This window comes from Schistocerca piceifrons, chromosome 5 (assembly GCF_021461385.2).
Source record: "Schistocerca piceifrons isolate TAMUIC-IGC-003096 chromosome 5, iqSchPice1.1, whole genome shotgun sequence".
In the NCBI taxonomy this organism is placed as follows: domain Eukaryota; kingdom Metazoa; phylum Arthropoda; class Insecta; order Orthoptera; family Acrididae; genus Schistocerca; species Schistocerca piceifrons.
This window is the reverse complement of record NC_060142.1, coordinates 547,828,979-548,405,694: the sequence shown is the minus strand read 5'-3', so window position 1 is coordinate 548,405,694 and position 576,716 is coordinate 547,828,979. Positions and strand designations below refer to the sequence as shown.

At 43.4% G+C, this 576,716-nt stretch overlaps 2 protein-coding genes, 1 non-coding gene and 1 pseudogene across 6 annotated transcripts; 3 read left to right on the top strand and 1 right to left on the bottom strand.

Moving 5' to 3' along the window:
* Positions 1–94,845: 94,845 nt before the first annotated feature.
* Positions 94,846–576,108, top strand: LOC124797890. 4 transcript variants are annotated; one of them, XM_047260998.1, is made up of 22 exons: positions 94,846–95,001; positions 325,653–325,815; positions 443,625–443,695; positions 463,058–463,155; positions 465,915–466,048; positions 479,861–480,082; positions 490,912–491,154; positions 502,545–503,032; positions 508,464–508,581; positions 508,680–508,721; positions 509,481–509,909; positions 513,758–513,878; positions 515,411–515,520; positions 516,027–516,230; positions 516,314–516,531; positions 530,057–530,248; positions 531,565–531,712; positions 531,799–532,012; positions 536,853–537,034; positions 543,174–543,343; positions 570,796–571,293; positions 574,346–576,108. In XM_047260998.1, the coding sequence occupies exons 2-22, from the start codon at positions 325,659–325,661 to the stop codon at positions 574,349–574,351; spliced, it is 4,065 nt and encodes a 1,354-aa protein (XP_047116954.1). In that variant the 5' UTR covers positions 94,846–95,001; positions 325,653–325,658; the 3' UTR covers positions 574,352–576,108. The 4 variants fall into 4 exon arrangements, with proteins under 4 accessions (XP_047116954.1, XP_047116953.1, XP_047116951.1 ...); XM_047260997.1 differs by having other exon boundaries at positions 543,171–543,343; XM_047260995.1 differs by having other exon boundaries at positions 543,171–543,343; positions 570,796–576,108.
* On the bottom strand, positions 112,507–260,462 carry LOC124799134. Its single transcript, XM_047262671.1, has 6 exons — positions 260,268–260,462; positions 254,972–255,105; positions 250,805–251,033; positions 185,818–185,885; positions 161,471–161,703; positions 112,507–112,922 (listed from the first exon to the last, which is right to left on the bottom strand). Exons 1-6 carry the CDS (start codon positions 260,460–260,462, stop codon positions 112,507–112,509), a joined length of 1,275 nt encoding a protein of 424 aa, XP_047118627.1.
* LOC124799515 lies at positions 249,948–250,065 on the top strand (annotated as a pseudogene).
* On the top strand, positions 519,652–519,724 carry Trnaa-cgc. Its single transcript has one exon. It is a non-coding gene; the product is annotated as a tRNA-Ala (tRNA).
* Positions 576,109–576,716: the final 608 nt, after the last annotated feature.

The following is a 576,716-nucleotide window of genomic DNA, read 5'->3' as shown; positions in this document are numbered from 1 at the left end:
TAAACGCCCTAGTGGCACCACCACCACCTCCTATTCGCGCAAAAAGGCCCCGCCCCGTCCTCCTTCCCCCCCCCCCCCAGGATGCCGTGGATGTCTCCCCGCCTGGCCCTGCTCCCTCCGCCTCCCCCTCCTCCTCCTCCTCCTCCCCCCTCTTTATACAAATACCTCCTCTCCCATCCAGATCCTTCCCTTCTCGAGGCCCGGAATCTCTCCCTCCTCCTCCGCCAACACTTCCCTGGTGCCCCCATCTCACTCCTCACTCTCAGATGGGATTCAGTTCTCATCTCCTCCCCCAGCCCCACCCTCCATATTGACATCCTCTCTCGCCTCCCCATCACCTGGTTTGGCCCCAATGCCTCCCTCACCCCTGCTCCTTCTCCATCTCCTACCCGCCAACCCCAAACCCCGCATCGCCCGCTGACCCTCACCGCCGTGATCACTCGGCTTAGTCCGATGATCACGGAGGAGGAGGTGTTGGCGGCGCTCAAGGCGTATCCCACACTGGAGGTGCGGGCAGTCTGCCGCATTTTTAACTTGGCCAGCCCCACCGGCCTTATGCGGGTCTTCTCCGAGGACGCCCCCTCCATTGACCGTCTCCTGAAGGAGAGTGCCCTCCTCTTCAGCCAGCGCTATAAGGTCGACCCCTCCCATTCCCCTTCTCAATCCCTGTGCTGCCAGAGGTGTCTGCACTATAACACGCACCCAACAGCCGAGTGCCATGAGGCCCCCACCTGCCCACATTGTAGGCAAGCACACTTCCTCTGGCAGTGCCCTAACCTTCAATCTCCTCCCTCCTGTAATACCTGCAATCTCCCCCATCCCACCTACTCCCAAAAGTGTAAAGCCCGACCCCCTCCGACCACTCCTGAACTCCTCCGGACGCCCCGCACCTCTCCTGGCAATTCCCTTTGTCCCCCCCCCCCCCTCAACCGCTGAGGACATCATCAGGTTCCTCACCATTGTCCTGCAAAATGTCCACCCTTTCCAGAGCCCTCACACCCTCCAACAGGTCTCCCTCGCCGCCCATTCTGTCTTCCACCTAAAAATGTATGCCACCTACTCCCACAACCAGGCCCATTTCACCTTCTCCCGTCTTGACACTCTCGTCTAAATCCCTGTCATGGCGCGACAGCACCGTATCCTTTTCAAAAACATCCGCTCCCTTCCCGCCAACAAGAACCTCTTCCTGTACACCATTGCCACCCACCGCGTGGATGCCTTCCTCCTCAATGAAACCTTCCTCCAACCCCACCACACCGTCCACACGTCGCCCTACTTCCTTCACCGCTCCGATAATCCCCTCCCGATTGCGCATGGCGGAGTTGCCATTGGTCACCACCGCCAGATCCCAGTTCGGCTCCAACCTCTCCTTCCCGACCCCACCAAACACCTGATCCTTCGTCTTCTGAACCACCATCTATGTCCGCCCTAACGCCCCTATTCCCTTCGACTTCCTCTCCCACATTGACCGTACCTTCTCCTCCTACGTGATCGCCGCCGACCTCAACATCCATAGTCGTTCCGCCGCCCAGTTACGGCGGTGGCATCGGTTCCTCTCCTACCTTCAAGGCGACCTCATCCCCATCCCCCAGCACACCCGTCCTGAATCCAACTCCACTCCCGATGTTATCCTTTCCTCCCCTAACATCCTTGGCCGCATGATGGTGGATGTCCTGGAGCCTAATGGTAGCGACCATCTCCATGTCCTCCTCACCGTTTCAGACGGTCGTCGCCCCTGCTCCGACCCTCCTAATGACCCTCCTTCCCGTTACCCAGTGTGGCTTTCGGCCGTCCTTCTCTTCCGACGACCTTCTCCTCCACCTCACTCATCTCTTTTCCGAACAGCTTAATTCCCGTCGCTCCGGAATCTTCCTCTCCCTGGACCTCGAACGTGCTTATGACCATGTATGGCATTCCGGTCTCCTCTTCAAGCTCCAAACCTTCGCCCTTCCCATTAACTACGTCCGTCTGTCCGGCTCCTTTCTCTCCCACCGTCCTTCCTACGTCACCATCCGTAACATGGATTCCTACACCTTTTTTCCCTCCACCGGTGTGCCCCGAGGCTCCGTCCTCTCCCCCCTTCTGTACCTTTTATACATGGCGGACATGCCGCCGCCGTCACCCCCCGTCCACCTTCTCCAGTTTGCTGATGACACCGCCGTCCTTGCCCTTGCCCCCACCCTGCAGCGCTCCCAAAACCTTCTCCAATCCCATCTTGACCAGTTCACCACTTGGTGCAACCAGTGGTTGCTCAAGGTCAATCCCTCCAAAACCCAGGCGATCATTGTAGGCAAAACCACCCCTTCCTTCCGTCTCCTTGATTTCTATCTCACTATCTATGGCTGTCCTATCGCCCTCACTCCCACCCTTAAGTGCTTTGGCGTCACCCTCGACCGTCGCCTCTCCTGGACCCCCCATCTCCGGGCAATCCAAGCCAAGGCACACTCCCGACTCTGTGTCCTCAAGCTCCTTTCCGGCCGTACGTGGGATCTGGACCCCTCCACCATACTCCACACCTATAAATCCCTCATCCGCCCTATCCTTTGTTATGCCTATTCGGCGTGGATCTCCGCTCCCCCCTCCCCCTGCCTTTTATAAATCCCTTCAAATCCTTGAGTGCCATGCTCTCCGCCTCGCCTATCGCATCCATCTCCCCTCCCCCACGTGGATCCTGTACGATCTCATTCCGTTCCCCCACCTCCTCCTTTTCCTTGAAAGGATACGGATCCTGTACACCTCCCGTAAACTCGATCCTCCTCACCCGCTTGTCTCGCCCATCCTCTCCCACCCCCGTCCGCTGCCGCACCTGTATTCCCACGTCCCACCCGGTCTCCATCTCTCCACCCTCCTTACCCTCTCCCAAGGTGGCTTCCGCCAGCTCCCCCTCCCTGATGATGTCCTCCTCCCCTCCATCTACCCCTCCTACCAACTTTGATCCTCGCCTCCCACATCTTGTGTCTTTTCCTTTGGGCACCCTCCCTCCCTTCTCTCTCCTTTTCCCCCCATCCTCCTCCCTCCACCCCTCTTCCCCCGGGCTTTCCCTCCCCCTTCCTCCCTCCCCCCTATCTCCCTATCTCCCCTGCCCATGGCATCTCTGCTCTCCCCCCCTCCCTCTCCCAGCCCCCCTCCTCCTCTCTTGGCAGGTCCCTGGACTCGTACACGCTTAGTGAACATTCGCGCGCCGGAGATCAACGCCTTATGTTTCTGTGTGTGCCGTCGTTTGTGCTTAAGTGGTTCAGTGTTATTCGTTTTGTGCACCTCCATTCGTGTGTGACAATTTTCGTCTATGTATGTCTCCAAGTGTCTGAACAAATTTTATCTTGGACTCTACGCCCGTGAACGGCTCCATGTATTTTCAAAAGTGTTTGTCTCCGTTTATATGTCCATCATGTTTTTCTCTAATTGTCTTCATTTGTCTCTTTTGTGTTTCTCTATGGCCAAAGAGCGGCGTAGTATGCTGCTGCTGGCCTGCCTGTAAACAGGTTTAAAATAACAATAAAGAAAAAAAATCGTCTCTGACAGTGTTCTAGCAGTAGTGGACACCAGAAGATCCTGAGGAAGATCCCAGCAGAGGGGTCGAAACGTAGATCATTCTAGTAGAAATATGACGCGGCCTAATAAACCAGAAGATTTTAACTTCAATACGGTCCTTCTTCCTTGTGGTACTTTGATGCAGTCGACTCGAACTTTGACGGAGAGTACGCCTGCACCTTACTTTGTCGTGCATTCCAACATTGGACCACTGTAACAGCCGAATGTCCCACCAATACGGATATTGTACAATTCAGTCAACTGGCGAAGTGGAGACCCACAATGAGACCCCTTTCAAATTCTGTCAGGTGCTGATAACGCTGTCTCAAATGAGTACGCGGCATCTTCGTGTTCGTGACAGAGACCGCTGACCACCTGATGCTGTCTACGCCCCTCGTAGGCCTGGTAACAACACTAAACACGAATATCACTAATGCGCTTGAGGCCGTTGTATTTGTAAGAGAGATCTGCAACTATACTCATTTACATACCCGCACATGGTGTGTACGTGTGAGTAGTTGCGTTGACGTCCGACCGTGTCTCCTGGGCGCTTCACTTCCTATGCCAGGCAGTGTAGATAAGGAACAGCGGAGGGCCCTTAACACACCCAGATGTCACTTCTGTTTCACTAGATGACTTCCTGTCAGATAGTACGAACAGTGACGTTTCTGACAGGAAATCATGAATTCAGTCGCACAGCTGAGATGATACTGCGTGTGTCGTTGTTACTGCTGAGATTCGTATGCTGCTGTTCTCCACGCTACTTCATCCTTGCTAGCCTCTTCATCTCCCATCAACTAGTGCAACCTATATAACTCTGAACCTGCTTACTGTTTCCGTCTCTTGGTCTCCCTCTACGACTTCCCCGCTCCCCTTCCCCATACTCTCCTCAAACACTAAACTGGTGAGTCTTTGATGTCACAGAATATGTTCTGTCAACCAATCGCTTCTTTTAGTCGACTTATGCCAAGTGTTTCTTTCCTCACCAGTTCCATTCAGCATCTTCTCATTATTTAGCCGATCTAGCCATCTAATCTTCAGCATTCCTCTGTAGTACCACTTTTCAAAAGTATATTTTCTTTTTCTCTGAGTTGCCTATGCCCGACGATTCACTTCCCTACAAGGATATACTCCAGACAAATACCTTCAGAAAGGACATTCAAATTTTTATTCGATGTTTATAGGAGATGATAGTCTGTAGGCAAGCAATATTATTAGAAGCTTCTTCTGAAGAATGGTGTCGAAAGCCTTCCGGCAATATACAACTTGAGTCATCCTCTCGATAACACTCTTTACTTCTCATGAATAAATACTTGTATATCACAAAAACGAGCGTACGGCATATTTGTGGTTGTAAGGTTTGCTACCCTTATTACGTACCCTCAGCTAACGAAAATTTATTATAATTCAATTGGTCAAGATGAATAGGGTACTGAAATGAAATATTGCTCTTTTCAGACTTAGCTCATTACAAAGCCAACACGCGAATTCCGAGAATTAGCATACAGATCAAATTTAAAAAAAAAAGTGAAACAAAATACGCGGTGGCAGATGATGCTGATGGCTGGTAAAGTTATTAAGGGGGGAGAGGATGAGTTAAAATGATACCTACCTCAAGGTAATAGCAACAACGCCTTGTATCTACGTGTAAGGTACTGACGGAGATTGTGTACTGCTAGCTGAACATCAATTCCGATTGGTTGAAATACGGGGATGTAAGTCAGATGAAATCGCTGCAGTGAAGACTAAGTCCTCAGATAAAGATTGCTAATAGGCCCGGGCCGCCCACATGCTCATCACTAAACTGCACAACAGGTGATGTGGAGACCGGCAGTAGGTGCGCAACTGCAAAGGGCACGACCAGGGTGCCCTCGCTCCGAGATATGCAGAGAACCACGGCTGGCGTGGCAAAGAAAAACCGACTGTCCTCTGTGGTGGCACTCCGCCAATTTGCCGAGCGTACAGCGTACCTCAGCCGAGCTGTCCACTCCACCCTCTATGGTGGACATCCACCGAACGCCACGAAAATCTCTCCTCTCTTACTCTCTCGGCACCAGATTCATGTGGAGTCGCTAAAAATTGTCCCCTCCAATGGCCAAGCTGCTGGGGCAAACTGTGCCAATGGCGTACTTACAACACTGCGTCAGAACTTCCGCCTAGACACAGCATAGCGGTTGTTATTTCCCAGCCAAATGGAAAGTCGAATTAATTACAACTTAGAGGATTTATTCTGAAAACAAGGTGAAACATAGCGTAATCACTGGTGTCCAGCTCCGTAGCCAAAGTTCATCTCCCGTAAGCACTACCACAGTAACAGCGTCGCACTGAGAGGAGACCTGCTCTGTACTCCAGATGACCCATCAGACGACTCCCATTCCGGGCCGCGACGACCCCACTCAGTCACGTGGGGCTGCATCCTGATTGTCTCCGCCGACTCCAGCGTTATGACTGCTGCATCTCTTGTGGCGCCCCCACTGTGAGCACTTGGAAGTATGCCGCGCTGCTGCCACTGCAGCACTGGCACACGGTGCTCGAGAAGGCGGTGGCCGCGTCTTACATCCGGCGACCGCGCTGTGTGAACGCAAGGCACAACACTGGTATTCTTCCAACGAGAACGTGTGCTGCCAAAATCTATGCTCTCCTCTGCTTATCTTGACGCCAGAGAAACGCGGGTGCGTTCCCCAGAGCAATTATAAGGCTCAAAGCCAGTTTGTTAGCCGCACATCTGAGGTGTTCAATCCGCATCCGGAATGCAGGCCGCGGCCGTTCTCCTGCTGGAAACGGGCCGCCCCCGTGGACGAGAAGCCACCGCCTGCACTCACAAACAAAGCGGTCAGACTTTTGCAGAAGCCCAAATGCTTTCCTGGAAGAGCCAACGGCTATTTCCTTGACGTCTCCCGTCCTGGCCACATCTCCCTGCCGTCCTCGCTGACAAAGAAAGAAATTCTAGTGCAACAACTTTTATTGCTAGCGACAAACAAACTTTGTCGTTTCCTGTCATACCAACAATTAACTCGTCCTGATGGCCCGCTACCTAGCTGACATGACTGCAATGTCTTTGCGGGGACTACATAATCAAAAAGCTGTAAAAGATGGCGCGCCCAAAGGGTCGCTACTTTTCATGATATCTGTTCTTTCGGACATGTCTGGAAGAACAGACAACATTTTGATCCAGCCATTATCAATCAAGACAGAAAGGAATTACGACATGTGGCTGATAGTGTGCATTGCTTTACATCAAAAGGGGAAATTAAAATTTGTGCTGGACCGTGATTCGAACCTGTATCTCCTGCTTGCTAAGCTAGTCAGAATATATGCCTAGTAAAGCGGAGACCTAGGTTCGAATACTGGTCTGGCACAAATTTCCAACTTTCCATATTGATGTAAATCGATGTCCACTAATTCCTTGACAGTATGGTATCCCAGATGGGTTATCTCGCCTATAGTCAGGTAACATTACAGACAATCATGCGAGAGACGGACGCTACATGTCGGACCAGGTTTAAATCCCTCCCTTCTTTCATCTTCACACAGCGGAAACACTGCATTACACTACGCAAACACCAATTATAGTCACCTAACCTCAACAGATACATGCCTAACAAAACTGTAACACTTTGCGAAGAGAAGGTACAGTTGTTTGCAAAAGAACAAAAACCCTTCAAATTAGGAGGCTGAACCTACCCCTCAGGCTTTTCCAGCTAACCTTGCCATACTACTTTCATTCATCCTGATATCACAGCTCTTTGTACAGGTAAATTGTTGGGGTTTTTTCCGAGTGCAAATCTGTAGCCTCAGTGAGACTGAAGTTGATTTCATATTCCATGCCTCATTTTGTACGATAAATTGTAATGATGTGTAACGACTTATCTTGCATTCACATCACAAATTAATTTGTAAACATGGCTAAATGCTGAATATTTATAAGGTTTGCTTTTATTTTCATTTTTTTGTGCAGATATGAGTTAGTAATTTCTACCCATCACATTTCCCACACACTACCTTTTTACACACTACACTAGAAACCCCCCCACTGGAACAGAAAGAGTTGTCAACAACAAGCTTTTTCAGTTTGTTTTCAAATTTTACTTTGCTGTCTGTCAAACATTTTATATTACAAGGCAACTGATCAAAATTTATTGTTGAGTCTTGTGCACCCCGTTTTATGCAAAAGACAACCTTAATGTGCAGAACTGAATGTCTTTTTTCTTTCTCCATCAGATTAAGGCCTGTGTTTGATACTAGTACCCATTTCTTGGACAGGAATGCCATTTTTGCCTGTGCTCGTCTGTTGTTGAAGTCTTCTTGTTCCATCCATCATGGGTTATTTTGCTGTTTAGGTGGTGGACTTCTTTAATTTCATGTTCTTCGTGACCATCAATCCTGATGTTAAGTTTCTCACTGTTCTCATTTCTGATACTTCCCTTTCTTTTCATCTTTCTTCGATTTACTCTCAGTCCATATTCCGCACTCATCAGACTGTTCTTTCCATTCAGCAGATCATGTAATTCTTCTTCATTTTCACTCAGCATAGCAATGTTATCAGCGAATTGTATCGCTGATATATCCTTGCACCTCAAATTTTAATTCCACTCCTGAACCTTTTTTTTTTTTATTTCTGTCATTGCTTCTTCGATGTACAGGCTGAACAGTAGGGGCGAAAGACCACATATATCCCCGTCTTACACCCTTTTTAATCGGAGCACTTCGGTCTTGGTCTTCTACTCTTGTACATATTATATATTGTCCATCTCTCCCTAGAGTTTGCGCCTATTTTCCTCAGAATTTTGAACATCTTTCGCCATTTGACACTGTCGAACGCTTTTTCCAGGTCGACAGGTCCTGTGAACGTGTCTTGATTTTTCTTTAGTCTCGCTTCCATTATCAGCCACAACGTCAGAATTGCCTCTCTGCTGCCTTTACTTTTTCTAAAGCCTCTAATGCATCCTCCATTTTCTTTTCCATTCTTCTGTATATTATTCTTACCAGCAACTTGGACGCATTAGACGTTAAGCTGATTGTGCGATAAGTTTAGACTTGATAGCTCTTTCAGTCTCCGGAATTGTGCGGATGATATTTTTCCTGAGTCAGATGGTATGCCACCAGACTCATACATTCTGCACACCAACGTGAATAGTCGTTTTTTTGCCACTTCCCCCAATGATTTTAGAAATACTGCTGGAATATTATGTATCCCTTCCGCCTAACTTAATCTTAAGTTTTCCAAAACTCTTTTAAATTCTGATTCTAATACTGGGTCCCCTCTCTCTTCTAAATCGATTCCTGTTTTTTTCTTTTATCCCATCAGACAAATATTTCCCCTCAGAGAGGCCTGCTATGCACTCCTTTCATCTATTCACTCTCTCCTCTGCATTTAACAGTGGAATTCCCGTTACACTCTTAATGTCACCACCCTTGCTTTTAATGTCACCGAATGTTGTTTTGACTTTCCCATAAGCTGAGTCAGTCCTTCGACAGTCGTTTGGTTTCCGATTTCTTCACACTTTTCATACGGCCATTTCTTCTTAGGATCCCTGCACTTCCTATTTATTTCATTCCTAAGTTACTTTTATTTCTGTATTCTTGAATTTTCTGAACACTATTGTACTTCCTTCTTTCATAGATCAACTGAATTATTTCTTCTGTTACCCATGGTTTCTTCGCTGTTTCCTTCTTTGTACCTATGTTTTTCTCTCCAACTTCTGTGATTGCCCTTTTTAGAGATATTCGCTTTTCTTCAACTGTACTGTCCACTGAGCTATTCATTACTGCCGTATCTATAGCCGTAGAGAACTTCAAGCATCTCTCTGCATTCCGTAGTACTTCATTATCCCACTTCTTTGCGTGTTGATTCCTCCTGATTAATCCCTTAAACTTCGGTCTACTCTTCATCACTACTACATTGTGTTCCGAGTCTATACGAGGTGCGGCTAGAAAAAAACCGGACTGATGCTGGAAAAAACATTTATTTACAATTATTTACAATTTCATGTTATCTCCTTCAATGTACTCTCCTCCCCCGTCTCTACACCGCTCCATACGAATTTTCCACTGTTCATAGCAATGCTGCAGATCATTTTCGGTAAGTCCATACATTACTTCCGTCGCTTTTTCTTTTACTGCTTCAACAGTCTCAAATCTAGTTCCTTTCAAAGCTGACTTGACTTTAGGGAAAAGAAAAAAGTCACAGGGGGCCAAATCAGGTGAGTAGGGTGGATGATCTAAGATGGGAATGTTGTGTTTTGCCAAAAACGTCTTCACTGACAACGCACTGTGAGCTGGGGCATTGTCTTGGTGAAGGATCCATGACTTTTTTCTCCACAAATCGTTCCGTTTTCTCCGTACTCGCTCACGTAGGGTAGCCAGGACGCTAATGTAGTAATGCTGATTCACTGTTTGTCCCTCTGGTACCCAATCAATGTGCACAATCCCTTTGATGTCAAAAAAAACAATCATCATTGCCTTGAATTTCGATTTTGACATTCGTGCTTTTTTTTGTCGTGGAGAACCAGGAGTTTTCCAATGCATCGATTGGCGTTTAGTTTCGGGATCGTAAGTAAAAAACCACGATTCATCGCAAGTAATAACATTTTGTTAGAAGGTGGGATCACTTTCAATGTTTTCCAGGATGTCAGAACAAATCATTCTTCGGCGTTCCTTCTGTTCAATTGTGAGACACTTTGGAACCATTTTTGAACACACTTTGTTCATGTTGAAACTTTCATGAAGAATCTGCCTAACACTTTCCTTGTCAACTCCTGATAACTCAGACACTGCTCTGATTGTTAAACGGCGATCTTGTCGAACAAGTTTACCGATTTTTTCAATGTTTGCATCAGTTTTTGCTGACAATGGTCTGCCAGTGCGAGTGTCATCACTGGTGTCTTCGCGGCCATCTTTAAATCGTTTAAACCACTCAAACACTTGTGTTCGCGATAAACAATCATCGCCGTACACTTGTTGTAACATTACAAACGTTTCACTTGCAGATTTTCCTAGTTTGAAACAAAATTTGATGTTAACACGCTGTTCTTTCTGTACACTCAACATTTTCCGACGCACAGACAAAACGTCAACTACTTAAAACAGACGCCACGGGCAGACTGAGTGCAGGAGGCAGATGAAACTCGAGCAGTATGCGGAGCGAGAGTCACGTGACAGGCCACGCGACTTTCAGCCTTATTGCATTCGTTTTATTGTTTCACCAGTACTAGTCCGGTTTTTTTCTAGCCACACCTCGTATCTGCTCCTGGGTACGCTTTACAAGCCAGTATCTGATTTCGGAATATCTGCCTGACCATGATGTAATCCAGCTGAAATCTTTCCCTATCTCCCGGCCTTTTCCATGTAGGCCTCCTCCTTTCGTGATTCTTGAATAGAATATTCGCTATTATTAGCTGAAATTAATTGCAGAACTCGATTAGCCTTTCTCCTCTGTTATTTCTGGTACCAAGCCCATATTCTTCCGTAATCCTTCCTTCTGCTCCTTCCCCTACAACCGCATTCCAGTCCCCCTCTGACTATTAGATTTTCAGCTCCCTTTACGTACTGCATTACCCGTTCAATATCCTTATATACTTTCTCTGTCTCTTCATGTTCAGCTTGTGACATCGGCATGTATCCCTGAACTATCGTTGTTGCAGTTGATTTGCTGTCGATTCTTATGAGGAACAACCCTATCACTGAACTGTTCACAGTAACACACTCTCTGCCCTACCTTCCTACTCATAACGAATCCTACTCCCTTTACATAATTTTCCAAATTTTTTTATATCACTCTATACACGTCTCACCAGAAATTCTTGTCTTCTTTTCATTTCACTTCACTGACCCCAACTACATCTAAATTTAGCCTTTGAATTTCCCTTTTCAGATTTTCTAGTTTCCCTACCACGTTCGTCCGCAGCTCGTGGTCGTGCGGTAGCGTTCTCGCTTCCCGCGCCCGGGTTCCCTGGTTCGATTCCCGGCGGGGTCAGGGATTTTCTCTGCCTCGTGATGACTGGGTGTTGTGAGATGTCCTTAGGTTAGTTAGGTTTAAGTAGTTCTAAGTTCTAGGGGACTGATGACCTCAGATGTTAAGTCCCATAGTGCTCAGAGCCATTTGAACCATTTTGAACCCTACCACGTTCAAGCTTCTGACCAGTGGCAGTTTTACATATAAGCCCACTAGGCACGGGCCTACGGGCGCCACCGTAAGGGGGGGGGGGGGTGCAGCATTTTTTGCTCTGTACTCATTCTGACCTTTTATATTTTAAAATAACTGTGCTTACAAACGACAAAATTTTTTAATATTGTTAAACAACTTGCTAGTTAAAATAATCCTTAAGAACGAAATACGACAATACAAGCTTGGAAATATACATAGTTTACTTGGTAACTGAATGGAAATTTAACATTGGGTTTCTGTCTTGTATCATCTTCATGATTGCTCAAAATATTTTGAAGTACGCTATCAGGACGGCAATCTACAATAGAATGTTTGAAACGTTATTATTCCGAGAATGTTGTCGGCTTCTACTTAACCCTACCATATTTTCCCCGTGAAAATACCTAGAGCCATGAAAAACTGTGATAAACTAATCAGCAGTTTCTTAAATACTGTAACATGTGTGGACGTAAGTATGTAAAACCCGACTCTACTTAAGTTTCTTGTAGAAATTACGGGGAAGTATCAAGTCAACCCTCCATTACTGTAATTAATGTGAAAGCTCTGTGGTGTTCAGTATCTGATCTTTGATTTAATGACACCCGTTTAACAAAGCGTGTTGATACTGGGAATGTTTTACATTTTTAAACACATGTTTATACGAAAATAACATAAGCGGAATATCTAATAATGTGTGAAATGCACTTCACAACAATTTAAAAATTTTATTTATTTACTTAGTTACTTTTTTGGCGAGAAAAGAAGAAGAAACCAACTTTAGTTTGTCTCATTTATTGTGCTGCTGCCTGCACGATATCAAAGTTCCTACTCTGAGCAATCAAATAGTACGTGGCATTGCAAATTTTATATGAAACTTCTTAACTAAGCTTTTTTTCTTCGAGGAAAGATTATTTTTATTTTATGTTGGAACAATAGGTGCATTTGCGTGTAGACATAACAGCAGTGTTCACACAAATGACAGCACACATCAACTACCATCAAGACTACTTAAAGTTTTCAGTCTGTCTTCTGTGCCCACAGAAACCGCTAAAATGTTATAAGAATAAGTGGGATAAGAGTCGATCCAACACACCTCACTGCAAGAAATTGCGAAAATTATTTGCTTTTTAAATTAGAAAGACAGTGTCAAGAATATTCAGAACAAATGTTGCGTCCCAGCTAAAATTCCGTCGACACGGGAAATAGAAGCCAAAAAAGGGACTGTCACGTTTTCTTTACGAGACGAATTCCAGCCAGCAGGTGTGCTTCTACTGTTCACCGACAACAGAGAAACAGGCGACGATGAAATTAAATTTTTCTGCATTGTCGTTCTTTCGTAATCCGAGTTGGTCAGTTCATCGCTCCGTGTTGAAAGGAAAATCTTTGTGATCCAGGGCCGTGTTTAAAGTAAAAAGCTCATGTGCGGTGTAGTACGATTGGAACTGCATACCGTCTTTCTTTCTTTCCTTTTACATTTTTTTTTGCTTTTGTTTTGACTGTTGGTTGACAATTTTGTAAGTGCCTCAACATGAATAACAGCGAAAAAAGCAAAGGTGCAAAATTAAGTGGGGCGGTATTTCGGAAATTATCGAAGGAAAGATGAGAACGAGAAGCCAATGACCTAAAAACGCTTGGCAGAGTAGATAAATTTTTCGCAAAAAAGTTGCTGGTTCCACTTAAGAGTTCAAGTAGTGCGGATGATATTTCTGGCACTGCAGCTGTTCTAAAAGAATAAATACAGACGAAACAAAAGTTAAAAATGAAGAAAAGCAAATTGTTCCTGATTTCGAGTTTGACGAAAAACTGAGTGTCGAGTCAGACATTACAAAAAGATAAAACCTCGTAGTGATGATCCTGCAGAATGGTGTGTCACTGACTCTTACAACATGGCATTAATCAAATTATAACGGTGATTTTTCTAATTCAAGGAGATCAATAGGCGATAAAACCAGATATTTGAACAAAAATGTATTTTGCCGTAAACCTTTAAATGATGAATCAACTTTGCGTGATTTTCTAGTATACTCCTGTAGGACCGCTGCTGTTTTTTGTGCCCCATGTAACCTGTTCGGAGGTAAGGCCACAAATGTTACTAATGGTATTGCAGACTGGAAAAATATTTCTAATACTTTACTCATCATGAGAATTCACTTGAACACCAAAATTCTGAGTTATCACTCTTAACAAAAAAAGTTACTTGGAACAATAGATAACCATTTCGAGTCATATGTTAAGACAGAAAAAATGTACTTGCACAGTGTGTTGAAAACGGTGTTTGCAGTAGTGAAGAAGCTAACAAGTCGTGGATTTCCCCTACGTGGACAAGTTGAAAGATTCCATTCCGTACATAATGGTCAATTTATGATTTCTCTTGAACTTATAGCCAAGTTTGATTCATGTCTCGTAGAGCACATTGAACGATATGAAAATCTAGGTCAGGGACATACAAGTTATCTTTCTTCAACGATCTGTGATGAAATAATAGAGCTTCTTTCTGAACGAATAAAAAGACTTACCATAAGTGAAATAAAACAGGCCAAATATTTCTCTATAATAGTAGATTCTACTGCGGACATTTCACATATTGATCAATTAGCTTCCATTTTAAGATATGTGAACGAGAATGGTGAAACCTGTTGAACTTTTCCTTGTGTTTTTACCAAATCCGGTACACAAGTCGGAAAATTTAGCTGAGGCCGTACTAAAAGTCCTGTCCACAAATTCCACTGATATTGCTGACTGTAGAGGCCAGTCATATGACAACGCAAGCAATATGTCAGGACCCTACACTGGCTTGCAGGCACGCACTAAAGAACGAAATCCGAAAGCGCATTGTGTGCCTTGTGCAGTACATTCTTTGAATTTAGTCGGCACTAGTCCTGCAAGCTGTTGTCGGGAAGCAAGTCCATTTTTCAGTGTAGTGCAAAACCTTTATAATGTTTTCTCTGATTCTACACAGCGCTGGGATAAACTTCTTTCTTTCATGAAACGAAGAAGCAAAACGGTAAAAAGCCTATAAAAAACACGTTCGTCAGCAAGAGAGGAAGCATGTGTATATATGAAAAGTGGGAGGGCGTTATCAATGCCCTCACACACATTGCCAATAATACGTTCGAAAAACCACTTGTGCGAAATGAGGCTTCAGCTTTGTTGAATCAACTCAGCAGACTACAAACAGTATTCATGATGGAAGGACATACTCCAGAGATTTGATAGTGTAAATCTGAAATTGCATAGTGTAAATATTGATACTAAAGTAGTGCATAATTATATGAATCACTTGTAGGATTTATTGCATCTATTCGTGGCATGTTCAACGATTATGAAAATAAATCCATGGAGATTGTGACTGATATAGACTATGAATGCACCTATAAAAGATCACGAAAACGCGAACTTCATGATGACGAAGAAGCGGACTCTGAAGAAGTTTTTCTGACTGGAAGGGAAAAATTTAGATTCAAAACGTTTCTCCCTGTACTCGACAACTTGTACACCGAATTAGTGAGGAGGAAGGAAAGCTACAGAACACTGTTGGACTCTTTCACAGTTTTCAGTAACCTTAAGAACAGTTCACCTGACGATATTGCAAAACGTGCAGCAAAACTCAAGCGTCATTTGACACAGATTTCGAACCTTCCTTCCATAGTGAATGTGTGCATTTCGCGGAACTTTAGAAATCTTCTGAGATTAGTGATATACCAGTAAATTTTTACGAAAAGAGAGGTTACAGTCCGTGCTTCCGAATGTTGGCGTTGCTCTTAGAATATTTCTATGTACGGCACTTACAAATTGTTCAGCAGAACGCTTGTTTTCGGCTATTAAAAGACTGAAATCGTACCTACGTCTGCGTTGTCTGAGGAGAGATTGAACGCCTTCTCCATTCCTCACATCGAAGCCGACTTCCTGATAACCGTCTGAACTATGAAGATATGATCAACGAGTTTTCTGCCGTCAAAGCCAGACGCAGACATTGCTGACTGGTGAGTTTGTTTATTTATTCATATTACTTTTAAAAATTTAAGATTATAATGTGATTTTTATTATAACTTAGAGCACTTTCATTGGATTTACAAACTACGTATTACCAGTTTATTTTACAATTGTCGATGGCAGAATGCGGAACTAAACGTCGTTTACGTGCAGACGTGACTGAAGGCGCCCGAGAATACTAAACAATGTCCTAATGACACAGGCCTCTCGGCGCCGTACAGTCAAGTCACACTGATATTGTAATATATTACAACTGCTGCGTTTTCCTGACGTCGGATAAAATGCATAGTTATCGTGGAAATATACGTTATTGGAGAGTACGCTCAGATGAAAAAGCGTTAATAAATAACGTAGTACAGTTCTGTCGATAAATACGTAAAAGCTTTGCTAATACCGTTAGGAAGAGCTACGGTGAGAGCAGTAGCTGCAGTATAAAACTGTTCGGCCTTTACATATATTGAAGGTATTGTGTACATTTATTATGCAGCATGTAGCTACACAGACCCTAATGCTTTACACGTTAACTAATAGATTATAAAACAAATTTGATTTTTCCACACTACTTTGTAAAATTATGTAATAGCAAATCCAGTTCTGTGTTTGTTCGTCTGTATTTAATTATTAGTTCGTGCACTGAAATCTCTATTTCATTTTCATTTCTTACGCTTTCCTATAGATTCACGTATTAACACCGAACCTGTTTTTTTATCTGCTACACATTCAAGTTATCAGATTGTAAAACAACAGTTTAATTTTAATTTTGAATGCATCTCTGTAAAAGTACGTATTAATTTCAAATGTATGACACGTTCACTTCAATCTTTAGAACGTAACACAACTTTTTTATTTTCATTTTCAACGGTTTCGTGTAAAAGAACATATTAAAAGTGAATGTGTAACAAAAATCCGTTGTCTCCTACACGTTCTGCTGAATTTTTAGGCGGGAAAAGAAAAGTTATTTTCCTTGTGCTCGTTTCTGTTGTCTTTCGACAGAAGAATGTTTAAGACAGTGCTGTTTTAAGTTTGTTTTATCCGATGCCGCCGGCCGAAGTGGCCGTGCGGTCCTAGGCTCTACAGTCTGGAGTCGAGCGACCGCTACGGTCGCAGGTTTGAATCCTGCCTCGGGCATGGATGTGCGTGATGTCCTTAGGTTAGTTAGGTTTAAGTAGTTCTAAGTTCTAGGGGACTGATGACCTCAGAAGTTAAGTTGCATAGTGCTCAGAGCCATTTGAAACATTTTATCCGGTGCCGTACACCAAGTACAGTTCAGGAACCATATTACATGTTTGGTTTTGGGACGGGGGGGGGGCGCATATAATATGGTGTGCCTAGGGTTTTTTTTTTTTTTTTTTTTTTTTTTTTTGTCATCAGTCTACTGACTGGTTTGATGCGGCCCGCCACGAATTCCTTTCCTGTGCTAACCTCTTCATCTCAGAGTAGCACTTGCAACCTACGTCCTCAATTATTTGCTTGACGTATTCCAATCTCTGCTTCCTCTAGTTTTTGCCCTCTACAGCTCCCTCTAGTTCCATGGAAGTCATTCCCTCATGTCTTAGCAGATGTCCTATCATCCTGTCCCTTCTCCTTATCAGTGTTTTCCACATATTCCTTTCCTCTCCGATTCTGCGTAGAACCTCCTCATTCCTTACCTTATCAGTCCACCTAATTTTCAACATTCGTCTATAGCACCACATCTCAACTGCTTCGATTCTCTTCTGTTCCGGTTTTCCCACAGTCCATGTTTCACTACCATACAATGCTGTGCTCCAGACGTACATCCTCAGAAATTTCTTCCTCAAATTAAGGCCGGTATTTGATATTAGTAGACTTCTCTTGGCCAGAGATGCCTTTTTTGCCGTAGCGAGTCTGCTTGTGATGTCCTCCTTGCTCCGTCCGTCATTGGTTATTTTACTGCCTAGGTAGCAGAATTCCTTAACTTCATTGACTTCGTGACCATCAATCCTGATTTTAAGTTTCTCGCTGTTCTCATTTCTACTACTTCTCATTACCTTCGTCTTTCTCCGATTTACTCTCAAACCATACTGTGTACTCATTAGACTGTTCATTCCGTTCAGCACATCATTTAATTCTTCTTCACTTTCACTCATGATAGCAATGTCATCAGCGAATCGTATCATTGATATCCTTTCACCTTGTATTTTAATTCCGCTCCTGAACCTTTCTTTTATTTCCATCATTGCTTCCTCGATGTACAGATTGAAGAGTAGGGGCGAAAGGCTACAGCCTTGTCTTACACCCTTCTTAATACGAGCACTTCGTTCTTGATCGTCCACTCTTATTATTCCCTCTTGGTTGTTGTACATATTGTATATGACCCGTCTCTCCCTATAGCTTACCCCTACTTTTTTCAGAATCTCGAACAGGTTGCACCATTTTATATTGTCGAACGCTTTTTCCAGGTCGACAAATCCTATGAAAGTGTCTCGATTTTTCTTTAGCCTTGCTTCCATTATTAGCCGTAACGTCAGAATTGCCTCTCTCGTCCCTTTACTTTTCCTAAAGCCAAACTGATCGTCACCTAACGCATTCTCAATTTCCTTTGCCATTCTTCTGTACATTATTCTTGTAAGCAGCTTCGATGCATGAGCTGTTAAGCTGATTGTGCAATAATTCTCGCACTTGTCAGCTCTTGCCGTCTTCGGAATTGTGTGGATGATACTTTTCCGAAAGTCAGATGGTATATCGCCAGTCTCATATATTCTACACACCAACGTGAATAGTCGTTTTGTTGCCACTTCCCCCAATGATTTTAGAAATTCTGATGGAATGTTATCTATCCCTTCTGCCTTATTTGACTGTAAGTCCTCCAAAGCTCTTTTAAATTCCGATTCTAATACTGGATCCCCTATCTCTTCTAAAACGACTCCTGTTTCTTCTTCTATCACATCAGACAAATCTTCCCCTTCATAGAGGCTTTCAATGTATTCTTTCCACCTATCTGCTCTCTCCTCTGCATTTAACAGTGGAATTCCCGTTGCACTCTTAATGTTACCACCGTTGCTTTTAATGTCACCAAAGGTTGTTTTGACTTTCCTGTATGCTGAGTCTGTCCTTCCGACAATCATATCTTTTTCGATGTCTTCACATTTTTCCTGCAGCCATTTCGTCTTAGCTTCCCTGCACTTCCTATTTATTTCATTCCTCAGCGACTTGTATTTCTGTATTCCTGATTTTGCCGGAACATGTTTGTACTTCCTCCTTTCATCAATCAACTGAAGTATTTCTTCGGTTACCCATGGTTTCTTCGCAGCTACCTTCTTTGTACCTATGTTTTCCTTCCCAAATTCTGTGATGGCCCTTTTTAGATATGTCCATTCCTCTTCAACTGTACTGCCTACTGCGCTATTCCTTATTGCTGTATCTATAGCGTTAGAGAACTTCAAACGTATCTCCTCATTCCTTAGTACTTCCGCATCCCACTTCTTTGCGTATTGATTCTTCCTGACTAATGTCTTGAACTTCAGCCTACTCTTCATCACTACTATATTGTGATCTGAGTCTATATCTGCTCCTGGGTACGCCTTTCAATCCAGTATCTGATTTCGGAATCTCTGTCTGACCATGATGTAATCTAATTGAAATCTTCCCGTATCTCCCGGCCTTTTCCAAGTATACCTCCTCCTCTTGTGATTCTTGAACAGGGTATTCGCTATTACTAGCTGAAACTTGTTACAGAACTCAATTAGTCTTTCTCCTCTTTCATTCCTTGTCCCAAGCCCATATTCTCCTGTAACCTTTTCTTCTACTCCTTCCCCTACAACTGCATTCCAGTCGCCCATGATTATTAGATTTTCGTCCCCCTTTACATACTGCATTACCCTTTCAATATCCTGATACACTTTCTCTATCTGTTCATCTTCAGCTTACGACGTCGGCATGTATACCTGAACTATCGTTGTCGGTGTTGGTCTGCTGTCGATTCTGATTAGAACAACCCGATCACTGAACTGTTCACAGTAACACACCCTCTGCCCTACCTTCCTATTCATAACGAATCCTACACCTGTTATACCATTTTCTGCTGCTGTTGATATTACCCGATACTCATCTGACCAGAAATCCTTGTCTTCCTTCCACTTCACTTCACTGACCCCTACTATATCTAGATTGAGCCTTTGCATTTCCCTTTTCAGATTTTCTAGTTTCCCTACCACGTTCAAGCTTCTGGCATTCCACGCCCCGACTCGTAGAACGTTATCCTTTCGTTGATTATTCAATCTTTTTCTCATGGTAACCTCCCCCTTGGCAGTCCCCTCCCGGAGATCCGAATGGGGGACTATTCCGGAATCTTTTGCCAATGGAGAGATCATCATGATACTTCTTCAATTACAGGCCACATGTCCTGTGGATACACGTTACGTGTCTTCGTTGGTTATTCAGTCTCTTTTTCGGGGTCGGTTCCCCATTGGTAGCCCCTCCCGGAGATCCGAAAGGTGGACTATTCCGGAATCTTTTGCCAAAGGAGAGGTCATCATGACACTTTCTCAATTACAACCCACATGTCCTGTGGATACATATCATTTGCCTTATTGCAGTGGTTTCCATTGTCTTCTGTATCCTGATCTCGTTGATCATTGCTGATTCTTCCACCTTTATGGGTAGTTTCCCTCCCCATAGGACAAGGGAGTGCCCTGAACCTCTGTCCGCTCCTCCGCTCTATTTGACAGGGTCGTTGACAGAAAGAGTGTAACTTCTTATGCCGGAAGTCTTCGGCCGCCAGTGCTGATTGTTATTCAAAATTTCAATGGTGGTGGTGTTCCACGCCGGGGCCGAGGACGTTTTGATTACTAATCGAAGACGCTACCTCCAGGCCACGGGTGCAAGCGCGCAATCTCTTGAATAACGACTCTTAATAAGTTTGAAGTTTCCACCACATTCATTATTTTCTTACGATGTGTCACACTTTGCGTTGGTATAGTACCCACAGATGTGCAGAACTGAATTTGTTGAGCTTTTCTAAAATTGAGTGTGAGACCATTCGCAGAAAACCATTCAATGATTCGTTTAACAACTTTGTTTACCATTTCTTCTGTTTCAGTAGAAATACTTAGACTGATTATAGTACTAGAGTCATCCGCAAAAAGAACTAATTCTGCTTGTTGTGTAATAGACGGAAAATCGTTTACATGTACGAGGAACTATTGTGCACCTAAGACAGGCTTGGGGTACCTCATATAAAGGGCTTTTTTCAATAGTGGTACAAGTCCATTTTTGTTCATATTGAGATACAGAGTCCTAAAGTTAAATGACAGCTGCAGTTGGGATACCAGAAATATTCAAGCATATGGCTTCTTGCTAGAGATGAACCTTTCTTTCTGTTTGTTTGGATCATAAATTTCAGAAGCATTTTAAGCAGAAAAGTGGAGGTAATGGACTTGTACCACTATTGAAGTAAGCCCTTCATATGTGATATCACCTCAGTCAGAATCAGTTCCTGGATTATATTGGGGTGAATTACTTTCTGCATTATTTTGCTTAGGTATGATATTATCCATTGGTTGGCTATACTATCAATCCCATAAAATTTCACTTTATCTAGGAGAACAATCTTCCTTCCGATGGACTATCATCGATCGACCCTCACATGGTTCAGGAGCGTTTAGACAGGTGCACAATCATTCTGAACCTGACCCACCCCGGCATCGGCGCGTCAGCACGCCACTTCCGGGATTCACATTTTCACATGGGATGAAACTAGACGCAGAGAGAGAGAGAGAGAGAGAGAGAGAGAAGAAATTGATTCCTGGGAGGGTGGCCGGCGGGGGGAGGGGGGGGGGATGTGTAACGGAAAAATTAGAAATCGTGGGATACACTTTTACCGTGAAGTAGCATCAATCGGCTTGGTAGAGCGCTTGGCGGCGATGATGCGAGACCGATATTCTGCGCCGTCAGTCCCAGGTAAACAACCTTTCTCTCCTGTCCTTTCTCTTTCTACGCCCACTTCTTCCGCTACATTGTGACTACGGCGTTGAATACATACGGTACCAACTCTTAAATCAAATGTTGGAACGGCGAATAAGTCTTCCTGACCTGACAAAAAAATCACGAAGTATTGCCAGCTGTCAGTCTGAAGTACGCAGACTTGATTTACAAATAGAACACTTGTTTCTTTTCGGTGTGAGGAGTGCTCATGCTTTACGGACGTGAAGAAATTTACATGTTGTTCTCTTTGTTTTTCGGCCTCTTATGTGTCTTTTTAAAGCGTCTGATCTCGAAACGTTGGTCTACAAAACACATGAAATAAGCCATGGTAATTGTGAGAGGAGTGAAATTTCATTCAAGTAAAAATTAAGTATTGCTTTTGTTGTAGTTATTTTCGGTGCGAAGACTGATTGTATGTAGCTGTCCAGGATAGTTTGTTCTATGCAGTCCTCATCACATCTGAATCACTCCAGCAACCTACACCCGTGTGAAGCGCCTTACTTTGTTCAAGAGTCAATCTACCTCTACAATTCCACACCTCCCACCTTCGTCAAATTAACTATTCCTTGACGTTTCGAAGTGTATGGAATCAACCGATTCCTTCTTCCAGTCAAGTATTGCCATAATTTTTTTTTCTCCCCAGGTCGACTCAGTATTTCATCATCAATTATCCGATCTATCCGTCTAATCTTCCGTATTTTTCTGTACCGTCACATTTAAAAAAACCTGTACTCTGTACTTGTATGTACTGTTCATCGTCCACGTTCCACTTCCATACATGGCTACCCTTCAGATGCTTTGAGGACACTTCCTAACAGCTAAATTTATGTTAGATGTTAACATAGTTTCTTTTTCTGAAACGATTTTCTTGCTAATTCCAGTCTACATTTTACATCCTCTGTATATCGAACATCGTCAGATATTCTGCTGCCAAATAAAAAAAGCCGTCAACTACTTTTGGTATCTCATTTCCTAATTTAATCCTGATCTAATTGGATTACATTTCATAGGCTTTCTTTACTTTTGTTGATGTTCAAGCTGCCTTCCAACTCCTCCACTATCTCCGACAGAAATCTCAAAGTTTTATTTCGACTATCTAAAATTTCTCGTTTGTTTCCTTTACTGCTTGTTCGGTGTACAGACTGACTAACACTCGGAACATGCTAGGGCTTCGTCTCATATCCTTCTCAACCTCTGCTTCATTTTCACGTCCTTTGACTCTTACAAAAGCAGTATCTTTTCTGTATAAGTTCTTCATAAGCTTTTTATCCTTGCTAACTTCAGAATTTCAGAGACTGTATTCCAGTCAATATTGTCAGTTCCTTTCTCTAGGTCTACAAATGCTATTCACGTCTTACTGTTTTTCTTCAACTTATCTTCTGATATAATTCGTAGAGCCATTATTATTCCTATACTCTCCGATCTTGTCCGAAGTTGGTTTCCACCATTTTTTCCATTCTCTAGCAAATAATCTGCGTCATTGTTTTCCAATTATTAATTATGAAACTGATGGTCCGATGGTACTCCCATATGTCAGCACCTGTCTTCCTTGGAACTATGATTAATACGTTCTTCTTGCAGACTAACCGTATTTCGCCTGTCTCATGTCTTTTGCGTACCAAGTGAAATACCTTTGTCATGTTATGTTCTCCCAAAGATCATAATCATTCTGAAATAATGCCATCTATTCCAGGGGCCTTGTTTCGACTTCGTTCTTTCAGTGCTCTGTCAAATCCTTCTCGTAGTATCACATCTCCCGCCCGCCCGGGTAGCCGCGTGGTCTAACGCTTCCCGAGCGGGAAGGCGTGCCGGCGTATCCGCCAGCGGATTAGTGTCGAGGTCCGGTTTGCCGGCCAGCCTGTGGATGGTTTTTAAGCGGTTTTCCATCTGCCTCGGCGAATGCGGGCTGGTTCCCCTTGTTCCACCTCAGTTACACTATGTCGGCGATTGCTGCCCAAACATTGTCTCCACGTACCCGTACACCATAATTACTCTACCACGCAAACATTTGGGGTTACAATCGTCTGGTATGAGGCCTTCCCGTGGAAGGGGGAGGGGGGCAGGAGTCCACTGGGGGGCCGGACCTCACAGTAACCCTGGGTTCGGTGTGGAGCGCCGGTGGGGTGGGTGGACTGCTGTGGGCTGTTGTGGGCTTGTGAACCACTACGGCGGAACGAAGCCTCTCCGTCATTTATAGGTGCCTGGTTCAGTACACAGTACACACAATCACATCTCCCAGATCACCTTATCCATTTTCACTGTATAGTCGGTCTGTATATACCTTCCACCTTTGAGCTCTGCTTTCTTTGCTTAGTACTGGCATGCCAACTAGTTGCTGATATTTATTCAGGTGCTTCTCTTCCCTCCAAAGACGTCGTTCATTTTCTTATAGCTGGTATCTACCATTCACCTTGTCATGTATGTTTTTACGGATTTGCATTTCTTTTCTAGTCATTTCTGCTTTGCCATTTTGCTCTTCCTTCAAAGTAATTTTTAGACCTCTCTATTCCTTTTGGCTGCTTCATTTGTGACATTTTTATGTTTTCTCTTCGTTTACCTCTAACCCTATTCACCATTCACAATTAAATTTTCGTCTCCCTTTAGATCCGATTAATTTTTTTCTAAATGGACATTTTTTTCAATCTCTTCATCAATTGCGGAGCTAGCAGGAATATAAATTTGAACTACTCTCGTGAATATTGGCTTTGTACGTTCACTATCATGTTCATAGTAGTTCACCCACAATGATATTTTCTTATGCATTATTAGCCCCACTTCTGGATTAGCTCTATTGGATTTTATTTTGGTAACTCTGTACTCACCTTACTGAAGTCCTGTTCTTCTTGGTACCGCACTTAGCGAATTCCCACTGGGTCTAACATCAGTCTATCCATTTCTGTTTTACAATTCTGTGACCTACTTATACGATTAAAGGACCTCACATTCCATACCCCGAATCGTAGAACGCTACTTTTGTTTTTGCTGTTGACGACACCCTTCTGAGTAGTCCCCTTCCGGAGACCTAAGTTGCAGAACTATTTTTCCTCCGAAATATTTTACACAATAGGTAGTCATCATCATTATATAGACTGGTGCGTAAAATTAAAGCAACAAACCGAAATATTGCAAGGTTGCGTTTATATTGCCACAAAACGGTATAATCGGGTGATAGTAAAGTAGAAAAAATATAAAGAATACAGAACGTAAACAACTGCAACATGAATAACGGTAGATAAAAATATTTTTACGTATTTTACAACTTAACGGATTTACACACACATTCCGACAACTCGCTAATGCGCCCATTATGGGGTGTGAGTACCTCTGGCAGCAATACAGGGCTAACAAACGACGGGGCATGCTGTGAATGATGTCATCAATCTCGAGTTGAGGGAATAATGCCCGTTCTTAGTGCAGAGTTGCTCGCAAGTCTTGGGGAGTGGTTGGTGGATTCTGACGTGATGCAACCCATCGCCGCAGTGCATCCAGACGTGCTCTGTGGGATTCAAATCGGAAGAGCGAGCAGGCCACAACCTGCGTGCAATATCTTCCAAGGAAACATCAACCACCTGCGCTCTATGAAATCGAGCATTATTGCCCATCAATACAAAGTCTGGGCCCACACCACCTTGCAACAACCGCACATGAGGTACCAAGATCTCGTCATGATACCTGACAGCAATTAAACCTTACCGATTCGCCCGTACAATTTCATGAAGATGGTTCAAATGGCTCTAAGCACTATGGGACTTAACATCTGAGGGCATCAGTCCCCTAGACTTAGAACTACTTAAACCTAACTAACCTAAGGACATCACACACATCCATGCCCGAGGCAAGATTCGAACCTGAGACCGTGGCACCAGCGCGGTTCCGAACTGAAGGACGGGGAAACAGTGGTTTGTAGCTTTAATTCTGGACATCAGTCCAGCAGTGCTGATTGTTCTAGAAAAATAGAAGGGTTTTAGTTTCCCCTTGTTCAGCCATTTGCAATGTCAACATAGCAAGGCCATGATGGTTGAAGTTAGAAGGTCAGATCAGCCAGTTTTCCAGACTGTTGCCTCTCTTTAGGAAGCGTAAGTAAGTATGGCCTCACTACTGATACTCTTTCGACGTCGGTGCAACTATGGTACGGCTACCTGTACCACTGAAGGACGCAAGTCATCTGTTCTTCTTAAGATGATACTTCTCTATAGGTGCTATTTCTCTCCTATCCTTTCTATTATTTCTTCATCTGTCATCCCTGTGTAAGTTGTAACTCAGAAGTATGTGGTTAGTGCAATTTTCCTTTACTTTTCCACTCACAAATAGAGCGAGGCAAAAACCACCGTCTGTATGCCTCTGTATGAGCCATAATTTCACGTTTCTTTTCTTCGTGGTCCTTTCGCGAAAAGTACATGTTACCGACAGTGGAATCATTCTGTAGTCAACTTCAAATTCCAGTTCTCTAATTTTTCTTAATATTGTTCCTCAACAAGAATATCACCTTCCCTCCAGGGTTTCCCATTTGAGTTCCCGAAGGATCTCCGTAACACTTCCGTGTTGTTCGAACCTACTGGTAACAAATCTAGCAGCCCGACTTTGAACTGCTTCAATGTCTTTCTTTAATCCGACCTTGTACGGAACCCAAACACTAGAGCAGTACTCAAGAATAGGTCGCACTAGCGTCCTATATCCGGCCTCCTTTACAGCTGAATCACGCTTTCCGAAAATTCTCACAAAAAACCTTTGCATCACTGCGCCCAGATATTGAAAGCAGGACACTACTAAGGCCGTATCCAAGCACTGCGTCATTGTTTCGCTACTCACTCGAATTAACTTACATTTTTCTAAATTCAGAGCTAGCTACCACTCATCACAGCAACTAGAAATTTTGTCTACGTCATGTTGTATCCTGGTCGTCATTCAGCTTCAACACCTTATCGTACACCACAGCATCATCAGCAAACAACTGCAGAATGCTTCCCAAGCTGTTGGTCAAATCTTTTACGTGTATAGAAGATGATAACAATCCTATAACACTTCCCTTGGTGCACTCCTGATGCTACCTTTGTCTCTGACAAACATTCGCTGTCGGCAACAACATACTAGGTTCTATTACTGAAGAAGTTGTAACCTCCCCACAAAAAAAAAAAAATAATAATAATATGAATAAGAATAATATTCACATTTAGTGAAAAATTCCTAAACCTCTCAACAGTAAAAAATATAATTATGTTGTTCACATTCAGTATAACCTACCAACAGGAAAATTGCGTAACCTATCAATAATAAAATGTCACTAATCTCTCAATAAAAAATTTGTCGCTCACTTATAATCTTTCAATAATTCACTGTGAATTTAAACTGGTAAATTTAGGACGTCAGCAGTGCTGCGTCATGGCCCTGAAAATTCATTCTGAATAAATTGAAAATTCTTACCTCAATAAGGTCGCCGGATAACGCGTATATATCTGCTCCTATAAAAATTTTTCTAGCACAGCCGAGTGCAATGCTGGCCGATAGATTTGTCATGTATAAAAGGAAACAACTGATTTTTCTTTACAATAATCGGGATGACCATGGATTGGAGAAATTAGTAAGTTCTTTAAATTGAAATGAATGATTATCAAAAGTTACTTTTTATGAGAAAGATTATTATTAAGAGATTTTTTTTTAAAACATTTACATGGGACTTGATATAACAATACTACATATGCGCGAGGCTGCTTTTACCTTACATTATACCGCTCAGGCACCGCCATCGCTCCCACGACCGGCCCAGCCAACTCCACACACACGACTGCTCGCTAGCAACTACTTACTCCCAACTACCACACAGTTCCTACTGCATACAACACTGCTTTCTGGTCTGAGATTCTCTTATACCTTACATATCGCAGGCAGCGCGTGAGCAATACATCGAAATTACATCTGCTCGAGTGCGCTAGCACAAATTTCTTAATCATGGACCTCTTACAAAGTCTTCGAGCTACTCACTTAACTGTGAACTTATTTCATTGGCAGCGCCTTCGTTAATAGTCTACAGTGTGGCACAGCGTCAAACGCTCTCCGGAAATATGGAATCTGCCTGTTGCACTTGATCCATAGTTCGCAATATATCATGCGAGGAAAGGGTAAGCCGAGTTTCGCACGAGCCTGCTTTCTAAAATCGTGCTGATTCGTGGACATGAGCTTGTTAGTCACAAGAAAATTTGCGGTATGCGAACTGAGGATATGTTCAAGGATTCTGCAGCAAACTGAAGTTACTATTTTGCGGGTCCGTTCTTTTACCCTTTCTTGTACACAGGAGTCACCTGCGCTTTTTCCCAGTCGATCGGGACTTTGCGCTGGACGGGAGATTCGCGATAAATGCAAGGAGCCAATACCGTAGAGTACTCTTCGTAAAACCGAATTTGGATTCCATCCAGACCTGCTGACTTATTTCTTTTCAACTCCATCCACGCGCTGGGGTTGCTTATTACTACGTGATCCATAAGGGACTAAATCTGCCTGTCGTTATCTGCACTTCCTCTTTTGAACCGGAAGTGCAACAGACTTTGCATTTTCCGAATTTCGTTGTTAAACCAGGGTGAGTCTTTTCCGTTCTTAACCCAATTACTATGCACATAGTTCTTCAGACCACGATTTACATTCTGCTGAAACTTTGCTCGTAATTCCTCTATGTCCTTGCTGGAACTGACATAGTGAAATGCTAACAACTGCTTATTTCCTCTTTCTAGCAAAAACACTCTTCTAGCCTTCTTGACTGATTTATTAACTTTCGTAACCGTAGTTTCTGTAATGACATCGTGACGACTAATCCTCGTTTTTGTAGTGACGCTATCGATAAGGTAAGGCCTGTTTGTAGCTGCAGGGTCTAAGATCTTCTCACTGCATGTGGGCTGGCGAACCATCTGCTCAAAACAGTTTTCAGAAAACGTGTTCAAAAGTACTTCACAAGACTGTCTGTCGGTCCTCCCCTGCGATGAATCCATAGACGTCCGAGTCTATATTCGGTATATTAAAGTCGCCTCCAACTAGTACGAGGGGCGTCTGACAAGTCCGTGCAAAAATAAAAACTACTTACATGTTTGGGGTAAACCTTTTTTATATTTCGACGTAGTCTCCTTTTAGACTTATACACTTCTCCAACGCTGTTCTAATTTGTTGACCCCTTCCGAATAATAGGAATTGTCCAAGTCTGCAAAATAGCTATTAGTTGCTGCAATCACCTCCCCGTTTGAATAAAATCTTTGTCCCACCAGCCATTTCTCCAAAATGGGGAACAAATAGTAGGCCGAGGGAGCCAAGTCTGGAGAACAGGGGGGATGTGAAACGAGCTGGAATCCTATTACCATTAATTTTGCAACCAAAACTGCTGAGGTGTGTACTGGTGCATTGTGATGGAAAAGGACTTTTTTGCGGTCCAATCGACCCCGATTTCTTGCAGCTCGGTTTTGAAACGGTCCAATAACGATAGGTAATATTCACCTGTAATAATTTTACCCTTTTCCAGATAGTCGATTATCCCTTGCGAATCCCAAAAGTCAGTCGCCATAACCTTTCCGGCCGAAGGAATGGTCTTCGCCTTTTTTGGTGCAGATTCTCCCTTGGTAACCCATTGTTTAGATTGTTGTTTGGCCTCAGGAGTATGGTAATGTATCCTTGTTTCATCAACAGTGACGAAACGACGCTTAAAGTCCTGCGGATTCTTCCTGAACAGTTGCAAACCATCCTTGCAACACTTCACACGATTCCGTTTTTGGTAAAAGCGTGAGCAATCGCGGAACCCATCTTGCGGATAGCTTTCTCATTTCCAAATGTTTATGCAAAATATTATGTACCCGTTCATTCTAGATGCCCACAGCACTAGCAATCTCACGCATCTTAACTCTCCTGTCATCCATCACCATATCATGCATTTTATCAATGGTTTCTGGAGTTGTAACCTCCACAGGGCGTTCAGAAAGTTCAGCGTAACTTGTGCCTATATGGCCACTCCGAAAATTTGGAAACCACTTATAAACTGTTCTAATCGAAGGTGCAGAGTCATTGTAATGTTTATCAGGCTTCTCTTTAGTCTCCTGGGGCGTTTTGTCTTTCATATAGTAAGGTTTAACCAACACACGAAATTCTTTTTCGTACATTTTGTGACAATCAATCGACTTCCTTGATTCACACGAATGCCAAACACAAAGAAATTGACAAATATGGCTGAAACTTGGTGTGCTTTCTTTGCAAAGATGCTACTAACTAAACATGACCTCGATACGCGCCGGTGGTGCCATCTCTCGGACTTTGCACGGACTTTTCAAACGCCCCTCTTATTGCAGGATCTGGGTATTTTCGCACTACTGGCCGCGCTAGACTAGAAGAATGTTACAACTGCATCTTGGGACATTAAGCTGCTCTCCTGTTTAGTATACCCCACACAAGCATCTACCGTTATATACCCATTTACAGGGTTAGAAATAATTAACAATAATGCTTACCGAGAAAGATGTTTCCAGACAAAGGTAATAGTCTCGTACAACCAAGTCACCTTCATTACTATAGCCCCAAATTTTAGGGTTTGTGCTGGATTAATTTTTGGAGACGGTGACTAAGCTTCTTCTAGTTCGAATTCATAATTAAGGGACACCGAAATTTTCGGCACTCCGGGCCTATGAATTGATTTAAGGGGCAGTTACAGTCATCCGTATAACCGAAATTTGGATGTCTTCAAACTACCTTATCGGATTAACATTTCTTGGACTAGAAGAGACATACATGACGGGTGAAATCAACACGTCTCCGAGACAGACACACCGATGGGCTTCCGCATGTAGCATTAAGATGTGTGTGCCACGACAGCCTTCTTAAGCTAGGAGCGGGTGACGACCTTGCTTCCAAAAGCAGAAATACTCAACGGAGAAGAAGGAGGTCACACCAGTAGCCGTTCCAGGAGGGCGAGGCTGCTGACTAACTGTGCTGCTGTTACTGGAACATGCGAGTGCAGAAGTATGCAGTCTGCTGAGACTATACTGTCCCGGTTATAAGCTGAACAAGATGCTACAGGTCTGTTAAAATCCAAAGAACTCTGTTCCTTAACGAGAATCTGTACAGCGGTAAGTGGCTTTGAAAACATTCACATCATTAATGAACATTAAAAAATGTCATTAAATGTGGCAAAAATTTTACCTTAGAGGTTAAGGCAGTCAAGAGACAATCTTAATAAAAAACAGAAAATATGGTTTAGCGTCGTGGCGACGACTGTGGATTAATATTAACGCGGTTACTGCGATAAGTAACAGATCTCACCTAAGTCTCCGATATTTACGCAAATGATGTCAGTTCGAAGTAACAATTCAAAGTTTATGTAAGAACCAGGACTGGAACCATTAGCTCGTTCAAACATGCCTATTGGCGCTACCGTTTACATGCGAAGCAACTTATGAAAGCTGAAGATCCAATTTCCGCCGTCGTGTTCACACATTAGCCTTGAATTGATTTTACTAACCCGATTAAATATCGGTTTTCCGGGAGTTAATTGTTTAAGATAAACAGTACCCATAGATCAGCTGTACCTGTTACCTCAGCACGATGAAGTGAAGGTCTTCTCAACACCTTTGTAATGTTTTAAATAAAAAGTGACTCTGATTTCTTTGTGAATGTCAGTGAAAGAAATGCATTAGCAACCTAGGAGCTGGGAGTCGTAAGATGTCAGATCACAAAAAAACAACACTTCATCCGGAAAAGGCAAATTTATTTAAACCTCTCCAAAACGTTATATCGAATTTGCTTTTAACACGCAAAATTTGACAACGTAAAACAAATGCAAAAAAAAAAATCTTCCATAAAAATTGATGTTTGAATAATCTTCAGCTGAGGCTTGACATGGTGACATGCCGTAGAGCTTCTGTCTCAAATAATTTCAATAAAGCAAAGTATGAAACCAGGTACTACTAGAACACACAGAAAAGTTTTCAGTTAACCACTCGTTCTAAAAAATACATCAGGCATCAGTAAATATTTAGTTAACACACCAATTAACACGTACACGCACAGCGGACCAGAACACTCGATTAGCAGCTAAAAAACAATTTAAAATATCCCCTTTAGGTAAACCACGGAAATATTATTTTAACTCTTTCACTAGAATTGACATAAACTAGTTATATAAAAGAATATATAAGTGCAATTTAATGGACAAAGTCCATATAGCTTCAACAAAAACAGCATTACACAAAAGCAGCACAAATAATATTCGTACTTTAGGAACAAGGCTCAGACTCTGTGGACACTTTCACCAATGTAAGATGACCAAGATGGAACCGGTAAACTCTGTAGATAAAATCGTTATTAACTTGAAACTATGGTTCAAATGGCTCTGAGCACTATGAGACTTAACTGCTAAGGTCATCAGTCCCCTAGAACATAGAACTACTTAACCCTAGGATGCATGGTGCCGAAAACACACATGAATGCATATGCAGGGCCTCCAAGGCCCGGCCCTAATTTAAAATTTTCCTCTTTTCATATAATCATTCTTTGGAGTTAAATTTATTTCTGTCAAATTTATTGTCGTATTGAAAAGATTCCTAAGATACAGTAACAGGATCTGGTGGGCCTGATTAACATTTTATTAATTTTTGAAAAAACTCTTAAGAGTGAATTTTTATTAGTTACATCCATTTACATGCAACATATACAAATAATTTTATTAATTCACTTATAAGTTGCAGTTTACATTTTATAACGTTTATTACAACCAATTTCTTCAATTAAAACATACTTATTATTCACAATATTGTGAATATAGGCAATATTTTGACAAACAGTTATTATTCATTTTTCACATAAAATTTCATTTTTCTTAGTTTTTAACATGTGACAAACAAGAAGCACAAAGAAGGCCACTGTGTTCCTCACAAATATTGGTTTTACACTTAATACTTTTCCTGTGTTTATTATATGGACAATAATAGCATCTTCTTCTTTTTACTGAAACCGGTAGTGGGTTTGGCAATATGACATCTTTTTGAACCCCACATCTTTGCATGGCATCAATGATTTTCTTTGGAAGATTAGGGATCTGAATACGAAGTTCCATTAGTGGTCTCTGCTAAATCTCTTAGGAACAAACGCCTTTTATCAATTCTTCCACTATGGTATGTCAGATGTTGGGCGGAAAATAAAATTTCACTATTCATTGCTGCGACCTCTATCATATTCATCCATAATGCAAAGGGCCAACTTCTTGTTTGCCTCTTGCAAGTGTAATAACGAATTTTCTGGTCCATTTGATCTACTCCACCCTTCGTAGAGTTATAGTACTTTATTATATCTGGTTTCTTTTTTGCATGAGATTCATCAATGTTTCTGTTGTGATGCATTGTGCTAATGAGAACTACAGACTTTTTCTTCTTGGGAACATAACTCACCATTGTAATGTCACCTCTAAATGCAAACAAAGAGGAATGAATCGCTCTTGAGGCAGATGGTTTCATCTCATTAGGAATTTCTGGATTATTTTGTTTGATTCTTCCCACCACTGTAATTTGCTTCTGAAGCATCTCTTCTGCCAGCTGAACACTAGTAAAGAAGTTGTCAACGGTAATATTTTTTGATGATCCTTCAATGCTTTTAGGAAGATCTTTCACCACATTCAATCCAAAATTTTTCTGAATAGGTTCATGGGGCCTCCTTCCCATGTAAACAATTCCGTCTAAAGCATATGCAGATGTAGCATCACATAACCAAAATATTTTTATGCCATACTTGGCTGGTTTAGAGGGCATATACTGGGTGAAGCTGCATCTTCCACGGAATGGGACTAGCTGTTCGTCAACTGTGAGCGAATCATAGGGAATCATTCTATTTCTACACTTGTGAAGAAATAGTTCCCATACATAGCGAACAGCTGCAAGTTTAGCATCTGCAGATCGAGCTTCACGGGTATGCCTGTCATCAAATCTAATCATTCTCCTTATATCCTCGAATCTATTTAGTGACATGGTGGCCTTATATGTAGGATTTGCCTTTCCATCCAAGAATAATTCTCTAATAGGGACATCTCAACACTTCTCAACACCAGAAAGCAGTAAAAGACCAATAAAACCTTCCATTTCAGCAAGCGAAACGTTTTTCCACGTTTTACCACGTAAAGCAGCCACTCTTCTGCCTTCAGTATTTGTGCGGTTGATGATTTCCTGTAGTATTTCGTTGGAGATGAAATATACCCAGGCATCCTTAGGTTTACAGGTTTTCAAACCAATGGCTGGACCAGGTGCCTCCTTTACGATATTATGGACAGGCGTACGAAAAGTTGCAGGAGGATCTAATTTCCAAATAGTTCCATTCCGTCTAATGTATGTGTGGTCTTCTATACTTTTTTGTGGTGGTTCTTCATTTTCAGACTCTGATGAAGTAATATTATCGGAAGGACTGTTATCTGCCTCAATATTCACATCTGCAGGTTCATTGGCTGATTCTTCACTACTTCCATCTTCAAAAATATTTCCTTCCTCGCAAGAATCATCTTCTTCAAACCACTGAGCCACAACACTTTCAATATTAGCTGCATTTGCACGTACTGACTCTCTTGCTTTGCGTGTCGAAGCCATAGCAAAAGGCGTGTCTCTCGAACAGCAGCTTGTGCAGCACTAAACGAGTCATACTCGTAACAATATGGGCCTTGCAGCAACAAACAAACTACAGTAACAATGAGACTGACAAGAGCAACACAGGATAACAATACTACGCTATAATAAAACATTTGATAGCAAAAAGATCAATAATACACTGACAACGCTAATATGTGAAAGTAGTGTATATTATTTTTTAGTTATACTAGTACTACTACAGCTACTGCTGCTGTTGGCACTCCTGTTGCTGGAAATACCACTACAGTTACTGTTGAATTAATAACTGCTCCCAAACAAATGTTGAAGACAATATAGGCTAAAGAACATTTATAAATGTGTGAGGGCTTCTGAAGCCCTGCATTCACGGTGTGTGGGTAAACGTATTGAATTATACAAAAAACTTAAAAAGGTATCTCGTTCAGACTTGATAGGAGGAATGTCACAGTGTTAGTGAAAGAGTACTGGAAAGCAGTTTGAAATCAAACAAAAAATTACAGAATGTTTTTAAAAATGAAGACCTACAAGGGCCTCGGAGGCCCTGTATATGCATCCTAGGGTTAAACCTAAGTAACGCCGGCCGGTGTGGTCGTGCGGTTCTAGGCGCTGCAGTCTGGAACCGCGTGACCGATACGGTCGCAGGTTCGAATCCTGCCTCTGGCATGGATGTGTGTGATGTCCTTAGGTTAGTTAGGTTAAAGTAGTTTTAAGTTCTAGGGGACTGATGACCTCAGATGTTAAGTTCCATAGTGCCCAGAGCCATTTGAACCATTTTTGAACCTAAGAAACCTAAGGACATCACACACATCCATGCCCGAGGCAGGATTCGAATCTGCGACCGTAGCGGTCGTGCGGTTCCAGACTGTAGCGCCTAGAACCGCTCGGCCACTCCGGCCGGCAACTCGAACCTAAACACACGGTGTGAAAAACCCTATGACTCAGCGGATTGCTACGAATGACTGTTCGTTCAGGCCACACACGAAGGTGCTCATCAGACAAATTCAACAAGCGCTGATGACTACGACTCAGCTGGCCGCGGTGGCCGAGCGGTTCTAGGCGCTTCAGTCCGGGACAACGACGCTGCTACGGTCGCAGGTTCGAATCCTGCCTCGGGCATGGATGTGTGTGATGTCCTTAGGTTAGTTAGGTTAAAGTAGTTTTAAGTTCTAGGGGACTGATGACCTCAGATGATAAGTTCCATAGTGCCCAGAGCCATTTGAACCATTTGAGCTACGACTCAGTTTGCCCGTGAATTCTGTACACACAAATAGCAGACCGAGTTCAGGACTGCCCTCCACCAAACCCGAGCGAAGTGCTTCTCAGGTATAGAAGTTGTTAGAGCTGCAACGAACACACGCTCAAAATGATATTCAGTTTCGGCAACTGCTCACAGCGTTCATCTCCACTTCACAGCCAGTACTTGTCCTTGGAGGGCCATCCTCCAGTTGTCAGTGGTAAATGACAGAGCGAGCGGGCGCGCATCGCTGTTTAGTCGGCGCACGTGGCCCCTGGCGGGACGCGAAAGTGGCACTCTCTTAGCAACACAGGCAGAGAGATTACGTTGGGCTGTCCTTATCACATCGAAACACCATATAGGTCACTGAACTCTAATGGATGAGGTGGGGGAGAAGATTGTTCGAGGAGAAGGTGTTTTGAAGTCATAACCGAGCGCGGTAATGCGTATGAATCTGTTTTACTACACTCACCTAGATAATCTGCGATGTAGTCAAAGTGCGAAGCGATAGCTGGCCGAACATTACTATACTCGAACGTTTTGGAGACGAAGTGCTAGAATAATTATTAATGAGTAGAGACGTATTATTATTCCCGTGCGTAGAATAAGCGAATACAGTCGAAACGGGGTATAACGAGGTCGAAGGGAGCGATGGTTTACGGTCGTTGAAAATGATACTCGTAGAAACCGGGTTTTCGCTTCGTTTTTTGATAAAAATTTCTTACCTGTAAACTGTAGGCTGCCAAAGAGTTAACACTTCAAAAAGTAGCAGAAATACAGACACTTGCAGTATTTATAGAGCAGTATATGTGGAAGAGGAACTGAAGGGAATTTTCTTATGTTTATGCAGCACGTACTGCAACAAAATGCCAGAAAAATGTAAAAACAGTTAAGAAATGAAGAAGGAAACAGCAACAATATAAACTGTTTAAAAATGTCGAACGCGGTCTGTAAAATGTTGAGCATGTTTAAAACCAACTACAAGTGATGTGTAATAGTCATGAATGATACAACTTCGCTCCACTTACCGTATTAAAAAAATTAATCAGCCAGTACCAAAACGTTAAGACAGGATTATATGCATAAATTGAAGACATGCACGGAAAAATGGGCTATTCCTCAAACGCAAACACTTAGAGATAAGTGTTGCCATCTATTGCTGGGTACGGGAACTATCAAAATTGATATTGGTCTCACCCCTAAATATCACTTAGGAGTAAGACCAATTAGGGGTGGGACCAATGTCAATTTCGATAGCTCCCGTACCCAACAACAGATGGCAAAAGTTTTTACATTTGAAGGTTAGTCCGTTTTTCCGCGCATCTCTTCAATTACACGAATGCCTACACTTTCTCGTATGTTTCTCTCTGAAATGTTGTGCAAACGTGGTGTACTGTACCTAAAACGTTGAAAAAATTTAACACACGTAACCATAAAACATTAATAACGAGTACACTGTTATTCCACTTATGTATTTTGAAAAAGTAAGACATATTGGAATTTCAATTTTCTAGCTTCTACAATCGCAAAAAAGACTGTTCTTTCGGTTTTTTAACAAGTTACTTCAACGCTGAAATCCAACGCAGTAGTGCATACTACACTATACTGCTCTACTTGAGGTAATCAGTCGTGCTTGTCTGCTTTTTGCATTTAAGATGTGCGTACGCATTTTGCATTTGATGATACATTTGTTTTAACGCTTGATTTAAAACCAACAATCTACAGAAAAAGAGCTTGAAAACAGGCGTTATATTGCTGTTAGTAATCCCCAAATGCATAACAAACAAAAGTGAACATTTGAAGTTATAACCGATACACAGGGTGGCGCACGAAAAATGCGAAGGTCTATATTTAGTGAAGTGGTCTTATCTTACTTACACTACATTAGTGGCTGGGAATGACCTTGCGCTTCAATGAACTTTTGCACGCGTCCTAACTTGTTAATATATACGATGGCAACTTTCCCGCATCAATGCTTTCCTTCAGGTCTTCTAACGTTATTGGGTTACTTGCGTACACTTTTCTCTCTAGAGTTCCACACAGATAAAATTCAGAAGTGGTTAAGTCGGGCGAACGTGGCGGTCACAATGCTTCGCTGACACTCTAGATTCACATATACACAGCAGTGTTTACTATTAGTTCGAAAACACATGGGATCTGACTTTCTGACACGGCACAACACACTCCGACTTTTTGAGCCTGAAGAGGTTCCTCGTTACTCGTATAGTGATTGTCTGTTGATCAGTATTCGTTCTTCTGCCACTTCACAAGTCCTATCGTATTGAACCAGGCTTGATCAATGTAAATGTAAACAAGATGGAAAATGCTTTAATGCATCGTTATGAGTGTTGTTTATGCCGATTTTGACCCAAAATTTAATTTTGTACTTACTGCGACGGTATGGGCGGTTTTCATTTCTTCCATTGTGATGGACAGTTGGTACCAAATCACTCACTTTTACAGAATATGTACACATACCTACTGTGATAACGAAACTTTGCCAGCACCAGTATGTGCTATACAACTATTACACTACTGGCCATTAAAATTGCTACACCACGAAGATGACGTGCTACAGACGCGAAACTTAACCGACAAGAAGAAGATGCTGTGATATGCAAATAATTAGCTTTTCAAAGCATTCACACAAGGTTGGCGCCGGTGGCGACACCTACAACGTGCTGACATGAGGAAAGTTTCCAACCGATTTCTCAAACACAAAAAGCAGTTGACCGGCGTTGCCTGGTGAAACGTTGTTGTGATGCCTCGTGTAAGGAGGAGAAATGTATACCATCACGTTTCCGACTTTGATAAAGGTCGGATTGTAGCCTATCGCGATTTCGGTTTATCGTATCGTGACATTGCTGCTCGCGTTGGTCGAGATCCAATGACTATTAGCAGAATATGGAATTGGTGGGTTCGGGAGGGTAATACGGAACGCCGTGCTGGATCCCAACGGCCTCGTATCACTAGCAGTCGAGATGACAGGCATCTTATCCGCATGGCTGTAACGGATCGTGCAGCCACGTCTCGATCCCTGAGTCAACAGATGGGGACGTTTGCAAGAGAACAACCATCTGGACGAACAGTTCGATGACGTTTGCAGCAGCATGGACTATCAGCTCGGAGATCATGGCTGCGGTTACCCTTGACGCTGCATCACAGACAGGAGCGCCTGCGATGGTGTACTCAACGACGAACCTGGGTGCACGAATGGCAAAACGTCATTTTTAGGATGAATCCAGCTTGTCTTTACAGCATCATGATGGTCGCATCCGTGTTTGGCGACTTCGCGGTGAACGCACATTGGAAGCGTGTATTCGTCATCGCCATACTGGCGTATCACCCGGTGTGATGCCATTGGTTACACATCTCGGTCACCTCTTGTTCGCATTGACGGCACTTTGAACAGTGGACGTTACATTTCAGATGTGTTACGACCCGTGGCTCTACCCTTCATTCGATTCCTGCGAAAACCTACATTTCAGCATGCTAATGCACGACCGCATGTTACAGGTCCTGTACGGGTCTTTCTGGATACAGAAAATGTTCGACTGCTGCCCTAGCCAGTACATTCTCCAGATCTCTCACCAATTCAAAACGTCTGGTCAATGGTGGCCGAGCAAGTGGCTCGTCACAATACGCCCGTCTCTACTCTTGATGAACTGTGGTATCGTGTTGAAGCTGCATGGGCAGCTGTACCTGTACACGCCACCCAAGCTCTGTTTGACTCAATGCCCAGGCGTATCAAGGCTGTTATTACCGCCAGAGGTGGTTGTTCTGGGTACTGATTTCTCAGGATCTATGCACCGAAATTGCGTGAAAATATAATCACATGTCAGTTGTATAAAATATTAGTCCAATGATCACCCGTTTATCATCTGCATTTCTTCTTGGTGTAACAATTTTAATGGTCAGCAGTGTACTTGTTACAAAGATGTTCCTCAGCATGACATACAGGTAGGCCTACTCTGCTCGGAGATATTACTTGTATTTGTTTGCATGTATTAAAGTCGATGTATGGGCAAATACTTTAATAAAAATTGGCGTTAAGATGAATGTTCTAATTAAAAGAAATAAATAAATTACTACAAGTACAAACTTCAAATGATCTGGTGTATTGTTTCTATTCTTATATTAACGTATAATACAGTGAGTTTAGGGGCAAGTACTTTAATCAAGACTCATCATCATGAGTTCCCAGGAAAAAAATAATACATAGTTGTACTATACTCAGGGTTAGAAAAAATCAGAACGCCTTGAAAGGCTAGAAATAGAATGTTGGTATTCACATGATATGCGCATTGGTATGTTGTTAGCAAGTCAGTCACCTCGATGCAGCTTGTGTCTTTTTGCATAGTAAGCACAAGGTTCGCCATGGGCCCTGATAACTTGTTCCATGCGTGATGGCATCGACGCTTTATAAGGGGCGAATGCGTCCTGTGGTACAGCGTTCCACTTTGCACTCACGCGGTGCAGTGCTGTACCCTTCGTTTCACCACGTCCCACACATATTCGATTGACGACAAGTCTGGTGGTCTGGGGCGCCAGAACAAAAGGCTGACATCCTGTGACACGAAGAATGTTCCTGTTCGTGGAGCAGTATGTGGTCGTGCCCTGTCTTGCTGAAAAATGGCGTCTGGGGTGTTGTGCAGAAACAGTGTGGCTGCGGGTCGCAGGATGTCGTTCGCGTAGGTCACACTGGTCACAGTGCCCTGCACACGTACCAGCTGTGGTTTGCGGTGGTTGTACCGAATAGCACTCCACAACATAGGTGCTGCATGTCTTGTGCAAGCGCAGTCACTGTGATGCCGCTTCCCCCTGTCTGCGGCGAACCAAAATGCGGACATCATCTGCAAACGAACAGAACCTAGATTCGTCCGAAAACGCTAATAACATCCCTGTCCCCAGTAACGTTGTTTCATACACCTTTGTCGTCTGGGGGGTTTCTGCACATTCGTCAAAGGTAGGTGGAGAAATGGACGACGAGCACGTAACCTATGCCGTAATAAACGGCGACAAACTGTCACCCCTGACAATGTACGATGTGTTACACTGTGCCTTGTTGCCCCAGAGCCGACGAGTACGCAGATCTGTCTTGCATTGCCATTCGGATGATGTGTCGATCCTCTCTGGGAGTGGTCTGGGTGGTGCGACCTGACCCGTCTCATCGTGTTCTGTGGCCTTCCGTGAACCATTCGGTATACACCAGATGCACTACCAAAACGCTTCGTCCCACACGAGCAGCAGTTTCCCGGTTGGATAAATCACATTGTCTCATGCCAATAATGCACCATCTTTCAAACTCACTGATTTGACCGTACGGTTCATGCATACGTCTGTTGTTCAACACGTGCTGATCCATGACCTTCGGTTTATAGCGACAACGAGAACCGCAGGCACATTTTACCGGTAGGTGGTGCTGCGCGCGATATCGATGTTGAACCCGCGGGCCGACATGGTTCGAATGCTAATCATTTCTGCAGATTATACTAATGTACATGTCCTGTGTACATGAACGTCCTGTCTCACGTCGTTCAATATATTCTGTTTTTCCTGAACATGAGTGTATTTGAAATAAACTTTATGACCGTGAACTTTATATTTAAAATACAAGAAGAACAAAACTTAAACAAACTGCTGACTTTATTTCTGTTCTTCTACATCTACATCTACATGGATACTCTGCAAATCACATTTAAGTGCCTGGCAGAGGGTTCATCGAACCACCTTCACAATTCTCTATTATTACAACCTCGTATAGAGCGCGGAAAGAATGAACACCTATATCTATCCGTACGAGCTCTGAGTTCCCTTATTTTATCGTGGTGGTCGTTCCTCCCTATGTAGGTCGGTCTCAACAAAATATTTTCGCATACGGAGGAGAAAGTTGGTGATTGGAATTTCGTGAGAAGATTCCGTCGCAACAAAAAACGACTTTCTTTTAATGATGTCCAGCCCAAATCTGCATCATTTCTGTGACACTCTCTTCCATATTTCGCGATAGTACAAAACATTAACATGATCTGGAAAATTAGTAAAGGTAGGTTCTGTTTACTTCATGTGAAGATAAAATGTATAAAAGTATTGAATTCCTGTTTTGAACTAGCAAATCTTCGAAATTTTGAAGGAAAATCTATCTTTCAGTTCAGTCTGGTCACTGCATAAGTAATCAGGTGCTGTATTTGTGTTGATAAAGATTTCGACTTTTCAAGGTCAAGTATCGTACCTTTGTATTGAAACACGTATGTTGTGTGGCGGGGATGGCGAGGCATTGCAGAGTCTCTGACCAGAGAGCCATTTATCGTGGCTAGTCTGCGGTTGACCGCGCGAGAGTTGCGAGCGGTACTCTGTCAGTAGTAGTCGTGCAGTACAGTTGCGAGCAGTAGTGGGCAGTCTGTAGGCCAGGGCAGTCTGTCGGTAGTAGCAGCCCAGTGCAGTTGTGTGTGAGGAGTCGGCGGGCGTCGACATGGCACTCTGGTCAAGATTCAGGATGAGGTATATTATTTTTTAAATGCGCTCAGCTAATAATGTAAATTAACTGCAACTAATTTGTGCAACAATCGCCCCAATAATAATTTTGGTTTTCAAAGCAATTTTTAACAAAGAATCCTTTCATGAAAAAAAATATTCCCTTGATATTCCTTAAAGAAAAGTTTCCCTTAAATTCAAAATTTTTGGAATCAATTTCCTCCAAGCTATGGCAAAAATAATAAGAGCAGATGCAGCTTCACTAAGGTAAGAATTTCAGTTTAATTAATGAACAGAACTTATACTTGGGTCAGATTGCTAATTTTTGTTTGATTGTCATTGTCATTGAATTTATTTGCTGGGAGGTTACGTTAGGTTGTGTTCTTGTTAACATTCAACTATTGTGTTTCAGAATTTCTCTGGGGAGCTTACACTTAGCTCAATGTGCATTAGCATTTAAAATAATATCTTTAAAATTTCGGTGGGGAGGTTACACTTGGCGACACCCAGTCCAGGATCGTATTTCGTTGAGAATCTTTTGAAAAACAGTCAGATATCTGCTCTTATTTGCTTAGATATAAGTAGGATGTGGTGCAACGCTTTTACTAATATTGTAACTTTCTTTCTACAGGTCAACGGCAATTCGTTGCTCTGTTGTATTTGTGTGTTGTTTTTGCATTGTGCTTATTTGCTTTGTGAATAATTGTGACTATTGCAAAAATGCCGCGAAAGACTGTGAATAGTGTATCGCGAAGTATTATGAATGAAATTACCGACTCAAACAACTTTACCGATAGGACTTGTGACACGCAGTGTAATGATGACAATCCTGCGTTCACTGACAATCAGTGCGTTCCAACCATTAATAATGATGTAGACCTTAATGATGAACAAACGAACTCGATTGTGTCTTGTGTTGATTTGACGACAATCGATGACGCGGGACGCTCTATTGTAATGAGCGCTGCCCAGCCTAACACAACCGGTTTACTAAATTTACGTGATGAACACACAAATTTGTCTAATGAAAATGAACAGGATATACAAAGTACGACGGATTTATTTAATTCCGAAATAGTGTCTGACAGTGTACATCCGACTGATAATCCTTTTTGTAAACTGCAGAATGACCAAATGGTCACACAAAGCGCGACAATTGCAGGTACACCACTAAACAGCACTGAGAATAGAAATGCTAATTTTGGCTCGGATCAAATTATGGCACTATTGCTGCAACGAGTTAACCAAATTATTGAAAAACAAGACAACCTTAGTGAGGGTAACAAACAACTTAATGAAAAATTAGACGACAATTCCAGACACTTAAATGAAAAATTAGACGACAATTCCAGACAGCTTAGTGAACAAATTAGAGCCGTTGCCGCACAGTGTCATGACACTAAGGAACAGTTGCGCGTGGAAATTGAGGCTTGTTCAAAGAAAAGTAGCGAAGAAATTAGGTCTGTTGCGCAAGAATTAAGGGAATTGCAAACAGCCGCAACAGAAACACTTAGAGCGGAAATTAGTACAGTCGCTAAACAATGCTCTGAAAAGGCTACACAATTACGCGACGAGTTTAAAACAATGACAGCAGAACTTTCGCGCACAATGGATGAAGAGAGAGACGCGAAATTCGAGCAACAGAACTCTCAAATTAACGAACGTCTTAGTGCTCACATACAAAACAGTGACACGCGTTTCCGTAAATTTATTCAGGATCAAAATAAAGTAAAACGTCAGGTAATGGAAACAATCACTGCACAGAGACAAGAAGACAAACGTAAAATGTTTGCGAAGGCAAAAACGTATGTAGACAATAATATTGCGACAGTGTCCGACGAAATTAATACCATCAAACAGTCCAACACAGAATTACGTGACGAAATTTCGGATCTTAAATCGAAAACAGACACATACACAACCGATTTTCAAACAGTGACCGACAGACTCGAACAATTAGAACTAACACATGATTCAGATGTCGTCAAAGTTGATGTTAAAAAACTGAACGAAACTACGCGTAAATTGCAAAAACAGATTAATGCCTCTGACACTAAAACTGATGAGCAGGTAAAAATACTGACTGAAAAATATGATGAATTGGCCAATCGTATTGATGTTATCGGAAATACTAATGACAATAAGTCAGACGATACTTCACCGGTTTCATTCAATCGAACACCTGAATTTCAAAATTTACAGCAGACGATTAATGAGATCGATTCGTCTAATAACACCTTACATAGAAAATTGACAAGTTTACAGCAAGAAGTAACAGAGATGAAAAATATTTCAGTTAATAACACATCACAGCAGACACCACTTTTCGAACATTTGCCAGACTCACGGAGCGCGTATAATTTGGGTAATCTACAGAGAGTACGGGACTTTGATTCCGACCAACCACAGTTCAACAGATTCTCTTACAATCCTGAACCTGTTCCATCACACAGAGACGATAATTTTGATTACAAACATTTTCTGTCAGTGAGAAAGTTTAAAGTGTTTAAAAAAGACAGAACACAGATTCACCCGCTATATTGGATACAACAATTTAGCTTTGCTTTTCCACCAACTTGGCCTGTTACGCATAAACTTGAATTTATTTGCAGCTTTTTGGAAGGCGAACCGGCAACTCGTATGAGACCGATCGCGAGGCAATGCTATTCAGTAGAGGAATTTCAGAATGCTTTTCTGTCTACGTATTGGTCGAAGACGACACAGCGCGGAATTAAAGATCAGTTAATTAGTTTGCCAAATTACGAGAACTCAAATTTTCCCAGTGTGACGCAATTTTTTGAGCACATGGTGCAACAAAACCAGTACCTAAGTGAACCGTACAGTGAATCCGCACTTATACAATTATGCATCTCTAAATTACCACGGTCATTAAGGGTGTCACTTCTAACGGGCCAGCAAAAAGAAAACATTTCAGCATTCAGAGATCTTTTACAGCTTTTAGAAGTGCAGCAATCAGACTATTCTTTCGTAAACAAAAACTTCACATATAACAACCAAGGCCAACAAACGTACACAATTATGATCAGACGCATAATTTTAATAGAAAAGGTAACAGACGCTTTAGGAACGACAACTACCAAAACTTTAATAACAGCCAAAATTCTAATTATCAATATCGTCAAAATTTTCAGCAACAGGAACCACACTTTAGTAACAATAGAGGTGTTTCACAACAACAACATCAAAACCAGCCGGTTAGCATACCTAACCAACAATGGAATGTACAAGGTCAACCATGCTCTAATGTTCCGCCGCGTGCACGTATAGTCCCAGATCCAACAAATAGTAACGCACGGCAGCAAGGAAACAACTACGTACAAAGAAGACAGTATTTCAATTCCTATCGCAATGCACCGTATAGGAATGACTTTCACGACAGACGTAAAAACAATGAGCATAATTACCAACATACGTTTAATAACAGTCGGTCCTACCAGCAGCAAAACGATCAGCAACAACATATTCTGGTGAATGAACCAGACAGTAGGTATCATCCAGAGCGTAACACGTCTGGAAGAAGTAATAGGACAGTTCAGATAGTCGAAATGCCACAACATCCTCCTAATAATAATAACACGTCAGATAGAATCTGACTAGATACTGTACAGGACGCATCTTCCAATAACACAAACACTACCTTTGACACGCAGAATCTTGTTCACGAAAATGTTATTAATTTTGACGCCATCCGACACACGTTTGCATTAAAGACAGAATCACGACGTACGTAGACGACATTCTCATTACAAAAACTAACTGGTCTAAACACAATGTGATTTTAGAACAGCTGTTGCAAACTTTTCATGCACAAGGACTCACAGTTAACCTCAGTAAATCGCACTTTGGCAAAACTTCTATAAAATTTCTTGGACACGTAATTTCAGCAGAAGGCATTGCGCCTGATCCGGAAAAACTTCAAGGTCTACGTGACATTACTATTCCTACAACGAAAAAGCAATTACGCAGTTTTTTGGGTTTAATTAATTTTTTTCGTAAATTTATTCATCACTCCGCTTTAGACACGCCTAGATTATGCCAATTAACAGTTAAAAACAGTATTTGGTCTTGGGATAAGCAAGCACATTCTGAATTCATGACCCTGAAACATGCTTTGTTGAATGCTCCACTTTTGTCGCACCCAGATCTTACTAGAAATTTTTCCATTGCCACCGACAGTTCTAACACCGCTTTAGGCGTACATATTTTTCAGGAAATAGAAGAAGATGGCTCTACAGTAATTAAAAACATCGCATTTGCAAGCCGCATTTTGTCACCTGCTGAACGAAATTACTCCGTTACAGAATTGGAAACATTATGTGTTGTATGGGCTTTTACGAGATTTCGGCACTTTCTTTATGGCAGACATACCACCGTCAACACAGACCACAGAGCGATACAATTTTTACTTTCGGCTAAGTTCACTCACGACAGATTAAGCAGATGGAAACTTTATTTACAGGAATTTAATTTTACAATAGTTCACATTCCCGGCACACAAAATGTTATAGCAGACGCACTATCGCGTTCTCTGAGCAACAATCAGCAAGACGTAGCAACCAACTTCTGCAAAGCAAATTTCAGTGTCATGTACATTCAACAAGTTGCATTTGAAAACTTTATTTCGTCGTCATTACAGGACATAGCACTAGAACAAAATAAAGACAACGTGTGGAAAGAAATTAAACACCTTTGGCAAGATAGGAATAATGTTACGATTAGAAACCATTACACTGTACGCAATGACATTCTGTTTCGCCGCTCTCATCCTGACAGCAACAACTGGTTATTATGCATTCCTGACGAACTGGTTAACAAATTAATCTGGTACACTCATTTAAGTTACGCACATTACGGAGCACGAAAATGTTTTCTTATACTGAGACAGAACTGTTATTTTACCAACATGGAGAAACGTTTACGACGAGTTTTAGCGTCATGTAAAATTTGCCAGAAAGCTAAGTCAGACACCACTTCACATATTCCTCCATTATATCCCATTATACCTGTTAAATTAAGACATATGGCCGCAGTAGACATTTTTGGTCCAATTCCGAGAACTAACAGAGGTTTTTGCTACATCTTTGTCGCTGTTGAGCTCACTTCAAAATTTGTTACTTTCACTCCGCTACGCAAAGCTACTGCTAAAGCCGTTTCGAAAGCATTTGTAAAACATTTTCTATTTCATGTAGGGCATGTGATGAAAGTAATTTCTGACAATGGATCACAATTTCGTTCTGCTACATGGACACGAATGTTACGAGCTAGAAACATTTCTCCGATTTATATATCCAAGTACCATGCTTCTTCGAACCCCTGTGAAAGATTAATGAAAGAAATTGGCAAGCTGTGTAGAATATACTGCCACAAAAGACATATTGATTGGGACACACACATATTCTCATTCCAAGATGTAATTAATTCCATTAAAAATGAATCCACTATGCTATCTCCGTCTGTTATACTGAAAAACGTGGAACCACCAAACAAAATTAAAGAATTAGTAAACTTCCCTACCTGTCGTCGACTAAGACACCACGAAATAATTGACATTGCGCTGAACAACATCAAATGTGCCGCAGAGCGCCGGAGAAGACAGCAAAAACAGGTTTTTACACGCCGCGACTTTCACGTTGGACAGAAGATATTAGTACGTACACACTATTTATCCAGCAAATTAAAAGGTAAGTGCAGTAAATTTGAACTTCTATACGCAGGTCCATATCGGATTCGCAGCATCCCTCACCCCAATGTTGTACACGTCGAAACTTTGAGAACCAGAAAATCGAAAGGCAACCACCATTGGTCAAATATTAAACCGTTTATTGAATGAAACCACTTTATGATGTAACATGCTATGATGCCATTTACTAATCTTTATGACCACTTATGCAATTATATTCACATGACTAATTACTGATGATTATCGTATTTTTTCTTGGCAAGTGCCCGGCAAGGTAAGGTCAGCAGGTCGCTCTTCTTGTCGTTACACATCAGACCGTGCACATTTTCCATTTTTTTTTGTGTATGATTGTATTCGAGTTTTGTTTGTATGCACTGTGAAATAGTTAAGATATAACACACACCAGTTGACTTTGACATTTTTGTTGCCCTATAACATCTCAAGATCGTGACTGTTTTACTTTTTTTTGCCGCTGCATTGTGATATTCTGTGTACATTTTTGCATCTGAACACTGTCAATATCTTTGACATATTACGTTTTCTGTCATGTTATGCTGTATGCTTAATTGTGTCACCATTAACCAGTCATTATTTAATGGGTATATGATTTAAATGCAAGGCATTAATCTCTGTTCATCAATTTCAGAAAGAAATGATGCGTGTAAGAAATAAATTCAACAGAAATGGGAATTTCACCTACGGAATATACGAAAGAAGATGCAATAACTTTATGAGGAAGAGTAAATGGATCAGGATTAACAAGCATTAACAAGAATATACTATACTCATCGTAGAATAGCAGTCTTAACTAATTTTTCTTTCAGAATACAAGGTGATTGATGCAGGCTGTCAGACAGAACTACACATCTTAGTTTTAGTGATGAAATATGCTAGAGATAAGGACAGCTATGGAACACATTTTTTATACACATTTCACTACCTGTTAATTCGAAGTTCACTACTTTTCAGCATAAAATGCATTTCTCTTTTCAGCTTAATAATCCATTTTTATATATTTTTTGCAGGAGAAATTATTTATGAGATTAATGTGCTATAAGCATTTGTTCATTAAATCTATGAATGTGGTTACATATACTCTACTTGTTTCATAATCTTGCCACAGCTGACTTATAACGGATGACGTTACACATTTTCATTTATACCAACAACCCAGAAGCAAATTCTTCTCTCTTGCTTTCCCCTATAATTACCTGACGCAATGCATTGCTAACAAAAAATTTATTAACAGACCCAAATAATGATACCAGTTTAAGAGAGTTCTGAGTAATGCTGATCAGCAATGAATAATATGTCACTTGGAAAATGATTAATTAATTATGCTATGCTTTGTAATTGGAAAAGAATGCGATTGTTTAATAATGCTTTGTAATTAGAAGAAGGCTAATGATTCTTAATTATGCTTTGTAATTGGAAAAGAATGCGATTGTTTAATAATGCTTTGTAATTAGGAGAAGGCTAATGATTATTACTATATTGGAATGACAAATGATTAATTAACTATGCTATACTTTGTAACTGGAAAAGAATGCGATTGTTTAATAATGCTTTATAATTAGGAGAAGGCTAATGATTCTTACTATATTGAAATGACAAATGATTAATTATGCTTTGTAACTGGAAAAGAATGTGATTGTTTAATAATGCTTTGTAATTAGGAGAAGGCTAATGATTATTACTATATTGGAATGAGAAATGATTAATTAACTATGCCATACTTTGTAACTGGAAAAGAATGTGATTGTTTCGTAATGCTTTGTAATTACGAGAAGGCTAATGATTAATACTATATTGGAATGACAAATGATTAATTAACTATGCTATACTTTGTAACTGGAAAAGAATGCGATTATTTAATAATGCTTTGTAACTAGGAAAAGAAGGCTACTGATTCTATGTAAAACAATTAATGAACATTTTTCTGTAATACTACATACATGGTACAGAAATGTTCAATAACTGGGCTATGAATACCGCAAACTACTAATGTAATGGCTAATGAAGACTGGTATGTGACTTAATGTCCTTCCACTACTGACCTAACTACCCTGGATTACTGCAATATCCATTTTGTCCTGTCTATCCTAGTGATCATGGAGCACTATATTTGGTTTTGCACTAATTCTACGTTGGTGTGCCTTGTAAGAGCATGGTGTTGACACGACATGCTGTCCACCACCGTGAGCGATGAAGACGTTATTATGGTCCCACTGTTTGGTGTACCTAATGTACTGCCAAAATGAAAACATGGAATATTACTACGACAGTTCAGTGTCTTGGCTACGCTGATAAATTCTGATGGGAAAAGAACTTCAAATTGTGTCACTTGGTGTTGTACTTCTGTGGAAAGATATGGACTTTCAGAACAGCTGTGTAACCTTAAGTGCTACAACCATGATGCAATCCTTCCCTTTCCTATCCTAATTCTTGTCACATAGTGAAGATCATTTTTTTGCTAACATCATTTATGTTCATGGGCTATACATTTTTTTCGATTTGCTGGACTCCAGTGCGAGTACACTTATGTCACTTGTCGACATGATTTTTTTGCCATTATGTTTATTTGTTGTGAAAATGCTAAAGACATTATTTCGATTTGTTCTGAAGTACAGTTTATGTGCACTCTTGTCTTTTATATTGTATATACATTTTTATTTTGATGATATGTTCTGAACTACAGTGCATGTGCACTTATGTTATGTGTTAATATGTTTTCTACTGAACTTCAGTGCCTGTGCACTTTTCTCATTTTTCAATATGATTTGTACTCATTCTGTATGTTCAATACTTCAGTGCGTATGCACTTATGTCATTTGTTACTCATTGTGTATACATTTCGTCATTTGCTGATAAGTTCTGAACTGCAGTGCATGTGCACTCATCTCACTTGTCAACATGATTTTTTGCCATTCTGTTTATTTGTTCTGAAAATGCTAAAGAATTTTTTCAGTGCGTGTGCACTTTGTTATCTGTCAAATAATTTGTATATTCAGTTTTCTGATTTGCTACTATGTTTTGTACTCACATTTTGTCTTTGTCTGAAATGTTTTGTACTCGGTGCATGTGCACAACATTTAATTCATGTACTACATCTAATTATTCTGTAAATTGTAGAAGTTGATTAATAAAAGAAAAAATTTTGCCGCGCTTGGCAAGTCCAAATGACTCACCATCGCTGCCAAAATTTTGCCCCCCCCCAGTGGAGGGTTATGAAACACGTATGTTGTGTGGCGGCGATGGCGAGGCATTGCAGAGTCTCTGACCAGAGAGCCATTTATCGTGGCTAGTCTGCGCTTGACCGCGCGAGAGTTGCGAGCGGTACTCTGTCAGTAGTAGTCGTGCAGTACAGCTGCGAGCAGTAGTCAGTTGGCAGTCTGCAGGCCAGGGCAGTCTGTCGGTAGTAGCAGCCCAGTGCAGTTGTGTGTGAGGAGTCGGCGGGCGTCGACATGGCACTCTGGTCAAGATTCAGGATGAAGTATATTATTTTTTAAATGCGCTCAGCTAATAATGTAAATTAACTGTAACTAATTTGTGCAACAATCGCCCCAATAATAATTTTGGTTTTCAAAGCAATTTTTTAACAAAGAATCCTTTAATGAAAAAAATATTCCCTTGATATTCCTTAAAGAAAAGTTTCCCTTAAATTCAAAATTTTTGGAATCAATTTCCTCCAAGCTATGGCAAACAGAATAAGAGCAGATGCAGCTTCACTAAGGTAAGAATTTCAGTTTAATTAATGAACAGGGCTTAAGATCGACATTTCGATCTGTTGGTGTTTTCATTGTCACTGAGATTTTTATTATCACTGAATTGACTTTCACTTTTTTTGTGAGGAACTTATACTTGGGTCAGATTGCTAATTTTTGTTTGATTGTCATTGTCATTGAATTTATTTGCTGGGAGGTTACGTTAGGTTGTATTCTTGTTAACATTCAACTATTGTGTTTCAGAGTTTCTCTGGGGAGCTTACACTTAGCTCAATGTGCATTAGCATTTAAAATAATATCTTTAAAATTTCAGTGGGGTGGTTACAGTATCCAAGATGAGGTATTTGGAGGCACTGTTCTATGTTGTTTGCAGAGTGACTGTGTTGTTCATGGTTGAGGCAAAGCTGAATTTGTTCAGGTTGTTAAGACGGAGTGCATCCATGTGCTCTTTAAATCTTGTTGTGAAGCTTCTACCAGCGTCTCCATGAGCCGGCCGCTGGCGTTTCAGTCTGGAACCGCGCGATCACCACGGTCGCAGGTTCGAATCCTGCCTCGGGTATGGATGTGTGTGATGTCCTTAGGTTAGTTAGGTTTAAGTAGTTCTATGTTCTAGGGGACTGATGACCTCAGATTTGAACCATTTTTCTCCATGAGTTGCGAATTGGAAATTTGTGATAAGTTCTAAGGGATCAAACCGCTGACGTCATCGGTCCCTAGGCTTAGACACTACTTAATCTAACTTAAACTAACTTACGCTAAGGACAACATACACACCCACGCCCAAGGGAGGACTCGAACCTCCGCCGGGAGGAGCCGGGCGAACCATGGCAAGGCGCCCCAGACCGCGCGGCTACCCCGCGTGACCATGAGTTTCAAATGATGTATATATATCCGTAACGGATATGCCTATCAGGCTTCGTCACTCATGAAACACAGCAACGGATGCAACATTCTGCCTTCAATTGTTTGACATAGCCACGCACAGTAATTCACACTTCTTGCCTTGTCTTCCTCCTTCAGTTCTTGAACTCATGCCATTTTGTAGGGCTTCATTCCTATATGGCGTAAAAGACGTTGACAAGACCTATGCGAAGCGTTCACTCGTTACTACAATTTACGTATCGACTTCTTTCGCCTCTGGATCATTCGTGCTCTAATATCCGTAATCTCTGCGGGTGTACGAATGAACGTGGCTCGATCCTTTTTTGCGTTTGCAACTGCTCCTGCAGTACGCCACTTTGTCAGCACATCCTGTACACTGCTCTCTGCTGGTATGGAAACATCAGGAAACTTTTTTGCAGAAATGTCCCGCGTTTCCTTAATTGAGGAAGTAGACACGTCCCCCTCAACTAATGATTCTTTCTTTAAGAGGATACATCTCGCCGAGACATTAACTTCACACGTCTTGACCAAGTCGCACCGGTTTCGTACTGATAATGCAAAACGTAATCGCAACAGCTTCAAAACAATACATGACAATTGGCTAGCGACAGTGAGCAGTCTCCGAAAATATAAAGAACAGACCATTTATACGAAAAGTCGCAGTAATCGATGTAGTACTAGGCCATGTTTAAATATAGCGTTTACATAAGATTTAGGAGTGATTCCGCTGTTACGGCCAACGCGTCATTAACATACGATGACGCTATAAACTGTGTCAACGGTATGTTGTCACGAGACACAGACTGTAGGTGAGAGCTTTTGCTACTACTCGTAAAAACACTGGGTATAGCAACCTACTAATTAGCCACCTACGCGGGACGTAAAGTATTAGTCACCACCTTAGAAGAGCCCACTGGTCGCTTTGGAGTACTGTGATGGCGTATAACTGGCGCCAGAGCATTGTGTGCTCCTCTGACGTGAGACATGGTAGTGAGGTTGTGTGTGTGTGTGTGTGTGTGTGTGTGTGTGTGTGTGTGTGTGTGTGCTAACTGTTTGTATGGAATCAGTGCGATAAGATGGCTCGACATGGTGACGCGACAGAGAGCTGTGCCGCAGCCACGTACACGGTAACAGGGTAAAACAGCAGCGGTCGTATGAAATTAAAACTGACAGGAACAGGAGATGACTGTCAGTCAATGATGTTCGGTTTCAAACCCGACACAGTCCACAGCTCGTGGTCGTGCGGTAGCGTTTTCGCTTCCCACGCCCGGGCTCCCGGGTTCGATTCCCGGCGGGGTCAGGGATTTTCTTTGTCTCGTGATGACTGAGTGTTGTGTGATGTCCTTAGGTTCGTTAGGTTTAAGTAGTTCTAAGTTCTGATGACCATAGATGTTAAGTCCCATAGTGCTCAGAGCCATTTGAACCATTCAAACCCGACAGCAAATACTGTCGTCAGTTAGTGTAGGTCCATCTCAACCAATTTCCGACCGAACAATGCTACCTTAGCTGCATGCAATGATTATTCGCAGTCGGATACCTCTTAAGAGATCAACGCTCACACTGGAACATTAAAAACTGAACTTCTCGAAAGGGCCAAGCAACACAGCTAACGAACAGCAGCTGAGCGGTGACGTGTGATGTGGGCCGACGTCCCACAGTTTTTAGTCTCTTGCGGGGCTAATGAGATATACGGGCCCTGCAACTAACTTGTGACGTCACACTAGTCGGCTTGTCCGCCACACTTCGTGAACGCTCGGCTCCGTGAAGCGTCCACGGGAAATCAGTATTTCATTGGAAAGGTGCCCAATAAAGGTCTCAATTTTGTCGTGTGCTATCGACAACTTCCAAGCATTTAAACACGCAATCAAGAATTACTAAATTCTTCTGAAATAGTTACTCTCTGGACACGGAGACGGCTGATGGCACTGGTAAGACCTCTCACGTCACGTGCTGTGACGTAACACCATGTCCTGTCTTTCTCGTGGGCCTCGGCCCCCTTGTCAAATGACGCAAGGCCCCAAGTGCACCAGCAACCCGATGAGGCACTCAACCCGCAGTGTGAGGCGCATGCAGTTCAGGCCGAACTATGTGATCAAAAGCATCCGAACATCCCCGAAAACATACGTTTTTCATATTAAGTCCATTGTGCTGCCACCTACTGCCAGGTACTCCATATCAGCGACCTCAGTAGTCATTAGACATCGTGAGAGACCAAAATGGGGCGCCCCGCGGAACTCACGGACTTCGAAGTTGGTCAGGTGATTGGGTGTCACTTGTGTCAAAGGTCTGTACTCGAGATTTCTACACTCCTAAACATCCCTAGGTCCACTGTTTCCGATATGATAGTGAAGTAGAAACGTGAAGGGACACGTACAGCACAAAAGCGTACAGGCCAATCGCATCTGTTGACTGACAGAGACCACTGACAGTTGAAGAGGGTCGTAATGTGTAATAGCCAGACATTTGTCCAGACAATCACACGTGAAATCAGAAGCGCATCAGGATCCACTGCAAGTACTATGACAATTAGGCGGGAGGTGAGGAAACTTGGATTTCAACCACATCTACGTGATTACTCTGCTATTCACAACTAAGTGCCTGGCAGAGAGTTCAATGAACCACCTTCAAGTTGTCTGTCTACCGTTCCTCTCTCGAACGGCGTGCAGGAAAAACGAGCACTTAAATTATTCTGTACGTGCCTGATTTTTCTTATTTTATCGTGATTGTCATTTCTCCCCATGTAGGTGGGTGCCAACAGAATGTTTTCGCAATCGGAGGAGAAAACTGGTGATTGACATTTCAGGAGAAGATCCCGTCGCAGCGAAAAACACCTTTGTTTTAAAGATTGCCTCTCCAATTCACGTGCCATGTCTGCTGCACTATCTCCCTTGTTTCGCGATAATACAAAACACTCTGCCCTCTTTAAACTTTTTCGATGTCATCTGTCGGCCCCACCTGATGCGGATCCCACACCTCACAGCAATACTCCAGAATAGGGCGGACAAGTGTGATGCAAGCAGTCTCTTTAGTAGATCTGTTGCACCTTCTAAGTGTTCTGCCAATGAATCGCAGTCTTTGATTTGCTCTACCCACAACATTATCAACGTGATCGTTCCAATTTAGGTTATTTGTAATTGTAATCCCTCAGTATTTAGTTAAATTTATAGCTTTCAGATCTGTGTGATTTATCGCGTAATCGAAATTTTCCGTATTTCTGTTATTATTCATGTGAATGACTTCACACTTTTCTTCATTCAGGGTCAATTGCCACTTTTCGCCACTATACCATTTTGCAATTCGTTTTGGTCATCTGATGACTCTACAAGACGGTAAATGACGGCATCATCTGCAAACAATCTAATAGGGCTTCTCAGATTGTCTCCTACGTCGTTAATATAGATCGGGAACAACAGAGGGCCTATAACACTTCCTTGGGGAACCCCGGATATTACTTCTGTTTTACTCGATGACTTTCTGTTTATTACTACGACCTGTGACTTTTCTGACAGGAAAACACGAATCCAGTCGCACAGCTGAGGCGATATTCCATAGGCACGCAGTTTGATTAGAAGACGCTTGTGAGAAAGGTGTCGAAATTCTTTCGGAAATCTAAAAATATGGAGTCAATTTGACATCCCCTATCGATAGCACTTATTACTTCCTGAGTATAAAGAGTTAGCTGTGTTTCAGAAGAACAATGTTTTCTGAATCCGTGTTGACTAGGTGTCAATAAATTGTTTTCTTCGAGGTAATTCTGAATGTTCGAACAAGGTATATGTTTCAAAATCCTACTGCAAATCGACGTTAATAATATGGGCCTGTAATACGGCGGATTACTCCTATTTCCCTTTTTGGGTACTGGTGTGACCTGAGCAATTTTCCAGTCTTTAGGTACGGATCTTTCAGTGAGCGAGCTGTTGTATATAACTGGTAAATAAGGAACTATTGTATCAGCATACTCTGGGAGGAACCTGACTGGAATACAATCTGGACGGGAGGCCTTGCCTTTATTAAGTGATTTAAGCTGCTTTGTTACACGGAGGATATCTACTTCTAGGTTTCTCATCTTGGCAGTTGTTCTTGATTGGAATTCAGGGATATTTACTTCGTCTTCTTTGGTGAAGGAGTTTCGGAAAACCTTGTTCAATAACTCTAGTTTAGTGGCACTGTCATCAGTGACTTCACCGTTGTTATTGTGCACTGAGGTATTGATTGCGTCTTGCCACTGGTGTGCTTTATGTATAACCAGAATCTCTTTGGGTTTTCTGCCAGATTCCGAGACAGAGTTACGGTGTGGAAATTATTAAAAGCATTTCGCACTGAAGTACGTGCTACATTTCGAACTTCTGCAAAACTTTGCCAATCTTGGGGATTTTGCGGTCTTTTAAATTTGGCATGCCTTTTTCGTTGCTTCTGCAACAGCGATCTGACCTGTTTTGTAAACCATGGGGGATCAGTACCATCAGTTATTCATTTATGTGGTATATATCTCTCAATCTCCGTCGATACTATCTCTTTGAAATCATTCCACATCTTTTCTGCGCTTACATGATCAGATCGGAAGGAGTGAAGACTGTCTCTTAAAAAGACTTTAAGAGCATTTTTATCAGATTTTTTTTAAACAGATCTACTTTGCGTTTCTTTTTGATGGTTGTAAGTGTTACGGTATTCAGCCTTGTGGTCACTAATCCCTATATTCGTCACGATACTCCCTATTTGACCAGGATTATTTGCTGCTAAGCGGTCAAGTATGCTTTCGCAATCGTTTACGCTTCCAGTGGGCGCATGAAATAATTGTTCAAAATAATTTTCTGAGAAAGCATTCAGTACTATTTCGGATGACGTTTTATGCCCGCTGCCGACTTTAAACGTATAATTTTTCCAGTATATCGAAGGTAGATTGAAGTCACCACCAACTATAAATGTTTGAGTGGGGTACGTACAGTATTTGAAATGAGACTCAAGTTTTCTTTGACCTGTTCAGCAACTATACCTTCTAAAGCGATACGTCGGTAAAACGACCCAATTAACAGTTTAGTCCGATTGTCAAGTATAACTTCTACCCATACTATCTCGCAATAACTATTTACTTCAATTTCACTACAAGGTAAACTACTTCTTACAGCAGTAAATACTCCATCACCAACTGTATTTAATGTATTCTTTCTGAACACTGTTAGATCGTTGGAAAAATTTCGCCTAAGCTTTTTTCCGGCATTAGCCAGCGTTCTATACCTATAACTATTTGAGCTTCAATGTTTTCCATTAGGGTTTGGAGCTCTGGTTCTTTTCCAACACAGCTATGGCAATTTACAACTAGCATACCGATTGTTTCCACAACTGCCTTACTGTGTACTATCGATAGTTCAACTTTCATGGCGGAGAGATCTCGAAAAGGTTTCGTGTACTAAAGAATACTATTGTCACCATTAGTCTGTTTTCTGTTCATTCTCTGCTCCCATGGAAAGAAGACGGTTCGCTCCAGGGAATGAGAGGACCGTGGAAGGAATGACACAACCTATGCGTTGAGAGGGGGAATGTTCATTTCTTGGTCAGTACTGGCAAACCACGGATGCGTTGCCAGTACTGGCAAACCACGGATGCGCTGTCAGTACTGAAAAACCATGGATGCGCTGTCAGTACTGGCAAACCATGGATGCGTTGCCAATACTGGCAAACCACAGATACGCTGTCAGTACTGGCAAACCATGGATGCGCTGTCAGTATTGGCAAACCACGGATGCGTTGCCAGTACTGGCAAACCATGGATGCGCTGTCAGTACTGGCAAACCACGGATCCGCTGTCAGTGCTGATAAACCACGGATGCACTGTCAGTACTGGCAAACCATGGATGCCCTGTCAGTACTGAAAAACCACGGATGCGCTGTCATTACTGGCAAACCACGGATGCGTTGCCAGTACTGGCAAATCACAGATGCGCTTTCAGTACTGAAAAACCACAGAAGCACTGCCAGTACTGGCAAACCACGGATGCGTTGCCAGTACTGGCAAACCACGGATGCGTTGCCAGTACTGGCAAACCACGGATGCACTGTCAGTACTGAAAAACCACGGATGCGCTGTCAGTACTGGCAAACTACGAATGCGCTCACCTCATACCAGTCACCAGCTGTGGCACAAATAACAACGGAAATAACGAGGACTAGCGAAAGAAGGTTATAGAGATGTTCATATTTAAACACGCTTGTTACCTTATTTATTTCGCAGTTGGCTCACACAACACAACATCATTTCGGAACACTTTAAAAGAGTTGTTTCTTTTATGAACAATAAGTATACTGATCAGAGAAACAGCAGCAGCTTAGAACTGATTAAGTCAGAGCTTATGTCTGAAAGCAATTTTGATTATGTACACTATATAATCAAAAGTATCCGGACATCCCCAAATACATGCTGGCCGTGGTGGCCGAGCGGTTCTAGGAGCTACAGTCTGGAACCGAGCAGCCGCTACGGTCGCAGGTTCGAATCCTGCCTCGGGCATGGATGTGTGTGATGTCCTTAGGTTAGTTAGGTTTAAGTATTTCTAAGTTCTAGGGGACTGATGACCTCAAAAGTTAAGTCCCATAGTGCTCAGAGCCATATGAACCCAAACACATAAGTTTTTCATATTAGGTGCATTGTGCTGCCACCTACTGCCATGTACTCCATATCAGCGACCTCAGCAGTCATTAGACATCGTGAGAAAGCATAATGGGGCGCTCTGTGGAACTCAAGGACTTCGAACGTGGTCACGTGATTGGGTGTCACTTGCGTCACATATCTGTAGGCGAGATTTCCACACTCCTAAACGTCCACTGTTTCCGATGTGATAGTGAAGTGGAAATGTGAAGGGACACGTACAGCACCAAATCATACAGGCCAACCTCATCTGTTGACTGACAGACACCGCCGACAGTTGAAGAGGCTCGTAATGTGTAATAGGCAGACATCTATCCAGACCATCATATAGAAATTCCAAACTGCATCAGGATCTACTTCAAGTACTATACAGTTAGGCAGGAAATGAGAAAACTTGGATTTCATGGTCGAGCGGCTGCTCATAAGCCACACATCACGCCGGTAATTCCCAAACGACGCCTCGCTTGGTGTAAGGAACGTAAACATTGGACGACTGAACAGTGGAAAAACGTTGTGTGAAGTGACGAATCACGGTACTCAATGTGGCGATCTGATGGCAGGGTGTGGGTATGGCGAATGCCCAGTGAACGTCATCTGCCGGCTTCTGTAGCGCGAACAGTAAAAGTCGGAGACGGTGGTGTTATGGTGTGGTCGTGTTTTTCGTGGCGAGGTCTTGCACCCCTTGTTGTTTTGCTTGGAACTATCACAGCACAGGCCTACATTGATGTTTTAGAAATCTTCTTGCTTCCCACTGTTGAAGAGCACTTCGGGGATGGCGATTGCATCTTTCAACACGATCGAGTACCTGTTCATAGTGCACGACGTGTTGCGGAGTGGTTACACAATAATAAACATCCATGTAATGGACTGGCCTGCACAGAGTCCTGACCTGAATCCTATAAAACACCTTTGGGGTTTTTTGGAACGCCGACTTGTGCCAGGCCTCACCGACCGACATCGATACCTCTCCTCAGTGCAGCACTCCGTGAAGGATTGGCTGCCATTCCGCAAGAAACGTTTGAGCACCTGATTGGACGTACGCCTGCGAAAGTGGAAGCTAAGGGTGGGCCAACACCATATTGAATTCCATCATTACTGATGAAGGGCGCCACGAAATTGTAAGTCATTTTCAGGCAGGTGTCTGGATACTTTTGATCATATAGTGTATGCGAAGGGTTTTTTTAAATTTGCACATGAAATTTAAAAAATCGCAGTTCTGCAGCTTCTATACATAAGTAGTAGTAGGGTGTACGTAGTATATACGTGCACATTTGTTTAATTTTATAGTAATTGTATTTGTGGGTTATTTGCAACGAACAAATAAATTGTTTTGCTCACTTTAGATTAGATTACATTTATGTTCAAATGTGTGTGAAATCTTATGGGACTTAACTGCTAAGGTCATCAGGCCCTAAGTTTACACACTACTTAACCTAAATTACACTAAGGACAAACACACACACCCATGCCCGAGGGAGGACTCGAACCTCCGCCAGGACTAGCCGCACAGTCCATGACTGCAGCGCCCTAGACCGCTCGGCTAATCCCGCGCGGCGATTACATTTATTTTTCATTCCATAGACCCAAAAATCAGAGAATTGTCGTTGCTGTGGAACATGTCAGGAAACATTACCCAATTACTCATTTTTGAATTTACACCACAGATGGGTCTTATTACACGCTTCTGCACTCTAAAATCTTTTTCTGTGATTAACTCCAAAATGTAATACCGTATCACATAATAAGGATAAAAGAAAGTGAAATATACCACTTGTTTAATATTTATATCACTGTTGTCACCCACTCGAGGACAATGCCAGGTAGTTGTGCAGCTGAAATTTACTGCGAACAAATCTCCCTTCAACCTCTCTTTAGCTCATGGTCAGATGTTTGTCATCTCCCTTAAAACCATAATCAAATGTTGGTCGCCCAACTCGGTAGGCATCCACGTGCTCCGGCACACGGATGTGAGCTGGGAGACAAGTGGCTAGAGAGGAAGAGATTGCCACTTCTGTGTGTGTGTGTGTGTGTGTGTGTGTGTGTGTGTGTGTACGAGAGAGTGGGGGAGGTGGAGGGGCGGACAGCGAGGAATGCGGCGCACCCGCTCTGCCCTTCTCGAGATGTGGCTGCCGTGCCCCAGCGCGCGCGTTATGTAAGGGAGGCACATGTGTGGCGAGTAGCTGCCGCTGCTGGTGCGAGAGTGACTCTCGGGAAAGCGCGGACCGCACGGACAGGCGCGGGACAGCGTACAAATGCCGCGTCTACCTGTCTGTGACTCTGCCAGGGAGGAGGTGACAGGTGTAAGACATTCCCCGGTTGAGTAAGCAAACCGAGGACCTCCGCTACCGCTCCTTTCAGTGGTGTTAACTACACCGAACAAAATAACCTAGCGGGGGGGGGGGGGGGGGGATATCAGGCAAATACTATTTAATGACGCCTCAAGTTGGCGATACAGGGAGTCAAAATGGTTCAAATGGCTCTGAGCACTATGGGACTCAACATCTTAGATCATAAGTCCCCTAGAACTTAGAACTACTTAAACCTAACTAACCTAAGGACATCACACACAGCCATGCCCGAGGCAGGATTCGAACCGGCGACTGTAGCAGTCCCGCGGCTCCGGACTGCAGCGCCAGAACCGCTAGACCACCGCGGCCGGCTACAGGGAGTCCACAGGGCTCTTGAGTTACGTCATATCCAGCTGGAGCCATTCATTGATCATTGGATCTGTAGAGATGTTGACTGCTACGTTTCACCTGCTGTTCCAAGTCCTACATATTTTGTCTGGGATGAAGATTTATGATTAAGTAGACCATTCGGGGTGTGATAGAGAGCTTGAGTTTTCGTTGTGCAAGGAACGTCTGCATGCAATCCTGTGGACAATGCTGTTGTGATCTTGAAAGACTGTAGGGACCACACCATACTCAACATGAACATGTAGAGGAACAGGCAACACATAGTCACCAATTATATACAGTGTAGTCCATTTATCGTGACCGGGCTAAATATATCACGAAATAAGCGTCAAACGAAAAAACTACAAAGAAGAAAACTTGTCTAGCTTGAAGGGGGAAACCAGATGGCGCAATGGTTGGCCCGCTAGATGGCGCTGCCATAGGTCAAACGGATATCAACTGCGTTTTTTAAAATAGGAACCCCATTTTTCATTTCATATTCGTGTAATACGTAAAGAAATATGAATGTTTTAGTTGGACCACTTTTTTCGCTTTGTGATAGATGGCGCTGTAATAGTCACAAACAAATGGCTCACAATTTTAGACGAACCACATTAATGCAATAAATGCTCAAAATGATGTCCGTCAACCTCAATGCATTTGGCAATACGTGTAGCGACATTCCTCTCAGCAGCGAGTAGTTCGCCTTCCTTAATGTTCGCACATGCATTAACACTGCGCTGACGCATGTTGTCAGGCGTTGTCGGTGGATCACGATAGCAAATATCCTTCAACTTTCCCCACAGAAAAAAATCCGGGGACGTCAGATCCGGTGAACGTGCGGGCCATGGTATGGTGCTTCGACGACCAATCCACATGTCATGAAATATGCTATTCAATACCGCTTCAACCGCACGCGAGCTATGTGCCGGACATCCATCATGTTGGAAGTACATCGCCATTCTGTCATGCAGTGAAACATCTTGTAGTAACATCGGTAGAACATTACGTAGGAAATCAGCATACATTGCACCATTTAGATTGCCATCGATAAAATGGGGGCCAATTATCCTTCTTCCCATAACGCCGCACCATACATTAACCCGCCAAGGTCGCTGATGTTGCACTTGTCGCAGCCATCGTGGATTTTCCGTTGCCCAATAGTGCATATTATGCCCGTTTACGTTACCGCTGTTGGTGAATGACGCTTCGTCGCTAAATGGAACGCGTGCAAAAAATCTGTCATCGTCCCGTAATTTCTTTCGTGCCCAGTGGCAGAACTGTACACGACGTTCAGAGTCGTAGCCATGCAATTCCTGGTGCATAGAAATATGGGACGGGTGCAATCGATGTTCATGTAGGATTCTCAATACCGCCGTTTTTGAGATTCCGATTCTCGCGCAATTTGTCTGCTACTGATGTGCGGATTAGCCGCGACAGCAGCTAAAACACCTACTTGGGCATCATCATTTGTTGCGGGTCGTGGTTGACGTTTCACACGTGGCTGAACACTTCCTGTTTCCTCAAATAACGTAACTATCCGGACACTTGGATGATGTCGTCCAGGATACCGAGCAGCATACATATCGACCTTTTCCGCAATTGGTAAACGGTCCATTTTAACACGGGTAATGTATCAATAAGCAAGTACCGTCCGCACTGGCGGAATGTTGCGTGATACCACATACGTTTGTCACTATTACAGCGCCATGTATCACAAAGCGAAAAATGTGGCCCAACTGAAACATTCATATTTCTTTACGTACTACGCGAATATTTAATAAAAAATGGGGGTTCCTATTTTAAAAAACGCAGTTGATATCCGTTTGACCTACGGTAGCGCCACCTAGCGGGTCAACCATAGCGCCATCTGGTTTCCCCCCTTCAAGCTAGACGAGTTTCGTTCTTTGTAGTTTTTCGTTCGATGCTCATTTCGTGAGATACTTGGCCCGGTCACTATATAATTTGTGTTTTGCCCTTTTAAAGAGCACAGACTAAACTAAATGGCTAACTCCTTTTGCTGCTTTCCTTGCTGTCCAAACTTCCCTCATTCGCTCGCTGTGTTTCTGTTACCGGTCCTCTGTCCATGCTTCTTGTCGGCTTCGTGTCTTCGGCTTCATTTTGGTTGCATTTTTGGTTCTCCTTATTTCTTTCATCTTCCGGCTGTGATCTTGCTTGTGTTCTTCGGTCCATTTTACGCCTGTTCGTTTGTCACAGTGTATCTCTTGTAGTTTACTTTTCTTAATGATGTTTCTGAATTTTATACGGAGATAGTAACTGTTCTCGAAAGAACAGATACAATTGATGACCGTGCAGCTTCTCTAGAATAAATGATAGTTAATTGAAACCCTCAGCTGCCGACAGGTGTTGTTGATATACCTCGATGGGGACAGCTGAAAATGTGTGCTCCGACCAGGACTCGAAACCAGGATCTCCTGCTTACCTGGCAGATGCTCTATCCATCTGAGTCACCGAGGCCTCAGATGAATAGCGCGACTGCAGGGACTTATCCCTTGCACACATTTTCATCTGTCCCCATCGAGGTATATCAACAACACCTGTCGGCAACTGAAGGTTTCAATTAATTATCATCTATTCTAGAGAAGCTGCACGGTCATCAATGGTATCTGTTCTTTCGAGAGTTACTATCTTCATATGTAGTTCAAGGCTTCCCGGCCATTGGCCTTCGTCTCTGCGAATGCGCACAGGTTGCCCGAACTCTTGCGGGAATCGTCACCTTAGTTGGCGCGAGTAATGAGCGGATGGGCAAATATCTATTAAGAACATTACATATGTAGTTTGTGGACAGTAGGGAATGTGGGTCTCACGGGGAGCATGCAAGGGATAAGTCCCTGCAGCCGCGCTATTCATCTGTGTCCTCGGTGGCTCAGATGGATAGAGCGTCTGCCATGTAAGCAGGAGATACCGGGGTCGCGGACGGAGCCCAGCTGAGGGAGGGCAGCGGCTCATGGCAACGCCCACCGCCGCTGCAACCCGCGCCACGCCTACCAGCCATCCCAGGAATACCATCAAAGTGCTTCTGTGAAGTTCTCTTTCAGTGCCGTGTGCAATGATTGTTTTGTGTTCAGTGCTACACCAATGCCCTCGCTGGGATTAGTTAAAGTGAAATCAAAAGCAAAAGCAAAATCACCCTTCTTACACCAAAGCAAAAATAAGCAAATAATCAATTGCCAATTCTATGTCCTTGTGTTTTTCTAATACATCAGAAAATTATTGTCCACATTTATCGTTGCCAGAAAACTCATAATTAGAAACCGTAGAGTCCATTATCATGACACAGAAAGCCACAGATTCGACAAAATTTCAATACAAACGGAAAATGTTTTGGAAATGAAATAAACGAACTCAGCACAGTAATGCAATAAAAACAATAACTATGAAAATTGAAAACTGAAAACGAAATGTAATGAATTCTAAAACTTCACTTATATCTACTACATATCTCTGAATTGAATAAAGTTTTACGTATTGTAAAAAACAAAAAAAAAGGTTCGAGACCTGCGAGTCCTGGTCGGAGCACACATTTTCTGCTGTCCCCATCGATGTATGTCAACAACTCCTGTCGGCAGCTGAGGGTTTCAATTAATTATCATTTTTTCCGAATTTTATTCTGTCGTTTATTGTGTCCTTTGTGATGTTTAGTTGGTTCAGGTCGTTCTCTACCTCTGCCACACATTTGTTGTTTCTAGTGGTTACCCAGTCAATGATCTGTTTGGTCAGCCCGTGTAATGGTAGTCTGCGTTTTCTAATCTCTTCCGTGATTGTCTCCGTCGTAGTGGCGTAATTTGGCTTCTTGTCAGATAAACTTCTTGTTATAATGATTCCACACTACTTTGTATGCCTTGTCCAGTTTAGTTTTTCTTTCTTCGTTTGAGTCTGTTACGTCCGCTCGTTTGTAGTGTTTCACCGAGGTATTTTAAGTTTGCCGTATTGTAAATCGTGCCATACTTTGTCTTCAGAGATGAAAGTTTCTTTGTGCTCACAAACTGTGTCTTTTCGTAAGACACCTGTAGTCCAGTTCTGGAAGCAATTTCGTGTAGTTTTTCAATAGCTTCTTTTGTTTCGTTTATACCTTTCGTGACAATCGCCAAATCGTCTGCAAAAGCCAGGCATTTAATCTGTAGGTTTTCGAAGGTTATTCCCTGTTGTGATATTTCCCATTCTTTTATTAACTTATCTAACACTGGATTGAAAACAAGAGGTGAGAGGCCGTCGTCTTGTCGGACACCTGTGCGAATTTCTAAGGGCTCTGATAGTTCCCCACAGAACTTTACTTTAGAGGTCGTGTTGCTCAAGGTTTGCTCTATGATAGTCCGTGTTTTGCTGTCTACTTTGTATTCAGCTACAATTTTGAAGAGAGTTTTCCGGTCGATAAAGTCGTACGCCTTTTTGAAGTCGACAAAGGCAATGATCAAGATCTGTTTCTACATCTCCATCTACATTGATACTCCGCAAGCCACCCAACGGTGTGTGGCGGAGGGCACTTTACGTGCCACTGTCATCACCTCCCTTTCCTGTTCCAGTCGCGTATGGTTCGCGGGAAGAACGACTGTCTGAAAGCCTCCGTGCGCGCTCTAATCTCTCTAATTTTACATTCGTGATCTCCTCGGGAGGTATAAGTAGGGGGAAGCAATATATTCGATACCTCATCCAGAAACGCACCCTCTCGAAACCTGGCGAGCAAGCTACACCGCGATGCAGAGCGCCTCTCTTGCAGAGTCTGCCACTTGAGTTTATTAAACATCTCCGTAACGCTATCACGGTTACCAAATAACCCTGTGACGAAACGCGCCGCTCTTCTTTGGATCTTCTCTATCTCCTCCGTCAGACCGATCTGGTACTGATCCCACACTGATGAGCAAAACTCAAGTATAGGTCGAACGAGTGTTTTGTAAGCCACCTCCTTTGTTGATGGACTACATTTTCTAAACACACTCCCAATGAATCTCAACCTGGTACCCGCCTTACCAACAATTAATTTTATATGATCATTCCACTTCAAATCGTTCCGCACGCATACTCCCAGATATTTTACAGAAGTAACTGCTACCAGTGTTTGTTCCGCTATCATATAATCATATAATAAAGGATCCTTATTTCTATGTATTCGCAATACATTACATTTGTCTATGTTAAGGGTCAGTTGCCACTCCCTGCGCCAAGTGCCCATCCGCTGCAGATCTTCCTGCATTTCGCTACAATTTTCTAATGCTGCAACTTCTCTGTATACTACAGCATCATCCGCGAAAAGCCGCATGGAACTTCCGACACTATCTACTAAGTCATTTATATACACTCCTGGAAATGGAAAAAAGAACACATTGACACCGGTGTGTCCGACCCACCATACTTGCTCCGGACACTGCGAGAGGGCTGGACAAGCAATGATCACACGCACGGCACAGCGGACACACCAGGAACCGCGGTGTTGGCCGTCGAATGGCGCTAGCTGCCCAGCATTTGTGCACCGGCGCCGTCAGTGTCAACCAGTTTGCCGTGGCATACGGAGCTCCATCGCAGTCTTTAACACTGGTAGCATGCCGCGACAGCGTGGACGTGAACCGTATGTGCAGCTGACGGACTTTGAGCGAGGGCGTATAGTGGGCATGCGGGAGGCCGGGTGGACGTACCGCCGAATTGCTCAACACGTGGGGCGTGAGGTCTCCACAGTACATCGATGTTGTCGCCAGTGGTCGGCGGAAGGTGCACGTGCCCGTCGACCTGGGACCGGACCGCAGCGACGCACGGATGCACGCCAAGACCGTAGGATCCTACGCAGTGCCGTAGGGGACCGCACCGCCACTTCCCAGCAAATTAGGGACACTGTTGCTCCTGGGGTATCGGCGAGGACCATTCGCAACCGTCTCCATGAAGCTGGGCTACGGTCCCACACACCGTTAGGCCGTCTTCCGCTCACGCCCCAACATCGTGCAGCCCGCCTCCAGTGGTGTCGCGACAGGCGTGAATGGAGGGACGAATGGAGACGTGTCGTCTTCAGCGATGAGAGTCGCTTCTGCCTTGGTGCCAATGATGGTCGTATGCGTGTTTGGCGCCTTGCAGGTGAGCGCCACAATCAGGACTGCATACGACCGAGGCACACAGGGCCAACACCCGGCATCATGGTGTGGGGAGCGATCTCCGACACTGGCCGTACACCACTGGTGATCGTCGAGGGGACACTGAATAGTGCACGGTACATCCAAACCGTCATCGAACCCATCGTTCTACCATTCCTAGACCGGCAAGGGAACTTGCTGTTCCAACAGGGCAATGCACGTCCGCATGTATCTCGTGCCACCCAACGTGCTCTAGAAGGTGTAAGTCAACTACCCTGGCCAGCAAGATCTCCGGATCTGTCCCCCATTGAGCATGTTTGGGACTGGATGAAGCGTCGTCTCACGCGGTCTGCACGTCCAGCACGAACGCTGGTCCAACTGAGGTGCCAGGGGGAAATGGCATGGCAAGCCGTTCCACAGGACTACATCCAGCATCTCTACGATCGTCTCCCTGGGAGAATAGCAGCCTGCATTGCTGCGAAAGGTGGATATACACTGTACTAGTGCCGACATTGTGCATGCTCTGTTGCCTGTGTCTATGTGCCTGTGGTTCTGTCAGTGTGATCATGTGATGTATCTGACCCCAGGAATGTGTCAATAAAGTTTCCCCTTCCTGGGACAATGAATTCACGGTGTTCTTATTTCAATTTCCAGGAGTGTATAATTTCTCGTTACGGTCTTCAGGAAGACACAGTTGTTGTCTTATGACAACAATTGTAAAGCAAAACGCAGTTTTTATGTTAGTTCATGCATGTTGCATCTCGTGAACTCCGAGGCCGTTAAGAATTGTTTAGCCATAAATATTTAAAAAGAAGTTTTATTTCAATGCCATGACCGGTTTCGGGCTATCTTGCCCATCTTCAGGTCGCTTGCTTTTCCAATTACATTAATATTTTCGTCAGCACCACCTCTGCTTCTCCAGCAATACGTTCCAGCGGGTGGACTGACGAAAAAATAAATGTAATTGGAAAAGCAAGCCGTCTGAAGATGGGCAAGATAGCCCGAAACAGGGTATGGCATTAAAATAAGAATTTTTAAAGGTACTTGTGACTGGTTCTTCCCCAACAACACACAGTTTGCGTTTACAATTTTTTAATATTTTCTCCGAATGGAAATGAGCAAAAAAAGAGAAGATCTGAGGAAATTAATGCCTGTCGGAGCGCGAAGTAATAAATAAGAGAAATGTGAGTGCAGCTGCGTATTTGGAAAGAAAAGCGTAGTAAGTGCGCTGCTTTACGTTGCAGGTTTTACAGAGGCCAAGAACATGGTTAGTGAACTCGAACGATCACCTGTGGAAGCAATTAAATGTATGTTGCGATGTTAAAATAAAGTTCACCCATGAACCACGGATCTTGCCGAGGCCGGATGGCACGCCTCAGTGACACGGATAGATATACCGTAGGAATAATTACATCGGAGGAGTATCTGTGGAAAGGCCAGGCTAACATATGGTTCCTGAAAACGCTCAGCAGCCTTTCCAGTAGTTGCAGGGGTTCAGTATTTTTGATTGACTGATCATGGTTAATAATATTAGTCAACTGGGCTTGCAAAGCTGGTACTGCAAACGGCTGAAAGCAAGGGGATACTACAGCCATTATTTTTCCCGGCCTTCAGCTCTGCCTTATGATTAAGTAATGGGTCCTGATGGATAAAATATTTCGGACGTAAAACAGTCCCCTGTTGGGATCTCCGCGCGGAAATAAAATGGTTCAAATGGCTCTGAGCACTATGGGACTCAACTGCTGTGGTCATAAGTCCCCTAGAACTTAGAACTACTTAAACCTAACTAACCGAAGGACAGCACACAACACCCAGCCATCACGAGGCAGAGAAAATCCCTGACCCCGCCGGGAATCGAACCCGGGAACCCGGGCGTGGGAAGCGAGAACGCTACCGCACGACCACGAGATGCGGGCCGCGCGGAAATACTCAACAGGATATCGTTATTATGAAAAGCAAAACGGGCATTGTAAGAGTTGTAGTGTGCAGTGCAGGATTATCAATACAAAATCAAATACTGATAATGCAGGAACTGGTCTAATAAATATATATTGTAAAAGTAAGTGTACAATGTGCGTGCCGCTGTTCCGGTACGACCAAGTGAGTTATAGGGTGCTTTAACCCTATATATACCATCCATGAAGAAACTTCGCGTTTTTACCGGAGGACGTGCTTTTAAATATATAAGGGCTGGGAAGTTTCGCCCTCGAGAAATTCCTAGAACATTTGAGAACATTCGAGAACATTCCACAACATTCGAGAATATTCTAGAGCATTCGACAACATGCCAGAATGTCCCGGAACGTTCCACAATGCTCTGGGATGTTCTGGAATAGTCTGGAGCAATCGCAAAGGTTCCAGAAAGTTCGGGAAAATTCCGGAACATCCGAGATTAATGTGGAACATTCCAGAAGACTCTCGAATTTTGTGGAATGTTCTATAACATTGAGGACTATTCGAAGCCTTTGTGGTATGTTCTGGAATTCGCCACTGGTGTGGCTACTCATTGGCAGGGGTATATAAAGCAAGACCCGTCGTCGGTTCGTACGTCAGTTTATTATCAGTGACGAAGAGAGGAACCGAAAAAGTAGTGCAGTGATTGAATAAAACCAAAAAGTGAAGAGTGAGAAGTCGAAGTGATAGAGTGAGTGAATGTATGTAAATCGAAAATGAAGTGTGAAAACTGTGTAAAGTGTACTTAGTGTATTTGTTAATAAAAAGTTGATTTGATTTATATTTTAGACAACGCCCAAACTTAAAAGAGGAGGAAATCTTGCCAGTTCTAGAGCAAAACGGCGAAAACAAAAAGGACAGCGAATAAACGAAACATACGAAGAGCGCGAAGCACGTTTAAGTTCCCAACGAACGACAATGAGAACCGTGGGAAGCAGAGAAACCGAAGAACAACGAAATGAAGAATCAAGGATTGCGACAGAATCTTATAATAAAAGACTGTGAAGTCAAGCCAGCCATGAAAATATTACCCTACGAGAAGTGCGGACGAGGACAATTAAGAAGTACTACCTGACAAATGAAGCACTCCACTGCGACCCGACGAGAGAATATGAAGAACACTTCCTGTAAAATATAAAAGCACACAACGCCTGCTTCCAAATGACTTCTTTCGGAGTCACTTAGATCAACAATAACAAAGATGAAATCGATTATGTTTTTTTCCACCGAAGGAGGAGCCTATCACAACATGGGATCATTATTACCACTATCCAACGAAGACTACAAATTTCTGCAACTATATTTAGTCCGAAGTGTGAAAACAGAAACTAAACAAAGATGCACAAATATCAGTAGTAGTCCAAGACGTACAGAGGATCTTACGCAAATACAGTCAACTGATTCACATATTCGAAACAGCACTAGACCGGATAATTTCCGATGACTATGAAGTTATAATTCGAGCCGACAAAAGACCACCTGGAGAACACGAACGTCGATTTAATATACATAAGATAAACGAAGTCACCATAGTAACTGTGGATGAAAATACAATCCGTGACATAATTGTACAACGAAGAAGAGAAGGACTACAATGCATTGCGGAGACACACAGTTCATATGGTGCCCTCTAATATCCATTAATATTTCTGCACGGAGAGGATTGATATAATTTTAAGATGAAACAAATCCAACCTGAAACAGGTGCAGAAACAAACAAAAAAGTCACTTCCAAGGAGTTTTGTGCTTACTGATTATTGATCAGAGACAATGAAACAAACAATCGCTTTCTCAACATTCGCCGTTTATTCCAACAATTCCTGGTATATATATATATATGCTAAAATAGAAGGGGAACAGATACTTTATGTAAGACTGAATCAGAAGGAACTACACACGGAAGAACACATCCATTTTCGAGACCCAATCGTAAATGACGGAAACATTGACGACATTGGAACAAAGGTAATCTTACCCTCATCATACACAGGAAGTCCGAGACACATGCACGAATACACTCAAGATGCCCTGATCTACATAAGAAAAAGTGGACGAGCTGACTTCTTCATAACATTCATGTGCAGCACGTCGTGGCCAGAAATCAAAGAACAACTAAGATAAGGACAAGCCCCCATGCATTGACACTACATAATAGCCCGAGTTTTCCAACAAAAACAAATGAGATTTATTGAAGTCATCACAAAGTGCCGCATCTTTAGAACCGTTAGATACTGGATGCACTCAATCGAATGGCAAAAACGAGGACTGCCTCACTCACACAATCTCATATCGCTACATGACAGAATTCATCCAAAGGATATCGACAAAATCATCCAAGCTGAATTTCCCAGTTCGCAAGAAGATCCGGAACTGTACAACACAGCAGTGAAAAACATTATTTATGGACCATGCGAGCCATTAAATTCCTAATTTGGCCTGCATGAGTAATGGAAAATGTACAAGAAAGTACCCAAAATCATACTTGGACGTCACACAAACCGGAGTTGATGGCTATCCCAAATACAGAAGAAGAGCGCCAAAAAACGGTAGATTAAAAGCAAAAATACGAATTCGAGGCTGCGACTAATTGGAAGTACATAATCAATGGGTAGTACAATATAACACACTATTTTCCAAAATGTTCCAAGCACACATAAACGTAGAATACTGCAATTCAGTGAAATCCATCAAATATGTCTGTAAGTATGTGAGCAAAGGTAGTGACATGGCAGTATTTCAAATAGCCAAAAACAGTGGACAACAAAACAGAAACGACGAGGTCGTCATGTACCAAACGGGAAGATGCATCAACAGTAACGTAGCCGCGGGCGGATTTTCGGTTTTCCCAAACACGAACGCGAACGAACTGTACAACATCCAGCAGAACATTAAGGGAATGGACAAAGAGTTTACTTCACAAAAGACACCGCCGGAAAAACTCCAAGAGAACCACCTCAAAACAAAACATTAACAGCTTTTTACCAACTATGTCAGACGGGTCTATTCGCGAAAACATTACTGTATGTCGACGTCCCCACGTGAAACGCAGCAAGAAAACTCTTTCAACGACGAAAACAGGGAATTCCAGTAGGATGTCACCCAAGAATCATGAAAACCGTCGCACTAGGCCGATAGCACAGTATATCCGAACAACGCTGAATATTTCTATCTCCGGATGTTACTACACGAAATAAGGGGACCACCAAGTTTCACAGTCCTCAAGACCGTTACCTATGCGAGACGTACAGAGAAGCATGCCAATGCTTCCAGTGCTTAGGACTAAGCCACACTCACAGCTTCATGCGAACAAATGAGAGACTTATTCGCCATAATTCTAACAACATGTTACCCATCGAATCCAAAACAGCTACGGAACTGTTTCAAAGACAGTGTGATTGGCGATGTACTGTACCAGACCCGACAAGCCCATCCTGAACTGACCATCGAATTCAACGACGACATTTTCAATGAAACGCTCCTTCGCCTAGAAAACTAATTTTTAGCAATAAACAACCAGACCTCAGTACAACTTGGGATGCAAGCACCTGAAAAGAAGCTATCAGCGTGCTAAACTTCGAAATTACAAAGGAAAAAAAAGCTACAGCACCAACGGACTACTTCAGTACATTTCTCACAACAAACTGCTCCTCAGTGGCAATCAAAATGATATTTACAACGTTACCATGGACCGGATCGCCAACATTCGCGGAATTATTTAGCTGGACGCTCCAGGCGGTACTGGGAAAATGGGTCTAATAAATCTATTGCTGGCCGAAATACGTGCTAAACAACACATCGCACTTTCACTGGCATCATCCCGTACTGCAGCAACATTTATGGAAGGAGAACGAACTGCCCATTCGTCCCAACACCTACCGTTGAATACAGCTGAAGAACGATTCTCGGTAGGGAAAATCTCAAGAGCATCTGTAAGGAGTGAGCTTCTAATGGAAGCTGAAATTATCTTCTGAAACTAGTGCACAATGACACATAAAAAATCCCTTGAAAGCATGGACAGAACATTAGAAGACTTGCGAGGAAACCCTGAAGTGGTGGGAGGGGCTCTACTGATACTATTAGGAGATTTTTAACAAAGACTTCCAGTTATCCCCATGTCAGCACCAGCAGACGAGATCGATGTACGCTTTAAAAAATCGCATGTGTGGCCACACATACAAATACTGCGACTAACAAAAAATATGAGAGCTGAACTAGCGAAAGAGGAAACAATAGCACATTTTGCTCAACAACTTTCACAAACAGGCGTTGGCACATATTGTACTGACCAGGCGACTGGCCTCGTAAAACTCAACAATGATTTCTGCAACATAGCCATTGCTGAAAACGAATCATCGACCAAATTTACCCAAAGATGTTCACAACCACACCAACCTGGATTGTCTTTTTGAAAGGACTATTTTGGCAACTAAAACTATAATTGTCGACGGTATCAACTTTAATATTCGAAAGAAAATACCCAGTGAAGAGAGAATATACAAATTGATCGAAGGATGGTAAATGTTGAAGAAAGTGTGAACTTCCCTACAGAATTTATAAAGTCTTTGCAAGTACCAGGAACGCTATTACACTGTCTTTGACTTGAAATTGGAACTCCAATCATAAATCTCAACTCACCAAAACTGCGTAATGGAACAATAATGATCGTCAAACATCTATCGAATAATATAATCGAAGCCGAACTTTTGACTGGAAGGTACGAAGGACACACACTGTTTACCTCAGAATACCACTGATCTCTACTGACCTGCCATTCCAATTTAAAAGACTGCAATATCCAATCAAATTAGTCTACAATTTTACAATTAACAAAGTACAAGGACAAACTTTAAAATATTGCTGCATCAACCTGAAAATTCGAAAAATTTGTAACTGTATACCCTGAATAATAAAACTAAAAATGTTAATAATTATGAAAAATCCGCCTCGAATGCACAAACTACCTGGTGTTTACCTAGGTTTCAGCGTGGGTAACCACGCCTTCTTCAGAACTAAATATAAAACAGCTTGGCTAAACAGGCATAGTCAAAAGCTAAAATCAACACCTACAGCGGCAAGACCCCATAAAATTTTTTTTACAAATACAGGATACATATGTACCGTATATTTGTAAAAAAATTTTATGGGGTCTTGCCGCTGTAGGTGTTGATTTTAGACTTTGACTATGCCTATTTAGGCAAGCAGTTTTATATTTAGTTCTGAAGAAGGCGTGGTTACCCACGCTGAAACCTAGGTAAACACCAGGTAGTTTATGCAATAGAGGCGGATTTTTCATAATTATTTCGATACTTACGATTGCTGACGCGCTGCAGTGCTGAAAGTTCCAAAAATGTTGTTTATAAACAAGTATTGTAAATGGTTAGAATATGCTTTCAATAATTTTTTTACATCTTATACTTCAACAAGTATTGTAATCACTTAGAATGTGTTTTAAATAGTTTATTTACCTTGTATACTTTAAAGTTTAGCCTTTTATTCCAGCTACCACACAATCTCATATCAACTCCCCGAGCAGAGCCGAGAACACTAGCTAGTAGTAACTAATAATAAAATCAGGATGCAAGTAAGTTTCTATGAACAGTGTACTCCACGCATTATCTTAGCCAAGATAGACACTAAGCCAACACCAACCACAATAGTAGAAGTTTGTATGGTAAACAGCTCTGCGGATTGAAAGATTGGAGTATGAGGTAACCAAATTTTTGAGTTAATTAAGGGAGACGTAAATTTAATTGTGATAGGGGACAGAAATCATCACTGACACTTCCTTTGAAAATCATAAAAGGAGGTTGTATACATGGAGAAGACCTGGAGACAATCAAAGTTTCAAACAGATTACACCTAAGATTCCAAAACCGTATCTTAAATTACAAAACATATCCAGGGTCAGATATAGACTTTGACTACAATTTATTGGTTGTCAGCCTATTCCCCACAACTTCATTTGCATATCAATTTGACATGTATTGAACACACCTCCTTCTCTCCATTCTCTCTCTCTCTTCATTTCCTCCTCCCCCTCTCTTTGTCCATTTCTCCCACCCCCTCTCTCTGACAATATCTTCTTCCTCCCTCCCTCTGGCCATATCCTCCACTCCATCTCCCTTTCTATCTCTGCCTTTCCGTCTTCTTTTCCACCTGCTCAGCACCCCTCTACACCTTCCACATGACTCATGTATCTACCCCTCTTCCCCTCTCCCTGTCCATTTCCTCCTCCCCTCACTCTGTCTGTGCCCTTGTCTATCCATCTCAACCTCTTTCCACCCATGCCCAACAGCACTTGCAGTCGCTGAAGTGCAATTCAGTAAAGCAGGGCAATACTTCTCCCACAACGTGCCTGTCAGTCAGGCAGGCTAGACTTCAGGGGCTCGAAAATCATTTATTTACCCCTGACGTAAGACCATCATAAAGAGCAGGTTGATAAAGCAGACCACTAGTACCCCAACACAACGCACTTGTCACATAGGGTGGCCTATATGTCATGGCCCAGAAAAAAGTCTTCTGCCATTGACCCCCTGTCATGTAGACTGGCCTGCAAAGCAAGTTGATTTGGCAGGCCGACACTGTTCACATACAGCACGCCTCTAGTGTAGGGCAGTCTATGTGCCAGGGGCTGAAAAACCATACACACATTGCTCCCCTTATCGCCACTCCTGTTGGAGCTAGGAGGTTATAAGACCACAATGCTGATACTTGTGAGGCCTTCTCTTTCTGTGCCAAATTTGGTTGAAATCGATCCAAAGGTTTGGGAGGAGGTCCCTCACATACATGTACACATACAGTCTGCTTTATATGTATGACAGATTAACTGCAGACTAAAACTGAAGAAATTGGCGAAAGGCAGGAAATTCAGGAATGGGACGCAGAACTAAATGTTTTTGAGAGTTTCAGAGAGAGCATTAGGTAAGATTCAACTGAAACAGGTGAAAGGAATGCAACAGAAGAGGAAGGGATGGCTGTGAGTGATTAAATAGGGAATGCAGCACAGGATCAAATAGGTAGAATAACAATCCCTAGTGGAAACCCTTGGTCAATGCAGGGGATACCGCATTTAACTGACAAAAGGAGAAAACATAAACATGCAGCAAGTGAAGCAGTTAGAAGTTAACAAACTTTTAAAAATTAGATTTACAAAAAATGCAAGAGGACTGAACATGAGTAGCCAGAGGTGATACGCAAGTCTGAGACGCATGCATAAGCAGGGGAAAGACAGAAGCCACTGATAAAGGAAATTAAAGAGCTGGTTGGAGAAAAGAGAAGCAGTTATATGAATATCAAGATTTCAGATGGTAAGCTAGTACTACACAAAGAAAGGAAAACTGAAAGGTGGAAGGAATGTATAGAGGGACTGTACAAGGCAAGTGAAATTGTACACAATAGTATATGAGGCAGAGGAAGAAGATGAAGATGAGATGAGAGATGTGATAACGTGAGAAGAATTTGATAGATCAGTGAATGAAATACGTAGAAACAAGGCACCTAGATAAGATAACACTGCCTCAGAAATATTGCGATCCTGGGGAGAGTCAGCCATGACAGAACTATTTCAGCTGGTGTGCAAGGTGTGAGGCAGGCGAAATACCCTCATGCTTCAAGAGGAATTTAATGGCAGTGAGGTGGTGACAGGTGTGAATATCTTCTAACTACCAGTTGAATAAATCATCGCTGCATTGACACGAATTACTTACATAAGAGTGGAAGAAACTAGTAGAAGCCAACCTCAGGGAAGATGAATTTGGGTTACGGAGAAATGCAGGAACACGTGAGGCAAAACGATTCAACTACTTATCTAAGAAGATACGTTAAAGAGAGACAAACCTACGCTTATAACATTTGTAGATTTAGAGAAAGTATTCGACAATACTGACTGGAATACACGCTTTCAGATTCTAAAGGTGGCAGGGATAAAATAGAAGGAGCTAAAAACTATTTACGGCTTGTCCAGAAACACAAGAGATTAAGGATACGAAAAGGAAGTGTTGGTTGAGGTGGGAGTAAGAGAGTTTTGCATCCTATCCCAGATAAAAGTCTGTACATTGAGTAAGCAGTAATTGAAGTCAAGTAGAAATTTGGAAGGCGAATGAAGTTGAGCTAGAAGAAATAAAGACTTTGAAATGACAATGTAATTGTTTCAGAGATGGCAAAGGACTTGGAAGAGGGGTTGAACGGAATGGACAGCATTTTGACAGAAGGCTATAGGATCAATCAATAAAAGTAAAAGGGTGATGGAATAGCAGGTGATGCTGAAGGAATTAGTTTTGAGTTGAGGAGCTAAAAATAGTAGAGTCTTTTTGCTTTTTGGCAACAAAATAATTGTTGATGGTCGAAGTAGAGAGAATATAAAATGTGAACTGACTATTGCACGAAAAGTATTTTTTTAGTAGAGAGATCTATTAACACATCATATTAATTTAAGTGTTAGGAAGTCTCTTCTGAAGGTATTTGCCTAGAGTGTTATCTTGTATGTTAGTGAAATGTGGACAGTTAACAGGTTGGACAAGAAGATAATAGAAGGTTTTGGTGCTACAGAAGGATGCTGAGCATGAAGTAGGTTGATGGAATAACAAATTAGGAGGTTCTCGCTCGAATTGGGGCAAAAAGAAATTTATGTCAGATTGACTAAGAGAAGGATCAGGTGCGAGCACGCGTCCTGAAGCATGAAGGAATCGTCAATTTGGTAATGGAGGGAAATGTGGGAGGTGCAAGTTGTAGAAGGAGACTAATAGATCAATACAGTAAGCAAATGGTTAAAGTAGTTATTATGAGATAAAGAGGTTTTCAAAGGATAGAGTGAAGACTACAGTGAAAACTGAAGTAGGAAGATGCAAGGCAGAGATATAAGTGACGCGTTCGGAAGCGACCGGAGATGCAAAAGGAAGAGACACAGGACGCGCAGTGCCGGCCCTGACCACAGTAACTGATACCAGAACTAGGTCAGGAATGCGATGCAACGGTGAAGCAACGCCTGTCACAGTTGCGGGCCATCGCTGTCTCGACACTGGCTGACAACGGTACCCAAGGTCTCGGTGGTGGTGGTGGTTAGTGTTTAACGTCCCGTCGACAACGAGGTCATTAGAGACGGAGCGCAAGCTCGGGTTAGGGAAGGATTGGGAAGGAAATCGGCCGTGCCCTTGCAAAGGAACCATCCCGGCATTTGCCTGAAACGATTTAGGGAAATCACGGAAAACCTAAATCAGGATGGTCGGAGACGGGATTGAACCGTCGTCCTCCCGAATGCGAGTCCAGTGTGCTAACCACTGCGCCACCTCGCTCGGTCCAAGGTCTCGACCATCGGAGCCGCCTATTTTGGTATGCCTGGTTGTTTACCAGAGTACTGAGTCATTCACTTACTCTCACTGTCTTACAGGTAACCCTTAAGGGTGAGTTCGCAAAAGACCAATGATGTTTACGGCATTCGATGCCCCAAGTATTGTCAAAAAAAAAAAAAAGTTCAAATGGCTCTGAGATCTATGGGACGTAACATCTGAGGTCATCAGTGCCCTAGAACTTATAATTGCTTAAACCTAACTAACCTAAGGACATCACACACATCTATGCCAAGGCAGGATTCGAACCTGCGACTGTAGCAGTCACGCAGTTCCGGCATGAAGCGCCTAGAACCGCTCGGTCACAGCGGCCGGCTTATCGTCCAACATTCAACCACAATAGTGGCTGGTAACGGCCGTGTCTAGAGGAACAAAATGGTGAGCACACCATGAGGCTATGGCGCATGGTGAGCTGCTTAGTTGGCGGGTAACCCACAATATTGCTACAGTGCTAGTAATGTTGACACAAAGCAGAGCAATGGCAGTAATAGATAAGGCAAACTTCGCGCTGTATCTAGAACAACAGTTGCCGAAGTTGACATTTCATCAGAAAGAACCCAAGGAATTTCGCAAAGAAGTGGCAGATGAAATATTAGCGTTGCTGCAAGATGAGTCAGTGGAATGTGTGGTGTCAGATATGCTCGACTGTGCGGACAATGTACATGAGGACTACAATGATGACGATACGCGCTTACTAAGTGAGACTCATATTGAAACAGGTGTCAAGTCACGTAGTTCGTCATCCTTTTCGGACAGGGAGCCACAAATTCCATCTCCAGTTAAATGTAGTAAAGGACAATCGTTGTCCAAGGAGCAGGTACTAAATATAATTACGTACTTGGACAATCATTCGCAATATACTAAGAAAACAATTATGAACAAATTTCGAATAAGTTTGTACCGTTAACACCGTGAAGCGCATAGGACTAGCAACGAATAATCAAGGGAGGACAAGGCGCACTTGTTACAAAAACTGGTGTTTGCAGTGTTTCATTTGAAGGGGAAATGCATATGAAAGAAACCCTGGAAATCAGAGATACCAAGAGAATTGTATCAAGATCAACTAATATCAGTGCCTTAACGCATTCTCGTACAATTATGCTGACTGTTAATCAGGTTGGTAAATTGGCTGGAAAGTTATTATTGTGCTGTGAGAAGTTAGAGGTGCTCTGACCCGTACGATTCTTTCTTGTGTGCGTGATCTCGCAAGGGCAGTAGGGTATACAGCAAGCAAGAATGGGGAAAAGGAGGTAAGAGAACTACTGCTACTACTTGTGACAAATTCCTGGGCAAAATAACTTGCTTTTGCTTCGTTTCATGTCAGCATGTAAAAGTCATATTTCTTTAAAACAAATTATTCCTCTTGAAAAGTGTGTTGCAGTGCAATTCATACAACCTGGAATCACTGGACAAATTCAGTCTCTGAAAGTCCTTTTCGTGGCTATAAAACGTATAATATCACTCTCTGCAGCAAAGCCTTGAAGGGTAGACAGCTCCGCGACAAACTGTTTTGCATTCGGTTGCACGCCATCACATTCCATCAGTTCTCCTCACCTCGTTACGCCAATTGAATGCAGACGATATCCATTTTGTGACGTGTGATACATTCATCCCATAGAAGGTTGATCTCTACACCTCCCGTACACTCATTTCTGTCACACTCCTGATGCACATGGTGGGTCATTAGCAATCAGTATTTTTTCTGAAAGTTCCTGGCAGATTAGGAGACGAGGTACTGGTGGAAGTAAGGCTGTGAGGACGGGCCGTGAGTCGTGCTTGGGCAGCTGAAATGGGGCCGGCACGGTAGCTCAGCATGTTCTGTCAGAGAGCTGGTTCGCCTTTGTAACAAAAAAAATTGAGTGAAAGGATCAACAACGAACTTGAACGGATGTCATGTGACGTCCGCAACGACCAAACACAACAATCAACAACTAACAAAATGCAAAAAAAAATAAAAATAAATAAATAAATAAAAATTGTAGAGCACTTGCCCTCGAAAGACAAAGGTCCCGAGTTCGAGTCTCGGTTGGGCACAGGAAGTTTCATATCAGCGCACATTCCGCTGCAGAGTGAAAAATCTCATTCTGGAAATATTTTTTCTGTCACAATTGTCGACACAACACTTTCAGTTGCGCCTTACTAAAGATTTAACATGTAACATCACACTCAATGGGTTCCTTGTTAATGAGGTCGTCCTCAGACGGGACGTGAACGCGTTTGTGGAAGAGGAACTGGACAAGTTTTGTGACGTCACAACGTGCAATTTCACGTTCCACGGCATTCCGAAGCGTGAAAGGCTGAATAAGAGAAGTCAGATTTTTGCTTCGCGGAGAGAAACGTGACCAAGGTCGTGTTCTACGTCACAAGCAGAACTTGAGAGTCGCCATATGATATTACGTCGTTTGATGTTTAAGCACGTATTTGGTGCAAATTACGTCCTACGGATCGATGCTGTTGTACGGCACTGGCACGTTAGTCATTTTCGTACGATTTGTTGTAATACAACGGTGGTAAGACGGTATGTCGTTAAATAAATTCCTTAGTTGTTTTCGTGTTATAACTTGCGTGTTGTGAAGGTATACCGTGATGACGGCGATGATGAAGATTTTTGGTTTGTGGGGTTCTCAACGGCGTTCTTGTCAGCGCCTGTAGAAATTCCCAATTTCTTCACAGTCCAGTCTCGCCATTTTCCTGAATGATGAGGACAACACAAACACCAGTCCCCGGGCGGAGAAAATGCCCAGCCCGGCCGGAAACTGAACCCGGGAGCCCGTGATCTACAAAGTATACCTTTTTAAATGCGATTACACATTGAAGATTCATCAAAAGTCCGTCGTTGTTGGTATGATTCTTTATAATTAAACATCAGTTAATGACAAATAAGCTGTTAAGGGTGTATCCCTCTTTGAACGCACGAACGATAGAGGACTTTCGTGATTTTTTCAAGGTAAATAAAAAGTAATGCCAAATCTGTTGGTACAGTTTTATTCCTTACACTTCTGTCTCTAAGAATCATTTTTGTGACCACATCAGACACCCCCTGCCACCGGTGCACCAGGTGGAAGAACACTGATCACCGGCGGGAACTCCCGAAGCCCTTTTGGACCCGTAGCAAAATAATTTTGTATACGACGTTTTCAATATATTTTCTATCAGGATACAGAGACTAATTGAAAAATATTAAGTTCTAACCAAATGGTGACGTATTGAAACTAATGTCATTTTCTATGCCCACAAAATCGAGACAAAAGTGTGCGTCAATAACAGACTCCTGAAGATATCGCAAAACGGCTAGGTAAGTTGATAGAGAATTCAATTTAGAATATCAGCATTAAATTACGATCACAATCGTATGTACTGTCCTAGAGTTATGTTTTCAGCCAATTTGAACAATACGATTCCGAGAGAAAAGTTTTCGGTTCCATTATTTGTTGCTACATTTAACGTACTTCTAGTCAGTGATCCCTGCACCATAGAGCAATCCTCCCAGAACTAAAAGGACATCCACTTCCCCCTTCTTCGTAGCCACAGTGGTCCTACGGGCCTCTTTGGCTGTTTCCGTCATCCGCCGTTCTGCTCGTTCGATACACTTTTCGTCCGCTTTCGCGGAAATGTTCCGACTGGCTGGTCCGATATCAAGTTCGAGCACGTTCATAATTTCCATGATACCAGTCACCGACGCTGAAATAACATGCTGCCAGGTTCGCCGCCATGCCGACTATTTTTCTGCCGATGTGAACTGTTTTCGGAGACACTTTCCCACAAATCGTCGTGTAACTCGGTAACGGATTTTCTGGCAAACTTGAGATGAACGCTCCTATAAAGCAGACAAGCCAAGAATATACTCAGCAAAAAGAAAAGCGATATTTTTTAGTTTTCAGAGAGGCTCAAAAATTGTTCAAATGGCTCTGAGCACTATGGGACTCAACATCTGAGGTCATCAGTCCCCTAGAACTTAGAACTACTTAAACCTAACTAACCTAAGGACATCACACACACACCCATGCCCGAGGCAGGATTCGAACCTGCGACCGTAACAGTCGCGCAGTTCCGGACTCAAGCGCCTAGAACCGCTCCGTCACCGCGGCCGGCTTTCAGGGAGGACTATCCCTTTAAAGCCTTCAGGATATCGTAACATTACAGACATTATTATTTGTGAGAAAATGTTACTGCAGGGTAGCGGGGAGAGGTAGGGAGCTGCGAAGTTAAATACAGTTCGTTCACATCCTGCAACGTCCAAATATACTGTTATTTTCCTTTGCACTTCCTAAAGGATTCTGGACTTCTTTATTAGCTTAACAGAAGTATGTTCTTTAAGGGCAGGTTTAATATCTTTTAGTCAACAAATCGATTTTTTTAAAATTGCATTTTGGGATCGATAAAAATGTTTAGAATCCACCCCTGAAAAGGTTTTTCCCAATACGGAACGGAAATGTTTGTTATTTTCCTTTGAACAAAAAATTGCTCCTGCCTGAAATCGGCCTTTTTCACGCACCAGTGTTTTTCTTTCGGAAGACGAGTTATTGTACCGGTGCTTGGGAGGAAACGCATAAAATTCAAATGAAAGTTTGAACGCGTGTGTTTGGAGGTTAGCCCCCATGCATTTGCATTCTGCTGCGAAGACTGTGGAGATTGCGACTTTCCTGGCAGTGGGCAGCATCAACGAAGGGTATTCAGCAATTCTGAAGGCCATGACAACGATGGACGTCACCCTGGGACACTATTCGACGTAGATCGCCAAGTATTCGTACGACCACCGGATTCAAGCGGCCGAAAACCGTTTGTCACCGCCCGTACGAGCGGCTCTGGAGCAGCGTAGGATCGCCCAGATCGAGCAAAACGCCCTCTATGAGGAAGAGGAAGGACTAGTTTATGGACCCGGAATAGCAGATTGAACGTAAATTGCATAATATTGCATTTATATGTAGTCAAAACTTCAAACGCGTTTTCTCGAAAGCACTTTTTTTTATCGCGCGGTAAGGTAACTTCAAATCTACTGAACCGATTGGTATGATTCTTTGTTTCCGACGAAGCTAACTAAATTGTCTAGGAGTTGTACCACTTTTATTCCGATCCATCAACTATAAATATTTTTACTTGGCCGACGAAGTCGAGAAATCGAGGAAAGAAAACCCTATTTTTTTCAAATGGCTGCCATTTTGTTTCCTGTGGTACAAATAACTTAAGCGAGGTACAACTACTAAAGAATCATATATACTTCGCTAACATCAAATCAGTTTTGATTTCAGACGAGCCGGCTAAGCTGTGACATACCGCGCTTGGAGGTATACATCGAAATTTTGTTTCGTTCCGACGGCACTTCCGCCTTTGCTCCGGTCGAAAAATTTCCAGCTTGTAGATGAAATATCAATAAACATTTTGACCAAATTTGACATGATATCTGTAACACATCCCGAGAAAAAAATTCTCAAAGAACATAGTTTTTTCGGGCCAAAGATAGTAAACCTCCCCTTAACATTCCACATTACATAAATACAAGAGAGCTCTCTTTCAGGAGTGAGTTGGTTTCATTTTGTGAGCATGCTACCGAACATGGACCAACGAATTGCAAGACCACTTTCTAAAACACTGCCTGATTCCATCGCAAATCAGTACTTGTTTATTAATTTATTTATTCATCCGAAAAACTTTCGAGATTGTTTGATACGTATTTTGTAACACCATAGCTCTAATGCTCTACTGATTTATTTTGCCTTTTGTTTTATTTAATGTTACATCGTTGAGCTTCTGTAAATGTGTTTGATTGAATCGATAAAACAAAATTGTATACTCCTTTCTTTGTTAAAACTCTGATGTCGTGGTTTGTTTCTATGCAAAGTAGTGTACCTGTCATTTAAATTCTTTGTCCCATTTGGAGGGAACAACACTTACTATACATAATTGTAATTTCTATGTGAATAATTTTTTGCTGAAATGTCAATATGTGCAAATGTTCTGGTTTATTTAATGCGTTTGCTTGCTGTTATGTAAATTGCTGATCCTCACTTAGGGTTCTTAGTTAGTTTGTATGTAAAAGGTGTAGTGGTTCCCCTCGGGAACGGAACTGCGTAGCGCGCGCAAATTGTGGTTGGCCTGGGTAGAAAAGGTGGAAACAAGAGTCAATTGGGGACGAGCTACGAGTCGGGGACGAGCTACCGAACTGTGCACTGCCATGTAAAAGATGCATATTGTCCTGGTTCCGAGAGAGGCTTTTTCTGCTACTGTCCAATGCCTCGGATGGATGGATAAATAGCTGGAACTATTCTGGGATTTGTATCTATCATCGCCACCAAGAAATGACAGAGTCCAGCAATTATACCTGGAATTCCACCTACCAATATGCAGTTGCCACCACACTGCGCAATCATTGCATCGGAATACTACAATGATGTACAGTGAAGGATCAGCTTAATGGAGGTGTTAGTGTGCTCAAATATAAGGTAATTTATAACTGAATTTATGTACCTACCCTGATTTTCCTCCATATCATAACACCTCTCAGGTTCCTCTCCGTTTGAACTAAAGTGATTTCCGAGTGTCCTTACTGAAAGAACATTAAAGCCAGTGTTTTGCTAATTAATGGCTCTTGAACATAGTAAAAAGAAAGTTAAAGTGGCAAGAGAGTGAGTTAAAGTAAATGATGCTTTCTGAAAATAATTTTCCTATTAAAACTGCTTATTAATGTGTTGTTGCCAAATTCAAAATTAAAAGTTTTAAGACTGAGGCTTGTGAAGTTTTGCTTGGCAAATGATCACCTTGCTATCTGTAGTAAATTCTAAAAGGTGAGTCAGTTTCTTGCAATTTTGTCAACATTGTGTTTCGCTGTAGTAAAAGTGGAAAACTGCAATAGTAGGAAATTATATGCTCATGATTGCCAAGTGTTTGTCCCTCTTGTGTATTGGAAGTGCATATTAATAGTATAACTTGATCCACAGTTTGTCTATTGTGTTAATGCTCGGTAACAAGTAACGGAAAGACCATTAATTATGGAAATCATAATTTCTTTCTTCAAATGATAGTGAGAAGCAACCTTTCAGTGGATTCCAATTAACTTTCATTTTAAATAGTAAAGTATTTAACTGAGAGAGACTTAACCTATATCCAATTAATGATTCTGCAGTGAATAGTAATAATAACGTTATAAAGACTATTCAGTTTGTGTAAGCCCTGAAAGTAATAGTGTGTTCCGTTATTTGTTATATTTATGCAAATAGTTTGTGCTGCTCTAGCTGTTCGTCCCAACCTTAATGTTAACATATGCAGGTGTCAGACTTCATTGCACTCGCGTGTGGCCAAGTCTAGGTTGTGTTTGTCCGTTGAAGTTACGCATACCTACTTTCTTAAACGAGAATGTTAATCATTCTCTTGCCTAATTAGGCTGGCGACCGTTTTCTTTAACCGTTAAACAGTGCAGATAGGCAAAAATTTTGTTTGTTACTGTTCAATTATTTACGTAATTCTGACTTTCACTCCCGATAAGCCACCTCCGTTAGGCACAACACGTTCAACATAACAAAATTCCTCTCAGAAGCTAACACTGCTCTGTTGCTTTATACCATAACTGCTTTAACAAGATCGTTTTGTTTCACTACCTGCCTGCAACTTTAAGGTTGTGGTATAGCAGTAGCAGACGGTAGTGTTACGATTTCTTTTATAAATATTGTGTTTGACTGTGAGCTCAAATATGCATGTACACATGAATCACTTAGAAACACACACACAGACACTTACATTCAATACAAGAGATTTAACAGTAATAATGCAATATTTAAATGATGTTTTTGGCTTTACATACAAGAGAGCTTGCACTACATGCAATAGGAGATTAGCATTTTCTTGTTTCAAGTCTTTTATTTCATAGGTTCTAAAAGTTCTGTTACTCTTTACAAACAGTGATCAGTGATCTAGTAAGAATGATCTTAGGCTTTAACTAACAAGTGCGAGTGATGAATAACTTTTATCTTATGTGGATGAATATTGTAAATTTGTATCTCACTATTTGTAATGGAGGTTTAAAAGCTGGACATAATGTTTCTCTTATTACCTTTATAACGTTCATAGATATTGGAATTTTAATTACTGTTTACTGTAGGCAGAACAACGTTGCTAGCATATCGATAAGGGAGAAAATGTGCGTTTTAATGCAGTCATTGCAACGGGTTCATTTTCGTAAAGAAACTGTCGCTTGCGAGCCAGATACAGCCAACAATAATTGCTGGGAAACGCAGCATTCGCAAATCACGATGAGGAGCGCGTTACGTGTGATGCGCAACTCGCTTCCAAGCGTACAACAACCACAGTGGAAACGTCGTCTGATGTTCTTCACGATGAGAAACATGTGCCGCGTGAGGTCGGCTTAAGTTCACATGAGCTCCGAAATCTGGTTTACCGTAAACCGATTCTTCGATACCACTCCTGGTCGGTCATGTAAAGACTGTAGTTATTTAATAGGGAAATGACTGCCGCATTTCAGCTCCCCCAATCGTTTTTCGCCCCATGCAAACACCGTACCGTAACTGAGTCGTGATTTAATTGTCATGTTGCTACTTCAGTTTTTAAATGTTGGCTAATATGAACGAAGTCATTTTGTGTGGAGTGAATAAAGAGAAGAAGTACTTGATTGACTGAGAAGATATTTTTTTCCTTTATTTAACTGAAACGAATCATATTTTGTCTTAATTCCATGGAACAATATACGTAAACACTGATGTGTCTGCTGAATTATCGGACTCTAATAGTTTGGCGATAACACTGTGAGCTACGTAGCTGGCTAATCTGTGAAATGGTGTATCCACTCTCCTTCTTAGTGGTAATGGTTGGTGACAAAACAGTCGCCAAGTTCCACACAATAATAAAAATCTGCCTTTACTCATTCTGCAGTTTTCTAGGCATTTCAACTTTACAAAATGTTCGAGTATTATAGTATTCCACAACGATTACTTCGCGTCTTCTCCACAGGTGCGTCATGTATTTGGGTATAATACGGGGGTTGTCCAGAAAGTAAGTACCGATCGGTCGCGAAATGGAAACTACTGGGAAAATCCGGAAACAGCTTTGCACAGATGTGTTGGGTAGTGTCTCTAGTACACCCATCGATCGTATCGCGTCGCTCTTTTCAGTTTTGAGTGAACAGTGAGCACATAAAGATGTGTAGGGAATAGCGTCTCCTACCAAGTACGAGGGCCTGGTTAGAGATTTCGCCTGTGTCATGCAGCCCACATAACACAACTGTCGAGCAGTTCCCTCTTCAAGCCAATGCTCGCCCGCACACTGCAGGGGCAATGAAGACGCTCCTGCAGTGTTTCCGATGAGAAGTGTTTGATCATCCACGATAAAGTCCTTAATTGGCTCACCCTGAGTCTCATCTCTGCACACAAGAACCGCTGGCTATGAAGGCAAAATTTTTCTACACACAGCGAGCTGCAGACCAGTGCAGATAGCTGGCCGAAAGCACAGGCGGCTGCTTTCTATGGTGAGGGGATAATGGAGAGTTGATACAACACTACGACAACACTCGAAGTAGAGAAGGAGGTGGAAGATATACCTAACTGTTGCAAATAAAACGTTTCTGGTTTCCACTGTGGTTTCCATTTCGCGACCGATCGGAACTTACTTTCTGGACAACCCTCGTAAAACAGCTTCGCACTGGCGTTGATGAGTAGTTAAAGATCACTCCTTGAACAATTTCCTGCTCCTCCTCCTTACGACTTCACTGCAACCCACAAGGAAGTCGTACTGCTTCGTTATTATAAAATTATGAAGGTACTAATATCCAATGAAACGTCTCTGTGAAGTCGTTTCATAAGACGCTTGTCGAATTCGGTACAACTTATTCACTTTACTACCTGATTTTTAGCTCTATTCATGAACTCTTCCAGAAAGACTGAGCCTATTGAATATTATATGTGTGTTTTAAAGGGGGTTTCGCTTTTGTTTAGTGGGAAACGCTGAGTTGGTCATCGTCTGCTGGGAGCAGACGATGTTGCTTCTTGTTCGAAGGAGAGCACAGGATGACCAACTTAGGTTTCCAGTACCTGAATAGAGAGGTTTACCCATCTTAGTCGAAGGCTGTTTTTGTGTGTGAGGTTGGTGACGGAGGGCCACCCCTCTGGTAGCTTCCGCTGCACGGGGAACTCGGTAATCTGGAAAGAGAAAGGGGCACTCTTCGGTGAAGGCTTGGTGAGTACGGATTGAAGCTCTTAAGGGGGGTTTCAGGTGGTAGGAAGCAGGTTGATTTAGGACTTCGTTATGTTTAACTGTTGAAATACTTAAGAACTTCGGCTTATCTGAAGCGTGTGAAGCGAGTTATTTTTCCAAATGTACCATAATTATATTGCTTCAAATAGGCGATTTTGGATGTTTCAGTTAAAAGTGTGGAAGTTACTTTGTTCATTTTGAACAACGATGAAGTAGAATTTCAAACGGTAAATCTGATTAGGAAAAGCTGGATGGTATCACTTCAACCGTACGTGAGTATAATACTGCGTCGAAGCGAATATGATTTTTAATGATTTTTAATCTTATTTTTAGTGGAAGTTACTTTTGTCTTTGTGTGTCGGTTTCGTGCCACATGTTTAGTAATCAACGACCCTTCTAGTCCACCACGGCATCGCAATAGGCTTTATTTTAACAGTGTGCTTGTTTAATGAGCTATAATTTCCGCAAGAATGTCTGTTCTTTCGTGCGCTCTCTACAAAGCAGCACCAAAGTTTGATTCGGAATGCACCACGTGCTCTAGTTCGGCTATATGCAAGCAGCAGACGCAGTTAGTATGTTGAATAATTATCGCACAACGTCGTGCATTTGTTAAACCTCTGCCCAGAATAGTGCATGCGTAGAATCGTAATGCGAAATAGTCTCATGTCTCCCACCCCCGTTTTCTGTGTTTCTTCTTGCTGTAGTTAAATTGTGCTCTGTTACATTCTCACGTAATTCTTACTTAAATATTTCTAGTCAGGCACCAGTTATGTGTAGTTAGGATGTGCAATCAAATACTTAGATACAATAAATAATCTACGTGAAAGATAAATTTTGTGGTGTTGACCTTACCCACTTACTTCGATTTCCAATCCTGAATTAATCAAGTTGCTTCATGCACTACATGGAGTGCTATTTAAAGAAATATGCATACTTGTAATTAAATTATGAAAGTAATTAAACTAATAATTTTCCAGCTCCGTTCTTTTCTAAATGGTTAGGAAGGGCTTGGGCTGGTGGCGACCCTGAATTTCTGAATTTTTGTCATTATTGATGAGAGAGAAGCAGCGAGAAATGCGAGATAACGTATATGGCTCGATGAGAAACGTCGTAAAGATAGTAATACGTTACACAACTCTTTAACCCGATGACTAAACAACAACAGTTTATTTAGAGACACCATTCGTGTAAAACAACTGACGCTCCAAAAATCGGTATTTGATCAGACTAGCAATATCGATCCAGATACAACACTTAAACGCGAAAGTGAAAATTTGTTTCCGAAATCTGGTTTTCTTCTTCTGTTGGCTGTGTCACATGTAAACGTGCTATCTGACGCAATCGTCCTGAAATGTGTTTTCGCTCTCGTCTCACAGCCCTACCTGTCCACTGAGGATTTACTGGTGTGCACGGAAGCAGTTGATTCCCTGCTGACAGCCATTCCCCGCATGCCGTGCTATTGAAGCTAATTAACAATTAGAGTGGCAAAAAAAACCTGGTGTCAGATAGGAAATATGGAAAAATCGTGATCCTCCAATAATGGATTGATCAGGAATATTCGTTCGATGCCAGCTGTCTTCTGCACGGGCCTTTAATCTTTTATGCTGCCTGGATCACGGACACTTCTGCTAAACTGCAGCTATCCAGGCATTTGATACGAGATGGTCGTTTCCATTTTTAAGGTTCCTTACCTCAGTCGGTAGAAACGGAACCCTTACATAGAATCACTTGGTTGACCGCCTGTCCGTCCGTCTGTTAACACCCCTCTTGCTCAGGAACGAGTAAAGGGATCAAGATGAAAGTTATGTAAAATAGTAAAGCCTACGTCCCCTTTGCGATGGAAAACATTTTATCTTCTAAGACAATGTAATTTAAAGATACAGCGACTTGTGACACATATTTTGATACTCGTGAACTCACTCACCAAAACCTAGAACCACGAAATTTTCCAAGAAGCAAGGTTTAACAGTATAATTAAAGGAAAAAACCTGAAAATTGCTAGTTTGAAATTACATCACATAAAATATATTTATTTGCCATTTGTTGTCTGTCTGTCTGCCCGTCTTTTAAGACCCTTATTTCTCAGGAACGGGTGTAGATATTAAGTTGAAATTTACATCAAATACTAAGGTCTACGGTCCACTGGCAGTGTAAAAATTGAAACTTTTAAGTTAATTAAATCAAGAGTTGCGGCCATTTATGTCACATATTTTTAGACTCGTTGGTTTCCGTACAAACTTACTAATGTTTATGGATAGTTTTTACGAGTGAGTTTTGATAGTCGCAAACATATATCATAAAAACCATCCATATACATAATTAAGTTTGTACGGAAACCAGCGAGCAAGAGTCCTACTCGCACTTTTCCAGTTTTTATTAATTAACGGCGATAGGTGTGCGTGTAAATTTTCTTAGGAATTTTTCTTGTTTTGAATGTCTGGAACCGCGCTCGTAAGGTTTGAATAGTTTAGACTCGCGCACGCACCCTTGGCAGAGAAATTGCACTGCACAGAGATGAGTTAGAGGTTATCTTTGGTCTACGGAAGTGCGCGCCAGATTTATCGGTTGACGGCGAGTAGCTGAGACAAGACAATCGAGCTTTGGAGTTAGATATGAAGAGTTTTTTTTTTGTAGTAGTAGTAGTAGTAGTAAGCAGCAAACAATGAAGATTTTTGGGAATTATATTATGGACTAATAGAAGATTTATCGTGGAGAGAAAAAGTGTTGATTTTTGCATTGCTACAATCGTACTCTTTGTAAAGAATAGATTATAGGTAATGATTAAGTTTGTTCGATTTGCGGCAGCGGTTTGATAATATAGCATTCTTGGTTCCTCAGACAACCAGATCAGGAATCTTTTCGCTACTCATTTTTATTAGTATTTATCGATCATTGCTAGAGAAATGGATTTAAGAATTAGATTTTGGATTTTTTTAAGGAGAGTTCAAGTTTCGAAATTGTTTGATTATAGTTACGTGATTTTAGAAAAAAGCTTAACTGTTGCTAATCTTTCATACTGAAGTCAGTAGTGGCCCGTACCCAAATATTCGCATTTATCTCATGTTTAGTGCAACGTTTATGCTTCTATTTCCACATACTTTCACCCATGTCAGTTTTTGCTGTTAACTGTGAGACACCTTTTATAAACAAAACACCAACGATTCGACCGGCTTGCCGCGGTTCTCCCAAGGGCGACGGAGACAGGTTTTCACAAAATTACGTCGAAGTTATTTATTACGTATACACTGAGGTGGGAAAAATATTAGGATACCTCCTAAAAGTGTGTCGAACCTTCTACACCACTGGCCATTAAAATTGCTACACCAAGAAGAAATGCAAATGATAAACGGGTATTCATTGGAGTACCCAGAACAACCACCTCTGGCCGTAATAACGGCCTTGATACGCCTGGGCATTGAGTCAAACAGAGCTTGGATGGCGTGTACGGGTACAGCTGCCCATGCAGCTTCAACACGATACCACAGTTCATCAAGAGTAGTGACTGGCGTACTGTGACGAGCCAGTTGCTCGGCCAGCATTGACCAGACGTTTTCAATTGATGAGAGATCTGGAGAATTTGCTGGCCAGGGCAGCAGTCGAACATTGTCTGTATCCAGAAAGGCCCATACAGGTCCTGCAACATGCGGTTGGGCATTATACTGCTGAAATGTAGGGTATCGCTGGGATCGAATGAAGGGTAGAGCCACGGGTCGTAACACATCTGAAATGTAACGTCCACTGTTCAAAGTGCCGTCACTGCGAACAAGAGGTGACCGAGACGTGTAACCATTGGCACCCCATATCATCACGCCGGGTGATACGCCAGTATGGCGATGAGGAATACACGTTTCCAATGTGCGTTCATCGCGATGTCGCCAAACACGAATGCGACCATCATGATGCTGTAAACAGAACCTGGATTCATCCGAAAAACTGACGTTTTGCCATTCGTGCACCCAGGTTCGTCGTTGAGTACACCATCGCAGGCGCTCCTGTCTGTGATGCAGCGTCAAAGGTAACCGCAGCCATGGTCTCCGAGATGATAGTCCACGCTGCTGCAAACGTCGTCGAACTGTTCGTGCAGACGGTTGTTGTTTTGCAAACGTCCCCATCTGTTGACTCAGGGATCGAGGCGTTGCTGCACGATCCGTTATAGTCATACGGATAAGATGCCTGTCATCTCGCTTGCTAGTGATACGAGGCCGTTGGGATCTAGCACTGCATTCCGTATTAACCTCCTGATACGATAAACCGCAATCGCGATAGGCTAGAATCCGACCTTTATCAAAGTCGGAAACGTGATGGTACGCATTTCTCCTCCGTACACGAGGCATCACAACAACGTTTCACCAGGCAACGCCGGTCAACTGCTGTTGTATATGAGGAATCGGTTGGAAACTTTCCTCATGTCAGCACGTTGTAGGTGTCGCCACCGGCGCCAACCTTATGTGAATGCTCTGAAAAGCTAATAATTTGCATATCACAGCATCTTCTTCCTGTTGGTTAAATTTCGTGTCTGTAGCACGTCATCTTCGTGGTGTAGCAATTTTAATGCCTAGTATAGTATTTTTCAGTCAGTGATCGGTTCAGACCCAGCCCATTCCATGTAAACACAGCCCACATAATCATGGAGCCACCACCAACTTGCACAGTGTCTTGTTGACAACTTGTGTCCATAGATTCGTGAGGTCTGCGCCACATTCAAACTTTACCATCAACTCTTACCAACTGAAATCGGGACACATCTGACCAAGCCACGGGTTTCCACTCGTATACGGTCCAATTGATAAGGTCGCTATCACTGATGAGGCGCTGCAGGCGATGTCGTGCTGTCAGCAAAGGCACCCACGTCGCTCAACTGCTGCCGCAGCCCATTAATGCCAAATTTCGCCGCATTGTCCTAAAGATCGTTCGTCGGACGTCGCACATTGGCTTCTGCGGTTATTTCGCGCATTGTTGCTTGTCTGTTAGCACTGTCAACTCTACGCGAAACCCGCCGCTCACGGTCATTAGGTGAAGGCCGTCGGTCACTGCGTTGCCTGTGGTGAGAGGGAGTGCCCGAAATTTCGTATTCTCGGCACACTCTTGATACTGTGGATCTCGGAATATTGAATTCCCTAAAGAGTTCCGAAATGGAATGTCCCATGCTTCTAGTTCCAACTTCCATTCAGCATTAACGTCTGTTAATTCCCGTCGTGCGGAGATAATCACGTCAGAAACCTTTTCACCTCAATTGCCTGAGTACAAATGAGAGCTCAAATGACAGCTCCGTCGATGCACTGCCATTTTATACCTTGTTTACGCGATACTACTGCCATCTATACATATGCATATCGTTACGCCATTGGTTTTTGTCATCTCAGTGTGTGATATACCTTGTAGACTCTACCCAGTTGCGACCTAAATTCCGAAAGGATTTTATTCAGACAGACACAGCATTCGTTCCACTACCAGTGTGTTTCGCCGAAGTTTCAGTATTACTCGTCCGGCCAAAAGTTCCACCATCGGTGGCCCACGCTCTGTTCCCGTAGAACCTTTTGGCAACCGGTTTCTGGTGTGTCACTGCTCACCTTCCCGTAAGCGTCCCTCTCGCATTGTAATGACTTAGGAATTCCAACAGGTGCGCGCGGACTCGCGCATGCGCAGTGGGTGCCCGCGTGCAGAGGCGCCGCCGCGGTAACTCCAGTAGTCAGCGTCTTGGGAGACTCCAGTCGCACGCGGACCGCCGTCGAGGACTGTTGTGTGTGGGCGCTGCTGTGTTGCGAGTGACATTTAGTCGTAACTTCTCGTGTCCTGCACATCTGTGTGGCAGTGAACTGTCTGCTGTACGTAACCCTCAGCAACGAAGCAAGGGCTCGATATAACTTTGGATAACCACCCACAGGTAAGCTCAGTGAAATTTTTGTTGTCTAACAAATTGGCACTGAGAGCGTGTTTCTACCAGATCTGAAGACGTCCATGGGAAACGTCGTCTTCGTTTCTTCCAAGGGAAACGAAGGGATCGTATGTTACTAACGTATGTTTGTTGAGTTTCGACAGATACATTTCAAGAAGTATAATGCCACTCGCAATTACATATTTCAAGCGCTATTACCTAGTATTATTTAAAGAATAAACACGAAACGTTGTACCAAAATTATGCTACAAATTCGCCGAACAGCTGTTTAAGAAATAGAATCATACGTTTTGTTTTATCTTTTCATGCCAGTTAATTTATCATTCTTCTACGTACTGGTAAAACAGATAAATGCCGTAATTTGCAGAAAAACCGCTTTCTGACAGCAGATAGCCGTTTTCTCTTGCAGCATCTATCAAGCAAACTTTGAGAAATAGTATATGAAAGATCTATCCCCGTAATGTATTTTCGGAAAAAGACTGTACGTCGAATTTACAAAATGAGAATTTTGTATGCTGTATTCTATTCGTTGTCTAACAAATCATATTTGATACCGAATTGTTGTATTTGACGGCTCAGGATCTTTCTTGAAACTCGTACTTCACGTTGTGTCGTGTCAGTTCTGTGCCCGGCACCAAAAGCACTGTTGTGCAGGTCGAAAACAACGATGCAGTTCATTTTGTATAAAATGTAAACAGATTGAAAACAACGATGCAATTCATTTTGTATAAAATGTAAACATTCATTCCGGTTCTGAAACCGGTGACTAGTATAATCTGCAAACTATTTATTCTATTGGCCTCATAGACCCTAAATTTACGAAAATGAAACGTTTCCGCTACATTATAAGAGAACATTCTTAGTGACTACTTTTACAGATTATCGTTTACAGTTATTTTCTAATTGACTTGGTTATGCTGCACGTAACCTTTACCAGATTCCCCTGGAGTAAAACATCACGTTATCAAAGGGTTAAGATTGCTCTTGCTATCGGGAGGAGAAAGTGGTTGCCCCCTTAAGACCTAAAATTTGTTAAACTCTACAGAGTATCTTCTGGTGATACGTTGACGAGAGACTGTAGTACTGAAAACCTGACACGGCAGAAAAACGTTCTTCCTAACACGTGTGGAAATCCAATGTGTTCATCGCAGTTTACTTACGTAAGCAATGTTGACGTAGAGATGGATCACTTGCTCTTTTTGGCAAGGCTAGGACAAGGAATCAGCCGTGGCCTTGTTAAACTGTCTTGGAACGATCCACGGGAAGCTTAAAAGAATGTCGCCTGAAGTGGCTTAGTGGAGCTTGTATAGTTTTGTGTGGTTCAGCGGCGTTGGGAATGTCTTACAACTGAACGCCAACACAGGGTAACTTCTGAAAACATACATTAATATAAATCAAACCCAATGCGTATTTCCACTCTGCTATTTCCACTACGAGTCCAGTGTCTCGACCAACGGCGCAGTTCAGAAGGTTATGAACAGATCGGAATATATCTAGATGAACTGAGAATGAAGGCGTATTCTTATTCTGCTCTTAGTACCCTAACGTAGTGTAAAGCCTGATTAGTAACATTCTGACAGCTCTCAGGCTTCAGGCGAACTGCCGTGATTTGGAAGAAATATGTGGTAGGGAAGTATCTTTGCAGTCTCAAAAATAACTGACTCAGATTTTGTGTTACACAGTTGGAACTCAGTGGGTGTGTCAGGTAGAGCCGATGAGCGTATGCGGTAGCGAGTTGAGTGGTGAAGTTGGCCTGTTTCGGGTCCACGACCACGTGGATACAGGCTAGAGATATGGAGACAACTCAGAGCTTTCTCTAGACTGTTATCGCGCCACATGTCTGCCATTGACGCCAAGGCATGCCTCTTTCTATATGCTGGTATCATAACAGCGGCGTATATTTTGAACGCGTTTCAGGTAACGGAAGAATGTGCTACTTACAAAACGCACGGTAGCAGCGTTGGGTTGTACCGCAGACACGGCAGTGCGGCCGAGAAATATTTTCTCTCTTCCGTCCATTGAGCAGCTCGGGAGGGCAAATAGAAAGCGGCAAAAATGTGAAAGTGGTCGGTCGGTGGTCGGCGGCGGAATCTGTAATGACCGTCTTGGGGAGTGCGTGCGGTGGACACGAAGCAGTTCCCTTCAGCGTGTTGCGTGGCTGGCTGCTCCGGGCGTTCCGGCGCCATTACACACACTGCAGTCAGCGCGCGTCTTCGTTCCCCCTTGCCTGAGCCCGTAGCGAAGAAAGGGACGCAATGTTTTCTTGTGCCAGCAGATGGCGTCGATCAGGAAGGTCCCGCAGTGCTGAAGACACGCACTTCCTTCCTGCGGATGAAAACTGGTATAAAAAACGGTATCACGAGGGATCCTCTTATAACAATGGTGTTTTCTGTCAATGAAGTTGTTATTGTTGTTGAATTTCCATTTTTTCGCCTTTTCTTTTCATCTATTTTCATTTTAATTCGTTGTGGCCAACTAAGGAGTGCATCTAAACTTATTTGGCCTTGTCGTTTTGCCATTTCCTCACAGTCTCCCTTCATTCGTCCACTGTGTTTCTTCTTCCATTCTTCTGTCAATTCTGAGCTTTGTCAGTTAGGCTTCTCAGCAAAAATTGTATGTTTCGTGAACTGGGGCTGTAAATTGAATGAATGGGGCTCTACCTTGAATGATTTCATCATGAATGCCAATTTCTTTTCGTTCTTCATTAACTTCTGTTAATCTTGTAACGTCCCCTTAGAAAAATTAATGAATTACAGTGCTGATAAACATCTTACGTTATTTGATTTTCAAACAGCTGAGCAAAACTGAACGTACTCAGACATTCACTAAAGTGACACACAATATTTTTAGCGCAACGCAATCTGACTTTCAGTAATCCCTACAAAAGAATGGCCCTGACTAACATTAAACTATACCTTTCACAAATCACTTACCCCACAAAAATTTTCGTTACTCAAGCTACTGCAATACAGCGAGCGCCACTACTGCCAGCTAAATAAAAGATTCAAACTACTGAAGGCACTAACTACTGTGTGTGTGTTTGAGGTTTACGGGCGCCAAACAGCGGGGTCATCAGCGCCCACACTAACTACTGATAGGCATAGTTAGCAAATGAAAGATTTTGATAGAGAAAAAACAATGTATTTACCTTCATATTGTTCAAAAGTCATATTATATATATCAGTTCATGACATCTAGTCTTCCGAATTTACTATCTCTGTCCAGATCATCCGCTCTCAAAACTCCGCCATCTCACTCCCCACATCCACCACTGCTGGCGGCTCACCTCCAACTGCGCAACGCTACGCGCTGTTCACATCCAGCTGCCCAACATTACAATGGCAGACAACAATGCATACTAGCCACAGACTGCACACAGCACAGCCAGTGATTTTTATACAAAGGTGGCGTTACCAATAAAAAAACCTAAACAGCCTACTTATAGTACTATTATTTTTATCGTCTGTTAGCATGTAATACCTTGTATGAAATACGAGTATGAGATGCCTTGGATTTGGCTCTAGTACATAAAGCAGTGGGTGTTTACTGAATCGTAGGTTGAGAATTGTGGCATAACGATTGTCAGAGAACTGGGCGTGATAGACTACATCACGTTTTCCACTTGTCGTCTCACATAAGTTATTTGATGACGTGATTTTCTTACAGAGCGCTACGTGGCGTTACCAATAAGAAAACCTAAACAACCTACTTACAATCGTACTGCGGTTTTTCATCTATAAGGCTGTTGTCGATTGCATTTACAGATGACAATTAGCTATAATAACCACTTTCTGATGGTATCTGCGAAATTTTCTTCTGTGACTTGGTGGATGTCCTGAGATTTCTTTTTCATCCAAATTCAGTTTTCGGGATTTGACCCAAAGATTTTTCTCAGAATGTCGAACCAGCTTTGTGGCTGGGTTCAGCACTTCGCGACAGGTAGAAATCAAGACGTCGATCTTTGCGAGACAAAATCGTCAGATGTAAAAGCAATTTCGCGAGTATTCCAAGGGAAGGTTATTGGGCCGTTACTTTTCGCAGGCTGGTCCCGGCGAAGGTTCGAGTCCTCCCTCGGGCGTGGGTGTGTGTGTTTGTCATTAGGATAATTTAGGTTAAGTAGTGCGTAAGTTTAGGGACTGATGACCTTAGCAGTTAAGTCCCATAAGATTTCACACACATACTTTTCCCGAAATATACAAATAATCTGGTGGATAATGTCCGAAGTGCCGTGAGTGAGTTCTTTAAATGGCGATGTTGTCTATAGGAAAGTTGGAAACGCCAGGAAACTGTAGGGAAATGCAGGAAACCTGCAGTGGACTGGCGATTGGTGCAGGCTGGCAGTCGAGCTCCTTCACGAAAAATACAGTATGTCTCCAGAATGAGATTTTCACTCTGCAGCGTAGTGTGCGCTGATATGAAACATCCTGGCAGATTAAAACTGTGTGCCGTACCCAGACTCGAACTCGGGACCTTTGCCTTTCGCGGGCAAGTGCTCTACCATCTGAGCAATCCAAGCACGACTCACGCCCCGTCCTCACAGCTGCACTTCTGCCAGTACCTCGTCTCCTACCTTCCAAACTTTACAGAAGCTTTCCTGCGAACCTTGCAGGACTAACACTTCTGAAAGAAAGGATATTGTGAAGACATAGCTTTGCAACAGCCTGGGGGATGTTTCCACAATGAGATTTTCACTCTGCAGCGGAGTGTGCGCTGATATGAAACTTCTGCATGATTCGCAGGAGAGCTTCAGTTAAGTTTGGAATGTAGGAGACGAGGTACTGGCTGAAGTAAAGCTGAGAGGACGGGGCGTGAGTCGTACTTGGGTAGCTCAGATGGTAGAGCACTTGTCCGTGAAAGGCAATGGTCCCGAGTTCGAGTCTCGGTCCGCACACAGTTTTAATCTGCCAGGAAGTTTCATACAGTATGTGGTGGTGGTGGTTGTTGGGATGTTTAAGGGGGACTAAACAGCTAAGGTTCAAAATGGCTCTGAGCACTATGGGACTCAACTGCTGAGGTCATTAGTCCCCTAGAACTTAGAACTAGTTAAACCTAACCAACCTAAGGACATCACAAACATCCATGCCCGAGGCAGGATTCGAACCTGCGACCGTAGCGGTCTTGCGGTTCCAGACTGCAGCGCCTTTAACCGCACGGCCACTTCGGCCGGCAAACAGCTAAGGTCATCAGTCCCCCATACAGTATGTCTTCCTTATTGCGCACAAGTAAGCTGAAAGACTCATTACTTTTCTATTACAGTGTTGGCGGCAAATTACTTAAAAAAAATCGAAACATACACAGCCGAAAAAAAAAAATTAGTACACCCTTTTAGAGATTTCCAATTCTCAAGATTTAGTGTTGCAACAATGCATGTGGAGTACACGAAATGATTACGTTTACGGATGAATAGCACAAACGGTTCTGAGGTACCCGGTATCGACAAATGCTGAAACCCCCATATTAATGCGTGGTGTAGCCTCCACGAGTGGCAACGCATCTAGTCGATCGTACATTGGCGAATAATGACCAGGGATACTACTTTAAGCCACGCCTAATCGACCTGTTCTGTAAGTGTTGTTAGTTGACGATTGACATGAGTCACTTCTCGTCTCGACTGGAGAAAAGTCAGGACGTAGTGCCGGCCAGGGAAGTTGCTGCACGCCGTGCAGAGCACAATGAGTTTCGCAGGCAGCGTGTGGGTGAGCGTTATTCTTAGCGTCCCCCCCCCCCCCCCCCCGCCCAGAACAACAAAGGTGAACGTCAGTTGTAGCTGATCGCACCCCAGCCCACCATAGGCCTTCGGCGGGGCCAGTGTGTCTTGGACGAATGCGCTCCACGAGACAGCGCTTACCAGGTCTAAGCCGTACGCGCAATCGGCCATCAGTCGCCTGCAGATAGGATCGGCTTTCATCGCGGAAGACCACGATGCTCCATTCCATCTTCCAAGAAACCGTCTGACGGCACCAGTCGAGATGCTGGTGTTACACGTCTCCTGTTATAAATATTAGCACTGTAACTGCCTGTTCGGGTACGCCAAGCGGTGAGATTCATTTGTAAACGATTTTGCGTGAACAGACTGAAAAACAGTCTTCTTGGTCTCAAGTGTTCCTCCGTCCTTGAAAATCGCGTTCCATTTCTGTTTTACGCACTCAGTTTCCTGGACACACGTGCGTTTTGTATTTTTCTATTACGTTACGTAAGCCGTTGGTAACAAACTTGTTTCCGAGGCCAGTACTATGTTTTACATCGTACAAGCTGATCTCGTAAACAGGCTGTCATTGTGACTAAATGTTTTAAGCAGTAGTTCCGCATAGAATTTATCTTTCGATCCTTTTTTCACTTTCAAGTTTTTTAGTTTGTTTTCTGAACCACCCAAAGCGACTCGTAATAGCCACTACGTCTTTTAATTTCGCTATTCACGCCGTTGCCGACGCGTAAACTGGTTTTTGTTTTCGAAATTTATTTCGCCATTCTCTCTCTCTCTCTCTCTCTCTCTCTCTCTCTCTCTCTCTCTCTCTCTCTCGCCCAGGCGAAGTATACACGGCATCATACATATGGTCTTTCACCTGACCAGTTAGCACTCACTTTAGGGGCGAACGGAATGAGCGTGTCTATTAATATCAAGTACTGAGGTGTACCAACAGAGGACAAATGTAGATCGTATTGCACACATTTATGATAAAAGTATATGTCGCAAGCAAAAATATGACAGATAAGTTAAAACCGTCTAAAGGATCGGTCTAAGAAATACCAAATTAAGATCAACCTGAAGATGCCTAAATAAGGCGAAACGCGTAGTTGAAAAATAAAAAACTAAAATTGCAACCAAGACTGTTTTTAATCAATACTGTTAAGCACTGGTTTGCTGTATGCCACAGATGGATCGGAAGAATACGTTAAAACACATTTGGACTAGCAAACGTGCAGATCCCTTTAACAAGTGTCGAGGTCTCAGCACGCATCTTGGTCTGAGAACAACTTTTAAACAATGTTAAAGTCGAGACTATAGCGCACGCGACAGGTTTTTTCTGCTGTTTTGTTTCTACGTTGTAAAGTTTCCAATAGGGGAGAGTAAAGTTTCTGTGACTAGGACCGGCCGTTGTGGCCGAGCGGTTCTAGGCGCTTCAGTCTGGAACCACGCGATCGCTACGGTCGCAGGTACGAATCCTGCCTCGGGCATGGATGTGTGTGATGTCCCTAGGTTAGTTAGGTTTAAGTATTTCTAAGTTCTAGGGAACTGATGACCTCAGGTGTTAAGTCACGTAGTGCTCAGAGCCATTTGAACCACTCTGTGATTGGGCTACAATGTCAAACCAAATTTCGGAAAGTTCGTGGCTTAAAAATGAGCCTTTTAATTGTTTTTCCTGCCACTAATTTTGTTTTTGACCTTTGATGAATCTTCCCGTGTATCAAAAATTCGAAGCCACATTGTAGCAATTTGAGGTAACTTTATTTCTGCTATGTTAAAAGATGTGACTAAACGTCAGTCAACGTCCGTAAATATTTGCTGTGGTAGCACGGACCAACATCAAATGGTCAGAATATACAGGTTGGTCGATGGGTGTGAAACCACTCTTCTAAACAACACATCTGAATAAACACAAATTTAAAATAATGTAGAATGACACGGAGAGGGGGCCTGTAAGATAATATTACCAACATGGCCGCCATTTCCGAAGCCGCCGTCTTCGACGCAAAATGTAATCTGCGCACTTAGTGTTTGCTATTCGAAGTTGGTTCTGAATTCCTTGCTATCGTATTTCTTTAGCATCGGACTTAAAATACTTGGACATTACTGGAGGAACAACTTAGTCCCAAGGTACACATAACACGGTATTACAGTTTCTGTCTTCCTGAGTGACATGCGCCCTATCGAACAGCTACCCTTCTCATTACACATAAAAGGATGAAAAAGGTCGTTTGAAATGGCGAACAGTTTATAAAGAGCACTGAATTTATTACGCTTTAGGTTCACCGAGCGAGGTGGTGCAGTGGTTAGCACATTAGACTCGCATTCGGGAGGACGACGGTTCAATCCCTCGTTCGGCCATCCCGATTTAGGTTTTCCGTGATTTTCCTAAATCGCTCCAGGCAAATGCCGGGATGGTTTCTTTGAAAGGGCACGGCCGACTTCCTCCCCCGTCGTTCCCTAACGCGATGAGACCGATGACCTCGCTGTACGCTCTCCTTCCCCGCAACAACCCAACCCCAACCCGCTTGAAGTTCAGGGAAAATGTCTTTGCAACGTCTAGCATTCACGCCACGGTTCTACTCATACGATATCACCGTTCCGTTTACGATGAGAACCTCGCCTCGGCCGCTTTTCTAGCCCAAGTTTAACGCGTATTTTTCGGGCAACTGCCATTCCTGTGCTCTCTCGGGTCAATGTGAGGCGGTAAACAGGCGATTTACTTGATTTCTTTTACAGTATGAGACTTCGTTAGTACAAAAACGACTAGCCTCGTTAGCCATTCAGTCACATCAGCCTAGCGCCAAGTGTTACACAGGGTATATGCTGCATTGCGCTTTACCTCTGCCTTGGACGCATTGAACAAGGCTTGAGTGCGAGAGAGGTTCTCCTGATCCACATCTCTCTCACTACGTACACGTCACTAAAGCTACTATCAGCTGTGGGTACGCAAGAGGATTTTTATTTTTCAGCCAGCTTATGTTTTTGCCTTGGATGTTAAAACACACGAATTTCCCCGTTCCGGAGGAAATCCTGCTAGTGGTGACATGCTGGTCCTTGTCGAAGTCTGAGGTCTATATCATGTTGGAACGTGACTATTTGTTAGACAGTTGTTAAAGCCAACGAACGTGAGGGATACGGTAAGAGACTAATCTGTAGCGTAGTCCACTGTTTACATTCTCGCTGTTTTTAATGCTCTTTTCGTTATAAAAATTTAAACAACAAGTTAAATTCGGAATAATCTTCCAATTAATTGTGAGAACGTGAAAAATTTGTGGCCACTCCATTCGACATACTCGGAAGTCTGGCGTTGTTTCAAGAGCATTCTATTCCTTCCACTGACTCACTCCCTTCCTTCCTTCCTCCTGCCACTCCACTGTCTGAAAACCGCCTTCTAAGGAATCCTTCTTTGCCGAATAATGCATTTCAGTTTTACTTTCCACTGTCAACATGGTTTAGTTTCGACCAGCACTGAACTACTTTTTCTTTCGCAGCAAATATCCTTAGCTACACCAGATTTCAACAGCATATTATTTCTTCCAGTCCTTTTCTTAGTTATCAGCGATTTACATCTACAAAAAGCTTCTATGGATTAGTGCTCCCTGCAATAACAATTTCTTGTTTCCTGATACTTTTCTAAGTTTTCTATAGAAATTATTTAGCTGCGCTGTTATATCGTCACGAGCCAAACTAATTTTTAATTATGTAGCTGCGATACTGGGAAACGTCGTTGACTTAATCGAGCTTCTTCCGGTCAGCATAAAGTTATTAGTAAAACTACTTACAGCATACCAAAGTTAACGGCAAGTAGTGCCTTTATCGCATTCTCGCAACTGAACGTTATTGAGCATGGGAAGTGTAGTGCTTCGCAGGCGCAGCAATGCATTTTTCGCTGAAGTTTTAAATAGCGGAAGTGGCAACCTGTTAATGTTCCTTCCACTCTCCTGACAGCTCAGGAAGAATTGCGCGCCGCGCGGGTACGCAATCAGCGCACATACATCTCGCCTCCTGGCGGTACGTGTAATTGCCACTTACGTCGCTCTCTCCCCCTCTTGCTTGGTTTATCGTTCCACGCAAAAGTAGTAAATACCCGGTTGTGGAGCTTGGCGATTCGTTCTTCACTTCTAAAACGTGGTAAGTTCTTCGCATTTGTGCGTTAAATTGATAATGATGGTTATCGTGCCAACTATCTGCGGTGTTTGTTTCGTCGCCGATAAGCTTTTTATACGTTTTCCGCTCGGCTGTTTCGCTACACCCAGGCGTGCCCGTATAAAAGCGCGCTGGTACAATCCGTTAAGTTGATCACTTTTCTAGAGACAATGCCGTGCAATTCCTTTTATTTTCTGCGTAAAAACAGTAAGATACTGGCTCCTTTTGGCGTCCGATTTGAAGTTCGCGTCCCTCTTGATCTATGGCAACACACTACTTAACTCTTAGAATCGTTTAAAATTGATAGCTGCACAGCTGTTAAAACTGATTTCTTTCGATTTATGTCTCGGGGGGAATCAGAAACATAGTTTTGACACCGAAGTAGGATTCCAATAGAGACAAACGCATCTGGAACCTTTCTAGATCAGTTGTTACTATTTAAGTGTTTCCAAAGTGTTTCTTAGGAGGGACTGAGATTTTTCACTGTACATTGAAGCTGAGAACATATGTATGATACTCTAACGCAACAGTTACGAAGTGTACTCACACATCGTTCCCACAGTTAATTTCGAAGATTTTACTCCGACAGAAAAAAATCGCGACAACAAGAGGGAGCGTGCAACATAAGGTTCAAATGGCTCTGAGCACTATGGGACTTAACATCTGAGGTCGTCAGTCCCCTAGAACTTAGAACTACTTAAACCTAACTAACGTAAGGACATCACACACATCCATGCCCGAGGCAGGATTCGAACCTGCGACCATAGTCGTCGCGCGGTTCCTGACTGAAGCGCCTAGAACCGCTCGGCCACAGCAAGATAAGGGAAAGTTAGTAGGCGTGTTTCTACAGCTGAAATATGATGTCTGTTGAAATTTCGCGCAAGTCGCATAAGGGTGGCGCTAGTGGCGGCAGTATTAGAACGCAAATCACGTTTGCTTTAAATACACGCTGTAGCGTTACCTCTGAGATTGGAAGTGGTGAGTTGATGTTAGTCAAGAACGGAGTTAAGGCGACAAAGGTGCTATTATCAGTTACTCACAGAGTCTGAATGAGGTTATGTAGTAAGGCTACGAGAAGCTGGATGTTCCTTCTGCGATACTGCAGAAAGACTTAGCAGGAATGTAGCCACTGTACGTGATGGTGGTGGTGTGTTGGGGCTTATGGGCGCTTACTGGCAGCAGTGATCAAAAGAATGTTTGGTCGTAAGGAGACCGGCACGAGGCGGTCATGGACATTACCGAGAGGGAAGACCGACCGTGTTCGTCGTTCGGCCCTGTCGGATCGTTGTGCATCTGCAGCAGCAGTTTTAGCAGCAGGTGGCACCACAGTGACGCAACGAGCTGTTACAAATCGGTTACTTCAAGGACAGCTCCGAGCCAGACGCCGCCATTCGCAACTTCATTGGTGGGCAGTGTGGAGGTCTGTTGTGTTTTCTGACGAAAACTGTTTGTGCCTCGGTGCCAGTGATGGCCGTACGTCCGTTAGGAAGAGGCCAGTTGAGGGCGTGCAACCTACATTTCTGCGTGCTAGACACACTGGACCTACACTTAGAGTTACGGCCTGGGATGCGATTTCGTTTGACAGCAGGATCACTTCCGTGGTTATCCCACACACGCTGACCGCAAATTTGTACGTCAGTCTGGTGATTCAACCTGTCGTGCTGCCATTCATGAACAGCATTCCAGGGGAGTTTTCAAAGAGGATAACGCTCGCCCACATACCGCTGTTGTAACCCAACGTGTTTTACAGGGTGTCGACATGTTGCCTCGGCCTGCTCGATCACCATATCTGTCTCCAATCGAGCACATATGTTACAACTGAAACACGTATGTTGTGTGGCGGCGATGGCGAGGCATTGCAGAGTCTCTGACCAGAGAGCTTTTTATCGTGGCTAGTCTGCGCTTGACCGCAGTCGTGCAGTACAGGTGCGAGTGGGTAGTCGGTCGGTAGCAGTAGGCCAGAGTAGTCGGTCCGCAGTAGTAGTCCAGTGCAGTTGTGTGTGAGGAGTCGGCGGGCGTCGACATGGCACTCTGGTCAAGATTCAGGATGAGGTATATTATTTTTAAATGCGCTCAGCTAATAATGTAAATTAACTGTAACTAATTTGTGCAACAATCGCCCCAATAATAATTTTGGTTTTCAAAGCAATTTTTGACAAAGAATCCTTTAATGAAAAAAAATATTCCCTTGATATTCCTTAAAGAAAAGTTTCCCTTAAGTTCAAAATTTTTGCAATCAATTTCCTCCAAGCTATGGCAAAAATAATAAGAGCAGATGCAGCTTTACTAAGGTAAGAATTTCAGTTTAATTAATGAACAGGGCCTAAGATCGACATTTCGATCTGTTCGTGTTTTCATTGTCACTGAGATTTTATTATCACTGAATTGACTTTCATTTTTTTGTGAGGAACTTATACTTGGGTCAGATTGCTAATTTTTGTTTAATTGTCATTGTCATTGAATTTATTTGCTGGGAGGTTACGTTAGGTTGTATTCTTGTTAACATTCAACTATTGTGTTTCAAAATTTCTCTGGGGAGCTTACACTTAGCACAATGTGCATTAGCATTTAAAATAATATCTTTTAAATTTTTTGTGGGGAGGTTACACAACATCGGACGACAACTCCAGCGTCATCCACAACCAGTATCGACCGAGCAAGTGCAACAGGCATGGGACTCCGTCCCAAAAGCTGACATCCGGCACCTGTACAACACAATATAAGCATTCAACATTCTGGCGGTTACACCTGTTATTAATGCACTAGCACTTCACATTTACGGGGCAACGGCCTTGCCGCAGTGGGTACACCGGTTGCCGTCAGATCACCGAAGTTAAGCGCTGTCGGGCGTGGCCGGCACTTGGATGGGTGACCCACCCATCCAGGCTGATATTCGCTGTTGCCACTTTTCCGGGTGCACTCAGCCTCGTGGTGCCAATTGAGGAGCTACTCGACCGAATAGTAGCGGCTCCGTTCACAGAAAACCATCATAACGACCAGGAGAGCGGTGTGCTGGCCACACGCCCCTCCTATCCGCATTCTCAGCTTGTGGCCTAATGACGGAGTGCATTTCGCATTTACAGTGGCTTATTTCGCGTTTATATTAAACTATGTTCTTTCAATGTTAATCACATAAATACGTTAGCTGAATAACTGTGTTCCCCAGATTTCATTAGCCTACATTAACTATTTTTTGGTGTTGCGGTTTTTTTCGCCAGTGTATGTACATGTATAAAACCATGTACATGTGCTTAGATGTTTATATTCTAGCGCAAGTCGTCTGGAGCAATAACTTAGAGTAGTAATTGTTTTCCGATTGTACGAGGCTATTTTCATCACAGCTACGTTCAGTTACTGAAGAGAATACTCTGTGAAGGGGGTTTGGGGGATAGGTGGCTTCTGCTGACACCTGTTATGAATGTTGTGATGTCATTGCCCTTATTATCCATGTATTATCCGTACTGAATTTAGTTAGACTGTAGCTTGTGATGCCAGCGGATTTGAACTAAGATAATGCAGTTTGAATTCTGTCGGAGTAATACAGGGTGGGGCACTAACTATTGCCACCGACAACAACTCCGAAAGTATGATAGAAGCTGAAAAGTTTGTGGGACAACAGTTGCATGGGACAATGGGGGCCATAATATGACGTTGGTTTTTTTGTTGCTAGGTGAGATCGCGTCAGAGATATGAGGGTCAATTTTTTTTTTTATTTTTTTTTTTTTTTTAATGGGATGTTATGGTTTGGTACTTATTTTCTGATAGCGGCTATCGAGACGAATCCAATGACGTTTAACAGTAAGGTCTTTGAAGGTCAACGAAGGTCACAAAGATGGCATGAACGTCCATTTACAGAAGGTGTTCGAAGTGATGACCATTGGTATCAGTGCAGTGCTGTAATCTTCTTATCATGGATTTTGTTTTCTGCGTTGCTCGTTGTTTTCGTTTCGTATTTTGTAATGAGAGTTGAGGCTGTTCAAGGTCCGTCACCGGACCACTACTACACAAAATAATCGGCGATCGCTATATTAATGTCATTTCGCCTTTGGCAGCAGCTTATCCCTGGGGCAGGGATTCCCAGACGGTGGTACGCGTGGTGGCACACAAGCACTTCAGGTAGTACATGTACAACTAGAGAAAGCAAGTAGTGATATAAATAAACTATGTTATATTACTTTATTTTTAAAGTAAAATGATAGTGAGAGAAGTGATAAAATTAGCGTCTGTATAACGTTAACGAAAAGGGTTTTACCTCAAAGTGTTTGTTTCTGATTTACGAAATTCGGATTGCACACTCACTATCCGTCCGTTCACTAATCGTCGCTGCCTTGACCGATAGTGATTCATATTGCTTTGACGGCGATGTTTTGATCGGGTCTTGTTGGTGCTTGTTAGAAAGTTTCGCGCATCTGCTGCCCACTTAATGCGATGTACCAATGTGTGTCGCAGTAGTCATTACGCTGTGAACGTTTACTGTTGCCATTGTCGCTTTGTTGGGTGTTACATTAAATGGCATGGTGATACGAAAGAAGCTTGCGCCTGGAACCTGAGTGTGCGTATTACAACGAGCTCATTCTTGCCTACTACGACTGTGATGTTAACTTCATTGTGTGTCTTGTACGGAGTGGCCGTGCGGTTCTAGGCGCTACAGTCTGGAGCCGAGCGACCGCTACGGTCGCAGGTTCGAATCCTGCCTCGGGCATGGATGTGTGTGATGTTCTTAGGTTAGTTAGGTTTAATTAGTTCTAAGATCTAGGCGACTGATGACCTGAGAAGTTAAGTCGCATAGTGCTCAGAGCCATTTGAACCATTTTTGTCTTGTACGTGATTGTGTTTCAAGTTAATCATTTAGCCATTCTTAAGCCAGGAAGCTCCTTCTGCCTACAAGGATACGGTTAAACAATCTAAACCAACATCTAACAGCAAGTACTGCGAACGCTACTTACAGTTTGGCTTTTCAGTAACAGCCGGTACAGAAACCAGTGATAACGCAGTTTCTCACTGCCTTGCTTAGAAACTCTTTCAAATCGAAGCATGAAGGCTTCTTATTAAGATGTTCAAAATGGTTCAAATGGCTCTAAGCACTATGGGACTTAACATCTGAGGTCATCAGTCCCCTAGACTTAGAACTACTTAAATCTAACTAACCTAAGGATATGACACACATCCATACCCGAGGCACGATTGGAACCTGCGACTGTAGCAGCAGCGCGGTTCCGGGCTGAAGCGCCTAGAACCGCTCGGCCACACCAGCCGGCTATTAAAATGTCATCAAAGTTCTAAGCACTCTGATTTCGTTGGTAAAACTGTTGACGCATCCAGTTAACAAACTGCTACCACGACACCGTATTACTTGTGTGTGTCACGTTGCCTTAGTAGCTGATCGGCCCGACGCAAAAACCGTATATATGTTGTCAGCACTGACCAAGAGTCGAAAATTATCCCCCCCTCCCCACGGCCTCCCCCGTACCGTTCCTCACCCCAGCGGCAACTGTCGCTCAACTCTCCACCCCGCAACCATCTCAACCACAGGAATCGTGTGAAAGTGAACAAGCTTTAGTGGCTCGCCCAAATTTCGAAAAATGTCAGGTGATACACAGTGACAAAAAGTTTGGGAACCCCTGATCTAGGGTGTAGGCTGCCAGCTCTACGACAAGGAGGTGCGATGTGATCCCTCGTACTTCTCCCCTCAGCGTCGATGCAAGTTCTCGTTTGTTTTCGCTCGTGCCCGACTGCCACATTAGGGCGTCCGCACTATACTCCTTAGAGCACCTCTATCTCTACACCTCAACACAGATACTAAGCAAGCCACCGTAGGTTTGCCGAGTGTACCCTGTATCACGTGTTGTCATTTCTGTTCCAATCGCAGCTAGAGCGAGGCAAAAACGACTACCTATATGTCTCCGTATGAGCCATAATTTCTCGTATCTTATCTTCGTGGTCCTTATACGCAATATATGTTGGCGGCAGTAGAATCGTTCGGCAGTCAGCTTCAAAAGCCAGTTCTCTAAATTTTCTCAGTAGTGTTTCTCGAAAAGAACGTCGCCCTCCTTCCACGGATTTACATTTCATTTCCCGAAGCATCTCCGTAACACTTACTTGTTGCTCGAACGTACCGGTAACAAATGTAGCAGCTCGCCTCTGAGTTGCTTCGATGCCTTTCTTCGGTCCGACCTGGTACGGATACCAAACGCTCGAGGAGTACCCGAGAATAGGTAGCAGCAGCGTCCTAAATGCGGTCTCCTTAACAGGTGAACCACTCTTTCCTAAAATTCTCCCAGTAAACCGTAGTCGACCATTCGTCTTCCCTACCACAGTCCCACCTCATATTGCTTTGCAATGTTACCCCCACATTTTTAAATGACTTGACGCTGCCAAGCAGGACTCTAGTAATACTGTAACGGAACATTACATGTTTGGTCTTCCTACTCATCCGCATTAACTTACATTTTCCGATATTTAGGGCTATCTGCCACTCATCACACCAACTGGAAATTGCGGCCAAGTCGTCTTGTATCTTCCTATAGTTACCCAACTTCGACACCTTACCGTACACCACGGCGTCATCAGCAAACAACTGCACTCTGTCCGCCAAATCATTTATGTATATAGGGAATAACAGCGGTCCTATCACACTTCCCTGGGGTACTTGTGACGAAACTCTTGTCTCTGGTGAACACTTACCGTCGAGAACAACATACTGGGTTGTATTACTTAAGAAGTCTGCGAGCCACTCTCATATGTGTGAACTTATTCCATATGCTCGTACCTCCGTTCAAATCAAATGGCTCTGAGCACTATGGGACTTAACATCTGAGGTCATCAGTCCCCTAGAGCTTAGAACTACATCAACCTAACTAACCTAAGGACATCACACACATCCATGCCCGAGGCAGGATTCGAACCTGCGACCGTAGCGGTCGCGCGGTTCCAGACTGAAGCGCTTCGAACCGCTCGGCCACACCGGCCGGCGTACCTCTGTTAACAGCCTGCAATGAGGCACCGTGTCAAATGCTTTCCTGAAATCTAAAAATATGGAATGTGCCTGTTACTCTTCATCCATCCATAACACATATCATTGCTCAACGCGCCATCGAAGAGTTTGAGAATTCTAGAAAGTTACTTTGTTGTGTGAAACTTCCTGGCAGATTAAAACTGTGCGCAGAACCGGGACTCGAACTTGGGTAGATCAGATGATAGAACACTTGCCCACGAGAGCAAAAAGTTCTGAGTTGGAGTCTCGATACGGCACACAGTTTCAATCTGACAAGAAGTTTCGTATCAGCGCACACTCCGCTGCAGAGTGAAAATTTCATTCTATCTTGTTGTGTTTCGTGTGCCGGCCCTGGTGGCCAAGCGGTTCTAGGCGCTTCAGTCTGGAAGCGTGACCGCTACGGTCGCAGGTCTCGGGCATGGATGTGTGTGATGTCCTTAGGTTAGTTAGGTTTAAGTAGTTCTAAGTTCTAGGGGACTGATGACGTCAGATGTTAAGTCCTATAGTCCTCAGAGCCATTTGAACCATTTTGTGTTTCGTGTTACGCCGCGAAATAAGATCTAACATGTCAGTTGCAGGTCGAGCGCCGAAACGCGTTGTGACTAAGAAATGTGAAATTTTGACCGGTAACGGAACGTCTCCGTACATGCAGTCACGGTCTCCACTAGCGGTCCGCGCGGATCACGCCCCCACTGGCAGCTCGCGTCACCGCCTGCAATACCGTCGCGGACTCCGCGCTCAGACAGGAATGGCCCCTGGGCCTTGCCCCCCGTGCTGCGTGCCTTTTGTGCAGAGCGGCGTGCCGTGTCGTGCCGTGGCTCAACTTGGCAGAGCCCAACTCGGCGTGGCCGGCCGGCCGGCCGGCCAGAGTCTGTTCGCCCGCTCGCGGCGCCTCGCCTCGGCCCTGGCGAGGTAGACCGGGCCCGCCGGCTGGCTGAGCCCCAGTGCAGTGGCGGTGTTGCCACAGCAACGCGGCCGCCATACCTCCCGCCCGGCCCACAGAGCGGCCAGTTGTTATACACACCGGCGGAAAGGCGCGCCGTCTCCCTGCGGCACTTCCTCGTCCTGGTCCAGCGAAATCTGTTCAGAAATAAAGACAATTCACACTGGCCGTCACGTCAAGTCAATCCGTCACGTGACTCACTCACACGGCTGTCCTCAACTGTTTTTTCGCGCGAACTCCGATTTTCGCAAGATGATTTTCAGCTGCATGTACGTGCGAATGTACATACGCAAGACGGTAGCTTATACAAGGTGTTTCACAATTCATGTCACAAACTTCTAGCGGTTGTAGAGAGGACTTAGTAGATCAAATTTTACATAGGAACCCTTGTCCGGAAACGTCATCCAACGACGCTACAGAGCGTCAAAGCTACAGGCGCCGGCTCCGGCACCTGTAAATGTATGTGTTCAAATGGTTCAAATGCCTCTGAGCACTATGGGACTTAACTTCTGAGGTCATCAGTCCCCTAGAACTTAGAACTACTTAAACCTAACTAACCTAAGACATCACACACATCCATGCCCGAGGCAGGATTCGAAGCTGCGACCGTAGCGTTCGCGCGGTCCCAGACGTAGCGCCTAGAACCGCTCGGCCATCATGGCCGGCATATGTATGTGTATACAGGGTGATTCCGTGATGATGATACAAACTTTGCCGGCCGGAGTGGCCGTGCGGTTCTAGGCGCTACAGTTTGGAACCGACCGACCGCTACGGTCGCAGGTTCGAATGCTGCCTCGGGCATGGATGTGTGTGATGTCCTTAGGTTAGTTAGGTTTAATTAGCTCTAAGTTCTAGGCGACTGACGACCTCAGAAGTTAAGTCGCATAGTGCTCACAGCCATTTGAACCATTTTTTGATACAAACTTTCTAGGATGACGGAGAAGGATAAATGTATCAATATGAGTTAAGGGCCCCGTCCCGGGAACGAACGAGTCGGAAGTTACAATCCAAAATCGTTGTGACACCTCTGACAGTGGAATACATGTACTGGTACTGTTGCTGCTAACATTGCAGGATAGACAAACTGTCACAAGTGGTAGTATGGACGAAAACAATGAGAAAATGTCTACATCTACATTTACATCTACTTTAACACTCCGCAAGCCACCCAACGGTGTGTGGCGGTGGGCACTTTACGTGCCACTGTCATTACCTCCCTTTCCTGTTCCAGTCGCGTATGTTTCGCGGGAAGAACGACTGCCGGAAAGCCTCAGTGCACGCTCGAATCCCTCTAATTTTACATTCGTGATCTCCTCGGGAGGTATAAGTAGAGGGAAGCAATATATTCGATACCTCATCCAGAAACGCACCGTCTCGAAACCTGGACAGCAAGCTACACCGCGATGCAGAGCGCCTCTCTTGCAGAGTCTGCCATTTGAGTCTGCTAAACATCTCCGTAACGCTATAACGCTTACTAAATAACCCTGTGACGAAACGCGCCGCTCTTCTTTGGATCTTCTCTATCTCCTCTGTCAACCCGACCTGGTACGAATCCTACACTGATGAGCAATACTCAAGTATAGGTCGAACGAGTGTTTTGTAAGCCACCTCCTTTGTTGATGGACTACATTTCCTAAGGATTCTCCCAATGAATCTCAACCTGGCACCCGCCTTACCAACAATTAATTTTATATGATCATTCCACTTCAAATCGTTTCGTACACATACTCCCAGATATCTTACAGAAGTAACTGCAACCAGTGTTTGTTCCGCTATTATATAACCATACAATACAGGATCCTTCTCTCTATGTATTCGCAACACATTACATTTGTCTATGTTAAGGGTCAGTTGCCACTCCCTGCACCAAGTGCCTATCCGCTGCAGATCTTCCTGCATTTCGCTGCAATTTTCTAATGCTGCAACTTCTCTGTATACTACAGCATCATCCGCGAAAATTCGCATGGAACTTCCGACACTATCTACTAGGTCATTTATATATATTGTAAAAAGCAATGGTCCCATAACACTCCCCTGTGGCACGCCAGAGGTGTCCAGTAAACATGGGCTCTAAAATTCACACGTTAAGACCTTTTGCCCATCTTCGCTACTGTGAAACACATCTACGCTATTCAGCAAGTGCTCATAGCTCTTAAGATATACATTTTAAAGCCCGTGTTTACCACACATTTTTTCTTGTTTCGGTCCATACTACCACCTCTGATTACTGCCTACCTACGATCTTGGCAACAACAGTCCCAGCACATGCATTCCACTCACATAGGTTCCTTTGAAAGGCCGATTTCCCTCCTCATCTGTGACGCAGTGCGACCTTGTACTCCGTTTCTAATGACCTCCATGTCGAAGGGATGTTAAATCCAGTCTCCCTTCCTTCACTCTCAGAGGTATCAGAACGGTTTTCGCTTATAACTTTCCACGCGTTCGTTTCCGGTACAGGGTCCTTTACCTCATTTATCATCCTAGAGAGTCTGCAACATCATCACGGAATCACCCTGTATATACACACATTTACAGGCGCTGGCGCATATAACTTTGACGATTTGTAGCGTAGTTGAAAGACCTTCCCGGGCATGGATTCCAATGTAAAACGTCATTACCAACTCCCCTCTGCAACGTATAGAAGTGTGTAACACGACTTGTGAAGCATCCAGTGTACCTGGATGCTGGAGTCCGAATTTGTTCGAAAATATTTATTGGATTCAAATAGTTTGCAGCTTGGCAGGGATAGCTCTTACATTAGAGAAGGAAGACACAGTGCAAAACAACGTAAACAAGAGTGTCAATCCGAAAAATGTCACTACGTGACACAGAAGCGAAATTTCACACACTATACAAGGAGCTGGAGGAAGAGGACTCTGCATTTTATAAACATTTTAGAAAGTCGAAGCAGCAGTCTATTTCATTTGTTACGTCAAATTGCACCCAGAATTGAGAAAACGAACACAGTGTTACGAACTACCATCACATTCCTTGAAAAATTGGATTGTTCAGGTATTTGTGCAATGGTCATATCTCCCTCAACACATTTCCCTTCAAGGTTTATAGGTTCTCTTTACATCTCGTATTTGGCTTTTAATTGTTAAAGCGCCTTATTTGTACTGCGGTTAACTAGTGAAACCACACAAACACTGACCACTGATGATTCCAAAACTATTTGACACACAGACCAGAGAGCAACTTAACACAAAATAAGCCAGCACAGACAATTATTTAAACAAACTACTCCTAAAAGAAACGATTTTGGCGCTTTGCAATGTCTGAAGGTTTTAACCCATTTCTTTCTGAAACATTACAAATGTCTGGCAACATACAAATGAATTCAACTTACCGTCAATCTGATTCTACTCGCATACTTTTTTCACTTCAAGTTGCAGCCATATTGCAGTCCATTTCGTTGCAGAATAAATATTAAATACGGTACCGAAATTTACAAAAAACCACTTTATAAATATAGTAGAGGGCAAATAATTTAGTACGTGCATGTACGATTCAGGCTGCTGCCTCCCTGCTTCGGTTAGTCTTTCGTCATACATTACCAAATTATAAGTTTTAACAAAACAATTTATAACAAATAACGAACAACAGATTTAGAATAACAACTGACATCAGCTACGAAAACCACGACGAAACTAAATATGGAAATGAATGCATGGCTGTGCATCGGGAGGAAATGAGCTTACGGACGGATGACGTCAGCCATAAAAACTTTCTTCCCGGGAAACCTTGAACGGTGACGCGATGTGACGGACAGTGTGGATACAGCCATTAGAATGGCATTGCAGAGTCTTTTGATGGAAGGTGACGTGACACCCATTGTGAATCTGTCTTAAGTGAGCACGAAATTTAAAATCTGCTCAGTCTTTCTGAGACTATTACCCATGAACGAATATGAAATATAACTGATCGACACTCGTACGTTTAAAGTGCAACTGATGCTTAAAATTTTAATAATAAAGATGTATATAAAATATTCCGATATAATAATTTGGTATTGCACAGAGATCGCGTTGTTACACTAAGGTTCGCAACGTCAATCGATTCCAAAGATACTAGCGAGGGCTCATTGCAATCGGCAGCAACGTAATTTAAATCCAGTTCTGCTGTAGAAAAGGTGCAAAGCTGTTACAGAGACTGGTATTTCCTTTTCTTCTGCACAGCATCGCAGAAATTTCTGCAGCTCGTTGCATTGCATTATAATGGTCAGTCTGAACCGTTCGCCCGGTGAGAATATTGTCGCTTATGTTGTACTGCAATGGTTGCCCTGTCTCCTGCACCGTTCTCCACGTGTGTGTGTGTGTGTGTGTGTGTGTGTGTGTGTGTGTGTGTGTGAGAGAGAGAGAGAGAGAGAGAGAGAGAGAGAGAGAGAGAGTGTGTGTGTTTTTGTGGATACGGGACATTCAAGTTTTACTTCTTTCAATTCGAGAATATTACTCCAATGATTTTACATGATGATCTCGCTAAACTAGCGTAGATCTCGTACTTGGAATCCTACGAGGGAACTTCAAAAAGCAAGTTCCAGGCTCTTATGGCTGAACTCAGTCCGGTCTTGGAAGGCCCAACGGTACCGACCGGACGCCGTGTCATTCTCAGCCCATATGCGTCACTGGATACCGATTGTGGAGGAGCATGTGGTCAGCACACCGCTCTCTGGACCGTATGTCAGTTTACGAGACCGGAACCGATACTTCTCAGTCAAGTAGCTCCTCAGTTACCCTCCCAAGGGCTGAGTGGACCCCGCTTGCCAGCAGCGCTCGGCAGACCGGATGGTCATCCATCCAAGACCGACAGCGCTTAACTTCGGTGATGTGACGGGAACGAGTGTCACCATTGCTGCAAGGCCGTTGGCAGGTTATTATGGCAGGCCAAGTAATTTTTACTGAATTCTGCACTGCAGTTCAAACTGACAAAGATGCGTCACATTCTTTGTCAACATAGGCACCATATCTCTGTAAACAATGCTCGAAACGTTAAAGTCTGTGGTCGATGTTGATCGTGTTTCTTCCTGATCTGCATTATCCACATCTGTACGGCCTTACAGCACCAGGGGAAAACGCACTCAAAGGCGGGGACCCAAACCGAAAAACGTATTACACAAACTCTGAGAAAAGCTGTTTCTTCGTCTTATATAGGGTGAGTCACCTAACATTACCGCTGGATATGTTTCGTAAACCACATCAAATACTGACGAAACGATTCCACAGACCGAACGTGAGGAGAGGGGCTAGTGTAATTGGTTAATACAAACCATAAAAAAATGCACGGAAGTATGTTTTTTAACACAAACCTACGTTTTTTTTAAATGAAACCCCGTTAGTTTTGTTAGCACATCTGAACATATAAACAAATACGTAATCAATGCCATTTGTTGCATTGTAAAATGTTAATTACATCCGGAGATATTGTAACCTAAAGTAGACGCTTGAAAAATGTCGGGCCCAGAAGATAAGTCATTTATGCCACTATTTAAAATTTTACCGCCGCATTTGTGTTTGATATGACTTAACGTATAACACACGCCAAAAAAAGACCGAGCTTCAAGTTAGTTTTCATATTTAATGTTGTTCTTTCATAGATAAAAAAATTATGCAATCGATTGCAAAAAGTGTAACTGACTTTCAAAAAAATGTGCATAATGTGTTACTGAGCAATGTCACAAGTCCCTTCATTCCAGAACACTTCGACTTTTCTACGCAACTGATAACCATTTTGGCACGATTTTAATTGCCAAATTAGAGCCTGTTAGTAGGCCTACGGACTTCCTATCATTGTAGGACTAATAACAGTGGATGCCAATAAACGATGCAATTCTCGTTCGTAGATACACATCTACTTACGAGTTAACCGGTGTAGAAACGCACTTTGCTGAGCTGAGCGAGGTCGGCCTACCTTCGTAACGTACGCGCCGCAGCCTGTCTTTCTCGTAGGCCTCGCGCTCTGAATAACTGCTGTCAATTGCTAGCGAGATCACGTGACATGAGCTATGACTCGCTGAGAAAAGTGCATCGCTCAGCGCAATCTCTATTTTAGAGTTTCGGAAGCTACCGTGCTGTAATTTGTGGAATTTGTATATAAACTTTAGCAATACGAAAATAAACTCTGTGCATATTGTCTCGCATCAAACAACTTTCCAAACGCATTGTTTATCCTGGATTTCGTTTCCTAAAGTTCTGGGACGTCCTCCGCCGGTATAAGACCTTTACGATTCAAAGGACTGATAGGTTTTACAGTTCCGAGGGAAAGTATACTGTTACTTAACACAGATGTATTTTCACCCGCTTTATACGTAATTTCAAAAAATGGTTCAAATGGCTCTGAGCACTATGGGACTCAACATCTTAGGTCATAAGTCCCCTAGAACTTAGAACTACTTAAACCTAACTAACCTAAGGACAGCACACCCACCCATGCCCGAGGCAGGATTCGAACCTGCGACCGTAGCAGTCCCGCGGTTCCGGACTGCAGCGCCAGAACCGCTAGACCACCGCGGCCGGCACGTAATTTCATCCAGGAGAAATTGTGTTTTTAACCGGGAAATCTGGGAAAAATACGGGAATTTTTTTTTCTTGTCCACGTAGACACCTTGTTACAGAACGAATATTTCTATGCTTGCTGTGGATGATAGCCACGCAAACAAGCTTGTTACAACACTTTAAGTTTCGATAGAAACATATGGAATTTAATGCCTTCAGTGAGACCTCCCCATTCCATTTCTTTCATTAAACATCATCCTCAGGTGGCTAATGGCTTTACATTTTAATATACGGCTTTTCCCACCGAGCATATTAACAGTCACTAAAATTGTAATGCGCTCCCAGTAGAGTGGTAAATTAAGCAGTATTGCACATCTGCGAACTGGCGATCTCTGTCAAAGCTTGCCACACTGGGAGAACAACTTGAGTTATCATAGGGAATCACTCACTCCCGACTGGGTATACTCGACACTCTTAAAACGTATCTCAGCTTCGTCCGACGAGTCATCTCCAATACGAGAGAGGCCTGCCACTCGACTCCTCGATTTCGCGAGCTCACATTCACATTCAGGCCTTTCGGCCAATGAATCCCAGGAGCAGAATGCAAGAATTTCATTGCCCGTTTGTCTCTGCAAAGTGATGCTCCCTTTAGGGCTGCCGTCCCGAAAGCATCAGTTACCCTTAAACCGGCATGGCAGCGTGGTAGGCCCCGACTACAGCCAATTTAGGAGGATTACGGAAAGACTCACAAACCATCTCCAGGTAGCACAAAGCTGCGCTTTTCCTGGATACCGGCAACAGCTGTTACATCCGTGCAAATCAAACCACGGACCCAAGGCCGCGGCCAAGAATGGCGATTTAAATTTCTCTCTCGAGGTTTTCGTTACATTTCAACTGATACTTGGAGGTGCACGGTACACGGTTTAGTTGGTTATGCCTCATTTTCCGAATCTCCTTGTTCCAGCTGCAGTGTTGTGCCCTTCTGCGTCTGCTCTGCACGCACGGCGCACAGCGCGGCGGACTGGACTGGGCTGGGCTTGGCAACGCGTGGGCGGCGGGCAGGCCGCCTCTCGCCGTGTCGTTGCCACCTGCCGGCTACGAACCCTCCCTTCAGCCTCCCCCTCCCCCCCAACCATCCTGTACCTCCACGGTCACCACCGCAGTAAGCCGGCCGCTGTGACCGAGCGGTTCTAGGCGCTTCAGTCCGAAACCGCGCTGCTGCTACAGTCGTAGGTTCGAATCCTGCCTCGGGCATGGAAACTGTGATGTCCTTAGGTTAGTTAGGTTTAAGTAGTTCTAAGTATAGGGGACTGATGACCTCAAATTCTATCTATTTCTATCGCTTGAGCCTTGTCCCGCAGTTACACAGGGTCAGCCATCGTTAATCGGATTTGGCATGTTAATGGTTAAGGGTGGCCGGTTGCCCTTCCTGCCGCCATCCCGTACTCCCCCCAGACGGAATTAGTGTACCCCAACTGTCTGCGTCGAGTGTAATCCATGGAATAATGCGAATGTGTTCAGATGTCTGTGACCAGTGTAACTGAGGCGGAACATGGGGACCAGTCCGGTATTCACCTAGCGGGATGTGGAAAACCGCCTCAAAACCACATCCAGGCTGGCCGGCACATCGGCCCTCGTCGTTAGTCCGCCGGGCGGATTCGATCCGGGGCCGGCGCGCCTACTCGAGTCCAGGAAGCAGCGCGTTAGCGCTCTCGGCTACCCTGGCGTGTCGGACTGATGACCTCAGATGTTAAGTCCCATAGTGGTTAGCTCTATTTGAACCATTTTTGAACCACCGCACTCACCTCGGCTCCACATTCGACGCCATAGCCTCAAGAAATGGGAAGAGAAATGGCAAGATGCTACACAGTCCAGTAACCTACGGGCCGTCAGACTCACCAACAAGGTCTAGCAGAGCTCACTATGGAGCTCAACAAGGGAGGGTATTGCCTTATGCTGTCTCAGAATTGGACGAACCAAATAATTCATGAATTTCTGCTACGACCGGAAGAATCCCCGCTGGGGTTTTGTGGAGAAACTGAAATGTTACGTCACGTCCTCGAGGATTGTCCAGCTACCCAAGAGCTGCGACGTCAAAAGGACCTAGGACACCATCTGCGAGAGACCCTAGATGACCGAGCGAGGTGGCGCAGTGGACTCGCATTCGGGAGGGCGGCGGTTCAATCCCGCGTCCGGCCATCCTGATTTGGGTTTTCCGTGATTTCCCTAAATCGCTCCAGGCAAATGCCGGGATGGTTCCTTTGAAAGGGCACGGCCGACTTCCTTCCCCGTCCTTCCCTAATCCGATGAGACCGATGACCACGCTGTCTGGTCTCCTTCCCCAAAACAACCCAAGACCCTAGATGCCGAAGAAACAACTGTAAGCCATGTGCTACGCTTTTCACGAAGGAGTGGATATTCCAGCAAGATTTAAAGACAACACCGCCATGTTTCGGTTGATCCATTGTGAATACGGGACAGCGGCCGGTGTAATATTTAGCAAGGAAAATCGCCAAATACCCGTATTTTTGAGAACTTATTTAATTTAGGCAACCATGTTCGGCATCTCATTAATGTTATCTTCAGACCCCTATGCGCTCCATGTATAGACAAATATATCGATACTTGCATAACTGGAACCATCAGTATATGGATTCCGTGAATTAGTTTTTGGAGTGTTTATTTCGAAGACTTGTTGATACCGGGAAAGCGACTTTCAACTATAATGTATTCCCTGTACGGAATATACATTATGGATGTACGAGTACAGGTTGCAGACGCATCGTTGATGACATATGGAAAATTGGATGTGGCCGCGACTTGTACTCGGGTAGCCAAATGGTAGCCGGCGCGGTAGCTCAGAGTGTTCGGTCAGAGGGTTAGCTGCCCTCTGTAATAAAAAAAAACAAACTAAGTTAATTGATCAACAACGAACTTAAATGGGTGTCTTACGACGTCCGCCCCGAGCAGATGCAATGAACGAAAGCGAACAAAATAAGATTAAAAAAAAAATGGTAAGGCAATCGCTCATAATGAGTGGGAAATCCGGGTTCGAGTACCAGTCCGGCATAAATTTTCGTTGTCGTTATTCCATTATACAGCTAACGGTCGTCCATATTCGCAACTGCGAATACATTTCAAGTATTTCGTAACGGACGTAGTCGCCTCAGTGCCTGTTCCTTCACACTTGCATGCTCGAAGGAACTTTGCATCGTAATTCGGAATAACCCGGGCAGTGCAATATCGTTATATCGTAGTTTCAAAATGATTTAAACAAGGTACTATATGCCCGGAAAAGTTGCAACTGGCCCTAAAGAATGAAAAATGTAAGGCCATCCACATGAATACTAAAAGAAACCCGTTAAATTTCGGTTACAGATAAGTAACACAAATCTAAAGACTGTAAGTTCAATTAAATACCTAGAAATTACAATTACGAACAAATTGAACAGGAACGATGACAAAGATAATGTTGCTGCTAAGGCGAACCAAAGACTACGTTTTATTGACAGAACTCCCACTATGGTCGTCCGTCGTCTCCTATACCTCGCGATTACGCTGTCCTGTTCGCTACGAACTTGTTTCTAACATACGGCTCAGCTATCGTGTCTGTACCGGCTCCATATGACGTATTTAGCCCTAACTTTCGGACATCGTACAGGGCACGTGTTCAAATGGGACAATCCGTCACGTAACTTTTGGCCTCTCAGCTCATTACTTATGCGCGATTTGAATGACTTGTCATTGTAATGATGTTGCCCACGGAGTACTATAATGTAATTTACGCTTTACGAATTCAAATTCAATCGCAGATAGTTCAACAGTAAGGAAGAATGACGACAAAGCGGTGTATCATAGTATATCAGAAATATCTTGATTAGAAATTATCTTAGTTTTTTTCGTTTCTCACAACGTCTTCAGAAGCCATGTGGCGTTATTTATCATTCCTGTCCCCGTTTCCCGGTATTTAATTCTTGAGTTACGACAGCCGTTTGTAATGTAGCACTTCTTACCTTCTGGCGACGGAATAAGATTTTTTGTTTACGAGACAAAAGTTTTCTGTGGCATAGTTCAAATGGCTCTGAGCACTATGGGACTTAACTTCTGAGGTCATCAGTCCCCTAGAACTTAGAACTACTTAAACCTAACTAACCTAAGGACAGCACACACATCCATGCCCGAGGCAGGATTCGAACCTGTGGCATAGTCCTCAACATAAAATGTCCTTATTAAATCGTTGCGTTGCGAATTATAGTGAAGACGTTTTTACCGGGAGTCCGCGGATTGCAAGTAATTGTTTGAAACCGTAAGTCTACATCACAGCTTTCTAAGGGACCACGTTAAATGCGTGTGACTCGGTCTCTTGTGTTTGCTTCGGGCTACGAGTCCAAACTTGACACAAAGATAGTACTGTTTTCTTTTACATCAGCCGTGTTTATTAGTATCAGTTTTGCACGCTGTCGATACCGAAGTTAGACAGTGTCGTCTTTAGCAGTCATGACTGGAAAAATCAATCACTCGAGATCCTCAAGCCTGTGCTCCCTCATTCAAACCCAGAGTACACATCCCCCATGTGCACGCACCAACTTCACTCTTGGTTTCAGTCCACGGTCGTTCCCAGAACTTCTGTCCTATATCGTTTCTTTCACTGCTGGAAACTATTTTTACATGTGAAAATTGGCAAGTTGCACTGTAGTTCGGATTTCACGTTAATCTCTTAGTCTCCCTGTAACAGGGTGACTGTCATTTCAAGAAAGTTTGGATGGTCATAACATCGGCTGCAGGGCCTTGCCAAGTTAGGATTATAAGGAAACATTCAATTTTTTAACGAATCGTTGTGCGCCTCCTTCACCAGGTCATCACGGAAAGCCTCCTGCAGTTCTTCGATATCGTGACGGTGGAACTTTCACTCCGAAATAGACATCAGAAATAAAATATTTGGAAAAAATAAAATGTGGACAGTGGGAAACACGGATGGGAAGATAATGGAAACATTTAAACTGTAATGCTTCAGAAAGCAGATAAAAAACGAGATGAGAAGACATAAATACCAATGAGGAAAGAACTTATAGCAATCAGAATTTGATGGACGAAAAGGAAACTTAACCTGCAACGAAGCTCAGATATTGCGCGTAATATCTTTGCATACTTGCGCTGTTGGAGTATACCTATGAACAGAGTAGATTATCTGGAACTCGGTCACGAGTCCAGCGTTTAGCCTGGCGAGTGAAAATAAAAGCGCGAAACGAGTTTCCGAGTCGCCAGCACATCGTGACGCCTCGATACGATCGGTGCCACGCTTCTCCTTCGCCTAGCGGACCGCGCCCGTTAATGGAGAATGTGAATGAAATCAAAATGGCTTGCCTGCTGGTACACCAGCGGGAGGGGACAGTAAGCGGTACCAACCGATTTTAGTTACATTGAATTTGTACCGATGATTGCGAAAATATGCAGAATACTGAAGGCAGCGTCCGAAATGTACAAAAATTTACCTACAGAAAGGTGAAATTATAGGGGAATAAGTGTTTTGAATACAGGATATAAAATATATGCAAGAATATTAAGGAAAAGAGTCCGAGTCATCAAAGATGTTTTATTACTAGAAAAAAAAAAAACTGTTTTAGAAAGGTACGACCCTGTAACGATGTCTTTCACATTCAAGCAGATAAGAGATTTTGAAAAGGGAATGTTACCTTGAAACTCACATAGCTTTTATTATGGAAAATCATTCGATCGAGTAAATATGGAAAAATTTTGGGAAGTGATGACTCAGAGAATATCCTAATAGTCTCATTAAAGTATTACAAAGTATATATAAATACATGAAATGTATCTGCAGTTGCGAATACGAACGGCCATCAGCTGCAGAAGGGAATCTGTGCCGAACCGGGATCTGAACCCGGATTTCCCGCCTTACGCCAGCGGTCGCCTTAATCGCTTTGGCTATCCGTGCGCGACTCACTGTGTACGCCACAACCTGTACTTGTACGCAGATTATGGAATTCCCGCACAGGGGAGGACATTTTTTAACTGAAAGTCGCTGTCTGATATCGGCGGATTAATACAGTATTACAGTGCATCTTTTGTTAAGAATAACGATGCAGACTTTCTTCAGACATGCTTGCGTATCCAAAGGAACATTGCACTGTTTTCATTGTTTTTCTTAACAACAGAGGCACCGCAGTATCGTCCATGTATTATAAAGACGCAATAGTCTGTGTACATGTCGGAAACTGAAGTTGTTGTAAAAAGATATCCTCAAAGACGTGAGGCAGGGTTGTAGATTTTCTCCTATTTTGTTTACAATTTATATAGACATTCTGATTAGAGAATGGATGTACAAAATTAATGGAGGCAATTACATTGAACCTAATTTTACGCTTAAGACGACACTATTTGATCAGATGATCAGATTATTATAAGTAAAACTGAAGACGAGCTGCAAAGAGGAGTATATATGTTAGAGCAGTTATGTGAGAATTAGAATTTTAAAATTTCCGTAGATAAAACGAAAACAGTGACATCCGAAGGTAAATCTACCGTTAGAAGAAAAGTTAGTATCATTGATACTACAGTACTGGCCATTAAAAAAATGGTTCAAATGGCTCTGAGCACTATGGGACTTAACATCTATGGTCATCAGTCCCCTAGAACTTAGAACTACTTAAACCTAACTAACCTAAGGACGTCACACAACACCCAGTCATCACGAGGCAGAGAAAATCCCTGACCCCGCCGGGAATCCAACCCGGGAACCCGGGCGTGGGAAGCGAGAACGCTACCGCACGGCCACGAGCTGCGGACTACCATTAAAATTGCTACACCAAGAAGAAATGCAGATGATAAACGGGTATTCATTGGACAAATATATTATACTAGAACTCACGTGTGATTACATTTTCACGCAATTTGGGTGCATAGATCCTCAGAAATCAGTATCCAGAACAACCACCTCTGGCCGTAATACGCCTGGGCATTGAGTCAAACAGTGCTTGGGTGGCGTGTACAGGTACAGCTGCCCATGCAGCTTCAACACGATACCACAGTTCATCAAGAGTAGTGACTGGCGTATTGTGACGAGCCAGTTCCTCGGCCACAATTGACCAGACGTTTTCAATTGGTTAGAGATCTGAAGAATATGCTGGCCCGGGCAGCAGTAGAACATTTTCTGTATACAGAAAGGCCCGTACAGGACCTACTACATGCGGTCGTACATTATCCTGCTGAAATGTAGGGTTTCGCAGGGACTGAATGAAAGGTAGAGCCACGTGTAGTAACACATCTGAAATGTGACGTCCACTGTGCCGTCAATGCGAGCAAGAGGTGACCGAGACGTGTAACCAGTGGAGCCCCATGCCATCACGCCGGGTGATACGCCAGTATGACCATGACGAATACACACTTCCAATGTGCGTTCACCGCGATGTCGCCAAACACGGATGCGACCATCATGTTGCTGTAAATAGAACCTGGACTCCTCCGAAAAACTGACGTTTTGCCATTCGTGCACCCAGGTTCGTCGTTGAGTACACCATCGCAGGCGCTCCTGTATGTGATGCAGCGTCAAGGCTAACCGCAGCCATGTTCTCCGAGCTGATAGTTCATACTGTTGCAAACGTCGTTGAACTGTTCGTGCAGATGTTTGTTGTCTCGCAAACGTCCCCATCTGTTGACTCAGGGATCGAGACGTGGCTGCACGATCCGTTATAGCCATGCGGATAAGATGCTCGTCATCTCGACTGCTAGTGATACGAGGCCGTTGGGATCCAGCACGGCGTTCCGTATTACCCTCCTGAACCCACCGATTCCATATTCTGCTAACAGTCATTGGACCTCGACCAACGGGAGCAGCAATGTCGCGATACGATAAATCGCAATCGCGATAGGCTACAATCCGACCTTTATCAAAGTCGGAAACGTGATGGTGCGCATTTCTCCTCCTTACACGAGGCATCACAACAACGTTTCACCAGGCAACGCCGGTTAACTGCTGTTTGTGTATGAGAAATCGGTTGGAAACTTTCCTCATGTCAGCACGTTGTAAGTGTCGCCACCGGCGCCAACCTGGTGTGAATGCTCTGAAAAGCTAATGATTTGCAGATTACAGTATCTTTTTCCTGTCGGTTAAATTTCGCGTCTGTAGCACGTCATCTTTGTGGTGTAGCAATTTTAATGGTCAGTAGTGTATATTAGAAAACGTCCTGTGTTGTAATTACTTGCGAACATATGTCACTTATAAATATGAAACGGATTTTAAAAATAAATTACCCACGTTCCAGCAAACATGCGGTACAATAAATAGAAACGTAGAAACCAAAACCTGAAAAGAAGCACAAATGAAGTTTTACAAAGTAGTGGCTGTGCCTGCTTTTCTGTACAGATCTATATTATGGACATTGACAAAAGCTAATAGAAACAAGATATAGGCTGCCGAAATGAGATTCTTAAGCACAATAAAAGGAAATTTAAAAATGAACAAATAAGAGAGATGACAGGAGGAAGCGTATTGACAAAATGCCGAAAAAGAGGACCTCCAGCAAAGTGTTGTACTATAGGCCTAAGGGAACAAGATATCTGTGAAGACCAAGGAAACTATGGTGAGATAAATTTTGAAGCCGGAACAGGCAACGTTGCCTAATCTGTGGAGTGCAAAAGAAAAAGAAACGGTGAAACGAAAAAGTTTTAAATAGACAAACCACTAAACTAGTTTTTCGTGTCCAAATTTATTAATTAACGAAGCTAACGAAAGAGCGTCCACAAGCTGTAACCTCGAATCAGTAATCGAACTGCCTATTCGTTGCCCGGTGGTGACATCAGGTTTTTCTGTGGTGGAAAGGTGCGGAGCAGGCTCGTCTCTGCCATATGAGAAGCTGCTCGATAAAAGATGTATCGGACCTGACACGCAAATGGCCGACGTGGTGTGAAATCGAATGGCTCGCACCGGGCTAGCAACAACACCAAAGGTATTTATTATTCTCGTTTGTATCCTTCTGGACCATGCGATGTACAAGGGAAATTTTCAATTCTTGTTGCAGCTTTTCTTTTAGCTCATCTTACTTTCACTCCCCCAGAAGGGGTTCTTTTGCACCCAACAGAGCAAGTTTTTTCGTTGTCGCGTTTTCCTGCAGGCCAGCTGGCTAGCCGTCAATTTTCTTCCAAAATTTTTTTTCTGTCTGGTACTCTAGTTGTGTTATTGCTGCTTCCCCCGTGTCTTCTGCTCCCTCCGGGTCTTCTTTTACTGAACCGATTCATTGTATTGCTTCGATTTTGGCATTACTCCGAGTTTCGTCCAGTTCCATAACTTGACTAGTTAACCTGGTTGGTTCCAGTCTTCTAAAACGTCTGTAGAGTTTTAGCCTGTTTATTTTCATATAGGAATAAATGTTGTTCTTTCTTCGGCATAATTTGGTCCTAAAATATTCCCGTTTACTTTTAGTTTTCTTTTTTGGATTTCCTTTGTCTTTCTCTTTCTTTTTAAAATGACTGATTCAGTCTCGTAACACACTCTGGTTCGATAACTGTGAAGTAGTGTCTCAATTTTGTGTATTTTGAGATGCATTTTTTAAAAATATATATCTTTTGTAAACCTTAAATCTGTTTCCGTTTTGTGACAGTGAATTTCGCTAACAATCTTTACCAGGCATGTTCCTAAATTGTTTCACTTAAAAAATTTCAACTAAGAATCTCTATCGATTTTTCCGTATTTATTTTTTAGAATGTTCTCTGGCAGGTTGTTCCTAGACGTGTGTTTTGGTTCTTCAAAAAATTAGAAGTCTTTCTTCTGTTTTTTAAGAATTTCTAATTGTTCCCGTGCTGCTTGAATGTCCTGACATAGAATCGTCTGGTCATCTGCTAAAGGTAGGCAGACTGTCCTACTATTACTTCTCCCTAATTTGATTTCTTCGACTACTTTTAGTTTTCGTCACTCTTTTTTCCAAGACACTTTTGGAAAGTAATGGAGAGAGCCCATTACATTGTGTCACTTGTGCTTTGTTTTCAAAGTGTTCCAAAATTTCTCCCGCAATTTTACCTTAGATTTTTTACCATTTAATATTGCACCAATAACTGCAGTAGTTTTGAGAGCCAGTCCTGGTTCTTTACGAATTAGGAAGAGAGACTTACGTTTCACTGAGTCATAAGCTTTTGTAGAGTAAAAAGGTCCAAGCTAGTTTTTTTGATTTCTGGAAATTAGTCTTGGAACTAAAATTTGTGCTGGGCAAGACGTATTTAGTCTGAAACCTGCTTGATATTCTCAAATTTTGCACTTAATCTGTGTGGGACAGGAAGGAGGAAATTCCTCTGTGTCCCTTATTGTGTGCTCTAGTAGATGTATCAATGCAGTTTCCCAATCAACCGGAATTATCTTTGTTTGACAAAGAATGAACAATGTAATTTCTTTTAAGGTTTATGGGCCAAATGATTTCAAGAGTTCTTCGACAGTGATGTCTTTACCATATGCTTGGTTATTTTTTACCCTTTTACTTTGCCCAGCGAAGCATTTGGTGCTTGTGAATCCTAACTACACTCCTGGAAATTGAAATAAGAACACCGTGAATTCATTGTCCCAGGAAGGGGAAACTTTATTGACACATTCCTGGGGTCAGATACATCACATGATCACACTGACAGAACCACAGGCACATAGACACAGGCAACAGAGCATGCACAATGTCGGCACTAGTACAGTGTATATCCACCTTTCGCAGCAATGCAGGCTGCTATTCTCCCATGGAGACGATCGTAGAGATGCTGGATGTAGTCCTGTGGAACGGCTTGCCATGCCATTTCCACCTGGCGCCTCAGTTGGACCAGCGTTCGTGCTGGACGTGCAGACCGCGTGAGACGACGCTTCATCCTGTCCCAAACATGCTCAATGGGGGACAGATCCGGAGATCTTGCTGGCCAGGGTAGTTGACTTACACCTTCTAGAGCACTTTGGGTGGCACGGGATACATGCGGACGTGCATTGTCCTGTTGGAACAGCAAGTTCCCTTGCCGGTCTAGGAATGGTAGAACGATGGGTTCGATGACGGTTTGGATGTACCGTGCACTATTCAGTGTCCCCTCGACGATCACCAGTGGTGTACGGCCAGTGTAGGAGATCGCTCCCCACACCATGATGCCGGGTGTTGGCCCTGTGTGCCTCGGTCGTATGCAGTCCTGATTTTGGCGCTCACCTGCACGGCGCCAAACACGCATACGACCATCATTGGCACCAAGGCAGAAGCGACTCTCATCGCTGAAGACGACACGTCTCCATTCGTCCCTCCATTCACGCCTGTCGCGACACCACTGGGGGCGGGCTGCACGATGTTGGGGCGTGAGCGGAAGACGGCCTAACGGTGTGCGGGACCGTAGCCCAGCTTCATGGAGGCGGTTGCGAATGGTCCTCGCCGATACCCCAGGAGCAACAGTGTCCCTGATTTGCTGGGAAGTGGCGGTGCGGTCCCTTACGGCACTGCGTAGGATCCTACGGTCTTGGCGTGCATCCGTGCGTCGCTGCGGTCCGGTCCCAGGTCGACGGGCACGTGCACCTTCCGCCGACCACTGGCGACGACATCGATGTACTGTGGAGACCTCACGCCCCACCTGTTGAGCAATTCGGCGGTACGTCCACCCGGCCTCCCGCATGCCCACTATACGCCCTCGCTCAAAGTCCGTCAACTGCACATACGGTTCACGTCCACGCTGTCGCGGCATGCTACCAGTGTTAAAGACTGCGATGGAGCTCCGTATGCCACGGCAAACTGGCTAACACTGACGGCGGCGGTGCACAAATGCTGCGCAGCTAGCGCCATTCGACGGCCAACACCGCGGTTCCTGGTGTGTCCGCTGTGCCGTGCGTGTGATCATTGCTTGTACAGCCCTCTCGCAGTGTCCGGAGCAAGTATGGTGGGTCTGACACACCGGTGTCAATGTGTTCTTTTTTCCATTTCCAGGAGTGTACTTTAAGGAGGAACTTATGGTGGACATCTTTCTGTGCCCTCAGGGCAATTTAGAACTTTTTTTAAGAAAAATTGCGAAGTTCTCTGCAGTTTACTTAGTTATTAAGTGACAACTGTCGATTTTGTTTCTTGAGCCAGAGATTTTGTGGTTGTTATCCATTTACCTTTGTTTGAAATGTTCTATAAAAAGGAACGATTTTTTAAAAGTATTCTTTAGTTTCACGGAGTTGATTGTTCTCATATTGTGTTTTTGTTTGTATAATTTTGAACTTTTTTTTGTTTGACAGCAAAGTGTTTTGTGCATTTTCTGATTTGTTACTATTTCATGTTTAGAATGACGTGTGTCGAGGTATTACTGCCTCTTCACAGTCTTCACCCTACCAAGTAGCCTTTTTCCACCTTTTTAGAAGATTTGGTTTCGGCAGGTTCTCAAAACTTGTTTGAGTTGTTTTTAGTTCTGTGCTAACGTTCTGTACAAGAGTCACTTCTCTAATAGTAGTGGTTAAATTTTACTAGTGTCAGATTAGAAATTGTCGACCTTCTTTTGCTGAATTATTGGGGCTTTAAATTTAGTTTGATTTGGCCTAGGTAGTGGTCTGTGTAAATGTTTGCTTCTTTGCAAACTTTAAAGTTTAAAATCTCCTTGTGATGTGGACTGGAAATCGCAATATGATCCATTTGGTATTTACCTACATTCTTGTTCGGTGATCACCATGTTTTTTTGTTTTGAGGGTTTTTTCCTGAACAGTGGGTGGACGTAATTCTGAGGTTGAAATTTCTTCAGTTTACCGGTCTCTCTATATTTCAATTGGTCCATTTGTCTGCAGTTAATTTAGTGTTGGAATGAGTCCCTATTCCAGATAAACTACGCATACGAAGTGCAGCTAAAGACGAAGAACGTCACAAGTGTCAAGTCAGACGAATGGGTAAGCGACAGAGGAAGTGGTATCTGTCACGTGGGTAAGATTTTTAAAGAATTCTCAGTGACACCTGCTGTAATGCACCAGTAAGGATCACGTGATGGAAGGCAGCCATTCCGGCCTCCTGGTTTTGCGCTGTTAACTGCGACCACAGAAATGGCTTCCCCGCTTTAACGCCTCAGGCGAATTCAGCCTTTGCTGTAATCCAGACGGCAAAAGACTATAGTCGCACGCATTTCTGTACGTGTTTACGACCTCATTATAAATAAAAGCGTCTTGGTTTTCCCTAATAGAGTATTCTATAAAAAAAAAAGTAGTACGTCCTTTTTTCAGTATCATCAGACGGCGCACAATGCCGCATTTTCACCGTTCGATAGACCACATTCGTGGAGAGGGTGAAAGAAGTCATCTGGGCTGGCCTGAAACAGATGCAACTTTTCTGCTGCTGTCGAAAATGAATTGCCGCACAATAACCCACTTCATTGAGGGGCTGTACCATTGTGTTTTGGATCATATAGCGAATGTACGTAGCGCGGGTATCTCAATTGCTGATTAGGACACGTGGCGAGGATGGCAGAAGGCAGGATGCCCAAATAGGACAAAGGGCTGTAGTGCGCCGGCCGATGTGGCCGTGCGGTTCTAGGCGCTTCAGTCTGGAACCGCGTGACCGCTACGGTCGCAGGTTCAAATCCTGCCTCGGGCATGGATGTATGTTATGTCCTTAGGTTAGTTAGGTTTAAGTAGTTCTAAGTCCTAGGGGACTGATGACCACAGATGTTAAGTCCCGTAGCACTCAGAGCCATTTGAACCATTTTTGGTTGTAGTGTTAAAGAAGAAGAAGACGACGACGAAGAAGAAACAACCATCATACCGTTGAAACTTATCATTGCCTCTCGATCTGCGGACACTGACCGTTTCGCTGATCGATACATTTTCCGTTATAATTCTAACAGAATTGGTATCGATGCTGCATAAATAGTTATATTTTGAATTCTGCTTCGTAATTTGAGTTAAAAATACACTACTAGCCATTAAAATTGCTACACCACGAAGATGACGCGCTACAGAATCGAAATTTAACCGACAGGAAGAAGATGCTGTGATATGCAAATCATTAGCTTAACAGAGCATTCACACAAGGTTGGATCCGGTGGCGACACCTACAACGTACTGACACGAGGAAAGTTTCCAACCGATTTCTCATACACAAACAGCAGTTGACCGGCATTGCCTGGTGAAACGTTGTTGTGATGGCTCGTGTAAGGAGGAGAAATGCATACCATCGCGTTTCCAACTTTGATAAAGGTCGGATTGTAGCCTATCGCGATTGCGGTTTATCGTATCGCGACATTGCTGCTCGCGTTGGTGGAGATCCAATGACTGTTAGCAGAATAAGGAATCAGTGGGTTCAGGAGGTTTAATACGGAACGCCGTGCTGGATCCCAACGGCCTCGTATCACTAGCAGTCGAGATGACAGGCATCTTATCCGCATGGCTGTAACGGATCGTGCAGCCACGTCTCGATCCCTGAGTCTACAGATGGGGACGTTTGCAAGACAACAACCATATACACGAACAGTTCGACGACGTTTGCAGCAGCATGGACTACCTGCTCGGAGACCATGGCTGCGGTCACCCTTGACGCTGTCTCACAGACAGGAGCGCCTGCGATGGTGTACTCAACGACGGACCTGGGTGCACGAATAGCAAAATGTTATTTTTTCGGATGAATCCAGGTTCTGTTTACAGCATCATGATGGTCGCATTCGTGTCTGGCGACATCGCGGTGAACGCACATTGGAAGCGTGTATTCGTCATCGCCATACTGACGTATCACCCGGCGTGATGGTATGGGCTGCCATTGGTTACACGTCTCGGTCACCTCTTGTTCGCATGGACGGCACTTTGAACAGTGGACGTTACATTTCCGATGTGTTACGACCCGTGGCTCTACCCTTCATTCGATCCCTGCGAAACGCTACATTTCAGAAGGATAATGCACGACCGCATGTTGCAAGTCTTCTGAATACAGAAAATGTTAGACTGCTGCCCTGGGCAGCACATTCTCCAGATCTTTCACCAATTGAAAACGTCTGGTCAATGGTGGCCGAGCAACTGGCTTATCACAATACGCCAGTCACTACTTTTGATGAACTGTGGTATCGTGTTGAAGCTGCATGGGCAGCTGTACCTGTACACGCCATCCAATCTCTGTTTGACTCTGCCCAGGCGTATGAAGGCCGTTATTACGGCCAGAGGTGGTTGTTCTGGATACTGATTTCTCGGGATCTATGCACCCAAATTGCGTGAAAATGTAATCACACGTGAGTTCTAGTATAATATATTTGTCCAATGAATACCCGTTTATCATCTGCATTTCTTCTTGGTGTAGCAATTTTAATGGCCAGTAGTGTAATTTACGGGTACTAAAGTGGAAGGAAAAATTTATCTATTGCGAGTAAATACGTTTGCTAGTTCGTTCGGTACGTTCTGTCAACTGAGGGAAGCAGGACACTTTGCCTGACGTCGTCTTTGCGTGACTAATGGTGTAGACGTCTCTCACGAAATGAGCGGCCCTGCGGAATCGAAACGAAAGCGTGTCGGTAGCCGAAACTAAGCGCCTCTCCGCCTGCAGCGTTTGCAAACGAATTATCCGATCCAGTGGAGCCAAGCGATTGGCTGTGGGGGTGATTGGCTGTGGCCTGAAGAACTGCAGTCGTGTCTACGGCGCAGCGCGCAGGGAGGCGACGGTCCTTGGACGCTAGGGCGCCGTGTCTTTAACACCGCTGAAACCGATTAGAAGTGCCTCTCTAGCGGCACTTCCTTTCTCCGTTGCATCTGTCTTCCTTTTTTTTACTTTCTTTCCAGGCAGCCGCTAAGTTATTTCCTATTGGTTCATTGTCAAAAGATAAACGGCGAAGATTGCGGCTGTCAGGTATGATAATCGTTAAAGTAAAGCGCTCGTTCGAAGAACGATCAGTGCCTCTCACTTCTTCGCTACGTTTGGAAGGTTTTATGCCCTTTCATCCGCTGATTTGACAAACGGATCACTCATCCAACCAAAGTCGGAGTACAATTGTAATTGGAAACTGGTGTAGCGTTTAGCTTGTCAGTTATCACAAACGTAATAGGTTACTTCAGTTGCGTCTTCATTTTTCTATAATTTTTGTCAGTAGTCATCTGTTTCATGAGCGTTTTTGCTTGGTCTGACGCGAAATACATGGCATACTCAGGACGCTGGAACACATAAGTTTTATCGCCTGGTAACAGTATCATCCAGAAAATTCTTCGAATTCGTTATTTTTATACCGTTCGTTAGTATTCAGCTGTAGCTGTTGCTTCTACATGTTTATTATTAAACGAATGCTCAAGTGGCATGACGTGTCAAAGGCTAGTCGGCTGAGTGACAGTAAACTTAAGGCTTCATCGAGCCACGTCAGTTTAACTTCCGTGCACGAGACGTTACCTAGTCGTTAAAACCGATACCGTTACCACTGTCGCAATAAAATCCGTCGCCGTCTTCGGTAACGCCTACTTCTAGGGAAGCCGGAAAGACCGAGTTAGAGGAAAGAAGGAAGCACAGGGAGAGACGTGTGTCGACGAAGTGAGGGTCATGCTGTTTTACTTTTATTTCGTTCGTCACGTCAATCAAGCGATGTTTCTATACACCGTGTTCACAAAAACTACAAAAATGTGTCATACAGTTTTAGTTGCTTACAGTGGCAACAGATTTACTTAACGTATAACGTAACTTGTGCCAAAGAATCCTCTGGCCTAGAAAATTAATTACTCTATCCTATTGTGCAACTAAAACACAAATATAAGCTTATGAAACATTAAAGATAATATAATGTAAGAGGCAAGTCTTGCTGAGTTACACACGTTATATACGGAAGTCTTATTCTCCCTAAGTAATTTCCGAGTATCCTTTTGCTCTGGAGAACGTTCGTAATCAGCAGAGTTGCCGTCGATGTATTTATCTTGTTTCTTCTGTTGTCTGAATTTTTCATATTTCATCCAAGCAAAGTGCATGTGATTAGTCTCACGAAAAGAAATATTGCAGACGTAGTAAAGGGTGTCCTTAAAGTTCATACGGTAGGGTTGGAAAGTGACTGACTCAGGATTAGAATAGATACGTGTTTGAAATAAATACCTTTTCAACTAACTATACTCAGTACGTCGTTTTGAGTGGGAAGAAATCGACATAGCCTTTTTCCGTACAGAACCACAAAATTCCTGCCAGAACTTTAATAGGTGTTAGGTTTGCGACTTCAACTGTTGGGCCCTTGATTTTGACGTGAAAAGCAATTAATTTCGTTTTTAAAGAGATTCGTTTTATCATTCGTTTTTAGTGAATATTCAACAAATACCGCAACCAACTTCCATAAAGCTATTTCATAATTAATTTTATACGTAGCTCTGATACCTTTATAGCATTAGCTATTTTATACATCGTTAATTGCCGATCGCGCAATAAAAGATTGTGGCCTTTCTGCTTTTATCCACGACTGCAGTTTCGGGACGCGCACCACCTGCAACGTCTCCAGCAGAAACAGGACCACGTTTGAAGTCAGAGGTGAATTTGTTAATCACTGGAACTGAAGGAGTAGATTTCTTAAAACTTTCATCAGTTTTGGATGAATTCATGTTTATGAATTATCCAAAAGACATAACTTTATGTCGGCACGCTATTCCAGTTGAACGATACATATGTAATACTGCCTTATAGCGCTATAGAAACAAAACAATTCTGCAAGTCAAGTTAAGGGCTGTTTTAAGTTTTTACAAACTACTTATGAACATAAAAGACAAACACTTCATTGCTTCTAATGCCATTCTGAGACAGGCGCCGCGTTCGAAGACGACATCTCTACTGTACGCTTGTGTGCTGGCGCACGCCTCAGAGGAAGCGGGTTTGAATCCTAGTGGCGGGAAAAATTTTCGTCGTGAGTATTTGGCCGAGAGGGGAAATTAATTTGGTGACGTAAATCACTTTTCCGCCAATGTCCTACGTTAAACTCCAAACTACTTAGCAATGTCTGTAACAGAAATATAACAAGATTAATGAAGTGTAGAAAAATTGAATGAACCTGTGCTGACTGAATTAAATTAGGAAGAGAGCAGTAGAAGAGTTTTGCTATTCAGGTAGAGAAATAACTGATGATGGCTGAAGTAGAGACCATGTCAATGGAGACTGGCGGTAGCATGGAGATATTAACACGTAATATAAAGTGAAGTGTTAGGATGCCGTTTCTGATAGTTCGTCTGCAGTGCAGCCTCTTACGGAAGTGATATGTTGGACGGTAAGCAATACAGACAGAAAGAGAGTAGTGGCTTCTGAAATGCATTTCTATAGAAGAATGCCGAAGATCACAAAGGTAGACAGGATGACTAATGAAGTATTAAATCGGAGAGAAAAGAAATCTGTGGAACAGCCTAAGTAAAAGAAGCTATCGGTTGGTAGGACGCCTCTTTAGCCATGACGGAATCGTCACTTTCCTGATGGATGCAACTGTCGGGGATAAAAGTTGTAGAGGAAGACAAAGACTTGAACAGCATAAGGGGCGATCAAAAATTTTTCGTTTAAGGCCGCTGTTGCAACGTAGGGCGAATGTGATTCGGATGTATCAGCACCGATATGTAGACAAAGGATTACTGTCGCATTGTACGTGCGGTAAATGTGGAAAGGTGGACTGTGTGGCGATATTATTATCAAACGCCTCGAAACACTACGAAAGTGCTGTTACTCTTCTCTTAGCTATCGAAGGGCAAACATCGGTTGACGTTCATGGGGAGAACGAACAATGTGTATGGGGCGAAAATTACCGTTGTGGAACAATGTGACAAGAATTGCTGCTGCTTCATGATGACACACGTCCCTTCAACGCAAATGTAACACAGAAGTTACGCCAACCTAACCCTTTCAGAGCCTCTGTTTACAGTTGTGTACATTAACTTTTACTGTGCCTTAGCTCCGACACTAGTATTTTTTCTCAATGGAAACCTGAGATACATATTTGTGAATGTTCAGCATTTTCATCCCGCAAAAGCGCTGCCATCTTTTGGGCATCACCATGAAAATATCAGCAAGTCAACGCAGCAGTTCAAAAATGGTTCAAATGGCTCTGAGCACTATGGGACTCAACTGCTGAGGTCATTAGTCCCCTAGAACTTAGAACTAGTTAAACCTAACTAACCTAAGGACATCACAAACATCCATGCCCGAGGCAGGAGTCGAACCTGCGACCGTAGCGGTCTTGCGGTTCCAGACTGCAGCGCCTTTAACCGCACGGCCACTTCGGCCGGCCCAACGCAGCAGTGCGCAGCAGCCCGTGACCACCAGAATGTACAGATGTGGGCGGCCCACTATCTTGTTGTTGTTGTTGTGGTCTTCAGCCCAGAAACTTGTTTGATGCAGCTCTCCATGCTACTCTATCCTGTGCAAGATTCTTCATCTCCCCGTACCTACTGCAGCCTACATCCTTCTGAATCTGCTTAGTATATTCATCTCTTGGTCTCCCTCTACGACTTTTACCCTTCACGCTGCCCTCCAATACTAAACTGGTGATCCCTTGATGCCTCAGAACATGTCCTACCAACCGATCCCTTCTTCTAGTCAAGTTGTGCCAGAAATTTCTCTTCTCTCCAATTCTGTTCACTACTTCCTCATTAGTTATGTGATCTACCCATCTAATCTTCAGGATTCTTCTGAAGCACCATATTTCGAAAGCTTCTATTCTCTTCTTGTCCAAAGTATTTATTGTCCATGTTTCACTTCCATACATGGCTACACTCCATTCAAATACTTTCAGAAACGACTTCCTGACACTTAAATCTATACTCGATGTTAACAAATTTCTCTTCTTCAGAAACGCTTATCTTGCCATAGCCAGTCTACGTTTAATATCCCATCCATTTCGACCATCATCAGTTATTTTGCTCCCCACATAATAACTCATTTACTACTTTAAGTGTCTCATTTCCTAACCTAATTCCCTCAGCATCACCCGACTTAATTCGACTACATTTCATTATCCTCGTTTTGCTTTTGTTGATGTTCATCTTATATCCCCCTTTCAAGACACTGACCATTCCGTTCAACTGCTCTTCCAAGTCCTTTGCTGTCTCTGACAGGATTACAATGTCATCGGCGAACCTCAAAGTTTTTATTTCTTCTCCATTTTAATACCTACTCCGAATTTTTCTTTTGTTTCCTTTACTGGTTGCCCAATATACAGATTGAGGCTCACTATATTCCATTGTATAATTGAATATTGTTATTGTTATTCTGCATGGTAATTACTGAATGATCATTTTACTGTTTATTACAATAGAGAATGTTTCGTAATTAGTTATTTCAGTCCATAAAATGAAGCCAGTGTTTCGAAAATGGTTACATATTTTTGTGTATATCTTGCATCTAAAACCATTCACCTAAGAACAGTAGGGCATAAACGAAAATTTTCCTTGATCCAGACAAAAATCAAGTCTGCAAGAGTTCAGTGAGAGGCCCTCGAGCGCCCGCCCTATAGTCCTGATCTCTCCCCGCGAGATTATCCCACCTTCGGCCCCTTAAAGAAGATCTTTAAGGGTCGATTATTCCCGTCAGACGATGATGTGCATAAGACAGTTGGGGGGTTGTTTGGGGAAGGAGACCAGACAGCGAGGTCATCGGTCTCTTTTTGGATTAGGGAAGGACGGGGAAGGAAGTCGGCCGTGCCCTTTCAAAGGAACTATCCCGGCATTTGCCTGGAGCGATTTAGGGAAATCATGGAAAACCTGAATCAGGATGGCCGGACGTGCGATTGAACCATCGTCCTCCCGAATGCGAATCCAGTGTCTAACCACTGTGCCACCTCGCTCGGTATAAGACAGTTACTGACTTCTTCACGGAGCAGCATACCGTGTTTTACCAAACAGGTATCGCCAACGTGGTACGTTGGTAGAATTATTGCCTCAATGTTCACGGCTCGTAGCCTGATTGGCATACCGATTCTGGACTGTACGGCCATTGAACGGTAACTTTTTGATTGCCCCTTATAATATAAAATAGGAAACGCTTCCTAGTATTCTGCCAAATTATACTTACTTGGGTATGAACCAGCTCCCGGCTTCCTTGGCCTACTACCGGCGCCTCTTGGCCATAAACGTTGTACAAAGACAGCTGTGTCGTTACAGTAACCGCTAATTCATCACGCAGTCACGTCGGATCTCTGCAGCGACTTGGTGAGAAGAGGTGCTGGCAATTACTGGATGGCTGATGTGGCTGACATGAGCTCACTTTCTCTTTCATTAATGCGGCTAATGAGACGGCGGAAGTTGGCGGAGGAGTGTAACAGACTGCGGAACACCGCAACTCTCGCTGCGTGGAAATGTGACCGCTTCGTGCCAAGTACATTTCACGTCATTAGAGTTCCCCTCCGGTATCACAGCTACATTTAGGACGCCTGTACTCCGTAAGTCGCCGCATTACGTACGACCAAGAGTACGTGAGGTACAGCTCTTTCCCACTACATTCGCACACGATGTGCTTCAGCACGTCCATTTTTCTCTACTTATACTGTCGCACGAGATAAATTTCTCGTGCGTGCATACAGCTCGGTTGGCTTGATTGTAAGTCAACGTCTTTAGTGTAGTGTCAGTGTGTTGACGCAAGATGTTTATTCCCAGTTTGCAAAAAACGGCTTAATCTCTTAAGTGTTTACGCCAGGAAAGAGTTATTACTTTTATTTTTCACTTAATGGGGGATTCTTTAGTATATGCAGTAGATCACCTAACTTTCAAAAATTGTACATCTCGTAATCTTTCAAAAGTCTCCAGACGTGATGGGATATAAAGGAAGGAGATAAAGAATGGAACTTCATTAAATTTCTATAATGATGTGTAAGATTACCAACAAGTTTAATTTTGGCACAGTTGCCTCCGCCTTTAACATTCACACAGGCGGACTCTCTTTCACTTATTTTACGATGATTCCTTGTGCGTAGAACCATAGCAGTTGATGCCATAAAACATGAGTTTGCTTTTGTCCTATCATAGAACTCACTTATTTGAAAAGTACGGTAAGCAATAATGTCTCTTAGAAAGCTGTAGATGATATTGAATTAAATGGTTCAAATGGCTCTGAGCACTACAGGACTTAACTTCTGAGGTCATCAGTCCCCAAGAACTTAGAACTACTTAAACCTAACTAACCTAAGGACATCACACACATCCATGCCCGAGGCAGGATTCGAACCTGCGACCATAGTGGGCGCGCGGTTCCAGACTGTACCGTCCAGAACCGCTCGGCCACACCGGCCGGCTTGAATTAAATGCTCAACCTGCAAGCGCTCAAGTGTTTTTATACGGCCCTTGAGTGTTTTGTGGAGCTGTGTTCAATTTTACTGTGGATAATATTGCTGACAATGATCATGGAAATGGTTGGGTGACTGTAGCTATAGTACTGTATCCTGGAGATTAAGTGGCATCAGTTGGAAGACTTGAGAGCTTTAATGAAAGGGACATTACTGCTTACCGTACTTTTCAAATAAGTGAGTTCTATGATAGGACAAAAGCAAACACATGTTTTATGGCATCAACTGCTATGGTTCTACGCACAAGGAATCATTGTAATATAAGTGAAAGCGAGTCTGCCTGTGTGTACGTTAAAGGCGGAGGAATTTGCGCCAAAATTAAACTTGTTGGTGATCTTACACATTATAATAGAAAAGTCTCCAGACGTTCAAAGAGCAAAAAAGTCACAGACGTTTGGGTCTGTACTATACGGCAGTAAGATCTTCACCAGACAGCTGCTGCAGAACCTTTAAAAATTCATCGCTGTGAAGCAACCGCTTTCGGTGGAAGGGAAAATATATGAAGTATTATCCATAAGTTTCTGAAATTTGAAATTCGTACACATGTGGTTATCAGTAAAGCGTACCCCAGCGAAACCCTGCTGGTACGTTGTTCCATTCGCTACGTAAATTACGAGGGGTGTTCATTGAGTGACTGCACTGTCATCAGATATACGGCAGTAAGATCTTCACCAGACAGCTGCTGCAGAACCTTTAAAAATTCATCGCTGTGAAGCAACCGCTTTCGGTGGAAGGGAAAATATATGAAGTATTATCCATAAGTTTCTGAAATTTGAAATTCGTACACATGTGGTTATCAGTAAAGCGTACCCCAGCGAAACCCTGCTGGTACGTTGTTCCATTCGCTACGTAAATTACGAGGGGTGTTCATTGAGTGACTGCACTGTCATCAGATACGTGCAGTTGCACAGCGAGGCGTCTGAATGCAGTCCGCCACCTCGAATGAGAGTGTCCGCACGTTCCAACATTGCAGGCGGCACAGAGGTGTGCGGCGTGCCGGCACTTGGGAGATCGGACTGTGCGACCTTGTTGCGAAGATGACAGACGCTTCTCCCAACGACTCACCGCGGTTTTGTTCTTTTCAGGTCTACGCAGACAATCTGCGATGCTCTGGTTTTGCTCCAAGGGAAATTCAGTCACATCTGTCTGCTTGAATAGCACCTCCGTTACAGACGCCATTTTGAAGGGTACTTATAGCGTTGCCACCTATCAGAACTACATGAAACTATAGGAGCTGAAAAGGGAATATTTCATAATTCCTAATTTTTTTAACCGAAATTGACCAGAGAAAAAAATGAGTTTCATTGCTAATTTACGCCCCTTGTAATACAGCAAGTGTCACAAACTGATTGAATTGCTTCATTACCACCAATGAATGTATGTCCATTGCTGTGTTTCCATAAGTTTTGTGTGGCAGAGATGAAATAACACCACTTGGCAGAAACACCCAAAACGTTTCGTGAGTGCGCTTTAGGTAAAGTACTAACTTAACGACCAGCATTGGCATTTAAGAAAAAGTTGAAAAACGACCGACAGTCATCCTTCGTAATTCAGAGTCGAGGTTTTTGCTTTTGCAAGATCGTAGATTGGTCGTCCAAGGTCTCTTAACACACTGAGGTCAGATTGCCTAACATGGAGGAGAATGCAGCAAAATGTGTTAGCCTGGTGCACTATGAACGGAAGCAATACTGGTTACAAGTTTCCAGGGGAGATAGAGACTTCGGCAACAGCTCCAAAAGGATTTTGACCTTACTGTGAAGGTTTAGATTAGTGGCGCAGGTATGGTTTATGATTAAGACCGTTAAAATACTAAGTCTCGTCGTGATAGTAGATACATTCTTAGACGGGCCAAAAAAAAGCTTTAGCACTAAACATCATTGTAACGAGTTCATCCCAACTGAACAATAGGGTGATATAGTGTTATGAGACCAAGGTCTGAGGAAGAAGAAGAATGAAAACAGAGGAGCTGCACAGATTTGATTGTACTGCCTAAGGCAGCAGCTCGCTAAATGGTGAGACACAGGAGGTGACTAGATTCGGATGGAATCCTTTGGCCAAGTGCACTGGCCAGTCAGTGTCTGGTCTCGGGCTTGCGTAGGCAAATGCCGGTCTGGATCCCAGTCTGCGCCACAGAGAGCACGATAAACATGGTAAAAGCACGAGGTCACACGTAGCAGATATTATAGAATTCATGAACTCAGAGACAGATGGCACAAAGAACTTTCTTATCAAACGTTGAATGACGCGCACGCTGACAGGAGAGCCACTCGGCCATGGAGTTGAAAGAAATTGCCAAATCATGAATAAGCGAACCTCGCTAGAATAAGAAGAAGAGGAAGAAGAAGAAGTAGAAATAGAAGAAGCAGAGAGAAAGCATAAAACAGCTAGCTTCTGCATAACGACGACGTGTGACCGGATATGGGGCACAGTATGCAAGATGTTTTGCTTAAAAATTAGATGACAGCTTTATTAACGATCGAGCTTAGCGCCGACCGAATTATTACTCTTTCCCATGTTGCAAATCAAATTAAAGGGACAAAGACTGGATACTGATCAAGAACAGGAAGCAGAAACACAGACGGTGCTATAGGCCCTCTGTTGTTCCTGATCTATATTAACGACACAGGAGACAATCTGAGTAGCCGTCTTAGATTGTTTGCAGATGATGCTGTCATTTACCGTCTTGTAAAGTCATCAGATGATGAAAACGACTTGCAAAATGATTTAGATAAGCTATCTGTAAGGTGCGGAAAGGGGCAATTGACCCTGAATGCCGGTCGGAGTGGCCTTGTGCAAATGGCGTGAGGTCAAACGTAAAATAAACATGCTTCATAGCCGGCCGGGTGGCCGAGCGGTTCTAGGCGCTACAGTCTGGAACCGCGCGACCGCTACGGTCGCAGGTTCGAATCCTGCCTCGGGCATGGATGTGTGTGATGTCCTTAGGTTAGTTAGGTTTAAGTAGTTCTAAGTTCTAGGGGACTGATGACCTCAGAAGTTAAGCCCCATAGTGCTCAGAGCCATTTGAACCATTTTTTGACCGTGAAGAAGGAAAAGTGTGAAGTTTTTCACACGAGTACTAAAATAAATCAGCTAAATTTCGATTACGCGATAAGTCACACAAATTTGAAGGCTATAAATTCAACAAAATACTTAGGGATTACAATTACAAATAACCTAAATTGGAACGATCGCATAGATAATATTACGGGTAGAGCGAATCAAAGACTGCTATTCATTGGCCGAACACTTAGAAGGTGCAACAGATGTACTAAAGAGACTGTTTACACCACGCTTGTCCGCCCTGTTCTGGAGTATTGCTGTGCGGTGTGGGATCCGCATCAGGTGGGACTGACGGATGACATTGAAAAAGTACAAAGAAGGGTTTTGTATTATGGCGAAATAGGGGAGATAGTGTCACAGACATGATACGTGAATTGGAGTGGCAATCATTAAAACAAAGGCGTTTTTCGTTGCGGCGGGATCTTCTCATGAAATTTCAATCACGTTTTCTTCTCCGATTGCAAAAACATTCTGTTGGCAACCACCTACATAGGGAGAAATGATCATCGCGATAAAATAAGAGATATCAGGGCTCGCACAGAAAAATGTAAGTGCTCGTTTTTACCGCGCGCCATTCGAGAATGGAACGGTAGAGAGACAGCTTGAAGGTGGTTCATTGAACCCTCTGCCAGGCACTTCATTGTAATAGCAGAGTAATCACGTAGACGTACACGTAAACTTAAGTAAAGGATACGAAGATGCAGTTCAAAAATGGCAGGAATGCTGGAGGTGCAATATGCACCCTAATAGGACTTGTACGAGGATAATGTTGTGAGGTGATGTCCGGGTACTGGGCACGGCTGTTGTTGATATATATTGGGAGCACTGAATAGAACATCGTGCGTACTGAGAAACGCCCTTTTTAGCAAAGTAACTACTTGCCAGATACACGACATAAAAAAAAATCTAACGACATTCCGAAGGATGGCTCTCGCCGTTCGTCGCGCAACGCGCTCCCGCCAGCCAGTGACTGTTCTCTGAGATTGGCATTCCGGTCAGCAGCAGATGAAAACGGAGAAAAACAGAGTCGGCACCGGTCACACTTTCACATCTGACTTGGGCAGCGTTCGAAGGAGAAGGTCAGCCGCAAAGTGGCGCACACCCAGAACTGGTTCCACACGCCTCTTGGACCGGCGGCAGGTACGGCGCGCCGGCCTTCGGGGACGTGCCGCCAATCCCCCATAGCGCGCCGCGTGCTTCAAAAACAAGGCGCACGTAACGCGAGTGCGAACGCAACAGAGCTGAACTGCGGACTCACCATTGCGCGGGGAAAGTCTGGAAAAACCTTCGAATTCTGTTCTGCCGAAAATGCACTGATCGTATCATCTACTAAAGTATTATAATTAAAAAGAAAGTTCTTTTGCTGCCTAGTACTAACTAATTGATCCCCCACTGCCACCCCCTTTCTCAAGTTCCTTTGGCCACTGCGCTTTTCGCTCTCTAGTTTGTAAAAGAGATATTGCAAATAGAGAAACGCAGTCATAATGCGTCGTTTAGAAATTGAAGGTTAAATTTATTAAAGACGAAACGATCTGAATCACTGCAGAAACCCTTGTTCATGTAAAAACATTAATTCTGTTGTTCCTCTATGTTCGAACTGAAAGCAGTATTCTGACTTATTTCCAGTTAACGTTCCCGATAAAATCAAATAAAATCTACGGGCGACATTCTGGCAACCATTGCTGATGCTCCAGATGTGCTTTTTGCTACTGACGCACGTATTCAATCTCGTAGGACATAAATACTGTGAAAGCTCAGATAGTAAACTACACTAATAAGTAAATCGAAATGACAGAAGCTGAACAACTGACTATTGCAAGGAATGAAAAAAATCTAGAATATCACTTCGAAAAATATTACCGATCCAAAAAATGATAGTTGTTGCTCTAGGTTTCGCTCATCGCTGACAAGTGTCGTGTTAAGGTAAAGCCAGAGTTGGACACAAAGTGATCTGTCCTAAAGTTTTTGGTGAGTAAAGAGACTTGAGAAACACAAATAATGTCTAGTGTACCACAGGATGTCATTACAGGAGCGCTCTTGGTTCTGCTATGTACAATATGCAGATCCAGCAGTGTGAGGAACACATAGAGGATTTTCTGTCAATGCTATTGTTTACACGAAAACATTAGATTTTTTAAGTTGAAGTCCATGTAGGTGGTTTTATACTACACACTTCAAAAAAAGTTTTGCATCACCTCAGTTCCGAGAGTTACGGAACCTGTACAGAAAATTGGAATAGAGACCAACATGAACATCATTTCCGCCCTTTTATTTGCTCATGAAAACCACACATTGCATGTTGGACTACCATACCTTCAGAGGTGGTGGTACAAATTGCTGTACATACCAGTACCTCTAATACCCAGTAGCACGTCCTCTTGCATTGATGCATGCCTGTATTCGTCGTGGCATGCTATCCACAAGTTCATCAAGGCACTGTTGGTCCAGATTGCCCCACTCTTCAACGGCGATTCGGTGTAGTTCCCTCAGAGTGTTTGGTGGGTCACGTCGTCCGTAAATAGCCCTTTTCAATCTTTCCCAGGCATGTTCGATAGGGTTCATGTCTGGAGAACATGCTGGCCACTCTAGTCGAGCGATGTCGTTATCCTGAAGAAAGTTATTCACAAGATGTGCACGATCGGGGTGCGAATTGTAGTCCATGAAGACGAATGCATCGCCAATATGCTGCCGATATGCTTTGCACTATCGCTCGGAGGATAGGATTCACGTATAGTACAACCGTTACGGCGCCTTCCATGGCCACCAGCGGCGTACGTCGGCCCCATATAATGCCACCCCATAACAGCAGGGAACATTCACCTTGCTGCACTCGCTGGACAGTGTGTCTAAGGCGTTCAGCCTGACCGGATTGCCTCCAAACACGTCTCCGATGATTGCCTGATTGATTGAAGGCATATGCGACGTTCATCGGTGAAGAGTTCATGCTGCCAATCCTGAGCGGTCCATTCGGCATGCTGTTGGGCCCATCTATACCGCGCTGCATTGTGTCGTGGTTGCAAACATGGACCTCGCCATGGACGTCGGGGATGAAGTTGCGCGCCATGCAGCCTATTGCGCACAGTTTGAGTCGTAACATGACGTCCTGTGGCTGCACGAGAAGCATTATTCAACATAGTGGCGTTGCTGTCAGGGTTCCTCCGAGCAATAATCCGTAGGTAGTGGTCATCCACTGCAGCAGTAGCCCTTGGGCGGCCTGAGCGAGGCATGTCATCGACAGTTTCTGTCTCTCTGTATCTCCTCCATGTCCGAACAACATCGCTTTGGTTCACTGCGAGACGCCTGGACACTTCCCTTGTTGAGAGCCCTTCCTGGCACAAAGTAACAATGCGGACGCAACGAACCGCGGTATTGACCCTCTAGGCATGGTTGAACTACAGACGAGTCGTGTACCTCCTTCCTGGCGGAATGACTGGAACTGATCGGCTGTCGGACTCCCTCTTTCTCATAGGCGCTCCTCATGCATTGCTGGTTACATCTTTGGGCGGGTTTAGTGACATTTTTGAACAGTCAAAGGGCCTTTGACTGTGGTACAATATTCACAGGCAACATCTATCCTTAGCAGTTCTGGGAACCGGGGTGATGCAAAACATTTTTTGATGTACGTACAACTTGCTTCCTATGAATACTTGCTGCTTCAAAGCGATCAGCACATCGAGAATTTCTCGAAAATGAAGTGTCGGTACAGCTTTTTGTTTAATTGATAGGAAATGTCACACGTTTGGTTAAAGAATATTCGTATTTGGTTGTTTTCGTATTATGACTTACGTTACGATTAAAGTACGCCGTTTGAGGCAACAGCACTTTGAAGATTGCTCAGAAACGTGTCTTTCTCTGGTACTATTTATTATTAATAAATGTCAGTTACAGACTTAAAGCCTTCTGGACATCATAACATGAAAGACACGATCGCATATTATACAATTCTATTGTAATGTGCTGGATCGAGGCGTGATATTACGAAGACAAATGTGATTGATTAGCGCCCTACTAGATTCAATTATTTTTTCTATTTGTTTTGTGTTTTCTAAATGATTGTGGGAGATTTTTATTACTTTAATAGAAGGCTGTTAAGCAATATTCGTACATATCAGAGCGCGGTCTCTCACGAGTGAGTTTGTTCTATTTTGTGAAAATTCCAGGGAATGTAGACCAACGAACTCAAGACTCCTATCTGCATCACCGCCTGATTCGATCGTAATTCAGTATTACTTAATCATTCATTCAAAAGAACTTTCTGTCTGTGTGTGTGTATTGTTTTGGGCATCGTTAGAACATGTGATGAAATACGAAATAAAAGAGCCAGACGCAAGGTCCAGGATCTAAACATATTAAGAAAGAAAGTCGGACAAGTACTTGGGAGTGACCTGGCCAACTGAGGTATTGAGATCAAAAGAGGGACATGCCACTCAACAGTAGTTTTGAGATATATTGAAAGACAACTGTATAATCTTGAATAGTATTATTCCCAGACCCTACAGTTACTCCCAAATGCTCATCAGGAAGTATACAATTTTATACCAAAATCTTTAATCATAGAATAAGGCAAATAATACAAAATGGTAATATAAAGTAACTGACATATACCCTTTTTGATTTAAACAACACTCATTTAATTAGGAATATCGTGTAACTAAAAAAAATAGTATATTCTCAAGCACAATATTTTTTCTAATAATTTCATGTTCATGCACATGAATATGATTTATATAAAGATTCATAATTAAGTAATATGTATCTAAACAGATAATATAATAGAATACAATATCCTTTTTAGTGCCTAGGTTTGTAACATGGAAGAGTTAATTCCATATTTTTTACTTATTAAACAACCCTGTTTATTTTGGCAGGCACATACTCCGATGAGTCAAAACTATTTAATAGCGTGGTGTTTCACTTTCCAAACACAGTACAACACAGATTCTGCTTGACATGAATTCTACAAGTCCTTGACTGGATTCCAGAAGTGTGTGGCACCAGATGCCTCTCTGTATTACGGGATGGTGGTTTACGGGCCCGCACGTGGCCCCGATGTGTGTTCCAGTGGATACGAATCACGTACATTTTCTGGCCGAGACACCAACATGAGTTCACTATAACGACCCTCAAACCACTGTAGCACGATTCTGACCTTGCAACATGGGCATTTATCCTGCTGGAAGATGTCGTCGCCGTAGGGGCAGACTTCAAGCATGAAGAGACGCAAGTGCTTCGCAGTTGTGTTCACGCAGTTGACTGCTGTCATGTTGGCTTCGATTGCTGCCACAGATCCCATGGGATCCCAAGTCAATCTTCCCCGTAGCATAATTCTGGCCTCACTCGCCTGTGGCGCGGTGCATGTTTCTTGAACTCATTCTCCTGGACGATGGCGTGTAAGTACCCAGCCATCGCTCTGGTGTAACAAGAAATGCGATTCATTCAACAGGCTACCTGTTTCTATCTATCCTCGGTGAAAACTCAGTGACGCTGTCCCCACTGCAGTCGTAACTGACGATTTCGTTGGGTCAACACACAAACATTTAAGGGTCGCGTGATGTGGAGTTCCGTGTTCAACAATGGCCTTTGAGCGGTGTACTTCGAAACCGTTGTGCATGCACCAGCATTATAGAATGAGATTTTCACTCTGCAGCGGAGTGTGCGCTGATATGAAACTTCCTGGCAGATTAAAACTGTGTGCCCAACCGAGACTCGAACTCGGGACCTTTGCCTTTCGCGGGCAAGTGCTCTACCAACTGAGCTACCGAAGCAGGACTCACGCCCGGTACTCACAGCTTTACTTCTGCCAGTACCTCGTCTCCTACCTTCCAAACTTTACAGAAGCTCTCCTGCGAACCTTGCAGAACTAGCACTCCTGAAAGAAAGGATATTACGGAGACATGGCTTAGCCACAGCCTGGGGGATGTTTCCAGAATGAGATTTTCACTCTGCAGCGGAGTGTGCGCTGATATGAAACTTCCTGGCAGATTAAAACTTTCTTTCAGGAGTGCTAGTTCTGCAAGGTTCGCAGGAGAGCTTCTGTAAAGTTTGGAAGGTAGGAGACGAGGTACTGGCAGAAGTAAAGCTGTGAGTACCGGGCGTGAGTCGTGCTTCGGTAGCTCAGTTGGTAGAGCACTTGCCCGCGAAAGGCAAAGGTCCCGAGTTCGAGTCTCGGTCGGGCACAGTTTTAATCTGCCAGGAAGTTTCACACCAGCATTATACTTTGTCAAATGGTTCTGAGCTCTATGGGACTTAACGTCTGAGGTCTTCAGCCCGCTAGAACTTAGAACTACTTAAACCTAACTAACCTAAGGACATCACAGACATCCATGCCAGAGACAGGATTCGAACCTGCGACTGTAGCGGGCGCGCGGTTCCACACTGTAACGCCTAGAACCGTTCGGCCACCTCGGTCGGCTATACTTTGTCGTGAGATCTGCTACAGATCGCGCCTCTCCTCGATTACACAGTGGTGGCTCCTCCGACTTCCACATTTTGTTATGAGACGTTGTCGTCCAGTACCATACGGCCTACTCGTCATTTCATCATACCTCAAACACTTCCCGTAGGTTCTCACGACAGTAGTACGCCAACAGGCGATCAGGTTCATCGCTTCAGAGATTCTCGTTTTCTGTCACAGCGTCGCAACAATGTGCGCCTTGTCAAAACGGCTTATATCAGTGTATTTCTGCATTTGTGGCCCTTATTTTCGCCGTAATGACTGCCCATCCGTCTTTCATCCGCTTACATTCTTTCTTTACAGCGTCACGTGCCCGCAACACTACCACGAGGCATTCAACCTCGCGGTGTTTTCGTTCATCAGTGTTATGTTCATAAACTTGTCACTCCTCATCACTGGCCCAAGCTTCCAGATTCGTTGTCTTCCGCCCCAACAGTCACTTCATTACTGTCACATTTCTTTAGAATATTATCGAAATACTCACACAACTGCAAAGGGATAACATCAATCACGCGTGAAGTATTCTGTAGTTTCTCAGGTTTCAGAGGATGACGTCTAGGTAGACTCTCGGCATATTATGAAAATGAGGTGCTGTCCCAGTCTTAACCAGAGGAAATTCGTATTTTGCCATTCCACTGCTACCGGGTGAAAAAGAGACGCATTTTGACTGAACAATGTAGTCTATTTTGTGTACTACATCCCGCTACGGTGCTGCCATCACGCCTCAAGTTCTTTCGCACCGAGCGAGGTGACGCAGTGGTTAGCACAATGGTCTCGCATTCGGGAGTACGACGGTTCAAATTCGCGTCCGGCCAGTCTGATTTAGGTTTTCCGTGATTTCCCTAAATCGCTTCAGACAAATGCCGGGATGGTTGCTTTGAAAGGTCATGGCTGATTACCTTCCTCACCCTTCCCTAATCCGGGCCTGTGCTTCGTCTCTAATCACCTCGTTGTCGACGGGATGTTAAACATTAATCTCCTCCTTCTCCTCAAGTTCTTTCGCGCAATATAGGGACTTCTGTCTGTGACAAGTCCTATTTCTGCTCAAAATGAAGTTTCAACACTGGTTCAGACAGGGAGAAAAGTCACTGAAGAAGTCGCATTTAAGAACCAACAGATGGAGAATCGTTTGAAAATAATGACTACATTAGTAACTCATACCTTTAAAATGATGACATGTCCACTTTTTAATCTCAACACCTCAACAGTTGTGCAGTTTGGCGATGGTGAACATTCGGACGTGACACTGTGCGCTATGATTGGAGGAAACCACCAACGCGTGAAAAGGAAACTATCAAGTAATTTTAATCGTAGTGTAGCACATGTACAAGGGAGGAAATGTCCTTTTTAAGATAACTAATGTAGCAGTATTACACTCATCAATTTTCGGAAATAAACTGCTTGCCCCGCGAACCATATACAGCCGTCAACTGTCTCTGAGAACGCTGTGGTAGCAAATCGGGATGAGGAGCGCGTGTGATGCACCAGCTCGTTTCTGAGTGTGCACCAACGATGGTGGCGATCACGTCTGGTACGCTTAACGATGAGAAACACGTCCCATGTCGGGACGGCTTAGGGTTTCACTGGCACTCACCTGAAAGGTTCAAGCCGGCCGGGGTGGCCGAGCGGTTCTAGGCACTACAGTCTGGAACCGCGCGACCGCTACGGTCGCAGGTTCGAATCCTGCCTCAGGCATGGACGTGTGTGATGTCCTTAGGTTAGTTAGGTTTAAGTAGTTCTAAGTTCTAGGGGACTGATGACCTCAGCAGTTAAGTCCCATAGTGCTCAGAGCAATTTTTTCTGAAAGGTTCAAATGGCTCTAAGCACTATGGGACTTAACATCTGAAGTCATCAGTCCCCTAGACTTAGAACTACTTAAACCTGACTAACGTAAGGACATCACACACATCCATGCCCGAAGCAGAATTCGAACCTGCGACCGTAGCAGCAGCGCGGTTCCGGACTGTTGCGCCTAGAACCGCTCGGCCACATCGGCCGGCCACCTGAATGGAATGTCACCCTCATTGTACTCTATGTTGTCACTTACACGGCAAACCCGGACTGCAACCCACTCAGAATTATTGGTAAGAGGGTCCAGTGGGCAGCTCGTCAAAAAAGGTCAAGCGTGAAAACGGGAAGAAGGTGTACTGAACTGTAAGAAAAAGCCAAATAGAAATGGTGAACGGCCCATGCTCATGAAGTAAAACATTGAGGGGTGTGAAGGAGCAGTGGCGTGGTGGTTCAATGGTCTGCCGGCACAGTACCTCAGAGTGTTCCGTCGGAAAGACAGGTGCCGCCTGTAAGAAAAAAAACTGACTGAATGCGTCACTGATGAACTTCAACAGGTGTCATGGGATGTCAGCTCGGAACAAATGCAACGAACAATGACGAACAAAATGAGATCAAAAAAAAGAAAGTGGCACGGTGTTGGACTAATACGTGCGCGAGATGAGTTCAAAAACTCCCTGCTGCCAACTTTATTTTCACAAAATTATGAACTTTGCGTCAAGTCATTGAAATGTTTGTTCTCCTTCTGTAATCTTGGCAGTTATCATATTATACATTGGTTGTAGAACATGGGTCATTTGGTAAGAGTACAGTACCGAAGCAAGTAAAAGTGAGAGCAGGCGAAATACCACGTAGCCATCTCACAGAAATGAAAACAACAAACAAACGGGTATGAACTATGTTACAATAAAGGAAGTAAAGAGTCAAAGCTTCCAAAACGGAACGACACTTCAAAAAAGTTAAAAACATGAGCTTTGACAGAGCACATGGAAAACTGTGTCATTGTTGCAAGTTGTGTATGTTTTCATCATTTCTTTGGGCGTGATCATATTCATACGAACACCTAAATCGGTCAAGGAGCCATACTTCACTTACTAGGCGTACAAGTTAGCTGCGTCGACACGAGATTCCCATCATACACGTACTGTCATTGATGCCGTGTATGACACACCAGACCTGTTTTTCCGCTGGAGGATTCGGCTGATTTGTCGGCTTATCACCAGACGTTTGCAGTTCCCATTCGAAAGCTACTTCCTTCGGCTGCAAATAGATTAATTGTGCAGAATCGATCTTCGTCACAAGTATCTTCCTTACACCTCGCTATTGTAAATAGGCTATAGATCGACACAAACACAAATTTGAATACCGCGAACAGACGCTTCAGTGATCGGACAGACGGTTCATAATTTTGTGGAAAAAAAGCCACAAGGGAGCTTCGAATACACAACACCGTGACCACTTAACCACGACGCCATCGCCCATTCATGTAGTGTTGCATTTCTTGAGCATGCACCGTGGAAGTTTCTATTTTGCTTTTCTTCATGTTGCCGCGCGGGATTAGCCGAGCGGTCTCAGGCGCTGCAGTCATGGACTGTGCGGCTGGTCCCGGCGGAGGTTCGAGTTCTCCCTCGGGCATGGGTGTGTGTGTGTTTGTCCTTAGGATAATTTAGGTTAAGTAGTGTGTAAGCTTAGGGGCTGATGACCTTAGCAGATAAGTAAGATTTCACACACATTTGAACATTTTTTTCTTCATGTTTCAGTACATCTTCTTCCTGGTTTCATGTATGATCTGTGTTCAGTTTTTGACGGATTGTCCACTGGCCCTCTTACCACTAAATCTGAGGGGAGTGCAATGGAGAGATTCCCCTGTCAGAGGAGTAGCTGAGCGCTTCGCTGCCGTCTCGTGGCACGCGACTACATAAGGACGTGAACAACGCTGCGCCAGTTCCAGCCAACAGCGCGAGCGGCGCCCCAGACTATAGAGAGGGGTGCGTGCAGGTGCGTGAGCTGCCCTGCGCTCACGCACGTGCGTGCATTTCTCACGCTGCGGCCCGCCGCCCCACACCGCTGCCCGTGTTATTAGCTCGGACCGGAGCCGTCAGGGTACCGGCCCCACTGCCGCTCTGGTAATTTCTCCGACCGCTGTAAAGGTCTGCGCGGCTCGTCAGCGCGTAGTTGCTCTGCATAATCGGCGCAAGATTGTCGGCGCCAGGCCGTCGTGACAAACGAGATCTCGTAGGCACGGAAGCCTCTCGTGAACGAGGAAGGGAGGGAGAGAGAGAGTAGAAATTTACCTGAGTGAAAAGATAACTTCGTTAAATCACTGCGTACATATGCAAGACACTTTATTTTCAACATTTACTGTGAGGTGATACAGAATGGCGGTACTGTAGCGAACACAATGTACTCTGAAGAGCCAAAGAAACTGCTACACCTGCCTCATATCGTGTAGATCCCCCGCGAGCACGCAGAACAGGCGCAACACGACATCGCATGGACTCGACTAATGTCTGAAGTAGTGCTGAAGGGGATTGACACCGCGAATCCTGCAGGGTAGCCTATAAATCCGTAAGAGTACGAGGGGGTGTAGATCTCTTCTGACACTACATTGCAAGGCATTCCAGATATGCTCAACAATATTCATGTCTGGAGAGATGGGTGGCCAGCGGAAGGTTTTACACTCCTGGACCCACTCTGTAGCAATTCTGGACGTGTGGGGTGTCACATTGTCCTGCTGGAATTGCCCAAGTCCGTCGGGATGCACAATGGGAATGAATGGATGCAGGTGATCAGACAGGATCCTTACCTACATGTCACATGTAAGAGTCATATCTAGACTATCAGGGGTCCAGTCTCACTCCAACTGCACATGCTCCACACCATTACAGAGCCTCCAGCAGCTTGAAATTCTCCTGCTGACATTAGTGTCCATGGATTCATAAGATTGTCTCCATACCCGTACACGCCCATCCGCTCGATACAATTTGAAATCAGACTCGTCCGACCAGGCAACATGTTTCTAGTCATCAACAGTTCAATGTCGGTGTTGACGGGCCCAGGCGAGGCAAGGGTACACGAATGGGCCCTCGGCTCTGAAAGCCCGTATCCATGATGTATCATTAAATGGTTCGCACGCTGACACTTGTTGATGGCACAGAATTGAAATCTGCAGCAGTTGCATTTCTGTCACGTTGAACAATTCTCTTCAGTCGTCGTTGGTTCCTTTCTTGCAGGATCATTTCCAGCCGCGGCGATGTCGGGAATCTGATGTTTTACCGCATTCCTGATATTCTCGTTACACTCGTGAAATGTCGTACGGGAAAATCCCCACTTCATCGCTACCTCGGAGCTGCTGCGTCTCATCGCTCGTGGGCCGACTGTAACACCACGTTCAAACTCACTTAAATCTTGATAATCTGGCGTTTTAGGAGCAGTAACTGATCTAAAAACTGCGCCAGACACTTCTTGTCTACCATAGGCTTTGCCGACCGCAGCCCCGTATTCTGCCTGTTAGTATATTTCTGTATTTGAATACGCGTGCCTATACCAGTTTCTTTGGCGCTTCAGTGTATAAAAGGGCAGTGCATTGGTGGAGCTGTCATTTGTCCTTAGGTGATTCATGTGAAAACGTTTCCGTCATGATTATGACCGCACGTCGGCAATTAACACACTTTGAATGCGGAATGGTAGTTGGAACCAGACGCATGGCACATTCCATTTCGGGAATCGTTAGGGAGTTCAATGTTCCGACATCCACAGTGTGAAGAGTGTGCCGAGAATACCAAATTTCGGGCGTTACCTCTCCCCTCGGACAACGAAGTGGCAGGGGCCTTCATCTAACCACCGAAAGCAGCAGAGTTTGCGTAGAGTTGTCAGTGCTAACAGACAAGCAACACTGCCTGAAATAACCGCAGAAATCAATGTGGGAGTACGACGAAACTATCCGTTAGGATTTGCCGGTAATGGCCCCTGGCAGCAGATGACCGACGCAGGAGCCTTAATCAACCTGCAGCGCCACTCTTGGGCTTTTGACCATTTCGTTTGGACCCTATTTTTTTTTTGGTCATCAGTCTACTGACTGGTTTAATGCGGCCCGCCACGAATTCCTTTCCTGTGCCAACCTCTTCATCTCAGAGTAGCACTTGCAGCCTACGTCCTCAACTATTTGCTTGACCTATTCCAATCTCTGTCTTCCTCTACAGTTTTTGCCCTCTACAGCTGCCTCTAGTACCATGGAAGTCATTCCCTCATGTCTTAGCAGATGTCCTATCATCCTGTCCCTTCTCCTTATCAGTGTTTTCCACATATTCCTTTCCTCTCCGATTCTCCATAGAACCTCCTCATTCCTTACCTTATCAGTCCACCTAATTTTCAACATTCGTCTATAGCACCACGTCTCAAATGCTTCGATTCTCTTCTGTTCCGGTTTTCCCACAGTCCATGTTTCACTACCATACAATGCTGTACTCCAGACGTACGTCCTCAGAAATTTCTTCCTCAAATTAAGGCCGGTATTTGATATTAGTAGACTTCTCTTGGCCAGAAATGCCTTTTTTGCCATAGCGAGTCTGCTTTTGATGTCCTCCTTGCTCCGTCCGTCATTGGTTATTTTACTGCCTAGGTAGCAGATTTCCTTAACTTCATTGACTTCGTGACCATCAATCCTGATGTTAAGTTTCTCGCTGTTCTCATTTCTACTACTTCTCATTACCTTCGTCTTTCTCCGATTTACTCTCAAACCATACTGTGTACTCATTAGACTGTTCATTCCGTTCAGCAGATCATTTAATTCTTCTTAACTTTCACTCAGGATAGCAACGTCATCAGCGAATCGTATCATTGATATCCTTTCACCTTGTATTTTAATTCCACTCCTGAACCTTTCTTTTATTTCCATCATTGCTTCCTCGATGTACAGATTGAAGAGTAGGGGCGAAAGTCTACAGCCTTGTCTTACACCCTTCTTAATACGAGCACTTCGTTCTTGATCGTCCACTCTTATTATTCCCTCTTGGTTGTTGTACATATTGTATATGACCCGTCTCTCCCTATAGCTTACCCCTACTTTTTTCAGAATCTCGAACAGCTTGCACTATTTTATACTGTCGAACGCTTTTTCCAGGTCGACAAATCCTATGAAAGTGTCTTGATTTTTCTTTAGCCTTGCTTCCATTATTAGGCGTACCATCAGAATTGCCTCTCTCGTTCCTTTACTTTTCCTAAAGCCAAACTGATCGTCACCTAGCGCATTCTCAATTTTCTTTTCCATTCTTCTGTATATTATTCTTTTAAGCAGCTTCGATGCATGAGCTGTTAAGCTGATTGTGCGATAATTCTCGCACTTGTCAGTTCTTGCCGTCTTCGGAATTGTGTGGATGATGCTTTTCCGAAAGTCAGATGGTATGTCGCCAGACTCATACATTCTACACACCAACGTGAGTAGTCATTTTGTTGCCACTTCCCCCAATGATTTTAGAAATTCTAATGGAATGTTATCTATCCCTTCTGCCTTATTTGACTGTAAGTCCTCCAAAGCTCTTTTAAATTCCGATTCTAATACTGGATCCCCTATCTCTTCTAAATCGACTCCTGTTTCTTCTTCTATCACATCAGACAAATCTTCACCCTCATAGATGACTGGAAAACCGTGGCCAGATCAGATGAGTGCCGATTTCAGTTGGCAAGAACTGATGGTAGGCTTGCAGCGTGTTGCAGACCACACGAAGCGAAGGACCCGAGTAGTCAACAAGCTACTGTGCAAGCTGGTGGTGGGACCATAACGGCGTGGACGGCTTTTACATAGAATTGACTGCGTGCTCTGCTCCAACTGAACCAATCATTGTCCGGAAATTGTTATGTTAGGTTACCTGAAGACCATTTGCAGCCATTCATGGTACGGAATTTTTATGGATGACAAATGCGCTATGTCATTGGGCCACAATTGTTCGCGATTGGTTTGAAGAACATTCTGGACAATTTTAGTGAATGATTCGCCCACCCATTTCGCCCGACACAAATCCCATCGAAATTATCGGAGATAATCGAGAGGTCGGTTCCTACACAAAATCCTGTACCGGTAACACTTTGGCAATTATGGACGGGTATGGAGGCAGGATGGCTCAGTACTTCGGCAGGGGACTTCCAACGACTTGTTGAAATCATGCCACATTGAACTGATGCACTACAGCGGGCAAAAAGAGGTCGGACACGATATTAGGAGGTATCCCATGACTTTTGTCGGCCCAGTGTATGTGATAAAATTTTCGTAGAAACGGAAGGAAACAGGCCGATCCAGTCTGACCTACCATCAGATTTAGCATATGGAGGGCTACTGTGTCTCGAAATCTTTCATATGTAGATACCCTGCAGTTAAATTAGAAAACATCTCAATCGACAGTCGTATGACATCTCGAAGTCCAACTGGTTGAAAAGCGAAACTTCGCACAACACGTTCAGACAGTCGTTAGCAACATTATTCACGAAATTTTCCGCTCAACAGCTAAGAGTTACCGCTGAATGTGGTGCGAATCTGTCACGATGCTGCTTTTCACTGCCATCTTAGGCTTCGTAGCAAGTCTCTGGGCGCACAGACTTCGGTGCGTGCGGAACAGGTGAATCCACTCGATGCTTTACTGTTGATTCTCGGAGTCTACCCGGTAGACATTGCTGTGAAACATCGTGCAACTTTCTGCTGATTACGTAAATCGGATTCGACAAAAGTTCAACATATCCTTACTGAAGGTTAAGAACTGAGGCCCGTCATACTATTCCCTGTTGGCCATGCAAACCGCAATCAGGGACACGGCCAATGCAGTTTACCTTCGCAGGTTCAATGTGAAAGACATAGACGTGTCACTGTCGTTATACGGCAGTTCCCGATCATACTGTCTCGTATGATGAAATTAGGGAATTAACAGTGACTACACAACGACTATACGAACATTTAATAAATGAAGAATGGTCAAAAGTAATGTACAACGTTGCTAACACCATTTCCCCGCAAGGAAAAGACAAATTTATCGTGGTAAGGCAATATAAAATCGCTCCCATCCCTAACATGATCATCACAGAAGCTTAAACGCGAATTACGAAGTGCTAGAGAGTGCATCTGGTATTGTGGGAGATATGAATGCGAATGTGGCAAAATAAGAACAGGTGCCTTCAATATGACATCGCACGGCCAAACATTTCAAGCACCGCCTTGGAGGAGGTGAGGACGTTGATAGCTGAATACCGCCTTTATCAGACTTCCATTTTTATTTTCATAAAATTCAGACAGCCATCAGCACCAGACTGTGGAAAGAGCAGTTGCAGCTCTTTCCTGTCGGGAATGAAGGGAGTTGGCGCAGTGGTTCCAACAGTTGAGGAGTTTTCAGCAGGAGAATAGTTAAATTAGCCATCCGACCTTTTATAAGTAATGTAAGATGTTATCGGTCAGTTTTCCCGCCATATTACAATAAGAGATGAGCATTCAGCGGTTCCGTTTAACGTTTTCCTCAGGTACAACTGATTGTCGTGACCGTGTGAGAGATTCACCTAGTGGTTTACGAAATTAGAATTATGTATTAATACCTTCAGCTGCTGACGGGCGTTGATATATATCAACGGGGACAGGTGAAAATGTGTGCCCCCACCGGGACTCGACCCCGGGATCTCCTGCTTACATGGCAGACCCTCTATCCATCTGAGCCACCAAGCACATAGAGGATAGTGCGACTGCAGTGACTATCTACTGCACGCCTCCTGCGAGACCCACATTCTGACCTTATGTGTCCACACACTACATACGTAGTGTCCCTACCCAACACACTCATTACTCGTGGAAGACATTTTTACCGAGTCCCGTAAGAGTTCGGCTAATATGTGCATCGCACAGAAGAAGGTAATTGCCGGTATTGCCAGAACTATATACTTATATGGACATGTCCGAAAGATGCACACATATTACCCGAACTCTGACTGGACTCGGTAAGAATGTCTTCCACGAGTAATGAGCGTGTTGGGTAGGGACACTACGAATGTAGAGTGTGGACATATAAGGTGAGAATGTGGGTCTCGCGGGAGGCGTGCGCGAGATAGTCCCTGCAGTAGCACTATCCTCTGTGCCCTCGGTGACTCAGCAGCATAGAGCGTCTGCATGGAAGCAGGAGATCCCGTGTTCGAGTCCCGGTCGCGACACACATTTTCACCTGTCCCAGTTGAAACATATCAACGCCCGTCAGCAACTGAAGGTATTAATATATAATTCTAAATACATTCGAGACGGCTGCAGGTCATCAATGGTGTCTGTTATTTCGGACATGTCCAAAAGAACAGACACCGGCGTTCTTCCATCGTAGACCTCGGCAACATCTTAGGCAACATGACGTCACGATAGCATAGATTGTCCAGTGACGGGCCATTTATTGAGAGTGACTAGAGACAATTACAGCTGATGAAGACAATGACGATAAACTGGAGTGTTGCTCTAATACTTTGACGTGTTGAAAAGTAATGCCACGAAATATTTTTATGTGAAAACTCTTAAAGGTTTTTGATAAAATAAACGCCATTCTTTGCTCTTCGTGTCTACTTGAACAGCCGTGTGACCGCGCAGATTCCACACACTTGACGCCGAAACGCATTTGTGTTTTCGAGTATCTGCGTATGCTCGCGGCAGTCCCCGCGGTGCCTTGCGACCCGGAGGCGGCGCCCAGGCTCCTGGGAGAGCCAGACATCGGAGGCTGCAGCGGCGCCGTGGCCGGTGGTGCGTGCTGGAGCCGCTCCAGTAGGCACAGGGCGGCGGATCGCGTTGCAGCCGCCGGCCGCTCCAGGGCCGCACCACGGCCCGACACCGAGCTGCCCAGCATCCGCACTCGCTGCCGCCACTCGAGGCCAAAACGTGTTCCTATTTCTCGTGCGTAGCTCCAAAGGGCGCACTAAATCGTGGCGGCAACGCGTCTGTGACCACTGTGGCGCTTCTGACAGATGCAGACACCCAACACCTTGTGTTCTGGAATTTTAACAATTATTTCTTAACCAAATGGGATCAGCGGCGAGTGCCAGACAGTCCAGAGGTCTTCGGCTCAATCCACGATCAGGCCTAGGATTTTTTTGCCGGTTTGTAACATACGAGGGGTGTTCAGTAAGTAATGCTACACATTTTTCACAGCAGGTTGGTTTTATTCAGGATTCCAATACACCATATTATTCCCCACTCTTTTGGCTACAAAACCCTATTTTTCTGCATAATTTCCATTAAATAGTACTGTAACGCCGAAAATGCAGGATGTATGGCACCTGCTACCGCTATATAATTTTTCTCTGAATTGCGTGTAAATATTTGTAATTTAAATGCTTTCTTCTGATAAGTAAGGACATTGCTTCACTGCATGGGTAAATTTAGCTAGAAGTCTGTGATGTTTCATTGTATTTATCTGTGTCTTACTGTGAAACTTGTAAGCTCTGGGAAAAAGCCAAAGGAATTGTTATTTGCATCGACTAGCAACGATAATGTGTGGTTCCAAATGGCTCTGAGCACTATGGGACTTAACTTCTGAGGTCATCAGTCCCCTAGAACTTAGAACTACTTAAACCTAACTAACCTAAGGACATCACACACATCCATGCCCGAGGCAGGATTCGAACCTGCGACCGTAGCGGTCGCGCGGTTCCAGACTGTAGCGCCTACAACCGCTCGGCCACTCCGGCCGGCGCGGAAGTGTGGTGTTAACGCTCTCGCAGTAGAGAGTACCGTTTTGGCGGCATCATGTACGCGCACCGGCCAGATGTCTAGTAGCAGGAGTACGGACAGTGGACGGGCGGAAGAGGCTGTATTAATTACGATTGCTCGTTCCTGTAATTAGCCGTGACTCCACAAGATGCTACCGTCTTCAGCAACAGCAGCAGTTCCAACAACACAGTTTCGTCGTCGGCTGCGAGTTTCGTCGTATGCACAGCACTGAAGTAAGACTGTTCATTGGTAGAAAGTATTAACGGCTAACCCAGCAGTACAACTGAATGTGATTTGATTGATAAAATTTATTTAAATAATAATCAGCTAAACTTAGGGCGATTGTGTCCACATTACCCCCAGACATTGTTACCAAGCAGGAATCTAGTTCCTTTTTTTTCCTAATATGCCAACTGAGTGTCATAAGGAACAAATTTAATAGTTACAGCCAGTTTATTAATGAGTAATTTCACTTTTAAGAATTTTAGCCTCAGTCTACTTTCAATTAACTGTTGTACAACAGAGGCTTCAGTATATGACTAAAGTAAAGCAATTCCTTTTTCAAGTTTGAGAACCAATCACTGGAAAAAATCCAGATCTAAAGAAATGCACAAACTAAGAGTGCGGAAGCTTTATTTATTTTACGTATAGCTTGGAGCACATGGCTCTATGGTTTGTCTCGTATTCTAGTGTTTAATTCTCTTCAAGTCAGTAAAAGAGGTTCAGTTGTTCAGACAATAATATGAAATGCAATTTGCAAAATAAATAACGGCAAAGTAAAAAGTGCTTGCTTTTTTTCTAAATTTCTTTGATGACTTTATGTTGAGGTCACTGAAAGTCATTGTTCACGCAACGAAATTCAATGCTAACATACAGTTTAATTACATATTTTCAAATCATTACTCGATTGCCTTTTTCAAAATTTAATGCCAAACATAACGTAAGAGTGACTTCTCAGTTTTCTTTATCATTACATACTCACAATTAATGTCAAAAAACATGACAACCTTCAGTTGTCACGTCAGTGTTTAATAATACATGTCTTTCTTTCCCATCATCTTGTACAGGACTTTGGATATAAATTGCCCCAGTGGATTTCCTTTTCGTTCATTAGTGTAACTTTTGGATTCATGATCAGTGGTACTCCTTTTCTGTCCAGTGATTTTTGTGAGTGAATGCACAAAATAACTTTCATTTTTCCAAATTATAGCCCATTCGGTTTAATTACTTTTTATTTTTAGTAGACTTTTCCATCAGAAGGGTTGGTTGTACACTTTCCTCCTACTTATCGGTATTATTTCTTCGGGGAAGATAACCTTAATCCATTATGTATACACGCGATCCACGGTCATATTTTACATCGCAAGCAGGATAGGCCGATTAGTAAGAGGGAGGTTACAGTACCACTCCGTTGTACGACATTGAAACCAACGCCGTGCTGCATCAATAAGCTCCCATCATTGACATACCGCTCCCCGAGTAGCGCATCCTTCATTGGGTCAAACAGGTGGGAGTCAGAAGGTGCGAGATCGGGGCTGTAGGGTGGATGGGGAAGAGCAGTGTGATGAAGTTCTGTGTGCTCCTCTCAGATACGCAGGCCTTACGTTGTCAGAGAAGGAGAAGTTCGTTTTTATTTTTGTGGCGACAACACGCCGAAGTCGTTTCTTCAGTTTCTTAGCTATAGCACAAAACATTTCCACATTGATTCTTGCACGATGAGGGAGGATATCAAGTTGTCCTTAGTTGTGTTTACAGTCTTCTGTTAGAGAGCAGGGAACCAAGCGGAACCAAGCAAGCACACATCTCTGAGTACCCCAATTGGTGGACGAGCGTGTCAGCAATGCCGATGGAGAGGTCCAGTTGTGCAGCGGGACGCTCAGCTGTGATCCGTCGCGCGCCTCGAGTAGAGTGTCCGCACGTTCCTACTTTGCAGGAGTCACTGGTGTGTGCGGCCGGCCGGCATGCGCGAGTCTGACAGGTCTGCAGTGATGACAGGCGCCTCGCCCAACGACTCGCCCTGCTCTTGGTCACAGCCAGGTCTCCGTGGACATTCTGCAAGCTCCTATGAATGTCTGCGATTCTCTGGTTTTCCGCCACAAGAAACTCAGTGACAGCTCTCTGTTTGGAGCGTACGTCTGTCAGTTATTTTCCAATCTCTTACATGAGTAGTTCTTAAAGCCGTGCCAGGAAGCAGAAGCAGGGGCAGGAAATGGCCGAAGAGAGTCGCTACATTCTGATCCTAATTGGCTGAAAGACCTGTAATTTCGTGGATTGGATTGGAGCACGCGAAATCGAATAGTCGGCCGGCAGCCCTCATGAAGAACAGAAGTCGTACGTCCTCTGAGACAGAAGTTGGGGTTTCGTATTAAAAGTGAATTAGTGTCAAATTTAGGAATAGGTTATACAACGTATTACAAATTAAATATGAATGCATAGTTAATTTCAGTGTTTTATCTGATAATACCGTGTGGCTTGGTCACAGTGGAACTCAATTTTCAGACTACACAGGTTGAAGTCTCGATGCTCGCTTGGCGTTGCACTTTTTTATGACTCCTATCACTCCTTTCGCGTACGATAACGTTTTATACAATTGCAAAGATACATCGTGATTCAGAGTGCACGTCACCCTGTACCTCCCACTGTAACTGGCTGGGAAAGTCAGTTCGGAGGTCGCAGGAAGCTGGAAGGATAGCGGCTCCAGTACGACCACACCTGGTGAAGCACTGTGATTGCTAAACAGAGCTTCAGGTTGGGAAGAGCTTTCGTCCTCTTCCTACTCTTCTTTTTCTTCTTCGTCTTTTTTTCTTCTCTGTTGTTTCTATTTTGCACAGTCGTGAACTGCATTATATCAAACCTGTCTTTCCTTCAGCTTCAACTTGTTCATTGTTGCGTTAGTTTTCTGTGAGCCTCGTTTCGTCATTCACGCCTCGCCAGTTTTCGAATTGGGCTCTTTTACGAAATGCTGCTGTGTTTCAAGTTTCCTCTTGAAAAGATCACTTTCCTCGATACTTTCGTTTATGAGGATAGGTTTAACATTTTTAATAATGCACTATCCTACTTACAGTGACGAATTACTTTCCTGGAATTATTTTCTTTATGTCGGATTCCACAACCACTCAGAGGTTATTGAATGTTAAAACTAGGATTCCACCATACTGTAAATAGTTTTTCGAAATTTAAAAATAATTCTTAGAGATCCCCGTTCACAGATTTTATTAGATTGTGATACTGCTCTTTCTCTGTTCCATTACACCACCAAACTGCAATGTTGTAACACTGTTGGAAGTATTTAGGTAACCCTACGAGCGACAGTTCATCGTCTATTGACTAGCATTTCTGCCTCGGGATCGATGGGTCCCGGGGTCAATCCGCGACCGGACCTGACATCTTCTTCTTTCGAGGACTTGGCGTTCGTGTTATCCTAACCAATTCATCTCATCTCCATCGACGCCCGATTCTCCGCAAGTGGCGTCAAATGGAATGACATCTGGCAGGCGTCCGAACAGCCCCAGACGTGGTATCCCGACCAGTGGTGCCGTGTTTACCTGATGTCGTTGACACCTCAGTGCTATCACCTGTGTGAGGCATCAGTTGAATGTCTTCATCGCTCTGATCACTTTTTAAGACCATTCTCAGCTGCAAATTTATCTTTAGGCGAATTATCATACAACTTACACTGATTTTTAACCCGGCCATAAAACGAGATTATTGCGAGTGGCATTTCCACAAAATTTCTTACATAAAAGTGATCATTGTCTGCCTACCGAAAAACGTAAGAGTAATTGTCTTTTATGAAACGTGTCTCGGCCTTGCGTCACCTGCCCACTGTGGGCTGCAGAGGTAACGGGGTACCACGAGAGGTTCGCCAGAGAGGGAACACTGCGTCTCGCGCAACCGAGTGTTTTGGAGGCCCGCCTAGGCAGGAGCAGCTACAGGTGCTGTGTTGTCTCACGAGAAAAGGCCTCATTAAGCGGCGCGGAGAAACCACGCCGGCGGCCAGTGCGAGGACCGGCCGCGGAGAAAGCGACCTCTGCGGGGTCCACGTTGCGCCAGACCCACGCCTCCTTCCGCCTGTATGGCTTATCTCACGGCATCTCACGGCTTCCCATGATGTCTGTGGGCAGTGCCGGTATGCTTATTATCGTGGATAGGAAGGCGTTCCCCTTGAACGAGCAGTGGTAGAGGCGACCTCTACAACAGGTGCTTTCTACACAGATCTGAGAACAATAGGAAAGTATTGTCTCGATTACGTGATTGGAAAACGGCTTTTTCATGCTGAACGTATGAAAGCTATACTAGCGTTAGTTATAGTTTTATCTTACCGAAAAAATAAAGTTACTTAATTATTATTGTTTGCAAAAGTATCACTATCGTCCTGCTACTCATTGAAATCATCTCGCCAAAATACCGTAGCATGTCGCTAGAGTAGCTAAAACAAATGACGCAGCCCATTGATGAAGTGGAGTAGCGTACGGTGGCGTGGGAGGGGAAGGCAGGGGAGGGCGCGGGGAGGGTTCACAGCACTCCTGAACAAAGTCCCTTTGCTCGGCTACGGGCCTGGATCGTCCTGGCCTACCATCGATGAGATCATCAAGCCAACGCTGGTGCAGATTGTTCCACTCTTCAATGGTGGTTCTCCAGGCCACTCCACTCGCCTGTGTGGCTTATCTCACAGCTGCCCACGATGTCTGTGGGTAGTGCGGGTATGCTTATTATTGTGGATAGGAAGGCGTTCCCCTCGAACGAGCAGTGTTAGAGGCGACAACAGATGCTTTCCACACAGATATGAAAAGAATAGGAAAGTTTTTACCCTAGTATGCTGAAAGAACGCGAGTTATCACCACCAAAATGAAATTATCACCGAAATGTTAGTGATACGATCCACTATTGGCTGCAGAATCTCGTCCCGACACCGTAGAACAGTAAGATTGCCCTCAACAACCACGAGAGGTGTAGTTTGAGCAAACGTAATGCCACCTCAGAACATCTCCACTTATACCTTGTTGCACACGTGGGACATAGCGTTGGGGGCGTTCGATATTACCGGATTTCCTCCAAACTAGTTATACGATACTGTAGTGGCCGGCCGCAGTGGCCGAGCGGTTATAGGCGCTACAGTCTGGAACCGCGCGACCGCTACGGTCGCAGGTTCGAATCCTGCCTCGTGCGCGGATGTCTGTGATGTCCTTAGGTTATTTAGGTTTAAGTAGTTCTGAGTTCTAGGGGACTGATGACCTCAGAAGTTAGGTCCCATAGTGCTCAGAGCCATTTGAACCATTTTTCGATACTGTAGTGCCATTGTTACTCTAAGTTACGATGCAGTGTTCCTTCGGAGATTCGTGCATGTACGAGTACAGGATGTAGACACACGGTTGACGACTTAGAGAAGTTTGGGTATGGCCGTTAGTCGTGATCGGGTAACCTAATGCTAAGGCGACTGCTCGCCGTAAGCGGGAAATCAGGGTTCGCGTTCCGGATAAGCATAAAATTTCGTTGACATCATTCCATTACACAGCTGATGGTTGTCCATATTCGCACCTGCGATGCGTTTCAAGAACCAAAACAAGTTGTCTGCGATTATCAGGGTAAAAGCAAATCAGACTTTCGTCCTCAAACAACACACGGCGCCAATCCTGGGGCGTCCACTCTGCATGATTTCGTGCCCATCTGGAGTGCACAGTGTTGTGGTGTACGTCGTCGTCTCCTAAGAGTCTGAAGCGAATACGACGTCCTGTAGCCTCTTCGAACGGCCAAATTCAGTTCTGGAGGACACACCCCGTGGTTCCTTTGACTCCAAACTCGTGCTGTGCTCAACTTGGACGGCCTATGCGGCGTACGTCGTCAACACCAACTGTCAGTTAGAACCGATTCCATATCCGCACCACATCATTTGACTCCTGTGGCCGTAGAGTAGCTTCCGTAACTTATGATGCGGATCCGATCATTGCTCGCGATTGTCCTCCGTGCCGTGATTGACATTCATCCTAATGTTCTACAGACATCTGTAACACGTCCCTACAGGTGCTTTACTTTCTGACCCAATTACATTTTCCTGGAGACATATTGAGTCTCAACTATATCTTCGATAACGGTAGAAGCTGAAGGAATGAATTAAAAGTTTGTGCCAGGATCGGCACTAGAACCCGAGTCTCCTACTTACTTGGCAAATGTTATCCTTTACACCACTCTGGTCTTATAGCTGGCTGGACTACCCCAGTTCTAAATCGCTCCAGGCAAGTGCGGCGATGGTTCCTTTCAAAGGGCACGGCCGACTTCCTTCCCCGTCATTCCCTAATCCGATGAGACCGATGACCACGCAGTTTGGTCTCCTCCCCCAAACAACCCAACCCAACTACCCTAGTCTAGCGCCCTCCCTAACACAAGCTGCAGTTCCCACCTCAGCCTATCTTGATGTTGTGTTCGCTAATGCCAGGCTGCTTACAAGGGAACATCCCCATCGCACCCCCCTCAGATTTAGTTATAAGTTGGCACAGTGGATAGGCCTTGAAAAACTGAACACAGATCAATCGAGAAAACAGGAAGAAGTTGTGTGGAACTATGAAAAAAATAAGCAAAATATACAAACTGGGTCGTCCATGCGTAAGATAGGCAACATTAACTGCAATGTAAGACGAGGAGCGCCGTGGTCCCGTGGTTAGCGTGAACAGCTGCGGCACGAGAGGTCCTTGGTTCAAATCTGCCCTCGACTGAATATTTTAACTTTTTATTTTCAGTTTATGTGAAAAACTCTTATGTTTTCATCACTTTTTTTCGAGTGATTATTACATCCACAAGAAAACCTAAATCGGGCAAGGTAGAAGAATCTTTTCACCCATTCGCCAAGTGTACTAGTTAGGTGGGTCGACAACATATTCCTGTCATGTGACGCTCATGCTTTCACCAGTGTCGTATACAAAATATCAGACGTGTTTTCCTGTGGAGGAATCGGTTGACCTATGACCTTGCGATCAAATGTTTTCGGTTCCCATTGGAGAGGCACGTCCTTTCGTCAACTAATCACACGGTTTTGCGGTGCGGTCGCAAAACACAGACACTAAACTTATTACAGTGAACAGAGACGTCAATGAACGAACGGACAGATCATAACTTTGCGAAAATAAAGAAAGCAAAATTTTCACTCGAGGGCAGATTTGAGCCAAGGACCTCTCGCTCCGCAGCTGTTCACGCTAACCACGGGACCACGGCACTCCTCGCCTGACATTGCCCTTAATGTTGCCTATCTTACGCATGGACGACCCAGTTTGTATATTTTGCTTATTTTTTCATAGTTCCACACAACTTCTTCCTGTTTTCTCGATTGATCTGTGTTCAGTTTTTCAAGGCCTATCCACTGTGACATCTTATAACTAAATCTGAGGGGGGTGCGATGGGGTTGTTCCCTTGTTAGTAAGCTGGAGACCGGCGTTCAAGAACCCGCCTAGCCACAAATTTTAATTCATTACTTCTATTCTAATCGAAGATGCGTTATCTTCAACTGAAATTCTGCAGTCCATAAGAGTGCAGCATTCTAGTCGCAGGTAGCGCGCTCGTGATAACTGTGCGTGTGTTTACAAATAACTTCAGACACAACCACCTTAGCAACACACCTGCAAGAGATATCAGGGTGATACAACTTTTTGCTTGATCTGTGTATAATCGGGTAAATTCAAAAGTGCCGTGATGTAGTGCCCACTGTTTATGATCGTAAGAAATGAAACTGTCTACAGGCGCACACTACCGAAATCTCCTGGCGAGGTTACGGGGGCTGTCAAAACGATGCCTTGCAGGAAGCTGCCCATCAGGCTGTGTTTGCTGCATGACTCGTATAAAGAAACCATTGCGTGGTTTCCTGAATGACGACGATGTGAAACTGTCTACAGGCGCACACTACCGAAATCTCCTGGCGAGGTTACGGGGGCTGTCAAAACGATGCCTTGCAGGAAGCTGCCCATCAGGCTGTGTTTGCTGCATGACTCGTATAAAGAAACCATTGCGTGGTTTCCTGAATGACGACGATGTGATTTTCGAGGTCGAACATTTCTTGAACAGCCAAAATGCAGACTTCTACGAGTAAAGTCACCGCGACGTCATCCATCGATGGGAACAATATGTCCCATTCTAACGCCTCCGTCATTTTTGGTGAGTGAAATAAAGCTTAGGTTAATTGTTTAATTCCTTCAGTAAATGTTTTCTAGAGAATATTTACAGATTTTCAATATAAACGTAGTACAAAGGTAAAGGAAAGAGGCAAAGAACGCAAAAGTTTAGGAAGCTGTAGTTTCCTACCTTATATTGTTTCGTAGTTTGTATGCCAGGAACAGTCATTGTACGCTCTCGTTTCCGTCCTGTTTTGTTCGGTGTTAGACACACTCTTTTCTATATAAGCTCCGTAGGGAGTCAGCATGAAATTTTCACTCTGCAGCGGAGAGCTGATACGAAATTTCTCGGCAGATTAAAACTGTGTGTCGAAGCCAGGCTTAAACTCGGGATCTTTGCCTTTCGCGGGCAAGTGCTCTACCGACCGAACCATCCAGGCACGACTCAGAACCACTCCTCACGGCTGTACTTCCGCCAATACCTTGTCTCCTAACTTCCAAACTTCACAGAAGCTCACCTGCGAACCTTGCAAGATTAGCACTTCTAGAAGAAAGGATATTGCGGAGATATGGCCCAGCCACAGCCTGGGGGGTGTATCCAGAATGAAATTTTCATTCTGCGGCTGAGTGTGCGCTGTAAGTGGTTGCTTATGTGATTTGTGTGTAAGAAGAAGTGTATAACAATATATAGCAGATTCATTTAAATTGTGTACCCGATCATTTATGAAAGTGAAATCATTTGCTAAGATACAAATTCCATTTCCCAAAAGACATTCTTTCCCAAAAGACATTCTTTCCCTAAAGACTGAAATTCATTTAAGAATATCGAGGAGTGCTTTCTAGACTAGATATAGAGACATAGAAACAGTGACATTTAAAGTACATAACATCACGTGAAGTTAAGGTAAGTATTTTCAGCTTTACTTATCGGGGTGTTCAAACAGTGAGCACTACGCCATGTAGGAGTCAACTGTTTAAGGGAACTGAATGCAACGTGTAGTTAAGAATCTCTGGTTTCACGTAACTGTTTGCTAGATGGAAAAAATAAATATTTCGTTTACGAACTTTAACGTGCCTGTCGACAAAGACTGAGAGGGAAAATAACTGTCTTCATAAACCTCTCAACTGGATTTGAATTAAGTAAAGTGATCTGACTTCGCGTAGGCGAGGATATATAACAGATGTAGCTCTTTGCGTAGCGTGCGCGCGTACTGTTCAAACCCCGCACTCAATTAATAGCTCTAAGCTTAAAGCCTTTCGTCCAGCCTCGTCGTCAATCTTGTGTCTAGGAATCCTGCCTGTCCGGTTCGCTAGACAAACAAACAAACAAACAAACAAACAACTCGTATTAATGACTTTTATTACAAAAAGAAAATTACAGGTAATTATTTTTGGCAACCAGAAAGATGTGTCACAAGCAATGGGCGACATACGAAATAGTCCGTCTTTGCAGTGACTGCTGATGTGTAAGTGACGAAAGTCTTTCCTGAACTGCTATCGAAGTGCTTAACGTTGACGCTGCTAATCTTGAATCTGCTATCGAACTGGGCCGCCAGCAGTCGGGCGCGGCGCTTATGTCCTCTTCATCTAGAGGCCGCTGCTGTCGCGTTGTCGTCCTGGAGGGGAGGTCGGTCAGTGTGTGATTGGCTGAGTTCTTCCCACAGGCTTCTCTTCTCTTTCGTTCCCGACTGGCGTGCCGGCGCTTTACTTGTCGAATTTTTTCGGTCTTGGCTCTTCATGTAGTTTCCATTGGGACGATTGGGCCTTGGTTTCGACGTCGTACGCCTATACCCATGTTTGGTCACGTGTTATAATCAACTTCAGCTGGATCGTTGTCGACTTCATTCAGCAGTTCCTGAGTGGTGTCCACGCAACGTCGTTTTTGATCGAAATTCAAATGTTTTGGAACAAACTTTGCTACTACAGGTTTCATGCCCAAAATATCCGAAACAATTGCTTGGCATGAGCCAAAGGATATGTCGACACCATCAGCCACTCTGATGGTGATTCGACAATTTTCCAAAACCATTTTTCTTACTTCTTCCACACTGTCGTCAGTAATCCATGTGCTAAGGCGTCCGGGGCGGTCGTCGTCTTCAACGCCTTCTCGACCGTCCTTGAAACGTTTATACCACTCGTAAACTCTTGTTTTACTTATAGCAGAGTCTCCAAAAAGCACAGTCAACATTTCGAACGCGGTGCTGCACTTGATTGCAAGCAAAATTTAATGCAAATTCTTTGATCCATCTTTTTCTAAAGTAAACATTCGCTGAGCATTCGAAAACACGTACACCCTTTTTGACTGTCAACAATTAACTAAATATTGAAACATGCAAACACACATCAGGAGCCTGTGGATAACAAGATTAAAACAAATTGAAAATCGAATTATAAAGTCGGCGAAATTAAAAAAATTCCCGTCACTTTTTGATCACATCTCGTATGTACGCTGAGAAGAAACTTATGTACAATCAACACGCTCGTCATATGGAGTTAAGAATGAGTAAATATGAAAAATCAGGTGGTTTTTCAGTCTACACTTGACTGGTGTATGTCATAGCCGTAGACGAAAGCAGCTGTATCGACACTTGAGATTGCGATCGCGGTATTACCTGGAAATGCGGTTTCCGTTCCCAGAGCCGTTTCAAAGCGTACGTCCTCGAGTTTAAAACGCGAGGAAAGCAATAACAATAATGTCATGTTTCAGTACAGTCGTTAAAGGAGAAAGGGAAGTTCCTGCGAATAATTACGACAGACTTGTGTGCGTCATGGTTTATGCAAATCGAGAGTGTCCTGAAAAGCCACCTCTGCGCCTGGCCGAAAGACCTGCCCGGGAAGGCCGGGGGAACAAGTGAAAGGTAGAAAATATCTTGCATCCGTTCGCAAAATGTGGGAACCTCGTAAGGTCCAGCGCGTAGTCGATTAGGGGTCACTCGATACGCGGAGATAAGCCATCTCGTGGCGGCAGAGCAGCGATTGTGGGGGGCGTGTGCGCCGGCTCTGGCTGTGCACGCGCCTGCGTTTGCGTCACAGAGTCACGTTTAAAGAAAAACAGAAGAACGGCGACGGTGGATTATTATTATAACTATAATGTTCGCCTGCCTATCCGTTACACGGTGGATTACATAAAATGCCCTATCTACCTTGCAGAAATACCAGGTTCTGTCAATAATATACACTACTGGCCATTAAAATTGCTACACCAAGAAGAAATGCAGATGATAAACGGGTACTCATTGGACAAATATATTATACTAGAACTGACATGTGATTACATTTTCACGCAATTTTGGGTGCATAGATCCTGAGAAATCAGTACGCAGAACAACCACCTCTGGCCGTAATAACGGCCTTGATGCGCCTCGGCATTGAGTCAAACAGACCTTGGATGCAAGGTACAGGTAAAACTGCCCATGCACCTTCAACAGGATACCACAGTTCATCAAGAGTAGTGACTGGCGTATTGTGACGAGCCAGTTGCTCGGCCACTATTGACCAGACGTTTTCAATTGGTGGGAGATCTGGAGAATGTGCTGGGCAGGGCAGCAGTCGAACATTTTCTGTATCCAGAAAGGCCAGTCGTGCCGGTCGTGCATTATCCTGCTGAAATGTACGGTTCCGCTGGGATCGAATGAAGGGTAGAGCCACGGGTCGTAACACATCTGAAATGTAACGTCCACTGTTCAAAGTGCCGTCAATGAGAACAAGAGCTGACTGAGACGTGTAACCAATGGCACTCCATACCATCACGCCGTGTGATACGCCAGTATGACGATGACGAGTACACGCTTCCAATGTGCGTTCACCGCGATGTTGCCAAACACGGATGCGACCATCATCATGCTGTAAACAGAACCTCGATTCATCAGAGAAAATGATGTTTTGCCATTCATGCACCCAGGTTCGTCGTTGAGTACACCATCGCAGGCACTCCTGTATCTGATGCAGCGTGAAGGGTAACCGCAGCCACGGTCTCCGAACTGATAGTCCATGCTGCTTCAAACGTCGTCGAACTGTTGGTGCAGACGGTTGTTGTCTTGCAAACGTCCCCATCTGTTGATTCAGGGATCGAGACGTGGCTGCACGATCCGCTACAGCCATGCGAATTAGATGCCTGTCATCTCGACTTCTTGTGATACGAGGCCGTTGGGATCCAGCACGACGTTCCGTATTACCCACCTCAACCCACCGATTCCATATATTGCTAACAGTCATTGGATCTCGACCAACGCGAGCAGCAGTGGCGCGATACGATAAACCGCAATCGCCATAGGCTACATTGCGACCTTTATCAAAGTCGGAAACGTGATGGTACGCATTTCTCCTCCTTACACGAGGCATCACAACAACGTTTCACCGGCAACGCCGGTCGTCTGCTGTTTGTGTACGAGAAATCAATTGGAAACTTTCCTCATGTCAGCACTGTATAGGTGTCGCCACCGGCGCCAGCCTTGTGTGAATGCTCTGTTAAGCTAAAGATTTGCATAACACAGCATCTTCTTCCTGTCGGTTAAATTTCGCGTCTGTATCACGTTATCTTCGTGGTGTAGCAATTTTAATGGCCGGTAGTGTAGTTTGTGAGGGTATGCTTTTCCACTTTCCTGGCGTCACTGGCTTTGGTTTGCTTACCTCGCGGCTTCTTATGTTATCTCGTAGATCTCGTCCCGATTGACTTTTTCTCCATGTAGGCGCAGGATTCGATGTGCAGACACGAAACTATACTAAACTGAAGTGACAGCACGAGAGAAAACCCAGTGTTACGAAATAGATATATCAAAATATATTATGACACCTGATTTTTCATTCGTTAACGTTTAGCGGTAATCAAGAAACACAAGGTGTAGGCTGCTTCCGTTCATTCATTAAATCAAATGCCGCTGAAGCTAGGTGTGTTCAGAGCATCGCAATAGGACACAATCTAATGATTCACCGTATTACAAAATGTTCAAAATTTCACACGGCCGTTCAGTAAGTCACCGTTCGACACGAAAAATGATTTTCGGTAACTCTTTACATTATACCGTCTAAAGCGCGTGTTGCGTTTGTTCGTATGTGGTATAACACTTCTAGTGTGTTGTTGCACACAAACGTTCTCCGAGGCACTGCCAACTGCGGAAAGTAATTATCGGTATCGTATTCCATTCGACCGCCCCAACAAACAGCAACAGTTAGGCGCCTGCTTATTCAGTGCACGCTTCTGATTGGTCCTTCGTCTTCCACCAATAACGACGAAGCTGAAACGTTCTTCTCATTAGCGTTTTTACTTTAGTAAATGACTTTATGAAATTATTATTAACTTTCTATCAGTCAACTAATGTTGACGATATGACTAAGGAGCAGAGCAGTGTTCAAATAGTAAATATTAACTAGCAACATTGGACTGCTTCGGGCCACGCTCAGCATGTGATTCACGGCTGTCTATATGATATGGTCACCGCTAGCAAGCGCTTTCCCACTCTCTGTGAAATCGCATGCAGCGCAACTCGGTGCACGGTACTATACTACCTTACTGCTACAGAATGTTCTTGCAGACCGATAGCAAGCGGAAGTAACATAAATACGTAACGTAGGCGAAGAATGTGGCAGAAACGCCACAGCTGCTCAGCACCAACTCAAAAGACTTTTTGCGGGAAACTCAAGACATCAGAGGCACCACAGCAAAAGGTCCGTTGCAGGCGTTATTCAACACCTTTACTCGCAAGTAAGGCGAAAGAGGACAATATTATGGAAATGGAAGAGGATGTAGACGAAGACGAAATGGGAGATAAGATACTGCGTGAAGAGTTTGACAGAGCACTGAAAGACCTGAGTCGAAACAAGGCCCCGGGAGTAGACAACATTCCATTAGAACTACTGATGGCCTTGGGAGAGCCAGTGATGACAAAACTCTACCATCTGGTGAGCAAGATGTATGACACAGGCGAAATACCCTCAGACATCAAGAAGAATATAATAATTCCAATCCCAAAGAAAGCAGGTGTTGACAGATGTGAAAATTATCGAACTATCAGTTTAATAAATCACAGCTGCAAAATACTGACGCGAATTCTTTACAGACGAATGGAAAAACTGGTAGAAGTGGACCTCGGGGAAGATCAGTTTGGATTCCGTAGAAATGCTGGAACACGTGAGGCAATATTGACCCTACGACTTATCTTAGAAGCTAGATTAGGAAAAGGCAAACCTATGTTTCTAGCATTTGTAGACTTAGAGAAAGCTTTTGACAATGTTAACTGGAATACTCTCTTTCAAATTCTGAAGGTGGCAGGGGTAAAATACAGGGAGCGAAAGGCTATTTACAATTTGTACAGAAACCAGATGGCAGTTATAAGAGTCGAGGGGCATGAAAGGGAAGCAGTGGTTGGGAAAGGAGTGAGACAGGGTTGTAGCCTCTCCCCGATGTTATTCAATCTGTATATTGAGCAAGCAATAAAGGAAACAAAAGAAAAGTTCGGAGTAGGTATTAAAATTCATGGAGAAGAAGTAAAAACTTTGAGGTTCGCCGATGACATTGTAATTCTGTCAGGGACAGCAAAGGACTTGGAAGAGCAGTTGAACGGAATGGACAGTGTCTTGAAAGGAGGATATAAGATGAACATCAACAAAAGCAAAACGAGGATAATGGAATGTAGTCAAATTAAATCGGGTGATGCTGAGGGAATTAATTTAGGAAATGAGACACTTAAAGTAGTAAAGGAGTTTTGCTATTTAGGGAGCAAAATAACTGATGATGGTCGAAGTAGAGAGGATATAAAATGTAGACTGGCAATGGCAAGGAAAGCGTTTCTGAAGAAGAGAAATTTGTTAACATCGAGTATAGACTTAAGTGTCAGGAAGTCGTTTCTGAAAGTATTTGTATGGAGTGTAGCCATGTATGGAAGTGAAACATGGACGATAACTAGTTTGGACAAGAAGAGAATAGAAGCTTTCGAAATGTGGTGCTACAGAAGAATGCTGAAGATAAGGTGGGTAGATCACGTAACTAATGAGGAGGTATTGAATAGAATTGGGGAGAAGAGAAGTTTGTGGCACAACTTGACTAGAAGAAGGGATCGGTTGGTAGGACACGTTTTGAGGCATCAAGGGATCACAAATTTAGCATTGGAGGGCAGCGTGGAGGGTAAAAATCGTAGAGGGAGACCAAGAGATGAATACACTAAGCAGATTCAGAAGGATGTAGATTGCAGTAGGTACTGGGAGATGAAGAAGCTTGCACGGGATAGAGTAGCATGGAGAGCTGCATCAAACCAGTCTCAGGACTGAAGACCACAACCACAACAGTAAGGCGAAAGAATTGGGAGAAGCAACCTCGATTGTTACCTTGATAAAAGGTTGGTTGTTATAGCATATTGGTTGAATCCCCCCGCAGATGTTGGTTGATTCTGGTACCCAATCAGTAAGGGTCTTTCTTACTCCGTTCGTGTCGATCCCTTCCTTGCAACGTGTCTACGTTATATCGTCAGTGTGTTTAGTCTTGATACTGTCATGAGTACGATTAGTTGATGGCGATGAACAAAAGGATGGCGGTGAACCGCGGATCTGTCACATATCTTTATCCTCACGAATGGTACCGAGAGAGCTGTAAAGCTTTCCTTTAAGTTAGCCATAGCTGGCCGAGAACAACAGCAAGTGACACTGACACTGACATCATATAGTCACCTTCAGACACTTCAAGCTGACAGGTACCAGTTACAAGATTGATGGGTCATAACTAGTCAGTCGTGTCATATAGGTGTTTAAAACTAGCCGTGTGTAACGATAAGAAATGAAAGACCACACACGCCCTTTATAGGTAATACAAATGACACTGTGATTCACTGATAGGATATTGCGCACTTGCAGTTACCTACACAACAAACTGCATACGAAACACTTAAACACTTATACGGACCACTGATCAGGTGTACGGGACCCATATCAGGTCTTAAAAAATGGACATCGAGCATAAAATATACAAAGAAGACTGGCACGACAGCGTGTAAAAGAAATTTTGAACTGTCTTAACTGATAGACACTCGAAAAGTGGGCCGTACAGAAAGGCAGAAACTACGCATATTTTGCAGCCCTCTTCATACGTATCTCATTGAGATTATTGTCGTTGTTGTACCGGTCTTCAGTCCAAAGACTGGCCTCATGAAGCTCTGTGCGCTACTCTGTTCTGTGCAAGCCTCTTCATCTCCTGGCAACTATTGCAACCTACATCCTTCTGAATCTGCCTATTGTATTCATCTCTCGGTCTCCCTCTACGATTTTTACCCTCCGCTTCCCTCCAGTACAAAATTGGTGGTCCCTTGATACCTCAGAATGTGTCCTACCAACCGATCCCTTCTTATACTCAGGTTGTACCACAAATTTCTCTTCTCACCTTCACGTTAAGTTACGTGATCTACCAATCTAATCTTCATACAGAAAAAAATTAACATCTCGCAGAGAGGCGAACAAGCAGTCATTCTTTCCATGCTGCATCTGTGAAAGGATCGGGAAGAAACAAAAATGTATGACATGGGTAAAATTACTTTCTGCTGATTCGTACGGTGTAGCTGTAGATAGATGTTGTTAGGTGGACGGTTCTTACGTATTACGCGATTGACACTGTAGCTAGCAAAACTTTTGCAGGTTTTTAAGCACTCGTCCGGTGAAATGATCAACTGTTTCTCTGACCACGAAACACTGTGAAGAGTTCTGAGGTTCAACCGAGGATATTGACGCATAGTTCAGTATCGAGGAACTTTACGTCACCATGTCTCCTAGTTTGCTGCCCCTTGCTTCCTTCTTTCACCAACATGTTTCGAACTGTCTACCACCTGCTACGAAGCAGTGAAGATTGTCTTCGGAATGTTGCTCGTAACTGACAAATCTAGCTTATGTACTGATGGTGCCAAGAACAACGTAAGGGTTAAATGAAAATTACGTTTCAAATTGTAGTGTCGTAGAAGTGTGTGACCCGGTGGTTGAGTGGATAAATGTCGGACTGTAGATCGGAAGGTCCCGGATGCAATCCCAGCCAGTTGATGCTAGATTTTTTTGGTCAGTTGTCGCATCTTTTATTGACATGAGAAATGCCAAGTTGCTTCGTGGTTTGGAGTCCACGTTAAATAAATTGTATTTTCCCGCAAAAATGGTTGTATATGTCAGTTCAGAGACTGGAGTATGGCGAGGACAAACAACCTCCAATATTACCGTGCCTGGTGAAGCGCTGTGGTAGTCAAACGAACCTTTGCATTGATGACAGCTTTGCCTTTTACCTGTAGACTTTTCCTAAATACATGTTTTCTGAAAAGTTGTTGGTGACTTTTGTTGGGAGCCTGTTATAGATCCAGTTTAAGTGTTGGCCATTTGTACGCCAAACCACTGCAGTTCTCGGACTAGTTTCCAACCTCCGTCCAAGCCGCTGCTCCTGCTTCCACCTCCCACGTGACGCCTCCTCGCGGATCGGCTGGGCCCACACAGCGCCAGTTCCTGGTTGCCGCCTGTTCTGTTGCATAACCCCACACCCAGACGCCGCTGCGCGCGCTGAGATCAGCTCACCACACGTCACTCACCTTTACCCGACAGAACGTCTAACTTGACTAATATTTTGTCATTATATTCAGAAAATGAGCAGTGGGTATGTTTCCCTTGTTTCCGGAAAAGTAAACACATAATACATTTGTAGTGTTGGCGGAAGCATCAACACCGTGTTACGAGAGGAGGCCAAAATGCACGCTTTTTAGCTCACGCAGACTGGCGTGAGGAGGGAAGAACTATACTGACGTGAGTTCTGGAACATGACAAGGAATTAGAATTCAGAAAGCGGACGTAAGTAGTTTGATACTTGACTTTAATCCATTAATGATGAACGTCGCCCTTGACGGTACATGATTCACGATATTGTCTGTTCAGAATTCATTCTAATTACTGAATATGGCGCCTTGCTAGGTCGTAGCAAATGACGTAGCTGAAGGCTATGCTAAACTATCGTCTCGGCAAATGAGAGCGTAAGTAGACAGTGAACCATTGCTAGCAAAGTCGGCTGTACAAAACTGGGGCGAGTGCTAGGGAGTCTCTCTAGGCTACCCAGAGAGGTGGCGCAGTGGTTAGACACTGGACTCGCATTCGGGAGGACGACGGTTCAATCCCGCGTCCGGCCATCCTGAATTAGGTTTTCCGTGATTTCCCTAACTCGCTCCAGACAAATGCCGGGATGGTTCCTTTCAAAGGGCACGGCCGACTTCCTTCCCCGTCCTTCCCTAACCCGATGAGACCGATGACCTCGCTGTCTGGTCTCCTTCCTCAAAACCAACCAACCAACCAACCATCTCTCTAGACTAGACCTGCCGTGTGGCGGCGCTCGGTCTGCAATCACTGATAGTGGCGACACGCGGGTCCGACGTATACTAACGGACCGCGGCTGATTTAAAGGCTACCACCTAGCAACTGTGGTGTCTGGCGGTGACACTACAACATTATTTTCGGCTCAGTCAGCTCGAATGTCGCTGGACACCAGACACCTTCCTTGGTTCACTGTAAAGCTTTATCTAAACGACTACATCGCTCACGATAAGTGATCCATAGATACTAATACCACTGCTGGTCCCGGCGGAGGTTCGAGTCCTCCCTCGGGCATGGGTGTGTGTGTTTGTCGTTAGGATAATTTAGGTTAAGTACTGTGTAAGCTTAGGGACTGATGACCTTAGCAGTTAAGTCCCATATGATTTCACACATTCACACACATTTGAACATTTTACTAATCCCAGCGCCAGTGATCATGGCTGGCTCTGAGCACAATGGGACTTAACATCTATGGTCATCAGTCCCCTAGAACTTAGAACTACTTAAACCTAACTAACCTAAGGACGTCACACAACAATCAGTCATCACGAGGCAGAGAAAATCCCTGACCCCGCCGGGAATCGAACCCGGGAACCCGGGCGTGGGAAGCGAGAACGCTACCGCACGACCACGAGATGCGGACAGTGATCATGTATCAGGAAACTAACACCAAACGAAATGTATAGTTTTTAAGACAGTCAGACCACATTGAGAATTCCAACTTTCGTCCAGGTATCTTGATTTCGATTTTTCGTGGTTCTGTCAGATGAATCGGGCAAGTGCCTGGGATGGTTTCTTCAACAATGGCGTAGACAATTGGATTTCCTACGTGAGTTCGTTCACTGTCATCTACCTCACCTCTAGAGGAACATTTAGCTCAAACTTTTCTTACTTATTTCCAGAGTTACATAGAGAACAGTAAATAATTCTGTCTGTTGTTGTTGTTGTGGTCTTCAGTCCTGAGACTGGTTTGATGCAGCTCTCCATGCGAATCTATCCTACTGCAGCCTACATCCTTCTGAATCTGCTTAGTGTATTCATCTCTTGGTCTCCCTCTACGATTTTTACCCTCCACGCTGCCCTCCAATACTAAATTGGTGATTCCTTGATGTCTCAGAACATGTCCTACCAACCGATCTCTTCATCTAGTCAAGTTGTGCCACAAACTTCTCTTCTCCCCAATCCTATTCAATACTTCCTCATTAGTTATGTGATCTACCCATCTAATCTTCAGCATTCTTCTGTAGCACCACATTTCGAAAGCTTCTATTCTCTTCTTGTCTAAATTATTTATCGTCCACGTTTCACTCCCATACATGGCTACACTCCATACAAATACTTTCAGAAACGACTTCCTGACATTTATATCTATACTCGATGTTAACAAGTTTTTCTTCTTCAGAAACGCTTTCCTTGCCATTGCCAGTCTACATTTTATATCCTCTCTACTTCGACCATCGTCAGTTATTTTGCTCCCCAAATAGAAAAACTCCTTTACTACTTTAAGTGTCTCATTTCCTAATCTAATTCTCTCAGCATCACCGGACTTAATTCGACTACATTCCATTATCCTCGTTTTGCTTTTGTTGATGTTCATCTTGTACCCTCCTTTCAAGACACTGTCCATTCCATTCAGCTGCTCTTCCAAGTCCTTTGCTGTCTCTGACAGAATTACAATGTCATTGGCGAACCTCAAAGTTTTTATTTCTTCTCCATGGATTTTAATACTTACTCCGAACTTTTCTTTTGTTTCCTTTATTGCTTGCTCAATATACAGATTGAATAACATCGGGGATAGGCTACAACACTGCCTCACTCCCTTCCCAACCACTGCTTCCCTTTCATACCCCTCGACTTTTATAACTACCATCTGCTTTCTGTACAAACTATAAATAGCCTTTCGCTCCCTGTATTTTACCCCTGCCACCTTCAAAATTTGAAAGAGAGTATTCCAATCAACATTGTCAAAAGCTTTCTCTAAGTCTACAAATGCTAGAAACGTAGGTTTGCCTTTCCCTAATCTAGCTTCTAAGATAAGTCGTAGGGTCAATATTGCCTCACGTGTTCCAACATTTCTACGGAATCCAAACTGATCTTCCCCGAGGTCGGCTTCTATCAGTTTTTCCATTCGTCTGTAAAGAATTCGCGTTAGTATTTTGCAGCTGTGACTTATTAAACTGATAGTTCGGTAATTTTCACATCTGTCAACACCTGCTTTCTTTGGGATTGGAATTATTATATTCTTCTTGAAGTCTGAGGGAATTTCGCCTGTCTCATACATCTTGCTCACCAGATGGTAGAGTTTTGTCAGTACTGGCTCTCCCAAGGCTGTCAGTAGTTCTAATGGAATGTTGTCTACACCTGGGGCCTTGTTTCGACTCAGGTCTTTCAGTGCTCTGTCAAACTCTTTACGCAGTATCATATCTCCCATTTCATCTTCATCTACATCCTCTTCCATTTCCATAATATTGTCCTCAAGTACATCGCCCTTGTATAGACCCTCTATATACTCCTTCCACCTTTCTGCTTTCCCTTCTTTGCTTAGAACTGGGTTTCCATCAAAGCTCTTGATACTGATGCAAGTGGTTCTCCTTTCTCCAAAGGTCTCTTTAATTTTCCTGTAGGCAGTATCTATCTTACCCCTACTGAGATAAGCCTCTACATCCTTACATTTGTTCTCTAGCCATCCCTGCTTAGCCATTTTGCACTTCCTGTCGATCTCATTTTTGAGACGTTTGTATTCCTTTTTGCTTGCTTCATTTACTGCATTTTTATACACTCCTGGAAATGGAAAAAAGAACACATTGACACCGGTGTATCAGACCCACCATACTTGCTCCGGACACTGCGAGAGGGCTGTACAAGCAATGATCACACGCACGGCACAGCGGACACACCAGGAACCGCGGTGTTGGCCGTCGAATGGCGCTAGCTGCGCAGCATTTGTACACCGCCGCCGTCAGTGTCAGCCAGTTTGCCGTGGCATACGGAGCTCCATCGCAGTCTTTAACACTGGTAGCATGCCGCGACAGCGTGGACGTGAACCGTATGTGCAGTTGACGGACTTTGAGCGAGGGCGTATAGTGGGCATGCGGGAGGCCGGGTGGACGTACCGCCGAATTGCTCAACACGTGGGGCGTGAGGTCTCCACAGTACATCGATGTTGTCGCCAGTGGTCGGCGGAAGGTGCACGTGCCCGTCGACCTGGGACCGGACCGCAGCGACGCACGGATGCACGCCAAGACCGTAGGATCCTACGCAGTGCCGTAGGGGACCGCACCGCCACTTCCCAGCAAATTAGGGACACTGTTGCTCCTGGGGTATCGGCGAGGACCATTCGCAACCGTCTCCATGAAGCTGGGCTACGGTCCCGCACACCGTTAGGCCGTCTTCCGCTCACGCCCCAACATCGTGCAGCCCGCCTCCAGTGGTGTCGCGACAGGCGTGAATGGAGGGACGAATGGAGACGTGTCGTCTTCAGCGATGAGAGTCGCTTCTGCCTTGGTGCCAATGATGGTCGTATGCGTGTTTGGCGCCGTGCAGGTGAGCGCCACAATCAGGACTGCATACGACCGAGGCACACAGGGCCAACACCCGGCATCATGGTGTGGGGAGCGATCTCCTACACTGGCCGTACACCACTGGTGATCGTCGAGGGGACACTGAATAGTGCACGGTACATCCAAACCGTCATCGAACCCATCGTTCTACCATTCCTAGACCGGCAAGGGAACTTGCTGTTCCAACAGGACAATGCACGTCCGCATGTATCCCGTGTCACCCATCGTGCTCTAGAAGGTGTAAGTCAACTACCCTGGCCAGCAAGATCTCCGGATCTGTCCCCCATTGAGCATGTTTGGGACTGGATGAAGCGTCGTTTCATGCGGTCTGCACGTCCAGCACGAACGCTGGTCCAACTGAGGCGCCAGGTGGAAATGGCATGGCAAGCTGTTCCACAGGACTAAATCCAGCATCTCTACGATCGTCTCCATGGGAGAATAGCAGCCTGCATTGCTGCGAAAGGTGGATATACGCTGTACTAGTGCCGACATTGTGCATGCTCTGTTGCCTGTGTCTATGTGCCTGTGGTTCTGTCAGTGTGATCATGTGATGTATCTGACCCCAGGAATGTGTCAATAAAGTTTCCCCTTCCTGGGACAATGAATTCACGGTGTTCTTATTTCAATTTCCAGGAGTGTATTTTCTCCTTTCATAAATTAAATTCAATATTTCTTCTGTTATCCAAGGGTTTCTACTAGCCCTCGTCTTTTTACCTACTTGATCCTCTGCTACCTTCACTATTTCATCCCTCAAAGCTACCCATTCTTCTTCTACTGTATTCCTTTCCCCCATTACTGTCAATTGTTCCCTTATGCTCTCCCTGAAACTCTGAACAACCTCTGGTTCTTTCAGGTCCCATCTCCTTAAATTTCCACCTTTTTGCAGTTTCTTCAGTTTTAGTCTACAGTTCATAACCAATAGATTGTGGTCAGAGTCCACATCTGCCCCTGGAAATGTCTTACAATTTAAAATCTGGTTCCTAAATCTCTGTCTTAACATTATATAATCTATCTGATACCTTTTAGTATCTCCAGGGTTCTTCCATGTATACAACCTTCTTTCATGATTCTTGAACCAAGTGTTAGCTATGATTATGCTCTGCGCAAAATTTTACCAGGCGGCTTCCTCTTTCATTTCTTAGCCCCAATCCATATTCACCTACTATGTTTCCTTCTCTCCCTAATTTTGTCTAATATTTCAAACTTCGAGAACATCATTGTCAGAGCAATATTTAATATTTTATTCATTACTGTAATTTTCAGCAATTGTAGTGTATAGTAACGCGTCATAGAACCAATATAATAGAACTCTTTAACACTTTATTCTCGGGCAACATACTGAATCAGAGGAACTGCTTGTTGACGTTGTTGTTGTTGTTGTTGTTGTTGCTGCTGCTGCTGCTGCTGCTTCAGTCATAAAACCGATCAACCCTAAGGTTGATTTCGTGGTCTCCACTCCCGTTGCTTGCCAGCTGAGCATCATTGCTGCATTTAGTATCATCGACGGCCTGCCTTATGTACTCGTTCTGTGACTACTCTTGTTATTCTATCCTCGCACCACCCTTCAGTTACTCTTTTCAGCGATGCGTCGTGTAGTAAGACGTGCCGAACCACTCAGGTTCTTTAGTTCCTTAAGTACATTGTTTGGTATTCTTCCTCACTAATCTGCTGCATAATATCTTCAATCCATCTGTTCAACAGTTCCTTGCAATACATCCGATCAGCGACTTATGCTCGTTAATTTCTGTGTGTTAGTCTAAAACCTCAGTGAAAGTGAAGAAGATTTACAGGAGCTGCTGAATGGAATGAACAGTCTAATGAGTAAAGATTATGGATTGAGCGTAAATCGAAGAAAGACGAAGAAAATAATGATAATTAGCAGAAATGAGAACAGCGAGAGACTGGTAGTATCAAGTGTAGGCCTTAATTTCACGAAGAATAATCTGAGAATGTACGTTTTGGGCACAGCATTTTATGGCAATGAGGGATGGACTCTGGAAAAATCAGAACAGAAAAGAATAGAAGCATTTGAGATGTGATGCTACAGATGAAGCTTGATAATTAGGTGGACTGATAAGGTAAGGACTGAGGCGGTTCTCCGCGGAGTCGGGGAGAAAATGAAGAAATGGAAAACACTGACAGGAAGAAGGGACAGGATGATAGGACATCTGTTAAGACATCAGAGAATAACTTCCATGGTACTAGAGGGAGCTGTATAGAATAAAAAAAAGTAGAGGAATTCAAAGATTGGGATACATCCATGAAATAATTGAGGACGTAGGTTGCAGGTGCTACTCTCAGATGAAAAGTGTGGCACAGGAGAGGAATTTGTGGCGGGACGCGTCAAATCAATCAGAACACTGATGACTCAAAGCAAAAAAGAAAAACACCGTCATGTAACAGCTTTGTGGTAGTGCGTCTACGTGCTCTAACCTGACACGCAGCGGCTGCTAACTGCCAGTTACCGCTGACTTCATCTTCCTCCCGCAGGTTCTTGCGTAATATCCATTCTCCGCCTGGTTGTAAATGGCACGGACTCCGTACTCCGAAGGTAATGTGAAAGGGTGGGAAATTTCTCATTGGATAAACAGTGCTGCTCATTTGTAAGGCTTGGTAGCAACAGCTCATACATACCAACAACAGAGGCTGCGCATTTGAAGAGCATTTCAAGACTGTGATGTCCTGCCGTAGAACTAGGTTACTAGTTTGGCTGCTTAGTATTGTACAAAGATGGGGATTCCATACTATTATCTTATTCTGCTTTGAAACTTACCAGTTACTCTAGCACGCCTTGAACACCAGGAATACCGGACAGACTGTGCATTTGGGAAGCTGTATTACCATTATTCAGTAGTGCGCTCTATGTTGTTATTTTCTGTTTATTTGCTGTCATAGTCCCACATATTTCAGAAACATTTCCGGTCAGTACTGTCATTGAATTTATTTATTTTACAATCTTGATTTCGATGCGTTTGCTTTTTTCAAGTGATAACTCAATTACATCGGTCAGTCCATCCGCACCGTTTCCGACCGCTTTGCAGAACATTGACGGCATATTAAAAAATCGAGGACTAGAGGAATCTGGAGTTGCTGAACACAGCTTCACAAACAAACATAAACTACTGTTTGACGATACAAAAGTTTTGTCCCTGGATCCGTCATACAGGGATGCATTAATTAAAGAGGCTGTAGAAATAAGAATGTGTGAGAAAATCTTCAATCGTGACAACGGATACAATCTTAGCGGTACCTGTTAGCGAGCTCTCGAAGCAGAGAAGAGCCAGAGATATTCATCGCAATGTTTACGCTAGGCGGGTGCGGTGGCGCCACCAGCGCAGACGTTGACACCATCTGCGACACCATCTGCGACAGCATGACGTAATAACCGACCAATCAGAAGTCGTCTATGGGCTATATAAGGCCACCACAGCAGCAATTTTGACAGTCAGTTACTCCTGACGAAGGCGATGGAGGTAGCCGTCCAGAACTCGAGGTTTTACCCTGAATTGGCCAAGAATGTTTTATTCAACAGTGCCGTCGCGAAAGACTTCATTCTCATACAAGTCGACATGAAGTTCGTCCATATAAATTCTTTACTGTGGAGAAAACACTGCTCTTGTGTTCAAAAAATGCCTCTAAGCACTATGGGACTTAACATCTGAGGTCATCAGTCCCCTAGACTTAGAACTACTTAAACCTAACTAACCTAAGGACGTCACACACATCCATTCCCGAGGCAGGATTCGAACCTGCGACCGTATCAGCAGCGCAGTTCCGGACTGAAGCGCCTAGAACCGCTCGGCCACAGCGGTCGGCTGCTCTTGTGTCCAATCCCGTGTATGTATTTGACTTCATGTGTGAAAATATACACAAATTTTTCGTCGTCTGTACTGTTAACTGGAGACGTAAGACTTCATATAATAATTACTGTCGGTTTAAATGCAAATACTGTACATGCACCAGGTATGACTGGTGACAAGAACGCAATCTTTGCATTAAGCTGAATAGGAATTATCATGTAAAGTGTTACGTCCTCCTTTGATACAGATGGAGTGAAAGGTATGTATATGATTAGACAGGTGGACGCTACAAACACATCTCATGTTATCGCTCCAAAACAGAAACCTGACGGATTCCTAATTGTCAGGCGTTTAAATACCGTAACAGTCAAGGTGGAACATACTGTCATTTTATCTGAACTATATTTGTATGTAAAACGGTGGACTACTTACAAAGACTGTACGGAATTTTTCCGTCGATGAATGTATTCACATTCGTCCCATTGAAGTGTATTGATGAGCTTTAGCCGAATTCTTAAATATTTTCTTAAAAAAAACTTTGAAATGCTTGATACATATGAACTGAGGGAAAGGAATGAAAGAGAGAGCCGCCTGACTGTGTAGCCATGTACAGAAGTAAAGCATGGACGATAAGCAGTTTTGACAAGAAGAGAATAGAAGCATTTGAAATGTGGTGCTACCGAAGAATGCTGAATAGTAGAGGGGTACATCGCGTAACAAATAAGGCCATACCGAATAGAATTGGGTAGACAAGAAAATTGTGGCACAACTTGACTAAAATAAGGGATCGGTTCATAGGACACATTGTGAGACGTCAAGCGATCACGAATTTAGTACTGGACGGAAGCGCGCGGGGTAAAAATCGTACAGGGGGACCAAGAGATGAATATAGCAGACAGATTCAGAAGTACGAGTATGAAAAACGTTGCAGTAATTATTTGGACGTGAAGCGGCTTGCACGGGTTAGAGTAGCGTGGAGAGCTACATCAAACCGGACTGAAGACCACAACACATGTATTTATAGAAAAATGAAACGGCATTGGCTAAGTTTGTTCATTACCCTCACTCTCAAAGTCTGAGTAGTCTTGACCAAAAGTAAGTGGGAAAAGTTTCTTCCATCTCACACAACGTTGCAAAGCTGCGTGTAAGTACGTACAAGGCTGTTGCAGATAGGGCTCTATTATTCGAGGGTACTACTTCGATAATGACCACCCATAAACTGGCGCTTTTCCCTTAAAGTTACTTGTTTTCAAAACAATCTCCTCACGGACAATCGCAATCATACGAGCATTTCCATTTACGACACCATTCTACGGTTCCACGAAGTCTCCTGTTTGCTACAAGTTGCGCGTCTGGTGGAATGCGAGCGCAACTGTCAACAAGCTGATAGGTGAGTTCTACTCTGTCTGGACACAGCCACGATCCGGCGAGTCGATAGATCAAGGAAAGCTTCCTTTCTACCAATTTTCATTAATTGCTTTGGTCACTGTGTGTAAACTTACTTCCTAAATAAATATCTTTCGCTTCTTCCGCAACTGTAAATCCAAATTCTTATGATGAGCAGGCCACTTAAATTTCTAATACCGTGCATCAGTTCTGTCTTTGTATTTCCTTGATCAAAATAATGTTCTAAACAGGTCTGCAATTGTTTTCAACAGTACTCTTCTTAATACGAGCTTTTCTTTCCTGGCCGGCCAGTGTGGCCGAGCGGTTCTAGGCGCTTCAGTCTGGAACCGCGCGACCGCTACGGTCGCAGGTTCGAATCCTGCCTCTGGCATGGATGTGTGTGATGTCCTTAAGTTCGTTAGGTTTAAGTAGTTCTATGTTCTAGGGTACTGATGACTTCAGATGTTAAGTCCCGTAGTGCTCAGAGCCATTTTTTGTCTTTCCTAAAAATCTACCTTGTAAATGCTGAGCATTTAAAGGAATCAGTGTGACAAGAAATCACCAACAATAAACCGCAAAAGTCGTAAGAGATGAACATCGTGTAATCAATGATAAATTACACCGGAGTATTACATAAAGTAATTAAAATTGCATGATAAGAGACTCTTAATGAACAGAATAACTTTTTACAGTCCTTGTTTCTTTGTCTTTTTTCATGCGGATCATGGCACGCGTTATGAAACAGATGGTAGCTTACTTGCGCTAGAAACGTAGAAGTATCGTCAGTGTTAGTTCCAAAACACTGTTAGCCGACTAAAACGATTGAAAAGGACTCTCATCAAGTAAATATAAAGCAACTGCTAATGCTTTACTGATTTTGACTGTAAAAATAGCTGTCGTATTCTCTCTGTATTGAAACTTGTTTAATATTTGAATACTTATTCCGCTCAACTAAATTGCCGTCAATCAATATAGTTGCTGCTTTGCTCTCGTTCAGTTAACAGACCACCATATACATAGTTTGCACCGCCTCCCTCTTTCCTTATAGATAATGCACGTATGAACACACACTCAAGCCAGACAACAAATGATTAATGTTTAATAACAATAATAATAATAATAGTAACAAATAATTCGTCGTCTCTAATATAAATCTATGATACAAAATATCCAGTTTATAGTTCTATTGTAATAAATCTTTAAAAGTTCTGTCAAGTGACGAATTTAATTGACTATACATGTATGGAATTTGTATGGTACTAGACTGCAAGAGGAATTATAGTGTCTGCATGTTACACTAAAGCTGGACTGGTTACTGTTAACTTGAGTCTATTTTTCAAAGCTTTGCACTGCAAGTTTAATTTAAATTTTGTTATTGCATTCATTACTGTATATATATATTCTGAGTTTCAATTAATCCACTTGTCTAAATCGGTTTAGTGATACTCGCAGTATCCGGAGTCGTCGCAAAAACACTTATATTATTATTATTTTCCCGTTTGCTGCCAGATGTATTCTGCGATTGTCCTACCTCTGGCCGTTGACTGCTGCAGCATATCGCTGGACAGCTCTGCCTCTGCTGGGACGAGATGGCTGCAAAAAAGGCGGAGTTTCCAGTTCAGATTTAATAAAATTAAGCTGAAAATCCACACAACCAATACTCCGCTCAAGTCGACAATTAAATGTTCAGGAAACGCTTTCCGTAGGTCACAGGACAGTTCCTGAAAGAGTTTGGCGTGGGTATTTTCACTAACACACATCTTTCAGCAGTGAGCAACCGCACTATTTAAACATTTGATGATGAACTGCTCATTTAAACTTTCGTTTTCCACGAAACATGTAATTTCCCTTACCCTTACCAAAAATAAATACAGCTCTAAATAGTCTGTGGAACGTGAAACAAAATAAAAGTCAATTATTAGTAAGCACAGTTCATTCCTTTGCTACAGTCTGTCTACAAGATACAGTGTAAATACATATTCCACTTTGCTGACAAACATAGAAGTGATCTTGGCCGCTCAATTCGTTACAAGTTTACGTCACTCTTTCCATCCACACACTTTCAATAAAAGTCCAATCAGTTTGTAACCAACTCGAAACAGCTAAAAGTCCGCCGTTAAATAATTCTCAATTTCTTCTGTTCTTCTCTTCTTTCTTGAAGTCTTCTACATCAAATTAACTCAGCTTCTTCTCCCTTCTTGATCTGCCTCAGAGTCTGTGAATACTTCACATGCGTAATGAACTACTTCAAGCCCGCCAGCATGTCGTACTCAGTCTCTGACGACATTTGTCATTACACCGATAACGAAAACAGCATCACTTCATCACCTCACGTTGCAATATTCCTTCAGCACCCTCCTCAACACTTCATATTCCCACTATTGCTTCAAAATATTCCTTCCCTCCTTCCCCATTACACAGACCGTTCCTCCACTAATATAGTTCCATGTCTCGCTCCATCTTTCCGGTCTCAGCTGTCTTCCTTCTTCCTACATCGACTGTAAAATATGGATATTAACATATAACTAATGGGTATAGTATTTGATTACATATATTCAATACATTAACATTACATAAAGTACAATAAAAGGAAATCATTGATTAATAAATTTTTTACATTCGGATATATTTATTCACATTTCCAATTTGTATTAACAAAATCGCTAAATATGCAGTCAGTTTACTTTGAAAACAGTAAACAACACAAAGACCACTATCGAATTAACAAGTAGAAATGATATAAAAGGAAAATCTCCGTCACAAGGCATTCGACGGTGTTGACATTCGTGACATGCATGCTGTAAGAGTTATTTGCACATCTCCATGAATTATACAGAATCATTATGCAGTCGTAATCGGATCCGACTTTATCCAGCTATCATATGATAAGACTTCTATAATTAGATACTAAAATTGTGAAAGATATTTACCGACTTTTGGACTGACTTAAGCCGTCTTCTGTTGATTACGGTGTGCTGCAGGTAAGTTACTGTCCTCGTGTGGTGCTTCGGAATCTAGTGGGAAAAACTAGCTAATCAGTACAAAGTAAGCGCGAACATAAATTTCTTTCACCAGAATACACTTAGGTGGCAGGCTCTCCAGGGAACTGGAAGCGGTATTTTATGGACGTGCCAAGCTGTAAGCTGTCTTCTCATTAGCGTGTTGTTTTCTTCTTTATAAAAAAAAGAGGTGCCCTGTCGGAATGCCGATGGCACGTATCATGGTTCTGTATCGGCGTGGACAGCTGCTGCTACGACAGGGGCAAACGAAGGGGCTTCGTGAATAGTTCTCGTAAAGGTGATTCAGCCTCCTGTATGTTATACGTTTGAAACATATCTGTCATACAAGCGCCTAGTGGGGGAATTAACTACGACCCTCTCATGTTTTTTTTTTTTTTCCCCAATACCACCTTGCACTTCGTGTATTTTTCCAAGTAATTCGGTCAGCGCAGCAGAGCTTTAAAGAGTAATTTCTGTTACTTGATCCGAGAAAATATCTCAGCTTACAACAAGCGCACTACGCCCGCTGAATTGTCTTCTATATTAAACGGTTCCACTTGCGTCGCTGCACTCACACTTCGCCGAAGAGACGTCATGCTTAAGGGCTTGAATCAAACCATGTGTTACTGTTTGTGATTTCGTTGTTATGTATCGCTTTTTGCATTAATAGTTGCGGCAATATTTTTAGCGACAGTATATTGCTCTGCTGTTTTCTTTTTTTCTAAATGACATATATCTTTGAGTATCTTACCTCTTGCATTTAAACATGAGCTACCTGCAATATTACGCTGCAGATGTGTTTATTGGTGAAGATAAAGGTTATTACCGCAGTTTTCAACTCTGTAGACTACTAAAATTAATTATTAACGATAATACTAATAATACTATGGCTTTCTTTAGTAATGGCATCGTGCAGGCGAACGTCAGAAACGAAGAGGATGTGAAATATTTTGAAATATTCAAAGGTCAGGCAATCGATAGATCGATTGCTGAACAAACATAAACATTAGACACTCCCCTGGAAACGCATTCTGTCATGAAACCATGGCTTCGGTTTAGAATCTGGACTGACAGACATGTAAAGCAATTAAAATGAATAGAACATTGCTAGTTTTACGAAACATGTTCTACAGGTCTGAAAATCGCAAGTTGTTATACAAGCAGGTCGTTACTATGCTGTAATTGAGAAAAGTTCTGCTGTAGTAGAGGTCAAAAAATCTTACAAAAATTTCTTCATTTCGCGGGTAACTTCAAATTTGAGTGTCTTCTATATTAAAAGGAACTGCCCATAATTAAAATAATGTTTGTTAATATGAGATTAAAATTTCTTCAACATACGCCCACGAACAAATTGTTGACTAGCCTATGTGCTTTGGAGAGGAAGCCTGAACTGCTTACAGTACATCCCGCCGACGAAATAGTTTTGGGCTGATAGTTTACCACTATGCGCAAATAAATATGAATAAGAATGAATTTTTGTCATTACATTGAACAAAGAGGTCCTGTAGGACAAACATTGGTAAAAGTTCTTTTGGAACTACAGACAGAAGACAGTGTTGTGGCGTAGACAGAGAGAGGCGAGCGATCAGAAGTGGAAAAAAGAAGAGGGGTGCTAATGGTGAAAGCATTTTGTGAGGTCATGGTAGAGTTGAGTGCAAGAAAAGCCAGAATACTAAGCGAATGCTCGTGTTAGCATGCCGGAGTTGTTCAAAAAATGGCTCTGAGCACTATGCGTCTTAACTTCTGAGGTCATCAGTCGCCTAGAACTTAGAACTAATTAAACCTAACTAACCTAAGGACATCACACACTTCCATGCCCGAGGCAGGGTTCGAACGTGCGACCGTAGCGATCGCTTGGTTCCGGACTGTAGCGCCTAGAACCGCACGGCCACTCCAGCCGGCCCCGGAGTTGTTGGCAAAGAGTGGTGGCAGGCTTAGAAGCTAGAAAATGGTGCGAGGAAATGCGAGAATGGATTACGCAGAAGGTTCTAAGCTACATGTTTGGTGCCATACTACACAATATGTGCATAGTGTTCAAGATGAATGGTGGGCTGTTACCTGGTGTAGACTTTACTTTCAGTTTGGTAGACTGGGTATCTGGAAAAGATTTGGCCGGCGAAAGTCCAAAACCACAGCCCTGCCCCCAGACAAGGTACCGTGGACGTCAAAGTAGAACCGTACAAGATACGGTGTGGTATGCTGGAGCCACGAAAGCAGAAAGGCATCCGTATTGTCAGAACACTTCGGTCATAGTGACATGTTAAAACCACTGAAATGACAAATCTTAAGCTGTAACAGAATGAAACAGTATTATTTTCTGCTTGGAAAAAACGCTGTATTGTAGTTACCTGTATAAAAAAAATTGTTGTGATGAAATATACGCATTGCTTTCCTTTCTTTCTATGCTCTCTCTCTAAAATGCAATTTTTTTACTAGCTGAATGGAAAGTATCCATTTAAGACTTTACATGAAGGAAGACGAAAAGAACGTTTCAGTTAAATGAATCAATTGAATCAGTTAGATCCACGCGTCGATGCGGAATCGAGCTCTCAGCAAAGTGTACGAGCCGGCGATGTCAGTTAAAGAGAACGACAGAATGCTTTAAAGAGAAAATGTCACGCAAGACCCGAATAAGAAAACTATACATACATCAGTTAGCAAAAATAATAGCTTTAAATGAATTTTAACAGCCGGCCGTGGTGATCGAGCGATTCTAGTACGAAACGTAGCAGGTTCGAATCCTGCCTCGGGCATGGATGTATGTGATGTCCTTAGGTTAGTTAGCTTTAAGTAGTTCTAAGTCTAGGGGACTAAGGACCTCAGATGTTAAATCCCATAGTGCTTAGAGCCATCTGAACCATTTTTCTTGAATTTTGACACACACATAACTGTAACCAGTGACTATTTACGTTTGATCTACGCCTGTCGAAGTATTATGCTTCCCTTATCAAGTGGGTTTATATGAAATTAATATAATATGTGTGTTAAAGAGTGTTTATATTCTAAAGTATCCGTCATTGCCTGACTGAGCTGATTAACGCTGAATACGAACGTTTTAGGTCAGGGCTAAAAGTGATTGTGAAGAATATCAGTTCCAAAACGCGTTGTGGAAACCTACAAGAAGAGACTTATTAAAGTTATTTGTGTATTGCAATTGAATTCCACAAAATGTGCGGTTAGGTGCGACTTGAAACATCACGTTCGAAATGGTTCAAATGGCTCTGAGCACTACGGGACTTAACATCTGAGGTCATCAGTCCGCTTGACTTAGAACTACTTAAACCTAACTAACCTAAAGACATCACACATCCATGCCCGAGGTAGGATTCGAACCTGTGACCGAAGCAGCAGTGCGATTACGGACTGAAGCGCCTAGAACCGCTCGGCCACAGCTGCTGGCAACACGTTCGAAGGGCTTGAAACTTGACTGGCATGCTTTCTAAGAACGTAATGATGTAGTGGTTATAACGCTGGCTGCGATTTCCTATCGCAAATTGAAAGACACTTCTCATCGTGAAGTTTTTAGTTAGTTGATAAAACAAGAATTTTCCATCCCATGAAGCTGCTAGGAGAACTTCTGCTTGCCGACGTTCTTTGTAGCCGTGTCGCTGATACTGAGATGAGCTACGCGGAACTTTGCAGCCTTTCCTTCAGCAGACATAATAATAATCACCCTTTTGCTGGAGTATCTACTGTATTCCGGTCCCCATCGTCCACTGTCTCACTGTGTTTGCGGGGCACACTGTAGCATTTCAGAAAGAACACCCCAATGTCCTTGATTCCCCTTTCTAAATAGCCTAAGCAGGTAGAACGTTTGGCTTATATGCCGAGACTCCATGTGAAACTTTCAATGATCCGCCTCATCCTCAGCGCACTGTTCCCAGATTTCGAGAAATGTCGGAGGCAGGTTTTTCCTACACAGAAGCAAGAGTCGTACGGCATTGCTGGCTGGAAGACGCCGAGCGGTTGTTCTCTGAGCTAATAAGACAAGCTTGTTCTATAGCGCACATTACGACTGGGACAGTACGTGCCCAGTGTAGTGTGTAGGCGGTTATTATGAGAGAAGGAAGCGAATGAAACCCGATGCAAGTATCTAATTCCTCTTGAATAATGCTAAGCCGATCACCGAGAGTAGCTTTCTCATCAACGGATTGATTAATCTACTCTCAGTGATCGGCTTAGCATTTTGAACAGTGCCGCATGGCGTCACTTCGTGTGACCTATGAAGATATACGGACTTCAGTTCAGGAGTAACATGGCTGGCAACTTTTTTTAACACTGGGTGTTCACGCATAGCGTGGCCATCAGACACTGTAATTACATTGCCACCGCTCTTCATCTTGCTGGTCAGATGCAGGTGCTGAAAATTTCTTCCACTTAGAGAATGCGGAAATCTTATTTTCCAGTCTAGTCTGTGGAGCACCTCGGTTTCCAAGGCGATCTTACTGAATCTGGATAATTAGCGTCGTCCCAAAAAGGGACGTTCAGTGCTGCCAACACACGTCCGTAGGTGAAGTGAATGACAGCTTGGTGGCCATTCGGTTAGGCGAACTGATGATTTCGTTGACGGGAAGACAGCCGATTAATAACTGTGCAAAACCGTAGCGAATGATTGCGTGGACTGGTAAATACACTACTGGCCATTAAAATTGTTACACCAAGAAGCTGTCGTGCTACAGACGCGAAATTTAACCGACAGGAAGAAGATGCTGTGATATACAACTGATAAGCTTTTCAGTGCATTCACACAAGGTTTGGCGCCGGTGGCGACATCTACAACATGCTGACACGAGGAAAGTTTCCAACCGATTTCTCATACACAAACAGCAGTTGGCCAGCATTGCCTGGTGAAACGTTGTTGTGATACCTCGTATAAAGAGGAGAAATGCGTACCATCACGTTTACGACTTCAATAATGGTCGGATTGTAGCTTAAGGCGATTGCGGTTTATCGTATCGCGACATTGCCGCTCGCATTAGTCGAGATCCAATGACTGTTAGCAGAATAAGGAATCAGTGGGTTCAGGAGGGTAATGCGGTACGCCGTGCTGGATCCCAACGGCCTCGTATCACTAGCAGTCGAGATGACAGGCATCTTATCCGCATGGCTGTAACGGATAGTGCAGCCACGTCTCGATCCCTGAGTCAACAGATGGCGACGTCTGCAACACAACAACCATCTGCACGAACAGTTCGACGACGTTTGCAGCAGCATCGACTATCAGATCGGAGACCATGGCTGCGGTTACCCTTGACGCTGCATCACAGACAGGAGCGCCTGTGTTGGATGAATCCAGGTTCTGTTTACAGCATCATGATGGTCGCATCCGTGTTTGGCGACATCGCGGTGAATGCACATTGGAAGCGTATATTCGTCATCGCCATACTGACGTATCACCCGGCGTGATGGTACGGGATGCCATTGGTTACACGTTTCGGTCACCTCTTGTTCGCATTGACGGCACTTTGAACAGTGGACGTTACATTTCAGACGTGTTACGACCCGTGGCTCTACCCCTCATTCGATCCCTGCGAAACACTACATTTCAGCAGGATAATGCACGACTGCTTGTTCCAGGTCCTGTACGGGCCTTTCTGGACACAGGAACTGTTCGACTGCTGACCTGGCCAGCACATTCTCCAGATCTCTTTCCAACTGAAAATGTCTGGTCAATGGTGGCCGAGCAACTGGCTCGTCACAATACGCCAGTCACTACTCTTGATGAGCTGTGGTATAGTGTTGAAGCTGCATTGGCAGGTGTACCTGTAGACGCCATCCAAGCTATGTTTGACTCGATGCCCAGACGTATCAATGCCGTTATTACGGCCAGAGGTGGTTGTTCTTGGTACTGATTTATCAGGATCTATGCCCCCCCCCCCAAAAAAAAATGGCTCTGAGCACTATGGGACTTAACTTCGAAGGTCATCAGTCCCCTAGAATTTAGAACTACTTAAACCTAACTAACCTAAGGACATCACACACATCCATGCCCGAAGCAGGATTCGAACCTGCGACCGTAGCGGCCGCGCGGTTCCAGACTGTAGCGCCTTTAACCGCTTGGCCACCACGGCCGGCTCTATGCACCCAAATTGCGTGAAAATGTAATCACATGTCAGTTCTATTGTAATGTATTTGTCCAGTGAATACCCGTTTATCATCTGCATTTCTTCTTGGTGTAGCAATTTTAATGGCCAGTAGTGTATATGAACTCTGACGTGTGTAACCTACTCAATCATTTGGTTTAATTAAATGATATAGTATGTCGTTCACCGGCGCGCACTGTTTTAGATTCCTGTAAAGACAGAAAAAAGTGCTCTATGTAGCTCCTCGTCTGCCATAAGTCTTTCGTTTCAATGTCAGCTACACCTTACTTGGGTATTTCAATAGCCATTCGACTGGCCTCGCGTGGACAGATTACCCTGAAAATTCAAAGTACTCCCCTGGAATCCAACTGGTGACATCAATGGAAATAAGAAGCGACGCTACCGTCTACGTCGTTAAGATAACAATCGCTGATATAAAGTACGTTCTCATATCCTTCTCCACATGAACGTTCGTCACCTCCGTCTGACTATGACATGCGCTGAAGATTGCAATATGAATTGTGAATTCAAGGTTCTCGTAAAGCACCTATCCCTAGGACCAGACTCTTCGGTTGTCAGTATCTTATGGGTCTTTCCAGGATAGCGGAGGCTGATGACTACGTCGTTACGGATAGCTCATTAGGCATGCATACCAAGCTAATGCATTTCCTTATCTCGTTTACCGAAAAATGCGGTCGATCCTGAGTCATAGCATAGATGGGCGCCCACGTGGATAGACAACGTAAAATCAAACAATAATGATAACTACTATCGCCTGTGTTCGAGATTCGATCAGTTGCATCAGTGGACCTGATCTGTGACAGCAAATGTGATGTAACTTGAAGTGCCTGAAATTTTAGCCGCGGAACTTGTCCGTGGCAAATGCTGCATTGTAGCTACGGGTATTCTTGAAACAATTCTTTGATTTCTCTTTAATTGCTCGATCATTTGAAGGGAGTCTTTGATACACTGCGTTGAAAAATAAATTTTGTGTTAAAGGGAGCAAATTAACGTTTCCCTTCTGACAACACAATGTGTGGATGCCGTTGTATGGCGTTTAGATTAGATTAGATTAGATTAATACTAGCTCCATGGATCATGAATACGATATTTCGTAATGATGTGGGACGAGTCGAATTTTCCAATACATGACATAATTAGGTTAATTTAACAACATACTTAAGTTAATATAACAACTTTATTTTTTTGTGTTTTTTGTTTTTCTTTATTTTTTTTTTTCATGATTTGCATTACGAAATCTACAGTTACAGTTCTCAAAGTTATTTGGTATTAGGTTCAGTGCACATTTAAATGCATCTTTCAGATCGACAGTAAAATTATATTTCTCAACACTTGCATTATTCCTATTACTTTGTCTACAAAAAAATTGTCTCTCTCTAGTTCTTCGTTTTTCAGTCCGACCCGGTAATGTTCGTTTTTGAGGCATTGCCTAAAACAAATATAGCTTCCTTATAATAAGGGATGCTGAAGCTACTCAAAATGAAGATACTGAAAATTAGAAACATTCTAAATTTTGTGGTGACGCTGGCAAACGAACATAGAGTTATTACCAAAGTAAGTGAAAAAATGACGTTTGTTGTCCCCGACGGCTTCGTTACGACGTAGAAGTTGCGGGATTGTAGCTGCCCGGTATGCGTGTGTTACTGCAAATGAGCTATCTACAACATTTAAACATGAACGTCCCTAGAATGCAACTTCACGAAACGTTGTTAGTTTCGCGTGTCGTTTCTAATATAGCGCACCCGATCGTTAAGCGTGGTAGAAGTTGATAGCAAAGTCAGAGACGAAGGAAAACGTTTCTGATGTGTGTGTCTATTTCCTTTTACCTCTCCTAATGGCTATGTATATACATGTTTTTTTTCTTTTGTACACATCTATGGCAAAATTCCTTTCAGATTATATAAGTTTCATTGGCCTTCTTGTACAATTAATTTTAAAAATGGGTTCTTCAATTTTCGATGCTCACGTATTACTATTATGACTGTTAAATAAAACAGACGCAGTATCATTGTGAATGTCCATGTTGCTATTAGTTCCTCTGCGCAAAAACTGTGTCTGTTTAGGTATGCGTCTTTCACTCTGACCTGTCCACTGGGGGCCGAACCGCACAATAACCCGGGATTCGGTGTGGGGCGGCGGTGGGGTGAGTGGACTGCTGTAACCTATCGTCGGGTTGTGGGTCCACTGCGGGCTACGGTATTTCTAGGTCCCCAGATCCGTACAATACAATGATGGACAGCACTGATACCCCCCCCCCCCCCCCCACCCTTTCCCTGTCCGAGTATGGGATGGTGCGTTCCAGTAAGCTGTCCGTATGATTGTAATATCTCTTATTTTTCACTCATGGTTATTGCACGAGATATAGTGACAGGAAGTAAATGTGTCCAATGTGTCGCTTGACTCTTCTTAAAACGTGCTTTCTTATAATTCTGGTACCATTAACTAATCCCCCCCCCTCCCTTCCCTGTTCTATTCTCGAATGGAGCGTGGGAAGAGTAATTGTCGGCAGTCCTCTGTTTTTAGCTATAATCTTTCGAATTTTCTCATCCTGATCATTTCGTGGGATGTATACGTTGTCTTACTCCACCCGGAAAATTCTGTTTGGAAACTTCTTATTTCCGATAGTTATGAATATGTTTAAATCCGACGTCAGTTGCTTATGATTCGGTGAAACTTTGTAGAATCTTTCGCAAAGGAATAAGGGTGCTAGCTTTTGTTGCGTACAATCGTTTATACTGCTGTACACATATTTTAGCATTCATTTCGGAGGGTTGGAAGAAAAGGGAGTTGTTATAATTTGCATACTACGTTATACTATTAAAATCGTGCAAATAAAATTCCCTTGATTTTGGATTACGGATATAATTGATTATCTTTCCATGAAATAAAAATTTTAAATGAGCAACCGAGGAACACCGTGCAAGCTCGTTCGAGCATAAATTAGAAATGCAGCACGACAGTACCTCTGAGTACCCTTGCAGCGTCGCACTGTACAGCACATATTTCGGATATGGACAGCCTCCTGACCGAAGGCCAGTAAGCCGTTCTCGCATCAGAACCGTAATGTGAAGAAAAAATACCTGCCTTATTCGTTTTTTTCTTTTTTTAGAAAGTGCAGCGGCGTATGTGTTACGAAACGCAGAATGCCGCTGGAGCGTTGTGTTTGCTCGCCGCTGGAGGAAGTATGTGGAAGGAACGCCGGGCATGTTGGCGTCTCCAAGGCTGGCCGGTGTCGTCGTGTGTGCGGACAGCCTGCGGTTGCGACACGAGACCTGGGCAGCCTGCGAGAAGGCATCGCGCAGCACTGTCTGAAGTGGAGGCAGGGGCACACTGCTGTACCAGAGCATGTTCCGCACGTAGTCGTCTGTATACAGATTTACACCTCAAACCGTGGTTTTGCATGCGTTCTAAGAAGCTGCGGTAATCAGTGAGAACACGTCAATGTATCAAAAGACGACTGAAGACCAGCAACAAACAGGACGCGGCCGTACAGCCAGAAGAAGTTTGTGTTAGTTGACTCTGGCCGCCGAAGACCACGTACTTGTACGACGTTGACCTGAGAGGCTAAACGCGTGATTCTCGCGAACGCTTAATTTTGTTTGTGATTCTGTTGCATAAAATTTAAGTTCTCTACGATTTGTCTTTAAAAATACTGACAGAATATAGTAGCGTTTGATCGCGCGTGCGTTTGTGCATTTTATTCTTCACTAGTCGTTGCTTAATCTGCTACCTAGAATTTACGCTTTGATTGGTTAATTCAGATACTGTATTAACTGGTTCCGTGCTATTACTTACTAGGATACTTAATATTTTCTTTTTTTCTTAGCAATATTTCAGAATGAAAAGAGGTACACCACAATGTTCGAGTGTGTGTGTGTGTGTGTGTGTGTGTGTGTGTGTGTGTGTGTGTGTGAACTCCTAAGGGACCAAACTGCTGAGGTCATCGGTCCCTAGACTTACACACTACATTAACTAAGCGCTAAGGACAACACACACCCTTGCCCGAGTGAGGACTCGAACCTCCGGCGGGTGGGGCCGATAACACAGTGTCTGAAACTTCCTGGCAGATTAAAACTGTGTGCCGGACCGAGAATCGAACTCGGGACCTTTGCCTTTCGCGGGCAAGTGCTCTGCAATCTGAGCTACCCAAGCACGACTCACGCCCCGTCCTCATAGCTTTGGGTAGCTCAGATGGTAGAGCACTTGCCCGCGAAAGGCGAAGGTCACGAGTTCGAGTCTCGGTGCGGCACACAGTTTTAATCTGCCAGGAAGTTTCATATCAGCGCAGAGTGAAAATCTCATTCTGGAAGCATCCCCCAGGCTGTGGCTCCGCAATATCCTTTCTTTCAGGAGTGCTAGTTCTGCAAGGTTCGCAGAAGAGCTTCTGTAAAGTTTAGAAGGTAGGAGACGAAATACGCCTTCCACATCGCTGGCAACGGTTCTACACAACGCTGGTGACTACTTTGAAGGACAGCAACAGGTGCAAACATGTAACTCTTTTGTATCGGTTTTGAATGAATAGTTGCCACTATTTAAGTTCCAACGCACATATTTCCATATAAGCAGAGATATGGTATTATACCTGCCACAGACAGGAAGTGAAATTTCTGTACGTCCATCTTTTTAGAATGGTTGCGGGAATCAGCTGTTCGATAGAGGATGTCAAATTAAACACTGGTATTAGTAGATATTTACTACAGTGGCCCCTATTTTGATCACAACAGACGTAGATTCTTCCTACACGTCGGTCAGGGGCTAGATGATGGCGTAGTAAAACGCTGCGACTGGTCGTCAAATAGAATAAGGTTGGAAGTTTGACGGGTGGAAGGTGTTTATTTGACATCCAGGAAGTGAAATGGTTCTCATGCATGAGGAACAAGTGAAAAAATATTAAACATTTCGGAGATAATAACAGAAACGTCACAAAATTTGTCAATGTACAATACTCTTAACGAACATACATCACCCGTACAACAACTTTCCTCATTTATTTTATCCCTTGCGTACAAACCACGTTAGTTCGGTAACTACGGTAACAGCTTCAACCAACAATTATGCGTTCGACTCATGAGTTTTGAGCGAGCAGTATTAAAAAAAAAAGTAGTGGACGTGCGGCCACGGTGCGTCAAATCGCAATATAGCAACATACCTCAACCGAGCCTTTAAGACAGTCTCTACAATGTTTTGAAGGAGAGAAAATTGTGTGCAGAGTTTGGCCTGCACACGTTTACTCGCGGACAAAAATAGCGAGGTGTAGACACCTGTTGCAATTTAAAATACAAACGGGGACACTTCTTTTCTGAAAAAAATAATCGTGGGTGAGGAGACTTTGTGCAATCAATACGAACCTACCACAAAATGACAAAGCACAAAAATTGACATAAAGGATCAACGCTTTGACGGTGTAATTCACACTGGGGCTACTGTGACGCGCTAGTTGAACAAGATTCCAGAGCGGAACTTCTCTGTCTCACACGGTTGTATGGACCTTCTGTGCGTTGTACTCAAGTCAAGTGGGAGGAGACTGTGTAAAGCACCTGAGGTATTAAAACCACTCTATACATTTTGGACTCGCGGGATGATAAGAATTATGTTGTTGTAGCTGCCCATCATCAAAGACAAAATCAGTTTACAACACATTTGCGTTGACCTCGTAGGTGTACTGAAGATCTACGGAAATCGCATTTAACATAATACATTATTTGGTATTATTAATAATATACACACAGACACACACACCAGTCGGCTCTATTAAAGAATTCATCAACGAGATAGAGGTTGGCCATAAATAAATCCTATATGGTCCCGTTAAACTAAAATTTACAACCAGCTAAAGTTTTGTTGGCTCCTGTGAAATTATTGAAAATACGTTTTATTGAATAGTGGACACTTTTCTAGACCAAAGCAAGTGACTTTAAAACTCTGAGAAGATTATTGTTACTCGTTGTTGTTGTGGTCCTCAGTCCTGAGACTGGTTTGATGCAGCTCTCCATGCTACTCTATCCTGTGCAAGCTGCTTCATTTCCCAGTTTGTACGGCAGCCTACATCCTTCTGAATTTGCTTAGTGTATTCATCTCTTGGTCTCCCTCTACGATTTTTACCCACCATGCTGCCCTCCAATGCTAAATTTGTGATCCTTTGATGGCTCAGAACATGTCCTACCAACCGGTCCCTACTTCTTGTCAAGTTGTGCCACAAACTCCTCTTCTCCCCAATTCTATTCAATACCTCCTCATTAGTTATGTGATCTACCCATACAATCTTCAGCATTCTTCTGTAGCACCACATTTCGAAAGCTTCTATTCTCTTCTTGTCCAAACTATTTATCGTCCATGTTTCATTTCCATACATGGCTACACTCCATACAAATACTTTCAGAAACGACTTCGTGACACTTAAATATACACTCGATGTTAACAAATTTCTCTTCTTCAGAAACGCTTTCCTTGCCGTTGTCAGTCTACATTTTATATCCTCTCTACTTCGACCATCATCAGTTACTTTGCTCCTCGACTAGCAAAACTCATATACTACTTTGTCTCATTTCCTTATCTAATTCCCTCAGCATCATCCGATTCAATTCGACTACATTCCATTATCCTCGTTTTGCTTTTGTTGATGATCATCTTATATCCTCCTTTCGAGACACTGTCCATTCCGTTCAACTGCTCTTCCAGGTCCTTTGCTGTCTCTGACAGAATTACAATGTCCTCGGCGAACCTCAAAGTTTTTATTTCTTCTCCATGGATTTTAATACCTACTCTTAATTTTTCTTTTGCCTCCTTGTTACTTGTAGTACTGATTCCATCGACTGTGCTGTAGGTGGACGGACTCGCATGTTTGATGAAGCTCAACACATTATGACTCAGCCTTAAGCCAAGATTCATGTCATAGGCTGTGGAAAATGTCAAGTAGTATAGCCACAGAAATATTACTCGAGTTCTGGAACCAATAAGCTGTACAGTTATAAAGCATGCTCCATGAAGTCCTCGGCTTAAAATGGCAAAGATGTAGCAAACAGTTATTGGCCTGTAGATTCTAGGTGATTATCTGTTGTTCCCAGTAGTACCGCTCAATATCTGTCTTGATTCGAATAACGCAAATTTTAAGCAAGAACTAGGTTGCAGACGAAATTTTGACTTTTTCTGGACGATCGGATTTAATTACATTCACCTCCCGACCGCTCTGAGAATACCGCCTTAAGAGTTTCAGACTTGGACAACCACGTATAAAATTTGAAGGTCTTTTTTTTTCTAGCTGGTGAGGCCCGGTTCGGACACCACAAGAGCACTTTCGACGAGCGACCGAGGAGGGAGTTTTTTTTTTTTTTGGGTGATGGGGGGAAGGGGGGAGGGCAGCGGCTGTAGAAAGAAAGGAAAAGAAGGAGACGTAGTGGTCACCGCCAAACCGCAACAGCAAAAGCGATCCACGCGAGTGAAACCTGCCGGCCGGGCAGCCGCGAGAAACCGGTAGGTGTACTCCAGACTCGAGACTGCAGACTCCGGACAGAGACTGAGACTCGGCCCGGCTTTCCGCAGAAGTTATCTGTGTCGCGCCTCTCCTTTCCCTCGCCGCCGCCGTCTTTGGCCTGAGCGGAGCGGTCTCGCTGCGTGAGGTCGCTGCCTTAACAGAGCGGCCAGTCGTTTACCTGGTTTCTTCCCCCAGCGCAGACGTCGCGGAAACACCTGTCCTACTCCACGTCACGTCAGGAGGCGACGCGGAGACGGACATCTGTTGATGCCAGCGTAGGCACTGGATCTTTCAATCCAGACTTTACAGTCTTAAATGCACGCACTCTCCGGATTTTTTAATGGAACTCGCTACATAACGATACATGCAGGGCGATTTCACAAGATTGTTACTTCTACACTGAATAGTCAAAGAAACTGGTACACCTGCCTATTATCAGGTAGGGCTCCCGGGAGCAGTGCTGGCGGAAGTGACACCATGAATCCTGCAGGGCTGTCCATAAATCCGTAAGAGTAGATGGAGATCTCTTGCAAGGCATCACAGATATGCCCAATAATGTTCATGTCTGGGGAGTTTGGTAGCCAGCGGTAGTGTTTAAACTTAGAAGAGTGTTCATGGAACCACTCTGTAGCAATTCTGGTCGTGTGTGGTGCCGCATTGTTCTGCTTGGAATTGCCCAAGCCCGTAGGAATGCACAATGGACATGAATGAATGCAGGTGATCACACAGGATGCTTACCTGTCACAGTCGTACCTAGACGTATCAATGGTCCCATCTTACTCCAGCTGCACACGCCCTACACCATTACAAAGCCTCCATCAGATTAAACAGTCCCCCGCTGACATGCAGGGTCCACGGATTCATGAGGTTGTCTCCATACGCATACACATTCATCGCTCGATACAATTTGAAACGAGACTCGTCCGACCAGGTAACATATTTCCAGTCATCAACAGACCAATGTCAGTGTTGATGGGCCCAATTGAGGCGTAAAACTTTGTGTCTTGCAGTCATCCAGGGTACACCAGTGGGCCTTCGGCTCCTAAAGCCCATATCGATGATGTTTCGTTGACTGGTTCGCACGCTGGCTCTTGTTAATGGCTCAGCATTGAAATCGGCAGCAATTTGCGGACGGGTTGCACTTCTGTCACGTTGAACGATTCTCTTCAGTCGTCGTATGTCCCGTTCTTGCAGGATCTTTTTCCAGCCTCACACAAGTCGGAGATTTGATGTTTTACCGGATTCCTGATATTCACGGTACACTCGTGAAATGCTCGTACGGGAAAATTCCCACTTCATCGGTACCTCGGAGATGTGGCGTTCCACCACTCGTGCGCCGAGTATAATACCACGTAGCTGACGGCTGTGGCCGAGCGATTCTAGGCGCTTCAGTCCGGAACCACGCTGCTGCTACGGTCGCAGGTTCGAATCCTGCCTCGGGCGTGGATGTGCGTGATGTCCTTAGGTTAGTTAGGTTTAAGTAGTTCTAAGTCTAGGGGACTGATGACCTCACATGTTAAGTCCCATAGTGCTCAGAGCCATTTGAACCATACAACACCACGTTCAAACTCACTTAAATCTTGATAAACTGCCGTTGTAGCAGCAGTAACCGATGTAACAACTGCGACATACACTTGTCTTTTATATAGGCGTTGCCGACCGCAGCGCCTTGTTCTGCCTGTTTATATATATATATATATATATATATATATATATATATATATATATATATATATATATATATATTGAATACGCATGTCTATATCAGTTTTTTTGGCGCTTCAGTGTATACGCAGGACCGGTTTAAGGCCCAAGCGACACAAGCGACCTCTTGGGGCGCCGAGCTGGTGGGGACGCGAGAGGCAACATTTGCGTTCGGGATGTATCGCAGTTAGTGGCGAAAACTGACAAGTACACTATGAGAAGAGCAAGAATGTTTCACAAAACACTGGTCTGCAAACGGGCCGTTAGCGAGACATTTCCGGGCCGCCACTGATTTCACTATCAATTACTCTACTAGTTACTATAAATGTATTTGAAACGCCAACTTTTCGATTAAGGCCCCATCTAACTGGGCTTTAACTTTTACCGAACGCAAAAGTTTCGGTCTTAGTGCCCGTTCTCCCTGCTGGAAGATCTCTGCAAAGCTTATCATTTTATATTAAAAAGCAATTTTATTGACACGTTTCACAGAACTTTTGTAAGCTTCTGAATCCCCTTGACTTTACTTACATCTGTAGCTAGTGATAAAAAATGAGAGTTTGAAAACTCAAGGCATATTTTAGGGCAACAGTTACTCAGGAGCCATTGTATGCACTGTCAATTTTAGCCATCGTAAGGGACACCTTGGGGTCAACAGGTGCAGAGTCTGTTTCGAAAGACTTTGCTAAGTTGAAGGCTAGGAAAATGTCACTCTAAGGTTTTCATGCACTGGGAAAATTGTCAGTACATATACTGAATAACACTTCTATTTCGTACCACATACAAGCTTTTGCGTTTCCTTTCAGTTGCTCATCTGAATAATTTTGATCTTGTTTATCAATTTTCTACTACTTTCCCTGATACTGAATTAGTTACTTGTGAGATTTCGTCACGTGCAACACTCATCTCACGCAGTTAAACAATGTTCTATGTTTAGGATGTCAGCGGAAAATTAGATTATATTTTTTTAATTTATGTCCCACTTTTCTCGATGGAAAATGAAATAATTTGGATATTTTAGAATTAAACAGCTCCATTATTAAACTAAATAAGACATTTCATATTTTAATTGTTTCTACCGAAACCCCCAAATGTGAGACAGTGAGATCAGTACCACACGTTTTATCAACCAAAATGCCTACCGATTTAGTTCCTGCTATTTGCTGTTGTTCAGTAGAACGTACATAAAAGGTAATTAAAAGCAACACCGGAAGTACGGAGCACATGAAACCCGTATCTGTCAGTGCCTGTTTCATGAATCTCTCGTGGGTGATTAGGTAGAGCGTGGGGTCGTCGTACCAGCTTTTGGCGTTCGATGGTTTCAGTGAACTCCAACATCGATCCTCCCTCAACACAGTGTCGTAAGCTGCCATAAGATGATGCGTATCTACAGGAACATAATTCTTATCATGTCCCGTGAGTTCAATTTTTTTTTAACTGTTTACGCGTGAAACTCTTATATGGGAGAACGTGTTCCTGACATGTAAAAGGACTTTTCGGAGTTTGGTAGCAATGTTCTTTTGGCGTCTGCTTTTGCTTCGTTAGTTGAACGTTATGTATTTATTATTGATCTTATTAATTTGTTTATTTATTACTACTGCTAGTTCAATTACTGTTATTATTATGACTTCCGAATGTGTGATGCAGTTGTTTCTGTATTTTTCTCTTCTGGTTGTATATTCTGTGAAACTGCAGATGTAATGTATAGGTTTACTACTATCAAAGAAATGAAGCGAAAACAGACTGGCAAGAGAAAATTTCTGTAAACTCCAAGCAGCCTGTTTACGCGTATAAACATGTTGTCGCGTGTAACACTTTCATGCATAATGCAGTAAAAAATGGTCGTCATTGGATTCGAACCGAAGATTCCCTGTACAAAGATGCAACGCTCTACCAATTTCCCCACAGAAGCTGTGTATTTTAGCTACTCACAGTTATGCTTTTCCTCTGCTCCGTACTCCGGTGTTACCTTTACTCGACGCTTACGCCCGTTCTGCTGGTCGACAGCACACAGCACGAACTATGTCGGAGTTTTGGTTGCTACTCTATCGACATACAACGTTTGGTACAGATCTGAGTGTCTTGACATCCGGAGGTTTGGGTGTCAGTTCCACAGTTTGCACGTTTTTATTGGAGGTAGAACAGCACAAAAGGTTTAGTTCTTTCTGACTACACTAAAAACTTCTAAAGATCTCAGGAATTACCTTGAATGGAGTTGTATTGCTTTTTACATATTTGTCAGCCGATTAAGGTTTGGAAATTTATTTCTGTTTTATAGCAGCGTCTCTATGGTGATTATTTTAAAGCAAAGGAACCCGTTTCCTCACTCAGTAGATTTAGATTTATTTTTGAAAGTCTTACTAAGAGTCCAAGAAGAGGCAGGCTATGGTCTGTGGTGGCACAGAGGGAAAATGATATGTCGCTTGTGCTGTGTGCTGAAAAATAGTCTCGAACCGGCCTTGCCTATATGAGTAGAGAGAGTAACTCGGGGTGGATTTTAATCTACGCATCGTAACTAACATTTCATCTTGGCATCAGTTGTAACCTGCCGGTTCACGTGGTTGTCGCTAGGGGTCTCCCTCGCTCGTTAATTAGCCAGTGAGCGTCGTGTCGGGATGACGGCAACATATCAATAAAAGGGGTTTTCAGCGCGTGCGATTCATTTACAACTGTGCCGCGTGATTTTATGGAGGGCACGGCGTCACCGATGGGTCCACCGTATAGAGAACTGCACCGTAGGCTTCCAAGGTCGCAAGGTTAAAACGGTGTGCCGGACCGAGACTCGAACTCGAATCTCGGTCCGCCACACAGTTTTAATCCGACCAGAAATTCAGCAACAGCGCACACTCCGTTGCAGAGTGAAAATTTCGTTCTGGTCATCAACAGACGAAAAAAGGAGACATTAAATAACAGGAAGTAGATGGATATCAACCAAAATAAAACGGCGATGATGGAGAGTAGTCGAACTAGATGAGATGATGCTGAGGAAATTAGATCAGGAAATGGGGACGGTAGCAGAAGAACGGTTTTGCTATTTCCGAAGCGTCTGAACAGGAGAAATGCAATAAATTTGTCAGGACGTATTTTCTTAAAGTATTTGTCTGCAGTGTAGCCTTATACGGAAGTGCAACACGGACGACAACCAGTACATACAAGAGGAGATTTTGAAATGTTATTTAATAGAAGACTACTGAAGAGAAGATAAGCAATGAAGAGGTACTGAATCGAGTCGGGGAGGGGGGGGGGGGGGGGAGAGCTTTGTGACACATCCTACCTAAAGAGAGACGTTTAGTTCTGCGATGGCTTTTACAGCTGTCGTTCTTTTATTTATCGACACAATCTTCTTCAATGACCGTCTGTCTCGATTGCTCAACTCACACTTTCGTCCGCATTGTGACTTAGCGGATGATGTTTCCTCGCTTCCCCTGTATGCGGTTTAAATCTTCGATGCGGTCCCCCTTGAAAATACGAAACACATCGGCTCTCTTGATTATGGCAGCACGCACTTTGCGAGCACCAACAATTTGCCCAAGCTCGAGTTCGCTGAGCTCCGAAATAATGCATTCACAGCTCAACAGAACACTGTTCTGAACACGACTGACACTTCCGACATATTGCGGACATTGCAGAGGCGACTGCAACCAGCAGGCTTGGCCAGAATCTGCATTTATGTTCAAGCATGGATTTATCATCGTGTTTCCATATTTTTGTCGAGCCAGTCGTTGAACTGATAACGACAACAACAGTAATAGCAGCAGCAACAGCAACATCCTCATCAGCGAGAACATTAACAACACGACCACTAATCGACTGTTGTCCAGCTTCCTGAACTGGCAAGTGATTTTTACACATCCGCTGTCAACAATAAACCACGGTCGACGGCGACTCCAGTGTGTCTTCAGAATGTGTATGTCCACGACAGTTGACTGTGGCAGCGATGGTTCTATGCGAATCTGAATACTCACGTTACACCTTCGACGTCCTGGCACGCGACGGGTGCAGTGTTTGTATGACCCCCGATATAGAATGTGCCGCGCGTCGAGCAGAAGCAATGTTTTTGCGATCGACTGCGCTGACATCAAGCGGTTTGCCCACACTACGGGTGGCTGTCACTCCAACAACCAATGCAACGTCTCGCTTAATCCGAGTCACGTGCCACGGCAAATTACTAATGTTTGGTTACTACTATTGTCGCTGTCATTGGCTTCGTTCAGCCGATTAAGACCGAAGAGTCCATCTCTATTCGGTGTAGTTTGTTGTTTACGTATCCTCTGCCGCTCTTCCAACTTTCTTGTCATCAAGACACAAAAGGAATGAAAGCGGCTGTAGGATCGAAAATGGTGTCTGTTATTCCGAACATGTCCGAAGATCTTTCGGACATGTTCGAAATAACAGACACCACACACACACACACACACACACACACACACACACACACACGACTAACGACCGAGGTGTGGCCATGAAATTAAAAAATATTCTCGCAAATAAGTAGTGAAACCAAGAGACGATTGTCAGAAATGAAGTCTGAAAACCAGAATTATTGTAAGGGAACGATGGAATAAGATCAACGTTGTTAAAAACCAACGATGTTAAGAGCAACGTTGTTAAAGAGTGGGAGAAGGAGATTATATACAGGGTTATTACAAATGATGGAAGCGATTTCACAGCTCTGCAATAACTTTATTATCTGAGATATTTTCACAATGCTTTGCACACACATACAAAAACTCAAAAAGTTTTTTTAGGCATTTACAAATGTTCGATATGTGCCCCTTTAGTGATTCGGCAGACATCAAGCCGATAATCAAGTTCCTCCCACACTCGGCGCAGCATGTCCCCATCAATGAGTTCGAAAGCATCGTTGATGCGAGCTCGCAGTTCTGGCACGTTTCTTGGTAGAGGAGGTTTAAACACTGAATCTTTCACATAACCCCACAGAAAGAAATCACATGGGGTTAAGTCGGGAGAGCGTGGAGGCCATGACATGAATTGCTGATCGTGATCTCCACCACGACCGATCCATCGGTTTTCCAATCTCCTGTTTAAGAAATGCCGAACATCATGATGGAAGTGCGGTGGAGCACCATCCTGTTGAAAGATGAAGTCGGCGCTGTCGGTCTCCAGTTGTGGCATGAGCCAATTTTCCAGCATGTCCAGATACACGTGTCCTGTAACGTTTTTTTTGCAGAAGAAAAAGGGGCCGTAAACTTTAAACCGTGAGATTGCACAAAACACGTTAACTTTTGGTGAATTGCGAATTTGCTGCACGAATGCGTGAGGATTCTCTACCGCCCAGATTCGCACATTGTGTCTGTTCACTTCACCATTAAGAAAAAATGTTGTTTCATCACTGAAAACAAGTTTCGCACTGAAGGCATCATCTTCCATGGGCTGTTGCAACCGCGCCGAAAATTCAAAGCATTTAACTTTGTCATCGGGTGTCAGGGCTTGTAGCAATTGTAAACGGTAAGGCTTCTGCTTTAGCCTTTTCCGTAAGATTTTCCAAACCGTCGGCTGTGGTACGTTTAGCTCCCTGCTTGCTTTATTCGTCGACTTCCGCGGGCTACGCGTGAAATTCGCCCGCACGCGTTCAATCGTTTCTTCGCTCACTGCAGGCCGATCCGTTGATTTCCCCTTACTGAGGCATCCAGAAGCTTTAAACTGCGCATACCATCGCCGAATGGAGTTAGCAGTTGGTGGATCTTTGTTGAACTTCGTCCTGAAGTGTCGTTGCACTGTTATGACTGACTGATGTGAGTGCATTTCAAGCACGACATACGCTTTCTCGGCTCCTGTCGCCATTTTGTCTCACTGCTCTCTTGAGCGCTCTGACGGCAGAAAACTGAAGTGCGGCTTCAGCCAAACAAAACTTTATGAGTTTTTCTATGTATCTGTAGTGTGTCGTGGCCATATGTCAATGAATGGAGCTACAGTGAATTTATGAAATCGCTTCGATCATTTGTAATAGCCCTGTAGCTCCTTCTCCCACTCTTTAACAACGTTGCTCTTATTCCATCGAGAAGGAGATAATCTTAACAACTTATCTAGTCTTACTTATTCCATTGTTCCCTTATAATAATTATGGTTTTCAGACTTCAATTTCTGACAATCGTCTCTTGGTTTCACTACTTCTTTGCGAGAATATTTTTTAATTTCATGGCCATACCTCGGAAGTTAGTCCTCATCTAAATAAGAGGCGAATGTTGTTACAGGGTTATGTACCTATGATCGGACATTAAAAGTAAATAATTTCAGACAAGGGCACACGTGCATGTACTTCAACGCTTCTAAAATGATACTGTCTTAGTGTGATATTTACGTTAAAAGGAAATGGTATAAGTAACCACGCGCTAAAACTGGAAATGAAGAGAGGGACGCGTTGTAGATCACGGACGAAGGAAGAGTGAACCATACCAAAATATTCAGGCGGTGAACGGAACTGAAACCTGTGGCTGTAGACTTTTTCGCTGCGAACTTCTGCCGTGTGCTTCCCTGAACGCTGTTTCAACTGGACAGCTGCAACTCGTCATATTCAGATGAACCGTCGCACTTTTGTCGGCGCGCTGTACGTACTGTGCGCTCCCGTCAAGATGGTAGTGACAAAATCTCTCCCACATTCGCCTCGTCTTTGCTTAAAAAATACTGGGCGACGTGGCGCTGTGGTTAGCACACTGAACTCTCATTTGGGAGGACGACAGTTCAAATCCCCATCTGGCCATTCACATTTAGGTTTCCCTAAATCTCTCCCGGCAAATAGCGCGATGGTTCATTTGAAAAGGGCACGGATAATTTCATTCACCATCCTTCCATAATCGGAGCTTGTGCTCTGTCTGTGATGACTGTGCTTCCTTCCTTCTGCTTAGGACTAGAAACTGATGTCTCGACCCCTCGCAGGGAGAGGTGCCGTATGTCACAGAGCAATTTTATTTAAGGCGATGTCATTATGTCAGTGAAGCCATGACGCCGTGCTAGAACCATTCCCATAAACTGCTTTAACTTTTTATTATTTTGAGCTGTCAGTCACGTTCCACCAGTGGCTCACGGACTTCCTCCTGAACAGCAATGTAACAAAAGGCTACGAAACGGGAGATAGTGATGTGGTGCGTGTTTACCGTTCCCACCCACTGCTGATGCGGCACGTTGCTCATTTCCTCGTCTTTTTGGCGTTCAGACGGAGTAAATCTATTCCAATGAGTCATTTGACTAGTACGAAATACGTGGTTTATTGTAAAAGCAGTGTGGTCATACAGTGACTGATTGGCTACCGCTATTTCGTCATCTCAGACTCAATACGCAAGACGTAATAAGCTGGGACATGCGTCTTTGCGGTTGATTTAGCAGTCAGCAGGCGTGCGTAACGAACGACGTGGTCTTGTCGTAATTTGAAGCGGGGTCGAGGTCAGAGGGCGTCACTGGCAAATTGTACGGCTGGGCGGTGGGTAACCACGTTTTCTCTTCTGCGGTGCGCAGGCGCAGTAACCTCCCCGTGGTAAGTCTTCCGCACTGCCATGTAACCTCCCACAGGAACAGTCTCCCTTTCGGGACAGCCATGCCTCGGCGTGAAAGTTTGGAGGTCGGAAAAGACCACGACGTCTCTAGTGATGTAGTATCATCGAAGTAATTTTGATTGCTTCCTGGATCATATAGTGCGCGAGGCGCTTCCGAGTAATGAGATGTTGTCAGGCGCCGAAAGCATATACCTCATTTAGTTTGTCAACAGTAACGGTAATTTCTAGAGTACCACTCTGCCAAAACTGTGGTTCTGCAGTTTTGGTACAGTGTGTAAATGATGTAGTAAACGGTAGGATCACCGGTACTATTTATATTGGTTGGGAAAGAAACATGAATGAATGTGCGAGAGGGAAATTGGTTTCCGACGACTTCCCTTTGTTTTTTATTTGTTTGTTTTGCACATAATTAGAACCGCATATTGTTGGAGTTAGTCTATTGAGTATTTTATATCCCTACAAAATATAAATTGCATTTTGTAAGTAATAAAAATTAGTTGATCACGTAGGCTTTTATGTAACAAAAGCAATTATCTTTCCTGCAGGTACAGTTTACATACGCAGACATAAAAATGTCTATATAATTGTTATTTTGTACGCAACAGAACGTTATTCATTATAATCAAGGGCAAGAGTTTCTTGTTACTACTGGGCGATAGCTGAGTGGTCAGCGTGACGGATTGCCGTCCTACGGGCCCGGGTTCGATTCCCGGCTGGGTCGGGGCTTTTCTTCGCTCGGGGACTGGTGTTGTCTTCATCATCATTTCATCCCCATCCGGCGCGCAGGTCGCCCAATGTGGCGTCGAATGTAATAAGACCTGCACCAAGGCGGCCGGACCTGCCCCGTAAGGGGCCTCCAGGCCAATGGCGCCAAACGCTCATTTCCATTGATAAGTGCGAAGGTTGTTTATGAATCACAGAAACATGAAACTTCCTAGTGACAGAAACATGTTTATGTGAACTCGACGAAGTATTGAAGCTATGAGTGATATGTTTTCCTTTCGCTTTTTTTTTTTTTAATTTTTCCTTCCTTTCTGGAAACAGCGTTTTCTGGCGCTATATGATAAATCTGTATTGTTTTTTCTATTTTTACTACAACATCTCTCTGCTTCACGTTAAAAATCAACAATTTTCTAATAGAAACTGACTTAAACATTGATAAATTCAATTTTGTTATAAATAATGTTTATTTTTAAGCAACAGACAACAGGATGACTATGCAGACAAAACTGTTCTGTAGATTATGCGGCCCTGTATATATCCTCACTCAGTTTCTAGAAGGTTCACAGATTTCGGTTTCTAGGGGAACCTACTAAAAGACTGGTCACATACGCAAACGAAGCAGTCGAAATGAGATAACATCCAGCCGCCCGGAGTGGCCGAGCAGTTCTAGGCGCTGCAGCCTGGAACCGCGCGACCGCTACGGTCGCAGGTTCGAATCCTGCCTCGGGCATGGATGTGTGTGATGTCCTTAGGTTAGTTAGGTTTAAGTAGTTCTCAGTTCTAGGGGACTGATCACCTGAGAAGTTAAGTCCCATAGTGCTCAAAGCCATTATTTTTAGACAACATCCGATAGATATGCATCACACCTAACGTAGAAGTAATGCGGTTACGACCTTAACTGATCAAAGCTGCTAGGAAAACTACGGTAGTCTACAGTCACTTACGATAGTCTACAGTTGCCTAGTTTTACGACTCTAGCAATTCCGCGTGGCATCCCGAAGCGGAGCTCAAACTCATAACCTGGACTTCGCGAGGAAGCGGCCGTACCTGTAGTCCACAGAGACTAGACGTCAGTTTACCTAGACGTGCAGACCCCAGAAAAGTATTTTATGACACAGGTGTTTTATTTATTATTTGTCAAAATAAGATCTGAAAGTTCATCACGAGGTAGACAATGAGAAAAAGATATTTTGACATGGCATTTCATATTAAAGTGCTTATATCAGTGTTAACACATCCAGTTAGCAACTTGAACCGTAGCTTCCAGGATGCCTCTTCGAGCAGCTCCGTTTGGCGATGTGCTCCATGACCTATTCCGCAGTCATACCTAGGAGCACCGACGATATCCTAGTTGCGTAGGGTATGTCTAACTCTGGCCTGTTCGGATCCTGTTTAGGCGTCACGGAAGCTTTCAGTGTACTTCAGACCCGGTTCTGATTGAGGGGATCTCCGTAGCCAATACGATGGAAACTTACGTCCTACTTGTATGAGTCTTTTATGATTATTTGTGAACAAAGGGTTACACTACATACGGGTTTCCTTCCGCGATGCGGGATATGACCAATCGCTACCACTTAACAGGCAGGGATAAAATTCAAATTCTTATACTAGCATTATTTATTTATCTATTCGTGACTCACGAAATTACGGTGTGCTCCTCTCACAGTGAGATAACTTGTATCAGCTTTTACTTTCGAATTGGACCTGGTCGTTTCTCTGTGATGTCCTTTTCACAGGACCTGGATGTCTAGTATTACTGAACTCAGATATAGCTGAAATTCCGTAGCACTACATTGGTATTATTAAAATGCCTATCACAAATCACTGTGTGTCTGCTACTAGTATTCTTCTATTTCGTTCAAGTATTTGTAGTTAGAGCGTAAGAATGGCTTTCGCCTGTAGTTCTAGAGAACAGCGTCTTAGTTTCCACAGTCGGTAACAGAACTTTCATAATGATTTACCTTATAATTGCCGACATCACGATTTATTTCTATTTGGTGACCTGTTTCAGTTTTATAACTACAGTCAGACCAACTTAATTACCACTATGAGGTGGCAGCGCCGACAAAGCAATATCTTCTAGTAGATAACAATTATGGCGAGCGAACCGCTTCTCACTGTTGTCCCTTGGACACTAATGAACATTTGCTATGCTGAAAGCAGTGACTTAAGAATTTCTTATGACACGGAATTCCGTTTGGACTTCATAGTGAGCACGAACCATCTTTCATCCAAAGGAAAGCTATCTCTTTTTTTGAGTGGGAGAGGGGGGAGGGAGGAGAGGGTTTGTCAGGGATTTTCGATATCGGGGACACTCGTTTGTGTCCTTCTGTTAGAATATACAGTTACTGTTCAGCATGTGCTTCACAGAAATTTTAGACGCAAAATTATTTACCTGAACTTTCCGTCGGTGCTTGGAAGGATATGATCATAATATTAAATAGGGAACACGTCCAGATGTTGAGTAAAATTATATTTATTCGGTCGCGAACCGGCTGTCAGCTTCTTAGTCTATCTTCAGACGACCACTGAATGTCAAAAACACCCGAGGCAAACACGGATAAAATGATGTATGAAGTAACACAGTTATTATTTAGACAGAAGATACAAAAACAATGACGTGTAGAGTCATGTCAAGGGAAAGCATTACATTTTTTGTCATGCACAATTTTTTTTTGGGGGGGGGGGGGGGAGGGAGTGGGGGCATCAGTTTTCTGAGTGGTTTGAGCTGCACCCGTCGAATTCATCTCCTGTGCCAACCTCTTCATCTCAGAGCAGCACTTGCAGCCTACGTCCTCAATTATTAGCTGGCTGTATTCCAATTTCTGTCTTCCTCTGCAGTTCTTACACTCTTCAGCCCGCCCCCCCCCCCCCCCCCCCCCCCCCCCCCCTCTCGTACCATCGAAGTTATTCCCTTGTCTTAACAGGTGTGCTAACGTCCTCTCCCTTCTTCTTGTCAGTGTTTTCCACATATTCCTTTCCTCCCCGATTCTATGGAGAACCTCCTCATTCCTTACCTTATCAGTCCACATAATTTTCAACATTATTGTGTAGCACTACATCTCAGATGCTTCGATTCTCTTGTGTTTCATTACCATACAATGCTGTACTCCAAACGTACATTTTCCGAAATTTCTTCCTCAGAGTAAGGTCCATAATTGATACTAATAGACTGCTCTTGGTCGAATGTTCTTTTTGTTAGTACTAGTCTGCATTTTATGTCCTCCTTGCTCCGTCCGTCTTGGGTTATTTCACTGCCTAGGTAGCAGAATTCCTTAACTTCATCTACTTCGTGATCAATAATCCTGATGTTAAGTTTCTCTCATTTTTCCTACTTCTCATTACTTTCGTTTTTATTCTATTTACTCACAATCCATATTCTGTATTCATTAGACTGTTCATTCCATTCAACAGATCCTGTAATGCTACCTCACTTTCACATATAGTTACATTAACTGAAAAAGGAAACCCTTTTTTACGTGGATGCGCCTTTAACAACTGATGAAAAATAAAGTTGAATTTACAATTTTAATTTAGTATTTGTAACTAAAACTTAGTTTTCAGAGAGGAAAAAGGAAACTGAATATGGTCATTTAATACTAAGCTGCTATTTTGCGTCTTTTACAAGCTGCGACAGCGTCGCGAAAAAAACAGTGACCCGTATATGTAATAACTTTCCTTTAATTTACGTCTATGGTCACAAACTTTTTGTTAACAGATTACCGTTTTCGGTCTTTACTGACCATCATGAAACAAATCTGACGGTGGTCATTAAAGACCGAAACCGGTAATCTGTTAACATAAAGTTAGTGACCATAGACGTAAATTAAAGGAACCTTTTTGCGTCTTTTGTTTGATGAAGTTCCGTACGTTTTGTAGTGTCATCTTTCTACTTTTCTTAACAGATTGCATACCTTCACGTTCTACATCGTATGAGTAATTTCCAACAAAAGATGACCGACAAAGGTCGGATCTTATTTTCTTGATCTCCAGCTTATGTCATTATTCTGGAGAAACAGATTTGTTGATACAGGTCCTGTGAGAATCAGTCTGAAAGACAATGAAGAGGAACGATTGCCACTGGTGTCAGAGGTTCTTAATGTAAAAGTTATAGCTTTTCTTTTTCTTGTCTCGTCATTCTGTTCGATCGGCATCGAATCTGTTGCATTAAGGACGGTTCTTTAGGTTTTAAAAGTTTTAAGCATTAAATTCATAGCTTGACATAAACTTCAGTGTGGTTGTCCCTCCTCTTTATGTGGCGCGGAAAGTCGAGAACCCTGTAAGACAATCACTTCCCATTTCGATTTATCGACAGATACATAGAGGGCGAAGAAAGTGAGTTGTTAGTACTTCCAGATGACGAAAGCAGTTTGATGCCACGAGTGTAGCGGGACGGCGGGTAGTGGAGAAGCGATTGGCGATTGCGACACTTTAGTGGCGACCTGCCCGGGTCCTCGCAGGAAGTCATCGACCTGTGAGGTGAGCCGGAAGGCAAACCGTGGACGCGCGCCCTAGCTCGCTACGCAGCACCAGGCCTACCAACTGACGGGCACCGAGAGCCGGCGTACGTGGTCGATTGTTGAGCGAGACAGACGCAAACAGGTTGCTTCTCACGAGTACACGTGGCTGCCTCGGAGGTCTCACTTTCTGCCCTTCGGCATCCCGTCCACCAGCATTATCTGTCAGCCTACAGTATTAAACGCGTAAATAAACATCACAGTATTTGGCAGGTTCCTAATGCGTTTAGTACTGTATGTGAACGGGTGAACGGACGAGGGGACGCAGTATCGTCCGATTACGAAACGCAGATAGGCTCGCAGCAAATATGGAGTACTAGGACACTTTATGGAGGAGAAACGGCCGAGTTTTCAGGACAACCAGGAAATTTGTGAAAGGGTTCATTGTTTTCTTCCGTGTGTCAAGGAAGTTAGAAGATGAATCATTTGCTGCCCTCGCAGGAGACGTTTCGATACGTGAAGCTTACTGTACTTCCCGGCAGAAGTTAAAAGACAAGTGTTCCTGCAGTTGCATCCTACTAATTTAGAGCGTAACTTCCCTGTTAGAACGGACTCTGACAGTGCCACTGAAAACAGTGATCCAAACGACTTGTAAAACATTCTTCAAGGGATGTTTAATGAACACTTGTTTGACTTCCGTCGCGGACCAGGTGTCGGGTTCCGGGGCAGTTTCCCTATACCATTTTTATTCTCCTTAGTTGTTAGCTGCATGGCGCAATACGGGTTTGGTTAGCTTGTGTCTGTCAAGATTATTCCCTGGGAACTCTTCCTCGACATGTGATTGTCTTAATGTTTGATTATCATTCTAACTTCCACTAGAAGTTCCTCCATCGGATGATTACCACTGACGTCTATGACCTCAGTCCTCGACGCCTTGGCATCCTGTTTGTCATCTAGGCATCTGTTTCATGTTCCTGAAAGTCTGTGTCCGCTTCTAGACGATATTCGTCGATGTTGCGCCGTGATAGACGTCAAGTAAACGGCATTTAATATGCTGTTTCTGTCGTATCGTGTATTCAGTTGCGTCTAATTCCACCTAAGTGTAGGAATGACATGTGTTTCGCGGCATACAGGAGACTGGACGTGTGGTTCCAACAAGCTAGAAGATACATATAATTCAGTAGAAGGCCGAGCAAGAATGTTTCTCTTCTCATTCCATCCCAGACGCTCACATATTGACTTAGACAACTTCCAGCGTGAACACCATGGCCTAAATAGCACTTTAAGGTAGGAAGAAGAATATCTGATTCAACATTCAACAAATGGGAAGAAGAGGAAAGATTGAAAATATGCAGAGAGAGAGAGAGAGAAAATGGTGACTGATTATAAGTTCGGAATGTCTTCATTAATTAGCAGTAGTAGCTCAGTAGAACACCAATAACTAGTTATTTACAAGTCTCTTGTTTACATAAAATGTCTGATACTCTGTTCCCACTACTGTACTGTACTGTACTGTACTACTTGTACTGGAAGATAAACATACGTATGGTTGCAGTCACTGAGGGAAATCCGATGATTGACTCCTATGTAAACAATTACTGCGTGCAGTAACTGTTTACATATATTACGTAGTTAATGGAGAATGGCCAGTAATTAGTACTGTATGGCATTTCATGTTACTAATGAATAAGCTAATTTCCTTCTTCTTCTGTTTTACAGGTATGTCCCATGCTCGTCAGAGCTCACAAAGTTCACGTGCGGGATCTTCAGGCTGTAGCGGCAGGAAGTAAGTAGTCCAACTTCAGAACCGTTCCTTGGTAAGTCAATACTACTTCGTGGGAGGAATTATGTTCACTTTACCGACGGAGGAGGAAGGAAGGTGGAACTTCCGCAGAAGTCAAGAAAACAAGAAGTTTTTACCTCGCGGTAGCTTTGCGTAGAATAGTTGTCGATCCGAAGCTTTCGCACTGCGGCAGCTTAAGGTCAGAAACCGTTAGCGAGGACTAGTGTAATATGTGGAAGTGCCTGAAAGCGTAACGCACACGTCCATTGAAAAGCTGTTTCGTGACTTGTTTTCTTTTGGTATTGATTAGGGCACACGGCAAATACAAATTTACCGCTCAGTTTGATGAAGAAACAGATAGCGCCCGTAAGAAACGTCTTGAATGCTTTACAGTGGACGCCTGTGAAATAATTGATATCTTGATGTAGCACGGCAAACAGTTGGTTAGTGTTATTGGTGTCCGCCGTAAGAAATCAATAGCAGGCCGGCGGCCTCTGTGGACGGGTGAACCGTCAGGGTGTTCGACTGCCACTTGGAGGATGAGCCTTCGAACCCTCACATCTTACCAGGAGTCGTAAGCATAAACTGAAGAGCTATTTCAAGAAGTAGTACTTGCAAGATTTTGCAGAACATAGAAAATATCACCACTTTATTTTAATTCCATTACACAGGAGAGCCGAGAATATTTCGTATAGACTTTGATGCGGATGTCTCCTTACATCAAATTTGTTTCTGTAATTAAGTCAAACAAAGGCCGACAACAACCAGGAAACATGAGCGTGCAAGGGCTTCTTACAAAAAATCTTGTTGGCAACTAATCCTGTATTACAAAAGCAAACTTGGAAAAAAAGAATTTTTAGCATATTTGTTACGATAGTATTATTTCTCTCTAATTTTGTTACGAAACGCACTCCAAAAGAAAGCCAATTTCGCGTAAAATAACAGAATTTGTAATGTATCTAGGCTTCATATCTTATGAAATTTATTGGTGTACAAAATTAACAAAATCAAATTTTGCAAGGTTGCGTTTATTTTGCTACAAAACAGTAGAAGCAGGTAATAGTGAAGCATACACGATGTAAAGAATACAGAACGCAAACGATTGCAACATGCATAAGGGTAGACAAAAAGTTCTTCTTTTTCTCCAACGTAACGGATTTGCACATACATTCTGACAACTGGTTAATGTGCTCAGTACGGGGTGTGACCACCTCCGGCAGCAATACGGGCCTGACAACGACGGGGCATGCTGTGAATGGTGTCATCAGTCTCATGTTGAGGCAGTAATGCCCATTCTTCCTGCAGAACTGCTCGCAGTCTTGGAGAGTGGTTAGTGGATGCTGACGGGATACAACCCGTCTCCCTGGTGCATCCCAGACATGCTTTATAAGATTCAAGTCTGAAGAGCGAGCAGGCCACGTCATGCGTGCAATATCTTCCAAGAAAACATCAACCACCCGTGCTCTATGAGGTCGAGCATTATCGTCCCTCAATGCGACGTCTGGGCCCACAGCACCTCGCAACAGGCGCAAAAGAGGTCCCTAGATCTCGTCACGACACCTGACAGCAGTTAAACCTTCCCGATTCACCCGTACAATTTCATAAAGAGGGGTTCAAGTGGTAAACAAAAAAAGTGTGTGAAATCTTATGGGACTTAACTGCTAAGGTCATCAGTCCCGAAGCTTACACACTACTTAACCTAAATTATCCTGAGGACAAACACACATACCCATGCCCGAGGGAGGACTCGAACCTCCGCCGGGATCAGCCGCACAGTCCATGACTGTAGCGCCTTAGACCGCTCGGCTGATCTCGCGCGGCCCAAGTGGTAAACATAATCCCTACACACACCATTTGGGATCTTCCTCGATCTCGGTGTCTTTCCACAATGTATGGGTCCCGAAATTGTGTACCACGTTCCCTCCAGATGCGAATCCATCGAGAATCACTCTTCAGACTAAATCGGGACTCATCTGTGAAAACAACATTGGCCTACTGTTGGACCGTTCAGGTGGCATTTTGATGACTCCACTCTAGACACTCGCTTCTGTGAAGATGCATCGGAGGTAGACATACAGCATGTCTCTGACAATAAAGGTCACTTTGCCGAATACTTCTGTACACCCTTTGGCCTCGCTACAACACGTACAGTGGATGCTGCGAGCTCACATGCCAGTTGGCGTGCAGTACTAAGGCTGTAATATAGTGCCCTTACAGCCAAATGACGGTCCTCTCTTTTGATGTCACACGTGGTCGGCGCTGTCCCGATCTCCGGGATACAGTTTCGGTCCCTATAAACTGTCGGCGCATCCGAGAAACAGCAGAACGATCCACATTAAGCCATCGGGCCAAATCAGTTTGCGCCTGTCCTACTTCCATTCTTTCTATGGCCCTCCACCACAGAGAGTCTGGTAGGCATCTTCTCTGTGCAATACTGCACCGTCTGTGGCTGTGTACACAGCGATTGTGGATGTGGGGCTATCCGGCAAACACTAACTCGTTTCACAGGTGCCCTGACGTCACGTTTGCATGGTTGTCCGTTGACCGGAATGCCATCTTCCGTGCAGAACAGGATCGTACGGACATATGGTTGACAGATTGTATGGTTATACCGTGAATTAGACATAGCAAGGGGAAATAGCGATTTGTTGCGTTAATTTTTGACACCAATGTACATCGATCGACGGTTCCACATATATTGTGCCCGTTTCCACCTTCGTAAATCGTCATCAGGCATCATTATGCTCTGTTACTCTTTTAAACTGACTCCTATCTACCAGATAACGTGACTCATTAGGACCCTCAAAGGGACAAGCTGCAAATATTGGCGTAGGAAGCTCGGCTTGGCCTGAGTTACTGGACATTCTAGATATTTGTCGACCACGTACGCCACATGAATTCTATGATCAAAGTTATCCAGCTTCTACGCGAAGTGAAGCATTGAAAACACATCCAAGGCCCCTGTCTCATGGATCATCCAGGTTGCGCCCGCTGTTGCAAGCGGACGAAAAGACGAACACGATTGGTCAACGTATGGAATGCACGGAATTTCGGCTTGGAGTTATGATACTTCATTGCTTAAGTGTAAAAAGTAGATAATAAAAGTCTCATTGAACGCAAAGAATCAGTTCATCTCAGTCCATGTTCATTGCGAAATGTAAACGTGACGAAATGCCGCATCTCTTCAGTGACCAAGCAAGTTACAATAATTTTCGTCAGTAAGGAACTGAAACTCTATATCCGTAAACGATTTAGTCATTATTTGTGTCACATTTAAGTAGTAACAATACACTTTGTACAGCTGGTGTTAAAAGAGGACAGAACAATTCAAAATGCCATTTATACAATTACAAAACAGTAATTTTTAATATTGTTTCCTGACATAATCAGGTTGGAGATAAGCGACTTATGAATTTTAAAAGTTGTTAAATTCTTATAAACAATTGTGTTTTGCAATATTAACCAATAAAGGATTGTTTATAAAAGTCCAATAATGTGTAATAAGTTTTAAATAACAAAATTTCATCGGTTAATATTTTTTCTGGTCTATTACAAGCATTTGATTGTTTAGATTATGGTACTAAGCTACAAAAACTTAAAGATTTATGGAATTTATGGTATTATAAGCCACTGGTCTGAAACACGCTTAAAAAATTATTTCAAAACGTAGTGTTCAAATAGTGCTGGAAGGGAAAAATATTAGTCAACGATGTGAAAAACATTTCAATTTACGGTCTTCTCTTATTCCTTGTATATGTGAATGACCGCTGGTGAAAAATATGAAGCAGGTTTGGTACTTTTTGCAGATGACGCAAACGTTAAGATTAATCTTGTTGAAGAGGCAGCGATAGACTAATAAGTTGATGTTTTTAAGAAAGAATCGTTGAATGGAGTAGGTGGTCGTTCCACTTCCGAGTGATCAGTCCTAGATATTTCACAGTCGTTACTGGATCCATTGACTAATAGCAGATGATGACATCAAACAATATCGTGTCTTTTCGCCCGCATTGTCTTAAATTTATGGGAACACTTTTCGAATGTTGTTTTCGAAAACTGCCCTGGACTTGCGGAGGGAAAAATTAGAACATAGTCCCAATTCTCGTGAGAAGATTTCGATGCTGTTAGTGTTCTGTATGAGGGCAGGCCTCTTATAGTCCACCGCTGAAAAACAGTCCCCTAGGAAACACAAAGCGTGACAATACAAAGAAACATCTGTCTCCATGATTACCAGGGGAATGATTTTATACAGTTAAAAACGAAACTCACAGACTTGCGTCCATAGAACCCAGACCGCCTATTAATGTATTCTCTTGGAGCACCAACTTCGCGCCATACCACAAATACACAGATCGATACTCGCCCTCATTTTACAAGCCCGGACGATTCGGCTGAAATTATCGAGGATATCTTTTGCCGTGTAGCCCTTAATATGTTACTGCAACCGAGCTTGCAATGAATACAAACAATGAGGAATGTGCCTACATGAGATGAAAATGTGCCTACAATTTAGTTACTGTTTCATGGGCTATTCCCAAAATGCTCATCATAGATATCGATAAACCCGTACAGATAGAAAGGATCTGATTACTAATACAATAGAAAAAGACGGATGGGTGCGTCTGCATCAGGGAAGTAAAATTTTTCGTAAATAAATGTAAGATCAGAAATCCATACAGTTTTGCGTAAAGATAGAAACTCGGGTTCGAGTACCGGTCCGGCATAGAACTTCACTGTCGCCTTTCCGTTACACAGCTGATGGTTGTTCGTGTTCGCAACTGCAAATAAATACCATGTTTACAGTTTTTCTCAGCATCAACAAATGTCGGAGTCACAAACCAAACAACATATTTCGGGTGCATGACATCATGACATTCGCGTATTTTCTTGATAAAAAAACACACGCGCACACACACACACACACACACACACACACACACACACTCACTCACTCACTCGAGATTGCTGCTGTAAATCTGTGTACTTGGTTAATGTGTTGTGTCCACACACGCCTCGATTCATCCTTACCGCTGCGCATATACTTGTGCATCGTGTCATTTTCCACTACCTTTTTCTTATCTTTTCTGACCTTGTTTTTTTCCATTTCTATTTAAGCCTAATAGAACTGTTACGTTCGCCGCTTTAACTAATGCCTCTCGAAAACCACACCGTCTAGAAACTTCTACTGACCATCAAGTTGCTGAACAAATGAACCACTTGGACCGAGATCAGTATTGCACGATGGATGTAGCGAAAATTCTAGCTTGGAAGACCTAGACGATTCATGTGTAGTGTGCAGTAAACAAATTCCCACATACACAACGCCGTGCCGTTTGTTCTGAATCGACTGACCCAACTTCAGTACGACCTCACAATTCACAGGATCACTGACTGTTCACACTGGACTCCAAAACACAAGGAGGAGGTAACTTATAATTCTTTCCCTCGCAGTACTTCTTGACATGCAGTTTGAATTTATTTATTTTTAATATGGATATGTATCAGTAGAGCCATTTCCTTTATATATCAAGGAGAACGGTGACTTTTCATGTCATACAGACGATAGAAAAAAGTGCCTCCATATTTGGTATCGTAATACTTATTCAATTCCTTTTCTTTAAAAGGACAGTAGCTATCGTTATATACGTCAGAAGTGATGAGAAGATACCTAGTTATTTATTCAAGCACGTGTGCCACTGATCCATCTTCTGTTACTTACTGTAGTGAATGCGAAAGTAAAACGGAGAGAATGTGACTGCGATGCAGCGGCCTTGCACAAACACGCAGAAGGCACCGCTAACAGCTTGTTGGTGCTCCGTGAAAATTCTTTCTCGAAGGGCGAGCGACGAACAAAGGGGATGTGTGGAGATGACTTACAGTGAAAAGGCTTATGATTGACCGAGGGGACTCAATGCCAGCTGTCTTTCTGCGCTAGGAAAACATGCTTTCAGTAACCCTGCGCTTTTTTGAGGATCATAACGGTGCGAATTCCTTGATGCTTTTTTCTGAGTGTATCGTAGGAAGTTCTCAGAGGGGGGCGGGGGAGGGGGGGAAGATTGGAAAGGAACGTAAGATCACAGCTTAAATTGATATTTGGTCCATAAGGAACGGCATTTTGAGGGCTGCTACTTTTGATCAATACAAATAAAACAGTTTCTGCGTCAGTCACTTGTTTATCTTGTCACCAGGCTTGTCGACGGTTCACACAATCATCTTCAAGCAGAGAATTGCTTATTCACATGGCAGGTGGTGGTGAAGAGTACAGACGTCTTTTCACAGTAGCACACCAAGAGCAGTACAGGTTATTTTGCGTCTTTCGCTAATGGAAAAAGTTATTGATTTAGAAATGGCACTTAAGAAGTTAAAACTTTTATCATTAGCAAAAAACACAAAATAACCAACACTGCCCTAGGTTTGGTTGTGAAAAGATCTCTGTACACTTCACCTACACCTGCCATGTAAATAAACAATTCTGCACCTGAAGATGATGGTGTGAATCATCGAAACGCGTAGTGGCAAAACAAACAAGTGACTGACGCAGCTGCGTGGGATTAGCCGAGCGGTCAGGAAAAGCTGCAGTCATGGACTGTGCGGCTGGTCCCGGCGGGGGTTCGAGTCCTGCCTCCGGCATGGGTGTGTGTGTTTGTCCATAGGATAATTCAGGTTAAGTAGTGTGTAAGCTTAGGGACTGATGACCTTAGCAGTTAAGTCCCATAAGATTTCACACACATTTGAACATTTTGACTGACGCACATACTGTTTTATTTGTACAACTTAAAATGCTGCGACTGAAACGCGCATCAGTGACATTTATATTCTTTCTTGTCAGAAACATTTAGCTCCGTTCGAATCGTTAACAACACTTCCGTAAATTTAGCGGTCAAGAGGAAGATCGCACCAAACAGTGAGTAATACTGAACTTCGTGCAAAAGTAGAGAACAGACATTGCTGTTATGGTACCATGATTTCCGCACTTCACGTTTTACGTCTCGCTAAATAATCATTTAAATACGAATTATACACTTAATTTGTAACAAGCCAGACTATTCGCAAAGACAAATATTCTGTACAAATAGTACTACAAACTACAAAAAAGATTTCGGTGAATCTTAACGTCAGTGTTCCAGAAGCAGAAGACAGCAACAAAGCACTCACATGTTGAAAATATGGACCTAGTTTCACTTAACTCTCCTTCTACACAAAATAACTGCAATGAAAAAATACTTTATTCCATGAACCGTTTACCGCTTGCCGGTTCAAGTCATTGGTGAGACCTGACAAACACGCCAGCGCCATCTCCTCCCAGCGCACCCATTTGTGCCTTGTCTGTCCAGCTGTCCAGTCCAAACGCCCTGAGATTATTTAACGAGGTTTCTTGCTTTTAATTGTTTTGTCTCTGAGCTCTATGGGACTCAACTTCTGAGGTCATCAGTCCACTAGAACTTAGAACTACTTAAACCTAACTAACCTAAAGACATCACACACATCCAAGCCCGAGGCAGGATTCGAACCTGCGACCGTAGCGGTCACGCGATTCTAGACTGAAGCGCATAGAACCGCTCGGCCATAGCGGCCGGCTTTTCATTGTTTTAATAAACTGTTTTGATTATCAGTATTCTAACATGCTGATGGAGGATAGGACCAGAAACTTGGGTTTCTAAAATCTTTATTTTCCCACAATATCCGTCATAGTTGCGATAATAGCCATTTCTCTGTGGTAACTAAAAACATTCCACAGCTAAGCTCGCGTAAATATTTCTTTACATAAAACAACAGGTTACGACAGATTGTGCTGTCATCTTCAGGTCTTAAAAAATTCTTTGGAATGGAACGTGTTCATTTTACTTTGAACCTCACGCCAGGTTGTGATGTGGATAAAAATCAGCACATTATGAAAGCTGTGTCATAACTGAAGTACTTGAAAACATAAAGCGTCTTGTGCAAATGGCGTATGGTCAAACGTAAAATAAACATGTTTCATAACAAAAGATTTTTTAGGGCCGGAAGATGACAGTAAAGTCAGTCGAAACCGGTTGTTTTTAAATAAAGATATGATTATGCGATCCTGGCTGTTCAACGTTTTTTCCAAGTAAACCAGACCCCTCCTTCGGTCTTCTCAAAATGAGACTAGTTTCGGACAATCACGTGCAGTTTATTTACGCCTAAGGCCATTGTCTGCAAAGGGACGTGCTTGTCCGAAACTAGTCACCACAAAGAAATGACTGTTGACGTAAATGTGATGGATATTAAAGGAAAATAAACATAATTGCCGGCCGAAGTGGCCGAGCGGTTCTAGGCGCTGCAGTCTGGAACCCCGCGACCGCTACGGTCGCAGGTTCGAATCCTGCCTCGGGCATGTATGTGTGTGATGTCCTTAGGTTAGTTAGGTTTAAGTAGTTCTAAGTGCTAAGGGACTGATGACCTCCGCAGTTAAGTCCCATAGTGCTCAGAGCCATTTGAACCATTTAAACATAATTGTGTATTCATCTCTGTCATTCCAATGCTTTGCACACAAGCAGAGAAGAGGTGACATTCGGTTTGATTACTTACAATCATTCTGGCAGCCAGCAAACAAAAAATTCAATTAATTTTTCCTTATATAACCGTTAAAAATTCCCATTCACCACACTTTAGCATCGAGCATGGGCTCAGTACCCAGCGAGGTACGATATTTTGGCGCCCAACTTGGGGCACAATATTACGCGACTTAACGACGGACGTAGTGACTGTTTCGTAGAGTGAACAGCCTTCGACCAGTCCTGCCTTCAGGACACGCCATTAGAACGCCAGAGCAACCGTCACCTTGTCTTTCGTTTGAGTCCCGAGCGCCTCGTCCGACAATCCTCTCCCTGTCCAATGCGCTGCCAGCAAACATCTCCCAGCAGTTGGTTCCGTGAACTCGCGGACTCGGGCGTGGTATAGCGTGCCGTTACCAGAAGCGCATTGCCCCTCCAAGGTCGTTAAACCCCCGCATTCTGCCGCTACAGCCGATCCGAGACGGCCACAGAAAAACGCTGACGTCACCCAAAACTGCGGAAGAGAACATCTCTTGGAGAGAACACACTGTATACGGCGATACCTGTAATTATGTTTACGAAGGAAGGGAGAGGTTTTTGTAAGTCCCTGGAATCCCCTACTCACGTCAGAGTGGAGGTAAAAGCTTCACAGTGACCCCCTCAGCATTTATTCGGACGGTTTATTCGCAAACGGCTGTCGTCTATTGTACATGATTTGTGAGCTAACCCATATAATATACTGAAAAATCTGATTAATGTAGGGGGCCAAGAAGAAACGTCGGAATATGAGATCAAATATCCATCTTATGACACGTTGTATCCTCGGCAATGTGGACTGTGGATCCATTTCATTAGAAACTCTCTTTTTGATGCGCTGTAGCCTACGAAATGCGTGGGATAACAAACTGCTCAAAATAGCAAAGTTAGGGCAATAGAGTAGTTTCTGGAGTTACTAGTCTATCCACAGTACTGTCCAATTGGAAACGTGCGTAGGTCGCCTTTTATTGCTACAACGCAGACAAAAGCAGACATTTTACATCGTGATTTTGTAGAGGTTGAATTTCGACTGGCCATGCAAGATTTGCTGTACCTATGAGACAGGATCGGTGTTGCAGCATTGCGTGTGGTAAAGCGTCAACAAGTCTCAGAAACTGTATTGCCCACTCGCTCATCACTTCCTTGAGTAGCTTTGGCTCCGGCACAAACTGCTCATTGTTAATTTGTATCCTGCCCATTTGTACGAAATGAGCCGGCTGCGGTGGTCTAGCGGTTCTAGGCGCTCAGTCCGGAGCCGCGCGACTGCTACGGTCGCAGGTTCGAATCCTGCCTCGGGCATGGATGTGTGTGATGTCCTTAGGTTGGTTAGGTTTAAGTAGTTCTAAGTTCTAGGGGACTGATGACCATAGATGTTAAGTCCCATAGTGCTCAGAGCCATTTTTTGTACGAAATGATTTCACCTTACAAACTATAGCAATTATTATGCGTAACTGTGGACTCTTTGACAGTAAAGTTCTTTGGGCACAGTATGTATCTAAAGATGAGGCTGCAAACCCTCATCGGTATTACTCAACATTGTGACAGTTAATGGTTTTTATGTGATGTTTAGCCGGCCGAAGTGGCCGTGCGGTTAAAGGCGCTGCAGTCTGGAACCGCAAGACCGCTACGGTCGCAGGTTCGAATCCTGCCTCGGGCATGGATGTTTGTGATGTCCTTAGGTTAGTTAGGTTTAAGTAGTTCTAAGTTCTAGGGGACTGATGACCTCAGCAGTTGAGTCCCATTTGAACCATTTTTTATGTGATGTTTATTCTAAAGAAATGCTCTTTAGCAAAAATGTTGAGTCCTACACTCCATTGCGGCCGCTGCACCTTCAGGTTGATGGCTAAACAGCAGCTACATCTTGTGGAACTGATGCAGTCTGGCTTTGGTAGCTTTTTCATGGCTGTGAGGCCATACTATTAGGAGAGCTTCCAACAGCTGTTGTCGAGCGCGTGCTGGAGAATTGACAAAGCGAAAAGGACGATCTGAGTGCTCCGTAAATCTTGAATAGATTTAAGAAGGATTCTGCATGCCGTGGAGGGGAGAGGGGGCAGACAGTACTTCGAAAACTTGAACGTGCTCTTCCAGCCATCCGCAGCAGATCATCTTGGTAAAATAGCACGTCTTCGAGTAGATATCATACTCTACGGGACTCGTGTGATCTCTGAGGCTGAAATCTTAACCAGATCAGTGAAAAAAACCTTCCAAGCGGATTAATGTTCCTAGCGAATGGTGTATACAACAGTCTTTAGACCATTACGCGTTCGCCACGCCACTGCCTTTATTTCAGCCAGCAGTCTTCCCTGGTGTCCTTATTCTGTGTTCTCTGTCTCCAGTCACGCTAACGCCCATCTGTCCTATGAATCGGAAAACCTGGAAAGGCTATCCTTCGCCAATCATATCAGCCAGTTTCTCCACGGCCAAGGAAATTCAAATCTTACCCCTCACAGCACCGAGTTTTCGCATGAATGCAAACGCCATCCACTTGCTACGGTGCTTCAAATACAGTAGCCCGTTCTTATGAGCGAAACACGTTAGATCACATTTTCTTGACCGTTATTTACTGTTTCAGCCGAATTAGGCCATTTTCTGATTTGATAATAAAATACTTAACTGTCGCTACCATCGGGTTCAACTGGTGTGCATCATTACCAAAACAGCAGAACTTGTTAAACTGTTCATGTTAACCATAACTGCCCAAGAACTACAGTGAGAGACCGTTTATCAAAGTCTTCGTTATTACAGTCACAATTGCACACTAGTTTTATGGTGTGTACAACCATGACTCAGCCGGCCGTTGTGGCCGTGCGGTTCTAGGCGCTTCAGTCCGGAACCGCGCTGCTGCTACGGTCGCAGGTTCGAATCCTGCCTCGGGAATGGATGTGTGTGATGTCCTTAGATTAGTTAGGTTTAAGTAGTTCTAGGTCTAAGGGACCTGCCTCTGAGATGACCGATTTTAAGTAAACTTAACACTCACGGCGTAAGGACCCAGGGCAAGCTAACTAACACGCCGCGACAATTGGTTCCTTGATTATATGTACTCCTTTTTTGTCAGGTCTGCGAGCATGTAGTGCACAGGTGTGACTGCATTGAAGAAGACTTTAAGCAACGAATTATTCTGATACACACTGGTATGAAACCTCCTAGCAGATTTAAACTGCATGCCGGACAATAACTCGAACTCGGGAGCTTGCCTTCCCTGGTCAATGCCCTTCTGACTGAACTACCCGAGAACATGTCACCGTACTTCACAGCTGTACTTCTGCTAGACGAGCTCTCCTATCGGTCCAGTACACAGTTTTTATTCTGCCAGGAAGTTTCAAAACAGCAGGCACTACGCTACTGATCGAAAGAATCATTCCGGAGACACTAGTATTTTAGCCTTTTTTGATTAAACTGTTCAGTGGCCTGCTCGCAACACCATTATCTTCATCCACATACGACGTCAACGACAATCGAGACTACAAACCCACGTGAATAGTTGACGCCTCCTACCGCTACCTCTCCCTCCCCCGTTTTTAAAATCCGATCATGCAAGCCTTTTCGTACTACCTACAAAGCGATTCCTTTGCCGGTGACAGCAGTAGCAGATGACTTCTGGTGCAAATATTTCTGCGGAAGCCGAGGCACTTGAGGCAGTTCTTCGCTTTCATATCCGTTGGCTTCAGCATCTCACAACCGAACTGACTTAGTCCAGCATCCTGGACATCGAGCTAAGCTACAGATCATTCTCACAACAACAACGCTTTTTACTTTCACGTTGGTCGTCTCCACCAACTCACAACTAGACTGTCACATTCCAGAGTATGAAGCACGAACAGACCAACCTGAGGACGGCGAAGACAAAATAAATTATCTTTAAAACAGTCACTGGTCGCAGTTTTTTCAACTTTTCAACATTTATCAAAACTGATTCCCAGTAACCGGTGTCGTATTCTACAACACGCTGAGCTACACTGCTCGATAGGAAAAAAATTCTTTGTGCCAATCATTTTCTTCATCTTCGGTACCAAAACCGTATATGTGTTGAAGGACACTGTAACGGTCCCACATCGGTTGTTGTTTACACCTATTTGATTTATTTAATTTCACATTACGACATCTATTACTGCATTCAGTAAACATTTTTTAAAAGGTTTCTGGCAGCTTAAAACTGTCTGCTGGACCGGGACTCGAACCCAGGACCTTTGTCTTGTAGGAAAGTTCATATCAGCACATACTCCACTGTAGAGTGAAAATTCATTCTGGGAACAATCCACTGTACGGTGGCTAAGGCAAGTATTCGCGATATTCTTTCTTCCAGGATAGCTAGTCCTGCAAGTTTCGCTGAACTTCTTTCAAGTCTGGAACGTAGGAGATGACGTGCTAGTGGAAGTAGAACTGTGAGGACGGGTCGGGAGTCATCTGGTGGCGTACTTGCCCTCGAAAGGCAAAGGTCCCTGATTCGAGTTCCGGCCCGGCTCTTAGTTGTAATCTGCCAGGAAGTTTCATACCAGTGCACACCATCAGCGCACATCCCGGCTGCAGAGTGAAAATTCGTTCTGGATTGTGTTTTAAATTTGACGCTTGCACGTATACGTGCTCGCTGCCATGTCAGCTGCTAAATAGTCGGATACATTACGACATATTGGCGCCTACAGCACTTGAGAATGGCCTGTAATGCCGAAATTGGCCAGTTGTGCGAAATTAAATAAATACCTGTAACCAATGGCCGATGTGGAACCATAACAACACCCTTCATCAAATTCTTTGTGTAATTGTAGCGAGTAGCTGCTTATCCCAAAAAGAGCCACCGGCTTTGCGGAAATGTTTCCACGCAGAAGTCTCACGCCACACCTCCAATCCCCGAACAACCTGCCTCCTGTCCAGTCTGTTAGGTTGGTGCATAAGTTAGTAGTGTCCTTGTTTTGCATGTTGCTATTCCGGTTGCCACGGGTTTATTTATAGATTGCAAGTTTTATGTGTAGCTCACTGTTGCTACTTGAGTTTACATATTGTCATTTTGACATTTGGACATAGTGAGTGGAGCTGTGGACGATAGAATGAGAACGAAGTCGAGACATCGGAACATTTCCTACATATTCTTCTGTTTCATTCCAATAGAGCGGTGACAGCAGCAGAGACAGCCAAACACATCTGCGACGTGTATGGGGATAATGCCATTGGACGGAGCACGACATTAAAATGGTTTCCTCGTTTTAAGTAGGATCTTTTTGACATTAATGACTGTCTACGTTCAGGAAGACATTCGGTGTTTGATGAAGATTGTTTAAACGTATCAATGCACAAAGATCCACGACAAGCCGGCCGCGGTGGTCTAGCGGTTAAGGCGCTCAGTCCCGAACCGCGCGACTGCTATGGTCGCAGGTTCGAATGCTGCCTCGGGCATGGATGTGTGTGATGTCCTTAGGTTAGTTAGGTTTAAGTAGTTCTAAGTTCTAGGGGACTTATGACCACAGATGTTAAGTCCCATAGTGCTCAGAGCCAGAGCCATCCACGACAATGTACTCGACAACTGACAAAGGTGATGAGCTATGATCAAATGGTTCAAATGGCTCTGAGCACTATTGGACTTAACTGCTGAGGTCATCAGACCCCTAGACTTAGAACTACTTAAACCTAACTAACCTAAGGCAGGATTCGAACCTGCGACCGTAGCGGTCGCGCGGTTCCAGACTGTAGCTCCTAGAACCGCTCGGCCACTTCGGCCGGCGAACTATGATCATTCCAGCGTCGGGCGACACTCGCATGCAATGAGAAGCCTTCGAAAATCAAGTGTGTAGGTATCGCATGATGTAAGTCAAAAATCACAAAAACCAGTAGGTGTCTGTATGTGCGTAACCATCACTGATGACGTTTATTGTCGACAACTGAGACGTCTTGCAGACGCAATCCAAGAACAAAGACCAAGAGGACTGCATAAAGTGATGTTACTCCACGATAATGTCCTCCCGCATTCTGCTAGACTGACAAAAATCAAATCTATTGGGAAGTCATTCCGCACCGGTATTATTCACTTGTTTTGCGCCCTCTATCGAATGACCTTCAGGGAACTTCCTTTCAGGATGAAAATGCGCTCCGAACATGGCTCCATGAGTCCTTCGCCTCAGAACCACGTGATTTCTACACTCGCGGACTCGAAAAAAATACTCCGTAGGCGGCAGACATTTGTTAATAGTGAAGGATACGGCAAGAAAGGAAGAATGAATTGATTGTTGGTGTTAATAACGATCATTCTCCTTTACCTTTGCAATACTGCAGATGACGTGTCACTGAGCACATTTGTTCTGTGCATGCAGTACACGTGAGGCGCCTAGTTGTTTCCACTGCACTGTGTGGAATACAATACGAAGATTCTGTTATAGTTGACTAACCTGCTGTCTTCAAGTTGATGTCCTCAGCGCAGAAAACAGCACGCAGGTCGTAGGTTCTGTATCTTGAGGGTGAAACTGACTTTTAGCGAGGTTCTGTTCGGAAATAATGTATCACTTCTTTGGGATGCCAATCGCGTATTTTAATATAGCCACACGAGAAGACTACATGATCTTAATACAACACCTTCTGGTACAGCAAAGTACATGATCAAACACAATGTTTACGAAAATGTATTTTTACACTATTTGTGGCACGTGTCTGTGCCTCATGACTACCGGAGTGAATCTTTTAATACTGAATATTGGCAAACACATCCTGCCACAGAAAACGTGACTGTACATCTCGACTGCCTAGTCCAGAGCGACGAACAGGAACTTAAATAAAAATTGAAAACACAGCCTACGACAGAGAACATGTCTGTTCATCTCGACTGCTTAATCCAGAGTGACGAGTAGCCCGAAACACTTCGCGCGCCATACCAGAAAAGGCGTGACCCGAACGCTTCCGAAGTGCTTCGTCTGCAATTTCGTCAGTCTTTTGTTTTTGATTTAAATTGTTTTTAGTAATTCTAAAATGACTGATTGATAGTCAGCTGTTGAGAGATATTTATATTAAAAGGTGAAGTCAATCCAATGAGTGGTTTAACTAATAATAAGAACTATACTTTAACGTTTTGGCGCCCTTGCTCCGAACACAGCAGCCAATCACAGAGCAGTAGCATCATGCAGGCGGTCTTTCTCACAGGAATGGTAGCGAATCTAACATCTGTCACAGGTACCTCACACCACATTTTCTCATCTATATACTTCTTGCATCTCCATTGCTCTGAGAACAGCTTCTTGGAGCCTAATATGATGGCTGACTAAGCCAGAATTATTACAAGGAGAATAGGTTATTGATGACTAAAGTTTCTGTTATGTTTGTCTATCGTGTTTATTAAAATGTGGAGAAACGTATGCACCAACCCAATACTCACTTCGCTGGAACACTTCCTCGTGACAGACATTTTGTGTGTGTGTGTGTGTGTGTGTGTGTGTGTGTGTGTGTGTGTGTGTCGGTCTAGGAGGCGGTCATAATGGATCTGACGTGACAGCGAATTTTACGCTGTTCATGGCGTGATACCAGACATGGTTGCAGCTTTGTCAAAGAGAATTCCCCAGCCGAAGACATAGCGGTCGACAGGTACACAAAAGCGAGCACCATTCACGCCCAGGCGAGGCGAAAGGAACCTCTCGCTCGCCGGCGAGACGCAAAGACGCAGCAGCAGCAGCAAGGAGCGGGCAGTAGGCCCTTGTAGGGCGAGGTGACTGGTATCGCGGAGCGACCTCGGCCCGTGGCAGCTGGACAGGCAAATCAAAGCAGGCCCCTCGTGATCACGGTGCGCCGTGCGCCGTGGAAAGCCCGAGCCACCTGCGGCCCGTGACTCGCTAGAGCGGCGATCCCTCGAAGGCTGCCCTGCCGGGGCTTTCTCCTACTTTATGGCAGCCGGTAATCGCCCGCCACAAACGGCTGACAACTACAGTCGTTACCGTCGAAAAATTATTCCCCACGCCACGCTAGGGAAAGGAGCGCGGCCTGCTGCAGGAATATATATATGTATAGGATAACCAAAACGCTCACGTTGCGCGTGACGTAAGCTTGCGTACGCTGTAAATACCTTTTGTGCTGTTCGCCACAATTAATTACTCCCTGGAATTATTCTCATTCACGAAGCACTATTGTGTGGACTTTTCTCCAATATAAATCAGCGGGCAATTTGTAAAGCGTATACGCCGTAATTTTGTAGGTCGCCAATCCTGTTTTCATAGGGCGTTGGACACGTGTTTCGATGCTTGTATCCAAGTTCTTGCCGTTTCAGCTAACAGTCAGAAAAAACTTTCTGTAATGTACCGTAAAGGGTATCTTTCACTGCAGTGTAGGAAGAAGTGGGGTAGCTGAGTGACTGCAGGGGGATTTCTGTTTGGTGTGATGAATGACAGATTGCTCTAAATGTAGAAAAATGGAAGTTAATGCGGATGAGTAGCAGAAACATTCCTGCGATATTCGAATACAGTAATGGCGGTGTTCTGCTTGACAAAGTCACACCAGTTAAATATCGAGGCGTAACGCTGTAAAGCGACTTGAACTGGAATTAGCACGTAAGGTCGGCAGTGGGAAAGGCGAATGGTGGGCTTCGGTCTTCAGATATAGAAAACGCCTTTGACGGTGTCTGGCACGACTGACTAATTTACAGTGTCCACCAGTACGACTGCCCACAACATCTCTTGAATATGGTGAACTCATTTTCACGCAATAGGAAATTTTATGTTAGCCTAGATAGACTTAAGAGTAGTGTTAAGTTAATTGAGTTGGAAAACCCCCAGGGATCTGTTCTGGGTCCACCCTGTACAGCATTTTTTACGAACGACATTCTACGAGATACGAGACAGCGTTCGGAACCCCAGTTACATAGTCGTGAGTATCAAACGATATCTCGACTAGATTACACAGTGATGTAATTTCTAGAAAATTAAAATCAATCCGACCAAGTGCAATGCCATAATGTTCGCAATCACGAGACCTCCAAACTGTCGAATCTATATCGACGGTAGAGGCATCCCCTGGTGCAACACGTTCAAATAGCTAGGTCTGAAATTTGATTTTAAAAAACTCTTGTGGAGTGCATACATATTCGATGTCTGTAATTGGGGTTCGGGTAGACTGAGTTATACCCAATGCTCAGAGGCAATGGCTGCCCATCCAAGTCATGTTACGTATGTAGGAGATGGTCGTCTTTCCAACTTTACTTTTGTGACTCAGATCTGTGGCATGGCCGCAAATGCTCATGTATGAAAACTGAAAATAGTTCCAAACAGTTTATTTTTGTATTTTTTGGGATCCATAGCCTCAAGATACTTAATAAACGTAAACATGATCCGTAGTAGGTCGTAATGCGTTGTTTATTTAATAGTGCGATTAGCTGGTTTCGAATAAGCGTCATTGTCAAGGACTTATTGTTGTACATAGAGCGAAGTGCCGGATACGATCTTAAAAGATGTCACTGTAATGTGGATCCTTTCGTAAAATGACGGAATATGGCTACTTTTTACTTGTAATTAAGACTGATTTGAAAATAGCATGAAATACAGATGTCAAAATGAGCTTGACAGTGTCGCTTAGCCGAAATTAGCTAATCGCACGATTAAATAAACATCGCACTACAGACTACTACGGACCATGTTTCCGTTAAGTTCCAAACAAGGCTCTCAGGATAATAAGTGATGCAGCCTGGTCCATCCCGAAATCACTTACACATAAAGACACAAACATGCCCACCGTCCCATCAATCGTTTTACACAAATTCACAAAATTCACCTCATCAACTCTCTCAGGCTTAGGCAGCTACAAACACCCGAAAAAAATTTTCACCCGTGTCTTCAGGGTTTGAATCAGTCAAAACACACACACACACATCAAAACAAAACAAAAACACATGTAATCATCGACCCCATATGCTTTAAAACTAAAACTCAGAAGACATTAAGGCAAAGCTCACCAGTCCATCAAAACTACACAGACAAGAGTCCAGACATGATATGCGGCACGGTACGGTACGGTTTATTAAGAGAATTCTAAGAAGATGTATCTCGTCTCTAAAGGAGGGCGAGTATAGGAAACCAGAGCGACCCATTCTTGAGTGTTTCGGTTCCCCGTTAGTTCGGATTAAAGGAAGACATGGAAGCAAGTCAGAGGCGTGTTGCTAGATTTGTTACCGGGAGGTTCGATAAACATCCTACCACTACGAAGATGCTTTGTGAAATCAGGCGGGAACCCGTAGAAGGAAGAAGTTTGCTTCGCGGAACATATTGAGGAAATTTAGAAAACCGGCATTTGCTGCTGACCACAGAACGATTCTACGGCCGCCGACGTATATTTCGGAGCAAGACTCTCGAAGACAGGAGAAATTAGGGCTCGTACGGAGGAATGCAGACAGATTTTCCTTCGCTCCATTTGCGAGTGGAGGAGGAAACGGAACGACCAGCACTGTTACAAGATACCCTCTGTCACGCAGCGCATGGGGGCTTGCGCAGTACAGTGTATGTATGTAGATGTAGATAATTGGGTCTAATGTGACAGAGAGAAGGGAATCTTGAGTACGACAAGCTAAACATTCTACACTTCGAACTGCCTGGTAGATCACAACTGAATGGCGGACTGGCACTCGAACCTGGGACCTTTGCCTTTTATGAGCAATTGCTCTCCCGACTTAGATACCCAATCACTACTCACGACCTGTCCTCACAGCCTTATTTCCTCCAGTACCTCTTCTTCTAGCTTCCAGTCTCCGCAGTTCTCCTGTACACCTTGCTGAACTAGCACTCCCGGAAGAAACGATATGGCGGGGACACGGGTTAGCCACAGCCAGGGGGATGGTTTGTAGAATTAATTTTCACTCCGCAGTGGAATGCTCACTGATTTTAAGCTTTCTGCCAGAGTATACCTTTCCAGAATAACGTCGTGAACAGTTCTTTCATTTATTCCTATCCCGTGTTCGCTTTTCAGTTACGTACATCTCTCGACGTTTACGAAATATTCGCCTTTCAGACAACAAGTACCGCAGACGGTGTAACACTTTTTTGGATCTTTTCTCCCTCCCCCCCCCCCTCTCCCCTTATGGAAAGTTATCACGTTTCCCTGTTATTTTTTACAAACATCAGTTAGCTTCACCAGTCTGCAAGTTATTGTATATGGCTGATTCTTATGAACAATTGTTGTTGTTGTGGTCTTCAGTCCAGGGACTGGTTTGATGCAGCTCTCCATGCTACTCTATCCTGTGCAAGCCTCTGCATATCCCAGTACCTGCTGCAACCTACATCCTTCTGAATCTGCTTAGTGTATTCATCTCTTGCTCTCCCTCTACGATTTTTACCCTCCATGCTGCCCTCCAGTGCTAAATTGGTGATCCCTTGATGCCTCAGAACATGTCCTACCAACCGATCCCTTCTTCTAGTCAAGTTGTGCCACAAATTCCTCTTCTCCCCAATTCTATTCAATACCTCCTCATTATCTATGTAATCTACCCATCTAATCTTCAGCATTATTCTGTAGCAACACATTTCGAAAGCTTCTATTCTCTTCGTGTCTAAACTATTTATCGTCCATGTTTCACTTCCATACATGGCTACACTCCATGCAAATACTTTCAGAAACGACTTCCTGACACTTAAATCTATACTCTCTTCTTCTGAAACGTTTTCCTTGCAATATAAAGTAATTATATGAAACATATTATCTGATGAAATTATAGTTTGGTACGCATGTATGACTCTGATGGCGGTGCAACATTACACTTCCATAGGCGGGAGCTACGAACTGGTGTACTAACGATGTTTGTATCTTTTCATACTTGCAGATAACGAATATATGAAAACCTCTTATCCCGAGCCGCAGTCCGTGGTCCTTATAGTGAGCGACACTTGCGAGTAAGTCCGCTTGGATAACACACTGAAAGAAAAAGTTGGCGAACTCGAACGGTGGATGTCTGGAGCACGCTGCTGCTGTCAGAACAAAGGAGAATTTACTAAAGATGTTTGCTTGGATCTGTTGCATGGATATAAAATTATACCGAGAATATTTAACTGTTCTTTAAATTTCGTGCTAGTTATATGGATCTACATCTGCATCATGCTCCGCAAGCCACCTAATGGTGTGGCGCTGAACAGATACGACACTACGATCAACGAGGTGTTAATTAGTGCTGTGTACGAACTGTTGTATGTCCCAGTAACCCAAATTTAATCCGGTATATCTTAGGCAGATAATTGAATGAAAAAGAAAAAAAATTCACAAAAGTTGTCCATTGAAGCTGCTTGCTGTAATCAGACCTTCGTCTCCCTCTACAATCTTACCGATCCTTGATGCCTCGGAAACTGTCTGATCAACCGATTCTATCTTTTGTGTAGTTGTGCATAAATTACCTTTTTTCCCCAGTTCGATTTAGTACTTCTTAATCCAGTCAACCATCTAATCTTAAACATTCTGCTTTAGCTCCAAATTTCAAACGCTGCTATTCTCGTCTTGTCTCAACTATTAATCACCCAAGTTTCGATTTCATACAAGGTCACACTTCAGACAAATACTCTGCTGACACTTAAATCCCATGTACTTCAGCTGTCTTCCGTTACTTAGCTGCCAAAATAGCATCGTCAGGGGCTTCTAGTATCGCATTTCCTAATCTAATTACCCCCGCAACGCCTAATTAGATTCGACTTCACGCCACTGCTCTTTATTTTACTTTTCTTGGCGTTCATCTTACGACCGACGCATTTTCAGGACATTGTCCAACCTGTTCAACTGATTCAGGAAGTCTTTTGCAGTCTCTGACAAAACTACAACCTTATCGGAGGAGCTTACGCACCCTCTTCACTCACACTTCTGTTATCTGGTCAGACCATCAACCAGTAAATTACAATTTCCAGACCCGGTGTCTTCATCTACCTGGTCGCGACAATGCAGCAGCCGCCCATATGCCTGAGAGAAGCCCATACATGAGGTGGAAGCGTGACTTCATTTCAGTTACTCTTTCGTGAGGTTTTAGCTTTCATCGCAGATGTTTTCCCCCGGGTGTTCCACGACTTATCTTACGCATTTCTTCAATAAGGAGGATACCCAAGAGCGTGTACTAGCCTAGAACACGCTCTTGGGTAGCAATCCTCCTTATTGAAGTACTCAGACGTTCGTGTACAAAGCGTAACATCCTTTCTTCAACAACGGATGTTAATGGATCTGGGTCGACCTTCTCGTACATGGCTTGCGAAACTCCCGGTTTCTCTAAGGCACTGATGTCCCTGGCTAAACCTACGCCTGTCGGGCTGCCTGCGGAGAGGAAAAGCTTCTTCATACAGCCGTGCAACCTCAAAGGCACTGCCATTCGCTTTGTCACACATGAAGTGCACGTCAATGTTCTCTTCATTGGTGTAACCTCCGTCCGTGATGCCTTCATGTTCGTAACTGATTGTGAGGTCGGTACGGCACAGTGAACGGAGGGGGAAGGGAAGTAGTTGCGCATGTGGAAACAAGCAGATAGTCGATCCCAAACCTTGAGATACCAACGTAAATACCAAGATATCCAGGGACGTTTACAGTTGGTTCCCAACTGGAATTAGTGCGATACCTCGGCAACGGTTGATTTGCGGACTCATGTTTATTGGAGTTTTTTAGCTATATTTGGCCTGTACTTTCCAAGTGTGGGTTATTGAGCATCACTTCTGAAACACTGCAGGCGACGGCGCCTGTAACGTCAACGCTCTGTAGCGTCGCTACATGATGTTCCCGGGCATGGGTCCCTATGTAAAACTTGATCTACTGACTCCCCTCTACAACTTACAGAAGTGTGTAACGAATTGTGGAACACCTGGATGTACCCATACGATCGGAAAAGGTAGATTTTTTTGGGTCTTCATTATGAAGTAAAATTTTTCGCAAATAAATTTAAGATAAGAGATGTTTACAAAGTTCCAGCATCAAAACTGTCTGCAATATATACAAATCACAAGCCGCGCTTCTGGCGAAGTGCAGTGAGGGCGAGCTGCCTGCCTCGTGCAGCCGTGGACCTTAGCATTTAGAAGGCACCCGATGCCCCCTCTAGCAAAGTTCCTGATAGTTTCAGGTATTTCCGAAGGCTCTGCCGGTGTTTCTTCGCTCTCGACAGCGAAACTGAGCTTTGATTTCAGAACCAGGCGCCTTTCTCCTCAAGCCTTTGAAGGATCATTGTTCGACTTCATAACTTTACTATTATCATTGATTCACCAGGATAAGTACGTTTCATAAATCTAGAACGGAAGTCAGGACGCGCTTCTAATTATATAACGTTGTTAGTTGTACCACAACAGTATAAATTGCAGTGTCTTCATTACAACGCGTTTTGGCCTTTAATGCTACATTATCACATACACATTTTCTATATCCTTTGTTTTATAATTTGTTTGACGCATGTTATTGTGGCGTTTCTACGTGCAGCACTGTTTTCCGTCGATACACGCACGCACGCACACACACACTCAGACACGCACACGCGACATATTTGTAGACATTCGCTCATACAGCAGGTCATAACAGCCAGTACAAAACTGTGCTTTCCGTCGGCAAAACACAAGAACATCTCCGACACATAGCTAGAGACACAGAATACTTCTATAGACGAAGCTACATTGTGGACAACTACGATGTAGGAGCCTACTATTTGTTGGTTTCGTGTTATTGTTTTACAGGCGCAGTAACCTCAAAAATGCTTGTTTCCTTGTCTTCTGTAAGCCTCTAAATGTCAGCTACGTCACATCCCCATTTCCTCCACCACAGAGAAATGCAGTAAATATTGCTGCAAATGTACAACCGACAGATGTGGACGCGAACTGCGTCTAGTCTCTTCTTCTGGAAATACAGTGGGAAATTCGTTGAAGTAATATTCCGTAAAAGTAATATGGGATTTCGTTTGTACAATGCCCCAAAATAATTAACGCCCGTGAAATAGTATGTAACGCCCCAATATTAGAGCCAAAATGGGGAATAACGGATCTACGGATAATGCATTGTTTTGAAATCTCATCGAATTTCCTGCCCTCGGTCCAAGGATAGTACAATGTAAACCGTGTCTGTTAGAAGTAACCATATCCCTGCTAGAAGTATGCTATTCAAGTGGGATAAATCCGCGTAAACATAATTCTTCAGTTTTAATAGCACGTTTATCTGACGCGATAATTTTCTTTCTCTCTGGACATCCAGTTTTTGTTGACTTCAGGCCGGTAAGATAAACGTCAGTCGTATACTTTTTCATGGCCTCCACCGTGCAGTAGCGTGAAAGGTCAAAGAACACGAATAATGTGTTTGTGTTGCGAGTAGCTATGGGCTGATCTGTGAATGGTTGCGAAGGTGCGCTGTAACCGGACGTGGTCTGGTTGTTTGTAGTACTTTGTGCACAGTACTGATGACGCTAGACTGTAGGTACCGCAGACCGCACTTGGTGCGCTAACGGATAAAAAAATTTCCTTCTGTAATACGTACCACTTCTGTCTGGAATATAGTGATCGCTGCGACAGCTTTCTCCCAAATAATTAATCAGTATCGTAATGTGGGAATGCCTAGATTGGTCATTTAAGGTACCATTGGATATACAGATGAAACCACGCAACACGCGAGACCTTCAGATGACTTTTCCTCATTGTTAGATATGGACTTTTGAGAGGGAAAGCGTACCTCCAGATACTGTAAGAAGTAAGGAGGAACTGTTGCCATGTAGGGATTTAGGACTTGAGCAGAATTTATTGCGCAGGAAGAGATTGGACTGGGTCTTTAATTTCAGATAGGGCAGGTGAAGTAAATTAGTTTGTTTCTGAGCAACATCAAGGAAGTTTTGGACCCTGAAATGCTGCCTTTCTGCAGCTACCTTTCAGTAATAGATTGTTCCTCGGCATGTAGCACAGAACGCTTAAAATGGCACCTCAGTTCCTTTCTTTGGCACACTTCCACAAAAAGTCTGGAGGATACTGCTCTTCCAGTAGACACTGTACGTGAACATCGGACTCAGCTAGAAGCTGTGCCCCCTCTGGAACAATGTAGTCTGCAACATTCGATGCACTAGTCTGAACTACATTCATGTTTAGAAAAAACAGAACACGAACTACTAGATATGGGACGATCATATTCACATAACGTGAATATCAGTACGTTCTGTAGAAATGATTATCATTTCAGTCACCTAGTTTCAGCTTGTGTCCTGTTTCCTAGTAGGCCCAGGGTACGCCAAGGGTCCTGATAACTTGTTGCGAGCGTGATGGAATCGACGCGTATAAGGCGCAAATGGCAGTCTCTGGTGTAGCCATCCATCCTGCATTCACCTGGTCCCAAAGTTCATCTATGGGGGTTGGTACTCAGTCACGCGCTGCACCCGTCGTTTCACCATGTCCCACACGTTTTCGATTGGCGACAGGTCTGATGATCTCGTGTGCCAGGGCAAAAGGCTGTAGTACTGTGACACCGTGAAGACACGTGTTCGTGCAGCAACATGTGGTCGTGCATTGTCTTGCTGAAAAATGGCATCTGGGGTGTTGTGCAGAAACGTTATGGCTACGGGTCGCAGGATGTCATTCACATAGGTCACACTAGTCACAGTGCCCTGGACATGCACCACCTGCTATTTGTGGTTTTACCTAATAGCGCCCCACATCATAAGGCCTTGAGATGGCGCTGTATCTGTTACGCGAATGCAGCCACTGTGATGCCGCTCCCCCTGTCTGCGGCGAACCAAAATGCGGCCATCATTTTCAAACAAACAGCACCTGGATTAGTCCGAAACACTATATGGTGCCACTCCTGTCCCCAGTGACGTCGTTCCATACGCAAATGCCGTCTAGCACGTTTCTCTACATTCTTCAAAGGTAGACGGAGAAGTGGACGACGCGCACGCAGCCCATGCCGTAATAAACGACGACTATCGCGCTCGGGGAAGCCGTCAAGCAAAATGGGATGCAAGTGGTCCGCTGTAGTGGTGCTTTCTGTTACTACGGCAGGTCCCTTGGAAGCTCAAGTGAATGACCCCACTGGCCAGCGTTCTCTGCGCGGTGCCTGTTTCAAAAAATGGTTCAAATGACTCTAAGCACTATGGGACTTAACATCTGAGGTCATCCTAGTAGGTCCATAGACTTAGAACTAATTAAAACTAACTAACCTAAGGACATCACAGACATCCATGCCCGAGGCAGGATTCGAACCTACGACCGTAGCAGCAGCGCGGTTCCTGACTGAGGCGCCTAGAGCCGCTCGTCCAGAGCGGCCGGCTGTGCCTGTTTCCTGCAGCAGTTCACCGGAATGACGGCGTATCCGGGTAGAACCATCTGCCTGGTGTAACAAGAACCGTGATACATCGGACTCGGCGACAGCTGTCCGTCGATGCAAGGTCCAATCTCGAAGATGCCGTGCCCACTAGAATCGCAAATGACAATTCCGTCAACAAGGAAACACATAGCCTCAAGTTCAACAATGTGCACTGAACGGTCTACCTTCCAAACACTCCTGCTTGCACCAGCCTGGTACTCTGTCGTCAGACCCTGCCACAGGTTGCTGCCTATGCTCCTTTACAGGAATGGTCAAGGCTCCGACCTCCACATTCTGTGATGAGTTGTGGACGTCCTCCATCTTGTCTGCTACTCGTCGTTTCACCGTCCCTCAACTACTTTCAAAGGTCCTAACGACACCAGCGTGCGACAGCTGAGTATCTCTGCCGTTCTCGAGGATTTTGTTCCGAGGCCCCGGACCGTACCAATTTGTCGCTTATGTCTGTGGACTTCTCCACTTGCGGCCCGTATTGTCGTTAGCATGATTCCACATTCGTCTCTGCTCCCTTATGTAGTGGCATTACTGCCTCACTTGCCCACAACCCCAGAAGGCAGCATCGAGTAGTGGCCATAGTCTTCGTTCATCTGTGGAGAGTTTCTCGTTTTTCCATACGTAAGCTTGCTTATTTCTGAAATCGTAGTGCGCAGCCTTTGCATGTTGACTTAAAAATGACGTCCATTCTACAACAGGCGTTCAATAAGTAATGCAACACATTTTTTCCCTCGGCAAATGTCGGTGGAAAAAATGCGGAATCGCGAGAGATACACAGGAGGAAGCAATATACGAGAGGCGTTCAGTAAGTAATGCAACACATTTTTCTTCTTCTCGGCCAGTTTCGGTTGAATTGAAAAATGCTTAATTTGTTGTGGGGCATCTTTGAATATTCTCGCTTCAGCCCCTACAGTTTCCTTAAGTTCCGATAGGTGGTGGCGCTATCCACATCCTTCAAAATTGCGTCTGTAAGGGAGATGCTTTCCGAGCCGAAAGCTGAGTTTCTCTCGATGTAAGACCAGAGCATGACAGATATTCATATGCGCTTGCGCAATGTGTGCGGAGACCTGGCAGTGAACAAAAGCATGGTGAGTCGTTGGGCGATGCGCGTGTCATCGTCGCAAAACTATCACGTAAACCGTCAGATATTCGGCGTGCTGGCTGGCCGCACACACCTGTGTTCGAACGTGATCGATGGGTCACAAACACACATATCGCTGCTCAGCTCGGCGTCTCTGTCGGCATTGCTGACACACTTGTCCACCAGTTGAGCTACTCAGACATGTGTGACTGCTCGGTTCCTCGCTGCCTAACAGAAGGCCATTAAGAGCAACGAAAGACCATTTGTGCGGAATTGCTTGCGCGTTACAAGGCTGATCGTGACAATTTTTTGTCGAGTGTCGTCAAGGGCTACGAAACATCGGTTCATCACTTCCAAGAGGAAACAAGGCGGTAATCCATTGGTTGGTGCCACACCATCCCTCCTCCGAAGAAAAAGTTCAAACCCTCTCCCCCAGGCGGTCTTCTGGGACTCTGAAAGGGTTATTCTGTTTGACGTTCTCCCTCATGGTGTATCAATCAACTCTCAAGTGTATTGTGCTACCATCAGGAAATATAAGAAACGACTTCAGCGTGTTCGTCGCCACAAAAATGCAAATGAACTTCTTCACCATGACAACGCAAGGCCTCACACAAGTCTGCGGACACGAGAGGAGCCCACAAAACTTTATTGGACTGTTCTCCCTCATCCGGCAACGGCCTTGCCGCAGTGGATACACTGGTTCCCATCAGATCACCAACGTTCAGCGCTGTCGGGCGTGGTCAGCACTTGGATGGGGGACCATCCGGGCCGCCATGCGCTGTTGCCATTCTTCGGGGTGCACTCAGCCTCGTGATACCAATTGAGGAGCTACTCGACTGAATAGTAGCAGCTCCGGTCACAGAAAACCATCATAACGACCGGGAGAGCGGTGTGCTGACCACACGTACCTCCTATCTGCATCCTCAGCTGAGTATGACACGGCGGTCGGATGGTCCCGATGGGCCACTTGTGGCCTGAAGACGGACTGCTGTTCTCTTCCTCATCCGCCATGCAGCCTGTATCTCGCACCTTGCGACATCCATCTGTTTGGCCCAGTGAAGGATGCTCTCCGCTGGAAGCACTACATTAATGATGGGGAGGTTACTGATGCAAAAAGAAGGGAGGTTATTGATGCAACGAGACATTGACTCCGACGCCGACCATGCAGCATATAGTCCCTCGCAGCAGGGTGGGGTAACGCCGTCGCACTGAACGCTTTGAACGGAGATTATGATAAAAAACAGGCTTTCGTAGCCAAAAGAGTTGAGAATAATATGGTTTATTGGAAACCCGTATAAAACCAACCTGCTTCCAGAAAAAAAAGTTTTGCATTACTTATTGAACGCCCCTCGTACGTCAGTCGGATCATTTCGATATCCTCAATGTTGGGATGGGTGTAATTGACGGTCTCGCCGACAGTATGTAATTCCACGTAGCAGGCGTTGCGTCAGTGCACTTCGACTGCGAAGTTGTGAACACAGCCGCCCGAATGCTTTCCCCGCTTGCTGTTCCAGCCCTCCGCGTACGTGTTTCTCTACAAGCAAGAGCGTCTGCATTCTAATGAAGCGCCGAGGCGGCCGCAGGCGAGATACGAGACGGACGCGCCGTGCGGTAAATTGCCTCTGGATAGCCGCGAGCGCCGTCAGTGGGCGGGGGGCAGCATTCCACGGCGCCTCCCACTCGCGGCCGGCCTGCTGCGGCGGCTGGGCCGTGTCTTCCTTGCCCAGAGGCTCTGCCGGAGTCCGACCGGACTGTCTGGAGGAGGCCATGGCATGTCACCGCTACCGTGCCCAGTTCTACACTGAGGTGGCCAGCGATGTGCACATATGCAGATGACGGCAGTATCGCGTACACAAGGTGTAAAAGGGCACTGCATTGGCGGAGCTGTCATTTGTACTCAGGTGATACGTGTAAAAGGTTCCAGATGTCAGTATGGCCGCACGACGGAAATTAATACACTTTTCACACGGAATGGTAGTTGGCTTACACGCAGCCGCCATTCAGATTCGGAAATCGTTAGGGAATTCAATATTCCTCGATCCACAGTGTCAAGAATGTGCCAAGAATATCAAATCTCAGGCATTACCTCGGACAGATGTGAAAATTACTGAACTATCAGTTTAATAAGCCACGGCTGCAAAATACTAACACGAATTCTTTACTGGGGAATGGAAAAACTGGTAGAAGCCGACCTCGCGAAAAGTCAGTTTGGATTCCGCAGAAATGTTGAAACACGTGAGGCAATACTGACCCTACGACTTCTCTTAGAAAATAGATTAAGGAAAGGCAAACCTACGTTCCTAGCATTTGTAGACTTAGAGAAAGCTCTTGACAATGTAGAGTGGAATACTCTTTTTCAAATTCTGAAGGTGTCAGGGGTAAAATATAGGGAGCGAAAGGCTATTTACAATTTGTACAGAAACCAGATGGCAGTTATAAGAGTCGAGGGACATGAAAAGGGAGCAGTGGTTGGGAAGGGAGTGAGACAGGGTTGTAGCCTATCCCCGATGTTATTCAATTTCTATATTGAGCACGCAGTAAAGGAAACAAAAGAAAAATACGGAGTAGGTATTAAAATCCATGGAGAAGAAATAAAAACTTTGAGGTTCACCGATGACATTGTTGTTATGTCAGACACAGCGAAGGACTTGGAAGAGCAGTTGAACGGAATGAACAGTGTCTTGAAAGAAGGATATAAGAAGAACATCAACAAAAAGAAAAGTAGGATAGTGGAATGTAGTCGAATTAAATCGGGTGATGCTGCCGAAATTAGATTCGAAAGGAGACACTTAAAGTAGTAAAGGAGTTTTGCTATTTGGGGAGCAAAATAACTGATGATGGTCGAAGTAGAGAGGATATAAAATGTAGACTGGCAATGGCAAGGAAAGCGTTTCTCAAGAAGAGAAATTTGGTAACATCGAGTATAGTTTTAAATGTCAGGAAGTGGTTTCTGAAAGTATTTGTGTATAGTGTAGCCATGTATGGAAGCGAAACGTGGACGATAAATAGTTTAGACAAGAAGAGAATAGAAGCTTTCGAAATGTGGTGCTACAGAAGAATGCTGAAGACAGAAAGGTAGATCACATAACTAATGAGGAAGTATTGAATAGAATTGGAGAGACGACAAATTTATGGCACAACTTGACTAGAAGAAGGGATCGGTTGGTAGGACACTTTCTGAGGCATCAAGGGATCACCAATTTAGTATTGGAGGGCAGCGTGGAGGGTAAAAATCGTATAGGGAGACCAAGGGATGAGTACACTAAACAGATTCAGAAGGATGTAGGTTGCAGTAGGTACTGGGAGACGAAGAAGCTTGCACAGGATAGAGTAGCGTGGAGAGCTGCATCAAACCAGTCTGTGGTCTGAAGACCACAACAACAACAACAACAACCTCGGACAACGCAGTGTCCGACGGCCTTCACTTAACGACCGACAGCAATCGCTTCCGCTTAGAGCTGTCAGTCCTAACAGACAAGAAACACTGCGCGGAATAACCGCGGAAATCAATGTGGAATGTGTATGATGAGCATATCCGTTGGGACAATGCAGTGAAATTTGGCGTTAGTGGGCTATGGCAGCAGACGACCGACGCGAGTGCCTTTGCTGATAGCACGACATCGCCTGCAGCGCACCTCCTGGGCTCGCGACCATACCGGTTGGACCTTAGAGAACAGGGCGGGCGAGTGCCTGACTCAGCTGGTAAGAGCTAGTGGCAAGGTTCGAGTGTGGCGCAGTCCCCACGAAGAGATGGACCCAAGAAGTCAGCAAGCCACTGTGCAAGCTGGTGGTGGCTCCATAACGGTGTGGGCTGTGTTTAATGGACTGGGTCCTCTGACCACGTGAACCGGTAACTGACTGTAAATAATTACTTTGAGCAATCCATAGATTTCATGTACCCAAATGTCGATGAATTGTTTTGGAAGACTGTGCGTCTTGGCTCCGGGCCACATTTGTTTGTAGTTGCTTTCAAGAACATTCGAACGAATGAATTGACCACTCAAATGATTCAAATGGCTCTGAGCACTATGGGACTTTACATCTGAGGTCATCAGTCCCCTAGAACTTAGAACTACTTAAACCTAACTAACCTAAGGACATCACACACATCCACGCCCGAGGCAGGATTCGAACCTGCGACCGTAGCGGTCAAGCGGCTCCACACTGAAGCGCCTAGAACCGCACGGCCACACCGGCCGACAATTGACCACTCAGATCGCCCTACATGAATCCCGTCTATTATCTATAAGACATAATCGAGTGGTCAGTTCGTGCACAGAATTCTGCACCGGCAACACTTTCGCAGTTATGGACGGCTAGAGAGGCAGCACGGCTCAGTATGTCTGCAGGGGACTTCCAACGACTTGTTGACTCTATGACAGAGTTCGTGCACTACGCCGGGCAAAAGGAGGTCCGACGCGACATTAACTAGGGGATATGAAGATGGTATACGTTCTTTCGGACATGTCCGAAAGAACAGATACCGTCTTTATATAGTTAAGGCTAACCGGCCATTGGCCTCCTTCTTCTGTGCGGATGCACACGCATTGCCCGAACACTTACGGGACTCGATAAGATTGTCTGCCTCAAGTAATGAGTGTAATGGGCTGGGGCACTATGAATGTAATGTGTGGACATTAAGTTTGGAATGTGGGTCTCACAGGGAGCGTGCAAGGGATAAATCCCAGCAGTCGCGCTATCCTCTGTCCCCTCGCTGGCTCAGATGGATAGAACGTCTCCCATGTAAGCAGGAGATCCCGGCTTCGAGTCCCGGTCGGGGCACACATTTTCAACTGTCCCCGTTGATGTATATCAACGCCTGTCGGAAGCCTAGGGTCTTGATTTAATTATCATTTCATTTAACTTGTGAAAGGCATCCAATACTATTGCCACCTAAGTGTATACACGAAGCAGACCCGCAGTACGCGCCGAGAGTCTGCCTACTCAAGCCGAAGTTGAGCATTCTGAGCCCTTCCTCCGTCTTTGATGGCTTCGCGCCGAACAAGTGGGCGCAGCGGTTGAGACACTGGATTCAAATTCGGGAGGGCGGCAATTGAGACGCCCAGCTCCCTGTCTAACATTTTCCGCTGTTAGGCAGCTTAAGGTAAGTGCCTGGATGGTTCTTCCCTTTGAAACTTTCCTTTGATCCATCCTCGGAGCTTCCATTGGATCGCAAGAAATCACACCCGAGGCTGCAGACAGAATTCACGCAGTCTTAGCGTTAAGCGGAGCGCGAGACACATTACGGGACGTACTGCTCCGAAGATTTAGTCGGAAACGTCTATTTTGTCGTAACCACTACAATAGAATCACAAAAGTTATAGCTTAAACAAAGATTAGCCTACCATTATTTCTCCCACGCGTCTTTCGCGAATGGGACAGGAAGAGGGGAAAACGAAATGGTACCGAAAGTACCCTCCGCTGAACGCTCTTCAGTGACTTGCAGATTATGGATACGTACATAAGCTTTCGTTCCTTTTAACTGTAAAGCAAATAGCCTTACCGTGCTGCCCTCCTGTTAGAATATGGCGGGTGCTGCAAGTACGTTCCTTAGGACAGCGGAGGGCAGAGATGGCGTTGTTCTCGGGAGTTACACCCGGCCGAACGGCAACAGAGAGAGAAGAGAGAGAGAGAAAGAGAGAGAGAGAGAGAGAGAGAGAGAGAGAGAGGAAGAGGGGATGAGAGAGAGTAACGTCACCAGGGCGACAGGAAGTGCGAAGCCCCACAGCGTCGTCTGTCGCTGTTCTTCTGCGGCGAGCGCGCCGGGCCGTATCTGCTGTTTACGGCAGCAGCTTCTCTGCACGGCCTTGCTGGCTCTCTCCTGCTCCTATGCAACTTATTCATTCAGTACAAACGAGTCAGACTGGGAAGTGACAAGACACGAGTAAAGGCCCCTTTGCGCATTCAGGTTTTTTCGGTCATGTTCGCATCGATCGTCCGCGGTGCTCATTTCGCATTTACACCTGCCAACCACGTGTCCGCACAGTCCTGAATCAGTGATCTGAGAGTGCATAGTATTTTCTGGCCATGGCTTGTTGGACATTTATTCTGTTTAATGCAAATATTTTGGAAGTTATAAAAAGAAAAAGTTCAGCGCAGAGAAGATAGACAAACGACTGGCTTGTAATACGTGTAAGGCTTTCGTACCTAAATCTTGTGAAGGAGCTAAATATTGAAAAAGACGACTGGTTTAACTACCTTTGTGTTCTTGCAGTATGTTACACCGTATGGTACTTGGCAACTGGCAGAAGCTACTGTATGCTGATCTGCAAATTTCTGCTGTTTCGTCACCCTTATCGTTGAGCCAAATCATTCCAGACACATGTAGTGCCACATATGAAGTATTAAAGTATTTCATCTGGTCTGTACATGCGGTCTGTGTCCATTCAATCGCCACAAGATTTCGTACAGACAGGCACAGACGATTTTTTCAGTCGGTGATTCGCTCACGCATACCGATTTGTCTGTACAGACAAGTCGGTGCACGTACCTGAGTGTGTAGAGGGCCCTTAATGTATCTTCACAGAATATGATGCTGGGTCGCTTAAAGGAGCCACATTGTTGGGCTTTCTGAGCGTGTTTGAATCTGAAAATTAACTAACTACTTGTAGCGACCCTACTTCATATTTTTTTTCTAAATATCGTGACTTTCCTCGGCTACTTCACCAGTCCCAAGTCGCGTCTGCTAAGTAACGTGACCTTGCTACGACTTTCACCTGTTACGGTAGCAAAAGCTGCACACTCGAAAATCCTAATAAAATTTCGCTTTGACACTTTTGAGAACTGCTTTTCCTGGGGCTAGTGAACTCTTGCAGTTAGCTCAAGGTAACATCGGTAACACTCCCATAACGATCTGACCGACAGGTAGCAAATCTAGCATCATGCTTTTGAATTGCTTCGATGTCTTGCGTGAACGTGACTAGGTGAGGATCCAAAAACTTGAATAATGAAGATGAATGGATTGCACAAGCTTTCTCTTCGCTATCTTCTTTATGAGTGCGCTACACGTTACTAGAACTCTTGCAGTTAACCGTAGTCGACCGTTCGCCTCCACTACAACTGACCCTGTGTAGATTTGTGCTCGCTTCATTACACGTCGTGTCGATACTTTACGTCTGGACTCTTAATCGGGACGATGGAGCCGTCCGTTGTGGCCGAGCGGTTCTAGGCGCTTCAGTCTGGAACCGCGCAGCCGCTACGGTCACAGGTTCGAATCCTGCCTCGGGCATGGATGTGTGTGATGTCCTTAGGTTAGTTAGGTTTAAGTAGTTCTAAGTTCTAAGGGACTGATGACCTCAGAAGTTAAATCCCATAGTGCTTAGAGCCATTTGAACCATTTGGGACGATGGAGGCAAGCAGCGTACCATCAACGCATTTACACTATATTTGGACTTTTGGTCAAAATGTTTGTCTTACTTTAATGTGCCAGCCTGTGTCCGTCTTTTGCGTCCCGTCACAGTACCACTAGCTCGCCAGAGTGTTTCTTCTTCCGCTGTGTCTCCGACCACGTCCACTTGTTTTCAAACCAGATGTCTTGTAGTACAACAGCTAGGCCAACTGTTCCCTCCCATTTCAAAATATCAGCATACGCTCAGGCTGAACACTATATTTAAATTAGTTAGAGCCATATGTTATCTTTGGAATGGAAGGAAGCAGTTGGCCATGCCTTTGTACGAGAAGTCAGCTGGTGTGGCAAGAGAAGTCGTCGCGGCGGGAGGCGCTGCGAAAGAAACAACGAGCGGTAGGATGGAGTGTCACCGGTTGGCGAATTTAAAGTAAAATGAACATTTTTTGCGCAAATGACTTTATTCTATTACTGTCGAAAGGTGTAGCTGTATGTTAACGTCGCTTTTTATATTTGTTGCACTCTTAATAAACAGAACGAAGTACTTAATTTTATTACTCTAATTTTTCGAGCCGTCGCATATTTCAGAGCACATTCTACAATCTCTGATCTTTAACTATAGATTCCAAATTCTATGCTAGGCAACAACGCTACAAGTATGGGCGTCCACATATATTTATCAAGGGAAGAGCGGCAACACTCAGTGAGTTTGGAAACCTGTCATGGGCCTAGCACAGGAGTTGCACGAAACTTCTTGCATACGTAAGGAGAGGTACCCTTATTCACATACCATTTCTGTAGGCGGTTTCTGGGTTTAAACAGTACGCACTGTAGCGTTGTTATATACTACATCCATTTATGTGGTTACTGGTGTCACTTTTTTTTTACCTATATGATCTGAAATTGTCCGCCTCTGGTAGCTGAATGGTCAGCACGACGGACTGTCATACCTAATGGCCCAGTTTCGATTCCCGGCTTGGTCGGAGATTTTCTCCTCTGAGGGACTGGGTGTTGTGTTATCTTTATCATCGTCATTTCGTTGCCATCGACAGGTAAGTCGCCGAAGTGGCGTCAACTCGAAAGACTTGCACCAGGCGAATGGTCTACCCAACGGGAGGCTCTAGCCACACGGCATTTCCATCTGAAATTATACTTTCAAATAATTCAGTGCAGCAAGTACCCAAGAAAATAATGGACAATCTGTGAAAAAAAATGGACACTATTCACAAAGGCTTCAACAATGAGTTAAGGTTGGCGCTGACAAATAAAAACCTGGAAAATAAGAAAATTGGAACTGAAATATTTCTGAAGGACGTCAGCAATAATAAATAGTCAAACTCTGTAGTTCTTCTCGAAAACAGAGGAACAGGACACGCTGTACTGCTTCCTCATACACGTGTTTCCAGGGGTGCATTCGTCGCTGACTTCATTTTTACGGGCGACAATGCGCGACCGTAATGAGCAGCGCAGGTGGAGCAGCTCTCGGAGCGAGTGGACTAGTCTGCCCGATCCACCGACTTAAATTCCGTGGAGCACGTGCGGAATCCGTTGGGGAAACGTATTGCAGCACGTCCACATGTACAAAGGATCATCCACATCGCATGTCCACCGCGCTGGTGAAATGAAATGATCGTATGGCATTGTTGGCCGAGAGGCCCCATTCGGGGAGTTCGGCCGCCGTATTGCAAGTCCTCTTTAGGTGACGCCACATCAGCGACTTGCGAGTCAATGATAATGGACACACAACACCCAGTCCCATGCTGCGTATCGAACCCGGCCCCCCCGCGTGGTAGGCGGTACGTTACCGCTACGCTACGGAGAATGGAACGGCCTGCCACGAGAACTCTCTGCCAACCTCGTGGCCAGCATGGCAGCAATCTGCAGGTCCTGCATTGCTGTCTGCGGTGATCTCACACCGTACTAATGCAAGTACCGCATCTCTTTCAGTTACCTCCTGTACTATACTGCAACAGTTCTTGCTATGCACGGTCCAAGTTTTATCGAGCTGTGTTGCTTGGCAGCGGCACATCATATGAAGGTTAGTTTCCTCCTTAAGTGTATTTGTCTTATCCTTCACGATCTGCACACACCCTGCACACATCAATGCATATACGCTACTGGCCATTAAAATTGCTACACCACGGAGATGACGTCCTACAGATGCGAAATTTAACCGACAGGAAGAACATGCTGTGATATGCAAATGATTAGCTTTTCAGAGCATTCACACAAGGTGTGTGCCGGTGGCGACACCTACAACGTGCTGACATGAGGAAAGTTTCCAACCGATTTCTCATACACAGACAGCAATTTACCGGCGTTGCCTGGTAACACGTTGTTGTGATGCCTCGTGTAAGGAGGAGAAATGCGTACCACCACGTTTCCGACTTTAATAAAGGTCGGATTGTAGCCTGTCACGATTGCGGTTTATCGTATCGCCACATTGCTGCTCGCGTTGGTCGAGATCCAAAGACTGTTAGCAGAACATGAAATAGGTGGGTTCAGGAGGGTAATACGGAACGCCGTGCTGGATCCCAACGCCCTCGTATCACTAGCAGTCGAGATGACAGGCATCTTATCTGCATGGCTGTAACGGATCGTGCAACCACGTCTCGATCCCTGAGTCAACAGATGGGGACGTTTGCAAGACAACAACCATCTGCACGAACAGTTCGACGACGTTTGCAGCAGCATGGACTATCAGCTCGGAGACCATGGCTGCGGTTAGCCTTGACGCTGCATCACAGACAGGAGCGCCTGCGATGGTGTACTCAACGACGAACCTGGGTGCACAAATGGCAAAACGTCATTTTTTCGGATGAATCCAGGTTCTGTTTACAGCATGATGATGGTCGCGTCCGTGTTTGGCGACAATACGGTGAACGCACATTGGAAGCGTGTATTCGTCATCGCCATACTGACGTATTACCCGCCGTGGTGGTACAGCGTGCCATTGGTTACACGTCTCGGTCACCTCTTGTTCGCATTGACGGCACTTTGAACAGTGCACGCTACATTTCAGATGTGTTTCGACCCGTGGCTCTACCCTTCATTCGATCCCAGCGAAACCCTACATTTCAGCAGGATAATGCAGGACCGCATGTTGCAGGTCCTGTACGGGCCTTTCTGGATATAGAAAATGTTCGACTGCTGCCCTGGCCTGCACATTCTCCAGATCTCTCACCAACTGAAAAAGTCTGGTCAATGGTGGCCGAGCAACTGGCTCGTCACAATACGCCAGTTACTGTTCTTGATTGGCAGCTGTACCTGTACACGCGATCGAAGCTCTGTTTGACTCAATGCCCAGGCGTATGAAGGCCGTTATTACGGCCAGAGGTGGTTGTTCTGCATACTGGTTTCTCAGGATCTATGCACCCAAATTGCGTGCAAATGTAATCACATGTCAATTCTAGTATAATCTATTTGTCCAACGAATACTCATTTATCATCTGCGTTTCTTCTTGGTGTAGCAATTTTAATGTGATCGTTTCGCACTCGTAGCATTGTTTTCGGCTGAGAGAAAAGAAGAAAAATAATGCGGTGCAGTACTTTCCGGGTGACCCCCGTACTAGATTGATGTTAGTGGCCGCTTGCGTCTGCCTTCCCACCGCTAGTGCACGGCTTCTGCTGTGCCGATCACACACAATGCTGTCGGCCGCGGCTGCGCTTTCCCGCGCGCCGGCCGCTCCAGTTGGCATCCGCGCGCAGCTGGGACGCTCGTCCGCGTCCGTCCGCTCATTAGCTGTCTGTGCGCGCCGCCGCCAGCACCGGATCGCCTTGACTCTGATTTTCCTGCCAGTTTTTCGCAGCTGGTCGTCCGCGGCGGCGCTCTCCGCCATGCATTACACTGCAGGTTGCGCTCTCGCCGCTGCCGCTGCCGCTCGCTCCCCGCGTCATCGCGTCTTCTGGGCTGCACTGCTGTGAGACCGAGAAGTGCCAGTCACGTACACAGAACTGCGCAGTAGCCAGCTGTCAGACTTGTTCCCGAAGCGCAGTCAACAATAGCGACGTGACCAAGTACTTCACACAAAGGTAGTGTTTGCAACCACATTCGCGAAAGGCGTTGTTGTTGTTGTTGTTGTTGTTGTGGTCTTCAGTCCACAGACTGGTTTGATGCAGCTCTCCATGCTACTCTAGCCTGTGCAAGCTTCTTCATCTCCCTGTACCTACTGCAGCCTACATCCTTCTGAATCTGATTAGTTTATTCAACTCTAGGTCTCTCTCTACGACTTTTACCCTCCACGCTGCCCTCCAACGCTGAATTTCTGATCCCTTGATGCCTCAGAACATGTCCTACCAATCGATTCCTTCTTCTGGTCAAGTTGTGCCACAAACTTCTCTTCTCCCCAGTCCGATTAAATACCTCCTCATAAGTTATGTGATCTACCCATCTAATCTTCAGCATTCTTCTGTAGCACCACATTTCGGAAGCTTCTATTCTCTTCTTGTCCAAACTATTTATCTCCCATGTTTTACTTCCATAAATGGCTGCACTCCATACAAATACTTTCAGAAACGACTTCATGACATTTAAATCTATACTCGATGTTAACAGATTTTTCTTCTTCAGAAACGCTTTCCTTGCCATTGCCAGTCTACATTTTATATCCTCTCTACTTCGACCATCATCAGTTATTTTGCTCCCCAAATAGCAAAACTCCTTTATGTGGTGTCACCGCCAGACACCACACTTGCTAGGTGGTAGCCTTTAAATCGGCCGCGGTCCATTAGTATACGTCGGACCCGCGTGTCGCCACTATCAGTGATTGCAGACCGAGCGCCACCACACGGCAGGTCTAGAGAGACTTACTAGCACTCGCCCCAGTTGTACAGCCGACTATGCTAGGAAAGGTTCACTGAGAATTACGCTCTCAATTGCGGAGACGATAGTTAGCATAGCCTTCAGCTAAGTCAATTGCTACGACCTAGCAAGGCGCCATTTATCCTTTGCTATGTATCTAATGAAGCATGTACAGTAACAAGACCAATGTTCACCAATTGTGGATTAAAGTTAAGTATTCCTGCAGCTACGTACTTTTCTTTATAGCATTCATTACGTATCCTGTTTCAGACCTCACGTCAGCCTGCGTGAGTTTAAGCGCGTGCCTTTCGGTTACCCGTCACTGTGGATTGGCTGTCTTGCCAGTCCACAACACTTTACTACTTTTAAGTGTCTCATTTCCTAATCTAATTCCCTCAGCATCACCTGACTTAATTCGACTCCATTCCATTATCCTCGTTTTGCTTTTGTTGATATTCATCTTATACCTTCCTTTCAAGACACTGTCCATTCCGTTCAACTGCTCTTCCAAGTCCTTTGCTGTCTCTGACAGAATTACAATGTCATCGGCGAACCTCAAAGTTTTTATTTCTTCTCCATGGATTTTAATACCTACTCCGAACTTTTCTTTTGTTTCCTTTACTGCTTGCTCAATATACAGATTGAATAGCATCGGGGATAGGCTACAGCCCTGTCTCACTCCCTTCCCAACCACTGCTTCCCTTTCATGTCCCTCGACTCTTATAACTGCCATCTGGTTTTTGTACAAATTGTAAACAGCCTTTCGCTCCCTGTATTTTACCCCTGCCACCTTCAGAATTTGAAAGAGAGTATTCCAGTCAACATTGTCAAAACTTTCTTAAGTCTACAAATGCTAGAAACGTAGGTTAGCGAAAGATACCGCTGAGTATTTGATTTTAATACAGCTTACAAGTATGTCTGGAATATTTCAAATAACTTCCGGGAATTCAGCCAGGAAACACTTTCAGCGACCGCCGATATTTCGGCGGGAGAACACTCCGCCATTTTCAAGGCAAACTGCAACGGACAGGCGGCGTACATGCAAATTTAAAACCTCGGTTCTCGGACTGAAGCAGGAAAGATAACACATACACTAAACACTAGTGCCACCAAAGATGACCAAAGTCAGAGCTATCGATAGTGAGACTACGAATTCGCAGGTGAGGTAGCATTGACTCTGTCCCTCTGTTTTTTGATAAGGGAGAGAGCTGGATTCCAAACAGAGTTTAAACAAAAACCTCCATCCCTGTTAACGAGGTTGCCCGCTAATTTAATATTGCCTCCTTAATGACACTGTCCCAATAGCTGGACGTGCATGCCAGTATCTCGGTGTTATTATACAGGGTGTTACTGAAATGTACGGCCAAACTTTCAGGAAACATTCCTCACACACAAATAAAGAAAATATGTTATGTGGACATGTGTCTGGAAACGCTTAATTTCCATGTTAGAGCTCATTTTAGTTTCGTCAGTATGTACTGTACTTCCTCGATTCACCACCAGTTGGCCCAATTTGAGGAAGGTAATGTTGACCTCGGTGCTCGTGTTTATATGCGACTCATTGCTTTACAGTACTAGCATCAAGCACATCAGTACGTAGCATCAACAGGTTAGTGTTCATCACGAACGTGGTTTTGCAATCAGTGCAATGTTTACAAATGCGGAATTGGCAGATGCCCATTTGATGTATGGATAAGCACGGGGCAATAGCCGTGGCGCGTTACGTTTGTATCGAGACAGATTTCCAGAACGAAGGTGTCCCGGCAGGAAGACGTTCGAAGCAATTGATCAGCGTCTTAGGGAGCACGGAACATTCCAGCCTATGGCTCGCGACTGGGGAAGACCCAGAACGACGAGGACACCTGCAATGGACGAGGCAATTCTTCGTGCAGCTGACGATAACCCTAATGTCACCGTCAGAGAAGTTGCTGCTGTACAAGGTAACGTTGACCACGTCACTGTATGCAGAGTGCTACGGGAGAACCAGTTGTTTCCGTATCATGTACGGCCTGTGCAGGCACTATCAGCAACTGTTTGGCCTCCACGGGTACACTTCTGCGAATGGTTCATCCAACAATGTGTTTCAGTGCAAATGTTCTCTTTGCGGATGAGGCTTCATTCCAACGTGATCAAATTGTAAATTTTCACAATCAACATGTGTGGGCTGACGAGAATCCGCACGCAATTGTGCAATCACGTCATCAACACAGATTTTCTGTGAACGTTTGTGCAGGCATTGTTGGTGATGTCTTGACTGGGCCCCATGTCCTTCCACCTACGCACAATGGAGCACGTTGTCATGATTTCATACGGGATACTCTACCTGTGCTGCTAGAACATGTGCCTTTACAAGTACGACACAACATGTGGTTCACGCACGATGGAGCTCCTGCACATTTCAGTCGAAGTGTTCGTACGCTTCTCAACAACTGATTCGGTGACCGATGGATTGGTAGAGGCGGACCAATTCCATGGCCTCCACGCTCTCCTGACCTCAACCTTCTCGACTTTCATTTATGGGGGGCATTAGAAAGCTCTTGTCTACGCAACCCCGGTACCAAACGTAGAGACTCTTCGTGCTCGTATTGTGGACGGCTGTGATACAATACGCCATTCTCCAGGGCTGCATCAGCGCATCAGGGATTCCATGCGACGAAGGGTGGATGCATGTGTCCTCGCTAACGGAGGACATTTTTAACATTTCCTGTAACAAAGTGTTTGAAGTCACGCTGGTACGTTCTGTTGCTGTGTGTTTCCATTCTATGATTAATGTGATTTGAAGAGAAGTAATAAAATGAGCTCTAACATGGAAAGTAAGCGTTTCCGGACACATGCCCACATAACATATTTTCTTTCTTTGTGTGTGAGGAACGTTTCCTGAAAGTTTGGCCGTACCTTTTTGTAACACCCTGTATAACATGGGGTGACCAGTATCCAAGCAATGTTCGGCAATAGCAGATCTACTTGGCTGCTGTAATCGTGTGTGCCGTTTATGCTCAGTACATCGGTCCTCCACGATCCTGATAGTTTGACCGATATATGCCATGCCGCAGCTACAAGGAATACGATATACACCCGCCTTACGCAGACCAAGATCATCCTTAACGGAACTCAAAAGCGCTCTAATTTTAGATGGAGGTCGGAAAACACATTTCACATCGTATTTCCGTAAAATACGACCGATCTTGTTGGAAGTGTTTCCTACCTAAGGCAAGAAGGCAGTAGACTTAGGTGTTGACTCAGAATTATCATCAATCACCTGATGTACAGTTGGTCGATAGCGCAACGCACGTTCAATCTGTATATCACTATAACCATTTCGACGAAATGTAACTTCAAGATGGGACAGCTCAGCTGACAAAGTCTCAGCGTCAGGAACGACATGTGCCCTGTGTACCAAGGTACGAAGTACCCCTTCACGCTGAGCCGGATGGTGACAACTATTAGCCTGTAAGTACAAGTCAGTGTGAGTACGTTTTCTGTAGACTGCATGTACCAATGATCCATCATCCTTCCTCCTAACCGACACTTCAAGAAAGCGTAGGCAACCATCCTCTTCCACCTCCATCGTAAAACGAATGTTCGGGTGGATCGAGTTCAGATGTTCTAGAAAGGTATTCAAATTCTCCCTACCATGAGGCCAAACAACAAAGGTATCGTTAACATATCTAGAGAAACAGGCGGGTTTCAAAGGCGCCGACTCCAATGCACGTTCCTCGAAGTCTTCCATAAACAAATTTGCGATCTCAGGAGACAACGGACTACCCATCGCAACTCCATCTGTCTGCTCGTAATACTGGTCATTGAATAAAAAGTAAGTGGATATCAACACATGCCGAAACAGATTAGTTAATTCAGCACCATACCTGGCCTCAATTAACCGCAACGAATCAGACAGATCGGCGGTCGCTGAAAGTGTTACCTGGCTGAATTCCCCGAAGTTATTTGAAAGTTGTATACGCCAGGAGAAACACAGGTCCCACATGTCTAGAATATGTCGTCCATAAGCCATCGTACAATGGACAAGAGGGGTACCACTCTGTCATTGTGGAACAGCCATTCTGAAACAGTCAATCCGGATACGCATCAACTACCTCTCTGGGTTTTCTGACACTTGTGCGGCGTTGGAATATGTTGACATTTCTGCGGAGCCTAAGACACTTTATGAAATGTTTTAATTTTTACATTCATTGGTTCCAGCAACTCACAACTGAACTCTCGCCTTCCGAGCTAACGCAGACCTTTTACAAATATACGGATCAGTCTGTCACCGTAACCAGGTTTTTGCTTTCACATTCGTTTCCATCGCCAACTTATAACCAGTCTCTCCGCACAAGTATTCCAACCCCACGTCTCTCTACGTTTCTCCTCTTTCGATCGATCAGTCAACTCTGTTGAGTTCCATCTACGTAACCGACTCCTGTCAGATCATATTTTCAATCAGGAAAATTTGGAGAAAGGCGAAACAATTTGCCTTTGTTTCATTGCCAAACACTACGGACGCAAAAAAAAAAAACAACATATACATACGCAGTATACGAGACGCGACATTCATATACTCCCGGCGGTGACAACGTATGATATTCTCACGGATAGTTCTGCTAGATTGTTGTCTTCTTGGCACAATATTTATACGAAATATCTCATTGCTGTTACAGAGGAGACAGCACGCGCTTAGTGTTCTTGCCTTCATCCAGACATGCTGCGATACACATGTTACAAGTGCTAACACACGGAGGGCATACGGAACACCGAAGCCAGGCCCGCGCAAAATCATCGAGAAACAGATTTGGAGCGATGGGTGTGGACCATTGTCTCACTGAAGGTACAGGTGGATTGCGGAACGATCCAGAGTCTCGGGGGCGACGAGTATGCACGTTATCAGACATAGCTTTCTGTCTTATGCACTGGCGATATAAGATTGCAGTTGTGTCATGAACTCCATTTCATCGCATGTAAACGTCCCACGTGTCTGAATGTTGCGAGATAAATAGCCTCATTTATTTATTTCACCTGATCTGGTTGTTGTCTTCAGGCCCTCTCATACATCGGTCTTGGTTTCAAACACACACACACACACACACACACACACACACACACAGCTATATTGGCGCAGAAAGGAGTTCGGTATGCATCAACAAAAAATGTTGATCATATGCTCAGAAACATGTAGCGTGTGAAAAAAAAAAATTTTTTTAATGTAGTTGCACGAGTAGGACTAAAAAATATGTTCAGTGATGTTAACAGTTATCATGCAGACGTATCCTGTAAACCGATTCCTCCACATCATTTCGATAAAACAGTCGTTCAAAGAATCTGTGGAACATTTTGCTAAATTTAATGTGATACACAGTAATGAAGTGTCAGTAACAGAATTAAAAAGGGTTCGAAACAAAATTTATATTTATGTGCTTTGGAAGAAGAGAACTGACTAACAACTAATAGCATAGATAGCAAAGATAAAAATTGTGACACTAGAACATAAAAAATATATATGTGGGTGGGTATACAAAAGTGAAATTTTCTTACATGACGAGTCGAAGGAAGATATATACATTGCTATATTCAAATAGAGTGTATCATCTAGGGAGTTTGGGAAATGAATGGTTTTTAGTGTTAATGGGATATAGGTTTGATACAGGACAAAGGCATACATTATTGTTTTAATGTTGTGCTGTCTTTTTAAGCTGGAGATGTTATTTAATGATGTAGTGAGGGTGATTATTCCAGGGTCGGGCTCCTGGTACAGAAAAGGTCTTAGAGAAGCACAATGACGGTGTTGCCGTGTCCTTGCCGCCCCGCCTCTATGGCCTGTGACGCGGGATGAACGCCTACTCACAGTTTGTTGTAGCCCAGCACTGGATTGGCGAATGATCGCGTGCATTACGGCTCTTGTCTCTGCTCTTAACAGTCCGCAACAGAATACAGCGTCCTAGTCTATTGTGAATACCGCATTTGGAGAAATAGCCGCGAGAATCTACGAGACTTCATGGTCAACGAATACGGAACATGATGAGTTCACGACCAGCCCTCCAAGTGGTGGTTGTAGTCATTCGGACTTGGCCAAAACAAGAAACTTAAGCGTCGATTTTATCAAAGTGATACGATAAAAGTCGAAATAGGTTTCTATTTTACTTGAATAACGAACATCTGAACGAGGTTGCATCCAATTGTGCAAACCACAACTATCGACTTCGCATTGTTAACTAAATGCTCTGCTACACGTTTTACGCAATTTCGTCATTCCATGTTAGAATGTATGGTGTGCTAACGTTGATGTTTCAAAACAATTGGATGCCTCAACCATTTCGTGAATTTTGGTATTTCATAATTTAATAAATTTATTTACTAATATAACATGGAGAGTGCTATGCAAGACGAACATAATGAAGATAAAGTTATTACTTACATAAAAAGAATTATAGTTACACCAGTTAATGTTACGATGTTATGTGCTTAAATTTGAGAAATGAGTCCGATGTTGCATTTTGGCGTAAAAGCAGTGGGATAGAAAATTATTTTATGCCCAAAAATCTCACGGCCGTGGACGACTGAACATTTAAATTATCTAGTTTGTTAAAACTGAATGAACATAACATAAAACAACTCCAATGTTTGCTGTAAAATATCTTAGTTAAATTGTGATCAGTAGTCGATTGCTACCATCACCCGATAGGGTAATAAACAAAATTTGGAACTATCAGAATGCGAGAGAGATCAGCACCGAAGAAGTGTTTACTTGATGACGTGAACTACACAACACTTTCCACAAAGAGGTTTTACTGATTTTTTGTTACAGCAAGTAAGCTACATGCTACTCTTTGATAGTTCTCTTTTGTCTATTCTTACGTAAGTACATTTCATCCTGGCTGTAGCTGTTTTGTTATTTCTTGCGGTAAAAACCAATGGCGTTACTGACAAATTTTTGTTATGGATCCGTACAATGCGCGATAGTCAGTTCTTTTGCTTTTGTTGTATACAGATTGCATTCACGTGCACATCCCTCAGTGTTGTTCATTCCTACTGAACGATGTTTAATTTAGAACTCATAGACTCTAAGATTCACTGCGCCGATGTCATGGAATTCATATCGATGAGAACGGAGCGAGCTGCGCCTTGGTTCAGGCATTGGACTGGTAATTGGGAACAGCAAATTTAAAAATCTCGTTAGGCCTTCCTGAAGGGAACAAAGATTCTGAGTTCCCATCCTCGTCCAAGACTAGGTTATTATGATAGGAATTTAAGCTGAGAATACCGGTATGGTTGCTGTGCCAAAACGACGACCCTGAGCAAAAACCAACTCATCGAGGAGGCTTGAAGCTTTGAAATTTCTTTCGTTTCTTCGTTTAGAATTCCACAGAGATTTGGCGAGGTCAGAGCGCCATTGGTGCAGCTGACCTCTGACACTGCGGATCGCTTTATGATAGTTTTGTTGCTCACCGTCCATGTTACCAAGCTCCCAATTCATTTCCATTCATTCTTTTTAAGTCAGCTTCAGCAGAGTTTAGTCAAATGTTACCAGTAATGCTTGAAATACTGAATTTTTATTCTGTTTTGTATCGTCACCGAGCAATGACGAGATAGGTTTTCCTGTTCTCCCAGTAAACGAAAGACATTAAGCAAATAAGTCAATCAACTTCTCTTCAGGTTCTTCTTGTTGTTCCAATAGGTTTTTCTTTCTTTCCGAGAAGGCTTCTTTACGTTCTTCCCGTCACTTGGATCTCTACTATTTTTGTTTTGGTTGCTCTGATGTAATTACCCATTTGCTTACTTTCTGTGTGAAGGTGTCTCTTTCTAAAACGTCAGTTGGTTTTATGATCGCGTTTTTAAGGTCCTTTCGAAATTCGTTCATCCAAAAGATGTTAAGCTCTTAAGTGATGTCACCTAGTCTATTATCCTTTTTGACAATCGCTTTTCTGGTAGTCTATTGAAACGAACAACGAATTCTATTCAGCTTTTCTTAATGTCAGTTTCGACGTTCGGAAATTCTTCTGTTGTTTTGATCGATTATAGCCTGTAATCGTCTTGGGTATAGGTTGCTCCTAAATTTTTCCTTACTTCGTTTTTGATTCCTTCAAGTTTGTGTTTTATGTTAAGTATCAGTGTTTCGCTTGGTTTTTTTTTTTTAGATAATTATTCTGTCTAACAAACAACAAAATGGTTCAAATGGCTCTGAGCACTATGGGACTTAACATCTGTGGTCATCAGTCCCCTAGAACTTAGAACTACTTAAACGTAACTAACCTAAGGACATCACACACATCCATTCCCGAGGACGGATTCGAACCTGCGACCGTAGCAGTCGCGCGGTTCCGGACTGAGCGCCTAGAACCGCTAGACCACCGCGGCCGGCAACAAACAACAGTTGTGAATATTCCTGAAACCGTCAAGCTCAGAAAATTACGTCAATCTCTCTCGTAAGTACTCATCACACACGTTTGGTAGTACCGGTTAATCGTGCATTCCAGAGCTGAAAATGTTAACGAAGATTTTCTTGACAAATATCTGCGAGATTAAACCTTGACCATTAGAAAATTCTCAACGGCTGTTGATTGTCCCCTATCAAAGTTATTACAACATGTATTCGTAAAATTGCTGGACTGAATCTATAGTGAACTTTACTGCTGGATAACACTGCGATTACCTAATGCAAATCGTCTCTTACTATACTAGATCCGCAGCGGTAGCAGCGATTGTTCTAAATACACTCCTGGAAATGGAAAAAAGAACACATTGACACCGGTGTGTCAGACCCACCATACTTGCTCCGGACACTGCGAGAGGGCTGTACAAGCAATGATCACACGCACGGCACAGCGGACACACCAGGAACCGCGGTGTTGGCCGTCGAATGGCGCTAGCTGCGCAGCATTTGTGCACCGCCGCCGTCAGTGTCAGCCAGTTTGCCGTGGCATACGGAGCTCCATCGCAATCTTTAACACTGGTAGCACGCCGCGACAGCGTGGACGTGAACCGTATGTGCAGTTGACGGACTTTGAGCGAGGGCGTATAGTGGGCATGCGGGAGGCCGGGTGGACGTACCGCCGAATTGCTCAACACGTGGGGCGTGAGGTCTCCACAGTACATCGATGTTGTCGCCAGTGGTCGGCGGAAGGTGCACGTGCCCGTCGACCTGGGACCGGACCGCAGCGACGCACGGATGCACGTCAAGACCGTAGGATCCTACGCAGTGCCGTAGGGGACCGCACCGCCACTTCCCAGCAAATTAGGGACACTGTTGCTCCTGGGGTATCGGCGAGGACCATTCGCAACCGTCTCCATGAAGCTGGGCAACGGTCCCGCACACCGTTAGGCCGTCTTCCGCTCACGCCCCAACATCGTGCAGCCCGCCTCCAGTGGTGTCGCGACAGGCGTGAATGGAGGGACGAATGGAGACGTGTCGTCTTCAGCGATGAGAGTCGCTTCTGCCTTGGTGCCAATGATGGTCGTATGCGTGTTTGGCGCCGTGCAGGTGAGCGCCACAATCAGGACTGCATACGACCGAGGCACACAGGGCCAACACCCGGCATCATGGTGTGGGGAGCGATCTCCTACATTGGCCGTACATCACTGGTGATCGTCGAGGGGACACTGAATAGTGCACGGTACATCCAAACCGTCATCGAACCCATCGTTCTACCATTCCTAGACCGGCAAGGGAACTTGCTGTTCCAACAGGACAATGCACGTCCGCATGTATCCCGTGCCACCCAACGTGCTCTAGAAGGTGTAAGTCAACTACCCTGGCCAGCAAGATCTCCGGATCTGTCCCCCATTGAGCATGTTTGGGACTGGATGAAGCGTCGTCTCACGCGGTCTGCACGTCCAGCACGAACGCTGGTCCAACTGAGGCGCCAGGTGGAAATGGCATGGCAAGCCGTTCCACAGGACTACATCCAGCATCTCTACGATCGTCTCCATGGGAGAATAGCAGCCTGCATTGCTGCGAAAGGTGGATATACACTGTACTAGTGCCGACATTGTGCATGATCTGTTGCCTGTGTCTATGTGCCTGTGGTTCTGTCAGTGTGATCATGTGATGTATCTGACCCCAGGAATGTGTCAATAAAGTTTCCCCTTCCTGGGACAATGAATTCACGGTGTACTTATTTCAATTTCCAGGAGTGTACAATATCTCCAATGCTGTTCAGATTGAAAACTTATAATGAGACGTGTGAAACCATCCCCGCGTTAACAGATCACCTGACAGCCATCTTCAGAAACGAGGTAACGTGACAGTTGCTAAACGTATGTAAACTTAGTGAACCTTGACAAACTAAGCAGTGTGTGTGTGTGTGTGTGTGTGTGTGTGTGTGTGTGTGTGTGTGTGTGTGTGTGTGTCGTAGACAAACAAAACGGAACGTTAAAAAGCATTTCTTCCATGTTCTGCGAAGAGATGAGGTGAGTCACGTACGCAGTCACAACACAGCGCCTTACCGCGCAGTGACTGAGGAGACCCAAGGCCAGATTACGAACAGAATTTCATCATTTTTGTAGTCTCGTTACTTCATGCTGGTTCTCCTTTTCCTCCAGAGTTCTAAATAACTGGAGCGATTTACATTAAGTGCAAGAGCCCGTATTGGTACTGACACCGTTGTACAGAAAAGTTACCTGAAGAAGTGATGCTGCGCCAGAGAAAAGGTCAGTTTCAGAATTTCAGTAACTGAGTTTTTTAATTTAAACAGTAATAATTGCCCTCAAAGAAGATCTATTTGTGTATTCATAGTTAGATTAGATGTATTTTTCGTTCTAACAGATAAATTATGAGGAGATCCTCCAGAATGTACAACATACCAGAAAATTAGAATACACAATACATTTTTGCAAAGCTACACAGATGTGCTGAAGTACCTTCCACAGATCCCAAATGAAATGGACTCCAAGGATGTGGAATACGTCAAGAAATTTTAGCCATATTTTCATTTAAAAGATAATAGCAAACTTGTCACAAAACACGTAAATGTTTAATACAGTGAAGTGCGTATGACAACTATTAGGGTATTGTACCTACGCATCATCAAATAGAAAAATCATTTTCATCACTCATTTACAACGATTTGTTCAGAAGTCATATTGTGCACAATGGCCCAAAAGTGCTCTCTGGAGCTTTATGGCTCTGTAAGAGACAAAAAATATTCAGACAGCATTGTGTTTATGAAAAAGACTCAGGTTAATAATAATAATAGGCCAGCCAGATCAGCTCCTCTTCAGCATCGTCATCTCCTTCCAAGGATGAGGTGTTACTGTCACCTGTTTCGGTCTATATCATCCATAGACTTCTTACGAGGTCTATCTACTTCTCTCCCCAGTCGGCCGAGAATTCATTATATTTTTGGCAATCTAGTTTCTACCATTCAACCAACATTCGCCTCCCATTTCACTTCTATTCTCTTCCGTCTAGTCATTAACTGGAAAGATTTTTAAATCTGCTCTTATTGATTTGTTTCTTGTTTTATCCATTTCATTATAGCCCCTTATATGTCTCATGAATTTAACCTCTGCGCCAGTGTACATGATTTTTCTTTTTTTTTTTTCTTTTTTTTTTTTTATTGTGACCGTCCACAATTCGGTTCAAATGGCTCTGAGCACTACGGGACTTAACTTCTGAGGTCATCAGTCCCCTAGAAATTAGAACTACGTAAACCTAACTAACCTAAGGACATCACACACATCCATGCCCGAGGCAGGATTCGAACCTGCGACCGTAGCGGTCGCGCGGTTCCAGACTGTAGCTTCTAGAACCGCTCGGCCACCACGGCCGCCCCACAGTTCGGAACCATATACAAGAGTAGGTACAAGCATAACTTTATAGGATTTCATTTGTGTGTCCTTTCTTGTTTTTCTTCGCAAATTATTCCAACTGTCCCACAGGTAGCTTCAAATTTCATCAGGTTACCTTCCAGTCGGAAAGTGGGTGCACTCAGCGACTGTTGTGTGACTTATAAATTGTAGAGTGCAGCAATCAGTCGTCCTTTTTTGGATTTTGGATTTTATTACGCAAATCCAGATTTCGGCTAGTAGCTAGCCATTCTCAATGCACTACTTCCTGTTCGCAATGCATGTGAGTCCCTGTTGTTCGGGAGAAAGTCACAGTTCTTCGAATACTCCATGTTCACTTGTCTCGGCTCGCAGATTGCTCCTGATGGTAACTGCAGCCATGAAATCGAGAGAAGCTTGGAGGAAAGGCAGTGTCCGACTTTGATAATGTTTTAACCAGTAGTCATAACTTTAACATGGAAGATCCATATTCGTGATGACTGGGTGTTGTGTGATGTCCTTAGGTTAGTTAGGTTTAAGTAGTTCTAAGTTCTAGGGGACTGATGACCATAGATGTTAAGACCCATAGTGCTCAGAGCCATTTGAACTAAAGATCCGTATTGTGCGGGCTACGGTCTTTGCAGCCCTCGTGTACGGATGTGAGGCCTGAACCATAGGAAGCGCTGAACGAAATAGCACAGACACTTTTGAACTGTGTTGGAGGAAATTCCTTGAAGTTCCATAGACCGCACGCAAACGCTCAGTATTACAGCAAATAACACCCGATTACTGATAGGACGGTCTGATACCGAAACAAAAACTGACGTACTTTGGGCACGGGATGAGAAGACATGATTCGTTAGAAAAGACGTTAATGCTGCGGAAAATCGAAGGCACAAAGAGAAGAAGGCGTGACCATGATGGGAATTACTATGCGCATTCATGTTTGGTTTAGCGACGAAAGCCACTATCATTTCGGTGGGTTCGTCAATAACCAAAATTGGCGCATTTGGAGAACAGAGCATCCGCATTTCGCGATCGAGAAGTCTCTTCACCCTCAACGGATGACTGTGTGGTATGCAGTGTCCAGTCACGGCGTAATCGGTACCCTATTCCTTGATATCACGGTATGTGAAGCTTTTGAAATATGATTTCGTCCACATTATCCATTTCGACAACACGTGGCTCATGCAAGATGGAGCTTGACGCCATCGAAGCGGGAGAGTGTTTGATGTCCTGGAGGAGCACTTTGGGGACCTCGATTGGCCGCCGCATTCTCCGGATCTGAACACGTGCGAGTCCTTTTGTGGGGAAAGACAAAAGAACAGGTGCATCGCAATAGCCCCAAAACGATTGCTGAGCTGAAAACAGCGATTCAAGAGGTCATCGACAGCTTCGATGTTCCGACACTTCAGCGGGTCATGCAGAACTTCGTTATTCGTTTACGCCACATTGAAACTTCTTTATTATATGTTTTACTTAAACTGCTGAGTGCAATTGAATGCAAGTGAACCTACTTTCTCTTTACTTATTCTTATCATGTCTACACTGACCCACAATATTCTGGCGCAACACAATCTAACTGCTCAAAAAAAGGTTAGCCTGACTTCAAATAATTAATTCAAAAGAATGACCCTGACTAAAAAGAAGTAACAACCTACACATATCATTAAGCACTTACCTCACAAAAACGATCATTACGCGAACTACTGCAATACATCGAGCGTCAGTACTGCCAGCTAAATAAAAGATTCTACAAAAGCCACTAACTACTAATAGGCATGTGGTTAGCAAAGGAAACCAAATATTTTTCCTTTTACCTTAATAATGTGACAGATATATAATCATGAATAATTTTCAATTTCCAAATCGGATTCTTCCAGAGCGTTAGCGTACGCTAACACTTCAGACCTCTACCCTCTATCAATGCTAACTTCTCCCATTTAACATCCATCACTGCTGGCTGTTCACCTCGAACTGCCCAACAGTGCTTCCATCTTTGCTGGCGACTAACTTCCAACTGCCCAACATTACTTCCATCACTGCTGGCGACTAACTTCCAACTGCCCAACGCTACTAGCGATTAACTTCCGCCGGCCGCTGTGGACGAGCGATTCTAGGCGTTTCAGTTTGGAACCGCGCGACCGTTACGGTTGCAGGGTCGAATCCCGCCTCGGGCATGGATGTGTGTGATGTCCTTAGGTTAGTTAGGTTTCAGTAGTTCTAAGTTCTATGGGACTGACCTCAGATGTTAAGTCCCATAGTGCTCAGAGCAATTTGAACCATTTGATTAACTTCCAACAACAAGTCCAACAAGCCACAGAGTCTCTTACAAAGAAAGCGCAGTCAGAGATCCAATGCAAAGTGCTACACAGATCTGCCAAAACAGAAGCAGCCCACTTACAACATGATCGCCAATGATGGCAGGCATATCGAACATGTTATGACCTAATATCTGTAGTGGCGTGTATATAAAACGAACCTTGAGCAGTCCAAACAAAACGACGACTAGTCCTGGGAATCCGTTCCCTATCTCTTGTTTGTAGAAACTGTTGATTTGTGTTCTGTTCTCAGTGGCGCTCTGGTCGGTCAGCAAATCAGCATTTCAGAGTAACGGGCAGTGGACCAGTGACCATCGGACGGACAGTCACGCTACGAGAACGTAAACATGGTACCAACTGTGCCGCTGCCCGTTACTCCATTAAAGCGTTCCGGTGCGCCCACAACACATCAGAAGATGCGGGCTTATTATTTTATTAATAACGGGAACTGGCTCGCTGGGTTCCACGGCTGCTGACCGTTTCCTCGCCGGGGCAGTGGGGCTCGGGGTGTTCGTACCGTCCTGCAGCGGGCGTCCGCTGCCTCCGGGGTTATTAATCCCACCCACCCAGTCCGCCGTTCGCTGCTGGCCGGCGAGAACAACGGACCGGCGGCACGCAACTCCGTAATGAGGCGAAAGCGGCTACCGGCTCAGTCGCGCCCGCGGAGAAACGCGTCCATCGCTACGCGCTGGCCGCCTCTTAGCCATTAAGTATATGGGCCAGTCCGGAAGTCGAACCCGGATCTCTGCAGCTCACTGCCACTTGCGGCTCTCGGCAACGTTGCAATAAGGCTGCAGCTGCTCGCGGTTCATATAAAGCAAATGCACCGAAACATTGAAGATTCACACTGGTCGTCAGGCAACAAATCGCAAAGCCAAAACATTCCGCAATGCAAATTTTCAAATAGTAATCATAATCTATAGTACTACGACGGGACTTTAGTAATTAGACAAACTGACGTAGAAAAATGTTGTTGTTGTTGTGGTCTTCAGTCCTGAGACTGGTTTGATGCAGCTCTCCATGCTACTCTATCCTGTGCAAGCTGCTTCATCTCTCAGTACGTACTGCAGCCTACATCCTTTTGAATCTGTTTAGTGTATTCATCTCTTGGTCTTCCTCTACGATTTTTACCCTCCACGCTGCCCTCCAATACTAAATTGGTGATCCCTTGATGCCTCAGAATATGTCCTACCAACCGATCCCTTCTTCTAGTCAAGTTGTGCCACAAGCTCCTCCCCAATTCTATTCAATACCTCCTCATTAGTTATGTGATCTACCCATCTAATCTTCAGCATTCTTCTGTAGCACCACATTTCGAAAGCTTCTATTCTCTCCTTGTCCAAACTATTTATCGGCAGCATATTAGCGAGGCATTCGTCTTTATGGACGACAATTCGCGGCTCCCATCGTGCACATCTTGAGAATGACTTCCTTCAGGATAACGACATCGCTCGACTAGAGCGGCCAGCATGTTCTCCGGACATGAACCCATCGAACACGCCTGGGATATACTGAAAAGGGCTGCTTATGGACGAAGTGACCGACCAGCCACTCTGAGGGATGTACGTGGAATCGCCGTTGAGGCGTGGGACAATCAGGACCAACAGTGCCTTGATGAACTTGTGGATAGTATGTCACGTCAAATACAGGCATGCATCAATGCAAGAAATGGTTCAAATAGCTCTGAGCGCTACGGGACTTAAGATCTGAGGTCATCAGTCTCCTAGAACTTAGAACTACTTAAACCTAACTAACCTAAGGACTTCACACACATCCATGCCGTAGGCAGGATTCGAACCTGCGACCGGAGCTGTCGCGCGGTTCCTGACTGAAGTGCCTAGAACCGCTCGGCCACACCGCCTGGCTTCAATGCAAGAGGACGTGCTACTGGGTATTAGAGGTACCGGTGTGTTCAGAAGTCTGGACCACCACCCCTGAAGGTCTCGCTGTATGGTGGTACAAAAAGGAATGTGTAGTTTTCAAGAGCAATAAAAGGGGCTGAAATGATGTTTATGTTGATGTCTATTCCAATTTTCTTTACAGGTTCCGGAACTCTCGGAACCGAGGTAATGCAAGACTTTTTTGATGTGTTTAGTTGCCACTATCAAACTAACCCTCTTCGTCAGAGCGTGTTTGTGTGGAGGGGGTGGGTGGGGGGGGGGCGTTTAAAATGACAAAAAAGAGTGCACGTATTTCTGATTCTTCCGTAGTGCTTATATCAAAACTTATACACTGTAGCAAGGGAGCTCGCACACTGATACTACCACGGATGCACCTGGATGCACTTCCCGGTTTCCAGAGCGCGGGGGGCAAATGAGAGTCTAGGCTTTCCCCTTCATGCCTTGAGCGTGGAAGGAGTGGCGAAGCAGTACAGAGTTCCGTAGCCACTGGCCGCCCTAGATACACCGCGCACGCCATGCAATTAGTGTGGCCAGCGGCGCGAGGTGCAGGCAGCCTTCCGCGGGGACGGTGATGATGGCAAGAGGAGAGGACAGGAGAGGAGAAGAGAAGAGAGAAACAAAGACATACACAGTGGCTGCGCGGCCGGCACTGGGCCAGCACAAGTGCCCGCGACGGACGTTGAACCCTGGAAGGCGGCGCCCTTCCCCGCGCTCTCCGCATCGCCCGTCTCTGGACAGATTCCTCAGCGGCGGGAAGGCAGGCCGGGCCTCAGTCCACGTGTGGCCAGTTTGAAGCATTTCTCCAATATATAAAATACCTATGTTGGAACTGAATTCGATGTCCAAATAGGTTAGAAACATTGTCACTTCCACAGGTGGCAGCTCTGTGCAACAAATTTCGTTTCCTGAATTCCCCATACAACCTACAGACAAGTGGTTACGCTTAATTATGTATTCTCACTACTATGCTCTACACGCACAAGGAAAATTGCACTACTCGCTATATTTCCAAATATTGCAATTTTAATGTCGAGCTGTTTATACAAAAGCGATTTTAAAACAATAAAAAGGTGTAAACAAGCCGATTTCTTGTGTCCACATAAATAAAACTGACTGGACTGTCATAAGTGGTTTTGTGGGAGAGTGCTTCGGAAAGGATTTGCGATAGGAAAGGTGGGTGAGAGAATCCAGAACCAGGCTCTTGGAGGGAGGAAAGCTGGGAGGAGACATGACTTGAACATGACATGTAAAGGTAAAGATTTATAAAGAAGTATTCGGTTAAAGCTGGAAGAGTGGGGAATCTGCCGGCCGGGGTGGCCGAGCGGTTCTAGGCGCTACAATCTGGAACCGCGCGACGCTACGGTCGCAGGTTCGAATCCTGCCTCGGGCATGGATGTGTGTGATGCCGTTATGTTAGTTAGGTTTAAGTAGTTCTAAGTTCTAGGGGGCTGATGACCTCAGAAGTTAAGTCCCATAGTGCTCAGAGCCATTTTGAACCAACTTCCTCTGCTGCCTTCACCTTTTCGTCACTTACTTCATCCACACCTGGTGCCTTTCGCTCCTGTCCATTGCCATTTCCACTTTTTTCCATGTCAGGCTCTTCCCCCCTGCCAGTTCAGACAGCAAGTGCCTCAACAAGTACCCCTTCCACACTATCTTCAGTGTCTTCTTGGAATTAACCTCTTTCCCAATTTTATCCATCATTGTCGCATCCTCTCGCAAACCTCTTACTTTTGACCATTCCATATACGAGGCTAATCCGGAAAGTAAGATTACAAGAATTTTTTGAAGTACAAAAAATGAATTTATTTTAATGAAACATACATGCATTGTAGTATAGGTCTTGCATTATTTTTACACGTAATAATCATTTACCTCAATACACTTTGTCATCCGTGGGACGAGTTTTTTGATTCCTGTGTTACAGACGTCTCCCGCCGCGTTCTTCAGCCAGTTCTTCGCTTCAATTTCCACCTCTTTGCTGTCGGAAAAGTGTTTTCCACGAAGTTGTTCCTAAAATTTAGTGAGCAGATGACAGTCACTAGATGCGAGATCGAGATTGTGAGGGGTGGCTTAAAACTTCACAATCAAACGAAGTCAACAACTCTTGTGTTGCATGAGCGGTGTGCGGGCGCGCGTTGTAGTGAAGGACACAGATTCCCGTTGTCAGCATCCGGCAGCGTTTGTTTTGTACGGCTCTCCGAAGTTTCTTCATCGTCTCACAGTATCTTGCAGCATTTATTGTTTGACTTCTTTCCAAAAAATCAATGAGCAGAACCCCTTTTCTGTCCCAAAACACTGACACCAGGATATTCCTCGCTGATTGCTGAGTTTTGAATTTGTTGGCTGAAGGAGAATGAGTATAACGCCACTGCATTGATTGTCGTTTGCTCTCTGGAATATTGTGATAAGCCCAAGTTTCATCTCCTGTCACTATAGAGTCGAGAAAAGTGTCGCCTTCAGTTTAAAAGCCGTCAAGAAATTCGCTAGCGGCACCGAACTTCATGTTGTATGCGTCAGTAAGCAATACGGGCATCCATCGCGCACACAACTTGTGATAATTTAGTCGAACAGTTACGATTTCATGAACAAGAGAAACTGCATGCAAGTCGTCAATTATCAAACGGGGCTCAGACAGATGATGTTCTATAATTTTCTGACGCACATCATCAGTCACAACAGACGGCTTTCCGCTTGTCTTCATCGTGGATTTCTATCCTTCCAGAGTTGTAATTTCGTCATATGCTGCCTTGACATTACGCCCTCTCCATAAACCGAAACAACTGAAACAATTTCGCGACGAATCGCAGAGGCGTTCATACCCTTAGCATTTAGGTGGCGAATTACAGCGCGTGCTTCGCACTTTGCGGCAGCCGGAATGGAAGCGCTCATTTCTAACAGTCACCACAACACTAATCGACTAGCTACTGGTTGTGGTCTAGCGGTTCTAGGCGCGCAGTCCGGAACCGCGCGACTGCTACGGTCGCAGGTTCGAATCCTGCCTCGGGCATGTATGTGTGTGATGTCCTTAGGTTAGTTAGGTTTAAGTAGTTCTAAGTTCTAGGGGACTGATGACAACAGTAGTTAAGTCTCATAGTGCTCAGAGCCATTTGAACAATTTTTTTTTAGCTACTGGTTGCTGGGAATGCTCGTTCCTTCCGCTGGCTTCGCGCTACACGGAAGTGGTACCAGCTTTCCCCACCGACATCACATGCTATATACCTTGTAAGCTTAGTTTCCGAGTAACACTCGTACATTCTCCCACCCACTTTCTTCTTTCCTCAGCCACTGCCTTTTTTGCCTCTTTCTGCCTTTTGCTTCTTTGTATTCTCTCTCGCTAATCCAGTCTTTTCTTGGAACAACGGTCTGAAGACCTTGTATTTCCTTACTACTACCTTGACTCCTCCATTCCACCACGGTTTCTTCTTGAACGTTTCTGCCACTTGTCCATCATACAGCTACTGCACCTTCTATCTCACTATTCGTATAATGATTCAAAATCGTGCAACTGGTCATCGAGCTAAAACGTATTTTGCTGTACTATAAATTTGCTTTACTACACATTTGTATTGAGGGTACTTAAACTGAGGCAGGTGGGACTAAGGCGCATAACTTGCTTTAACGTCTTCGTTTTCACGGTGAAAAGGTTTATAATCATTATGTGTGAAGAAGTATCACTGAGACAGTACATCACGAGTAACTGTGGTTTTTAATGTTCGGTCGAAGCTGTGAGGAGGTGGTCTGGGCCGGCCGGTGTGGCCGTGCGGTTAAAGGCGCTTCAGTCCGGAACCGCATGACCGCTACGGTCGCAGGTTCGAATCCTGCCTCGGGCATGGATGTGTGTGATGTCCTTAGGTTAGTTAGGTTTAATTAGTTCTAAGTTCTAGGCGACTGATGACCTCAGAAGTTGAGTCGCATAGTGCTCAGAGCCATTTGAACCATTTGAGGTGGTCTGCCTGCACAAGTGTACCAGAGGAAGTGCGGTGCAGCGCCGCGGGCGTTGCGCTGTCCCGAGCCGAGCCTAGCCCGGCCGCGTTGGCCAACTTCTCTGGCCGGCCGGCCAGCTGTGTGCGCGCGCGCACTCCTTGCCGCTTCCTGCTCTCATTTCCCGACCCACCGCCGCCTGCCACGTTTCTTCATCCGAGTTGCGGCCGGCTGCTGCAACACCATTCCTGTCAGCAGGGACATGCTTCATCTCGTCACTGACACTGCCCCATAACCACAATGCGTCCAGATTTAAGGATGCGCAATGTGAAATTCAGAGGAGTTATGCGAATTTGACGTACAGCGAGTGAAAGGCATGTCTGACGTATACAGAAACCAGCTGTAGTTCTAAGAGTCGAGCACGCGGAGAAGCAGAAAAAGAGAACGGACTCTGTTCATACGCTCGCTGACCACGCGCGCAGCACCCAACTCTTGCTCACAATACAACACCTGATATTAAAAGGATGCGAACAAAGTTCTTGACCAGTGGGTGCAACCTCAAGTTGATACACAGACCCACCGCAACCAGTGGAACGCAAAACAGAAGGACATGGATAAACTGCAGTCGCAACGCCATTACCATAAGTAACAGGCGATCGAAGGAGTAAACAAAAAATGGTTCAGATGGCTCTGAGTACTATGGGACTTATCACACAAATCCATGCCCGAGGCAGAATTCGAAACTTCGACCGTAGCGGTCACGCGGTTCCAGATTGTAGCTCCTAGAACCGATCGGCCACCCCGGCCGGCGAAGTAGTAAACATCTTCGCCAGGGTTCGTGTCCAGCCCATCTTCTACTGCACCCTTAAGATATAGGATGTGTTACGCTCGACCGAGGACAGACAAATGTTCTGCGCACTGTGGTATTGTACACTGAAGAGCCAAAGACATTGGTACACCTGCTTAATATCGTATAGGGCCCCCGCGAGCACGCAGAAGTGCAGCAACACGATGTGGCATGGACTCGACTGATACCTGAAGTGGTGTTGGAGGTAACTGATACCATCAATCCTACAGGACTGTCCAAAAATCCGTAAGAGTGCGAGGGGGTGGCGATCTCTTCTGAACACCACGTTGCAAGTCGTCCCAGATGTGCTCGATAGTGTTCCTGTCTGGTGAGTTTGGTGGCCAGCGGAAGCGTTTAAACTCAGAACAGTGTTCCTGGAGCCACCCTGGAGGAATTCTGGACGTGTGGGGTGCCACATTGTCCTGCTGGAATCGCCTAAGTCCGTCGGAATGCACAATGGACATGAATGGGTGCAGGTGATCAGACAGGATGCTCACGTACGCGTCATCTTGCATGGGGGCTTAATTAAAAAGAATGCACTAATATTAATGAATAAATGCAATAATTTTAGTAGCTGTGTGACCGGTTACGAAGTCTCGTAACCGGTTGGCCCTGGCTAATATTAGCACGCAATCTGTAACGCAATTGATTAATTAAGTCCCCTGCAACTATAAAAGCTACGAAACAACAAAGCACAAGTGTAACTGTTCTGTGTGTTGTAGTGTGACTCAACGTACATGTATCTGACTCGGTTCTTTCTCAATACGACAAAATATTTTAAACGACATTTACAATGAACTAATTGAAAAACCAGAAATGCTATAATTGCACGTAGAAACCAGAATTACTAGTCTAATAAATGAACACGAGCCAGATGCTTTGTTGACAGTACCTGTGAGCAAGAGGAATTGTCATTAAAGAAAACTGTAATACCTTCTTACCTCATTATATATTGACGAAAATATTCCATTACACCAGCATCATAAATCAAAAGCCCATCTCCTTTCTCAAATATATCCTACACATTACACCAAACGAACAGCGTCTACTCTCTCGCCCAACAGAACAACTGTCCTCGAAATCCTCTGAACTACTACTGCCCAGTGGAGGCGGAATAATAATCTTTGGCGCAATCTCTGGCGCTGTGACTTAGCGTAGCCACCTTTCAACCTGTCACAGTCGTATCTAGACGTATAAGGGTTCCATATCATTAGTCCCATATGACTCCAAATGCACACGCCCCACACCACTACAGAGCCTCCACCAGCTTGAACAGTACGCTGCTGACATAAAGGTTCCATGGATTCATGAGGTTGTCTCCATACCCGTACACGTCCATCCACTCGATACAATTTCAAACGAAACTCGTCCGACCAGGCAACATGTTTCCATTCATAAACAGTCCAATGTCGGTGTTGACGGGCCCAGGCGAGGCGCTAAGCTTTGCGTCGTGCAGTCATCAAGGACACATAAGCGGGCCATCGGTTCCGAAAGCCCCTATCGATGATATTTCGTTGTATGGTTCGCTCGCTGACACTTGTTGATGGTCCAGCAATGAAATCTGCAACAGTTTGCGGAAGGATCGCACATCTGTCACGTTGAACGATTCTCTTCAGTCGTCGTTGGTCCCCTTTTTGCAGGATCTTTTTCCGGCAGCATTGATGTCAGAGATTTGATGTTTTACCTGATTCCTGTTGTTCACGGTACACTCGTGAAATGGTCACACGGGAAAATCCCCACTTCACCGCTACGTCGGAGATGCTGTGTCCCACCACTCGTGCGCCGACTATAACACCACCTTCAAACTCACTTAAATGTTGATAATCTCTCACTGTAGCAGCAGTAACCGATCTAATAACTGCGCCAAGTAACTAATAAAAAGACCACTAATCCACATTTAAGGCTTATAGTCTCATTATCTATTGATCTTGACACGCAGCATAATCCGAGCGTTTTTCCATGTTACCTATGACAGACGCGGAAAATGTCTTACGGCTTTTGCGAGAAGTACGTGAGTAGCTACCTGCTCTGGACGGGAGTACTGGGTCCCATCCTTGACTGTGGGAGGCGAGAGTTGTTCACCACAAGCGGACCTTTTAAGCGTCCGGGAGAAATGGGACCTGTTTTTCTGACCACGGGAGGCGTGGGTTCTGGGCACTTACCATCAACAAAGTCAGTGTCACATACCCTCAGGTCATGAGACACTGCGGAGGGGTCTGGAATAGAGAGCAGGATGCTGACGCGAAGACTGGTGATCGCCACCTCTCCTCCCCTTGTAGGGCAAATACTGGCAGTGAAAATTTCATCCACCACCAGGATTCGAACCGGTGTGTCTCAGAGTCGAGCGGTAACAACCTCGGCGATAGTGCAGGGTATATGATCCACTAATTCACTATTATTATGATGTAAATTTATGAAGCACAGGCACTTAGTAGTACTTTTGCCCCTGATGAAGTGTTGTAAATAATTTCTTGCTTGAAAGTTATTCGAAAATTTATATTTTAAAACAAGACCGGTCCAGTCTTTCTTTGAATAGCATCAACTTAAATTTTGCTAAGATTTATTCTGGCTCTAATTTATTTTCTAGTGATGTAATACCACATTTTTTCAAAATGAATGTTGTTCGAAAATTGTTATTTTTGTCTTCCATTGTGTGAATATTTTTCTGTTACCATCAGTTTACGTCTAGTTCCAAATTATCGTTCAAGTAGAGGACCAGAGAGTATTGTCAAGTCTCAACGTTTATCCACATGTGTACCCACATTTTGTGAGCATTCTCTGTTTGGTATTCGTCTTTTGGGGGCTGTATACAGCGTTTCCTTCCACCCATATCTCGAATGTTTTTAAAAATTGCAGTGCGACAAGCATCAAACAGCAGACAAGAAGCAGGAGTTAGTTCTTCAGCAATATCCCAAACTAAACAATCCTATCCACATTAAATGACTGCACTTTTTGCTGAGTGTTTGTAGATGTCTGGTTATGCTGAGCGTATGTGTATTCTAAATACCTTTAATCGTTTTACTGAAGTTTATAGATTTAAAATTTTATCGTAATGATTTTTGTGGACTCCTTGTACGACTGTGGAAGAACCCTAGAGCTCAACAGAAAGCAGTTTGGAAATTCTACACAATATAATGTGTTCGAATAGAAACCGTATCTTTAACATACGCCTTTCTACTTGCATACGTTGTCGGTAATTCCGGTTACCATTTAGGGACATAATGCGTAGCTCGTAGCCGAGTCTAGTTTCCGTAGCGAGAAACTCGCTGGCCTCCTCTCTTCTCCCAGTTCCAGGGGAAGCACTGGACGAGCGCCTAGAGGACGCTTCTCTTGGCTTGCGCCTCCACGGGCAAACTACACTCCTGGAAATTGAAATAAGAACACCGTGAATTCATTGTCCCAGGAAGGGGAAACTTTATTGACACATTCCTGGGGTCAGATACATCACATGATCACACTGACAGAACCACAGGCACATAGGCACAGGCAACAGAGCATGCACAATGTCGGCACTAGTACAGTGTATATCCACCTTTCGCAGCAATGCAGGCTGCTATTCTCTTATGGAGACGATCGTAGAGATGCTGGATGTAGTCCTGTGGAACAGCTTGCCATGCCATTTCCACCTGGCGCCTCAGTTGGACCAGCGTTCGTGCTGGACGTGCAGACCGCGTGAGACGACGCTTCATCCAGTCCCAAACATGCTCAATGGGGGACAGATCCGGAGATCTTGCTGGCCAGGGTAGTTGACTTACGCCTTCTAGAGCACGTTGGGTGGCACGGGATACATGCGGACGTGCATTGTCCTGTTGGAACAGCAAGTTCCCTTGCCGGTCTAGGAATGGTAGAACGATGGGTTCGATGACGGTTTGGATGTACCGTGCACTATTCAGTGTCCCCTCGACGATCACCAGTGGTGTACGGCCAGTGTAGGAGATCGCTCCCCACACCATGATGCCGGGTGTTGGCCCTGTGTGCCTCGGTCGTATGCAGTCCTGATTGTGGCGCTCACCTGCACGGCGCCAAACACGCATACGACCATCATTGGCACCAAGGCAGAAGCGACTCTCATCGCTGAAGACGACACGTCTCCATTCGTCCCTCCATTCATGCCTGTCGCGACACCACTGGAGGCGGGCTGCACGATGTTGGGGCGTGAGCGGAAGACGGCCTAACGGTGTGCGGGACCGTAGCCCAGCTTCATGGAGACGGTTGCGAATGGTCCTCGCCGATACCCCAGGAGCAACAGTGTCCCTATTTGCTGGGAAGTGGCGGTGCGGTCCCCTACGGCACTGCGTAGGATCCTACGGTCTTGGCGTGCATCCGTGCGTCGCTGCGGTCCGGTCCCAGGTCGACGGGCACGTGCACCTTCCGCCGACCACTGGCGACAACATCGATGTACTGTGGAGACCTCACGCCCCACGTGTTGAGCAATTCGGCGGTACGTCCACCCGGCCTCCCGCATGCCCACTATACGCCCTCGCTCAGAGTCCGTCAACTGCACATACGGTTCACGTCCACGCTGTCGCGGCATGCTACCAGTGTTAAAGACTGCGATGGAGCTCCGTATGCCACGGCAAACTGGCTGACACTGACGGCGGCGGTGCACAAATGCTGCGCAGCTAGCGCCATTCGACGGCCAACACCGCGGTTCCTGGTGTGTCCGCTGTGCCGTGCGTGTGATCATTGCTTGTACAGCCCTCTCGCAGTGTCCGGAGCAAGTATGGTGGGTCTGACACACCGGTGTCAATGTGTCCTTTTCTCCATTTCCAGGAGTGTATAAACGCGCGCGGTCTCACACGCCGACCGCAACGCCAATTCGCGAGAAACTGAAAGGTGTTGACAGAATGCAAAGCTTCCCAGCGTCTTTCAAGGACGACTACAAGGTTACAGCTCGGAGCTCTGGCATAGTTTCTCGCTTCAGCAGGCAGGATTACAAGAGACACCATGCCGCATGTAGGAAATGCCCCCAAGGCCACATAAGCACAACTTTCGCGATCAAAAATGGCTCTGAGCACTATGCGACTTAACTTCTGAGGTCATCAGTCGCCTAGAACTTAGAACTAATTAAACCTAACTAACCTAAGGACATCACACACATCCATGCCCGAGGCAGGATGCGAACCTGCGACCGTAGCGGTCACGCGGTTCCAGACGGAAGCGCCTTTAACCGCACGGCCACACCGGCCGGCCTTTCGCGATCTTTTTGCTATTAGCTCATTTCTGTTATCATGCCAGCGCGCAATCTGAATTCTGCACCTAGCTTCGAAATTTTCCCTAATTTGCTCCGTAAACATGAACGAGTGATGTACATCCAGAACTACTAGACTGAAAGGTAATCGATCACATACGAAGTACAGCTCATCACTCTAATCGTTAATTAGCACTTATCGACTTCCCCATTTGCTTATTTCACTGACCTAATTTTCGTAACGTCAGGAAAACGAAAACACTATAAATGATTAATTTGATGGTTATGCAAGAACGGCCCTGAAGGAGCGCTAAAAGTAATCGTTTCAAATGACTAACACCTTATCATTACAATTCTTACTGCTCTTTATACTGCTCTTTATTTCCGTTGTGGGTCTTGTAGTAAGTGCTTGGGCTCAGTGACTTCGCTTCGTACTACACTGAGCCACCCTAATACATACGCAAAGGGAGGTTCTCCTAAGGACGACTGACTCGTACAGTACTTCACCGGCAGAGGCTCTCCCCTTCACTCTGGGAACATATACAGCTGACACCACAGTACGCCACCTTGCCACAGGATATTGGTGCCAGGTTAACGTAGATAAAGTGCAAGGAATTACGTATTTCAGGGCAATTAATAAGTTAGATCTGCGAGACTGAACACTCGATGAACGGCAGCGGGATTGGGACAGTGGAAATACAGGACGCCGGGTATAGAGTCTCCTTCCAAACATAAGAGAGAGACTGAAAATTAAGCATATCGTCCCCAGAAGAAGTATGGTTCACTTTACGACAGGACACGGCTCTTACCCCCAGCACGTACATACAATGACAGCATTGTGTGACAGGTGATTTAGGGTTCCCTGAGCATGCGGTATTCACATGCCCACTCAAAGCGGAAGTTAGGAGGCATGAACCTCCTCAGGACGGAATGACGTACCTAATCGGGAATGCCGTTACATTCCAGTCACTCAACACAGTCAAGAACAATATATCCAATAATTAACTAAACAAGTTCAGAGCAGCTATTAGAAGCAGAAATACGCTTACAAGAAATGCCAACAGGAGAGAAAGGGATTAGTGAGAGGGAATATGCGAATGATGGTGAGGTATGAAAGGACAACGGTACTGACAATGTAGAGACAAACACTGCGTGATTACTGTGTTGTGTGTTGTCTGTTAATAAGAGCATATACTACCGTAATAAAATAGAGCATATACTACCGTAATAAAATTTTAACTTATTTTTAATGTAAATACATTAGTCACTAGTAACAATAGCTGTGATGACTCGATGTTTTTGCTGAGTCGCTAAACAACTGGACAGTTAATTACAGTTGCCCGAAGCGCTGGCTGTTTTCCTGAACAGCGAAGACAAAACTCGATGATGTACCGAGGTAGCCGCAAGCCTCAGTTAACTAGAGAAATTTGCGTAATGAGTATCATAATACATTTATCTCTTCTGTTTTTTTCCATTATTTTCGTCTTTTTTCTCTTGCTTACTACTCACCTTTCCTTTATTTACGTACTTATCAAGTTTTCTTGTATAATTTAGTATCTTAATATTCCATCGTTTGAATTTAAAGGAAAAAATTATATTATTTTGTAGAGAATTTTCAATGCACTGATCTATTGTACGATCTACTCTAGACACACAGGAGAGCAGTTTTTATGATTGCAATAAATAAATAAGTAAACACTACTCTTGACAAGTCCCCCCGTCCACTCAAATTGCCGTCCACAACACTGTTTTCCCTCCTCGATATCCTACACTCGTTATTTTTGCGTAAAATTCTAAAACCAGTATCTTCAGTAATTCTGTGACACATATATTGTCTTTGTTTTCCTCAAGTCTCTTTTTGCCTGTACTTTTCTCTTCGATGCCTAAGCTCATGTTGCCGCGCAGACTTCTGCGACTTCGTTGGGTACTTCTGTAGTCCCAAATTTTAAATGCTTATTTACAGTCTTTAAGTCGATTCAATGTTTCATAGCGAATATTCTCAGAAATCTGATTGTAATTTCCACTCTGATTCACGTTCTTGTAAGTGGAATGTAAATTTCGTTCATCCAACGTGGTCTACTGCCAGTATGCAGCCGATATAGGCTGTTACGTTTGGCTCAGTTACTGTAAAGTCTGGCTAACCACAGAACTGTCTTGTCAGTTATTCGGATACATTTTACTGTAATTTAAGTCACTTTTTACCTGGACAAAACCGACATTGAACGTGGGTTGAGAATCGGTGCAAGATGCGTGGGTAATAGCGTATCGGAAATTAAACATGGTCAGTTTTGCGAGGTCAACAATATCTACAGTGAACTGTGAAGATTGCACAGACAATGATTCCAAACGCATAAACTGCCGCACATGACGACCGCAAGCACAGATGGCGCGGCGACTCTGCAGAGTCGATTGAGGTGACGAAAAGAAAATGCGTCACTGAACCTCCACCTGTGTTGCAAAGTACAGAAATGATGAGACAAAACACATTGTTTCTGGCTACAATGCAATCTAGAGCTTCAGAGGAAGTGATTATGTAAGAGCATGTGAAAGCTTCGATAACTAATCTTTCGCGGTTTCTTGTGTCACCCAAGCCAGGAAGAACGAACGGAAGTAATGCAAGCGAGAAATTCTTCTGTGGTTAGCTCTGACCACCTATCTGCGGCTGCTTGCCACTAGAAAGAGCAACAGAGGAGAAAATTAGAGAAACAGACGGGGATGGAATATGTAAAGAAGATTATCGACGACGTTGAGTGCAGTAATTATGTAAAAGTGGAAGGACTACCGCAGGATAGGAAGCGGTAGAGGACGACATGGGGCTAGTTGGAAAGATCCTTTAATTGAAAGCTATTAGGAAAATAGTTCTCTGCAGTTCGGACGTATACAGTCGACGTGGTGACAAGAAGGCGTGGATTAACGCCTGCGAGGTGTATATATTTGTTTTCAACGGAACCGGTATGGAACATTTCGGTTATCAGCAACTTGGCAGACTGACACTCTTGTTGCCTGGAGTGGGTGCTCTTTACTAACAATTTTAGTTTTAAATTAAACATCATGGGTGAAGTCTGCCCTGTAATGCAAACTGCTGGTAAGCGAAAAGTTCGGTACCAGTTCGCTTAGTGACGAGGCAGTCATTTGTATATACATTTTCATCACCATGACTATCACTAGTTTAGATAAAGTCAGCTATGGACCACGTTATCCAGAGCTGATTGGTCGCCTTGCATTACTGCGACCATGCAATTATGCATTTCATTCTGTCTAGGTATTACTTGATTTCATTTATCGTATGTCTGCGGTCTAGTCCCCTCTGTACTGCCTGATGTGCTATATCAGTAATAAGAAGGCCTTTACAGCATCACTGTATACGGCTATAAATAGGAATACAAAGGTAGGAAGATCATCCTGCTTAGCAAGAGCCACAAGAAACATGTCAATTATCTCAGTGGTCAGTATTAAATTTCAACTCCACCACTAACACAGCTTAGGTCACCAGTACCCTAGAACTTAGAACTACTTAAACCTAACTGACCTAAGGACATCACACACATCCATGCCCGAGGCAGGATTCGAACCTGCGACCGTAGCAGTCGCACGGTTCCGGACTGCGCGCCTAGAACCGCGAGACCACCGCGGCCGGCAACGATGGACAAAGTTCAAGAGCATTGTACAAAACGCTTTACATCATCTACATCTATACGAATACTCTGCAAATCACATTAAAGTGCCTGGCAGAGGGTTTATCGAACCACCTTCACAATTCTCTATTATTCCAATCTCGTATAACGTGCGGAAAGAACGAACACCTATATCTTTCCGTACAAGCTCTGATTTCCCTTAATTTATTGTGGTGGTCGTTTCTCCCTATGTAAGTAGGTGTCAACAAAATATTTTCGCATCCGGAGGAGAAAGTTGGTGATTGGAATTTCGTGAGAAGATTCCGTCGCAACGAAAAACGCCTTTCTTTTAATGATGTCCAGCCCAAATCCTGTATCATTTCAGTGACACTCTCTCCCACATTTCGCGGTAATACAAAACGTGCTGCTTTTCTTTGAATTTTTTCGATATATTCCGTCAATCCTATCTGGTAAGGATCCCACACAGCGCAGCTGTATTCTAAAACAGGACGGACAAGCATAGTGTAGGCAGTCTCCTTAGTAGATCTGTTACATTTTCTAAGTGTCCTGCCAATGAAACGCAGTCTGTGGTTAGCGTTCCTCACAACATTTTCTATGTGTTTCTTCCAATCCATGTTGTTCGTAATGGTAATTTCTAGGTACTTAGTTGAATTTACGGCCTTTAGATTTGACTGATTTATCGTGTAACCGAAGTTTAACAGGTTCCTTCTGGCACTCATGTGGATGACCTCACACTTCTCGTTATTTAGGGTCATTTTCCAGTTTTCACACCATCCAGATATGTTTTCTAAATCGTTTTGCAATTTGTTTCGATTTTATGATGATTTTATTAGTCGATAAAAGACAGCGCATCTGCAAACAACCGAAGACGGCTGCTCAGATTGTCTCCCAAATCGTTTATATAGATAAGGAACAGCAAAGGGCCTATAACACTACCTTGAGGAACGCCAGGAATCACTTCTGCTTTACTCGATGACTTTCCACCAATTACTATGAACTGTGACCTCTATGACAGGAAATCACAAATCCAGTCACATAACTGAGACGATATTCCATAAGCACGCAATTTCACTACAAACCGCTTGTGTGGTACAGTGTCAAAAGTCTTACGGGAATCAAGAAATACGGAATCAATATGAAATCCCTTGTCAATAGCACTCAATAAAGAGCTAGTTATGTTTCACAAGAACGATGTTTTCTAAATCCATGTTGACTGTGTGTCAGTAGACCGTTTTCTTCGAGGTATAAATGGAAATGTCGTGTGGCTAGGGCCTCCCGTCGGGTAGACCGTTCGCCTGGTGCAAGTCTTTCGATTTGACGCCACCGGCGACCTGCGTGTCGATGGGGATGAAATGATGATGATTAGGACAACACAACACCCAGTCCCTGAGCGGAGAAAATTTCCGACCCAGCCGGGAATCGAACCCGGGCCCTTAGGATTGACAGTCTGTCACGCTGACCACTCAGCTAATTCATAATGGGCCGGCCGGAGTGGCCGTGCGGTTCTAGGCGCTACCGTCTGGAACCGAGCGACCGCTACGGTCGCAGGTTCGAATCCTGCCTCGGGCATGGATGTGTGTGATGTCCTTAGGTTAGTTAGGTTTAAGTAGTTCTAAGTTCTAGGCGACTGATGACCTCAGAAGTTAAGTCACATAGTGCTCAGAGCCATTTGAACCATTTAATTCGTAATGTTCGAACACAATATATCTTCCAAAATCCTGCAGCATATCGACGTTACAGATATGGGCCTGTAATTTAGTACATTAGTCTTACTACCATTCTAGAATATTGGTGTGTCCGTCTAGCAAAGTTTTGAGAAGTCTGCTATGAAAGCAGAGAGAGCTTCGCTGCAAATTTAAACGTAGACAAAGCCTCACAGACAAATATCAATCAAACGAAGCCAAAATTAGCTCAAGGAGTGCTATGCGAGAAGCGTTCGACGTATTCGAAAGTAATCTTCTGTCTGCTGAATTGACAGGAAATCCTAAGAAATTTTGTCTTCTGTTAAGTCAGTAAATGGATCGAAGCCACCTGTCCAGACATTCTGTGACCACACTGGCACTGTAACAAGGCACTACAGAGAAAAGATCGAAATACTAAATGTCCTTCTCCATAACTGTTTCACAGACGGAGATCGCACAGTAGTACCTCATTTAAATCTTGGTACGAACGGCAAAATGGCTGCTATCGAAATAAGCAACGACTATAGCGTAGGTCTGTGGAGAAGCGAAGTGTGTCCTGATGATTGGAAGAAAAAGAACAGGTCACTCCCGTTTTCAGGAATCGTGTCGAACAGACGCACAAAACTGGAGGCCTAGATCTCTGTCGTCAGTCAGTTGCAGAATTTTGGAACATGATTTACGGTCGCGTATTATAGACATTTCTGTAGGAAACAACAAGTGTTCCGAGAATAACGATGCTGTGAAACGCAGCTCGCACTGTTCATGGACAAGACACAGCGAGCAGCAGATGCAGGCGCCCAGTTAGGTGCCGCACTCGATACAGTCCCGCACTGCCACCTGATGAACAAAATACGAGAGCACGGAATATCGAGTGTGTGACTGGATTGAAGAGTTTCTAGCAAAAAGAATGTAGCATATAATCTTCCACGGAGAGCAGATCTTCAGAAGTAAAATAAATTTCCGGCGTATCCAAAGGGAGTATTATGAGCCCATTACCTTTCACAATATGTACTAAACGATTTAGCAGGAAACATCAGAAGATGCATGAGGTTTTTCGAGGATTATACTGTTGTGTACAGAGAAGTCTAAACGCTAGAAAACTGTAAGGAAATATAGGAAGACCTGCAGGGGGTAGACACTTGGTGCATGGAGTGGCAGATGGCCCTCAACATAAAGAAATAGAACGTAGTGCGAATATATACTCCCATTTTTGTATGATTACACGATTGCAGAACAGTCGCTGGAAGCAGTTACTTCCATAAAATATCTAGGAGTATGCGTACGGAGCTATCTGGAATGGAATTACCACATAAATCAAATCACAGGAAGGCAGATGCCAAACAGATTCACTGAAATAATCTTCAGGAAATGTAGCCCATCACGAAAGGAGGCAGCGTAAAAAACCCACGTTGATCAGTACTTGAAAATAGTTTGTCTGCCTGGGAAACGTACCAAATAGGACTGACAATGGAAATAGAAAAGACTCAAGGAACAGCAGCGCTTTTCATGTGGCAAACACTGCAAGGGAAGCGTTCTGCATCACATTGTGGTCTACTGTTCCGAGAACGAACGTTCCTAGAAGAGTCAACAAATATGTTGCTTCCTCGTTCTTCGCGCGAGCCATATGCCACTGGAATACTGTAAGGTGGCTTGCGAAGTGTGCATGTAGATGTATTTCCAATGTATTCTGTTTTCCCCGAAGGTAAAAATACTCTTAAATGGTTCAAATGGCTCTGAGCACTATGGGACTTAACATCTATGGTCATCAGTCCCCTAGAACTTAGAACTACTTAAACCTAACTAACTTAAGGACAGCACACAACACCCAGCCATCACGAGGCATAGAAAATCCCTGACCCCGCCGGGAATCGAACTCGGGAACCCGGGCGTGGGAAGCGAGAACGCTACCGCACGACCACGAGATGCGGGCAAAAAAAAAATACTCTTAGATATTCTCTCCAGTGACATCGATTTGATGCAACTGATGAAGTACGCTTCTTTTTCTGGGAGATGATTTCTCCCGTAGTTTGTCGTTTGGTGGAAAATGGCGTTCGCGTACTAAATTTTTTGGTCCTTCTGCGTCTATTCAGAAAGTTAATCTTTTTTTGTTTCAAATTCACCAGTAAGTAAGGGTCTCTCTAATTAGGTACTAGCGAATCCGGCAGTACTTCGCAACTGCTAAAGCTGTATGGGAATTGGATATACAGTATATCCTGATCTTCTCCCCTCCTCTCTCTGTCCATCATCTTCTCCCATCTCTCTCTGCCTACACTATGTGATGAAAAGTATCAGAACACCCCAAAAAACACACGTTTTCATATTAGGTGCATTGTGCTGTCACCTACTGCCAGGTACTCCACGTCAGCGACCTCAGTAGTCATCAGACATGGTGAGAGAGCAGAATGGGGAGCTCCGCGGAACTCACTGACTTCGAACGGGGTCAGGTGAATGGATGTCACTTGTGTCATACGTCTGTACGCGATATTTCCACACTCCTAAACATTCCTAGGTCCACTGTTTCCGATGTGATAGTGAAGTAGAAAAGTGAAGGGACACAAAAGCGTACAGGCCGACCTCGTCTGTTGACTGACAGAGACCGCCGACGGTTGAAGAGGGTCGTAATGTGTAACAGGCAGACATCTATCCAGACCATCACACAGAAATCACATCAGGATTCACTGCAAGTACTATGACAATTAGGCGGGAGATGAGGAAACTAGGATTTCATGGTCGAGCTCATAAGCCACACATCACGCCGGTAAATGCCAAACGACGCCTCGCTTGCTGAAAGGAACGTGAAGGTTGGACGATTGAATTGTCAAAATCGTTATGTGGAGTGACACACAACGTGGCGATCTGATGGCAGCGTGTGGGTATGGCGAATTCTAGGTGAACGTCACCTGCCAGCGTGTGTAGTGTCAACCGTAAAATTCGGAGGCAGTGGTATTATGGTGCGGTCGTATTTTTCATGGAGAGGGTTTGCACCCCTTGTTGTTTTGCGTGGCACTATCACGGCACAGGCGTACATTGAAGTTTTAAGGACCTTCTTGCTTGAAGAGCAATTCGGGGATGGCGATTGCATCTTTCAACACGATCTAGCACCTGTTGATAACGTTCGACCTCTGGCGGAGTGGTTAAACGACAGTAACGTCCCTGTAATGGACTGGCCTGCACAGAGTCCTGACCTGAATCCTATAGAACACCTTTGAGATGTTTTGGAACACCAATTTCGTGCCAGGCCTCACCGGCCGACATCGATACCTCTCCTCAGTGCAGCATTCCGTGGAGAATGGGGTGCCATTCGCAAAGAACCCTTCCAGCACCTGACTGAACGTATGCCTGCGAGAGTGGAAGCTGTGATCAAGGCCAAGGTTGAGCCAACACCATATAGAATTTGAGCTATACCGATGGAGGGCGTCACGGAGTAGTGAGTCGTTTTCAGCCAGGTGTCCGTATCCTTTGATCACATAGTGTATCTCCTCCTCCCCGTATCACTTTCCACGTCCTCGTTCCCCTCTATGTCCATTTCTTCTCCACCACTCCGTCCGCGTCCTCGTTCCCCCTCTCGATGATCTTGAGCCTTTTTTGTATTTGCCAACGATATCTTAGTTGGAAACTGAAGTCGCTTAGAATAAATGAGTAAATCAGTGAGGATTATTGATATACGCAAGTGTGAGAGGCCTCTCGTGCTGATGGATCTGTGAGCATAGTAGCTTCAGTGAGCGTTGTTTGTTTGGTTTAATATGCCAAAGGGTAGGATCACAAAGCTGCCGACGATTCAGGTTCCGTACTAGTTTTCTAACCATAAGCCAATAAGCTATAAATACAGCGTTTCTGATTTCTGTCAAAACTGACTGTGAAAGAGGAAACGAAACCACACATTTTCACAGCACAACATTTCCTTTATAGCAGTCGGTTCTTAACAACAAACCTGAACATTGTTGTTTAAAAAAATATGTAGCTATGTCCAGCCGAAGGTTATTGGAGTATCGTATAAAAAACTAAAGTAAATCCGTCAAGAACTTTTCGAGATTTTTGGTAAATATTTTCAAAAACCATTTTTCGTTGTGTGGTAGTATAAAGGGTGGTCCATTGAACGTGACCGGGCCAAATATCTCATGAAATAAGCGTCAAACGAAAAAACTACAAAGAACGAAACTTGTCTAACTTGAAGGGGGAAACCAGATAGTGCTATGGTTGGCCCGCTAGATGGCGCTTCCATAGGTCAATCGCATATCAACTGCGTTTTTTAAAATAGGAACCCCCATTTTTTACTAAATATTGGTGTAGTACGTAAAGAAATATGAATGTTTTAGCTGGACCACTTTTTTCGCTTTGTGATAGATGGCGCTGTAATAGTCACAAACATAACTGGCGAACGGTCTGGACACTTGGATGATGTCATCCAGGATACCGAGCAGCATACATAGCACACGCCCGTTGGGCACAATAGCCGTACATCAACACGATATCAACCTTTTCCGCAATTGGTAAACGTTCCATTTTAACACGGGCAATGTATCACGAAGCAAATACCGTGCGCACTGGCGGAATATTACGTGACTCCACGTACTTATACGTTTGTGACTATTACAGCGCCATCTATCACAAAGCGAAAGAAGTGGTCCAACTAAAACATTCATATTTATTCACACACTACACGAATATGTAATAAAAATGGCAGTTCCTATTTAAAAAGCCCAGTTAATATCCGTTTAACCTATGGCAGCGCCATCTAGCGGGCCAACCATAGCGCCATCTGGTTTCCTCCTTCAAGCTGGACAAGTTTCGTTCTTTGTAGTTTTTCGCTTGGTGCTTATTTCGTGAGATATTTGGCACGGCCACTATCAGTGGACCACCCCGTAGATTATCTTTACAGATTAGTTAAATCAAATGGACGCGCTTGCTTGTTCCTCGCAAGTTGTGAGCGAGGTAGTTTCGGGAGGTCGTCGCGAGATACGCGCTGTAGCGCAGGTTTTCTGCTCGGCAGCAGTCTAGGCTGGATGAGTGACCAGGGAGCTGCGAGACGGGGCGTCGACGTCCGCTGTCCATAGCCGTCGGCCGGTGACTCCTGCGCTTCCGCAGGCGCACCTGACGAGCATCCCAGAGGCGTCGCGTCGGCAGGAAGCAAGTCCACGCCTTACCGGTACCTGCTGTGCGACGCAGTTTGCCCACACTGGAACCAGCCGCTCGCTCTGCCGCCCGTCCCTATTCACCACTGCCTTATACACCGTATTAAATGTCACAAGATAACCTGTTGTGTCGTCTGCCGTCATATCGGCATCTTAATGCTCATACTTCTATTCCGCCCTCTCTTGCTAACGTACATATCCTGGTTCGGTAAATTTGAATGAGACACAGCCTAACCTCACGCTCAAAAACACACTGTCTTTGTTGGTAGTATGTTTTCTTTCAAAGAAATTCTTGCTACTGGGCCACAAAGCCTGAGTTACATCTTACAGTTCCAATCTCTGTTAATCCGTCATCGATACGGGATAGAGCCTGCCAAATATTTACAAAACAAAAATCGCTAACCAGCCGTATGTTTTCAGAAGTTACTTTATTTAGACGAATAGTTTCGGCATCTCATGAATACCATCTTCAGGCACCTAAGCACTCCCTGTGTAGAAAATTGCCGGCGCTTCAGTCTGGAACCGCGCGACCGCTACGGTCGCAAGTTCGAATCCTGCCTCGGGGATGGATGTGTGTCATGTCCTTAGGTTAGTTAGGTTTAAGTAGTTCAAAGTTCTAGGGGACCGATGACCACAGAAGTTAAGTCCCATAGTGCTCAGAGCCATTTGAACCATTTTGTTAGATACGTCGATAGATGCATAACTGAAGCCATCAGTATCTGGATTCCTTGGATTCGTTTGTGGAGTGTTTACTTCTCCACAAACCAATTCACGGGATCCAGGTACCGATGGCTTCAGTTATGCATGTATCGATATATCTTATTGTCTATACATGGAGTGCATAAGGGCCAGAAGATGGCATTAATGAGATGCCGAAACCGGTCGTCTAAATAAAACAACAGGCGCCTGTTTGGCGATTTTTCTTTGGTAAATGTTACAGTTTCGGTTATTAACGTGGCACTGTGCTGGTACAAATAGCAACAAACGGAACTGAAAGGTTCCGAATGGTGACGCAGAAGAAATTACTGGTTGGCTAAATCGCAATACTGTATTCCATATTAGCAGTTTCAGCTAGATTTAATAATCTTCAGATTTATAATTTTGCAAATTACATGTGTGGCACTGCAATCACTGCTTAAGTATTGTACTAATTCCGTCAAATACACGACGCAATGATAAAGTTATATTAAAAAAACCGTAGTCTTCAGAAAAAGATAATATTGTTGGTTTGCCTTTAAAGTAATGAGTATTTCTAATGGTTTAACGTCATTCTTCGTATTTTCTTATTCTGCGCTTATCTTCCTATCTCTAGGTAAATTCTATACGCAACATCTCGTACAATCACATTTACATAAACTTGTGTGCTTGCTTGTAGCCGGCCGGTGTGGCCGACCGGTTCTAGGCGCTACAGTCTTGAACCGCGCGACTGCGACGGTCGCAGGTTCGAATCCTGCCTCGAGCATGGATGTGTGTGATGTCCTTAGGTTAGTTAGGTTTAAGTAGTTCTAAGTTCTAGGGGACTGATGACCTCAGAAGTTAAGTCACATAGTGCTCAGAGCCATTTTAACCTTTTTTTTTTTTGCTTGCTTGTGCATTTTCCCTGTTATTGCTTCATCTGCTACCAAGTCAAATACTCGTGTTTCTAGATTTCTTAGATGACCCTTTGATCTGCCTCTTCCTTCTGGGGCAGAGCTTTCAGTAGATTTCTTTCGTTGCATATTCTTTTTAGTACCTCATCATTTCGTACCCTGTCTCTCTATGTAACGCTCAACATTCTTCGCCAACGCCACATCCGGAATGCTTTCAGCTTCTTCTTCATCGCCCCTGCTTATGCAGTCGTGAAATTAAATGCTGTAACTTAGGTAATTCCGTCCGGGTAATGTTTCAGGTCTCAGATTTGTAATGGATAACGTGAGTCTGTAGCGGGCTCGTTTCTTTTGGCTTCGGAGGGATCGAAATGAAAGAAATAAATGAGTTCTGGCTATCACCGTCTTCCCTCCCATCAGATTAGAGCAACTTCAGCTGATGATTTGCTACTCTCCGACCGTGATGGCGTCGGATTTTTCTTCACGTACTGCAGGGATATCGACCGCTTACTGAAGTTAACTGGTTATTATCTGCCACTGTTACTGAGTGGCCAGCGCGCCGGCTTGTCATGCCGGGGGGACGGGGGTTCGATTCCCGGTTGGGATGGATACTTTCTCCGCTCAGGGACAGGGTGTCTGTGTCGTCTTCATCTTCCTCATCGACGCGCAAGTCGCCGAAGTGGCGTCGCCTCAAAAGACTTGCACCAGCCGATGGGGTCTGCCCGCCGGAAGGCCCTCGCCACACGATATTTCATTTCATTTCACTGGATAATGAAGGGGACAGGGGGAGACTAGAGACCAGTAATAGGCAGCTAAAGGGAAGGTAGATATATTCTCGTAAACACACTGAAATGGCGGACAGCCTCGATGCAAATAGGTGGTAACTAGCCGTTTCAGAATTTCGGAATACACAGGCGATTCACAGGCTTGCTGCGGAGAGACACAAAAATACTAACAAGGATAATGACAACTATTCCTGTCTATAGTAAAAGTTTTGATGCAGCTTTACAAAGATGATTTCCATGACTCGAATCACAAGTTACGGTAAAGAGCCTTGAATGGAAACGCGTTGCGAGCACACGGACTGGGACAGACGACAGACCACCGAAGTAACACTGAGCACACCGGGAGGCCGATCTCTCGCGCTCCAAACCGAATATTTACACCTTTAGGGCACCACACTGTGGTTCAGGTCGAAAAAAATTGATTTTCAGGTTTCATCACATCTCGGTAGATTAAGGTTTTATTTAAGTATTATGAAAATGATTTTGCTGAAAAAATTTTTTTCCAGCATTTAGAGAGCATTTTCCTACCACATGTGTTTATGTGCCACGCCCACTTTTCTGTCACCCAATTTTCTGCATATATTTTAGATCTTTGTATCCCCTACATTACACTTTATGGATTATTTTTACTCCCGAGTGTCTTGGCTATCCTCGGAATGCTATGGTCGGTATTCTTTTGTTTCTGCTGTTTGTAAACAATACGGTTTCAAACACGCGGTTAGTTTTGTTCAAGTGTGATTGCGAGTAGTTGTTACAGAAAACTTGCAGGTATACCATGGGCAGGCAATTAGGAGAAATAAAGAGAATCTGGAGGCAATGAAGAGAGATGTTTGGGCCATATTCTTCCATAAGTCCTCTACTGATAAGCCATGTCATGGATTGTGTCCATCAGGAGAAAAATCGTGGTGCAACTACAATTGGGCTCAGGCAACTGAGAATCTTATTCTCACCAGCACTCTCTTCCTGCTGCTGTTATTACAGCAATTAAACCTATTTTCAGAGACTTGGCTCATCCTGACCTTCTAAGGAAATGTCTGCATGGACAGATACAGAACCCAAATGAATGTTTCAACAGCATAATTTGGGACCGCCTTCCTAAAACTGTATTTGTAGGCATGCATACAATGAAACTAGGAGTTCATGATACTTTTATTACATTCAGTTGTGGTAATATTGGAAATTGTTGGGTACTGAAAGAGCTGGGAATTAATTCTGGTGAAAATATGATCACTGGGCTGCAACATTGCGATAAAATGAGGATAGCCGATGCAGACAGGTCAGCATCTAACATGGCCAAGAAAGCAAGACAAACACCCAGAAAGGTGAAAAAGAAGCTGGAAGACCTGCTAGAGGCCAAAGAAGGGCCATAATATGCAGCAGGACAGTTTTAATTAACTGTAAATAATAAATTTCAAAAGTTTTTTCTTTAAAGCCAATTTCATACAAACTAAAAGTTTCAGTATATATGCCCCATTATATCAGAAATGAAAGAAATTCTCGAAGACTCTGCATAACATCAAAAGCCACCTCTGGTACTAATTCATTAATATTCCCCGATTAGGAAGTTCACCAAAAATATTTTCTGCAGAAAAAACTTAATATTTTTTGTTAATAAATTTAAAAAAGTATTTTTTAAAATCTATAAAATGGATAAAGTAGATTTTAGTACAGTTGACTCTATTAGCATCGTGTAACATACAGTAAAAATATTAAGGTCCTGCATCAAATAGTTTTTTCAGAAATGGGTCAAATACTTTCCTAAATTAACATGGGTTAGATAGGCAGGGTGTGGTCCCCTTAAACACGATCGGCTTTGCTGTGAGCATTCTTCCACGAATGACTTGATAAAAACTAAGATTAATAGTGCCTGGCTGCTTCCATGGCGGCGGAGACTAACACATGCTGTGCAAAATGGCGTATACTGCCGAGCGACTGCAGATTACGAAATAAAGCCCACTACTACTTTCAGTAGCTTTGTAATCTCAGATCCACGCACACTGCATGCTTCCTCCGACAGCAAAAGGCCCCGTCGCCGACGTGAGCGGGGGCGGAAATGCGAGCGGTCGGCTAGACTTTCAGCCGAGGGGTAGTTCGGGCCGCCCACGCACAAGTGTGGCGCCAGCAGTCTGTCCGTTGGAGAGGCTGCTATCCCTCCGCTCAGCCGTCGCCTCGGTATGGATTTTTGAAACCAACGGCCTCTGGATCTTCTGCAGTTTTACGCCATTTTGACGAATTTATGGATTAAACGATTGGTGACCTCACGGATTTCTCCGTCCCCTTGACAGTCCTGTACTCAGACGAGCTATCTGTGGTAACAGATGGCTTGAGAAAATTACTTTCAATGCACAACTAAGCGAAATAAATTCATCATCTTTTTAATAAAGGAATGTGCAAGCCCGTGCCTACTACCAACGAAGTTGTAATTGCATAAGGAACCTGACAGGAATAGCAGTTTTCATTTTGTTTTACACCCCTGTCTTTGCACAGGGACCGAAGTCACTGCGTTACAAGTTACCAGTTAAATTTTCACGTTTTAATCTTCCTTGACAATTTCGGTGACACTGCGGTCGCAATAAAGGCTAATTTAATGGCATCTTTGACTCCCTTGTATAATGAACGAACCCTGACCCAGTGCGTCTTAACTATGACCTTTGCCGGATGGACCTCTGAGACAGGATCACTGTGATAAAAGGAGTCTCTTAATGTTTGATGAACAGGTATGTTTGTTAGAAGCCTTCTGGAGCAAACTCAAGTCTATACGTCCCGAGAGTGAGACTACTATGGCAAATTTTTGATTTCCGGTCCATTGCTCTGACCTTCACCAACAAGACTTTTTCCCATGTTAATCAAAATCTCTACTCAACACACCTTTGTGGTTTCTTTTCAGCTTTGTTCATCGGCGTTCATCGTTAAAAGCACTATTAAGGAAAATTTACCTGAAAAACAAGTGTACAGCACTGCGTTCAGGTCTTAAGACATTCTCTTTCGCTGGGTTTCAAGTGCCAGTCAGTTTATCCTAATTTAGGCTCTCATTTGTTTTCATAAACCACTTCAGGGGAACACTGGAATTGCTACTTTCGCAATTACTTCCTCCCTCTACCATCCCTCCCTCCGTCGTGCTATCCTACCATCACTAATGACGTCAGTCTGTACGTTAAATAAAACTTTCCTTCTTCCTGAGTCTTATACCTCAATAAGTTGTTTTCAACACAGTCTTGTCCAGTATTTTTTTCTAAGGAGATAGTTTAGTCTCTATATTTCGAATTCTGGATCTAGAAGAATTCTGTTAAGACTTTAGACAATACACAATTAAGAAACAATTAAGACTGCGGAGGGCGAGTGATAAATGAAGCATTGCCTAGTTAGCTATCAGATATTCTATTGAAATCGCTGTTGAGTTAGCCTCTTTCCTAGACCATATTTACCTAAAATCTTATACGCTGCAAACAGTGACGGATTAGAAGAGAAGATCCCCATCCACTCCTGTTTGTAAAAACGGTAAAACAATGAGTGTGCAAAATTAACAGACCAACGTCCAAACGTCCACCTGTTGGAGGATTTTAGAGCTTATTTTAAGTTCTAACATTATGTCATTTATGGAGATACAGAAGCTTCTCTTACAGAAGAAACATGGATTCAGGAAAAAGTGTTCGTATGAAATACAGCTCGTTTTATTCACACACGATATCTTACAAATTGTACGAGGGGCGTACTTTTTCTAAAAGCAGGTTGGTTTTATTCAGAATTCCAATACAGCAAATTATATTTCACTCTTTTCGCTACAAAACACTATGTTTAGACATAATCTCCGCTCAGAGCGACGGCCTTAGTGGGAGGATCCGTACGCCTGCATGGTAGCACACTACGGGTCGACGTCGGAGGCAACATCTTGCTACGTCAGTAATTTCCCCAAGCTGCGACATGGTCGCGACTAAAACGACGACCCGAATATAGAATAAATTTCCTTCACTTTACGTCCATGGTCACAAATTTTTTGTCATCAGACTACCGGTTTCGGTCCACAATAACCATCCTCAGATCTATTTTATAGAAACATGTCGAAATGTACTGCAGCTGTAGTGGCATCTTTAAATGTTAAACACAAAGTCAGCACCAGCATCGTCAAATATATATGAATAACAGCGTATGCAATAGTCTTTGGCTGACAAGATGACTCTTGCATTTGCTGTTATATATATATATATATATATATATATATATATTTGACGATGCTGGTGCTGACTTTGTGTTTAACATTTGACGCTGCCACTATGGCTGCAGTTTTTATAAAACAGATCTGAAGTGGGAGTCTGATGACAAAAAAATTGTGACCATGGACGTAAAGTAAAGGAAGTAATTTCCCCATCATCCACGTATTACTTCCCGCGGAGTGCATCCTTCATAGCGTCAAACGAATGGAAGTTGGAAGGTGCGACATATGTGGGCTGTAGACTGAAGGAGGGAGAACACAGTTTAATGAAGTTTTGTGAGCTACCCTCCGGTGCGCAGGCTTGTGTGAGGCCTTGCGTTGTCATTGAAGAGGAGAAGTTCGTTTGCATTTTTGTGGCGATGAGCACGCTGAAGTCATTTCCTCATTTTTCTGAGGGTAGCACAGTATATTTGAGGCTTGATCATTGCACCATGAGGAAGGACATCAAACAGAATAACCACTTCAGGGTTCCAGAGGACTGCCGACACTACTTCACCTGCCAAGGGTGCGGCTTTGAACATTTTCTTGGGAGGAGAGCAGGTGTGCCGCCACTCCATGGATTGCTGTCTTGTTTCCGATTTGAAGTGATAAACGCTCATTCATCGCCTGTGAGAATACTCGGCAAGAAATTGCCACGATCAGCCTCCTAACGCGCAGTCAACTTGGCGCAGATGGTTCTCCGTTGCTCTGTCTTCTGTTAGGCGGCGAGGATCCAAGCGGCCACACACCTCTGAGTACCCCCAACTGGTGGACGAGTGTGTTAGCGCTACCGTCAGGGCAGCGATGTGTTCGTTATCCGTCGATCACCTCAAATGAGAATCTCCGCATCTTTCAACACTGCAGCCGTCACAGCGGCGTGCGGTCGGTCGGCACGAGGGAGATGGGACAGGTTTGCGCGCCATTGTTGCGATGGCGACAGACGCCTCGCCCAACGACTCACCGTGCTTCTGTTCACTGCCACGCCTCCGTAGACATTCAGCAAGTGCTTATGAATATCGGTGTTGCTCTGGTTTTCCGCCAAACGAAAGTGACAGCTCTCTGGTTGGAACGCACCTCTATTACAGACATCATTTTGAAGAACTTCATGAAATAGGGGGATTGAAGCGGGAATATTCCACGATGCCCCACAGCAAATTCCGTAATATTTTCGATCGTAACTGGCCAAGAAAAAATGTGTGTTGCGTTACTTATTGTAAGTAAGCCCCCCGTACGGATGAGTCTAAACAGGTTAACTCCGTCGGTTGCCCTGTTGATTTCAGTGATCGCGTCCTCAAGTTCCAATTTCCTCAGGAATTCACTGTTGTTGACGGGGAATTATATGCGATCCTGCGGGCCCCGGAGCAGATGAGATGTGTTACAGGTGCTAAGTTCCTTGTCTGTTCCGATTCCCTGAGCGTCCTTCACTCTCGACAACGCGCGTGTCCAGCTGGTAAAGTAATCCAGGATATTCAGGGCACACTTCTCTGAGTACAAAGGCGGGGAAGGGAGTCTTCCTACTAGATAGAGGGTAAAATATATTCTAGGGAATGGAGGGGCGGATGTAGCAGCCAAAGAGGCGAGCCGTGATCCTGAGATACTTCAGTGTGCCATTCTCCTGCGTGCTGTCGTCCCGTTGTTCAGGTACGCTCTCATGAGTCGATGGAAGGAAGAATAGCTGGATGTGGCAGACAATAAGTTGCGCACAGTGAAGTCCACAACACGGCTACCAGCTTCCAGCCACGCACCCTGGAGGAGGTCTTCCTCACTGCCCGTCGCACAGGCCACATCCCTTAGACGCATGGCTTCTTCCCACGGCGAGAGCGCCATCCAATGTTTGGTGTTGCCGGCCGCGGTGGTCTAGCGGTTTTAGGCGCTCAGTCCGGAGCCGCGCGACTGCTACGGTCGCAGGTTCGAATCCTGCCTCGGGGATGGATGTGTGTGTGTTGTCCTTAGGTTAGTTAGGTTTAAGTAGTTCTAAGTTCTAGGGGACTGATGACCAGAGATGTTAAGTCCCATAGTGCTCAGACCCATTTGAACCATTTTTGTTTGGTGTTCGTGCCTTACATATCACTGTGCGCCACGTCTTATTAGACTGAGTTTTATTTTCAGACCCGAGCGCAGCGGCAGATTTCCCGACAGATCTGCCCTCTGTTCTAAGTGACGTTCGAACGAGTGCGGTGAGAGTTTTAACGTTTTGTGATACGTCCAGCTTGCTTCCTAAAATTTCAGGGGGATGTTCTTAGTGTGTTAACAGGGTGACTGGCTTACTCATGTCTTTTGTAAGTTGTCAGCCAGTCACATTTCCCTCTGCCGTTAGTTTAGTTCCTCTGTCATTTTACTTATGTTTTAATCCAACGTGTAGCACCTTTCACGCTTGCCCCCCATTACCATAAGGCGTAGCTATAGGGAGTAACTGTGTGCGTCAACACGAGAGATATGGTAGTGTCAGTGAGTCATTTTGCAGGTTTACTCTTTACTGTGTGGTAACCTTTTTAGCCATTTTATGCGCGTTTTATTTGTAAGGGTGCTATTCACCTCGCCGTTGAGCACCCCTGTTACCTGCAAACAAACGCGCGCGCGCGCAGACACACGCACACACACACACACACACACACACACACACACACACACACACACACACACACACCGAGAGAGAGAGAGAGAGAGAGAGCAGAAGATTGTAGAGTTTGCAACTTTCAGAAACCGTAGTATGGATCAAAACAGTAATAAAGTTCGGTAAATATGGGCTCTAAAATGCATACCTTAAGATCTATAGGCAATTTTTCAGTAGAAAAGGTGTGTTTCACAGTAGTGAAGATGAAGAAATTCTCATAGCTCTTAAGGTATTCATTTTGTTGCCCATATTTACCGGAATTTTTTTCTTGTTTTGGTCCCTAGCACCACCTCCGAAAATTTCCTACCGTATAGTCATAGTCTTAGCAACAACACTACCGATCCATAGGGTATTCGACTGTCAAGAGCTAACAGAACGATTTTCGCTTATAACTTTCGACTTCGTCTTTTCTGGTCCGGGGTCCCTTACCATAGATTCACACATTTACCGTTCTTCATCATCCCTCGAGTTTGTTCAAATCAAATGGTTCAAATGGCTCTCAGCACTATGGGACTTAACATCTGAGGTCATCAGTCCCCTAGAACTTAGAACTACTTAAACCTAACTAACCTAAGGACATCACACACATCCATGCCCGAGGCAGGATTCGAACCTGCGACCGTAGCAGTCCCGCGGTTCCGGACTGCAGCGCCAGAACCGCACGGCCACCGCGGCCGGCCCTCGAGTTTGTGTCATGACGGAATCACCCTGTGTTCTTCCTGTTCTTGGATTGAGTGACCTGCGGAATGGTGTGAGGTATCTCCCGGATTATGTATTTATTCCGAATAAATAGAGATGTCGGCAACTGCTAAATACTTTGTAATTCCAACCGGGATAATTTAGAGACGAACCAGCAGTGAGCAAACAGCAAATTTCCTTTCTTCATCCTTGTAATTAACAATCATGTCACAGCTCAAGCAAGGCTGAAGCAGTTGTACCATACATTCACCTGTCCTGCTCTGGAGCTGAGTCACTATGCCCTTTTAGAAAATAGCCGCATTCAGACCAGCAAAGTCAGTGTAGAAAATAATATTACAGTCTGTGGACAAAAAGATGTATCTAAAAAGACGTAGGTAATCTGATGTTTATCTGGACACGGAGGGGCACGAGCACGGTTGCGTTCTGGCCGTGTTTTCAGAACGTAAGGACTGTTTTGCCAGTCGTGAAGGTAACCTTGGGTGCATTTGAAAGTCAAGTGTCCGGCGTGACTGAAGCGGAGCCCCTCAGAATTCCCTATTCAGTTACCTGAGCCTCGGCCAAGATGTGGCCACTGTCGCGGGCGGAATGCTGAGTTCACGGTGACGCAGTGCGGAAACTTTCCGCCGGCTGCCGTAATATGTGCCGCGGCGGGCGCGACAGCGATCGCGTTCTTCCCCGGAGAACGCGAGGCGCGAGAGGAGAGGTACGGCGCAGGCGCGGACGCTGCCAAGAATGCAGCCGTCCCGTCCGGGGCCGCCGCGGCGTCGCGGGAAAGCAAGCGGCGCCTCTGGCCAAGGTCGCTGGCTGCGGCGCCGCGAACGCGCGGCACAGTCTCATACACTACTGGCCATTAAAATTGCTACACCACGAAGATGACGTGCTACAGACGCGAAATTTAACCGACAGGAAGAAGATGCTGTGATATGCAAATGATTAGCTTTTCAGAGCATTCACACAAGGTTGGCGCCAGTGGCGACACCTACTACGTGCTGACACGAGGAAAGTTACCAACCGATTTCTCATACACAAACAGCAGTTGACTGGCGGTGCCTGGTGAAACGTTGTTGTGATGCCTCGTGTAAGGAGGAGAAATGCGTACCATCACGTTTCCGACTTTGGTAAAGATCGGATTGTGGCCTATCACGATTGCGGTTTATCGTATCGCGAGATTGCTGCTCGCGTTGGTCGAGATACAATGACTGTTAGCAGAATATGGAATCGGTGGGTTCAGGAGGGTAATACGGAACGCCGTGCTGGATCCCAACGGTCCCGTATCACTAGCAGTCGAGATGACAGGCATCTTATCCGCGTGGCGATAACGGATCGTGCAACCACGTCTCGATCCCTGAGTCAACAGATGGGGAAGTTTGCAATACGACAACCATCTGCACGAACAGTTCGACGACGTTTGCAGCAGCATCGACTATCAGTTCGGAGACCGTGGCTGCGGTTACCCTTGACGCGGCATCACAGGCAGGAGTGCCTGCGATGGTGTACTCAACGACTAACTGGGTGCACGAATGGCAAAACGTCATTTCTTCTGGAGAATCCAGGTTCTGTTTACAGCGTCATGATGGTCGCATCCGTGTTTGGCGACATCGCGGTGAACGCACATTGGAAGCGTGTATTAGTCATCGCCATAATGGCGTATCGCCGGGCGTGATGGTATGGAGTGCCATTCGTTACACGTCTCGGTCACCTCTTGTTCGCACTGACGGCACTTTGAAGAGTGGACGTTACATTTCAGATGTGTTACGACCCGTGGCTCTACCTTTCATTCGATCCCTGCGAAACCCTACATTTCAGCAGGGTAATGCACGACCGAATATTACAGTAACTGTACGGGCCTTTCTGGATACAGAAAATGTTCGACTGCTGCCCTAGCCAGTTCATTCTCCAAATCTCTCACCAAGTGAGAACGTCTCTTCAATGGTGGCCGAGCAACTGTCTCGTCACAATACGCGAATCACTACTCTTGATGAACTGTGGTATCGTGTTGAAGGTGCATGGGCAGCTGTACCTGTACACGCCATCCAAGCTCTGTTTGACTCAATGCCCAGGCGTATCAAGGCCGTTATTACGGCCAGAGGTGGCTGTTCTGGGCACCGATTTCTCAGGATCTATGCACCCAAATTGCGTGAAAATGTAATCACATGTCAGTTCTAGTATAATATATTTGTCCAATGAATACCCGTTTATCATCTGCATTTCTTCTTGGTGTAGCAATTTTAACTGCCAATAGTGTACATACGCAGTATGCGTACATGCGCTCCTATAACCGGATTTCGTAAACCGATTTAGCAGTGGCGCTTCTCGTTTGTCGTGTACCGGGTGCAGAAGTATGAAACCGGAATTTCCCAATAGACGGCGCTAGCCGCCAGTGTAGGGCAGTGAGCTCAAATAAGATAATCTGGAGGCAGCACTGTGTGTTACGAAGTCGTGACGCTCGACATCTTTGGCCGTCATGTTGCTTAACGTATATCTGTCTCTCTCCAACCAACTGTCAATCTACAGCTGTCCCGCAAGTAGACCAGTAAAATTTTATTTTGTCATTATTATGGGCACAAAACATCGAATTTTATCTGAATTTTGTATTTTTGACATTCCTGATTGCTCAGTCTGGCAATTATTTGAACAGGAAGCTTTAAATACCTACAGAAAATAAAGAACCGTAGCCTACTGTTTAAAAATATCTTTTTCAGATTATCAGCTGAAAAACTGTAAAGCAAAACTTCCTTGAAGACACAGCAATTCTGTAATTTGATTGTAACTATTATTACATGTTTGACGATCTCCTTTCGAAATAAAATGCACTATGCAGGGAGTGGGTGGGGCTAGTAAGACAGTTTTTATATTTCACAATTTATCTCGAAACAGTTTGCGGCAGATTTTTAAGATTTCATGTATTTCGACTAACCAGTTTTCATACTAAAAGAATCATTAAAGAGAGTCTATGTTCAGGTGTCCTTTCTTTAAGTTCGTTGATCAGCTGTACCATTGTCGAAATATTTTTGTTTCGTCGGCCTACAGCCATTTGCAATCTTCTTATCTTCTTTTTTAAATTTGTTTTTGTTGGTGAAGGGAAGTTTGCCTGAATTCCTTTATTTTCAGCTACTGCTTCAGGAGACTTTTCCAGTTGTACACGTGCGTGATTTACATCCTGCAAGAAAGGAGGTCATTGTAATTTTACATACATCATAACAGTCCAGAATTATAAAACCTTTATAAGCAAGCTTAAAACAATAATTATAAATATAGGCCTATCGACGTTTATTTTGTTTAGGCCTATACAGCTATAATTCAAAGCTTGTAATATATTCCACTTACTTGAGTACTAGCAGGTTCTTTACGAAGCAACTGTCGCTTTGCAGTCATCTTTTTCTGCACATGTTTCGGAAAATCAAAGACAGATGGGACGGCATCTTCTTTTAACAGTCTTAATGACGCTCCTGGCCTCACTTAATAGCAATTTTCGGTGAAGTGTCTGCTGCATGTCGTACTGTACGCAGCAGGTGACCACTTGTCTCTACGAATTGCTTGCACCCATCATTTAAGAATTTCCGGACCAGAAAATGGAAGCATGAATAAACAAGAGGTAAATACAGAACTGAATCCAAGAAATATCGTCTGCAGTAGTGCATTTTATACATGAAATACAGTGCGGCAGAAACACTAGTTCTGAACAAAAATACAACTTACCTATGAAACTGAACTCCACTGCCTTTCCTCTGGAGTTCTTTACAACCATAAGCTACACAATATTCCATCATTACAGCTTCACAAACTTAATAAATCGCTCACCAATGAATATCAAACAACAGAAAGCACAAAACAACACGACTTATACGTACGGAGTTACCAACGTAAGAAAAATTGATCGTCACGATTTCGAAGAGTCCTAAGCACAGCAGTTGTGTGTCCTGTTTTTATTGAGATCACTGGTGTAGGACCCGTGAGACCGCGTCTGCAACGCCATCTGCATCCTGTAACGTCTGACGGCGAATGTCAACACATAGTAACGCATGTTCCGTACATCGGTATCTGTTTCAAACCCGCTAACATGTCCTGATTTGTGCCTACGAACTACGATTTGTGGACAGCATTGGTTTGCTTTGTCGTTTGAAGAAAATTGCTGCAGTATCGCGTCGAATACTTGTCGAAGCTTGCAGCGAACATGCTCTTGGGAAAATACTATGTTTCGAGTGGTTCAACAAATTCAGAACTGGTGATTTTGACGTAAGAAAAGACGAGCGCGGGAAACCACCGAAAAAGTTCGAAGACAAGGAGTTGCAGGCCTTATTGGATGAAGGTGAGACTCAAACTCGACAGGAACTCGCAGAACAATTGAATGTGACGCAGAAAGATATGCAGAAAGTGGTAAAAGTGGTTCTGTGTGAAACGAATGAAAGACAGCAAGCAAATCGAAAGGTCACTTGTGAAATGCTGCTCGCCAGATACAAAAGAAAGTCGTTTCTCTATCGAATAGTGACAGGTCAAGAAATATTGATCTATTCTGAGAATTCTAAGCGTCGTAAATCATGGGTGAATCCAGGTAAACCATCAACATCCACTGCAAGACCAAATCGCTTTGAAAAGAAGACAATGCCCTGTGTTCAGAAGGGTGTAATCTATTATGAGCTACTAAAATTCGGTGAAACCGTTAACACTGATCGCTACAAACAGCAAATGATCGATTTAAACCAAGCATTACGTGAGAAACGACCGGAATATGGAAACAGGCAACAAAAAGTCATAAAAGCTCCCTGATAACGCCCTATCACACACAGCAAAACGGATCAGGGAAACGATCGAGACGTTCAGCTGCGAAATACTAGGGCATTCGGCTTATTCTCCAGAGTTGGTTCCGTCCGATTATCATCTATTTGCATCACTGGAACACGCTCTCGCTGAACAACGCTTCAATTCGTGTGAAAATGTACGAAAGTAGCTCGCTGACTGCTTCGCTTCAAAATAAGAACTGTTTTTTTTTTAATTATTTTTTTTGCTTGGCATTCGTAGCCTGCCGGAGAGGTGGGAGAAGTGTATAAATAGCATTGGAGATTATTTTGAATAAAATATTGTTATCAGTTTCAAACAACAGTCGTGTAATTATTGCAGACAAATTCCGGTTTCATACACCTGGTAAGCAGTCGAAAAGCGATTCTGGAAATCCGTTTCTAGTTGACGTTTTTCCACTTCCACAGTCGATTTCCACTCCCATGTAAATGCACAACCGTTTTTGAAACGTGATTGGACTGTCAGGTTAAGTCTTGTTTTCAAAATATTCGAATAATATGGACGAGTGACTTATTGTTCAATGAAGGATAAGCAGAACTATTAGACAAATCATGAAGCTGTTTACCTCTGTTATTTAAGTAAAGAGATATAACAATTATGCTGATTTAATTAGTAACTGGAACAGCTGTTAACCAGCCGCCATATATAACTGGGCTAGCAAATCCGCTTCAGACCTTAACACGGCAGCGACAAATGGTTCCGAAATTCGGTTTTCGTCTTTCGGAAAATGTGTCGCATGTAAACGTAGTGGACCTCCAATATTTAAGTGCGTAGAAATAGCGTTTGTACTGCCATAATCAGAAAGTGGGACAGCTGTTGTCCAGACATATTTAACTGGGCTAGCAAATCAGCTTCAGACCCTAACATGTAAACGCGACAGCGAAAAACGGTTTCCGGAATTCGTTTTTCATCTTTCAGAAGGTGGATCGCTTGTAAACGTAGAGACAATCACGACACACTCTAATGCGAAAGTTTGTATAATTTGACAGCTGGAACGACACCAGCGCTCCAGGCGGTGAAAAAGAAGACAGTCGCTTTCGTTGTAAAGATAATTTTTGTTTTTAATTGTTTTCTACTTGATTAACGAAGTAGTTGTTATATACTTGTGTTCAATGCGTTAGTAAATTACCAAAAGACATGAAATTTCGTGAAATACTCGTAAAAACAGCCTAATCACACTGATTCACGGACGTAGGCTACAACTTGTCCGCGAAGAACTACTTTCGAATATCCATTTATTTGCAGCTTATTCAGCTGAAAGCAACAGAATATAAACTCATATTTCATGCATGAGAAAAATATACTGCTGTCGTTGTCTGTTATTATTATATGCACTTTCCTTGACACTTAAAAGTTTTAATGTGGTCAAATGATTCGCACTTCTTATACTTCACTCAACTTTCTAATACACGAATATTTTTGTAAATGTAATAACTTTTACTTCAAAAGCGAATGAACTGAAGATTCTTGCCGTTTGTAGCTCAGATTTAGCACCGATGCAACTGGTTTCCTCAGTGTTGAGAAACAGTTTTACTGCTTTGGACGATTTATTCTCACGCCTGTGTGGTTTCCCCCTAAGCGACAATTGTGGTGGCGATATTTGATACGTTAACAATGTGGGTACTACATTCCATATAGGTGTCCCATGTTCCACCATTAAATGATTTGGCAGAAAGTATAGCAACCAAAACTCTGCTTTTTAGCTAAATATACGATCTCTTTCTGCGAAAAGTCAGATCTTCTGGTCTTTACTAGCAATTTTTGTTGTTGAATAAAAACAATATTATTCAGCAAATGTCTGTACGTTAGAATAGAATCATAAATTATCTGTCCTGTAATGTACTGTTTCGTATCTCCCAGGTTCCCTAGTAAACTAAATTATGACAAAAGTAGTATGACTTTTTAGATATCGTCGATTTTTATGGCACTTCATACATCCTCTATCCGATATCGTTTTCGGAAGTGTCACCTGCTAGCCTCTTGGGTCGCTGCGACCGCTGTGGATAACAAAACGAGACGAAGTGTCGCGACTGTTATGTTAGCCTGTGGTGGCGGCGAGAAACCAGGTGTGTGACAGAGCCCAGTGCTAATCAGCTAGGTGAGAACGGGCGGAGCGCAATGTTACGATTTAATGCCCGTTCTCTGGGTAAATGATAAAGGAAATCGAGGAGAAACATGGAAACGGAATTAAAGTTCGTAGAGAGGAAAAGAAACTACACCGTCTGTGTCCGGACACCGACTAGTGGACATTACTATGGAGCACGGGCGTTCAGCGTTTTTGTATACCAGAGCCGCATTGGAAGAAGACGAGTATTTTTGGGCCGCACGCAATATACAGGGGGTTTCAGAATGAATATACGAGTTTTAAGACTTTGTAGCATTTATTACATTTAACTTACAATTCTAAATAAAACACCAAATGAAAGAGCAACTCAGTTTTGTTTGTGCACCTGTACGCAAAGGGAATAAAACGGAATGAGCCAAGAGTGACTGAAGAACTTGTTGAATGAGTGACAGCCTTTCACGCGTAGCCCCAAGAAATCAGTTCGGATGGCTAGTCGTGAATTAGCAGTTCCAGTGACGTCTGTGCGGATACTTTTAAGGAGACGCTTACAACTGTGTCCTTACCGTTTCCAGTTGTTAGAAGCTCCAAAGCCTACAGGCTACGGTTTAAGTGCCAACTTTGCAGACGAAACGTCGCTGCATTGCAATGAAGATTTTCTGACTCGTCTCGTCTTCGGTGATGAATCGACATTTCACTTAAGTGGAAACGTGCACACAAGTAATATGCGCATCTGGGCGTTAACGAGTCCCTACGAGATATTATAGTCGGAAAGAGACTAACCTAAGCTGAATTTTTCTGTGCCGAATCCCGGCGTAAAGTTTAAGAGCCTTTCTTTTTCGGCGAAGGAACCATAACTGGTGTTTCTTATCTTGATGCTCTAAATTATGGCTCTTTTCCTCAACTGCAAGAAGCTGAACCACAGAACTTTATTTGGAAGGAGGATGGTGCACCTCCTCATTGGCATAACTCAGTGTGCGATTGGTTAAACGGCGTTGTACCTTAATGCTAAATTTTCCACAAGGGGCCGAATGACAGATCTTGTTTTGCACGACCTCTACGTTCACACATGAGCTGACTCAATGCGACTTTTACATTTGGGGATTCATAACGGATCTTCTGTGCGTGTCTCCGCTAAACGCTGAGCCGCCTGAGTTTAGAAAGAGCATCGTTGCAACAATTATACCGGACCCACTGATCAAGGTTTGGGAAGAACTCGCACATCGGCTCGTTGCCAGCCGAATGGTGATCGCACTGAAAACTTGTAAGAAAAACTGTTCCAGCTGCTCCTTCGATTGATGTACTATTTATAATTGTCAGTTGAATGTAATAAATTCTACAGAGCCGTAGAAACCTTACATTCATTTTGAAACGCCCTGTACTTACAATTAGCACTAACAATAACGGCCGGCCGGGATGGCCGAGCGGTTCTAGGCGCTTCAGTCCGGAACCGCGCGACTGCTACGGTCGCAGGTTCGAATCCTGCCTCGGGCATGGATGTGTGTGATGTCCTTAGGTTAGTTAGGTTTAAGTAGTTCTAAGTTCTAGGGGACTGATGACCTCAGAAGTTAAGTCCCATAGTGCTCAGAGCCATTTGAACAATAACGACTGAGCAAAGAAACAAAGGGGCGGGGGCGTGCGGTCGGATGTGTATATAGTTAACAACACATTTATGTAATTCAGAATTTATTGATTTATTATTGATTATTCTACAAAAGTAAGATGGAAACTTTGACGGTCGGTTTCTCAGAAACGGTCGAGTATCTACGGAGAAACAGAGACACGTGTTCGCTTATTTTGACTCCTCTTCCACTGAGCGAAGTTTCTGCGAAATCGGTTTATGGCACTTGGCGTTTCCTCCTCGTTAGCACTGAGTCCAGAAACGTGGGGCTTAAACGTGGAGCTGCTCCAGCGTCGTATCCCGTTCTATTTTGAACTCCCTACGCGCACTCAGTCATGATGCGACACAGGAGCCAGCCGGCGCGTACCCAACGTCTCAACGCGGCGCTCAGTAGCGCCATCGAGACAGCTGAGGCACCGGACTCGTATTTGGGAGGACAGGGGTCCAACCCTGCCCCGTCCGGCCATCCAAATCGAACCTTCCCACATTTTCCTAACTCACCTGAGGCGAATGCCAGAAAGGTTCAGTTGAGAGGCCACGGCCCGTTTTCTTCCCCATCTTTACTGAAGACGAGTAAGTTCTCCGTCTCTAGTGACTTCGTCGCTGACGAGATGCTCAACCTCAATCTGCCTTCCTTCACTACGTCCCGTTCGAAATTGCTGCGAGGACCTCAGCAGGGTGCAACGCAGGAGGCGTGGATTCCCATGCGCTCGTCTGTTGTGCTTTTAACCGTTGGCGACTGCAATAGTGGAGCTCCGTCAGACAATCCACATTGCAGGTTGTTCAGCGCTGACAGTCGAATTTAGTAAATTGCAGAATTTGATATTTTGCACATTATTGGGCTCGAAACATCTCTGATGGCAGTCATTTTGCAAAGTACGGCAGCCCTGTTTGAAGTGATGCGTGGTTCAAATGGCTCTGAGCACTATGGGACTTAACTTCTGAGGTCATCAGTCGCCTAGAACTTAGAACTACTTAAATCTAACTAACCTAAGGACATCACACACATCCATGCCCGAGGCAGGATTCGAACCTGCGACCGCAGCAGTCGCGCGGTTCCGGACTGAGCGCCTAGAACCGCTCGGCCACAGCGGCTGGCGAAGTGATGCGTGATCTGACCATATATTCGACCAGATTTTCTACACGAGAATACAAGAAACAAGGAACAGTAAATAAAATTAAGTAGTGGTATCCTACAGAAATATGAAATGAAGGTGAAATAACAGCTGTTAAGACAATAAATAATCACAAATAATGTTGGTTGCAGACGTATTTATTTTGCTTAAGAGCGCCTGTATACAAAAGTACATTAGCTTGCTTGGTTTATAACTGAATGACGTCAGTATCACCCAAATCCGCCAGAAGTTGTCGAGTGTATAAGAATATTAAATAATGAACATTAAAATATGATTTGAACTAAATAGATAATTTGTAGAATTTCATTCCAGTTTGCAAGAAGAGAGAGACAGTTTTCCAAGTAGTTGCGTAAATTTCTGCAAGAATCTATGAAGCACACAAAACACATTTCTTTAAAGAAACATCTTTCTCTACAAGAAATAATGTCAATTGCAAACACAAATGCAATAAAGAGAAGGAAAACAGAGGTATGGAATAGTAGCCACATTAATAACAAAAAAAGTTCACGAAAAAATAAAGTTCACGAAAAAATAATGTTCACGAGATTCACCTGTATCACATTATTTGTGAAGTCTGTCTTATTCTTCGCTTCACCACTATGGACGATAACAGGAGCTCAGCTGCCAACTAGGTGGTTGCACGTTGCTGGTTCATGTAGCATGGACTGACTGACAAAACTCAGGAGGTTTTAAAGGCTGCTTGGAGATTATTTCCGCCTCTTCGTGTAGTTTGTACGCACTCAGAACACTGTGATACTTAGACACCTGAATATACTCACGGACTGGGAAACGAACGTCTGTACTTGGTGTAGTTAGCACTGAGAATAATTTGAAGCAGCCGTCTGATCTCTCATGTGCGACTTTCTTCGTCTGGACGCGCACAACGTGCGAGTTGCAAGTACTGACGTGCGAAGTTTTCACCAGGACAGCTTCAAAGGATTTCTAAACACCTGCCAAGTCGATATCCCATCTGGCTGCTGCACCCACTTGGTGGTTCGGACTGCAACTTGGTGTTTAGTACATGTTTAAGAAACATTTTCATTTCTCTGAATATTCCAGATATTTCCGTCAGATCCAAAGGGAGATGCGAATTAAGTGCTTGGACACTTTCCGAAATTTAGGGAATCAGGTGACTTACTTAGTTAGACTTCATTTAATGCTACGTAGCATATTGGCTAACTACTTTCTACTAATGATGTCGATCACCTGCAAGGTTTTCAGCATCCTCCCAGTTCATGTGTATGCACTGAAGTTCTTTCGCAAAAGTTCGTTTTCAGGTGTTACGACGTCTTCCTCTACTTCCGCAGCATTCATTCGTTGGTTCCCACAACAGTGCTGATCTAGGGATTCTTCCATCTTTCATTGCGTAGAACATGTCCCGCGAGCATGTCACCTTCCAGGAACGATTCTGTGCGGGCAGCATAGACGTCTCATCCTCAGCACTTCATCATTCGAAATGTAATCGCGATAACTGATCGAAATTCCCTTCAAGCATCGCTGGTGAAAAACGTTTACCTTCTGTACTGATTTCGCTCATATTTTCCAGGTCTTACTCGCGTATGTGAACATCTACGATGGTCGTAGAGTTGAAGAAATAAAACAGGAAGAAGTAAAACATGAAACTCAGCTAAAAACTGTCGGGTCACCAGAACAACCGTATGCAACTAGGATTGTAAGTAAACTCAGCTTTACTGAAGCCTTCGGTGACTGTCGAAAGAGAAAAGACCACAAGAGCACAGAGTAAAACTTTATAAATACATCAATTCATGAAAGAATACTAGCATTGCAACACATACACTGAGGTGACGGAAGCCATAAGATACCTCCAGATATTGTGTCGATCTCCTTTCGTCCGGCCGGCCGTTGTGGCCGAGCGGTTCTAGGCGCTACAGTCTGGAACCGCGCGACCGCTACGGTCGCAGGTTCGAGTCCTGCCTCGGGCATGGATGTCTGTGATGTCCTTAGGTTAGTTAGGTTTAAGTAGTTCTAAGTTCTAGGGGACTGATGACCTCAGCAGTTAAGTCCCATAGTGCTCAGAGCCATTTGAACCATTTTTTCCTTTCGTCCAGGGTAGCGCAACAACGCGACGTGGCGTGGACTCAACAAGTCGTTCGAAGTCCCATGTACAAATATTGAGCCTTGCTGCCTGTGTACCCGTCCATAACTGCGAAACTGTTGTCAGTGCAGGATTTTGTGCACTAGCTGATCTCACGATTATGTCCCATAAATGGTCGATGGGATTCATGCTGGATGGCCAAATTGTTCAGTCAGTGATCGGTTCAGTTGGACCAGAGGACCGACTCCATTCCTTGCAAACACAGCCCACACCATTGTGGAGTCACCAACAGCGTGCACAGTGTCTTGTTGACACTGCGCTACGCTCGAATCGTATCATCAGCTCTTAGCAACCGGGGGTTTATCTGACCAGGTCGCGTTTTCCACTTGTCTAGGGTCCAACCGATATAACGACAAGCCAGGAGAGGCGCTGCAAGTAATGTCGTGCTGCTAGCAAAGGCACTCGCGTCAGTCGCCGTACGTCCCACGTCGAATTCTGAGGTTATTTCACGCGATGGTGCTTGTCTGTTTGCACTGACAACTCTACCGAAACGCCGCTGTTCTCGGTCGTAAGTGAAAGCAATCGGAAACTGCGTTGTCTGTTGCGAAAGGTATTGCTTGAAATTTGGTATTGTCTGCACATTATCGAAACTGAGGATCGCGGAGTACAGAATTCCCTAACGGTTTCCGAAATGGAATGTCCCATGCTCCAACTCCCATAATTACACTACTGGCCACTAAAATTGGTACACCAAGAAGAAATGAAGATGATAAACGGGTATTCATTGGACAAATATATTATACTAGAACTGACATGTGATTACATTTTCACGTACTTTGGGTGCATAGATCCTGAGAAATCAGTACCCAGAACAACCACTTCTAGCCGTAATAACGGCCTTGATACGCCTGGGCATTGAGTCAAACAGAGCTTGGATGGCGTGTACAGGTACAGCTGCCCATGCAGCTTCAACACGATACCACAGTTCATCAAGAGTAGTAACTGGCGTATTGTGACGAGCCAGTTGCTCGGCCACCATTGACCAACGTTTTCAATTGGTGAGAGATCTGGAGAATGTGCTGGCCAGGGCAGCAGTCGAACATTTTCTGTATCCGTACAGCACCTGCAACATGCGGTCGTGCATTATCCTGCTGAAATGTAGGGTTTCGCAGGGATCGAATGAAGGGTAGAGCCACGGGTCGTAACACATCTGAAATATAAAGTCCACTGTTCAAAATGCCGTTAATGCGAACAAGAGGTGACCGAGACGTGTAACCAATGGCACCCCATACCATCACGTCGGTTGATACATCAGTATGGCGATGACGAATACACGCTTCGAATGAGCGTTCACCGCGATGTCGCCAAACACGGACGCGACCATGATGATGCTGTAAACAGAACCTGGATTCATCCGAAAAAATTGCCATTCGTGCACCCCGGTTCGTCGCTGAGTACACCATCGCAGGCGCTCCTGTCTGTGATGCAGCGTCAAGGGTAACCGCAGCCACGGTCTCCGAGCTGATAGTCCATGCTGCCGCAAATGTCGTCGAACTGTTCGTGCAGATGGTTGTTGTCTTGCAAACGTCCCCATCTGTTGACTCAGGGATCGAGACGTGGTTGCACGATCCGTTATCGCCACGCGGATAAGATGCCTGTCATCTCGACTGCTAGTGATACGGGACCATTGGGATCGAGAACGGCGTTCAGTATCATCCTCCTGAACCCACCGATTCCATACTCTGCTAACAGTCATTGGATGTCGACCAACGCGAGCACCAATGTCGCGATACGATAAACCGCAATCGCGATAGGCTACAATCCGACCTTTATCGAAGTCGGAAACGTGATGGTACGCATTTCTCCCCCTTACACGAGGCATGAGAACGTTTCACCAAGGAACGCCGGTCAACTGCTGTTTGTGTATGAGAAATCGGTTGGAAACTTTCCTCGAGCCAGCACGTTGTAGGTGTCGCCACCGGCGCCAACCATGTGTGAATGCTCTGAAAAGCTAATCATTTGCATATCACAGCATCTTGTACCTGTCGCTTAAATTTCGCGTCTGTAGCACGTCTTCTTCGTGGTGTAGCAATTTTAATGGGCAGTAGTGTACTTCAGAAACCTTTTCACATGAATCATCTGAGTGCAAATGACAGCTCCGCCAGTGCACTGCCCTTTTACACCTCGTGTAAACGACAGTACCGCCATCCGTAAATGTGCATATCGCTAACCCATGACTTTTTTCACCTCGGGATGCGCATGAAGGTACAAGTAACATTGATCAGGCGTGTAAACAGCCACTCTATCAATGGATGCAAGCAAAAGAGCACTAGGACTGCGCATTACATCACCGGGTGTGCATAAGACTTCAAAGGCCATCCTAGACCTAGTTAAACGCCTGTCTCTTCTGTATTATGCCTGGAAAATTGTTGGGTCGACCATTATTCGCTGAAGGCCCGCCGCGGTAGCTTGGCGTGTCGTAAGCACGCGGTTAAGGCCCAGCCTTCACGCCCGCTGAGCAGCGCGTTTCCACGGGTGACTCACGACAAGAACACGGCTAGACTGCCACTGCAGGAGCACACGTCTGTTGTTGCCAGTGCGATTAAGCTAAGGTATGAAGGATTACTTCCATTGACGTATGTTCCTTAAGGTATCTTTATAGTGTTTAGCAGCTCTGCGACAACACCATCTGCATAATCTATGCAAAGCATTTCAGTATAGACCATTGTCGATTAATTCAGAAAGAACAAGTTTCTTCTACAAGTGTTTGCATAACTCACATTTTATTTATTTCTAGTTCATTTCGTGACATAACTTTTTGCAGTGTGATACTACGGGAGAATGCTGAAGATTATGTACACAGATCAGATAAGTGATGATGACGTAACGTAAAGCTGTCACTAACCAAGTGATTTACTCGGCGTTGTCGTATTGGGGATGCTATACATTTGCCGTCCTCCGATTTGTGAGCTGACTTACGCAGACAGTTATATGGGGCCTACAGTTCCACGTGAACTTCCAACCACGGTGCAACTTGGCACTTCTCACGTATACAAAATGTTCAAATGTGTGTGAATTCCTAAGGGACCAAACTACTGTGCTCCTCGGTCCCTAGACTTACAGACTACTTAATCTAACTTATGCTAAGAACAACGCACACACCCATGCCCGAGGGAGGGGCCCTCACGCATACAAATCATTACCAAAGGTGAATGAAGCAAGTAATGACAGGAAAAAAGACCTGTCGTATAGCCTGGAAACGGATGGCGGAACCCCCGTGTCAGCAGCCATCAGCGCTAACTGTTGAACCACGGAATCGGTTCATAACTCGAATTGAGTAGGCAAGAGCTTAATGGGACAACTTGAGTAAAAGAAAGGACCGGTTGACAGAACCACACATCCAGAGCCGTTAAGCAATATCATCGTTTCGTTTTGAAGCTGTAACAGCAGCTGTTTTTGCAGACAAAATTGTGGGATATCAGGTCCGCTTGTTATACAAACAAAAATTCTTTCTGTAATTATCTAAACTTTCCTGTCCTATTACCAGACATAATTCTTGTTGGTTTGCAGCCGGATTATGCAGTCATCTGGATACAGTATTCCACACCTCCGTCTGGGTGCCATTTTCAGGTAGGAACTGATTCCGACCGTCAGCGGCGTACAATTGTTCCGTCGTTCACGGTGTGAATCGGTTCCGGCGAGATGAGCAAACGCGAGTTTTCACCTCGAGACGGTGCCCAGATTGACCCCTGAAATACTGAGTCAAGATTATTGTACGGTCCAGCTGCAGAACCGGCAAGAACATCATCAGCTAATCTTTTTACTGCCCGAACATGTTTAGGCACCTTTAGAATACTTTTATTCAGGTCTGTAAAATTTCAAACATGTTTTAAGAAATAATTGTGGGAACATAAATTAGGCCTAAAAGCATTTTCTGTCTGTTGTGATTATTACCTTGTTGTTTAGTATTTGGTTCTGTAGGGCCTTATTTACAATATTATATATATCCTAAGAAATGGTGTTCTGTGAGGTTGGATGCCTAGTCAGCAAATCAATTTTATGTTTAAACGTGAATTGCGTATCAAGAGACCTGTCATTCATCAAGGAATTTTTATGGAATATTCTGTCAGCTCATGGACAAACATAGACATATTTAAAACTTGAATAAACGCTATTAATGTTCCACAATAATGTTTATTTAATAGTTTGTTAGGGTACGAATTGTGTTCTCCATAGAGGAACGAAAGACAGAAAACTAACTTTACTCGAAATTCTGGCCATTAATAGCACGAATCAAAGTATCCAGACATGACCAAACACAATTCCATTAGTCGTTCTTAAATAAAGTAGCAGCAGTCAGTTACTGCTTCTCTCACACCCAAATTTCACAGCCTGCTTTCTCCACCGCCCCTTCCTTTTTTCGGCCTGTTCATAAGTTTATCCATATAACATAGTAACCTCTACCATTACTCACTTTTACAGCATATTTGGCTGTTACATCAAGTAGTTTTAATATTTGAATATACTGTAATATAAGATTTATTTGTTCACAGTCTCTTGGGGGTATTACATCATACTTCCGTTTCTATCGATATATTCATAAAATGTCTCATATCTTTGTACAACAATCTTTGCACAGCTAGGAACTCTCGCTGAAGTTGTGTGGACTAACTGTTTAGTTTCAAGTTACTGTAATGTAATAAAATATAAATTTTTATTTGTTTTGTGACTATTAGTGTAATGTAATAAAATATGAGCCGTGACTTATATAAAAAAGAAACACACATTAATGCACTGGCTCAGCATAAAAGAGAAATAACTAATGTAGGAATATTATTAACAGTGTAATATGTTGTTTAATTTAGCCCGACTTGTATAAGCAGTCAGCAAACTAGCTCAGTTCTCAGGGTACTTACGTAATCGTCGGTACATCGTGGTTTCGTCTCGATTCCCCGATATAAGATAGCATGAGTAGCATCTACATACGAAATCCTATAATGGAACTGGAATCCTGTGACCAGACCTTTTCTGCCTGGGATGTTATCTCGATATATAAAGAAAATCTGTAAATAAAATTGTTAAATTATTGTTAGCTGCCTCCGCTCTCGTGGGATCTGAAATAAAGTTAATTGTCCTAAACAACGGCACGTCTCGTAGATGAGCTAAAAGAAAAATGTTAAAGATTCTTCTAAGATGGCGCGTAACAATGAAAATTATTTGTTAAGGCCCGTATCTACTTAAAACAATAAAGGTGTCAGATTTACAATAGATTGACCACATACACAAATTCTTTTGCAAAATAACCATTATATTTTTCTGGTTTGAAGTACAGCTTACATTGTCAGCTGGTACAGCGAGATGAGCTTTACACAAGAACATCCTCTTAGGTCCGAATCCAAGCAGATAAGATAAGCGAATGACAGAGGAAAGATAGCTCATGCATAGAAGCGCAAGAGTCCATGGAATAACATGTCCATTGCAGTTCTATCTCTTCTTCTTTGGCGTACTTGTCGATTATTTATAAAATCTATCGTGTTATTTAGTTTACATTTTTTTTAAAACCCAAGTCCACGCCGGCCGGAGTGGCCGAGCGGTTCTAGGCGCTTCAGTCCGGAACCGCGCGACTGCTACGGTCGCCGGTTCGAATCCTGCCACGGGCATGGATGTGTGTGATGTCCTTAGGTTTAAGTAGTTCTAAGCTCTAGGGGACTCATGACCTCAGATGTTAAGTCCCATAGTGCTCAGAGCCATTTGAACCAACCCAAGTCCACCCCAGAGAAACAGTACATTACCTGAGGATAGCCTAAGAAGCCGAAAGCCTATTCGTAACGAACTATGTAATATGTATCATTGTGGTACATTAATGCTGTGTATTCAAGTTTTTAACTTCAAGGTACGGTTAACTTACTAAAGGATGCATAAGTATGTGTGTGTGTAGAGATATATATATATATATATATATATATATATATATATATATATATATATATATTAGGGGAATTTCGGAGAGAGGTCTACATTTGAGTGCAGTATGCAGGTTCAAACTGATTAGTGTCCAGAAATTATGTGGAGATGAACAGACTTGAGAAGTATAGATTAAAGTGGACAGCTATATCGAAACAAGCTCCAGCCTCAAATGACGCTTACGTTAAACATGTGGAGACTAGCCTGGGGAATTCTGACGGTCTTTGTGTCTCGAATAGAATCGCATTTTCTTTTTTTGTTGTTGCCTGTGTTTACTTTTGGAACGTTTCGGCGGGCAGAGCGCTGACATCTTCAGGTGTGTGTTGCAGCGCGCGATGGGCGGGACGGCGCGGGTGCTGGGGCTGCTGGCGGCCGCCTGCTGGCTGTGGCAGGCCAGCGCCCACGTGGCGCTCACCTTCCCGCCGGCCAGGAGGTACGCACTCGACTTCCTCGACTCCTCGCGCACCAGGCCGCCCTGCGGAATGCCCAGAGGTAAGCACGCAGCAAGCACCACGCGCTCTAGCCAGCAGCTAGACTACAAGAAAATGCAGTGCAACTAACGGTACTATAGTCTCGCGGAAATGAAGTTTTCGTAAACATGTTTACTTACTAAGGGTTATTTGAAAGAGAATATAAAATTGCGTCCAGATATGGCTTAATTTTAATAACTGAAAGTGTATAAAGCTTATTTCAAATGCCCTCATAGCCGAAACTGCCAACTCGCTCTAAGGGTGTAACATTGCGGCGGCGCGGTTCTTTCCGTCCCTTTACGACGAACCTGCACCTACCTGTGAACATTGTCTCAGTAGATCATCAGTAGGAAAGCCGAGTGAAACCTACTGTACTTCGATGTGAACCAGGCTGCAATTTAAGTCATTAATCTACGTTTTGGGAGAAACACGAAATGAAAGGTTGGAAATTTTGTCCTCAATTAATATATTCTGAAACTTAGGTGAACAAGTATCACTGCCAAGCCCGTGCTAGTCCTAACACAGTCACTCACAATCCCTTTCACTCACGTTAGCAAGTTTATGGTGTTGCATTTCCCGAAAACGTAATAGCTACAAAAATACTGATTGTTTTTGATTGATAATGCTCGCCAAATATTAAGTCTGTCGGTACCAAATGCCGTCACAGTTTTTAGCCACCGACCTGCTCAATACGCCACGCGGAATTTATGTCTTTTCTCGTCATAAAATTCACTTAATTCCGAAATTTCTACACACACATCGGGATAATTATGCCATCAGTTTACAACACTTTTGATGTACGAAACACTGCTAGATCCGGCAACTTATCATTTCCATCGGAACTACTGCTGCACACCTCCGATCCCTTTCATGGCTAGGCTTCGACTCCTCCCTAGAATACTCTATGTCTTCTCTACCAGCAGAGAAGGGCGCGCGAAAATATTGCTTTACCATTGGTCAGTCTCACATCACCATCCGTCACTGTCCAGCTCTGAGACACATCTCTCACTTAACCGTCTCCAAGACAGTATCGTTATAAGGCGTTACGCCTCAACATCTTATTTCCTAGCCGGGCCTGTGTGGCCACAGGCTACGACAGGGTCGTGTCTCTGCCTCCGTGGACTTTCCGACCGTGGCGTTTCCGACCATTTTGTGGGTTCTGCAGGTGCCGTGACACTTCCGACCAGCCAGTTTTATACCGTGGCATTTCCGACCGGAGCGTCCCTCACTATTGCGCCTTCCTGTGGCTATTCGATTACTCTATTGGCAACAAATCACTTGATGAAACAGTAACTACCGTAGAGTGCCTAGGAAGTGAAATGAGCGCAAAAAACCGTAGGAAAAGCTGATGCCAGGCTGAAGTTTTTTGGGAGAAAAGGAAATGTTATTCATCCCCGAAAGAGGAGCGGCCCGCAAAACACTTCTAATACCAGTTCTTGCTCATTACTCCGGAACCCTTACCAGGTTCGGTTAGTAGAAGAGATACCAAGATCCAACTGTGAACGGCGCGTTTCGTCACGGGATCGTTTAACCGGCGAGTGAGCGATCCGGAGATGCGTAACTAGCGCCATTGGTAGACGCTACTAGAAAGGCATTCTGCATCACGAAGAGATTTAGTATTGAAATTCGGGTTTTTATTTTTTTATGTTGTACTAGATTAGGTGTTTATACTGTAATTATTACTGGTTTATCTTCTAATTCAAAGTACTCTTTGTTAGGCTCTTTGAGAGCGTACACCCAAGAACAGCCGGTTACTTCCTCCCACATATATTTCGCCAAGTGACTACGACGAGCTATGACGAGAATACTGAACAAATTACGAGGGACATTCAGCAATTAAAGAGATAAATTGGTATAGAAAAAAACTGTATTTTTACCAAATGTGACATGTGCTACTTCTCAACATAATCTGCACCACTATTAATACTTTTCACAACGATGAACTAGTTTTTTATATCTGATACGTCTTTTTCTCGTTGTTTGAGCACATTGCCACAAATTCTTCCACCTTCCTTTTTTTTGGACTCTGGTCAAAATGGTGAATCCAAGTTTCATCATACTTTAATATATGGTTTAGGAAAGGGTCATCTACCCTTTCATAGCGTTCTTTCAAGTCTGTTGCGTTAACTCTTTCCGGACCCATCTTGCACTTGTTTCGCTGAACTCGAGCTAGTTACTGACAAAGTTATGAACTGTGCCAATACTCACTGCAATTGTTTTTGCCATATATTCGACTGTAACACGACAGTCCTCCCGAATAATGTTGTCAGTACGGGAGTTAACACCAGCTGATTGATCAGGAGCCACTGCGGTTCGACCATTTTTGAACTGCTCTGTCACTTACATTAAATTCACGCGGTTCACTCAACTTTCCCTATATTGTAAAATCATTCGCGAAAAGATTTTAACCAGTTTTCCACCTGCAGAAAAAAACTGGATCACTGAACATTGTTTAGCTAATATGGAAACTTGAAGCGGACACGCCATCATTATATGCAAACTTGAGGTTGTAAACAAAACAATTTTTAAGCGTCAGGTAATTCTCATTTCATCCGTGTGATGCCAAACTAACGTCATGAGAGCACAAAACTCCTCCTACAAACTGTTTCATTTCTACATCAATTTGTCTCTCTAATTATTGAATGTCGTTCGTATAACTCCGACGTAGGCTTACAAACAATCATTCGTCCCAAGTGCCATTCGCGAATGGTACGGCAAAGGAGGAAAAAAATCCACCCCGCACCGTTTGAAGACTTGTGGGACATCGATGTAGTCTCCGAGGTCTCCCAAGTTTTATAGCCTTCGTGTATGAGAATGTTGAGAGAAGCTATTCGCGATTGTGTGTCGCGAATAAAAGCTGAAATCCTTCTCTGATGCGTTATTCATTGGCGAGGAGATCGCGAGAATACTGAGAGGCCAGTGGTGGTTGCGGCGGCCACCTGCAGAGGCGCTGCGCGACCTTGGCTGCCGCCAGCGTCCCGCGCCCTCTCCACTCACTTATTAGCACGGCGACGCACGCCGCCGTTAATTTACGGCCAGCCAGACATGTGGCCAGCGTCGCTCCCGTTGCGCACCTGTTCCCCGCGACCAGACCACGTTGGTTGCGAACAACGCGGATTCTGGGAGGAAAAGGGGAGATTTATTTGGGCAGGTTCCGTTTCGACATCAGCACGAGACACTTTAATTTTTTACTAAAACTAAACAGCATGGCCTTTGCTATTAACCTAACATGACCTATACGGAGGTGTTACAATTGAATAATAGTAAACCACAAGAAAATACAAAAAGTACAAGATCCGTTCCCTGTCATATGAAGAAAGAGTTACGATATGAGAAATTCTGGGATACTTTTGTACCAACTCTACGACGAATTCCTGCAGCACCCAAGAGGTCGCCAGGGTTGGACAGTGAAAAGGTAGTACGGGATATTATGAAGATGTTTTAATCCCAAGATGCTCTGGTTCGCCGGCCGGAGTAGCTGAGCGGCTCTCGGCGCTGCAGTCTGGAGCCGAGCGACCGCTGCGGTCGCAGGTTCGAGTTCTGCCTCGGGCATGGATGTGTGTGATGTCCTTGGGTCGCTTAGGTTTAATTAGTTTTAAGTTCTAGGCAACTGATGACCTCAGAAGTTAAGTCGCGTAGTGCTCAGAGCCATTTTGCTCTGGTTCTAATATGTAGATATAAAAGATTACCATAGTTTATTTCTTTATTATCAGTGATAGATTATACTCTATTGTAGTTGAAACGTCATTAAAATTAGTGATTGACATCAAGCTTTGCACTATGTGACCAAAGGTATGTAGACACGTATTTTTTTTATTGCATGGAACTGGGGACGTAGAAGCTACGGAGAAGCCTCTTGCCCGCCATAGCCCTCAGTGGTTCACAACCCCACAACAGGCTACAGCAGTCCACTCACCTAACCGCCGCTCCATACCGAACCCAGGGTTATTGTGTGGTTCGGGCCCCAGCGGACCCTCCCCCCCCCCCCCCCCCCCCCTCCTCGGAACGTCTCACACCAGACGAGTGTAACCGCAGTGTTAGAGTAATTATGGTGTACGCGTACGTGGAGACAGTGTTTGCGCAGCAACTGCCCCGACATAGTGTAACTGAGGAAGAATAAGGGGAACCAGGCCCGCATTCGCCGAGGCAGATGGAAAACCGCCTTAAAAACCGTCCACAGACTGAAACTTGAAACTTCCTGGCAAATTAAAACTGTGTGCCAGACCGAGATCGATCTCGGGACCTTTGCCTTTCGCAGGCAAGTGCTCTATCATCTGAGCTACCCAAGCACGACTCACGCCCCGTCCTCACAGCTTCACTTCTGCCAGTACCTCGTCTCCTACCTTCCAAACTTTACAGAAGCTGTCCTGCGAACCTTGCGGAACTAGAACTCCTGAAAGAAAGGATATTGGAGAGACATGGCTTAGCCAAAGCTTGGGGGATGTTTCCAGAATAAGGGTAAGCAATGTCTCTACAATATTTCTTTCAGGAGTGCTAGTTCTGCAAGGTTCGCAGGACAGCTTCTGTAAAGTTTGGAAGGTAGGAGACGAGGTACCGGCAGAAGTGAAGCTGTGAGGACGGGGCAAAGGTCCCGAGTTCGAGTCTCGGTCCCGCACGCAGTTTTAATCTGCGAGGAAGTTTGATATCAGCGCACACTCCGCTGCAGAATAAAAATCACATTCTGGCATCCACAGACTGGCTGGCACACCGGACCTCGACACTAATCCGCCGGGCGGATTCGTGCCGGGGACTGGCACGCCTTCCCGCCCGGAAAGCAGTGCGTTAGACCGCATGGCTAACCGGGATGGCTGACACCTATTAGTGGATATTAATAAACGGTGTGTTCACTCTTCGCCTCTACGAGTGCTTGAACTCTGCTTCGGACAGTTGCAATGATGTGTCTGTATGCCTGTTGAGAAATGACATCCGGTTATTCCTCAAGAGCCGAATCCAGATGTTGGACTATCTAACTCATTCCAAAGGTGTTCCTTAAGTTTCTGGTAGGAACACTGGCAGAGCATCCAATTCATAAATCTTGTCCACATACCATGGCCTCACAAATGCTGCTTTATGAAAGGGTGCGTTGTTTTACTGATGCGAACAACCGTACGACAGGGGCAGTGCAGTGGTTAGCACACTGTTGTTCCGGAGGACGACGGTGCAAACCCGTTTCCCTAAATCGCTTAAGGCAAATGCCGGGATGGTTCCTTCGATAGCACCCGGCCTCTTTCCATCGTTCCCTAATCCGAGCTTGTGCTCTGTCCTTAATGAGCTCGCTGTCGACGGGACCTTAAACTATAGCCTCCTCCTCTTCCACCTCCACGAACAACCGTCTACTGTCCGCTATGCACAGTGCTGTAAAACGTGTTTGTATTCTTCCACATTTGCGTTTTGATAAGCGCAATAAGAGAAGTACACTTTAATCTCGAGAAACACTCCGATACTGTAACGCCAACTCCTCCGGACTTCATTTTTGGTAATACACACGATGGCAGGTAACATTCTCCAGGTGTTCTTCAAATCCAAAGCCTTCCATCGGATTTCCATAGGGTATGATACATCACACAAATGAGTAGTTTGTAGTCGTCCACTGTTCAATGGCGTTCCTCTTTACACCAACTCAAGCGTCGCTTAGCACTGAACTACAGAAATGAGCGGCTTATGAGAAGCTGGTCGACCATTGGACCCCATCGGTAATTCCATATGCACGGTCATTATACTAGCTGGACTGCTGGTAGGACTTCGGAAGTCGCGAGCAATTCCTTCCACTGATTTCACGCGATTTCTTACAACCACCCTACACAACGCTCAACGTTCCCTGTCCGTGAGTGCACAAGATCCTAGTTTTGGTTCAGCTGCGGTTGTTCCTTCGCTTTTCCACTTCACAATCTCAACACCAACAGTCGATCTGGGCCGCTTTAGAAGGACTGGAATGTCCTTGATCGATCTGTTACTCTGGTGACGTCCAATGACTAGACAATGTCGAAATCACTGAGCTCTCGTGTCCGACTCATTTTGCTCTTACTGCTTTTCTACTGACAACTCAGTACACCCCGTCCTCTTTTGCACCACCGGGTCCGCCTTTCGTGTCAACTAGTACTCAATTCCTCACTACACAAGAGCATCCAAACACTTTTGATCAGTGCATGTTGTATCAGCAACTAAGACGTGAATTCCCTATCACGCTCCTCGACCACTGTAGTACCATTCTGGCCTGATGACACGGACGTCTATCCTGCTGGAAGATGCCATCCCAGTCGGGGAAGACATCACGCATGATCAGATGCAGGTGGTCCGCAATAATGTGTAGCCCATGTACGTATGCATGCTTTCACGGCGATATCTGTTAGTAAAACATTCTCGGTTTTCAAGTCGCGTCAAGTGGTTTACTGTCCACGAGCTTTTGGCAGAGATCTCCTCTGCCATTGTCAAGCGGATGACATTTGACGATGGCAGAGGACATCTCTGCCGAAAGCTCGTGGGCGGTAAACCACTTGACGCGACTTGAAACCCGAGAATGTTTTATTAATGTGTAGTCCATGTGTGTCGTGCTTCCTTCGATTTCTGCAAAACGCCCATGGAGGCCAGATGAATGCCTCCCAAGGGGTAGTACAGCCCCCACAAGCCTGCGCCAATGACCCGGCGCATATTTGGAGCAGCCGTTCTCCTGGATAATCGGATAATCGTCCGGCCACGCGACCCATTTCAGTTGATCCTCCATGGTCCAATCTCGATGATCCCCTGTCCTCTATAAACGTATTTAACGTTGTCTTTGGGTCAACATGGAGTCTGCTGCGGAGCCAGGAATTCGACACTGTGCTCCGAAACACTTGGCCCTGCACCGGCTTTGCGCTCTGCCGCCAGACCGGCGCTTGGCCTGCTGTCCAGACCAGGCAATCTTCCGATCTCCACGTTCCGTGATGAGGGGTTGGGTTGTTTGGGGGAAGAGACCAGACAGCGAGGTTAATCGGTCTCATTGGATTAGGGAAGGACGGGGAAGGAAGTCGGCCGTGCCCTTTCAAAGGAACCATCCCGGCATTTGCCTGGAGCGATATAGGGAAATCACGGGTAACCTATATCAGGATGGCCGGACGCGGGATTGAACCACCGTCCTCCCGAATGCGAGTCCAATGTGCTAGCCACCGCGCCACCTCGCTCGGTCGTGATGAGGCATGGGCGTCCAACACACTGTCGCCCACTCTTGGTTTCGCCGTCTGCCAACCACTTTCCGTAGATACTGATGACAGTAACACATGAACGGCCGAATAGCTTCGCCGTTTCCGAGATTTTCGTTCCCAGGCGCCGGGCCACAACAATCTGACCTTTGTCAGAGTCGCTTATGACAGTCGGATTTCCCAATTTGAGACCCATGTCGCCACAGGCATGTTTCCCAATTCGTCTCTGATCCGCTTGCGTACTTTCCTTACTGCGTCACGAGTCGGCATCCAGTCTCGCGTCGGCCATTGGTCATCACGTTGTGACTCATCAGTGGATCGCTGCCTGTCTACTGAGACACGTTCAGGTACCTCAGGGCGGTGAAATACACTTTTAACCAAAACAAAAGTTTGTAAATGTACGAATTTTACAACAATGTCTCTTGTGGCGAGTTTCAGCTTGGGTGCAATCACTTTACATGCAGCGAAACGACTTACAGTATGTTATTAGAGAGTAAGGTTAAAATTCTCCACGCTACCAAATGGAAGAGGAAATCCGCCGTGGCTTCGTGGTAGGAGCCATCCCCTCTTTTGCCAGAAACGGTTCGTGATCGGTCGCAATTAACTGAATAGCAGTGCATCTTTATTATATAACCCCAAACGGGATGTCCTGGCCAATCAAGCCATACGATCATTTTTGTTCTTAATGTAGTGCTGGTTTGTTATCAGACAGTGGGGTTACATTGTGCTGAACTCTAGACACAGATCATACAATGTGAGCTTTCACGGCAGGTACTGATATCACTTGAAACTTCCGGGCTATTAGGCCGTGGTCGATGTATAAAACTCTCTCCTAACGTGGCTTAGAAGATGTCTGCATCAGTAGGAGAGGAAACGTTAGGAGAAAGTTTTATACATCGACTACAGCCTAACAGCTCGAAAGTTATAAGTGACGTCTAGGCACAGAGTCATCTAACTCCAGCAAAACATTAACATTGTCACTCAAAAATTGCGAACGTGTGCTGGACGCCATTCGGCACTGAAATCTAATTTACTTGGCACTATTAGTGATTTAGCAATCAACCTCCCCCCCCCCCCCCCGGTCCCCCACCCTTGCGCACACACACACACACACACACACACACACACACACACACACACACACACACAAACATCTGTGCCCATATCAATGTAAGTACTCATGATCGAGTTCTTTCTCACAGTAGTTCGGTAGCGCTCGCCTGCAAAGGAAGGAGAATTAGCAGTGCTAAGTTATTAAATATCCACATGAGTGAAATTTGTCAAAAGCCAGTTAGAGTGACCAGGTATATGAGACGGTCCTGCTGAGTGAAGTCTTACAAGACATAGCCACCAGAATTAACAAGATCCTCATATTCCGTTCCAGTATACCGTAATAACGGCTTTCGACCTCTCGCGCTGTTATATTCGTTATTAGAAGAATCAGAACTGACCATCAGAACAGTATGTAGGCCGTGAAGCTCACTAATTGCTCTATGATGTAGTTAGTGAGTCAGACTTCAAAACAAACCGTAAAAATGAGGTTTGAGGGCACCATCATCTAGATCTACATGTCTACCCTGCAATTCACACTCAAGTGTTCTGCAGAGGGTTCATCGAACCACCTTCAGAGTATGTCTCTAGCGTTCCACATTCGAACAGCGTGCGGAAGAAACAACCACTTCGATCTTTCCGTGCGAGCTCTAATTTCTCTTACGTTATAATAATGATGATTTCTCCCCACATATGTGCGTGTGAAAAACATATTTTCGCATTCGGAGGAGAAAGTTCGTGTCTGGAATCCCCTCGTTTCCAGAAATCGACATGCGCTGTATGCTGTCGGGCATTGTCATCCATGAAAATGAAGTTAGGGCCGAGTGCGCCCCCGAAAATACGCACGTGGGGAAGGGTACAGTGGACGCCGACGGGTGAGTGTACCGTGATCAAAGTTTTAACGATAAGTACACCCATTCCACACTACGCCTCCTCATGCCGTAAAATCTGGACCAACAAAACGATCGTATTCGGAAAATGTTCATGGATGCACTACTCTCGATACGAGGGTGCGTCCACCATTGTCGAACATGGTACTTTTTGGTGGTCCAGGTGGTATGATGTGCGGTGGCACAATGCTGCCTGGGCGTACTGCCACATCTTTGAACGCGGCACACTCACCGGTCATTGTTGTTGTGACACTGTTCCCATTCCCCCGTATGCGTCCATTTAGGAGGCATTCGCCCCGTCTCCATTTTTATGGTTGCAACGCGCGACCGCATCGAACAGTGCAGGTGAAGTACTTGTAACGAGAGGATATTCAACGAATGGTTCGGACTGCCCGTTCTCCCTGCTTAAGTCCCGTTGAGCACGTATGGGACGAGTTGGGGAGACATATTGTAGCGCGCCAGATGTACCGACGACCGTTCAGCAGTTTGTCAAACGTGGTGGTCCAGAAATAAAGGCCCTACCGCAAGAACTGCTTACCGACCTTGTGGGCAGGAATTGTGCACGTTGCAGAGCATAAATTGCCGTCCGTGGTGATCAGAAACGCTGTTAAGAACCATGTCCCACCGTTTATAATGTCCAGGGGACCATCATGAACCGCGGAGACTGCAGTGTGATTATTGACCTTGTTTCAGTTCGTCTCGTTGCATATTTCTTTCAGTTACCCTATGTACTACAGTGTGGCAATTCTTTCTATATATGGTCCAAATTCCATCGACCTAATTTACCTTGCAGTATCACATCTTGCGAAAGCTACTTTCGTCCTTAAGTTTTGCACACCAGTGTATTAAGATGTCATCACCATATCTGATACAATTTAACCTTTCGCCATTGACTTTTATTCCATAGGTCTTATCCTTTATGATCTGAATAGCTTCTTCAGTGAACACATTAAATAAATATGGAGACGGAGGACATTCCTGTCTGGTTAATAACTGTAATGTCTCCGTGCTCGTCGTCAAAAATGTGGGATCTAGGAACCTTACGTACTCGGTTCGCGAAGCAAACAATCAATGAATATTATTACAAAATGAAAAGATACAATATTTACCCTTGCAATTACACAGATGTGTCCCAAGCAAAAGGCGACATACGAAATAATTAATCCTCTGCAAAAAAAGGCTCTGAGCACTATGGGACTTAACTTCTGAGGTCATCAGTCCCCTAGAACTTAGAACTACTTAAACCTAACTAACCTAAGGACATCACACACATCCATGCCCGAGGCAGGATTCGAACCTGCGACCGTAGCGGTCGCGCGGTTCCAGACTGCAGCACCTAGAACCGCTCGGCCACCGCGGCCGGCTAATCATCTGCAGCATATACAATCCCAAGTCTTCGTACATCCATATTTAAACTGGATGAAGGTGGGACGCAGCTGGTATAATGTGCACCCACGTGGTCCACCGCAGACTTCTAGACTGAGCCACACACAACTGATTTCATCAAAGTGTACGGGCCTGAAGATGGCGTTGACGCAACGTCGAAACTCGTAGCGACGTAAATATAAAATCTTAAGTACAGCTGGAGGAATTTCATTTTTATTAAAAAATTCCCAAGTCTGGTTACATAGTACAAGCGAAGTAAAGAGCGTTGACGCCTCTATCCAAGTCGCAGGTCTTGAAGCTGCTATTCAACTGGGGCGTCGCCAGTCGGTCGCGGCGCTTATGTGCTCTTCGCATAGGGGTCGCCGCTGTCGCGTTGTCGTCCTGGAGATGGATCGGTCAGCGCGCGATTGGCTGACGTCTTCTCACACTCATCTCTTTTCTATCGTTCCCGACTGGTGTGCCGGCGCTTGACTTTACGCCGTAACAATAACTAAGACGATTCTGCTCATAGCTGTCAAGTCTGCTTCTTTCATTTGTTATGCGACAGCAGCGTAGATGAATACGAGAGGCGGGAGGGAAAGAAACGCCTTCTGTGGGGTACCGATTTATTTAAGGTGTCAACTGCCCGGTCTTGTGTTCGTGACAAGAATGACATTTTCCCACGCATTCTTTTTGTGGACAGAGAAAAAACTTCCCAGCCACAAGTGCCTGCAGAATATTCGGTTTGTGACAGCTGTGTCGAAAATGGAGAAAGTGCCGGGTGTTTGAAATGGGCGCTGTGTACATTGGTGAGGCGCCGTGTCCGCACGAACCTCAGCCGCAGAGAGGTATAATGAGCGCTGCTTCTCTGAGGACCAGCGTGCGTGTGTTGTAAGAGGCCGGCTATGTTTTGTAACTCACGACCCACTTGGCCCGTCGGTTCGGCAGTCGCACCTTCTCCCAGCAGCCAGGCTACATTCATTGACTGATTTTCCCGGCGGCTGCAAGCCAGTGTCCCGCGCCGTTTGTCTCTGATCCGTTCGGCAGGTAAGCGACAAAATGGAGGTAGTATTTCAGTCGAAGTTGTAATTACGGCCACTTTCGGAGCTCTAGTAGCCACAAAGTGGTACATGCAGTATGGGAATCAGAGACATCGATGGTCTGTCAGTCTTGGCCTACGCGATACTTTTTCGCCATATCTCTCCGCACAGACAACTATCATCGTCCATGAAGAACAGGTCTGTCCAAGTTACACCTCAAAAAAGTAAATTTTCAGTCGGCTGACATAAGTTTTAACCTGAGTTAGTGTAGACTCGGGTGGAGTCCGGTCTCTTCACTCTTTAAGTCCTCCCAAACGTTGATGACGTCACACATTCTCAAAAAAGTGCTAATGTATTTCTGTGGTGCACCATCACAGCCAGATTTTGTTTAAAGAAAAGGTTTCTTTGCCGAGTTCACAAACGCAAACATTCAAATTCAGCAAGGGCGGTAGCAGCCGTTCTTTTGAGCGCCCCAGAATAATACCATCACGATAACCTGCTGCAGTAGCTCATTTCTGTATATGCGGGAGCTACCAGAAGTCCTATGATAGCTAGTGGCAATGTGAAGCACCGTACGCCTGTCCAGCAGTAGCCGTCTGTCTCTATGACAGTCGAGATCGCAATAACATTTCTTTATTACGACCGGTTTCGGCTTATGTTAAAGCCATCCTCAGATTGTTTGGTCCCCTGGTGCTGGCGGTTGGCCGCCCGCTGTGGCCGAGCGGTTCTAGGCGCTTCAGTCCGGAACCGCGCTGCTGCTACGGTCACAGGCTCGAATCCTGCCTCGGGCATGGATGTGTATGATGTCCTTAAACTAGTTAGGTTTAAGTAGTTGTATGTCTAGGGAGTGATGACCTCAGATGTTAAGACCATAGTGCTCAGAGCCATTTGAACTTTTTTTTGCTTGCGGCTCCTCAGTTTTTCACGTGATGCCACGATCGTACATTGTCCACTGTGTCTCTCTGCTATGTTACTCCGTTGTACTTACCATCACATCCTCTCCGGACGAGCGAGTGGAAACAATCATCCTGTAGACTCTAGTACCACGCATCTGTGAATAGGTCGTACTTTCTTTACTTCTCCGTCCAATCTGGGGCCCTTCTCTGCACCGTTGCGGCAGGCACACATTGTTGGACATCTGACGTACGGCTTGACTATGCCGAGCCTCCGATACACTGCTTCTCACGAAACTGTAGCTTCTGAGATACCTGTTGGCCACGTTCTGCACCTAATTTAGTCTGACACTGTTGGAATTCGACGCGCATTTAACGGCATATATTGTTTTGTGTTGTTGTTTTGATCAAAAAAATGATTCAAATGGCTCTAAGCACTATGGGACTTAACACTTGAGGTCATCAGTCCCCTAGACTTAGAACTACTTACAGCTAACTAACCTAAGGACACCACACACATCCATGCCCGAGGCATGGTTCGAACCTGCGACCGTAGCGGGAGCGCGGTTCCCGACTGAAGCGCCTAGAACCGCTCGGCCACAGCGGCCGGCTTGTTGTTTTGATCAGCGCCGTGCTGGTGCGTAACGAGCGTTACTTTTTTTCTGGCAGCCGTTCGCAAAACCTAGAAATGACAGCGCCACCTACCGAAACTTTTGGCTCTATCTCTGATCTGCTTCAAGGTGTCAAAAGACTATAACCACCTAAACAGTATCCATATTGCTTATTGGTAAAGTTCACTGTACAATGACAGAAAGAGACTGCATCTTCTCGAAAATGAAATGCTAACGCAATATTATGGGTTGGTGCATAAGTACCATATTTGTCGCTAATGCAGAAAATCTCGGCGTTTTACAAGGTTTGTTACACTTTTCGCACTTCGCTTTCTTCTTTTCCCCTATTACGTTTAACTGTTGGATACCGGTGTATTTTGTTGCTCTGGACTCGCGTGACTCCAATCCTTTAGATTTACGTTTCACGTGATTTTCCTAAGCCGATTAATAGAGTTTCTGGGATTCTGCTTTTGAAATGGACGACCGGTTTCCTTCCCCTCCCTTGTCAGATATGAGCTTGCGCTCCGTCTCTACTTTCTAGTGACCGAAATGAATAACCCCCGCCTCCTCTACTTCACTGAGCACGCACGTGTTTGTGTGTGTGTGTGTGTGTGTGTGTGAGAGAGAGAGAGAGAGAGAGAGAGAGAGAGAGTAATTGATATAACCAGCCTGTTTAAAAATTTTCGAGACGGGATAACAAAGAAATGAGAAAAGTTAAGATGGTGTTTAAATGTTTCAAGTGTTTGACTTAGTGCCGTCCACCACTCTACCGCCACCCCCACACTTCTCCCCCACCCGCCACTTAAGTGCAATGCACAGAACACTCATACAACCATATGAAACTGAAGGGAAAATCTTTCTTTGGGATGTTGTTCAACTCACGTGACACATTCACCACTTCTTCCTGAAAGACCAATTCTGCACTTCCTCGTTCTGTGTAAGATTCGTGCTAATAACATCAAGTAACGTCACTCGTGATGTTTTGTGTCAGAAAAGAACTGTTCTCCGTGTTTTAAATTTCATACGAATTGCGGCAAGTGTCCAGGCGTCTTTGTTTTTTTTCGTGGGTCAAGGTGTGCGGAATAAACATTTCACTCACTTTCCTCTTCTTACGCGGCTGCTACGGTCGCAGGTTCGAATCCTACCTCGGGCATGGATGTGTGTGATGTCCGTAGGTTAGTTAGGTTTAAGTAGTTCTAAGTCTAGGGGACAGATGACCTCAGATGTTAAGTTCCACAGTATTTAGAGCCATTTGAACCATTTCCTCTTCTTCCAAACATCCTAGAGAATATCTTGAACACTTGATTTAGAGATGGTGCTCCTTAGCGATTTGTGTCGCAATGACGTCGCCACACCACTGCCGCACATCAAAACACTCACTGGGCGAATCCATATGTCTTGTTCAGAATTGATAGTTCAAGCTGCCACCTGCCACTAACTAGTGCTCTGACGTCGCTTGTACGCCAGGTGTAAAATAAGTCTCAGAATTTCTTGGACGGATGGTGCACTTGGTCTCTCGCGATGGTGTTGTGCACGGGGGTCCATCGGTCTGACAACAGGTAAGACTCGCCTGCTTGTCTGTATGAGGCTTACACCATGTTTTCTGCACCACTGGCCATTAAAATGGCTACACCAAGAAGATGACGTGCTACAGACGCGAAATTTAACCGACAGGAAGAAGATGCTGTGATATGCGAATGATTAGCTTTTCAGAGCATTCACACAAGGTTGGCGCCGGTGGCGACACCTACAACGTACTGACATGAGGAAAGTTTCCAACCGATTTCTCATACACAAATAGCAGTTGGCTGGCGTTGCCTGGTGAAACGTTGTTATGATGCCTCGTGTAAGGAGGAGAAATGCGTACCATCACGTTTCCGACTCTGATAAAGGTCGGATTGTAGCCTATCGCGATTTCGGTTTATCGTATCGCGACATTGCTGCTCGCGTTGGTCGAGATCCAATGACTGTTAGCAGAATATGGAATCGGTGGCTTCAGGAGGGTAATACGGAACGCCGTGCTGGATCCCAGCGGCCTCGTATCACTATCAGTACAGATGACGGGCATCTTATCAGCATGGCTGTAACGGATCGTACAGCCACGTCTCGATCCCCAAGTCTACAGATGCGGACGTTTGCAAGAGAACAACCATCTGCACGAACAGTTCGATGACGTTTGCAGCAGCATGGACTATCAGCTCGAAGATCGTGGCTGCGGTTACCCTAGACGCTGCATCACAGACAGGAGCGCCTGCGATGGTGTATTCAACGACGAACCTGGTTGCACGAATCGCAAAACGTCATTTTTTCGGATGAATCCAGGTTCTGTTTACAGCATCATGATGGTCACATCCGTGTTTGGCGACATCGCGGTGAACGCACATTGGAAGCGTGTACTGGCGTATCACCCGGCGTGATGGTATGGGGTGCCATTGGTTACACGTCTCGGTCACCTCTTGTTCGCATTGACGGCACTTTGAACAGTGGAAGTTACATTTCAGATGTGTTGGGACCCGTGACTCTACCCTTCATTCGATCCATGCGAAACCCTACATTTCAGCAGGATAATACACGACCGCATGTTGCAGGAAATGTACGGGCCTTTCTGGATACAGGAAATGTTCGACTGCTGCCTTGGCCAGCACATTCTCGAGATCTCTCACCAACTGAAAACGCCTGGTCTATGGTTGCCGAGCAACTGGCTCGTCACAATACGCCAGTCACTACTCTTGAGGAACTGTGGTGTCGTGTAGAAGCTGCATGGGCAGCTGTACCTGTACACGCCATCCAAGCTCTGTTTGACTCAAAGCCCAGGCGTATCAAGGCCGTTATTACGGCCAGAAGTGGTTGGTCTGGGTACTGATTTCTCAGGATCTATTTACCCAAATTGCGTGAAAATGTAATCACATGTCGGTTCTAGTATAATATATATGTCCAATGAATACCCGTTTATCATCTTTATTTCTTCTCGGTGTAGCAATTTTAATGGCCAGTAGTGTACATAATTTAATCCGTCCCTCCATAAAGATACACAACGAAACGCAGAAACCGAGAGTCACAGTGGGCGGGGTGAGCCCGCGACGCCTGCGGGAGGGAGACGCGCCAGCCGTGAGCTGCCCTCCCCAGAGCTGACAGCTGCAGGGAGAAGCGCCAGTGCCGCCCACGCCGGCCGCGGCCTCCGCGGCGAGGCCGGACGCCCACGTCGCGACTGAGCCGCTGCCAGACTCTGCAGAGGCGACGCCCTCCAGTTTGCGCAACGCCGCCACTCCAGGCACTTGTCCCGTGCTTACTGCCTGCTTGCCGCCGCCAAGGGCGCTCCGACGTACGCGCACTATCAACTACCCGACCAAGTGTACTGCAGCGCTTATCGTAAACTCGGAAAAAACTTTAATCTGGAGTCTGACCAAGTGTGCTTGATAAGACTCCAGTTGTGTCCCTTTTGATTTTTAAAACATTAATGCATATTTAGCTACTTGCCGGCCGGGGTGGCCGAGCGCTTCTAGGCGCTATAGTCTGGAACCACGCGACCACCACGGTCGCACGTTCGAATGCTGCCTCGGGCATGGATGTGTGTGATGTCCTTAGGTTAGTTAGGTTTAAGTAGTTCTAAGTTCTAGGGGACTGATGACCCCAGATGTTAGTCCCATAAAAAAAAAATTAGCAGCAACTGTTGACAAGAGAACCAGAAGGAGAAGTGCAGCTGAGCTTAACCTGTACAAGCCATGGGCGGTTATCAACAGCGTCACATGTCCGCACTGTGACACCCTAAGTTACAGTGAAGTGAATGCTCAAATGGGCTATTGCTGAAATGATCCTGCCCTTTCTCTATTATTACACGAATGCACTGTATAAAGGCGTTTAAGACAACATATTACGAAAAATTCTCCCAAAATTAAATCCGCAAACAGGAGACAATAATATTCGTCGAAATGCCCAAGATTCCCCCTTGATGTGCGTGTGTGAATTGGCTCAAAAATGGCTCTGAGCACTATGGGACTCAACATCTTAGGTCATAAGTCCCCTAGAACTTAGAACTACTTAAACCTAACTAACCTAAGGACATCACACACACCCATGCCCGAGGCAGGATTCGAACCTGCGACCGTAGCAGTCCCGCGGTTCCGGACTGCAGCGCCAGAACCGCACGGCCACCGCGGCCGGCGTGTGTGAATTCCTAAGAGACCAAACTGCTGATGTCATCGGTCCATAGACTTACACACTACTTAAAACTGACTTCTGCCAAGAGCAACAAACACACCCGTGCCCGAGAGAGGACTCGAACCTCCGGCGGGAGGGGCTGCGCAATACGTGACATGGTCCCTCAAACCGCGAGGCCACTCCGCGCGTCTTCCCCCTCGATTTTCACTGGATGTTGCCCTCTTGCAGATCCCGTATTTCTAGATTTCCGAAAAGCATTTGACACGGTGTCCCGTTGATGGCTGTTAACGAAGGTACCAGCGTATCAGATAAAAAATGGTTCAAGTACTGAGTACTATGGGACTTAACAGCGGAGGTCATCAGTCCCCTGGAACTTAGAAGTACTTAAACCTAACTAACCTAAGGGCATCACACACATCCATCCCGGGGCAGGATTCGAACCTGCGACCGTAGCGGTCGCGCGGTTCCAGACTGAAGCGCCTAGAACCGCTCGGCCGCTCCGGCCGACATACGGGATAAGTTGACAAATATGTGACTGTCTCGCCAGTATGTTGTCCTCGCCGGCGAGTGTTCATCAGAGACAAATGTTTCGTTAGGACTGCCCCAGGTCAGTATGATACGACCACTTTTGTTCTCTATACATATAAATGAGTAAGCAGACACGTTAGGCAGCAGTCTGCGTTTGTACGGTAAGCTGTCGAAGTTGAGTGATTGTACGAGGGCAGTTCAATAAGTAATGCAACACATTTTTTTCTGAAACAAGGGTTGTTTTATTCAGCATTGAAATACACCAGGTTATTCCCCAATCTTTTAGCTACACAACACTATTTTTCAACGTAATCTCCATTCAATGCTACGGCCTTACGCCACCTTGAAATAAGGGCCTGTATGCCTGCACGGTACCATTCCACTGGTCGATGTCGGAGCCAACGTCGTACCGCATCAATAACTTCTTCATCATCCGCTTAGTGCCTCCCACGTATTGTGTCCTTCATTGGGCCAAACATATGGAAATCCGACGGTGCGAGATCGGGGCTGTAGGGTGCATGAGGAAGAACAGTCCACTGAAGTTTTGTGAGTTCCTCTCGGGTGCGAAGACTTGTGTGAGGTCTTGCGTTGTCATGAAGAAGGAGAAGTTCGTTCAGATTTTTGTGCCTACGAACACGCTGAAGTCGTTTCTTCAATTTCTGAAGAGTAGCACAATACACTTCAGAGTTGATCGTTTGACCATGGGGAAGGACATCGAACAGAATAACCCTTTCAGCGTCCCAGAAGACTGTAACCATGACTTTACCGGCTGAGGGTATGGCTTTAAACTTTTTCTTGGTAGGGGAGTGGGTGTGACGCCACTCCATTGATTGCCGTTTTGTTTCAGGTTCGAAGTGATGAACCCATGTTTCATCGCCTGTAACAATCTTTGACAAGAAATTGTCACCCTCAGCCACATGACGAGCAAGCAATTCCGCACAGATGGTTCTCCTTTGCTCTTTATGGTGTTCGGTTAGACAACGAGGGACCCAGCGGGAACAAACCTTTGAATATCCCAACTGGTGAACAATTGTGACAGCACTACCAACAGAGATGTCAAGTTGAGCACTGAATTGTTTGATGGTGATCCGTCGATCATCTCGAACGAGTGTGTTCGCACGCTCCGCCATTGCAGGAGTCACAGCTGTGCACGGCCGGCCCTCACGCGGGAGATCAGACAGTCTTGCTTGACCTTGCGGCAATGATGACACACTCTTTGCCCAACGACTCACCGTGCTTTTGTCCACTGCCAGATCACCGTAGACATTCTGCAAGCGCCTATGAATATCTGAGATGTCCCGGTTTTCCGCCAAAAGAAACTCGATCACTGCCTGTTGTTTGCAACGCACATCCGTTACAGACGCCATTTTAACAGCTCCGTACAGCGCTGCCACCTGTCGGAAGTCAATGAAACTATACGAGACGAAGCGGGAATGTTTGAAAATATTCCACAAGAAATTTCCGGTTTTTTCAACCAAAATTGGCCGAGAAAAAAAATGTGTTGCATTACTTATTGAACTGCCGTCGTAGGAAGATAACGAGACGACTTTGACAAAATTTCTAGTTGGTGTGATGAATGGCAGCTTGCCCTAAATACGAAAAAATGTAAATTAATGCGGTTGAGGTGGAAGATCAAACCTGTAACGTTTGGATGCAGTATTACCAGTGTCCTGCTTGACACAGTCGTTTAAATATCTGGGCGAAATCTTGCAAACCGATATGATGTGGAACGAACATGTCAGAACTGTGGTAGGGAAGGCGAACGGTAGTCTTCGGTTTCTTGGAAGAATTTTAGGAAAGAGTGGTTTACCTGTGAAGGAGACCGCATATAGGACGCTGGTGCGAGCTATTCTTCAGTACTGCTCGACTGCGTGGGATCCGTATCAGGTAGGATTGAAGGAAGACGAAGCAATTCAGAGGAGGGCTGCTAGATTTGCTGCCGGTAGGTTCGAGCAACACGTAAGTGTTGCGGAAATGCTTCGCCAACTCATATGGGAATCCCTGGAAGGAAGGCGATATTCTTTTCGAGGAACATTATTGAGAAAGTTTAGAGAAGCGGAATTTGAAGCTGACTACCGAACGATTCTACTGCTGCAAACATACATTGCGCGTGAGGACCACGAAGATAAGGTACGATAAATTAGGGCTCATACGAAGGCATACAGACAGTCGTTTTTCCCTCGCTCTATTTGCGAGTGGAACAGGAAAGAAAAGGATTATCTATGTAGACGTAGATGTAGATGTAGAACAGGACACTGTGCCAGAAAAAGGATTCATTTCGGAAACAGTCCCTGCTTTGTGGCTGAGATATTTCTCCGCCATTTCCGTCGTCTGACACATGGAACTCTGGCAAGGTATGCAGCAGAACTTTGAGAATTTTGGAAAGTATGTCAGGTAATGGCTGAATGATTTTCATAGGCCGAGAGGTAGGTCACTAAACAGCTAAAGCTGCTCAGTGATTTACAGTGCGTTCACGAAAGCTGTACCTCGTCGGAGGCAAACATTGTTGTGTGTTACTGATCTACCCAAAAATGTACAGCGACCGGGCGCGGCTCGTAAACATAGGCTCCGATGTAGAGCTACCCCAACATATATATATATATATATATATATATATATATCAAAGTAAATTTCTCAGTAATTTACTGCAGAATTTGTAAGTTATCGGAACACATTTCTCCTGTTCCCCATACGGATTTAAATAACGCCGATCAACGTTTTTGGGAATGTGCCGCTTTGTGATGGATGTCACAAAGCGAAAAAAGTGGTCCAACAAAAACATCCATATTTCTTTACGTACTACACGAATATGTAATAAAAAATAGGGGTTCATATTTAAAAAAAACCGCAGTTGATATCCGTTTGACCTATGGCAGCGCCGTCTAGCGGGCCCACCGTAGCACTATCTGGTTTCCCCCCTCAAGCTAGAAAAGTTTCTTTCGTTCTTTGTAGTTTCTCCGTTTGACGCTTATTTCGTGAGATATTTGGCCCGGTCACTATCAGTGGACCACCATATATTTATATAATTCCTCATTAACGTACTACAGAATTTAGGTTATCGGAACGCATTTCGCGTGTTTTCCACACGAATTTAAATAACGCCGGTCAACGTTTTTGGGACTGTTAATATGTGATGTCTCGCGATGTTTTTCGAAGAGGTAGTAGCTAGTCGTAAGGATGCGCGTTGAAATCCCGTTTAGCTCTATGTAGCAGAGGTTTTAGGACGTCATTTCCTCGGAGTATTGCTCTTGTGGACATCCTGAGGGCACTGGTGTTTCACCCTAAGTATGTCCTACAGACCTGCACACAATTTTCAAGCTCCACTGCTTACACCAAAAGGGTATGTACAGAGTTTCTGAAACTCCCCTATTGAATCCCTGTATCTCTATATCTTTACTGCGCTTTGATGCGTCTTTAATCGTAGTTTAGTATTACTGTTCTGATAGTGAAGATATTGAAACATCAGGCAACCAGTTGCAAATAAAGGTTGCAAAAAAGTTGCAAATAAAGGGGTAATAAACATTTATTTGCAACTGATTGGCTGATTTTTCCGTCTCTTCAGAATAACACAGTTGCTATTTCGCAGCCATGTTTAAGATTTTGTTTTGATAGTGTTTTACACAAAAATGGCTCTGAACACTGTGAGACTTAACATCTGAGGTCATCAGTCCCCTAGACTGAGAACTACTTAAACCTAACTAACCGCCCGCATCTCGTGGTCGTGCGGTAGCGTTCTCGCTTCCCACGCCCGGGTTCCCGGGTTCGATTCCCGGCGGGGTCAGGGATTTTCTCTGCCTCGTGATGGCTGGGTGTTGTGTGCTGTCCTTAGGTTAGTTAGGTTTAAGTAGTTCTAAGTTCTAGGGACTTATGACCACAGTAGTTGAGTCCCATAGTGCTCAGAGCCATTTGAACCTAACTAACCTAAGGACATCACACACATCCATGCCCGCGGCAGGGTTCGAACCTGCGACCGTAGCGGCAGCGCGGTTCCGGACTGAAGCGTGTTTTACACAGCTTTTTTGTTTCTGCTATTGGCTCTTCTATCCACCACTGGAATAAGTTTGCAAATCGCTCGCCAGAGTGCATTAGAGAACGGAAACGTAAATATTACAACCTATCGAGAATTTCCCGAACGATTAGAGGAAAAGAGCGCGCGAATATCCCCTTGCGCGAAATATGTCCCGTTACTTTAGTTTCCTTGCTTGCTGACTGCGGGAAACGTGCGTTATTAGCAGTGAGTGTATTATGGATGAGTTTAGTGAGTTTTACTTTCTTTCGAATAAAAGCAGCGTACCAAGAGTTCGAAAATAAGTCAATATGAATCCAGTGTGCAATTTATCGGGTAAAAACTTGGAAGACGCGGCTAGGATAAAATGAAGGAACTGGATGCGCCCAAATTCCATGTAAGCATGAATCAAGAACAAAAACAGTGTAAATCCAGGCAAGGGTATGTACACAGTTTTAACAGAGCAGTGTGCAATGCAGCTGAGTGGTATGCGCTATATCACTTACAATGCACATTTTTGTAAGAGGCAAGTGTAAATACGGTCTGTACATTTTCATGGCGGTTGCTCAGGTTGCTCATGTCAACCAGCCACAGCACAAGATCCGTGACGTCATTGAAACGTAACTATTTCGCCACGAACTGATAAATACCGCGCTTAGAGTGCACTAAACATTAAAGGTGTGATGTTTAGAAATGAAAATACTTAAAAGTACAGGGTTATTACAAATGATTGAAGCGATTTCAAAGCTCTACAATAACTTTATTATTTGGGATATTGTCACAATGCTTTGCACACACATACAAAAACTCAAAAAGTTTTTTTAGGCATTCACAAATGTTCGATATGTGCCCCTTTAGTGATTCGGCAGACATCAAGCCGATAATCAAGTTCCTCCCACACTCGGCGCAGCAAGTCCCCATCAATGAGTTCGAAAGCAACGTTGATGCGACCTCGCAGTTCTGGCACGTTTCTTGGTAGAGGAGGTTTAAACACTGAATCTTTCACGTAACCCCACAAAAAGAAATCGCATGGGGTTAACTCGGGAGAGCGTGGAGGCCATGACATGAATTGCTGGTCATGATCTCCACCACGACCGATCCATCGGTTTTCCAATCTCATGTTTAAGAAATGCCGAACATGATGATGGAAGTGCGGTGGAGCACCATCCTGTTGAAAGATGCAGTCGGCGCTGTCGGTCTCCAGTTGTGGCATGAGCCAATTTTCCAGCATGTCCAGGTACACGTGTCCTGTAACGTTTTTTTCGCAGAAGAAAAAGGGACCGTAAACTTTAAACCGTGAGATTGCACAAAACACGTTAACTTTTGGTGAATTGCGAATTTGCTGCACGAATGCGTGAGGATTCTCTACCGCCCAGATTCGCACATTGTGTCTGTTCACTTCACCATTAAGAAAAAATGTTGCTTCAGCACTGAAAACAAGTTTCGCACTGAACGCATCCTCTTCCATGAGCTGTTGCAACCGCGCCGAAAATTCAAAGCGTTTGACTTTGTCATCGGGTGTCAGGGCTTGTAGCAATTGTAAACGGTAAGGCTTCTGCTTTAGCCTTTTCCATAATATTTTCCAAACCGTCGGCTGTGGTACGTTTAGCTCCTTGCTTGCTTTATTCGTCGACTTCCGCGGGCTACGCGTGAAACTTGCCCGCACTCGTTTAACCGTTTCTTCGCTCACTGCCGGCCGACCTGTTGACTTCCCCTTACAGAGGCATCCAGAAGCTTTAAACTGCGCATACCATCGCTGAAAGGAGTTAGCAGTTGGTGGATCTTTGTTCAACTTCGTCCTGAAGTGTCGTTGCACTGTTATGACTGACTGATGTGAGTGCATTTCAAGCACGACATACGCTTTCTCGGCTCCTGTCGCGATTTTGTCTCACTGCGCTCTCGAGCGCTCTGGCGTCAGAAACCTGAAGTGCGGCTTCAGCCGAACAAAACTTTATGAGTTTTTCTACGTATCTGTAGTGTGTCGTGACCATATGTCAATGAATGGAGCTACAGTGAATTGGTGAAATCGCTTCAATCATTTGTAATAGCCCTGTATAAGCATGCAACGAAGCTAACATACACCGCATAAAGATTTCTCCAAAACGGGTCTTTTGGTACTATTTGTTGTGGTAAACTGTCGGTAAGTGTGACGTTGGGAGATAAATAAGCTACTTATAGATTTTATGTTCGAGTTAGCTTTTGATGTCATTTAGTAGTTGATTATGAAACGGAAAGAAGATACACTACGTAAACGTTTGGCTAAAGTGTGATGTTCCTCCGCCCCCCCCCCCCCCCCCCCGTCTCCCCCATGAAATATTGTTTATGGTGACAGAGTGAACAGTAGCGTACCGTGAGGTCTAGGTTAGTTCCTATTTATAAATGTCGTAGCAGCCTTCGCCAGTATTGAAGCCACGAGCCGCACCCGACAGCCCTGTGTGATCTTAACAGCGACAGTGCTTGGAAGTGGCGGCGTACTGCAGTACTTCAGCTCCCTCGTGGTCTCCAGTGTTGACTAGCGGAATCGACAGAGCTGCAGGTGAGCAGTGAATGTTTGATACGAAACGGTTGTCACGGGTGAGGCCCCTGGACAGGTGTGTGACGCACCAGTCGGCTCTTTCTGTTCGCCGAAACACGAACTCGGCCTTGCTGCAAGGTGGACAGGTTCCGCTCCCATCTCGCGGGACACGCTTGAAACCAGAAGCTGTCTTACGTTCCTGCAGTCAGATCGCAAACGTATTGAGGGTTGTTGTGGCGCACAGATCCTCGACTGATGAAAGTAGTACAGCGGCTAAGGGGTGCAGTGAGACCGTGAAATGAAACTTAGAGGAGGTTAATCTCCGATCTCGTGCAGCCTCCGTCGTTGATTAACGTGTGCGGTAGATGAATAAAATACAACGTGTTCAAAAAGAAATTCATTCGATTTTACAAAACTGCATCATCTATATGAATGAAGATAGGAACTTGAAGTTAATTTTAGCTTACGCATAGATTTACAAAGATTTTGTATTTTGAAAGAACATATTTTTTATATGTATGCGCTTACATCTTTGGGGTACTTTCTGAAATTACGTTTAGGATCAATGTTCTGATTTACCTTTCACAAGTGCCGTTGGAAGGGCAGATGGAGTCTTCCACAAACCCCACAAAAAAAGTTGCATACCGTGAGATCAAATGGTTCAAATGGCTCTGAGCACTATTGGGTTTAACATCTGAGGTCGTCAATCCCCTAGACTTAGAACTACTTAAACCTAACAAACCTAAGGACATCACACACAGCCATACCCGAGGCAGGATTCGAACCTGCGACCGTAACAGCAGCGCGGTTCCGGACTGAAGAGCCTAGAACCGCTCGACCACAACGCCCAGCCCACCGTGAGATCAGTCAACCTTGGAGCCGAATGGTACAATCTAAGATCCGCACACAAACTTACGGTATAAGCTGGTGCAATGCCGTGCTGATGACGAAAATGATGCTGCACAGTTGTCACTGATTTGTATCAGTTGAAACGGAGAACGAAAATCGGAAACTCACTATCGCCCCGCCCCGCCCCCCCCCCCCCAAAAAAAAACTGCAAATTTTGGGTATCGGTGCTTAAGGTAATTTACCCCAAGTTCCTATCTTCATTCATATAGAAGGTAAGAGTCTTGTGAAATCAGAGAAATCTCTTCGAGACAGTCTGTATTGCAAACACTTAATCGAGATGCACTCTTCTTTCCTCATAACGCATAAGAGGTCCCTTACTTTCATTTTAACTCCCATTTCTTCCGGATAGTAATTCTTACCATCCCCATATTAATTCGTATGGGTGTTTACATAAGGTGGTCAGACACATTCTGAAAAGCTTGTAGCGGTGTTGCATGGTACGTTGCGCTGAGAAATAATTCTTAAGAAAAAAATCGATACGTTGTGACGTTTCCGAGCTAATGAGCATTGAAGTTTTAGCCAATCAGGCCATTGCGCGTGAAAATTCAAGCGGCCCGCCAGATACAATCAGTGTCAGTTCTTCTCTTAGCGTAGATGATAGAGCACGAGACAACAGTCTTTGGCTCGGGTTCCGCCCTTGCTAACGTACCGTGTCCAATTTTTTTATCGCTCTCTTGTTCGGTTTTAGAATACGAAACGAAGAACAAATTTGGTGATACAGCAGACCGCCTGAATTTCCTCGCCCAGCGGCCTGATTGGCTACCTTCAATGCTAATTAACTGGGAACGGCGCAACGTATCGATTGTTTTTTCTTAATAGTCATTCCTCAGCACAACCTATGCCGAAACGCCCTTGCAACCTTTTCAGACTTTTTTGACCACCCTGTAACCCAAGCGCTGACTGGTGGTACACTCCAACCTTCCTTACGTCTTTTCTTCAATGAATCACTGCAGCCAAGAGGATGGAGATAGACTCGTTTGATCACTTAACTAGGCGTTACGGGCCCATCAGTATCGCTCTCAGTGGCTTGAGAAGTTGCTGAACGTCAGTTTCATGTTCGTGCACGTCATTGCAATAGTTTGAAGCACTGAACTTTTGTTGCAAAAGAACATCTGCACCAGATGTGCTATTATGATTTTATAGTCCCTGGTAATAGCACACTCGTCAGGCGCAACAACAGCAGTGGAAGAATACTCAATCCATCACACGATTTCCAGTGCTTAACAGGAGGAATCAGGCGTTCCCATGCTGGAATTTACCTGGGCCTTCTCCACTTGTCGCGTGCAGTGTTCAAGACTTCAGATCACAATGCATTTTCCATTCAACCGCAGTCATGTTTTGTATTCACACGCTTGGCAATGAGGATGCTCGGCACTGAATTTATGAATCTGTCGTCAGGTGTTTTCGGTGGACGTAGGTTCCTCTCGAGGTTCGTGGGGTCGGTTTCTCTCAACCGTTAATGTTGGCACCTTTTAACTGCAGTGCTTACTTGTCCTTGAAGTACGAGTAACCGCTTAGTTGACTACAGACTCGGATGTCGTTGCCATCTTGCTTCAGAGGAAAAATCCATCTAATGTCAGTGCTTGTCGCAATCGGGCACGCTGAGCGCTCCGCCACATTCCGTAATTAAGTTCTGCACTTTTCACCATTACCTGTCACAAAATAAGTATCTTATCCGTTATTTATCGCCCCTTCGAAAGATTTTATTGCCACGTATACTGTTTTCCATTTTCTGTTTACCATAGCTGGAGTCACGAACGATGGCGATTGAGTTTAGGTTTGTCCTGCACACCTACGTCACGTATGCCCGACAGCCAATGAGCTTTCAGTATATTCTGAGCACTTTGCTGTGAATGCCGTACCTATTGCGAGCATTAAACGTGATCGTAACGAGCTGTTTAATGAATTTCGGTTCCATTTGTTGCGAGTTGTCATTGCTGATAGTGATTGTATGTCATAAAGTATCCATAAGTAAGCGAGAGACATTAATTTGCGGGATACACGCCTTCTTCAAGCGGAAAGCGCGCGCATGGGCGTATCGCAACTGTTGCTTGGAATCGTCAACAATGCAATTCCCATCCGTGATTCGACTTGCGCGAACCGCCATCGTTCTTGGCTCGGATTATAATAATCTAAACTGAGTTTCAAAACAGATCCAACGCAAATTCAGACACTCTCAATTTCGAGTTAGACTCACGCCCATCTTGTCACAGTTTTACAACTTTTTATTTATTTTTTAATTGAAAGAGTGCAACAGCACTCTATAATAAGCCGTTCTGCCATTGTTACCCCCCGAGAGAAATATTCCGCACTTAATAGGTGAAACAACAAAAACGGAAAGTACGGCCACAGTATGCGTGAAACGTGCGTGCTGGATGCGTGAGCCGAGCTGCCGCTGCTCCCTTCAGCATGCAGACGCGCCCGCTATGAGTCAGTGTTGCCATTGTCTGCCACACAATGGGAAACCATTGTGGCCGAGGGAAGACGGCGTTTTCTCACTTGTCCTCAGGGCAACGCCTCTGCTCACGGCGCACACGCGCCCCTTAACACGAGGATGCTTCTAACCGAGACTGCGCGCGTGTCCCGAAATACTGTGCTTGTGCACTGTAACGATGATCAACGCCAGAAATATCAATTGCCTTATTACGCAAAATAAAAACTATTTACCCTACTTTATTATTATTATTATTATTATTATCATTATTATTATTACAACTCCATTCCTCTGTGGTGATTATTCTTTGACCATTTGCAAATAGCATATCTATATATGCATATACACTAAAGCACCAATTCTCTTGTTTCTTCTTATTATATACGAGGGTTGGAACTCAAATAGTGGCATCTATTTATTCACAAGCGATACAAAAGAGTTGCATGTTTGCGCCTGTTACTGTCCTTCAAAGTAGTCACCAGCATAGTGTAGAACCCGTTGCCAGCGATGTGGAAGGCGTAGTATACCGTTAGCAGAGCCTGTTCTGTTGATGTTGCGAATGGAGCGGTCTAAAGTTATGGTGATTGTCGTGTACGACTGTGATGGTGTTATCCTAATGCATTACGTTCCTCCACGGCAGACCGTCAATGCACAGTATTACTGTTCGTTTTTGGAGCATCATCTGCGACCAGCTTTGCGAAAGAAGCGGCGACACTTTCTGCGCAACCCACCTACCATTTTCGGTCGATGGCACTGGAAAGTACTGTACCATCCACCACACTCCCCGGACTTAAGACCTTGTGACTCTGATTTGATTCCGAAGATGAAGGAACCATTTCGTGGCATTCGCTTCACAATTGTTCCAGAGATTCGAGAGCAGTAGACCGCTCCATTCGCACCATCAACAGAACAGGCTCTGCTAACGGTATACTACGCCTTCCACATCGCTGGCAACGGTTCTACACAACGCTGGTGACTACTCTGAAGGACAGTAATTGGTGCAAACATGTAACTCTTTTGTATCGGTTGTGAATAAATAGTTGCCACTATTTAAATTCCAACCGTCGTATAGAAACAAGAGAATTACTACTTTCTTCTGTAATTGCTCTGGTGCTTAGAGCATGTAAACAAAACAAATTGGAGGACGCAGAACACACACACACACACACACACACATATATATATATATATATATATATATATATATATATATATATATATATATATATATATGTAAGAGACTCAAATAACTCTCGAGTAATAGAACAAGGTATTGAAATGACGAACTTATGGACTTAGTACGAGGCGGATGAATACTATGAAACCTCTTGCCACAAGAAGAATCTCATTGATGGCACATCCGTTAACGCATCATGAAATAGTAATAGGAGCGCCAGAGGGAAGCAGTTTAGCAGCAAATAAAGATTAGAACGTTTAAAAAAGATTAGAGGTATGTAGACGCAGTAAATTTCAATAAAGGTTCTGATGGGAGACCGAATCTATTTCAGTATGAGCCACAGCCGCAAGAGTGTGACCACGAAGGCGTAGTGTTCTTGTGTATGCAGTGTTAATGCGTGGATAATACACTTAGATATATAGTTTCACCCAAGGCCTTGGCGACAAAATTTGATAAACGGTGAAGGATCCTAGACTGAACATTTTGAGGAAAGATGCGTAAGATCAGAAATGAGTATTGCAAGATTTGAACGACCGATACCAGTGCGACACGTGTTCCCAAAACGTGCAAGTTTGTGCACCGATGTTAGTGGCACTAACTTCAGAAACAATAGACAATAGTCTGTAATGCCGCCTACAATATGTTCTTTTATGTAATAATAATGATGTTGCTAGTACATGAAAGTACAGTAGAAACTCACATACTACATCGGAAAGGGAAACTTAAATGCGCAGCAAAGTTGTATGTGCCGTTGCAGAGCATATATGTACTGAGACTGAAGACATCAACTTCGAGTAGTTCACATGGATTTACATATTGGTTATAAGGTAAAAATTTCTCATGACAATATAAAGCTAGCGATTCATTCCCGACCGTCGGTTCTTCATCTCAAAAATACTTATGTGACGATCCACTTCCATTTGCATAATTTTTACCCTAAGGGCAAGGTAGGGCCGCATTTACGTGCAGGATATCTAGGGGCTCGCACCACAAAGTTTTTAAATAAAAAAGTGTCTTTGTTTTAATTCCGTTCTGCGAGCCCTCTTACATAGTAAGAGACGTAGACGTTGTTACTTTCGAGTGGGATTATTTTGCTGAATTTTCCATCGGCACGTAATAGAAATTAGGTCTACATTTACCTGTCAAACTCTGTGCTCTCTAGCGTCAAAGTCTCATATCGGCTCTCCAGCTGGCAAAAATCAACTCTGTCCAAAGACTGGCTATCGGAATTTTCGCAGTTTGAAGTGAGCTCGATTTCGTGGACAGCTGATTTCTTACATACCTGACCTCATCCATACTCCTGTTGTTGTGGATTTTATTCTGAAGACTGGTTTGATGTAGCTCTCCATGCTACTCTATCCAGTGCACGCCTCTTCATCTCCGAGTAACTACTGCAACCCACATCTATTTGACTCTTCTTACATTTTTCGTCTCTGGTCTCCCTTTGAAATTTTTCCACCCCCCCCCTGCTTCCCCTTCTCAACACACATATTTGCCTCCAATAATAAGGTGACGATTCCTTGACGCCTCAAAAAGTCTCCCATCTTTCAGTCAGGTTGTGCCGGTAATTTCTTTTGTCCCTAGTTTTGTTCAGTACCTTCTCATTAGTTACGCGACTTACTCAGCATCCTTCTGTAGCACCACATTTCAAGAAGCTTCTACTCCCTTCTTCTCTGAACTGCTTATCGACTTCCGTACAAAACTACACTCCAGGCAAACGTCTCCAAACTAGGATGTGTAATTTTTTTGCTTCCTGTTGCCACAAGTGGACTGTGGTCTTAAGACTAACGAAAACCAGTTTCAGATAATTTAATTCGTTAAAGAGATATTGCGGGAAACATGCCCTTGCCCCTTTCCTTTATAGGGACCGCATTTTTTATACAGAGTTTGGCAGTGTCAGTGACAGTGGGTGAGCGAATGTCCTTTCCGACGCCAATACTTCCCCTGGAACTGAATCTGAGCACCCCATCTGCCTGCCTCTCGTGTTCAAGTGCAGCAACGTTTTCTACGTGTTTGCGTAGCGTGTATCGGAGCCGGGACATGAGGACCAGTCCCATATTCACGCAGTTCATGCGGGAAACCGCCTGAAAACCACTTCGAGGCTGGCTGGCTCACCGGTCCTCGTCGTTCATCCGCGAGGCGGATTCGGTCCCGTGTCGGCTTGTCTCCGAGAACTCCGGAAGCGAAATGTTAAATGCGCTCCGCTATCCGGGCAGGTATAGTTGTTCACAGCGATGTTAATATATCGTCCGAATTCCTTTCATTTTTTAATAGCATCCGTTCACTAAATCACAATTTGTAAGCACTAATTTTGTGAGCGTGGGGTTGCTAATCTGTCATTCTGCGCAACGGATTAATCTGAGATGTACCCTTTACCCTGTGGCTCCTGGAAGATGCAATTTCCACCCCCACACTACTACAGAAGTCAGACAGACGCTCCTAACGTTCTAAAGAGAAATGCCTGGAAAACTTACAGCAATAAATATCTTCTGGAGTCGTCCGCTGTAAGGAAAAGACACAAAAATTCACAAAATTTCTTATGTAACTAGTGGAATAGTTGGGTACTGGAGTAGTGCTAGTTAGTGTAAGAAAAACATGAAACTAACGAAAATTATTATTTATTTTGCAAAAATTCTGAAAATTCACAATGGCACTTTTAGTTATGAATTGAACAAGTTATATCCTGGTTCTTTTCGGAATGTGAAGTTAACTCTCAAGGATAAGATTCGCTAGTGAAATTTCTATACAAAGTTTAGGATTGTTATTGACTTGGCAGAATAGCTGAGAGCCGCGCCTACTCAACTTGAATAATTATCCGTTAGAATGTTGCTAGGTACGGTCGAGGCTGTCTCGTGCGAAATGCAGTGAAGGGTGCTGCTGTGGAGGAAATATGGGGCTCGCAATAGCTGTAGCGCACAATACCTTCTCATTAGTTACGCGATTTACTCAGCATCCTTCTGTAGCACCACATTTCAAGAAGCTTCTACTCCCTTCTTCTCTGAACTGCTTATCGACTTCTGTACAATACTACACTCCAGGAAAACGTCTCCAAACTAGGATGTGTACGGTCGAGGCTGTCGCGTGTGAAATGCAGTGAAGGGACTGTTGTGGAGGAAATATGGGGCTCGCAATAGCTGTAGCGCACAATACCGTAAGCTGCGATGACTGCTGTCTGCGCCGCTCGCTGCTTACAAATAAGACAACTTTAGTTCTATCTGAATTGACCTTCGCCAATCAAACTCTCCCTACGCCTTGATGAAGTCAAGGACTCCTATTCGCCCCTAGTCTAACTATTGGCGTGGTACACCGGTCAGATAACCAGCCGACCACGATGCCACTCAAAAATTCGCTCGCAGACGTTTAACTATAACTCTGTCTGTTCACACCGCACAATAACTGTGTCGGCCAACACAGTGAACAACGCTTAATCGCAAGGACTCAATATAGAGTCGCACTTCGATTCGCTCTCGACAGAGGTGCTCTCCCAGTGAAGTACTGAGGAGAGACTTGTTCCTCGCTCTTTGAGTACACGTACGAGCGCGCACGCTCTCATTACGTGTTCTCACTCCAAGAGCGACAATGGAACGGCGCCTCTCCACACCAGACGTGAAGGGGTATATTTTTCGGTCTCTTCCATTACTCCTTCAGCTCAAGGCGTCAGAAATATCGTCTGCCAGTCTCACAGAAGTTCTCCTGCAGATTCAGAAATGGTTCAAATGGCTCTAAGCACTATGGGACTTAACTTCTGAGGTCATTACTCCGCTAGAACTTAGAACTACTGAAACCGAACTAGCCTAAGGACAGCACACACATCTATGCCCGAGGCAGGATTCTAACCTGTGACCGTAGCAGTCACAGGTTAGTTGGGTTTAAGTAGTTCTAAGTTCTTGGGGACTGATGACCTCAGATGTTAAGTCCCATAGTGCTCAGAGCCATTTTCAACCACACATGTAGTTCAATTGTCAATGCATAAACTGTATGTGGCGCCTGGCCAGGTCGTAGCTACTGACTTAGCTGAAGGCTATGCTAACTAGCGTCCTTGTAAATGAGGTCTCTGAAGCTATAACGAGTGAACCATTCCTATTAAAGTCGGCTGTAGAGCTGGCCAGTGCGCTAGCTTGTCTCGTAAGGCCAGCCGAGTGGCGGCGCTCGGTCTGCTAGCGTCGACAGTGGTGACTCGCGGGTCCGATGTGTACTGACGGACCGCGGCCGATTTGAAGCCTACAACCTAGCAAGTGTGGTGCCTTGCGGCGACACCACAGTTTGAACCTGCCAGGCAATTTAAAATCTACGTACTTAGTGTCTGAAACTGCGAAGAGTTGGATATAAGGAACATTTCAAAACAGGCGCAATAAACAAAGAAACAGTAAATAAAAAGGTGTGAAGGAGACATTGCAGCTCTTTTCTTACTCTGCGCTGCCATACACAGAGACAGAAAATGAATAACAGTGACGCTCGAGTAAGGTCTAAGTTGTAAGGGCCGTTGAAAGAAAGGAAGAGGAGAAAGGAGCGTGCGTTGTTTACGCGCGGGCTGGCGCTGCCACACGGTTGGGAAACCGCATTCCTGCCGCGCCGCCGCCGCGGCTGTCTCGCTGCACCCACCCACCCACCGCTGCCAGCTTCCGTCGTGACGCACGCGCAGCGCTCGTGGCTTCCTGGAACTGCAAAACAAGAGACGGGGTCGGCCGGACACTCCGCGTGCGCCGGCTGACACGGCGGGTCCGCCGCTCCCCCCACGTGTCCCATTATGCACGACAACCGAGACGGGCACGGCAAAAGCGTCGCTCTCGCAAAGAAACCTCACGGAAAGGCGCTTGCGACACTCTCGCGCACTCTCACATTTATCAACCTCTTTTGTTCTGTGTCAGTACTATTTTATCCTTTCCTAAACTGTCAGTCATAAGTCTGTATTTTGCTGTATTTACTTATTTTCTGTGACACTGTGAATGTTTTACTTAGAACCGAACGATGATGCGGACAGTGGAACTTGTAAGTTAGAACACCTAATTTCAAGTAACAAACTACTGCTTACTGTCTCAGTTGTCGCGCGAACACCAACAGTATAAAATAAATAATGTCTGGATAACACAAGTAGGTTACGAGAAATTCCTTCAAAGTGGAACTTCATGTTAGCCAAACCCCCTACAGGACTGAATACTCTAATCCCAAACTATTATTGAAACAATAATTCAGATGATAATACGCCATCTCACACACATCCATAAGGCCACGTCTCATGAGTGCCACTGACCAACTGAAACCACTAACTACAACTGACACATCATACACCCAGCGCGCGCATCCTAGGAGCAATTAAAAAAAAAAAAAAATCATTGACGACAGACAAGGATTATGTTTTACCACTGGGCACAATGTAACCAGCTGGTGCTGCTGCGTGGTTATCGATGCATCATCATCAATTTCGTATGAAGTTATTGGACCTTTAGACGCTGCACGCCGGCCGGGGTGGCCGAGCGGTTCTAGGCGCTACAGTCTGGAACCGCGCGACCGCTACTGTCGCAGGTTCGAATCCTGCCTAGGGCATGGATGTGTTTGATGTCCTTAGGTTTGTTAGGTTTAAGTAGTTCTAAGTTCTAGGGGACTGATGACCTCAGAAGTTAAATCCCATAGTGCTCAGAGACATCTGAACCATTTTTTTAGACGCTGCACCACTCATTCCACGTGGTCAGCTTTTAAAATGTAAACTTTTACGACCGAAATGTCACACTGATCAAACTATTACTGGCTATCCCTGTGATACAACGAATTTGTTGGAGAAACCCAGTTTCTACACCAACAGCGGAGGACACCTTCGAGGGCGGTTGTAGATTCAATGAAGATCTCGTTCACACGTTAGCTCTCTGCTGACCGAAGTAAAATTTCCTTTCTACGTGCTTCCTCTCAGAAGTTTGACTATACACGTTACCAAAAATTTAAAGCAGTGTTGGCCGTTCCCGGTTGTTTTCGTCCCCTACTGCTATCGCCCGACGCTGGCAATGGCGTCTCGTTTAATGATGTCTATCACCTCTCACTATAATCTATTGCAGTGTCCTAATGAATAAGCCTAATGAAAATATACGAGCGTACGGAAAATCAGCCCGGCAAATGTAACACTACCGCGTCATTCTCAACAGAAAGAAGTCCTCAAACGTAAAAACAACTTCTGATGCGTCCCAGTGAGTACTATCTATTACTGTTCACAATATACAGGGTGTAACTAAATTTCCTTTGTAGACTTTGAGGACATGTTCCTTACAGCAAAACAATAAAAAAAAGTATAGTGCACATGGTCTCAAAAATGCATAAGTTAAGAGCTGCGGGCAGTTGCTCATCTTCGATACTGTGAAGCACTACTCGTCCACTGCAAGCTCCTTGCTTTCCATATTTCTGGAGGAGGTAGTATGGACCGAACTAGAAAAAAGTCTCCAGTAAACATGGGCTCCGAAATCCATACCTTACGAGCTATGAATATGTTTTGGAATAAGGAACGCTTTCTGAAAGTCTGTAAAGTGAATTTAGTTACGCTCGGTATATACGAGTACAAATGACTTAGTAGTGACGTCAGAAGTTCCAAGGGGCTTTCTACAGATGATGCTGCTGTATACAGATAAGTCGGGTAGCTAGGAAATTGTAGCGAAATGCAGAGGATCCACGCTTGGTGCAGGAACTGGCAGTTGACCCTCAACATAAACAAATGTAACCTGTTTCGAATACACATTCAGAAAGACCACGTATTGTATGATTGCACGATTGCAGAACAATCACAGGAAACAGTTACATTTATAAAAATCTAGAACTATACGTACCGGGCGATTACAAGTGGAATTGCCTGCAGGTAACGATAATGCCAGACAGATTCATTGTGGAATCCTCAGCAGATGTAGCTCATCATCAAAGGAAGTAGCATACAAAAATCAATACTTGAATATTGCTCGTCGGTGTGGGATCCGTACCAGATAGAATTGATACAGGAAATATAGACGATCCAAAGAAGAGCAGTGCAATTCGTTACAGATTCATTTAGGAACTAGGAGATTGGAGCGATGGACAGGTCGTTCCTGTCATTAATGAGGATAGGAAGAGAAGTTTTTTGAAGTTGGTCGTTAAAACGAAAGCGTCACTGAGATGTTCAGCCAAATCTAGTGGCAGACGCTGCAAGAGAGGCATTCTGTATCACGGTATGGTGCGCTGTTAAAGTTCCGAGAGCGCACGTTCCTAGAACACACAACTAATGTATTACTTCCCCCTACACGTATCTCGCGAGAAAAGACCAGAGAGATCAAGTTTCGATCCCACGCAGAGGCTTACCAGCGGTCGTTCTTCCCGCAAACCATTATCGACTGGAACAGGAAAAGGCGAAGTGACTTTGCTACACGACGTACCCTCCGCCACACGCCATAAAGGTGGCTTGATGAATATGGATGTAGATAACCGCTCGTCGCAGCCAAAATCTGAGTCTTATCAAATCGTATCTGTTGGCCTTCTGGCTGCAAAAAGAGTTCCGAAACAGTTGCGCTATCTGTTTTGAACCCTCCTGAAGTTGCCCATATGTTATTCTAGTCGTTTTCCTTCCTTTCCTTTAACTAATAACGTAGCCGACGCAGCTGATGGTCAGGTAATGTTAAACCATTTAGCTACTATGTTTTGTTTGCCAATGACCGCATTCAAGCTTATGAACTATCTAGATGTACCCAGAATGAGATTTTCACTCTGCAGCGGAGTGTGTGCTGATATGAAACTTCCTGGCAGATTAAAACTGTGCGCCGGGCCGAGAGTCGAGCTCGGGACCTTTGCCTTTCGCGGGCAAGTGCTCTACCGTCTGAACTACCCAAGCACGACTCACGCCCCATCCTCACGGCTTTGCTTCTGCCAGTACCGCGTCTTCTACCTTCCAAACTTTACAGAAGCTCTCCTGCGAACCTTGCAGAACTAGCACTCATGAAAGGAAGGATATTGTGGAGACATGGCTTAGCCACAGCCTGGGGGGTGTTTCCAGAATGAGATTTTCACTCTGCAGCGGAGTGTGCGCTGATCGATAATACTATGCCGTATCGATTAATCGATGTTGTAACGATCGTCCAGCACCGATATTTGAATCATATGCGGCAGGGTAATTCTTAATCTGTGTCATTTTCTCAAATACGTATCTACCGTAAAAAAAAAAAAAAACGGGAGACGGGAGTAGGCTTCAAAATTCACAAGAATGTAGAGTTCCCGTATAATACGGGAGCGTTGGCAACCCTAATTGGTGAGTATGACGTAACCGAACCGCGAACTCCATGGGAGACATACGACTGGTGCGTTTTTTAAGCCGTTGTACTCTTTTTCACCAGCACCAGAGTTCAAATTCCTGCCAGGCCGAGTTTCGTGTTCTATTGTTTCCCTAAGCCCTTTCAGCTGAATGCTGGGATGGTACTTTCCTCTCATCTGCTTGTCCAGCTGAGCTAGTGCTCCAGTGACCTAGCGGCTGCCGAGACTGAGTAGACCATAACCTTGAGCACTAGCTTCCTGCTCGTAGCGGACCCTGCGGGGACAGGAAGTGTGGCACAGTGCTGGTATCACACGGGGCTGCGGAAGCCTCCCACGGATGACCCAGTTCGCCTCGCCGCTGGATAACCGACCCTCAGGCTCAACTTCCGACTGCGTCCTCCACATCACGCAGCCTCAAACTGTTAAACATACGTGCTCTCTCTGCTGGAATCAGGTGTCCCCGTAATCATTGATTACAGTTTAATAAGTTAATTCCAAATCCGGTTATGAATACGTTAATGTTAAATAGGTGAAATCATTTTGCTAATCCTGATACCTAGGCTGTCTATTGTGATAACCTCAGAACTAATGCGTCTGTCATATTTCTAAAACAATAAGCGAAACGTATTTCGGCTGGCGTCCGCAGCTCGTGGTCTAGTGCCTTGCGTTGCTGTCTCTGGCTCACTGGATTCCGGGTTCGATTCCCGGCCGGATTGACGATTTTCTCTGCCCGAGGAGTGGGTGTTTGTGTTGTCATAATTTCATTATCATTCGTAGAAGCGGCTAGATTGGACTGCGCAAAGACTGGGATTTTGTACGGGTGCTGATGACCGCGCAGTTGAGCGCCGTACAAACCAAACATCATCATCGGCTGCCGGCTGATGTAGAAGCAGAGGCGTATTACGTAGCTTTCCTGTAAAACCATATTATGTCTTCTACATCTATTCTCTGCAAGCCACCTTATAAGGTGTGGCGGAGCGTATTTAGTGTACAACTGTCACCTCTCACCACCCGTCCCCCACACCTATCGTGTTCCAGTCTTGAATGGTGAGCGAGGTGACCGATTGTTGCTAGGGTTCCGTGTGAGCTAGAATGTTACTAATTTTACTTTCAAGGTCTTTTCACTACATGTATCTAGGAGAAAGCAATTGTTGGTTGACTCTCCTTGTAATGTACGCTCTAGGAAATTTTAATAGTAAACCACATGGTGAAGCACAACGCCTGGCACTGTAGTTTGATTAGCCACTCTGTGACCCCGTCGAGCTTGCAAAACAAATGTGTAACGCAAGGGGATACTCTTCTCTGCATCTTCCCTTTTTACTCTATTAGTACTAAGCGTTAAGAGTCCCGAACTGATAAACAGTTTTGAATTACCCGTCGAATGAGAGTTTTCTAAGCTACGAGGGTCACTCCGAAAGAAATGCACACTATTTTTGTAAAAACACAGTTTTCATTCTGCATGTGTGAAAGTTTTCAGTGTTAGATACATCCTTCCCGCATGTTTTCAAACTTAGTTCAACCTGTTCCCGTGAGTGGCGCCGTCACAGCCTGTCTTCCAGATGGCTGCTACACTTGACGTTCGTCAGAAGCAACGTGCTGTCATAGAATTCCTGTGCTGTGAAAACGAGACACTGGGAAACATCCACAAGAGGTTGAAAAAGGTGTATGGAGATGCTGCTGTCGATCGCAGTACAGTTAGTCGGTGGGCAATCAAATTACGTGATGAAAGCGGGCACGGCAATATTGAGGACTGTCCTCGCAGCGGCAGGCCTCGTACTGCACACACTACAGACAATGTGCAGAGAATTAACGAATAGGTGACTGCTGACAGACGCATCACAGTGAACGAATTGTCACGCTACTTTGGGATACGGGAAGGAAGTGTTTGCAGAATACTGGAAGTGTTGGCGTTAAAAAAGGTTTGTGCCAGGTGGGTTCCCAAAATGTTGACATTGGCTCACAAAGTAACAAGAAAACCAGTATGCAGCGAACATTTTGAACAGTACGAGAGTGGTGGAGATGAATTTCTTGGAAGAATTGTGACAGGTAATGAAACATGGATCCATCATTTTTCACCAGAGACGAAGAGGCAATCAATGGAGTGGCATCACACAAATTCACCCAAGAAAAAAAAATTCAAAAACACACCTTTTGCTGGAAAAGTTATGTCTACGGTTTTCTTCGATTCCGAAGGACTTTTGCTTGTGGACATCATTCCAAGTGGAACCACCATAAATTCTGATGCATATGTGACGACACTGAAGAAACTTCAAGCTTGACTGAGTTGTGTTCGATCACATCGGCAAAAGCAGGATGTTTTGCTGTTGCACGACAATTCACGGCCACATGTCAGTCAAAAAACCATGGAAGCGATCACAAAACTCGGATGGACAACACTGAAACACCCGCCTTACAGTCCTGACCTGGCTCCATGTGACTATCATCTCTTTGGGAAACTGAAAGACTCTCTTCGTGGAACAAGGTTTGAAGATGATGACTCCCTCGTGCGCGCTGCCAAACAGCGGCTCCAACAGGCTGGTCCAGAATTTTACCGTGCGGGTGTACAGGCGCTGGTTCCAAGATGGTGTAAGGCAGTTGAGAGGGATGGAAATTATGTGGAGAAATGAAAATATTGTTCCTAAAGGATGTATCTACACACTGTAAAACTGTCAAACATGTAGAATAAAAGATGGATTAAAAAAAATAGTGTGCATTTCTTTTGGATCGACCCTCGTACTTCCGTGGGGGGGGGTTCCCTGTACCACTACTCACTACTAGTCATTTCCTTTCCTGCTCCGCTCGCAAATAGAGTTAGGGAAAAATGACTGTCTATATGCCTCCGTATGAGCGCTAATTTCTCGAATCCTTTCTCCGTGGTCCTTAAGCGCAGTGCGTGTTGACGGCAGTGGAATCTTTCGGCTGTCAATATCAAATGCCGGTTCTCCAAATTTTCTCCATAGTGTTTCTCGAAAAGAACGTCGCCTTCCCTCCAGGGATTCCCGTTTGAGTTCCCAAAGCATCTCCGTGACACTTAGGTGTGGTTCGAACCTACCACTAACAAATCTAACAGCCCCCGTGTGAAATTGCTTCGGTGTCTTCCCTCAATCCGACCTGGTACGGATCCCAAACACTCGAGCAATATTCGAGAATATGTAGCAAGTGCGGTCTCCTTTATAGGTGAGCCACTCTTTCATAAAGTTCTCCCAATAAACCGTAGTCGACCATTCGCCTTCATCACCGCAGCTCCATTTCATATCGCGTTGCAACGTTAGGCCCAAATATTTAGACTTGACTGTGTCAAGCAGAACACTGGTAATACTGTAACGGAACATTACAGGTTTGTTTTTCCTATTCATCCGCATTTTTCCACGTTTAGAGCTAGCTGCCATAACCACCCCCAGCCAGAAATTTTGTCTTTAATCGTCTCCTATCTTCCTGCAGTCACTCTATACCCTACCGTGCACCACGGCGTCATCAGCAAACAACCGCAAATCGGTTCCCACCCTGTCGGCCAAATCGTTTATGTATAAAGAGAAAACAACACTTCCCAGAGGCACTCCTGACGATACCCTTGCCTCTGATGAACATTCGCCTTCGACGACAACATACTGGGTTCTGTAACTTGAGAAGTCTTCGAGACACTCACATATCTGTGAACTTATTCCACATCCCCGTACCTTCATTAACAGCCTGCAATGGGGTACCGTGTCAAATGCTTTCAGGAAATCTTGAAATATGCAATCTGCCTGTTGCCCTTCATCTATAGTTCGCGGTATGTCATGTGGGAAAAGGGCAAGCTGAATTTCGCACTAGCTACGCTTTCTGAAACCACGCTGATTCGTGGACGTAACCTACTCAGTCTCAAAAAGGTTAATTTTATTCGCACTGGGAATACGTTCAAGGATTCTGCAGCAAACCCAAGTTGGGGATATAGGTCTGTAATTTTGCGGGTCGGTTCTTTTACCCTTTTATATACTGGAGTCACCTGCGCTTTTTTCCAGTCGCTTGGGACTTTGTGGTGGGTGAGAGATTCACGAAAACAGTCAGGGGTCAGTGCCGTAGAGTACTCTTTATAAAACCGAATTGGGATTCCATCTGGACCTGGTGATTTATTTGCTTTCAAATCTTTCAGTTGTTTGTCTGCTCCAGGGATGCTTATTACTGTGTCGTCCACACGGGAGTCTGTCAGATGGTCAAATGACGGCGTGTTTGTACAATTATCCTGTGTGAACGATTTATTGAATGTGAAATTTAAAACTTGAGCTGTCACACCGGAATGGTCAAGAAAGGACTAAATGCAAACGTTAGACCCATTTAGTGATTGTACATGTTACCGACGACTGGTTTCAGTTGGTCCTTCCACATTTACAGCTCCGGCGCATACTCCCAAATATTTATTGGGTGCGACTGTTTCAATCGCTTATTTGGCTGTCGTGTGTCGGCTCTTACAGCTGGCTGGCTGGCTGGCTCTGAGCACTATGGGACTTAACATCTATGGTCATCAGTCCCCTAGAACTTAGAACTACTTAAACCTAACTAACCTAAGGACATCACACAACACCCAGCCATCACGAGGCAGAGAAAATCCCTGACCCCGCCGGGAATCGAACCCGGGAACCCGGGAACCCGGGCGTGGGAAGCGAGAACGCTACCGCACGACCACGATACGCGGGCGCTCTTACAGCTTGTTTGTACGGAATACGTTACTTTGTTTATGTCGAAGGTCGACTGTCAATAAGCGTCGAGCATCTCCAGGTCTTCCAAGTCCACGTTATTCTGTCTGTCATTTGTTCGAGAAAAGTCGCCATATTTTACTGTTTTCTTGTACAGAGAACCTTCGATAGGTAACGTTATAAATACGGACTTTTCGTCGAATAGGAAGCTGGTTTGCATTTAGAAGCAGAAATATTAAGACTGAAGAATGAACAAGTAAAACGTCCTTGTTGTAGCTAGTGCAAGTGTGATAATTAGTCAAGAGTGATCAGTTGATTGTGAAGTACTACTAATAGCAATTCATAGTAGTTTCTCAGTAAAAATAGTGTTACGAGACTCGTACTAATATTTTTAGTAATAACGTGACAATAGCTTTGATGCGTATAACTCTGGTAAAAGTCACTTTCGAGAAGATTCCTAAAAACGCATTGTTAGTATATAGGCCCTCTATCGAATGCACTAGAAAGGAACGGAATCGACAATAAAAGTTCCACACATAAAATTGCCAGATGACGTGATCATTGGAAACTCGCCCTTATATTATACGTCATAAGGTACATATTGGCTTTTCTCTTCCACAGTAGGTATTTGTTCACTCTCCATAAAAGCCTGGAAGCGAACATTCTGGTAGCGAATGTTCTCGAAACAACCGAGCCACATATATGAGGGAAGTACAGTCGCTGCCAGGTATTCAGTTTGAAAGCTACAATCGTCGCGATAACTTTGAAGTGTTAAAAAGTGAACAAGTGCGATTATTGGCTATTACCACGGATCGCAGCCAGTGTTGTGCTTAGTGATACTAGAAAAACGCGGAGTGTGACCGTGTGCGTTTTAGTGCTAAGTGTACTGGCGTTGCATTTTTCAGTGCGAAGAAAATGTTTATTCGAGAATTAAACCTTGCATGTGACTTGATTATTTTTTTTATTACGGTAAAAGTAAAGATAGCTCAAGATATCTTTTAGTGTCCCCTCCCTGAGGTTTTTCTGTATCCCCCACTGCGCGGGAGTCGTAGTTCTCTCCACGAGAGACTTTACCCTCTGAGAAGGTGGTTCGTGTCAGTCTGCTGTCATTGTCGACGAGGCAGTGAACTCAGATAGTGCGTGTGTTCCAACAGTGAGTCTGCAGCTATCACATAATATCCCCATGTAGTATTTCCCAAAGAGGCGAAAACATTCTAGAGACAGAGTTCCTGCGCTTGCCCCTAATACAGGGCAAAACATGTTCATTAATCACGTAGAAATATAAGTTGGCAGGGTACGTCATTGTTGTCGTCCTCTCGCTGGGCAGGGGTCTGGGACGCGTGTAAGGAAAGCCGGTGACACTTGCCGAACAGCGGTTCTGCTGCGTAGGAGTCTAAGAGGAGACATTGCTTGCCAAGCTGCCGCCTGCGGCGACAAGAAAAACTGTACCTTCACACGGCAGCGAGTTTACACCTATGTGTGTTTGTGTGTGGGTGGGGGGGGGGGTGTCCAGTTACTTTCGACTGGCAACCTTGCACCATAATTCATACTTCTAATGGCACATTCAGCCGACATGGACATCATCGGCTTCTCTATAAACGATCGATTGGCCACGTTCATATTTCACTGGCGGGCGTACTTGAGGAACGACCTGAGGACAACACATTCGACCAGTGAGTAAATGTGTGTGTGTGTGTTTATGGCTGAAGAGGACGTAATTAACCCAGTTTCGACCGGAAAAGTCAGCAAAAGCATTTATTATTCGTTTTTTTAATTCAAGACGCCTTTTTCCTGCTGCGATAATAATTAATTATGTTCCAGACGCATTTTGCCTTTTATTTTAAAGGTATCTTCTAGATTCAATTCACACCATACTTTTTCTCTAGCTATATGTCAGAATAAATACACTGAGGCTGCCCTTTAAATAAAAAGCGAAACGCGCCTGGCACGTCAATAAATATAATGCTGCAGCAAGAAAAAGGCGTCTTGAATATGTAAATATATATATTATTTGAGTTCCATCAACTAGCTATGCACAAAACGAAGCAGTTTCTCATCATTTTTTTAAAAATTTGTAACGCTGGACCCAAACAGAATAACAATATTATCATGAGTTTGGACGATCACAGTATTACTGGTAGCTTTCGCTTATTCCCTTTTATTATGAAATGCTGAAATTCAGTGAATAATCGAAAGTGATTCATTCCATCTGTCCAAAAATTTGAATACGGAAAATTTGTGGTAAAGTCGTATGGGACCAAACTGCTGAGGTCATCGGTCCCTAAGGTTACACACTATTTAATCTAACTTAAACTAACTTACGCTAAGGACGACACACACACACACATGCCCGAGGGAGGACTCGAACCTCCGACGGGGGGAGCCGCGCGGACCGTGACAAGATGCCCTAGACCGCGCGGCTATTTGAACACATTACAACGTTTTGAATATTCACATTCCTTATGTATTCTGGAAATGCAACCCTTGGATGCAGTTCTTCCATTCAACAATCAGACTTGCTCTCACTGACACTTGTAGACAATGTGAAATAAAACAATCACTCTAAACAACCTAGGTTTCGAGAGAGCACTGGTGAGTGATCTCAATTGAAATACGATCCCGTTTTGCCGCCAAATGTTGAATTAATAAAAAGCGAAATATGATCACAGCGTGAGTACAATGAATCAGCTTTGCTGAATATTTTTCGCTAAAACATTTGCTAATGTCTCATGCTAACAAGAACTGAAATTGTAGAAAAATGCAACGAATAGTTAACGATGGAGTTACTGAGCTACGGTTTAGGAGGTGTACAGTCATTGTTTTTTAAACGCACGAGCTGTTGTTCTCATCCACAAGGTATAATGAATTTTTAAGCATAAAATCTGTCTTCCCGAGAAAAAAAAAAACAAGTTTTATCTTGTAACATATACAAACGAGATTTAGTCTCGTACATACCGTTAGCCAATCAAGGGGGAATGTAGCTTTTAATTACGGCTGTCTCCACGGCAATATAAATTTCCGTCTGCCTGTTTGCGCCTACTTGTTTGGTAACTGCAGGCTTTTCTTTGAGGCGTACGACAGGTTAATTAAGCACAGTCTCTCACATGAGTCTGACAGCTTTATAACAAAGTTTTGTAGCTACATACCAAAAGGCGTCGTCCATATCAGTGTTGATGTGTTGGTGTCGGACGAAGTTATCTTTAAAATATCGTACCTACACTACGAGTTTTGTCCTCAGTTCCTTTTCTTTCGTTTGAAGCAGTTTTGCAAACTAAGACTACTTGTTGAACCCCTTCGAAAGATGAAAGTGGCATACAAACTAAATTTCCACGAACAATGCGTTGCTTTCGCAACTTTTCGCAGTGTCTTCTTACGTCTAAGACAAGATCTTAATCAGTACTCTTAGCTTTCAGAGAGACTTCCATCAAGATAACTCTCGCATAATTTGGGAAGACAATAATGCGTCTTATGTTTCGCAGTAGTCTTTAAAAAATTAAAAGTTCCAAGGAACAATAAGCAGCGCATTCTCTGCGGAACGATTTTCCTGTGTCCTGCTATTGTGATCTAAGTTGTACCCACAGAACTTCCAACGTTTATTTCGACGACTGTCTTTCGCAGCAGGTGTTAAAATAAGTTTTGTTTCGAATGTTTCCTTCTTGCGCGTACTGCAAACTGAAAATGTTTTCCCAAGACGCATGTAGTTTTTGTTGGTTAAGAAACATCTGTGTAATACTATTAACATTACGAATACAGAATACTTTCAATTTTTCAAGAACTACACATGTAAAATTTTTGTTTAATGGAAATATTTTTCACGAGCCGTTGGCATCGGAACATGTAACAAGGAAGAGTAAAAACCATAGGCAACTAGCAATATTAAATCTCTTCCCAAATCAACTTTTTTCAATTTGTGGTAAACGGAAGATAAGTTATTATAGACTCACAGTGTTTACAGTATAGCCGCTGACGATTCTTAGTAAAAGCGGAACGCTTTCGATGAAAGCAACCCACAATTTGCGGTACACTGAAGACGAAAAAAAAAAAAATCCGTCAACAAAGTTGTTTCTTGTTTCCATTTTGTAAGGTTGTAAGGAGAGCTGTAAGTGATCGCTGTAGTTTGAAGGATTGTTTAGTCATGCCTACGTCTTATGGCGGAATAACTGTTTGAAGACGTCAAGTACGTTAATAGCGACGTGTTAATCGTATTGTCGTCTTCTTGCTAGACGAGAATTACGTAAGGAAATGCTTAGCACTCACCCGGATGTGGAACCCAAGAATAGCGACTATGGCTCTATGGTACTTGCAAGCTTTGTCTACTGAAAACAGCTTCTTTTGTCGTGGCTATCTAAAATGCACTGTTCGTAATACGACGCAGTTTTCTTTTAGCACGTTCCACTGACCGAATGAGATTGAAAATTTCTTAAAACGCTGTCGTGCTGTTAGAAAAAAATCTATCACGAAACGCCCAACACGTCTTTAAACGTTTATTCAATCACCCTGGTTTGGCGACGAGCCTAAGCAAATGAAAAGTGTCGAGAAATTAGTCTGACGAGGCTCTGTCAAAAATCTCCTTCACCTAATTATTCCCTCAGACCATCACAGAGTCTTCTGCTGAGTGGTTACCTTGCATGTGAAAAAGTCCTCGAAGAGTTCTTGAGATCCTGGGGGTGTACGAAATTTTCATACGTAGTCTGTACACCAGTGGTCTCAGTGAAATTTCAGGATAGTTGACTCCCCTAAAATCGGATGGCAGTATATAATGCAGCTCACCCCTCAGCCTGTTTTAGGTTTTCTGTGGTTACGTAAAGGCACTTGAAGAGAATGTCAGAATGTTTCCTCCAATAAATACATGTTCTATTTCCTTTATTTCTGTCTAACTGAACTGGTACTCAGTCTTTTGTAGCTTCCAGAAATAGGAGATATTACAAGGTAATTTTCCTTTCTTTTCCTTTAAATGATTCCTTGAACATATGTCTATTAACAATTTTTTTGAAAAATAAACATCCTCTCGTGTCTGAACAGGTTATAACTTCACCGCACAGCATTTTTTCCAATACTGAAGTAACTAGCATTCGTCCACAGACCCAACCGCTCCTTGGACACGTTGCATCTCACTGCTTGCATTTTTGTGCCAGAATTTCAGTAGAAGCACGCTATTACTCTGCTACTTACTGCCACGCTAGAATTTACAGCTCGACTCCTTGTCAAGAGTGCCTTCAACTTTGGACGAATATTGCCCCACCTTCAAACACATAATCTTCCTCCCTGTAAAGAAAAACCATCTCGTTGGTGCTGGATTCCTGTCTTACGCAATGCACTGCACAAGTAAATGCTGCTTTGAAGAACAAGCATCACGCTGATCATTTTGGCAGATTTCCATTGGCTTGGTGGACAATTTGATGATTGGAGGCGGTGTCTAAAGAAGAAAATATGTAGATGAGCTAACGGGGAGGTGGAGGGCCGAAGGCAAACATTCGAGTGGAGGTTCGTCTTCCTTCACAACTGTTGTTACTGACCCACGTCAGCTCTGAAATGCTACAGAGGATTACTGTGCACTGGACTCTCCGTCTTCCTAGAGGTCCCCGCGGCCACAGCTTTGTTTTATTTATATTGACCATTTGACCATTACTTACTTGGAGGCATCTATTTCGGGTTCTTCGACCGACGGTTCTTAGATTGGTGATCCGACGTTTCGGCAATACGAGTGGCTAACAAACAATTGCCTTCCATTGCTGTATCTACACATATATTCTGCAAACCGCCGTATGGTGCGTGGTAGAAGTTACCCTGTACCGTGATCTCTCTAATCTTATCTTCATAGTCCTCAAGCGAATGTATGTTGGAGGCAGTAGAATCGTTCCGCAGTCAGCCTCAATTACCGTTCCCTAATTTTTCTCAATGATTTTGCTCAAAAATAACGTCGCTTTCCCTCTAGTGATTTCCGTTAGAGTTCCCGAAGTGTCTCCATAATACTTGTGTGGTGTTCGAAACTACCGGCCATCTCTGAACTGCTTCGATGTCTTTCTTTAATCCGACCTGGGGATATTCCCAAACAAACAGCTGTCAGTCAAAAAACCCAATCAGACGCATCCAGGCAATGTGTCAAGCAATGGCTGTGACAGTCTGGACGATTAGGTTTATTTATTTATTTTCCCGCCGCCACAGCCGTCGGTCAGCATGAGGAAAGTCATTTATGCCTTCTGCTTACGAATCGAGTAAACTTAGTTCTGCGTGTACTCGTAATTTTTACTGTGTATCGAGTTTGCTGAGATGGACGTTTCGAAACATATGCAGAAGTTACCTAAATGAGCGTGAGAAAGCGCCTACAAACCACATGTTGGCTGCCCGTTGAAGCAGGCCAGCTGGCGTTAATGCGGTACGCATATTCGATTCGGGTCTGCGTCACCTCCCCGTCTCTTACGCAAGCACGCTACGCCATGAGCTATACAAGTGGGTCCTCTTTGTATTATCCATGTAGGAAATGATTTTAACTATCGAATCTCCTTCCACGGTTTTTTTTTTCTCTTTTCCTTCAGTTTTCTTGTCTATAGACACGCTTTTGCAACACAGTCGCAGTACTGTTGACTCCCGTTTGAAATGGGAGGCATCAGACAATTCTTAGACGAAGTTGGGCAACATTTCATAATGTGGGCGTATTGGTAGACGTGGCCTTCAGATACTTTCTTCGCGATGTGGAAAAAACTTCGTCGATTTTGTGCTACTTTTGTTTTTCTCATTGTTAAACATCTCTTATCAAGATGTGACCAACGGAGAGAGAGTTGTACCTGACTGAACATTTTCGCACAGCATCATGTTTATGGGAAGTTAGTAATTCCGAATATAAAAATCGCAACAACAAAAAATTTACTGTCGAAGTACTGGCGAAAAATATTGAGTATCAGTGAGTGATATAGAAAAAAAAGAAAAAAAAAACATCCTGTCTTCTAATTCAAAGTCGAAAGTAAATTACAGCCGAAAAAAGACTCCTCCAGAAACAGTTCGCGTATTCCCCAATCTTTCTTTTGATTTCTTTCACTGTCCAGTATTACCACTACAAAAGCCGCGATCCCAACAAGGTCAGCCGTATTTAGCAAATATGGAGGAAACGGGCATTCAGCTGTGTACACGAGACAAAATATCTAGACTATCTATATACGAGGGCGAGTCAAATGAAAACCTTAAATATTTTTTTTATTTATTATTATTGTGCAGAAGTGGTACAAAGCTGTATCACTTTTCAACATAATCTCCCCCATGCTCAAAGCAAGTCCTCCAGCGCTTACAAAGTGCATAAATTCATTTAGAAAAAAATTCTTTTGGTATGCCGCGCAACTACTCATGCACCGCGTGGCGTACCTCTTCATCAGAATGGAACTTCTTTCCTCCCATTGCGTCTTTTTACTTGGGGCAAAAGGTATGCTGAGTATGATGGATGAGGAAGACACTCAAAATGCAGGTCTGTGATTGTTGCAACTGTTGTACGGGCAGTGTGGGGTCTTGCATTGTCATGTTGCAAAAGGACACCTGCTGACAGCAATCCACGTCGCTTTGGTTTGATTGCAGGCCGCAGATGATTTTTTAGGAGAACTGTGTATGATGCACTGGTGACAGTGGTCCCTTTAAGCATGTAATGCTCTAAAATGACGCCTTTTTCGTCCAAAAAGAGAGTCAGCATAACCTTCCCTGCTGATGGTTCTTTTCGAAACTTGTTTGGTTTTGATGATGAGGAATGGCGCCATTCCTTGCTCGCTCTCTTCGTTTCCGGTTGGTGGAAGTGAACGCAGGTTTCGTCCCCAGCAACGATTCCTGCAAGGAAGCCATCGCGTTCTAGTACAAAGCGCCGAAGGAGTTCTTCACAAGCATCATCTCGTCGTTCTCTCATTTCTGGAGTCAGCTGCCGTGGCACCCATCTTGCAAACACCTTGTGAAACTGGAGCATATCAAGCACAATGTGGTGTGCTAATCCATGACTAATCTGTAAACATGCTCCAATGTCGTTCAGTGTTACTTGGCGGTTTTCCTTAACTGCTGCAATGTTCTGTGGAGTCACAACTCGTTGTGCCTGACCTGGACGAGGAGCATCTTCCACTGAAGTCAGACCATTTGCGAACTTCCTACTCCATTCGTAGACTTGCTGTTGTGACAAACATGCATCACCGTACTGAATCTCCATCCGTCGATGAAATTCAATAGGTTTCACGCCTTCACTACGCAAAAACCGAATAACAGAACGCTGTTCTTCCCTGGTGCAAGTCGCAAGTGGGGCGGCCATCTTTATACTGATACTGCGACGATATGAGTGCATCTGCACTATGCTGCCACCTACAGGCCATTCTGCGAGCTGGCGCTTACCAACTTACAGGATAACGGCGCGAAATTTCGATTTGTTATTACAAATTTAGGGTTTTCATTTGACTCACCCTCGTATGTTGTCTAGATACATCTACATCTACATTTATACTCCGCAAGCCACCCAACGGTGTGTGGCGGAGGGCACTTTACGTGCCTCTGTCATTACCTCCCTTTCCTGTTCCAGTCGCGTATGGTTCGCGGGAAGAACGACTGCCGGAAAGCGTCCGTGCGAGCTCGAATCTCTCTAATTTTACATTCGTGATCTCCTATGGAGGTATAAGTAGGGGGAAGCAATATATTCGATACCTCATCCAGAAACGCACCTTCTCGAAACCTGGACAGCAAGCTACACCGTGATGCAGAGCGCCTCTCTTGCAGAGTCTGCCACTTGAGTTTGCTAAACATTTCCGTAACGCTATCACGCTTACCAAATAACCCTGTGACGAAACGCGCCGCTCTTCTTTGGACCTTCTCTATCTCCTCTGTCAACCCGACCTGGTACGGATCCCAAACTGATGAGCAGTACTCAAGTATAGGTCGAACGAGTGTTTTGTAAGCCACCTCCTTTGTTGATGGACTACATTTTCTAAGGACTCTCCCAATGAATCTCAACCTGGTACCCGCCTTACCAACAATTAATTTTATATGATCATTCCACTTCAAATCGTTCCGCACAAATACTCCCAGATATTTTACAGAAGTAACTGCTACCAGTGTTTGTTCCGCTATCATATACAATAAAGGATTCTTCTTTCTATGTATTCGCAATACATTACATTTGTCTATGTTAAGGGTCAGTTGCCACTCCCTGCACCAAGTGCCTATCCGCTGCAGATATTCCTGCATTTCGCTGCAATTTTCTAATGCTGCAACTTCTCTGTATACTACAGCATCACCCGCGTAAAGCCGCATGGAACTTCCGACACTATCTACTAGGTCATTTATATATATTGTGAAAAGCAATGGTCCCATAACACTCTCCTGTGGCACGCCAGAGTTTACTTTAACGTATGTAGACGCCTCTCCATTGAGAACAACATGCTGTGTTCTGTTTGCTAAAAACTCTTCAGTTCAGCCAAACAGCTGGTAAGGTATTCCGTAGGCTCTTACTTTATCAGGCAACAGTGCAGAACTGTATCGAACGCCTTCCGGAAGTCAAGGAAAATGGCATCAAATGGTTCAAATGGCTCTGAGCACTATGGGACTTAACATCTGTGGTCATCAGTCCCCTCGAACTTAGAACTACTTAAACCTAACTAACCTAAGGACATCACACACATCCATGCCCGAGGCAGGATTCGAACCTGCGACCGCAGCAGTCGAAAATAGCATCTACCTGGCAGCCTGTATCTAATATTTTCTGGGTCTCATGAACAAATAAAGTGAGTTGGGTCTCACAAGATCGCCGTTTCCGGAATCCATGTTGATTCCTACAGCGTAGATCCTGGGTTTCCAGAAACGACATGATACGCGAGCAAAAAACATGTTCTAAAATTCTACAACAGATCGACGTCAGAGATAAAGGTCTATGGTTTTGCGTATCTGCTCGACGACCCTTCTTGAAGACTGGGACTACTTGTGCTCTTTTCCAATCATTTGGAACCTTCCGTTCCTCTAGAGACTTGCGGTACACGGCTGTTAGAAGGGGGCCAAGTTCTTTCACGTACCCTGTGTAGAATCGAATTGGTATCCCGTCAGGTCCAGTGGACTTTTCTCTGTTGAGTGATTCCAGTTGCTTTTCTATTCCTTGGACACTTATTTCGATGTCAGCCATTTTTTCTTACCTTAAGAGCCAGAAATACTGCAACCGGTTGTTTGACTTTTATTTAGCGGGCGACAGGACTCTGCTCTGGTCGCTGCTGTTGCCGTATCGGGCCCGCCTGCTTTGTCGGCCGGTGAAGGTTGCCTCTTAGACGGGAGACAGCCTCCAGGGAGAGTTCGCGCAGGTCCGGGCAGCGCCCGGTGTGTGAAACCCGAGCGGATCGAGCAGCGCCCGCAGCTTCATCAGGTATGCGCGCGGTGGCCGCTACGAGGCGGATGCGAGGCCCGTCCTCTGCGCCTGGAGGAGCAGCGCCTTACGCAACGGCGACCTTTCTGACCAGCTGTTCGGATTCGCCGCTCGGAGGAGCGGCGCGGCGCGGCAGGTCGGAAAAAAAGCGAAAGGACGGGCTGGCTTGTTTATGCGCGGCCGTTTAACCGGCCATTATACCTGTCGGGGGCGGCGGTTAATTGCCGCGCCAAAGAAAATATCCCGTGCGGTAGCTACAGCTGTCAGGCTACTAGAGGCCAGCTGGCCAACACCAGGAGGTTTGCCAAAAGAAAAAAAGAGTACGCTCTGGATGTCTTCTCGAGAGATAACCACATGCCGTCTATTGAGAAGAGTGGTCGGCTTATTATAGCCTCCTATTAATTTTAGCACATCGCATCCGGTTTCGATCACAAAGTGACCATCGGGATTCTATACGTCATAGGCAGCACTTGCGAACAAAGATTTCGCGACGTGCTTGGTTCACCAGGTACCGCCCCTGACGTATACAACGTGTATCATACACAACAGCGAAAAGTGACACGGTTGTACGCATACGATAATGGGAGCGAAAATGTTCCAGTAAACACGGGTTCGCAAAAGAGCTGTTTGCGAGATAACTGGTAACGTTTGGTTATGAGTCACTGACTTCAGTATGCAGTACAACTAAAGTACAAGTGTATTTTAATTGGAAACTTAATCTAAAAGTTTACATCTGCTGGGCTCTAATTTCACCCTATCGACGCCGATCTGTTACGATCCTAGCACGTTGTCTCAGAACATGTTGGGTGCTTGCTGTCATGCCTACTGGATCAAGACTCCAAGAGCAGTAGTCTAGACCTGGTCGGACCAATATCTCCTATTCTGTTTTACTGATACACTGCGCTTCTTGAGAACCCACCCGACAGGTTTGGGTATTACAATAACCTTCCCTACTACAGCTTAGGCACAGTTCCTATTGCTTTGTACATTAGTTCTCTAAGTACCGTGTACACAAGATATGAGGTGCTCTATATTTTTACCACTAGACTTGTAACCGAATACTATCGTGTTCTTTCTCTCTTGTTGCCGGCCGAAGTGGCCGTACGGTTAAAGGCGCCGCAGTCTGGAACCGCAAGACCGCTACGGTCGCAGGTTCGAATCCTGCCTCGGGCATGGATCTTTGTGATGTCCTTAGGTTAGTTAGGTTTAACTAGTTCTAAGTTCTAGGGGACTAATGACCTCAGCAGTTGAGTCTCATAGTGCTCAGAGCCATTTGAACCATTTTTTTTTCTCTCTTGTTGTAGGAATTACCAAGCATTTTTTCAGATACTAGCGCAGAACCCGGCAGTGACCATGTGTGCGTTTATTCCAATCTTTTATTAGTCCATATCCACCACCCCCCTGCCCTCTCCATCTCCAGCACCCGTCCATCCATTCCTACTCCTTTGTCAGTCCAACTCTTCCCCTTTCCTTTCTCTGTCCATCTCCTCCCATCCACTCTTTCTGTCCATCACGTCCTCTTCCTGTTCTCTATCCACTTCGTCCTCACCCTCTGTCTTTTCAGGGCTTCCTCCGCCATGCCAGTGCCTTTCTCTTCCTCGCCCTGTCTCTGTCCATCTCCTCCCTCCCCCCCCCCTCTCTCCCCATCTCCTCTTCGCCTATCTCTGTCCACCTCCTCTTGCTCCTCCTCCTATCTATGCCTATTGCCTCCTTCCTCTCACTGTCTGTCCATGTCCGAGTCCTCCCTTCTCTCTCCGCCATATGACGCTCACCCCAATAGGAAGCGGGTGGTTCTTTCCAGATAATAACTAATATGTCAAATTTCGCACCTATTTAACATATTTCACACGTATTTCTACACTTATTTCATTCTAGCGAATTTCACCCTGCAGTTTCATTTCAACGCAGCTTAATGTTTATGACGCCGTATTTCCTCAACTATCAGCTGAACAATGATATAATTTTGCAGGTACATCCAGTGGTGTTTGTGCCTGCTGTCTGCGAAATGTGTCGTGAATGCAGTAGCAAAGAAGTAAAAAATGAAAACGTGACACATGATGTTGCAGGTTTTCAGGCATCTCAGTGAACTGTGTGTAGTTCGGTGATATATTCTTGTAGATATACTGAGTGGTAAATGTCGATACTGCCTGTGAAAAGTGTTGCAAGTAGAGTTAGTAGCAACAAAGTAATAAATTTAAATGTCATGCACGATGCGGCAGTTTTTCACGCCTTAAGTGTTTGTGACGTCATATCTCATGAACCAAGTGTCGTACAGTGATGTAATTTTTCTGGTACATTCAGTGATATATGTGAATTCTGTCTGTAAACTGTGCCACAACTACAGTTAGTAGCAAATAAGTAATAAATTAAGACGCCATGCTTCATGTGCCTTTTTTAATGCTTAAACAGCGAAAATGTAGTAAGTGATAACTGTTTTCCTTTCACGATTTCTTTGTTACTGTCAGAGACAAAAAATTTCGTAAAGGTTTGAAATTATGAACAAAGTTTGTTGTAACTCTGTAAGTGCTCTCATTCTCAAATACTGGATGACTAAAGCAGGGTATTCTCGTGTCGTGGGCCACACTGCTTTTACACCCCCACTTCTTTGAAAGGTTGGTGATTCATATCCTGACAGTGGTTCTTTCCAGACAGTAACCGATAAGTGTATCAAGTTTGGTTGAAATCGGTCATGTGGTTTAGGAAGAGTTGCGGTGGAACACACATATACGCATACATACTTATATACATACCCAGATTTTTAGAATTTGTGTGGATGAAGAGACTGGACGTTGTTGCCGAGCAGTTCTAGGCGCTTCAGTCTGGAACAGCACGACCGCTACGGTCGCAGGTTCGAATCCTGCCTCGGGCATGGATGTGTGTGATGTCCTTAGGTTAGTTAGGTTTAAGTAGTTCTACGTTCTAAGGGACTGATGACCTCAGATCTTAAATCGCATAGTGCTCAGAGCCATTTGAGCCATTTGTGGATGAAGACAGCTTACATTCTTTATGCGCAGTGGGAATTTTATCCAAGTCTTCCCACATTCCTTTACGATAGTCCAAAGAAGATACAAAGCTTGCATAAAAATATGGAAACGCCGCGAGAAATGCGTGCTACATAAAATGCAGACACTGGCCAAGTGTGGAGGTGGCGCTGTTGAGTTGATCACGAACAGCACTCATGCAACGCCCTCGACACCTTGCGGCGGCGGTTGTGGTATGTGCTTCCGTAGCCAAGGTGAGCGAAGTTCAAATGTTTCAAATGGCTCTAAGCACTATGGGACTTAACATCTGAGGTCATCAGTCCCCTAGACTTAGACCTACTCATAGATAACTAACCTAAGGACATCACACACATCCATGCCCGAGGAAGGATTCGAACCTGCGACCGTAGCAGCAGCGCGGTTCCGGACTGAAGCGCCTAGAACCGCTCGGCCACGGCGGCCGACGTGAGCGACGTGTTTGGTGTTTCGAGAGGTCCCGTATCGAAGATTTATGCCGCATACTGGGAAAACGGAGAAATGTGATCCGCTGAGTCACAACGCGAACGAAAGCGTGTGTTGAGCAACAGCGCCAGATGATCATTGAAGTTGATTGTTGCACGTTGTTTCCGAATTCTGGTAGAATTTACGTTCCAGGAGTGAAACATTGCGGGATTCCGGTGATCTTTTGGTCAGCCATATTGTGGTATTCCATGGACCTCTCGGTTACTTCGCAACATCGCATTATTGCCAAGGATTATGCAACCATTTTGGCCTGCCAGGTTCATCCCACGGTACAATGTTTGTTCGCCAGTGGTGATGATGTGTTTCTGTACACGCTGGTTTTGTGAGCACGAGGACGAACTGTAGCACTTTCTCTTGGCCCGAGCAATCACCAGATCTCAATATTATTGAGCCTTTGTGGTCTACTTGGGAGAGAAGGTTGTGTGGTCGCTACACAGTTCCATCATCGTTACCTGAGACTACCACTATTTTGCAGGAAGAATAGTTTAAGATTCTCTTGAAAAACCATAGAAAACCTATATTTATCCGTTCCAAAATAAGTCGAAGCTGTTTTGAATACCGACTGTTTTCCTACATCGTGTTAAGTACGGAAACGTCTTGTGTTTTTGACGAACATCTATGGGAAAATCTTCAGAACTTTGTGACAGATTGATAGCGATTTCCTTGCTACAGATACAGTCCTTGTAAGTGAGGGAGGAAAGTATCTCCAATTTTGTGCCCTGTCCGTTGGTAAATTAGTTTAGTCTCAATATTCATTGCTTAAGGTAATAAAATTCGTCTCTACTTTCAGGGTTTCTAAAGTGATTAAAAGTCTGGGGAGTTGGACAGGGGTTACGATACGAAAACAAGATGGTTATCATGAAAATATTCATGAATTACACCATGAACTTTCACATTGTCGAGAATAGTTTTGACAAAGTACAGTTGCTGCCAAGAATTCACTGCAGGCAACTTGAGTGACATTTAAATGGAAACAGGTATTACTAGTAAATTACGTAACAAGTAGTGGTTGCAGAGTGACAGACAAGATTCTGTTACTCTACAAACTAAATTTAACATCCGCACCGCAGCTATTATTGACCGAAAACTTCTCGAGATGAACCGGAAGATGTCTAGAATCCTTGCACTCTTGGGAGTCCGGTCGAGGCGACAAACGGAGATGGCTGGAATGTCGAAGGTGGCTCGCAGCTTCCAGCAGGCTGCCTCCTGCTCGAAACAGTTGCTCGCGCCGCGTTAAAAGTGGTGGCGAAAAATCGCGGGCATCATTACGCGTCTCTGCCCGAGGTAATCAACAGCGAAACCGTAATGAGACTCAAGGCGGCAAGTGCTTGGACCCGAAAGCGAAAACGGCTGGCGCCTTCCTAGAGTGTAACCGCTGACGCCGAAGGAGAATGGGACTGAGATGGGCGCGTGCCGGAGTTTCACGACCTCGGAATCACTGGTGCACCGGTAAGCTTCAGACTTTTTTTTATTTAAAAAACAAAGTCGTCTTCCAACTGCGCTGCTGACAAAGACAGCGGTCAGTTCGTACCTGCGGGGTATCCTTCGAGGATTTCCATCCCGCCTAGCCTCCGACCAACGCAAGGAGAACATTTTCTGTTTGGAGGCGCCTCTTTGAAAAAGAAGAAGCGATTAAAATATTCCGCGGATTCTAAGGGTCACTTTGCAAAACCTTCTAAGCTCTCTCAGGATCACAGTGCGTTAAAAGTTTTAGAAAGCGTTCTTTCACTGAAGATTTAACAGCGATCGGTGTAAAATATGTCCATGGTCTTAAGAGTCTTGATCCGTCCACCGCCACCAACTGCCATCATGATGCTTACGGCCTGACGATGGTCCAAATTATAGTCAGAAACCGGTTCCCAACTGCAGTAAACATCTGTTGCGATAGAGACTGTTTTACTGAATTTTAAGTTCATATCTTAGATCCAGGATACTGTCCAGCAGGACACTACGCAACCAGATGTATCCGGATACCTATTTAGCGGACATTAACATGGCACAGGTCGATTACGCTCCAGACCTCACAATCGTACATAATTACTTTCTTTGGTAACGACTCTTGACGAACAATGGGCTGCCATTCCTCCAGAGACACTCGGACACGTATTTAAAAGTGTCCCAGCAGAGTTCGAGTCGCAACTAAGGCAAAGGGTGGAGATAGCCCGTGTTAATGTCTGTAACTCATTCCAAAGGTTAGTTTGGGTTCAGGCCGGGACTCTTGGCAAGCCGGTCAATGTCAGAAATGTTATTGCTCACAAAGCATTGCCTCACAGATGCTGCATTATGACACGGTACATTCTCTTGCTGTACAGTCAACTGTCGCCTCCGAAATGTTTCTCCGCTGTAAGCACTTAACGTTTTCTTACGGACAATAAGAGGAGTATATCCAAATCACAAAAAGCACCACGAGATCGTAATACCACCTACTCTATACTTCACTGACGGGGCTATTCATGATGGCACGTAGCCATCTCGAAGCGCTCGATAAACCTAAACCCTTCCATGGGATTGCCGCAGGGTACAGCGTGATTCACTAGTCGTTTCCAGTCATCCAATGCACAGTGGCGTTGACCTTTAGACCACCTCAAGCGTCGCTTACCATCGACTGCAGTGATGTGTCGCTAATCAGGAGCGGTTCGACCTTCGTGCATCATTCTTTTTAACTCCGTATGCACAGTCATTGAGCTACCTCGACTGCTGGTGGCACTTTCGAATTCACAAGTGATTCCTTTCGCTGATTTCTTGCGATTTTTGCAACTACCCCCAGCAATGCTTAACGTTCCGTGCCCGTCAGAACAGTCAATTTGGGCAGCTTTTGAAGGGCTGAAATGTCCTTCAGGGGGTATTTGTTACTCAGGCCTCATCCAATGACTAGTCCACGTTCGAAGTCAATGTGCACTCCTGACGGACCCATTCCGATGTTACTACTTCTATGCTGACAAAACAATTGTCCCCGCATCCTTTCACACTGACGTGCCCGTCTCTCGTGACATCTAGTGGTGAGTTATGCATTACGTAGGGGTGCCCGGATGCTTTTGATCGCACAGGAAGGGATGTTACTACGATTGTTTCTTCACTCTCCGATTTTTCTCTGAGGGAGATCTCTGCGTGTTAAGCTATTCAGACTGGCTGGATATACTTAGATGAGTAAAAAAAGAAATGATGATATCCGAACTGAACTGAATATGAAAAAATAATTTTCATAATAAAACATTATCAGTTAAGACGGAATGAACATATAGATCGTATACCAGATGCAGGAATCACTAAAGCCATAAAACAATATAACCGAGAAGCAAAAGGGTTTAGGAAGACCGAGGAAGAGGTAGCTTGACCAGTTTTGAAGGAGATGGAACGGACCAAAAGGGCCAGTCCTTGATGTAAATGATAATGATGTTGATGATGTCATAATGTAGTTACGCCAATTTTGAAATAAAATTACTAACAAATTATGTACGTTAGACTTTTAGTTATAATGAGCGAAATAATACTGCGCAAGAATTTAAGTATAATTTTAATTGATTTGGGCTTCTCTTGTTATTTCAACTCGCGTAGCGCTGATGGCAGACTCCTTGGCACGTGAAGAGGAGGGTGGAGTTGCAGTGTCACACAACTGCCGTCGAAGTTTCGAGGAAAGACAGGCTCCTCCTTGATCATTTCATTCCATTACCGATCTCAGTTTTGTTACGGGTCTTCCTCAGATCCATTATCTATTAGGTTGGAGCGTAACTTCGTAGCGTTTTTGTTTTGCATGTTAGTACTCCGGTTGCTATGGGTTTATTTATCGATTGCAATTTGTTTAATTTGTAGTTCACTGTTGCTAATTGAGTTTACATATTGTAATTTTGTGATTTGGAAATGGCGAGGGGGGCTGTGGACGCTGGAAAATGCAGTGCCAAGTGAAAAAATCGGAACAATTCAGTCATATTCTTCTGTTTGAGTTCAGTAGAGGTACGACAACAGCGGAAGCAACGAGAAACATTTGCGCCGTGTACGAGGATGATGCCATTGGATAGAGCATGGCAAGAGAATGTTTTTCTTGTTTTAAGGAGGATCGTTTTGACATTAGTGGCTCTACACGTCCAGGAAGACCTTCTGGGTTCGATGAAGATCGTTTAAACGCGTTAATCCACCATGGTCCACGTAAGAGTACTCGATAATTGGCAAATATGATGAACTGTGATCATTGCACCATCGTGCGACATTTATATGCAATGGAGAAGGTTCAACAATTGGATATATGGGTAGCGTATGCTCTCAGCCAAATTCACATAAATCAGCATGCGGCCAAATTTGCATCTATGCTTGCTCGTCATGAACTGACTCGTGAACAACACCGACCATTCCTATCGTGTATCATTACTGGTGGTGAGAAGTGATGTCTTAATGCTAAGGAAAAGAAAGGAATGGTTGAGCCTAAACAAAACAGGAACTCCCTGTAAGGAGACCTGCGCGCATCCGCAAAAGATAATGATATGATGCATCTGGTGGAACAGCGATGTTGTGGTGTACTGCGAATTGCTTCCCCGAGGAGTAACCGACACTGCTGACGTTTATTGTCAACAACTGACACCTCTTGCAGATGCATTCCGACGCCAACGACTGCATGAAGTGATGCTACTCCTCGCACACTCTGCTAGACTGATGGAAAACGCTATACAGGAGTTGCGTTGGTGAGTCAGTTCGCACCCACCTTATTCATCTGATCTTGTGCTCTCAAATTTTCACCTCTCCCGCTCTCTATCGAACAACTTTCAAGTAACTTCCTTTCCGGATGAAAATGCGTTCCTGTCTTGGCTCGACGAGTTCTTTCGCCTCAAAACCACGTGATTTCGGCTGTCGCGGAATCGAAGAATTACCCCAACTTTGGCAGAGTTTAGTGTAGGAGTCTCTGTTCTGTTTGTGTGTTGCGCTTATTAAACTTACGGACGAAAAAATTACTGACACTAGCAGCTTGTCAGCAGGACAAGGATTCGGTTAAAATACGTGAGTGGCTTAGACGGTATCTGCCTTTCTGCGTTACTTTAAATGTGGCCTGGATGCCCTCAAATATCACTTTTCAGTTGTGACAAATTTCTCTCTGTAAATAAACGGCCATTTAGTCGCTGCGTTCGCAGAGGATCTATTGCGCTAGGGGAGTTCCCAGTCGGCGACGGCAGTCAGCGCCGAGTCAGCCGTAACGGTCCGGTCAGCGCCTCAGCTGTGGTTGCTCATGCCCGCTAGCAGGCCGGCCGGTGTGTGACTCATCCGCCCACGCCGCCCACACACAGCCGAGTCTGGTCGCAAATCCGGCTGCCTTAGGACGCGGCCTGTCAGATGCGGTCGGCCGTCACTCACCTGCGGTCATTGACTGTCTGACTGTCTCTCTCTCTCTCTCTCTCTCTCTCTTCTCCCCAACCCCCGCCCCCCCCCCCCTCTCTCTCTCTCTCTCTGCGTTTAATCTGGACTCCAGGTCTGTCTATCCGTTCGGTACAAATTTTGCAATCGATTTTAAACGAACTTCCCAATGATCTAGGGACCTGAAATTTCAAACAAAGCACAGACATCAATGACAATGCATTATTAACTCGCTTTCTTCCACCTGCCTCCCGTGGGGGTAGGGATGGAAGTGAAAAGATTTGGTAACGCCCGACATCTCCACTGCCCTGCAGGACTGGCGTGTTGTGTAGGTAGTATCGAAAAGTGTTTCAGGCGGTGCGTGAGCGGATGGTCACGGCTGACCAGTGAGAGTGGAGATCAGGTGATGGATATCGGGTTCTTGTCTGTCCGTTTATTGCAGTTTATTTTAAACTAACTTCTCGATGAGCTAGAGATTTAAAGTTTTAAACATAGCACAGAACTGTGACTATGTAGACATTCCTGGCTTATTAGTATATCAAATTCCTGTTGGATTTCCAGCCGGATAAAACTGTCATCTCAGCACAATATTTCATCGGTCCACCTAGCCGCCATCATCAAGTGAGAAAAGTTATCGTTGTCGGCGAGAGCAGCGTAGCTTTTCTCACCTGATAATGGCGGCCAGGTGGACGAATGAAATATTGTGCTCAGATGACAGTTTGATCCGGCTGGAAATCCAACAGGAATTTGATATAGCACAGAACTGAGTGAAAGTGTAATATGAACTCGCATTCTAGTCTGGTGTGTGGCGGAAGATACTCAGTGTAACACTGCCGTTTGTCCTCTTATTTCCTGTTCCACTCGCGAACGGTTTGCGGAAAGAACGGCTGATGGTAAATATCTGTGTGGGCTCGGATCTCTCTAATTTTTACCTTCACGGTCTTTTTGCGAGATATACGTAGTAGGAAGCAATATATTGGTTGGCTCAGGTAAAATACCTGACTCCATATCTCTATGCAATACCATCAAAATATTTGAAATCGATTGAAAAAATTCACATACACACACAAGACCAAAAACCACAAAATAGTTATTTAAATAAAAATCAGTTTTTAATATACTTATTTGTAAATAAGACTAAAAAGTATAAATTAAATTTTCCTAGCTCCGTACAGATTTCTAACCCTGTACATGTTGCTGTTGTTGTTGTGGTCTTCAGTCCAGAGACTGGTATGATGCAGCTCTCCATGCTACTCTATCCTGTGCAAGGTTCTTCATCTTCCAGTACCTACTGCAACCTACATCCTTCTGAATCTGTTTCGTGTATTCATCTCTTGGTCTCCCTCTACGATTTTTACCCTCCACGCTGCCCTCCAATACTAAACTGGTGATACCTTGCCTCAGAATATGCCCTACCAACCGATCCTTTCTTCTAGTCAAGTTGTGCCACAAACTTCTCTTCTCTCCAATTCTATTCAATACCTCCTCATTAGTTATGGGATTTACCCATCTAATCTTCAGCATTCTTCTGTAGCACCACATGTCGAAAGCTTCTATTCTCTTCTTGTCTAAACTATTTATCGTCCATGTTTCACTTCCATACATGGCTACACTCCATACAAATACTTTCAGAAACGACTTCCTGACATTTAAATCTATACTCGATGTTAACAAATTTCTCTTATTCAGAAATGCTTTCCTTGCCATTGCCATTCTACATTTTATATCCTCTCTACTTCGACCATCATAAGTTATTTTGCTCCCCAAATAGCAATACTCATTTACTACTTTAAGCGTCTCATTTCCTAATCTAATTCCCACAGCATCACTCAATTTAATTCGACTACATTCCATTATTCTCGTTTTGCTTTTGTTGATGTTCATCTTACATCCTCCTTTCAAGACCATGTCCATTCCGTTCAGCTGCTTTTCCAGGTCCTTTGCTGTCTCTGACAGAATTACAATGTCATCGGCGAACCTCATAGTTTTTATTTCTTCTCCATGGATTTTAATTCCTACTCCAAATTTTTTCTTTTGTTTCCTTTACTGCTTGCTTAGTATACAGATTGAATAACATCGGGGAGAGGCTACAACCCTGTCTCACTCCCTTCCCAACCACTGCTTCCCTTTCATGTCCCTCGACTCTTATAACTGCCATCTGCTTTCTGTACAAATTGTAAATAGCCTTTTGCTCCCTGTATTTTAACCCTGCCACCTTCAGAATTTGAAAGAGAATATTGCAGTCAACATTGTCAAAAGCTTTCTCTAAGTCTACAAATGCTAGAAACGTAGGTTTGCCTTTCCTTAATCTTTCTTCTAATATAAGTCGTAGGGGCAGTATTGCCTCACGTGTTCCAACATTTCTACGGAGTCCAAACTGATCTTCCCCAAGGTCAGTTTCTACCAGTTTTTCCATTCGTCTGTAAAGAATTCGTCTTAGTATTTTGGGGCAGTGGCTTATTAAACTGACAGTTCGGTAATTTTCACATCTGTCAACACCTGCTTTCTTTGGAATTGGAATTATTATATTCTTCTTTAAGTCCGAGGGTATTTCGCCTGTTTCATACATCTTGCTCACCAGATGGTAGAGTTTTGTCAGGACTGGCTCTCCCAAGGCTGTCAGAGGGGCCTTGGTTCGACTTTCAGTGCTCTCATTCATGAATTGTTCACCTCCACGCTCTTCTCTATAAACCTTACAAGCATTTTCATAGCTATTTCAAATTCACAGTCACACATTTTCAGGACTATCTCTATGGAGTTAGGAATTCGTATGGGGCTGAGACAATTGCTATACACTTTCTCTTTCATATAGCCCTACAAAAATGATTCGCATGTGTTCAGATGCGGAGAATATGGCTGCCAATCGAGGCCCATGCCAGTGGCCTCTGGGTACCCCAGAGCTAGAATGCGGTCCCCAAAGCGCCCCTCCAGGACATCAAACACTGTCCTGCTTCGATGGGGTCGGGCTCCGTCTTGCATGAACCACAGCTTGTCGAAACCAGGGTCACTTTGGATAATGAGGATGAATTCATCTTGCAAAACCTTCACGTAGCGTTCGGTAGTCGCCTTGCCACCAAGGAGTACCGCACCGATTGTTCCGTGACTGGACGTTGCACATCACACAGTTACCCGTTGAGGGTGAAGAGACTTCTCGATCGCGAAATGCGGATTCTCAGTCCATCAAATGCGGCAATTTTGCTTATTGGCGAAACCATCCAAACAAAAGTGGGCTTCGTCACTAAACCAAAGCATACTAATTCCCATCATGCCCTGCGGCCAACCGTGCACTTTTAAAGCCCTAACGCAAATTGTTGAGAAGTCATGACGATTTTATTTCAAATAGTTCACTAATTGTCACCCTCTATATTCCCGGCACGAAATTTAAGGTGGGAGTGATATCTTTGAACGATGAAGCGACGCGCGGTGTGATGGAGCTGTGTGTGTGTGTGTGTGTGTGTGTGTGTGTGTGTGTGTGTGTGTGTGTGTGTGTGTTTGTTTGTTGGAAAGGAGAGAGGTGTAGTATTGTTACTCACGTTTCTGAAAAATAAATTGTAATTTGTATGCAAATTTGTCTGGTATTGTGCAAAGTGCACGCTTGGAACACGTCACTGTGTAATGAAACAACGTACAACATTAACACAAATTGTGAGTGGCAGTAAAATAACTGTTTTTAAATCTTGTTTTACGTTTTTACCTACTATTGTCAGTGGCGGAAAGTGGAGTACTGGCTACGATGGATACTACTAAATGGCACGCATTCCAGCACACGCCTTAGCTCCACCTTTCTCCCGCCGCTATAGAACGGCCTGGCTGCCTTCCACACTGGGCACTTTACTGCAGCGGACGGCCTGGCGGGTTACGGCGCGCAACGCTGCTCTCGCAATTTCCGCGCGCGCATCTCATCTCGCCGGAGACAAGTAGACAAGTCCATCCGCTCCGTGGCGTGGCGGCGGGGGAGGCGGTGAGGGTGGCGAGGCGGGAGAAAGGAGCGGCGCGCCGCCCCCGTGAACACAATGGGCCGCCGACACGCCAGCCGCCACTCGACGCTCGTGTAATTACCCGGCGGCTTTGATACACAACGTTCACTTAAGACACACCCTCCCCAAGTGAAAACCGAATTTCAGAAACCCATTTTCAGCGTCATATTTACGTGTTACTATTCTATGAGTACGTCGATGATAATGATGATGATAATGATGATGATGATGATGTTTGGATTGTGGGGCGCTCAACTGCGCGGTTATCAGCGCCCGTACAAACTCCCACCTTTACTCAGCCCAATTTCGCCACTCGCATGAATGATGATGAAATGATGAGGACAACACAAACACCCAGTCATCTCGAGCCAGGTGAAAATCCCTGACCCCGCCGGGAATCGAACCCGGGACCCCGTGCTCGGGAAGCGAGAATGCGACCGCGAGACCACGAGCTGCGGACAGTACGTCCAGGAAGCAATGACGGAAACAAAAGAAACGTTCAACAGAGGGATAAAAATTCGGAGTCAAAGGATATTAATGTTAATATTTGCTAATGAGATAGGTGTCCTCTATGAAACTGAAGAAGCCGGCCGGGGTGGCCGAGCGGTTCTAGGCGCTACAGTCTGGAACCGCGCGACGCTACGGTCGCAGGTTCGAATCCTGCCTCGGGCATGGATGTGTGCAACTTCCTTAGGTTAGTTAGGTTTAAGTTGTTCCAAGTTCTAGGGAACTGATGACCTCAAAAGTTACGTCCCACCGTGCTCAGAGCCATTTGAACAATTTTTTTTTGCAAGTGCTGCTCTGAGATGACGGGGTTGGCTCAGGAGAGGAATTTGCGGCGGGCCGCATCAAACTAGTCAGAAGACCGATGATAAAAAAAGAAAATCAAGGTCGGGGGCGTCGTCGTCATCCTTGTCGTCGTCGTCGTCGCCGTCGTCGTCGTTGTTGTTGTCGTCTTCAGTCTGAAGACTGGTTTGATGCACTAGTCTAGGCTACTCTTCCTGTGCAAACTTCTCCGTAACCACTACAACACACAGCGATTTGAACCTGATTACTGTGGGTGTCTCCTGTCTCCATTCGCCATTGTAACCCCCCCCCCTCCCATTTCTCCCCTCCAATCCTAAGTAGATGGTTCAAATGGCTCTGAGCACTATGGGACTTAACATCTGAGGTCATCAGTCCCCTAGAACTTAGAACTACTTAAACCTAACTAACCTAATGACATCACACACATCCATGCCCGAGGCAGGATTCGAACCTGCGACCATAACAGTCGCGCGGTTCCGGACTGAAGCGCTTAGAACCGCTCGGCCACCGCGGCCGGCTCCTAAGTAGATGTTTCCGTGGTGTCTCAGAGTGTGTCCTACCAACAAAAACCTTCTTCTAGTCAAATTATGACACACCTTTCTTTTCTTCCTAGTCCTATGCAGTACATTCTCATTAATTCGGCTACGTTCCATTACTCTTGTCTTGCTTCTGATTATCTTCATCTTATATCCTGCTTTCAAGACATTGTCCATTGCGTTCAACTGCACATTCAAGTCCTTTGCTGTCTGACAGAATTATAATGTCACCAACAAACCCCATAGTTTTTATTTTTTCTCCTTGAACTTTAATTCCTTCTCCAAATTTTTCTTCGACTTCTTCACTGCTTGCTTAATGTACAGATTGAGTAGCATCGGGCATGAACTACAGCCCTGTCTCACTCTCATCTCAACCACTGGTATCTTTTCATGCCCCTCGACTCTTTGGTGCCATCTGGCTTGTATACAAGTTGTATACAACCTTTGTCTGCCTGTATTTTATCCTTGTTACCTTTAGAATTTCATTTATTTCAATCAACAATGTCAAAAATTTTCTCTAATTCTAGGACTGCATAAATGTAGATTTGCCTTTCTGTATCCTGTCTTCTGAGATAAGTCGCAGGGTCAATATTGCCATCGAGTGTTCCAACATTTCTCCGGAGCCCAAACTGAACTTCCCCAAGACCCGCTTCTAGGAGATTTTGCGTTACTCTATAAATAATTCGTATCAGTATTTTGCAACTATGATTTTTCAAACTGATACTTCGGTATATTCACGCCTGTCAGCATCTGCTTTCTCTGGAATTGGAATTATTGCGTTCATCTCGAAGTCTGAGGCAGTATTACACGACATTTGCGTAGTGTCTCTTAGAGTGACCTAACGTGTTTGGTCTGGTGTGCTTATTTCGAGTTGTTATCCTCGAAATAATGTCGTGGTGTTTGTATGTGTCTCAGTATTTGTGTTGGTATTCATGCACGCAGTGAGTTCCGTCCAGGAAGGCAGGAAACGGGAAGACGAGAGCAAAGCTGACCACAAGTGTGAAAGGGAAAGCAAGCGAAAGCAAGCTAACCACGTGGTGAGACGCGTTTGCTTCGCGGAAGGCGCTCCTGCAGCAGCCCAGTAAATTGGCGGGACTCGCGTAATCTGCTCCGCGCTGCCGCTGCTCAAATTTTCTCCCACTCGCTTTCCCCAAAGTGCGAGTTTGTGGGAGAGTGAAAAGACAAACAGCCGTCTAACTGTTGTCTTTCTACGCCGCAAGAATGCGCTTCTTGTTTCTCATGTTCTCTCCACCCCTCCCCTGGTTATTCTCACATTAAGCTAACTGTATCCTCTCTCTAAACACATCAGATTTAAATCTCAGAGGAGGACGACAGAAGCACAGAAGAAACATTTTAACTGCCCTCAACGCGTGTCATCAAGCAGTAGCGGCTTTCCCTTTCAAAAAGCATACCAACTATTCACTGGCGTCTTGTTTACACAGTGGACAGACATTCCGAACAGTCGGAATTCTGGTAGTCCTGTTTGAGAGTAACCTCTATCGCTTAAGGCAAATGTTAGAATGGTTTCTTTGAAAAGGATACGGTCGAGTTACTGCCGTATCATTGTCCGATCGGAGATAGTGCCCCATCTCTAATAACCTCTTCTTTTACGGGAGATTAAATCCTGTCTTTTTTATGTAACCGAACACACTGACAACATTTTAAAGTTTAAATACAATAGGACAGCAGACGAACCATCATACATTATGTAAAGATTTTTAGTCGACTTTACTGTCATAAATATGCTGATTGTTAGATATATGCAGTATAATATAAAGGGAAATCAAAAGAAATCGAGACAGATGGAAAAAGTAAGTGAACTGTTTAAAGTTAATCGCTATAGCTGTTAACACATTTATCCCACTATCAAAACGGTCAATGCCTTCAAGGAAAAATGTTCGCGGAAAGATGATTGCGTTCAGGCGTACACCTCTTCGCCCTTAAATCGACGGCCGCGAATGTCTTTCTTCAGGGCTCCAAAAATATAGAAATCGCATGGGGAGGGATTGAGACTGTATGGAGGATGTGTAAGGGCTTCCGAGCGAAACAATCTTGGCAACACGCGGGCCCGCCGTCATGTTGCCAAAGTTGTTAGAACGCTGCAGAAGTTTCGCTGGAAAGCCCTTATACATCTTCCATACAGTCCCGATCTCTCCCATTGCGATTTGCATGTTTTTGGAGTGCTGAAGAAAGACATTCGTGGCTGTCGATTTGTTTCAGACGACCGAGATCACGCCTGCGTACAATCACGTTTCTGTAGGCAACCGAAAACATTTATCCATGAGAGCGTTGACCATCTTGTCTCACTGTGGGATAAATGTATTAACGGTTATGGCGATTACTTTTGAAATAATAAACAGTATATTTGCTTTTTTGTCTCGTTTACATCTGACTGTCACATTGTACATCTATAATGTAGTATAACAAATTATTTTGCGATGCTTTTTGGTCCAGTGTGGCTTCTGCAAAAATCAACGCCCTCATTGTGGCGAACGCCAAATATATTTATTAAAAAAAACAAATGGAGTTTTTGTATTCTGATGAATAATTGCCATGTGATCCTAGAAGTGTTAATGTGCGATGTGTTTTGTGCAACGAACATTAACATTGGACGAAAAATCTAGAGAACTAAAGATAATGATATCGAACCTTCTTGATTTTACGGGTGGTGGTCAATGAAAAAACACCAGAGACATTGTATCATATGACTCACTCTCTTGTCTTCGATTCTGGCACGGATGGTAGGCGTCAATGTACGCTGGATACAGTTCGTGTGCTCCGGAGGGGATCACCATTTCTCTTGCAGCATAGGTCGGCCATTACGCCGGCAAAACAATTGTTCTTATTAAATGCAAATGTAAATGCATGGGAGTTCTCTGTTTTTCTCATACAGTATTCTAAAGCCAGTAAAATTAAATTAAAAAATCAATCATTAATATTTTCGTTGCATTGAGTCCGGTAAATCTTCGATTGGCCGCTTAATGGCAGATGACGACAATCTCCTTAGCTTAGCTTAGCCTTGCTAATGAAAAATAATAAAAAAAAAACAGTTTATTACTTTTCATGGAAACAGAAATATCTGAGGTATAAATTGTCGTTTCAAAATTGGTACATAACCAGTTGCCATCAGGGCCCCTGATAACTAATTTTTGTTACAACATTCCGCGTAATATACGCAGATTTTTATTGATAGTAGCAGCCACTCACGCAAACCTAACAGTAGAAGGCGGTGAGTCGCGCGCTGTGTTTCAAAAATTGTTACTTACGCGGAAAATCCAAGATCTATATAAATAGTTGTGGCGATATTGAGTTTGCTTAACAGACTCATGCTAGCCAAAATCAGAACCGAATGCTAATGATGACCATTTCTCTTTAAATCAAGTACCACAACAGAAATAGGAAATCACAATTTTACGTAATATTATCCTACACCAAACAAAAAAATATTTATTATATACCACCACATCTTACAATCGGCTGCAAACAAAAAATTGTTCTTTTTATATTTCTTCGGTCACACAACTCGAGGGATACTAGCAACACTATCGAGCTGGTGTTGCAAGTAAGGCTCTCCTTTAAAAAAAAATTGCTGTCTTAGCATAAGACAGCTTAGCTGCGTGTAAGACTATAGTAGAAAGTTAAATACGATACTTATTTCCTTGCGGGAGTGCAAAACACACATACATACACACACACACACACACACACACACACACACACACACACACACATGCTCACTCACTCACACACACATGTTCGCTCGAGAAAACCGTACTTTTCTTCCTTTTGAAGACAATAAATATTTGTTTTTTATTTTGTTAGTCAACGGTATACAAGACCAGATATTTTACTGGTAAATCAGTTCTATTACGATGCATTCTAAATGCTCGACGACGTAAGGTCTAACAGCGTTCAAAATGGCTCTGAGCACTATGCGACTTAACTTCTGAGGTCATCAGTCGCCTAGAACTTAGAACTAATTAAACCTAACTAAGCTAAGGACATCACACACATTCATGCCCGAGGCAGGATTCGAACCTGCGACCGTAGCGGTCGTTCGGCTCCAGACTGTAGCGCCTAGCCCGCATCTCGTGGTCGTGCGGTAGCGTTCTCGCTTCCCACGCCCGGGTTCCCGGGTTCGATTCCCGGCGGGGTCAGGGATTTTCTCTGCCTCGTGATGGCTGGGTGTTGTGTGCTGTCCTTAGGTTAGTTAGGTTTAAGTAGTTCTAAGTTCTAGGGGACTGATGACCATAGATGTTAAGTCCCATAGTGCTTAGAGCCATTTGAACCATTTTGTAGCGCCTAGAACCGCACTGCCACTTCGGCTGGCTCTAACAGCGTCGAAAGTCTTAACAAAAATAAATGAAAGGCCTCGAAGACTACTTTTCCACTGCACTCAATGACATTTCAGCTATTAAAAAAAATAACCATCTCCGCCATTGGCTCTGCCTAACCTACGTTCCCACAAATTACGCAAATATGACACTCGGGTACTCAGCAAATATCAGTTACTTTCTTGGCTTACGAAAAGCGATTTCAGTTCTTTCAGACCAGAATTAAAGAAGAAGGTGAAAATGATAAATTTTCGACCTTTGTACTTTACCAGAGCATAAATGTCTGCCTCGCATCAGCTCTGAGCGGAACTGAAACAATCTTATGGTGTAATATTAACAAGAAGAAGCCATCGCTGTCGGCAAATTCTATCCGGACCTCAGCCCATTTATTCTTAGTTTTTCTATTCTCTGGAAACAATTCTGAGTTTCCTATGTATTACATCACGTCTCTGTAAACACATTAAAGAGATACTTGTAAAAAAATGTACAATTATGTACCTGCTGGTGCTGCAGAAACACTACTCCTTATCCGCAACTGGCCATGTCGTGTCTTTCCGTGCTTCAACACCCGCTCGCAAAAAAGGATTTCTACGATACCCTCACAACCTCTAAACTTCGCCAAGCCACCATACCATGCGTGGCACTTTCCCTCTTTCCTATTTCCATTCTCGAATTGAATTTCAGAATGAGGATTGTCGGTACACCCTTTGTATTAACCGAATTTCTCTCATTTCAGCGTCAGTTTACTGAGAGAGAACAAAGCTGTGTCGAATCGATGAAAGACTCGTCTATGTTTGAAGGAAGCGTGATTTATGACAACCTGATTTGCTTTTCTCCGCGTGAGACGAAATTTCTTCGGACTTCCTTAAAAAGACCATATTCGAATTTTACTCCCATCTGATGTACGGTTCACTAACGGTCTGCGGAGCGATTTAGAATTTAATTAATGGTATTGGTGCCCAATCTGGTGATACATGTAACTCGTTTCCTCGTCTTGCACGATATAATCTAACCTTAAAACATTTTTTCAACGTGTCCATAGTTTAAAGAGCTCATTCACGAAGTCAGTCTAGGTATTCTTTACTAAATCGATTCTCTGCATGAAAGAAATATAGAATTCGTTTCTGCTCTTCCAGAGTAACACTTACTGCAATAACTACTTTTTGACACCTGGAAGACAATTCTGACAACCATTTGAAGCGCACAAGATATTAAGACATCCGATTTTCCGTAGTGGAAGGCTTTCTAACTGTAATTTTAAAACTCTCGAGACAATGAGACCGCAACACCACGCAGACAAGAGACGGTTATACGCCCCTTCCTTAGATTCGCTCCCTCTAACCTCAAAAGTGAAACCGGGATTGCAATATGGCGAAGAAAATGAAACGGCAGCCGGCGGGTAATACTCGGTCATTGTATGCAAAATGTAGTCTTTCTCTTTCGCTGGCGATCCATTCTTCCTCCTCTTTTCGGGCGTCTACGTACTCGTATTTCCGCTTGCGATGTCTGCTTGCGAAGCTGCTACCGAATCGAGAAAGCTGGCGGTCATGCACCCTTCATGTGTAGTGGGATGTTGAGTAACGACCTCATATGTAATTTAACAATTCTATCGAAGCCTTTCAGCTAATTCGCGTCTGTTCGTGGCGCTTCTGACTGATTCGTAATTGTTTGGTATGTACGGTAGTAATGACTGTAGAGATAATTCAGTCGTAGTCGCAATAAAGATGGATTTATTTTTTTGTTCTTCATTTTCGACGCGTTTCGCCTGTATTGAAAGGTATCTTCAGACAATCGAACTATGGGTAAACAATCGTCTCATGACATGAGGAGTCAAACGCATAAAATTACAACCAGGAAAGTATGGGCGTCGTACATGCACTTGGCCCATTCTTTCCTAGATGTAATTTTAAGCGTTTGACTCCAAAGTTCATGAGACGATTATTTACCCATAGTTTGATTGTCTGAAGATGCCTTTCAATACAGGCGAAACGCTTCGCAAGTGTAGTAGTAGTAGTAGTAGTAGTAGAAGAAGAAGAAGAAGTAGAAGAACTACTAAGTCCATCTTTATTGCAACCACGACTGAATTCTCTCTGTATACTTATCACGTTCACTATGAATTCACAAAGTACTTTAGTAGCCTATGTAGTTATTTTTTCCTCCATATTAACACCTAAACGTTTTGCCGCGCTCTTATTTACGCAACGATGAGAGAGAATGCGGGAATAACAAAGAAAATCATGCTTATAAATATTTGTGTACATGTAAAGAATATTTTGCAGATGGAAAGGTGTTAAAGAGCGAGTATTTTAAAAAATACCTTGCATAAATCGGAGAATATTGACCGGAAGATATATAAACGCTGGCAATGTCCCGTGTAAGAGCCAGAGCGACTCGTGCGTTATCTTCGCGAATGGAGATTCCAACAGCGTTTGATCTTAGGAACAAGACGACAAACGTAGTGTGAGTTTCGGTGACAGACAGATTTCTCGAAATCCTCGCCCTAGCTGTTTGTATGCGACTATCTAAGGAAAGCTTCTGAAAGAAGTTAGGAAACAGGTCAGACAGAACGTAAATGGCACAACTGCATTCTCCGGAAGTGAAGCACTTCTTCGGGAGTTTCTTTTCAAAGAAGCTGTGCTTCGTACCATGACTGTTCTAAGTATGGTTGCGTATTACTCGTCGTCATGGACAGATGACGGTCACACCAAGAAAGCAGAATTACAAATCGGTTGCTCTAACAATTCTCACGTTCTGAGATTCCAATTGCACGTTGCTTCTGTAACAGTATATTTTGTAGAGATGAAATAAGGTCATACTTTCTAGGAGGCTGTTACTGGTGTACATTGCTACTAATGTTAGTATCATCATTCAGCCACCAGAACATAGAGAGAACTGACGAAGATAAATTCGAGACTACAAGGCGTAAAAATTCACTGGCACAATAAATCAGTATGTTGTGCAAACTATCCAGCGGAAGGCTATTTTTTGGAAGAATCCAGCATTTATCGATAAATATTAGGGATCATTAATTAAGATCAACTGAATAACTGGAAAAAGCACACACAGACTCTGTAGGACAGCGACTGAAAATACTTTGCAGAGAGTAGACAGCATTCATCCCGCAAGCCTCTCTACATTGACAGCATTAAGAAGACTTCACGTGTCTTTGCTTCAACAGCCAAATGGGAAAGATGTGGAGCTGAGACTCGCAAATTCAGTGGAGCTAGTACTGTAAATCTGGGCTTCTGCATTTAATAGTGTCGTTCTCTTTAGGACCATGTTAGCTCCTGTGAATAATTAGGTGTAAATCTCCATGGCCGGAGATATGTAGATAGACATCAACACAACTGATGGTAACATGATAACAATCAAATGCCTTATATGTGTTAAATGATCGGTCCGAATTTAAGGCGTAAGTTCTCTAGGACGTTCAGGTACTATCTGATGGGGATTATATTCAGGGCAGCAATAAACCAAGCCGGCCGAAGTGGCCGTGCGGTTAAAGGCGCTGCAGTCTGGAACCGCAAGACCGCTACGGTCGCAGGTTCGAATCCTGCCTCGGGCATGGATGTTGGTGATGTCCTTAGGTTAGTTAGGTTTAAGCAGTTCTAAGTTCTAGGGGACTAATGACCTCAGCAGTTGAGTCCCATAGTGCTCAGAGCCAGAGCCAATAAACCAAAATGAATAACATGTGTGTGCCATTAAGAAATAATGCCATGTATGACTTAGCAAAATTCAGTTACCAAACTGAATAAAAATGTACTGGAAGTCCCAGAAACTAAAGTTAAAAAATGACTATAGTTGAAAAACATTGTCAAAAGAACAAGAAACCAAATTTCACCGTGTAACTAAGTAACATATAATTGTAAGAGAAACACAGGAGTTACACTGGAGGAGTTTTGTGAAGCATGCACAGTGATAAGCAGTAAATTAAAGGCTAGCAGTTAAAATCATAAACGTGTTCCTATCTCTTTAGCCACGTCACTGAGCAAGGGGGACGCGGTCATTAGCACTCATTCCTTTCGTAATAAGAATTACTGAAAATATGAATTCAGGTACATTAAGCGAAATTATCTACCATTTAAAGAAGATAATCATTAGCAGTCGCTCGTTAAAAGTCACAGTGTGAAGAATAATTAACGAGTCGTTAACACGAAGCACTCTCCATTAAAGGCACAATTCACAATAGTAAAACTGCATACGGAATGAATTATAAACATTGCTGGAAGAGCGCAGACGCGTTACCTTTCCAGGTATGCTGTTTGCACAACCTTCAGCCCGGTGAAAGCTGTGACCGAAGCATAACACAATTCAGCTAAGTGCCTCGAATTGCCCGTACATTCAAATTCCTGCTAGCTATGTTGTGCGGAGATCAATACTCTCGTTTAGTCTCGAGCGACGTTTGACATTAAAGAGATCACGAGAGTGGTTAACGAAATGCTGTGTGAAGCTATTTGAATGTATTGCACGCTTTTCTGAAGACCAGGTAGAAACTGCAGCCGTATAATGCTAAAAAATAATTTCAAACACAGAAACAATTACGTTTTCAGAGCGTTACGAACCTCTCTAACTGTAATTTGAATAGCTAACGTAACTACGTGTGTATTTATACTTTGATGGAAACGAAATGATAAAATTTGCACAGCATGTTTGTCTCCGGGGTATGATGATTGGCTCTGACGTCAGTGTCTGCCACTACGTGTGGGCGAGCTGGAAGCTCTTCTATCGCACAAGGTATTACAATTATGATGTCATTAAAAGCAACTATTAAAAGAGAAGAACATGTAGACTATACTACTTAAAACGAATTACCATTGCGTGGTTCGATCGAGCTCATTTCCAAACATGAGAGTTGTTGCGTCGTTCTGGGGCTTAGTGATGTTGCTGGTGCCTCAGTAGGTAATCTGGATGATGCTGACTGAAGGTTTGATAGACAGGCGAATGGAATGGGCTCAAAAATGGGAAAACGAAAATAGGCGTCGAAGAAGAACATTCGGGGAGGGAGAGGGGGTGGATTGGGAAAAGGAGAAAATCACAGGTTCTATTCGGAGGACTGGGGAACAGGCAGGGATATGGTTGTGTCTGCGACGATGATTTGATGTAGTTGGATTGGAGACGCTACTAGGCTGAAGTGGGATCAAACAAGGTTAACTAGTCGGGAGAAGCTGAAATTTGAGTGATTCTGGGAGTATGTGGCGAAGGCTTTATGGCATGAATTATACGGAATCGCTCAGACGGGTGGATATTTCGGAAGACAATTGTGATAAAATATATTCCTGGGAGGGGGGGGGGGGGGGGTACAAACTAGAGTTACAAAATAGAGTTTTAGAATAGCGTAATTTGTCTATGAGACCAATGAGACGTCATTTCATTCCGTTTTATAAGGGTGTATGTTTTACAGTCCCCTAGAACTTAGAACTAATTAAACCTAACTAACCTAAGGACATCACACACATCCATGCCCGAGGCAGGATTCGAACCTGCGACCGTAGCAGTCACGCGGTTCCGGACTGAGCGCCTAGAACCGCTAGACCACCGCGGCCGGCCACAGTACAATATTATACGCTAGTTCAATAGAACGTTCTGCGTTCTGCTGCTAATCTTAGACGCGGTTCACGCTGAGGCGATGCGATACCATATGCAACGCTACTCCCGATACAGCGCAAGGACCAACCTGCATCGCCGGAGTCATAAAACGCTGTAAAGCAGCCTGGCTGGTTCCCACTCGGGCGAAAGCGACACGTCACCGACACGTTTCTCTGTCACATCGCTCGGCGCAACACGTGTAAGTAGGCTGTTTAGGTTTTTATGTTGGTAACGCCACGTAGCGCTCTGTATGAAAATCACTGACTGCGCTGTGTGCAGTCTGTGGCTGGTTGGACTCATTGGTGGAATATTCGCTTGTGTATTGTTGGGCAGTTGGGTGCGAACAGCGCGTAGCGTTGTGCAGTTGGAGGTGAGCCGCCAGCAGTGGTGGATGCGGAGAGAGAGATGCCAGAATTTTGAGAGGTTACTATAAGCGGACGATCTGGACTTGTTTCTGCCAGAAAAAGGAAATTGGCGATGGCAAGGAAAGCGTTTCTGAAGAAGAGTAATTTGTTAACAACGAGTATAGATTTAAGTGTCAGGAAGTAGTTCCTGAAAGTATTTGTATGGAGTGTTGCCATGTATGGAAGTGAAACATGATGATAAATAGTTTGGACAAGAGAATAGAAGCTTTCGAAATGTGGTGCTACAGAAGAATCACATAACTAATGAGGAAGTATTGAATAGAATTGGGGAGAAGAGGAGTTTGTGGCACAACTTGACAAAAAGAAGGAACCGGTTGGTAGGACATGCTCTGAGGCATCAAGGGATCACCAATTTAGTATTGGAGGGCAGCGCGGAGGGTAAAAGTCGTAGAGGGAGACCAAGAGATGAATACACTAAGCAGATTCAGAATGATGTAAGTTGCAGTACGTACTGGAAGATGAAGAAGGTTGCACAGGATAGAGTAGCATGGAGAGCTGCATTAAACCAGTCTCTGGACTGAAGACCACAACAACAACAACATGCAGTTAGCAATGTTAGCAAAGTGGCTACCACCAAGCGTGAACGTGCATCGTCTTCCTTTCATCACATATATATATATATATATATATATATATATATATATATATATATATATGATGACTTTTGAACACTATTAAGGTAAATACATTGTTTGTTCTCTGTCAAAATCTTTCATTTGCTAACTATGCCTATCCGTAGTTAGTGCCTTCAGTAGTTAGAAACTGTTATTTATCTGGCAGTATTGGCACTCGCTGTATTGCAGTAGTTCGAGTAACGAAGATTTTTGTGAGGTAAATGATTCATGAAAGGTATAGGTTATTGTTAGTCAGGGCCATTCTTTTGTAGGGATTACTGAAAGTCAGATTGCGTTGCGCTAAAAAATATTGTGTGTCATTTTAGTGATGATCAGAATAAGTAGAGAGAACTGTCTGAGTACGTTCAGTTTTACTCAGCTGTCTTTGTATCGAATAACGTAGTAGTAGTAGTAGTAGTAGTAGTAGAGGTGTTTGTGGGCGCACGACAGCAAGGTCTTCAGCGCCCAATAACGTAGAAGTTTAGTAGCACAGTCTTTCATAATTTCTCTAAGGGGATGTTACACATGGAGTGCTAGTCTCTCCACTCAACTTGTACAGTACATGGCGAGGGAAATTTCGTGCCATCCGATGTGCCTTAAGTAAACTGCTTCATATAGATGAGGCAAACCTACAGCCATCTCTGTACTTAGTCTCAACAGAGTTTCACTTTTTTGCGCAAAGAATTAAAAACCACTGTTTCGATATTTGCGCGTGTTCTCTGCTGTGCAGACTTCCCCACTGAATTTTGAGGAAAGTGCTGAGAAAAAAAGCTGATCTTTCCACGTCTTACAGCGTGACATCGCAGCTTGGTAATTAACTTGTTTTAATTTTGTTATTGCCCACAGTTATTGTGATCATCACTAGTAAGTAAATCACCAGGCATACTTTGAAAATTTTGCAATCTACGAAATACAGCCAAAATATCAAAATTGTTTTTAACGGTGGAAGGAGAACGGTACCTCTTTCCTTTCTCAAGTAAATGCAATGCACGGTACGTATTGGAGGTTCTCCACCCGAGGTTGGCAGTTACGTGATGTACGCGATGCAACGGCCGCCTGGCTATGGGAGTGCGTAGCTGCCTCCTGTTTCTCTTTTTTCGTATGCTGCCGATACAAGCCGAAGCCAGAAAAAAAGGACTGAAATGGAAATACACTGGGATTCTTTAGCTGATATTGCTGACTGGATTTTTTTTTCAGCCTGTGCTCCCTGATTTCAGGAAACTTTGTGACAAGTGTGAAAGTAATGTGAAAGCTAAATTCTTGTCACTTCTGAATGAGCAGCTGGATGAAGCCGAGAAGGACATGTCGGGATTTTTATCATCATGGGCCTCTTACGTTTCTTCAAATACGCTGTCTGCCCGTACGCAGTGTTCACCTACCATTGGTGGTGACTGACCTCGCATCAAATTCTGCAACGTTTCTTCTGGTCCTCCAGTTGAATCGTATACTACTTTGCATAACAGAACAGATGCAGAAATATTATCCTAGGCTTATTGATTTGTAACCATTATTTGAACACAGCTGAGAAAAAAGTACACATTTTAGAGGTTCCCACTTCACTGAAGATTTATTTTGGCAACGCTGCATAAGGAGTACATAAAATATTTACATTTATAGATCAGTAGCACAAGCGGTTCTGGGATACCGGTAGCGACCAATGCTGAGACCCCCATACTAGTACGTGATGTAGAGTCCACGAGCGGTAGTGCAACCGCTGTGACTCTGGCATGTAGTCGATAGTACAGATTGCGAATTCTGTCCAATGATATGTTATTTCATGCCTGCTCGACCTGTTCACGTAGTTCTGTAAGAGCTCTTGATTGATGAATCGCACGAGTCACTTCTCATCTCATCTGGACTGGATGCAAGTCCGGAGATCGTGCTGGACAGAGAAGTTTCTGGACGTTCTACAGGGGACTTGGGGTTTCACGGGAGGCGTGTGGGCGAGCATTAGCGTGTTGGAACAACACATCACCTTCCTGTTGCCGCAAAAGAACGGATCTAACAAGGTTCTTCAAGTACCGAGCGCTGGTTAGCGTATCCTCCAAAGGTGAACGAGAATTGTTGCTTATCGCACTCCGGAAGATAAGGCCTGGGATGGAGCCAGTCTGAATTGGACGAATGCACTCTACGAGGCAGCACTCACCAGGTCGATGTCGTACGCGCAACAGACCGTCAGTTGCGTGCAGACAGACAGATATGGTCTTCATCTCTGAAGACCATGGCAAGTCGTTTCATCTTCCAAGTGATCTTCTGACGCCACAAGTCCAGCAGTGCGCTACGGTGCTGTGCCGTTAGTGGAAGACGGGCAAGAGGTGAGCGAGCCCGTACCCACTGCTAACTGTTCGCAACAGTTCGTGTTGACACGGCTGAGCTCACAAGCCCTCTTATCTGTGCTGTGGTAGCTGTACGACCTGCCACTGCCGTCCGTAGAATACGACGATCCTGGTGGGCATATGTGCTGCGTGGACGTCCAGAACCTCGTCTACGGGTATCAGAATGTTCACGTGACCACTGATAGCAGCGTCGTTGCACAAATGACGCAGCACGTCCAACTTGTGGCAGTTCTCCGAAAGGGCCATCCCGCCACTCGGAAGACCACAATTTGACCCCTTTCCAAATTTGCTCGGTTGGCCGTAGGAAGCAAGAATGCGTCTCCGTGGCATAGTTGCCTGCTTGCTTCACACGTTTGCACTACATAGAGCCTTCGGGCTGTGAGCATTCGCCGTTAAGGGGTAGACACAGACTGCCCACTGGTCGCTATGCCACTACGCTACCTGTTGGCGGGCGACGTTGAATCCATTATTAGTACACTACTGGCCATTAAAATTGCGCACCAAGAAGAAATGCAGATGATAAACGGGTATTCATTGGACAAATATGTTATACTACAACTAACATGTGATTACATTTTCACGCAATTTGGGTGCATAGATCCTGAGAAATCAGTACCCAGAACAACCACCTCTGGCCTAATAACAGAGCTTGGTTGGCGTGTACAGGTACAGCTGCCCATGTAGCTTCAACACGATACCACAGCTCATCAAGAGTAGTGACTGGCGTATTGTGACGAGCCACTTGCTCGGCCACCATTGACCAGACGTTTTCAGTTGGTGAGAGATCTGGAGAATGTGCTGGCCAGGGCAGCAGTCGAACGTTTTCTGTATCCAGAAAGGCCCGTACAGGACCTGCAACATGTGGTCGTGCATTATCCTGCTGAAATGTAGGGTTTCGCAGGGATCGAATGAGGGGTAGAGCCACGGATGGTAACACGTCTGAAATGTAACGTCCACTGTTCAAAGTGGCGTCAATGAGACCAAGAGGTGACCGAGATGTGTAGCCAATGGCACCCCATAACATCACGCCGGATTATACGCTAGTATGGCGATGACGGATACGCGCTTCCAATGCGCATTCACCACGATGTCGCCAAACACGTATGCGACCATCATGATGCTGTAAACAGAACCTGCATTCATCAGAAAAAATGACGTTTTGCCATTTGTGCACCCAGGTTCGTCGTTGAGTACACCATCGCAGGCGCTCCTGTCTGTGATGCAGCGTCAAGGGTAACCGCAGCCATGGTCTCCGAACTGATAGTCCATGCTGCTACAAATGTCGAAATGTTCGTGCAGATGGTTGTTGTCTTGCAAACGTCCCCATCTGTTGACTCAGGGATCGGGACGTGGCTGCACGATCGGTTACAGCCATGCGGATAAGATGCCTGTCATCTCGACTGCTAGTGATATGAGGCCGTTGGGATCCGAGGCCGTTGGGATCCAGCACGGCGTTCCGTATTACCCTCCTGAACCGACCGATTCCATATTCTGCTAACAGTCATTGGATCTCGACCAACGCGAGCAGCAATGTCGCGATACGATACACCGCAACCGCGATAGGCTACAATCCGACCTTTATCAAAGTCGGAAACGTGATGGTACGAATTTCTCCTCCTTACACGAGGCATCACAACAACAACGTTTCACCAGGCAACGCCTGTCAATTGCTGTTTGTGTATGAGAAATCGGTTGCAAACTTTCCTCATGTCAGCACGTTGTAGGTGTTGCCACCGGCGCCAACGTTGTGTGAATGCTCTGAAAAGCTAATCATTTGCATATCACAGCATCTTCTTCCTGTCGGTTACTTTTTGCGTCTGTAGCACGTTATCTTCGTGGTGTAGCAATTTTAATGGCCGTAGTGTATATGTACTATCCCCCTGGTGGGACATGCCGCCATCTGATCAAAATCGACGTCGTCTTTCCAGGTGTATTAATTTTTTCCGGCAGTATATATCTAGCACCTGAGTTAAGTACTTTACTAAGCAGTCTTAACAAAAAATAAACTTTTCAAGGCGGCATTTTTTTCATGGGGGCATTTTTAACATCATCAAACAATTTCATCATCTTACCTTATATCGCAATGACAGGAGAAGTAGCACGTCGAAAATGTGTGTGCTGCTTCCTCAGAGTAGCTGACACTAGTTCCTGAAAAAAGTGGAAACTGTCTGGATTCATTCCGTAGAACTCGGGGAATTTTTCGTGTTGAAAGTCCTCACTAGAAAGCTCAAAGTTTGACATTTATAGCGCTTTAAGCACTGATAAGCTGCAATGATGTCCTCTTCAGAAGGGCTCATTATTGCAACCGAAATTGAAACGTGATTCGTGCTGTCTTGTCGCATCGTATATCGCATCATCCCAGTGGGAAACCGTGCACCGCACCGAAAGCGTGAGGTCGCGCGATCTTCATTGGAGCGTGTATCACAGTGTGAACCACGCCTTGTGACGAATGTCTTACGTAAAGGGTTGACTACTAAGAACTCCTGCTTGTGAATCGGTGTTTTAGACAGCGTATTGTCCAGCTGAACACTCAAAACCCACAGCGAGATACTTGACGCTCTCACTTTCGAGCAGATTCACGGAACGTACGGAGAGCTCGTGCAGTAAGCCGGTGAGAGTTGCGCCCACCGTTAGACGCCGGCTGCGCACGCGTGCGCATTCCATGCGCTGGGCGCGCCGCCGCAGGTGTCTGCTGCACCCACTCTATTCGCGGTCAGGCATTGCGGATTTACAATTCCGATGGCCTGCACGCCCATTGTGTCTGCTTCAGTCCGCGACCGTGTCCTCCTTGCCGACCTCGAGTGTCCTTTGTGTCGAGGTGGTGTCGCGACGGAGAAATCTGCGGAGACATCGCGGTGTGCGTAGGAGCCATGGAGGAATCCCGAGCACCCGATTCAGCAGTCTGGCATTCGTCCGTTTCACAAGCCGAACGTATACAAATGGGTGCAGAAGCTGAAAAAAAAAAAGATACGGGTGGAGTGGGATGCTTATTTTCGTATAGCAGGCTTGAATCCTGTCTTCCTTACTAGTATCAGGTCGATTCCCACTTTCATTTCAGCCATTTAAAGTAACTCGGCTAAAATCTAAAATAAATTACTGATAGGAGGGAACCTTTGTGGTGAAAGGTATGTAATTATTTTGTGTCATTTATCTCTCATACACTGAAGCGCCAACGAAACTGGTATGGGCGTGCGTATTCAAATACAGAGATTGTAAACTCATAATAAGGCGCTGCAATCGGCAACGCCTGTATTAAGACAAGAAGTGTTAGGCGCAGTTGTTAGATCGGTTACTACTGCTACAACGGCAGGTTATCAAGATTTAAGTGAGTCTGATCGTGGTGTTATAGTCGGCGCACGAGAGTTGGGACACAGCATCTCTGAGGTAGCGATGGAGTTTTTCCCGCACGACCACTACACAAGACTACCGTGAATATCAGGAATACAGTAAAACATCAAATCTCCGATATCAATGCGGTCGGAAAAAGATCCTGCAAGAACGGGACTGACGACGACTGAGGAGAATCGTTCAACGTGACAGAAGTGCAACCTTTCCGCAAATTGCTCCAGTGCTGGACCATCAAGTGTCAGCGTGCGAACCATTCAACGAAACATCATCGATATGGGCTTTCGAAGCTGAAGGCCCACTCCTGTAACCTTGATGACTGCACGACGTGAAGCTTTACCCCTTGCCAGAGCCCGTCAACACCGACATTGATGACTGGAAACATGTTGCCGGGTCGGACGAGTGTCATTCCAAATTGTATCGAGGTGATGGACGTGTACGGGTATGGACACAACCTCATGAATCCATGCGCCCTGCATGTCAGCAGGGGACTGCACAAGCTGGTGGAGATTCTGTAATGGTGTGGGACGTGTGGAATTGGAGTGACATGGGACCCCTGATACGTCAGTTGCGACTCTGACAGGTGACACGTACGTAATCATTCTGTTTGACCACCTGCATCCATTCATGTCCATTCTGCATTCCGACGGACTTGGACAATTCCAACAGGACAATGCGACACCCCACACGTCCAGAATTGCTACAGAGTGGCACCGGGAACACTCTTCTGAATTTAAACACTTCCGCTGGCCACCAAACTCCCCAGACATGAACATTATTGAGCATATCTGGGATGCTTTGCAACGTGGTGTTCAGAAATCTCCACCCCCACGTACTCTTACGGATTCAGACATTAGTCGACTCCATGCCACGTGGTGTTGCGGCACTTCTGTGTCCTCGCAGGGGCCCTACAGGATATTAGGCAGGTGTACCCGTTTCTTTGGCTCTTCAGTGAGTGTAAAGCATCAACTCACTTCCCGTGAAGAAGTAGTGTACTTGTATTTCCACTACCGGCTACGTACACCAACAAGCAATGTTCTTTGCTACTTGCTTGTGGGCAGGTACGATGCATAGCTGTCACCATTCCGCTTGGTTCTTCCTCCTCGTGGCGCTGTAGTGGCATTTGTATTCGCTATTATTTTATCATGGGGCTTGGTGTAAAGCCACATGCAACTGAAACTGTTTCCATATGTACCAAACTATTCGGTTAAGTCAGACCCATCTGTCACCTGAAAATGTTTAAAGAACGTAACTGCTAGTGGAAATTAAAGCATTTGTTACCAGCAGCCGAGGAAATGCTTTACATATGTATTAAAATTTCAGTAGAAAAAAGAGAGTGACCCTGATTACACCAGAGCTAACCAATACCATTTTGTAGGAGGACAGATAAATTTCATATTTAATATCAGATAAGGTGTACCGCTACTTCCAGTTTTGAGGCAGGGTAAAAACTGAAGGAAGACAAGGAATAACAAGTAATTCTTTTCTTGGCAGATTAAATCTGTGGGCTCTAATCTCTCTGATTTTATCCTCATGGTCTCTTCGCGCGGTATACGGTAGGAGGGAGCAATATACTCGGTGAAGGTATGCTCTCGAAATTTCAACAAAAGCCCGTACCGAGCTACTAAGCGTCTCTCTTGCAGAGTCTTCCACTGGAGTTTATCTATCACCTCAAACAGCCGGAGCGATGAACATCCGGCACTCTTTCTGTTAGCAGTTCTAATTCGTCAAGCTACGCGATACGAGTTTTGCGGTGGTCGAAACGGAGTGAAGTTCATAAAAATGTTCAAATGTGGAGCTTACTGGGCCCTGATCAAGATCCTTCAGTCACGTAGTCTGAGCAGAAAATCGAAGGTGACTGTCTATCGAACAGTCATAAGAGCGGTGGTAATGTATGGCTCAGAAACATGGACAATGACTGTAGCAGAAGAAGAGCTCTTGAGAAGATGGGAGCGGAAAATATTAAGAAAGATTTTTGGAGCCTTGTGTGAGATGGGGCAATGGAGGATAAGGAGAAACAAGGCATTGGAAGAACTGTATAGAAATCCTGACTTGGTGACTAAAATTAAGTGTAACAGATGACGATGGCTGGGCCATGTAGAGCGGATGTCGGAGGATCGAGCTGTTAAAAAGGTTTACACAGGAAATCTAGGTGGCAAAAGGAGCAAAGGGAGACTCCGGAAACCATGGCTGGAGGATATAGAAAATGATTTGAAAAAGATTGGAGACAGGAGATGGAGGGAACGAGCAGCAAATCGTCAGGACTGGGCTGTGATCATCAGAGAGGCCACGGCCCTACATGGGCTGTAGCGCCAAAGAGTAAGTAAGTGCGTGAATTCCTAAGGAACCAAACCGCTGAGGTCGCCTGTCCCTAGACTTACACACTACTTAAACTAATGATTGCTAAGAACAACACTCACATCCATGCCCGAGGGAGGATTCGAACCTCCCGCGGGAGGGGCCGCGCTATCCGTGACATGCCGCCTTAAAACCAAGCGGCCACGCCGTGCGGCAGTAAAGTTCATAGATTGTTCATAGGACCTCCTTTCGAGCCTGGCATGGAGTGTGTAAACTCCTCCCGAACAGGCGATGAAGGCCCAACGGCACCGACCGGCCGCCATGTCATCCTTAGCCCACAGACGTCACTGGATGCGGATGTGGAGGGGCAAGTGGTCAGCGCACCGCTCTCCCGGCCGTATGTCAGTTTCCGAGGCCGGAGCCGCTACTTCTCAGTCAAGTAGGTCCTCAGTTTGCCTCACAAGGGCTGAGTGGACCCCGCTTGTCAACAGCGCTCGGCAGACCGGATGGTCACCCATTCAAGTGCTAGCCCAGCCCGACAGCGTTAAACTTCAGTGGTCTGACGGGAACCAGTGTTACCACTGCGGCAAGGCCGTTGGCTGGTTTGTGTAAAGTTTGCAAAAAATCAAGATCCGAGTTAGTCTCTGCTCGGCACGCTCTTTTAACCTCTCATTGCGCGCTACGTCCTGGAAGGCTTTGTAGGAACGGCGCAGATACCGTAACAGGGCGACAATGACTTTGCTTCGCTTTCTCGTAACGAGTGTTCTTTCAGAGTACCGCTTCAAGACGCCGGCAGCGGGAACGGCGAAGGCGGCTTTCCTCGTATAAAGCACTCTCGGCGGAGCACCTGGCGTCACGGCAAGAGAGGGGGACAACAGAAGTGTGCCCTGGGGTGAAAGCGGGCTTAACACGGCTCACCCACTTCTGCTCCTTAAAAACCATGAACTCCGTGCCGCACTAGCGTCAGGGTAGTTAACCTGCAAGCGTCCAGTTATCTCTTAATGGCTGTCCCTGTAGCATCCGATTTGTGACACGTAGTAGGCACTGAGAACGTCTTCCGTTACTGGGGTTGTAAAGTTGACTTCAAACAGGAACACCTAGGTCTCAGTGACACAGCTCACCATAAAAGATTAGTCATTGTCAAAGGGGAAAGCTATGTCAGCCGCCGCCCCAATCTCTGTGAGGAGAGTTGCACCAAGACCTTTGCTGCTTTCGTCGTGAAAATTTACCCTTATACTGCCGATTTCGTCGCTTTCTCCACTCTTGGTATGGGACGACGTGAGTACGAGTGGCTTTCCCATGCCATGTCCTCTGTTTTGAGAAAGTATAGAATGGTAAGAGGAGCACGCAGCTAGTCATTTCTGTAATCTGGTTTTTGTGTTGCAGGATGAGCAATAAGTAATCTCCACGTTTGCGGTATTTTCACTCGTCAGTTACTTCAGTTTTTTTTTCATTTTGGACGACCTAAATACCTAAATGAAAATTTAGTCCAGTTCATTGATCAATGTGGATTGTAAAAGAAAATTTAAAGGAGGGTTGTTCATCAAGACACAAACTTAAACCTTGCAAAGAAGTCAGCACTACCATCTGACGCTTGAAACTAGTAGTAGTGGTACAATAAAATGATTTCAAAAAAGCTTGTCGCTAGTTGCAGTATTTCCTAGGGCGTAATTTATTTCAGGTGAGATTTGTTCCTTAAACATAACTGTCAGTATGTCGATTGCACCTGTCTAAACGACGTCAAGAGAACTGTGGATTGTGCTGCCACATTCGCATGTAGCAGACATCCACTGAAGATAATGATCCTCCATTGGCATACTCATCACCCTGTGAACAGTTTGGAAAAACTTCTGGTATCGAACTACTACTACTACCACCACCACCACCACCACTGCCTCTAAGCTCTCCGGACATAGCATTGACCTCTCCGCCCCCCACCCCCCCACCCCACCCCCCACCCCGTTAAAGATCACACTGACGGCTATGGAGCGCTGTGGACAGTATAAAACAGATACTGTGGGTCATGCGACCCTCCACGGATGACGTAACTCGAGCGCTCGCGCGTGCGCCAGTCAGTTATATGGCACTAACAGAGTAAGGCAAATGGCAGAAAGGAGGTATCGTGTTAGGGCGTACTCATGACCACTCAGTGACTGAAGTTGCTCGTTTTTTTGGTGTTAGTTACATGTTCTTGGATAATTTGAACAAATCTTTTATCGAAATAATGTGGAACGAGCCAGTTTACAGGGTATCTCTAGATGACTGGTGTTAACGTTAACGATTACCTTATTATTTTTAGTACTACTGCAACTAATTTTTTCTGGCCATCAGTTTCAAGTAGAAATTCATCAACGGAACAGAAGGATTTGTCCAGGAGAAATGATTTTAAATTAAACTGAAAACTTGCTTCGCTACCTGTCAGACATTTTATTTTATTGGTCAAAAGACCAAAAAAATTTGTTCCTGCATGTTGAACTCCTTTCTGAGCCACTGACAGCTTTAATAATGAGTAGTGAAGATCATTTTTCTCTCTAGTGTTGCAGGTACGAGGTCGGTTCAAAACAGTTCCGGAACTTTGTCCACAAAACTTTTCTACCCTTTCCTTTTACTTATTGTGCATGGTCTCCTTTGAAATACTCTCCTCCACAACTGATACACCGCTCCCAACGCAGTTTCCACTTTCGGAAGCAGTCTTGCTACGCCTCTTGCTGGATCGCGCCAAGCGCCGTCTGCAAATTTTTCCTTCATCTCGTCTATCGTTGCAAATCTTCGTCCTTTTAACGTTGGAAATAAAAGAATTTCAGGCCATTTCCTTCTCGCATTTTCTCGCAGGCGTAGGAACACGTTCTGACACTGCCATCTATTAACAGTTTGTTCCTGTGACACGAATTCCTGGTGGACTAATCGTTGAAAGTCAAAGAAAAGTATCAGCATGGCTTTCACATTTGACCTGACCTGACGAGCTCTCTTGGGGAATTTTTCCAGATGCATTTCAAAAATTGAACCTTGGTCTGAGCATCATAACATAACCGTAGACCCACGCCTCATCACCAGTTATGGTTCAAATGGCTCTGAGCACTATGGAACTTAGCATCTGAGGTCATCAGTCCCCTAGATTTAGAACTACATAAACCTAACTAACCTAAGGACATCACACACTCCATGCCCGAGACAGGATTCGAATGTGCGACTGTAGCAGCAGCGCGGTCCCAGACTGAAGCGCTTAGAACCGCTCGGCCACAGCGGCCGGCCACCAGTCATGATTCTCTTAAGGAACATCTGGTTCTAATTTGTGCGATGCAAAAGCTCTCCACAGATTGCGAGGCGATGGTCTTTCTGGTCTCGACTCATGAGCCGTGGGACGTTTGGCGGCAACACGATCCATCCCAAGAGGCTGTGTCAGGATCTCATGGCATGATCCAGTTGAAATGTTACATTCTTCTGCAATCTCTCTGACAGTCAGTCTTCGATTGGCACGCACTATTTCGTTGACGTTCTTGAAGTGAGCGTAGTCGGTACATGCCGAAGGGCGTCCTGAACGAGAGTCACACCTTAACCATTAATATGCCAAATCCGATTAACGGTGGCTGACCCTGCGTAACTGCGGGACAAGGCTCAAGCGATAGAATAGAATAGTTCCCCAGGTAAGGTCAAGGCCGACTTCCAATCCTGGCTTAGGCTCTGGACTGCAAACAAAAGTTTTTTTTCTGTGAGACATCTCGTCTAGTGAATGGGGGGAAATACTTTCGCGATAACGTTTCATGCCAGCAGACTGTTATAATGTGACCCTCCTCCACAGTTCCCCGTCGCTCCTGGATAACTTGCTGGGCTGAGGAATCTGACGCGGACTCTCGGCCGCTTGGTATTCAGAGACCGTCGCCAGTCCGGTCACAGAGACGGTATTCGGAATTCAGGCGCGGCTCCAGCATAGCAAGTGTTTTGAGGCGGCGGGGGGACGAGGTGAGCGCAGAGGTGGCGGCTCGACAGCGCCACAGCCAGGCTAAGACGGCGGCCCTTGGCGGGCGCCGCTGCCCGAGACTTCCCCAGTTACTCCCGCTGCGTTCCTCTGAAGTAACGGTCGGACACACCCTCCGTAACGCACGTCGCTACATCGTGTTCACACGGTGGCCTTCGAATCTCATCGATGGAAATAGTTATCGTTTTCTGGGTGCTAAGCGAGAAAAGAACAAGGCAGCTTCATCTACATCTGTATCTACATGGATACTCTGCAAATCACATTTAAGTGCCTGGCAGAAGGTTGATCGAAGCACCTTCACAATTCTCTATTATTCTAATCTCGTATAGCGCACGGAAAGAATGAACACCTATCTCTTTCCGTACGGGCTCTGATTTCCCTTATTTTATCTTTGTGATCGTTCCTCCCTATGTAAGTCGGTGTCAACAATATTTCCGCATTCGGAGGAGAAAGTTGGTGACTGGAATTTCGTGATAAGATTCCGTCGCACCGAAAAACGCCTTTCTTTTAATGATGTCCAGCCCAAATCCTGTATCATTTCTATGACACTCTCTCCCATATTTTGCGATGATACAAAACGTGCTGTCTTTCTTTGAACTTTTTCGATGTACTCAGTCAGTCCTATCTGGTAACGATCCCACACCGCGCAACAGTAGTCTAAAAGAGGATGGACAAGCGTAGTGTAGGCAGCCTCCTTAGTAGGTCTGTTGCATTTTCTAAGTGTCCTGCCAATGAAATGCAGTATTTGGTTAGCCTTCCCCACAACATTTTCTATGTGTTCCTTCCCATTTAAATTGTTCATAAATGTGATACCTAGGTATTTAGTTGAATTTACGGCTTTTAGATTAGACTGATTTATCGTGTAGCCGAAGTTTAACGCGTTCCTTTAGCACTCATATGGATGACCTCACACTTTTAGATATTTAAGGTCAACTGCCACTTTTTGCACCGTTCCGATATTTCTTCTAAATCGTTTTGCAGTTTGTTTTGATTTTCTGATGACTTTATTAGTCAATAAACGACAGCATCATCTGCAAACAACTGACGACGGCTGCTCAAATTGTCTCCCAAATAGTTTATATAGATAAGGAACAGCGAAGGGCCTATAAAACTACCTTGGGAAACGCCAGAAATCACTTCTGTTTTACTTGATGACTTTTCGTCAATTACAACGAACTGTGACCTCTCTGACAGGAAATCACAGATCCAGTCACATAACTGCGACGATATTCCATAAGCAGGCAATTTCTCTACGAGCCGCTTGTGTGGTACAGTGTCAAAAGCCTTCCGGAAATTCAGAAATACGGAATCGATCTGAAATCCCTTGTCAATAGCAATAGTCAAAAACACCTCAGATCGAGCTTGAGTGTCGACAGTGTGCCTATTCTTCGGCAGGAGCAATTCTATATGGCAGCTGCCTGGCACTTACGGAGAAGAGTGAGATACGCTACGCCACCAGGTCCACGTACTCGTTTACATAATGCATAAAAAGCAGAAAAATATACCTTTAACGGGCACTAATTGCTATTGTCAACACTGTTTTTGTTCTTGTGGTCTTCAGTGCAGAGACTGGTTGCACGCAGCTCTCCATGCTACTCTATCCTGGGCGAGCCTCTTCACCTCCCAGTACGTACTGCAGCCTACATCCTTCTGAATCTGCTTAGTGTATTCATCTCTTGGTCTCCCTCTACGATTTTTACCCTCTACACTTCCCTCCAGTACTAAACTGGCGATCCCTTGATGCCTCAGAACATCTCCTACCAACCGGTCCCTTCTTCTAGTCAAGTTGTGCCACTAGCTTCTCTTCTCCCCAATTCTGTTCAATACCTCCTCATTAGTTATGTGATCTGCCCACCTAATCTTCAGCATTCTTCTGTAGCACCACATTTCGAAAGCTTCTATTGTCTTCTTGTCTAAACTATTTATCGTCCATGTTTCACTTCCATACATGGCTACACTCCATAGAAATTCTTTCAGAAAGGAGACTGTTATATCTATACTTGATGTTAACAAGTTTCTCTTGTTCAGAACGCTTTCTATGCCGTAGCTAGTCTACATTTTATATCTTCTCTACTTCAACCATCATCAGTTATTTTGCTCCCCAAATAGCAAAACTCATCTACTACCTTAAGCGTCTCATCTCCTAATCTAATTCCTTCAGCATCACCTGATTTAGTTCGACTACATTCCGTTATCCTCGTTTTATTCTTGTTGATGTTCATTTTATATCCTCCTTTCAAAGCGATGTCCATTCCGTTCAACTGCTCTTCCGAGTCCAGCGTCTCTGTTAGAATTACGTCATCGTCAAACATAAAAGTTTTTATTTCTTCTCCATGGATTTTAATGCCTACTCCAAATTTTTTTGTTTCCTTTACTACTTGCTCAATATACAGATTGAATAACATCGGGCATCACTCCCTTCTCAGCCACTGCTTCTCTTTCATGTCCCTAGACTCTTATGACTGCCTTCTGGTTTCTGTACAAATTGTAATAGCCTTTCGTTCTCTGTGTTTGACCCCTGACACCTTCAGAATTTGAAAGAGAGTATTCTAGTCAACATTGTCAAAAGCTTTCTCTATGTCTACAAATGCTAGAAACATAGGGTTGCCTTTCCTTAACCTATCTTCTAAGATAATTCGTAGGGTCAGTATTGCCTCGCGTGTTCCAACATTTCTACGGAATCCAAACTGATCTTCCCCGATGTCGGCTGCTACCGGTTTTTCCAATCGTCTGTAAAGATTTCGTGTTGGCATTTTGCACTCGTGACTTATTAAACTGATAGTTCGGTAATTTTCACACCTGTCAATGCCTACTTTCTTTGGGATTAGAATTATTATATTCTTCTTGAAGTCTGAGGATATTTCATCTGTCTCTCACATCTTGCTCACCAGATGGTAGAGTTTTGTCAGGGCTGGCTATCCCGAGGCTATAGTATTGTCTATATTACAGAGTTAAATTCCCTGATTTACTCTACAAAATACGTGTGGGAAGCTAAGGGCAAGTCGCCACAGAGAAATTTCATTTACTACATTACCAGCATAATTTTGTATACGTATAACTCTACGATCTGTAGCTTGTCAATTGCGTTGAGGAGAATAGAGCTGGTAGTGGTGGTGGAGGTGGGGATTATAGGCTTAAAGAGACTAACCTTTCAAGAACATCAGTCTCTCCTTCAGCGTATAAGAAAACCATATTGCCACGGTAAGAATTTGATAGTAATACATGCTGGGTGATGCAGTGTATGGGTGCAGGATAACAGATATGGCTAACGTCATACATAGTAACCTTTTTTTGTGATATATTTTGTGTTTTTACTCATATTCAGTACAGTTGTACCTACACATTTACGAGCAGATTTCTATACGGTGTATGCATGGTAACTTGTTACCAATATCAGTGACTTCGGTCTACTCATCCTACGATTGGAGCGAAAGATGCTCACTAAATTCTTTTCTAGTATCTATGTTCTTGATGTGCGTATGAAATGTGCTTTGGAGGCAAATATCCAGTGTGAACAGAAATAACCGAAAATAAGAGGCCTATTTGGCAAGTGCCTCACTCCAATTACCTTGGCTGTATTGATATCACTCACAATCTGAATAAGTACCAGGCCTAGTGTGGAACAAATTGAACAACGTTGTCTAACAAAACAAGAAAATAATGGAGTGCTATAAACTGATGGATGTGTCAGTTCGATTTACTCCTCATAGACATGGATGCTAATCATCTTAATAATATACACGGATCAGAAATGAGGTTCCTGAGATCCGTATTAGGCTGCACAAGACTGCGTGAATGAACAATGACGATGTGCGGAGAGGACTGGCTATTTAAAAAATGAAGATGGAATAAACAAAATAAAGAAATACATTCCTCACATCGGAACAGAAAACAAGAGCGAAGAATACCGAATGAGTGCTGTATCATATACACCTTATAGGAAAAGAGACGCTGGAAGACCGAGGAAACGTTCGCAATAACTTCGTCTGTGACTGGAATACGCGAACCGTCTAATCATCGCAAGAAGTGTATGTCCTCTCAGGTAAATAATGTACGTATTAGTACATTAGGTACAGTTATGATTAATGAAATGTGTGTAAAGATAAGGTAAAAGTGTTATCAAGCCAAAGATTGTTTTGAACACCATAGTGCTTGACTGGGCAGGCCCTGTTAGAGATGTTGAAACCTCATGAAACCTCCCCCTAGAAAAATTTATGAATGATTGTGCTGATAAACCCCTTACGTTATTTGATTTTCAAACAGCTGAGCAAAACTGAACGTGCACAGACATTTCTCTCTTTACGTATTCAGATCATCAATAAACTGACACACAATATTTTTAGCACAACGCAATCTGACTTACAATAATCCCTACAAAAGAATGGCCCTGACTAACAATAACCTACTGGAGCATTTAAATTCACATAATTTGCTGTCAAATGTACAGTTTGGTTTTAGAAATGGTCTAACAACTGAAAATGCTATATTCTCTTTTCTCTGTGAGGTTTTGGACGGATTACATGAAAGGTTGCGAACACTAGGTGTTTACTTTGATTTAACGAAGGCTTTTGACTGCGTTGTCCACAAAATATTACTGCAGAAGTTGGATCATTATGGAGTAAGGGGAGTAGCTTACAATTGGTTCGCCTCTTACTTTAAGAACAGAAAGCAAAAGGTAATTCTCCGCAATACTGAGAGTGGTAGTGATGTTCGGTCCCAATGGGGCACTGTTAAGTGGGGCGTTCCCCAAGGGTCGGTGCTGGGGCCACTGCTGTTTCTTATTTATATAAATGATATGCCTTCTAGTATTACAGATGATCCAAAAATATTTCTGTTTGCTGACGACACCAGCTTGGTAGTGAAGGATCTTGTGTGTAATACTGAAACAGTATCAAATAATGTAGTTAATGAAATAAGTTCATGGCTTGTGGAAAATAATTTGATGCTAAATCACAGTAAGACTCAGTTTTTACAGTTTCTAACTCACAATTCAACAAGAACTGATATTTTGATCAGACAGACTGGGCATATTATAAGCGAGACGGAACAATTCAAGTTCCTAGGCGTTCGGATAGATAGTACGCTGTTGTGGAAAGCCCATGTCCAGGATCTTGTTCAGAAACTAAATGCTGCTTTATTTACCATTAGAACAGTATCTGAAATAAGTGACAGTTCAACACGAAAAGTAGTCTACTTCGCATATTTTAATACGCTTATGTTGTATGGTATTATTTTTTGGGGTAATTCTTCTGATTCAAAAAGGGTACTCTTGGCTCAGAAACGGGCTGTTCGAGCTATATGTGGCGTAAGATCGAGAACCTCTTGTCGACCCCCATTCAATACTCTGTTAATTCTGACATTGCCCTCACAGTATTTATTTCCTTTAATGTCGTTTGTTGTTAGCAATATTAGCCTGTTCCCAAGAGTTAGCAGCTTTCACTCAGTTAATACTAGGCAGAAACCAAATCTGCGTGTGGAATGCACTTCCTTGACTCTTGTGCAGAAGGGAGTGCAGTACTCTGCTGCATCCATTTTCAATAAGCTACCACAAGAACTCAAAAATCTTAGCAGTAGCCCAAACTCTTTTAAGTCCAAACTGAAGAGTTTCCTCATGGCTCACTCCTTCTATTCTGTCGAGGAGCTCCTGGAAGTGCTAAAAAATAAAGCAAATTCCAGTGTTACATTGTTGATTTTCTTTATTTAAACTTACGACTTGTCGCCTGAATAAGTTTTTTATATTTCATTTTATCTGTTTCTACTATCGTGTTGTAATTTCATGTATTGACTCGTTCCATGACCATGGAGACTTCTCCTTAATTTGGTCCAACGGAACAATAAATAAATAAATAAATAAACAATAACTTATACCTCTCATGAATCACTTACCTCACAAAAATCTTCGTTACTCGAACTACTACAATACAGCGAGCGCCAATATTGCCAGCTAAATAAAAGATTCTAACTACTGAAGTCACTAACTACTGATAGGCATGGTTAGCAAATGAAAGATTTTGATAGAGAACAAACAATGTATTTACCTTAATAGTGTTCAAAAGTCATTATATATATATATCAGTTCATGACATCCAGTCTTACAAATTTACTGTCTCGTCTTCCGCTGAGCTTTTAACCCTCTTACGCAGTCAGCTGCAGAGGAACCTGTGGTTCACAGTGGACTCCGAAACACGGTGCAACTCGGAATTTTTGTCAACAAACACTGCTAGAGGTGAAAGAAGTGGTAAGTGACTTGTAAAAATCCTAGGACTGACCGGAGAACGAAACAAACAGTCATATATTTTAGTTTAGATTGGGAAAACGCTATTCGATATTTAGGTCACTTCTCAAGCTATAGAAGGTTGTTGAAAAGTATTTTTCGTAAGATGCTATTGGAGGGAGAGGGCCTGCCCAGTCAGAAAAAAAAAGGTTCGGATAACAGTTATACAGCCCTTGAAGGAAGCACTATTATTCCTTTAAAGTGATTATGGTAACGATGGAAAGCCTTCATCAGAAATTGCACCTACTCACTACGACAGTTTATGAGAAGTCCAACCGGAATTTTTTCCCAAAAAGTAGAAAGGGGGTGGGGGGCTTGTAGAGAAGCATACGATGCCGAAATGTATGGTAATATGTGACGGTAAGGCGTATTTAAGTGACCTCGGGAACCTCCGTCTACCTCCTTTGAATATATTACAGAAGTGAAAGTGTCTTCTCGTCACTTTAGCTTGCTTATTTCTCATGCTAATCAGTCATTCTCTAGGCAGTGGTAAATGACAGTGTCGACAGGTAAGATAGTTATTGAAATCCCTTGCATTATGGCACTCTTATGTTCTCTCTAAAAATGTGTTAACTGACGGAGAACTTGGTAAAAGCAGAAATTCTTAATTCATTCAAATCATTCTTGGTATCTACTGGAATGATTTCTTCGCGAACTGACAGTATGTGTCGCTAGGACAGTGGCATCAACTAACTACGTTGCAATGCGCGAGACACTGTCTGCGCGGAAGATGCATAACAACGTAGGCTTTAAGGTGAAAAATACGTGGATTCAGCAAGACGGCGGTACGTCACTTGAGGCTTGAGAATCAATCACATCTGTTGCAGATCGTTTGCGTGGAGCGTCATTTCCAATACAACTATTCCTGTTTTCCCTAGGCGACTACGTACAGTGCTGTCCCGAACGAGTAGTGGACTAGTGTGGGACAAGAGACGAGGAGAGACGCAACAGTTTTGAATAAGATGTTTCGTGAACGCTCGGAGAAATAACATACCGTGGTTCATAGCTCTGAGGAAGCAAGCAGCTGACACAGGTAGCAAAGTCTTATTTTTAATTAGTTTTCCGTGATTCCCATCACAAACGAATAACTGAAGGGGGAAAAAACCTGGCAGACACGAGAAGATATCGGCTGGAATAACAATGATTAGACAGAGATTCAGAGGTCAAATGCTGGACTGCAAAGCATATCCAGGTACGCACATAGACGCAGATCGTTATCTAGTAGAGAATAAGGGTAGGGGGAAATTGCAATAGAAATTGACAATTTAGAACAAGATAATAAAAAGGCGAAATTATCGGTGACAGTGGCAATGTCGAGAGTTGTTGAGGAGGAGACGAGGTGAATGTGATAAAGAGGAAGATAATTAGGGAACGACATGATACCGTAGGTACCAAGATGGCAGTGGCACAAAAGCCATAGGTTACTTAGGAAGTACTCTAACTCACCAGTGAAAGGAGATACTATGAGAATGTGGTAGGGGGCCAGCAGGATAGATAGGTTAAAATTAAAATTACAAAGACGTGAAACTATCGAAGGAAATCAAAAAGCATACAGAGTGAACCTAAATTGGGGAAAGTAAAATGTAAAGGTGTTCACCTAAGAGGAGTAGGCAGGAAGACTGTTTATTGCGGAAGAAAGGACGTACAGAAAGGAGTAGCACAGAGATGGCCTGTTCGATGAGGAAGAGGAAGAAGTACGTGATCCAGAAAGGCTGTCAGCCTTTGACGGAGCAGTGAATAATGTGGGCTCTAATTCGTCAGCAGAAGTCGATGCTACACATTCAGAGCTACTCAAATCTGTGCTCGTCAATAACAGCTACGTTATTGGAGCTGATTTCAAAAATTTATGAAACACTTGACTTGTTAGTATTATGGACCTTAGGTTTTTCTCATGTACACAAACTTTTGTTAGAAGCGAGTCGCTTTAACTGCTGGATATGGAAAACAAAATTCTCAGACCCAGCAATGGCTGCATGCCCCGGAGCATTGTTACGGAAATCTTGACAATCATGATTACAGTCATAAGTCACTCATAACGTATAAGGAAGCACAGCTGTTATTGTATTTTATGGAAGTCGGAGGTTAGCTGGACGTTTACTTCAGTGCACGTCAGAAAGTACATACGAACGGTAATCTGACTGGCCGACGTTTTGGAGTGACTATCATTAACCTGACGAGTGGTAGTAAACCGCTTACCACCTACCGCTTTGAAATACCAGAGCGGAACACGCAACGACTCAAGCAGCATTAGACAGGGAGTCTGTTACAAATAAGGAGACGTTTACTAGATATTTCGCGAGAAGAGAGGGTAAAAAGAAAACGAGAATATCGAAGGAGCAGCTTCGTTTTTTTGTGAATATGTGGTTAACCTGTCTTAGTATCCTTCCTCTCCGCACAGTAGAAACCCTTTCGCTAACATACGTCTCAGTGGCCAACATATGCAGAAGCACTTTCAAGGCTCAGTTTATGTTCTCCGATATTCTCCGGCCAAGGTCTCGTTTTTCTTTTAGCAGCTAGCTGTCCTTCGACTGCGACTCGGATTATTTACTTAGGACGTCTTACCTCTCACATTGTCTTCTATGTTCAAGGTAAACTGGCTTCTTCTACGTTGGGAATGTAGAGAATTTTATCGATCTAGTTAATACGCTGACTGCCGACTAAGAGTTAGTCGCACCTTAACGAGTAGCCGCTGGCGCCAACAGAGCGTTAAAGCTCTTACGAAATGAGATTGTCCGTGAAGTTAGAAACAGAAACAGATGAAGCAGATACATGAAATTTACAGATCGTGCCTGTCAGAGATAGGAATAGATCATGAACGTGGTATGCCAGAATTTTATTTCCTCACTGAGGATACCGGAACATAAAAGTTCACACAAAAGCTCCTACACATAAAATTGCTCCAGACGCAAAATGTAAACGTCGTATAAGAAAATGCTAATAAAAATGTTTTATTGCCGATGACAGGTATTTACACATCCTTCTCAACAAAGAGCCAGTCGTTCGCAAATCAGATAAAAGCAGTGTGGTTCACGAAGTTTCCTCTGTTGGGGTCACATTTTATGTGGCTTTATTGATCGAGATTTCTTCTCAGTGGTACATAAAACAGCAAAAGAATAAAACTGGTCTTTTATACTCGTTTTCTAGTGGTATTTTATCTCCTATCAAAATCTGGATACATTCTTCTTCGGAAGATAGGAGTCTGACGCAAGTTGCAGATGCTTGACTAAGTTACCAAATGAGCACTGTACAGATGTTCTCCATTAATGAGTGGAGCTGTCAGTATAACGTATTGTAAACCATCATCCCTCACAAACTCTTAGAGCTAACTGTTTATTCGTGAATATACTTCACATGATCGTAGTCTCGTTAGCAGTTAACAATATGAACATGATACATATTTCTGGATCAGTTATAAACTTTGTACTTCATCTACTATATGTGTTTCAGTGGTTGCACAAAATTCGGGGGGAATGCGTTTTTGCATGACTGTTTTTAGCGGTAATCAGTGGCGTTTTCCTGCCACTTCATGTGGTGTTCCCGAGACATTATGTTATGACTTACACCGTAAATACTTAAATGAGTTAAGCACAGTATTTATAGATGTGAGACGTACCGAATAGTTTAAGACTTAAAAGGCTCTGAAAGTCTAAGAAGAATAGCACGCATGCTGAATTGTAACAGAAAATTGTGTGTGCTTCTGATTGTACATCTGTTACACAACTTTGTGATAGTATAGTGAAGAAGTTACATATTTAGACAAAGATTTTACGTAACATATTCATAGGAAACCATATTTATTGTAAATAAGAGACTGTCAGCAGACGTACTGTTCTTCTTGAACTGTAAATCTCTTTTATATGTTTAAAATATTTGCTACCACACACACACACACACACACACACACACACACTCACACACTCACACACACACACACACACACACAAATTTCATTCTTCTAATTAACAGTCGCAGTTCTCAGTTCTCACAACATACTCCACAATGAATGTAATTGATGACTGACAGAACGATAGAATCTAAAGTCTTTCGGATATCTAGGACGTAGTTTACCTGTTCACCCGCGTCTACTAGTTGCAAGATACCAGGCACGCAAAAAGCGATGTGTGTTTCACCAGGTTGGTATTTTATTGACCCCAAATCGACACCTCGAGGGAAGTTCCCACAAATTGAGGATTCTAACCAGCAATTGTCAATATATTGGGTCCAAGCATAAGTTCGTAGGACAACAGATATACATAGCAAGGACTTTAGGCCGGCTGGAGTGACCGAGCGGTTCTAGGCGCTACAGTCTGGAATCGCGTGACGGCGACGGTCGCAGGTTCGACCGGCGGTGCCAGGTGAAACGTTGTTGTGATGCCTCGTGTAAGGAGGAAAAATGCGTACCATCACGTTTCCGACTTTGTTAAAGGTCGGATTGTAGCCTATCGCGATTGCAGTTTATCGTATCGCGACATTGCTTCTCGCGTTGGTCGAGATCCAATGACTGTCAGCAGAATATGGAATCGGTGGGTTCGGGAGGGTAATACGGAACGCCGTGCTGGATCCCAACGGCCTCGTATCACTAGCAGTCGAGATGGCAGGCATTTTATCCGCATGGCTGTAACGGATCGTGCAGCCACGTCTCGGTCCCTGAGTCAACAGATGGGGACGTTGGCAAGACAACAACCATCTGCACGAACAGTTTGACGACGTTTGCAGCAGCAAGGACTATCAGCTCGGAGACCATGGCTGCGGTTACCCTTGACGCTGCATCATAGACAGGAGCGCCTGTGATGGTGTACTCAACGACGAACCTGGGAGAACGAATGGCAAAACGTCATTTTTTCGGATGAATCCGGGTTCTGTTTACAGCATCATGATGGTCGCATCTGTGTTTGGCGACATCGCGGTGAACGCACATTGGAAGCGTGTATTCGTCATCGCCATATTGGCGTATCACCCGGCGGATGGTAAGGGGTGCCATTGGTTACACGTCTTGGTCACCTCTTGTCCGCATTGACAGCACTTTGAACAGTGGACGTTACATTTCAGATGTGTTACGACCCATGGCTCTACCCTTCATTCGATCCCTGCGAAACACCACATTTCAGCAGGATAATGCACGACCGCGTGTTGCAGGCCCTGTACGTATTTTTTGGATACAGAAAATGTTCGACTGCTGCCCTGGCCTGGCCATCACATTCTCCAGATCTCTCACCAACTGAAAACGTCAGGTCAATGGTGGCCGAGCAACTGGCTCGTCACAATACGCCAGTCACTACTCTTGATGAACTGTGGTATCGTGTTGAAGCTGCATGGGCAGCTGTACCTGTACACGTCATTCAAGCTCTGACTCAGTGCCAAAGCGTATCAAGGCCGTTATTATGGCCTGATTTCTCAGGATCTACGCACCCAAATTGCGTGAAAATGTAATCACATGTCAGTTCTAGTTTAATATATTTGTCCAATGAATACCCGTTTATGATCTGCATTTCTTCTTGGTGTAGCAATTTTAATGGCCAGTAGTGTATATGACCACCCGCTGATTTCTGTGATTTCGGATTAGAGTACGCGCATCCATACACCCTGTTTTTGAACCTTTCCCTTTGCATGCAAATGTCGCACGGCGGTGGAATGATTACAGCTCATCACATTCGCCTGTTCTCGAGTACACTGACGTGCATCATTGTAGGTTAGTGCGTTTAAACGATGTTCATCAAACCCAGAAGGCCTTCCTGAACCTGGTGAGTGACTGATGTGAAAACGATCTTGCTTAAAGCGAGAAAACCATTTTCTTATGACTGGGTGTTGTGTGATGTCCTTAGGTTAGTTAGGTTTAAGTAGTTCTAAGTTATAGGGGACTGATGGCCATAGATGTTAAGTCCCATAGTGCTCAGAGCCATTTGAACCATTTTCTTGCTGTGCTCTGTCCAATGGCATTATCGCAACAAAATATTTCTGACTGACCCCTCTGTTAAACTCAGACAGGTGAATATGTCGGAAATGTTCCGATTTCTCTATTTGGCACTCCATTTTCTAGGGTCCGCAACTCCACTCACTATCTCCAAATGACAAAACGACAATATGTAAACTCAGATAACAACAGTGAACTACAAATAAACAATTACAATCGATAAATAAACCCATAGCAATCGGAATACCAACATGAAAATAAACACATTACGAGCTTATAAACCAAACTAATACATTAAAGATGCCATCGGCGTACATTCTAATGTCATTCCTGCTGAATGATTTTTGGAACTCAGATAGTATGAAAAAGAGAACCAACTTCTCTTGTTTAGTTAGTACTTCGCAATTCACTTCGTCTGACTGTAATAGGCAGTCATTACCCGGAACAGCAATCTCCTTAGGACGGGTCGAGTTGTAGAATACTTTCTCTTCGAGCTGAGAGACAAAGCAATCGTCTCCCTGGAGATTGACTGCAATCTGCTTCTAAGTAGAAAAAACTACGGCGCTCCAATTTCCTACAGCGAGATACTCTTACACAATTACCCAGCGTTCGAATAACGGCTGAATGCGAGCTTCTTTTTTGCACAGGAACGAAATACGTTTCGAGATTAATCGAAAGGGGAGCATTACGAGACCGTCAAATGGAAAGGACACCGGCCCGAGATTAACCAGAGAAGTCGTTAAGTTTTTCGTGACGACACGCGGCGAGGTACCGCGCCTCGGGCTGTAATTAGATTCACCCTCGGGCCTGGTGCGATGGGGCGCGCAGTCACGCGTATCGGCGTTAATTAAGTCGGCGAGGTGGACGAGGAACGCGTAGTGGACTGCGTCCAGCTTTCCCTTCCGCCCGAATCACTTCCGCGTGCCTGACGTGAAGGGAATTACGCAGATTTCACCTGTTGTACGGGTGCCCAAATCTGCGCCTGATAAGGACTTGTGGTGCTACTACCGAAACACACTTGGTGGTCAGAAGTCTCCGAACAATCAAGTGAACGCACTCGTCATGCAACACATCGTGGTAGGGGTGGGGGTGGGGGGGGGGGTGGGGGTGATGGTAGGTAACTGCAAGTCCAATGGGTGAACAGATTTATGTTAGGGCGTGCGAGGTTCCTCCTTTTTAGGAATGTATTTTATTTTCTGAATTTTACATTTACTGGAATTCGGCCGATAGTGGAAGGAACTCCCTGCCTTCAGCAGTGCTACAAAATACGATGACAGCGGCTAGGAAGGTGGTTCCCTGGAAGGTAGCAGTGACGAGTGAACGACACGGAGCGTTAGTGAGTCATGGGCGTGGAGTGATGTTCGCGAACCCTGAAAGCTAATCTTTCTGGGCAGTCAATACGTAGGAGAACCACAAGTGTTGTGACATGAAACTCAGGATTTTCTGTATTAAATATCAGTTATTAAAGTCCACTTTTGATACAGCAAATACTAGTAGGAGCCTACTGGTCACCAGAACTTTAATACCACAGTATCGCTAAGCAGTAATTCGGTAGACAAATGAATATCTTCTGGTAAACCTTCCGGGATGTAAGGTCGTGGTCCATGAAACTCTTCGGCTTCTAACGTTTCGTCCAGAGCTGCGCTGGACATCTTCAGAGGGGTGTTTCTCCTCCGGTGAGTCTTGCCGACTGACGGGTCGGACGTCTGAGAGCGACTTATGTATCGTAGAAAGTGGGCGTGACCAGAGTTACACGTGATATGCAGAGATAACCTTTGTCAGAGATAAAACTTAACTATCGATCGTTATCTCTGCATATCACGTGTTTCTCTGGTCACGCCCACTTTCTACGATACATAAGTCGCTCTCAGACGTCCGACCCGTCAGTCGGCAAGACTCACCGGAGGAGAAACACCCCTCTGAAGATGTCCAGCGCAGCTCTGGACGAAACGTTAGGAGCCGAAGAGTTTCATGGACCACGACCTTACATCCCGGAAGGTTTACCAGAAGATATGTCATCCGGTCGTGGAAGCTTTCATACTAAGACAAATGAATATTTTTAAATTACCGAAGATGTACGAAAAGCTACGAAGTATTACGATGCAAGAGAGAGGTTTCCATCGCGCCCCGATTTCGCCAGACGGTGATAGGATGCACTGTCCTTGGAGCCAGCTCTTTTGTGATAACTGGCTTTGCCAGGCTTTCGAAATTTATTAACTTCTTGAGATGAATCGTCTTAGACTATTAAATTGTTACTGTTTTACGATGTTTGCTAATAAATACTTTGTAATGGCATCCCGGAAATTATTTCAAGTAAATTAACTATCCGCTCATCCACTTAGAATTCCAAGTAGCCTGCATGGATTTTCTGAAGAATCCAGAACTGCTTCCAGAGACGACATATAGGAGAGATTCGCAGAGCAGAGGTAGGAAGAAATTCTACGTGCCAATTCATTAAGATAATCCAAGAACAGGTTAGCTTAAGTAGAGCAGTCTCGGGTGGGAAGGCGTGACCACCTGTGCATCACCTAGTCCACTTTCTACGGAATAGTGTGCAACCTGAGGAACTTTTATATCCATTTAGTAAAGTGAGGATGACTGGGTCACTTGACAGTGTTACGAGGACGAGAAGAAAATTTACCTGGCCGACACAGGGCTGGCGTTCCCACGATAGTAATTTTGTAATAGTTGTGTTGGTAAATGTTGCATGCTTCGGAGTAAAAGGGACGCTCGAGAAACAGCAACCACAGATAAAAACTTAGAGAATGTGTCCTGCATGGTATTAGGCGATCAGCCGTTAAACGCATGTGATGTAATTGACGCAATAGCCGTATCAGAAGAATTATCCATGAGGAAGTTTAGTGCAAGGTGAGCACCTCAGAGTATTTGAACGTAAAACGGATTCTCGACAATATTTAATCACGTTTGTCTTCCTAATTTACACGTGGCAGGAGCCCGAGCTACAACCGACATGTGGTTCAAATGGCTCTGAGCTCTATGGGACTTAACATCTATGGTCATCAGTCCCCTAGAACTTAGAACTACTTAAACCTAACTAACCTAAGGACATCACACAACACCCAGTCATCACGAGGCAGAGAAAATCCCTGACCCCGTCGGGAATCGAACCCGGGAACCCGGGCGTGGGAAGCGAGAACGCTACCGCACGACCACGAGCTGCGGACAACCAACCGACATGTGGCACGAGGCTTTGCTCGTGTAAAATGAAAAATTGCGGAAAAAAGTGTTTTTTCAATTGATAATTACCATTTTTACCAAGAATATTCACACAGTTTTGAAACCGAACCAAGACATATTATGCAGCTCTCTGTTACCGAAGATTACGCGAAGATGGCGGCGGACCTCCACAATAAACGGCAAAGCGGGACTGGAAAGCAAATGGGTTGTGCCCAGTAATTTCTGCTAAGCAAAACGGGTTCTTCTTATCGCTTACCTTGCAAAGTATAAATCTATAACTGGTCAGTGTTACACAAGTCATCTGGAACAGTTGCGTGAGAAAGTGCGGGAGAAGAGGACTTAGTGTAGAAAAAAAGCGAAAAGAAACGAAGCCTGTAAGCAGGAGTGTACACCTCTGCACTGTGCTGCTCTCGCAGTGGGGCAGCTGAGTAATCTAAAGTAAGAATTGCTCTCCGGCTTTCCGCCCGTTCCCATGTCTAAGGTAAGGTGTGCCTGAGTATAGTTTTGCGTCCAGTGACAGACATTGTTGGGTGCATGGCAGACCTTCCAGAATCGAACTTCAGGCGTGGAATCTGTTCATGAGATGAACGTCGTACAGAGCGTATTGTTGTGAAAGTGTACTGCTTAAAAAAAAAAGAAAATAAGCTGTTATTTCACTGCTAGGTCACACGCATTCGCATGGACGACGCTGCTAATGGAGTGTTAGGTTTTCCTAAATCAGTTAAGGCTTGAATTTAGCTACACCGTTTCCAAAAAGCTTCCTCATCCTTCAGTGCCCTTGTCGGCTGGAAACGTGAGAGCTAGGTGATTTCATTTGTGACGCATTTGATTTTGGACTAGGCTCAAGCAACCATGTAGTTTGATTACACTGGATCAGTCATTTTATTCGACCACAGTAACAGAGATCCTCGCAGTAGCTTTATTGATCGAATTGAAGAGTTACAACAGTATGACTTTAGCAGAGGCAAAGACAGAAGACAGGCGCAGATTTGTTGGAAGACTCCTGAGAGTGTGTAATTCACGTATGGAGATGTCTGGCAGAGCCACTGATTGATCAGTTCTTTAATATTCTTTGCCCTCTGGGTAGTGGCCTACCTATGGTGGCTTCGATTTTGCTTCACCGTTTCCCCCTACCTTTCCTCTCCCCCTCCCCCTCTTTCGATGTCCCCCACTCCTTGTTTAATCTACACGTCTCCCCTCCTCCCATCCACCGTACTTACTTCGCTTCGTTTTAAAGCGGCAATCAAGCAGAATCTCAATGTACGTGCTTTTCATTTATCTAACGTCCTCGTTACAAGTTGCCTTACAGCTTTCCTATCTAATCGTCTGCAGCGACAACGAAAATGTGATTTTCAGTATTTTACATAATTATTGACCGAATTTAAAAACTTGAAATTCTTTTATAATCTACTCCTTGAGAGGCATAATCTCAAGTTAAGGGTTTAATGGAATAAGTAGGAATAAGTATTTAAGTTAGAAGCAGTCTACATGTCTTAAGGCAGCGTTAACTCAGGGCGGAAAATTTCATCCAGACTCTATTCATCCAGTGTATGAGAATGATGAAAGATCTTAGCGACTTCCAACGATCTTTACAGAGATTTTACACCTTTTCTAAACTTTTTCCAGTTACAGCTCCACAAAATGATGAAAAGAAAACAGTTTATCCCTTGCTGAATGCGTTAAAACTAAAGCATCACGCACGTCGTTTTAATTTATTTTGGTACTACTAACTGTATCCGTTAACCTTTTGTGCAGAGAGTATCTACATATACCACAGAAGATACCCACAAAATTATATCATTGTACGACTATAGTTTCAAAAAAAATGTTTTAATTCTATACAAGTGTTATTGAGAGCTGTGTTGGAAGGTGGTTCTCATATGGATCTACCGTATTTTGTACATTCAGACGTTAGAAGCTGATATTGGTTGTTGACTATTTCCTGCAAGCGTAGTTTTGAGTGAGACGCTCTTTGGTTACCTCTTTCAGTGAGAAATACCAAGCTTCCAATTCCAAAACAATCAAGTCCTCTAAACTTGCAAATTGTAAGGAAAAAATGCATAATTCAAGTTCGTGGTGGTTCAGTGGTATTTGGAATATGTATGCAGAACTCAGGACGGAATAGATCGTCTCCCAGATGGAAAAATCAGGTATCGCATAAAGATCCCACGAAAACACGCCATCGCTGATGAACGCAAAAAGAAAACAAAATACTCGCAAGCGTACGAGCAAGTGTACAAGAGCATAGGATGAGGAAACTCGACGAATTTCAGAAGTCGGCGCAAAAATCAACTATGTGGTGCAAGCGATACCCATTCCTTGAGACACGGCTATCACAATTGTGGCAGCCTTCGGTCCGTTTTTAGCCGGTAGGAACATATTCAACTTTAAATTTGACACACAAATTCTCGCAGCAGGAAGCGGTACAATAAACCACGTGGATGTTAGCATGAAGTGTAAAGCCTTTTTTGCATGTAAAGTGTACAAATTATGGAAAAGATCATTCAACAGCTTAACATCTCACTGGCTTAACGAAGTTACTCCAGTTAAATGTGCAACACATCCCAATCGGATTTCATAATCTGAAAATGTTTTTGATCGAATTCAGTTATTGACAGATAAACATTCTGGAGGAGAATACGACGATGACAAGGGAAATAGTTTTAAACTGACGGAAAACAAAAGTAAAAATGTTATCGAATTAAAATTTACAGCCTATGATTCGAAAACCACACCGTCGTGTAATTTAATCGACAGCGATGAACATTTATGTGTAAAAAGATAAAATTTGGCATGTTGTCAGGCAGAAGCTAGCGAATATAAAAAGAACAGCTCCGAAATGTATTACACTAGCAGCTTTTCTAAACCAATGTGATATTTCGTGCCCAATCACAAAACGCTGTGCTGTGAATTGGATCAAAGGACATACAGTACACTGCATACTGACAGAAGAAAATGAAAGCGCTATACAACATCACAGCCTAAGGCAAACAAAAAATATAAGGGAAAGTTCGCAAATTTCTTAAAAATTACGATTATGTAACAAAAAAACAGTAACTTATTGAAATCGACCAGAAAAAAGAAAACTAAATAAAAGTTAATTTGGGAAGTTTCAACAGATACCCACAGATCTGATAGTTCATCACCAATAGATTTATATTAAAAGTTGATGACATTTTACACGCACACACCCCGGCGGAACAAACAGAAAGATGTATTCCATACTTAAGACTGAAATGTGATATGTTGAAAAGTACACAATTCGTGAACTGTTTATTTTGTTCATATGCTTGTGTAACGTTATTTTGTTAAATAAAGGTAAAAAAAGTGGCAAAGTGCCAGAATACAGATCCAAAGCTCTCTGATTCGCTCCCCGGTCAGTACCAGGATTTTTATTTCCGGTCTTCCGCTTCTGGCAGTGTTTGTTGCCGTGATAAACGTCGAGTTGCGTCGTAGTTCGGAGTGCCCCTCTAACTGGAAGGAGAAAGCAGTTCAAAGGTCAGAGGAAGGCAACGGCGTACAACACAATAGGACCACGCCTAGTGGAGCGCTGTGATGTTCAGACCAGCCCACGTTTTGACGACAGCTTTACCTTTTACATTCAAAACATGGTGCGACGCACAGTCCAAAGCCACATTGCTTGCAGCAATAACGCCAATGCTTTTCCATTGCGTCGTTGCCGATCAGCGCAAACCCGTAACAAGCGAAACGACAAACGCAAAATGTACTCATTACACTTGCTTGCATTTTCTTACTTGGCACAACGGAAGTGGCTAAAAACATAAACAAGCCTCTCCGCACAAGGACCCAACATAGTCCAATCTGAATCTCGTCATGATTTCCTTCTGCACACCTCCGACCCAATCCATTTCACTGATCTCCAATCATTTCTCCGTCTTCTCCTTCTCCTAACCCTTCTCCCTTTTCTCGTTTTCTTTTGCTGTTACTCATTTCTTTTCAAATTATAAAACTACGCCTCCAGGGAGATTCGTACTGTAGTTACGGTAGGTCTGTTATCGTCTTACCCCGTGTTTCAAGGTAACTGATAGTTCATTACCATATTGAAACTCCCTGCCTTCAGTGTCTGCGATGTATTGGTTAAGTGGAAGAGGCGTTAGCAAGCAGAACTGAGGCGTTCTCTGTCAGCTCTATTAGTTTCTGTCTGTTGTTTGGGGATGCTACATACTTGTGTCTGTAGATGAAAGCAAGTTGTTAAGAAGTGTACCTGGTCCACTACAGTCGACGGCTGCAGCAACATAGAGGGAAGGAAGCTGAACGCAGGCATGTGGAATGGCCGCGCAGTGACTCACAGCGAGGCACGGCTGCCGGCCTTGCGAGACGTAGAGGCAGCAGCAGCTGCGGCAGCGGCGAAGGCAGACACCGGCGATGGCGCGGCCTTGGTCAGACCGCGTCCCACGCGCTGCCGCTCCCGACACCTGTCACAAGTTACCGCCGGAGCGTGCCGGAATGTGTTCGCGGAACTGGCTTCCCTCCCACAGGGGGCACTGCTTACGCCTGCCATTACCACAACACGTCAACCCGAGCAGCGGTCCTTTCCCTCAAAGAGTCCAAGAATCCTGTGATGTCTCCTTATAACGTGTCACTCAGACCTGTGAGAGAAGCCGTGTGAGAAGAAACCGGTTTTAAGAGACGCACTTTTGCGAAATGTTGACCGTGAATTTATCTGAAAATTTGACTTGGAAAAGCGTAATGAACTAAAGTTTGATTATTTAGACTCAAAAGAACCCGTTACATTTCCGAAGTTACCGATGGGAACTTTATCAGAATCAGGTAAACAAAACCCAATAGAATACAGATCGCAAAAAACTCTGTAACTAATTTCTTAAATAAAGATGGTACCCCTCGCAATATCGCTCAGTTGCACGGGTTGACAATTATTGAGCTATATGAAAAACACATAAATTAGTTACCAACTGAAATGTATAATGATAATCCGTTGTAGTTGCTACATATTTTATTACAATCAAAAGTATTATAAAAATCACAATCACAATAATACAGGAGACTGTATTATAATGGCCAGATCACTTGGACAAATACCGAATGAATTTCTTTAACCGGAACAAGACCCATAAAACTTGAAATTTCAATATGACTAGGTAAATATACAAATATACTCAGGTAAAGCTTTACTTAAATAGTACAAAGGTCCATACAATTCCCATCAGAGCTCTCATTACCTGCAATCAGCTGAGGAACAAAAAAATGGTTCAAATGGCTCTGAGCACTATGGGACTTAACTTCTGAGGTCATCGGTCCCCTAGAACTTAGAACTACTTAAACCTAACTAAGTTAAGGACATCACACACATCCATGCCCGAGGCAGGATTCGAACCTGCGACCGGAGCGGTCACGCGGTTCCAGACTGAAGCGCCTAGAACCGCACGGCCACACCGGCCGGCAATTGTCTGTAACACAACACACATCAACGGCAGACAATATTCTGAGACAAACTACACAATCTTATCTAGAGAACAGGTGATCAATACAACTGAACAGAAACAAATTAGCCTCCGTGAGTTACATGGCCAGTGCCAGCCCTCAAACTTTGATTAATAAGTTCGCTAAAAATCATACCCTAAAGTTAAGACGACAAGGATTATCTCGGCGCACATTTACACGCCAAACTACCAAATGAACTACAAGGTAGAATAGAGGACGTATCTCGGCGTGTCTTGAAACACCAGAGCCGGACTTACTCACTACTCGTTGCACTTCTAGCTACGTCTTTAACCACGTTTCATGTCGGTTGGTTGGGCGTAGCCACACTTGCTCAACTGCCATCAAGATAGTCACGACACCGAGGTAAGTGATAAACAACTAAAATAATTCGAAAGGATTTTTAGTACACTGGCATATTCAATTAAGCCGCACGCAACCCACCGAAGCAACTCGGCGACTCCAATTCAGTCGGCCGGCATAGCTTATAACAGACTCGAAGGAGATTGTCCTTCCAACCTCTAGGAAAACCAAATCACCGTGGGCGGTGGATCTGCCCTCACGACTGAACACGTTGTAGCCGCTGGCCCCGCTCCTTCGTTGTCCGACTCGTCCTCTTGCCGTCCTGCCTACGTACATAGTCCCACGTTACTCTTTCTCACCGCCGATCCCGACACCTCCCCTGCACAGCACACGCGCTGCCGTTAAATCCGCGCCGCCAAAGATGAGCAGAAGACAAATAAGCATCGAAGTCGACTCAAAGATAAAAATAATTATCGACGGAAACTGGCGCCAGAAACGCACCAGCTCACAAACTACGGCGTGCACACACTCTATTCAACATGACGTCACTACAGATACTCGGCTTTAGAGGGTGACATGTTCGATATGCTTGCCATCACTGTAGATGATGTGGCGCAGACGAATAGCGAAATTCTGCATGACCCGCTGAAGTGTCGGAACATCGATGCTGTCGATGCCCTCCTTAATGGCTGTTTTCAGCCCAGCAGTGGTTTTGGGATTATTGCTGTACACCTCGTAAGCCCCACAAAAAGGAGAATATGGCGGCCAATCGAGGCCCATGCCAGTGGCCTATGGGTTACCCAGAGCCAGAATGCGGTGTCCAAAATGCTCCTCCAGGAGATCAAACACTTTCCTGCTTCGTTGGGGTCGATCTCCGTCTTACATGAACCACGTCTTGTCGAAATCATGGTTACTCTGGACAATGGGGATTAATTCATTTTCCAAAACCTTCACATACCGTTCCGTAGCCACTGTGCCATCGAGGAATATCGAACCGATTATTCCGGGAGTGGATACTGCACACCATACAGTCATCCACTGAGGGTAAAGAGACTTCTCGAAATGTGGATTCTCAGCCCACAAATGCCCCAGTTTTGCTTATTGACGAGCCCATCCAAATGAAAGTGAGCTTTATCACTAAACCAAACCACATGTACCATACTAACTCGCATCATGCCCCGTGGCGAGCCGTGCATTTTGAACGTCCTAACGCAAACCGTTCACATGTTATGACGATTTTATTTAATATTTAATATTTTGCTGTATCTGCAAATCTTGGAGAATGCTGCAATATGACAGTCTATAAAATGTGAACATAGTCCTCGTAGTCTGACAGCGATTTCGTACCTTGCAATAACAGCAAGCGAACAGCCTTGCTTCTGTTGGTCGGCTTTCGAAAACTGATGGCGGACGCCACAGATCACGCAGCCAACAGCATACTACAGAAAAACACGTAAATGCTCCCATTTTAAGCACTTCACGCATAGGTAAGAACACATCCCTCCCAAAGGGAGTTAAAGAGCACATGCAATAACAACCACAGTAAATGAGAGAGAATGACTGAGGTGGTAAAGAGTAGTTACTGTTGCTAAGGGCGGGATCAACGATGTCAACACTAATTAGGAACACTCTTCACTTAAACTACATTTGTTTATGGAGAGAGCAATGATGCCCAAACGTTCATTACAGAGAAAACAAAATTACAATAGGAAATGTTAAATAACTAAGAGCAGTAGTTCCAAATCTGAGGATACCCCTCGAAGGGAAAAATTAAATTTTCGAAGGGGTAAAAACAAGAGAATTCTGCTATGTTAAAGTTACGAAACAACTATTTTTTTAATAATCATTGTTATTATCACTATTTCGTAAGACCGTAATACTGATTGCTGAGTTACCAGTCCTTGGGGAGGTTAAAGCTTATGAAACATATGAATGAACATCTTCTACTCACACAGTCCACTTTTTACACAAACTTTTTACTTTGTGCCATGCGTCTATTACAGTAAAATTGAGACGTGTGTATCACATATGCTTCAATCTCATCAAATCGCCTCCTCCGAGTTGTAGGTAGTTCCCGCAATGCACCACAAATTGCTTCATTATTCATGTGGCAACAGATAATCCATCTAACTGACGGCACGACACAACAGTAACTACGTAATGGTTACTAGACTGTTGTAGGGCCTTCAGAGTTTTGTTATTATTAGTAATAGTTGCAAGATATAAGCTTTGGCCAGCCTAAAAAGGTCTTGCAATTCATACCAATTCAGAAGTAAGGAGTCCAACAACGAAGTAATTTACAAACAGTAAGTGTAGGACACGTATTTTAATTCGGTTTCTTTTAAATGGGGATGTATATCGCGGGTGAGGAAAAAGGAGTGGTGCAGAGGGAACCTGTTTTGTAACAAGTGTCCATCCTCAATGTAGATAGCTAGCTTTCTTTTCTGAAGAGGAGTATAGGGGTAACACTCGCGGTGCACGGCTAAGTGTTTCATCATTCTATTAAAAAAGATTGTTAGAAATAATCAAAATAATTAAGTCATGATGTAATGAAACACCTGCACTTACAGAAACTATCTTTAGTCATTATAAATATAAAAGGTTTTTTTTATTCTTAAGTTTAGTTAGGCACTGATGTTGTTGACGTTATTGATGAAGGGTGTGTGTGGGGAGGGGGGGTACTAGATAATATCTGATTGCAACCAGGGGTAATGACCTCAGAAAGGCTAGGAAACACTGACTTAAGAGTCTTGTGAATACATAGACTTTGCCGGCATAGTGATTGATCATGCTCTTCTCGGGTATGCAGCCAGACACTAAAGTCATCTTGGCACAATGTTTCAATGAGACGCAAATGATCGCTCCTGCTTCTCGCTACAGGGAATGTGTTCTAAAGGAATCTATAGAGATTGGATAATCTGATAATATTATTAATAAGGATAAGGGTTTCCCTTTAAGATGTGGAATCCTGTTTTATCTGATATTGAAAAACAACGATCTTTATTTCGACCAGCGATGTATCGTTTTGCTTATTCCTTCCAGCTGTGCTCTTCAGTTCACTGTGCCGCTGCTCGCGCAAGTGCGGTGGACCGACAGGGGGTGTACAAAGTGGTCGCCGATTCTGTTGGAAACTCAGTCCCGGAAAGATTGTGCATCGGGGTACTCACCTCAAGGTGGCGGCCAGTTGGTCCTTGGAAATGTTGTCAGGATGACTATTTGATTGATTTACTCATTATGAGAGTATGAAGACCGATCTGTTTTACTTGTAAAAAACCATTCAAAAGCCAAGATCGTACAAAATATCTTTATTCAAGACAACCGATTTCAACAGTCCTTGGTATCATCTTCAGATCTGTAAGTAAATGCAATACATGGAATATGTCTCACTTCATATAAATGCTTCAGTTTGGTATTATAAAAACCAAAAAAACCGCAAGTAGACCTGTACATTTACATAGGCTACATTAAATATTTTTTGTAGTAAAAGATTTTCATTTTATGCTGACCTCATGCACAAGATGTCAAGTGGATAAAACACGGCACATTAGAAACGTTTGTCATGGCTAAAATATTTAAAAACACAGATGTTGTCCAAAAGGCCATGTCCATATACATATTGCTTACAGATGTTTGTCACATGACAGAAATACTTACACATAGCACATTTGTTTACATATGCTGGACACATACTGAACAGTACAAATCTACTTTAAATGGCGAACACGGTACAACCGACAACTGTCTTCTCTTAAGAGAAGTATTCAAGATCTGTTACATAGTTTCGATGCAAGAGCATAGTGGCTGTATCACACTCTACAAATGTTATGTTTGCAATAATTCCTGTCAGTTGTACCTTGTACGCTATTTAAAGTGGATTTGCACTGTTCAGTTTGTGTCCAGCATATGTAAACAGATATGCTATTGTATATGTATTTTTAACGTGTAACAAGCAACTGCATGCAACATGTATATGCACGTGGCCTTTTGGACAAGATGCTGTGTGTTCGTAAATATTTTAGCGATGACAAACGTTTGTAATATGCATCATTTTATCCACTTGATATCTTGTGCGTTAGGTCAGCGTAAAATGAACATGTTTTACTACAAAGAATGTTTAGTGTATGTAAATGTACAGGTCCACCTGAGATTTTTTGATTTTTATAATACCAACTTAAACTTTTATGTGAAGTGTGATATATTCCATGTATTGCATTTACTTACAGATCTCAAGATGATACCAAGGACTGTTGAAATCGTCTGTCTTGATCAAAAAATATTTTGTGCGATCTTGGCTTTTGAATAGTTTTTAACAGGATGACTACATTTTCTGGATGCGTACCCGACAAGACTATCGACTTTGTTTTCATAGGACGAGAGAGCACTTTGCGTTGCAGCTTATCTGCGCCTGATCAGTGAGTTGTAGCATCGACGGCAGTTCGTCGGTGGTGATGGCGTAATTGAGGTAGCTCCATCAGTCGTAGATTGGAATGGTTTTATTCCTCTTACTTAGTATGTGATTCTTCTGGCGCTAGCGTTTTCTTTTGTCGTATCCCTTTGGTCGCAGGTCGATCGAGCGTAATTGTTGCTGTACCTCTACAGGTCGAAGATCTTATTTGTACAACTATAACATTTCTTATATATATATATATATATATATATATATATATATATATATATATATATATGATTCTGCTATTAACGTCCCATACAAGTTTTGAAAAAGAGTCGCGAAGCTACAGTCTGCCCGTTTCTTAGCATGAGAATCACTTTCGCAAATTCACTAATTGACAAGCCAGATTCACATATATTAAAGAGTTTAAATGTTTCTACAACGGTGGTTAATATTTTAAGGCGTGTGACAGTTCATTTAATTGCGAATTATATAAGAATCTTTAAGTACATTTGTTTATGCAACTCAGTAAGACGCAAATAATTTGGTTCTAATAACGAAAGTCATTGTCCAGTAGCGGGTGCATTGCCACTGCTGTTTACAACACTCCACGAAGCTCGCAGGATTCAAACAGTCTAACATTTTCTTTCACAGCGTTCACGTCAGTATCTATTACAAATCGGGCCGTAAACGTTAAAGCTCGGCAGTATATTTGCTCGTGTTTTTATCCAACGCGGTGCTGACACGTTACATGTTGTATAGCAACGCACACTTGGCTTCACTCCCATTGATTCTTCCTCTCCACTGTCGGTATCGCTCTCGCTTCACAGATTGTATAAATGTTCTACCTATTACATTTAGTTTTACGCGATGCATTTAACAAAGGAATTACAGAGAAGATCTAAAGGAACTTGAAATTTTTGAATACTCAATTCATAAGAGATTCGTGTTGCAACATAAAGTCAAACATAATTACATTTCATATACAGAAGGAAAGATCTTATATGTACAGAGTGCAAAGTAGAGAAAGGAAAGAAAGGAGGAAAAATTTATCATTCGTGGATAGCAGTGTCTTCACGCCCCGTTCAGTAGTGACTAGTTGTAGAAATGGAAGACAGAGATTTCTTGACAGACATGGTCTAAAAACGTTGGTTTGGTTGACTCCGTGCTGAAGACGTAGTAAGCGGCAGCCTGGACCGTTTCCCTCGAAGTTGTGGAACACTAAACCCATCGGAGTAACAGACGATACACCAAGCACATATAAGACTGCCACCCTGACAATACCTGTCCTCTTAGCACTGACAGTGCACTATCGTATTTGACCGTTTACTTCACACGGTAACGTCGCTAAACAGCCCCATTCATCAGCGGAAGCAATCCCACTTGTCAGCGGAAGTGGTTCATTAGAACCTTGATCAATACAGGGCTTGGATGACATAGCATGAACTCTCACCCAGTATGGTGAAGGATTACCTTTGGAATCCAGACCAGCCTGAATCACCGTGACAAAATCCTAAACGATGGTCAGTGGCACTTTAAACCATCCGTCGAGAAAAAATATTACTCTCATTCCTTGAAACATAATCCCCCTCCTCCCGCACGCCCCCCCCCCCCTCCACTTCCTCTCCCACGATACCGACCATAGTGGATTGTTAACATTCATATCTGAATTTTTTGAGACTCAGTGATGACGGCGGGATATTTTAACCTCAAAATCATTAAACGATCTTTGGAGATTAAGAGGCGAAATGCGAATGTTAGCTTTATCCTCTTAGAAGAGGTAAACCTCTGATGAGAACATTTGGTACGGCACTGGTTGTATGGGGTCACCTAAAATGCTTTCGCTGGCCACGTGGGTTACTTTTCCTTTTGTGTGACGACAGCGTCCACTGGCAACCAGTATACTTGAAATGAATGATCTCATCATTGTGGTTTAGAACTTTGACCTTAAGAGTCTCTCTTAGTGACGTTAAAACACTAGCCAAACAATAAAACACTTGCCCGCGAAAGGCAAAGGTCCCGAGTTCAAGTCTCGGTCCGGCACACAGTTGTAATCTGCCAGGAAGTTTAAGATCAGCGCACACTCCGCTGCAGAGTGAAAATCTCATTCTGGAAACATTCCCCAGGCTGTGGCTAAGCCTTGTCTCCGCATATCCTTTCTTTCAGGAGTGCTAGTTCTGCAAGGTTCGCAGGAGAGCTTCTGTAAAGTTTGGAAGGTAGGAGACGAGGTACTGGCAGAAGTAAAGCTATGAGGAGGGGGCGTGAGTCGTGCTTGTGTAGCTCAGTTGGTAGAGCACTTGCCCGCGAAAGGCAAAGGTCCCGAGTTCAAGTCACGGTCCGGCTCAAAGTTTTAATCTGCCAGGAAGTTTCATATCAGCGCACACTCCGCTGCAGAGTGAAAATCTCATTCTGGAAATAAAACAAAATATTTTGTAAACTCTAAGAGAAAGTGTTGCATTCAAAGAGTCATGAATTATCAAACAACGCACTGGATCGCTGCACAAACAAAGCCCTTTCACACAGAGATAAATGCACGACGACTCTTAAGCCGTAGAAACTCATTGGTGCCGGCCGGAGTGGCCGAGCGGTTCTAGAAGCTTCAGTCTGGAACCGCGTGACCGCTACGATCTCAGGTTCGAATCCTGCCTCGGGCATGAATGTGTGTGATGTCCTTAGCTTAGTTAGGTTTAAGTAGTTCTAAGTTCTAGGGGACTGATGACCTCAGATGTTAAGTCCCATAGTGATCAGAGCCATTTGAACCAAACTCACAGTTGCTGTATCTGAGAGACTCGTTTTAGAGGTGAGGACAGCACGCGAAATAACCATCGTCCTTAAAACAATTGTATGTCAGCTGTATCTGTAATAGTACCCAATGAGTCCAAGGATAAGTACTTTGATTTCCTAAATGAAAGCTGGTTTATTTTCAAAATTTTATTACGTGTAAACTGTTTGCTTCTTTTGCAACTGCTATTTTGAAAATAAGTCAGCCCGCCGAAATTAACGAGCGTCCTTCATTTCATGGGACAAATGCGTCGGAGATAGTTGGCTCTGCCTGTTACGATCGACTGATTTCAATCGAAACAAATTCTTACGTCGAGAGTAAACGGGGGATAGAGCCCTGTTATTAGCTACATATTTGAACTACTTGTAAATTTCTAGTTTGCTGACGGATATCTTCTTTTCTCAGGTACCACGCAGACGTCGTTCCCCGCTGGCGCTGTGTTCAACGTAACGTGGCACCTGGCGTACCCACACAGGGTGAGTAACCGGCGCTAGCACCGACTTCTCATGACTCAACGCCTTGCCTGTTTCCGAGTCACATCGCCGCCCTCGTCAAATCTATCTAAGAGCACAGCAAGTGCCCTCCCCCCCCCCCCCCTCCCCACCACCCTCCGTTCATCCCTTTTTAACTTTCGTACTGAAAAAAGAGTGGGGATCTCCTACAAAAAAAACCGTAATTTCTTCCGACTCGCAGTCTCCTGCAACTCTATTGTTTCCGTTTACTGGATGAACTACTCTTCGTCCCTTCATTGTCCAACAGAAAAAATTAACTTGATTGAAAAAAACTTGCCAAATGTCAGTAGAATCGCGCTCTGAGGCTTCCTCACAAAATTATGTATGTAGATAATAATAATAATAATTTCCTTTGGCTCAGCGGCCTGGTAGAAGCTTTCTGTTGGCTGCAACTTCGGCGCTACCCCAGTTATCCAAAACGGGAAAGGGGACCTACAGTTTAACGAGCACTCTGAACGATTTGTTGTTTCTGCCGACTCCTCACATCGTTGAGAGATGAAGGCTAGGTTAAAACGTAGACTGAAAAACCGGGGCCCGAACTAGATTCGACCCCGCAAACTCTCGGTTTCAAGATAAGAATTTTATTGTTAAACCACCAGGGCCGTCATATGTGTAAATATTTTTGTCGAGTGAGTTTGAGAGTATTAAAATATGTGATATATATGACCATACCTTTTGATTTCGTTGAATTACAAACGCAAATTATTTACACTGCCTAGGGGCAGTAGACCTTAGTACGTGACATATCTTTTAATTTGATACCTCTAACTTTTTTGGAAAAAAGGGGTCTTAACAGACTGATAGACACAAATGCACTCGGAGAACAAATGGAAAAAAATTATCTGATATAATTACAAATTAACAATTTTCGGATTTGTTTCCTTTCGTTCGCTGTGAAACCTTGCTTCCTTCCGCTGATACCATTCAATTTTTTAGAATTATACTCCAGAATACTCGACGCTCCTTGTCTGACTGTAGACGGGGTCTGTCTGTTCTTCGTTTACCTGTGCTTGATCCTTTGCGCTTCCTGTACATGATCACATCACAAACAGTCGACGTCGGCATCTGTAGAAGGGTTGAAATGTCTCTGACTTATTTATTGATAAACTCTCTGTATTTCCATCTTCCTATAGACGGTTGCGGGTGAAAGGCCCGCGCTAGCAGGCCAGAACGGATTAGGTTGTGGAAAGGGGCCAAAATATGTTGCTGTCAGTTTCACTCAACATACAAACTTTATTCATCAAACACAATATAACAACAAGGATGCAAAATACTCAAAACTGTAATCGACCTCCTTTGATTAACTTTAGATCGGCTGAAGGCCACACTCAAAATCCAAGACACAAGGCCTAAGCAAGAAATTGAAATACAAGATTCTTCTGGAGGTTTCACCCAAGAATATTTTCTAAACATTCAATCTTAACAGGCTGAAGGCATTAGCAATTTAATTTTAATGGAACTTGGCTGGAGGCCGCATATTAGGCAATAAGAAGAGTTTCAATCAAAAGGCACAAGACCTTATCTTAAAACAGAAGTATAACAATCTTATGCCTTAAGGGCAAGACAGGGACATTAATTTAAGAGGCATTAAAATTCGACTGAAGGCCACACATCAACCAAATAACTAAAATCCAAACAGGGAAATTACTACATAACACAAGAGAAGGCGCTCCGAGGTTTCCAAGGGTCGGTCTGGGGCTGTAACACTAACGCCCGTTTAGGTGAGACAGGCAGCCTGTCCAACGACTTCTTAATCTGGAGGCAACCCAACCGACAGACGGCCGACTGACCAATCAACCAAATCAGTTCCGCTCCACGCAACTAGCAAAACGACCACAAGATTTCAATACACGACACACCGAATATTGGCGCCCACACCGACCAACAACACCTCAGCTGTCGAACTACACGCCATGCTGGACAGCAACAACAACACGACGAGGAAAATACACTGCCTAAAACTACGTCAACGACCAGGGCAGGTAACCGGAACGTCAACAGCCACGAGGCAGAAATACCGCTAGTGAACTTCGATAACAGGAAATAAATTAAGTTAAATTTCACAGGAAGACGGCTGGAATCTTAGCTGACTTAAACACACGTTGTTGCTCGCGGGAATGTCCCAAAAGCGACAGCCAGCATCAAACGAAGAAATGTATCAGTTGAGGCTCGATAGTAAGTCAAATGAGGTCTCAACTTTCATGTCCAAGAGGGGTGAACGACGAACTTCGTAGCACTCACAAGCAGCACCTCACACTCCGACCGCGCGTGCATGCCGCCAGTGGCTCCAGCCCGACTCCGCGCGACTGGGGCCTGCTTGCTGCTCCACGCCAACCGACCGACTGGACTGCTGGTCCGTCTGCGACTGCTGCTCCGTCGCGACTGCACTGCTGGTGCGTCTCCCCTCACTGACAACCCGACACACGACGATCCGGAAATACTATAGGTCGCTCTAGAGATGGTATGACAATGCACTTATCGATACGCGCTGCTGCTGCCACTCACGGGCAAGTAAGGCAGGAAGTTAGTGACGGCTCAGCGGGACTCGGCTGTTCGATGCAGGATGTCCAATTAAACATTTCTCAGCCGTCTAGTTTCCAAACTTATTTTTTTTGGCTACCAGTTTCAGCTTTTTACTAAGCCATCTTCAGGCCCTTGACCGACGTGTAGGAAGATTCTACCTCGGTTCTGATCAAAACAGTGGCCAGCAACACTGGTATTAGTAGATTTTTGCTATGGCGATTACTTCAACATTCATCCACCCACAGGTGATGCTTGAAGTGATCGCCATAGCTAAAGTCTACTAATACCAGTATTGCTGGCCACTATTTTGATCAGAACCGAGGTAGAACCTTCCTACACGTCGGTCAGGGGCCTGAAGATACCGTAGTAAAACGCCGAAACTAAAAAAAAGTTTGGAAACTAGACGGCTGAAAGTGGTTTAATTTGACACCCTGTATCTGTTAATCAGGTGACAGCCGATGACCGTCCACATTCGAAGTCAATGAGCTCTGCTGGCTGACCATCCAGCTGTTGCTGCTTCTCTGCTGACCACACAGTATTTCCCGTCCCTTTGATACTGGCGGGTCCCCCACTCGTCATATCTAGTGGTCAATTCTGCACTAATATGAGTGCCCGGATACGTTTGATCAGACAGTACGGATGGAGCCGCATGATTAGGAAAGCCGACCCCGAGTAACGGGGAAAGGTGAGGACGAAGTGACAATGACAAAGAAGCAGCGCTCAATAATAAATTCGAGGTTCTACACACATCAGGAAAAGTTTTGCATGACCCCGGTTCCCAGAACTCCTGAAGATACACGTTGACTGTGTATATTGTATCACAGCCACAGACCCTTTGACTGTTCAGAGATGTTAGACGGAATGGGTCCGACAATCGATCAGTTCCAGTCATTCCAACAGGAAGGAGATACACGGTTCGTGTTGTCTGTAGTTCAACCATGCCTGGACGGTCAATACCGTGGTTCGATCGCGGCCACATTGTTACTTTGTGCCAGGAAGAGCTCACAAGAATTGAAGTGTTCAGGCGTCTCGCAGTGAACCAAAGCGATGTTGTTCGGACATGGAGGAGATACAGAGAGACAGGAACTGTCGATGACATGCCTTGTCCAGGTCGCCCAAGGGCTACTACTGCAGTGGATGACCGCTACCTACGGATTATGGCTCGGAGGAACACTGACAGCAACGCCACCATGTTGAATAACGCTTTTCGTGCAGCCACAGGATGTCGTGTTACGACGCAATCTGTGCGCAGTAGGCTGCATGATGGGCAACTTCACTACCGACGTCCATGGCGAAGTTCATCTTTGCAACCACGACACCGTGCAGTGCGGTACAGATGGGCCCAACAACATGTCGAATCGACCGCTCACGATTGACATTATGTTCTCTTCACCGACGAGCGTCGCGTATGCCTTCACGCAGACAATCGTCGGAGACGTGTTTGGAGGCAACCCGCTGAATACCATAGACACACTCTCCAGCGAGTGCAGCAAGGTGGAGGTTCACTGCTGTTTTGGGGTGGCATTTTGTGGGGCCGACGTACGCCGCTGGTGGTCATGGAAGGCGCCGTAACGGCTATACGATACGTGAATGCCATCATCCGACCGATAATGCAACCATATCGACAGAATATTGGCGGGGCATTGGTCTTCATGGACGACAATTCGCGTCCCCATCATGCACATCTTGTGAATGACTTCCTTCAGGATAGCGACATCGCTCGAGTAGAGTGGCCAACATGTTCTCCAGACATGAACCCTATCGAACATGCCTGGTATAGATTGAAAACGGCTGTTTATGGACAGCGTGACCCACCAACCACTCTGAGGGAGCTACGCCGAAACGCCGTTGAGGAGTGGGACAATGTGGACCAACAGTGCCTTGATGAACTTCTGAATAGTATGCACCGACGAATACAGGCATGCTTCAATGCAAGAGGACGTGCTACTGGGTATCAGAGGTACTGGTGTGTACAACAATCTGACGACCACCTGTGAAGGTCTCGCTGTATGGTTGTACAACATGCAATATGTGGTTTTCATGAGCAATAAAAAGGGCATAAATGATGTTTATGTTGATCTCTATTCCAATTTTCTGTACAGGTTCCGGAACTCTCGGAACCGAGGTTATGCAAAATTCTTTTAGATGTGTGTATGTTACTTCTAACCAACGACTTTGCCGTAGACGTAACACCGGTTCCCGTCAGATCACGGAAGTTAAGCGCTGTCGGGCTGGGCTAGCACTTGGCTGGGTGACCATCCAGTCTGTCGAGCCGCGCGGGATTAGCCGAGCGGTCTGAGGCGCTGCATTCATGGATTGTGAGGCTGGTCGCGGCGGAAATTCGATTCCTCCCTCGGGCATGGGTGTGTGTGTTTGTCTTTATGATAATTTAGGTTAAGTAGTGTGTAAGCTTAGGGACTGATGACCGTAGCAGTTAAGTCCCATAAGATTTCACACACATTTGAACATTTTTTTGGTCTGCCGAGTGCTGTTGGCAAGCGGGGTGCACCCAGCCCTAGTGAGGCAAACTGAGGAGTTACTTAGTTGAGAAGCAGCGTCTGCGATCTCGTAAACTAACATACGACCGGGACAGCGGTGTGCTGACCACGTGCCCTCCATATCCGTATCCAGTGACGCCTGTGGTCTGAGGATGACACGGCAGTCGGTCGGTACCTTTGGGCCTCCATGGAAGGTTAGGGCGGAATTTATGTTTTTATGTTACTTCTGGCTTTAAAGCCTTCCTGTGCTTTAATTATCCTGATTATTTATTAAATTCCGCCACCCATACGGAGGTTGAGACACTACTGCTGATGATTTGATGTTAAAGCCGCTCTGGTGTGATGTGGAATATCAGTTTTTCTCGAACACGGATTGTAGCTCTTTGCCAGTAATTTCGCAGGAACCGATCCGCTGTTTGATCTCTGTTGCCAGTCGAGGAATATCCGAGGAGCAGAGCGTGTGTGTGTTGCACTGGAGGCGATGTTCAGTAAAGGGCGAGGAAGAAGCACGCGGAGAAGAATGGGCCGCGATGGACGTACTCCCCTCATGGGCACAGCCGAGACGTGACCTGGGACGTAAGCGCGTGCCCCGCCCGCTGCTCCTGGCTAGCTGGCAGGCTGAGAGATCCCACGTCGGTGGTCCCACCTACCTGCTCTGTTTGCACGTATCGGTTGCCGGCACAGGAGGCCGCTACCTCTCGGCCATTGGCTCTTCAGTGTGGTTCCGGGCCAGTGAATACCTGCACAGCACGCTCTCCACTACACGCACGCACACACACACACACACACACACACACACACACACACACACACACACTAGCGCGCTCTGCGACTGAGACGCTCCACTGTAGTCTCATTCGTTCCAGCCGGCAATGGCGTCCGAAGCAGAGAGAGAGAAAAAAAGAAGAAGACAGATATACTGGCGGGTCCGGAAGCGTATAAAGCGAGATCGTGAAGAGCACATTTCTCACCAAATAGTTGACAGCGCCCCAAAGGATACTTTCAGGGCAAACCTATACGGTTGCCAGCGCAGGGCGAGCAATCCGCGGAAATAAATAAAAGAGACCGACTAGACGTAACACGTTAAGATAAAACAGCGAAATCCTTTAATTTCCTTTTCAGTCTCAAGCTGCACAAACAATATCATAACCGATCTCGATTTCTTCGCAAGTCATCGTCAGGTCACATGAGTACATTACCAGGTGTAGAAGTATGAAACCGGTATTTCCCTATAGATGGTGCTAGCCGTGAGTGTAGGGCCCGTGTGACAGTGTCTGCAGCGCCATCTGCTTCCTGTAACGGCTGACGACGAATGTCAACACACAGTAACCCAAGTCTCATACATAGGTATCTTTTTCAAAGCCGTAAACATGTCGAGTTTTGTGTCCACGAGCTACGATTTGCGGACAGCATTGGTTTTCTGTTATCATTTGAAGAAAACTGCTGCAGAATCGCATCGAATGCCTCTCGAAGCTTTCGGTGAACATTCTTTTGTGAAAACTCAATGTTTCGAGTGATTAAAAAAATTAAAAAAGTGGTGATTTTGACATGAGAAACGACGAGCGTGGGAAACCACTGAAAAAGTTCGAAGACAACGAATTGCAGGAGGATGAAGATGATACTTAAACTCAAAAGGAACTCGCGGAACAATTGAATCTGACGCAGAAAGCCGTATCTCTTCGGTTGAAAGCTGTGGGAAAGGTGCAGAAAGTGGGAAAATGGTTTCCGCATGAACTGAATGATAGGCAGCAAGCAAATCGAAAGGCTATTTGTGCAATGCTGTTCGCGAGATACAAAAGAAAGTAGTTTCTCCATCGAATACTGACAGGCGATAAAGAATGTATATATTTTGAGACTTCCAAGCGTCGTAAATCATGGGTGAATCCAGGCAAACCATCGACATCGATTGCAGGATGAAATCGCTTTGGAAAGAAGTCAATGCTCTGTGTTTGGTGGGACAGAAGGGTGTTGTTATCTATTATGATCCGCTAAAACCTTGTGAAATCGTTAACACTGATCGCTACCAGCAGCAAATGATCGATTTAAATCCAGCATTACGTGAAAAATGACCGGAATATGGAAAAAGGCAACACAAAGTCATATTGCTCCATGATAACGCCCCATCGCCCACAGCAAAACCGGTCAGGGAAACGGTCGAGGCGTTCATTTCGGAAATTGCAGGGCATACGGCTTATTCTCCAGACTTGGCTCCGTTCGATTATCATCTGTTTGCATCACTGAGAACGCTCTCGCTGAACAACGCCTCAATTCGTGTGAAAATGTACGAAAATACTTCGCTGACTGCTTCGCTTCAAAAGAATAACTGTTTTTTTTTGGCGTGGCATTCATGGCCTGCTGGATAGTTGCGAGAAATGTATAAATAACAATGGAGATTATTTTGAATAAAATATTGTTTATCATTTTCAAACAACAGACGTGTAATTATTGCAGCCAAATTCCGGTTTTATTCTTATGCACCTGGTACATGGTAACTCCTGAAAGTACAGCTGAAAAGGGCAAGAGAACTGCTTTTTCGTGCCCTTTTCAGCTGTATCACGGTGTTAATAAATCATCTTTACAACGCACGACTTTAACACCTTTCGAACTATACTAGATATTAACAAATGGTTTTCAACAAGTGGTAACTCATAAAGTTTTGTTTCCTCATTCATACTCATCAATGTGTGCGCGCTTAGTGACACGGACAATGTTTACTCGCAATTCCCTCTCCATGTACGATTCACGATCTCCACGCTGACATGTTCAAATGCGTTGTGATTGCACGCCTTCAAGTCCTATAGGTCTCTTACCTTTGTTCAGCACACCAGATCCTACAGGGGGAAGCCTAGCAGTGTGAGGTCAGAGGATCGTGACGGCCATCGAATTGGACCTTCTCGTCCAATCCACCTATCCAGAAACTTTTTATCTAGAAATTAACGATCATTTACGGACGTGTGGGGTGGTGCCCCATTCTGCTGGAGTACGACGTCAGGTTGCAGGTGTTCCAGCTGTGGCACAGCAAGCTCTGGTCAGCACCACTGCTGACGGCAGACTCGATGGAAAAGAATTGATCAGTGATCAAACACTGACCTTGGGACTCTCTCTTTCCATTTCACATGTAACATGAGGATGCTATGAACCCCTTATGCGAACGTTATGACGATGGTTGCCGGCCACATGAGAAGTTGCTTCATCGGAGAAACACATCTTCTCCAAAAAGTCATTGTTTGCATCTGTCTTGCCTAGCATAGTCACTGCAAACAGTACACGGTGAATTTGTCCGTAGACTTTATAGCACCTGAAGTAGTTGTAGGGATATCACCGTAACTTCTTATGCACACTGTTGATCCTCTCATTTCCAACACTCTGGCTGCCGTACGCACCGATTTTGTCGGACTTCTTGCAGACGCATGCTGTACATTGTCAGCGTCGGCGACCCGGTCTCTTTTTATGGAGAACACTAACTGTTTCCATAAGTGACGTATGCTAGCCCGAATAGTTGGGCGGGACAGTAATTATCTTCCATACCGTGTTAAGTTTCGTCGCGAAGCGGACGTCTTCTGTATGAACCTGGCGATACAATGAGCTTTCTGCTGTGGCGTCCACATTTTATATTTTCAAGTTCAATTTTGAGTCAAAATTGCGTCACCTGGAAGGTAAAAAAAACTTATGGGTTGGCTTGTCACATGTTGGAAACCATTTGTTAATGTCTAGTATAATTTTAAAGTTATTAAAGTCTTAAGTTGCAAAGACTATATGTGGACATCCTGTTCTTTCACGAGTTACTATTTGAACGTACTCATATCACCTGACGATGAATTGCTAAGAAGTCGAAACCGGTCATGATACCATTTCTGTGACCTGAGTATGAAAAACAAATCAAAGAATTTCGGAAACACAAGAACTTTCTCGGCACGCCCAAGGAGTAAATGACCGTCCTACGCAACAACAGCTGAAAGAAATTAATGAAATTATATTTTCTAGAAGTTTCGTAATCCTTCACATAAAGTGTTAAGGTTTTTCGTATGAATCTGTCTGGCATCTGGTTTTACTGCTATTTGTTTTATGTGGTCATTGCACATAGCGTTGCTCCGGATGGTTACTCCTAGATATTTTACGATATTTATTGTCTGCAGCAGTTTACCATCAGTAGTTTATTTGTACAGTAGTGGACTGCTTCTCCTATGTGTCATATTGCGCGTACCTAAGGGAAAAATTTCATTGTTGTATAGTTACAGTACCGATGGCAGTAACTACGGTAAAATATCTAGGAGTTAACCATCTGGAGTGACCGCATAAAACCAAACAGCAGGAAAAGCACTTGACAGACAGAGATTCATAGGAAGAATCTTGCGGAAATATAATTCGTCCACGAAAGAAGTGACTTGTTAGACCGATTGTTGAACATTGCTTTCAGTCTGGGACCTTACCAGATTGATTTATTAGAAGAGATAGATAAGATCTAACGGAGTTTCATCTCGGGATCGTTTAGTCGGCGCGAGACCGTAACGGAAATGTTCAGTAAACTCCAGTGGCAGGAGCTACAAGAGTGGCGTAGTGCATCACGGAGTGGTTTACTAATGAAATTCCGAGAGAGTACTTTCCGGAAAGAGTCGACCGACATTTTATGTGCTTCCACATACGTCTCGCGAAATGACCACAGAACGTCGGAATTCGAGATATTAAGTTTGCCGACAGTTATTCTTCACGGACGCCATTCATTAATGGAACAAGGAAGAGGGGAGGGGGGGGGGGGGGAGGATGAGTTAGTTGTAATAGAAGTTGCCTCCACCACACACCGTCAGGTGGCTTGGGGAGTATACAGTAGATGCATATTCGTTTGAACAATAAAATGCTTCCAATAATTCTGAAAGGAAAATGATTCACAATATTTGATATGAAGTACGAGGATTTAGGAAGGGCTGTTCGTGTATCGCTGACATACAACTGAGCCGTTAACCCACAAAAGAAAGGAATTTGACTGTCCACCAAATGTGGTAGTTTTAGATCTTGAAAAGGCTTGTGACCGATCCAGAGGACATATGGATTCTGACAAATATACAAATTTATCATGTTCGAAATAATTTCTTCAAAGAATCTAAAAAGCTTTCGAAGACAATGTTTATAAGAAATCTGCTGCTTCATACTGAAGTTACAAAGTGGGTGGCTGGATTCAAACGCCGCGTCACTTCCCTCGAAAATGAAACATTTATAGGAGGTCCAAAAACTGTAACTGCACAACATCAAGAAACTGTACAATGTTGTCTTTGGTGATGGGTGTTAGGAGTATGTGAAGTTCCTGACACTAAAAGCGTATCTAAAGAAAGAGTGGGGTAAATTTTGTATGATTCCTTCTCTATGAGAAAACTTTGTGCGAGATGGGTGCTCCATTAGTGAATGCTGACAAAAAGGAAATACCACAAAAAATTTCTCAGTGATATTTGTAGTAAAGGAATGATAACATACTGGAGTGGGGTCGGATCTGTGTGTTCAACAGGCACAGTGTTTCGGAAATCGATCACGTCTCCGTCATCAGATCCGCTGATTGATTGGTTGCCTGTGGGTGAGCACGGGTCTTTTATCTACATACACCTCCCCACTTACCTCACGTAGCGGGCCCAAGGCGATTTGTCCGCTGTTCATACCTTGGAGCGTGTCCAATATTCGGTGTTAAGCCCGCATCCAGCAGCGCATGCAATGAGCAACGTGTTCGCTGGTGCCCCACCTGCATCGGAAATCCTTTCACTTTTGATGTTGTATAGATTCTGGTTCCCAGAATTGGTTAAGGTTATAGCCGCAGTAGTGGTTGATTGGCTAACTCGACGAGGTCAAAATTCAAAGTTTGAAAAAATGGTTCAAATGACTCTGAGCACAATGTGACTTAACATCTGAGGTCATCAGTCCCCTAGAACTTAGAACTACTTAAACGTAACCAACCCAAGGACATCACACACATCCATGCCCGAGGCAGGATTCGAACCTGCGACCGTAGCGGTCGCGCAGTTCCACACTGAAGCGCCTAGAACCGCTCGGTCACCCCGGCCGGCGCAAAGTTTGAAATCCCTTACGAAAATGCTAGTTCGTATATCTAAGGAAGGTTAGTTGTAAATCATTTCAGCCTCAGACGAAGTGGTCTATGTAGAAGATAAAAACAATAACAGTATTTTCTTGGTGATTTCAGATTCATGGGCATTAGGCCGGTCAAAAACTTTAAAGACGTAGTTAGCTAATTTTCAGACTTAAACGAGCCTAGCAAGTCGAGCTGTTTATACGTAACCGCTCAACAGCCGGATCGTGAGGTAACAGTATTTATTTGGTTCAGTTTCCATAGATGAAATTAAATTTAAATTATTATGTAATTACATTGCAAAATAATTTATTTGTGATGTGAAAAAAATCGGTGAAATTGGAATGGAAGTTTATGCTAGTACAAGCGAACGAAAAATGAGTACTACAGGCAATTTCCTGGAATGAAAAATCAAACTGTAACACCCGCCACTGTAATCTGCCCTCTTTAGTGTTCTGCCCACTCTCGGCGCCACTTTCTATTATTATTCTTGAATAGCTGACATTTATGCTCTTATTACAAAGAATATATGTTCTACGAAACGAGTTGTGCTTTGAAGCTGTGAGTGGTGTAACCATCTTGTTGCAGTCCAGAGGAACTTTCACTGTTAGCCTTGTCGATGGTGTGTTCGCCTACACAGACTCGGCTACGCTACCTGCACTGCAAAGCAGCTGTGCGGCGCTGCCTCCGTACACAGGCGCTAGTCTGTAAGGACACTTCATTAACATGTTCCCCACAACGAGGCGAGAGGTCTGCCTGACCTTCAGAACAAGAAGAGGATTGCTCTCAGTGAGAACAGCTTCACACAGAGATAATGTTCAGTGTGGCAGGGGAGACCTGGTTACTTCTCTAAATTGTACAGGTAATGCGTGAATCGCATGTGTTTGACAAATAGCAAACGCATAAGGAATGCGAAACGTATCGCGTTTCAGTGTTCTTGGTAATTAGTGTAGGCGATGTCGTTGAGCTGATGACATGGATTAATAATCAGTTTGCTAGATTTTATGATGCTGTGTTAAAATTTTATTTGTAATTTATGTATTGGTTTTTCGAGTAACGGAAGACTCAACTATTTCTGTGGATAGTTCTGTTTCATTTATCACGAAAGAGTTAATCGAAGACATGCACTGTAGCCATTACAACATTTTGTCTTGCACTTTCTTAGGCAGCTGCGTAAGGGTCTACGGAATACACAGAGTCTGTGGCACTGGTATTTGAGGGAAGCTGGGTAATGCAACACTGAAATCGTCTAAAACCACTTAGAAAAGGAGTGTAAGAGTAACGTGTTCTTCATCCTTTCAGTTCAGATGGTGCTGAAATATTGCTCAGTCATCTGTTTTGAAATGCTGGATAGGAATTGTGATATTGTTCAAAACCTTTACACTCGTTTTTTGTGTTATCTGTGACAAACTTGTCTCATTGGGTATCGTTATTTGCTTTCTCTTCTGGTTGCAAGACTCTTTCACATTATAATTTGTCTCACGTAACGGAAATAATTTGTTTTAATGCACAACTTAGTGCTAGAGGTAGCTGTTTCATTCCATGCAGTGACTTTCACTTCGATTTACACGACACAGATTAATGACCTGAGGCAAGCCGTAACATAGTAATCCAGATACGAGAGAAACATGAAATCTCGCATTTGATAAACCACCTGGACCATTTCTCACTAAAGTAATTTGGAAAATTGTGGTAAGATCTTATGGGACCAAACTGCTGAGATCATCGGTCCCTAGGCTTACACACTACTTAATCTAACTTAAACTAACTTACGCTAAGGACAACACACACCCATGCCAGAGGGAGGACTCGAACCTCCGGAATGGGCAGCTCAGGATGTCTGTGTGGGCTTGATAAAAGCTTGTAGGATCTTTCTCTTTACTGACTCGGGACAGCGAGGTCCGCTTTTTGCGGGTCTTGTAAACCGCTTAGGGCAAAATCCTGGATGTTTCAATTGAAAGGAGACGTCCAGTTTCCTCCATCGATCGTGGCCTGTGCTCCACCTTTAAAGACTTAGTCATCTACTGAACGTTGAACCTTAATTTTCCTTTTTCTCTGTAATGTAGATTAAGTATTTACTTACGATGGACGTATTATTGCACTGAATATGTATAGAAGTCAGATAGCGCTAATACTCGTATTATTTGATATTCTTACTAACATATACAAATCAGTTAGTCCTACAAAGCAATTCGTCAACAGAGAACAAGAAGTTGGTCTCCAGTAAATCCTTTAGACACCTGTTAAGCTGAACTCTGTTAGTAGTTAAACTTTTTATGGCTACTTGCAAGTCATAGAAAATTTATGTTCCTGAAAAATGGGAACACTTTTGGACGAAAGTAAGTGACTTTAAATCTTTGTACAGCCAATTTTTTATTTCTAGCGTTGATTCGATGAACTGAGTTGTTGGTAAGAAAAAGAGAGAAATTTTTTATGACGAATTTCGTTAAGGAATAAATACAACTGAGAACCGTGTACCGACAAAAAGGTTTCTGCGAATGGTAGATTAGGTGCATTCTTCGCCCTGCACTACAGCACAACCTGTGGAGATGGACGAACACGGGGAGAAAGGCCCAGCCGCTGCCTTTTTACCGTACATAGACGCACTGCCTGGAAAAATCGGGCACACACCTAGAAAGCACCGAGTAAGAACTGTCTTGCCTGCCCACTAAAACTCGGAGCGTCTCGCTTTACGTAAGGTCAGCGTATGTCAGATACCGTATCACTGTGGCAAGACAAACAGCGCACCATCGAATACCGATGTCGAGAACACCAGCGGCACGCTCGACTAACGTACCCCAACAACTTAGTGATCGCAGAGCACAGTTTGTCCGAGACGAACGTATCAGCATTTTAGCACAAACCTCGAAAGAGTGGGATAGATTCGTTAGAGAGGTCGGCGAAATCCGCACCATGAACAATCTCGCCAAACAGGACTGCGGCTATAATCTCAGCAAGGCATGGAAACCAGCTCTGGGCCTAATCAAGAAGACACACAGGAGACAAAACGTTCTGGCGGCCACAGCGGACGCAGTAACTACACCCACACCAACTCAACCGGGGCGCCCTGCAAGTCGGCACTGCGCCCCTAGTCAGCGCACCTGATGGTCGCGACATATGTCCGTTGGACATTATGAACAGGCAGTACGCCCGTGGGATGTTCGATCAACAAAAACGCCGGGAGAAACTGAAGAATGACAATATTAGTAGTAACCACAGAATTTCCGCAGGTTATGCAGTTATCTATGATGATGTTACTGTGTAACAAAGCTGCACGAATATTCGGTTTGATCTTGGTATGGTTTCAAAGTGATGGAAACACCGACTACTTGCTTTAAATGTTGAGATACTAAATTTGTGTATTTCACTAAACGAAAGAATGTTATGTCCTAGGAGACAGAATACCAGTGAGACAGAACTGGAATTATTCTGCCGATACAAATACCTGGGTGAATAAACTTGCCGGGATACGAAAGGCATTACGTTGTTCCAGTCGCACGTAAATCAGCTGGCAGAGTTTGGGTCATTGGTAGGATACTAGGAAAATGGAATCCATCTACAAAGGAGATCGCTTACAAAAGGCTCTTGCGACCCATCCTAGAATATTGTTCAAGTTTGTCCGACCTATACCAAAAAGGGCTAACGTGGGATATTGGACGTATACAAAGAATGGCGACAGGAGGTCCGCTTGACCCGCGGGAGAGCGACACGCAGATGCTGACAAAACTATATTGGTACATACTTGAAGACAGACACAAATTATGCCGTAAAAGCCAACTTAACAGAATTTCAAGAAGCAACTTTAAGTAAGAAATCTAGGAATATACAACAACCCCGTGCATATCGCTCTCGTAGGCACCGAAAATACAGAATAAGACAAATGAACCACGCACTCAGTCGCTGAAGCAATCATTCCTTCCGTGATCCATAGGTGAATGGATCGGTACGAAGCCCTAATAACTGGTAGAATAGCAAGTACCGTCTGCCATGCAGTTCACAATGATTTGCAGAGTACAGATGCACATATTAATACAGACTGAAGATATGTCTCACAGTGATTGCCCATGCCACCAATATCAGCTGATGGCCGCTACCTACAATTTATCGCTTATAATGACGCGGAGGAGAATGGAAAAGAACGCGCACTGCATTTTGTAGACAACTGAGAAAGGTATGTCCACCCTGACAGAATACAATAGTCTCTATACGATCATACTGGTCTCTAGGTGTTTATTGTGAACGCGAGTACAAACCCAGAACGCCGTGATACGCGAAGTAGTTGTTCAGATCAACATCTCGAATGGAATCTAGATCAACGACGTCACCGAGGTGCAGGATCTGTCTGACACACGATGATCATCATCACAGAAGAGGATGGAGGCGTCCCAAGCATGCAGATTCTTGGAATAAGCAGGGATATGGGTCAGATATGTTTTATGCCACTACCGTGTACGTTTTGTCTGACGCATGTCGTCGCATTCAATGGTAACTTGAGGACTGTTCAGTTTCACAGTAGGGCCAACGAACCTGTTGTCCAACCGTAAGGTCAATATTTCGGCGATGCTTTAGTCTTACAAGACGATGATACACGAGCCTACTGCACCCACATCGTGAACACTTTCGTCCAGGAAATGGTCTCAGGTACCTGCTGGCAGAAAAAGCGCGGTTGACGCTGCTTGGTACCAACGAAAACATGGCGTGCGCTCCTCGTTCACTGGATGACTTCAGGAAAAAAGGGCGAGGAGTGGGGTGAGGGGCTGGCTTGGGCCGCGCGGGATTAGCCGAGCGGTCTTAGGTGCTGCAGTCATGGACTGCGCGGCTGGTCCAGGCGGAGGTTCGAGTCCTCCCTCGGGCCTGGGTGTGTGTTTGTCCTTAGGGTAATTTAGGTTAAGTAGTGTGTAAGCTTAGGGACTGATGACCTTAGCAGTTAAGTCCCATAATATTTCACACCCAGTTGGACATTTTTGGCTGGCTTGGGCAGCAACGTCTCCGACCACTTCGAGTACAGCTTGCTAAGGAGAATTCAGCGCCCACAGGTGGTGCTGAGATGTGCACTTTCAGACTGACGGCGTTTATTTTGGTTCTTTTTTTTAACAGGCATCGCCCTCCCTCCCCCCCCCCCTTAAGGCTAACTCTTTCATTCGCCACTACCCTTGAGTCTACGCCTGGCCTGAACACGTTCTCAGATATGCAGGTGCTGTAAGGAGCGAAAGGCGGGGGGAAGGGGGGGGGAGGGCAGAGCGAACCGCGACAACGCCCAGGAGGGCAGGTTTTTGGGGGCGGCAAAATTTTAAGTTTAATATGGTCCCAGAAACTTGAATCAAACAAGACACTGAAAGTTGTCAATAAACGAAGAGTCTGAGAATAAGTTGGGAATACAAATCATTCATAAAATGTAGTGTCTTATTGTAAATTGTCTACTGTATTGTGAAACAGATGACAAAGGAAGCGCTGCAGTTGGTCACCTTGGCTGCGTCTTTCAAAATAGCAAATGTTGCCAACTCTGTTTTTGCTATTTGCCTAAACAACACTTGGAACGTACCTATATTAGCTTGAAAGCCCCTACAGACAACGAAAAAATTTGTAATAAAGATATAAAAATAAATAATCAAAATAACTATCAGCATTTGATGGCCCAACACTTCCTTATACCTGTGACAGTATCGCCGAGAAAAACACTGTGTAATAAATAAATGAATGAAATATACATTGCCCATCACTTTTCATAGCTTTTTTTTAAAATCGAGACATTGTGATTAAGGGGAGTGTAGCCGTGGAAAGATGCATCGCATCCTTCCCCCACCACTCCGTCTCCTTTTACTCTACCATTGATATTGCCCTTTTGCACGCTCCTCTACATTAATTTTTCTGCTTTTTCTGGAACTTCTTTTAAGTTTCTTCTCTCTTCGTTTTCTTTATCGGTAAGGTATAAGCCATAATCAACTGATATTATTATTAAAATAACATTGGAGAAAACTATCAACCCTTACTTCGCAGCTGAAGCAACTAAAGTGCTCTGTTTATCTAGTTTAATTTTTTCTCACACCGTTTGCTTTCGAACAGCATCATTCAAGTTATTACTGTTACTTTCCATTACAGTAAATGAAACTGCTTTCAAAACTTCTTGTTTTGAGCCATGAATCATGGTCGTGGTACGTCGGAAAGGAAGCCTTCTTGATGTTCGACCATAACACACTAAACAGATAGACACCATAACACACTAAACAGATAGACACTGGGGATATATGCAATTAATTCTAAACAAATAAAGCATTTTCACGTAAGTGACTCGCTATCTACGACCTTCCACTTTGTACAGCAGAAGCGATGACGTGCTGTCGACAATGCAATACTCAGCTGTGCCGGTTGTTGCAGGTTTTGCCCTGCACTCTTCCCTCTTCTCAGGGAATGAGAGAAAGCGAACATATTAAAGTTGTGTAATCTGTGAGTGACATAACTTACTTGTGGTTGCATAATTAATTTAGCAGTTATAACTCAACATCTATTACACAAAACATTTCACTCCTGTTTCTGGGACTGACGTCCCATGCATGGCTCTGGCTCAGGTCTTTAGAGACGCCTTCACCCAAAAATGTGTGAGTTAGCGTGATGTATGAACATAAGACGTCGTGGGTGAAAGACATTGCGAAAAGGTCGACTATGCCTGAAAGCGATAGGAGCAGGGGAAAGGGGCGGGGGGGTCACTCTCGGCGCTGGTCAATTTTTCACCTTTTTCTTAAGCAGCTTACTTCTGAATGCTGCCATTATTTTTTAATTGTGATTCGCTGTTGACAACATACATCAAAAGCGAGTAGCTTCATGCCTGCAAATCCCTCACAGTGAGACAAAACGAATACACCGCTTTGTTGTTAAATTGCCCGTCTCTAATGAACGAGTGTCTTCGTGACGTTAGAGGCTATTTTTCCTTGTTAAACGCGTAATTTTATGTACTTACCCTCTTCTGAGGACCTTTGTGATATATGAGAAAGCCCAGAAACGGAAGCCAATGAAACAGTGCTTTTCTTTATATCAGACATGCAAGCCACTTTATCGTAGTGGACGCCTGGCATTTAATGCTGTCAAACAGTGTACTGTTTATACAGAAATTCAGATTTTGGAAACGTTATCGCTATACATAAACAAAATACACCGACCGAAGAGGTGATACGGGACGTCGATGTTAACTTATAATCTCCTCCTCTTCCGTCTTTGTTATGACAAAATAATCCTCATGGCAAAATTCGTGAAGATTTGAACGCATCAAGGATAAATCAACAAATGCATACTTTCCTACATTCCCATAATTGTGAAAACGGTTATGTATAAAAAGGATATTACATGTTAGAGCGTTAGAGCATGTCACTCTGTCAGTAGGTGGCAATTCGTAGTTACTATAGAAGAATATTTGTCACGGAAACTATTCCATTTTTGAAGTGACACTAATAACGATCGTGCAAGCAAAATCAAGATGAAAAAGAACAGAAACAAATCCTTGTCAGAGCGCTTATAGATTACACCACAGCCAGTCACAGTTTGGTTTTGATTTACCTTACTGAAAAAAAGCGCCATTACCGGTTCCGAATTTACATATTGATTCCACGTTGTTCATTGGTTGCATTAACAATACACGGACGCCTGCTTAAACACAAGGTACCGAAGAACAAACAAAATTCAGTTTCGGAATCCACAATAATGGCTGCGCTAGAAACTCGCGTTAGAATGCTACGCCTATAAAATTACTGCCTGGAACATTCGTTTTTATCATCTTTCTCGAACGAGCAACAGTTGCTACGTTTTTCGTGTTGTCATGTCCATTTACCATATTTTCAATAGGCTGGTAATGAGAACCACAGTGAGTGTATACAAAAATATGAACAATCATTGTGCATCAATAACAGATACAGTTCACCAACACTGTCACTATCTGACAAAACTGCACAAATCCTGATTAATAACATTGCTGCTTTAGTTGCTCCAGCAACTCCTATAGGGTGACTCCGCTTTCTGTTTTTTTTGCTGTATTGAAAGTGTTGCGTACTTGATTGATTCATTCATCCACCGTGCTCCGTACGTCTCATCAAGAAGAACAACCTTCAGGGATGTGGGCCGAATGAAGATGCTAGTACATCAACAAAAGACACGCAGACCAATAAAATGTGTAACTTGTACATTACATTGTCATAATACGTATGAGACCAGTGCGTGTCGATTATTGATTTTCCATATTTTTGTTCACAGGGTGGTTACAAACTGCAAGTGCTGGATAGCCTGGACCGCCCGGTGCTCGATCTGACGCCTAAAGTGGGAAACTCGGAGTTCATCCGGGACGATGTCACGTAAGTCATATCGATGTCCATCTGTATAAGTAACACGACTTGTCACCCGTAGATGGTCGCCGCTATGTATTCTGACCTTTCACTCATTAACCTGTTCAAATAATGGTCGAAAATAATTATTGATAATTGTTACAAACTAAGCATTAACTGTTTTATTTGGAATAAAAAAATATGTTCATCTACGTAAAGCATGAGCTTGAGAGTGAATGGTACAGTTAATTATCTTCTGTAATTTTAGTAAAATTTGTGGTCGACTTACCTTGTTTCTTGGCAAAAATTGTGTATTTTTCTCACTGTTTTTCGCAGAACAGTAGTCAAAGTGGATGATTCCTTTATGGAGTAATTATGTGGAGATATCCAGGGTATTTCACTTACATTAAGCGTATAATATGTCGTTGCAGGATTGTGTATTCTTTTCAAAACACGTTTATTGCCATATTGCACTTTCAACGTAACACAATCCTTCCAAATCGCTGCCACAACTGCCTACAACAGAAACGTGTGAGCAACTCACCCAAAGGATGTCGAAAAGAACAGTGATATCAAAATAACACTCGCGAAACTGCGATATCACAAATACAATCGATATTCTATTCAGAGAGACTAACTCTACTATTTATCATTTTATTTTACAGCTCAGAGTTAATTACAAATATAAGAATAATTACAGTTTCTAATGTAATTTCGATTTCAAATTAAATTGAGAATATGAAAAATAATTGTTTTCTGGAAATCAAGTCCCTTATCAATTTCGTGTTCCATTTATATTTATACACTGAAGCGCCAAAGAAACTAGTACGCCTGCCTAACATCGTGTAGGGTCCCCGTGAGCACGCAAAAGTGCCGCAACACGACGTGGTATGGGTTCTAATCATGTCTGATGTAGTGCTGGAGGAAACTGACACCATGAATCCTGCAGGGCTGTCCATAAATCCCTAATAGTACGAGGGAGTGGAGATCTCTTCTGAACAGTACGTTGCAAGGCATCCCAGATATGCTCAACAGCCGCGCGGTGTGGCCTCGCGGTTAGAGGTGCCATGTCACGGATTGCGCGGCCCCTCCCGCCAGAGGTTCGAGTCCTCCCTCGGGCATGAGTGTGTGTGTATGTTGTTCTTAGCTTAAGTTAGTTTAAGTTAGCTTAAGTATTATGTAAGTCTAGGGACCGATGACCTCAGCAGTTTGGTCCCTTAGGAATTCATACACATTTGAACATTTATGCACAGCAGTGTTCATGTCTGGTGAGTTTGGTGACCAGCGGAAATGTTTAAACTCAGAAGAGTGTTCCAACAGCCACTCTGCAGCAGTTATGGACGTGTGGAGTGTCGCATTGTCCTGCTGGAATTTCCCAAGTCCTTCGGAATGCACAATGGACATGAATGGATGCAGGTGACCAGACAGAATGCTTACGTACGAGTCTCCTATCAGTCGTATGTAGACGTATCAGGGGTCCCATATCGTTCAAACTGCACACGTCCCACACCATTACAGAGCTTGAGCAGTCCCCTGCTGACATGCAGGGTCTATGGATTCGTGAGGTTACCTCCATACCCGTACACGTCCATCCGCTCGATACAAATTGAAACGAGACCCGTCTGACCAGGCAACATGTTTCCAATCATCAACAGTGCAATGTCGATGTTGATGGGCCCAGGCGAGGCGTAAACCTTTGTGTCTTGCAGTCATCAAGGGTACAAAAAATGGTTCAAATGGCTCTGAGCACTGTGGGACTTAACATCTGAGGTCATCAATCCCCTAGACTTAGAACTACTTAAACCTAACTAACCTAAGGACATCACACACATCCATGCCCGAGGTGGGATTCGAACCTGCGACGTAGCGGTCGCGCGGTTCCGGACTGAAGCGCTTAGAACCGCTCGGTCACTCCGGCCGGCGCAAAGTTTGAAATCCATTACGAAAATGCTAGTTCGTATATCTAAGGAAGGTTAATTGTAAATCATTTCAGCCTCAGACGAAGTGGTCTATGTAGAAGATAAAAACAATAACAGTATTTTCTTGGTGATTTCAGTTTGGCTGCCCTCATATCGTCATGCAGTCCAATATTGGACCACAGTCAGAAACGAATGCTCCACAAATCTGGATGTTACGCGGTTAGACCAGTTGGTCAAATGGGGACCACAATGAGGCCGCTTTCAAACTGTCAGGGCCTATTAACGCAGTCTCATATTAGCGCACGGCACCTCCGTGCCCTTCACAGCCATCACCCAGCACCTCACACTTTCTACATCGCTTTTATACCCTACGAGGCACGATGACAACACTGAACACGCACAACACTGATGCGCTCTGGTGGCCGTTCTACCTGTCATGTACAATTGCACCCCTAATCATTTACATCTCCACCGGTGATGTGTATGCTGACAATGTCGTCTGGGTGCCTCACTTTTTTTTTGTCAGGCAGTATAGTTCTTGGGCATGATCCATTACGAGCGGTTCTAGGCGCTACAGTCTGGAACTGCGCGACCGCTACTGTCGCGTGTTCGAGTCGTGCCTCGGGCATTGATGTGTGCGATGCTCTTAGGTTAGTTAGGTTTAAGTAGTTCTAAAAGTTCTAGGGGACTGATGACCTCAGATGCTAAGTCCCGTAGTGCTCAGAGACATTTGAACCATGATCAATTCTCAGACTCACTGAATCAGTCGTACAGAAAACTGCAATTTTAGAATATTGCCCCCTCTTGGGTAAATTTTTGAGGGCGTCCACGGCCACGCCTGAGACGTGTGTTGCGCTGGTGCTGTTGCAGGGCGCAGAGCTACCAGGTGAAGCTGCCGCCCGACTTCACGTGCGCCAACTGCACGCTGCGTCTGCAGCGACAGGCGGACGAGTGGGGCAGCAGCTACCGCTTCTGGTCCTGCGCCGACGTCGACATCCGGGCGCGTGAGTAACTCAGCCCTCATCTTTCTGACGGGACAAGTCCAGCTCCTGGGACGGTCGATCCTCGTTGAGATTCTCCCTTTACACACAGAGAAAAACCAGGCTACGTCTGTTTTACAAATTACATCACTTATATACAGTCTGACACCGCCCTTGGCCGCGATAATGGAGTCAATTCGGTGAGGAATGTCGCATCCACTTCAAGCTACGCGTTGATCATTCGATCCAGTACACTAGTTATCAAATTGCAGGGATGTCAATTGCTATGTTTCACCAGCTTTCCAGATAGCGCCATATACCAGGTGATTAAAAAGTCAGTATAAATTTGAAAACTTAATAAACCTCGGAATAATGTAGATAGACAGACAGGTTCAAATTGACACACACGCTTGGAATGACATGGGGTTTTATTAGAACAAAAACAAAAAAAAAAGTTCACAAAATGTCCGACAGATGGCGCTGGACAGTGAAACGTCAGTGACTGCGCGTGACAATCGTGTATAAAAGGAGCTGTAATGAGAGGGAGAACCAGACGCGCCAGCAGTCACAGCATGTTGACATTACCTGAAAAGGCGCTTTTAGTGAAGCTGTATTATCAGAATGGGGAATGTGCTAGTTCAGCGTTACGATCCTATCGCCATAGGAGGGGGATTCGAACGGGTAAAGGTCCGTTGACAAATGCAGCTGTGGCGAGAATGATTTCGAAGTTCGAAGCCACGGGTTGTTTAGACGATAGACCCCGTAGTGGCCGACCGAGCACAAGGCGTAATGCTGCTGAGACAGTTCAGGAAGAAATGGAGACTGTAGCGGGTTCGTCTATGCACGGGGAAGTCGGCGCTCGTGCAGTCGCACGTCGCACCGGCATTCCATACACTACTGTTTGGTTGGCACTGAGGCGTACCCTCCGATGCTATGCGTACAAAATCCATCGGCATCATGAACTGTTACCTGGCGATTTAGTGTAGCGGAGGGCATTTGCGGTGTGGGCGTTTCAAAAGATGGCGGAAGATGACGATTGGTTGTGTAACGTGTTGTGGACCGACGAAGCTCATTTCACGCTCCGGGGGTCTGTCAACGCCCACAACTGCAGAATTTGGGCTACCGAAGATCCTAGAACTGTCGTGGAAACTCCATTGCACGACGAGAAAGTCACTGTATGGGTTGGATTTACCACATCTACCGTTATCGGGCTTTTTTCTTCGAGGAAATGGATGATCCTGGTTTTGTAACTGCTACCGTGACGGGTGAGAGGTACGCCGATATGTTACAGAATCGCATCATCCCCAGCCTGGCTGATAAACGCCTGCTGGAACGTACGATGTTTATGCAGGATGGCGCTCCACCCCCATATTGCTAGACGCGTGAAAGATCTCTTGCGCGCATCGTTTGGCGATGATCGTGTGCTCAGCCGCCACTTTCGCCATGCTTGGCCTCCCAGGTCCCCAGACCTCAGTCCGTGCGATTATTGGCTTTGGGGTTACCTGAAGTCGCAAGTGTATCGTGATCGACCGACATCTCTAGGGATGCTGATAGACAACATCCGACGCCAATGTCTCACCATAACTCCGGACATGCTTTACAGTGCTGTTCACAATATTATTCCTCGACTACAGCTATTGTTGAGGAATGATGGTGGGCATATTGAGCATTTCCTGTAAAGAACATCATCATTGCTTTGTCTTACTTTGTTATGCTAATTATTGCTGTTCTGATCAGATGAAGCGCCATCTGTCGGACATTTTTTGAACTTTTGTATTTTTTTTTTTTTTTGTTCTAATAAAACCCCATGTCATTCCAAGCACGTGTGGCAATTTGTACCTCTCTATCTACATTATTCCGTTATTTATTCGGTTTTCAAATTTATACTGACTTTTTGATCACCCGGTATTTTCTCTGCGATTGTAGACAGCGAGTCAGTCGAGGTGCTGCAGAGCACCTGAGTATTCGTCAAACCAAGAACGTATGCGTGTAGCCCTGTGAACACTGCTTTCGTCATACTCGTCATCAACACGTAGAATAAAAAGCAACACTTGGCCACTGAGAATGTTGAAATAAACGTTCTGCTTCACGTTCACGGTGACCAGAATGAATACATCCAAGTGATGGTGCGAAAAACACCCTAAAACACCGTAGAACCACTTCCATCTTCAACTATACCCAATGAGGGTTAAACGCTTCACTGCGCCGCCGGCCTTGTATCATTTGAGAAGAGGCAAAATCGCGACTCGTCCGACCATTCGTCTGCCACTAGCCTGTAACTGTTGTCTGGCCCATTGAAGACGAGCAGAGCTATGTGCCGCTGTGTGTTAGGCTTTTTGCGAGGTCCCTTCCAGCGTTCGCTCTGCAACTGGTTGAAATGGACTTGCATTCACATACAGCAGCAGTTCCTGTAGAGTTTGAAACCGTTTGTGATTGACAAGCCGTGACACTCGTCTACATCTACATACGTGCTCCGCAAGCCGTTATATGGTGCATGGCGGAGGGTACCACTGCTAGTCATTTTCTTCCCTGTTCCAGTTGCGAACAGACCGAGGGGAAGAAAAGACTATCTAAGAGAGGCGTTCAATAAGTAATGCAACACATTCTTTTCTGAAAGCAGGTTGGCTTTATTCAGGTTTCCAATACATCATACACTACTGGCCCTTAAAATTGCTACACCAAGAAGAAATGCAGATTATAAACGGGTATTCATTGGACAAATATACTAAAAATGACATGTGATTACATTTTCACACAATTTGGGTGCATAGATACTGAGAAATCAGTACCCAGAACAATCACCTCTGGCCGTAATAACGGCCTTGATACGCTTGGGCATTGAGTCAAACAGAGTTTGGATGGCGTGTACAGGTACAGCTGCCCATGCAGCTTCAACGCGATACCACAGTTCATCAAGAGTAGTGACTGGCGTATTGTGACGAGTCAGTTGCTCGGCCACCATTGACCAGACGTTTTCAGTTGGTGAGAGATCTGGAGAGTGTGCTGGCCAGGGCAGCAGTCGATCGTTTTCTGTATCCAGAAAGGCCCGTGCAGGACCTGCAACATGCGGTCGTGCATTATCCTGCTGAAATGTAGGGTTTCGCAGGGATCGAATGAAGGGTAGACCCACGGGTCGTAACACATCTGAAATGTAAAGTCCACTGTTCAAAGTGGCGTCAATGCGAACAAGAGTTGTCCGAGACGTGTAACCAATGGCACCCCATACCATTACGCCGGGTGACACGCCAGTATGGCGATGACGAATACAGGCTTCGAATGTGCGTTCACCGCGATGTCGCCAAACATGGATGCGACCATCATGATGCTGTAAACAGATTCATCCGAAAAAATAGCGTTTTGCCATTCATGCACCCAGGTTCGTCGTTGACACTCCATCGGAGGCGCTTCTGTCTCTGATGCAGCGTCAACGGTAGCCGCAGCCGTGGTCTCCGAGCTGACAGTCCATGCTGCTGCAAACGTCGTCGAACTGTTCGTGCAGATGGTTGTTGTCTTGCAAACGTCCCCATCTGTTGACTCAGGGATCGACAAGTGGCTGCACGTACCGTTACAGCCATGCGGATAAGATGCCTGTCATCTCGACTGCAAGTGATACGAGGCCGTTGGGGTCCACCACGGCGTTCCGTATTACCCTCCTGAACTCACCGATTCCATATTCTGCAGTCGTTTAAATTTCGCGTCTGTAGCACTTCATCTTCGTGGTGTAGCAATTTTAATGGCCAGTAGTGTATTAGTCCCCAATCTTTTGGCTACAGAACCTTATTTTTCGACATTAGCTCCGTTCAATGCGACAGCCTTAGGCTAGCTTACTGGTAGGGCCTGCATGCCCGAATGGTACCACTCTGTTGGTCGATGGCGGAGACAACATCTTGCTGCATCAATAACCTCCCCATCATACACGTGCTGCTCCGCGCAGAGTGCATTCTTCATTAAGCGAAATTGTTGAAAGTCGGAAGGTGGAGATGCAGGCTGTAGGGAGCATGAGGGAGAACAGTCCAGTGAAGTTTTGTGAGCTGCTTTCGTGTGCGCAGACTTGGGTAAGGACTTGAATTGTCGTTTGCATTTTTGTGGCAACGAACACGCTGAAGTATCTTCAATTTCCTGAGAATACCAAAACACATTGCAAAGTTGATGGGTGTACTGTGAGGGAGATCATCAAAGAGAATAACCCCTTCAGAGTCCCAGAAGACGATCGCCATGACTTTACCGTCTGAGTGTAACGAAACTTCTTTGTTACGTTACGTGGGGAGGCAGGGAAATTTTGCTGGGGCGAAATTTTTAACATCGAAAAGAGATTATTTGATTTAACCACAAAAACCTCAAAAATTATTCTTGTATTCCATAGACATTCAAGAAACATGTGATCGTGGGGGTGTTTCTTACTGATCACATTGGCCTCCACCACTCAAAGACTACTTTGAGACGAATGTAAATGTTTACTGCTAGAACAGTTTCCAAAACATTACACTTTAGTAATTAGTTCTGCAGTGACACATATATAGTTCAGTTGATTTCTTATATGTATCTTAGTTCGGTGTAACTCAGAGTAATGTGCTCCCTGCCGCCGCTGCTGTTGTTGCTGCTGAAATAGTCGTTGCCTCGGGCCATTTCATCTGCTTGCTAGATCAAGTTGTGTGAATTCCATGAAATAATCCAGGTACCAAATCGTTTTAAATTGGTTTATTTATGACAAACTGCACCACTTCTTCCTAGTGGGAACCCACTCCACATAACAGGCTACATAGTCAGAATACTGTATTACAACAATTAGATTATTGCACAGATGTACAATACAGTGGTTGCGTCTCAGAACGGTATCCAACTGACCCCCTTTGAGCGTTGTGCTCCTACTATGTATATGTTTCTTAACAATCAAGTCAACAAAGCTACAGTGCAAATTTATTAGATTAATAATTAAAAGTTTAACAATATTGTGAGTAACTATCCACAAAACCTTACTTATTTTATGCTGACACTGGCGTATACAAAAAAAAAGACTTTTACATAGGATATACATCTTATTATATAAAATACTGAAAGATAGCAATGCTAACCTAAATTTTCTTAATTATGGCTTCATTTGTAAATGTAAAATATTGCGAACATATATTGGACAAGCTTGACCTACCTGTACACAAATGGAATTATAAATTTTATGAGATTTAATATATTACACGAAATCACTTATTAGATACCATTGGAATTACAGAACTTTCAAAATAGAGATGTAAAACAAAAATGGCTGTTTTATTTCTTGAGGATGCGGCTTTGAACTTTTTTTTCGGAGGAGAAGTGATATGACGCCACTCCATGGTTTGCCGTTTTGTTCGGTTCGAAGTGATGAAACCACGTTTCATTGCCTGCGACAATTTCCGACAAAAAATTGTCACGATCCGCCTCATAACTTTCAAGAAATTCCGCACAGATGGTCCTTCGTTGCTCTTCACAATCTTCTGTCAGGTGGTGAGGAACCTGGCGGGCAGACAACTGGTAGACAAGTATGTCAGCACTACCAACAGAGACGTCCTGTTGAGCAGCGAGGTATTTGTTCGTGATCTGTCGAATGAGAGTGTCCACACGTTCCAACACTGCAGGACTCGCAGCTGTGTGCGGCTGGTCGGCACGCGGGAGATCTGCCAGGTTCTGCGCGACCTTGTTGCGATGCTGACGCACGCCTCCCCCAACGACTCGCCGTGCTTTTGCTGACAGGTCTCTGTAGACGTTCCGCGAACGCCTGCGATGCTCTGCTTTCCGCCAAAAGAAACTCAATGATAGGTCTCTGCTTGGAACGCACCTCTGTTACAGACGTCATTCTGAGGGCTACGTGTAGTGCCGCCACCTGTCGGAACTTGATGAAACTGTAAGGGCTGAAGCACGAATATTTCACGACCTACCACAACAAATTCCGAATTTTTGCAGTCGAAATGGCCGAGAAAAAAAAAAAAAAAACGTGTTGCTTTACTTCCTGGACGGGCCTCGCGTACGCCCCGATACGAACCCTAATTTGTCGCATCTTATATTCGTGGTAGGCAACGGCCTTGCCGCAGTGGATACGCCGGTTCCCGTGACATCACCGAAGTTAAGCGCTGTCGGGCGTGGTCGGCACTTGGATGGGTGACCATCCAGCCGCCATGTACTGTTGCCATTTTTTGGGGTGCACTCAGCCTCGTGATGCCAATTGGGGAGCTACTCGACCGAATAGTAGCGGCTCCGGTCACAGAAAACCATCATAATGACCGGGAGAGCGGTGTGCTGACCACACGCCCCTCCTATCCGCATCCTCTCTGAGGATGACACGGCGGTCGGATGGTCCCGATGGGCCACTTGGGGCCTGAAGACGGAGTGCTTTTATATTCGTGGTCCTTGGCGCGAAATGTCAGTTGGCGGCGCTAGAATCGTTTGCAGTCAGCTTCAAATGTTAGTTCTCTAAATGTTCTGAATAGCGTTCCGAGAAAATAACGTTGTCTTCCCTCCAAGATTTCCATTCGAGTTCCCGAAGCCTCTCTGTAACACTCGCGCCAAGATCCAATCTACCTGCAACAATTTTAGCAGCACGCTTCTGAATTGCTTCGACGTCTTCCTTTCATCTGACATGGAGAGTATCCCAAACACTGGAGCGGCACGCGAAAATGGGTCGCACCAGTGTCTATACGCTGTCTCCTTTGTGTATGTGCTACATTGTCCCAAAATTCTCCGAATAGATCGAAGTCGACCGCTCACCTTCACTTCTACCGTCCTTATATACTTGCTCCAGTTCATATCTCTCTGCAACGTTACGCCTAGATATTTAATAGACGTGACTGTGTCAAGCTGCCTACTACTGAACCTAAATTCGAACGTTAAGGGATTCTTTCTCTTATTCATCCGCAACAGCTTTCATTTTTCCACATTCGGAGCTATCTGCCATTCATCACACTATCTAGAAATTTTTTCTACTTAATTTTGTACTCTCCTACAGTCACACAACGACGAAACTTCCCGTAAACCACAGCATCATCAGCAAAAAGCCGCAAATTTCTCCGTTAGATCATTCATGTACCTAGAGAATAAGAGAATTCATATCACTCTTCGTTGTGGCACTCCTGAGTGATGAACTCTCGCCGTCGATGACAACGTACTGTTTTCTATTACTTAACAAGTTTTCGAGCCGCTCACATACGTGGGGACTTAATCCCTATGTCGGACTTTGTCAGCAGTCTGCAGTGGATCACAGTGTCGGACGCTTTCCGGAAATCTAGGAATATGGAACCTTCATATTGCCCTCCATCCATGGTTTGTAGGATCTTATGTGGAAAGGGCAAAACTTAATTTCACACGAGCGTTACTTTGTGAATGCCTGCTGATTTGTGGTCAGAAACTTTTCCTCCTCGAGGATATTTTTAGATTCGAATTGAGAACATGTCCAAGAATTGTGCAGCAAACCGATGTTAAAGACATTGGTCTGTAATTCTGCGGGTCCGTTCTTTTACTCTTCTTATATACAGAAGTAATTTGCGCTTTTTTTTTCAGTCACCTGGGCCTTTGCACTGAGCGTGAGGATCATGATAAATGCACACTAAGTAAGGGGCCCTTACCGTGGAGTACTCTCTGTAAAACCGAACTGGGATTCCATCCGGATCTTACGACTTATTTGCTTTCGACTCCTTCAGTTGCTTCTCTACCCCAGGAATGCCTATAACTTTGTCCCCCATGCGGAAGTCTGTTAGACTGTCAAACGACGGTGTCTGTCCGATCCTCCTGTGTGAACGATTTCGTCAACGCTGAAATTTAATACTTAAGCTTTCCTTTTGCTATCTTCTGTTGCCACGCCAGACTGGTCAACGAGTGATTGGATGAAGCCTTCGACTCGCTTAGCGTTTTTACGTGGGTCCAGAATTACCTCGGGTTCTGGACAATATATTTTGCGAAGTGACGGTAGTAGTTGTAGCATGCTTCGCTCATCGATCTTTTTACAGATTCATGAATTTCTGTTATCTTCTGCCAGTCGTCATTGCGCGTTCTCTTTTGAATCGAGAGTGCAACATTGTCCGGAAAGTGTCTGTCGATTAGGGTATTTTGACGACCGCTGTTCGTACACTGTGGTGACACGGGTACTAGCGGAACACAGTTTCTTGTACACACGTTGTAGATTCTGCGTCATTGCAAGAAATGAGAAATTCAGAGTACGGTGTGCTCGCGGGCCCGTCCGAACACAGCAGTTCCTTACTGCCACCGGGTCAAGCCTTCAAGTTGACCCGCCTTATTGCGCTGACTCCATACAATCGACTTGCGCTGATACGCCTCTCCACTGTCATAATTTACGTCAGCTATGGAGCGCCTGATGCCATTCCTACGCCATTTACAAAACTCCAAAGTATCGAGTGTTTCCCTTTTAAGGGGAATCTATTCGACCCGAGTGCCTTCGTTGTGGGAGTTCATCAGTCTTTTAGTGTAAAAAGAAGCAGGCTGCTGTTGTGACCATTTAAGGTCATAAGTCTACCTCATATCTCTGCATACCCAAACACGGGGCAGGGGGGCGGGGGGCAAGATGGGGCTCGAGCGGAAATTATAATTGTATAAGAAGCGTAGAGTTTATTCCGAGAAAAACAACCTTAAACATTCCAGTGTTTATATGAAGTCACAGGTTATACAAAGTGAAACGACAAATTTATATAATGTTTTTCACTTTAAGTACATGTACTGTGTAAGGTAAGTCACTGAAGGTTCTGGATGCAAGGCATCTTTTTTTTTATGAAGTTCACTTGCACCATTATGTCTTCAAACTGTATTTCTAAAATGTCGCTCTCATAAAAAAAGGTCTCGTTCAATATCAGGGTTGTGCATCGTGGCTCAAACTGCATAGTGTTGTATCCTGTGTGCCGATCATTAGCGCCAAAAAAACACCACAAGGTTCAGAGGCCATGTTTGTTATCTTGTGTTCATTTCCGTTCCCTCTAGCGTAAACGGTTGTCCACAGATACTAGCTAATAATAATGAACACTGGCGAACTGTCAGCGAATGCATATCTGCTTGTGTTCGCTTCCATTCGTACCAGTGTAAAAGGGGACTTTATGGAAATTATACGCACAGGCACTGTGCTTTCGGATCGCCAATGTCGGCAGCGACCGGCCTCAAAAGACTCGCGGCTCAAAGTTGACCGATTTCTGTTTTTATAGAATTCGACCGATCCACTCGCTCAGGAGATCGTGAGTAAAGAGTATGAGAACGAAAGTCTTGAAGCTGACAGTATTTTATGGGAAAAGGAGAAGACTTTTAAAAATATTTACCAATTATTTTTCGAGCGACTGTTCGTCCCGCTACGATATACTTTATCGTGTAATTTTTTCATGTGTATTTCAGCACTGGAGATATTTTCTTGAAAATACCGCAAAATTTCGAGTACATACAGCGAGAAAAATTTTTATTCGTACTGCGTGTAAGTGTTGTTCGTGGGCAGAGAGAGAGAGAGAGAGAGAGAGAGAGAGAGAGAGAGAGAGAGAGAGAGAATGGGGGGGGGGGCATCAATTGTGTTACCAGACAACAATCAATGCATGTCTCCTCCGAATAGAATTTTCCTGTGGCACATTGATGGATTAATCTCGCTCGATCCAGAGGCGAGAACGGTAAGCATGAGCTTAGGATTCATCAGCGTTCTCGCTGATCTTAAGAATTAATTGCAAAGTTGTACAGAGTGAAGCTGTTCCATAACACCATTTCCTTCCTGGACCTGCACTTCATTAGAATAATGTGCAGATTCTTTTTCGTTCTTGACGTATCTGTTCAAATTTCTAGAACAGCTAGAGAATAATATAGTGTCGCGGACGCCCTGAGAATCGATAAAGTCGAGGACATTAGTTCAGGTACAAACAATCATTCACCCAAGAGTGTATAAGTGATTTTTTCTTTTATGCTTTTTTTGATGATGTTGCTCTTTGCTTTCTGTTGTTGTTCTAAAATATTATCGATTTCATGTTGCTGTGTGCTATGGAAAAAAATAATAAAGTATTTCTATTAGCAAGCTTATGTGTTGAGGGTGTGATTTCGGCATCCTTTAAAGTGATAACCCCGACTTGGTAACGTCAGACAGGCAGGCAGTTAGATTGTCAACTGTTTCATGAACATATGCGTCTGTGTGATTGCAAGCATGTCAGGACTACAGGCTATCATCTCGCCAGTAACAGGGTCGTGGGGCGTATGCAGCGCCTGCTCGAAGGTGCTTTATATTGCTATTCAGAGTTATGGACAAGAGAAATTCCATTAGTTGTACTTGGGTTCAGAACCGTTCTTAGGAAAACTTAGGATGCTCCACCGCCCAGCAGGTGTATGGCGAAGCTTTAAAAATACTGGGTGAATTCTTTTCCCTCACACGTTTTCCAAGTTTATCGGTTGGGGAGTACATTGATTTTCTGCAAACCTTCCAAACGCACATGTGTTGTCTCCAACCTGTGAATGCTGTGCGGCACGTTACCAGGCTCCTCCATCACAAAGATCTCTTTACATATCTTTGAGTTTGCGTGAGAGATGATGCAGTCGAACTACCACTTGCTTCTCAGTATACTGTATACTGTCCCACCGAGTAATTGACAGGAATGACAAGACGTTCATTATTGATTGGAACGTGAGTCAGGATGCAGTATCGCTGGATCATCTTAAGCCAGCTTACTCTGACAACAACCAGACAATCACGTTGTGTGGCTACAGGTGAGGATCCGCCCATGGACATTAGGGTCACTCAGATGTACGTTTCCAACTACTGCCTCCTGTACCGACTGTCTCAGAAGTTGTGCAGACAAAATCCTGTGGAGTGGTGATCTGCATTTTTCTGCAGGTTCGTGGTGCACCAGGTTTTTCACAATAAGTGCAGATGGTGAACTCCCCCAATAGTGATCAACATAAAGGAACTCTTGGAAGGTGTGGCTGAGCTACTGCTTTCCGGAATGATGGTAGGGGGGTGGGGGGGCTGATGTGGCAGACGCTTTGAGAATCGATGAAGTTGAGGAATCGATAAAGTTGAGGACGGCATCAAGGTACAAACAGTACTTGACCTAAGAGTATGATCTTTGTCTTTTATGCTGTTTTGATGATGATGACCTATGATCTCTGCTGTTGTTCTGATGTGTTATGGATTCCATGATGATGTGTGGTGTGGAAAGATGTAATAAGGTGTTTGCATTAAGAAGAATATGTCATAATTGATGTAATTTCAGCATCCCATAAAACAGGACTCATCAGTGATGTTACCTTCATTAATTGGGAGCCAGTTACAATTAATTACACTAGATACATCATATGTGCACTGAAGACAGCTATTATTAATAATCAGTACATTTATTTAACAATATAGATAATGGATTTAGAACATTTGCATCATTGTCATAATGGACCCACTTGGTTGCAATCCAAGAAGAAATCAAATCCAAAACAAGTGATCTAAATCACTGAGTTCCACACAAGGCTAAATCACCAACTTCTAGGAAATCCTGCATCCATAGTTATTTACAGAAAGATGACATCACACAGGCAAACAGCACAGCAGAGTGGTATCCCCATACTACTGAGAAATTTTGGTGAGATGCTGTCGTTAAGATAAGGAACTCACACAGAAGAATTATCATATTGTCAACTAATACGTATAGCAGCTTGTCCTCTAGAAGCTAGCAAATGAGCAAGGTGGTGACTGGATGAGGCTCTGACTTACATTCAGTACAAGAGGAAGATAAAATTTCCATATTTCTCAGTGGTTTCCCCATTCATTTCAGGCCAAAACCAGGATGACTCCTTCAGTGAGTCACTGCTAAATACCTTCCCTTTTCTTGTACATTTGAGCAAATGCTTGTCGCTGATGTCATTGTTGGTAGGACCTAAACTCCCACCTCTACAATGGTATGATTGTGGTTCGATGAACCCTCTGCCAAGCACTTAAATGTGAAATGCAGAGTAGTCATGTAGATGTAGATGTAGAGGTATGAGTGAAACATATGTAAATTTCTGGAAGAAGAAATAAAAACTTTGAGATTTGCCTGTGACATTGTAGTTGTGTCAGAGATTGCAGATGACATGGATGAGCAGTTGAATAGAATGTATAGTGTCTTGAAAAGAGAATATAAGATGAAATCACAAAAAGTAAAACAAGAGTAATGGAGTGTAGCTGAATTAAATCAGATGCTAGGGAATTAAATTAGGAAAAAAGACACTAAAAGTAGTAGTTGAGTTTTGCAATTAGGGCTGCTAAATAACTTATGATGGCCAAATTACAGAGGATACAAAATGCAGACTGGCAATAGCATGTTAAGAATTTCTGAAAAAGAGGAATGTGTTAACATGTAATATAAATTTATGTGTTAGAAAGTCTTTTCTGAAGGAATTTGTCTGGAGTGCAGCATTCTTAGATGGTGAACATCGATTATAAGCATTTCAGATAACACAAGAATAAAAGCCTTTCAAATCCTGTACTATAGAAAAATGTTGAAGATTAGAGGGCAGATCAAATAACCATTGAGGAGGTGGTGAATTGAATTGGGGGAAAAAGAAATATGTGACACAACTTGACTGAAAGAAGGAATCAGTTGATAGAGTACATACAGAGACAGCAAGGACTCATAAGTTTGGTAATGGAAGTTGTTATGCTGTGATGAAGAAGCTTACACAGGATAGATTAGTATGGAGAGCTGCAGCAAAGCAGTCTTCAGACTGGACACAACGACAACATGAAGTAAATAGTCCTTTCCACAGGAACCTTAATTGTTACGTAATCAGTAATATGCCTGCCAGAGCAACTACTATTAAACACTGTTTTACAGGAGCACGGGAAAGAGATGGGGGAGGGGGTGATGGTGGCAGAGACAATGCTTTAGCATACTTTTGGCCATTTGCTTACCCAGTAATTAGTTCCAAGCCAATCATGGTGATTGATATTCATGGGTTTATGTGGGATGAGTAGAAATATTGAGCTAGAGATTCTTTTCCTCCTTCAGACCAAAGTGCCAAGTGCCCAACTTTCTTGAAAACCAGTGGACGTGAATAGCAGAGGGTAAATAGCACCAAATGGCTACTGAACTAAATATCCACAGTTGATGAATGGACCAAAACCTTTAGCATAACATACATGTACTCAACAGCAATTACAGGGAGAAATTTATGTTTTAACTTGGGGCACGGGCACCCAATCCATTGGTCAGGAACCATGTGCCACCATGCAGGTGAAAAATATGCATGGTCATGATTATCTGTACATTGCAGGTTTATTTCTATATGGGGTACAATCAAGTGCACCCAGAAGAGCCTGGAAGGCCACCAGCCAGTCTTAGTGGGTCAAGAGGTGCTCACCTTAGAAAACTAGCTATGTTTCACAATTTTGTACTTAAATCGTAGTAAGAGTCAGGAAGGAAAGATGTCCCAACTAGCTATGTGCTTGCACAAGAGAAGACTGATGACTTGTGTCAACACTTTTCAGTAGCTGCCAGCTCATTATTTCACCCCAAATTTTCATCTTGACAGTACAGATTGTTGTCTGCAGTTTGAGGAAGTGAACCTGAAGCACTTATTCTTCTGTAGCATGTAGGTCCTTTTTTAATTACAGTTGCACCATAAAACATTTTAAAGAAAATTTTGAAATTTATGCTTACTAGGTAGACAAGCTGGATGACAAATGTACATCCCTTCTACTTGACTGTCTATTGTTGATGATGAAAAATTTTTGTGGGTCACTACCAGGATTCAAATTAAAATTAGTTAAATAGAACATGACCACACCAGTGAATGTTAGGGACTCTATTATGGAGATGTAGGAAGAAAAATTTGCAAATGTGCAATGAGTCAGAATTCCTGTGGAATCCACAGGCAAGGCGTGGAAGGAGGACTGCAGTGGACGAGGCCGGAGCCTGCTGGGGAAGTGCCTGTGCGATCGGCTGTACCATGGGCCACGATGCCAGTACCGGGAAGAGTGCGAGACGTCTGCCGACTGTGGACCGCACGGAGCTTGCATTGACATCGGCGCTACCACACCACCCCGCAGGCAGTGCTACTGTGATGTCGGCTGGTTTGGTCCTGGGTGCAACAAGAGTGAGTAATTCAATTACACATAAATTTCATTTCTAGATTGAAAATGTATGGAACACCGTGCAAATGAAAACCTGTTTGCTGGACCAGGACTCAGGTCTTGATATTTTCCTTTTGCTAGCAGTGCTCTACCATCTGTCTCAATCAGGTGTGCCTAATAGCCTGATTAAAAGAATCAGTTAGGCAGTATTTCCCTCCTGCTTTTCTATAGAGGTCTGTCTGTGTACCTTGCTGGACTAGCTAGCCATAGTTAACTGTAGTGTTCAGAATAAGTCTCTCAGTTTGCAGCAGAGGATTTGTGCCTAAGCCATGCTCTGCCCTATTCTTTTTCCCATGGATCCTGTTATAGAAAACTGTGCAGGAGACTGACCACAGAATTTGAAAACATTTAGAAAATAGACAGTGCCGAGTTACAGCTTTGAGTCACTTTATGAGGCATGGTCAGATGGTCCAGCTGACTGAGATTACTCAGTGAGAGATGAATACCTTCGTTAAAGTCTCAGTCTTGCATTTCATTATAGCAAGCATTTATCAGCAGGTATCGACCCCCAGTTGTGACAGTTGTGTTACTTTATGATCAGCATTTTCTTGCAACTCTATGACTACCACTGTGTTCTTATTTTAAGAAGTTCATGACAAGCTGCTGTCAGTATTTATTTTACTATTAACTATTGTTTTTAGTTATCATCCATCTTTGTGGCATCTGTATACAGCAAATAAGAGCATAAAACAAACAGAAATACCTAGTGTACATTCAACTGAAATGTGAGATTGTACAAACTGATACTTACAGAAAACCAAATATTAGTCACTTGTCATCTAAAACTTGATCATGGCAAGGCTATAATTAAAACCTTGTATCTCATCACAACTGCTGAACAAGAAAGTGACAGACCTCATTATTATGTTTATTTTACAATGAAAAAGTGATTATACAAGGTGTGGCAATAAAGAAATTGGACTCATATTGAAAAGACTTACACTACTGAAATATTGTCCCCTTAAATGTTGTCCATTCCCTGATCTCAGCGCCGCTCCATTCAAATTTTCCACTGTTGGAAGCAGTGCTGCAAGTCTTTTTCTGTTGAGGAGGCTTGTTGCTTTTTCCTTTATTGCATCCATGGACACGAACCTGGTTCCTTTAGTGCAGAGTCCAGCTTTGGGAAGAGAAAGAAATCATATGGTGCTAGTTCAGGCAAATACAATGGATGTTCAATCACTGGAATGTTGTTTTTCACCAAAAACCTCTTCACAGACATCACATTATGTGCTGGCTCATTGTTCTGACAAAGAATTCATGAGCGATTCTTCCACATCTGGTTTGTTTCATCGCATCTGTTCACTCTGACCTTCAGGCAACCAGTCAATGCAGTTAAAAAAGGGAAAAGCAACAAGCCTCCTCAACAGCATAGCAGAAGACTTGCAACATTGCAGTGTAGGTAACCCTTTAATATACAAAAAAACAATCATCGTTACTTTGAATTTTGATTGCTCATGTGCTTTTTCTACTTCCTAGGGGATTGAGGCTCTTCCAATGCATGGATTGTTGCTTAGTCTCTGGGTCATGTTGGAATATCCATGTTTCATCACGTAATTACTTTGCTGAGGTAATCAGCACCCTTTTCAGTGTTTTTGGGAGTGGCAAGACAGCAGTCCACTTGGTGTTGCCTTTGTTCATTTGCGAGAATTCTTGACATCACTTAAGCACAAACCTTTGTCATGTCCAGATCATTGTGAAAAATCTGTCTAACAGTTTCCTTATTGATGCAGGCAATTTCTGAAATTGCTCAAATGCTTAGGCGGCAGTCTTCTTGAACAATTCTACTGACTTTCTCCATGTTCCCTTCAGTATTCAGAATGGAAGAACAGACTGATTTTGAATCATCTTTGATAGCTTCCCTGCTGTCCCTGAACCTCTTAACCTGCTCAAAAACTTGTGTATGAGATAGACATGGATCGCCAGAAAACTCAACAAATCGTAAGTTTCTGTGGTGGACTTTCCGAGCTTTGTGAGGAATTTGATGTTAAGACGTTCCATTTTAGAGCGTAGCATAATTCCGATGGAGCTCTGACACACAACCCATTTCTAAGAAGGTTTACAGCCAGACTAACCACCACAGAGGCATGGAATTATGTATATGTGCCAGGGAGAGTCCCAATGTTACTCCCCCACTCTTCTCATTGTCCTTGACAAAGTCAGAAATGTGCACAACAACGAGTCTGGTTTCTTTATTGCCACACCTCATAACATGCTTGTATTTTACTAGAGATCATCCGGTACACTGACAATAGATGATCCATAACAAAGAGAAAATACAGTTGCGTGTTAGATGCGAAGACACAGTTACAACTGATTGTTAGATAAATTACAAACAAGTCAAAGAGTATCAGTATTATGAAATTTTCACTTTCATAATATTGTTTTTTGTTATTTTCATAATATTCATAATATTTTATTATTTTCATAATATTGTTACATTCCATCCTGGATTTTACATTGTTCAAAGAGTATCAGACCATACATGAGAGGTCTATGTTATGAAGTGATCCAGTGCAGTGAGACCACATGCAATAGTGGTAAATAGCGGCAGCTTCATTCAGTGATTGTTAAAAATAAACGAATAATTGTGCATAAGTTACCAAAGAAATTTAGCATATATATTTACAATCAGTGGACAGATTTCTTTAAAATGTAGTTACATTAAAATTGAGTACACAAACAAAAGTAATCTGCACTAGCATCCTGTTCCTGCTTTGCATGGTTAGCATAAGGTACCTGTAGCAAGACGACTTGTCTGGTGTAGTGGTAATGAATTATGTATATAAACCTTACAAATACATGTATTGGTGATAAATGTTATTAGTGGTTCATTACAGAGATGCAGCTTCTGGATACAATTGTGCGAAAAGATTACAATCATTCTGAAAGGGGTAAGGGATCCATTCATGATTATACATTAAGAACAATTTATGCAATCAACTTGTTTCAAACGTTAGAGAAGGAATCTTTTGTAAAGTTCAAATAATAAGAATATTTTATGTATAATGCGCTTGTGCGTGGTATAAGTTTAAAGCATCCAGTATCTGCTAAAACTGTTATTTCTACCAAGCATGACCATCTTGTCTCAGGAATCATCTCTCGATTTGTGTACAATAACTGTCGCATAGAATTCCAAATGTAATAACTTCATGATTAATCCAGTGTTCTCAATTTACAATATGTAATTCACAAATCTCAAATGACTTTTATCATGCACACAACTGCAGCACTGGTATGACAAATACTGGAATGGAAAATTTGAAAATGCATATGCGTGCATCATACAAATTACCTAGCTGACAGTAGGCAGTACTGTGTGAGGTAGTTATTGTTGACTCCTGTGTTACCATGGTGTAACTTCATTTCATTCTGTTTTACACTGTTTCTTATCCTGGTAGTAATTGTACATAATTGTTGCAGTTAGGATCTTTATTAAACAAAGATAACTTCAGTTTTGACTGTGAACAACATTTAAGCTGTCTGTATCTCTGTGCGTGACTTATGCTTTTGCGAAAGTGTGAACCACACATTGAGTTGCTTACACTGTGGGATGGAGTTGGGTCTGGTTCTCCCTGCCTTCTTCCATTCTTTTGACATTTCCACATGTCCTAACCATTCTAGCTGCCTTTATTCTATCCTATCCATAATACCATAATGGATCTGGGTCTTTTCTCTTACTTCCTCATTTCTGAAAATGTCGGGCAATTTTATGTGTTCTTGTCAGTTGATTCATTTCTAAAGCTCTGAGTATCTTTTTATCTGTTTCTGTGAGTTCTCAACACTCACTCTCATAATTTGTTATTGATTGCATGATGGATCTGTATAACTGAATTTAACCTTTAAACTCAATTCTGAGGACCAAAGTACAGGATTTAATTTTTGGGTAGCCACCTTTCCCTGCCTGAACTGTTGTTGAAAATCTGTGTCACATCTTCCAACACACTATAGGCTATTACCTAGATACTTAAACTCTTACACACTTTAATTTGGTATCCGCCAATGTCCAGGTTACTTCCCTCCTCTCTGTAGCATAAATATTCTGTCTTCTCAAAACTGATTTTGAAACCCCACTTTTTATATTCTTCCAAAAACTTCTTATGCATGTAAGATACATCCTCTGCATACAGAAAAGTATATATGAACACTGGTTCCCTGCTTCAGTTGCTATGCCCATGCACTTCATACACCAATGATTCGGTGTCTCCTGCACATACATCTTAAAGAGTGTGGAAGACAGACAGAATCCTTGTTCCAGTCCTTTAGTTACTCAGAAGGCTTCCATAAAAATTTCTTTCATCACTTTAATGATTTTTAGTGATTTGTGGTACTTGTTACATAAGTTTTCAACAATTTACCTGGTCCGAACACCTTGAACAATCTGTTTAGTGGCACTGAGTCATATGCATTTCCCAGATCTATGAAAATCACATTTCTTTCCAACGTCTTCTCTATGACCTGACTTAGGCTAAAGATATAATCTGCACATGACCTGCATCTTCAAAAGTGCTTTGTTCTTCCTCTTCAGTTATAATCTTCTTTGTTCTTGGTTTTAAAATCCCCCCCTTACAGCCTGCTAATTGAACTTGGAACACTTATGCCACAGTAATTGCTGTATGCATTCTTGCTCCCTTTTTTATTTATGGGACTTAAATACATTAAGTTCCACTCTGCTGGAATTCCCTCCCCATATCACATATGTTTATTAAATAACCTGCTCAGATATTCATTCAGGATACTTGGGGCATACTTCTGTAACTCTAATGGTGCATTTACAGGTCCTAGTAATTTACCCATTCTCATTTGTATCACTGCTTTCTGTACTTATTCAGCAGTTATTTTCTTTACCTCTTCACCATTCTGCTTCCCTTTCATCTTCCATATACTCTATCCTTGTTTCTGTTAGCAAGCCTTTAAAATGCTTCTCCCACTGTATCTGATAATCAGCAGGTGCTCTCTTTCTTTTACTTCTTTTCTTAGTCCTGAAACCATTTTCCATGCTCTGCTACTTTTGTGATTGAAACAATTAACTTTCTCACATATTTCCTCTGAGATTTTAATTTTTTCCTTTGCGGATGTACTTTTTTACTTCTCTATTCATTCTAACTATCCTCTTTGCCACTTGTACTCAACTATTTATTTTAAACATCTTTCTTAGGTCACTTTTTTTTTGGGGGGGGGGGGGGGCACAGGAGATATTGCTTCAACTTTCATAACCTGGCCCTCCTGGAAGTGTCTGTGGAACGGGATTTACTGTACTGGCATCACGTAATGGATATATTTTTTGGCACACCAAGAAGGTGTGCCATCTGAACAGGCTTCAGAAGGCCCAATGACATCAAATGACCACTGTTTTGTCCTCAGCCAACACGTGTCACTGTATGTGGATATGGAGCAGCTTGTAGTCAGCACACAGCTCCTCGCCATTTCAGTTTTATGATCAGAGCCACTGCTTTTCAGTTGAGTAGCTCTCAATTGGTCTTACAAGGGGTGAGTGCAACCCACTTGCTAACTGCACTCGGTAGATCCCACTGGTCACTCATGTAAGTGATAGCCAAGCCTGACAGTGCTTAGCTTCAGTGATCTGTCAGGAATCAGTGTTACCACAGTGGCAAGGCTTTTGCCATATGATACTACCTGGAGACACGTTATCCTCATGCAGCTCCATGAATGGGGTTTTTGAGGGTGTCTTCCCACCTTTATGTGGTCCTTCCTGTCGCCATGGTACTTTAGGTACTGACTCAGTGACATCCTCTCTCATCAGCTTGAGCAGTAGAACAGTGCCCCTCAAGGCTGTGTTTTTGGTATGACTATCTTTCTCATAACTATTAATAATATCACATCAGTACTTAAAGGTTCTGTCCAGTGTTCTTTGTCTGTTGATGACTTCTCTGTCCTTTGTTCCTCATCAAGTCACGCAACAAAAACTTGTTACTTGCAACTAACTCTTCGATGGTTGTATGAATGGTAGGAGAAGAGAATTTTTAAATTCTCTACATCTACATCTACATCTACATACATACACTGCAATCCACCATATGGTGCGTAGTGGAGGGTACCTCATACCACAAATAGCATCTTCTCTCCCTGTTCCACTCCCAAACAGAACGTGGGAAAAATGACTGCCTATATGCCTCTGTACGAGCCCTAATCTCTCTTATCTTTTTTTTGTGGTCTTTCCGCAAAATGTAAGTTGGCGGCAGTAAAATTGTGCTGCAGTCAGCCTCAAATGCTGGTTACTAAATTTCCTCAGTAGCGATTCACGAAAAGAATGCCTCCTTTCCTCTAGAGACTCCCACCCAAGTTCCTGAAGCATTTCCGTAACACTCGCGTGATGATCAAACCTACCAGTAACAAATCTAGCAGCCCGCCTCTGAATTGCTTCTGTGTCCTCCCTCAATCCAACCTGATAGGGATCCCAAATGCTGGAGCAGTACTCAAGAATAGGTCGTATTAGTGTTTTATAAGCGGTCTCCTTTACAGATGAACCACATCTTCCCAAAATTCTACCAATGAACCGAAGACGACTACTTGCCTGAGAGGCTCTCAACTGAGAGGCCAGGGTGTGTTATTTTTAACTGTTCTCATTCTGTTTCAAACTCTCCTAAACTGAGGATGAGGGGACACTGTCCTTAATTTTAAAGAAACAGTGAAATTTCTGGGTCTCACATTTGACTATAAACTTATATGGTTGCAACACCTTAGAAACCTGAAAAGACATTCACTTGAATGTATATTGAAGGGTCTGAGTCAAAATTCATGGGGAGAAGACTGAATGTGTCTGACTAGTTTTGCAGAGCCTTCAACTTCGGCTTGTTTATGAGTGCATGGTTTGTGGATCTGTAACACCCTCTTATTTAAAGGTGTTGGATGTGATGTAGCATGAAGGACTTAGGGTGGCCCCTGGGCCATTTAGAACCAGCCCCAGACCGAGCCTCTGTGCTGAGGCTGCTGAGCCATTGCTTCATTTCAGGCAACAACTTCCCATGGTACGACAGACCTATAAATCAACACCCACACCAAAACCACCTATATTCCCTATCATTGCTTAGGTTTTTCATAATTGGCAACTAGCAATGAGCCCTATGAGACTCATGTGAAGGATTGCCTTTTAGAGTTGAGTGTGGTTGATTTTAAAGTTTTACACCAAGGTTGGAGCAGATCACCTTGGCTTCTGCAGAGGTCCAGAATTATTTTAGGTTAATGAATCACGAGAGAGACTGCATAGAGATGGGGTATTTACTGCAGAGCTGCATGCTATGCTGGAGGCACCGGAGCAGACGAGGTGTTTACCGGGCAAATAGTTTCTCATCTGCTCTGATTTTCTTAGTGCCCTACAGTCTTTGCAGCACAAGTACTAAGCAAAGAAAATGGTCCAGCTCATACATGATCAATTGTATTTCCTTTAACAATGGGGGAAGCGGGTATTATTCTGCCAGGTATTGGGGCATGTGGGACTTGGAAAAGCGTACAAGCAGACCAGACCACCAAGGAGGCCTGCAGGGAACATTATATGACACAGTGTGCCATTCCCCTGCAGGCTGCCAGTTCACTGCTGTGTCAGAGATCCATGCAATTAAGAGGAGTAATGGGCAGTGAGGGAGGATAAGTTGTGGTTGGTGAAGTCAGTGGTGTGAGCACAAAAGGACAGAATACTTGTCACTGAGTTGCTTATCATTCGTAAATGTACTCCCATTGTTGATCAACAGTACTGAGAAGTTTGAACTGGCTGATGTTTGAAGATCCAAATTATCTCAAGGAAAAATGCTTGAGAAATTTTGGAAACCTAGTTTGAACTGGCTCATGTTTGAAGCTCCAAATTGTCTCATGGAAAAATGTTTGAAAAAATTTGGAAACCAATTTCCTCTTTGGAACATTACAGCATAAGGTAGCTACAAACATGGTATTCACATATAAACTGTGAATACAGGTTAACATTCGTCAGAGCATCAAGAGTGTTAAAAAAGTAATGCTATTTTCTATGCTCCAGCTCATGAAGTGATTAAAAAACATTTCATGATAGTGTACCTTGTATGTTTTGTACATATTATGTTATGTCAAGTACATATTTTGAGTGCCAGTGTAAATTTAAATTTAGGTCTATGTTGTGAAAAATTTAACATTTTACCTTTATGAAAGTAAATTAATTTTTTGGAATTTTTGTTAAGTACAATACTATTTACTGAAAACATTGAGCCTAGAGACATAGTAGAGCATTTTTTGCAATATGACAAGATAAATTCTCCCTGTTATACTTCTGCTGTGTTAGTATCTTATGTACATCAGAAATATATTTGTTTATAGCTTGCAAAATGTTTCTGGTATTATCAACCCATTAGCACTACTAACCCATAACCAGAACTTGCAGGTGCCTTGAAAAATGTTGAAAATTATAATAATGCTACAAGAGCAATAGATGTCACCCATAAAAACTTTGCAGTAACATAGCTGTGCACCCTACCCAAAAAGAAAAAAATCCACTAAGATGTTATAATAAATACTGGTAATACTATATGATTTTTTGATGTCTGAAATGTAATTTCTGTAGTTTCAGTGCAAAAATAATAGGGTATATACCACCAAATTGCTACAGAAAAGTTCTTCCCCTTCTAATTATAATACATACATCAAGAAAAGTTTTGCATCACCCCAGATCCCAGAACTCCTGATGATAGGCATTGACTGTGGATATTGTATCACAGACACAGTTCCTTTGGCTGTTCAGAGATGTTACTAAACCTGCCCAAAGATGTAAACAACCGTGCATGAGCAGTGCCTATTAGACGGAGGGGGTCCTTCAGGTGATCAGCTCCAGTCTTTTCAACAGGAAGGAGGTACACGGCTCGTGTTGTCTGTAGTTCAATCATGCCTAGACGGTAAATGTTGCGGTTTGATCGCGTCTGTATTGTTACGTTGTGCCAGGAAGGGCTCTCAATAAGAGAAGTGTCCAGGAGTCTCAGAGTGAACCAAAGCGATGTTGTTTGGGTATAGAGGAGATACAGAGGGACAAGAACTGTTGATGACATGCCTCGCTCAGTCTGCCCAATGCTGCAATGGATGACTGCTATCAATGGATTATGGCTCGGAGGAACCCTGAAATCGATGCCACCATGTTGTGCAACCACAGGATGTCATGTTACAACAAACTGTGCACAATAGGCTGCATGATGTACAGCTTCACTCCCAACATCCATGGCGAGGTCTATCTTTGCAACCTCGACACCATTTCAGCGTGGTACGGATGGGCCCAGCTACATGCCAAATGGACCGCTCATGATTGACATTGCATTCTCTTCACTGATGAGTGTCGCGTATACCTTCAACCAGACAATCATCAGAGACATGTTTGGAGGCAACCTGGTCAGGCTGAACGCCTTAGACACACAGTCCAGTGAGTGCAGCAAAGTGGAGGTTCCATGCTGTTTTTGGGTGGCATTATGTGAGGCCAACGTACGCCGCTGGTAGTCATGGAAGGCGCCATAATGGCTATATGATATATGAATATCATCCTCTGAATGATAGTCCAACCACATCGGCAGCATATTTTAGAGGCATTCGTCTTCATGGATGACAATTCGCACCCCCATAGTGCACATCTTGTGAATGACTTCCTTCAGGATAACGACATCGCTCGACTAGAGTGTCCAGCATGTTCTCCAGACATGAACCCTACTGAATATGCCTGGAATATATTGAAAAGGGCTGTTTATGGACGATGTAGGATAATGGAATGTAGTCAAATTCAGTCGGGTGATGCTGAGGGAATTAGATTAGGAAATGAGACACTTAAAGTAGTAAAGGAGTTTTGCTATTTGGGGAGCAAAATAACTGATGATGGTCGAAGTAGAGAGGATATAAAATGTAGACTGGCAATGGCAAGGAAAGCGTTTCTGAAGAAGAGAAATTTGTTAACATCGAGTATAGATTTAAGTGTCAGGAAGTCATTTCTGAAAGTATTTGTATGGAGCATAGCCATGTATGGAAGTGAAACATGGACGATAACTAGTTTGGACAAGAAGAGAATAGAAGCTTTCGAAATGTGGTGCTACAGAAGAATGCTGAAGATTAGATGGGTAGATCATATAACTAATGAGGAGGTATTGAATAGAATTGGGGAGAAGAGACATTTGTGGCACAGCTTGACTAGAAGAAGGGATCAGTTGGTAGGACATGTTCTGAGGCATCAAGGGATCACCAATTTAGTATTGGAGGGAAGTGTGGAGGGTAAAAATTGTAGAGGGAGACCAAGAGATGAATACACTAAACAGATTCAGAAGGACGTAGGTTGCAGTAGGTACTGGGAGACGAAGAAGCTTGAACAGGATAGAGTAGCATGGAGAGCTGCATCAAACCAGTCTTAGGACTGAAGGCCACAACAACAACAACATGGACAATGTGACCCACCAACCACTCTCAGGGATCTATGCCGAATCACTGTTGAGGAGTGGGACAATCTGGACCAACAGTGCCTTGATGAACTTGTGGATAGAATGCCAGGACGAATACAGGCATGCATCAATGCAAAAGGACATGCTTCTGGGTATCAGAGGTACTGGTGTGTATAGCAATCTGGACCACCACCTCTAAAGGTCTCACTGTATGGTGGTACAACATGCAATGTGTGGTTTTCATGAGCAATAAAAAGGGCGGAAATGATGCTCATGTTGATCTCTATTCCAATTTTCTGTACAGGTTCTGGAGTCCTCAAAACTGAGGTGACGCAAAACTCTTTTTGATGTGTGTATGAATTTATCATTGCTCTGTGCTTCTAACAATATTTTTTTTAATTGTTCAGGATCACCTGTGCGGACTACAGAAATAGATTTTGCACAGTACACCCAGCGAAACATGAGTGCTGATGTTACTCTCTACTGGAGAATTTTTAAGGAACAGAAGGAACTGGAAGCTGTTTTGGTTGTCAACGGTACCAGTTGGGTGGGACTGGGTTGGAGACCTCGCTCTCTAACCGCAACATGCCGCAACTTCCCAGAAATTAAGGACACTGTCATTGTGACACCACCAGTCACAACACCTGCAGGTGGGTTATCAGATCCTGTACACATTACTATAAGCTCTGTTGTGCATGGTATCCATAAATACAAGATATAAATTTATGTTTTCAAACATAACTGCATTTGTCTGTTATTGGAGTTGATAATGTAGGAAAACACTTACCAAATAGTGGAAGTGTTGATTCATCAACAGGCACACACAAAACAGGAACTTGCTAGCTTTTGGAATAAATCGTTTGGCGAGCTAGAGCACACACACACACACACACACACACACACACACACACACACACACACACACACACAGAGAGAGAGAGAGAGAGAGAGAGAGAGAGAGAGAGAGAGGACAAGAGTACAGTGGGTAAAGGGGTGGGGGTGGGAGGAGAGGTGGGAAGCAGAGAGAATGGTTGGGGAGGGGTAGCTAGTGGCACAGAGGGGAGTAGTAAGTTTGGTGATTAGGAATGTGGAGAGGGAGGGGTGGGAGGTACATACATACTGGAGCTGCTGAGGTGTGGCACATGATGAAGATGAAAGGGAAGTGCGGATTAGAAGGGGCTGATAGGACAGAGGAAAGGGAAAGTGTTGGTATCCCTGTCCTCTGCCCTGTCACCCCTTTCTAAATCTGTGCCTTCACATCATCTTCTTCGTTTGCCACACCTCACCAGCTCCAATACCAATGTGTCACATGTCTAGCCCATGCACTTGCCACCCCTCCCTCTCCACATTCCTAACCACCAAACTTATTATTTCACACTGAGCCGCTAGCCACCCATCTCCAACCTCATTCTGGAGTGTTGTACAGCCCATTTAAGCCTGGCATGTTACCAATGATTGACTCCATACGATACTCCACTGGTGGCTCTGTTGGTGATAGTTCGATTCAGTTTCTGATAGCATATCGATTGCTTCACTGTCTTAGCCTATCTTGACATTGGGTGAGGATACAAAATCCGCACCGATGATTCTGAAATGGTGATAGCTGCGTACTGCTATCACTGTGGTACAATGCTGGTTTAGCCTTGAGTCTTCAAAATTGGTGTCTCATCCCATGGTGAGGGGTCAAATTCAATAGGTTCTTGTCCCCATTTCCTCTTGCTGGTGGGTGGCAGTGGATCATTGCGCCGAGGACAGAAGTGGCACCTGTGATGTGGAGGCAGTGGTGGTGCTGGCTGGACATGAAGGTACTTCTGGGGCAGCATGGAAACTATTCCTGTTGTGGTGCAAGTGTTCTGAGTACTAAGCTCTTGCCTGGCATGTAAGTGATTAGACAACGTTCAAGTTTTACATGATTTTAATGTTTGGAATGCCTTTTAGTGTTGGTGATTCCAAACATACATGGAAACTTTTTTTCCATAATTGAGTTAAGGGATAATTTTTCGTAGTAAGGATTCTGCTTCCTGATGTTGTGAGAACTGGGAAGTGATCAATGGCATACAATATTCTGTCTTGTGAGTTTTGGACCACCTTTGCTGAGAATGTGGTCTAAATATTCATCACTGGGTTGGACAAAACTTCATTTGATCAGTTAACATTTTAAGCTATTAATATGCAGCATCTGAAACAACTTTCGTATATTCTCAGTGTGTTGCTCTCGTGGGTTTTGTGATGATAATGCCCGCCAGGAAACTGATGTACTGGGGATGTCCTGCATCATCTATTCTATGTACCAGTGGAAAGTTCCAGTTATACTGGTATAGCTGAAGGAGAAGTGTTTACACCAATACATACCAAACAGTGTAGTTTTACCATAATTCTCTGTGACTGCTCGTCTGACAGTAGCTGCAAATATGTGTCAGCTGTGTCTATCTTAGAGAAGTATCAGCTACTGTTGTCGACGTCTTGTTGCATCAGTTACTGTAACAGGGCAATTTTCTGCTGATACTGCTTCTACTATTTTTCTATTTTCCGTCCACCTGCTTAGCTGAGTGGTTACGGTGTTTGCCTCCCATGCAATTTGCTCGGATTCAATTCCTGATCGGGTTGGAGATTTTCTCCACTTGTGCACTGTGTTTGTCCTCTTCAACCATTCATCATCACTGACATGCAAGTCACCCAGTGTGGTGTCGCCTGAAATAAGACTTGCAATTCGGCAGCCAAGCTTCCCCAGATGGGGCCTCTGGGCCATCAACGCCACAATATGATTTCTTTTTTTCCCCTAATTTCTCACAAATTTCAAGAAATACAGGTCCATCTTGGCCTTGACACTTTATTTTGTATTATTAATAATTCCAAATGATAGCCTTAATCGCCAATTGTGTGTTAATTCTGACCCACACTTTATTTTACGAACAACAGTTACTCACAAGGGTTAGTACACGGTATTTAGAATTACATTTTGAACCAAATCATCACATGCTAGTGGCCAGTCCGTTGAGTTACAATCTAATCTAAATGGTGAGAAATGCAAGTTTCATTAATACGCAAGTGGCCACTGTCCAAGAGAGAAGCCAAGAGAGCGAGTTTGAAGCTAAATCCAAATAATACAGTTGATCAACTGTGGGCAGCGAAAAGGAGGGCAGTACGTTCATCCAGAGAGTGACAGTTGATCCATCACCAGCGTTTGGTTCCCCATGATATAGATACAATGCTGGTTTTGATTTGATTTGATCTGATTAATTTCATCACATAACATACAATATTCAGATCTTGTGATCTGTTGTACTGGAGACATGTCAATATATAATTTTATGGATTTAGTTTACAGACTTAAAAATAATAACAAATATAGTTATCAAACAATTTTTTAGCTGTACAACACTTTTTTTTACAGAGATGTTAATTGCCCTGCTTAAATTATCACCTCATCATTCATAAACTCATCCACTGAATAACAACATTTTTCCACTAACAGTTCACGTAATTTTTTCTTTAGATGACCAATTTCCATGCTCAGAATATCACAGCCCTTTAATTTATTGTATATTTTCATGCTCATATATTGAGGAGTCATAGAAATAGCTTTAATTGGTGTGGAGGAAGCATAAAATTTTGTTCTTGCCTAGTTGTGTAAGTGTGTTTGAAGTAGCATGAAATTTTGTTTTTGCCTAGTTGTGTAAGTGTGTTTGAAGTGAAATTCTTTGCAAAGTTCAACTTAAAAATTAGAATTTCAAAAATCCATAGTGATGGGACAGATAATATATTTAGTTTTTTAAACAATGAATGACATGAGGTTCTTGGATGTGCAGCACACATCTTCCTAATGATTCTTTTTTGAAGTTTTAATATCAATACCATATAACTTGAATTACCCCAAAATACTATGCCATATCTGATGACACATTCGAAGTAACTATGGTACACAATTTTTCAGCTGCCCTTGTCTATTACGTCATGTAACATTCCCATTGCAAAAGAAAAGCTATTTAGTTTGTTAACTAAATATTCTGATTGTGCCTGCCAGCTTAAGTTTTCGTCCAAGTTTAGTCCTAAGAATTTCAATGTGCTTGCTGGTTCTATTTTCTCATTTTGTATATAGGACATAGATCTCACTTGGATTAGATTGTTTTGTTTTGAATTGTGTGAGTTGCATTTATGTAATGTTTAGTTTCAGACCATTTGATTGAAACCAGGCTTCCAGAGAATCCAAAGTGTTTACAACACAGTCAGCAATTTCTGCAAATTATTTTTTTCAGTCAGCACTGAAGTGTGATCTGCAAATAGGACTGACTTTGCATTGATGTCAAGGGTATAAATCATTTATATAAAACAGGAAGAGAATTGGTCCCAAAACCAAGCCCTGGGGAATACCTAGTGAGATATGAGTAATTTGCAGAGTTAGATGTTATTATAACTCTTTGCTTCCTGTTTGTCAAATATGAGGTCAGCCACTGGAGGGCACTCCCACTGATCCCATATCTCTCTAATTTATACAGCAAGAAGGAGTGATTCACTGAATCGAATGCTTTGCTTAGGTCACAGAAGATACCTGCAACTTTGCTGCTGTTATCCAATGAGGAGCTAATTCTTTCAACAAATGTGTTTATTGTGTATAAGGTACTTTTCCCTTTTTGGAAACCAAATTGATTTTTATCAATGATATTAAATTCTGAGACAAAATTTAGTATCCATGTTGCAGCAAGCTTTTCAAATAACTTAGAGAAAAATGACAGGATAGAAACAGGTCTGTAATTTCCAATTTCTTCTTTTGGACCTTTTTTGTGTACTGGTCTTACTTCAGCATACTTCAGTAACTCTGGGAAGCACAGTTGCTTCTATGGTAACCATCAGTTGGTGGTGGCAGCACCAGTAGTTTGTCATCCACCCTGGCATCAGTCCATCTCAGTGTCAGCAGGGCTTAGCAGAAAGACATTTTTTTCTAAGTATCTTTGTGCATCTTGGTACATTTATCCGTCATCTCTCCTGCAGAGTACTTAAAAATTGCCAACCTTCACTTTTGAGCACAAGGAAAAGCCTGATGGGGGCAACATCAGGAAGGCAAGGGGTGTTCTCAAAATTATTGAACCCTACTGCAGCTAAATAATGTAACTATCTTTTTATTGTTATTTGGAGTGGTGTTATACAGCTGAATCTCAATCTTGAGTTAATTATCTGGGAACTGAGCTGATATGCTTCGGCACATAATATACAATGAAGGAAGCAGCCTCTGTTGTGTTCTGCAGGTAAAGTATTTTCAGAATGGTCCAGATGGACCTCTAATATTTTACCATTGACTTCTTTTTTTTACCATGATATGGTTGTGGGACTGCAGGAATAAAGCCGTAGTTTGTTAACTGTAACACTTACATTCACACAATGAAATCTGCCTCTTCCACATTTATTTGAGAATACTTTGCATTAAGAAACAAAGTGCACTATATACTGCTTTGTCGAGAAGTGTTATACAAATAAAAAGTGCTTGCTTACTTCAGCTTCTGATGCAGTCATACAGACCACTGATGCAGATGGACTTAAAAGTTTCACTGTCTGGTGGTGTGACACATATCAGTCTTTTACACTAGTGTACACTTCACAGCAATATTATCTTCATTGTCTAGCAGAAGGTCAGCCTAAGCAGGTAACAGCTTGGATCATCGAAGTTAGTGTATGGACTTCAAGGGCTGGAGACATTGTGTTAGAAAACTTAATCTATACACCAATCTCTTGATTCTAATTAATAAACACTTACAGTAAACTGTGATAGGGGCAGCTCTAGGTGTTTGCTGTACTTTGTGCGTGAACTGGCGTAAATGTGCACAGAAGCAGGTTGCCCCTTGCCCTCCAGCTACTTCATATTGTGGAACTTACTTTGTACAGTTTGTACTAATCAGTTTCATTATTCTGCTGTTTCTACCCTTTCTAGCATCTACATTTTTCCAGGTTTGGAATAACAAATTACTGTTGTATTTCAGGCCCAATCTTTACTTTGACAGAGTGGCATATGGGCTGATCAGTCAGCAAAGTCAGGAATGCAATTTTTTGTGCAGCTTATAGGTACACACAAAAATAAATAAAATCATAGGATTACACACAGCTATTAGAACCACAGGTTCCTTCTTAAAGATAGAAAAGAGGATTTATTCACATCAGGTGATGTTAAAAGCTTGAGCTTCAGATGAGCAGATTGTTTTTGTTTATAACTTGCATTTAATGGCTTCCATAACAGAAATGAGTTGGTTAATTTTCAAATGTTCTTTGCCTGACTACTTCCCTTGATTGTCTGCCAGTGTAGTTATCAGTGAAAGCAGATATTTGTTGTCTTTTTAATGGTGATGTCTGGTATGTTTTGTCTAAGAAGTGCATTAAAATGCCACAGACAGAAGTAGTATGCAGGAATTGATATGACAACAAAATAATCAATGTTTGAAAATATAGTGTAATTGGATTGATAAAAAATCTAGTCACCAAGCGGCAGCAGAAGAAAACATATATAAATGTTCTCAAACTGTGCAAGCTTTTGGAGTTACTGGCTCCTTCTTCTGCCAGAAGAATTGCATGGAAAGAAAGAGGGAGGTAGGAAAAGGACTAGCAAGGTTTAGGAAATGGGGAGAGGTACAGAAAAGTCAGCTACTCATCTCATCCGCTAAGTCTCCCCTGACCCACTTAATGACCTACATATATTTGTCATTAATATGTGTTTTTTTGTGTACTTTGTGTTTGTTCTCTGTTTTTGTATTATGGGTATGTAATTTGCTTTGCCTGTTTATTATGTTATTGTTATAACATCAAGTTTAACACATATATTTCAGAACGACACAACACATATAAGCCACAGAGTAAGTTGACAAGCAAGACATGTGTACACGTTAGCATTCGAATGGGCACTGAGTCCCAGTCTAGCGGCCGCTGCTCGGCTGGCCGCTTAGCTGGTGCAGCTGCTGCATGGCTGGCAGACAGCGTCGCACGTAGAGGATGTGCGTAATTGTGCGGCGGTGCTTTGAATGATCGGGGAGTCACAACACTTTTCCCTCCTTTGAAATTGTTGCACTGGTCTTGATGGAGGTGTCCTGGAGATGGCTAACGTCCATAGGTGTTGTTTGACTCGCCGTAAAGTCTCGAGGAGGAGGCTTCCCGTACGGACGGAAGTGTCCCCGATGATAACGGGTCGAGATGACAGGAGACGTAGGGGTCGAATCTGCTGGGGCCCCATGCACCAATCTGCCCGTTGCGGCAAGTCCAGTTGATATGACAGGAGACATGGGCGATGTGTCGGCGTCCGTTGGAGGAGGAGGCGAGTAGATTTGCTCTGACAGAGGATGGTCATCCAGTTCCTGCATGGACACGTCTCCTGGTGGCGTCTGTTCTTGTGCTGGCATCGTGATGATGGTGAGAGGACTGCGTTGTGAGTATTGAGAGATGCCAAGATCCCGAGCATCAGGTAGAGCCAAAGGTGGCGTAGCGGCATTCGGAACAGGCGTTGCTGGCACACGAGGCCGAAGCTGGTCCGAATGACGCACTGCAACACCCGTGTCCGTCTGGATTTCATACAGGCATCTGCCACGGTGTCTTAAGATGCGGCCCGGGCTCCATTTTGGCCGCCTGCCATATCCCCGTACCCAGACGAGTTCGTTGGCAGTGAACCGGCCAAGTGAAGGCACCCGCGGCCGTGAGGTAGAAGGCTGCAGAAGATGAAGTAGCGTGCAGGGCTGTTGGCCATGTAAGAGCTCAGCCGGGCTGTGGTTGCCCATGGGGCTGAAATGGTAAGATGCCAGAAACTGGAGGAGTGCATCATCAGCAGCAGAAGAAGTCAGAAGTTTCCGCATCTGAGCCTTAAATGTGCGGACCAGTCGTTCAGCCTCACCGTTGTATTGTGGATGGGACGGCGGGGCCGTGACATGCATAACGCCGTGCCGAGCACAAAAATCCGCAAATTCAGAAGAGGAAAATTGCGGACTATTATCAGTAACAAGAGTAGAGGGGAGGCCTTCCAAAGAAAAAATGCGGGCGAGAGCACTGGTGGTTGCCGCGGTGGTAGGCGACGTGCAACGGACAATGGAAGGAAAGTTAGAGTAGGCGTCAATTACGAGGAGCCAAAAAGTACCTAAAAAGGGTCCCGCAAAGTCAGCATGAATGTGCTCCCAGGGCTTCTCAGGCGAAGGCCACGGTGACAAAGATGACTTCTGGGCAGCGGCCTGTGATGCAGAAGGGCCGCAGGCAGCGACCATGTGTGCTATTTCACAGTCGATGCCAGGCCAGTACACATGACGGCGCACCAGAGATTTTGTGCGAGACACACCCCAGTGCCCTTGGTGAAGGAGGCGCAAGACCGAAGCATGCAAAGACGCAGGTACCACAACACACGGCGAAGCATTGTCAGTGGAGAGGAGGATAACACCATCCCTAGCCGTGAGGCGGTAGCACAAAGCATAATAGTTCCGCAACGGATCAGAAGTCTTAGCAGACGGGCTATCTGGCCAACCCTTCTGAATAAAGCGTAAAACCCGGGAGCGGGTAGGGTCAGAACCCGTAGCAGCCACCAGCCTGTCCCCAGTTATGGGGAACCCGTCCACAACCCGCTGCTCGGCAACATCCAGGTGGAAACACAAAAGTTCGTCCCTGTCGAATGCCTGATCAGGACCCATGGGAAGGCGAGACAGAGCATCAGCATTTGCATGTTGTGCCGTTGGCCAGAAATGAATCTCATAATTGAAACGATACAAGTAAAGAGCCCAACGCTGGAGGCGGTGTGCAGCCTTGTCGGGAAGTGACGTTGATGGATGAAACAAGGAAACAAGTGGTTTGTGATCCGTAACAAGATGAAATTTTGAGCCACAGAGAAAAACACCAAATTTATGACGAGCATAAATAATGGCCAAAGCTTCTTTCTCAATTTGAGAATACTTTTGTTGGGCATCCGTGAGCGTTTTGGAGGCATAAGCAATGGGTTGTTCCGAACTGTCAGAAAAACGGTGAGCAAGGACTGCACTGACCCTGTATTTAGAGGCGTCTGTGGCAAGAACAAGATGTTGGCCAGGTCGATAATTAGCCAGGCATGGGGCCTGTTTCAGCATAGTCTTCAATTTCTGGAAAGCCGCTTCGCATGACGCGGACCAATGAAAAGGCACGTTTTTATGCAACAGGCAATGCAACAGCTGAGCCACCGAAGCTGCTGACGGTAAAAACTTGTGATAGTATGCTATTTTCCCCAAGAAGGCCTGCAGTTCCTTAACAGATGTAGGGCGAGGAAGGGCATTGATCGCAGCAACAGTTTGCTGAAGCAGACGAATACCATCCCAAGAGAGTTGAAACCCCAAGGACGTGATCGATGCCTGAAAAAATTGTAATTTCTGAAGATTACGCTTAAGACCGGCAGTCTGTAAGACATGAAAAAGTGTGCGGAGATTTTGAAGATGTTCTTCAGTGGTGGAGCCAGTGACAACAATGTCGTCCATGTAATTGATACACCCAGGGACAGGGAGCAGTAATTGTTTCAAGAATCGCTGAAAGAGAGCAGGGGCGCTAGCAACCCCGAATGGCAAGCGTTGGTATTGATAGAGGCCGAAAGGCATGTTAAGGACCAGAAACTGCCAGGAAGCAACGTCGAGAGGAAGTTGATGATAATCTTCTGACAGGTCAATTTTAGAAAAATACTGGCCTCCAGCAAGTTTAGTGAACAGTTCTTCAGGACGGGTCATAGGGTAAGTGTCGATGAGGCATTGAGCATTTACAGTGGCTTTGAAATCGCCACAGAGACAAATATCACCATTTGGCTTAGGAACGACAACGACAGGAGAGGACCACTCACTGGAAGTGACAGGAAGCAAACCCCTGATGTAGTGAGACAATCCAACTCCCGTTTTACCCGATCACGAAGGGCCACAGGAATGGGCTGAGCCCGAAAAAATTTTGGCCGAGCAGTGGGTTTGAGCGTGATATGAGCTTCAAAGTCATTTGCAAGGCCTAACCCAGGAGAAAAAAAGGACGAAAATGTCAACAAGGAATCCAGTTGAGCATTAGGAATAGCATCAGAGACAATATTGACAGTCATCTATGGAGAACCCAAAAACGCGAAAGGCATCGAAACCAAAAAGATTTTCTGCGTTGCTCTGGTCGACCACAAATATGGAAACAGTGCGAACGACGGATTTGTAAGATACCTCAGCATTAAACTGTCCCAAGAGAGAAATCTTCTGTTTATTGTACATCCGTAATTGCCGAGTAACAGGTGACAGGAGTGGAGAACCCAACTGAAGATACGTCTGAGAATTAATTATAGTGGCAGCAGAACCGGTATCCACTTGCATGCAAACATCTTGACCAAGGATTTGGACAGTGAGGAATAACTTTCCTGAAAGGAAAGAAGTGCAATTGACAGACAACACAGAATCAGAATCAGCGTCATGTTCATGAACATCATGTATGCGGTCGGATTTGCAAACGGAAGACACATGACCTTTCTTTTTGCAATTGTGACACACAGCCCAACATTGGGGACAATCCTCACGTGAATGTTTCGTAAAACACCGCGGACATGAAGGAAGTTGCCGGGGGTTTTGCTGCAGTTTCTTAGCGGGTTGTTTACGGCTAGGCCGAGGCTGCGCGTGGGAGCGCACTGCGGCCACGTCGGCCGGCGGGGATGCGCCGCACGCATCTTCAACAGCGCACAGAGGTCGTATTTCCCCAACATCACCCCACGCCTCTATTTGTGCCCCAGCGATGCGAGAAATTTCAAAAGACTGCGCAATGGAGAGAACTTCATCTAGAGTCGGATTCGCCAACTGAAGGGCACGTTACCAAACTTCTTTGTCGGGTGCCGACCGGATAATAGCGTCCCACACCATGGAATCGGCATAGGAGTCTTTGTGAACGTCAGTAACAAATTGACACTTTCGACTGAGGCCGTGAAGTTCAGCAGCCCAAGTGCGATAGGATTGATGTGGCTGTTTTTGACAACAATAAAAGGCAACACGAGAGGCTACCACATGCGTTTGCTTTTGAAAATAGACAGAAGTGAGCACATTTCAACAAAGGACAAAGACACAGGATCCTTCAAAGGAGCCAATTGTGACAACAACCGATACATTTGAGATGAAATCCAGGAAAGGAACAGAGACTTACATGGTTGTTCGTCCGTGACATGAAATGCCAAGAAGTGCTGTCGAAGACGTTTTTCATAATCAGACCAGTCTTCCGCCGTCTCGTTGTAAGGAGGAAAAGGAGGTATAGCCAATGACGAGAAATGCCCCGCATTTGACGCCGCGACAAAATCGCGAATCGCCACTGTTAGAAGCGTTTGCTGTTCAAGGACATTTTGCAATAGTTGCTCGACAGTAGCCATGGAACCCTGTGGGTCAACGGTGAAAAGGAAAAATCCACTACCTCGTCACCAATTGTTATGACATCAAGTTTAACACATATTTCAGAACGACACAACACATATAAGCCACAGAGTAAGTTGACAAGCAAGACATGTGTACACGTTAGCATTCGAATGGGCACTGAGTCCCAGTCTAGCGGCCGCTGCTCGGCTGGCCGCTTAGCTGGCGCAGCTGCTGCATGGCTGGCAGACAGCGTCGCACGTAGAGGATGTGCGTAATTGCGCGGCGGCGCTTTGAATGATCGGGGAGTCACAACAGTTATCATGTGTTACATGTAAACATTCTAATGACAAATTCTATATCACATGTGTTACCTTTTGGATGATGTATAAAATAAATAAATAAATAATAACTCTCCCATTTCCTAAATCTCACCAGTCCTTTTCTTCATCCCTGTTCCTTTCCCTTCAACACTTCTACCAGAAGAACAAGCCATTGGCTATGAAAACTTACACACTTCCATATCTTTTATGTAGGTTTTCTCCTGTCACCATTTGGTGATTGGATTTTTTATATGTCCAATTATATAATACATGGGAATTGGTTATAACAATACTTTTCAGGAACTGTGTCAGGCACTGTTCTATTTAGCAATGTGATGAATGATGAGTGTTTATTCTGCCATCTACTACCTATCTCAGGCTTATTTTGTGTGTAAACAGCTGAACCAGAACCAGAACCTAGCAGTGAGCCAGAACCATCCACTGAGCCGGAACCAACAAGTGAACCAGAATCTTCGGCATCGAGCACAAAGCCTACATTATTTCTTCGGAAACCAAAGTTAGCAAACACAAAACCTCCTGGTCTCAGAAAATCAAACACTACAGCAGCTCCAGAACCAACCAGTGAACCAGCACCAAGCAGTGAACCAGAGCCCAGCAGTGAACCAGAGCCCAGCAGTGCGCCTGAACCCAGCAGTGCACCTGAACCCAGCAGTGCACCTGAACCCAGCAGTGCACCTGAACCCAGCAGTGTGCCAGAACCAAGCAGTGAACCGGAACCAAGCAGTGAACCGGAACCAAGCAGTGAACCAGAACCCAGCAGTGAACTAAAGCCTACTGCTAAGCCAGCACCAAGCAGTGCATCCAATCTTTCTGATGTGTCACAGACAAGTACAACTCAGCAACCGTCCAGAAATGTTACCAATAAAGTGAGTGTTATTTGAAAATTTTAGTCATTACTAGAAAATACAGTAGCCAAAACACATTGAGTACATGAGGTGCAGTTTGACAAAAAAATTGTACTGTTATATAGAACCTTGTTGGCATGCTAGAGAAGTTAATGGTTTGTGTGTTTGTGTGTGTGTGTGTGTGTGTGTGTGTGTGTGTGTGAGTGTGTGTGTGGCCTTTAATAAAATAGCACAGCATTACAGAAATCAGTAATTTCTGTGAAATAATTGTATTAAATACATTTTTTTAAATATTAGAACTACGTCCTAATCTATACTCTGCAAACTTCTGTGAAGTGCATGACAGAGGCCTATCCCGTTGTACCAATTATTCATGCTATCTCCTACTCATGTATTTATCACAGGAAGAATTATTGCTTAAATGCCTCAGTGCTTACTTTAATTAGTCTAATCTTGTCTTTGCCATCTCTATGTGAGCAATATATTGGGGGTTGTAATACTCGTATATTCCTAGAGTTGTCACTTAAAGTTGATTATAGAAACTTTATAAGTTGCCCTTCTCTGGATGGTTAGCATCAGTGTTCAATCTTCCACCAGCTCAGTTCTTTCAACATCTTAGTGACACTCTCTCACGGTTCAAACAAACCTCTGACCATTTGTGCTATCCTTTTTCGTACCACTCAGTATCCCCTGTTAGCCCTGTTTGGTATACGTCCCACACACTTGAGCAATGTTGTAGGATGGGTTGCATGAGTGCTTTGTTTGCAGCCTCCTTTGTAGACTGATTGCATTTCCCTAGTATTCTACAGCTGAGCTGCAGTCCACCATCTACTTTACGAATGACTGAGACTATGTCTTAGCTCCATTTCATGTCCCCACAAACTGTTACATCCAGGTATTTGTATGAGTTGACCAATTCCAACTGTGACACATAAAATATTAAGGTTGTAGGATACTACATTTTTTTTTTTTTTAATGGTGCGCACGATTTTATATTTCTGAACATTTAAAGCAAGTTGCCAGTCTTTGCACCAATTTGAAATCTTATCAAGATCTGACTGGATATTTGTGCTATTTTTATTGGACAGTACTATAGAATAGATAACTGCATCACCTGTGGAAAGTCTGAGGTTACTATAAGTATTGTTCACAGGCTAACTTACGCAAAACATGAACAGCAAGGATCCCAATATAGTTCCCTTGGGCACACTTGAAGTTACTTCTACATCTGTTGATTACTTTCTATCCAAGATAACATGCTGCATACTTCCTTTCAAAAAATCCTCAATCCAGTTAAAAATTTTGCTGTTTACCCATACATTGCACTTTTGATAATAAGAGTAGGTACAATATTAAGCCAAGAGCTTTTCAGAAATTGAGAAATACTGCATCTGCCTGACTGCTTTCAGTGTGTCATGTGAAAAAAATATGATAGATAATACAACGTATTGTAATTAATTTTATTTTGGTTGACAAATGCTCAGCCTTTTACGTAAAGATCTAGAATTTTTCAAACTTCTTTCTCTGTGTATCAGTAAATTTTAGTCTTCAAATTTAGCCATTAACTATTTTATTGTGTGCTTTTCTCTTCTTTATGTCTTAAGGTGAAGTTGCAAGGGCACTTTCTGGTTTTTCAGACTGACATCCCTAGAACTTCACTTGACTTTTGCAAACAGTTCAAAGTCATACAGCATCTAGACTGGAAATAGTCATGACAGTGCATGTTCAAAGTTTGATTTTTTCACAAAATGTAAAATTCATACTGTTGTATTGTCATCATGTAACATCAAGCAGTGAATGCCCAACCTTGGCCTATGGCAAAAATGTATAAACAACTGGTGCAGGCAGACTTAAAAATTTCTCTCTTTGTGAAATACTCAATTATTGAGATAATATACAAGGTCACTAGATACACCGTCACAGAAAATTTTACTTCAAAAGAAAGATGCACTTAACGCGATGAAGAGAGAGACTGAAAACATTATTTTATCAATTGCTTTTCTTGATTATAGCAGTATATACAGATTTTTTTTTTAAATTGTCACTGAAATGCCCTTAAATTTGATCTGTCTTATACGTCAGTAGCATGTAACATCAATGGGACTGTTTTTCTTTTATTAATGTAAGAACAGATGTAACAAGAAAAAGGAAGATTAGGGTGTAATACCTTCATTAATTAGTTCATTAGAGATGAAACCTAAGCTTGGGTTAGACAAAAGTTTGGAAGGTAATCATCTGTTTCCTTTTTAAAGTAACAATTACAGCATTCTCTGTTAGTGATTTAGGGAAGAATGACTGGCTGGGGATTTTCAGCCCCCTTTACCTGAATGTAATTCTAGCAATTTAACTACTGTACCACCTCACTTGGTGCACACTGATGCAGTCTTGTCACTGTTTATATTCACAGGTATCAGGTGATTTTTCATTGCAATCAGCATTGCAGCTGGTTGAGTATTTAGAGGTTCCTGTGTTTTCCTCCATGTTAAACACTAATCTTCTTTTACTATTGCTTTCATTGTGACAACACTATTATTACTTAATGAACTGTAAGGATGTTCAGGAACTTCTTTGCTTGCTGATAGAATGTATCTCTGAGATTATGAAATTCACCAGACATTAAATGTAAGGACTGAATCCAAACTTTTTATTTAGAATCATATTAAATTTTACCATTCTGAGAAGGCAAGATTTTTTAATTTAATCCATAATGGACTGCACCTTTGAGGGGTGTGACTGACAAGTTTCCAACATCTGTCATTAACTTATTAAATGCTCTACATGTTTCAGTCTTCACACTATAATCATCATTATGTGGGAAATTATTTAAGTTAGCCTTTTGTGCTTTGTGAAATGTACACTGTCCCTTTTAAACTAGTAAGGAACATCTTACACTGATCTTTATACCAGCAAATTCTGTAATTCACTCTTCTTTCTCAGCATGGCAAACATTGGTGTTTTTCCTGGGAAGCATCAACTTAGAAGTAAAAATTAAATTACCTCTCAATTTGTATATTATGTAATTCAACAGACATAATTGTCAGAGCCACTGATAAAACACTTAAAAACAACATGCCTGACATTCAGAACAATATTTCCTTCTTCAGAGTGAAAGGCGGGGTGTAGTGGGAGGTTGAGAAAGTCGGGCAGGAGCAGGACCTCACATGGAGAGGAACCTACTTCTTTTTTTTATTTTTATTTATTTTTTATTTTTAGAAAGGCAGATGATGGGACACGTGTAAGGGAATGTAATTGGTTGAAGGTAGCACACTACATACTAATGTACTATCTTACTTTCAAAGATGATTGAAGAAACAGAGTGAGAAGTAAAAGAGGGAAGCAAAAATAAAAAAAGTGGAATAATGCAGTTAAAAAAAGGAGAAAGAGGAAAAGAGAGAGGAGATGTTTGTATGTATGTATGGAAGGATAGCTAGCTTGTTGGATATCCATCCATATAGCAATTAGTATACAACTTGAGTAGTTTCTCATGTTGAGTGCTTGTGGGTGGGTCTGTAAAGCAAATGCTACAATGGGAACTGTTGTAGGTGAAGACTGTTGGGACATAGTTTGACAAGGGTGTTGTGCAAATTAGGAGAGTGACAGCCAGCAAACAGTGGATGGTGTGGGAAGCATATCTGGGAGAGACCATCTCATTTCAGTGCTCAAATTCAGAAAGAGTGATGTATTGGGGCATTAAAAAGTCTAGATGGTACTGGATGATGAGTAGGATGCTTATGACACTTTTGAAAGAGGAGCAATATTGGGTGGAGAGAGGGAGAAGGAGACTGATTGAGAGATGACTAAGCATTGAAGAATTTGTTGTTAGAACAGATAAATTTACCATAAATACTTAGACTGTAGGAAAGGAAATGTTGACATGGAAGTGATGGCAGCTGTTGAAGTGGAGATACTGTTCTTTCTGGTTGGTTTGATGTGGACTCATATTCGAATTTCATCCTCAGTGATGTTGAGGTCAACAACCATGAAAGTAGCTCTGTTTTTGGAGAAGGGTCAGGTGAATTTACTTTAGGCAAAGAAGTTAATGTGGTTTGAGGCACAAAAGTGTTACTTTTCACTGAGAGCTCAGAACACAAGGATACATAATTAATCCCCTCCCCCATTTTTGTTTTGTTTGTCTGGTCCTCACAGGTGAAGCAGTTGTTGGTAAGGATGAAATTTCCTATTGTGACAATAAACAAAAGTGCTAAAGGACTTAAGAGGTCATGTTGATGTGGGATGTAGGTGTAAAGGAAGATCACATTGGTGCTGAGATAGAAGTTTTCAAAGGAGTGAGACTGGATTTGAGATGTTCTAGGAAGGGGTTGGTGTCTTTTATGTAATGTGGGAGACACTTTCTTTTCAGCTAGAGGTGTTTGGTTGGAGGTTTGAAGACTACTGCTACAATGGTATTACTAGGGAGGTTGTGTTTCTGGTAGAAAATGGGGGTGCATCTGTCAGGAAGGTAGCTGTGAGCCATCATGAAGGCCCTAGAGTTCTAAACAGCCTTTGTTTCTCTGTCTGAAAGGAAAGAGTGGGGTCATTATGACATGCTTTTGCTTGTTACAGTGTGTAAGAGCAGACAAAGTCCCACTGCTGCATTCTGTCATGGTCAGATATCACAACAGTGGAGCCTTTATTCAGATAAAGGATGCTGATGTCAGTCTTCTTTCAGAAGACACAGGGTATGCCCTTTCCTACATCTTTGTCTCCCTCCTCATTATAGGTGCATCCTTCTCGATCTAGAGTGTGAGTGACCTACCCTCTGCCACTTTTCAACCTTCTCTCTTTCATTCCAGGAGTGGTAATGAATTGTTGCAAACATTAGGAGTATTATTAACCAATTTATCTATCAGCTGTACTGGGAGTTGTGTCTATTGAAGGTAAATGATGGCCAGTCTTTCTGCCTCTTAGTGATTTAACAGCTCCCTCATTTCTTAGCTGAATTTATATGTTTTAGTCAGTTAACATTAAAAATAGTTTGTTGGGAATGTGGTGTAAAGATGCATTTCAACTGGAAGAAGTAAAGTTACCTGACAATATGTGCTGATTTAAAAATACATTTGAATCCAGAGCTTTCAGAATTTTCAAAACGAATTCTTTAGAAGGTTAAGGAAGGTACAGGAAATGAAAAGAGTAAAAGCCTTAGTGCTGAAGGGAAGGGAGAATCTTAGCACACACAAATTAACTGCAAAGCAACAGTAACTGTGGAATAGCATTAAGGATATTAAACTCTAAATCAAATATTATTGGATGCTGTGTTCAGTTAACTACTCTAAAAATAAATTTAAATCAAGCCATAATATTTATGAGTGCATATGGCAATTTAAATTCAGCATGACACTCACAGATATACCACATTTGTTTATGTTTGGTTACTTTTCGTTCACAAGTAATGTAAACAATTATATTATTAAGGAATTCATTACTACTTTTTGTTCTAATTGCTTTTCTTTAGGTAGTGTCATCAAGAGAAACAAAACTGGAAGAAATTCCTGAATCAAGTACTGTCCCAAGTGATCAAGGAATATCTGTCCAGAAGACAAGTGTATCTTATCGAGTCAGTGCCAGAAGAGGTACATGATACAGTAATCACTATTAATTAAATCCCTTAAATGGAATATGCAAGAATTATTAAATGTTTTTGTATGTTTATTTTTTCCTTCCTTTTCAGGTCGCCGGAAGAGAGAAACACCAAATGTAGAACAGTCTCCAGGTAAAATGCACAATCCTCCCTACAGTGTAATAATTTTCCATTTCAGGATAAATTTCTGTAGCAAAGAAATAAAGACCATTTTCTGTGTGTTAATTTCAACTTACGTCTGTAATCCATTGGTGTATAATATTATTGATCTAAACTTGCTGCAAAATAATATATAAAATAGCTCTGGTCTTGGATTTCTTCAGAGCAGCAAAGTTAAGGTAGGGAACACAAAAAATACACTAAAAGTTCAGATTCCAGTTTGCTTTTGGAATTTCTCCTTTATTTTATGTGACTGAACATAGTTTTGATTATGTGGTCTCAGCATCCTATGTTCATAGTTTATTAAAACATTTTATGGAAACTATGGCACATTGCTCTCTTTTGAAAACTTATTTTTTAAGCACTTTGATTTTTTTCATGTGTCTTTTATTGCAGTAATCTTAACATTAAATTTAAATTTTGTCTGACCAAAATTCGTGAATTACTCTTAAAGCATGCCATATGTGTGCAACAGTAATTAATTTTTCTAAGCAAAACTTCGGTATTTACAAATCTTGCTGTAACTTTCCTGTGATACAGAAATAGAATCTGTCAACCAGTTATACACAGTCAAATATGTAAATATTGTTCTACTGATAGATCTTCTGTTCCTGTAGTATTTTGTTGTTGATCTTGAACCATAAAACACTGCTTTCAAGCTTGTACTGTAAGGGCTAAAGGTGGTTGGTGTTTTCCGTATATCTCTGCACTGCACAATTTCTCTTTCATTAGGCAAGACTTCTGTGCAAGGACAACAGTCTGCCTCTCAAGAATCAAGGCCAGGAACATCACAAGGTCCTATTCAAGCTACAAAGCCTGCTTTCCTGCTTAGACCAAAGCTTGGATTAAATGCTTCAGCCCATCCTGAACCTAGTTCTGAACCAGAACCCAAATCTGAGCCTGAACCTGGTTCTGAGCCAGAACCTAGCTCTGAACCAGAACCTAGCTCTGAACCAGAACCTAGCTCTGAACCAGAACCTAAATCTGAACCTGAACCCAGTTCTGAACCTGAACCCAGTTCTGAACCAGAACCCAAATCTGAACCCGAGCCAGCTTCAGAGCCTGAGCCATCATCTGGGACTGGATCCAAAGCAAAGCCCAAGCTTGTGCCTACAAGCAGTGGGAAGCCTTTTTCTGCACAGGCTGTGCCACAGCCTCAAGGTAATAGATTATGTAGTAAACTCTAACTTAAAGTAGAAAACTCTAACTTAAAAACAACTGCTTTGAGTTTTTCCCCTTGAAGGCAACCTTATTGTATACAGCATACAACAGTTAAAACATTTACTTGTAATTCCGCATGTTAAAATATTATTCACCTTGGTAATAGAAAATGCATATTGCACGAAATCTTCTGGTCTTGGGATCTCTTGACATTTGTGCACATCAAAATATAAGACTGATTCTTATGCCATAGTGACACTAAATATTTGTTTGGAGGTAATAACAGAACATTTTGATAAATGTGTTGAAACAAAGAATAAGCAAAAACACTCCTGACAAATTTTACTCCTGTGTACTTTATATTTAATTATCAAATAATACAGAGAAGGGGCGACTATCTGTATCCGTCACTTAGTGAAACATCTTGTACACATATGCCAAGCATGTACAGAGTTATGCAGGATGATAATGTGCAGCTTGTATCACAAATATTGTTAAATGAAGCTAAGTAAGACATTTATTAGAAGTGAAAATACATTAAAGTTATATGTACAAATATTTTGCATCAATATACATCAGACAGATGCTGTATGGCAGTTATTCTTGCAATTCATTTTTTGGGTGTACATGTTGTGTTCCTGATAATAATCTGTGTCAATAATAACTTAATAGTCTTAGACATGATCATTTTTTGTACATGCATTTACAATGATATCTTGCCAAACGTATAATGGATACACACACCACATTGCACATTGTATACTGTTATATAAAACCTATAATATATTGCAGTACATAAAAGGAGAACTATCAATAATGCAGATCATAAATCCTTGAGTAAGTATAAACATATTTCAGTTAACAACTATTTCAACCTGCCCTTAAAAAGATTGCCATGGAGTTACTTTATATTATTTAGCAATCTACTATAAAACTGCCCTATAGCTCCAAGTGGACTGTGATCTGTAGCTTGTTTATTATTCAGTATCGTATGATAATCACAACTAGTTCATGCATTGTAATTATGAATGCTTCTGTTCATTACACTTATTTCATCATTCTCTTTTGTAAACACTACAGTGTTAAGAACATCCAGTGAACACACAGTTAGTTAATTATAATTTTTGAAGCAGTCACTACAGAACTGGCACCTGCTTATATAAGCAGCTATCCTAACTGCTCTCTTTTGAAGCCTGAATATGCTATCCACTTAGGCTGTGGATGTGCCACACCAAATTTCAGCACCATATTGCAAATACGGATTAAAAAACATACTTGTTTAAGACCAGGAGGAGGTATATTTTAGAGGTATTATAGTGAGTAAATATTGCAGGTAACCTTTTTACAGATGTGGCTAATATGCTATGTCCATAGAGGATGTTCATCAATCATATTGCCTAAAAACTTAGTTTCTCAGATATTTCAACTGTAGACTGGGATTCAGTATGACATTTAGTTCAAAGTTGTCTCCATTGCTTTGGAATGCTAACTGCTCACTAGAACCACAGCTAACCATCAGTTATTAATACATACAAGAAACAAAAATGCCTACGAATACTTCTCCGGGGGACTCCACAGCTGAGAGTTTTGTATGCTGATTTTACTGTTAACAGCTTACTTTCATTCTTATAATACAGTTCTGTACACTGTCTTCTGTTTCAGAGATAAGAACTTAAAATCGTTTGTGCTGGTCCCCTGATACCACAAGTTTGTAACTTGGATAATATTACTGCATGATTCCCAGAATCAAAGACCTTAGAAAAATCTAAAAATGTTCCAATGACTTTTTTTCCTTTATGTAGTCTGTTTAGCAGTGCATGGGAAAAAATTTATTCTGCTGTTATTGTGGACCTTCCTTTTCAGAAATTGTGCTGCAAGTTGTTTAATAAGTTTTATTTACAGGAGAAAGATACCACTCTTTCAAGTGATGTACCAAGTGTTGAAGTCTATGAAATTGGCCTTCGATTCTTTACCTCAGTGGTTGCTCCCTTTTTATTCACTGACCACATCTCAGTAAATTTTAAAAGCCCCTTGGGCAGTTGAACTGTTTATTAAATGTGTTATTGCTTTTATTAATTCATTTTTGCATTCTTTAAGTGGTGTAGATGATATGGCATCCCAGTGAGTGGATGTTTTTATTTTGAGTTTTGAGATTATTTTCATGACTTCATATTCCGTCATACTTGTTAGGTACAATGAATTACTCATTTTAACTGAGTTTAATTGTAATGTTGGTTCATCAGTTTCTTCTATTCATGCATTACTGAAATGTTTTATGAAAGCGTCAAATACTATCATGGGCTCCCTCACCAGCACTCCGTTTTTCTTTTAGTGCTTTGTTACTGCAGCCTGAATAGTCTTTGCTTTCACATTCTCACTACAGTCAAGACTGTCTTAAGACAGTACTGAATTCACTTCTCTTTTCAGCTAATAGTTTGTGTTTAGAGTCTTCAGGGACTTCCTATACATATTTTTGCTGCTTTTATACTTTGTTAGGAAGTATTGCAATTTTGTATCTCTGAACAGCACACATGAGTCATCCATATTTTCCTTTAATTTGTCAGTTTTGGGAGGAATTTTAAGATTCTTTGTGTAATCTGATTTCCTTAATTTTTTTACTACTGGACATGCCCACTTAAAATGTGGTTATATGTTTCATAGAAATGGCCCCACTTTTCATTAATATCATCAGTTTTGTATATCTTCTGCTGGTTTCTCTGTGAAAGGTTCTCCTTAAGTTTGTCATGGTCATTTTTTTTTATAAGAGAATAAGTCACTGTGCAGTAGCAATGTAAAAGTCAGAATACCGAATTAATTTACATTATAGCTTAAATAGTCAATGTTCACATCTGCTATTATTATAACCTGCTTTTTGAAACTTCCTGGCAGATTAAAACTGTGTGTCCGACCGAGACTCGAACTCGGGACCTTTGCCTTTCGCGGGCAAGTGCTCTACCATCTGAGCTACCGAAGCACGACTCACGCCGGGTACTCACAGCTTTACTTCTTCCAGTATCTCGTCTCCTACCTTCCAAACGAGGTAGGAGACGAGATACTGGCAGAAGTAAAGCTGTGAGTACCGGGCGTGAGTCGTGCTTCGGTAGCTCAGATGGTAGAGCACTTGCCCGTGAAAGACAAAGGTCCCGAGTTCGAGTCTCGGTCGGACACACAGTTTTACCTTCCAAACGAGGTAGGAGACGAGATACTGGCAGAAGTAAAGCTGTGAGTACCGGGCGTGAGTCGTGCTTCGGTAGCTCAGATGGTAGAGCACTTGCCCGCGAAAGGCAAAGGTCCCGAGTTCGAGTCTCGGTCAGACACACAGTTTTAATCTGCCAGGAAGTTTCATATCAGCGCACACTCACTGCAGAGTGAAAATCTCATTCTATAACCTGTTTTTTGTTTGTCGATAGTTCATCCAGAAATTCTTCTAAATTGCAGAAGAATTACTCTACATCACCAATCAGTGTTTTTACACCCAACATTTCTTACATAAATGTGTTAAGGGGCATGGATATGAAACATATATTACTCTCCTTTACTCTAAATGCCTAAGAGTTCACCTTACTTTGTTCTCTTAAATTTCCACTTGTGTTTATCAGTGAGGTTTAAAACCTCCACAGCACATACTATTTACATTTAAAAATATTTTTGCTGAAATCTTCTGTCTTTTAATTTTTTGCTACAATGTAAGCTATGAGGTCAGAGATTTTTTCTGCGGTTGAACTAATGGGAGCAAAATTAAAAGAAACCTAAGCTAATTATATCTAGCACATTAATCAAGTAAACTTTGAACTTGAAGATCTTAATCTGAAATGACATAATTATCTGAACAGGTTTCTTCGTTATAGGTGGAGCACTTCATATCTACGCTCCTCGTCATGACTTTAATGCCATGGATTGCACTGACATTGTGATTGGTTCTGCTCGGGGAAGTAGACATCGTATAATGGACTACTACACACGAGACAGGTATGTGTATGCTATTTCATGGTGCATCATAGAATCTGTAAAATTCTTTTACTCATAATTCATTGCTCCTAGCAGATTATTTTTAAAATGCAAAAATAACATTTATCTTGGACTGTATTTGTAGCTCCTAAGATAACTTATCTATTTATTAACTGAGCAATGCATGGCAGGTGTGTTATTGCAAATATCATGTACTGTTCTTCAAAACTAAAACAAGAAAGATGTGAAGTTAAAGTGACTTGTAGGCAAAAGGCAGTAAATGTACTAAAACTGAAATATAGATTAAAAGTATTCCTTATTAGTCACTCCTCGCTTAAACTGACTTATCTCTGGATTCTTATTTTACTTGTTAATTTTAATGTTCTAATTAAAGTAAATTGTCATGTTTAAATAGTCACCTCACTCCCCACCAGTGGTTATGTTTCATGAACTTACTCTTGTGCTATTGCTATACAGAGTAATGAAAAGCAGCAGCTGAATGGGATACTGAAAGAAATTGGAAAACAGCAAATTTACAGTCTATCTGCTAATGGAAGCTATCCATTTATGGTTATGTTAAATGTAAAAAGAAAAACTCAATGCATAATTAGCAGAATGTCAGTAATGCTAATTTGTATTAACAGCACATCACACTCAGTTTTTTAAAATTGTATAATATGATTCTTATTCTTTGTTTCGGTGTTTGCTCTGAAGTTCAGGTCTGTTCAGTTATCATCGTGGTTGTGTATGGTATAGTTTAGTTCACATCTTTCATTAATATGCTTGTGTCAACAGATAGCTTTATTAATGTAGATTAAGAATATGAGGGTAATCATGGGGCTCCATATTTTATATACCCCATTCTGAGTTTAATTTTATTCCTGTGATACAGCTCTTCAGTGTAATTCTCCGATTCCATTTTTTATATTGATGGAATGAAATATAGTTTATTTTTGACTACATGATTTTACAAAAATCAATTTAACTATAAAGCACAAAGGACTGCAGCCTTTAACTGGCACATAGTAATGATTTTTTTTAGGATAGCTGTTGCTTAGAGTTTTAAATTGTCTGAAACACCCAAATGTTCATGAATTAAATTTGACGCATTGCCTAAATAAATAGAAAGAACACACAATTCTTGTGTGCTGGGTCAGATTACCTTATTCCTTCTAATATTTCTTGTATTTATAACATAAATGACAAAAACTCTTGAAGTAGGGTTTTTTAATTTAGTAATGTTTGCATCTTAGAGTAATAAGATAGAATGCACTGTGGAATACGTAAATAGTGTGCGAATGACACAATGTCAGTATGAGGACCTATAAAAGGAATGTCCATTTACTATATTTCCTATTTCTCGTATAACATTCAAACTATGATGCTTGCACAAATATTAGGTTTGGTGTCTTTCCCACAAAGGTTGTTGCATAGCAATCATCACTTCAGTAATTATGGACACCCGGCAAGCCACGGACGTGTAATAGCTCTATATTTGAATTTTCTGTGTGTGATTTATGTACTACAATGTAAAAGATGATTGTATCTTCCAGGTCCACTCCAAAAGTTGATAAGTTCTGGGGAGGAAATGATGATTTGACTGCAGCAATGGGTTTTGAAAAAGATGGAGTTACAACAATATTGTTTAGGAAGAAACTGAAAGGTATTTGAATCATTTAATTATAGAGCAACTAATCAGTCAGAAGATGAGCTGCTATCTTGAGAAAGTGGTCGTCTATTAAATCATCGGCAAGACTGAGAGATAATTCATCTATAAAGTAAATCAAACGCAACAATGTTTTTAAAAGGTCAAAACTAGTGGTTTATAATAAATGTCAGATTCTGATATCCTTCATCAGGAATGTGAGGAGGATAGTAGTAAGAAGTTTTGGTAAATAGTTGTTGAACTGCATCTGATAATTATGTTATACAGAAATAAAATGTCCAAAACAGTAAATGCCATTGGCTGTATCACATATAGGCCCAAGTAATGGAAATGTGAAAAGTGAAAAACACAGTAATAGTGTTTCAGTCATTTTGTTTATTATACTATGATGAAAACATACATATGTGGCTTTAACTAAAATTGTAATTAATAAGGTACTGTTTTAGACAAAAGTAAAAGTTTTTAGCTGTACTCTTTTATTAAATGTACAATCTTTTACACAGCTGTGGAGCCTACTGATCACACAATTGAGGAGGACTTAATGCATGTTATCTGGGCTAAAGGACAAGAGCCAAACAGATACATACACAATCCCAAATCAGGCTTAGAGAAGGATAAAGCGTCAGTGAAAGACTTTTATCGTCAGGATGAGTTGAAGTATCACGGTCATGGTTCACAAAGAGGACAGACGACACTCAACTTCTATGGTAATACTATCACCAACAATTTAATTTCATGCTAAGCAAAGTGTGTAATACCTCAGTATTTTGTTTGCCAACTTTTTCTACAGAAGAAGCAGAGCGTGAGCAGAAAACTGCAGCCACTGCTGATGCCAGCATCTGTGGTGGTCACTGGCGAACTCCTCGTGGATGTGATCCTGAGAAGGGCCAGTGCGAGTATTATGCCCGGTGGGAACATCACAACAAAAAGGATGAGCTTCGATTTACAATACATACAAAGCACACTGACACATGGACAGGAATTGGCTTCTCAAATGATACAAGAATGGTAAATAAATACAAGTATAAAGTACAACACCTGCCAAATATCTGTTGTAGTGAGATGTTTATGTCATAAGTTTCCCTCCTGAGTATTGGCTCACATATAAAGTCGTAGAGAGCAGTTAAAATGTTAGTTAAAGTCGTCATTGTAATATGTCTACTGCATACTGCTGTAAATGGGATCTCATAACATGTAGCATTTCGTTTGAAACTCCACACTAGGAGTTACTATAGTTTTTTGAGATTTTCAATGTGAATAATGACATTCATCAGCTACCATAATGAAGTAGTCAGCGTGATTCACTTATGCCAGGTAAAATGAACTTTGACGTCTTTATGTGAAATGTACATTGGTGGTAGTAGATTGTTATGCAGTCAGCTTCAAATGGTGGTTTCTGGAATTTTCTCAACAGTGTTCCTTGGAAACAACATTGCCTTGCCTCCAGTGATTCCCATTTCAGTTCCCAGAGCATCGCCATAATAATTGCGTGTTTATCGAACCTGTTCGTAACAAGTTAGCGGCCCACTTCTCAACTACTTTAATATCTTCCTGTAATCCAACCTTGTGTCGCATTGTCCGGTTGGAATTGCCCAAGTCTTTCGGAATGCACAATGGACATGAGTGGATGCAGGTGATCAGGCGGAATGCTTATGTACAAGTCACCTATCAGAGTCGTATCTAGACATATCAGGTGTCCCTTATCACTCCAACTGCACATGCCCCACACCATTACAGAGCCTCCACCAGCTTGAACAGTTCCCTGCTGACATGCAGGGTCCATGGAGTCATGAGGTTGCCTCCATACCCGTTCATGTCCATCCACTTTGTACAATTTGAAATGAGACTCATCCAAACAGGCAACATGTTTCCAGTAATCAACAGTCCAATAACAGTGTTGTCGGACCCAGATGAGGTGTAATGCTTTGTGTCATGCAGTCGTCAAGGGTACACCAGTGGCCTTCAGCTCTGAAAGCCCATATCGATGATGTTTTGTTGAATGGTTCACATGCTGACACTTATTGATGGCACAGCACTGAAATCTGCTGCAATTTGTGGAAGGGTTACACTTCCGTCATGTTGAATGATTGTCTTTGGTCATCCTTGGTCCCGTTCTTGCAGGATCTTTTTCTGGCTGCAGCAGTGTCGTAGATTTGATGTTTAACCAGATTTCTGATATTCACGGTAGACTTGAGAAATGGTCATATGGAAAAATCCCCACTTCATTGCTACCTCAGAGATACTGTGTCCCTCTGCTCGTGTGCTGACTATTACACCACATTCAAACTCACTTAAATCTTGATAACCTGCCATTGTAGCAGCAGTAACTGATCTGACAACTATGCCAGACACTTGCTGTCTTATGCAGGTGTTGCCGACCACAGCGCTGTATTCTGCCTGTTTACATATCTCTGTATTTGAATACAGATTCTTAACCACTTCAATGTATTTAAAAAGCTTCTTAAATCATTCAACACCCAGGATCACATGAATACTGCTTCACTTAAAACAACCTGTTTTGACAGACTGTGCTGTCATCTTCAGGGCTTACAAAAATCTTTTTGTTTTGAAACGTGTTCATTCTACGTTAGAGCTCATGCCAGCTTGTCACCTGGAGATAACAGAAATGTCCATGGAAACCAGTTGTTTTAAATAAAGAAATATTTATGTGATCTTGGCCATTGAATGTTTTTAGCAAGTAAAACAGATTACTGCTTTGGTCCCAAAATTAGAGAATTCCATCACAAGCTTCTGTTCTCTTCTTGTCTGAACTGCTTATCATCCATGCTTCACTTCCACACAAGGCTACACTCCAGACAAATACTGTCAGAAAAGACATTGTATGCTATTGCCAGTCTGCATTTTATATCCTCTCTACTTTGGCTATCCTAAATTATTTTTCTGCCCAAATAGCAAAACTCATCGACTTCTGGTGTCTCATTTCATTTTATTTTGTTGATGTTCATCTTTTATAACCTCATTTCCAGACACTGTCCATTCTGTTCAATTGCACATCAAAGTCTTTGTCTGTCTCTGCCAGAATTACAGTCTCATCAGCAGACTTCAAAGTTTTTATTTCTTCTCCCTGAATTTTAATTCTGTCTCCAAATTTCTCCTCTGCTTCCTTTACTACTTGCTCAATAAACAGGTTGAATAACATTAGGTACATAGACTACAACCCTGTCTCACTCCTGTCTGAAATAAGGCTTCCCTTTCATATCCTTAGACTCTTAAAATTGCTCTCTGGTTTCTGTACAAGCTGTAAATAATCTTTTGCTCCCTTGTTTTTTATTGTGTCTATCTACCAGCACTTTCTCGTTTGGTAAGTCACAGCAGCTTTGTTTTATATATATATTTTTTCCCATGTGGAATGTGTCCCTCTATTATATATATTTTCATTCAACATTGTTAAATGTATTGATCTTTCTCTTTGTTCTTGTTGTTGTTGCTGTTGTTCTAGTGGTCTTTAGCCCAGAGACGGGTTTGATGCAGCTCTCCATGCTACTCTATCCTGTGCAAGCTTCTTCACTTCCAAGTATCTGCTGCAATGCAATCTACATCCTTCTGAATCTGCTTAGTGTATTCATCTCTTGGTCTTCCTCTACGGTTTTTACCCTCCACGCTGCCCTCCAGTACTAAATTTGTGATCCTTTGATGCTGCAGAACATGTCCTACCAACTGATCCCTTCTTCTAGTCAAGTTGTGCCACAAATTTCTCTTTTCCCCAATTCTCTTCAGTACCTCCTCATTAGTTATGTGATCTACCCATCTAAGCTTCAGCAGTCTTCTATAGCACCACATTTTTAAAGCTTCTATTCTCTTCTTGTCTAAACTATTTATTGTCCACGTTTCACTTCCATACATGGCTACACTCCATACAGATACTTTCAGAAACAACTTCCTGACACTTAATCTATACTCAATGTTAATAAATTTCTCTTCTTCAGAAACGTTTTCCTTCCCATTGCCAGTCTATATTCTCTCTACTTCAACCATCATCAGTTATTTTGCTCCCCAAATAGCAAAACTCATTTACTACTTTTAAGTGTCTCATTTACTAATGTAATTCCCTCAGTATCACCCTATTTAATTCTACTACATTCCATTATTCTCATTTTGCTATTACCGAGCGAGGTGGCGCAGTGGTTAGCGCACTGGACTCGCATTCGGGAGGACGACGGTTCAATCCCGTCTCCGGCCATCCTGATTTAGGTTTTCCGTGATTTCCCTAAATTGTTTCAGGCAAATGCCGGGATGGTTCCTTTGAAAGGGCACGGCCGATTTCCTTCCCAATCCTTCCCTAACCCGAGATTGCGCTCCGTCTCTAATGACCTCGTTGTCGACGGGACGTTAAACACTATCCACCACCACCACCACCATTTTGCTATTGTTGATATTCATCTTATATCCTCCTTCCAAGACACTGTCCATTCCGTTCAACTGCTCTTCCAGGTCCTTTGCTGTCTCTTACAAAATTACAATGTCATCGGCGAACCTCAAAGTTTTTATTTCTTCTCCATGGATTTTAATTCCTACTCTGAATTTTTCTTTTGTTTCCTTTACTGCTTGCTCAATATACAGATTGAATGACATCGGGGATAGGCTACAACCCTGTCTCACTCCCTTCCCAACCACTCCTTTCTATTCACGCCCGTCAACTCTTATAACTGCCATCTGGTTCCTGTACAAATTGTAAATAGTCTTTCGCTCCCTGTATTTGACCCCTGACACCTTCAGAATTTGAAAGAGAGTCTTCCAGTCAACATTGTCAAAAGCTTTCTCTAAGTCTGCAAATGCCAGAAATGTAGGTTTGTCTTTCCTTAATCTATCTTCTAAGATGTACTACCTCACATGTTCCAACATTTTTACAGAAACCAAACTGATCTTCCCTGAGGTCGGCTTCTAGTAGTTTTTCCATTCGGCTGTAAATAATTCATGTTAGTATTTTGCAGCTATGACTTATTAAACCAATTTGGTAATTTTCACACCTGTCAACACTTGCTTTCTTTGGGATTGGAATTATTATATTCTTGTTGAAGTCTGAGGGTATTTCGCCTGTCTCGTACATCTTGCTCACCAGATGGTAGAGTTTTGTCAGTGCTGGCTCTCCCAAGGCTGTCAGTAGTTCTAAAGGAATGTTGTCTACTCCCGGGGTCTTGTTTTGACTTAGGTCTTTCAGTGCTATGTCAAACTCTTCATGCAGTATCATATCTCCCATTTCATCTTCATCTATGTCCTCTTCCATTTCATTTCAATAATATTGTCCTCAAATACATTGCCCTTGTATAGACCCCCTACATACTCCTTCAACCTTTCTGCTTTTTCTTCTTTGCTTAGAACTGGTTTTCCATCTGAGCTCTTGATATTCATACAAGTGGTTCTCTTTTCTCCAAAGGTCTCTTTAATTTTCCTACAGGCAGTATCTATCTTACTCCTAGTGATATACGCCTCTACATCATTACATTTGTCCTCTAGTAGTCATCCTGGTTTAGCCATTTTGCACTTCCTGTCGATCTCATTTTTGAGATGTTTGTATTCCTTTTTGCCTCCTTCATTTACTGCATTTTTATATTTTTTCCTTTCATCAATTAAACTCAATATTTCTTCTGTTACTGAAGGATTTCTACTAGCCCTCTCCTTTTTACCTACTTGATCCTCTGCTGCCTTCACAATTTGATCTCTCAAATCTATCCACTCTTCTACTTTATTTCTTTCCCTAATGCTCACTCTGAAGCTCTCTACAACCTCTGGTTCTTTCAGTTTATCCAGGTCCCATCTCCTTAAATTCCCATGTTTTTGCTGTTTCTTCAGTTTTAATCTACAGTTCATAACCAATAGATTGTGGTCAGAGTCCACATCTGCCCCTGGAAATGTCTTACAATTTAAAACCTGGTTCCTAAATCTCTGTCTTACCGTTACATAATCTATCAGAAACCTTCTAGTATCTCCAGGCCTCTTCCATGTATGCAACCTTCTTTCATGATTCTTGAACCAAGTGTTAGCTATGATTAAGTCATGCTCTGCGCAAAATTTTGCAAGACAGCTTTCTCTTTCATTCTTTACCCTCATTCCATATTCAGCTACTACTTTTCCTTCTCTTCCTTTTCCTACTATCGAATTCCAGTCCCCAATGACTATTAAATTTTTGTCTCCCGTGTATCTGAATAATTTCGTTTATATCATCATACTTTTCATCAATATCTTCGTCATCTGTGGAGCTAGTTGGCATATAAACTTGTAATAATGTGGTAGACATGGGCTGCATGTCTGTCTTGGCTACAATAATGCATTCACTATGCTGTTTGTAGTAGCTTACCTGCATTCCTATTTTTTTATTCATTATTAAACCTACTCCTCCATTACCCTTATTTGATTTTGTATTCATAACCCTGTATTCACTTGACCAGAAATCTTGTTCCTCCTGCCACCAAACTTCACTAATTCCCACTATATCTAAATTTAACCTATCTATTTCCCTTTTTAAATTTTCTGACCTACCTGTCCGATTAAGGGATCTGACATTCCCCTCTCTGATCCGATCCATAGAACGCCAGTTTTCTTTCTCTTATAACCACGTCCTCCTGAGTAGTCCCCACCCGGAGATCCGAATGGGGGACTATTTTACCTCTGGAGTATTTTACCCAAGAGGACGCTAGCATCATTTAACCATACAGTAAAGCTGCATGCCCTCGGGAAAAATTATGGCTGTAGTTTCGGCTTGCTTTCAGCCATTCGCAGTACCAGCACAGCAAGGCCATATTGGTTAATGTTACAAGGCCAGATCAGTTAATCACCCAGACTGTTGTCCCTTCAACTACTAGTAAGAACTAGTAAGAACTAGTAAGACTGCTGCCCTTCTTCAGGAACCACATGTTTGTCTGGCCTCTCAACAGATACCCCTCCATTGTGGTTGTACCTACAGTACGGCTATCTGTATCGCTGAGACATGCAAGCCTCCCCACCAAAGGCAACGTCCATGGTTCATGGGATTCGGGAGGGGGGGGGGGCTTTCTCTTTATCCTCTTCAATTTCAGCCTGCTATCCATCACTATGAGGTTATCGTGTGAGTCTATATTTGCATTTTGATATGCCTTGCAGTCCAGGATATGATGTCAAAATTTTTGTCTGACTGTGATATAGTCTACTTAAAAGTTCTTTGTTTCCTGGTCCTCTCCAAGTATATCTTATTTTCTTGTGCTTCCTGCAATTTATAGCAGAACTGTAGAAGCCTTTCTCCCCTATCATATTTCTTTCCTCAGCCTATATTCTTCAGTAACCTTACCATGCATTCCCTCTCTTATTCCAAATACATAAGACTGTCAAATTTTCTTCCTCTTTCACATGCACTCTGGATATCAGTAGATCTGATGTACATGTACAGACAAACAAGTGATTACAATTTCAGGAAAACTGAACAATTTATTTGTATGTCAGTATCACGTTGGCTGACCTCTGGTGTTTGTGCAAGCAGTTATTCGGCTTGGCATTGATTGATAGAGTTGTTGGATGTTCTCCTGAGAGATACTACACCAAATTCTGTGCAATTGGCACATTAGATCATCAAAATCCCAAGCTGGTTGGAGGGCCCTGCCCATAATCCTCCAAACATTCTCAGTTGAGGAGAGATCTGGCAATCTTGCTGGCCAATGTATGGTCTGGCAATCACAGAGACAAACAGTAGCAACTCTCCCCATGTGCAGGGGAAGTGGGGTGGCATTATCTTGCTGAAATGTAAGCTCTGGATGACTTGACATGCAGGGCAACAAAACAGGGCATAGGATTTCATCAATGTATCACTGCACTGTAAGGGCGCTGCGGATGTCAATCAATGGGGTCCTTCTGTGAAAAGACTATCACTCCTGGCTGTTGGGCCGACAGTCAGGTTGGTGGGTGACAGTGAGCTTGGTATCCCACAGTTGCCTGGGCCATCTCCAAATGTCTTCACAGGTCATCAGGGTTTAATTCAAAGCAGGATTCATCACTGAAGACAAATCTACTCTAGCCAATGAGATTTCAGGCTGAAGACATGTCAGCAATGGGATACCAACTTGACTGTTGCTTGCCTTATGGCCTGACAACGAGGAGGGATTATCTGGGGCACCATTTCTTTTCATAGCAGAACTCCATTGTCAACTGGTATGATTGTCAATGGGCTCCTGATATTTCCCTTACATACATTAGCTGCCTGCTGTAACATCACTGGTGCTCGCAGCATCATCATATATGGGCATACATTGACTCGGGGGATCAATGTGTCCACTTCAGCTGCATGATCGCTGGATGCCATGCTATGCTGAGCTGCAGGGCAGTGTCTCTGTTTAGAATGTTATCAGTGATTTTTATTTCAATAGCTTCATTAATTACACAATCCCAGAAACTATTAGTGTGAGTCACATTGGAAGGACATCGGATAAAATTTGACAAGACATCCATTGTGGCTCGCACGAACGGCTTGTGAGATTGTCTAATTAAAATAGACATTGAAATAAAAGTCACCCATAACACCCTAAATAGAGATGGTGGTCTGCAGCTCAGCACAGTGTGGGGCCCAACAGTTGTGCAGTTGAAATAGGCACATTGACTGCCAGGTCAACGTATGCTCATATATGGTGATGCCGCAAGCACCAGTGATGCATAGCCAGCAACTAGTGTATATAAGGGGTGTTCAAGCAGCCCAATGGCAGTTATAACACTTGAAAATGGTGTATGAGTGCTTAACCAAAAGCTCATGTAATTTTTATCACTTAACGCTGCTGGAAACCTGAGAACTTTTTATTCACAGCTAATTATGTATTTTCATGAAGTAATGAGTGCTATCAACAGGGGATCTCAAATTGATTCCATATTTTTAGATTTACAGAAGGCTTTTGACACTATTCCTCACAAGAGACTTGTAATCAAAATGTGTGCCTAAGAAGTAAATGGAAATGCCATGTGGCTAGGGCTCCCGTCAGGTAGACTGTTCGCCTGGTGCAAGTCTTTCAAGTTGAAGCCACTTTGGTGAATTGCATGTTGATTGGGATGAAATGAAGATGATAAGGACAACACCACACCCAGTCCCTGAGTGGATAAAATCTCCGACCCAGCCGGGAATTGAACCTGGGCCGTTAGATATGACATTCCATCATGCTGACCATTATGCTACCAGGGGTGGACTGCCTAAGAAGTATCACTTCAGTTGTGCAACTGGATTTGTGATTTCCTGCTAGAAAGATCACAGTACATGGTGACTGATGGAAAATCATAGAGTATAACAGAAGTGATCCCTGGTGTTTCCCAAGGAAGTGTTATATGGCGTGAGCAGTCCTCTTATATTGGTTGGAGATGCAGCTGTCATTTACCATCTGTTAAAGTCATCAGGAGATCAACACCAATTGCAATTGGACATAGTATCTGTATGGTACAAAAAGTGGCAATTCTCTCTGAATAAGAAGAAGTGTGAAGTCATCCATATGAGTATGAAAAGAAATCCATTAAATTTCGCTTACACAGGTATCTAGTAATTACTATTATGAACAACTTAAACTGTAATGATCACATAGGTAATATCATGAGGAAGGCAAACCAAAAGACTGTATTTTATTGGCAGTACACTTAGAAGATGCAACAGGTCTGCTAAAGAGACTGCCTGTACTGTGCTTGTTCGTCCTCTGCTCAATTATTGCTATCTCGTGTGGGTTCCTTACCATAAATGATTAACAAGAGGACATCGAAAAGGTCCAAAGATGGGCAGCTTGTTTGGTATTGTGATTAAATAGGTGAGAGAGAGTTGCGGATATGATAAGAGAGTTGGGATGGCACTCTTTAGATAAAAAGTATTTTTTGTTGCTGCGAGATATTTTCACAAAATTTCAATCACCAAATTTTTCCTCTGAATGAGAAAATATTTTATTGTGACCAACATACATAGGGAGAAATTACCATCATAATAAAATAAGAGATGAGAACTTCTGCAGAAAGATTAAAATGTTCATTTTTCCCATGCGCTGTTACAAAATGGGACAATATAGAAATAGTCTGAAGGTGGTTTTAAGAACACTCTGCCAGGCAGTTAAGTTTGAACTGCAGAGTAGTGATGTAGATGTAGATGTAGCTGAAAACGAAGATGAAGAAAACTGATATCTTGGAGAGCAGTGTGCTGACCGTGTGCCTCTTCCATACTGCATCCGACGACACCATTGGTAGAGCATGACACAGCAGTCAGTTGTTCCTGACTGGCCAATCAGGGCCAGGATGCAGAACTTTTTTACTTCTATTTGCACTGTTATTTTTCGTAGGTAAATTGATGAAAAAAGCCACCCATGAAATACACCTTTCACCACACTTGCACTTATAATCACTGTTGTTCATGGATGTGATGCTATAACACTCACGGTCCGTCATGATAAGTTGGGTCACGCACCTTTGTGTTAGTGCATGTGGTTTCATCGGTGACCATCAGCTTCTGACATGATGTAAATGGCTGTAGGTCATGGCTCCTCACTTGGCACTGGCTACGATGCTGGCAGTTAGCCCTCACATGTGCAAAGTAGCTTCTGGTGGCCCCACATGTGGCAACTGTGTGGGAATGATATGAGTTGCCGTGAAATGTTGATATCTGGACTTGGCTTAGCTTACTGCTTGGTGGAAGCCTACTCCATACCTGTGCAGACTGTTACTTAGCATTGTGTCCACTGCTGTCATTAGCTTATGTTGTTTTTAAACAAATTGTGCCTAAATAGCTGCTCAAAAATAACGTTCTGAAAGTTGGCACAATACTTTACTCTGGTAAAGTTTTCATGATGTACTACTGTATCCTGACTGTCATTACAGCATAACCAGACTCACTGTATGTGTTTATTCTTCCTCCTGCCATAAAATATGTTCCGGCTCTTCTTCTTTATGGTCTGGTACATAAGTGGCAGATAAAGATTGACTTTCTTGTCTGTCTGAGGTGAGCTTGATTTCATTTTGATTGGAACACTTTCTCGTTCTTTGAATGATTATTATTTATTTTCATGCAAAATTCTTCTCATAAACTTAATCCTCAACATTCACGTAAATGAAATATAATTTTCTTAAAAGGCTCAATTAAAAAATAAAAGATAGTGGTTTGAAGATATCTGAATGCAACATCACATGATGTCTGAACCGAATGAGAACAAAATCCTTACTAAATAATTACTGAATACTTTGCAATCATGGGCCAGACTAAACCTACAGGTGGCACACTTCTTGCATATATATAAACTCTTTATATGCACCAGAACATTCTAGAACCACAAGCTTTACTAATTACTTTAATTTTTAACAAATACTTCTGTTATAAAAAAAATATATTTTAGGCAGAAACAGTTTATTATTGAAATTAATTTCAGCTTTGAGATCAAAAGTTTTAGAATTTGCAAGTTAACTCCTTTTAATATAGGGTGTACTTAAAGTCCAGGAACACTTTCAATTATTTATTGCAAAACAACTAAACACTGTATAGATGTCATACATATTGCATTTTGAAGAGAAACTGAAAGTTTTTTTTAGAAACATTCGATATGCGAACCATGAGTGACCCGGCAGACGTCAATAGGGTAATCGAATTCTTGCCATACCCATCCCAGCATGGCATCGTTGACTGTGGCAGTCACATCCCATAATCTCTCCCGGAGCTCTGCTACATCACGTGGTAGAGGCGGTACATACGCCAGATCTTTAATGTGTCCCCACAGAAAAAAAGTGACAAAGAGTGAGATCTGGTGATCGGGGAGGCCATTTCGTGAAACAGCTCTCCCCTTCTGTAGCATGACCAATTCATTGATGTGGCAGCTCCATATTCTGGCACCCACAAACTTCACGATGAAAATGGGGGTGAGCCCCATCCTGCTTAAAGATGAATGGAGAGTTCGATTGCATTTGAGGCATCAGCCATTGCTGCAGCATGTCCAAGTAGAAATATCCAGTGACAGTGCTCTTGGCAAAGAAGAATGGCCTGTACAGTTTTTGACGTGACAAGGCACATAAAACATTTACCCGATCAACAATGCCATCCCCATCGTCATTCAATTGTTTCAACTGTGAACAAAACTGAAAATGCTTGTCTTTGTCGTCATCATTGAGCTTCTGCACTAGCTCCAATTTCAATGGTTTCATAGACAGCTTCTGTCACAGGGCTTTCCACACTGTCATTGGAGGCATTTTGAGTTCACGGGATGCATGAGACACCAATTTCTTTGGAATACTTATGAATGTCTCTCGTACATGCTCCACATTCACTTCACTCACACTGGGACGTCTGTTTCTCTTTGCCAGGTGCAAGCAACCCATTGTAACAAATTTGTTGTGCCAGTGGCTTCTTACCATACTTGGTTCTAAACATCCGTTGAACAGTTGTAGCACACTTGTTTTTGTCGAACTGCAACACACAGAAAGCTCGCTCCACACCCGATCCTGATGTGTTTGCGACTAGCACTGACTATTGGCAAATTACCAAACTATGCTGTGGCGGTATACATGATTAAAAAAACTTTCCGGGTTTCTCTTCAAAATGACATATGTGTGATATCTGTACAGTGTTAGGTTCTTGTGCAATAAATAATTGAAAGTGTTCCCGGACTTTATGTACTCCCTGTAATTCTTCAAATAACATAATTTTGAACAAAAATAACTATTTTTTTTTTTCATTTATTGACAGCAGAATGTTTGCATTAAGTATGAGAATTACTTTCAAACAATGGAAAATCCAGAATTGAATGTAACAATATGAAAATGATAGTTGCTACTCTCCATATAATAGAGGTGCTGAGTTGGAGATAGGCACAACAAAAAGAGACTATCAGAAAGTGAGCTTTTCTCCTTCATTGAAAATAGACAAAACACACACACACACACACACACACACACACACACACACACACACACACGTATTAACGCAAATGCAACTCACATACAGATGATCACAGTTGCTGGCTTCAACTGCCAGAGATTGTGATCATGTGTATGTGAGTTGCATTTGCATTGTGTGTATGTATGTTGTCTAATTTCGATGAAGCCCTTGTTGGTTGAAAGCTCACTTTTCAACAGTCTCTTTTTGTTGTGTATATCTGTCACTCAAAATTATTTTCAATAATTTTTATCAGTATAACACTACCTTTTTGATGATTTTCTTTCAGTAACATGTTTTCATTGAAACTAACCTTTTATATCCAAATACATGACAGTTACCTACATTTTGAGCAGTAAACCTAAATTTAAACCATCTCAAATAAAATACTTGAAATTTTGTACTCTCGCCTTGTTACTCATTACTAATCCAATAGACTGAACAATGAAATGATTGTATGGCATTTATTGGCTGGGATATCCCATTCGGGGTTTGGCTGTCATATTGCAAGTCTTTTTAGTTGATGCCACTTGTCTCTCAATGATGATGGACACACAACACCGAGTCCGCTGCCGGGAATCGAACCCAGGCCCCGTTGCATGGTAGGCACTAACGCTACTGCTGCACTACGGAGGTGGATGACTGAACAATACAAGGGTGCAATGCTAAACAAATAGTTATTTCCAAGTTTGTATCTCTGTCTGTCTTTCTCTTTTTCAAAATAATCAGTGAGATGATGAACTGTTATTGGAATATGTTGTACCTGCTTGCTGTGCATGACAAAACCCAAAAGAAATACTTTTATTATCTCTCATCCATAATACCTGAAATAATTACTTCTGTGTGATCAGTAGTATCATGTAACACATGTAGAAACTTATATTGTGATCAGTAGTACCACATAAGACATGTATTAACGCATATCATGAAGTGAATGTAACACCTATTGTTGATTACTTCATTAACAGAATTCTGCATACCTCAGCTACATTTCAAACTGTTAAAGTGTCATTTCTCAAAAAAGATACCAACCTGTCTCCTGCAAAGTGCCATAAGGACAGTATTATATCCAGCAGTCTCTCATTTGAAAGAGCACATCAACAGATTCTAGAGTTTAGTAAACTTTTCTCTATAGATATCATTTTGGCTCTGGGACAACTGGACAAGGACTTCTTGGTTAAACTACTTGTAGAAGTCAGGTGCAGTATACTTACAGCAAGACAGTTGTTCATTTGTACACAACTAAATGCATATTGTGAGTGTAGATCAGTGGAGGATGGGGGATCACTTACCTCTAATACGCAGTGCCACTTACGGTGTGTTCTGCATCTGTGAGAATATCCTCGCTATGGGTGCCAGGAACAAAAAATGTATCTAGCTAATTTAATCCAAGAAACATAAAAACTGACTCAAGCAATAGTACTTTTTCTTCATTTTGTATGTGCAGTAAAGGTCCAAGATTTTTGAAAGATCTGCCTCTTATGCAGGTATAAAATATCATGAAATTTGTGCCACAGCCTTCCATGCACAGGAATAGGGATGACTTTTGTTCTCATTTGCAGCATCACATTTATTTATTATAATTCTCTTTAAAAATACTGTGTTGCAAACTCATATATGAACATAAAGCTGCTGCTCTCATATACTGTAATTAATATTTGTTATTATCTGTATGAACAGTCCCAGACTGATGCTATACTTGGATGGGTGGACAGCAAGAATGGGCAGCCATTTATGATGGATACATGGGTGACAGGCTACACTCCTCCTCCACTTGGAGAGACACAAGATATTTATAATATAAGTGGTCGCATTAATAACGGTATTACAACATTATATTTTAGCCGTAAGCGACTAACTGATGATGAGAAGGTGAGTTCCACTAATTTCGTTTTTTATTAGTCTTTCAAACAAGGCTACATATTGTAAAATCCATTAAGGAGTTAAATATTTAAACTACAACTACATAGTAGTAGGTAAATAAAGAAAAAAATATGCTTTAAATATTATAACTCTAATGCACGTTATACCACAGGAGTTGATAAACTACCAGAGCAACTTTTTTAGAATGTCATAATAAATAAATGTCATACAATGTATTTCAATTTACACTACACAGGTTGAGACCTTATAGAAGTGAGAGAATGCAGGAGAAGAATTTGAATTAATATAATCAAAGCTTGCCAAAATGTTTCATAGTTTGGGTTGGCTTCTAGCTCATATTCTACCGAAGGGGTGGTGGATAGAATTTGTAATATTGCTAACAGTGGTAGTCACTGTATGCATATTTATGGTTCTGTATCTCTTTTTAACTTTTGAAAAGTAATTGATTGATCAAAATCTGAAGACTGTACAGGATACAGAGTGGGATGGGTAAGTTCAGGAGGGAGGTGGCAAAGCAAAAGAGGTAAATGAAGAAAACTTGGTGTATGCTCTTGGTACTTGGAATACAGAAAGGGCTCACCATGGGGCCAGAGGTAAAAGTTGACTGCCGGTCTAGGAATTTGGTCAAATATAATAAGGAGATGGGGAACAGGAGAGGCGGCTGTTGATGTTTATGTGGCTGGGGCCTTGTTGTGGTGAGCAGGGCCACAGGCAGATGCTTGGGGGCTGGTTCATGAGAGTGCATCTACTCTCTCTCAGAGCTGGAAACCAAGAGATGTGCAACTGCCTCCATGACCCTCTAGCAACCTTACACGACTGACTTCCCACATTTCCTATTGGTTAACATGGTGGCACAAGTACACCAGCACATTCAGCAGAGGGCTGAAAGTGTACCCGCTCAGCGGTTCGTACTGGAATGAAGTGCTTTTATCCTGAAGGATATGTTGGCTTGGCACATAGCCACTGAAAGAACTAACTCTGGTAGCTTCGTTGAAAAGTATACAAGAAAATTTCAGAATAGAATTTTGTTATGAACTTGGATATTCCTTGACTGGCTGACCACCTGTACAAGACTGTATGTGCTATAGTCATAGCGCACTGTTTATGAATTGTAATCTAATGCATAACACAAATTTTAATTTATGTTGGTAGTCAATAAGTTATTTGTTATGTGTAATTCAATTTGAGAGAGTGAATTTCCTACAATTTCATGAAGTAAGTTTGTCAGTTTGTTCACCCATTGAGATTACAACAAGACGACATTAATTTTATTTGCTATTAACACTTATGAAATTCTGTTTTAGGACTTTTCATTCACTGAAAATACATGCTACTACTTTATGTTCCCTGTGAGAGGTGGGGTGTTTAATTCTAAAAATAAGAGAATGAGGAAACATGAACAAGTTCCCAGTATTTCTGCAGAAAGAATATGTATTAAACCATGCTTGACAGGTAATAAGAAGTAAAGAGTAATACATATTTAGTGTACTGTTCTGCTGACAGCAATAGATTATTTAAATATCTGTAACCATTTCCAGAGGAGTTAAATGAAGTAATAAGCACCACACCTGCTCCACCAAGACTGGCTTATACCGTTGATGTGAAGATTGTAAATCTTGGTGAAAATTACCATATACCAAAACCAGGGAGTCCAGAGTATGATACTCTAACAAATACCGTGAGCGGTGCATTTACTGATGCTCTCACAAAACTGAAAGGTTTCCATAAGGTGCAGGTGGAAGATTTTGAAGAGTAAGTGTAATCCAACCCCAAAAATTACTGATAATTTTTGCTTAAGATAGGTTCTCCCTACCATTTACTTATAATGTTTTTAGGATGTAATGTTAATGTGAAGAAGATAACAGGTAGGAACAATATTAACTGTCTTAAAGTGACAGTAGGAACAATATTAACTGTCTTAAAGTGACACTGTATTCACATTACTGTAACTGCTTCTGTGCCAAAAATTCCAGTAGAGGACTAAAATTTCTCTGAAAAACTGTAAATTTTCAGGAGATTGGATATTACATGGGAATGTCAGAGGAACAAGAACTTTTTAAAAAAACTCAACGAATTGTGATACATTCAATTGGGGCTGGTCTATTTATTGATGGAAACATATGTATAGTGTGATTTTGTTACAAATAACTTTGTGTGATGTAAGGAGAGATGATCACTACTCTTAAGTAAAGGAGTTGAAAGCAAAATATTTGAAAATAATAGCAAATTTCTGATGTGGGAGGCAGAAGCGCCCAAGAAAAAAATCAAAGTTGGTGCCATAGAAACTTAATTTCTTGGTTGTTAAGACCTGCATGAAATTTTCTTTGGCTGTGGACACAAATTATGGAAACATTACAATGGCTTGACTGGGACTCAGATCTGGTTTCTCTTACATAATCACCATTATCATCATTAGATTGCAGCTCCAGTCTTCATGGTGCTGGTGATGAGTGTCTTTCAACTGTTTCTGTCCTCATACAGTTCTTCCCCATGAATCCTATCCTAAAGGAGACAACATCCTTCTTCATTGTGTTGGTTCATCTTCTCATTGGCCATTCAAATGGTCTTCTCCAATTTGTAGTAATTTCAAGGAATTTTTTTGATACTCTGATTTCTTTCTTCTGTTCCACATGACCATACCATCTTAATCTAGATTTACAGAGCTTTGCCAATAAGCTGAGATTTGCACCTCTAACTATTCTGTTCCTTTGGTTCCTTATCTTATCCTTTTTTTGTTTGCTTCAACATAGATCTAACAGACTTCACACACTCACTGTGTGTGTGTGTGTGTGTGTGTGTGTGTGTGTGTGTGTGTGTGTGTGTGTGTGTGTATCAGAGTGCAGGTCAAAATGGGAATATAGTAGGAACTGAAGGTAAATAGTTTTGCCTTGTATGGTACCTGGTATCTAGTTGTCTTGATGAAGGCACCTACTTGACTGTAAAGCTGGATAGCAAAGTGTGTATGGTTTAGAAGTTCACTTCATGTTAAGTTTTTATGATCTGTCACAATGCCCAAATGTGTGAAATGTTGTGCATTCTTCAGAGATGTTCCAGTGTAGGTTGTCCTCTGTGTCTGCTTACTTTCATGGTTGCAGTATTTGATTCACCAACTTTAAGACAAAATTCCTCAAAGTGATTATTCTATTTACTTGGTTTGTTTGGATTTAATTTGTATCTCCCCAGATTGCAACATCATCAGCAAACACCATTGCTCTAAACTGAAGTCCATACTGCTCTTCTATCCTTTTCATGATATCAACTATCACAGTGACCAAGAGCAGTGGAGATAAGGTACTCCCCTGCTAGACTCCATATTTAGTCTCATACAATTTGCTGTCTTCATTTCCTACTCAAACACAGCTGACACATCTTCAGCAGAGATTTTCATTTTCTGTCAGTCCTTGGGTACATTTCATCTCTCTAGGCATTCTGAGAATTTTGATCTTGGTATACTGTCATAGATCTTTTCTCAGTCCAGTCACACTAGAGTGATGCTTTTATCTTTTCAAATATGTATCAGGTTGCATTACTGTTTCAAGTATCAGATAAATTGTATTCCTGTTTTTCCTAAACTCATACCATTCTTCACCCAGGAGAGATTCATTTATCATTTAAAGACTCTTTTCTGTGATCTTCTCCAAATTATTTTCCAGACAAACTCAATATTATACCTGTGTTACATTGAGATAGTTTTCTATTGCATTTTGTGAATAATGATATAATTACACCTTTGGGACAATCATCTGAGATCTTGATCTCTCTCCAGGTTGCATTTAACACACTGTACAACCAATGGATTTTTTATTTTCCTCCCACTTTGATCGTATCTGCATCTAATTCATCAGCTACACTAGATTTTTTTCTTTGCTCATGCTTCTCAGAGCTTCCTCTACTCCCATCCAACTTTGTGATTGTTCTTCTTGTAATACCCGCTCTGCATTTCATTATCATTTGGGTTGTCTTCCACTTCTCCATTCAAGAGTTTTTTAAAATAATCCCCCATTATTGATTGAATATTGCTGTGTTTTTCTTGTATACAAGGCCAAAACTCTGAACTTTATGCAGCCTCATTTTTCTTTCCTTACAGAAAAGTGTTTTCTTTCTCCCTTTACGAAACAGAATAATTCTGCTGTTAATTTCATGTGTGCATGTCTGTGATTTCACATTACTTTCACTGAGAAGTACTTCACAGTCTTCATTATTCTTAAAAGACTCATTGTGACATAGTAAAATGATATAGTAATCATATGTTGACATTGATGCATTATATGGATGTCATACTGACACTTTACTGGTCACAAGATATGAGATATTCACAAGGCGTAATCGTGTATTATAACTGCCATAATTCCAAAACTCCCTCTCTAAATGCCATTTCATGTCATAGTAAGACATCTTTAAAAAGAATCTTGCTTTGGTTCAATGTGGAAATCAGTATTTTTACTTTTCCCATTATTACAGACTGTGTTTAAAGGCTTTAAAGCTTAAATCAGTGGAAAATCCAGACTATAACATAACCTATGGATTATTTTTGTTCACCTCAGGCCGGTCCAAGTTGTAATTTTTTGCTCCATGGGTCACATCCTGTTGTTAGACCTAGGTGTAATGCCTGTTCCATATGCAATATCCTCTCATCATCGGATATTCTAACTTTGTCAGCATCAATTTCTACTTCAAAGGCTACTTGTGAAAACAGCCACACCTACCATCAACCTTCCCGCAGTCACTATGCTGTGTCCTACATGCTGTGAAAAAACTGTTTATTTGGATGAGTGGCCACTTCCAAACTGCGAACAAAGGCCTAATAAATAACTACAGTTGTGCAACAAACTGTGCAACTTTGATTGGAAGAGCTTTCCATCTTAATACACCCTCCTCTAACAACATTTTTTTCTGAAATTCTCTGTCTACACACTATTCTTTATTCCTGCAACCCCTCTGGCTTCAATGTTTTCTAGTTCTCCAGGTGTCTCTGCTCCATCTTCTATTCCCCCAAAATTGTACCTTTAATCCCCCACCCTTGTCAGTCTCCCCCTCCTTCCCACTGGCCCCTGTAACTTTTCTGGTCCTCCTTAGCTCACCTGTATCTTTCTCATCTCATCTCATTTCATTTAATCTTTTCTGTTTCTCTATCTCGATTCTCTGCCTCCAGCATTGTACATCTGATTTTTTCAATGTAGCATCCATGAAGAACTCTATAAATAATAAGAAGTTATTTTTGAAAAACATGAGGTGGACAAAAATATGAAAACACTGTGAGAAATGCATGCTTGAATATAAATGCAGATGCTAGCCTAGCATGCACGTTGCATTGTTGTATTTGAGCACAAATGACACTTGTGCAATATATTACAAGTGTCAGCCAAGGTTAAACAGTATTTTCTGCAGTCGTGAATGCATTATGTCTGAGCTCAGCACATTTGAACATGGGCAAACTGTTGGTTTTCCTACAGTGAGTGCTTCCTAACCAAGATAGCTGAAGTGTTTAGTGTTTCAAGGTACACCATATCAAAGATTTGTACCATGTATAGGGAAAGTGGAAACATACCATCTGCTAAGTCATAATGTGGATCAAAGTTGGTGTCAAGTGGCATGACAGATATCATTGAGGAGGATTGTGACAAAAGTAAGAGGGTGACAACTGCAGAAGTCATTGCAGAACTGAATGTCACACTCATGAACCCTTTCGGCACCAAAACAACATGAAGGAGCTCCATAAGTTGTGTGCTGCAGGACAAGATAGAATTCCTAAACCAATCATCTTTGATAGATATGCCTGTAATGGAAAAACATGGTGCTGAAATAATGAAAATTGGATTATGGAGCAATGGAAGAATGTCATTTAGTTGGGTGAGTCTTGTTTCACACTGTTTCCAACTTTTGGCAGAGTTTACATCCAAGACTGAAAAATGGCGGAGTATCAGTGATGATCTGGGCAGCCATACCATGGTATCCCATAGACCCCATGGATACTATGCAAGGCTGCATTGCTCCAAGGATTATGTGTCCATTTTAGCTTATCTGGTCCATCCCATTGTACAATGTTTGTTCCCCAATGGTAATGCTCTTTTCCAAGACAACAGGACTCCCGTTCACACAGCTCACATTGTCCAGGACTGGTTTTTCGAGCAAGAGGATGAAGTGCTATATCTCCCATGGCCACTAGATCTTGATGTTACTGAGCCCAAGCAGTCTACTTTGGAGAAAAGGGTGCATGATTGCTATCTGCCTACATAATCATTACCCGAACTTGCCACTATGTTGCAGGAAAAATAGTATACGATTCCCTTGAAAACCATGCAATAGTGTATTTGTCCATTTTGAGATGACTGGAAGCTGTTTCGAATGCCAAATGTTTTTCTAATCTGTGTAGGTATGGCAATGTGTTGTTGGTGTTTTCATATTTTTGTTCACTCCCTGTATGTATATTCATAAAACTCAATGTTAATTATATTATTCTATGCTCTAAATGTTTGTTCATTCATCTGGCCATTCGTTCATTCACAAGAATAAATGTTAGTGTTAAAATGAATTTTGAAAACACAGTGTCATCCTGTTTTTCAAATTCTCATTACATATTATTGTGTTCCAGATTAAATGGAAATGTCATAGCAAAAATGAAATTAGTTCTAGACAAGGACAAATATGAAAATGGAAAGCCACTGGATGAAGTTCCAGAGTCAGTTCAGCAAGTTCTCCTAGAGACTGTCAAAAGTGGCCGTGTTGGTGCACTCTCTGTTGATCCAAATTATGTTGAATTTGATCTTATAAAACGTAAGACATAGTTATATATTTTAAACAGTAAAATTAAGAATAAACTAGTAAACAACAAACAGATATATGAAGAACATATAGTTAACATTTTCCAATAAAAGTGATAACTCAGGGTAGGCCAACAGGAATATGTAGTAATTGAGAATATAAGTGTTGGTTGAGCTTTGTAAGGATCTGAACTGAACACATATAATGTAAAGCTGCAGGGCATTCCTCGGGATCACAATCCTATGTCACACCGCTGAGTTGTTGAATAATGATTTCTCTTGCCATTTTATATATTTTCTGTCTTTCATTTCCTCCACCTGGTCTTTGGTTCTTTGTACAGTAATCTGATGTTCCTGAAGCTTGAAATTCAATTAGTAAGTGATTTTTCAATCTGTTGCTGTGTGCACTATGATACATGATTAAAATCTGATAATTTTCAGAAGTATAAGCATTCTGTAAGGTGGTTCTTATTGGAAAATCTGACATAATGAAATTCTGCTATTAAACCACTGATTCTGGTATAAGGAATTCAGAGAGAAAAACGTAGTAGTACTTTTTTAAATGAAAAAAAATATTAGTATGTAGGTCAGACCATGGTACAGAATGTTGGATCAAGCATAATTTGAAAAATAACCACAGGTAATAAATGCAGATTAGGATTTAATATCAAAGCAAAATTAAGTTATTAGATACTTACTAAAACCTTGAAATGCTGAAAGATAGGGAAGGTAATCAGCTGTGTCCTTTTGAAAGGAACAGTGCTGATGTTCACCATCGCTGATTTGGTGAAACCATGGAAAACTTTAATTTTTATGACTGAATGAGTAACTGAATCCAGCTTCTCCTGAATGAAATATGCAGAGTTCCTCATGTGGTGCTGACATTTACTAATAGTGGAGATTAATACTACTGTTAGATGTTTGGTCATCTGGTACACAGGTGCGCCTATGTGATTCACAGTTGGATGCAGAGTAACGTCTTGTTTGTGAACATCTGGTAAGCCGTAGAGCCTTTGTGGTGCAATAGCTCAAGGTCAAAGCTTATTAATGATTTCCTCTGGTAGGGAGTGACGTAAAAGCTCAGTGGTCTTGTTCTTCACTTTGTCGGGTCTCCCTTTGGTTTTCTGTGTGCTGGATCTTCAAATGGGTTGTAAGTTTTGTAATTGTACTTGACAGTGGAAGTACTACAGTGGCATCTCTTTTGCCCACAGGTAGAATGGCTATTTCAGGATCATTCCTTAGTTCTTGAATGGCAGCTCTTCCTGCTTTTGTGGTGTTTGTACTTCGTGGCCTGCCTCTAATGTGTGTGTGACACATTTCATAACATATTTCATTCCTGTCATCACTGGGCAGGGTGAAAATTACTGGTAAAACTCATGTGCACATTTACACATGCACAACTACACACACATGACCACTGAGGCTGGATGGCCAGAGACATTGGTCGTGTGTGTGTGTGTGTGTGTGTGTGTGCTTTTATTGTCTGTGTGTTTTCAAGTCTCTACCATATCATACTGTTCTAATAAATACGTATTTGTCCAGTGCAGTGTCACCTATTCTTTTGATCTTGTCACAGTACTTCTACATGCTCCTAATTACAAGGAACCCCTTGAATTGAGATCACAAGTACAATCTTTAGTATGGCTCCTTTGAAAATGTTGAATTAGCAATTACATCAGGAAAAATATTAGCTGCTAATGGCTCACCATGTGCATCAGGAGGGTGACAGAGAATGAGTGTTTGGGAGGTGGAGAGCTCAATCTTCTATGGGATGTATGTATTACCCTTCATAAAATGGACATCATCGACTTTTGAGAAATCTTCAAAACAAACCATTAACTTGTGCCATGAAAACTGAATGAAAAATGGCATGCCACAGTGATCACGAAGGTTTGCACCATTAAGTTCTAAGGCAAACTCCTTGGTAGTTAAAACCATGCAGGATATTCAGCTAGGTATCTACTCTTAAAGAATTCATATAGAATCATATTGTGTAATGGGGTGGTGAGAACTGTTGGAATGGAATGTGATGGGATGCAACCAAATGTGAAACAGTCAGTCATGGTGCTTATCATGAAACTGGCTATCCTTTAAGGCATAGCTGCAGATCGTGTGATGATGAATTTTATAAGCATAGAAAAAACAAATATCCAGAGGCTGAAATTGTCCAATGGTTTCAGGTGGTATGAACTGCAATGTTGCACACTTTTCAGGAGTGATAGTTTGCTCTAAATATCTGTCCGTCCAATTTATCATCTAGATTAACAGTTGGCATAATTGTGCACAAACACATCAGGACATAGATGTTAGTTGATTTTGATACAACTCTCTTGGTACTTCTAATTTCCATGGTCCATTTCATATGCATTTCCTCTTTGAGTCCTCAATTGGTCAGACCTGAAAGTAAATTCCTTTCTGGACAATTGGATATGTATATTTATCTCATCTATAAATTTTCAGGCCAATTGCTGTTTGCTGTGTGTTGTCAGATTGCATTTGAAATTTTGTTATCTTAAATCTTCCAATTCTGTAATGCTGTTTGAAGTTATGCGTCATTCATTACTTCTCTTGAAATCATTGTAATCTACATTGTGTGCAATTTGATGTGCATAACGTAGTAAGTCACTATCAGGCTCATCCTATAAATTGTATCAAGCATCTTCGAAACATGGAAAAACCAGTGTTTGTAACAAGTGCACCTTGTCTGCCCTTGAATATCTTTAGTTTTTCTTATGCACTACATGGTCACATTGCTGCAAACTTATTCGAAATTTGTTCACAGCTGTTTTTTTACCATATTGTCCTATACTACTTTTCAGTGGAGATGGGATTTGTGGCTTCCTGTCTGACATGACAATGAACTACATGGCTTAACACTTGTTTGTTATACCACCTTCACTTTTTAAGCACATTTCATCATAACTGTACTCCTTGTGGGCACAGTTGAGTATATATGACACCACACTTGCCACTGACTCATTTTGCAGAAATGCTAATATTTCGTTTGACATTTATTTCTCACCCCGCAAAATTTATTCAATTTCTTTCTGATGAAATGTCAACTTCGGTGACTCTTGCTGTAGATGTAATGCAATGTTTGCTTTTTTTATGATTGCCATTGCTTTGCTTTATAACAGCACCATTAGCACTGTTGTGAGTTACTTGTAGGCTAAGCAGTTCACCTACACTCCATATCCCCTTGCTGTGCTCAGCATCGGATACCTCCAGTTCCACCTCCTGTTGCCATTAGCAGGCAGTTTTGTGGTTGCATGATAGAGAATGTGAGGGCTGTTGAATGCCATAAACATCATTGGCCTTTTGTGGCCTCTTACTCAAGGGGTTCCTTGTCAGAATGGAATGTTTTAAGTCCCTCATTGAGATTTGACACTACTGCCTCTTTATTTAGTTTGCTGAACATATAAATTTTCCTACTTGTTTTAGTGTAAGGGGATAGATAAAAGATCTACTCACCGAGTGGCAGCAGAAGAAAGTCATCCAGAACCCAAGGTCAGGGGAGACTTACCAGACAGGACGAAAAGGAAGACAGACTGTAGGGACTGCACGGGACGATATCTGAAAACCTGGTAGCGTAAATGTGAAAGATAGAAGGGTAATATGCAGGAAAGAGATTACTGTGCAAATTTTGAGCATGAGTTAATAAGAGCTAAAACCTGAGTGCACTGTATGTGGTAGAGGTGGGTGGGGGGCCTGCAGAAAAGAGACAGGTCAAAAAACGAAAGATAATTGGGAGTGAAGAACGGAATAGATACTGTGAATAAATGGTGAGATCTAAGAAATTTACACAAAGTAAGGCTAGTTGCACTGCCAGAACCAAGGACATATTGTAGCACCAGTTCCCACCTGCTGAGTTCTGGGAAACTCATGTCTGAGTGAAGAATCCAGATGTCAGATGTGATGAAACAGGCACAGAGGTCATGATTGTCATGTTGTAGAGCATGCTCTGCATCAGGATGTTGTGTTGCCTGTACAATCCTCTGCCTATGCCCAATCATCCCAACTTATAACTAGGTGATGGTCATGCCAGCATAAACAGCCAAACATTGTTTACGTAACAGCTGGTATATGACATGTGTCATTCACAGGTGACTCTCCATTTGATAGTATATGTTTTGCCAGTTACAGGGCTGGTATAGGTGATGGTAAGAAGGTGCATAGGGCAAATTTTATAGCAGGGATGATTACTGGGATAGGAGCCGTAGGGTAGGGATGTGGGTGCAGGATGAGCATAGGGTTTGACAAGGGTATTTCAGATATTGGGAGGGCAACTGCAAGCTGTTCTAGGTGCAGTGGCCAAATGTCAGACAGAATGGGTCTCATTTCAGGCACAACTTTAGGAAGTCATAGCTTTGTCAAAGTAGCTGATAAATAAATTCGAGGCCAGGATGATAATGAGTGACAAGTGATATACTCGTAGGTTGTTTGTTTGGAGGGATCAACAGTGTTGCATTGGATGTGATGGCCCAAGAAACCTGCCTTTGAAATTGGCTGATGGTTTAATTACATCCAGTTGATTTCTACTTATTTTAGTTGCCTTTTGTACTTTGATAATCATTGTTGCTACAACCACCTCGTAGTCAATGACCAGTTTGACATCTTAAAAGATAAGTTTTTGGCTACATCTGAGAATGTCTCTTGTGACTGATACAAGGATCAAGTTATAAGTTTATGCCCACCTTTGATACTGAATCTTGCCAAACAATGGTGTGTGTGTGTGGGGGGGGGGGGGGGGGGGGGGACAGAGAGAGAGAGAGAGAGAGAGAGGATGTTTTATTAGCTCTGAGTAACAACTGTGCCCTTAAGTTGTCATCATCACATTACTGCTCAGTATCTCTTTCCTGTTCATATATTAAGTACTATAAAGAGATAATATGGAAATGGGGTCACTAAAAATGCTCCACAGACCTATTAAAGATTGACCTGAATGGAATACAATCAAAATAATGAATGAAAAAATCTACTCATTGTGCTGGGGTGATATTGAACAATGGCACATTAACAAAATAACTAGTAGACTGCTGCATATTAGCCTCAAACTTGAAGATAAGGTTACTGGTTCATTTTGCCCATCTTCACCCCATGTTATCTTTTGGGCAGCTATTGTAAATTAAGCTCAGGTGTGCTATAATAATGTATTGTCAAATCAATAATTATTGCTTCTCATGCAGATTCCCAAAGCAGTTACTTCTTGATAGTATTTTTTACTAATAATAAAAATCAGCTCCAGTTTAAGTTCAGTTTACCTAATGACAAAATTAAGAGGTAAAAATAATAATGTATAGAATTTACCCCCTTACTCAGAATTTAAAGTGGATTTCTGTGTTCTGGTGCAAAGGTTTTGCGCAAAAATAACTCAAATGGGAAGAAGAAGAAGAAGAAGAAAATTAAAATTTAGTAAATTACTATTCCTTCTACAAATTATCTCATCTTCCAAATTCAAGGCAAGATAATTCCAGTTAGCTGTGGGGCACCTAATAATGCTTATTGTAAACATGTCTCTTATCTCACATCAAGTAGTTTATTCTTAATCTGTGACAAATATTAAAGTTTTTTTGCAAAAGCTTACCAGTAGTTATTGAAGATCAGTGGAGCACCAGTAGTGTTTTACTGTCAAATTTAGATTATGGAGACACAAATAATATTTAGAAGTGTAGTGACAGTTTATTGTAAATACAGTCTACATAATTTTGAATAACTGGTTCTCTCTGCTAATGTTTACCAGTAACATTTTTTATTGTGTAAAGTGTTTGCTCAGCATAATCCAACTCACTATATAGCGGAGATGCTGAGTTGCAGAGAGGCACAACAAAAAGATTTTCACACTTGAAGCTTTCGGCCAATGGCCTTTGTCAACAATAGACACAGATACGTGCACACACACACACACACACACACACACACACACACACACACACACACACACACACACACACAACTGCAGTCTCAGGCAACTGAAACTGATGGTTTCAGTTGCCTGAGACTGCAGTTGTGTGTGTGAGTTGCACATCTCCACTATATAATGAGTAACAACTTTCCTTCTCATAATATTGTTACATTTCATCTTGGATTTTCCATTGTTTGATTTTAACTAAAATAATTATTATGTATTGAATAAATTGTCTCTTTTCCAGAAGTATCAGATTTACCAGAAAACACAGAAAATACTGAAAATAAAGACACAGTCCTTTCTGCAACAAAGCTGTATATCGTTCTTGGGTGTATTGCAGCACTGGTGTTCATAGCAATTGTTCAAGCAGCTTGCACTATTTATAAAACAGTTAGAAGCCCTGCATCACACCACAAGGTAATCCTAAATGAAACTTTTTTAGTATAAGATAAACCTTCCATTTATTTCATTGACTGCTTTACATGTAAACCAGATATTTATATTTCAAAATTATTTCTTTTTATTTATATTAAAATAATGATCTAGTGTTGAGATGGCATCACATAGTATACTTAGAAAGTCTGTACAAAGTGTAGCAATCTAGAACCTCAGTTGGCTTGTATGCCATCACATCTCAGACTGGAAACCAGTGGCATTTGTGTTATGCTCATAAGTAGGCCTTGACTTGGAAACTGTCATTTCCCATTTATGGCAGAACATGTATTTGTATTTTAATACAAACTGTGATGTATAATGACTTGGCAGATCTAGATCTAAGAGTATGGCATACATCTTTGTCCTCTTCTAAAGTGTTTTTCATTTATTGGTTCACTTGTAAGAATAATAAGGAGTTTCCTACACTTCCTGCAACTTATCATCAGGTTAGGTAGCCTACATTAGAAACTAATCCTCCTATTGTTTATAAATAAAGGGTAGATAAAAGATAAGGTGAGATCTCTTATTTGCCATTCATCTTTGGCTTCTTCTTGCTATACACTGTTGTGGACGGTTTACATGAATTTTTCACATAGCATCACTACTTATGCAAAATTTATTAAATGTGATTTATAAAATGTTAGTGTGGCTCTTGCTCAAGGGTACAGGTTGGCTGAGGTGATGGACCTGCCATCTTACCCTCCTAGTGTCACAGGAAAGAATGACTACACTCTACCTGGCATTAGATCAATTGGCCAGTCACAGATTTGCACCACAGGGTGTATTTGATTAGGAAATGTTGAAACAGTCCAGTATTTATCAAAATGGCAGTTCATCTCCTGCAATATCATGATAAGTCTTCTTCTGGAGTCCTCATTTACATCAGTGTAATGTAGATTACTTCTGCAGATCTCCTTTACACAGTTATTGTCACTATTTTAAATAGTCATTTCATGATGATCTACTGTGAAGTTATGAAAAATAATAGAACCTCATATACAGAATGTTGTAATTAAATATTCTAATTACAGTTTTATAGTAAAAATGATTTTGTGACGTACTGGCTTCTACTTGAACTAAGCTGGGGCTTGTAAAACCTGGTGTCTCCTAATACAACTCACAAACTTTTCTTGTATCTACTTTCAAGGTATCTTCTTCTTTGTCATGAGCTGAAGGGACAAATGAATAATTCATGAGCTGAAAAAGTATGTGAAGATATTTTCCAGTAACCAAATTAATTAGAAAGAAAGAAAGAAGCCCAAGCGTTGAAAGTTTATACCAAAAAGTTACTTCCCCCCCTCCCCAACCCCGTTCCATTACTTCTGACCTGTTTTATTGAAACTTTCTTTGTAAGGAACAGCAAAATGTGTGGGAAGTATCTATGCCAGAATGATACCTGTCACATAATACAGAGACTTACTGAATCACACAATATGGATCTCTCTCTCTCTCTCTCTCTCTCTCTCTCTCTCTCTCTCTCTCCTCCCTCCCCCCTGCGGGTCCGGGGTAAGAATGGGCCCGAGGTATTCCTGCCTGTCGTACGAGGCGACTAAAAGGAGTTTCAACCGTTTCGGCCTTCCATGTGATGGTCCCCCTTGGGGTTTGACCTCCATTTTTCAAAATTCTACTGAAGTACGAGCCTTTTGGGGAAGGACACCTTACGTGGTGTACCACTGGTCCTAAGTGCACTAAGACCTTGGCACTCAGCATTGCACCGGCGTTGTAACCATACCCACTATTCCTCAAATTGGGCCTGAACGCCTGATGGGTTGTCCAAGTTACGCCCATAGTGCATCTCCATCTGCCCCAGTGATCATGATGGACTTTCCATGGCACCAGAAATCCACCACGGTAGCCAGCCCGTTGTGGTGGGGTCGTCATGTACCCTCTAGGTTGTAGCCCCCTGACAACACAGGGATCGTACTGCCGATACCTGAGCTGCACCCTCCCCACGTCAGCCTAGGAGTAGATGCCCGTCTCCTTGGGGCATCTGGACTCCCGGCAATGGTCATCCTGCCAGGTGGCCCTTGCTGCGGCTGGGTGGCGCCCGTGGGGAGAGCCCCTGGTCGGAGTGGGTGGTATCGGGGCGGACGTTTCGCAGATGAAACGTCAACACGTATCAGGTCGCTCTGCGGCCGAGTCTTTCAAAAGAAAAGGTACCGTTTCTAGTCCTGGTTCTCCTGCCCTTTCCCCCTTGGCCACTCCATGGGAGGAGGGACAGGCCCGCCGGCTTGGGGCGAAGTACTTCCCCCGCTATTTGGTCTGTTCTCGAACCGATGGGGGGACATTCGCCACCTCCAAGCCCATGTTCTTTGCTCAGCACATTGAGGACATCTTCAGGGAAATCGAGGCTCTCAGCAAGATGCGTTCAGGGTCCGTTCTTATCAAGACCACCTCCGCCACACAGTCGGCGGCGCTCCAGGCGTGCGACCACCTAGGGGACATCCCAGTATCCATTGTCCGACATCTGGCACTAAATAGGATGCAGGGGGTTATTTTTCATCGTGACCTACTGCTACATTCTGATGAGGAGCTCAGGGCCAACCTGGAGCGCTGAGGCGTGCATTTCGTCCGGCGAGTCCAGCGCGGCCCCAAAGACCGTCACATCGACACCGAGGCCTTTATCCTCGCCTTTGAGGGGGACGTTCTCCCGGAGAAGGTAAAGGTGATGTGCTACCGGTGTGACGTGCGACCTTACGTCCCGCCTCCTATGCGCTGTTTTAGGTGTTTGCGCTTTGGGCACATGTCGTCACGGTGTGAGGCTGAGCCCCTTTGTAGCGATTGTGGACGTCCTCTTTGTGAGGAACATACATGCAGCCCACCACCTCGGTGCATTAATTGTCCTGGCGTCCACTCGCCTAGATCCTCAGACTGCCCCGCATATCAGAAGGAGAAGAAGATACAAGAAATCAAAACTTTGGATTGGCTCTCTTATTCTGAGGCCCGGAGGAAGTACGACCGCCTCCATCCCGTGCCATTGACCACTTCGTTTGCCTCAGTTGTGTCCACTCCTTCCGCGGTATCCTCACCCCTATCCTGTCCCCCCTCCGCCTCCTCCGCCCATCAGGGGGCTCTGCCTCCGCCTCCCAAATCCCTCCCTTCCAAATCCTCCTCCCCCGTGGCCCCCACCCCCTCTGTCCCAGGGGCCACCCTTCCTCCTCCTCCTCCCCCCACGCCACCTGAGAAGCGATCCTCTTCTCAGGCGTCCATCGGGGAAACGTTCCGGACCCCAGCTTCCGAGGTCCGGCGTTCCAAAACGGACCCCGCGCGTAAGGACCTTCTTCGGGTCCAGCCCACCATCCCTGTGCCTCCTCGGCCTTCCAAGAAGGCCTCCAAGAAGAAGTCTCTATCCCCCTCTCCACCCCGGCGCGTTTCGTCTGACGCTCCATCCGTGAGTCGCTGCTCCCGGCCGTCCTCAGTTTCGCCGGGACGCTCTGCTGCCAGGCGCTCCGCTGGCCTTTCGTCGGCAAATGATGCGGCCCCTCCCACACAACCAGGGACAGCGGCCGCAGCTGGCGATGAGTCGATGGAACCGGATCCGCCTCCCGTCGGTTGTAGCGTTGTTCCCTCACAACCTGGCCCTCCGCGGCCGTCGGGTGACCAGCTCTTCCCCCGTCTCGTTCCCCCAACTTTTTGACTAGCGATGGCGTTGTTTCATTGGAACATAAGAGGTATTCGATCTAATCGGGAGGAATTACAACTGCTCCTCCGCCTGCACTGTCCACTCGTCCTTGGTCTCCAGGAAACCAAGTTGCGCCCGACTGACCGTATTGTCTTTACCCACTATACCTCGGAGCGGTATGACCTCACCCCTGTGGACGGTATCCCAGCTCATGGTGGGGTCATGTTGCTCATTCGGGACGATGTCTATTACCATCCCATCCCATTGACCACCCCACTCCAAGCAATAGCTGTCCGCATTACTGTTTCTGCTTTTACTTTTTCAGTTTGTACCATCTACACTCCACCTTCATCTGCTGTTAGTCGGGCTGACATGATGCACCTGATCGTTCAGCTTCCCCCGCCGTTCTTATTGTTTGGCGACTTCAATGCCCATCATCCCCTTTGGGGCTCTCCTGCATCCTGTCCAAGAGGCTCACTCTTGGCGGATGTCTTCAACCATCTCAATCTTGTCTGCCTCAATACCAGCGCCCTGACTTTCCTCTCGGACTCTACTCATACCTACTCCCACTTGGACCTCTCGATCTGTTCTACCACTCTTGCCTGTCGGTTCGAGTGGTATGTCCTTTCTGACACCTATTTGAGCGACCACTTCCCCTGTGTCATTCGTCTCCTGCACCACACCCCATCCCCACGTCCTTCGAGCTGGAACATACTGAAAGCTGACTGGGGACTTTACTCCTCCCTGGCGACCTTTCCGGACCACGATTTTCCCAGTTGTGACAGTCAGGTCGAATACCTCACGGCTGTTATCATCAATGCTGCCGAACGTTCCATTCCTCGTACTACTTCTTCTTCACGTCACGTTTCCGTCCCCTGGTGGAACGAGGCTTGTAGGGACGCTATCCGTGCTCGACGACGTGCTTTACGCACCTTTCGCCGCCATCCTACGTTGGCGAATTGTATTGAATACAAACGACTCCGAGCGCAGTGCCGTAGAGTCATCAAAGACAGCAAAAAAGCTTGTTGGGCCTCTTTCACCAGCTCCTTTAACAGTTTTACTCCCTCTTCCGTTGTTTGGGGTAGCCTGCGCCGGCTGTCGGGCATTAAGGCCCACTCCTCCGTACCTGGCCTGACCTCAGGTAATGAGGTCCTTGTTGATCCTGTGGCTGTCTCCAACGCCTTTGGCCGCTTTTTCGCGGAGGTTTCAAGCTCCGCCCATTACCATCCTGCCTTCCTTCCCAGGAAAGAGGCAGAAGAGGCTCGGCGACCTTCCTTCCACTCGCTGAATCTGGAAACTTATAATGCCCCCTTTACTATGCGGGAACTCGAACGTGCGCTTGCACTGTCCCGGTCCTCTGCTCCGGGGCCAGATGCCATTCACGTTCAGATGCTGGCACACCTTTCTCCGGCAGGCAAAAGCTTCCTTCTTCGTACCTACAATCGCGTCTGGACCGAAGGTCAAGTCCCCATGCGTTGGCGTGACGCTGTTGTTGTTCCTATACCCAAACCCGGGAAGGATAGACACCTTCCTTCTAGTTACCGCCCCATTTCTCTTACAAGCTGTGTCTGTAAGGTGATGAAGTGCATGGTAAATGCTCAGTTAGTCTGGATTCTTGAATCTCGACAACTACTTACTAATGTCCAATGCGGCTTTCGTCGCCGCCGCTCCGCTGTTGACCACCTTGTGACCTTGTCGACATTCATCATGAACAACTTTTTGCGAAGGCGCCAAACGGTAGCCGTGTTCTTCGACTTGGAAAAGGCTTATGATACCTGTTGGAGAGGAGGTATCCTCCGCACTATGCACAGGTGGGGCCTACGCGGTCGCCTGCCCCTTTTTATTGATTCCTTTTTAACGGATCGAAAGTTTAGGGTACGTGTGGGTTCCGTATTGTCCGACATCTTCCTCCAGGAGAATGGAGTGCCTCAGGGCTCCGTCTTGAGCGTAGCCCTTTTTGCCATCGCGATCAATCCAATTATGGATTGCATTCCACCTAATGTCTCAGGCTCTCTCTTTGTCGATGACTTCGCGATCTACTGCAGTGCCCAGAGAACATGCCACCTGGAGCGCTGCCTTCAGCGTTGTCTAGACAGCCTCTACTCATGGAGCGTGGCAATTGGCTTCCGGTTCTCTGAAGAGAAGACGGTTTGTATCAACTTTTGGCGATATAAAGCGTTCCTTCCGCCATCCTTACATCTCGGTCCCATTGTTCTCCCATTCGTGGACACAACTAAGTTTCTAGGGCTCACGTTGGACAGGAAACTGTGTTGGTCTCCACATGTCTCTTATTTGGCGGCCCGTTGTACACGTTCCCTTAATGTCCTCAGAGGTCTTAGCGGTTCATCTTGGGGAGCGGATCGCACTGTCCTGCTTCGCTTGTATCGGTCCATAGTCCGATCGAAGCTGGATTATGGGAGCTTCGTCTACTCGTCTGCTCGGCCGTCCCTCTTACGCCGGCTCAACTCCATCCACCATCGGGGGATACGTCTTGCGACCGGAGCCTTCTACACTAGTCCTGTCGAGAGTCTTTATGCTGAAGCTGCCGAGTTACCATTGACCTACCGGTGCGACGTACTGCTGTGTCGGTATGCCTGCCGGCTGTTGTCTATGCCCGACCACCCCTCTTACAAGTCCTTCTTCGCCGATTCTCTCGACCGTCAGTACGGGTTGTATGTGTCTGCCCTGCTGCCCCCCGGAGTCCGCTTCCGTCGCCTGCTTCGACAATTGGATTTTGCCCTCCCTACCACCTTCAGAGAGGGTGAGAGCCCGACACCACCTTGGCTCCAGGCTCCGGTTCATATTTATCTTGACCTCAGCTCACTCCCGAAGGAGGGTACTCCGGCTGCAGTGTATTGCTCACGGTTTGTCGAACTTCGTGCTCGACTTGCCGGTCACACCTTTATTTACACTGATGGCTCCAAAACTGACGATGGTGTCGGCTGTGCCTTTGTTGTCGGGGCCGCCACCTTTAAATACCGGCTCCTCGACCAATGTTCCAGCTTTACGGCCAAGCTTTTTGCTCTCCATCAGGCCATTCAGTATGCCCGCCGCCACCGCCATTCATCGTATGTACTCTGCTCTGACTCACTCAGTGCTCTTCAGAGCCTTGGAGCTCCCTATCCGGTCCATCCCATGATTCAACAGATACAGCAGTCCCTCCATTCTTTCGCTGATAATGGTGGTTCTGTCAGCTTTCTGTGGGTTCCCGGACATGTAGGAGTGCCTGGGAATGAGGCTGCGGATGCTGCAGCCAAGGCTGCAGTCCTCCTGCCTCAGCCAGCCTCCCATTGTGTCCCGTCATCTGACGTTCGTGGGGATGTATGTAAGAGGCTTGTGTCGTTGTAGTGGGATGCTTGGTCATCCCTCCAAGGAAACAAGCTCCGGGCAGTAAAACCGCTCCCAACTGCTTGGACAACATCCTCCCGACCATCTCGGCGCGAGGAGGTCCTTCTGACCAGGTTGTGGATTGGGCATTGCCGGTTTAGCCACCGCTACCTGCTCTCCGGTAACCCAGCCCCGCAGTGCCCTTGTGGTCAGGCATTAACAGTGCGCCATGTTTTATTGTCGTGTCCCCGTTTTAGTCAATTTCGGGTTGTCCTGTCCCTGCCATCTACTTTACCGGATGTTTTAGCTGATGACGATCGAGCGGCTGCTCGTATTGTGCGTTTTATAACTTTAACTGGCTTGTCCAAAGACATTTAACCTTTTTACTTATTTTATCTGCATCTTTGTCAGGTCCTTCTGGTGTCCCCCCATCCCCTTGAGTTTTAACAGATTCCATGTGCTCTAACACCAGTGACTGGGCGCTAATGACCTCAGCAGTTGAGCGCCCTTAAACCCTACCAAAAAAAAAAAAAAAAAATCTCTCTCTCTCTCTCTCTCTCTTTTTTGCCATGCCTCTTATGTGGCTTTCACAAATGAAACTAAAAGTCATGGTATTCTTAAACATACTCTTCAAGTCTCTCCACTTGTTTACCTATTGTTTCAAAAGTTGATAATCAAAGTGAGAACCATGAAATAATGCAATAATAAATACCTAATCAGATGTGAATGATGAACCCTTAAATCAAGACAGAAAATAATTTACAAGATATTATGTACAGCAGTGGCATTATTTTCAACAATAAAGAGACTTATAAAAGCAACATGAAAACAGAGACAACCATTGTTATAAGGTCATATGTATTTAAATAGTTAGTTTGCATTTACTGAATAACTAGCTGTGCACCAGCATTGCCTGGATGTGTATTTACTCCAATCTTCTCTTAATACACCTCCTCCTCCTCTCCTCCCTGTCCATTTCCTCCTCCTCCTTCTCTCTCTCTGTCCATGTCTTCTTCCCCCTATCTCTCTCTTTCTCCCTCTCCTCATCTCCTCCTGTCCCCTTTCTCTGTCCACCTCTTCCTCCCCTCTCTCTGTCCATATCCTCCACCCTCCTATCTGTGTCCATCTCTTCCTTCCCCTCTCTGTCCATCTCTTCCTCTTCACTTTCTCTCTCCATCACTAATTATCACCACCACCGTATTAGCAGGCTGGTGGTTCTTACCCACACAGTATTTCTTTCCAGATAGTAAGTAATATATGTACCATGTTTGGTTAAAATTGATCCAGGGGTTTAGGAGGAGGTTTTTACCTGTGGCTTTGGTAGAGTACACATGTGTCACAAATATTTAACATATTTCACACTTATTTGCACACATATTGCATCTGTATCTTTATCAAATCTCTCCCTGTAGTTTCATTTTCAAGCAGCTCAATTTTTATGACACTATTATCTCCTGAACAATGTGTTGTACAATGATATAATTCTGCAGGCACATCCAGTGGTATATTTGAATACTGTCTGCAGAATGTGCCATGAGTACAATTAATTGCACAGAAGTAATAGATTAAAAGGTCATGTCTGATGTGTCAGTTTTACTGCAGGAGCAGTGAGCAAGCAGTAAACTATTTTCAGAATGAGATTTTCACTCTGCAGCGGAGTGTGCACTGATATGAAACTTCCTGGCAGATTAAAACTGTGTGCCTGACCGAGACTCAAACTCGGGACCTTTGCCTTTCGCGGGGAAGTGCTCTACCATCTGAGCTACCGAAACACGACTCACGCCCGGTACTCACAGCTTTACTTCTGCCAGTATCCCCCAGGCTGTGGCTAAGCCATGTCTCCGCAGTATCCTTTCTTTCAGGAGTGCTAGTTCTGCAAGGTTCGCAGGAGAGCTTCTGTAAAGTTTGGAAGGTAGGAGACAAGATACTGGCAGAAGTAAAGCTGTGAGTACCAGGCGTGAGTCGTGCTTCGGTAGCTCATATGGTAGAGCACTTGCCCGCAAAAGGCAAAGGTCCCGAGTTCGAGTCTCGGTCAGGCACACAGCTTTAATCTGCCAGGAAGTTTCAGTAAACTATTTTCTTTCTTCATTTTATGGGGGTTGTCAATGAGAAAAAGTTTTGTAAAGGTTTGAAATTATGTGTAATGTTTGTTGCAAGTCACTAAGTGCTCTCATTCTAAAATACTGTGTGAATAAAGTCTGGGTATTTGCATGTCATGGACTGCACATTTTTTCACCCCCGCCTCCATACCGTTGATAGGTAGGTGGCTTTTACCCCAACAGTGATTCTTTCCCGATGTTAAAAGGTGTGTGTGTGTGTGTACCAAGTTTGCCTGAAATTGGTCCAATGATTTAGGAGATGGTGTGGAACGCACATACACCAGAATGAATACAGCTCCTATAATAGCACAAGAAAGGCAAATATGTCCTGGGCAGAGTTAGTGATGTAAAAGAAGGGAACTAGCTTTTCAACTTACCTGGCAACTTCAGAGACATTTAAATCAAAACATCTTCACTTAATTGTGCTTTTCTGCTTGTTACTATTAGTACCCTTGCCATGTAATGTAATGCATTGTGTCAAGTAAAGTAACATGATACATGATGTCAATCGTATAACATGACACACACTATCATGTCATCCAACATGGCACTTCTCATGACATACAGCATGACACAAAATGTCATTAAAGTTCAAGATGTGTGCATCTCCAGTCTGGGATACTTCCTGTTATAGATGCACCCCCCACCCCCCCCCATACTTCCTATTGTTGATGCATCCCACTCTCTAGAAGCTCATACATTTGTGTCTCTCTCTTTGTTCTTACACACCTCACTGTACATGTAATAGGGGGTGGATTTGTTGGAGAAATGGTCTGCTTGGGGAAAAATGTCAATCCCCCCTCCAAGAAATCTAAAGATTGTTTTAGTGTCCTCCCAAGAACAAATCCACCCATAAAAATTTTATCCCCTCAAAAAACTTTTTTAGCTACTACTTGTATGCTCTTAAGCCATATGATATTATATGATGATTTATATAGTTTTTACTGTGGCTGGTGAATCTTCTGAATTTTAGGCACAGGATCAGGAACTGTAGCGTATAGATTGCAAGATGCAGGTGTACCAGCACCTTGCAGCTAAGAGCATTCACTGTGCTGAGAAAGTAGGGTTAACTCATAAAAAGCTCCAGTTTGTCAAGATGTTTTCATTTAAATGTCTTTAAAGCTGCCAGATAAGTTGAAAAGCAAGTTCCCTTCTTTTACCTCCCTAACTCTGCCCAGGACATATTTGTCTTTTTTGTGCTATTTTTCATTCTGGTTCCCAACTTTTACCATACCATAATTTTGACATTAGACTGCCATAGCTTGACAATGAATGTGGATTGATGTTGACTTGGGCAGTGACTGACTGATCTGGTATAAGTTCTTTCAATGTCTTTCGAACCATGTTGTGGATATCGTGGCAATGGATAAAGCTTTCACAAAAGAAAAGGATGACCATTAATTACATGTAATTGTCTACCTTGTTACAAAATCTGAACCGATCCGCATAAGTTTGAAACATAGATGTGGTGTGCATAAGGAACCTCACTAAAATGTGTTTTATGCACATAAAATCCTAATGAAACTATATTTTTGGAAGTGAGTTTTCAGTTTTATCATAAGAATGCATTTTTATTTATTTTGCTCACTTTAAAACTTTTCTGCATATTCAGTTCATGTGAGAACGACTTTTACGTGCTATCTTGACAATAGATAATGATAACTGGATTAAAAAAAATAGTTTTCACGTTATCCATTTATCTACCTTTGTGCAGAGTTTAAACCAATCCATGCAAGTTTAAAGTACAGAAGTGACATGCTTCAAACACCTCCCAGAAGAACATCAAACAATGGAAAATCTAGGATGGAATGGAAAATATGAAAAGGTAAGTTGCTACTCACCATATAGCGAAGATGCAGATAGGCACAACAAAAAGACTGTCGCAAATAAAGCTTTCGGCCAGTAAGGCCTTCATCAAAAATAGATCTCACACACACACACACACACACACACACACACACACACACACACACACACACACACACACACACGTACCTACCTCACATGCCTGACTGCAGTCTCAGGCAACTGAAACCACATGGCAGTTTTTTTAATGTGCACCACTTCTGTTTTTCAGACTTGTATGGATCGGTTCAAATTTTGTAACAAGGTAGGCAAATACATGTAATTAATGATCATTCTTCTCTTTTTGTTGTGCCTATCTGCGACTCAGCATTTCCACTATACGGTGAGTAGCGACTTTCTTGTGTAAATTACAAATGGAACACCTACAAATGGCTCCTGCTTGTCATTCAGACCTCGCTTAATATACTGTAACAAACCCAAAGTAAGAAAGATTTTGAAATGGCTATACAAGTGGGTGCTGGTCTGTACATAACTAAAAACTTTTCACCCCATGTCCCCAGTTCAAATAGGAACCGAGCAGGAAGACCCCATGTGTGACTTTTTTAGACATATGTTTTACAGCATGGAAATGCTGTTATGATACACACATTTTTATAATATGTATGGATTGTAGGATGTAAACATAGGCGCAAGGGGAGGAACTATTCAACTCCTGGTGGATTGCTGGAGCAGACACAAATGGAGCAGCTAAGAAAACTGCTGTGGCTTTTGAGTGAGCTATCACTTTTTCTTACTGCAGTCATACGTGGATACCTATCCTCCCTTTCCAACTTCCCCTCCCAAAACAAACATGAGCTGTTGTCAAGCAGACAGATGAAGGGGGAGAGAAAAGGATTGTGACAACAAGGAGTGACACAGATGTGTGGTGTTAAGTGGAGAGAGTGAAGTATAGATAAGTGGGGGAAAAGGAGGCATGTGGTTCTCAGCAAAAGCAAGAAATTGAAAATTATGTATGATAACAAAAAGAGAGACAGAGAGGGAGGGAGAGACTCTAAACAACAAGTTATGCTGCTCACAAGCTAGAGCAAATTTTTGAGCTGTCATATTTATGCATGCAACACCAGTTAGATAGTATTCAGTGGTTACCTCTCATCATTGTTGTTTATATTATTAGATACTTACATTTATAAATACAAGGCAAGGGAATGACATAGTTCTCTTAACTGTCAGAAAAAAGTCATCTGCCTCTGTTTAGTCAGTAGAAATTACATGTACACTTTCTTCCACTGTAAGAGTGATTTCTTTAGCATGAATGATGAATTATTTTGCTTTGAGGTATAAATGTGTAAGATTATACTAACTCCACTACTGAAAACAGGGGGCAATATGACCAAGGGGCAGAGGGTGCTTGTTGAATATGTTTGAGATAAATGGCTGTTGCTTTCAGGTCATAGTATGATGGTTAACTTTTTTTTATCATTTGATCAATCTGCTTTTCCTGAAGTATGTGAGTATTTAATTCTACTTGAAATTATTGAAGATACTTTTTAATCACCAGTAATGCCAATAAATAATGGAAAATTTAAGCTGACACAACTCCATTACTGCCCAACAATTAATATTTTGTGATGCCAGTTTGAACTCTATGGCCTTCCCACTTCGAGGTATCAAATCAGAGTGTCATATATTTGTACCTTTCAATTTTAATTTGTGCTGTTTTGGTTATATCATGTACACTGCAGTTGTATACCTGTTCTCAAATAGTTTTATTCAATATCTTAACCATATGTTACCAGTACCACCAATTTCTAGAAAATTAGTAACATATTACCAAAGAAGGCATGTATGGACAAATGTGAAAACTTTTTTGCTATTATCCTAACATGTCAGGTTAGCAGATTGTATATCAGAAGAACTGTAATAAAAATTGAAGAGAAACTGGATGAAGATAAATAAAAAATACAGCACTTGCCTAATGCATATCTGATTGTAATTATAAAGGTGAAGCTACCCTCAAACTGAATGTTGGTTTGACCACCACAGTGCTTTATTGGGCACAATGTTATTGGATGTGCAATGCCCTTGCTATCTTCTTACTTTTGAACTGACTTAGAAGCCCAGTTGTTTGGGTATCTACAGTTTAACATAGAGTTTGAATCACTGTAGTAACTGAAGGTAAATGAGTCTTCCCTGACAATGTTTTTAATAAAGCATCAACTGTGATCAAGGGACCTATTTTAACTTAGGATATTGATGTTTTCTGCACTATATTCCATTATGTGTTAAAGGGCATTGAGATGGCTGAATCATATTATATGATTGTAAACATTTTGAATACTGAATACTCTGGAGCAAGTGAAGGCCAGAGTAATAGCACTTCTTCAAATCACACTTGCCACTGCATTGCATCAAAACCATGCCCAAAAGGTACTCAATTTTGGTATAAACTCACAGTGTATAGTTTTAATATTAATAAATACTTGGCTCTTTTTTTTTCTATGTAGCATTCAGGTCTATCATCACAATACCATATGTACTGATTTTCAAGCAATATGTCTTTATAGTATGCATAATTCAGCTGCATACAGTCCCTCTATATTTCTGAATTAAATCTTAGGTTTCCTCAAATATTCATGGACTGTAGATGTATTTTTTCTGGATTCTATCTTCAAAATTTGTCATTAGAATGGTTTATCTTCCTTTTTCCTCATTGGAAGTGGAATATAATTTAATAATTTCTTAAAGTAATGTTTCAGTAGCTTCAATAGTATTTATTGTTACCATTTGGGTGTCACCATTAGAAAGATATATTGATTTCATTCTGGTATTGATATTTCCATTTTGCAAGTGTGGATTGAACACACTACTAAATTATATTTAATATTTAGTTTTTTTATTGTCCATCATTTTCTTTGTGAAGTGGTAAATGTGAGGCTGCCAATTTGTCAGGACCAGTCAGGTAGGAAGCTGAAAACTATTTACATAGCCCCTGCATGACTAGTATCTACCCACAGCAATTGCCACCTTTGGTAGCCCTTTCTCCTGTTGTGTAGCGTGTGTATGCAATACCGCTGGGGGTTCCAGCCCATGGCCACTTCCATGTCCACGACTCCCACACACCATACCTTTACAACAGTAGCTGTGGTCACTCTCAGAGGGACTGGTAGACAATAACTTCATGATTCCTGTCTAATGGTGAGTCAACAATAAAGTCGTTTAGCCAATGGTGGTGGACTGAAATGCATGGTTCACATTCATGAAACTGTGTTACGGTGTGTTTCACATAGTTTTGCATGTTTTATTTTTACCATATAACTTTTCATCTTACACATTAATTGATTTTATTTTCACATCTTTGCAGTAGTCCATGTGTGTGATTTTCACATTTGCAATATAACATTGGGAATGTACCTATCTGCTTTGTCCAGTCCGCACTCAGTGTCTCCTTGAAGAAAGTTCATCAAACTGCTATAAACTGGCTTTCAGGAATTCCTCTAATAATGTACACTGCACACTTTTAAATTAAAATTGAGACTTTTTCCATATTTATTGTCTCTGTGAAACACCCAATGATTATTTCCATTTCTCATAAAAATATCCTTTACAGGCAGGTTCCTCTATCAATCCCTTCATTGAAATGATGTATATAAATACAACAAAACTATAGAGCGTGCTAACTAACCACTGTCATAACAGTGGCTTTGCTTTATGAAAAAACAGTGCACATGCTATGATCTGATCCTTGATATAACAGTTCAAATATTACATATCCAGTGCATAGACACAGTAAATGCCCAAAGTGATAGAATCTCACAAATAGACTCAAAATATAAGTGCATGAAAGATAACATAAGTCACTGGGCGAAGTTTAGTGTACTGATTGGGAGCAGATTCGAAACTGATTCTAAAATAATACAGAATAGTCATGGTCTTCCGACATTCCGCATAGGTGTTATTCGTATACCAATCTGGCACTGGCTCTTGTTGAGATGTGGGTATTGTGACAACTAACTACAGATTGATGATTTTGAGATGAAGTGAGATGTGCTACATAAAGGCTAGCATATGAACATATTATGATTTCAGAAATTACATAATGGTTTGAAAAACTGGTAGGACAGATTTTGCTAATTTGGATGAGCTATATGTTAAAGACATTTAGTTTACAAAATACAAGGTCTGTTTAAAAAATTCTGGAACTTCGTCCCCAAAATTTTTGTATGCTTACCTTTTACGTATTGTGCATAGTCTCCCAAAATACTCTCTTCCGCAATTGACACACCACTTCCAATGCTGTTTCCACTTCTGGAGGCAGTCTTGGTACACCTCTTGCTGGATTGCGTGAAGCACTGTCTGTGAATTTTATTTTATCTTGTCTATCGTTGCAAATCTTAATCCTTTCAATGGGGTTTTCAACTTTGGAAATAAAAAAAGACCACAAGGCTCAGGTCTGGAGAGTATGGCTTATGAGGCAGCACAGTGATTTCATTTTTTGTGTAATAGTCATGCACCAACAGAGATGACAGGGTGGGTGCGTTATCGTGATGCAAGAGCCATGAATTGTCTTGCTACATTTCAGGCCATTTTCTTCTCACTTTCTCTTACAAATGCAGCAACATATCCCAATAGTACCATCGATTAACATTTCATCCCTTTGGCATCAATTCATGATGAACTGATCCTTCAAAGTGAAACAAAACTATCAGCTTGGCTTTGTCATTTGACCTGACCCCTCGAGTCTAGGAAAACCTTTCCCAACTCCTTGTGAAAATTTAACCCTACTCTCAACATCATAACTGTAGACCCACATCTCATCACCTGGTATGATTCTCTTAAGAAACATCTTGTTCTCATTTGCATAATCCAAAAGCTCTCCACAAATTGTGAGGTGAAAGTCTTTGTGGTCTCGACTCATGAGTTGTGGGATGAACATGGTGGCAAAACGATGCATTCTGAGATGCTGTGTCAGTATATCATGGCATGATCCAACTGAAATGTTACATTCTTCTGCAGACTCTCGGATAGCCAGTCCTCGATTGGCACACACAATTTTGATGACATTCCTGACATGAGCATTGTTGGTAGAAATCAAAGGATGTCCTGAGCAAGGGTCATCTTTAGCTTTCATCCTGCCTTTTCTAAGCCGTAACACTGAGTACGGCTTAAGCACTCATCACTTTAAGGTTTTCTTTAATTTCATGCAAAATTTAATGCAGACACGTTGCTCCTCTAACTCTACCATCTCTAAATTCGCAAACTGTGTGACTCAATGTTCTACTCAATACAGCACTGAACAATAGTTAAGAGACATACAACAATGAAACTTTTGGCAGTTACACATTAAACACAGGTGTGTACAGAGATGTCAACTGCATTTTGTTCCAACACATCATTGGCGCAAAATTACGAATGTTCCAGAATTTTTTGAACAGACTTCGTATGTGTTGAGTTAATAAAATGTTAAAAGTTCATGGAACCATTTTGTATGCCTGCATTGGGAATAACTCATTTATGAGTACAGGTGCCATCGTAAAAATTGTGATGAATTATCCAGTTTGTTAATTAATGGCTTAATTATGTAATCTAGGGTATCAGTCAGTTCATAAAAATTAGGACAACAAAGAATAATGATAGAAGCTGGAATGGAAAGTTTTGGTGTCTCTTAACTTCAGAATTAATTGTCTGCTAAGTCAATTAGTGCCAGAAAAATCAAATATGTTACTGCCAGTCTTTTTAATGAGTGGTGTAAATATGTCCAAAACAACATACTAGTTCACTCTGAATCTGCTGTTGCATATTGTAATAATAAGTTCCTTTCTTAATATATTTTAAGTTACATGGTTTCTGGGAACACAAAATGCCCTATTGCAATCAGTCTCAATAACAAATCTAAGTGAAGCAAAGTCTGGTTAACATTTTGGTAGATTCAGGTGTCTACTACATATGCACATGTAGATACTTGGATGAAAATTGAAAAATCAGTAAAGAAAAAATATTAATTATTTGCAAGAGTGCAATAACAGCAGGTAGAGTAGTTTCAGCTTGGTGTGTTATATCATGAAATGACATTGCTGTGATATTTGTCTGATACTGTTTAGTCTTCTTTCATGATGTGTGAACTTAGCTTAATGAATTGGTCAATCTGTGAGGTATGTGAGGGTAGTTTTGATATCTCTAGATGTGTTACTTCTTGCTTTATGTTCCCACCAAGTCACTGACTACCTAATGATGCTCATATATGATGAATGAAACTGGTCAAAAATAAATCAGAAGTATGTGGTTTATCTCTACATTAGTAACTAATTTTGCTATAGTAACTAATTTTGCTATAGTAACTAATTTTGTTAGGTTTTGTATCTACTGGATGAAGTGACCAATTGATAATGAAATGTGAAACATTATCTGAGCACCTTATTGTGACACTTCCAACTGGAGTTTCATACTTTTCCAATTTCGTTTATATCATGATATCTGAAATTCCATTTTAAAAAATGCAGTATGTGGTGTAACATGTTCCCTTGCTTTCCCATGACTGCTATGAATGTGAAACATTATATGAGTGCCTTATTATGACAATTCCAACTGTAGTTTCATGCTTTTCCAATTTCATTTATATAATGGTATTTGAAATTCCATTAAAAATGCAGTATGTGGTGTATCATGTTCCCTTGCTTTCCCATGACTACTATCAAAAACTTGGAAACATCTGTTCATGTACTGAGTGTGTGTGAGGTTTCTAAATTAAATTCCATCTTTGTTAGGTTGGTTTTTGGGTGTCATTTGAGTGAAGGCTTTAAAGCAGAACTATACTTCCATCAAATACTTAGTTGGCACAACAAACTTAATTCATTTATTTTATTTGTAATTTGATACATAATCTACATGTATGTATGTGCACATCTATGTCTTTGCATACACAGAAATGATAAAAATTGTGGGAAATAGTAGGAGCACGTGAAACTCGTAAGTAATACACCTGTTTTTGTGTCATCAGTGTGGATTTTCTAGCACTGTGTGCTGCACTAAGAAAATATCCCATTAATGTGATTTGTATAGTGTATTTTGCCTTTGTGTGCATGCATATGTGTGTGTGTGTGTGTTTGTAAAAGTTTGTTTTTGTATCTTGTAGCTTGTGTTGGACCAAACTAATTCTGCTTGTGGTGTATTTCATATAACATTCACTGTCTATGAAAAACATTATTTTGGTTCTCAGAACAAACATAATATTGTCTGAACTGAAGTTCTATATATTCCTTTCATAGAGCAACTTAAAGCACTATGCAGCAAAGTGAACTGGAGATCTGCCTGCAGCAGGAGTTAACTAAATAAAGCCACATGCAGTCTAAAACAGTGCACATTGTTACCTCACAGTGCAACCATGAAAAGTGATCACAGAAAATACTTTTGTGGTTTGGTGTGACTGCATGCTATTAATATCATTAAATTTATTTATGATGAGAAGAAGAAAGAAGTGACAGTGCTGACACAAAAAGCAGTACCATGTGGAAGCAAAATGTTAAAAGTTGAGTACGTTGATTGTGTGCAAACTAGGGCTGGAGAAACTGAGGCTGTACATAGTGGGATCCACATATATGCCCTAAAGAAGAAGAAGGAAAGTGCACACAAATATCCCATTGATGAATTTGTTATTAAGCAGCATTTTTGTCAATATTATGAGCATTACAAAGAAATATTAACTTTGCACAAAGTCACAGCTTTTATCTCATAGACCAGGTCTTCATGGTTGTCAAAGAAACTGGGAAAATTGTTTTAGCATATGGGCTTTGCTTTGAAAATATGAGAGAATATATGAGTCAGCAAATGCCAATCAAATTAAATTGTTTCAAAAAAGCATACTATATAAAAGTGAACATTGATAAAGAGACCAGTGGTTTATTCAGAGGAAGCATGGATTAAAACACAATATATTGCGAATACATGCTTTCACAGTGATAATGTGTAAAAGTATTGCAAAAAAAAAGTGTTGATGAATGTTTAATTGCTGAGATATGCAAGAAACTGGCCTATAGATATGTAGCGTATGAGCATCCCACTTGTAAGAATACTGGAGAGCATGCTGTTACTGCTTCATTTCTTGATTTCTCTGGTGTACAGAAGATATTGTTGCCACCTTGTTGAGGTTTTCAGTTTACTTTGCCAATGTGTTATTCAGGTCAAAGATGCTTATTGACAGTGAAAGTAAAACGGAACGATAGTCAGTGTTTCTAGGAGTGCTTCAGTAATGATATAGCATCACATCACATTGTTTGCAAACCTATTCAGTACTAATGTATCAACTGAATATAGTCCCAGACTAACCTGATTTGCTATAGTGATTGGACACTAACATTGCAATATAGACATCATCATATTGCTTGTAATGAATACCCCATGCACACTTTTTATTTGGGAGGAACTATTTATACTGCTCAAAAACTAAATTGAAAATGGTGCCTGGTAACTCTAAAGAGACACCTATTATTTTTGTATCAGGATCATATATAGGAGTACAACAGCTGTACATGAGGTCCTAAGAATTTGAAACTGCAAAATAATGTTTGTGCCAGAATATGACTAGAAAACAGGATTAGACACTAATTCTTTTGTTATATTCTTGAATTTAACTTGATACTGAATTCTCAGGTGCCCATGTGCTTTCAGCAGCCATCTTCATATAATCAAGCTATCAAATTAGGTACCCTTTTTGATCTGTTGAGCCATAGTGAGAAAATCAACAGGGATGTTGAACATATTGTAAGAGCAAAAGATGCTAAAGTTCATCTCACAGCTCCAAAGTGAAATGGTCCACATGGAAGTGGAATATGTCAAAAATCATCTGGAAAATATTTTCCTCTTAGTATTCCAACACCTCTTGGGTGTCCCCAAGGTCTCCATCAAACAATCTTGTCGAATCACCTATTGAAGCTTTGCTTCTCCGTGTGACCAAGCTATTGCCATTTCAATGTCTTAACTCTCCTAAGGTTGTATCTTGTCTATGGTTTTCTTTCTGATGACACTGAAGGTTTTGCCCAATATCTACCTCACCATTGTCCTATGTGTGTGCTGTAACTTATTAACATTCAGTTTTGTCAGAGCCAGTGTTTTGATACCATACGTTATTACTGGCAGGTAACAATTATTGCACAGTTTTGTTTTTAACTATGTAGGAACATCTTTGTTGACCAGGATGAACTGAGCTTTGTGAACCGTGCCAAACTCTATTCTTCACGTGCTATTTCTTCATTAGCTTTGTGGGCAGTTCTAACAGTTTGGATATCTGGACTCAAAACTTTAGTGTAGCTCTCATTCTTCAGCTGTAGTAGCAACTTTTGTGGACAAGGTAAACACATTCAGAGGTGTTGTACCCCATACTGAACTTCTTTGACTACTGGGATCATGTCAGGAATGAGGTCTTCATCTACCTGACACATGTTATTGCCTGTTCAGAAAGGTGAGCCAAAGTGCTCATATATTTACAACTGACAATGGAATTCTTAAGGACTTTTATGACTGCCCGCTAGTACATTGAATCAAGCGCTTTGCAATAGTCAGTGAATGTTTGATTTATGTTGATGTAGCTTTCCATGGTTTTTTGAATGAGTTATGGTCAGTGTTTGATAAACATTTGCAAAATCCTTCTTATATGACTGGTTGGTAGAAGAACAATTGTTGTTCATTAAGTACTTTTGCTATGACATTAATCAGATAATTTATAAGATGATAAGTCTCAAGATTTTTCTCTGTTGCCCTTCTTGAGCAATAGTATCACAATGGAAGGAGTAAAGGTAATAGGTGATTGGATATTAAAGGCACTCTGTGACTGATGAGAACATAAACCAGACTGAAAATGTTTGCTGAACTTTCAAACAACATTCTTCTTCATACAGTTGCACCATTTCAACATTTTTACAGATGCTTAGTATTTTCCCAGTCTCAGTACTCTATTTATGACTACTGTTATTGCTTCTAACAGGTATCTTATTTTTTCCTCTGCTGGAGCATCCTTGTTTTTAATTTGACACTGTGTGATGTGTACACCAGTGGTCATTACATCAAATATTTCATTAGTATTGCTGTCCAAGGAAGTTGTTTCTTTTTAAGATGGTGTGTCAATATACATTGTACAAAAAAAAGTAAAAAAGTGTGGCACTATACTCTCTTCTGATTTATCAGAATATTTAGACTTTGTCATGTAAATTCGGTTAATATTAATGTTCAATTTAAACAAGTTTTACCTTTTCATTATACAAACATGTAACAGCAGTCTCTGAGATCATTACACAAATGCGTAGTGTGAAGTAAGGGGAAATAAGACAGGAAGTAAGCAGTGCAAGAAAAGGTATTGGATAACAATACTGACTGATAACAAGTTAAAAATTAAACTAGAAGTAGTTCCCAATGTTAATTATGTGAGTAGATTAGCACTAGCTATAAATAGTTGGCAATATAATGAACTTAAATAGTCTGTAATAGGTGCTTCTGTTTGTTGATGTATAACTTGACTTCAGTTGTTCTGCATCTTTAAGACTCTCCTTCATTTGCGGAGACGCATAGCATGATACATGAATGAATGGAAAAAGTGCTAGTGATATTGTGCTTATATATGAAATAATGTTCTTTCTTGTTCTTAATTCAAGCTACTGTAGATTCCAGAATGAGATTTTCACTCTGCAGCGGAGTGTGCGCTGATATGAAACTTCCTGGCAGATTAAAACTGTGTGCCCGACCGAGACTCGAACTCGGGACCTTTGCCTTTCGCGGGCAAGTGCTCTACCAACTGAGCTACCGAAGCTCGACTCACGCCCGGTACTCACAGCTTTACTTCTGCCAGTACCTCGTCTCCTACCTTCCAAACTTTACAGAAGCTCTCCTGCGAACCTTGCAGAACTAGCACTCCTGAAAGAAAGGATATTGCGGAGACATGGCTTAGCCACAGCCTGGGGGATGTTTCCAGAATGAGATTTTCACTCTGCAGCGGAGTGTGCGCTGATATGAAACTTCCTGGCAGATTAAAACTGTGTGCCCGACCGAGACTCGAACTCGGGACCTTTGCCTTTCGCGGGCAAGTGCTCTACCAACTGAGCTACCGAAGCTCGACTCACTTGCCCGCGAAAGGCAAAGGTCCCGAGTTCGAGTCTCGGTCGGGCACACAGTTTTAATCTGCCAGGAAGTTTCATATCAGCGCACACTCCGCTGCAGAGTGAAAATCTCATTCTGGAAACATCCCCCAGGCTGTGGCTAAGCCATGTCTCCGCAATATCCTTTCTTTCAGGAGTGCTAGTTCTGCAAGGTTCGCAGGAGAGCTTCTGTAAAGTTTGGAAGGTAGGAGACGAGGTACTGGCAGAAGTAAAGCTGTGAGTACCGGGCGTGAGTCGAGCTTCGGTAGCTCAGTTGGTAGAGCACTTGCCCGCGAAAGGCAAAGGTCCCGAGTTCGAGTCTCGGTCGGGCACACAGTTTTAATCTGCCAGGAAGTTTCTACTTTAGATTGCCTTCCTGCATTTCAAAATTTTCTTCTTTTGATTTTAGTCTGTCATCTACATGATGAGGTGATTGTTAAATTTCCTCATGTTCTTTTTTGTTTATTTCTTCTCATACTGCATTAGAATCACAGGTATCTCACTACATTGATTGTCTTTCCTGACTGAGTGAGTGAGAGGGTTCTAAACAATTTGTTTTGCTTCTGAGAATATATCTTCTTCCTGAATTCTTGTAGTTCTTTCCAAGACATTTAACTTTAACAGTTTCAAGTTATCTATTTGGTCAGGTTTTTAAGGAAGAGTTATTTAAAATGATAACTAATTTATCTGCAGTTCATCAATATCAGGAGTACAATGTTCCTTTTTGCTGAGTGTTGAACTTGAACATGAAAACTGCCAAACTAGTTTGTGGTCACTCCCTGCATTACACACACATTCGTAGTATTGCTTCTTGTTGATTATTTCATTATTGTTTTGCTTGTCTGATCTCTTACAAGTCCACTTTTGTTGAATTTGTTTCTTTCAGCTATGATATACTCCATCATTCGTTCACCACGTTCCCTTCTGCCACCTAATGCTACTGGCAAATATTGATAGGAATTACATTATGGTAAAACAGGGTGAATAGCAACAAATTTGAACTTTGATTGAAAAATTTACTTATTGTTTGTCAAGTTTAAACAAAAAATACTACCCAAAACTCAGGTCTGTATTGCTCTTATCAGTTTATGATAGTATTATCAAATTATTTTCTTTCAAAAAATTAAAAAAAAATTAAACATTGTGTTTCTAATCACCCTGCAGATAGGGGTGAATAGAAACAGTGTTGTAAAACTATCATTGTTTCTTTTAAAAGCAAAGAGAGGTTGATAAAAGCTATTATAAAGTAAACAGAAAAACATTTATTTCAAATGATAATGGTTTATCAATTTTAAAAGTAAGTAAAATATACAAAAATGTTTGTGTCACATGGATAATCTATTCAAACTTAAGGTGAACAAACACTGAACACAGCTGTTTACCATGAGACTGGTATTGTATTATTAATAAATCATTAAATCAGAAAGATCATCCTCAAAACATTGCATTTCTTTGAAACGAGCACTTGAGCAGAGAACTGGCGACAACAATTTTAGGACAACATTGTTTCTTGAAACAAAAGATTCTCCTTCAGTCATTGTGAACCTTTTGGTTTGAGGAACTCTTTTTTTAAAATGTTCCAAGAAAACCATTGTCAGTAAGGTAATTAACTTTGCAAACATAATATCGAAAAGATGATGTTTTACCATATACTTTGACCACCATATAGTCACCTTGGCTTATGGAGATACCTGTATTTTCATCTTGATCTGAAGAATCTGAAGAGGAAAAAATCAAGTCTTCATCACTATCCTGCACTGAGTGTGTATCTTCATCCTCTGATGATGAATCATGATGTTTTCAGTTTTTCTTGGTATTTTGTGGTTGTCTTGGCATGTTTAGATGTACAAGGGCTTGGATCGATGTAAAGTGAAGAATTGGGGGCTACATCCTCCCCATTCATGTCTTCAAAGTCATCAACACTAACACTTCTGCCAGGTTGGACATTAACTTTTGACCTTTTTCTCCTTTGTTTAGGAATCTCGCCTTGTCTAATCCTCTAACTGTTGTCAACAGCATTAGTGGATTCTTCAAGATTGTTCTTATCCTGGTTTTCATTTACTGGTATACCTGGGTGTACTGACAGTGCTTTATTGCAGTCTAGAGGCACGATCCCACATTTCCTAAAACCTGCAATAACATTTTTTTCCTTCAAGGAGTCACACAACTTTTTCAAAAGTAGAGTAAATTTGATGTTTAAAGCTTTCCCGACGTACTGATTGTTCCATAAAAACACGGGAGAACTGCCGGATATCAGTAACTTCCTGCCACGTAAATTTATCCTTAGGAACTGTTGCCTCGTTTCTTCCTGGGCCTTTCTTCCATTCTTCTAATATTTGGCACCAAGTTGTTTTAAAAAGGCCGAAAAAATGCCACATCCAGTGGTTGTGTCAGGTGTGTTGAATTTGCTGGTAGGAATATAAATCTTATGTCATTGTCCTGACACAGCTTAACTGATTCTATGGACAGAAGCAAAGGTAAATTGTCTCCAATGAGAAATTTCTTACCTTCCAGCTTTGTCAGGTATGGGACAGCAACTGTTAGGACCCATTCGTCGAAGCAGAATGAATTGAACCAGCCAGATTTTGTCTGATTGTATCTTGCATATTTTGGCCCAGCCTCAGTCCAGCTTCGATATAAATGCAAAGCCTTATACATGACATAAGGGGGTAGTATAGTGCCATCCGCAGCAGCTGAAAACATAACAGAGATTGATGCCTGTGAGGAGTTCATGGCCCTTTTGGGATATTTAGTTCCCCTCCGTGTGACTACCTTTCATTTTTCTGGGTCTGACCCTTTTGGGATATTTAGTTCCCCTCCGTGTGACTACCTTTCATTTTTCTGGGTCATCTGTATGGTTTGTCTCATCATAATTTATTATATTAGACGGTGGCACATTCTCCAATTCCTTTAACAGTTCATCGAAGTAACTGTTGATGGTTTCTGGTGTAACACCAGCTCTGAAGCGTTTTATGTCTTGGCACATTCACACAGCTAACTCATCTTTGTGTCACCTCATAAATGATTCCACAAAATCACGACCCGGGATATTAATCATAAACCTTCTCACTTCCTCCCCCCTTCTGTCCAGATAATCCTTTTCTAGAAGTCTTAAGGTTGTAAAGTCAATAGGATAGCCCCATTCACTGCATATTTTCAATCTGTCTACAAACAGCTTCTCTTCTTCAAAAGACAAGGCAGTTTGTCCACCCTGAGGTTTAATTTTGGTGCCTCTTTTTAGGTGTCTGTATAGTAGGATAAAATGAATCCCATGTATTTCAGCTGCTTTCCGCAAGCTAACTCTGATTTGATGTCAGAGAGGGCATTGTTTATATGATTACCCATAGGTCTGTGTTTTTTGTAACCACCTCCTGTGATGGGTTTGTATTTCCATGACGCATTTGAACACCAACTCTGAAACAAGGAAGATATGTTAGTTGTGCATGTAACATAACTAGAGAATTATATAGTATTAATATGGCATACTAATACATTTTTTTAGATTTTGTTATTGTGGGGTGAATAGAAACACCAGAATTCATATGTTTCTATTCACCCCGCAAAGTTTATAAACATAACCTAAAAAATTGAAAATTCACATATCTGATTTCATTGAAAGTGAAACAAAAACGAGCCCTAACTGTTTTATATAGATGTTATATGTAGTACTTACAATGCCATTAACTGCCATATGTAGAATACACGTTTACTTACTAGAGAAGTTCAAAGTAGGTAGGAAAACAACTTAAAAACTATTGACACAGACATAAGGATAAACATCAACCTACAATGCTGCCAACCCAACAAAAACATAATTTCGTTGTTAGTCTGAAGTGTTGCCAACCCCAAAACAATAACAGTTAAAACTGATATCCAGTAAAACCTTATAGTATTCAAAGTAATTGTGTATATGAAGTTTTGTTTCTATTCACCCTGCTGTTTCTATTCACCCCGTTTTACGGTACTGTAAGTGCTGTGATGATTGATTGCACATGGAATCTCTTTTGCTGTATATAGAAATAAATCATTCAGCCACAGCTTTTGTGGCAAGGAGTGACAGATTAGACATTGTTCCATATGTTTTACAACAGAAAAAGTTATGATTCACAATTTGTACAAATTGTACAGTGTATAGAAATGAGAAAATAATCAATACGGTGAAGAAGTTTATGAAAATTAGTTAAACTGAATCAGAATGTCAAAATCAAATATTTGAAGACATTTGCAAATATCGCAGTTTTGAATATGGCTGCCTTTCAGCAACTGTATTTAAGTTTCGATGGAGACGTAACATAGCCAACTGGTTGCAAATAATTGTTTAATACATTTACCTAGGTTTCTTCAACTCTAAGCATGTCTTCATCAGAATGAAAATTTAAAAGCCCTATAAAACAGTACATAGAAAATAAGTTTCACAGAAATATTAGCTAAGATGAAGAATGTCACCACATAGAAAAGTTACTTAGATAAAGTCACATTGCGAGAAGGCAACAGTCAAAGCTTAGAGCAGACACGCTCAAGCAAAATTAAAAATGTTCCAGCCTTTGGTATGTACACCTTGCAATGAACAACATCAGACTGAACTGCCCAGTGGCTTACATTGTTCCTACAAAAACAAGACGCAAGTTGTGCTGCCTATTGGGCAACCTGTGTGTTGTTTTTGTTGCAGCCCCTGGCCTGTTCAGTTTGATGCTGTTCCTTGTAGGGCGTACATACCAATGGCTGGAACATTTTTAATTTTACTTGTGAATGTGTGCTGTAAACTTTGCCTTCTCACAATGTACCTTTATGTAAGTAACCTTTCTATGTGGTGACATTCTTCATCTTGGCTAATATTTCTGTGAAACTTATTTTCTATGTATTATTTTATAGTGCTTCTAAATTTTCATTGTGATGAAGACAACCTTGGAGGTGTTGAAACCTAGGTAAATATATTAAAAAGTTATTTGCAACTGGTTGGCTGTGTTACTTCTCCATTGAGGTTTTCAGATATTATATTTGAAGCTCCTTCCATAAATTTAATATTTATTCTTAAGAGGTTAAAGGAAATTTATTTCTATAATGTTGTTTGTACATGATAGAAATTTGTACACATTTTGAGTGAATGTCAGATCACTTGTGGAAAGTGCAAAAGAAATACAAAATCCTACAACTTTCTCACCATTTAATGAGACAAGTAAATTCCTGTTGTTTTCCATCAGCACTGTCTTCATAAGACTTACAGATATTCAGATGACATCATTGATGAGAGCGAGAATGCCTTGTCTTTGTTTACCTGCTGTGTCATGTGCTCTTTTTTGTCCTTTTAAGAGATGTGTTTTACTTCTCACTCAGTTATTACACATTGTTGCCATACAATAATAAATGTAGGCCTATACTTGATAAAGAACATTTCAAAAAGAATTATAATCATAAAAAATACAGCAACAGTTTAACATTAATTTATATGTAAAACATTTTCAGGATCATCTTATTCCAAACTCTGCATGGAAGGATTACTCAGCTGCCAACACAAATTATGCATTTGATGCATTTGAACATGAAGAGAAGATTCCTGGAGGACCTGGCTCTGGGGGTGGTACATTACCAGGAAATGGTTCAGCGATCAGCATGTCTACTGGTGGCATGGGAACAGGACAGTCGAGGGCAGTGGCACCTACATCTGCCGGACCGTTACGACCGCACTCCCAGTCTCGCTACACGGCGGACAATACACGATCGCTGCAGCGTCCACTGCCAGCATCTGCATCATCAGTGCCAGCTCCAGAACGCACTACATATTCTCTACCGAGGACAGCAGTTCAAGGACCTGGTGGAGGAGGTGGTGCACGACACAACCACCAGCTCCGCAATGGGTATTACACCCAGGATAACAGAGTTGCAAGAGGTCCAGGCTCGCGGCCTACTGATTTGCAACCTGATTTCTACTTCATGCCTTCACAGCGGAAATATTCAGGCGAGGTAGTGAGAGTCTATGTTGATTATAACAAGTAATGGACTATGCATTCTACTGCTCTCCTCCCAGCTTATCATTCCCTGTCCTGGTGTTGGCCATGCCTAGCTATAGTGGGGCATGAGGTTGGCTACAGTGGTGGCTGTGGACAGTTTACATATTAGAGTAAATTTATTTTGATTTGCAGTTATACAGTCAAAACTATTTGTATGACTGATATTTTTTGCGCCGAAAGAGTTGTTACGTATGCAGAGTACAAACTCATTAACGTACTGTAAACTGATCGAGATGCCTTTCTCGAGGTATTTCATTTTATAACCCTCTCTAGTTCTTTTTAACATTTCCCTTGTTTTTTAATTCTATTTTTACATGTTGACTTGATTGATAGACAGAGTACTACAATAATTTGGTCCATGTATTATTAATGTAAGATTCAATCTCAGCTAAGTAGAAAGATGTTTTAAAGACTGCACTGCACACTGCAGTTTATTATATATCTTTGCCTTTCCGTATTTCAGATGAGTGCTATAAAGATACTTAGCAGTGGAGGCCTTCTGTCAACTGCTTGAAGAGGTTGCCTCTCAGTTTAAAAAAGTCTTAATTTGTTTTTTCCTGATGAATTGTTGATAATCTACATACATACTCACTCTTTATTCCAGGGAAAAGTAGATTTTATAAACCCTTTTCAATGGATACCATTATATTACATCAATGAAAAATGCTGAGCAGCTGATAGGTACTTAAAAAGTGAGTTGAAAGCTACGAGAGACAGAGAGAGAGAGAGAGAGAGAGAGAGAGAGAGAGAGAGAGAGAGAGAGACCGACCTGCTCAGTGATTTCCCTGTTTAGTAGATGCATTTTTCGTCATCAGTTGTCTGTATTTCAAACAGACTTTTCTGTTATCAAATGGGTGTGTAAAACTGTTATTACATTCTCTGAACATAGTTCTTGAAAGATTCACCAGGCACACAGGCAATCAGGTGCATTTTCTGCTCTATTCATAGCCTCTGCAACAACTTTTTGCAGATATTTGTCAGTAACTGTTTATCTGGTCCCCATTTCACAGGGTTTGCAATGATATATTCATACATGAATTTTTGTTAGTGTTATACTGAAAACCTAAAGTCGGTAGCAGTGCAACAAAAATAAATAGAAAATATTTTTGCTTGACAATCAACATCAGAGGTGAGAAAAAACAAAGCCTCAAGGATACTGGTTTTCATTACTTTTGATTTGTCTTGTCCTTGAAATAGAAAACTGGAAATTATTTAACAGTGATCTGTGCATTATTTCGTGAGAAAGTATGCAACTTGAAAAAGTCAAATCAGGTATGTTGCTATACCTCTAGGGATAACATGCTGAGTGTTGGGCTTCTTGGTACTGTTTGCTTGAAGTGTGCTATAGTTTATATGCAATAACAACATATTGCTGTTGATAAATGAATGTGCAGTGATATGAAAATGAGTGAGGAAAGACAGTGCTGATGTATGTATCCTTGTTTTCATGTTTTAAAAATGTTGCAAATAATACAAAAAAAGAAAAGAAAATAGGGCACATAGAAAAGTTTTTGGAAGTATTAATGTTATGAAGATCATGTTTCCTTGTTCCCTTTTTTCCTTTCATTCTTTACTAGAAATTACGCACAGTATGAGTTGTTTTTGTTTCAAGTGTGCCCATGCTTGAAACAGACATTAATGAACTGATAACAGATGTCATTATGCTGCCAAATGATAAAAATATTCATGGTAAATGAGTAACATATGGTGGACAGTAGTCTATGAATGTCATTTATAATATTATGTCCCAGTTTTGTGCAATATAACTCATATACAATAAATGCAGTCTACATGTAAGACTGAAACTGCTGGGTTTACTAATGCTGACTGTGGTATCTAGTTTATAACTTTATTTCCATACTATTTATTTTATCTGACTGGTGCACTAGAAGATAAATGGTGTGGGGTTACACAATAACATGCCTCCAACTTAAAAGTTCATAAAATATTCTGTAATTTGGTGGTTAGCAGTAAGAGGTGTGAGGGCACTCATACTCTAATGTGCTTATTGGTGATTACATAAAAATCGTGGATCATAAAACAAACTGTAAATAGGTGATGGAGTTATGTTTCACAATAAGCAGTTGCCTGCATTACTGAAAAGCTTTTAATCAGATCAGAAGCTTTATTTCTTTATTTAGTTTTACAATGACTGGGATTTTGTAATACTTTTTCTGAAGCTTGAAAGGGGTACATCAGTTAGTCACGAACCTATTGCTAAAATACGACTATAATATTTTTGTTGTTTGTGCTATAGCCCAAGAATGTCTTGTCTCAAAAATCCAAAATTTTAAATTTATGTTTGAGTTTTTGGTTTCAAGATTTAGTGAAACCTGCACTTTCTTCTGGATTCAGTAGTTGACATTGGCTGCAGTCGGTCACAGTACTTTTCAAAAGGGAGACTGTTACACTTCAATTAGCACTTACAGACTATTATTTTCAGGAAAAATGTAAAATTGTTTTGGTTATTGGATTTCATTAAATCATCAATATCAAGTGATGTTAAATATTCTTGCTTTGCATTGCTGAGTATTGCTCATTTTATTTCTATGAGGATTACAAAATTTATCAGTTGCCTATACTTGTTAGCCACTTTGCTACTTTAGGATGTAATCAAATCACTTTTCACATTACAATATTAATTTGATGTCATTTTATGCTTTGATCTTTCATAAGTCTCAGCTTTCTGCATATCTTTTATATCAATATTCATTCATGGTGATTGTCATTTTATCATCATACTCCCAGTAGGGAGCTACAAAGCTTGCTTATAATTTGCTAAGAAGCATTTTATAAATGCTTTTTGAAGTAAACAAAATTTTTTTATCCCTTTATGAAGCAATTGCATTGATAAAGAATGATGGCAGTCAAACAGTAATGGATTTTAGAGGAGGCTTTTTTGTTTGTACATACAAGTTAACTTTTGTTATTCCACCATTTAATTACACATAGCTTTTCAAGGCATTTAAGTTGTAGGTAAACTGCTAGTGCATATTTTGCCATAGGTATAAGCTTGATACCGAGGACAGCTGCCAGCCCAGTGAGCTACTCGTGGGGAATATACACTCATGCCATCCCACAGTCAGTGTCATTCAATGCTGCAGTGTGCCCTCAAGAAAATTCAGTTGGAAATTGTTTAACTTGAATTTTCCAAAGACATTATTTGAAACACATGGTATCCGTCGTGACCAGTGACATCTTCAGTGGAGCCATAAATACAGAAGCTAAACAGTTCTAGAGGTGTTTGTTACCATTGAGCTGCATACTTTACATACAGTTGGAAAGGTATTGCTTTGGATGTGATTATGAACAGTTAAGTTGGAGGCACATCCTATGGAGCATAACATTCATCACTAATGTAGTGGGTTTGTTCACAGCTGTTATCCTTGAAGCTAAGTGAAATTGATAACTAGTTCAGACAAAATTAATCATTACATCAGTCAGATTTTTGTATTGCTGTTGTATTGTTTGTCTAGGTACACAAATATGAGTGGTGTTTTTATATGTACCTCAAGTTTTAGTATATTTTCAGTTTCTGTTCAAGTTGTAGATAATATGGTGCTGTTAAAGTGACATTTTGCATTATACTGTCATTATAAGTGCCTGGAAAGCATTTAATGACTGGAGCAAACCAATAGGTTATTTTAAATATGTGTATTTATTAATAGTTGAAGGGCACATTTTAATGTGTCATAAATTGATACTGTGAGCAAGTTCTTTATAATTAAAAAATCTTTGTTTATTTCTGGAAATGTGTACCATTTTAAATGTATATGCAATTTATTATGTATATATTTATGTATATAATTTGTAACTTATATAGTAGGAAATTATTACACATAGGAAACAGTTTCCCACATGTGTGTGTGTGTGTGTGTGTGTGTGTGTGTGTGTGTGTGTGTGTATGTGTGTGTGTGTGTATGTGTGTTTTGGTTCAATGTATGTGTGTATAAACCTTTGTAAAATTTTTGTGGTAAATTTTAACAGAAGGCAAGCTATTACTGATTTATCAATGCAGTCAGTCATATCAGTTCTGCATTTTTAGATCGATATCAATATATAACAGGAAAGTCAAACAGAAAAGATTTCAGTAGTTTAGACCAATCAAAATTAAAGCAAGAAAAACTGAAATTGTAGGAAATGACAAGTCATTGGCTAAAAAGTTACTGTGTAATATTATTCAGTCCAGGTTTTCATCCCAGAGCAGTTCAAAAGGCACTTCTTATTACAGTTCACATTTTTAAGCATATATTGTAACTTTAAAAAAAAAAGAAAAGAAAAGAAAACTGACACAAATCACTTAAATAAGAACCACTTACTGTCTCACATTGAATATTTCTTTCAGGGTACGGAATCAGTCCAATTCCAAACTTGAAATTATGTTTCTGTATTGTCTTCCTTTTTATTGAGTCATTTTACATGGTTTTGAATGTTTGTTAAATATAATTTATATTTCTACATTGTTAATTGTAAGTAGAAAGGCATTACATGACACATTACAACACATACCCCCTCTAAGTATCTGGCTTAGATTTTTGCCAGAAAAGGATACTGTTATGTATAACAGTTTATGTACAATTTTGATACCAAAACAAACTTACTTCATCATTTTACGTATCACATGTTTTTATTCACAGTCAGCTACTTATTAAATGTTTGCCAGCCAGTTAGTAGTATTAGAGCTGTGTGAATGGCGATGTATGTTTCATATGTACATATTTGTGATTACCGAATAAAATTATTGTAACAGAATTTTGGTTGAAATTTATTTATATGTGTGTGATACCTTGCTTTCATTATGCATCCTCCAGGATGCAGAACAAAAATACACATTAGATATTTACTGAGAAAAACGGATATGCTAATGTACCTTCCACAGGTCCCAAGTGAAATGGTCTTCATGGATGTGGAATAAGTCAAAAATATTCAACATATTTTCATTTATGGGGTAACAGCAATCTTGTACAAAACATGCAAATGTTCAATACACTAAGGTGCATATGATAATTTTGCACTATTGTAGCCAAGAAAAATCAAATAGAAAAATCATTTTGCAACACTTATTTACAATGATCTCATTACTGCACTGAATTTGCGCAGAAGTCAAATTGTACATAATACTCATCTCGCATTATTTGATATTATTAGTAACATGTACACATTAGATGGTTCTGCTAAGAAATTCATCAGTGGAGTTGGAGTTGGCCACCAACTTTTAAACTGAACTTTAGTGGTAGTTAAAATGTTTAAGGGTGCTGGCAAGTTATTGAAAATGCATGTTCCTGATTAATACATACCTTTCTGTACTAAAGAAGAGACTTTAAATCTCTGTGAAGATTATTCTTATTTCTAGTATTGATTCCATGAACTGAGCTG

Coding starts and splice junctions, on each gene's coding strand:
- LOC124799134 (XM_047262671.1), bottom strand. CDS start 260,462: ATGGCGGAGAGCGCCGCCGCGGACGACCAGCTGCGAAAAACTGGCAGG. Junction 251,034..254,971: donor CTTCCTGTCGCCCTGGTGAC/GTTACTCTCTCT, acceptor GGCCTCCTCCAG/ACAGTCCGGTCGGACTCCGG. Junction 185,886..250,804: donor TCTTGCTTGTAGAGAAACAC/GTACGCGGAGGG, acceptor TTATGACTGAAG/CAGCAGCAGCAGCAGCAGCA.
- LOC124797890 (XM_047260995.1), top strand. CDS start 325,659: ATGGGCGGGACGGCGCGGGTGCTGGGGCTGCTGGCGGCCGCCTGCTGG. Junction 443,696..463,057: donor ACCTGGCGTACCCACACAGG/GTGAGTAACCGG, acceptor TTTTGTTCACAG/GGTGGTTACAAACTGCAAGT. Junction 530,249..531,564: donor GACTAACTGATGATGAGAAG/GTGAGTTCCACT, acceptor ATTCTGTTTTAG/GACTTTTCATTCACTGAAAA.